At 42.1% G+C, this 570,291-nt stretch overlaps 51 protein-coding genes and 1 long non-coding RNA gene across 81 annotated transcripts; 26 read left to right on the top strand and 26 right to left on the bottom strand.

Annotated features, from left to right (window-relative positions):
* Positions 1-3,959: 3,959 nt before the first annotated feature.
* Positions 3,960-6,934, top strand: LOC135440852 (triple functional domain protein-like). 2 transcript variants are annotated; one of them, XM_064700229.1, is made up of 3 exons: positions 3,960-4,548; positions 6,020-6,262; positions 6,349-6,934. In XM_064700229.1, exons 1-3 carry the CDS (start codon positions 4,141-4,143, stop codon positions 6,790-6,792), a joined length of 1,095 nt encoding a protein of 364 aa, XP_064556299.1. In that variant the 5' UTR covers positions 3,960-4,140; the 3' UTR covers positions 6,793-6,934. The 2 variants fall into 2 exon arrangements, with proteins under 2 accessions (XP_064556299.1, XP_064556300.1); XM_064700230.1 differs by having other exon boundaries at positions 6,023-6,262; positions 6,349-6,931.
* Positions 6,935-31,024: 24,090 nt separating this feature from the next.
* On the bottom strand, positions 31,025-31,843 carry LOC135440814 (proteasome subunit beta type-1-like). Its single transcript, XM_064700177.1, has one exon. It carries the CDS (start codon positions 31,841-31,843, stop codon positions 31,025-31,027), a length of 819 nt encoding a protein of 272 aa, XP_064556247.1.
* Positions 31,844-41,696: 9,853 nt separating this feature from the next.
* On the top strand, positions 41,697-42,930 carry LOC135440828 (metaxin-2). Its single transcript, XM_064700193.1, has one exon. It carries the CDS (start codon positions 41,809-41,811, stop codon positions 42,691-42,693), a length of 885 nt encoding a protein of 294 aa, XP_064556263.1. The 5' UTR covers positions 41,697-41,808; the 3' UTR covers positions 42,694-42,930.
* Positions 42,931-57,785: 14,855 nt separating this feature from the next.
* On the bottom strand, positions 57,786-58,717 carry LOC135440841 (uncharacterized). Its single transcript, XM_064700214.1, has 3 exons — positions 58,413-58,717; positions 58,172-58,345; positions 57,786-58,071 (listed from the first exon to the last, which is right to left on the bottom strand). The coding sequence occupies exons 1-3, from the start codon at positions 58,599-58,601 to the stop codon at positions 57,859-57,861; spliced, it is 576 nt and encodes a 191-aa protein (XP_064556284.1). The 5' UTR covers positions 58,602-58,717; the 3' UTR covers positions 57,786-57,858.
* Positions 58,718-67,130: 8,413 nt separating this feature from the next.
* On the bottom strand, positions 67,131-67,997 carry LOC135440838 (uncharacterized). Its single transcript, XM_064700211.1, has 2 exons — positions 67,736-67,997; positions 67,131-67,674 (listed from the first exon to the last, which is right to left on the bottom strand). Exons 1-2 carry the CDS (start codon positions 67,879-67,881, stop codon positions 67,329-67,331), a joined length of 492 nt encoding a protein of 163 aa, XP_064556281.1. The 5' UTR covers positions 67,882-67,997; the 3' UTR covers positions 67,131-67,328.
* Positions 67,998-70,964: 2,967 nt separating this feature from the next.
* LOC135440834 (uncharacterized) lies at positions 70,965-72,816 on the bottom strand. The gene is made up of 2 exons (XM_064700206.1): positions 72,613-72,816; positions 70,965-72,556 (listed from the first exon to the last, which is right to left on the bottom strand). Exon 2 carries the CDS (start codon positions 72,550-72,552, stop codon positions 71,383-71,385), a length of 1,170 nt encoding a protein of 389 aa, XP_064556276.1. The 5' UTR covers positions 72,553-72,556; positions 72,613-72,816; the 3' UTR covers positions 70,965-71,382.
* An 11,223-nt stretch (positions 72,817-84,039) lies between these two features.
* On the bottom strand, positions 84,040-84,539 carry LOC135440871 (uncharacterized). The gene is made up of 2 exons (XM_064700250.1): positions 84,391-84,539; positions 84,040-84,333 (listed from the first exon to the last, which is right to left on the bottom strand). The coding sequence occupies exons 1-2, from the start codon at positions 84,514-84,516 to the stop codon at positions 84,040-84,042; spliced, it is 420 nt and encodes a 139-aa protein (XP_064556320.1). The 5' UTR covers positions 84,517-84,539.
* Positions 84,540-91,757: 7,218 nt separating this feature from the next.
* On the top strand, positions 91,758-93,597 carry LOC135440870 (putative uncharacterized protein DDB_G0271606). Its single transcript, XM_064700249.1, has one exon. It carries the CDS (start codon positions 91,868-91,870, stop codon positions 93,185-93,187), a length of 1,320 nt encoding a protein of 439 aa, XP_064556319.1. The 5' UTR covers positions 91,758-91,867; the 3' UTR covers positions 93,188-93,597.
* A 15,332-nt stretch (positions 93,598-108,929) lies between these two features.
* Positions 108,930-109,757, top strand: LOC135440813 (proteasome subunit beta type-1-like). The gene has a single exon (XM_064700176.1). The coding sequence runs from the start codon at positions 108,930-108,932 to the stop codon at positions 109,755-109,757; it is 828 nt and encodes a 275-aa protein (XP_064556246.1).
* Positions 109,758-130,265: 20,508 nt separating this feature from the next.
* Positions 130,266-144,527, bottom strand: LOC135440861 (uncharacterized). Its single transcript, XM_064700238.1, has 5 exons — positions 142,119-144,527; positions 141,952-142,039; positions 138,153-138,228; positions 137,307-137,636; positions 130,266-134,513 (listed from the first exon to the last, which is right to left on the bottom strand). The coding sequence occupies exons 1-5, from the start codon at positions 144,433-144,435 to the stop codon at positions 133,326-133,328; spliced, it is 3,999 nt and encodes a 1,332-aa protein (XP_064556308.1). The 5' UTR covers positions 144,436-144,527; the 3' UTR covers positions 130,266-133,325.
* Positions 144,528-144,964: 437 nt separating this feature from the next.
* On the bottom strand, positions 144,965-145,716 carry LOC135440811 (myb-like protein AA). Its single transcript, XM_064700175.1, has 2 exons — positions 145,050-145,716; positions 144,965-144,978 (listed from the first exon to the last, which is right to left on the bottom strand). Exons 1-2 carry the CDS (start codon positions 145,714-145,716, stop codon positions 144,965-144,967), a joined length of 681 nt encoding a protein of 226 aa, XP_064556245.1.
* A 29,107-nt stretch (positions 145,717-174,823) lies between these two features.
* On the top strand, positions 174,824-211,898 carry LOC135440866 (uncharacterized). The gene is made up of 10 exons (XM_064700246.1): positions 174,824-175,283; positions 194,608-194,784; positions 201,254-201,466; positions 202,931-203,749; positions 205,071-205,250; positions 205,327-205,758; positions 205,840-206,269; positions 210,045-210,146; positions 210,217-210,375; positions 211,291-211,898. The coding sequence occupies exons 1-10, from the start codon at positions 175,175-175,177 to the stop codon at positions 211,508-211,510; spliced, it is 2,841 nt and encodes a 946-aa protein (XP_064556316.1). The 5' UTR covers positions 174,824-175,174; the 3' UTR covers positions 211,511-211,898.
* Positions 211,899-212,822: 924 nt separating this feature from the next.
* RpL37a (ribosomal protein L37a) lies at positions 212,823-213,710 on the top strand. Its single transcript, XM_064700182.1, has 3 exons — positions 212,823-212,951; positions 213,199-213,334; positions 213,425-213,710. The coding sequence occupies exons 1-3, from the start codon at positions 212,949-212,951 to the stop codon at positions 213,565-213,567; spliced, it is 282 nt and encodes a 93-aa protein (XP_064556252.1). The 5' UTR covers positions 212,823-212,948; the 3' UTR covers positions 213,568-213,710.
* A 3,327-nt stretch (positions 213,711-217,037) lies between these two features.
* Positions 217,038-233,147, bottom strand: drd (drop dead). Of its 3 annotated transcripts, XM_064700242.1 has the most exons (9): positions 232,498-233,147; positions 223,926-224,072; positions 222,829-223,097; positions 221,647-221,935; positions 221,240-221,585; positions 220,220-220,582; positions 218,701-219,017; positions 218,479-218,627; positions 217,038-217,479 (listed from the first exon to the last, which is right to left on the bottom strand). In XM_064700242.1, the coding sequence occupies exons 1-9, from the start codon at positions 232,979-232,981 to the stop codon at positions 217,192-217,194; spliced, it is 2,652 nt and encodes an 883-aa protein (XP_064556312.1). In that variant the 5' UTR covers positions 232,982-233,147; the 3' UTR covers positions 217,038-217,191. The 3 variants fall into 3 exon arrangements, with proteins under 3 accessions (XP_064556312.1, XP_064556314.1, XP_064556313.1); XM_064700244.1 differs by lacking the exons at positions 223,926-224,072; positions 232,498-233,147 and adding an exon at positions 223,770-223,815 and having other exon boundaries at positions 217,039-217,479; XM_064700243.1 differs by lacking the exons at positions 223,926-224,072; positions 232,498-233,147 and adding an exon at positions 223,748-223,763 and having other exon boundaries at positions 217,039-217,479.
* A 24,142-nt stretch (positions 233,148-257,289) lies between these two features.
* On the top strand, positions 257,290-259,994 carry LOC135440859 (probable cytochrome P450 4s3). The gene is made up of 4 exons (XM_064700237.1): positions 257,290-257,468; positions 257,531-257,984; positions 258,930-259,648; positions 259,707-259,994. Exons 1-4 carry the CDS (start codon positions 257,318-257,320, stop codon positions 259,862-259,864), a joined length of 1,482 nt encoding a protein of 493 aa, XP_064556307.1. The 5' UTR covers positions 257,290-257,317; the 3' UTR covers positions 259,865-259,994.
* A 2,163-nt stretch (positions 259,995-262,157) lies between these two features.
* Rab3-GEF (Rab3 GDP-GTP exchange factor) lies at positions 262,158-298,559 on the bottom strand. 13 transcript variants are annotated; one of them, XM_064700144.1, is made up of 23 exons: positions 298,235-298,558; positions 289,233-289,397; positions 288,177-288,595; positions 287,505-288,036; positions 286,905-287,266; positions 286,412-286,538; positions 284,398-284,430; positions 283,199-283,293; positions 282,045-283,143; positions 281,786-281,989; positions 281,467-281,517; positions 279,775-280,144; positions 279,327-279,712; positions 278,747-279,232; positions 278,162-278,278; positions 277,608-277,865; positions 276,695-276,934; positions 275,913-276,185; positions 275,670-275,837; positions 272,012-272,020; positions 266,621-266,693; positions 266,481-266,527; positions 262,158-264,717 (listed from the first exon to the last, which is right to left on the bottom strand). In XM_064700144.1, the coding sequence occupies exons 2-23, from the start codon at positions 289,353-289,355 to the stop codon at positions 263,839-263,841; spliced, it is 6,351 nt and encodes a 2,116-aa protein (XP_064556214.1). In that variant the 5' UTR covers positions 289,356-289,397; positions 298,235-298,558; the 3' UTR covers positions 262,158-263,838. The 13 variants fall into 13 exon arrangements, with proteins under 13 accessions (XP_064556214.1, XP_064556211.1, XP_064556210.1 ...); XM_064700150.1 differs by lacking the exon at positions 262,158-264,717 and adding an exon at positions 264,726-265,841; XM_064700141.1 differs by lacking the exon at positions 272,012-272,020 and having other exon boundaries at positions 281,467-281,508; positions 287,505-288,060; positions 298,235-298,559.
* LOC135440795 (uncharacterized) lies at positions 285,647-287,381 on the top strand. Its single transcript, XM_064700153.1, has 2 exons — positions 285,647-286,661; positions 286,718-287,381. Exon 1 carries the CDS (start codon positions 285,788-285,790, stop codon positions 286,214-286,216), a length of 429 nt encoding a protein of 142 aa, XP_064556223.1. The 5' UTR covers positions 285,647-285,787; the 3' UTR covers positions 286,217-286,661; positions 286,718-287,381.
* A 4,438-nt stretch (positions 298,560-302,997) lies between the features above and the next one.
* Positions 302,998-307,346, bottom strand: Dbct (Dihydrolipoamide branched chain transacylase E2). Its single transcript, XM_064700221.1, has 5 exons — positions 307,108-307,346; positions 306,924-307,040; positions 305,603-306,271; positions 304,368-304,766; positions 302,998-303,261 (listed from the first exon to the last, which is right to left on the bottom strand). The coding sequence occupies exons 2-5, from the start codon at positions 307,002-307,004 to the stop codon at positions 303,028-303,030; spliced, it is 1,383 nt and encodes a 460-aa protein (XP_064556291.1). The 5' UTR covers positions 307,005-307,040; positions 307,108-307,346; the 3' UTR covers positions 302,998-303,027.
* Positions 307,347-307,517: 171 nt separating this feature from the next.
* LOC135440847 (translation machinery-associated protein 16 homolog) lies at positions 307,518-308,466 on the top strand. Its single transcript, XM_064700223.1, has 3 exons — positions 307,518-307,679; positions 307,743-308,115; positions 308,178-308,466. Exons 1-3 carry the CDS (start codon positions 307,677-307,679, stop codon positions 308,357-308,359), a joined length of 558 nt encoding a protein of 185 aa, XP_064556293.1. The 5' UTR covers positions 307,518-307,676; the 3' UTR covers positions 308,360-308,466.
* Positions 308,467-308,873: 407 nt separating this feature from the next.
* Positions 308,874-309,607, top strand: LOC135440792 (cytochrome c oxidase copper chaperone). Of its 2 annotated transcripts, none has more exons than XM_064700138.1 (3): positions 308,874-309,012; positions 309,091-309,278; positions 309,348-309,607. In XM_064700138.1, exons 2-3 carry the CDS (start codon positions 309,115-309,117, stop codon positions 309,430-309,432), a joined length of 249 nt encoding a protein of 82 aa, XP_064556208.1. In that variant the 5' UTR covers positions 308,874-309,012; positions 309,091-309,114; the 3' UTR covers positions 309,433-309,607. The 2 variants fall into 2 exon arrangements, with proteins under 2 accessions (XP_064556208.1, XP_064556209.1); XM_064700139.1 differs by having other exon boundaries at positions 308,893-309,012; positions 309,072-309,278.
* A 306-nt stretch (positions 309,608-309,913) lies between these two features.
* On the bottom strand, positions 309,914-311,478 carry LOC135440790 (microsomal glutathione S-transferase 1). Of its 2 annotated transcripts, XM_064700135.1 has the most exons (4): positions 311,169-311,478; positions 311,072-311,107; positions 310,356-310,435; positions 309,914-310,276 (listed from the first exon to the last, which is right to left on the bottom strand). In XM_064700135.1, the coding sequence occupies exons 1-4, from the start codon at positions 311,352-311,354 to the stop codon at positions 310,024-310,026; spliced, it is 555 nt and encodes a 184-aa protein (XP_064556205.1). In that variant the 5' UTR covers positions 311,355-311,478; the 3' UTR covers positions 309,914-310,023. The 2 variants fall into 2 exon arrangements, with proteins under 2 accessions (XP_064556205.1, XP_064556206.1); XM_064700136.1 differs by lacking the exon at positions 311,072-311,107 and having other exon boundaries at positions 311,169-311,473.
* A 99-nt stretch (positions 311,479-311,577) lies between these two features.
* LOC135440791 (microsomal glutathione S-transferase 1) lies at positions 311,578-313,126 on the bottom strand. Its single transcript, XM_064700137.1, has 2 exons — positions 312,758-313,126; positions 311,578-311,830 (listed from the first exon to the last, which is right to left on the bottom strand). Exons 1-2 carry the CDS (start codon positions 313,003-313,005, stop codon positions 311,578-311,580), a joined length of 501 nt encoding a protein of 166 aa, XP_064556207.1. The 5' UTR covers positions 313,006-313,126.
* An 8,904-nt stretch (positions 313,127-322,030) lies between these two features.
* Lsd-2 (Lipid storage droplet-2) lies at positions 322,031-326,883 on the top strand. 4 transcript variants are annotated; one of them, XM_064700133.1, is made up of 5 exons: positions 322,031-322,545; positions 323,832-324,269; positions 325,294-325,344; positions 325,703-325,875; positions 326,105-326,383. In XM_064700133.1, the coding sequence occupies exons 1-5, from the start codon at positions 322,341-322,343 to the stop codon at positions 326,246-326,248; spliced, it is 1,011 nt and encodes a 336-aa protein (XP_064556203.1). In that variant the 5' UTR covers positions 322,031-322,340; the 3' UTR covers positions 326,249-326,383. The 4 variants fall into 4 exon arrangements, with proteins under 4 accessions (XP_064556203.1, XP_064556204.1, XP_064556201.1 ...); XM_064700134.1 differs by lacking the exon at positions 325,294-325,344; XM_064700131.1 differs by lacking the exon at positions 325,703-325,875 and having other exon boundaries at positions 322,034-322,545; positions 326,105-326,883.
* Positions 326,884-334,177: 7,294 nt separating this feature from the next.
* Positions 334,178-338,980, bottom strand: LOC135440787 (T-complex protein 11-like protein 1). Of its 2 annotated transcripts, none has more exons than XM_064700130.1 (6): positions 338,752-338,980; positions 337,607-338,116; positions 337,065-337,549; positions 335,975-336,278; positions 335,730-335,896; positions 334,178-334,716 (listed from the first exon to the last, which is right to left on the bottom strand). In XM_064700130.1, exons 2-6 carry the CDS (start codon positions 337,855-337,857, stop codon positions 334,382-334,384), a joined length of 1,542 nt encoding a protein of 513 aa, XP_064556200.1. In that variant the 5' UTR covers positions 337,858-338,116; positions 338,752-338,980; the 3' UTR covers positions 334,178-334,381. The 2 variants fall into 2 exon arrangements, with proteins under 2 accessions (XP_064556200.1, XP_064556199.1); XM_064700129.1 differs by having other exon boundaries at positions 337,607-337,978.
* Positions 338,981-339,378: 398 nt separating this feature from the next.
* Usp30 (ubiquitin specific protease 30) lies at positions 339,379-342,891 on the top strand. The gene is made up of 4 exons (XM_064700128.1): positions 339,379-339,786; positions 339,842-341,169; positions 341,690-341,892; positions 341,957-342,891. Exons 1-4 carry the CDS (start codon positions 339,705-339,707, stop codon positions 342,072-342,074), a joined length of 1,731 nt encoding a protein of 576 aa, XP_064556198.1. The 5' UTR covers positions 339,379-339,704; the 3' UTR covers positions 342,075-342,891.
* Positions 342,892-343,564: 673 nt separating this feature from the next.
* LOC135440845 (centrosome-associated protein Alms1a-like) lies at positions 343,565-348,763 on the top strand. Of its 3 annotated transcripts, none has more exons than XM_064700220.1 (5): positions 343,565-344,973; positions 345,061-346,019; positions 347,141-347,939; positions 348,275-348,423; positions 348,493-348,763. In XM_064700220.1, the coding sequence occupies exons 1-5, from the start codon at positions 343,629-343,631 to the stop codon at positions 348,553-348,555; spliced, it is 3,315 nt and encodes a 1,104-aa protein (XP_064556290.1). In that variant the 5' UTR covers positions 343,565-343,628; the 3' UTR covers positions 348,556-348,763. The 3 variants fall into 3 exon arrangements, with proteins under 3 accessions (XP_064556290.1, XP_064556288.1, XP_064556289.1); XM_064700218.1 differs by having other exon boundaries at positions 343,565-344,982; XM_064700219.1 differs by having other exon boundaries at positions 343,566-344,982; positions 347,144-347,939; positions 348,493-348,761.
* Positions 348,764-350,685: 1,922 nt separating this feature from the next.
* comt (comatose) lies at positions 350,686-355,567 on the bottom strand. The gene is made up of 6 exons (XM_064700224.1): positions 355,229-355,567; positions 355,076-355,164; positions 354,766-354,984; positions 352,421-354,049; positions 352,203-352,361; positions 350,686-351,564 (listed from the first exon to the last, which is right to left on the bottom strand). The coding sequence occupies exons 1-6, from the start codon at positions 355,235-355,237 to the stop codon at positions 351,432-351,434; spliced, it is 2,238 nt and encodes a 745-aa protein (XP_064556294.1). The 5' UTR covers positions 355,238-355,567; the 3' UTR covers positions 350,686-351,431.
* A 203-nt stretch (positions 355,568-355,770) lies between these two features.
* On the top strand, positions 355,771-444,581 carry mew (multiple edematous wings). The gene is made up of 9 exons (XM_064700113.1): positions 355,771-356,538; positions 430,488-430,615; positions 431,503-431,526; positions 436,097-436,194; positions 436,300-436,433; positions 438,988-440,369; positions 441,533-441,675; positions 441,738-442,784; positions 443,697-444,581. The coding sequence occupies exons 1-9, from the start codon at positions 356,327-356,329 to the stop codon at positions 443,937-443,939; spliced, it is 3,411 nt and encodes a 1,136-aa protein (XP_064556183.1). The 5' UTR covers positions 355,771-356,326; the 3' UTR covers positions 443,940-444,581.
* On the top strand, positions 444,226-444,876 carry LOC135440810 (circumsporozoite protein-like). The gene has a single exon (XM_064700174.1). It carries the CDS (start codon positions 444,226-444,228, stop codon positions 444,874-444,876), a length of 651 nt encoding a protein of 216 aa, XP_064556244.1.
* Positions 444,877-449,907: 5,031 nt separating this feature from the next.
* On the bottom strand, positions 449,908-471,285 carry Tis11 (Tis11 zinc finger protein). 3 transcript variants are annotated; one of them, XM_064700117.1, is made up of 4 exons: positions 471,187-471,285; positions 469,301-469,833; positions 451,675-452,057; positions 449,908-450,880 (listed from the first exon to the last, which is right to left on the bottom strand). In XM_064700117.1, the coding sequence occupies exons 2-4, from the start codon at positions 469,388-469,390 to the stop codon at positions 450,010-450,012; spliced, it is 1,344 nt and encodes a 447-aa protein (XP_064556187.1). In that variant the 5' UTR covers positions 469,391-469,833; positions 471,187-471,285; the 3' UTR covers positions 449,908-450,009. The 3 variants fall into 3 exon arrangements, with proteins under 3 accessions (XP_064556187.1, XP_064556186.1, XP_064556185.1); XM_064700116.1 differs by having other exon boundaries at positions 471,108-471,249; XM_064700115.1 differs by lacking the exon at positions 471,187-471,285 and adding an exon at positions 470,660-470,923.
* Positions 471,286-471,656: 371 nt separating this feature from the next.
* On the bottom strand, positions 471,657-472,816 carry LOC135440816 (protein KTI12 homolog). Its single transcript, XM_064700180.1, has 3 exons — positions 472,481-472,816; positions 472,078-472,421; positions 471,657-472,013 (listed from the first exon to the last, which is right to left on the bottom strand). Exons 1-3 carry the CDS (start codon positions 472,743-472,745, stop codon positions 471,726-471,728), a joined length of 897 nt encoding a protein of 298 aa, XP_064556250.1. The 5' UTR covers positions 472,746-472,816; the 3' UTR covers positions 471,657-471,725.
* A 543-nt stretch (positions 472,817-473,359) lies between these two features.
* On the top strand, positions 473,360-475,133 carry LOC135440836 (protein SMG9). Its single transcript, XM_064700207.1, has 2 exons — positions 473,360-473,590; positions 473,652-475,133. Exons 1-2 carry the CDS (start codon positions 473,552-473,554, stop codon positions 475,017-475,019), a joined length of 1,407 nt encoding a protein of 468 aa, XP_064556277.1. The 5' UTR covers positions 473,360-473,551; the 3' UTR covers positions 475,020-475,133.
* Positions 475,083-479,686, bottom strand: LOC135440837 (carnosine N-methyltransferase). 2 transcript variants are annotated; one of them, XM_064700208.1, is made up of 5 exons: positions 479,465-479,686; positions 478,952-479,195; positions 477,068-477,264; positions 476,601-476,999; positions 475,083-476,537 (listed from the first exon to the last, which is right to left on the bottom strand). In XM_064700208.1, exons 1-5 carry the CDS (start codon positions 479,602-479,604, stop codon positions 476,156-476,158), a joined length of 1,362 nt encoding a protein of 453 aa, XP_064556278.1. In that variant the 5' UTR covers positions 479,605-479,686; the 3' UTR covers positions 475,083-476,155. The 2 variants fall into 2 exon arrangements, with proteins under 2 accessions (XP_064556278.1, XP_064556279.1); XM_064700209.1 differs by having other exon boundaries at positions 477,068-477,186.
* Positions 479,687-479,937: 251 nt separating this feature from the next.
* On the bottom strand, positions 479,938-482,915 carry BTBD9 (BTB (POZ) domain containing 9). Its single transcript, XM_064700125.1, has 4 exons — positions 482,256-482,915; positions 481,558-482,196; positions 481,043-481,489; positions 479,938-480,976 (listed from the first exon to the last, which is right to left on the bottom strand). Exons 1-4 carry the CDS (start codon positions 482,847-482,849, stop codon positions 480,485-480,487), a joined length of 2,172 nt encoding a protein of 723 aa, XP_064556195.1. The 5' UTR covers positions 482,850-482,915; the 3' UTR covers positions 479,938-480,484.
* A 685-nt stretch (positions 482,916-483,600) lies between these two features.
* eIF3g1 (eukaryotic translation initiation factor 3 subunit g1) lies at positions 483,601-484,883 on the top strand. Its single transcript, XM_064700127.1, has 2 exons — positions 483,601-483,760; positions 483,832-484,883. Exon 2 carries the CDS (start codon positions 483,832-483,834, stop codon positions 484,639-484,641), a length of 810 nt encoding a protein of 269 aa, XP_064556197.1. The 5' UTR covers positions 483,601-483,760; the 3' UTR covers positions 484,642-484,883.
* A 694-nt stretch (positions 484,884-485,577) lies between these two features.
* Positions 485,578-488,066, top strand: Smyd3 (SET and MYND domain containing, class 3). The gene is made up of 5 exons (XM_064700190.1): positions 485,578-485,863; positions 485,923-486,164; positions 486,227-486,384; positions 487,071-487,533; positions 487,601-488,066. Exons 1-5 carry the CDS (start codon positions 485,730-485,732, stop codon positions 487,969-487,971), a joined length of 1,368 nt encoding a protein of 455 aa, XP_064556260.1. The 5' UTR covers positions 485,578-485,729; the 3' UTR covers positions 487,972-488,066.
* Positions 487,994-490,443, bottom strand: Zw10 (Zeste-white 10). Its single transcript, XM_064700188.1, has 3 exons — positions 489,009-490,443; positions 488,601-488,940; positions 487,994-488,537 (listed from the first exon to the last, which is right to left on the bottom strand). The coding sequence occupies exons 1-3, from the start codon at positions 490,335-490,337 to the stop codon at positions 488,062-488,064; spliced, it is 2,145 nt and encodes a 714-aa protein (XP_064556258.1). The 5' UTR covers positions 490,338-490,443; the 3' UTR covers positions 487,994-488,061.
* A 517-nt stretch (positions 490,444-490,960) lies between these two features.
* Positions 490,961-492,223, top strand: Torsin (torsin). The gene is made up of 2 exons (XM_064700232.1): positions 490,961-491,216; positions 491,269-492,223. The coding sequence occupies exons 1-2, from the start codon at positions 491,003-491,005 to the stop codon at positions 492,099-492,101; spliced, it is 1,047 nt and encodes a 348-aa protein (XP_064556302.1). The 5' UTR covers positions 490,961-491,002; the 3' UTR covers positions 492,102-492,223.
* mRpL30 (mitochondrial ribosomal protein L30) lies at positions 492,132-492,905 on the bottom strand. The gene is made up of 2 exons (XM_064700233.1): positions 492,699-492,905; positions 492,132-492,642 (listed from the first exon to the last, which is right to left on the bottom strand). Exons 1-2 carry the CDS (start codon positions 492,824-492,826, stop codon positions 492,228-492,230), a joined length of 543 nt encoding a protein of 180 aa, XP_064556303.1. The 5' UTR covers positions 492,827-492,905; the 3' UTR covers positions 492,132-492,227.
* A 2,726-nt stretch (positions 492,906-495,631) lies between these two features.
* Positions 495,632-496,286, top strand: HLH4C (Helix loop helix protein 4C). Its single transcript, XM_064700231.1, has one exon. It carries the CDS (start codon positions 495,679-495,681, stop codon positions 496,219-496,221), a length of 543 nt encoding a protein of 180 aa, XP_064556301.1. The 5' UTR covers positions 495,632-495,678; the 3' UTR covers positions 496,222-496,286.
* A 1,385-nt stretch (positions 496,287-497,671) lies between these two features.
* Positions 497,672-503,762, top strand: LOC135440863 (protein Flattop homolog). 2 transcript variants are annotated; one of them, XM_064700241.1, is made up of 4 exons: positions 497,672-497,830; positions 501,670-501,806; positions 501,865-502,168; positions 503,709-503,762. In XM_064700241.1, exons 1-4 carry the CDS (start codon positions 497,804-497,806, stop codon positions 503,745-503,747), a joined length of 507 nt encoding a protein of 168 aa, XP_064556311.1. In that variant the 5' UTR covers positions 497,672-497,803; the 3' UTR covers positions 503,748-503,762. The 2 variants fall into 2 exon arrangements, with proteins under 2 accessions (XP_064556311.1, XP_064556310.1); XM_064700240.1 differs by lacking the exon at positions 503,709-503,762 and adding an exon at positions 502,270-502,615 and having other exon boundaries at positions 497,673-497,830.
* Positions 503,763-503,960: 198 nt separating this feature from the next.
* LOC135440862 (uncharacterized) lies at positions 503,961-505,516 on the top strand. Its single transcript, XM_064700239.1, has one exon. It carries the CDS (start codon positions 504,089-504,091, stop codon positions 505,433-505,435), a length of 1,347 nt encoding a protein of 448 aa, XP_064556309.1. The 5' UTR covers positions 503,961-504,088; the 3' UTR covers positions 505,436-505,516.
* A 1,975-nt stretch (positions 505,517-507,491) lies between these two features.
* On the bottom strand, positions 507,492-509,810 carry pon (partner of numb). 2 transcript variants are annotated; one of them, XM_064700112.1, is made up of 3 exons: positions 509,720-509,810; positions 509,175-509,658; positions 507,492-509,115 (listed from the first exon to the last, which is right to left on the bottom strand). In XM_064700112.1, the coding sequence occupies exons 2-3, from the start codon at positions 509,613-509,615 to the stop codon at positions 507,805-507,807; spliced, it is 1,752 nt and encodes a 583-aa protein (XP_064556182.1). In that variant the 5' UTR covers positions 509,616-509,658; positions 509,720-509,810; the 3' UTR covers positions 507,492-507,804. The 2 variants fall into 2 exon arrangements, with proteins under 2 accessions (XP_064556182.1, XP_064556181.1); XM_064700111.1 differs by having other exon boundaries at positions 509,175-509,776.
* A 423-nt stretch (positions 509,811-510,233) lies between these two features.
* Positions 510,234-514,246, top strand: LOC135440774 (ATP-binding cassette sub-family F member 2). Its single transcript, XM_064700110.1, has 5 exons — positions 510,234-510,468; positions 511,837-512,741; positions 512,803-513,308; positions 513,387-513,923; positions 514,095-514,246. The coding sequence occupies exons 2-5, from the start codon at positions 512,072-512,074 to the stop codon at positions 514,227-514,229; spliced, it is 1,848 nt and encodes a 615-aa protein (XP_064556180.1). The 5' UTR covers positions 510,234-510,468; positions 511,837-512,071; the 3' UTR covers positions 514,230-514,246.
* A 1,302-nt stretch (positions 514,247-515,548) lies between these two features.
* Positions 515,549-517,071, bottom strand: Hap40 (Huntingtin-associated protein 40 kDa). Its single transcript, XM_064700120.1, has 2 exons — positions 516,784-517,071; positions 515,549-516,711 (listed from the first exon to the last, which is right to left on the bottom strand). The coding sequence occupies exons 1-2, from the start codon at positions 516,960-516,962 to the stop codon at positions 515,841-515,843; spliced, it is 1,050 nt and encodes a 349-aa protein (XP_064556190.1). The 5' UTR covers positions 516,963-517,071; the 3' UTR covers positions 515,549-515,840.
* A 361-nt stretch (positions 517,072-517,432) lies between these two features.
* Positions 517,433-519,634, top strand: Pis (phosphatidylinositol synthase). The gene is made up of 5 exons (XM_064700123.1): positions 517,433-517,596; positions 518,117-518,251; positions 518,748-518,901; positions 518,970-519,121; positions 519,185-519,634. The coding sequence occupies exons 1-5, from the start codon at positions 517,545-517,547 to the stop codon at positions 519,367-519,369; spliced, it is 678 nt and encodes a 225-aa protein (XP_064556193.1). The 5' UTR covers positions 517,433-517,544; the 3' UTR covers positions 519,370-519,634.
* Positions 519,635-520,052: 418 nt separating this feature from the next.
* Positions 520,053-521,365, top strand: LOC135440783 (mitochondrial inner membrane protease subunit 1). The gene is made up of 3 exons (XM_064700124.1): positions 520,053-520,255; positions 520,357-520,522; positions 520,601-521,365. The coding sequence occupies exons 2-3, from the start codon at positions 520,406-520,408 to the stop codon at positions 520,994-520,996; spliced, it is 513 nt and encodes a 170-aa protein (XP_064556194.1). The 5' UTR covers positions 520,053-520,255; positions 520,357-520,405; the 3' UTR covers positions 520,997-521,365.
* On the bottom strand, positions 521,282-523,554 carry LOC135440780 (uncharacterized). Of its 2 annotated transcripts, none has more exons than XM_064700121.1 (4): positions 523,445-523,554; positions 522,422-522,739; positions 522,134-522,258; positions 521,282-522,059 (listed from the first exon to the last, which is right to left on the bottom strand). In XM_064700121.1, the coding sequence occupies exons 2-4, from the start codon at positions 522,640-522,642 to the stop codon at positions 521,362-521,364; spliced, it is 1,044 nt and encodes a 347-aa protein (XP_064556191.1). In that variant the 5' UTR covers positions 522,643-522,739; positions 523,445-523,554; the 3' UTR covers positions 521,282-521,361. The 2 variants fall into 2 exon arrangements, with proteins under 2 accessions (XP_064556191.1, XP_064556192.1); XM_064700122.1 differs by lacking the exon at positions 523,445-523,554 and adding an exon at positions 522,908-523,037.
* Positions 523,555-524,432: 878 nt separating this feature from the next.
* LOC135440867 (SRSF protein kinase 3-like) lies at positions 524,433-526,971 on the bottom strand. Its single transcript, XM_064700247.1, has 2 exons — positions 526,953-526,971; positions 524,433-526,818 (listed from the first exon to the last, which is right to left on the bottom strand). The coding sequence occupies exon 2, from the start codon at positions 526,778-526,780 to the stop codon at positions 524,444-524,446; it is 2,337 nt and encodes a 778-aa protein (XP_064556317.1). The 5' UTR covers positions 526,781-526,818; positions 526,953-526,971; the 3' UTR covers positions 524,433-524,443.
* A 4,455-nt stretch (positions 526,972-531,426) lies between these two features.
* LOC135440868 (uncharacterized) lies at positions 531,427-533,071 on the top strand. Its single transcript, XR_010438363.1, has 3 exons — positions 531,427-531,801; positions 532,543-532,892; positions 532,952-533,071. It is a non-coding gene; the product is annotated as an uncharacterized LOC135440868 (long non-coding RNA).
* A 26,867-nt stretch (positions 533,072-559,938) lies between these two features.
* Positions 559,939-561,348, bottom strand: LOC135440840 (uncharacterized). Its single transcript, XM_064700213.1, has one exon. The coding sequence runs from the start codon at positions 561,286-561,288 to the stop codon at positions 559,939-559,941; it is 1,350 nt and encodes a 449-aa protein (XP_064556283.1). The 5' UTR covers positions 561,289-561,348.
* A 7,239-nt stretch (positions 561,349-568,587) lies between these two features.
* LOC135440849 (uncharacterized) lies at positions 568,588-569,174 on the bottom strand. Its single transcript, XM_064700225.1, has 2 exons — positions 568,700-569,174; positions 568,588-568,608 (listed from the first exon to the last, which is right to left on the bottom strand). The coding sequence occupies exon 1, from the start codon at positions 569,087-569,089 to the stop codon at positions 568,700-568,702; it is 390 nt and encodes a 129-aa protein (XP_064556295.1). The 5' UTR covers positions 569,090-569,174; the 3' UTR covers positions 568,588-568,608.
* Positions 569,175-570,291: the final 1,117 nt, after the last annotated feature.

Below are 570,291 nucleotides of genomic sequence, written 5' to 3'. Positions count from 1 at the left end.
GCACAGCGCTTAAATCTATCTATCTATCTATCCAAAGAGTGAAATATTATTAATGTACATGCAAGAAGCCATGCAAGAATCTACATGCCAAAATTGGTGTACCTAGCTCTTAGAATCTTCGAGTTATGCTCAAAATCGATATTTATCGATAATGTGCCAAATGAAAGCAGTTATCGAAGATATGTAAAGACCACGCGCTACTTTTGGAATAGATGAACATATATGTATATCGATTTTCTTAACTCTAGCTTTTGTATTTATCGAGCTGTACATAAAGATCAACCTACCCTATTTACAGCGGGAGTGCGGGGTATATTTGGCAATGCGTCTTGGTAAAAATTGTAACTCTACAAAATGGTATATGTGGGCTTATATGATTCTGTTAAGAGGAGAAGACGAGCACCTAAAAAAAAGGCTAAATTATCAACTTTGACACGCCCACAGTTGCGCCCCGTTTTTGGTAGTGCTTTTGGGGCGGGAATGGAGTAGTCAGCGCCAGCATTGCTGCAGCTGCTGCATATTCATGTTGAGCAGGGCTTAACGTGGGACAACAGCGTGATTTGTCCGGCGGCTTATCGATCTGCGACTAGAGAGAGAGAGAGAGAGAGAGAGAGAGAGAGAGAGAGGGAGAAGAGGAAGCGGAAGTGGAAGTGGAAGAGGAGAAGCAGCATCATATGCCCTGTCAACGCGGCACGTCAATCACGAGCAGAGCGAAACACTTTAGCCGTAAGGAACGCCCCTCCGCCCCTCCGCCCCTTCCTCCATCAACGTCTTTCAACTTGGGCACATTAAACTAAGCTGGCAGCGAAATGGCGCACTAAGTGGCGGACCAGCCGCCCGTAGCCAGTGTTGCCATTTGTCGCTGCAGAAAAAGGCAAGAGAAAAAGACACAAAAGAAAGCTAAAAACAGCTCAATAAATAGCTAAATATAGTTAAACACAAATTGCCAGGGCTGCCAACTGTGCACAAAAAAGCCAAAGAGCTGCCACCTTTTGTACTTTGGCTGGGCTGGTCACACATTTTACCCAATATAAAGCTACAGATCTGGAATATCTATGGCCACTTTTTCACAGATGAATTCTAGCTAAATTTGTGTAAGTCAATAGATGACATAAGTGTAACATTATCGCTAGGCATAAACAGGGTTGCTTTTACTTTTTACAGAGTTGCCACATCATCAAAATAAATGAAACAAAAAGGAGACTTTATGGATTCGGAGTTCTCTTCTTCTATGTGTTAGAAAGATATTTATAACTTCCTCTGCAAGGGCATACAGGGAAGTACACGTGTTAACCTTTCGCTGAGTACCTCTAAAACTAGCCAAATTTAGCTAGAAAAAAGCTGAGCTGGCCGCACTGTTCGCCAACTTTGCCAGCATACAGCGTATCCGCTGATGGAAGCTTGAGCTGAGCTACGTGCTGTGGCCCATGCCCATGTGTGTGTGTGTGTGTGTTGGTGTGTGTGTGCTGGTGTGTGTGTGTGCGTGTGCCTGCTTAAGCGAGCGGGCCATAAGCACAGTACTTGGCTCACTTAACGCAGTGTCTGGCCAAAATGTGTTTACAATTTGCTGCATTTCGAGGGCTGCCGCAAAGTATGCAACACTTTTGCAACACTGGTTATCAGCCCCAAAGACGAGGCACACGCCGCCATTTCAAGTGGCGCACAATCCTCCTTAGAATTGTGGGCGTGGCAGAGGCAGACAAAGCCAAGCGAAGCCAGGAAAATCGCTTGGAAACTAAGAATTTCACTCATAAATAAATGTTGTTGCGATTCGCAGAAAAGCCCGAACATAATTTACCTGAGAACTTGAGAGCGCACAGGCAAACATCAAATACAAGTAAATAAACGTTGGGAAGAACACAATTTCAGGTTTTCAGCTTGAAGCCAGCTTCGACTACGCCAGCCAAGTACAATTAATCCGGATGAAAGCTTTCAAGTGCTGTCAGAGCTATTTCTGTGGCCGTGCGGAAAGAAGACAACTGACTGATTGACTGATTGACTGACTGACTGACTGACTGACTGACTGATTGACTGACTGACTGATCGACTGACTGACTGACTGATTGATTGACTGACTGATTTTTAACCTGCAGTTACTTTATGTTCTGGAGGCGCAGGCTAAGGCGGATTTTCGTTAAGTTCCACCCGCAAGTGTGGAATAAACGCGAAAAATGGTTGTCTTCAACTTAATTACTCACCATCTGATCGGCTTTAAACTCACTTTTTTTTTGTGAAAATTCATCTAATATGTGTTTCACACTTTTCGGAGAATCAATTCCTCCTTGGTGGAAATGGAGCTTACAAATTTCGTGGGTCAAGTTCTGGGTTCAAATTAATTTCGCAGCTTCCAAGCTTGCTCGGTGAAAAAAAGCACTTTAAAGATATCCTTGGCGTAGTTTTAAGTTTTGTTCGACCTGCTTCAAACTTATTTTTCAATTCAATTTTCAGTGCTGCATAAGAATTAAATGAATACGTGTTTCAGGTACATTTTAAATTCCACGCACAAATGTGGAAATTTAGCGGAAAACGTATGAAAGTTATTTAATTACCATTCGATCGGCTTCAAAATCATACTATAGCAATATCTGCTCTTTAAGCTTTTAGTGAGTCGCTTTAAATCTTTGATGAGCTTATCTTATGCATAAAGCTTAAGCAATAGCTGTTCAGATGGAAGCTTAAATTGTTATCAAAAGCTTCTTGATCAGTTTTTATTAAAAGCTCATTAATTTTGCTTAAAGCCCATTAATGCTTATCTCATGCTTAAAGCTTAAGAGAGCAACACATTTAAATCTAGGTACAAGTTTTTATTAAAAGCCTCCCTCGAAGCTTTAATGTGCTTTTATTAAAAGCTCATCAGTTCCGCGCATAGCTAATTAATGCTTACTTTTTGCTTAAGCTTGCATCGCGTATTTACTTTCCATTCCAACGTGCTGTCAAGGAAGCTTTAAGCAAGCTTTGGGCTTGTTTAGAAGCTTTGAAATAAAGCTACTAAAATCAGAATGCGATATTTATTCTTGACTATCTTTCAGTTAATGAGCTTTAAGCTAAGCATCATTTGGGGCCACACTCTAAAGCCAATTTAAGCTTCATTAAAGCTTAAGTGAGCTTTAATTAAAGGAAAATTAATTTATCAGTCAGACATCGAGCTGTGCAGGCATGTTTTTTTGGTTCTGACTCGCGGCCTTAACTTCTGCCTGCTTCTCGACGAGATTCTCTCTCATACTCTTTCAACACTCGGGTATCTGTTGGAACACAATCAGTTTGTCTTCCACTTGTCCCCTTCGGACCGATTTCATGGCGCAATTTATGGAACGCTTTTGGCCTTTTGGCGCTGTGCCGCAATTTCTTTTTTCCAGGTTTACATTTTTCATATATTTTTTCTATTATTTTTTCGTTTCCATTTTGTTGTTGTTTTCGTTTTCTTTTTCGTTTTGTTTCGGCTTTTGCCAGCGTTATCTTTTGCGTAGATTCGCTGGCAGGCCAAACAGAAATATGAATTTATACCATTTTTTAGTTGCTTTTAATGTTGTTGTTGCCGTTGTTTGCACTCGCAAATTCCTGGAATACAACGTAATTTATAGCTGCGAGTCCGGTGCCAAGGCTTCACGGGAGACGGGAGACGGTAGACCATGATAGAGAATGGAGGAGAAACGCAAATTCGGGATGACAGAGGGTTAGATGCCGGGCAACTTTAGTAGGACGCTTTTAATTACGGTTGATTTATTTATTGCGCATACGCTCCGTATGCAGGTGCAGCAGCTGCTGCTAAAGACAGTGGCTAATTTCTACAATGGACAAAGTCACGAGCAATTAATTGTCATTAAAATTGGAGGCACGATAAAGAAAGAATGCAATAAGCCGCCAGCTGGAGCTTGTTTAGCAAGTCGCCGCTCAAAGTGTAATTAAATTTAAATTGCCAGTCGCAGGGGCAGCAACCACAGGCGGCAGCGGCAGCGGCAGCAGCAGCGGCCGCAAAACAGTCAGCATTGGGCGCCTGACTAAGCGGCAGCGATGATGGGGCCGGCACCAAAATAAGAACAATTGAGAAGCCGAGAAACAGCTGCAGCTGAGTCAGCGAATTGGGTCTTGGCGCTGCACGAATCCAGCGGGTGCCAGTTCTGTGCCCAACATTGTCGCAGCATGAGCACCAGCGCCAGCGCCAGTGCCAGTGCGAGACCAACCAGCAGCGATGTAGCCGAGCAGTGTGCCCGCCATGTGCTGCACGAGCTGATCAGCACGGAGCAACAGTATGTTGAGGATCTGGTCAGTGGCATTGAGCGCTACAGCCACATATTCAGTCCGCTGCCGTCGCTGCCCGTCGGCCTGGCGGGTCAGCAGCATGTCCTGCTGCCGTATGTCACACAGATTGCCAAACTGCACAGATATAGACTGTTGCCGCTGATGCTGCAGCATCGCAATCAGCTGGAGCTGCTCTTTGAGCGTTGGTATGCGCTCATCGATCAAGATTTTTTCAATTGTTATGTGCTCTTTGCGGCCAGCCAGCGCACCAGTCTGCAGCTCTATCACAAGCATGAGCTCTATTTTAAGGTAAGCAAAAACTCGAAAAGAAACATGCGGGTCCTTTGGGTTCTATTTCTCAACTGCCCTATCAGCGAACTAAGCAAACAGCGAATCACAAGTGAGCTTGCAATCTATGGCTCACTCATGTGCCCTATGACACTTGGGCAGGAGCGAGACAGTAATACACTGATCGTTCAACTTTCGCTGCACTTGCACTTGCCTCGACCTAAAATGGCCGTCAAAAAGTATTTCTCACTCGCCTGCTCTCACTACGCTGCAAACGCACAAGCGAGAGAGCCATACAATGACAGCTGAGCTCTAGCAGAAGCATATTGAAGCGAATCTTTGATATATGGCGAATTGAAGCACGCAACCTACATGCTTTAGCAAAAGCGAGAGAGCGTATACACTTGTACTTGCAATATCATAAGAAAGCGCTTTGAGGCGAATCTTTGACACAAGGCGAATTGAAGCACGCAAGCTACTTGCGCTCGCAAGAAACCGAACACACTTGCAATATCATAACAATACGCTTTAGGGCGAATCTTTGACACAAGGCGAATTGAAGCCTTCAGCCTGCAGGCGTGAGAGAGCACATACTTGCGCTTGCAATATCATACGTACGCGAACTGAGGCGAATCTTCGACACATGGCGAATCGAAGCACGCAACCTTTTTGCGCTCGCGAGAGAGCGAACACACTTTCAATATCATAACAAAGCGTGTTAAGGCGAATCTTCGACACAAGGCGAATTGAAGCACGCAACCTTTCAGCGCTCGCGAGAGAGCGAACACACTTGTAATATCAAAACAAAAGCGCATTGAGGCGAATCTTTAATACATGGCGAATTTAAAGATGATATATGCTGCCTGCTTACTCACACCATGAGGCTAGGTCTCGAATAAGAGAACGAAAAATGGCCGGTCGTTAACATTATCACAGCCACATGCATTTTTCTCGCTCGCACTAATTTGATTGTTTGGGCACAATGGAATCCATAAAATCAAGCATGGGCGTTGGCAATGGCGTCGCTAACCTTTTGTAATGGCTGCCTGCTATTTTTAGCCCAAGAAGAAGAAGAAGAAGCAGCAGAAGAAGCTGACAAATGTGTGGGCAATTTACAGCAAAACAATTTGTTATGAGTAAATATTTGAGCAGGTTTAAAAATGTCTGCCTTGGCTTGCGACATATTGTTTTCCATTTGAAATGCATTTACAATTAAATTGCTTTATATTAATATTCAATTAGAGTTGAATTTGTTTTGCCTAACATTTATAACTGCATAACTGTGAATAACTATAAAATATTGCATATTCAATTAGAAATATGCCCGAAAATGCTTCTAAGCAAATTATGCTTTTGTTAAGCTTAATTTAGTTTGGTTTACGATTCGCTTAGCTATGATTCGGTTAAGGGTTCGATTTCTGCTAAAATCATACTTGAAATTCATGCATGCATCATATACAAATTTATATCGGTTTTATTTGCTTCTCATTAGCAGCGTCTGCAAATCACGCTGGGTGATCCGCTGGGCATACGCAGCTTCCTGCTGAAGCCCGTGCAGCGAGTGACCAAATATCCGCTGCTGCTGAGCAGATTCATCCAGGCATTCTACGAGCACCGCCAGCTGATCTCGAAGCGCGTCTTCGAGGTGGCCTGCCGCCTGGAGACGCGACTGCGCGAGCTCCTGGAGCGCGCCAATCAGTCGGACCAGCTGAACGATATCAAGCACTTCAATGCGGTACGCAATCTCCTGCCCCTGCCCACCCCCCCTCCTCAAAGCCGATGCTGACTCAGAACAGCTCTGCCATCTGTGCCCTCTTACAGTTCAGCATACTCAACGAGGCGAGCTTCATCACGGTGGGCGAGTTCCAGCTGAACGACGGTCGGCTGCGGCGCAGCTATAGCTGCAAATTGTTTGCATTCAACACCTGCCTCATCTACACGGAGTCGAAGGGACGCAAGCAGCTGCTGCGCGGCAATTTCCTGCTGCCCGACGTCTGCTTTGTGGCCCTGTCCAAGTCCTTTATATTGTGCAACAAGCAGCGCGAATGCGAGTTCCTTTGCCAGCCGGCCGTGCTCCAGAAATGGGAGACGATAGTCCGCCAGCTGCTCGACCAGCTGGCCGCCGCCGAGGAGGCGGAAGCGGAGGCGGAGGCGTGCCAAACCGACAGCGCCAGCGGACAGCAGCAGCAGCAGCAGCAGCAGCAGCAGCAGCTGGCGGCAGAGCGCGATGCCATCAGTCGCACCACCTGGTACGCCCTGCACTGACCAAGCCACAAGCTACGATTCTCTCTCTCTCTATCTCTCTCTCTCTCTCGAATTGTGATATGTGCTTTAGTTTGAGCTGCATCGAATCGGACAACAAAAGCGGACTTACAGGCGACAAAAAATAAAAGCGCTCAAGTAAAGTTTTAATAAAACGTTAAAAAAAAAATATATATATATATATTTGATTGCATAAATCAAAGGACTATGTAAATAACAGCTCGCTTCCCCGCGGCGCTCTGCACAAAAGGCTTTTAAAATATTTAAAATATTACCTAACGACAGCTACACGATGCAACAAAAATATAAAAAAAAAAAAGAGAGTGTTCTAGTCGGGCCAAGCCGCACTGGAAGATACACTAAAGCACGCGCCGAGCTGCAAGGCGAGGCTTTGCCCCAGACAATGTTTGGATAATATATTCTATAGTAACTCTGCCTTTTGTGGTCGAATCTTTGTGAAATTTTCAGGAAATAAATATGACAGCAGAAAATGCGTAAACAACGTAGCTCAGGACAATACCTCCTGTTTGCAATTATTTACGCAGCTATTCAAAAAATGATAAGAGCCGGAGTGAGGCACACTATACGAGAGCCAACATTTCAAATTTGGTGGCTCTAGCTCTTATAAGCTACGAGATATGCCCAAAAGACAGCACAGCGATAACGATAATTATCGATTTCACAGAAAAGCTTTGCAAGCTTTGAGCGATTCCTTGTCTTGGCAGCTTCTTCTTATACACACACACACACACACACACACACACACAGAACAGTAGTAGGGGAGTTCTGTAGTTCACAGGAATCGTTCAACGTTGGCTTGTAGTTAATAATATGCTGAGTCTTTGTAGAGTCATTTGTTGACCTGCAACCGCATATGGCAGCAACTTGTATTAAGTTCTCGCCGGCGATTGATGTTTGTGGCTCTTGTTGGTTATTGAACCCATCGAAACTGTGTGCGAGGGTCGTTTGGTTATGCGCCAACGTATTCAACAAAGGGCAGCAGGCGTCTGTCTGTCTCTCCGCCTGTCCGAGGGCGGGAAATGGGTAACAACCAAAGCTATAGACTTAAATTTGTATATATATACTTTTGTAGATCATATGCACAACGAGCTCAACACATATTTGCCATGTTTCCTTCTATTTTAATAGTATTGATAAATATCGATTTTGATATGGGAAGAAGGGAAGAGTAGAAGAAGCACAGCCGCTGCATAAAGTGCGCCTGATTTGCCTGTAGCTTGGCTTGGGTCTAGGGTATCTTCTAGTCGGGTACTTTCGACTCGAACAGCTTTACTTCTTGCTGTTGTGTTTGTGCTTGTTGTGCGCAAAATCCCAATAATTGCGCACACGCAGCCCGCTGCTAAATGGCTACACGTTTAACTACAAGCTGTGTTGTGCGTGTGTGCGTGCGTGTGTGTGTGCGTGTGTGTGTGTGTGCCGTGTTATTCGATGAATTGATTTATGTGCTTGTTTGTCAGTTGACCTGCAGCTTGTGCATAAATTTCGAATAGCTCATACGCAACGTTGTGCGGACCACTAATACACATGTCCAAAGTTTGCAGCCATGCTGTGGGCTATACATATGTAAAGGAGTCGGATAAGTTGGGCGGCAAGGGGGCGGCAAGGGGGCGGCAGCCAGGGTGGCGGAGGGGGGGGGGGGGGGCTGGGCAACAAGGTGCTGCCTGACACTGCCCTGCAGATTGTTTCGACAAGTTTTCATGTCGCCTGCCACCAAAAACTTTGCCCGGCATCTTCATAAATATTTTGAGTTGTTGTCTAACGATACGCAGCGAAGCGGCAACAACAACTAGCAAGAACAAGAAGAGTAGCCGAAGAGGAAGAAGAAGCGGCAGCACTGGCAGCAGCAGCAGCATCAGCAGAACAAGCTAAGAACAAACAACAAGTATGTTCAACTATTTTAAGCGCGCTTAAAAGCCTTGAAACAAAATATATTTCGCTTAGTATTTAGTTCCAGTCAAAAGTAAGCGGAACAAGTAATAGAAGACTACACGTAGCCGAACAGGCAGATACCCTCTAAAAACATTGTGCGCCTATCAGCATGTAAAAATTGAATTTTGATTAAGTTTTCATCTTCAAAAAGATGCACAAAAAATTCAATAACAAATAAGTTTTAACTAAATAAACAAATATATATAAATTGCAAATTACTGCTGGATTTGAACCGGCAACTTCACGCTTGCTGGTTCGACGCAAGCTCATTTTGATACCTTGATAAGCCACATTTATGCGATTGCGTTCTTTTTGATGATTTCCATTTTATATATATATTGCATAAGTTTTGACAACTTAATGTTAACAAAATATGATGAAGTCTTTCGATAAAGTAGCTTAAATTGCCGTTGATTATATACCCTACATAGTTAGACATTTAAAATGGTTGCAGGGTATCAAAATAACTTACAACTTGTGCCTTTTGGGGATTTCCTGTTTGAAAACAGTTTCTTTAACTTTGGCCTAAACCACTTCAGGCTGATCTTAGCTGGCAATTGGCTAATGAACTGTGCCAGCATATGTTAGAGATTTCCTATGAAGGAAACTGGGTAGATTAGTTGTCTGTAGTGACCTACTTATATAGGCAAGTCGGTAAGTCAATAAGTCGGTCAATCAGTCAGTCAATCAGTCTGCTAATCAGTCAGTCAGCTAGTGATTCAATCAATAAGTCAGGCAGTCACTCTATCAATCGATTTAGGTATATAAGTCGGTCAATCTGTCAGTCAGTCCGTCCATCAGTCAGTAAGTCAATCAGTCAGTCACTTCATCAATCGATTTAAGTCAATAAGTCAGTGAGTCAATCAGTCCGTCAATCAGTCATTTAATCAATCAGTCAGTCAGCTAGCGAGTCAATCAATAGCTCAGGCAGTCATTCTCGATTAATTGGTCAATTTGTCAATCAATCGATCAGTCAGTCAATCAAGCAATAACTCAGTTGTTCATTCGATCAGTTAGTCAATCAGTCACTCAATCAATCGATCAGCCAGTCAATTTGTCAATCAGTCAGTCCGTCAAGCAACCTATCAGTAGGTCGGTTAGTCAATTCGTCTATCAGAGAGTCAGTCAATCAATCAATCAAAATCTCAGTTAGTCAATCGATAAGTTGTCACTCACTTAATCAGCTTGTCACTTAGTCAGTCAAGCAGACAGTCGATCAATCAGTCAGTCATTCACTCAATCGATTAATCAGTCAGTTAGTTAGTCAATCAATATATCAATCAATCAGTCAATCCGTCAATCAATCGAGCAGACTCTCAGATAGTTAAGCGATGCGACATCCAGCCACTAGCGCAATCAGTCTGTCAGCCAGGCCGTCATGCAGACAATCAATCAATCAGTTAGTCACTGTGTCAACTGTCAGTCAATCAAGCAATCAATTCGTTAATCAATCGACTATTAGGGAGTCAAACGATGAGTCACCCCATCACTCACTCAATCAGTCAATCAATCAGCCACTCAGACTGCCATTCAATCAGTCAGCCAGTAAATCACGCAGTAAGTCAAACACTCAGACAGTCAATCAACCAGTCAGAAACTCATTCAATCAGTTAGTCAAACGATAAGTAAGTCTATCAGACAGTCAATCAGGACCAAATTTTATAGAGATAATAATACAAAATATCATAATCGAAAACGGCGCACTGCCATTTCACATGGATAAGAAACATCAATAAGAAAATATTAAAATTCGATGCAGGGACAAGAGAAGGGTTTTAAAATATTTACGTAATCGAAATGTAAGTGACCATGGAGGTGAAGTGTGCCTATCGATTAGTTGACTGTAGAAATCGAAGCTTCTGTAAATTGACAGACAGAAGGAGTCTAAGATTATAAATGGCCGATTTAAATGGAATTAAAGCGGACAAGATAGTCAACGGCAACCTTGGCAACGATTAAATTAACCAAAGCTTAAATGCAAGTGACCATGGAGGACTAGGCGAGCGTTGATTATCGCCCGAAATGATTAAATGATAGAGTGACTGGAGTAGTACAGGCTGTCCCGCTGTGCGAATCTGACGGCATGTCGTTTTAACAATAACAACAAAAGGGCTGCTGCTGCTGGCAAACAGAAACAAGCCGAAGCAGAGAACCAAATGAAAATCGCACAACAATTTTCCATTTCCATTTCCATTTTCATTTCGTTGCTATCCCGCTGGGAAAAGCGCTGTTCTTGTTCTTCTCGTTCCTGTCGTTGTTGTTGCTGCGACAAACAGCGAGCGGTCCAAGCACAAAGCTCGCCCCGCTCGCCCCGCTCCTCCCCCTGTCTCTACCTGTACTCGCCGTCTTGTTCAACAGCAAAACTTGGCGCTTCACTCAAAATAATGATGACTTCTTGCTGTTGGTCAATGAGTCCGTGTGTGTGTGTGTGTGTATTCACTTGAGTGTGTGCCAATATAGGATTCACTATGGCAACACAGGTTACAGAGAGAGAGAGAGAGAGAGAGCGAGGGAGAGCGCAACAGCAATGCGGTTTTTAGTGTTATCGATAAATTATCGATAAATCTGATAGCTTATAATGTGCAAATTTAATCAGTGATTGATTTTGTTAAGACTCTAAGTTGCATGTAAGCCCAATTCAAAAAGTCATACAGCCAGTTGCCATTGAAGCCCAATAGAGGGATTTATCGATAACTTTAAATTGATTTATCGATTAAAATGCTTAACATTATCGTTGCAACTGAATTGTTCACAATCATTTTGCGCAACAGCTGCAATATTTGGGAGCTATATAAGGGTGATATAATTATAATTAATTATCGATTAATTGATATCGATAAATTGTTATCGATAATTTATCGTTACAGTCAGCTTCGCCTAAGACTACAAACAAAATGCACGCCCAATTAAAGTTGATTTTCAAGTCGCCAGTTATTGATATGATATGATTGAGACAATCGATACATTATAATAATCGAAATGTGTCTGGAATCGATAAACATATCGTTACAGTTGTTAAGTGTTCGCTAATCTGTATATACTACTATTTATGCAGAGTTAACAATAGCATAAGCGTAACTTGTGCTGAGCTCTCGTTCGCTCAGTTATTTATCGCTGTAAATCGATAAATTTATCGTTGTAAGTGGCTCAGTTCATGCTCCACTTCAGAGCGATCTATTTAAGGCGCTGGCTTTTCCAGTTCGTTAATCAACCATAATAACACACAGCCCACCGAAAGGCTGCGCACTGTTACCCAATCTCCAAGACTCCGCTGTCAAGCGTCCCTCCGCCCTCCGCCCTCTGTCCACCTATTTTTTAGCCCGAGCAGCCCCCATCGCTCGTTGGCTAACCAAGTGTAATGCACAGTACACAACATGCAAAAAGTTACACGCAAGGCGCCAGCCAGCAAAAAAGTAACAATCAAGCAAGCACAAGTCCTGACTAGGAGATACCCTGTACACTCGAATTGACCATAGCATATATATGCACACACACAAACTCAAGCTTATGCTGCTTCTTTCCTTAGTCTCACACTATGTGAAATGGCTTTTTGAATAAATTCGGTGCTTGTGGTCCGATCTGTCGAGGCTCAAATGTGCCATATTTAGCAAGCCAGGCTCTAGGTTTGACATTTTTTCAATTAAGTACAGATCGGAAAAGAAGGGATATCTAAAGAGTGTAGCATTTGCAGCTGGTGAATGCTAAACGCGCATCTAAATAGAAACTTTGCCAGCTGTTAAAGTCTACAAGTTGCCTGACCTCAAATCGATATATATCGATACCAAAGAAAATCGAATAAGATTGAATGAGGACAGTTATAGTTAAGAATCGCTTAGTATCGTTGATCAAGAACAAATACGCTGCACGGCTTGTTACAAACGTGAGCTTCAAATTAGTATGCCCCATGTAACATGTGTATCGATATTTATCGACACGAAAGAGTATCAAATAAGCTCAAATGTTAGGGGTGGGATACGAGCTGCTTACTGAGCTTAAAACAACTACGCCTCATTGAAAATATTTATTGCTACAAACGGGGGCTATAAACCAATATGCCCCACTTGCAATGTATATCGATATCTATCGATACGAAAGAAAATTGCATCAACTGGAATATTGGGATTCGGTTTTAAGGATCAATGTTTATACCCCATTTGCAATGTGTACAGGGTATCAGGAGCTGCATACAGCATCAATGGCACAGATGCACGCACACACGCACACACAGACACACACACGCCAGGCTGATGTCTAAAAGCCAAGCCATGCCCCGTTACCGCCTACCCACCCTCCTCCCCGCCCCGCCCGCCCCGCCCCCTTGCCACGGCCCTTGCTGCAAGTTGTTGCAAGTGAACACGGTAGATTTGCCACTTTCAAAACCAGCAACAAAACGCATAAATGTGCCACACACAGGGCACGAGTGTGTGCGAGAGACTCTCTCGCTCTCTCTCGCTCTCTCCTTATCTATCTCGCTCTCTCTCGCTCTCTATCTGCGTCCGTCTCGCTCTGGCTGTGAGCACTTTTGGCCTTGTTTGCACCCGTGGGGCCAACTTCAATTCAAAGCGAACAAACTAATTTCCTATGCAAATTGAATGGCAGTCAAGTGTGCGAAGTTCGAGATACATTTGCAGACTGCAGCGCCAAATGCTTTTAAAAACAAACCCTATCCCCCCCTCACCCCCTCCCCCTCCTCATCATTGCCGCTGTCAATTCCCTCACGTGTGGCCCGAAAACTGTGTCAGTTTAAGTCGAAAGCTGGCAGCGCACCGCCCCGCACCTTCTCCAACAGCTTCAGCATCAGCTCCTCCCTTCCTCCCTTCCTCCCTACACCTCCACCTCCTCCCCTGCCTTCCTGCTGTGCCTCTGCGCTGTGCTGCTGCCTTGGCCATATAATTTACTTTTCATTTTAATTACTAAGTGGTTTGTGCAAATTAATTGCCACCCGCACTCGAATCCGTGTATTCACATGCACATCCGCATCCATATCCGCAGCCGCATCCGCATCCTCAGCCTGGCATAACAACAATGCAATTGCTATTGTCAGGGGCGTCACGCTCGACGAAGGGAAGGAGGGAGGTGGAGGGGAGGGGGGGGGGGGGGTTCTGCAGCAAATATTTGACTGCAAATTAGTGGAGCACGTGCGGAATTTTTCATTCTCCATTTTTCATTCTCAATTTTTCATTTTTCATTTTTCTTTTTTTTTGCTTTGTTCGATATTTGCATTTTGCCGAAAATCAAACAACGCAACTCGACAGCGATATCAATGCAGGTAAATGGAAAATTGCTAAAAAAAACGGTGACAAAGGAAGGGGCGTGGCAAATATGTAGGTATAGGGCGCAGGGTATGTATATGGAAAACGCATCCGGACAATTGATATGCATATGGAAATGCAACTGAAATCTGCATCTGCAAATACATAAACATCAGAAATAACTGATATCACACTTGATTGGACAGGTAAATCAGGTAACTCAGGTAACTGTGGGCAGGTGTTCAGCTTAAGAGCTTCATATTAAATTTAGCAGCATTAGCTCGAAAGGTTCTCGATTAAATGTTGCCTGCAAATTGGCCTGCAATTGGACAATTTTGTTGCTCAGTTTTTAAAAATGGGCTAAAGCTGCGAGAGCTAAGAGAGAAATATGCTGGCTGCAGCTGAACTGAAAGCAGAAGCAAATGAAAGTTGACAGCCTTTGTATATAAAGAGATTTGTATAAGACGCAGCCACATGCTTAATTAGCCAGCTGAAGTGCTCTGAAAGGGGCTTATACAAGTTAAAGGAGCTTATGCAATTTGTAAAGGTTTAAGACCGGTGCAAAGGCTGTGTAATCTTTTTTTCACAAAATGTGTGCAACAGCCAGCGGGCGGCTGCTGCGCGGTCTGCTTCAGTCGAAGCGTTGAACTAGCAAGCGTGAGGTCGCTGGTTCAAAGTCGACAAAAATTCGATAGCTGCTTATTTAATTTGTGACAGGGAAAGCAACAATTTAAGTAAAGTGCAAAAATAATCGGAAAATGATAATCAAAAGTTTTCCATACATTTTCTTTGCTTTGCTTGGGCAAGGTTTTTCTTAAGAGCGCAATTTCTTTCAGTGTACTATGTATAACGAATTTACTTTCTATATATGGCAAATCGATTTGATGCCATTCAAATTCAAAGCAGAAAGCAAAATATAATAAAAAAAATAGAAATTTAATGCATTTTATTGGCGAGAGAAGACATTAAAGCGCGCCGGGCAGAAGCATTTATCATGTAGGCTGTGGGCTGTTGGCTGCGGTCAGGAAAGGGGGGGGGGGGGAAGGGAGAGGATGGGTGGGCGTGGCAGCACTTAAAAATTCCCAACAGATAAGACCTGGCTGACAAGTAGCGTGATGCGTGGCCGGCGTAAAAATGAAACTCATTCGTCATACGAGAGCTGGCAGAGCGAAAGCCGAGACCGGACCCAAAAACCAAGCCCAGACCAGGAGAAGGACGAGGGACGCGGGGTAGACACGCACGTGCGTGGAGAGGCAGCTGCTGTTGTTGCAACTATGGCAGCATTTATGATGCTTTGATATATTGAAGTGGCTGACGGGCAGAAAGACTGAGCCTGGCAAATACCGAACGACAACTCGACTTGCACGATTTGCATACCCTGGAAGCACGCGTGCACCCGGGCAGGGTTAGAAGGCGACAGCAACAGCCGCGGCTCAGACAGAAGCTAACTTACTTTTGCCTAACTTTACAGAAGAAACCATCTCCGAGTCCATCACGACGAGCCAAGGCGATCTAACTGTCTGTCTGTCCATCTGTCTATCTATCCCATTTGTCTATCTGTCCATCTATTCCATCTGTCTATTTGTCCATTGGTTCATCTGTCCATCTGTCCATCTATTCCATCTGTCTATCTGTCCATATATTCATCTTACCATTCGTCCATCTATCCTATATGTCTGTAAGTCTCATCTGTCTATCTGTCCATCTGTCCATCTATCCATATATTCATCTATCCATTCGCCCATCTATCCCCTATCTGTCCCATCTATCCCATATGTCCGTCTGTCCATCTGTTCATATATTCATCTATCCATTCGTCCATCTATCTCATCTGTCCATCTATTCATCTATCCATCTATCAATTTCTTCATCTTTCCATTCGTCCATCTATCCATCTATCCGTATATCCGTCTATCCATCTGTACATCTGTTCATACTTATATTCATCTGTCCATCTGTCCATCTATCCGACTATGTGAACGCTTCCTTCTCGGCAACTACATAAGCTTGAGACTGTATATATATTCATCTACATATACCATTTGCAATAAGAGTTTATTATTTTTTTTCGATATCTCTCACTTTTTTCATATTCTCGATAAATATCGATTTTGAGAAATAGTTTTCTAAGCATAGCTCGACGTTTATGAGAGCTGGTTAATCCAAAATCTGCATCTAGGTATTCGTATTGTTTAGAATTTATTTATTTGTTTTTCGATATCTCTCACTTTTTTCGTTATATCGATAAATATCGATTTGTAAGCAAAGCTCGAAGTTAATGAGAGCTGAATGAACCAAAATAAGTATCTAGGTGTTCCTATGGTATAGACGTTTATTATTTTTGCGATATCTTCTACATTTTCCATAATATCGATAAATATCGATTTTGAGAATTAGTTTCGTAATCATAGCTCGTTACTTCTGAGAGCTGAATGAACAAAAATATGTGCTCATATGGTATAGACATTTATTCTTTTTTCGACATCTCCTCCTCTTTTTTTTATAATATCGATAAATATCGATTTTGAGCAAGAATGGAAATAATTCTGAGCATAAATCGAAGTTTATGAGAGCTGAATGAACCAAAATAGGTAACTAGCTACTCGCATGGTATTGACTTACAAAAAAACCTTTCACCATTTAGATAACTGGCTAAGAAGAAGCACAATATCTGCATAAAGTGCACAGTTTACGTGTGTGTGTGTGTATTTAAAGATGTTGAAATGCTTGCTAGGCGCTGGACTTAGGGTATATGCTTGAAGGGGCTGACAGCGAAAAGTATTTTTATGAAAGTGGCTTTTACAGGGCATCTGCTAGTCGAGCAGTCGTGAATGGAGTACACCCACTAGCCATTGTAGTCGCTGTTGGCATGACAAACAAGCGCCATCAGTTGACAGTCATGAAATCAAACAACACACACACACACACACACACACACACGCACACACACACACGAAGGAGACACACTCCGGAGCGTGGCCGGAGCAGGTTGTGTACCCAGCCTGGCGGCCTTCCGGCTGGTTTGTCGCCGCTTATGCAGCTCAAATATTTTAGCAACAATTTCGCTCGTTTTGCTGGGTAAATTTACTTTTAGTTATGCGGCCATTTGCAACTAGAAGAAGCAGGAGCAGAAAATTTCGGATTTGCCGGACAGCAGCCGGAATCGGAGCTAGAACTGAATCGGGGCTTGGCAAGCGCGTCTAATTGATTGACGGGACGAGGGTAGCTGCCACTCTGGGCATAATTAAAAGCGCATTTATTTCAATTTTCCACGCTAAAGTGGCCATCGACTCCAGATTCAGGACAGCGTGGCCAAGGCAACAAATGAAAAAAAATTTAGCAAAATAAATAAAAATAGAAATAAAACGCTTGACAATCTTCGGCTGCCCGGAACCTGAACAAAGGTCCGCTTGCAAAATGTTTGCCGTACTCCAAATACACTACACTCAAAAAAAGGCGCCATAAAATAAAAGAATGCAAAATGTTAAGTAGTTCGTTTCGTGGTTCAATGAAATTCGAGTCTCACGTTTCGATTTGCCAATTCGCAATTCAGAACTCTGAAAACATTTTCGTTCAAGGTTCGTTTCCTTTGAAATGAACAATTGGGATTTCGAATTCGAAACGATTCGAAGTTTAGGAAAATTCCAACCGCAACTGTCGAAAATTCGCAAGTAAGCGCAATGAAATATTTTTGTTTGCAACAAACTCATTTTTGAAGATTTTTGTAGAAATTAATTTGAGACCTATTTCACACTTTTCGCAAAATCCACGCCCACGGGTGGAAAATGGGTGGTCTTGGTTTTGTTTGTGGCTTCAACTGATTAACTTACAATTAATTTTAAGTGCAAGTAAATATAAAAACTTAACATATACGTGTTTTAGTTATTTAAGAAAATCCACCCTCAACTGCGGAAAATGCGTGGATAAGAATTTTGTTTGCCATTCGATCAGCTTCAGGCTCATTTTCAATTATCCATGCGATCCGGGAAATGCTTGCCAGTGTATATATACATATAGCTATTCCTGATTGGATGACTAGAATCGACAGTTCTTTATATAAACAAGTGAGATTCTAAATAGTTAAGCAGTAAAATTCGAACATTCCCCTCTGAATGTTGCCTTCATATAGTTAGATATGTTTGATAGATATAGCTAACCGATTCGTTCGAACTAATAAATATGCACTTAATTGTGCTCTGAGCAGCAACTGCGACCAGTTTCCTCAGCTCCCAGTTTCCATAGAGCAAGTGCAGCAATTGTGTCACGTAATGGACAAACCCATCGCAAGAGTATGTACGCCTGTACGAAACTCATTTAGAGCCTGTCTCTAATCATAGAGCCTCATTCCAGAAAGTGTTGCCTACATTCAATATGAAAATCAAAATTTGTGCGCACATTTTGATTTCAATTACATACAGTGAGAGGTCGCCCAAATCCGAAATTCACTTCATGCCGCCCCGCCAAATGTAATTGGAGAATGGACTCAAAGAGCCTGCAAACAATTGCACATTAATCACTTGGCTCAGCCCGAAAAGGAGCCTGCCAGAAGCAGCATTGAGAAGCACTCGATGTTGTCACGGACACTCGAATAACAGCCAGACAGAGGGCTGGGGGTTGCCCCAACGGGCCAGGGGTGTACTGAGGGGGGGAAAGCGGGCTGGCGGACCGCGTGTAGCTAATTAAATTATAAGGAAATCGAATGTCAAAAAATAACTTTGAATTTATCCAATTGACGGAAACTTTAGAGAGCGATTCCCACAAAGGGAAACATGTATTATTTAATCTTTCTATAGCTGATTGATTACGTTTTGATTAATTGATTGACTGATGACTGACTTATGTCTGATTGTCTGACTAATAGCTTGATTGTTTGATTCTCTTACTGACTGAATGACTGCGGACTAACCGACTGACTGATTGACCAACCGACTGACTGATTGACCAACCGACTGATTGACTGATAACCGATTGATTACTTATTTGGTTAACTGACGAACTGACTGACTGATAACTAGTGATCTGAATGAATGATAGACTGACTGGCTCATATCTGAATGTCTGACTGATTGATTGATCTACTGAGTAACCGACTGATTGACCAACTGACTGAGTGACACTGATTTTCTGATAGATTGACGGTTGACTATATGACTGACTGATTAACTACCCGACTGATTGACTGATTGACTAACTCACTGACTAATTGATTAACTGACTGATTGACTGACAAATGATTGACTAATTATTGACTATTTGGCTGACGAACACCTAATTATCTGGCCGAATGATTCACTGACTGCCTTAAAGCTGATGGTCTGACTGATTGATTGATTTACTGACAGATTGACTAAGTGACAGACAACTGACTGTCTGGATAACTGTTTGACTGACGGCTAACTGATTGACTAACTGACTGACTGACACTGATTTTCTGATAAATTGACGGATGACTAACTGATTGACTGACCAACTGATTGACTGATTGACCAACTCACTGACTAATTGACTAACTAACTGATTGACTGACAAATGATTGACACTGATTGTCTGTTAGATTGAATAATCGACTGAATGGCTGATTTACTGGCATACTGACTGATTGACAAACTGATTGACCGATTGATAAAGAGGCTGACTGACAACTGGTTATCTGCTTGATGGTTTGTTAGGCTGACCGATAATTGACTAACTGTCTGATTGATTGACTGCTTGATTACCTGAGTGATTGATTGATTGACAGATATTGCGTGACTGATCGCTGACTGACTTTCTGACTTTCTGACACGCTGATTGATTGACTGATTGAATTGAAAATTTAATTTCTGACAATAGTTACTTGTTGATTGGCTTGGCTTTAAAATATTATTTAAAAATTTGAATGTAATCATTAACTGGAGAGGTTTTTTAAATGATTTCTAAATGAATAACAACTGCTTAATTTGATAGACAAGCACTTGGGCCCGTCAGCGCCGTCTAATACCAGCTAATAGATGCCTGTTTAAGCATTTATCTAACGCACCAGTGTTTCGTATCTGGGTAGCCAGTGTTAAATCTATGCAGCAGCGAATGGAGCTAGGCAACGGCCAATATAAAGAGCAGAGCGCACAGTCACTAAGCTAGCATCCGTTCCCGTCTCCGTCCCCGTCCCCGCTCCCGACCACATGCAGGAGCCTCATTTGCTGCTTGCTATGCTTTAGAATTTGCTCATAAATAGGTTCAATTATGGCCGGCAAATTGTTAAACAACATTTTCATAATTATCAGCCAAGCAGCCAAGCTGCCGAGCAGCTATTCAGTGCAGGACGCAAGTCGCAAGGCTCAAACTCCATCCTTTTGCCAATTCTCTTTTTTCTGCTCTAACGCAACGTTGGCAACCCTAATTGAAAGATATAAAACGTTAGCTCGTTGTTTGGGTTTCAGCATAGGGGTAGGGGCATAGGGGTGGGGTCGGTACCGGGGAGAGCATGAAGGGGAGGGGAGGGGGGGGGGATTGTAGCCGAGGTCGGGCTGATAATGAGCACAAACTGTGGAACTGTCTTGGAAGTCATGTCCTGCGTGAAGTTGTTGTCGCTATATTTCATTAAAGCCAACAAAGCAGAAGAGATTCGAAGCCAGCACGACGGCCAGATACCCTGTAGCGTCAGGTAATGGCATAGCTGCAACTAGAGATGGCCGCATTCACTTGCGAAACTTAACTCTTAGTGCGAAACCCTAAAACGTATGCTACACTTTTTTTAAATCTCATTTTTCATTCGTTTCTTCTATGGAAATTTGGGCTTAAGAATTATTGTCTATCTTGTTGCTTGTTTTGATATTCTGGAATTTAGTTCTGGAGCTTGCTCGTGCTTTTGGCTCACGCACGAGGCACGCACGAAAAATGCATTTTGCGGCCTGAGCTCGTTTTCCGTTGCCTGAAAGAAAAGCTAGGCCCGCGCCCATTACTAATCGCTGAGTTGTCAACCCTGGAGTATTGTTTATCAAATAACTAAACTAATGAAGTTTTTGGTTTCGCAATTTATGGAAGCTTTGTCCGTTCAGGGTTTGGCTCGTGACATGGGAAGTCTTGCTAGCTTGAAAGTCTTGGTCGGTTTATCTTCGACATATTCGATTCTACTTTGTACATCAGCAAATTATTTGACTATATTTTTTTTATTATTATATTTTATTTAAAAAAAGGAAACTTTTTAATGGCAATTTTCAAAAATTAAGGAAATTATTTTATATATATCTTTTATATATATCTGTTATCTTCAACCAAAGCTCAGTACACAAATTTTAGACCTTTTTGAGGGCCGTTGAGTGGAGCTTGAAATAAATGTTGCCTTTTTTTTTTAAATTGGCTGAAATATGCGCAATTTATGGACACATAACTGAAGCCAACTTTAGAAATGGGTTGAATACGAATTGAAAAATATTAAAAAGGAATTGTAGAGAATAAATATGTTGGGCTTTTCCTTTTTGGGCTCTTCAATTAAAGTGTTCTTGAGATAAACATGTGAGCCTCTGCCCTTTGCCAGAGCTTGGCTCTCTTTGGGAAATGGGAACAGACTGGAACAGAATCTAGCTAAAGGGTTTACCTAAATTAAGATGCATATAAAACGCTTCGATATAATCAATATATATAGACAAACAATTGCGCGCACTTCACTTTGTGCGTTTCGCGTGAAACTGTTGTTAGATGCAAATGTGAATTGTTTTCTACTTGCTTTCCATGTTAGCCTAATTATGCTCTACATATATACGAGATACAACAAAAATAAATGAGTTTAAAGTAACAAAGCATGGCGCTAGCTGCTGAGCGCCGCTTTGGCCCGCGGCAGCAGGGTATTCAAATTGGCTTGCATAAACTGGCAGACGGGTCGGATCGGGTCTGGTCGGGATGGCTTTATGTGGCGAGCAGCACCACCAACAGCCATCACCAACAGTCAAGCAGCTTTCTTTTAGTTTAACTTTCTCTTTTAATATATATATATATGCATATATACATATATATATATTTTTATTATTATATTAGTTTGCAGTTGTTGTTGTTGCTGGTGCTGCACGCCAGTTAATAGAAAAATCTGCAGACAACAAAGTCTTTGAAAGTTTTTGCCAGCTGCTCGGCCCGCAACCCGCTTCAACTTTTTGCTCGGCTTGTTGTACAGTTGCTCATTTACGTTCCTGTATACCCTGCAAAAAAGTTATTTCAATTCGGTCACATCAAGTGCAACGCCTAGACGACGACATTTATGTCTTCAGATCAACTCAGAAAAAAAAGGCAGCCTGAAAACTCTCTGAACTTAAGGTACTCAAAGTCTTATTGGAACATAAGTTGTCAAAATCGAATTGGAATAGATTTACTCAAACTCATATTGGTATCGATCTCATTGGAATCGAGCCGTATAAGTATAATCGAAGTCTTATTTGAACATACTTACTCAAAATCTCTCTGAGATTGAGTTGCTCAAAATCCTATTGGAATCGAGTTTATTAAAATCTAATGCTCAGCATCTTATTGGAACAAGACTACTCAAAATCTCTTTGAGATCGATCTATTCAAAGTCTTATGGGAATGTAACAACTCAAAATCTAATTGGAATCAAACTACTCGATATCTTACTTGTATCAAACAGCTCAAAAATAGTATTTAAATCAAATGACTCAATCTCAATTGAGTCCAGACACACGAATTCTTATTGGAACAAACCTTATTAAAAGTTCATTGGAATCGAGCAACTTAACGTGTTATTGGAGCATATCAGCTCGCCATCTTATTGGAATCTAACTGCTATATATCTGTTTTGAGTTGTACTACATCTAATCCAATTGTAATCGAACGGGTAAAAATCTTATTGGAATCTCACTGCTCTCAATCTAATTGGTATTGAACTACTTTAACAAATAACTCTCCTTCTCGCAATCTTTCGGAATGTTGGATTTAATGCAAGACGACTTTTAAGCATGTAAATCTGTAACTGCTTTTAAGGTATTTTATTTAACAAATATATTTTATTATTATCTGATTAATTAAACATTAGTAAGGGTATTTAATTTTCGGCTTGCCGTGCCTGGCATTTTTTATTTAAGTTTCCTTTTTTTGGAATAGTTTTTTTTTTGTGCTTGTGCGCAGCGAGCGTATTTCATAATTTAGCTTGTCGCTGCGCAGTTTTGCTGCTGCCGGGCAGCAGCAGAGCTGTCACCAGCCACGCCTCCCGGCGCCGCCCGCTTCATATGCTCCGGCTCCGGCTGCAGTCGCGCTTCGAGCCGCCCTCCCTCCATCCCCCCTCCACCCCGCCCCCCCCCCCTGGAGGCGCCTAGCTTGGCACCCAATTTTGAGTTAAGTTGATTTTCTTCTTGTATTTTCTTTGCATTCTCATTTTCTTAGTTTCTTTGCTTTCAGTTTTTAGTTTCAGCTGTTTTCCTTTTTCCTTTTTTTTTCTTTTTTCTTTTCCTATTTTCTTATTTTGCTATTCATTTTTTTTTTTTGTGCTTTTCCACTTGCTGCGTTGTTTGTGTCTGGCGCAGCGTGAAATTGAATTAGGTCAATGCGTCAAGTAAAAGTGCCAAATATAAAATGACAGCGACAACAACAACAACAACAATAAACAAGAGACAAGAACTCGGCACAAAAGTGCAATAACAAAGTCTTCGTTCTTTCATTTCAGTTTGCCTTTGCTAAGCTCCGAGAACTAAATTATGTTCCAGGCCCTAGAAAACAACTCGACGGTGTCCGACTGGAACATTTGCAGGGCAACAATATGCCATACGAATCCCAAGGATCTTAAGGAACGGGCGAAGGCAACCTAAAAGTGAATTATTTCATATCCGTATATGGCATACGAGATTGCACATCCCAAGTTTGGTGTGTCTAGATCGTATAATTCCCGAGTTTGGCTAAAAAATGATATTGCATAAAGGATTTTTTTATCGATATTTTTCGAAATGGCAAAATATATATTTGGCGTGAGTGGGCGCGATCACCAGTTAACCTTCATTAGCTCTCAAATTGTGGCACATATAGAGAATTCAACATACGCCCGCCCCTTAATGGGCATGGCCGAACGCCTTTAACTCTTTGACTGGCGCGAATATATATGCAAAGTATCTATGAAAAGTTCAAAGACTCTTACAGCCTAAGATGATTTGCGTTCATACCAAGAGTCGAAAAAGCGCACAGCACCAATATACCCCACTTTACGTTGCGAACAGGGTATGAAGAGAAGCAGAAACTTTTTATGACTGGCATAAAATACTACAAATACAAAAAAGGGAAAAGAAAAGAAAATATATAGTGTAGATGTAAAAGCTGGAGACAATAATAAGTCATTAAAGTAACTGAACGAGAGGGTCGCTGGTTCAAATCCCCCCCTTTGTATGTTGGTGTAAATAAGGAAACTGTTTGCATAGGGCTGTGCATTGGTAATACAAAGTGTTATCGGGATATTTGCTTTGATTTATTTCGTTCTTGGACGTAGCCATATTTTTTTAAGGAGGAAAACGTTGTTTAAAGCCTGTGTGACAAACATCAACAACAGGAACATCAAGTGCCCAAGTCTTGCACTAACAAGTGAGAGGTCGCCGGTTCAAATTGAGCAGCATAATTTCTTGGTGGAGGAAAACGTTCTTCACAGTTTGTCTGACAACAATGCAGGCATATTGAGTGCGTGCAAGTGTGAATTCAAGTTCCTTAGGGTTCTAATCTTCGGACTAACAAACGAGAAGTTGCTGGCTCAAATTCGGTAGAAATTTGCTTGGCAGTGAGCACAAAATAACAGTAAGGACAAAATAGATTGTACCTTGTTATATGAATATAAAACTACACGAATTATTTTGCCAGATTAAGATGCCAAATTAATCTAGAGGCCAAACCATGAACAAAGAGCCAAACCTCGTGAAAATCGGATGAGATTTGACCGAGTTATGGGGGTGGGAAATTTTGACCTATGTCCATATAGGATAATAGAGGGTATAGCCCGGCCTTGCCCGTGGCATGTATAAAATTAATTCTCTCACAGTGAAAATTTCAGCTTCTTAGCTCTAACGGCTTGGGCTGTGCGTTGATCATCAGTCGGTCAGACAGGAAAAACAGTTTTATATAAAGAGATACATATTTTAACTCGTTTAAATTATAAGCTACAATATTCTATAATCAACCTTAATTTACGCGAGATATTTCAAAGAATCATTAAAAAATGTTGGTTTTAAAACTGATTCATTTCATTAACTTTTTCACCCATTTCCCGGTCGATTCCCCATTTCTCTAATCAGGACAAACAGTTTTATAAATAGATATGAATATATATTTGTAATTATGTACTCACCTTTAAGATCTCACGCACGATTATTTTATCGTCATCTATCGAAGGGCGGGAGACGAACTTTTATAAAAACACATTTACTGAAAACACTAAACTGAAAGAAAAGCAGAAAAATTGTTTATTAGTTTAAAATACGGCTAGTTTGCTGAACCTGACTTGAATTAGTGAGAATCGCGCAGAAGAGCAATATTCATAAATACATTTATTGTTCATTTACAGCACATATACGAGTATTTATTCAAATACATGCCAACCAATATGCACACTTACGATTGTAATAGTTGTTACTTTTGTTCATTACAATTGATTATGTTTATAATACGTACCAATTGCTTCAATGGCCCCCATCCAAAGCCATAGCCACTGTCCCTTGCAAGTTGATCCCGGCTCCTCATTTGCTCAAGCAGCCGTCTCCTCAATAGGAGCATATAGACATACTTACAAACATATATATCTACATCTATACATACATACATATGTACATACATACATACATTCATAGATACATACACACATATATACATACATGCATACATACATACATATATACATACCTACATACATGCATACATGCATAAATACATAAATACATATATAAATACATACATACATACATACATACATAATTAAATACATACATACATGCATACATGCATACATACATACATACATACATACATACATACATACATACATACATACATACATACATACATACATACATTCATACATACATAAATACATACATACATACATACATACATACATACATATATACATATAAAAATACATACATACATACATACATACATACATAGATACATACATACATACATAAATACATATATACATACATACATACATACATACATACATACATACATACAAACATATATACATACATGCATACATACATACATAATAACATACATACATACATACATACATACATACATACATACATACATACATACATACATACATACATAAATACATATGCATACATAAATACATCTGTATGTACATACATACATATGTACAAACATATAAATGTACATACATACACACACAAAAAACAACAAAAAAAAAACACTATACTACTAGCTAAGCATGGATAACTGCAGAGCCTACTTAAATTCTTGAGAATCGAGGAGAAGAGCACTTGGTAGAAATGCGTTTTATTTAAATTTGCAGCATAGCGACAAATAAGCGTGGGCTGCGTTTGGTCTTAGAAAACAAGCATGCATGCATACATATGTATATACATATGTGCATACATACATGCATGCATACACTAGCACACATAACACACACACACACACACTCACACATATAAATAATACATTAATCCCTTCGTACAAAATAATTGTATACTAACAGACAATGATACAAACATACATACATATATACATACATCATGTTATACAAACATACATACATACACACACACACACAAACACATTCACATACATGCATACATGCTTTTTATGCAATTGGGGCGTGGCGATATGTATTTAAATAAGGGCGGGCATTGCGAGTAGTGAATGCCATGAATAGTAATAGAGGTATTATTCAATAACAGGCCCCATTTAGTAACTCAATAAAGTGGTACGAAATCCCAGATTTTGAAATGAAATAATCAAATTGATGGCAAACAACATTTGCGTATTTGAATAGAGGAAGAAAAAAAAACCAAAAATTGTGATTATTTGCAATGGGAAACGTGGCTCAATGTGGGTCAAATGTGTGTATTGAAACTGTAAAGGGCCGACCTGTAATTACGCTAAGTAGTCCCAAAACAACTACAAAAAAAAAAAACGAACATTTAACAGGCAGCTGGCAGCAGCTGCAATTACATTTGCGCTATACGCACAAATGGCCAACTAAATCATAATTATGACAGCAACAGTTGCAGGCAAAGGCAGCGGCAGCGGCAGAGGCAGCGGCAGAGGCAGCGGCAGCGGCAGCGACCCATTAACAAACTGAATAATTTGCCATAATTTATTAGCTGTCGTTAAGCGAAAGCTCTCGAAAAGTTTGCCAACAACATAAAATAACAAAACAAATATTTTGCAAAAAGAAACAAAAAGGCGAAAAACAACACCAACAACAACAACAACAAATATAAAATAAATAAATCCCAATGCGGTAATTAATTGAATTTAACGCCCTAATAAGTCAGCCGCATTGGCGGCTCAAATGGCTGGGCGTGGCCAAACTGATTGCATACCTGCAAATACATATATTCAAGTGTCGCAGCAAATGCATTTCACAATTTGTTCAAACAAGTCGCACGCAAGGCCATGCTCGACTGGCAGCTACTGTGTAAACAGACTGGAAGTTGTGTTTATGCTGCATATGCAAAGGTCAACCCACGTTCCAAGTTTGATAGTTCCGGCATGAATAGTTCCCGAGTTCATATAGAACATTACCAAATCTCAATATGCTCAGAGAATAAGCTTTAATAGTTGTATATCAAATATCAAGATAGTGAAAACAAAACTCTTAAAAGAAAGACTCGGTCAAACCCGTTTAAACTTAAGTTGCATGTGCAAAGGTCAACCCAAGTGCCGGCATGAATAGTTCCCGAGCTCATATAGAACATTACCAAATCTTAAAAGAAAGACTCCGTGAAAACCTTTCGGATTTAAGTTGCATATGCAAAGGACAATCCACATACCAAGTTTGATAGTTTTGGCACAATTAGTTCCCGAGTTCACATAGAACATGGACATAAATATGCAACTAATTGATGAATAACTCTTGTGTTTATACTGCGATTGCTAGGAAAATATTAGTATAGTCAGAGCATATGCTTTTATGGTTCCATACCAAATATAAGCACAGTGGCTCTTAAACGGTTTCCCTGATTTTCAAATACTGAAACAAAACTCTTAAAAGAAAGACTCGATGAAAACCTTTCGGATTTAAGTTGCATATGCAAAGGACAATCCACATACCAAGTTTGATAGTTCTGGCACGATTAGTTCCCGAGTTCACATAGAACATGGAAATAAATATGCAATTGGTTTGCAGCTAAGCGCATGAATTTAAGCAAAAAAAGGATATACATATATACAGTGGACTGTCTATTATAGAGACTTTCCCATCCATTTAAACTGTCCAAATCCCTTTCAATTAATCGCATTTTCAATTTGGATAGTTGGGAAAATTTGCGGCTAGATTGAAGTGGACTGGAAATTCTCGGTGATTCGTTAGGCATATTAGGCATAAGAATTTTGTGCGAATGTCGTTGAAATAATTCACTCTGTTCAAACGATGATTAAATATTTAGTTAATTAACTATTTAATTAGTTTAATGAAAAAACTTTTAAAGCACATTTTGCGGTTGCAGCGCTTAAATCGATATCAGGGTCGGGTCGGGTCGGGCTTGGGCCTTGGGGCTGGAGGTGGAGGTGGAGCTGGGCGATGATCAGGTTACGGCCTGACTGACAGACTGTCAGCCACTTAATTAACATTAAGCCTGTTGTTGGTTAACTCAACCCACTCAACCCACTCCACCGCCCACCGCCCTTCCACCTGCATTCTGCAACGCCCCTCGCCCGTTCGTTTAGTCGAAAGCGGCAAATGGTTTTTATTACGTTGGCGGCGGGCAAAGGAAAGGAGCTGCTGCCAAAGTGGCTGATGCGACACTCGCTAGTGCCACGCCCAGTCAGCCAAGCGCCTAGCTCACACACAAACACACACACACACACAGCGCAGAGCTTGGCAAATTTGCATTACCCTGGCAAAGGAGCACAAAGCGAATGCTAAAGCGGATGCGGATGCGGCTGCGGATGCGGATGCAACTAGACAGCTGTGTGAATGTTGCTGGTGCATGATGGGCGTGGTCCGCCAGGTATTGCCGCGCGGCCATAAACAAAAACTCATTAACCCAATTTCAATATTAAACGCAATGAAAGTGCAGCCAAGCCAAAGGCAAACTCACAGATACAACTGGAGGGGGGGGGGAAGGGGTGGGGGGAAATGGAATGTTGGCCCGGCTGGGGAGTAGGCCGCTCGAGTATATAAAACGCTGGCAATAATCACTCAAAGTGCAAGTCATTAATTTTCATTTATTTTTCCGGCGAATTATTTGTCAAAGTTCTCATTTTTGTCCTTGCTCTCTCTCTCTCTCTCTCGCTCTCTCGCTCTCTCTCGTTCTTAGTCTGTCTGTGAGCTATTGGCAAACTGGCTCTGGGAAATTGAAAGGCAATAGAGTTTGCTCGACTAGCAGATATCCATTGTAATATGCAACGTATGTTAGCGAGCTGCTATTAAGATTAACGTCGGGTTCGATTGAAAGAATAACGAGAAAGAAGGCACGCCGAAGATTTAATACCCTTGCAGTATCTAAGAAGCACTGGGAAAAAAGTTAAATAGTTAATGCCGAGCATGATTTGGATATCGCGACTCGGCTGTTGCTACTGATCGAGAATATATGTATATACCTTATGGGGTCGGAGATGTTTCCTTCTATGCGTTACACATCTCACAACAAAATTACAATACCCTCTGCAAGGGTATAATAATGTCTTAATACTAAGAAAAGAAAACAATATAAGTAGTAGTATAAAAATAATAATATATACATATGTATACAGATATAGATAAAGAAATTTTAACTATTTGAGGTTCTATGGCAAAAAATGAAATTATTGAAAAAATAATAATATTGTTTCATCGACAGAAATTCATTTAATCCGTGTAAAAAACAAAAGCAAGAGCATTAATGCTTAATTGAGTTCGATTGGTCTCTTCAAAAATATGCCTCTTTAAAACTATTCGCTGTCTCTTTAACAGAACTTGCGGTTATTTATTTTGATTTGGCCATTCTCTTAAAATCATAGTTTAAGAGTCTTGCTTCACTCACGTGCATTCCACTCGATGCGATGCGCGGCGATCTGCTGCAACAAAAATTCACTACGAATTGCACAGTAAAAAAAAATTGGAAAAAAAATGTGAGCACTGGATAAAAACGGTTTTTTATTTCAACTTCATGTGACTTGCGTTCGCGCTCTTTCTATTCTTTCGTTGCGCTCTCTCTCTTTTGGCTCTCACCGGCAATATGGCGAGCATGGGAGGAGAGAAGGAGAAAAAAAACGGTGTTAAGGAAAAAACAAAATAAGGAATTAAAATTTGACCATGCGCTTGCATTCTTGTGCCGCGCATTAAAAAACTAGCACATAACTAACGGAATAGTTGAATTATGCGCTAACAAAAAAAAGAACTACACTTCGCTTCGCTTCGCTTTTGTTTTGGCGATTATTATGGCGCGATAAAGGCAGACGCGGCTGCTTTGTTGAGAGAACGACTTCCAACTGACTTTTTGAGTTGCGTCGACGGCGATCGTCTCTTTCGAACTCGCATTTTCGAGCAGGGCGAGAGCATGTGCGAAATGCGGCGAAATGCGATGAAACTGGACTCAGCTTGCGTCAAGGCGAATTGATAAGGGCAATCGCAGCTGTTTTGCATGCTTCTAAGTTTCATTTTATTTATTTACTTGTTGGTTTTCGTTTTTAGAATAGGATATATATATTACTCTGCGATTAATTTATTAATCAAACAAAATATATTTAAAAAACTTGCTAAATTTCAAAAGTCCAATCAGAAAAGGCAATAAACGTACCACGCCCCTTCATTTCGCCTGCCTGAGACTAAGATAAGACTTCGATTCGCCGTAATCGGAATGTAGGAAGGAAGTTGAGCCTCTGGCTTGTGGTCGGAGAGTGCGCTAATCCTTGCGCAAGGCTATCATTTCGGTCTCGATGCCGTCCTTGGTGATGACTTTGAGGACGCCCGTGTCGCCGGTGAAGAGATCCCGGTCGGAGGCCACGCGCAGACAGTTGCGAGCCAGTGCCAGGGCACGCTCTTTGTCGAGCGGGGGATACTGGTCCGGCGGCAGGAGGGTGTGGTGCTCCCAGCCGAGGCCGTGGTCCAAGGCGGGCAGCAGCATTTTGCCGGAGCTGCCGAGCACACGGTAGCGACAGCGCTCCATGTGGCCCACCGGATCGTAGTAGTAGACGGCGCCCTTGCCCGCCGAGTCAATGCCGGCCAGGATCGTGCAGGTGTGGTAGGGGAAGAAGCGCCGGTTGTACATCACACAGGAGATCATCTGGGCCAGGGCATCGGTCGAGATGGGCTTGTTGTGCTCCTGCTCGTACATCTGGATGCGTATCTGCAGCAGGCTGGTCAACGAGATGGTGTCGCACCACAGTCCCGTGGATGCCACCATCGCCAGCGGGGTCATCGGGAACACTTTGCACTGGTCGCGCGTCTCGATGCTCAGCCCACTGCAAATCCGTGTATCCGAGGCGACCACCACGAACTCCTCCCCTGCGATCGCCAGCACCGTTCCCCCGTTCGTATCGTATTCGCTCTCCGACGAGCAGCTCGAGCCCGAGCCCGAGCCCGAGCCCGATCCCGAACCCGAGCTGCTGCTGCCCCTCCTCTTCTTCTTCTGCCTTTTCTTCTTCCTCGCATTGCTCTTCCTTCGGCTCAGAACATTCTCATTATCATGCAAGAGAATATTATTTATGTTGTTCAGATCCATTTCTTTTCTTGACACTGAGTTAAAATGATTTGTAAGGAAAATTCCCAATTAGAGATCGCAACGCCTGCTAGCGTAGAACTAGCGTCCATACGGTTGACGGTTCAAACCAACTCCGTTTACGGTATTCTTGAACATGCCAACTCGATTTGGTTATGTCCGTCAGCTCAAAGGAGCTTCAATCTCAGAAAATTCCCAGTGCTAGGGACTTGAAATCTCTATAAAGCACGTCAAGACGGGGTTTCGGTCAATTCCACCCGCAAGTGTGGAAAATGCACGAGAAACGTTTGTCTGCAACTTTTTTGTTAACCATCCGATTGGCCTCAAACTCAAGATCTTTGACAGAATTTACATTAAACGTGCCACGAACAAGGCCGAAATATACCCTCTATTATCCTATATAGATATAGGTAAAAATTTCGGTCAAATCTCGTCAGATTTTCACGAGATTTGGCTCTTTGTTCATGGTTTGGCCTCTAGATCATCTAAATCAAAATCTATCTAAATGTGGCAACAATAATCTTGTCAGCATCAGGTTTATGATCTTTCTTCAATATCCATTCCCATTCCCATTCCCATACTCATTATAGAGACATATCGATATAACTCGAGGACTATAAAAGCTAGATGCACCAAATTCGGGATGCAAGTTCTTGTATAGACTAGATCGATAGGGAAAATTGCATTTCTTAAATTCCTGCCCCTATTCCCGAGTTATACTCTTAGGCTTTTGGTATTTACTTGCCATATTCCGGCCTGGAAAGTTTCACGAAGCTCTGACAACAAACATTCAAATCTTTGTACCTATACCTAACCATATCATAATATACATATGAAATTCAATATCTGTAGTGAAACTTTGAGCTCTGACTCTTTAATTGGGTCTTTGATTGAATTCGGATTTAAGTTGAATTGCTTTCATATTCATATACATACTTAAAGCGGATTTCTCATGTACTTATTGCGGCTCTCGCATATTTTCATTAAATTTTTAATTGCCTCGCGACGTTTGATTGTTTTCTTTTTATTGTTATTTATCATTTGGCTTGTTTTGCCAGCCAATATTTTACATGCTCATTTCCGCGCCGAGTTTTCGCTACGGTGGATATCTTTTATTCAGACATTTCACATTTCACATTTCGCATTTCGACTTTACTCTATTTTTTTCTTCTTCTCCTTGTCTCTCTCTCTCTCTCGTGTTTTTTTGCCTTCATCACTTTTTCATTCTTTAATTTCCTTTAATTTCCCTCGCCCCAACCTCAACCCCATTTAACCCCATTTTTTTTTTTCAGGGCCATATTTATTTTAATTTGCCCTCTGCGCCGGCCGGCCGCCCAACCGCCCCGGGGGGCGGCCCCAGTCGAAAGTATTAAACTTGTCGCCATTAACATAGCCGGGGCATCTGTTCCGGCCGCGAGCACGACCATGACCACGCCCACGTCACGCACCGCTCGGACGCTGTAATAAAGCCGAGCCAAAAGCTAAGGAGGAAAACCAAGAAGAAGCAGCCGGATGGAGCAAGGAACAAAAAGAAAACAAGTAAGAACATGGCGCAGTCGCAGTCGCAGGGTGTAAGCGACTGCGTAATACTCTGTAAATATCGATGATAAGAGTCGCAGAAGAAGAAGAAACTGCCCGAGAGTGTGATTATTTTCATTGCTGACTCCCAAACTGTCAGCATCAAGCCAACGTGACTCTCAAACTGTGCACTTTTGGGATATATGAAGCTTAACAAATTGTGCTCGCCTGGGTGGGCGTGGCAGGAATCTTAAGAGCAGCTGCCAAAACTGTAGACTCTCGCTGCCAAAACTGTAGACTCTAGCTGTCAAAACTGTAGACTCTAGCTGTTTAACTGTATGCGATCTATGTGGCTTTCAAACTGTAACGCAAATATATATGCCTGCTTTTCATAGTAGGCGTCAATATTGACTCTAAAACTATCAAACTGTAAAAAATGGTAACAGGAATCTCTACTTTCCTCTTAACTTACAAGGCCAGTGTTGGAAAACGCTATTTTGGTAGTTCTTAGTCAATTTCCTGCAATAAATACAAATACAACAAACTTTTTTTCTTTTCCGCAATTCACAAATGTTAATAAAACACAAAGAAGAAGAAGAAGAAGCAGCTACTCGATTTGTTTTGTTCGCACACAACCAACATGCCCCATACGATGCTTATTATACAGGGTATAAGAAAGCCAACTTTTGCCTGTTTTTTAATTGTGATTAATTGCACCATTTTCTGCGTATCGTCTCAGCTGACCCGCCCCAACTAACCCACACACACCTGCGGGCTGACCCTGGCCCAACATCTACCCCCCCGCCCCCTCCCCCTCCCCTTTTGTCTACGCCCCTGTTCGTCACCTTTTTATAGATTTAATTATGAAAATGTTAATTTGCTTAGCACTTCACGCGTTTTGTTCGGTCAACTTTGGGCCCCCCCCCCCCGCTTGTATCACCCTTTACTACGAGGAGGGGGGGGGGGGTGGGGTTAGGTGGGTTAAGCGCTCAGGCGCGCCACCTGGCGGCCATTTGCTTTCGCCAGCGTCAGCGAATTTTCATGTTTAGTTTTTGCCATCGCGCCATTAATTTTCAATTAACACAACGCCAGCTGCAGACATTGGCTGCGGCTTGAGGGGGTTGGGGGGAATGGATTTTAAAGGGGGGATTGTGTGACGTTGGGGGAAGGGGAAGGGGGGGGGGGGTGGCCACGCGTTAAACGCGACAGCCGCCTCATTAGCGTGTTAATGTAATGCATAAGCAAAAGGCGCACCATTATCCTAGCCCTTCCCCTTCCTTCCTTCACCTCCGCCCCTCCGTCTTCCCTGACATCCCCCCCCCCCCCTCCATCCGCTTCCTGCTGCGTCTGGCATTTTCCGATTATTCGCCCCAAACATTGCTTTGTTTATGCTACGCAAATGCTTTCGTTTGCAGCCAATTTTCCATGTTTTATGTCAGCTTCTCTTCCTCTGCCGCCTCTGCAGCAGCTTCCACTCCCCCCCCCACTCCCCCCTCCCTCCTTCTCATCTTCCTTCCACGCAAGGCCAGCTGCAGTTCATTTCGTTATTTGCCAGCGAGACTGCTGTGACGCACCTGCCTCAGCTTTAAGCCTTTTGCCAGGCTTTCACTTGCTTTTTTCCTCGCCCATTTTCAACAGTTTTTTATATACTCTGTTTGCAAAGTGCAAAGGCGAGCATATTCGTTGGTTCTTAAGTCTTTATCACTTACGGTTTAAGACTTGGGTTCCGTCAAATAGAATACTCAAAGTGCCCAGCCATGCCCACTCACGCCTACTATGAAAAGCAGGCATAATTATTTGCCATACAGTTTGAAAGTCACATAGATCACGTACAGTTTGACAGCTAGAATCCACAGTTTTGGCAGCGAGAGTCTACAGTTTTGGCAGCTGCTCTTAAGATCGCGCCATGCCCACCCAGGCGAGCACAATTTGTTAAGCTTCATATATCCCAAAAGTGCGCAGTTTGAGAGTCACGTTGGCTTGATGCTGACAGTTTGGGAGTCACCAATGAAAATAATCACACTCTCGGGCAGTTTTTGCCTTCTGCGGATCTTTAAAGAGCATTGCGTAGTCGCCTATGCCCGACCGCTGCATGCTTACTTTGGCTTTAAGTCGCCCCCAGCGCACACACACACGCACACACACACGCACACACACACGCACACACACACGCACACACACAGCCTCGAATTGAGGCTGTTTTTAACTGGAGGTCAGTCCGAGTTGAAGCTGCTTTGGCGACGTCTGCAGCACTTAACTTAAGCGCTTCTAATTGTGTTAGGAGCGTGTCCTGCGCCAACCCCCAACCCACTAATCCCCCCCCCCCGTTTCCCAATTCCCCCTTGTCGTCCCGTTTGGCCAAGTGATTTTCATTAGCTGTTATCTGCGCCGGCTGGCAGCGAATGCTTTTTGGCCAGCAGCAGCAGCTTGGCTTATGGCTTAATTAAGGGCCCAACAAAACAAAACGGCTTGAGCTGACCTTCTGAGCTCTTCCTCTCTTTTTGCCCTGATGGGCCATCTTACATATTTTTTGCGGCTGTCGCTTCCCTTTGCTCCTGCTGCCTTTATGTGCCCTGTGTGCGTCTGTGTCTGCCACGCCCCCGCGATGGTTTCCTGTAAGCGCACATCATTGGCAATTTCTGGCTGTGGCAGGTGGGCGCCGCCTCCCTCTAACCCGCCCACATTCCACCATCCACATTCCACCATCCACATTCCACATTGGCCCAGCCAAGTTCGTGAATGTTAATTAAGCATCATTTACGCATTGAGGCCGCCATAATTTGCAGCGACAACGACAACCTTTGACACAATGTCGCGACAAGTTTGACAAGACCCTTGACAACCTCTTAGCAGCTGCCTCCCCTCCCCTACCCTACCCTCCCCTCCCCTCGAAGAGTGCCAGCCCTGGCTTTTACCCTCCGGAAATATAGTCTTTGGAAATTTCTACCCGGAGTCGCTCCGCAAATTACCAATTTGCATGCCGCGCAACCAAAAAGATTTGCCCAGAGAATTTCTTGTTATGTTTATTCAAATATTTCGCTCGAATCTGTTTATCGTAGTCCATAAAAATTAAATCCTCTTGGCATTCAATTGTTTCTGCCTCCTTACTTTACAGCTTTTGAGTTTTGCGTCCTTCCTTGTCTGTCTGTCTCCCCATTTTTAACGTTTATCAACACTTATTCTTCTCTCTCTCTCTCTCTCTCTCTTTCTCTTTATCTCTTCTCAACACTTACCATCCATTCGTCTTTTTTCTTTTCATCTCTTTATTCTATCTTTCTTTATTTGCTTCCTTCCTCTTTTCTCTCTCTCTCTCTCTCTCTCTCTCTCTCTTCCTCTCTCTCTCTCTCTCTCTCTCTCTCTCGCTCTCTCTGCCTCCATCCATTCAGTTTCTCTGTTTCTTATCTTATCGTAACTCTCTTATTTTCCATCTCTTTTCCCTTCCTTCTCTCCTCATATTCTTTCTATATCTCCCAGTTGAACGTATTTGTTTTTTTAAATTCCTCTTTATGCGATATCCTTAATCGCGTAACTGGCAGCGTTTGCTTTGCTAAACCATTTTGCTGTCGAAACTAATCTCAAGCCGTTTTTGAGATTACAATCGTGAAGTCTTCAACTGTTTATTGAGTCCCTTTAATGCTGTGCCACATGTGAATCTGATTAGAGCTGTGTGCAGAGCAATCAGCCTGTGTCTGGGTGCCCATGCTGGATGCAACGCTGCAAGGGACTATTTAAAATTGGGTATTAGCTCTCAAACAGTTATTTAGGGGAATTTGGCCAGAGCCAGAGCCCGGCCAAAATGTGGCCGCAAGGCGGCCAACAAATCCAGAAACTGGCAACAAAAGCAACAAATCGCATGAACGGTAGAGACAACAAGTAGCCAAATGGCAAATACAATTGCAAAACAAAGACGAAAAGTCGACAAAGAAATAAAATCCAATGGACCGGGTCAAGGGAAATTGGGCAATAACAACTGGGCAAATACCCTATTCCCATCGAATTGAATTGATATAGCCGGCAGTCGGGCAAAAGCTGGCTGCTATCAGAGATCAAAATTCAATTTCAGGAAGCTAAATGCATGCAGGAAAGGAACTGATGAGCAAACGACAAAAGCTGCTTGCTATACGAAGCCAAAAACATCTTCGCAGAATTGCGAGCGAGAGTTAAAGAGAGTTTGATTTGAGACCTAAGCAATTGTGAGAGAACTCTAAAAGAATTAAAAATAGCTTGCTTTTAAACAGGCTGAGGAGGAGTTCTTTGGAGCTGATTGCTGTGAGATATGAGTCGACCAAAGAAAAGCTTACGGATATATTCAAATCTTTTTTATATCCCAGAGCAATCTGATGTGTTAACCTCAAACAGATGATAGCTCTGGAACGCAAAACTTAAGAGCTTAATATAAACAAGTAAGAGGTTCTGGTCGACACTGAACCCTCTTCTTCCGACAGGCGATAGGCATAAAATGAAAGATACTCGACATATATATACTATTCTAGAAGCTAAATGTCAAGTTTCGTGACTCTAGCTCATATTATTTGCCGAAATCGCTCAAAAAACTTGTTATCGATTACTTGGAAACGGAGCAAGTTATCGAATATCGGAAACAAACTCGATCTGCGCGAGCACTAGGAGAACCTACAGCTAAAATTTCAAGTCTCTAGCTCTTATAGGCTCTGAGATCCTTGCGTTCATACATACGGACGGACGGGCGGACGGTCAGAACTAAGCTCGAACATAGCTGCAGACAAAAGCTGATCGATATTTGCAACAGGAAGGGGGCCTCTGAGCCAAACAAAAGCTGAATGCCATGAAACAGCAAATTTAGCTGAGTTTGCCTTTTAAATGCTTGACAGACAAAAGCTAATGTGAATAAATAAAGTAAAAACATCAAGTAAATAAATGAAATAAATGAATAATATAGAAAGATCGTAAATATGAGAGCGAGAAAGGGAGAGCGAGCGAAAGATACAGAGAGAGAGAGAGAAGCAGAGAGAGAAAGAAGCAGAGAAGCTGTTCGCGGATGACAATAAAGAACTTTCGCGGACACAAGCTGCTTGCTTTGGACAGAGTTTGCAGCTTGCGGAAGCTGAAGTGCATGAAACTTAAGTGTAGGGTGCACAGGGAAAAGGTCGCCCGATGCGAACGGGATGCAAATAAAAAGAAAAGGGGACTTTGAGTTCAAATGGTAGCTAAAAGTTGAAATAGGAATTGGCCAAACGAAATGGCAGCATGAAATTCTGGTTATACATATTTGCCACCACGTGCCGCAGTCCCCGACAGCTTGCCCCGGTGCCCGACTGCCAGAGTCGTAATTCTTTAACACACACACACGCGCACACGCATTCCGACTGCGCTGCCTGTCGACATTTTGGTAATAAATTGAGTTTTATGGCACTCATATTATTCTTTATTAGTGGCTAAGAATTGTTGCCTTTTGTTGGCTTTGTGCAAACGACGTCTCAACCGGGGCACCCCGAAACAACCCGAAACAACCTCGGCCCACCCCGGACCACTCTGGGCTACCCTGGGCCACCCTAACCCGCCGTAGGAGCATCCTCCCGAGACGCCACCTGCTCAGCGAACGTTCGCATTGCCACGCACATTCGCATTCCCATTTCCATTTCCATTCCCATTCACAATTACATTCACATTCACATTCGCATTCTCCTTTCACACATGCCCGACTGTGTTGCAAGTGCTGCCAAGTGGCTCCAGCGGCTGCTTAATTAATCTGCCCCAACACAATGAACTTTGACAATGCTCAACAGCCCGACGAGAAGTCTATGCAAAGCTAAGACTGATATCAGCCTAGAAATTAGGCTCCCGTTCCACTCGCTCGGTCAACCCAGCGAATCAATCAAAGTGACACAGCGAGAGAAACAAGCGCTAAGACAAAGGGAGCCCGGGAGTCCGCCCCCCCCCAGACTTCATCAAAAAATGCGAATACACAAGTCCTAATTGAACATTAAATTAGCTACAAAGCGAAATAATAAGCCAACTGGAGATGATATATGGCCTGCCCTAAGCAGCTGTGATAAGTTCCCAGAAGCTGGCCCCGTAATAATGAAAAGTTGCCTTAAAAACCTCCCAACTGTAGAGGTTATGTGCTCAGCAGAGAAACAAGGCCATGGGCCGGGAGACGTAGCTATTGGAATGCTTTTATCCTGGAGCTCCCAACGGAAGACAAAACGTTCCCAAGGAATACTAACTAAAGAATATAGAATATAAAGGAGACTTTTGATTTCGGAAATGGAATCTTCAATCGTAACCTGAAAGCCTTTGCCCAATATCAATTGGAATCTTGAGAACCTTACCCAACATCAATTGGAATATTATGGAATCTCTTAAGCCTTACCCAACATCAATTGGAATAATATGGAATCTTTTTAGCCTTACCCAACATCAATTGGAATATTATGGAATCTCTTTAGCATTACCCAACATCAATTGGAATATTATGGAATCTTGAAAACCCTACCCAGCATCAATTGGAATATAATGAAACCTTTAAAACCTTACCCAACATCAATTGGAATATAATGGAATCTTGAAAACCTTACCCAACATCAATTGGAATATAATGGAATCTTGAAAACCCTACCCAGCATCAATTGGAATATAATGAAACCTTTAAAACCATACCCAACATCAATTGGAATATAATGGAATCTTGAAAACCTTACCCAGCATCAATTGGAATATAATGAAACCTTTAAAACCATACCCAACATCAATTGGAATATAATGGAATCTTGAAAACCTTACCCAACATCAATTGGAATATTATAGAATCTCTTAAGCTGAACCCAACATCAATTGGAATATTATGGAATCTCTTAAGCCTTACTTAACATCAATTGGATTATGGAATCTTGAAAACCTTACCCAACATCAATAGGAATATTATGGAATCTCTTTAGCCTTACCCAACATAAATTGGAATATTATGGAATCTCTTAAGCTGAACCCAACATCAATTGGAATGTTATGGAATCTTTGAAACCTAACTCAACATCAATTGGAATATTCTTGGCACAGTTTCCTGGTAGGAAGCAGGAGTTCTTCACAAGTTCGCATTGGGCGCTGGAAACAGTTCAAATATGTTTAAATACTTGAGCTTAAAGCTCACTTAAGGCAGTCTCCGTTGCTCCACTTGGCAAACAGATGATCCTTGAAAGCGTTTGCTGTCAGGACCGCCAAACAGTAAGTGGAAAACTTGCATTTCATACACACACGCGGGTTTTCGACAGCATTCTCTCTCTGTGGGCGGCTGCGGGGCTTCGTCTGACTGAAATTACATAATGTTCCGCTTGTGTAATTTATCATCTTCAAGTTCAGAGCACGAGTAGGTTGGTTCCTTTTTGCTCTCTCTCTTTTTGTGGGCATGCCAAGACGCCGAGGGCCAACAGCCAGAAGGGGACGCGTTTGGTAAACCTTTTAGGCAAAAGTTGCCCGCCAGCGCCGGCAGGTGGCGCGTTTAATGATTAATTGCCAAATTGGTGCAGGGCATATAGTTTGGGTAGCCCCTCTCAACATTTGCGTGGTGGCACCTCAAGAATCGCAACGCTCCGGCAAAGTGAATTTCGTTGGCACCTCTTGACTGAAAAGCGACGACAACCTAAGGCAACCCAACGCAAACCAAGGCAACCCACACGCGGGCGTTGACAGTCCGCGCCGGCAACGCCTCGGGCCTGCCAAAAAGTTGGCCTCTAATTGTCAGTCCCAGGTCCGACTAGGTGGCTAATTGAAGCCTAGCTAAAGGACAGCACTTGGAATATTTAATATTGGCCGTGCTGCACGCCGAGTCCCTTGAAAGGGTATAATAGTTCCAGGCAGAGGAATACCCTATAAAATGGAGACGGCACGACTTTGAACTACAAGAACTTGACACTTAAAATGTGGATTAAGTCTTCTCCTATCGATAAGCCGTTGGACTCTACAATATCGATAAATCTCGATTTTGAGACATGGATTTGTACGCATAAGTCGAAGACTACACAAGCTATATAACATTCCCCCTATTCAAGCTGGTTTCAGGGTATACTCTAGTCGTGCCGATTTCGTTGCCTGTCCATGTCTGTCAATCGACATCTTATCGATAATTTAAAACAAAGTTGGCAGCACTCAAAGCAAAGGAAATTCTTAATTGCAGCGTTGATAATGGCCCAAATGGAAACTGGCGTAGCTTAGATAGCTTAGATAGATAGAATAATAATGCCAACTCACCTCGTTGTCATTATCAGGCATATAAAATCAGGAATACAAAGCTTGCAGTAGGTTGCACACTTGATTGGAAGATTTTCTCGCTGGAAAATGTTATCGAAGTCGGCTGAGTAATCGAAATAGTTGACTTGACTTTTTGAAGAGGTCGACAGTTTTCTTATTGACATATATATATATTTTCTTTTTTGTAATACCAAATTTCGTGGATAATCAGAAGCCCGGGAAGCAGCATGGAAACGGTTATGGATGTGGCAAACGCGTTGGGCGAAACGGGCGACGAGATCAAGCCGGAGGATGCGCTGGGCGAGTGCCTGCCCTGGCCGCAGGATGTGCACCTGTATCAGCCGCCGGAGGAGACGCAGCTGCTGCTGCCGGAACGCGCCAGTTGCCTGGCCGTAAAGACATATCTGCGTATGTGCCGGCTGCCGTTTGGGGAGCGCCAGTGCGACAATGCGGAGTTCATGTCGCCGGGCGGACGGCTGACCAAGCTGCCGCTGCTGCGACTGGGACGGCATCTGTTCACCGAATTCGAGCCGATTGTCGGCCACGTGGAGGTCACCCAGCTGTCGCATGCGCTGAGCGCCTGGCTGCCGGCCGAGGAGCGCGAAGATATGCGCAGCATGGTCACACATGCGGAGAACACATTCACCCTGGCCGAGCTGCATCAGTGCTATCTGCAGCCAGAGATCTATGCCAGCCATACGCTGCCGCGCAACGGTGCGGCACATCCCTGGCCCCTGAGCAGCATGCGGCGGCACGAGAAGCGCGACGAGGCGCTCCGCCTGCTGCGCGTCTATCAGTGGCACCAGCTGGACGCTGCCGCTGTCCGGGCACAGCTGCAGCAGTGCTGCCAGCTGTTGAGCGACAAGCTGGAGCAGGCGGAGACGGAGACGGAGACGAAGATCGACTCCCAGCTAATTGCCAGCTATCTGTATGGGCCGCAGCTCTGCGAGCTGGATGCCCTCGTCTTTGGCCATGTGGCCGCCATTCTGGCCAGCCAGCTGGTCAGCTCTATGCTGGCGGAGACCGTGCGCAGCTATCCGCGCCTCATAGCCCACAGTCGCCGCATCGACGAGGCCTACTTCCAGGGCAAGCAGCTGGCTGGCGAGCCGTAGCAGGAGAAACGGAAAACGGGCAACGGGCAACGGGCAACGGGCTGCAAGGAGGAGGAGGAGCCGCCGCCGGGGAAGCATATTAAAGAGCCGACAACAACAAACAAAAAACGAAAAACAAATAAACTTTTATTTTTATTATTTAACTCTGTGGGCAGTGCACGACTAGCAGATACTCTCCTTTCAACATTTACAAATCCTATACTCCTTTCATAAATGCATACAGAAAAACTCAAACAATTGCCTTTTCCTTTAACTCTACCTTATCGAAAATGGAAAACAAAAAGTTTAGTCCGATCTTAATGGCATTTTCAGGTCTTCTACATGGCAAGGATCTAGCTTGGAGAATGATACTTTTTTCAGTTCAAGAGGTAAGTAAGAAAATTGCACGTAAAATTCAAATCGATATTTATCGATCTACGTTAAACTGAAATCGATATTTATCGTTTATATGTGGCGCTGTCTAAAAGAAATGCTAAGCTTGTTCTAATATCAAGTCTCCAGCTTTTGTAGTTTTTGATATTGACATAATATTTTGACAGTATTCAAAGGATTCATTCTGAAGTCATTTCTATGGCATACAAAAGGATCCAAGGATCTAGCTTGGAGAATGCGACTTTTTTCAGTTCAAGGAAAATTCAAAAGAAAACTCCACGTTAAATTGAATATTTGTGGTCTTTATATAAAACGAGAACCTACATATCAAATTTGCATATCTCGAGTAATATCGATAATCGATATTTATCGATATGAAATGCAAGGCTCGTTCTACGTAGTCTTATCGAAAACACATAATTCGAATATCGAGTTTTGTCTCCAGTTTTTGTAGTTTCCGATATTGACATAATATTTTGACAATATTCAAAGGATTCAGGGTTGACAAAATGTGTTCAAAAAAGATTCTGTTCAAAAGGTTTTTTTTACCAGCTTTAAGGTTTACGTTCCATTCGGCCCATGCTGAATGCTTGAGTGTAAACCTGGGGTAAGTCTGGGGTAAACCTAGGGTAAACCTAGGGTAAACCTAGGGTAAACATAGGGTATATCTGGGGTAAACCTAGGGTATATCTGGGGTAAACCTGGGGTAAACCTAGGGTAAACCTGGGGTAAACCTGGGGTAATCCTGGGGTAAACCTGGGGTAAACCTAGGGTAAGCCTGGGGTAAACCTAGGGTAAACCTGGGGTAAACCTTGGACAGTACTAATCTTCCAAGGCTTATCTTCCAGAGCTTTGAGGCTGTAGTCCGCAAATTGTGGCAGCTAAGACCACGCCCACTTTGAAAGTCACTGCGCTTTGGCGGCTACAGTTTTAGAGTTCACATTCAGGCGGCATAGAGTATTGAGCAGTTGGTCAAACTCGACTCGCTGCTCTGCTCTTTTTTCGGGCAATCAAAAATATGCAAAACATTTACAATAAAATACAGCGCTAGGTGAGCAGGGCGAAGTGGGGGAGGGGGATGTTTAGGAGGAGGGGGAGGGGGATGGGGTTTGTCTGGCTTTATGGGTAAGCAGTCAAAGAGATAAGAGAGAAAAGTACGCAAAGCGAGCCTGGCCAGGATTTGGGCTTTCAATTTAACTTTGCAGCCCCCCGAAACCGGCTCACATAAAATGTCTGTTCAATTTTATGACTTGCCCCAAAGGCAGCTCGAGCCAAGCCATGTGACACGACCGTCATCCTTCTCAGAGCGTGACCCCAGCAACCCCCTCCAACCCAACCCCTTCGTCCTAGGAACATCATCTACAGTCCGTTTGGAGGCGACCTTTGGGTTGGCCCTCCTGCGCTGCCTTTTGCTTTGGCAATCAGAAACTCATCATGGCCTATTGATGTTTGTCTTTTTTTATTTTTTTTTTTTTTTTTTTTACTTCTCCTCCCCAATTGCTGTTGTTTTAGCCCCGATCCGGCCAGCGCCTCTGGCCGTTTCTCTTGCCATTCGCCTTGGCCTGTCCTGTTCTGGTAATTTATTGGAATTTGCCAAAAGGATTAAGTACGCCAATAAGCGTTGCTCAACGTCAATAAGCGCGTCTCCTCCTACACCCGTTCCCGCACCCGTCTCCGCCCATTTTCCCGTATACGTGACTGTTTGCGTGCTGCTATCATCCGCATCATCGTCCCTGACGCAGCCCTTTGCTCTATTTCCGTTTCCGCCGATAAATGCTGCGCGTGTCGAATGATTTTCGCTGCTTCCTCATTTTGTTGCTGCTGTTGCTGCAAGTTGCCTGATTTGTATGGCTTAATATTTCAATTTTGGCTACGGCTATACAAACGCATTAGGGGTACTCGCTACTTGGCAGCGAAAAGCTCGCAAAGCGTGTCGATTGCCAAGGCGAGAGCTTCCTGTGGGTCGAGTGACATCTATTGCTCTTTTCATAGTTTCATAATTAGCCAGCAAAATTGTGAACTGCTTATAGCTATATATTAAATTAACTAATTTGAGCTTTAAGTGAGCTTTAAGTGAGCTTCAAAGGAGCTTTTAGTTAGTTATAAGTGTGCTTTCTTTGTTGGGGTTTTTAAGACAAGCCTTTTACTCGAGCTTAGGGAACGCCTTGAGTTAGCTAAAAGCAAGTTTTATGAAAGCTTCAATTTAGCTTTAAGTTAGCCGCAAGCGAGCTTTAAGTATGCTGAAAGCAGGCTTCCAACTGGAAACCAACTAGCTAAATGCGAGATTTAAGTATGCTGAAAACGGGCTTAGAAGTAGCTAAAATCGAGCTTAAGGTATGCTGAAAGCGGACTTTGAAGTAGCTAAAATCGAGCTTTAAGTTAAATTAAATCGAGCTTTGGGTAAGTTGAAAGCTAGCTGTAAGTTAACCGCAAGAAAGGTTTCAGTAAGCTGAAAGCGGCCTTCCAACTGGAAACTAACTAGCTAAAGGCGAGCTTTACGATAGCTAAAAGCGAGCTTTAAGTAAGCTGAAAGCAGGCTACGAGTGAACCAAAAGCGAGCCTTTAGTTAGAATTAAATGGAAATTTAAAAGCTAGCTGTAAGTTGGTGGCAGGGGAATTTGAGTAACCTATCCGCAAGCAGCTTAACGTTGGATAAAAGCGAGCTTTAAGTTAGCCAAAAGCAAGTTTGAAGTTAGTTAAAATCGAGCTTTGCGTTCGCTGCAAGAAAACTTTGAGATAGCCGAAAGCGCCTTTGAGCTTTCAGTTATCCGCAAGCGAGATTAACTATAGCTAAAAAAGAGCATTGAGTAAGCTGAAAGCGAGCTTTGAGTTAGCCGAAAGCAAGCTAAAAGTAAGCTGGGCAAGAGCTTTAGTTACTTGAAGCTCCAAATAGTATACTATATAAGAAGGCCTTTGCTCGAGCTTTATCCAGCTTTGTGTACGCTTTATCTAGCTTAATGTTGGCTGATAACGAGCCAAAATGCGCTTTTCGATTTGAGCTAAGCTTTTCAGATTTCAATGAGCTTTCAAAAGCACCTAAAAGAGCTTTTAAAATTACCTTAAGAGAATTTGCTGGCTTAATATCGAAAGGCGTGTATATCGATAAGAAACATTTGTAAATAGATTTTCTTGTTTGTTCATTTTTTTCTGCCGTTCTTCTGGCATACCCCTAATGTGTTAGGTGGGAGCGCTTCATAGTGCACAATTTGTTTTCATTTTGTGCTTTCGCAGTGTATTTTATTTGCTTCTTCTGTGCTTTCTTTTTTTTCTCTCTTGCCCAACAGCCGCTGGCTCGAAGTTTTCAACGCTTTATCTTGCCAGCTATATCGAGTTAGATGCCACGCCCCCCCCCCCCCTCCCACCGCCCCCATCCAACTGCTGCTGTTGTACCGTCAACTTAACCGCTGCCACTTGCCATTGTTGCTGTTTATTTGTTGTGGGCACACGGTAAAGCTTTGCCACATGCCACGCCCACCGCCGTGCAGCTAGCCGCTGGCAACTAAACAAGAGATAGACTAAAATCTCTCACAAGCTACCCCCCTCCCCCGCACACTCCGCCCGCACACCACAAATGTGAAAGTCCCTGCGTTGTACGTTGTGAAAAACTTTCTATAGCCTACAAATTTTCTTTTGGCCCAAATTGACCAAATGGACGGGGCCAAAAACTTTTGCCTTGCCTTGTGCCTTGTGCCTTGCGTCCTGATCCGGACACGTACATGTCCTTCGTGAAAATTCCCACGCCCGCTGCCGCAGCTCCAGCTCCAGCTCCAGCTGCAGCTTCTGCTCCCCGAGCAGTGATTAGGCAATATTCTGTTGGTGGAAGTCACGAGCACATGAATTTGGCGTGTCATTGAACAACTCAATTCCTTCGACCGGGCTTTACTAATATCCGAGCACACACACAAAATCCACTTCAACCCATCCCCCCCCCTTTTCCCCTTCCCCTTACCCTGTGCTCCCTCTGATCCTGCCACACAATGAAATACTTTTTGATTGTTAAGCAAATCATGTAAATTTCTCCAAGCGAATTACATTCAAATTAACGACAAAAGACCCAGCCACGCCCAGCCACCTTTATGTGTGCGTGTGTGTGTGTTTACGTGTGTGTGTGCGCGCTCTATTGTGCTCTTTGAGGTGGGCTTTAGGGTATGGGTGTGGCATTAGGGCTAGAGAGCTTTAAATAAATATTAACGCACGCTCGAATGGTATCTTAAGCTGCCTCTAAACCACATTCCCACCTTCCCCCCCCCTCCACCCTTCAGCCAACCTGCCACGCCCACCTGGCTGGCTTAAACCAAATTGCATTGTTGTAATTTATATGAAAAGTTTCACGACTTGTTCGAAGTGCTTAGTCTAAGATCTTGCCAGCCAACTTCTCCGCAAAGTATGTGAAATCTGTCAGCTGGCTGCGGAGCTTTGTGTGGCTTTAAGCCTATGCTTAAAGCTCTGCGATGAGTCATGGATTGTACGAGCTTTTGCTTGATTTAAATCGAAATTAAAGCTCAATCAAAGAGTTCATTAATCTTTGGCTTTAGTCAGCGAGAGCTGAAAGAAACTTTAAGCTTTCAGCTAGCTCAGTTAAGCTTTTAGTCTATATGGCAAAATTTGAAAGCTTTCAATTGTTAGGTTGTGTAGGATGCCATCTTAAGTATCCAAAAGCTTTCAAACGTACAAAGACTAGCACACAAAATATATAAGGAGCTTTAAGCTTGAAGCACACAAAAGACAAAAGCTTTAATGTGCTTCAGATTATATCAGAACTTAGAACTTGTTCATAAAACCTTTGAGCCGCAATTTGTCAATCAAGAGATTTCCTATTACTTGAAAATAAGTTATAGTTGGACTCGAATTTCAAATGCTTTGTTAGATTTGATGTTCGGATTCATCCGATTCGGAGTTAAGAGAAGCTTCTGCATTAAGTCGAATTCGTTGAGAAGACGCAAATGGTTGGGTAAGTTTTATATGTCTCAGCTCTTCGTTTAGCTTCGAATTGTGCGCATAAATCAGCGTATGGCATTGACGTTGTACCAAATGCATGACAAATTTAGAGGGCTACATAAAAAATGAGCTCAATTCCAATTTGAATGCAGCTGAAAGATGAAACTCATAAATTTCGTAACGAGCGGGGGCCTGCTCAGCTGGAGGGCCTGAGAGCTGGCTGTCATTGCAGTTAGCCTCTGCTGCTAGTTCCTCTTTTATTTAGTATACCCCGAAAGCAAAAAGGGTATAATGTTTTTGGGCAAATGTATGTAACAGGCAGAAGGAAGCATTTTATACCCCATTAGGTATATATATTCTTGATCAGCATCAACAGCCGAGTCGATCTAGCCTTGCCCGTCTGTCTGTTCGTCTGTCTGTCCGTCCGTCCGTCTATCCGTCCGTCCGTATGTATGAACGCAAGGATCTCAGAACCTATAAGAGCTAGAGACTTGAAATTTGAGCTGTAGGTCCTCCTAGTGCTCGCGCAGTTCGAGTTTGTTTCCGATATTCGATAACTTGCCCCGTTTCCAAGTAATCGATAAAAAGTTTTTTGAGCGATTTCGGCAAATAATATGAGCTAGAGTCACCAAACTTGACATGTTGCTTCTAGAATAGTATATACTTATATGTCAAGTATCTTTCTATTTATACCTAACGCCTGTTGGAGGAAGAGGGTGCAGAGTATCCCCTAGTCGGGAGCTCTTACTTGTTTTTTGTTTTGTGTTGAACAAAGTTCAATTTTCTTGTTTTGCTGTTTTGCTTTTTGCGCTACTAAATCAAAACAATGCAAGGCTCAAGCCGGGCGGCCGGACAGTCGGAGCTGTGGCCCGTGCCACATGCCACCTGGCTGAGTGGCAGCTGCAACCAGATCGCACTGACAGCATTCAACGTGGCCAAATCCAAGAGGGGGGGGGGGGGGGGCAGCTGGGTTGGCAGGCTGATGAGCCTGACAGCAGCGTTGACAATGCCGCTGCCTGACCCAGTTTATGGGCCGGCCCAGAGAGTTATGGCATTAGCCGCTGTCCAACGTTGAGCGGAAGTTGCAACACATTTCCCCTTTGCCCAGCAGCGAAGGGGTGGTGGGGGGGGGGGGGCATGCCACAAAGTTGTCCTGCCACAGCTAGTCGGAGCATAGTCATAGACTTGGCTTGCATAGGGGCATTCCCGCGCACGCTGATCGATCTTTATTTGCGGCTACTAAATTCCGATAACAATAAAATATGATTCTCTTTAGCTACGCTCGGAGCACGAAAGTACACAAAAAGAAATTAAGCAACCCCATTGCGAATCCAAACTCTCCTCCCCTCTCCCCCTCTCCCCCCGTCAGCTCGCTGGAAGCCAAACCCGAAACGGAACCTGAACCTGAACCTGAACCCCAAATGGCAAAAACAAACAACGGCGCAAAAATCCAACAAAGCGCTGAGTAAATATTACAAAAAATGTATTTTCTACACACACACACACACACAGTCCAAAAAAATGGCGTATTTTTATATATGTGTGTGTGTGTGTGTGTGTGTGTGTGTGTGTGTATATAAATAAATGGCAGACGTGACAAAAATGCTTAAGTGAAAAGTTACGAGCACATGAGAGAGGTGTAGCTGGGCACAAAAGAGAGAGAGAGAGAGCGAGTGAGAGAGAGAGAGAGAGAGAGCGAGTGAGAGAGAGCGAGAGTGAGAGCGAGAGAGAGAGGAAATCGCTTTCTCACCCACACAGAAAAGTTAAACAAAAACAAGCACAACAACAAGAAGTAAAAGCGTTCTGCTCAGGCATGCACGACTGCCAAATACCCTAACATTTCACACACACACACACACAGACAGCTGGGCTGCTTCTTCTTTTAGCCCAACATCATGTCTGGGATATATAGTCTAACTTAACTCGGCTGTTCATGGTCCGATCTTTATGAATTTTTCAGTGCTTAAATATGATAATCAACTATTCGGATATATTCAGAAGTGCAGAGCTCTATCTGATATTCGTGGCAATGGGCGGAGTTGACCTAGAAAGGGAAATTATTCTTAATTTCTGTCCAAATCGATATTTATCGATATTTTTGATATGAAAGGAACTATCAATGCACTTTAAAGTGCAAAAGCTAGAGTATTTTACACACATAATTATAGCCAAACAAATCTTTCAATTAAAATTGTATCAAAATTATATCAGATTGCCGAAGCCATGACCTGAACCTACCCTTACGCCTGCTGCCACGTTAAGCTTCAGCTCATCATGGCAAATTTATAAAGCAATTGTTTTTTTATAAAACTTCGATAACTGAAGCCAAATTATGCTTCGCTTAAGTTTCGGGTTCGACTGTAAGCCGAAACATAAACTTTAGCTTCGCATCAAAAACAAAAGAGTTTGTTTTATTGGATTTGAACCAGCTTGCAGATTGATTACCAGCTAACATGACTGCAAGGCGAAAACAAAAAAAGCAAATGCAAATTTCAAAGTGAAGCGGCAAAGCGAGCGACTAAGTTGGCATACCCGCCGCATCGTTTGTGCCTGGCAAACAGTGGGCGCAAAAAGTTTCGTTCGCGTGCCGCTTTTCTATTCCTTTGCTTTGCTTTCCTTTTCCTTCGGTTTGTTTTGTTCACTTGCAGCTCTGCTTAATATTTTCTTGTTTACGCTTTGTATGGCGCAGCCCTTGTTTATCATCCCCAGCCCCAGCCCCAGCCCCAGCCCCAGCCCCAGCCCCAGCCCCAGCCCCAGCCCCAGCCCCAATCCTGCGTCTGCTGCTTCAATTTTCCCTCTTCCTTTCCCTTTCCCTTTCGCATTGCTGTTTCTCCTGTGCTGCGGAAACTTTTCACGCACGCCCGCTGCCGGCAAGCGATTTCCCGGCACGGGTTGAGCCGCGCACCAAATCGATTTCCGCTTCATTACCTAACTCCCCCCCCCCAACCTCCCCCCACCCCTTCTGGCCAACCAGCCTTCGCACCTCCTTGCTTTGTCTGTCTGCCTTTTGTGGGACGCGAGCCGTATCAATCATCTTTCGGGCGGCACTTTACACGCTGTGCAGACCTAAAATAAGATGTTCCATCTTCCGTCTTCCCCCCCTCCCTACCCACCTCCCTTCGAACGCTGCACCACTTCAAACTCGACTCATATGTCTCGCACAGTGGGGCGCACTCTACGCAAATTGTTTATTTTTCGCTGTTTTGTTTTGTTTCGTTTCATTTTGTTTACTGCCCCCCCCCCCCCCTTTTCATGTCGTTTCTCAAGTTTGCAGAACATTTTTCAAGTGTTTGATGACTTTTTTCTTGAGTCTTAGACATTTTTTTTTTGTCACATTCGACAACTCAATTAAATTGGCAGGCAAACCGCGCCAAAGGGAAAGCGTTAAATATCTATAAATATTGCGCAAATCCATAATTGCATTTGTTTGACAACGCTCGAGGCCCAACATCAAAAACCGCACAGCTTAAAAAGAAAAAAAAACAACTGCTTTAGGCGGGTGTGCTCGCCCAGCAGATACCCTAAGTGCCATAGAAATATTCCAACTTGAACGAAAGCACACACAAAGAAAGATTAGGACGATCGATTGAAATAAAATGCTTGATGCTTTCAATAAGCGATCGATAATATATCGATTGATAAATAATTTTGTATGTATTAATAGTGCATATATCGATATACTAATCGATAATTTAAGCACAATATATAGATGTATTATTATAACGTTTCATCTTCTAACCTTTCTCTGCGATTCTCAAAACTGGAAAGCATTTGAATATATAAATTATGTAAACCAGCCTGTCTTTCTTTGGCCCCATTCCATGAGAAATGTTCTTGCTGAGCTTCGGTCTTCATAGTCCGATCTTATTCATATTTTCAGGTTATTTCTATTTATCTCTGAATAGTATTCGGAATCTATATACCAGGACTGAGGCTTAAAGCTTCATGCCGCAAAATCCGTATTTATCACATCTATGAAAAACGAAAGCGTTATCGAAAAGAAGGTCTTTATCTTACGGCGTACAGATAAATCGACCCTGTCGAGTTCAACTTAACTCTTCGTCCTGATCAGGAATATATATATTTTATGATCCGATTAGTTACCTACTGCCTGACACAACCATTATACCCCACTTAGCCGTTTCGAATGGGCTTATGATTAAATAATATTTATTTCTACATGTATTTCTTATGTTTGTCCAAATATGCAAATATGTTTCCCAAATCGCTTTCGCCGCAATTTCGCCAAATAACTGACTCCATTTAATTTCCATAGACCAACAGCAACAGGGGTACATTTTAAAATGTGGGTTGATGTGTTTTCTGAGCACTCACAAAGCTGAAATAAAAATCGTTTTCAAGAGCCGAAAAAAACATGTCTACAATTGCGGTTGTTCCATGTTGCGAAAACTCCCAATTGATTGCATACTTTTGCGCGTCAATTTGTAAAACTACAAAATGCATTCGCACGACATGCATGAGCAGAAGATTAATATGAAATTGATATGTTGTGCGGAGAAAACGTTTACTGGAATGCCCCAATATGTTGCTTGTTGCATGCACAAATATTCTTGGAACAACCCTATTTCAGTTACTCGAAGCATACGCGAAATAAATATTTATAGACTTATTTATTCTCGCCTTTTGACATTTGGCGAAATGCTGGCGAAAATGTTTTTGATGCCAAACACTTTTCGTTTTTTTTTTTTGTTGTTTTTCTTCTTCCTTTTCAAGAGATTTCATATGCACACGCGTCTTTTTTGCCCGTGGATTTCGTTGCATTTCCACTTCAATTTGAACGTGCAATGTATTTTTAAGCACTCGCCGTTAATGGGGGCGTTGCCAGAATGGGCGTGGCGCAATGCATGTTGCTGCCGGCAACAATTGCCAGTTGCAGCAGCAGCTGCAACAACGATGATCATGATGATTGCTACTTGTGTGTGCGTGCGTGTGTGTGTGTGTGTGTGTGTATTTTTTGTGGCACAGTTTTTGATGTGGTTTTTTGCCAGTGTGCGTGTGTGTGTGTGAGAGTGTGTGTGTGTGTGTGTGTGCGTGCGGTCAATTATTTGTTGCTACTTTATAAACTGCGGCCTCTTGTTGCCGTCGTTGCTGTTGGCCAGCGAAAGTTTCAACAGCAGCAGCTCATAAATTGACCAGAAAACTGAGTGGCTGCCAGCTTTACACAGTTGCCCACCTACATTGTGGGCGTGGCAGCTGGCAACTGGCAACTGGCAACTGGCAACTGGCAACTATTCAGCTGAATAACCGCTTGTGCAACAAGAACTTATCCCTCCGACCCGCCACAGACCCGTGTCCAGCCCCTTTGCCATTATACCCTGTAACCGCAAAGGAAAGCCTGCTCTCTGTTCTGCTCCAGTGCCACGCCTTAAGATCTAATTTTCCACATTTATGCGAGCTTGGTTGCTTGGTTCGAGTTACGTTTCATGCTTAAATCAAATTGTAAATCCTCGCTCGAACCGGTTCGGTTATATTTATTTAAGCTGATTCACAGCCTTGGCAGCTGCTAGTCGAGCACTTTCCGCTTTCCACTTTCCACTTTCCACTTGCACATTGCTATTTGTTATTTTAATTTTTATTATTGCTTTCTCTGCTCTACAGAAGTTTCTAAATCGCAACGCAAAGGGGCATTGCTTTTATCAACTACAAAGGGCTGCTTCCTTGTGTAGAAGAGGGTAGCATACAGTGAAGGGAGGTGGTGGGGGGGGAGGGGGACGGGGGGTGGTTGTTTAAAGTGTGTTAGCTAGTTAGATGGAAATGTAGTTGCTGTAGTTGGCCACATGGCAACAGCATCAAGTTACACGACGCTGTTGTCAAGCAACATGGAATGCGGTATGCGAAACAAATATTCGTACACATGTCCAGACTTTAATACATCTAAATATGTTATAAAGGGCAGAAAAGGGGGCGGGGGCGGGGGGCTGATCTAAAAGGTATTTGTTACATGCCATAGAGCTGAGGACTTGCTAGATATTAAAGGGCAGCAGTCAACGAAGAGCTTGTCAGTTTAATAATTAAGACAATTGCTAATATTCTCGACAAGTAAATAGACAGTTTTGGCGTGTCGCTTGCTCGAGGACTATCGATTACAAATAATAAAAAGAGCGCTTAAACTAACACAAGCTATCGATACATTTAGGAGCTAACAATAATCGACCGATTATAATAGCACAAACGATTTATCTGCGACTATTGATGTAGGAATATGCATCGATATATCTAGGATAGATCGATAAAATAGGCACAATCGATTGATCTATCATTTTTGATGTAGTTATAGTCAATATATCGATAAATTGAGGCACAATCGGAAATAAATTGCTTATATAAGCACAATCGAAAGATTGATGTAGCGATAGTCAATGGGTAAGAAGTTAATGTTAGCTGGGTCGATTTATATATAAATAATGAGCTATCAATAGTCAACACATCGATATATCGATATATCTGGGATCTTAAAACAGTAAATCGATAAGATTAGGACAATCGATTGAAATAAAATGCTTGATGCTTTTAATAAGCGATCGATAAATAATTTTGTATGTATTAATAGTGAATTGATCGATATACTAATCGATAATATAAGCACAACATATAGATCTATAATTGTATCGCCTTTCACCGTTCAGCCTTTCTCTGCGATTCTCAAAATTGGAAAGCATTTAAACACATAATGTATGTAAGCTTGGCCCACTCAACGCGAGAGCCAGCGCCTAACTGACAAAACGGCGCACAAATCATAGGACTTAAGAACTTGTCAGGGCCGAAGGCTCAAGTGGCAGGGCGCTGGTTCAAAGGTAGGCAACAAACACACAAGCATTAACACCTTTGGGTAGCATAAATCGTCGACATGGGCCATGGGCACACGCAGTTGGCAGTTAAGTGGCTAGAACTAAGCTGGCAATACGTCAAATCGCTGGAGTTTATTAAACCGAATGTGGCAAATGAGAGGCTTTTGGCCATTTTGCTATTAAGTGCCAACAGTTGAATTTACAGGCCCGATGCGAGGGGGCCGGCAGCAATAAATAACGCAGCAGACGAGGCCGGAAATGAGTCCCCCCCCCCCCCTCTATCAGTCTGCCTGGCTGGCATTTGGTATGTGGCAAGGCTGGCATTTGGTATGTGCAGCCTTTGCGAATTCTAATTAAAATTTAATTGTTTACACTTTGCGACAACAAACGGAAATGGCAAAAGGAAGTGCGCCTCGCGTTCAGGTTCCAGTTCGAGTTTCAGTTCCAATTCCAGTTCCAGTTCACAGCTTTCAGAGTTGCCCGTTGCCAGGTTCCATTAGCCTAAACATTGTTGTCGTGACCGGCGCGTTTAATTGTCTTTGTGCCTGATTTACATGGCCAACACCAAAGTTTACAACACAAACAACAGCTACCGAATGGGCGTTGAGTAGGGGGCGTGGCCTGGCCGCCTAGCTGGCTGCCGGGCTGCCTTTCTGCCCGTCTGCCTGGCTGGGTCGAACGTGACTCGCATGCCAATTGAATGCTTATCAAAGTGTATAAAATTCATAGAAATTATGACGCGCGGCCGCCAAAAAGTTGCCAGCGAAGATGTTCGACAGGCGACACACAAATTGTGGCAACATTGTGTGCTTAAGCATTTTATTGTCTTTAAGCTTCATTAAGTCAAATGGTGCAAACGTTTAAGTCGCATCACAAAAGCCAGTCACAACGCCGTCGCAACTCAATGACAACGCCGCGTATGAGCAACGCGACGCATTAAGTATACGCATTAAGTATACGCCACATTGTACATGCTGCGACAGCGGCCCACACAATAGCGAACGTGGGCCAGCTCAGCCGCCGCACAATGCAAATATATAGAAATCAACTTAAAGCGTAATTTTTAAAAAAGTTAAATTGTTCGATTTGTAAATGAAAATCACAAAAAATCGAAAGTCGGACCAGTATAAGTGAAATCGCTGGTTCAAACCCAGCTAAAATTGTATTATTTACAAAGAAAATATGCTAAAAATATTATATAGATATAAATAAAATAAATAAGAGATATATGTTGGGCAAGCTTAGGCACATTGAGCATAAAGTTAAGGGCTTCAGTCCTCTTTCAACCTTCGAGTATTTCGTCTAAAAGCTTATAAAAACGAATTATAATCATTAAGCGATTTTCATTTAAGCTTGCCCCAGCTCATCTAACAAGCTCTTTCTGTCACCCAATAGTCGAGCAGTCTCTGCTCATGATGATTATGTGTAGGCAACGGGTTTTCATTGGGTGCGTGTCTATTTTATGAACTCAATTTAAATACATTGTTTCAGAAGAGGCCATGTCATGTAAGTATCTAAGTGCCGGAGTGAACCACATCCGTTGTCATATGTGGGCCACCTGGTAATTAAAAAGTTGTCGCTTGCCGCTAAACGCGAATTCATGAGAACGAAATCGAGTTAAAGTAAATTAAATTAAACACAAAACTTTTCAAGGAGCCGCCAACGCAGCAAAGGGAGCAGCAGCAGCAGCAGCAGCAGCAGCAGCAGCAGCGGGAACGGAAGCAGGAGCTGAAGATAACGGATATGGTTTAGAGCAGGGACGGAAGTGTGGAGAGTGAAGACAATTCTGGGCGCTCATTTCGTTTATTAAGTTTTCGATGCCCGCCCAACGCTCCGGGACAAAAGTCAAACCACGCGCAATTTTAGTAAATTAGAAAAAGGGCAAGTGCTGCGCGTAGGGCTGGTTCGTTTGGCGGGGGGGGGGGGGGGGGTTGTCAAATTGTCGCGTAATTAAAATTGAATCAGTGTTGCCAGTGAAATTGGGTAAAAACAGGGCGATAAAGTTCGCGCGAACTGCAACGGGTGGGGGAATGGAACTAGTTTCGGAACTATGAAGGTGAACTAGTCAGGAAGTAGATAAAGGAACTAACGAAAGAACGAATTATGTTACTAGGAAAAAGAGCTAGTTCCGGAACTAGCTAGTTGAACTTGTTCCGGAACGAGAGATGGTATCCTGTTAGGGATAAAAACTAGCTGGAACTAGTTCCGCAACTAGAAGATAAAATACGCTACTAGTAACAGGAGCTAGTCCAGGAACTATAAAACGGAACTAGTTCCGAAACTATAAACGAACTAGTTAAGTGACTAGAGAGAATGAATTACGTTACTGGAAAAAAGAGCCAGTTCTGGAACTAGGTAGGTGAACTTGGTCCGGTACCCAAAATGGTTGCTTGTTCGGGATATAAAAATTGAAGCTAGTTCCGAAACTGGAGGACATTGTTACGTTTCTAGTCAAACAAGCTAGTCCAGGAACTAGAAACGGGAGCTAATTTCGGAACTATAACTGTGAACTAGTCCAGAAATAGATAAATGGATTCGGTGAGTGATAAGAAAGAACTAATTACGCTACTAGGAAAAGGAGCCAGTTCCGACACAAGGTGGGTGAACTTGTTCCGGAACTAGAGATGAGAAGAGAAGATACGCTATATAGTAACAGGAGCTAGTCCCGGAACTAGAAAAGGGAACTAGTTCCGAAACTATGAAGGGGAACTAGTCCGGATTTAGATAAAGGACCTAGTTGAGTGACTTGAAAGAACATTTACGTTGACTTCAACTAGCTCATCTCGAGCTGGAACTGGAACCGAACCAGACTAATAGTTACTGAAGCTCACCTTTCAATCAAAAACTACAGCTGAACTAGTTCCTATCAAGCTCAAACAGAACTGGAACTATAACTAAAACAACCTGAAACTCATTCATCAGTTCAGATGATTCGAGCTCACCAGCTGCTGATGCAAAATAATTAGCTTGAAGTGGAACTAAAACAATAACTTTATTAAAACGAATCAGCGGCAAATGCAATGAACCAGCTGTGAATGTAACTGGTTCATGTGTCGAACAGTTTGTGATTGGGATCCTCGAGGAGTTTGCCAATGTTCCCCACCAAGATTTGGCAAATGAAGGGCAGCACAAAACTCATCAAGCACTGCCAGTTGAACTGATCGTATCCAAACATAATCTCCAAGGTCCAGAGCACAAAGTCCAAGGCCAGCACGAGGCTGCTTGCGGAAACCCAGGGTCTCATGCACTTGGGCTTGTTCTGCATGGAGAGAGAGAGAGAGAGAGAGAGAGAGAGCGAGAGAGAGAGAGGATGTGGCCTGGTATTATATACTTATATAGAATATAGGGAGAGCACCCACCAGTAGTAGGCCAAGGAAGAGCAGGAACCAGCAGACGAGCATGAAAAAGCTGCCGCCGATGCGCATTTTGCGTATGACCGAGTCGCGTATTCCGCGAAAGACACGAGCACGCCACATGGTCAATGGACGGCTCTTGACCAGCTGGGCGCGCAGGAACTGCATGAGCTGGTGCATCTGCGGCGATGGGGGGAGCGATATTATATATGCAAGGCATGCCATATACATATATGCAAGGACTTACCAGGCCCAGAAAACTGTAGATGAGAAAGAACCAGTAGAACCAGGGGAACCAGTCCTTGATCAGACGCTGGACCACATACTCGCGACGTTGTTCCGCATTTCGCGTATGCCAAATGGAGAACACCTCCAGGCTCAGATAGCGCTGCAATATTTCATCCCAAGCCTCTCGCAACATCCGAAACTCATTCATATCGAGGGCTTAAATATATGTATATAGAAAATAATTCAGAGTTAAAAAGAATACATGAAATTCGAAAAACTCGAGAATTTCGGACAATTTTGTAAAGGCTTCTCGAAGAGGAAATCTGATTAAAATCTGTTAGAATACGCATGGAAAACAACGCCTACTGGCATTCGCATCGGTTAGGTGTAGGGCAACTTAATTATATATGTACATATATTCAATTATGGGAATTCCAAAAAAATACATCAAACAGCTGCACTAAAGCGCCACCTGTTGCTAAAATAATATGAAACGTTAAAGGAAGTTGAAAGCTTTTCCTACAGGCAACCAAAGTGGGGAAACGTTTGCATCACAAACGTCACCAGCAAAGCAACTATATATTTGAGCGTCGGTCTAACCAGCGAGAGGTTGCCGGTTCAAATCCAAAAATACTTTTCAATATTTACATTTGCTTACTTGATATGTTGTTTATTCACAAAGAAAAGGCAATGTTCATAAACTAAAAGATAAGAAAACAAGTGAAAAATGAATAGATGTGCAAATTGTTTTTCCTTCTCCAATAATGTCATATGTATTCATTGGCAGGCCCCACTTTACACGGGCGACGCCGGGTACTTTACACTGCCGACTACAATAAAACTAGTTCAAATTTTGAACTAACCTCCGAATGTGTGTTTAAAGCTAAAGCAAGCCATGTTGAGAACAGAACTCGGGCATAACTCGAATGCAATTGCGATTATAAATCCTTAAGCCGGCCTCTTGCGACTAGTTGAACCACATGAATTGAGTCCGGCAAATGGATTGAAGCTGAGAGCTGAGAGTCCTTTGATGGGTCGCTTCAGTTATTTGTTGCGATTGGGAGCCGGGCAGCAAAGTAAATAATGGCATGGCCGCAAAAATGTGCCCGCCGCTCGCTCTGTGCTTGGGCCAAGGATTACGTCCAGCCATGATGATGATGAGCACAATGATGGGCGAGATGGCCCGCCAACTGATAAGGTTGTGTGTCCTGCTCCCGCTCCCGCTCCCGCTCCTCCTGCTGTCATTTGCGGTTGCTGCTGCTGTTGCTGCTGTTGCTGCTGTTGCTGGTGTGGTTCATTGGTTTTTGATTGTGTGTTGGCTGCTTTATTTATTTATAGCTACGAAATCGGAGCTGGGACTAGACCCAGGCCCAGACCCGGACCCAGACCCAGACCCGGACTCAGACCAGAATGTAGCTTTCATAAAATATTATAACTTGTTTTACGCCCAAGCTGATCCTGGTCGGAGTCGAAAAGGGTGGGAAGGGGGGATGCAGCAACAAACCTCAACTGGAAGCCGGCGTGTAGAGCCTGCGCTCGGCGCAAAGTTAAATTGCAAACAAGAAGAAGAAGCAGCAGCAGCAGCAGAAAAAGAGGAGGGGAGAGGAGAGGAGAGGAGGGAAGAGCTGTAACAGGAGCAAGTCGGCGTTGGGATTCTTGTGGCGCAGTTTGCTGGCTTTTTGTATAACTTTTGATTAATAGAGCGAGCGAACTGGGAGAGGGGCAGCAGGGCAGCAGGACTCGGCTCCTGGCATAATTGCGCCACATGCCCAAAACAACGCAACAACAACAACAACAACAACAACAACAGCAAGAAGAAGAAGAAGAAGAAGAAGAACCACAAAGTCAGCCAGCAAACACACAAAACCTGAACAACCGCCAAGTCCAAGTCGAGCTGCTTGAGTCCTTCGGCTGCTGCACATGACAGGCAACTTGCGCCCTTGCAAACAAAAGAAAAAAACGAAAAATACCACGTTAATGTGCGCCAGCCGGGTGTGCCCGACTAACACATACCTGTGTGCATCCAAGCTGCCTTTACAAACATTCTTGCTTGTTCTTCATTGCGCTTCTGCTTCCCTCATACTCACAGCATCTATGTATGGTAAATGCATTCTTGAATAACTTCGGTGCTTATAGTCCGATCTGCCTTTAATAAGCCTGACAAAATTGTTGCAAGGCCTTACCTTTACAAATTCGTTAACATTATCCAAGAAGTGAAATATATTCTATTTATATATCTCACACGAGTATCGATATGTATCGATATTTATCGATATCGATATATTGAAAATGTAAGAAGATATCGTTAAGGAAAAAGTGATAAACTTGATCTGCATATCATATAGGAGTATCATACATACATATATAGTAAATGCCGAGATGGACTTAGCTCTACGTGCTGGGTAAAGAGAAGCTTCCTTCTGCCTGTTTCAACACAGCTGTTATACCCTTTTCAGCCCATTTTCAATGGGTATAAAACAACTTTACTTACGCTAAATTGATTCGCCTGAAAACTAGCGGAAAGCGGCAAGCAGGGCGCCGCACGGGCGGAGCGGGGCCGGCGCATAGGCGCCAGTATATGTATAACAGACAAATGCACTTATGCAACAGCTTTGCATTATTTCAATGCACTTGATCAAATATGCAAACCGAAATCGTGTTCGCTTTTATTTTTATTTTATACAATTTTCATTTTTTTTTTTTTTTCATACTTGACTCCTTGTTCTACATTGTGTGGCCATATGGCAACGCTGCGCCGCAACAATCGTATGAAATTTGAGCGAGTTTTTGCCGCTCTCCATCCGCGCGGAAAAAAGTAAATTGTGGACAAACTTGGGCTGTCTGCCAAGCTGTTTCAGCTTTTGGCAAGGAAATCATGTGCTTCTTGTAATCGAAACTGAAACTCATCACAAAAAAAAAAAGCATGTGTGCGGCTTCGTCACAAATTAGTTGCCTGATACTGATATTATTTTGTTGAGTTATTAATACAGTTTCCTTCTGTTAAATATTATTGCTGGGCAACAGCTGAATTTCGATAAATGTCTTTAAAATCGAGGTCAGTTACCTATCACACAATTTTCTAGCCATTTGTAGCTGCATATACCTTTCCCCAACCAACTTTCAACTTGCTTTGCAGAAGGCGATAAGTTATTATCGACAAGACATGTCTGTGTCTGAAACAAACTCGATTTCGCTTAGTTCGCAGTTGATTTGTTATCGATTAACAGTCAATATGTTATCGATAGGCAGCAGCTGCCTAACTGAAATTCTCCTCAATCTGCTTTGACTATCTGAACTTAGAAATTTAAAATCGATGGGCTTAAAAGAAGTCGCAGTGTCAGAGAAGTAAGCCGATATGTTATCGATAAACTGTAGTTGGCTTCCTTTTGATTTTTAATTAATTTTATTTCAATAATATTCATTCAAGTGGTTCGCGTTTTGATAATTTGACGCACACAATTTGTTGCAGTAAATCGATAAGTTATCGTTTGTTTTTGAGAGACTGTGTTCGATATCAAAACTCTTTCGATTGTTCTTGTATTAGCGTAAAAGTGCATGTTGAGTAATTGGCGAAATCGTGCGATAATCAAAACTGAGAACACGCCGCAGCTCCGACCGCCAGCTGAATGAAGGACAGACTGACTGACTGACTGACGGACGGACGGACGGACGGACGGACTCTTTGACTGAGCGACTGCAATTTGTTGCAAACGATACCATTGACAGCATCTGGCAATAGTAGTTGGTAGCTGTTTGAGGCAAACTGCCACTGAGAGATTTGACTTGGAGATTGGAGACGAGTTGATTTGCTTTCGTTTTGCCGTGTCGCAATTTAATTGCGTTCGGACTGTTGCCATGGCCACCTTGCAGCTGTGCAAACTGATTTAATGACTGCCTCCAGCTGAGATCAAGTTTTAAGCAGGTCGCTAATAAATTATACCCTAAATTGTAAGCCCGACCAGATGCCATCGGCCATGCACACACTCACAGCCTCCAGAGTGCCGGGCCAAATGCCAGCACAGAGATGGATCCAAGACCAACCAGATACTAACATATGCACATACGTATACGTATACGTATATCTATCCCAGCCAGCTGGCCACGCCCCCAGGTAGACGGCAAGTGCAGGGCACGAACGAGAGCTTAGCAAAAATACTTTTATAATAATCTTTATGCCACGATGCTTTTGAGGCGGCAACCGAAAAAGCACGTAAGCCGAATGTGACTGACTAGGAGATACCCTGAGCGGCTGTGCTGCTTCTTCTTACCTTTGCGCCATTCCATTAATGGATAATGGCATTCCCAATTAACTTCGCTGCTTATCGTTCGATTTTCATAAAAATTTCATAGATTCAATATGACATTTCAATAATTTTGCATACCAAATCTCAAAGCTCTAGCTTACAATATGAGTTCCTTCAGATTTCGGGAGATATTGCTAGGGCTATTAAAAGAAATGATTTATGTTTTTGCTGTATCTGGCACTCATAATTCTCGGGCTATGCTATGACAGATCCTGTCTTAAAATCGATATTTATCGATAATATGAATATGGGCAAAGATATTATCGAAAAAAAGAAACGATAAACTCGTGCGGTTTATCATGGAATATATATGTATATTACGAATTTCATTTATACAAATTTTGCATATTCCTGACAGACCAAGATTTATGCTCATATTTTCTTCTGGTTCGACGGGTCAGGGGGGGAAGGGGAGAGGGGGGGAGGGGGGTCGGGTATGCTGCCTTCTGCCTGTGACGTAAATGTGCACAAAAACATTATACCCTTTTTACACGTTCGCAATGGGCTGTGCGCATGAAAGCCCTCTTCAAAAAGGAAAACATCGAAAAACCAGCTAAACGAGCATAAACTCAAGGGTTCAAGCAGGGCAAGGTGACTAACGGGGGGCTGGGTTAGGTTGGGCTGGGTTTGGGGGCCGCAGGTTGTCGTAGTTGAGTACACTGTGATTTGTTCTTGTTTCTGCTGCTGTTACGATATTTTCCCTTTTTTGCCGTGCTGTGTTTATTTATATTTTTGCTTGCTTTTTTTCTTTTATTAAGTCACAGCTTGTGCTCTGCCTTCACTGCAAGAGAAGCCCCGAAAACGGATTTTCAGTGTCTTTGTTTGGCAGATTATAGATTAAAGATATTTGCAGTTGGAAACAAACTAAGGAAGCCCGATTTAATGCAGCCATCTTTTGTTCAAGACTTTGCCGCAGGTAATGCTTGCTACAAAAGTTTTAAATCGATAAGCCCGATAAAAATTCCAATTGAAGGTTGTGTAATGGCAAATCCGAATTCAACTGAAATTTGGGTTATTATTTTGACCGATACATATCGATACACTCAACTCTGTTTATCTACTGAAGAATCGCAAATCGAATCGATATAACCAAATAAGTATAATGCTAAATCCGAATTGACTTCAACTTTGGGTAATTATTTTAAAAATATTTCATTTTAACTAAATATCGATAAGTATCGATACTCTCAGCTCCATAATTCTCATTAAAAATTGGGCTTCTTGATATGATATTACCAAATCGAATCGATAATACCAAAAAAAATTTGAATTTCGGGTTACTATTTTACAAATATTTATTAATCGATAACTATCGGTATTCTCAACTATATATTTCTGCTTAAAGATGGGGCTTCTCGATATATTTAATAGCAAAATAAAGCATCTTACAGGTATTATAAAAAAGTTATCGATATATATCGATACGTGCACAAGTGTTCAGCTCGATAATAATCTCTAAAAATGTTACATTAGGGCTATTCCCGTTTGTTTAGAGATATCGTTGCTTAATATTCAAATACTTTCTCCTCTCCTCTTCAGAAATGTAACACAATTTACGAAATTAGCCTGTCAAAAATGATTTAAAAGTGTGCTATTCACAAAACACAAAAAACTGTATATATGTACATATCTTTGAAATGTTTTATAGACTTAAAAGGAACTGGAATTTACCATGCTTTCGGTTTAAAAATGTAAGAGCACGTTCTCCCTTCAATAGCCCCTATATCAATATCGTATCTTGAGATGCGTATACGCGATATGCCTGGGTCAATGTATGCGCTGCTTGTTATTTGTTGTTGGCACTGGTCAAAAACTCGTTTTTTTTGGCTATTTGAAGTCGGTTTTGTGTTTTGTTTTTTTTTTTGTACCCTGCGCCCATTGGAAGTGGATAAACAATGGGTATGTGGGCTTAGTGCAAGTACATGTATCAGGCTGAAGGTGTCCTCTACGAGCTCATACAGAAGAAAACATATGTCAATATATTATTTATATTTATATCAAGCTAATCGTGCTCTTCTGTCCATCTATTGGCGAAACTGCGCTGATGTCGAGAAAAAAGAGAGTTACGTCCTTGAACTTTGGTATACACGCACTTTTTTATGCCATATTTCAGCTGTGAAAATTTCATTAAGATCGGACTATGGGAAGCGAAGTTAAATAAGATTGCATTACCCCAAAATGAAGTGCTGTAGGGGAAAGAAAAAGCACAATCAATGTATAGAGTGTGTGCAGGGTATCTGCTAGTCGGGCAACTCGACTAAAGGCTGCTTACATGATTTTTTGTTATTCGTTTTTGTTATTTTTGGATGGAAAATGCTAAAAGCAAAGTTGGATTATTGGTACACGCTCCCCTGTGCTCCGTGTGTATTTAGGCGTGTGTGTGTGCAGGTCGTGTGTGTGCGAGTATGTGTGTGTGTGTGTGGGTGTGTGTGAAAAGATAATACAAATCTCTAGCTGGGCCTGAGTGCGTATATATGTGTGTGGGTGTGGGCGTGGCAACGGCGTCCAAAAGTTTATTGCCCCACTTCACGGCGAACATCTTCTCGGCCCCTCCGACCCTCCGCCCCGTGCCGCCCTCTGCCCTCTGCCCGCTCCTCACACTTACTAGCCAGGTGAGTTTTATATGCAATAATTTTTCCTTTTATACCCTGTACTCATGGACAGGCTAAGCAAGGGTTTAAGTTGCGCTTAAGTTTATGTAGATGGCGCCAGTGGGCAACTGCAGTGCCATAAAGTGCCCAGGCCGAAGACCCTTTTCACATACAGCTCTCAAAGTTGATGTGTGGCTGCCATTTTGCCCAAATCTCTGCTCAGTCCGAGCTAAGCTAACGGTTTTATAAGCTTAAGCTTGATAGATTTGCTGGTTATTGCAAATTCTAACGGATATCGATACAGAATGCGATATTTTGAGTAGTTATCGATATTTCGATAGGTTTTCTGTAGATAGTATTACCTGGGGCAGATATATTCATATATATGTATATATTTTAACGAATATCGATTAAGCATTCGATACTTTGAGTAGCTATCGATATTTCGATAGAGAATATTGCATGTGCGAGATATATTCATATATATACATCGCCAGGGGAGATATATTCATATATATATATATATTATCGATATTTCGATAGGTTCTCTGTAGGGAGTATTGCATGGAGGAGATATATTCATATATATATATATATTCTTAAGGGTTTCGATTAAGCATTCGATACTTTGAGTAGTTATCGAAATTTCGATAGGTTTTCTGTAGAGAGCATTGCCTGGGTGAGATACATGCATACATGTCGCCTGGCAGTTGAATATGCGATAGCACATTTTCCTGGTAGAGGGTATTATAATTTGAACGATCGGTCGAAAAGAAGATTCTTTTACGGAAAACGTTTTTACTTTTTGTTTACCCTTCGGCAGGTTCTGTTGAATGCCGTGCTATCGCCATACTAACGCTTGGCTGTTATGAATGCGATAACCACATACTTGATAATAACTTAACGCCTTTCAATTGGAAAATTCAACTCCAAGCTGAATGTTAATACTATTTTATGCATTTACAGGGTATCTTAAAGTTTGTCTCAATGTTGTCCTACTCATTTTGTTTGGGTTCGTGTGCGGCAGGCGACGCCGTGAGTTGGATTTAATAAATTCTAATGTTTGCTTACCGTGGCCGAAAGGCTTTCAACCCGTAACCGCACCCTGGCCTGGCCAGGCGTAGGCGGAGCCGTCCGTCGGAGCCGGGTGTGGGTGTGGGTGTGGGTGTGGGGTCAAGGGGTCAAGGGGTCTGAGGCTGCCGTGTGCCGTGTGACTAGCAGCTGCAGCAGATTTACTTTTATTGCAAATTGCAGCGCCGCAGGAAGGATGCGTCCTGCACTTACACACAGACAGAGACAGACACAGAGACACATGTGGACACATGCTGCTGGCAGCTGAGATGATGTAGACATTCAAATGAATGAGTGTTGCAGCAACTGGCAGCATTCCAGAGCCAGCAGGGCCAGGGCTAAGCAGCTCCGAGAGTGCTGCACAAATATTTTGCCTTGTTATACCCCAAACCCATTGAAAATGTATAAAAAAGGGGTATAATGGCCTTATGCAAATGAACGAGGCAGATATTCCCCACACGGAATCAAGTCCAACTAGCCAGCACGAAATGAAAAGTTGAAGCTTCCGTCAAATGATCGATAACTGACCGCGCTGCCAAAATATCGATAAGAATCGATAAGACGCTATTGTTCGAGAATTCTTGGAGCTCGAAACACGAAACTCGATATGTTTGGTATCGAAGACTATCGCAGCCAAGTTATTCCAGAGCACGTTTCCTAAGGAAAGCTGGACTATCTGCAAGGGCTAGGGCATCTGTAAGTCGGGCACTGCCGATCGATTTGTTAGTTGGCCAGACGGCAGGCAGGCAGGCTGGAAGTAAGAAGAAGCGATTGGAGCTGGTCAAGTCGTTGCGGCGGCTGCGAACGCCGCCATTTTAATTAGCAAAAAGGATTTATCCGAGGGCAGACGACGGCGAATGGGCAGCTGCATCCAAAGCTGAACGCAGCTGCCAGCAATTTTGGTAATATTTGTAAGGGCATGAGGATGGGGAGTTGGGGATGGGGAGTTGGGGAGTTGGCTTGACCTGGCTAGCGCAGCCAGGTCCAGGGCTTAAACCAGCTGCGACGGCGTCTCTCCTTGGAGTTGGCCTGAAAGGATGGCGCGGGCATCGGTTGGGGCGGCGCGACCGGCAGCTGTTGCCGCTGCAGCTCCTCCTCGGCCAGCTGATCAATATGGTCTTGGGTGGCCAAACCGATGCACTGCCTGTACTCGTCCATCGCATCGAAGCACTGGAACGACTGCTGTCGATGCTTCTTCAGGCAGCGCTGCAGCTGCGTCGCGACGCCCGTGCATGGCATTTGTGGCTCCTCCTTGAAATGGCGCTTCGTGTGCTCCACCAGACGATCGAACTCCAGACAAATCGCCTCCGGTGACCTAATGGATATACATACATAATAGGCAATCTCCTCTCCCACCCTCTCCCCGATCGACTCACATGCGCTGTATGTCCTCTATGGCGCTGAGTACACTGCCCTTTTTCGGCTTGGAGGGCATCGCGCTCTTCGGCTTCGCCTGGGCCTGGGCCTGGGCCTTGCTCGGCAGCTCCTTTGGTGGCGGCGCCGCGTCCAGCATGTCTCCCATCAATATTGTATGGTCGTTTTGGTTTTTTTTTTTTTGAAGTTCCCGCTTCCGCCAGAAAACTATTCCAAAAATGTTCTGTGTATTTTGATTTACAGTTCGTGTGTGTGTGTTTTGTTTTTTTCCTATAACTGTCGATCTGACATGACTAGCTGTCGCTGGTGCCACACGCCCACTTTTCCCATTTTCCCCATTTTTCCCATTGAGCTCGGCTCAGCACTCAGAAGTTCTCACAGTTAGTTCCGAGCAGAGCGAATGCCAGATGGAAAGAGATTTCTCTTCTCTTCGGCATGCTTTTAATCCAAGTTATTTACTGCACTCCACTGATGAGCATTACCCGGCTTTGCGCGGCTTAAGCTTGGCTCACAACTTTTCGACTCCCATCTTCCATTGTGGAGGGATGGATTTAGCGCAAGGTCAACATTCACAGAGTTCATTGAAATTAGTTTAAACTCAATCGAATTGTAAACAATATTGTTTCTTATACTCGATTTCCACCAATTTTCCACGGTTACAGGTGGAATTTTCCACCATTTTTACTTTTCTACTCTCTAGCTTTCCCAACTGGAACTACGCGGCTCTCAGCCAAGTACTTTCTTTGCCTTTCCATCTGACTTTCGCCTGTGAAATACTTAGTTAACATCTTTACGAACCTTCGACCCCCATTTCCAGCCAGTGAAGTGGATTGGATGAGTTTAAAAAACGAATCGCAACAAGTTTTTGCCTATTTTCCTACTTTAAAACAAGTCTGGAGCTTAGAAGAGAATGCAATACGTTTTCCAACTGGGGGGGGGGGGGGAAGACTCGTGTATTTTGTTTACAATCATTTTTCACCTATTTTCCACAAAAGCGAGTGGATTTGACAGGAAATGCAGCTTCCTGGCTTAAGGCGGGCAACTTTTTCACATTATTCTCTGAAGAGTTTGTCTTAACATAAGCGAGCTGTCGTTAAGTGTGAGATGAATGCGAGTTACAAAAAAAAACAAAAATTTGTTTACAAACATTTATCTCGAATACTCGTAATGCCATAATAAATTCCTTGAGGCAAAAACTTTATTCATTTCATCGAAACAATATAATATGCTCGAATGAGGAGCACTTTATCATTATTGTAGGCCAATTGATGAATTGGCCTTTCCTTTCCCCCCCCCCCCCCTCCAAGTCCCGCACACTCCAACAAGTTATGCAATATGCCAGTGTTGTAAAGTTGTGTATTTTGAATTTTGAATTTGGTTTAATTGCGCATTTAGGCGCAAAGTTTTCTGTTACCGCCACAAAAGTTGACGAGTCTCTCTTTCTCTTTCTCTTCCTCTCCTTCTGTTGCTGCTTCTGCTTGTGTTTTCTTCTTCTTGACACTGTCAATTGCAGGCTGCACTTCATCATTTCGAGCTGAGGGGGGGGGGGGGGGGCAGGGATAGGGCCCTGCGTACCTGGGCGGGGGGGGGTCAAAAACTTCCGACATAAACGAAACTCAAGAAGTTCATTTTGTTTGTTATTGGACTTTTCATTGGCCACAAAAATACTTTTTCGATTAAACTTTAACGGCGCGTGAAATGCGCCGCGCACGCCCCAAACAAAAGCCCAATGCCAAAATCGGAAAATGATTAATTCGACCATTTTGACCGACCCGCCGCCAAATGCCAAATGCCAAATGGCAATTAGTGCAAATATTTCACCTGACAGCTAATGGATATAAATTCGTAACGCTGTCGCTGCCATTGAAGCCACAGGCGAGGAATGCCAAATATCAAAGGCAATAAGGATTGACTAAATCGTCAACTGGGGGAAACTCGTTAACAAAACCCGATTCTCCTGCGTTAACCCCAAAGATTCAATGGATGTCAGATTCTGTGTGGAGCCAGCTAAACGGTTAACTGCAATTGGCAGCTGAACTTCTTGCCTAAAGCATTTCGTAAACCAACTGAAACAGAACTCGGCCCAAATGACCCCCCACCCCCCCTCAAATCTCCAGCAGCCCATCCCATCCCCATCTCCCTTACACAACACAACACATAACCCAAGCTGATACTGAGCTGACATTTGTATGCTTGTGTGTGTGTGTGTGAACAAAAAGATATCTTTCGGATAGAGTTTTGAGGTTATGTTGCTGTTGTTCTTAGCAAATGCTTAGTCAAAAGTTGGGTTAGCTAACTGAAGAAATATCAGAAATGACGGCAACAAATAATTTAAATAAAATCATTTTATGATATACATATATGAAAATGGGAAAGATGGAACGTTTGTAAGGTACATAAATAAATTTCAAAAATAATAAAAAAAAAAAACAAAAGGGAAAGTAACGAGATCCTCGGCATGCCAAAGATTTAATACACTTCCCAACATTTGCCAATTACAGAGTATCTTGCGAGGTATATATACCTTATGAAGTCGGATATGTCTTCTTATAAGCGTTTAGCACTTCCCAAGCTTTATTTCCATCCTTTTGTTCCTAGAAGATCCACATAATAAAGTAGTGCTAGAAATATGATTAAGCTGAAGTTACCTTCAAGTTACCTTGAAGAACAGAAAAGTTGTTCATATAGAAACTCATTTTTAACTAATACTTATATATATATATATATACTATATATTGGATGCATGATTGTGAATGATTGTGAAATTCGAAATGTTAAGTCTGGTCACGTTATTTTGAGAAAGAAAAAGGTTGTCGCTACAAGAAACTAAATTCTGAGTCTATCACTCGCCGTTTCCACCCGTAACAGTGGAAAATTAGTGGAATACGTTTGTATACAAGTTCTAAGTGTATCAGCCAATCGACTTAAGATTCATTTCAAAATAACGTAACACATATTTAAAGCATAATCTTAAACATAGAGCCTCCAAGTAGTAGCAAATATCTCACGGACGGGGATTGTGCGGAAAAGTATTATCTAAAATTTAAATAGATAGAAATTCTTAGATTATATATTCTTTTACAGTATACATAAATCAAATTTAAATAGATCAGCAAAGACTTTCTACAATAATAATCTGTACATAAATTAATAAAATTCGAATAAATCAGTTTCAATTCGATTCGAATAATCTTTTATTTAATTATATCTACTAAAGAAGCTTTAAGTTAGTTTTGGTTTCCGAGCTGTTCATATTGAACTATTTATTCGGGTTTTTAAGTACATTTCGATAGAAAATTGTGAGGCTAGTTAATCGAAAGACAAGTTTATCGAAAAGAGAAATTGGCGACTTGCGCTCACAATTGCCATGGAAGGCATTCGAGAGTTCGTTTTACAATTCAAGTTGAAAGCTTTTGTTTTTTTTTTTTTTTTTTTGTTGAAACAATTTAGTACAGTTGTGTCCAAAGTAAATATGTAAGAGTGAGGTTAGGTACTCGCCACAAACTCCAAATCCAAATCCGAATCCGAATCGAAATCGAAATTGAAATATGTGATGCTACGATATGATATCATGTTGGATGATCCATTCGATGGACGAGTCGTATATCTGTTGACAATTCCATTTTCAAGGCAGACCGTGTTTTTCCGCCTAGCGACGACCATGGGGTCCGGAGAGGCGGCGGCACTTCTCGTGGCGACAGTTGTGCACATAGGGATTCAGCTGATGGCGATGCCACCAGTGGAGATCGGGCGCGTTGCGCAGCGCCAGCTGAAACTCCTGGAACTGGCCGAGCGTAATGAAGTTGCGCTTCGGGCAATGCGCATCGTGATGATATTCGCAGAGCTGATCGTACACCCAGATGCGTCGATTGCAGTAGCGTATATTGTTGTTATGCGAGGGTGCGCGCTTCAGAAACATCTCGATCTCCGGCCGAAAGAGCAGCCGGCCCAGGCCATTGATGGAGTTGTGCTGTCGCAGCTGGAGCAGCGCCTCCAGGGGAATGCTATCGAAGCGCACGCAGCCGAGCAGCTGCTCGGTGTGGGAGCAGCGCGCCTGATAGTCATGATGTAGCCAGAGTATGACGGCAATGAGTACCTCCACCTCGGAGTTGACGCATATGTTGGGCGAGTCGAGCAGCGAGACGAGCGCATTGGGCCACAGATTTAGGAAGTCCTTGGTGCCGATCAGTGTTAGGAAATACTTGTGAACGCGCAACGTCTTCCGGAACGGCACATAGACGTTCAGCTTGTGCAGGCCGAAGAACATATGAAAGCCGATCTCCTCGCGCGCCGTATACGGATCACGAAACTCGACCATAAACTGATCGATCAGCACCTGAATCTTCAGATACATGGCCGCCTTGAAGACGCTCATCAGCATCGGCGGCAGCACGATCGCATTCGGTTTCGCCATCCACTTGTAGATGATCATGAATGCCTCGAGGCTGACATCGCAGGCGGGCAGGCCGTAGGCCATGCCGTGCTTGCCGCGCGCAAAGAAATCGCAATTGTGCTGCAACAGCTCCAGATCGCACGGCACCTCGGTGGGACCAATGATGACCGTCACCACATATTTGGGCTTCGGATTAACCTGGCGCACAATTGCCGCCGCCCGCTGCGCCTCCGCCAGCCGAGCGCGTCGCTCGGCCATCGTCGTGGGCTGTACGTCCAAATAGAGGCGACGATACTGTTTGCCCAGCTTCAGTATGATGATCCTGGAGCGCGGTATATGTATATAGATCGGCTGTTGGCTCACCCGTGGGGGGCACTGCTCCTGCTCCTGCTCCTGCTGCACATGCTCATTGCCACAAGACATCATCGACCTTAGATTCGGATATGTTCAAGAAATAACAATAAAATAAAATATTTCCTTACTTACGATTCGGAATGGAGGAAAATTGCTGGAAAATAAGTTTCGTCGGTCGGATTACGTCTGAATCGCACAATGACACAGCGTGAAAAAAAGGTTCCGGCCCGCTGCCAGGGCTGAAGTCAACTCTCTCGAACAGTGCTGCCCATTTGCTGCGAAACGTGCAGCCCATATCGATTAACGATTAGCTTTCAATTAACAACAGCAAGAACGCCGAAAAGAACTCAAATAGTTGGAAGACCTAAGCAAGACTTGGCACATCTGCTATCTAACTAGAGCTTGAGATACATTCTATCGTTATTTCAGTTGCTTTAACTAACTTAAAATTTTGTAATTAATTGAATTTATATTAAAAAACGAATTTGTGCAATAAATTCTTTCATTTATAACTTAATCAAAGCCTAGATATCATAATTTACTAAATTGCTTTAATTTAAACATAATTGCACTCGCAATCCACGTGCCGCGATCATGTTCGAAACTAAAGATTATAATCAACATGAAAATCAAGCGGCAAAACTTTTTTGCCCCCCCCCCCCCCCCCTATCCCTTAGCCAATGCTTCACGTAATCCCTGGCAGTTTTTCATCCACAGGCAACTGCTGCTGCTGCTGCTGCTGCCACGCCCACCCCGACAAGTGGCTGGGCTGCAGTCGCAGCAGGCGCCAGACACGTTCCATTATGCTTGTGGCACGCGAAACCGCACAAAATGTCGTAACTCCGACTCCGACTCCGACTCTAGTTCCAGTTCCAGCTCCGGCGCATTCATTTCTCCTTGCATTTTTTTTTTCATCCAGCTACATTTTTCAGCATATAAATTTTCGTTCAAGTTGAAAAGTTTCACATACTCCTGTCACGTAATGCATGTGTGTGTGTGTGCGTGTGTGGGTGTCGAGTTACGCAGTGTGTGGGCCCCGGCTGCATATGCATGGCGTGCGAGTCGCTAATTTATGTCTGACATTAGAATGCAATCATATTCACTTACAAAACAAAACAAAAAAAGTGAAAGAGAGGGGAAAAAGCGAGTCAAATGGAAGACAACATAACTTTTCGCTTTTGTAATAGTTTTGATATCGCTTTGACTTTTCATTCCCTTTAATTGCCGCACAATAGCCCGACCGCATGCGACGCTGCGTGCACGCGACGACCTGCAGCGTTGCCAGACTGCATGCGACCGACAGTGTGGCCGCTCGCAGCCAGTGTGGCCCATTCAGCTTGTTTTCTGGCCACAATCGGCTATTGTTGGAGGTTGAGTGTTGCGATTCTGGCTAGGTTTAAACATGTGCCAGGGCTGCGAAACAGTTCGCATCTAGATTTCTAAAATATTTAGAATAAAAGCACCGAAACTTAAACCAAGTTAATTGCAGTAAAAAACGTTCGAGCTAGGTTTCAGCTGCTAAGAAATATTAAATAAATAAATAATAAAAAAAATGCTTATAATAATAATATATGTAATTAAAATATATATATTAAGCCCAGCGCCAAAACAGAAAAATGTTGGGCTATGTAACCCTGGCAGCTTCTCGGGTCAACCGGAGCTCAAGCTTTGCGTTAGAGAAAAAAATTTGACTGACACTCACCGACTGCAAGTCAACTGGAAGGGCGAAAGTATTTGAACAAAACACAGTTCAAATTTTAGCTGCCCATTGCAGCCCAACCGCAGCTGCAAGGAGAGCAGCGCAAAAGGTGGCAGCTCTTTGCCTTGCCTCGAAATGCGGTGCACAACCTTGTCAATTTCATGTGCTTAAAAAGCTGATTCAGCTATTTGCTAGAATTCAACGACAGCTGGCAACGCTGCCGTAAAGGCGTTGCCATATGGCGCAGGCAACGGCGTCTCAAGATGGCGCTCAGCCTAAACAAATGTTTAGTATGATTATGTTATTTAGTGCTTATTATTATTATAAAATTATGTGTGTGCCTGTGTGTGTGTGTGTGTGTGTGTGTTGGTGTGTGTGTAGGAGGGGGAGGGGGAGATGGGCTCGTCTGCGTTCGGCTGACCCCCGACATGTGTCGTCCCGCATGAACATAAGCCGCAAAAGGATTTTCGACAGCGCCAGCAAAATGTGAAAACCAAAGAATTATTGCCCTGTCCCTGACCCGCATGGCCAACAGACTGTGCTCCGCTCGGCAGTCCCACACACATCCCACCCCCACCCGACCCCACCACTCCGCCCCGCTGCCCCTCGCCTGCCTCATTGTCGCATAATCCCAGGCAACGTGACCCAGCTGACAGTTTACAATTCGCACAGCAGCAGCAAATGTTACGTGCCGGCAATCCAAGCCGGATCCGCCCCCCCCCCCCTTGCTCCATCCGCCATCCCACATACAAGAGTACGCCCCTTTTTGCTGGGAGGTGTTTGGTTAAGCACATAATTAATACGAAATTTGATTGCCTTTGCCGCGATGGGGCAACACTGGCCGGGCCCAGAACATAACCTATAAACGAGACTGTGTGCGTGTGTGTGTGTGTTAAAGTGAAAGTCAAATTAAAGCAAACTCTGCTCGCTGCTGGCATTACCGCTGCTGCGGTTTGCCGCTTAAACGCTTGCGGTTTAATTAATCGTCTCATAGTCGATGTCGAGCCAGTTGCACCGCCTCCCCCCCCCCCCCCTCCACTCTCGCACTCTCTTTATACTCTGTTGACAAAGCGAAAAGGGCCATACGAGCTGTCAATTAAAAGCCAAGAACTCAAAACTAGGCATATGTGTGTGAATATAGCTGCGGCTTTGAAGGTGTTGCGGCTGGGCCACGCCCTCTATAGCTCTAACAAACTTTCGAGCTGATGTCGACACCACGATTTGCTCAGATAATCTACTGAAAAGCGCCTCCATGGTTCGCCTACTCACAAGTGGTTGAAATTGTTAGTCAATTTTAAGAGTTACAGTTTGAAAGTAACTGCACTTTATTTACTTACAGTCTTAGAGTCATTGGAGCAGTAAAATGAATGAGGGGCATGAGGGGTTGCAAGCCATGCATGTCTTGTTTTCCTTACAAATACAAACTGAATAATCGTGTATGCACACCACAGTGGCTTTCAAACCGCGAAAATCATTTTCGGCCACAGTTTTAGAGTCACACTATTATGGATTATTCTAGGCATCGAGCCGTTCCGCAAATTGCAAACATCAATATTAACCGGTCACAGTTTGACAGCAACTGCGCTTTTTATGGACAGTTTTGGAGTTATTCCAGCGCAAGTTCAGATTTCCTACAGTTTTAGAGCAGTTAAATTTTGAGCTGCGGACGGTTTACAATATGCAAAAGTCTTCATAATCTAGTTACAGTTTTAGCTCCACTGCGCCTTGTAATAAGTCTTAGAGTTATCCCTGCTGAACTCATCTAGACATCGAGCCACGCCCAGCCGTTGCGCAGATATTTATTACTCAGTAACAGTTTGAAAACCTTTGCGCTTTGTATTAACAGTTTTGAAGTTATCTCAACGATAACTTCCACATGCTCCACAGTTTTAGAGCTACTGCATTTTGGGTTACGCCAGCTGATGAATTGATCTAGGCTGCGAGTCACGCCCATCTATATACACATTAATTGCAAAGATGCCATTAACGCCTTCACAGTTTCAGAGCCACTGCGCTTTATAATAAATCTTTGATTCTGCCCAGCGAACATCCAAATCTTCCACAGCCAAAGTCATTCAAACATTGTGGAAAGCCACACCTTCAGCCGCAAAACCAGTCACAGTTTGACAGTCACTTCCGCTTGGGCTGACAGTCTGAGAGACATAGGGACGCTTTTTAAGCTGGAAACACAGCGTATTGCGCAGTCGATTAGACCCGACCGCGACGTGCTTAACTGCTTTGGCCTGACTTGCTGTCGGTCTGTGGTTTTTTTTTCCGGCCTGATGACTGGCTTCAAATGGTTGCCTTTTTAATATAATATATGTATGTATATGTATTTTCTCTTTGGCCCGGCAAAAGTTCGGCAAACGGCGCCAGACGCGAGCCGAGCCCGTGGCGCCGGCGCCAGCGCCAGCGGCTGTCTCCAGCTGCCTGCCAGCAAAAAAAAAAAATAAAGAAAAAATTTAAGTGAAAGAGAAAACTTTAACTTTTGTTGTGGTTGGCAGCCAGTTCTTATGGCCGAAAATAAATCAAGCGCCAAACTACTTTTGCCCGAAATGATTAATTAACTGCATTTGGTGCACGGCCACGTCCTGCACTGGAGGCGATCACAGAGCCCGGGCAGGGACACAGAGCTGGGCGCGGGCGCCACTTCAGCGTCTCCGTTAAGATATTATTAATGTGCTTGTTAGCCAGCACCGCCCCTGTCACTCCTGCCAGCTCCTTCATGTCCTGCGAAGGCAGAGAGAGACAGAGAGAGAGAGACAGAGAGAGGCATGAGTTATGTGCGCGTTGCCGCTGCTCCTCCTACTCCTACTCCTAGTACGACTCCTTCCTATGCTCATCATCCTTCTCATCCCCATCTCAATTAGCTCTAAGCGTCGAGGCGTTGCTTTACGAGGCAATTGAAATTGGATACAGTTCCATTTACCTGATGCTCCCCACTCTCTCTCTATTCCTTCACATATGTATATGGTCATACCTTTGCGCAATGCTGCCAGACTGTTCACTTTTATTTGCCATTCACACAGAATGAACGCGCCTTAACGATCATTTTTCTTTTATTATTAAGTTTATTTATTATTTTTATAGAAAACTAGCCACACATCTCTGCGGGCAGTTTTAAAGCGGGTTTTTTTTTTTTGCCTACATACATATATGCTGCGTCTCTGCTTGGACATTCGCCAGCCTCGCGTGGCCCAAAATTTGTTAAGCCTATCAAAATAGGGAATTCGCCCAGGGGCAATTGTTGGCAACGGCCTGAAAACATATTTTTATGGATCTCTGCCAACATTCATTTGAGATGCGTTTCACGCGTGAAAAATAGTGTGCGAAACTTTTGTGAGCAACATTTTAATGGACAGCGTCTACTTCATTAAAGATTTGGATTTTAAGAAAATTTAAATATTCAATCATTCCGTCGATTTCAGATCCACTTTAAGATGCCTGTGTAGAATTTGCTTTGTGAAGTGGAATTCAGTTTCACACGGAAAATGGGTGGAAAGGTGATGTCTGAAATTTAAAGCAATAAGCTTGACGCGTTTAAAGCCGGCTCAAAACAGCTAGTACATGCATAAAGGTACAGTAAAATCTCTATAAACGAACAGATGTTTCCACCAGATAGCAGCCTTATTGTAATACCAAACTTTCACCTTAGATTTTCAAGTGAAAACAACATTTTGCTTCAAATACATAAGGTAAGCTGGAAATCGTGATATATGTTTAAAGTAAAAGAGCTTTTACTGTTATGCAGATCTAATCGATAACCGATTAGAGTGCTGCCCATCTCTAGGCTATTAAATCGGGGCTGGGTGGCAACGCTGCGTTTCGTTAGCATTTGTTTTGATTGCGGAAATGCGTGGCTTAAGCAAACGCAAGTATGGTCCGAGGCAAGGCATTTGAAATTAAAGATGCTTTTATTTTGGCTTCCAATTTCATTTGCAGCTGAAAATCCAATTAACGCTGCCAAATGCGCTGCGAGCGTGCGTGCGTGTGTGTGTGTGTGTGTGTGTGTGTGTGTGTGTGGAGCTCCCAAAGGATAATAAGCAGCTTAGTCTCGAGCTGCCGGCGAACGCCTCAATGCGCAGCAACTATAAAGAAGTCGTAGAAAACTTGTTAGTGCCAAAATCGAAGATTGGCCTGGGTAGCAGAAGGAGGCGGTCAGATGGTCATGCGGCTGACAAGATTTCCCTCAGGTACGAGGAGATGAGCAGATGAGAGAGAGGCGAGAGAGAGAGAGAGAGCGAGAGCGAGAGAGACTCCGACTCGATATGATAATGATACAATTTCGATAAGGCTTAAAGAGGGATTAGGCAACGGCAGCCCGACAGACGCCAGGATGAACGATGATATCAGCTAATTGGCAATGTGCTACTCCTGCTACTCCTTCTCTTCCCACTGCTGCTGCTGCTGCTCCTACTTCTGTTCCCACTGCTGCTGCTGCGTCCGGCAAGAATAATGTCCAGCAAGCAGGCGCTGGCATTGCCATCAAAGTGCAGGACGCACTCGCCTCGGTCGCCAATGCTGCCCAGTTGCAAGTGACAATTTATTAATAAACAGCAGGAGCTGAAACTGAAGCTGGACCACGAGCAGGAGCACGAGCAGGAGCAGGAGCGGGAGTCGAGGCAGCACGCCCACGCCGGACTGCCAATTACCGCCCCAGCAATAAATTGCATGTCACTTGTCGGCGAGGGGCATCCTCCCCCCCCTCGGTTACCAATCAGAGCGAGCGACCAATGTGGCGTTTAATGGACTCCAATAAATTGTGAAGCCGAACGTTTATTAGCCAACCGAAGCGAGTGCATTGCCAAAGATGAATTACTTGCGAGCAGCTCGACCAGCTCGCTTTTAAGCCGAGGCTAAAAAGAGAAGCAGACGCATCTATACTCTAGATAAGCATAGCACAGACGGGTCGCTAAGGCCAGCCAGCTTCGCCTGTCTATTCACTTCGTTTGTGCCTTTACCTTGCATGGCTTCGATTATTTGCACCTAAGTTGGATTCAGCCAGATCGGACTACTATATCATACTAAAAGATATCAAGATATGTTATCTGTTTAGTTGGCTAGTTATTTAAGGATAACCTGAAAGCTACCAGCATTGGTTAATGAATAAATAAATAGATAACCTGATTTAGATAAAAACAAAAAGACCTACAATATCTTAAGATATTCTCTAGAAATAATTCTATTACTTAATTTGATTTTAAATAATTGTCGTATCCATATTGTTTGTGGAATCTTATTATTTTAATTTTTATAGGATTTTTTGAAGTTCTCTTTAGATTATTATGCAAAATTATTAAAGTTAATTTTTATTAAATTAAGTTATTGTTATTATGTTATTAATATAGGCAAAGAAAATACATAGGTGGAAAAAAACAATCGATCAATTTTTTCCATATCTATATATTGCCTGGTCTGCGGCTCGAATCCAAAACCTCCGATGTTCTACTGCGAAGACTGAATATCTATAAACATATACATAGTTATACCCTGTATATATATATATTCTTGATCAGCATGAAAAGCCGGATCTTAGAGCCTACCACGAGCAACAAACTTGAAATTATAGATTAAGGTAATCCCAGGGCCCGCGCGGGACGAACTTGTTTCCGATAATCGATAACTTGTCCCGCTTCCAATCAAGCGATAAAAATCGATATCGAAGTCTTGGTTTTTGAGAAAATCGCCCAATTTGACAAATTTAGTTTCTAGAGTAGTATATACATATCGAGTAACTAGTCGGGGACTCCCGAGGATTCGTATTTTCTTATATTTATAAATTGAGGATTATTCTACTAGAAAGAACTTAAGCTTAGTTGAAATAAATGAATGTATAATTATACAGAGAAAGCGCTCTTGATTAATCCAGTTATTTGGAAGACATTCGCTTGGAAGATTTTGGTACAGACTTCCCCTATATAAATAAATTGTTCTTCGGCGAGCTTTCACACTATTTCCACAATTTTCATTTGAAAAATTGTCATGAATTGTAAAACTAATTAGAAGGAAAGAAAAAAACTGTTGGGCAAGCATTAAATAGCAATTAAATATGATAAGTAGGTGGGAATTTCTTTGGCTAACTCAAGCGAAGACATCTCTCACATCTCTCAGTCTATATGGGGTCTAAAAGCGGGCGAAGAGGATCGAAGAGATCTGACTATTTAAAATGCTGCAAGTGCTTTCAATTGTCCACAACAACCTAAATTTACAAATTTTTGCACTTGTTTTGCAAGTTTTTGGGAATTTTTTTTAATTAAAAACGTCCACTGATTGGAAGCGCATTGCCATTCACAGCGAAACGCCGACACGCTGGGCGTGCAGACGCCAGGCTGATCGCGCTGTGACTGCCATGAAACACACACACACACACACACACACACACACACACACACACACACACACACACACACAATCAAAGCCTAGCTGTAACGAAATCAAATTAACCAAAGTGTGCAAAGGGGAATGCGAAATTGGACCAGGGGCATGTTGAAAAAGGAACGGAGTGGTGATGGCGTGTGGTCTGTGGGAGAGTGGGAGAAGGGAAAAGGGGGGGGGGGGGGCCTGCATTGAATGCAGCTGAGCAGAGGCCGCAACCGCAGCCGCCGGCAGCCGACAGATGGCGTGCCAGTGCTGTGTGGTACAAAGGTCTTTGCGTTCTCAACTGTAAAGCAGGGTAGATTACATAGCTTTGAACGATGCCACGGAAGATGCCAGCAGAAAGAAGAAATAAGATGTGTTGAGCGGGGTTGGTGAGGGGTTGGTGAGGGGGGGAAGCTAAAGTAGAGCTATGCTGCGGGCTGACAGCAGCGGCGGCGGCGATGCGTGAGTTTAAAGGGGGGCGGGGCTGGCTGGCTGGCGCCAGTGAACCCAAGGAAAAGTCAACAGAAAGGAAACAGTCGAATAGGAAGCCGCCGTCTCATAGACAAAACTAAAGAAAAAGGACAACGGGCGAGCTAAAGGAAAATACAAAAAAAGAAGATGAGAGAAGAGGAGAGGAGGGGAAAGGAGAGGAGAGGAGAGGAGAGGAGAGGAGAGGAGAGGAGAGGAGAGGAGAGGAGAGGAGAGGAGAGGAGAGGAGAGGAGAGGAGAGGAGAGGAGAGGAGAGGAGAGGAGAGGAGAGGAGAGGAGAGGAGAGGAAAGGCTAAAGGCCGGATACGTTTCAATGACAGACAGAGCGAACGACTGCCAACGAGCGACTGGGCCAGTAACTCGAGTAATTGGTAGATTCCACCCCCGCCCCCCTCCCTTTACGACCCCCTTTCACCCCTTTTGCAGCAAATGTGTCTTTGTCACTGCGCCACTGGAGCATGCCACGTTTGCAGAGCGGGAGCGGGCGCATCTGGAGCAGTATCCAGTGCGAAGATGATGTCAACGCCGGGCAGCCGGGCAAATGCCTCGGCATATCAAAAGTGAAACTTTGACATATAATTTTTCGCATGGATTTTCACTTTGACGGCATAAACGATGACAATGCCGCCTTCTGAGCTCTCGCCCGGCTGCCTGGTATTCAAATGAAAAAGGACATCCCACACATAGCCGGCACATGTGCTGATATCTTAGAAACGCGCGTGCATAGTAGAAAAAGGACCTGGCTGCCGTCTTTTATCAACTTGACAACATGCCCGCCCAATTGCCGGGACCAACTCCTTTGATATCGCTCGATTCGCAAGAAATCTGCACTACATAATTGGCCTAGCACTTTCCTCTCTAGACTCCAAAAGTCAGATAGAAATACAGTTATGCACATATAATTGTTGCCTTTGCAACACTGAGAGCCAGTTTCTTCAAGTGTTGCACAAGGCAAAAGTCTTCAGTTTACAAGAATTGTGAACAACAAAGGTAACTCTCTTCGATAGCTGCCCAATTGTTGGCCCCAATTCGATAACTATCGGCGTGCAGACCAGGTATATATGTTTTTTATAGTTCCCGTAGATTATCAGAAAAGCGAATGCCCATGTTTCGGCATGCAGTTCCTCGCGCAGCATCCACAAATCAAGTTGACCTTAAAAGTGCAGTGTATAAATATTTTACAACTATTAAAATTTCCTATTTTATTTGGCCCATGTCACATAAAATGTCTTCTTTATGCGCCAAATTGTTTAAGGATCAGGCAAAAATAAGTGAAAACGTCTTTTCCTTTGGAGAGTCGCTTTAAGGTTTTAGAGAATGAGGCTAGAAACGATTTTCTTTACGGTGCATTAGAATAATTAAATAAAAATAGGTTTTCTTGTCAATATTATGAGTTAGAATTCGATAAAAAGCGACATAAAATGGCTGTAGCTTAGTTTCTCTCAGATTATTTTAAGCTCTTAGCTGTATAAAAGATTGGGAATAGAAAAGGTTTTCATATGCGATGGCTTGCAATTAATCCAACGAATTTCTTCTTTTTTTCCAACCATAAAGGGTTTTAGCAAGCTTTTATTATTATTTTTTTCTGGCTCTTGGCTTTTGGGTCTATAAGAGAATGAGGTTAGGCAGGATTTTCATAAATATTCATGAAGAAAATATTTATTTGCTCATGCATATATATAATTTACTATTTGCCTTAAGAATGCATAAATAACGGGCCAACCAAAAATAATGCTGATATTAATTTGTTCTCATTAAGTTTTCTATCGCTTAGCTTTTGGGTCTCTAGGATGAGGTTAGAAACGATCTTGATATGCGTTGCTTTAAAATGAATATAAACTTTTGTTCTCTACATAATGTTCTCTATATAATGCAATTTCCCTATTGACCAGCAATAGTAATAAAATGGCTGATACCCTGCTTTTCTATCAATTTTTTCCTGCCTCTCAGCTTTTAGCTCTTTAAATGAATGAGGTTAGAAACGATTTGCAACGCATTGCAATAAAAAACAAGAAATATTTTATTTTTATACCCTGAACCCATTGAAAATGGGTAAAAAGGGTATAATGTATTTGTGCAAATGTATGTAACAGGCAGAAGGAAGCATCTCCGACCCCATCAAGTATATATATTCTTGATCAGCATCAACAGCCGAGTCGATCTAGCCTTGCCCGTCTGTCTGTCTGTCTGTCCGTATGTATGAACGCAAGGATCTCAGAACCTATAAGAGCTAGAGACATTGAAATTTTAGCTGTAGGTCCTTCTAGTGCCCGCGCAGATCGAGTTTGTTTCCGATATTCGATAACTTGTCCCGTTTTTAAGTAATCGATAAAATTCGATATCGAAATCCTGTTTTTTGAGCAATTTCGGCAAATAATATGAGCTAGAGTCACCAAACTTGACATGTAGCTTCTAGAATAGCATATATAAATGAAGTATTTTTCATTTTATACCTAACGCCTGTTGGAGGAAGAGGGTGCAGGGTATACCCTAGTCGGGAGCTCCCGACTAGAACCTCTAACTTGTTATGCATATCAAATGCCAATTTTCTAAGGAACGGCCCAAAAAAATGGCCGAAATCACGTTTGGTAGTTACAATTTTATTTGTAATCACACACACACACACACACACACACACAGATAGACAGTTATTGAGAAGCTGCTCTGATTGGTCGCGCGCCGCTTTGCCATTCACACAAAAGCGCGATCAGCTGATTGAAGGGCCCTGCAGGCTGCACTTGCCTGTGATTTTCTAAATAGAGAGAGAGAGAGAGAGGGGTCAAAAAGCAAGTGGCAAAGTCACAAGCAACATTTGCAACATGCCAACCACTTTTGGCTGTAATCTGTGCTTAAAAAAGTTCGCGCTGGCATGCTGCCAGCTTGGATATACATATATGTAGTTATATGGATAACTGAGAGCATTTAGGCAGCTCGATTTGCGTATCAATCGCAGACAAGTGCCAGCTGGGCGCAGTTTATTGTATATAGGGTATTTGGATGTCTGTGCGTGATTAATGTGAGTGCTCCGTCTCGGAGGAGGTGTCCGTTGTCGAGCCGCCCTCCAGCTCGAGCGAGGGTGTCACGCTGGTCTCCTTGTGCGCCATTTCAATCGGTCTGGCTGCCTTGGCTGCCTTGGCCTGCTCCTCGGCCTCGGCGCGCAGCACCTCCTGCAGGCCGCCATTCAGCTCGAGCATCAGCGAGCGAAAGTTGGCATCGGCGGCGCCATTGAACAGGGAGACGATCAGCAGGCGCTTGTCCAGCGGTTTCGGCACGTCCAGCACGAAACGCCGAAACGCGGCGCCGTTCTAATAGAATGCACATTTTGTGTATTACGGTTTGTTTTGAAAGGCTGCACTACTCACGTCCTCGGGCCGGGGGGAGATGTGCGGCTCCGGTGCGACCGCCAGCTCGAATATGACGCGGCGTCTGCGCGGCTCCCGGATTGGTTCGTAAACCGGATTTCTAGCCGTATTTGTTGAGCGATCCATTGTCAAAGAGTTATGTTGTATGGGGTGGGGTGGGGTGGTGGGGAAAGCATGTGAATGACAGACAGGCTGGCCAGTGTTGCACAACGTGTTTGCATAACTAACTGCATTTATAACACGATGCTGTGCAACACAGCTAGCCACGTGCTCTCACGCTTCCGTTTCTGCTGCTGTCGTCGAGTGTGCCACAATTTTAACAACACGAACAAAAGGCAAAGGTTTAAATTCTCGAACCGCTGTGTGCGTGTGTGTGTGTGTGTGAGTGTGTGCGTAAATTTAGAAATTATGTTTTCTTGTCTTTTAATTAATAATCTCAAGGGAGTTTGCGGTCTGCTCCGCACACAGTCGCTGGAGTTCCAGGCCGACAAGGCTCTCAAAGATGAGCACTCGCATCTGCGCGAGTGTGCGTGTGTGTGAGTGTGTGTGTGTGTGAGTTGGTGTGCACAATGTGAACTTGTGGTAAACAATAGTCGCATGTGCTTATATAAGAAGCAACTCATGAGAAACCAGATGCCAGCTGTTGGTAGGTGGGCAGGCGGGGTAGGGCGGGGTCTGCTCTTGTGTGAGTTGACAATGTGATTTACATTTAATTAAAATCGTATTTACTCGTTAGATAAACAAACAAAGAGAGCTGACACAGGCACGCCCCATTTGGCCGGGGCACCCTTCATTTCATTTCTTTAGCTTTTTTTCATTTTCGAGGAGCAGCTGCTGGCGGATTATGCTTTAAAATTTGTACATCCATCAGGTGAGGAGGCGGCGACGTTCGTCTTCGTCAGAGCTGCCTGTCACGTTGTCAGAAATGTGAAAATATATATTGTATGAAAAAGCCATCGATCGCAGGCGTCGTTGGCCGCAAATAATTAAGCACCAAAATGGCGTTTCGGCTCAAATAACGCAAATGTAATTCAATTGAAGAGGCCAAAATGCAATTTACACCCGGGCAACTTGTTGCACTCAATTCATGTATGTATGCGCGTCATGAATAATTAACTAGAGTATGCCAGGCGGCAGGGCCTGCCCGACTAGCAGCTGCCCTCTAAACAGCTGCCTGCTATTTTTTGACATATGCATTACTGTTTAACTCGGCTGTTCTAAGTGCGATGCATATGAAATTTTCAAAGAATTATCATGGCAACGGAATATTTGTGAATATCAAAGCCCAAGACTGTTGCTCTAACAATAGGTATTTTACATTATTCCTAGGAACGGAGCGAGGTATTCAAAAAGTGAAATATTCTCGATCAGTGTATTCTATACGGGCGTCTACGATATGCACATATCCGGTGGCTTCTTCCTTCGATATATGCACAAAACATCGCTTTTCGATAACGATTTTTATCGATTATCAAGAAAATATGTCGTTTGCATGCGATCTATATAGAAAGTGAAATATTCTCCACTTCTGTGTACTATACGAGCGTCTACATGCCAAATTTGTTTTTCCTAGCTCTTGTGAGCTTTGATATAAACACTAAAGATCTCATTTTGTTATCGATATTTATCGATTTTCAAGACAATATGCCCTTTGCATGCGAGGTATTTAAAAAGTGATCTTTTCTCGACGCTTGTTTACTATTTAAGCGCCTGTATACCAAATCAGGTGTGCCTAGCTCGAAAAAAATAAATTCGATAACGATATTTATCGATAATTGGGCAAATATTCCGTACACATGCGAGTTAGTAATTAGATATATTCTATTTGTATAATATGCAAACGTCCATTTGCCTAATTTTGTGTTCCTAGCTGTTGTAAGCTCCCAGATATACTCAAATGGGCGCATTTCGATAACGATATTTATCGATAATTTAGAAAATATTCCCTATACATGCGAGTTAATAAATAAATATACTATTTGTGTATTATACAAGCTTATATTTGCCTAATTTGGTGTTCCTAGCTGTTGTAAGCTCTCAGATATACTCAAGTGAGCGCATTTCGATAACGATATTTATCGATTTTCAAGAAAATATGCCCCCAGCAGCGTATATACCCTTTTTAACCATTTTAAAGGCGACCATCAATTTCATGCCTGGAAACTCCTGCTGCTCACTTCAGCTGGCTGTGGCTTGGGGCGGCTTTGAGCTGCTGCGCAGTTAAACTTTTGTTTATGCATGAGCATATCCCCAGAACAATAACAATCAAGTAAAAAGTTATTTAAATTTTAGATTTGCATATCACACACCTCCTTGTTCACTTTACAAGTTATTTCTTAAGCTCTTGATTTCTGTGTACTTACAGGCAGCAGCTGCAAATAAGTTTTCAATCGAATTGTGGCCCTCAAATTGCCAGGCTCGGCTTTAGTTAAATCCTTTATATTGGCCAACTATTGGCCTCTTTATCAGCATCAGATGAACTAGAAGTAATATTAATTGGGCATAACTCGCTTTCAATTCGATTCAAAGCTTCAACAACAACTAAACAACAGCGGCTCGCCTTCCTGTTCACCTTCTCATCTTGAGAGGGATTCATAATTTTGTCAGACGATGTGTAACGCATAGAAGCAGACATCTCCGAGCCCATCAAGTATATATGTTCTTGATCAGCATCAACAGCCGAGTCGATCTAGCCTTGCCCGTCTGTCTGTCTGTCTGTCTGTCCGTATGTATGAACGCAAGGATCTCAGAACCTATAAGAGCTAGAGACTTGAAATTTTCGCTCCGATATTCGATAACTTGCCCCGTTTCCAAGTAATCGATAAAAATCGATATCGAAATCCTGTTTTTTTCAGCAATTTCGGCAAATAATATGAGAGTCACCAAACTTGACATGTAGCTTCTAGAATAGCATATATATATGAAGTATTTTTCATTTTATACCTAACGCCTGTTGGAGGAAGAGGGTGCAGGGTATCCCCTAGCCGAAACCTCTTACTGGCTTCTTATGTTTCAGTTTTCGTGACGCAACTTGGGAAATTTGTTTAGTGTTCTAGCAGATGATTGACGAGCACATCCAAAACATATAATATGTATATATATGATTATATGTGTTGGCTGTGTTCCTCAGTCGTCTACTCAGCTCTCCTCAGCTCCGAGGCCAGCCGCAGCTCTCCGGTGGAAGCCTCATTGCTTTTTTCTATAAATCCAACAGATTGGCCGATGAATTGTGATCGCATCTATAATATATAATAATATATGCTTTATATGCAGTTGATGTAATCACAATCACAACTCAAGGCAGAAAGCGTAAGTGTTTTATGCAGAGGCGGCTGCCACAGCTGTTCACCTCCATGTTCACATTAATTTCTATCTTTCGCTTTGGGACATTGGCAGGCGAATTGCGACATCAAATTTATATTTGAACCTATATGTTTAAGACGTGTTCAGGATTAGTCTCTCATTGGTCCACCTCCATGTTCACTTTAATCAAAAAGCTCTTAACTGAAATAGGCGCAGATTAGTTGTGAGCACAGCTAAACATATACTTTGTATACAAGTTTTATTGTGTGTTAGCTGGGCTCATGATTCGTGCCGTCCTCCCATCGCAGCGCACCTCCATGTTCACTTTAATTGTGTTCCCTTTATACAATACCAATATATTGGCAGCCGAATTGTGATCGCGCCTAAGACATATAATTTATATTTGACTTATATGCAGTAGATGTGATCACATTTCGACCTGTTGTCGACGCGACGCACCTCCATGGTCAGATTGGGCTTCAGTTGAAGTACTTTTATGTACTCAATAGACCTTTGTTCAGTTGTGATCTGTGCGAAATACTGGCAGCTGCATTGTGGGCACTTCTAAAATATATATATGCTCTTATAATTGAACTTATATATTTTAGCCGTGTTCCATGATTCGGCTGCTGTGCTCCACCCGCCACCATGTTCAGTTTAATGTGCCTGCTTGCAGAGAGATGTAGCTGCTGCTGCTGCTGCTGTTCACCTCCATGTTCAGTTGGCCCTGTACATGGCAGCACATTTCCGGCGTTTCTCAATGCTAATTTGCGTTGGCAACTCGTGTGATTTTGTGCATTTCGTGTGCAGCTGCCGGAAACGGAAATGGAAATGGCAACATGCAATGCAACTCGGCGGCCAATAAAATTCTCCAAAATTTGCTGAGTAAGTTACAAAATGTTTTTTGCACATACATATTTCAAGTCTGTCTGTCGGCCTTTCCGTTTGCCCCCCTCCCTCCGTCCCTCCGTCCCACCGTGTCTGTCTCTCTGTCCCTCTGTCAGTCAGTCCGTTTGTTGTGCAAGTGTCACTTCACATTTGCTGCCTGCCACATTTAAAGGCAAATCTCGGGTTTCATCTCGTCCCAATACTCTTGCAGAGTGTACTTTGGCTTTCGCGAGAAATATGAGACCCCATAAAGCATATACATAACATATATATTATAGAGCTTAAGTCTTGGAAGATATAAAAGCCAAAAACCAAAGAATGTGTAATACATATTCCATTAATTTATCGATATATTCTAATTTTCTTTAAATTATCGATAAATATCGATTCTGAGTTATGGTTTAGAGAATTATAAGAGCTAGACACACCCAACTTGGTAGGTAGAGTTTCGAATCATATTCACAGATTAATAATATTTCATTTCCTGCCCCCATTTGGAATTGGAAAAAATCTAACTGTGTTGGGTTAGAGCTCTGCGCTTTGGTATGTGCCCCTATTTAAATGTCATATTTAAGTGCCACAAATTTCATAAATATCGGACTGTAATTCCCGACATGGTAAGGAGGCAAGGGAAGAGCAAAGCTGTTTGCAGGGTATCTTCTAGTCGGGCACTAGCGACACGCTCTTATTGTTTTAATCGATACACTTTGTGCTCTTAACTGGAAGAGTTTCTCGTCGTCGTCCCGTGTCTGCGCCTTGCTCCAGCTGCCGCCTCCCTTTTGGGCTTGTAAAACAATGACAAGGACAAATTCGTGCGCCTGGCAAACAGACAGAACGGACAGCCCAATCGGGACGGGACGGGTGGAGGGGGGGGGGGGGGGGGGGGAGGGTGTCTGTGCGTTTGGCTTAAGTGTCAATAGAAATATAAATCAATGCTGGCAGCCCCAAGGTAACCTAACCAAGTAGTTGGTGTAGGTAAGCTGCTCTGTGTTTGTGTGTGACCAGGTTTTTTTGTTCATTTCGTCCAGGCAATCAATTTTAACATGCGCCCACTTTAGCTGTCTGGCAACGCTGGCCGCGCCCCGCACATAAATTTAACAGCTAGTTTCTAATTTCTGCATGTCAAATGCTCACTAATTGCTGCTTTCAGGCGATTATTGATACCATATATGTAGAGAGTGGGAGAGAGAGAGAGGGAGAGGGAGAGTGAGAGGGAGGGGGAGAGATTGCAGAGATTTGTAAAGTTTTTGCAGCATTTTCGCATTTCATTTGCAATCCAGTCGACTAACACACAGAGTTTAATCTCTAACCCCGGACCACGCCCCCCACCCCACCGCCCCCCCCCTGCGCACCCACCGCCCCCCCCCCCCCCCCCTGCGCAGCCCACCGCCTGTTGCCCCTGACAGCCAACGTGTGTTCCGCGCTGTAATTACAGAGAAAATTGCGGGCCGCGTGCAAAAAGTTTACAGACATTTTTTTTAGTCCTCCTCCGAATATAGAAAAGTATTTACTGCAGTCGCCGCCTTTGTTTTTGCCCAGCAGCAGTTGTTCAATTTAATGTAACTAGGAAGAAACTTAAATAGAGAAATGAGAAAAAATAAAAAAAAAAAATATATATATGTATGTATAGTATATTTGAAGAGTTAGCTGGGGGAAAAACAAAAACTCAGGAAATGAACAGCCAGCCTTAAAGTTGCTTTGAAGTAGTCGGAAAAATGCAAAACAACATTGCATGGGTCGGCAGTGCCCGACTAGAAGATGCCCTGCAGCGACTGTGCTGCCTTCTTAAATTTGCCCCAACATCTTGATTAACTTCGTTCCATAGAGTCCGATCCTTATAAGATTTTCAGAGCATCAATATGACGTCTAAATGTGTGTACATACCAAAGCGCAAGACTCTAACTAATATAATAAATTCTTTTCGTTTTTTTTGTTGGATTGAGGTTAGGAATCTAGGGAAATGAAATATTTTTAATCTGTGCATCGTATTCAAGTATCTACGTACCAAATTTGATGTGTCCAGCTCTTATAATTCTCGAGCTATGCTTGAATAAACCAGTCTCAAGATCGATATTTATCGATATATATTATTTATCGAACAGCTAACAATATGATAAGTTCTTTTAGGACTGTGGCATGTGAGTATCTATAACTCAAATTTCGCGATCGATAGCTCTTGTAGTTTCCGAGGCACGGAACAGGCTAGAAAGACGAATCAAAGCACAAGAGCTTTAAGATCTTTTAAATATTTGTCAGGGGTACAGGGTATAAGAAGAAACATGGCTGTCGAAGAGTTTGAAGGATTAGCCAGGTAGACCTCTGTGCAGTCTAAAGGCCCGCTAAAAGCTGAAGTCCAGACTTGAAACTCTTTTTTTAAATATATTTCTTAACATCATCTTTAATTTTGGGGCTCTTCGGAAACGTTTCTTTTCATCTTTTGATCTATTTGGAATTCAGGCCGAGAAGTTGTGCTCCACATCTCCAGCAGAGCTCAGCTCAAGCGTCCTTTATGCACACCTCCATGGTCAGATTAACTTGCCAAGCTTGGATAGCGCTTGGCTAACTCATGTGTGGACACAACTTTCTTTAACGCTTCTCACCTCCATGTTCAGTTTTATTTTACTTCTTTTAGGCTGTAGTCACCTCCACGTTCAGTTTTATTTTATTTCTTTTAGGCTGTTATCACCTCCATGTTCAGTTTTACTTGATTTCTTTTAGGCTGTAGACACCTCCATGTTCACTTTAGCTTTCAAAAGTGCTAGAGTGAAGTGTGTTTAGGCATTGCAACTTGAATGATGAGGCAGCTTTCTCAGTCGCTGCGCACCTCCATGTTCACTTTTCTCTATATCTTGATATTTGAATTGTGATCGACCCTGAAACATATTTTTGTATGTCTTAGACGCGTTCGTTTGGTGCCCTCCATGGTCACTTTAAGCTCAAGGCCATTGTTTTGTTGAGGCGGGGCAACTGCTCAGCTCCATGCTCCGTTTTATACCCTGTAATTCTAGGCACATTCGTGCAGCTCTGCTCGCCAGAGCTGTCGCCATTACTTTTTGCTGCCTGGCTGGCAACCCTGGCCGATTTCCGATCCGTATTCTCGCAGCGAGCTAGTAGTCCTGGACAAGTTTGGATTTGATTTTGTGTCAGGTCGGCTGTAGTTGAGTTTATTTTGACACGATTGCGTGAGCTGGCGAGAGAGAAAGGGAAAATATTGTGAAAAAGCTCGCAAGTATTTTTGTCAAAAAAGAGAAGAGAAAAGAAAAGAAAAGAAAAGAATAGAAAAGAAATGGAATCGTTGGGCAACAATCGCTATCAGCTGCTCTTCATCGACGACGAGGCCAGCGATTTGTGCCTTGGCCAAAAGAAGCTGCAGGAGACAGGCGGACAGCCGAAGCACAGCAAGCGCAGCAAGCTACCAACCGGCGACAAGGCCAAGGCTCTCATATTCAACAAAAAGGCCGTCCAGCAGAAGCTGCTCCTCTCGAAGAGCAGCGGCAACGGCAACGGCAACGGCAAGGGCGACGGCCTCAAGTCCGATCGCATCAAGCTAGCCAATGCCACATTTATGGCCAACAATGGCGTCAACAAGACCGACCTGAAGAAGACCAACATGGACCAGCAGCTGCAGCAGCAGCAGCAACAGCAGCAGCAGCAGCAGCAACAACAGCAACAGCAGCAACAGCTGCAGCGACAGCAGCAGCAGTTGCAGCGCGAACAGCTGCAGTTGCAGCAGCAACAGTTGCAGTTCCAATTGCAGCAACAGCTGCAGCAGCAGCTGGAGCCGCCGCAGCCGCAGCAGCGCCATTATCGAGAACGCACCGTCTCCAGCCGCATCATCAGCAACAGCAACAAGGGCGGCAGCGTCGCTGCCGCCGGCGGCGGCGGGGGCGGGGGCAGCGGTGGCTATGGCTATGGCAGGCTATACAAAAGCAAATTCGATCGCCATTCGGGCTCGGATAAGACGGGCATCAAGGCGGTGGTCAAGCGGAATGGCGGTGGCGCCCACAATTGGGGCTCGGTGATCAAGGACATCGAGGAGCAGAGCATCGCCATGAAGAATCCCGTGCAGTCCGACAAGGACGATTCGTTCAACGAGCTGCAGCAGCTGCAGCAGCAACAGCGCCAACAGCAGCAGCAGCATCAGCAACAGCATCAGCAGCAACAGCAGCAACAGCAGCAGCAGCAACAGCTGCAGCTGCAGCAGGGCGACGGCCTGACAGCCGAGGAGGACGACACCAAGTATATAACCGTTGAGGAGTGGCGCGCTATGCGCGTGGAGCGGGCCAAGCCCATCTATAACATACGCAAGGCCGGCGAGGGGGAGGTGAATAAGCCGGACTGGAAGAAGATGATCGTGTTGCCCAAGAAGAAGCCATCGAAGACGGACAACGATCCGGGCCTGGAATACGATGCGTCCATGTATCCGCAGCGCGTCGGCCGGCTGCAGCGCATCATGGATATTGAGTTCAAGTTCAAGGACGATCGTCGCCGCAGCGGCTACCTCAGCGGCTGGGCGGGGGGACGTCCGCTGAACAAGTCCGAGGCGGAGAGCGTGTCCGATCCCATCAATATGAACGATGAAATTGAGTTTCCAACACTTGGCTAAGGCCCAGCCGAAGCCCAGTCGAAGCCCAGCAATTAATCAATCGATCACTTTATTAATTAATCAATCATTATCAAGCACTCGAATCAATCAAGCCATCAATCGATTAATCGAGTAAGCAATCATTTGATCAGGCATTCAAACAACTAGTCAATCAATTAGTCAATCAATCAATCAATCAATCAAGTAATCAAATCAATCAATCATCAAACAGACACACACACACACACACACACACCAAGCCACATCAATCATTTACTTACTAGTTCGCCAACAAGAAAGAAAAAAAACAAAAAACAAAAAAAATTGTTTAGAGTTGTAAAATTTTGATGGAATTATTATTTTTATGTATTTCGAATGCGATTTCAAGAATTATTAAATATATAAACACTTAACTGTGATCGCTTTTCAAAGGTTAGCAGCCACTTTGTCGGGTTTATTATGATAACTTAAAGATCTTTTATCTCTTACTCGATTTGGGATAATGGATGCTGATCCAAGGCAACTTTAACGGCAATATGCTATATATAATAGACCTCAATCCAAGAAGGGTTTTATGCGATTGTATATAAGGTAATAACAGAAGTAGGCAACTCTGGCCCCATAAGGTACATCTATTCTTGAGCCTCATATCAAGCTGAGTGAACCCTGGGTCCATCTCGGAAACAACTAAGGCTAGAGACTTGAAACCTTAAATAGATATACTCGTGCAGCATGTCGAAAATAAGTATGTACATTTTCTTTGATATCTCCTTTAAATTTGACAAAATCGATAAATATCGATTTTGAGACCTAGCTTTTTAAGCATAGCTCGAGAATTATAAAAGCTAGAGACTTTATTTGTAGGTACTCGAATGGCAAATAGAAAATATTTCAATTTTTTTCGACACCTCACCACGATGACCCTCAGAATAGAATCCCATTTGCGCTTTGGTATTTATACACTTTTGTCTGCCTACCTGTAAATCAAATAAAGATCGGACCATAGAGTCCGAAGTTCATTGGGAATACTTTTTGGGGCAGCTTGTTGCTGGGCTCAGACTATCTCCACCGCAGGCACTCCCGTCTAGAGCACACTTGTGCACAGCTACAGGGTATCTACCAATCAGATACTTCACAATCGACAAGTCTCGAATGGATTATCCAAGTTAGTCTGCTGTTTATTAATCCAGCTTGGACACGAGGCAAGGCACAGATCTCGCTCTGATATCATCAAATTGGACATCTTTTGAGCTGCGTTTTCATTAAAAGTCATCAAGCAGTTCCAGTTGTCCTTCAGGCCTTATTATTGTGTTTTTAAACTCCGAACCCATTAAAAATGGGCAAAAAGGGTATAATGTATTTGTGCAAATGTATGTAACAGGCAGAAGGGAGCATCTCCGACCCCATAAAGTATATATATATATAGCCTTGTCCGTCCGTCTGTCCGTCTGTCCGTATGTATGAACGCAAGGATCTCAGAACCTATAAGAGCTAGAGACTTGAAATTGTAGCTGTAGGTCCTCCTAATGCCCGCGCACATCAAGTTTATTTCCGATATTCGTTAACTTGCCCCGTTTCCAAGTAATCGATAAAAATCGATATCGAAATCCTGTTTTTTTCAACAATTTCGGCAAATAATATGAGCTAGAGTCACCAAACTTGACGCCTATTGGAGGAAGAGGGTGCAGGGTATCCCCTAGCCGGGAGCTCCCGACTAGAACCTCTGAATCGAACGCAATTCGATTAGCCGAGCTAATTTGCTTATGCAATTGGCTGGCCCTGGCCTGGGCGGGGCTGGGCTTCTGTTCCTGCCATAAATTGGCTTCTGATGCCATAATGGGTCTCCCCCTCCCTCCCTCTCCCTCTTCGTACCGACCCGCCATGCCCCGCCGGCTGTCAACTTTAACTGCAACTTGTAAAAATTAGTTGCTGCTGCAGTTGCTGCGTTCCATATTTTTCATAATTAAAGTGCAAATAAAAACTAGCAGGCAAACAAACATTTTGCAATTAAATATGTTCGTGAGTGTTTTTTTTTTTTTGTACTTCTCTGGCCTGTTGTTGTTTTTGTTGTAGTTGTTGACGTTAGAGCGTTTCTCTTGCGAATACCCTGTAGCTGTTTCAGCTGCAGCATATTAGCTGCGAATGTGCGTAGAGCAAGGCTCAATCGAATCAGAATCCTTGAACCTTAAAACGAGGCTCTTAGATTATGTATGCACATATATAATCAAATAAGACTTTAATAAATTCGACCCTAGATCCCGGAAAGGAATATGAAGCGAAACGATTGAACTCAGCTGTTTTTTTTTTTTTCGTGCATTGTCCGATCTTGACTGTGGATTCCAAAATCGCTGAAAGTCACTTTCATAGAGCTTCTAGGCTTTCAAAATGAGTTAGCAGCGTATCGAACTATACTTAAAACTCCGCCCAGGACAACCTGTTACCTCTATTTGGCACCCAAAGTGAGTTTGAGCCGGAATCCTCGCCCGAATAATCTCAGACTAATTCTCGCAGTGTGAAAAGTGTCCTTAATTCATTTTCACAAATTATTAATCTAAATGGTTTGAGCATGATCGAATGGTAGGCAATAAAGTTGTATAAAATCGCTTTCCACCAATTTTCCGCTGTTGCGGGTGGAAGCTGTCGAAAATTCCGTTTTGGAATGGGAGAGGGAGACTACAGCTGTTGTAGCTCTTGTTGTCAGTCTATCAGTCACTTAATCATTCATTCAATCAATCATTCAATCAATCAATCAGTCTAAGCAGTTATATAGAGGTTATCAACTGAATTGTTCTCCTTGGAGAAACGCATCACAAGCTGGTTACACGAACTCCTGGCTTGCAGCCCTGGCTACAGGGCATTGCCTAGTCGTGCATACCACATAGCCTGCATCGTTGCTGCTGTTTGCTTTGCTGGCATTTTTTTTTTTTTTTCTAGCCGTAGCTGCTCGCGGGCTCATAATTCACTTTTTATTATCTCATATTTTATGGCAGCGCATGAAGCGCACTAGAGTCGAAGGGGGTGGAGGGGGGGGGTGGTCGAGGGGTGTATATATAGCTGGCGGTTGGCTTGTAAGTGTTATGCACACACACACACACGCACATTCGCACACACACACACACACACTCGTTTGCATCGTTTAATTCATTTAGTTTTTGCTTTTCAGCGCTTTATTTGCTTAATCGCTGTGTTTACGCATGTCTGTGCCTGTGTGTGTGCGTGTGTGTGTGTATAAGTGTGTTTGTGTTTCTGTTTGTCGATTATGTACTTAAACACACACACACACAGGCACACACAGGCACACACGCACACGCATGACTGCATTTCGCAATTACTTCAACAGCCAAACAACAACAACAACAACAAGAAGAAGAGGAAGCAGCAGAAATTAATCAAAATATAAAACAATTCAAACAGCTGCAATATCAGCTACGGCCACGCCTCCCGCTGCCGCCCACTTAAGCTGTGTTTGACAGCATTTTGCATTTGCCAGCATATGCTTAACACACACACACACACACACACACACACACGCAGAGTTTGCGTTTAACTAAATGTAAATATTTTAGCGCAGCAGCAGCAGCTGCTGCCGCTGCCTCAGTCGCTGTTGCCGTCGCGGTCAGCGTCTCAGCTCTCGCTGCTGGCAACATGAATTCATTAGACGTTACACACACCCCAGCACACACACACACACACACACTTGAGCACAGCTTCATTTCAGCATTTATGTGAAATTATTTTCGATTATTCTGCGTTCTGGGTCTCCTTCGCCGCGCCCCGAAAAGTATGCTGTGATTTTTGGCACACACACACACACACACATGCATAAATCGATATATGTAACTTATGCGATCATAAAAATGTGCATAAAAAAAAAAGCAGCTCGTCGAGTGTAAGAGATTTATGGTATATGTTAATGCAAGACACACAAAGACGTACACGCCCCCTACACCCCACCTGACCCCTCTCCACCAGCAGGTTGCCCCTCCCTCCAACCCTGACGTCGAGCAGAGCTTTACAGAACTCGCTGTTCAACTCAATTTCACAAAAATGTTCAGAAAACTGTTCCAAAATACGATTTATGCCATCATCAAAATACATAAATGCCAAAATGAAATTTCCTCAAATTGATATCAGAGCAAAAGTAGCTCAAAAAAGTGAATAAACGAGTGGATTACCGGCTAAAGATGAAAGGTATATAGCATTATCTAAAGCAATCCGTATCATATATACCTGTCGTTTAATATGCTCTGGCATCTGTTCTGTGAGCGGGAGCATTTCTTGTCCTGCCTGAAAGTAATATCTATATCCTATATCCTATGGGCTATGGCCCATATCCCATATCCCATATCCCATATCTAATATATCCTATAGCTTATATCCTATTTTCCACATATCCCACAAAAACCACATATTCCACATATCTCCCATCTCCCACATATCCCATATGTCACACATATCCTATGTATCTCACATATCCCAAATATTAAACATTTTCCATATATAGGACTTATACCAAATATCCCACATATTCCACATATCTTACATATCCCATGTATCCCACATATCTCACATATCCCATGTATCCCACATATCTCACATATCCCATGTATCCCACATATCCCATGTATTCCACATATCTTACATATCCCATGTATCCCACATATCTCACATATCCTATGTATCCCACATATCTCACATATCCCATGTATCCCACATATCTCACATATTCCATGTATCCCACATATCTTACATATCCCACATATCTCACATATCCCATGTATCCCACATATCTCACATATCCCACATATCTCACATATCCCATGTATCCCACATATCTCACATATCCCATGTATCCCACATATCTTACATATCCCATGTATCCCACATATCTCACATATCCCATGTATCCCACATATCTCACATATCCCATGTATCCCACATATCTCACATGTTCCATGTATCCCACATATCTTACATATCCCACATATCCCATGTATCCCACATATCTCACATATTCCATGTATCCCACATATCTCACATATCCCATGTATCCCACATATCTCACATATCCCATGTATCCCACATATCTCACATATCCCATGTATCCCACATATCTTACATATCCCATGTATCCCACATATCTCACATATCCTATGTATCCCACATATCTCACATATCCCATGTATCCCACATATCTCACATATTCCATGTATCCCACATATCTCACATATCCCACATATCTCACATATCCCATGTATCCCACATATCTCACATATCCCACATATCTCACATATCTTACATATCTCACATATCTCACATATCCCATGTATCCCACATATCCCCCATATCCTATGTATCTCACATATCCCACATATCTCACATATCCCATGTATCCCACATATCTCACATATCTCACATATCCCATGTATCCCACATATCTCACATATCCTATGTATCCCACATATCTCACATATCCCATGTATCCCACATATCTCACATATTCCATGTATCCCACATATCTCACATATCCCACATATCTCACATATCCCATGTATCCCACATATCTCACATATCCCACATATCTCACATATCCCACATATCTCACATATCTCACATATCCCATGTATCCCACATATCCCCCATATCCTATGTATCTCACATATCCCACATATCTCACATATCCCATGTATCCCACATATCTCACATATTCCATGTATCCCACATATCTCACATATCCCATGTATCCCACATATCTCACATATCCCATGTATCCCACATATCTCACATATAACATGTATCCCACATATCTTACATATCCCACATCTATCACATATCCCACTTATCTCATGCCCCATATTCAATATATCCAATATCCTATTTTCCACACATTCCCCATATCCCACAAATCGCACGTATCCCACATATCTTACATATCTAACATTTGTCTTAAGTCCCACTTATCCCATTTCCCATACCGCATATTCCATATGTCCTATCTCTATCTGTATCTGTATTTGTATTTGTTCTCTATCTGTATCTGCATGCGTATCTGTGCCGATGTCTTTCGATAAAGATAGGGTATTTGGTAGTCGAGTGCGAGTGCATAACTTTCTTGCTGGCTGTGCTTATTGTTATTCGGATTCGTTTTTCTATGCGACTCACTCCTTAATCTGGTAATTGTTACAGTCTCGGCCATAAAAATAAAAACTTTTGCCTGCTGTTTCTTATTTTAATTTTTATTGACTTGTTGTTTTCTACACTTTTTTTCCTCATCCCATTTTGCTTATTCGCTGTGCCTTCTTCTACGGCTTTTTGTTATTTTCTTTTATTGCTAATGCGTATTCGATGTGCTTCTCTCTCTCTCTCTCTCTGTCCATGTGTGTGTGTGTGTGTGTGTCTGTGTGTGTCTGTGTGTGTGTGCTGCTTCTTGTTGTTTGCTAGCTGCCTCGTTATTTGATTTCGTTTCTCGATTTGCCATTTTGAATTCACTTCATTGAATTGTTAATTTTATGGCCACACACACACACACACACACACACACACACACACACGCTTGTTGTTGTTTCCTTTATTGTCATTGCAAGTCGTCTATGGCCTGCGTGTTATTTTAGGTTATTACAGGCCAAGCCTATTCCGCCCGCCCGCCTCCTGCCCTCACCTCATTTCGCCACACCACACCTCAGTCTCTTTACAGCCTCCTGCAGCAGTTCTCGCCCCTCGCTCGGTTGAAGCTTGTTTATCATTTGGGCATATTACATTTTATTGCCCACTGTATTACATGCGAGCCGAGCATCGGGCTGTGTTTGCGGCAATATGCGTCCAATATGTTTGATTACGTGGCACAAACACGTTCGCTGCGAGGGCTGCCCCAACAGTTGTTGGTTAGAGACCCAAGACACTTGCTGCAACTGCTGGCAAAGTCCAATAAAAACAACTTCATGAAGCGGTAAAAGATGGGAAATCAATCTGGAGAACTAAATATGAACTGAATGCTATTTTTGAGAGAGACCCAGCCCCAAGGTATAAATAAATTGGAGCCCAAGCATTCAATGTATTTGAACAAATATTGTAGATGTAGAGAGAGAGGAGAGAGAGAGAGAAATGCTTCGAGCTGCTCTCGCAAATTGCTGCATATAAATATGGGACAGGTCTAAGTTTAATATTTGATTACAAAATGTTGTTTATGCATTAATTTTGAATTTCTAATATATGTGAATATTAAACCTAAGTTGCACATCGGAATTATGTAAGCATGTGTGTGTGTGTGTGTGTGTGTGTGTGTGTGTGTGTGAGTCTTTCCTGGAGAGGCTGTTAGCATTCGGTTAAAGGATATTGCCAGCTGCTTGCTGAGCTCGCCTTACGCTCCTTTGGCTCCCTGTGCTGCTTGCTCCTGCTGTGTTTGCTTCTTTTTTTTCTTTCTTTGGTCCTTGTGCAGCGCAAAAAATTTGCATTTCATGCAGTAAATTCAATATTATCCTTTATGATTTCGCTGCTTGTGTGTGTGCGCGTGTGTGCGTCCCTTTTATGTGCTGCTCGAGCTACTGCGTGGCATATCATGTGCACATTTGTGCCTTGGCATATCGGGGCGAAGCCAAGCGACGCCGCCTTCTGAGAAACACACAGGACATGCAGCAGCTGACGGGCGAACGGGGAACGGGGGGGGGGGGGGGGGGACGTGGCGGCAGCAGCAGCAGCAGCCATCGCGACTGTCATTTGGCTGATAGACAAGGCTGACTTCCTGCTTTGCCTGCCTGCCAGACTGGCTGCCAGGCTGCTCTTCTGGCTGGCAAAAACATAAACGAAATATCCTTTAGCTGGTGCCGGAGACTCGTCCTGCTCGTGTTCCTGCTGCTGTTGCTGCTTGTGGCTCCAGTCGAAATGGCTTCAAGTGCTTTTGCTGATTTCGGAAATTGGTTTGCATTAGAAATCACTTAAGCGCATAAAGTGCTGTGAGTTATTGCCGCAGGATGTGACCAGGGCACTCGTCCTGCGCCCAAGCCAGGGCGAGCAACTCGTCAAGCGTCAAGCCCGCAAATTAATTAAAATCACATTTTTGCGCTCCTTCGACTGTCAGACTCGCCGTCTCGCCGTCTCACCCTCCCCTGCTTCTTGGACACCTGAACAACTGAACACCTGAAGTCGCCGGCCAGCTGTTTGCTCTGCGCCCATATTCTCAATGTGCCCCGTTCCCATTTTGGCAATTAAGACATCAAAGGAAACAAACGCTTCAGTCCAGCTGTGCTCGACTAGCAGATGCCCTACACCCCGTGTCCAAGTCCATCACATCATTTCCAATTTTCTATCGATCTATGCATTAAGTCTATACAGTCATCCCTTTGCTCCAACCTGAACTTCGGTGCTTAAAGTCCGATTGTAATTCAATTTCCAGCCAAGCCGCAAGGGTCTTGGGGTAGATATCCAAAAAGTGGCATATTCCAAAGCTGTTAATACTTTTCGGTAGCCTATTTATAGCCTATATATCATATATACCAATTGATCTTTATTGATATTATGTAAATGGAAGATATAGAAACTCGTTGTGCAACATTTGATTTTCATTCATGGAACTTTTCTAATTTCAAGCCTACAATCTTTGTGGCTTGTACGCTTTCAGATAGACGAACAGACATGGTTAAATCGCTTGGATTCATCAGGAATATATATTCCTTATGGGTTCGCCGATGCTGCCTTCTGCCTGTTACATACATTTGCACAGGGGGAGGGGGGAGGGGGCTCTTAGCTCTTAGCTACATTCTGCCCAGACAACCAGGCGACATTGTTGTCTCCCTTTTGGACTCGTTCCCATTAATCCCATTAATCTCCTTAGTGCTTCTTTAGAAGATCATTTACTCCGCAATAGTCTCGTTTTGAAAGCCTAGTATTGTCTCACGGTCTACGTCTAGCTCTTGTGTCTCATTTCTTCCTTCTACTTTCTCTCAAGCTCCTAGGCAAGAATTCCCTCTCTCCCTTTCTGATGCAGCCTGCTATTCATTTTCTTCTGCTCTGTCTTAACTCCTCTCAACGCTCTCCCTTTGTTCTCCTCTGTATCTCTAGTCTCGTTTCCACTCTCTCTCTCTCTCTCTCTCTCTCTCTCTCTCTTTGTCTAAGTTTCTGTGTCATCCGTTTGCTTCGTTTATCAGCCTTCTCTTTATTCCTTTCATCCGGATCTCTCTTGTTTGTTCTATTCGCTCTTCGTTCTTATTCGATTCTTTCCATTTCTGTCGCATTTTCCGAGGCAGTCTTCCTGCTAGTCGCTTTGTTTTCACTGTCTTCTACTTAGCCTTGGCTTTCTTCGGTCTTCTTTCTGTTCTTTTTTTCTGCTCTGTTTTCTTTGTGTCCGTCTTGCATCTCTTGTCTTGGTATCAGTACCTTATCAGTCTTCTTTTCTGCATCCCTTTATTCCTTTCTATCCTTTTCTTTCTGGCTTTCTTCCAGTACGTTTCATCGCCTCAGTCTCTTTCCAGTCTTCCTTTCGTATCTCTCTGCTGAGATCTGTTTCATCTTCAGTCTTATGCTTTTCAGTCTTAAATGACCTCTTCGTATCCTCCTCCACTTTTTTTTTTCTTATCTCTTACTCTGCTTCGATTGGACCCCCTCTCGGTATATCTTCCGGTCTATATTGCTTTATCCGCGTCGCGGCATCGATATCCTTTCTTCCCATCGCGCCTTTTCAGCCACCTTTCCGGTCCGGTTTTCAATTTTAAATTCTCATTTTGGTTCAGACATATTTTACACTGCCTCCTGCGGTGCTCTCCAACCTCCTGCCATGTTCTCGTTCTCGCTGCTTTCGCTGTGTGCTAATTTTCTTCATTAAACAGCTCGGCATTTAAGGACAACATAGCGCTAAATTGTTTCTCGGGGCAAACAACAACAACGGCAACAACAACAACAAATGCAGCTCACAACAATTATGTCAGGCATGCCGAAGTCTGGACCAGGCACGTGGATGACATTGTAAGCATCTAAAGCTTATTTTACCCAGCACGGAGTCTTAAAGCTCACATTGCAATTAATGCTGCTCCACGTGGAAATTGAGATTGCAACATGCAATTAATTATAGCGAGAGTCGAAAGAGAAATAAGGACAGTTTGGTTTTCATCATTAGAACGAAAAAGGCTGCAAATTAAGCTTGCAGCTTCGAATGATCTTTAAGATTTGTTAAAAAAAGAAAATCAAGCATCGAAACGTAGTTTAAATAAGGCTTTTAGCTTAGACAGGAAGAGGAAACTTAAAGTAAGCTTTTTTCTTAGAGTGAACATTCAGGTTAGAGCAAAGGAGAATAAAGGTGAAAAAGGAAGTTAACCTTTAGGCTTTAAGTGAGCTTTAAGATCTTAAAGTTCTTGTAAAGCTTTTAGCCTGAAATTAGCTTCAAGTCTTGTAAACAAAGAGAATGAGTTAGTAAACGAAAGTTCAAGTTAAGCTTTTAGTTTTGAGTAAGCTTTAATTTTTAATTAGCAAGCAAAGTAAAGTCTGTGTTAAGCTTTCAGATTTAAGTGAGCTTTAAGTCTTGTAAAAAAAGAGAATGAGAAAGCAGCGGAAAGTTAAGTTTGATGTAAAGGGAATAGGAAAACAAAAGGAAGTGCAGGTAAAGCTTTTAGGCTTTAAGTGAGCTTTAATTTTTGTTTAAAAAGAAAATTAGGAAGCAACGTGAAGTTATGATATGTAAAATGGGGAATAGGAAAGCAAAAGAAAGTTCAAGTAAAGCTTTAGGTGAGCTTTAAGTCTTAAGAGAAGAGAGAGTTAGGCGTATCAGAACGTAATTCAAGCCAAACTCCTAGCTTTAGAAAATAGTGCATGTTAAGCCTAACGGGAGCTGCGAGGTAAATGAGAGTTTTGATGAAGAAGAAGAAAGTTCTGACTTTACAAAGCTTTAAGTTTTATGTTGAAAAATAACGAGAAATATCAATCAAAAGTATAAGTTATTCTTCATGTGAGCTTTAAGTGCTATGAAGAAATAAAAGCAACTTTAAGTAAGGTTCGATTGATCAAGAATTTAGACCTCACCACAATATACCCTATGCATATACATATGTGACATACATATATATTCGTATTACTATAAATATATATTTGCAATAACATACTCACCTGAAAATTGCCACGCACGATTATTTGATCGTCATCTATCAGCAGGCAGGAGAGGAGTTTTTATAGTAACACATCACTGAAAGAACTGAAAAGAAGAGATAATGTTTATTAGCTTAAAGACGCAGCTTGCTTGCTAAACCTTACTTAAACAAGTGAGAATCGCATAGAAGAGCAATATTTGTGAGTACGTTTTTTGTTCAGCTCAGCACAACATAAACATATGTGCACATGTATGCATTCAAATACAAATACAATTATACAAAACATGCTTTCAAGCGATTGTAATAATTGTTACATATAATAAGACAAAGTTATATTTATAATACGAACCTTTTTTTTCAATTGCCAAATTAAAATTGATGTCGCCTCCTCCGCCAAAGGCATAGCCAACATCGCTCCCTCAATTGCTAAAGTTGCCGTCTCCTCAATAGTTGAAGCCACCTTCCTCTCCATTGTTCAAGCCGCCGTCTTCTCTTATGTTTAAACTGCCGCCTCCTCCTTTGCTAGTTGAAGCCGCCTCCTCCAATAATAAGGCCGCAGTTTCCTCTTTAGCTGAAGCCGACGCGTCTTACTTGAATTCCTGAGAATCGCGTAGTAGGGCATTAGTTAAGAAATCGTTATTTTTTTGAATATGCAGCTAGCATATAAACATAATAAATATATGTATACATTTATTTACATATATAAATGCATACATAATATATACATATATAAATACACACACATACTTGCATTTATACATTCATACAAAGATACACGCTTATGTACATAATACATAATGACAAATATACTTCGATATACCCGCATGTACACACATACATATTTGCATACAAGTATGTGTAACATAATAACATACATACATATGTACACACATCAATACATAAACACATGCTTGCGAATATTCAGACACACATATACACACACGCATGCATGCATACATACATTCATGCATACATACATACATACATACATACATACATACATACATACATAAATACATACATTCTTAGAGACATACATATATAGATACATACACACATACATACATACATACATACATACATACATACATACAAACATACATTCATACATACAAACACACATGCATACATGCAGACATGCATACATACATACATACATGCATACATGCATACATACATAAATACATACATGCATACATGCATACATACATACATGCATTCTTAAAGACATAGATACATACATTCATAGACACATACACACATACATACATACATACATACAAACATACATTCATACATACATACATACACATCTACATACATAATTACATACATGCATACATGCATACATACATATATGCATACATACATACATACATGCAAACATACTTATATACATATGGCGGATACTTGGCCTTGGCCGTGGCAAGTTTTATGCTTGAACTAACCTTTTCATCCAGTTTCCGCCAGTGGAAACCTGTACTATTTTGAACTATACTTCTAAAATGAAATATTACAGAAATATTTGAATATTTGATGTATATGTTACTTTTGTTGTGAGAAGCTTGAAGCCGCAAGGTAAACTTCCGTTCATTAAACATTTCACCCGCATTTTCCATCCAAGTGCAGTAGATTTTGTGTATCACATCCATTCTCACAAACATGAGATTGAAGCCAAACGCATGGTAAACAAAAAAGTTGAACATGCACTTTTCGCCCAATTTCCATTTTGTGTTCATTAAGTTTTTATGTTGTGTTTTGAAAATAAGTTTGAGTCTGAGCGGACGAAACTCAGAACTTCACCCAATCAACTTTTGACCCACATTGAGTATCCAAGAGGTGCGAATTTCGGGAAAAGTATGAAGGACGGCTCAAATGAATTGTCATAAAGATTCTTAGAAATGAATACCAAATCTTTGACCCCTATTTAAAGCGAGGTGGAACTCATTTTCTAAAAAGTGTGAAACATACCTCAAATTAACTTGAACAAAGAACTTTCAAAATGAGTTCGAAGCCAATCGTATAAACAATAAAGTTATATGCAAACGTTTTTCGCGATTTTTCCACAGATTCCGGTGGAATTCCCAAAATCCCGACTGTGAAAATTTGAACTTCTCAGCGCTTATGGTCTGGGCTGTGCGTTGATCATCAATCAGTCAGTCAGTCAATCAATCAGTCAGTCAGTCAGTCAGTCAGTCAATCAATTAGAACAAACATTCTTATGTATAGAGATATCGTTCTTCTTATGTGTTTAGAGCTGTCCATGTGCCCCTCTTTCAAAGGTGTAGGGTATTCAAATAAGAGCACGAAAACTGATATTTTAATGATGTTTTTTAAGGACGCAACCGACTAAAAATAGGACCACAAAAATCGTTCAGCTTCAGCTGGCAGCTGGCAGCTGTACGTAAGCAGATCTTTTACTCCTCCAGAGCGTGTGTGTGTGTGTGTGTGTGTGTGCGTGTGCGGGTGTGTGTGTGGCTTTTGAAGGCTGGCAAAAGTTTTGCGAAGTTGTCGATATCAGATTACGCATACGCCACGTTGTCGCTCGTCAGAGCAGCAAAATTTAACGAGCAAGAAAATCACTCGCACGTGTGCGAGCGAGACAGCGAAAGAGAGCGAGACAGCGAGCGAGAGAGTGGAAGAGTAAAATGCAACCGTGCAACAAGATGCTGAATGCCAAATTCGAGGACGAGGCTGGCATCGACGGATCCGAACAGACCCTCGACTTATAATTTAATTTGTGTTGACTGCAAGTTTAAAGTCGGCGGCTGCTTTGCGGCTCTTCTGGCGACTGCCTCTGGCGACTGCCTCTCACAGCTTAAAAGTTGCCCTTGCAACACACACACTGCCCCCACCCCCGCCCCTTCCCCTTCCCCCAACCCCTCGCTTAGCCCTTGCTCGTAGCAAAGATTGCAACATGGCAGCGCTTGCCGCAAATCCCGTCGAGCGTTGTCGGCAACTTTGTCCATTAAAACAAAGTTTTCGGCAGGTGAGCGCATCGATGGCTTTTGGCTGTTGCCACGCCCCGCACCCTAACCCGCCTCCGCCACCGCACACACACACACACACAGCCAGCTCCTCTGGGCGCAGTTGGGGCATTATTTAGCTCAAAAACTGATACGCCGAATGCAGCCAACCAATTTTGTAATGTGAATTTAATGTCAGTTTTGCGACAGGTGCGTTACCAGGTCACGCCCTAAGGGGGCGTAAGTGGTGTGTGTGTGTGTGCGTGTGTGTGTTTGTTTGTTGTGCCGTTGGCCAAGTGGATATTCGCTTGCCAACCAAAAGCTTTCAGCATATCCGTGTGCATGTGTGTGCATGTGTGTGTGTGTGTTTGGCTTAATGCATTGCATTTGCAGTTATTGGCAAAGTTTTGCTGCGGCTTTTGGGCAGCGCGAAAATGGCAGGCAGGCGGCTAGAAGTTAGGGGTTAGAGGCTAAGGGCTGCAGGTAAGTAAAATTGGTTGCCCACAACAGGCCCGACAACAGCATTAAACAAATTGCAGCCCAAAAAGAAGGGTGCACCTGCAGGCGACCAGCTCCAATTGCCATCTCCAAAACTCAGCTTTGGGGTGCGCAGTGATGCGCGTAAGGGCTCATTCAATTAATAAGCCCCATCGAAGAGTACTTCTCGGTCTGCACTTAAATACACCCCTCCTGCAGACAGATGCCCATTGCAGGGATACGCATAAATGTTCGCAACGAGAGCCGGCTAAGTACAGCAGATCAGAGGAAACAAATAACAAATGATACCCTGTAACTATTAGCCGAATAGGGTAATATGTTTCTGGGCATACACTTGTATGCTGCCGGCACAAGGAACCAACTCCAACTTCTTACAGCTATGACAAAATTTATCAAAGAAAGTTTGAGCAGATGTAACGGCAGTTACAGGGTATTTACTAGTCGGTTCGATACTAGTCCCTACTAAAAACCTGTTACTTGATGGTACAATATTAAAAATTTAATGCATGTTTTACCTTTTGCATAAGTCCAAGTCACAGGCGAGAGAAACCTGTTATTAATATCGCCCTACTATGTGATTCTCATGAATTTAGGTACCGCTTGCTAAGAATCTGCTTCGATTATGAGTTATGTTGATAAACTTTATCTATTCCCCCCTTTTGTCTGTCTATCTCTCCTTTTCCGACTCTTTCTCACCTCCTCGCTCTCCCCCTCCCACTTTCCCTTTTGCTCTCTCTCTCTCTCTCTTCCACTCTCGTTATTCCATATTCCTCCTACAGCTCTTGCAACATTTTTGGCTAGGTAAATTTTCATTTCTGCGTATTAAGGCTTCAGACCTGTGCACGGGTTATTCTAAAGTTTTGAATAAATGAATTAAATTTCTAATTTAGCAGAAAGCAACTTTTGTTTTCGGCGAAATGTGGAATTAAATATCTTTACCGCATTTTTGCTCTGCTAAAAATATTATATTTTCGGTAAATTTAATCAAAACTAGCAAAAACCTGTGGCTGCAGGTGAATACTGCTTTCGGACTGAGGGCTTTCCTTGAATTAAAACTAATTCAAATAACATATGCACAAAGTATTGCTTGTTGCTTTCAGGTTTGAGCCGGCTTCTCTCTTATGCGCCAGCTCAATCTAGTGGGCGTTGCGATGTCTTCTCCTGGAAATTCATTTCAGTTCGGAGTTAACAAAAGGGCAGCACATTTTTATAAAATTAGTAAATCATCGAATGGATCTGAACAACATAAATAATATTCTCTTGCATAATAATGAGAATGTTCTGAGCCGAAGGAAGAGCACTGGGAAGAAGAAGCGCCAGAAGAAGAGGAACAAAAAGAAGAGGAAAAGGAGCAGCAGCAGCAGCTCGGGCTCGGGATCGGGCTCGGGCTCGGGCTCGAGCTGCTCGTCGGAGAGCGAATACGATACGAACGGGGGAACGGTGCTGGCGATCGCAGGGGAGGAGTTCGTGGTGGTCGCCTCGGATACACGGATTTGCAGTGGGCTGAGCATCGAGACGCGCGACCAGTGCAAAGTGTTCCCGATGACCCCGCTGGCGATGGTGGCATCCACGGGACTGTGGTGCGACACCATCTCGTTGACCAGCCTGCTGCAGATACGCATCCAGATGTACGAGCAGGAGCACAACAAGCCCATCTCGACCGATGCCCTGGCCCAGATGATCTCCTGTGTGATGTACAACCGGCGCTTCTTCCCCTACCACACCTGCACGATCCTGGCCGGCATTGACTCGGCGGGCAAGGGCGCCGTCTACTACTACGATCCGGTGGGCCACATGGAGCGCTGTCGCTACCGTGTGCTCGGCAGCTCCGGCAAAATGCTGCTGCCCGCCTTGGACCACGGCCTCGGCTGGGAGCACCACACCCTCCTGCCGCCCGACCAGTATCCCCCTCTCGACAAAGAGCGTGCCCTGGCGCTGGCTCGCAACTGTCTGCGCGTGGCCTCCGACCGGGATCTCTTCACCGGCGACACGGGCGTCCTCAAGGTCATCACCAAGGACAGCATCGAGACCGAAATGATAACCTTGCGCAAGGATTAGCGCACTCTCCAACCACAAGCCAGAGGCTCAACTTCCTTCCTACCTTCCAATTTGGGCGAATCTCAGTCTTATTTTCTGATACTAAACAAAGTATCAACGGATTAGGCAGGCGAAATGAGTCCAAGGCTGGAATTTGGCATCAAGTTGTGCGCGTGGGAGGATTATTGCCTTTTCTGATTGGACTTTGAAAATTTCGCAAGTTAATGTTTTACACTTTGGACATTTGAAACGCAATTTCTCAAAATTATATATATTCAAGGATTATTTATTTATTTTTTTTTAGGATTTCAAGATTTTGAAAAACATTTGGATGTTTTCGGATTTAAATAAAAGTTCAAAAGCTCGCATTAATTAAAAAGCAGCAGGGATTTAAATAAATCTAGAGTTAAAGTCGATGCCGGAATGGTATTCCGCTTGAAAATGGCTCAGATCTGATGGTGTGTGATGCGTCTTGGAGTGGGCACTAATTTGGATAAAAATGAGGACTGTTGTGAGTGGAAGGGAGGGAGGGGGAGGGGGGATGGGTGGGTGCGAGGTAGATGGGTGGCAAATACAGTCGAAAAACAGCCCAAGCTCAATGTGTGTGGGCTCAAGTCGGAAAGCTAAAAGTCAAATAGAGCGCAAAATGTGCGTGTGTGTGTGTGTGTGTGTGTGTGTGTGTGTGTGTGTGTGTGTGTGTGTGTGTGTGTGTGTGTGTGTGTGTGTGTGTACAGACTATACTTAACACGCTGTTGGCTGTGGATAACGAGGGGCGTGTCCGGCGCCAAGCAAATTGTAGCCAAACCAAATTTGATTGTCAAATGAGGAGGGCGGTGGATCAAAGAGTCTGGGGAGGGGAGGGAGGGGAGTGGAGGGGGGTTAGATGATGGAGGATGGGGAGGGGAGATGGTGGGTGCTGGCAGATAGCTACGCACTTGAGCTCACAAATAATACCGTTACTTAACATTTGAGTTGCAAACAAAACACACAGATCAACGCACATGTGCGTGTGTGTTTGTGTGTGTGTGTGTGTGTGTGTTAGTGTGTGTGTGTGTGTGTGTGTCAATAAATGTCTCCGGCGGCCAGTGGCAGCTACAAAAACTGAGGACAATTGCAATTGCAGTTGGCTGCAACCGACTGTGCAATACGCTGTTCCCGCTCCTGACTCTAAAACTGTATTGACAAGGGCAACTGACTGTCAAACTGTGATTTAGTGACACATCCATTTTCAGACGCTTTTTCACTTTTCACGCCCTTCATTTGCTCCGAGCTTCTGCCTCTAAAAAACTGTTATTACACCGCAAAGTGGCTTTCAAACTGTGACTTAGGCAAAAATGAAATTCAACCATTTGTAGGGGGAAGAGTGTGCGGCTTAAATGGCCGTGCCGCTATCCGTAGAGTAGCTCCAGTTGTAGTGGCTCTACAACTGTATTTCCAAAACGCAATGACTTTCAAACGGTGACTGTGAATTTTAGAAAATATGGATTCTTTAGACCTAATAAAGTTCATTAGATCTCGATCTGCCAAAACGCAGTGACTTTCAAACTGTAACCAACTGACACAATTACAGTTTCCGTTTCCAGCAGACATCGAATTAGTTTACCGCTTTTCACTTTATTCGATTGCGGCCTCTAAAACTGTAAGGCTTAATTGCAGTGACTTTCAAACTGATTGATTTTTGCAAATGTTCATCAATTGCCTTTAATCTTTATAAGTCGGTAGACAATAGTAGCCAACAAGACTGCAACTAGCTCTCAAACTGTAGAAGATGGACGTTATCATAAAAGGGGCGTGGCTGCATATGTTCAACACATTGAAGCGAATAGACAAATTTCTTAATCGATGCACAGACAGCCACACACAAAACTAATATGCCCGTTTTGCTGGCGGCGTGTAGGGTATAAGAAGTTGCTGCTTAAGTGATACAAAATGCAAATACGCCAGCGACAAAGTCACAGATGGAGGCGAGCTGACAGCAGGCTGAGGCAACAGCCTAAGCTTCTGTGCGAGTGAGTGTGTGTGCGTGTGTGTGCGTGTGTGTGTGTGTGTGTGTGTGCTGTGGGGCCAAAGAAATGCGTAGACATTGCCAGCCAAAGTCACTTGACGAGCTTCACGGCTTAAGCTTATTTGCACGACGACAACTCCAGCCTGCCCACACTCACACACACACACACTCTCACACACACACACACACACACACATATGTGATATCCACTCGACAATTGTTGTTGTTGCCCCCCTTGTGCCACTTGTGGCGGCTGTAAAAGTGGCATCCATGTGACTGATATGCGGCATTGGCAGCCAGCTTAAGATGAAATGTAAACACAAACAGAAGCGGGCGGCCCAGTCTTGACAGATGCCACGCCTACGCGCCGAAATGCCTAGTGGCAACCGCCTCCCCCCTCCCACGCCCCACCCTTCGGTCATGTCTACACCAACTATCTGCAGCTTTTCCTGTATCATATTGTTAAATTATGCGTGGCCAAATTTTTGGCTCTATGCCGTCTGCCTTTGTTGTTGCTGTTGTTGCTGTTGTTGTTGCTGTTGTCGCCAGTTTGTCAGCTCGTAAAACGCAGCGCTGAAAGGCATCAAAAACTCATCTGCCTGCTGCCGCTGCTGCATCATCTAAATCAACATCATCCCATCGCTGAAGTAGTCAAAGTTGCCGCACCCGCAGTCAAATCCATATCCGTTTCCGGTTCCAGTTCCGCTTTTCCTGTTTTCTTTTTTTCCTGTTTTATGCCCTTGTGCAGGGTATTTTAATATCATCATGAAATGTATGACGCATAGCAGGCGACATCTCCAAGCCCATTAAGCATATACATATTCCAGATCAGCCGAGTCGTTATAGCCAGGTCCGACGGTCGTCCGTCTGTCTCTTTCTATGCGAACCAGTCTCTCACTTTCGCATAGATTCGTCTTTCTCTGTGTGTGCCTAAGGAGGAGGTGGGCTGATCCGTAGAGTAAATTCAGTTGTACTGGCTCTACAACTGTATTTCCGAAACGCAATGACTTTCAAACTGTGTCTGTGAATTTCAGAAAATATGGATTCTGCGCGTGCGACCCCTAAAAAAGTTTCTCAGAAATCGAGCTGCTCAATATGTGGGCTCTAAAACTGTAATTCCAAAACGCAGCTACTTTCAAACTGTGACCATACATTTTTTAAACATTTACTTGACTCAAAGCTCTTTGGATACTTTACTCAGACTCAGCATTTGCGAGCTTCACTATTCACTCACAGGCGAATCTCTAGCAGGGTATTAAGTATTCGGCGTGCCGCAGATCTTTTCACTAGCTCGTTTTTTCATGTTTTCCTTATATTTTGGGTCACGTCACAAAGCCAGCTCACATTTGGCATTGCCACGTGCTGTATATGGCTGTACTCTGCCCCGCACCCCTTGCACCCCTTGCACCCGCCCCCCGCCTGTTAGCCAACCACCCCTCCCTGCTGCCCCAAACGGGCACATTTTGAGGATGTGCCTGCGGTTCGTGACCAGTTGACAATTTGATGCGGCGCGCCTCTCACATGACTCTAAATTTGGATTTAGATTTTGTGCTCGTCCAGCAACAGATGTTCAAATCATTTTCAAATACATATACATATATACGGATATATATCCAGAGAATGTCACGTATGTTATTAACACACAGTATCCCTGCTGTCATGGATTTTTGATTATTTCTGCTTTAAACATAACCAGAACAATTTGTGCGGTTTATTTCGATGCCATTTTCGTTCGATTGAAACAATCGCAGCTGCTTTAAGGCCTAATGCGCAGCTTGACGGTTCGAATCCACTCTCCGACCGGCCGAAATTTTGTTTTTTCAATATTAAAAACAAGTCAAGTTTCTATCTACTGAGCTCCTAGACTGAGCTCTACCCAAAATTGGCATCCACCAAGCATGTTTAGATAGTTACGAAGGTCGGGACACAAGATTTATAATTCTTTACGAATTTCTTAAGGCTTAAGATTTGTTGAATCGATTAAAACTATTTATTATTTCAGGCAAAAGTCGATTGGAAGACTTGATTATAACAGTTTTGCAGTTCTGTAAATCTTAACAAACACTATTCTTGCGGCCTTGCCAACACTTTGAACTGCCTCTTAGTCGTTTTACAACACTAGTCAAAGCATCAATGCGTATTTTACGTGGCATTTAGGCAATATGCCTACAGATATAAGTATATATATTATTGAGCATATATATTAGTCAAAGCAATAGCAAAATAACAAAATATTTTTTCTTTAATTTTCAGGAAGAGTTCGATTTTTTCGTGCCCATCCAACTACTCATACATAAATATACATAGTACATACATATGAATTCAATATAATAAAGAAAGCATACAAAACCAGAGACCTTTCCATACGAGCAGACTGTCCAAATCTCTCTCTCTCTCTCTCTCTCTCTCTCTCTCTCTCTCTCTCTCTCTCTCTCTCTCACCCGACTGAAGAGACGTCGACACCTTACCCTGCTGCAGACAAAGCGTCGCCTCGTTATACGTAACATACCTGTCGAATATATCAAAATTATTCCTTTCTCCTCCGGTATATAAAAATTAAGAATTGCTGCTTGATTTGAGCCAGCTACTTCACGTTTGTTAGTTCAACGCGTAACATACCAGTCAAGTATATCAAAATTATTCATGTTGTTGCCAGCGACTTCACGTTTGTTAGTTCAACGCGCAGGCAGCTGAGCCACGCAGGCAGCCCAATTATATGCCTGCATTGTTTTAGTTGATATATAGTTGTTTTTGACCAGCATTTTCTCCACTTGCGGTTCGAATTGTCAAAAACTCCATCTTAGATCTCATACCCGAGCCAAAAGGCGGGTGCAGCTTGCTAGCTCTTGCGGTCGGTCAGTCGGTTAGTCGAACAAGTGTTGATATATAAACTTGGATAAATATTTGGTTGACAATTTGCGCACACTCACTGTGATTGGGTCTGGGTCTTGCGTTTTTAGTTTGCATAGGGCTTTCAACTTTGGTTTACTTGGGTATTTAACATTTAGTATTCTTCTGCTGATACCCATTCTGCTGCTGGCTGTTCTTGTTGTTCCGGTCGCCCGGGCAACCCATTAAAAGGTATTGGCCCCAAGAAATTGCTGTGTCCATTCACTCGTTTCCATAGAAGGCCCCCCCCCCTTTGCCCCTTTTGCTAGCGCCTCTGCCTGCGCCTCCGGCACGTCAATTCAATACGTTTAAAAGTTCATTTGCTGTTTAGCTTGGTCATTATGTGCCCGCCCAACAGCCTGACGGACTGACTGACGGACTGGCTGACTGACTGGCTGGCTGACTCCGCCCCTCTGGCTGGGGCCATTAAATGGGCACTCAATGTGTTTGTCTAACTTGCCATTTGCGATGATAATAATGTCGTATGGCCGTAACATTGCTGTTGCTTGGCTGCCCCCGCGTCACGGGCGAGCACGCGAACAACGAAACAGCCGGACAGCCCGTCGAATCGGGCAACCGGACAACGCCTCGTTTTGGCTACAGCTACTCGTTCTTGTTATGCTCTAACAGGGGGCATATGCATTGCCTCGAACAGAGCGGAAGTCGTTTGAAGCTAGATTTGTGCCTTAGACTCGCATGCCTGACCCGTCGATTGTCCCAATGAAAACTTGGTACAGTTGCGTCTGGCTGAGCTAAAATCCTATGGATCGATTCAGCTGATCAGCTATATAGATTGTTGTCAGGGGAATCAATTGAAAAAGCGGCAGTCAACTGTATGTTTAGATATATATTCTTGATCAGTCGAGTCGATCAAGCTAGTCTGTCTATGAAAAGGCGTCCATTTGGCAAGCAGCAAAGAGACTTTAAATTCTGGTCTACCAAACGCAGAATGAGTCTGTCATTGTTTTTTCCTTTATATCGATAAAAATCGATAAATATCGATTTTAGGAAATAGTTATTCAAGCACAGCTCGGGAACTTTAAAAGCTAGATGCACAAAACTTGGCATGTAGGTACTCGAATAGCTTACAGAGATTTCGATTATTTCACTTTTTGCGAAAATTGCATTCAAATCGGACAATAAGCACCGAAGTTCATCAGCAAGGCATATGCGAAACATTAGGTTGGGCCTCAAGTGAAGAAGAAGCAAGGCAGCGACAGCTTGGCGCTGGGTGCAGGGTATCGCCTAGTTGGCTACTCCCGACTCACAGTGAATATGTGAGTTTCGCAGATTGCAAAAAGCTGCGCAAACAAAATGTGACGAATCGAAGCATACAGACCTGGCAGCAGCAGGTGCGCCCAATGCGAACTTGGCTGCTTTTTGGTTTTGTAGGGTATTCAAGCTGCGGCGTAGCCGGGCCACGCGCTGCCCCACACTCAGCGGGCTCTATTTGCTGTTGTTGTTGTTGTCGTGTTGTTGGCTATCGATATATATTTCCGAATCGTTTGGCTTGGCGTTTTGATTTCGTTATCAGTTTTTATGTTTATAAGTGCGACACACACACACACACATACGTGCCTGTTGTGCAAGTGTGTGTGTGTGTGTGTGTGTGTGTGTGTCGTCTGGGCTTTATTTGTGCGCTGTTTGGTCAATTGGAAAACATTTCGCAGCAGACTTTTTGGCGCCCGCCTCGAAAAACGTTGCTCGACGGGCGGTCGCCAAAGTGACGACGTTCCCTGAAAATCAGCCTCGATGTTGTTGTTGTTGTCAGTTGCTGTTGTTGTTGCTGTTGTTGTTGTCAGTTGCTGCTGCTGCTGCTGCTGTTGCTGTCGGCATAATGGCGTCGTTATTATTTTGGCATTAAAAAGAATTAATACGCTTCAATGGACACTCTCAACGTAAATAGATCGTTAGGCAGAGTGCCAGGAGCAGAAGTTTCTTTCCCCCCTCCCCCCTCCCCCCTCCATCTAGTAATACCTACACACTCATTCTCTCCTTTGCACTTTTCGAGCCTTTTCTGTGTGTGTGTGTGTTTTCGCAGCTCTTTATCAATGCACGCTTTGCTAGTTTTGCTGGCTTTTCACTTTGCTTTGTCACGCAATCGAGCACAATTTTTGGCACTTCACATGCAAAAAAGCTATACACACACACTCGCACACACTCGCACACACACTTTGGTATGCTGAAGTGACTCTTTCGCTTGAAATGGGCCACCAACCACTTGACCAGGCTTCAACTGCGCCCATGCCTCGCCTCACTTTCAATAAACTTACATTGTGTGCCAGTCTCCCCTCTCTCTCTCTCTCTCGCTCTCTCTCTCTCTCTCGCATTTTCTCTCTCCCACTCACACTCTGCTTTAGATATTTCATGTTTTGTATGTGAATTGCATAAACGTTAGTTTTTCTAAAATGCTGATGCTGTTGATGCATCTTCTATTCATTCCCTCCGCAGACGGGGCACTATCATTTTCATACGAAATGTGTAACGCACAGTATCGATAAATATCGATTTTCCGTTGGGCTTATGTAAGCATAACTGGATGGTCATAAAAGCTACATGCCCTCAAAAATACCCTATATAGACATAGGTCAAAATTTCCCTCTCCCATAACTGGTCAAATCTCATCCCATTTATACGAGGTTTGGCTCTCTGCTCATGGCTTTTCCTTTAAATTATATTAATAACTAGGGGGTATAGCCCGGCCTTGCCCGTGGAACGTATGTTAAAAATCAACGTTCTCAAAAAGCTTTGAAAATGATTTTGAAACAAATCAGACACAACTTAAAACTTCGCCCAAAAAATCTTTAAATCGCATTCCCACACGAAGAAGTTTGAATTCTGCGAAAAATGTGAAACACGTCTCTAATGATTTTTCTTATAGATTTCTGAAAATGAATTTGAGCGCGAAACGTCACCCACCAAATCTTTGACCTCCATTTCCACCAAGGAGGAACGGATTTTTCGAAAAGTGTGAAACACCCCTCAAATGAATTTGAACAAAGATCTTTGAAAATAAGTTTGAGGTCGATCGGATGGTAAACAAAAAAGTTACATACAAACGTTTTTCGCGATTTTTCCACACCTGCGGGTGGAATTTCTGGAAACCCCGTCTTAACGTGCACCTACATCACATAAGGTAACTACAGTTCCTAGCTCTTACGGTTTGGGCTGTGCGTTGATCACCAATCAGTCAGTCAGTCAGGACAAACAGTTTTATATGTAGAGATAATAATAATAACAATGACAATAATGAAAATAAAAATATAATGACTATAATAATAATACTTAAAATAATAATAATAATACTATAATAATAATAATAATAATAATAATAATAATAATAATAATAATAATAATAATAAAAATTATAATAATAATAATAATAATAATATTAATAATAATAATAATATAATAATAATAATAATAATAATAAAAATAATAATAATAATAATAATAATAATAATAATAATAATAATAATAATAATAATAATGATAATAATAATAATAATAATAATAATAATAATAATAATAATAATAATAATAATAATAATAATAATAATAATAATAATAATAATAGTTATAATAATATTAATAATAATAATAATAATAATAATAATAATAATAATAATAATAATAATAATAATAATAATAGTAATAATAATAATAATAATAATAAAAATAATAATATAATAATAATAATAATAATAATAATAATAATAATAATAATAATAATAATAATAATAATAATGATTTACGAAAATTAATGAAAATTATAATTATAATTAAAATAATAAAAATTAATACTAATATTATTTATAATAATATATTTTCTATTTAAACTAATAATTATAAATTAAGGAAAACTTCAATAAATTGTATTATTATAATAACAATAAGAAAAAATTTATAATATGAATACGACAATACGACGATTGCATTTATAATGATAACAAAAAGTATTATATGCAAGCACATAATGATTTAATGCATGAGCGAGCCCATTTCTCGATTTATGAATAAGCCACGAAGATATTTTGATTAGCGAGCTCTCGCGTGCTGAATTTCGAGCATCTAAATTCAATGCATTCGCATTTGTTAATATAAATTAATGCAAATTTTGTGTGAATCCAATTTTAGTAATGTGATATGTTGATATGATGATATGTGAACTCGATTATACTGTATCATTTCAAGTTTCGCAACACATTTAATTGTTATGGAAATTTTTCGATTATCCATATAATGATATTGATAATCATAATGTCCAACGGAGAGGGTGGACGGGGGGACGGGGGGACGGGGGTCAATGAAAGCAAAGTTCTTTCAACTTTTTGCGACATCAGCAATATTTGAATTGCAATCGGAATCTGTCGATGTGGCTGGTTCCCAGCCCCAAAAGCATTTTCAATTTAGTTGCACGCAAATATTTAGATTATTTCCAATGCTACAATTCAAACACAAACACACACAGGCACACACACACACAGACACACACACACACAGACAGTGGGCGTTACTGATGAAGCGATACATAAATCCAGATACATGCTATACGTACTCAATTGCTGTCACTGCATATCGCACGGATATAAAACAGCCTGTCACAGATACATACATATTTGGAATTGAACATTGCATGCGGCCTGACATCAATAAATACCCTACAAAAGCTCGGCTGCTCAGTGTTTATTGGACTTGTGCAGCACGTTGACTTTGAGAGTAAATGAGTGAAAAAAGTGATTCGCAAATTTTGCAATATCTAATAAAAGTCGTCATTCAAAAGCAAACGTCTTGATCTTTGGTATATATACATTTTGGCATGTCTGTGGAATATATCCCAAATTTAAGCTAAATCGATTGATAGACTCCCGAGTTAAGTGCGAATATGCGTGACAATCCATTCGAATTGTCGACAGGGATTCATCCAGACAATATATATATTATCTCCTTTGCCCAAACATTGAAGCTACTCTGCGAGGGTATCTTGCCGTCGAGCAGTCTGGCTGCGATTTGTGCATATTATGTGGCTCTGCCCTTTGACAAAATATTCCCATATTTGCATTAATTTACCTAATTGATGCGGCAATAAACCAAAACTATTTTTGCTCAAACCGAATGCCTCTCTCACAGTTTCCACTCAAAATAATGCCTGAGACATAACACAAATACTTGACACGCACATCAGGCAGCCCGGCATAGCTGAACTTTAACCAAAGTCAATCTGTAAATTCCATTATGCAAGAGACTGAGGAATTTTAAATGCATCGCTTGTCTTATAAATATATTGTCATTTGTTATTTGCATTGGCAACTTGCATTATTTGTGTTTGAAAAGCGACGCAAAACCGACGCGAATTCCAATTGAAATTGGCTCAAGTGGGGTAGATTAGTTTTGTGCAAGCCTATGTAACAGGCAGAGCGAGAGAGAGCTAGGGAGAGGGGGTGTGAGAGGGAGAGAGAGGGAGATTGCTCAGCATCCACAGTTGAGACAATGTCCGTCTGCCTGAGCTGATTGTTGAACAAGCGATTGGAACTGGAGCAAAGAATAACTGGTTCGTACTGTGAACCGAACCACGGATACTGTGCAATCGAGCCAGGCTTCAAGAGTCGTTCTTAAACGTACAAATAGGTGGAACCAATTGCTGAACGAGGGATCGGAACTGGAACAAAGAGAGCTGTTTACATATGCATCACAACAACTGGTTCGAACCGTGAACTGAACCACCAAAGGATTCTGTTCAGTCGAACTAGGTTGGGAGAACTATTGTAAAAATAAACAAACAATCAATCCGATTGCTGATTGAGTGATCGGAACTGTAACGAAAAAGCATCAAAATGTGATTCGAGACATGAACTGAACCAGCAAAGGATACTATGCAATCGAGAATTATTGTAAAAAGAGCGAACCAGAGGAACCAAGTGCTGATCGGAACTGGAACAAAGAACAACTGGTTTAAACCGTTGACTGAACTACAAAAGGATTCTATGCCATCAAACTAGGTTAAACGAATTATTGCAAAAAGAACAGAAGAGTGGAACCAATTGAGAGCGGAACTGGAACGGAACTGGAACAAAGCAGCTTTTTGTATACCGTGAACTAAACCAACAGAGGATTTTGTTAGGATTTATTGCTGAGATCATGTTTCATCCAAAGCAAAGCAAAAATCCAGCTTCTCACTGACATCCATGGCCACGCCCCATGGGCGCTCACCTCGGGTACTAAACTTATCTAAATTCGCCGAAAAAAAGTAAATAAACTTGTATTTAATATTTAACAGTATTTCACAGTTATTTCTCAACTCAAAAGCCAGCCATTAACAAAGCAGCAACAGCGACAGCAACTCGGCAGCAACGCGGCAGCAACATTCTTGCGCTTGTCAACATTTTGAGTAGCAATTTTGTAGCACGCCCACGTTGCCAACAACTGCCACGCCCATTGCCAGAAATGCCCGCATATATAGATAGATGCCTGCATGTGGCACACTTTGAGTAATGCGCTGCCTGCCAACTGATTGCCACTCCAGTTGCAATAGTTGCTGCTGCTGCTGCTGTTGCTGCTGCTTGGTATTTTGCGTGAAATGCGTTTGATGCAATGCCCCTAGCCCCCAGCCCTAAACAAAATGATGAATTGAAACAACAACTGCAGCAGCTACTGGCCGCATGATGCGGGCTACATTGCTGCTGCTGCCAGTGATTACCATTACCAACAGTTGTCGTCGTCGTCGTCGTTGTTGTTGCTGCTTCTGCTGCTGCTGCTGCTGCAATTGCCAATGTCGGCAGCAATTCTGGCTTCAGCTGCGGCTTCGGCTACGGTTACAGTTCCGTGCTTGGGTTTGGCCTTCAGTTGTTGCCAGTTTCCTTTTTTGAAATCATAAATTTTACTGCAGCAGCAACAACAACTAACAGCAACAACAACCAACAGCAACAGCAGCAACACAAGCGCTTTGCATTTTGTTGCGGCTGCTGAAAAATGTTCAAAGGAGCCAAGCAGAATCCCAGGCTAATGAACACGATATACACACACCCTCACACACACACACACCCTCACACACACACAAATGGAGCGTGGGGAGGCGCGGGCTGTGCGGAAGTTTATGGCCCGTGCAGCACTCAGTGCATTTGGCAATTATGAAATGCGCTCACAAATGTGTGTGTGCGTGTGCGTGTGTGTGTGTTCAAATATGTGTGTCTGTGTGCGTATTTATGTGTGTGTGTCCCCTTGCTGTGGTGTGCGTGTGTGTGTGTGTGTGTAAAGCAAATTTAGAGCAAGCGTAAAATTTGCAATTAAATGGCAAAGTAGCATAAAGAGCCACGCCCACTCAGACCAGGCAGCAGCACGAAATGCATCAAGAAAAGAAAGAGAGGGAGAGAGGGAGAGTGAAAGAGGGAGAGAGGGAGAGATGGGTGTAGGACGACACAGAGAGATAGGACTTCACAAATGAGGTCAGTTGCGCTTCAACGTTTTGTGCGTTGACATTTTTTGTTGCAACAACAGCAACAACAGCAACAGCAGCAACAGCAGCAACAACAGCAACAGCAGCAACAACAACAGCAGCAACAACAGCAACAGCAGCAGCAACAACAAGAGCAGCAACAACAGCAACAACAGCAACAGCAGCAACAGCAGCAACAACAACAGCAACAACAGTAGCAACAGCAACAACAGCAACAACAAGAGCAGCAACAACAGCAGCCACAGCAAGTATAACAAGCGCAGCAACAACAACAAATGTGAAGTTGACTGCAGCAAAAGAAATGAAATGAAAATTGCTGTACACATTGCGTATACGCGACGTTGGACAGAGCGGCAATAATGCCACGAAATGCATTAAAATCAACAGCAACAACACACAACAAAAAAGAATAGCAGCAACAACAGCAACAATAGCAACAACAACGACAAGAAAATGACAGAAGGTTTCGATTATATAAAGCCAGCGAATGGGCGGATATGGGAATCAGTTTGCTTTGGCTGCAACTATGCTGTGGGGGCGTGGGGGGCGTGGCACTGACACTGTCGAGCGTTACGTTGACCCCCGCCAAAACGACAACAACGAGAACTTAATGAACGGCCAGCAGGGGTGGGTTGGGCAAGGGGGTGTTCGGCTTTTGCCTGTTTGTTGGTTAAAGATTCACAAAAACATGACAAATGATAAATGGGGTAAAAGATACGCAATGCGCCATGTGCTGGACACAAATATACAGCCATACACTGTGACACAGACACAAGCATCGCAGCCAGATCCAGATTTCACATATCAAATGCTGACAGCCCGACACAGAGTGTGTGGCTCAGCCAAAGAACGGGTAGCATTAATTGTGCAGCCAGCTTGTCTCTAGCCGGGCGAGCACGAAGAAGTGCCATCGAATCGCAGCAATTATCCGGCGTCGCACGGACTGATTTAATAACATGCAGGCAAATAAAGCGCAAAATCTAAAAAAAAAATTTGAACCGGCGACTTCACCTTTGCTGGTTCGAGGCACAGTCAGCTCCAGGCCCTGCAGGCACTTTGTAAATGTTTTTCATACAAACTTTGTGTAGCGTTTCTTTCCACTTGCAGGTCGAAATTGTCTCCCTGCTAACACTCGCTCCAAAAAGTAGAATATTTCAGCTGTTATCCTGCGTCGCAATACCTGAGTTAATAACATGCAGCCAAATCAAGCGCAACATCTGCAGGCGGATACAATTTAGAAACAATTATAAAAATTTGAACCGGCGACTTCACTTTTGCTGGTACGACGCTCAGTCATCTACGCCCTATCTCATACAAACTTTGAGATGCATTTTTATCCATTTGCAGGTCGAAATTGTCTCCCAGCCCAAGCTCGCTTCAAAAGGCAGAACATTTCTGTTCAGTCCGTCAATCAGTCAATCAAGTCAATCAAGTCAATTAAGCGAATAGTGCTATTTAAAAAGAGAACTAAAAGTTGATATGGCCCATTTTAAAGCCACATCCTTTGTCATTAACGTGTGTCAATATTCTGTTGGCATGGTATGGAAGAGTTTTTGATATAAGTATCATGGAATTGTTCTTCTTGGATATATGTATATATTTCTTGGAGGCATATATATTTTATATGTGATATATATGTTTCTTGTGCTGCTCTGTTGGCTTTTAATTAACGTATTCTGCTCTCTGAACCCACGACTTGCTAGCTTTTCATTGGCTGCGATTCGACAGTTTTCAGCTGAATTGCTTGGCCCTGTTAATGCCGGCGACCCACTTGAAGCGAAATGAGGGCCACACAGCATTTAAGAGGGCTGACACGGCCACGCCCACAATTCAGATGCATGGTCGCAAAAATTAATTGATTCAAACAATTCGAAACGATTTGCGCATTAAAACTCGAATGGCCAGCAAATCAAATTGAAATGCCAATGGAGGTTCCGTTCGCTTTAGTGTCCGCATCCACATCCACATCCGCATCCACATCCGCATCCGCCTGCGCATCTGCATCTGTGTGTCGTTCACAGTATCCGTGACTGCGACTGCGACTGCGACTGTGACTGTGCCCATTTGGATGAAACTCTCGGCATGAATTTAATTTTGATTTTTATTTGGCTTTTTATTCGGTTTTTAAACGTCGAACGATTTAATTGAATTGCACGCGACCCAGTTACCCACACACCCCCCCCCCCCCCCCAGTTGAACGAACCCCCCTTGTCGCACCCCTGTGGCATGGGATGTGATTATGCAAATTGGCGCCCAACGTGGGGCGTGGCTTGGGTTGGCTCGCTGGTCAATAAGGAGAACAACAGAAGGGGGGCAGCTAGTGGACCAAGTGGAGGCAGAGATACGCTTGGACTTGCCTTTTTCATGTAGCTGCAAATTGAACAAGCGCATGTCTATATATGCATGTATGTGGAAGCATGCATCCAATATTGGTTGCAGCTTGACTTTGACTTGACTTGAAGGACTCGCACACACACACGCACACACAGCCAGAGTGTGGACTGTTCTGTTTGTAGCATTGCATCTTTAAGTCATTGGGCCACTCGACAGATCCGACAAGTGGACAGTGCTGGGTGCCTCTTCAGGCGCCGCTCAATTTCAGGCTCAATTTCCTCGACTTGTACTTCAAGTTTTCACTTATGTTGATTTGCCCAATTAAAATCCATACACTCAAGTGGCTCGAGGTTTCCATTCAATTATGCCAAAAACAACGTTAAATGGACTTTAATAGTGTTCCGTTCAAAATGTACTACAAGCTGCAGATGCGTAAGCTGTACCAGGCCAATCTTAAGTTCATATGTACATATATATTCCCCCCACAATTAGAAGCTTAATGCTGAGAGTCCGCATAAATCCGAGGCACTTAATGTGAGTCGCAACTTTTGGTTACCTTCGACTTACTCGTACATATATGCGAAGGATAATGCTCGACTAGGAAATACCCTGAACCCAGAGACGAGCTTCCCTTAGCCTCACACTGTGAGAAATGTGCTCTTGAGTAACTTCGGTGCATATAGTCCGATCTTTCTGTTATTTTCAGGGCTTACATATGGCATACTAAAGTGTGTGAATACCAAGGCGCAAGGCTCTAGCTTTAAATATAAATTCTTTTACCATTTCGAAAGAAATCAGGGAAAGGTTTCCAAAAAGTAAATGATGTTTCAGCTGCTTATACGATACATTATATTCAACAAGTTATCGATATATATCGATAAATATAAAAATATAAAATTTCACACAGATAGACCGTCGGACATGGCCTAGTCGATCCAGCTGCTCGTCCTTATGCGAATATATGCATATGCCTAATCGGACGGTAGAATCTGTCTTGTGCACGAAACCCCATCTCAGTGGATTCTGGGTATGCAAATCAAATTGAATATTGCTTTTCGAATGGCATCATCTTGAGTTGAGGTAAATGCAGCTTAAATCTTGCTCTTAGCCGAGTTAATTGGAGCATTTGACCCCAATTTGCGGGTCCGCATTGTTGACAGATTTGCATTGGCATCGCACGGGCACTCGGACGTGCAGTTAAATATTGAACGGGGCAGGTCAAATTTGTATTTCATAATGGAATTCAATTATGCGCCATGCTGCACAATAAATTGCACAAATGTGACCAAGCGCTGACTCAATCAATCAAACAATCAATCAATCAATCACAATCAAAAAAAAAAAAAAAATAATGAATAAATAACACAAATAATCAATTTTAAATTTCATTCAACATTGTACTTTTTCTTCTTTTGTTTTTTCTTTTTTGGCATTTTATTTTCGCTAAGTCAGGCTGAAATTCAACTGCGAAATACACTGGCTTCCATTAGTAAGTGACTGTAAAACTGTGCCGCTTAAACTGTAACACTACAACTGTGGCCTTAAGCTGAGTCTTTCAGAATGTGATTTTAAACCAAGACTCAAAAACTGTAACTCAACATCCTTCACTTTAAGGCGCCGGCGACTCAACAACTGTGGCCTTACAGTCTAAGCTATGACTTCTAAACTGTGACTCTCTAGCATTGCGTTTCAGGCTCCGACTGTAACTCTGCAACTGTAGCCTTAAGCTGGGTCACTTAAAGCGTAACGGAAAATGTAACTCTCTAATCTTGGTCAAATGGTGCCTCTAACATTGTGACTTTCAAACTTTAACACTACAACTGTATCAGAGTAAGCAGAGTCTTTCAGAATGTGATTTTAAACTAAGACTCAAAAACTGTAACACAACAACTTTCGCTTTAAGGCTCCGGCCAAAATGGTGTTTTTAAAACTGCGACTCTAAAACTGTGGCTCTTAAGCGGTGACTCAACTCAACTGGGGCCCTAAGGTGTGAGTCTAAGCTATTACTCCAAAACTGTGACTATCTAACCTGCCCAATTTGGTGACTGCAAAACTGTGATTCTACACAAGTCAATTTAAAACTGTTGGCGGCATATGATTTTTTTGTAGATGATCAATTCGCTAAATGTATATTGAAAAATCAGAAAATTTCTTAACGTCTTAACACTGACTCTCCAACTGTGAGCATCAAACTGTAAGAAATTTAACATATTTGGAATGTGACAAAACTATGTTGGTTCTGATCTATTTAAGATATTATCAATAGTTTAACAAGCTACACTTCGCTGTGACTCTCAAACGGTAAATGTAAAACTGTAATATTTTAGATGTAAACGGGCCAAGCATAATGTTTTACATTAAGCAAGCAAAATCGATTTTCAGTGACTTGCAAACTGTGACAATGCCCTTAAAACTGTGCAGTATGTGAATAAAGACATTCAGCTCAGGGCATGGCTTTAAGATGCTATGTTTGGCCTGATGATAGCGAGAAATTATATTAACGGTCCAGCAAACTAAGAGATTTGCAAGGCTGCAAAACTGTAAAACTGTCAAACTGTGACTAGAGCAAAAGATAGACCTTTGGCAATTTGCTTGCTTGCATGAGAAAAATATAGAGTATATCGAAAACCAAAATGCGAGCTAGAATCATTCGATTATATTTGTGTGTGTTTTTCTTCCAGCTCTAGCTGCGACAGGCGACTGCAGCTTGAAATTAAGTGGTAGTGCGGAAAGGAGTGGGAGGGGGAGGGGGAGTGGGAGGGGGTAGGTGGGGGGTTGGAGCTGGCGATTTGTTCGCAATTGAATGCACTCTCTGAGTGAGCTTCTGATGTCGCTGGCCAAATGTCAAATGTTAATTTCGCGGCCTCCGCAAATTGTGCACCAAAAATGTCAGCGCAGTGGACGAGTGTGTGAGTGTGTGAGTTAATTTGATTTTAATTATGTAACACTGGTTGAGGATGTGCTGCCGCTGCTGCTGCTGCTTTGGTTTGTTTCATTTGCGGTTAATCAACTGGCCGTGGCATTAATATTTTGATTGCCACACGCCGCGGCTGGCGCCCGAATGTTGCAGGCAGCCGCAAAAATTGACAATTAAAAATAATTTGAAATGCAGACGCCAAAACGTGCACTGACAATAAAACGAGCGCATTTCATTAAAATTTCAAGTCAACTCAACTGTGCCACACACACACACACACACACACACACGCACACACTTGACAGCAGCCACGCCCAGGCATCCACACACACACACACACACGCACACACCATTCAACGCTTCGCAGCGACAGCAATTTAAAATTAGTAAAAGTTAAAGCACACAACAACAACAACAAAAGCATGGACAAGGGGTTGGCCGGGCTAGGGCCCCAGGGGCTGACAGGGGGGGCAGGGGGGCAGGGAGGTTGGGCTGGCAGCTGAGGTTTGGCTAAATGGGAGCAACACGAACTGGTCTGCAATTAAAAACAAGCGAAAATGTGCCAAAGCAGCGGCCACGACCAGCAAATACCCTGTAAAAGCAAGCTCCTTGCCTTGTTGCCTTGCAGAGGGTATTCTAATTTTGTCATAGTATAGAAGAAAGCATCCCCGAATCCATAAAGTATATATATATATATTCCAGATCAGCCGAGTCGTTATGGCCAGATTCGACTGTCCGTCTGTCCGTCTGTCTGTTTCGATGCGAACTAGTCTCTCAGTCTTGCATAGGTCCGTCTTTCTGTTCTCAGCTGGGACCTGATCGCAGCACTATATCATATAGGAACGATCGGTCGCAAGGTAGGAAATATTTGCTTGTTTCTCAAGATATATTAGCCAACTCCTATCAATATTCCTCTACTAAGGAGAATCTGAGTCTGACAAATAAAAAGAACGTCAGCATACACGAAATATGAAATCTTCGGCGTGCCGCAGCTTTGCTCACTTGCTCGTGCTATTTACAGGGCATCAGAAGATTGAAAGCGGCGCATTGCTGCGGGGCGGACTGTGGGCTTGAGGGCATGGTCGGATGTCAGTGAAACTGAAAACATGCAACTAAACTGCCGCATTTTGCAGACAACTTGCCACACTGGCCGCACGGCCAAGCCAAGCCACCGCCCCGCCCCGCCCCGCCCCTTTTTGGCGACACTTTCAACTGCCAGGCGCTGTGCTTGTTCCTGTGGCAGCTCCATGACTATGCTGCCTCTTGTCACTTGCTATTGCAGCCAGACCCCCCGCCCGTCCGCCCGCCCGACCTCCTCGCGCATGCTGGGGCCAGCTTTATGGGCCTTAAAGCGTGCGGGCCAAGCCGCTTAAGTGGGCTGTTAAGGGCCTGTTAATTTTATTGATACCAGCTCCGATCGAATGTTGTTGCCTTAGCACAGCCTCTGCCCCCGAGAGACAAAGGCGTGGGCGTGGGCGTGGGCGTGCCAGTCCAGGGAGGGGGGGGGGGGGGGTTAGCTAACAATTGGAGCAAGTGGTGCATGGGCGCTCGACGTTGACATGCCCGACACATGTTGCGGTCCCCCCAAAGGATGTGTTCCTATTTGTGTCAATGTGTGTGTGTGTGTGTGTGTGTGTGTGTGTGTGTGTGTCCGTGCGTGTGTGTGTGACACCAGGCAATGCCGCGCAACCACGAGGCTGATCCAATCAAGTCTAAGCTGAAGCAAACACATTCCAAAAGTCAAAGGCAAAGAAAGTTGACCAATAACAAAATCGGGCTTAAAATGCATCAAATTGGAGGGGGAGGGGGGAAAACTTATAGTAAGAAATGGATCGAAGAATTATGTTTTACGTATTATTATTATAAGACAAACTTATAAAAAAATTTAGAAGAGCAACTGTTTTGGTACAGACAGTACAGCTGTCGGAGCCGGGCGATTGACTAACTGATTGATTAGCTGATTGACTGACTGACTTACAAGCTGATTGACTAATACATTGGCCGACTGACTGGCAGACTTAATAACTAATTGACTGATAGACTAGCTGACTGATGGACTAATTGACTGACTAGTTATTGACAGACTGATTGATTGAATGATGGACTATATAATCTACCAATTGATTGACTGATACACAGGCTGATTGAATGATTGATTAACTCACTAATTGACTAGCTGATTGACTGAATTACTAACTGATTCGCTGACCGACTAATTAGCTGATTGACTGACTGACTGATTGCTTCAGTGACTGATTTACTAATAGAGTGGCTGACTGATTGCCTGAGTGATTGACCGACCAATTGACTAGCTGATTGACTTACTAACTGTTTGACTGTCTGATTGACCGGCTCAGTTACTAAGTGATGGACTGACTGATTGACTGGCTGATTGACTGTCTGATAGAATGACTGACTGACTGATAAGGCTGATTGACAAATTGACTGGATGATTGAATGAATAATTCACTGACTGGTTGAACGAAGGTTTAGTTAAATGATTGAATGGCTGATTGACTGGCTGATTGACTGGCTGATTGACTGACTTATGGATTAGCTGATTGACTGTCTGATTGTCTGACTGACTGATAGATTGACTGACTGACAGATAGAATATCTAATTGTTTGGCTGATTGAATGAAGGTTTGACTAAATTACTGACTGATTGTCTGATTGTCTGATTGCTTAACTTACTGACTGATGGCCCAAACCATACCAACCAAAAGGCAGACAGTTTTGACTGCAGTTACTAGAACTACCAAATTTTCAAAGTGTACTCCGGTCTTCCAAATATTCGATCTAACTTCTATGATATTTTGAAAGCTGCTAGCTTATAATACTAATAATATCTACAAATATTGAAAACTCTCCAACTTACCACAGTGTGCAGTGTCCATATGTGTGCAGTAACCGCCAAGGAAAAAGATCATGTTGCTTTCTTAATATCTTGAATTTCATTTTATTCATTTTATTCCAATCGCTGGCTGACCCTAGTATATAGTGGGTCAAATGCTCGCTTAGTAGCCTTCACATAGTAGTTACCATTTATCTTTTCATTTTAAATCAGTTTTTCAGCTTTTACTGTACCATGCTCTGCGCTCGATCTCAATCGAATCAATCATCGCTTTGGCTAACTGGGCTGTATATATATACTATATGTTTTTGGCATACCTTACATACAAATACACACACATATCAATTATCAATTTAATGCATAACTTAAGTTAAATAACAATCACATTTACTTATTATGTTTTTTGTTTTTTTTTTTTTGTTTTTTTACTTTTTTCTCTTTATGTTTTTCATTTCCATTTACTTTTCTTTTCTGTGTTCGTTTGGCTTTATTATTCTTATTAAAAAAAAAAAAAACTGGCACATGCCTAGATTTATGTTTCTATATAGGATTATATAAGTATATCATATATCAATCATTATCATATATATATTTTCTTGTTTTGTGCCTGCTTCGTACAAACAAATTGTCAATAAAACAATTGGAAACAATCGAATTAACAAAAAACTTAAAAATCTGTCGTTCGTTCGTTTTTGAACCGATCGGAACCGATCTATATAACTTGCTATATCCTTTGGGTATTGCATATATAATTCTCTACTTGTAAAAAAAAAAACAAAAAAAAACGAGTGCCACTTGCAGTGCACGCATTTTTCTTAATTTTCTTTGAATTAATTATCATTTATCTTTAATTGCTATAATATTTTTTTTATTTTATTTTAATATTTTTCTGGAAATCTCGAGTTTTATTTAATAAATGTTTTACGTCTATTTATTTAGAGAATTCTTTTCTTTTCATTTCTGTTCTTTTCTTTTTATTTTCTTGTGTTGTATGACTTTGCTTTTTTCTCTTTTTTACCATTTACCATTTTACCATTTATTGAATATTTAATTGTTTATCTTAGTTACACTTAGCACATCAATATTTAGTTTATGTTATGTTCTGAATTTGAAGTCCTGTGTTTTTTTTTGTTTTTGTTTGTTTATAGTTTACGTATTGTTTACCAAAAGAAAACTATTTGCTAGTCGCTAGTTGTTCAAGGATTACACGAGATGCTCACGTATCGTATTTGTATAAGTAAAGTTCTTATAGATTGTATAAATTGTTATTGTAAATTGTGTGTTTGTCTTCTTCTATATAAATTTCGGCACATTTGATTACTCTTCACAAAATGAAATGAAATATAGTAAATGTCAAAGAATATCGGAGTACGACTTGTAAACACGCTGTGCACGCAAAATGTGCCAAATGTGTGTAGATTCCCCTAATTCTTCAGATGCGAACAGTTGACACATTCAAAAAGTCAACATATCAAATTTGACAGCTCTAGCTCTGGTGAAAGCTGAGTTCACTGGGTTAGTTGCTCTGCTATAATGTTGGTATATTTTGCTGAACTCTTGGATAAGCACAACTGAGATCCTCAATAATCGGCATATCAAATTTGACAGCTCTAGCTCTGGTAAAAGCTGAGTTCACTGGGTTAGTTGCTCTGCTATAATGTTGGTATATTTTGCTGAACTCTTGGATAAGCACAACTGAGATCCTCAATAATCGGCATATCAAATTTGACAGCTCTAGCTCTGGTGAAAGCTGAGTTCACTGGGTTAGTTGCTCTGCTATAATGTTGGTATATTTTGCTGAACTCTTGGATAAGCACAACTGAGATCCTCAATAATCGGCATATCAAATTTGACAGCTCTAGCTCTGGTGAAGGCTGAGTTCACTGGGTTAGTTGCTCAAATGATGGGCGCTCTTTGCAGGGCTTTCGTTTGCAAAGAGTTGGGTGCGAAATTAGTCAGCATACCAAAAATCAAAGCTCTAGCGCGCTTAGTTGCCGAGTTCAATGGGTTGGTTGCCCTCCGAAAGGTTGGTATATTTTGCTGAACTCTTGGATAAGCACAACTGAGATCCTCAATAATCGGCATATCAAATTTGACAGCTCTAGCTCTGGTGAAAGCTGAGTTCACTGGGTTAGTTGCTCAATTAAAGGGCGCTCTTTGCAAGGCTTTCGTTTGCAGAGAGCTGGGTGCGAAATTAGTCAGCATACCAAAACTCAAAGCTTTAGCGCATTCACTGAGTTGGTTCCTGCCATAAAATGTTGTTATATTTGTTTAAGCTCTTCGATATGCACAACTAAGACCCTAAAAAGATAGCATAACGTAATTTGACAGCGCTGGAGCTCCAAAAAAAAATAGTCGATTACAATGGGTTAGTTGCTTTGATTAAGAATGCGCAATCGAAATGTATGTGCAAACAATTAAAATGTATTATTTATGCATTTTATGGCATTGTTTTCGGGGGGACATTATTATACTTGTTGTCAAGGGATTCGTTTCGGCTGTGGCTTATTTGTAGTTATTTTGTAGTTAGACATTGAAATATCATTGACAATTATCAAATAGACAAACAATTAATTATGTTTTATTTTTTCAATATCAATCGCATTTGAATATATATATTTTTTTTTTGTGTTTTTTTTCTTTTCTTTTTGTTTCTATCAATATTTGAAAAATCAACAAACAGTTAATTGGAAAAATTGAAAATTCTTTTGCTACGCTCACGCATTCATATTCATATTCATATTTATATTTAGTTTTTGTTTTTGGATTATTTTATGCTGCCTAACGCTTAGCCTAGCCTAAACATCTGTCTATGTGTATGTGTGTGTGTGTGTGTGTGTGTGTGTGTGTGTGTGTGTGTGTGTGTGGGCGCATGCTTCGACTTTTGTTTTTGGACACAAAAAAAAAATACCTCTTCGATCGATCTCTAAATAGCTTAGATATTAGATATTATATTGAGTACTCGCGAATATCGTAACTGCAACGCGTGTTGCTCTTCTTCTTCTTGCCAGTTGCTGCTGCTTCTTCTTCTTCTACTATTTTCTTCTTCTTCTTCTACTTCTGCTTACCTTCAATGCGCGTTGCCAGCTGTTGCTCTTCAGCCTCTTGCTCTAGACTTTTGCTGCTGCTTCTTCTTCTTAACTGCCATTCACATCGACTGCCATGGGCTGTGCAACCGGATGGAGGCCATTGCTGAGACTGCCGGCGCACAGCGTGGAGCCGCCGCTGGCCACCGGCGAGCCGCTGGGCGTGGCAGGCGGCGAGGCGGGCGGCGTCAATGTGGATGGCTCCTGGCCCCCAGTTTCAGTTATTGGTGGTGCATTGCTGGCGATGATTTTGCCATTGGCTAGCTTCATTATTGGCTTCTGCTCCGGTTGCTCCTCCTTCTCTGGCTCCTGCTCCTGCTGCTTCTCCTGCTCCTCCTCCTCCTCCTCCTCCTCGTTGTGTACGCTGACATTTGGTGCCTCATTCAGCGGCGGCGGCGGTGGCGGCGGTAATGAATCCAATTGGTTCGATTCGTTTAGCGTAAAATCGTTGAGCTCCTTAATCTCCTCGGTGGAGGGCGGCGCCGGCAGGCTCATCAAGCTGTCATAGCCATTTTCCGGCTCCTCCCTGGGCTGCTCCTGAGCTGTCGACTCCTGCCCAGCCGCAGCTCCCTCTTCTAGTGCCACCGGCTGCTCTGGGGCATTGCCGAAGGCGGCGGGTGCCGGCACCGGTGGCTCCTCCAGCTGTGACTGCGGCTCCTGGTCATTATCGGTGGTTTCCTGGCCGGCGATTAGCTGAGCGCTGAGCAAGAGTGGCGAGCCCTGGGCATAGCCGGGCTGCTCGATGACATAGAGCTCCTGGTTGCCATAGGAGTAGCGTTTGTTTGAGTCACTCGAGGAGCTGGAGCTGAGATCCGACTGGGACAGTCCGGTTAGCGATGGCATCGGCTGCGGCTCCTCGTCGTCGGCCGGTTCCTCCTCGGGCAGCAGCTGCTCCTCCTCAATGAGCTGCAGGCCAACAGCACCGACTCCAATTCCGACTCCGGCTCCGGCTCCAACTCCGACTGGCAACGAGGGATTGGCAAAATCGCTGGGTGGCGCATGGATCTGCACCTGCTCATGACTGGGCGGCAAGCTCCGCTCGACCAGCGCCGCCGCCTGCTTGGTGTTCGTATCGAAGGGCAGCTCGGTAATGTCTATGCCGGCGGCGGCGGCGGCGTTGGCGGTGGCGGCGGGGCTATCCGGCGGCTGCTTGGAATCGATGCCGCGCGCCACCTCAACCACGAAGACGCCGTCCTTGTCCGTGTGCATCTTGGTCTCGCGTGCGTTGCGTGAAATGTCCTGCATTTCGGGGCGAGAAGAGGAAAGGAGACCGGCATATGAGGTACTGGCGGTGGCGGGAACGGGGCGAACGTAGCAGGCAACAACAATGACAGGAACAACAACAGCAACGATTTGTGGGCAGGGGGGAGGGAAGGGGGGTGGGGTAGGCCACAAGCGGCGGCAGCAGGCGGACAAATCGTGCAGCTGCCATGCGGAAAGTGCCGAAAATTGCATTTGCATATGCTTTGGCTTGTGGCACATTTACACCTCATACACAGTTAGACAGAGAGAGTGTGTGTGAGAGAGAGAGAGAGAGAGGGGGAGAGAGGGGGAGAGTGGGAGTAAGACAGAGAGCAGGTGTGTGGGGAACAGGGGTGTGACTGTGGCTTGCAGCGGATATCCTGGGCTGGGCTGCTTGACAAATAGCTGAGACTCGAAGCCCAAAGGATGACAGGAAGACAAACGGCCAACAACAAGTGCTCCAATCGCGGCTGCTCGAACAGCAAATACCCTGCACCCAATAGACAAACTAAGAAGAAACATCGGATAACTCGATGGATATAATTGAAAACCGAGAGACTCGAGCTTTCGAGTGTCGACAAAACTAATTTCGAACTGCTCGAGTCAGCAACATGTTCGAGTTCGAACTGCTCGAGTCAGCAACATGTTCGAGCTCGAACTGCTCGAACAGCAACATGTTCGAGCTCGAACTGCTTAATGCTGTATAAACATATTCTAACGTTCTTCCACCGGATACACATATCTCTTCTAATCTTTCCATTGGGTACAGGGTATAGAAACAAACGTTGGGAGTGGGAGAGAGGGCAATAAACGTGCGGATGCCAGCAAGTGGATGCCCAAAGGATGCACCAGCTGCAGTTGAAGGACACAAATTGCAAACAAGAGTTTCAAGAGGAAACGAGACAGCAAGCGCACTCTATTTACAGCTGTCGCTTTGGTGCTCAATCAGCTATTGATTGATGCTCGTTACTCTGGCGTAACATCAAGAGTTGATTGATTAGAAAAGGAACAGGTTGTTGCGCTGTCTCTTTCGCTCTCAAGTTACTTTAGTCTTGAAGAGATAGGGGGAAGAGAGAGAGAGAGAGAGTAAGAGACAAGAAGCGAAATATATACAGGTATGTGAACAATAGAGCTTTCTCTATCTCTGTCCCTCTCCAACTCGTTTAGGGAGACAACTATTTACACATTTCAGAGTCAAAAGAGCGAAAGAGACGGTTACCATCAAAATTACAACAATGGGAGTCGTTCGGGCTGAAAGAGCAGGCAGACAACAACACAACAACACAACAACAACGGCAATCAATCAGTCAATCAATCAGTGCTACGACAACAACATCAACAACAGATACAAAGACGGAGATAATAACTACATGAGAGTGCGACAAAGTATTGTATGAGTTAGACAGAGAGCGAGAGACAAACAGTTAGAGATGCGAGCAAAAGACGATAAGAAGCGAGCAAAAAGAGAGACAAATATTTGACAAAATACAGTTATTAAGATGCACAAAAATCCGCGGAGAGAGCGCTTATAAGTGTTCCGGAACTAGCCAGACAACTGTGAGCTTGTGCAAGTGAGCTAGTTCACAAAGAATGAGTAAAGTAATGTAAAAAAAAAATTAAATCTTCCATTAACTAGTTCAGTTGACTTGGATAGCCATTGGAAATTTGTAACATGAGCTTATTTGGTACTCAGTAGTTAAACAAACCACAACTTTGATTTTAAGCTGGTTCCATGAACTAGTTTATGGACTCTAGACCACTGTTTCTGGCAGCTAATTGAGGAAATTTTAAACAAAGGCTGATTTTGAACAACTTTAAATAGTACCTATCCTATCTAAAGAATCTGAGGAACTAGTTCCCATAGAAACTAGCTCGCATTGTAAGCGCGAACTAGTTCAGCGCTCCGGCATTAGCAAAGCTAAGTGATATTCTCGCTAAAACTTTCATATTGGCATAACTTAAATGTCTAGCTGGTTCCATGAACAAGTTCCATTGCTGGCTCACATAGTTTAAAGAGCAACATTCAAACAAAGACTGACTTTGTGAAGATATTAATAATTTCGAACTTAATCTTTATCTAAACTCAAGTGTTGGTCTAGAGATTCTAAGGAACTAGTTCTCATTAAGACGTTCCCATTGTAAACGCGAACTAGTTCAGCGCTCCGGCATTAGAAAAGCTCAATAAATGATATATTTCCGCAAAGAACTTCTCGATAAAACTTTCGTATTGGCATAAATTAAATGTCTAGCTGGTTCCATGAACAAGTTCCATTGCTGGTTCACATAGTTTAAAGAGTAACATTCAAACAAAGACTGACTTTGTGAAGATATTAATAATTTCGAACTTAATCTTTATCTAAACTCAAGTGTTGGTCTAAAGATTCTAAGGAACTAGTAAACGCGAACTAGTTCAGCGCTCCGGCATTAGAAAAGCTCATTTACTTTCCGCAAAGAACTTCACGATAAAATTTTCGTATTGGCATAACTTAAATGTCTAGCTGGTTCCATGAACAGGATCCATTGCTGGTTCACTTAGTAAAGTAACATAAAGGCTGAATTTAAGAAGAGATTAATAATTTCTAACTTAATCTTTATCTAAACTCAAGTGTTAAGAACTAATTCACAGAGAAATGAACCACTCTCCTTATGATGTAATTGTGCATCTATAACTATATAAGGTAATTGCAGTGCGAGTAAAAGAGACGACAACGACAAAAGACATGACAAACAGTAGAGCAGCTTAACAGCTGTTAGCTAACAGCTGTTAACGCTGTTCACAGTTGAACTTACATGGCGCTCTTCGGTGACAACAATCAGATGATTATCTTTGAGCGTCATCTTTGTGACGGAACCACTGAACGCGAACGCAGCGCTCGCCAATGTGGGCGTGGCAGCGCCCGTCGATGTGGGCGTCTGTATATCTGGGCGCGCATCAAATTGAAACTCGATGCGCTGCACGCCGCTGGCCAGGGCCAAGGACATGGACCGAATCATATCTGCATTTCGATTCGAGTCCGGATTCAGTTCCGGACTCGAAAACGGATTCGGATTCAGATTCACGTGTTGAATGCTCAGCTGCGATATTGGCGACGAGAAGGATGCGACCGAGCAGGACGACGACTGTAAAGTAACAGAGTGAACACAGGCTTTTAGTGAACTCACACACACACACACACACACACACACACATAGACACGTGCACACACACACACACACACACACACACAGCAGCTGAGCGACGCAGAGCTCGAGTCAAAGTTGAACTAGTTTTAAGCCGCGCAACTATTTGAATGCAATTAAGTTACGCGGAGGCAAATTCGCGATTTGACGCAACATTTTTGGCATTGTTTGCAGTTTGGGAAAAAGGCGGCGGCGAGATGGGCGTGGCCGAAGCGTGGCGCCGTGAGAAAATTGTCCCCACACTTGACGGCATTTGCCTTCGCATTTCAATTGAAGTTTTGTTTGTTGCGTTTCTTCTTTCATCTACAACTTCAACGCCTGCTGCTGTTGCTTTCTCATCATCATCTTCAACAACTTGATCATCATCATCATCATCATCATCATCATCATCATCATCATCATCATCGTCGTCGTTAGCTTCCACAGCCGCTTTATCATCTAGTTGGGCGCACTTACCTCATTCTTGGAATCCTGGCCCTGTTCGCTGTCATCGCCAGCGGCACTCGAAGCCGCATTCTTGTTCATCAAATAACTACAAAGAGAAATAGAGAGAGAGAGAGAGAGAGAGGGAGAGTGAGAGTGAGAGAGTTAGAGACGGAGAGACAGTGAATAGTAAGTGAGTTGGCATCATTATAATATCCCATGCATATTAAATGTGCGCGAAATGCAAGTGGAATGCACCAAATTTGTTGCCTACTTTCTGCTGCAAACATGAATGTTTGCCCCAGTGCTGCCCATCTGTTCGAAAATAACGAGTAACAACAGAGTGCTACCCATCTGTTTAAAGAAGAGATGGAGATACATAGAAACTAGGGAAACATTGAGTGGACCTTGCATGTCTTTAATGACAGAAATGTTTGAGCTCTTGTGTTATAGTGCTGCCCATCTGTTCGAAAATAACGAGTAGAGCAGCCCATCTGTTTAAAGAAGAGATGGAGATATATAGAAACTAGGGAAACATTGAGTGGACCTTGCATGTCTTTAATGACAGAAATGTTTGAGCTCTTGTGTTGAAGTGCTGCCCATCTGTTCGAAAATAATGAGTAGCTCCCATCTGTTTAAAGAAGAGATGGAGATACATAGAAACTAGGGAAACATTGAGTGGACTTTGCATGTCTTTAATGACAGAAATGTTTGAGCTCTTGTGTTGAAGTGCTGCCTATCTACTCAAACATAGTGAGTAGCAACAGAGTGCTGCCCATCTGCTTCTGGAAGAACTAGGGACACATATAAACTAAGGATCAAATGACTGTCTATGTGACTTTGTGGTTGTCTGTGTTCATTTGTTCAGTGCTGCCCATTAAGAAAGCAGCTTTCTCAAAAGCATCAGCCGCGAGAGAAGCACAAACAAGTCAACAACATGAATGCAACTTATCTACTTTTGCAGCGTGCTGACTATTGGCATATGTTTAGAACCCGAACAGCTGTCGATCTACTTAAAAAAGCTAAACAGGCTTACAGGAGGTTAAAGATGTAGACGTTAAAGTTACAAAGCACTTGACATGTTGCCGAAGTGCTGCCCAGCTGGCTAAAAAGAGTTTCAAAAGGAGCTAGCGAGAGTAGCGGGAGAAACTTGAATGCTTGGATAAATGAAGAACAGGTCGAGTGCTGCCCAGCTGCTAGAAAGAGCTGCCAAGCTAAGTTTCACAGCACGCTCAAGTGCTGCCCATCTGCAAGAAAAAAACAGATGGCGCAAAGTCAGCGCCATGATACTTTGGCAAATACTAAGCAGCACATGTCACCAGCTGTGCGTGTGTGTGTGTGTGTTTCACATGAGTAATAGAAAAGTTCTTTACACCTACCCCCCCCCAGTTCGTCAAGCAGACTTAAGAGACCTTCGCATTTAACTCTCGTTTTTAATGCGTTTCTCAGTGCAAATTGTCGCACACACACACACGCACACACACACGCACAACTAATTTCTCGTCTCGACAGTTTATTGTGCAATTTCCTTTTCAGCCTACACACACACGCACCTACCCGACGCCCCCTTCCTATCACTTGCTTGTGTGACCGCAAGCAACAACAACAACAATAAAAATTAAGAAGGAGAAGAAGAGGAAAAAAAACACTGGGAAAATTGATTTCCGCTGCCGCCGTCGTGTGGCACCTTTCTGTGGCACCTTTCTGTGGCAACTGGCAACTGGCAACTGGTTTGCGGTTGCCATTTTGACGTTTTATGCGTTTCCTTTGCGCTTCGGTTCGGTTCGGTTCCTTGTTAGCTTCAATGCCACTTGCCATCTTCATCATCTTCACTTGTCTCCCCCCCCCCCCCCATCCTCCTCCTCACCCTCTCTCTCTCTCTCTCTCTCTGTCTCTGTCTCTGTCTCTGTTGCTCTGGCGACTTCCGCTTCCGGCGCCTTGTGTCGACGCGCTCGTCTTTGATTTGTGGCGCCTTTAGGTTTTCGGGCCAGCTTTTATTCCGCCCGCCGGCCTCTCAGCCACTACCTGCCCCCTCCCCCGCCCGCCCGCCCGCACGCATGGCGTTCATTTTGTTTGGCATTTAGTGCCCGCATATAAAAAGGCAATGGCAACAAATTCCCATTTACGTGGCATGCTCGAGATTTATGTGTATCGCAGCAGCCTGTTCGTGGGGCGTGCCGTGTGAAGGGGGGGCGTGGCAGTTTAGAGCTGCCTGCCTGAAAGGATGTTGCGTGCTGACATTGCGTCACACCCCGTCGCCTCGTCCTGGCCCGAGTCACAGATTTGCTAGAAATAAAATGCCAGCATGAAGCTGATAAATGCGATTTGCCACGCCTCCCATCTACCAATAACTCCCATGTGTATGTGTGTGTGTGTGTGTGTGTGTGTGTGTGTGTGTGTGTGTGTTTGTCAGGTAACCCTTCGAGCACTTGGCAACTGACTGCAGCAGCTGCTGCTGCTGCTTCATCCTGCCTCAATTTGTCATTTGCTGCTGCGTGGCAAAGTCGCTTCTCGTTGCGCCTCGCTGCTTATTGCAGCAATTGCCACCATTTTGGCTTTCAAACAGACAGCCGCCCCCCTCCCCTGCCCCCCTACCACTCCGTTCCCCTTCCGGCAACTGCTTTGTGATCATTTTCAACTTCATTGAGCACACGCAATTATTTTTAAGTTCAAGGACAGCGCGTGATGAACTCTAGACACGGCCCTGCTGAAGCTCTAGGGGATTGTTGTCTGTTGTTTATTTAAATATTTATTGCACTCAGCTCAAGAGCTGCAGATGGAAGCCCGAATAAAGCAGCGATTTATTGCATCGCATGAGATAATCGTCTAGACTGGAAATCAATCTTTCGATATATCCAATCATTTGATATCGATCAACGATTTTTCCTACAGTTTCGAATATAATTTATAAAATGCAGAACAAAGCTTAGCCTATCTATTTGTCCCAACAATCCAATTGACAGATTGACTGACTGATTGACTGACTGATTGACTAACTAACTGATTCATTGACTGACTGACGGACTGTCTGACTGACTAACTGATTGATTGACTGACTCATTGACTGATTGACAGACTGACTGATCACTGATTAACTTCCTGACTGATTGACTGATGACTAAGTGTCTGACTTAATGACAAACTGATTGACTGATGACTGATTAGCTTCCTGACTGATTGACTGACTGGCTAACTAACTGACTGATTGACAGAGTGACTGACATACTGTTGGATTAAGTGACTGTCCGACTGATTCCCTTACTGACTCATGACTGATTGACATTGTCTGATTGATTGATGAATGACCAATTGATTGATGATTGACTATATAACTGACTGACTTTGTGACTGACCAGCTGCCTGATGACTGACTGATTAACCCACTGAGTGATTGACTGACTGACCGACTGATTGAAATATTGTCTGACTGATTGTCTGACTAGCTGACTGATGAACCACTGACTGATTGACACTGATTGATAGACTGAATGACTGACTGATTGACCAACTGAATGACTGATTGACATACTGTCTGATAGATGTACCAACAACCTGATAGATAGACTGATGACTGACTGATTGACATACTTTCTGACGGATTGACTGACAGACTATCTGATTGGTGTGCAAAATTGCTAGAAAGCAGTTGATTTAAAGCTTTGTTGTTTTAAACTTTCCACAGGCAAAAAATGTGTGGAGAAGAATTATTAAAAATGTTAAGCAAGGAAGTTGACCTGGTCATAGTCCGGAAATTGCCGGCTAGTGGCTTATATAGTATCAAATCCACTTAATGCAAGAATAAAATGTTTCTTCCTGAAACGAATTTACTTACCGTACGGCGCAGTACATGGACGTCAGGAGCGCAGCGGGCAGAATGACAATGATGAGGCCCATGGAAACGGCGAAGAGATTGAGAAAACCTGCAAAAGAAAAGGAAGACGGGAAAAGCAAGAAGCAGGGTCAGTCAATAGCCGAACAATGTCTGCACTCTAAACTCACCATCATAGTCGGCGAGCGGATCCTCCGAAAGGGCCGTGGCATTGCCCATGCGCTCCCCGTGCTGCAGGGGCGCCATGGCGGATGCACCACTCGAATCGGCATAGCCCCTGAGGCTCTCGTTGTGCTGCTGGAGCGTGGCGTTCAGTAGCTCCGCGACGGGCAGCTGCTCGCGATGCAGGTGACTGAAGCCGTGGCCAAATGTCTGGTGTCGGGCGACCTGTGCATCCTGCTGCTGCAGCCGATGGGCCGGACTCTCGAACGGATAGGAGCCCTCGACGCCATCAAAGCCGCCGCCGGCGCCATCGTCAATCAGATCGCCGCCATACTGAATGGAGCTCTCGATGACATCCGGATCGTTGCCCAGGCCCAAACCGTTGTTGCTCTCAATATCGTTCTCATAGATGCTGCGCCCCGCTCCAACCAGCTCGCCGGGCATATAGTCGATCTCCTTGAGCTCTATCTGCGGCGGCAGCTCCCCAATGACGGGCACTCCAATCGCCAAATCGGGCAGCACCGCCGGCTGTATGACAATGTCCGACTGCTGCGAGCTGGCGTGGCTCGGTGCTGACATCGTGGACGCCAGCGACTGCTGCTCCACCTCAATAACCGACTCACCCACATAGGTCACATCCAGCGGAGGAGCGCCATCTCCACCCCCGCCACTGCTGGGACTGCGCAGGATCTTTAGGGCGTCGGCGGTATGCTGCTGCGGCGAGAGTAGAATGTCCTCCTCATAGCGGGGCGTGGCAGCCGAACTGCGCTGCAGCTGCTGCTGCTGCTGGTCCAGGATGTAGCTGGCGGGAAAGAATTGATTCTCGAACTGGAGCTTGCGCTGCTGCTGCTCGTTGACAACGCTGCTGCCGCTGCTGGCGGTGGGCAGGGATTCGCCGACCTTGACCTCCGTGTTGGATATATAGAATATGGTGTCCGAGTCGCGATCGATGCTCGGCTTGCGCGGCGGCGGCGGCGGCGGTGGCAGCGGCGGCGGCGGCGGGCGTGGCAAGCCCTCAACGCTCTTCGTATCCGCCATAAAGAGCTCGTCGGCAGAATCGTGGGGCGGACGCACAGCCGGCGCCGGCGGCGCATCCGAGCGATACGGATAGCTGAACATGGGATTCAGATTCATGTGGTCGACGGCATCGCTGAACGTGTTCTCGGTGCTGTTGTCGCCGGCGCTGTTGTCGATGATCTCCACGACAAGTATCTCGTCGTTGGGCTTGCTGGCCTTTGTCTCGCTGGCCGCCGGCTGGCGGTAGGAGAACTCCAGATCTTCGCTCTCATTGCCAAAGGCTTCCGACACATTGATGTGTATCTCGATGGCCGCCGGCTCCGGTTTGTCCACCCCAACGCCCATAACAGCGCCCGCTGCGGCCTGTGTGGAGACATCGGCCCGATCGATTACGTATTGGGTGAAGCGCTCCTGGGCCACCGGTGAGCTGGGCGGCCTGGCGGTGCCCAGCGTCGGTTCCAGTGGCAGCGGATAGTAGCCACGGTTGTCCCGAAAATTGGTGGACGCCACAATCGAGTCGACCGTCGAGTCGTATACCTCGATTTGTATATCGGATATCTTGGATTCGGTGCGCGGCGGTGCTGGCAGCACCGCGTACCCCGCCACACTGATCTCGGCCGCCGCCATGGGCAGGCGTGTGGTGCTGCTCTGCTGCGGCTCCGGCACCTGGAAAACAGTTGTCGACAGCACCGATTGTGTGTGTGCGGCAGCTGCTGGCAGCGTGGTTGTAATTGTGGTTGTGCTGGAGCTGCTCTCCACATTCGATTCGAGCAAAGCTGTTGGCGCCAATATCTCCACGATGCGTCCCTGGCGCAGCTGCAGCTCAATGGAGTCCTCGTGCTCCTGCTGCTGCTGTTGGTGGTGGTTGGGTGTGGGTGCCAGTGGTTTCTTGAGCGGATGCACCACACTAAACGTTTTCTCGCCCATAAAAATGGGTCCCAAATAGCCATTGGGCACGGGCAACAGCGCGGCCGATTGGCTGCTTTCCAAGCTGCTGCCACTGCTGGTGCTGGTGGTGCTAGAGGTGCTGGTGGTGCTGCTGGTGGTGGTGGCTTCCGCAAAGTGTTGCTGCTGTAGCTGCTTCTTTTTGGTCAGCTTGCGTCCGTCGTGTCCATTGCCAGTTGGTGGTGCGGCTGTCATTTCCAGGTCCAGCAGCTGCACCACCGACTCCACTGGCTGTTGCAGTTGGCTTACATTCAAAGTGTTGCCGCCAGCAGCTGTGGTTGCTGCTGCTACTGCAGTTGTCGATGTTGCTGCTGTTGTTGTTGTTGTTGTTGCGGGCACTTGAAATACATTGGTGCTTGGCATGCTGCTTTCATTGACAGCAGCAACTGTTGCTGCTGTGCCTGCTGCTGCTGTTGTGATGACTGTATGCTGCTGCTGTTGCTGCAGCTCGTGTTGTTGCTGTTGCTCATGTTGCTGCTGCTGCAGCTCGTGTTGCTGCTGCTGCTGCTCATGTTGCTGTTGCGGCTGCTGCTCGAGCTGTTGCTCATGTTGCTGCTGCAGCTGTTGCTCATGTTGCTGCTGCTCATTTTGCTGCTCATGTTGCTGCTGCTGCTGCTCATGTTGCTCATGTTGCTCCTGCAGTTCATGTTGTTGCTGCTGCTCATGTTGCTGCTGCTGCTGCTCATGTTGCTGCTGCTGCTGCTCATGTTGCTGCTGCTGCTGCTGCTGCTCGAGTTGTTGCTCATGTTGCTGCTGCTGCTGTTGCTCATGTTGTTGCTCATATTGCTGCTGCAGCTGTTGCTCATGTTGTTGCTGCTCATTTTGCTGCTCATGTTGCTGCTGCTGCTGCTTATGTTGCTGCTGCTGCTGCTCATGTTGCTGCTGCTGCTGCTCATGTTGCTGCTGCTGCTCGAGTTGTTGCTCATGTTGCTCATGTTGCTGCTGTTGCTGCTGCTGCTGCTCGAGCTGTTGCTCACGTTGTTGCTCATGTTGCTGCAGTTCATGTTGTTGCTGCTGCTCATGTTGTTTCTGCTGCTGCTGCTCATGTTGCTGCTGCTTGGCAGCGACAATCAGTGTGGGCGTGTCGCCCTCAACGCCAAACTGTAGCTGCTGTGCGGCAGCTGCAACAGTTGCTGGCTTGGCTGGTGCTGCTTGCGCCTGGCCATTGCTGTTGGCCACCAGCAGCAACAGCAGCCATATTAACCGCAAGGCGGCAACACGTTGGCCACGCCCACAGCTGCTACATGCAGCAGCTGCCATGTTGCGGTTGCTGTTCTTGCTGTTGTTGTTACTGCTGTTGTTGCTGTTGCTGTTTCGTTTATTTTGATTATGCCTTTTGAGCTGCTCGTTTGCTCTGTGTTCTCTTGTTTTCTTATGTAAATTTAGTTTTGATTTTGCTTCGCTGACGCTGCGAAAGTTGCTGTTGCTGTTGCGGCTGCAACTGTTGTTGCCTTTGGCACTTAATTTCCCCTTTTGCACTGTTTGTTGTTGCTGCTGTTGTTGTTGTTGTTGTTGTTCATGTTGTCGTTGCTGTTGGCACTTGGCATTGTCGTGTAGCACTTCTGGCTGCTCGGCATCTTCGTCTTCGTCTTCATCAACATCTTCAGCAATCCGCGCAGCCGTCGCAGCTGTCGCCGCTTTCATTCATTCACTCAGTTGCCCAATATGCTGTACGTTGCTGTTGTTGCTGCTGCTGCTGTTGTTGTTGTTGTTGCTGTTACTGTTGCTGCTGCTGCGGCCATTTTCTGCGGCTGCAATGCCGCGGCTCTGCTTTGGACTGTGTTGCAACTGCTGCGGTCGCTGCGGTTGTTGCTGCTGTTGCTGCTGTTGCTGCTGTTGCCGGCGGGCGTCTTTCTCTTTGTTGGCACACAAATTTCAAGATACAAATAAAAATATATGTTAAGAAATAAAGGCATAAAATAAAAATGGCAGAGAAACGCTGCTGCTTTTAGCACTTAACGCGTCGCGTTGCGTCCTCCTTCGTCGTACTTTGCCCTCCCTTCGTTGTTCTTCTTATTTTTCTGTTCTCGCCTTTGCCTTGCTCTTCCAATGAGTTCTGCTTGAGTGGAAATAAAATTTAAAATAACGAAATGTGCTGCAACAACACAGTTGCTGCTGCTGCTGCTGCTGCTGCTGCTGCAATTGCTGCTGCTGTTGTGCTGGCAATGCAATAAAAAGTAATGCAGCGACGCGCCAAAGTGTGCAATGAAAAGAGGAGACGAGGAAAGCACAAAGCGAATGAAGCACCAAGTTAAAATAACGACCATAAATAATGCCAGCGAAACCAACTCCATGTTCCACAAATCGTTTTCGCCTCAATTTCGCCAATTACTTTAAATAGGCGCTTGAATAAGTGCTAAACAGTTTATTAAGATTGTTGTCACAGAACCAGTTCTTTTTCGAGTCGTGAACTTGGCTCAATTTACTTAAACAGCTATTGAATAGACGCTAATCAGTTAATTAGTGAACCCTACTAGTTCGATTCGGTGAACCAGTTCTTTTTCGAGTCGTGAACTTGACTCAATTTATTTTAACAGCTGTTGAATAAGTGCTTAACGATTTATTAAAATTTGTTGTCGCAAAATACCCCTCTCTATGTTCTTTGGAGTAAACCTTACTGGTTCAATTTTGGTGAACCAGTTCTTTTTCGAGTCGTAAACTTGGCTCAATTTATTTTAACAGCTATTGAATAAGAACTAAACAGTTTATTTATATTGTTGTCACAGACAACCCTGCTCTATATTCCTAGGAGTGAACCCTACAAGTTCACTTTGGTGAACCAGTTCAGTGGATCATCTTCGAGTCGCGCTCTTGGCTGAGTTCATGCACATCTATTCAATCGCTTACGAACAATGCAAACACTTTATTTTCAAGCTTTTATTTAACGAAAGAGTGAATCAAATGAGCGAACTAGTTCGCCAACAATTGCATAGACTTAGTAGTTCATTTGAATAACACATTCAATTGAACTTTGAGAGTATAAATCTTGATGAATATCAACGAATGATTCGACTAAACCATATGCCCATTTATCTACCTCTCATCATTTCGTTCTAGCTAGTCTCCAGCACTTTCTAGTTTATTTCACACACACACACACAAGCACGCACATACACACACACACACACACACACACACACACAAGCAGCCTCACTGCTTGCTGCGCAGTTCGCTTCTTCTTTCCTGTGCCTTATCTGCGCCAGACCCCGCACTATAAACAGTTCATGCTTGATTAACTCCGGCTTTAATAATCGCATCTTAATCAAACTTTCAGGGCTTACAAATGGCATTCAAATATGAGAAATTACCAAAGCCCAAGACTGTGCCGCCAAAAGTGCGTTATTAGTAGAGTTTTGGGTTGAACGAGGAAGATGACCAAAAAGTGAAATACTTTAGATCTGTGCATGCTAAAGGAGTATCTAGTTACCAACTTTGGTATATTAAGCTTTTATAATCATCGAGATTTTAGCAAAAACGTAATTTCAATAATGATTCTTATCGATTTTCTGGACTCTAGCTCTTGTATTTTACTAATATCTCATGGATGAATTTTAGATATTCATACGAAAAGTGAGACATAGAATTAAGATTGTAAGTGAAGTGGGAATTGAAATGCAGAAGAGTTCATCAAGCACTGTGACGGAAAAAGAATATTAAATAAAAGAAAACCTAAAATTAAATGAATATGAATTCAAATGTGATATCTTTTGGATGGGAAGAAGGGCAAGCAATAAGACGGGGAAGCGGGGAGAAGAAACTTCAACAATAACAATAACAATATTATAATTGCGCTTAACATACATGATGCCAAAAGTCTGCCAGAGCGTCGAACCAGCAAGCGAGAAGTTGCCGGTTCAAATTCAGCAAAAATGTTCAGTGTTTTTCTATATTTTTTTGGCCGTCAAATTTGGATTTGTTTGGGAAGCGGGGAGAAGAAACTTCAGCAAGAATATTATAATTGAGCTTAACATAGACGATGCCAAAAGTCTGCCAGAGCGTCGAACCAGCAAGCGAGAAGTTGCCGGTTCAAATTCAGCAAAAATGTTCAGTTTTTTTCTACATTTTTTTGGCCGTCAAATTTGGATTTTCCTTTTAGGAAAATCAAGACAAATTATGACAAGGAAAATGTGAAATTGTGCTAACGACAAAAGCGATGCGACGCCGGGTAATTTCCTTGTGCATTCAATGAACATATTTGGATTTTACATTTTGTCAAACACCTCAACAGAACAACAGCCGACAATAATTGGAAGTTCGTCAACAATGCAAACACAAATTGTGAAGCATGTAAAATGTCGTTTTGTTGCCAAAGCGAAAGAAATGAAACGAGTGGAAAATTTGATATTTTTTTTTTGTGGCTATGCGACAAGCATGAAGCATGAAACGATAATATGCTCTGAATGTGAATGTGAATGTGAATGTGAATGTGTGAAGGCATTTGATAGCAGCAAAATGTTCTGAAATTGAAAATGAAAACAAAATATGCCATCGAAATGCCAATTTCAAATGCTCCGCTCAGCTCCGGGCAACTTGTTCAAATTGTGAAAATTGCTCGTTTCGTTGCGCACGGCGAGGGGAGAGGGGGGGGGGAGGGGGGAGGGGGGATTCTTATTGCTTTTGTGTCGGCCGTTGTAAACCCGAAAATGCCATGCAAATTAAATATAAAGCCCGCAAAATGATTCGATTTCAACTCGAGCCAAAATCCAGCCGGCGGTTCAAAAAGGTTGCTTCAGCCCAATCGCTGTGCGGAACCCTTTCGGTTCGTCTCTAACCTCTCAAGCAAAAGGTTGCGGTTTCCTGTTTACGTTAACCAGCACCCATTTAATGGGCGCGGGGAGGGGGGGATGAGGGGCCATATCAGTGGCCATCCGCAGGCCACAAATAGCAGCTGCATTTGGCCATTGCCAGCACCGCAAAATCAACTACAAAGCAACAAGCACAGCAAATGATCATCATGATTATGGGGAGGGGAGTGAGGTTGAATGTGTGGGGAAGGGGAAGGTTGGGTGTGTGTGTGGGAGGGGTGTGGGAATAACTTACCTTAGGTGAGCACAGCGGCAGCTGTTGCTTTGCTGTGGATGGCTTCCGTTGGGCCCGCAAGGTAATCCAAGGGTCCTTGCGCAGCCTTTCAAGCTGACGCGCTTGCCAGTCACAATCACAATCAGTTCACAATAGTCTTAGCTTAGCACTGGAACAAAAAAAAGAAAAGCAAAATAGCCTCAGACTTGGCTTTTGGCCAGTTGCAACGCGCGGCACACGCCCGGACAACACCAACAACAACAACAACAAAAAATATTGCTCGGGCAGCAGCAACAGTCACAACAACAACAACAACAACAACAACAACAACAGCAGCAACAAGACGCGCGCCCAAAACTGTCAAGTTCAGATTCAGAAAATGTGCAAAATTTGTTTTTTTTTGTTTTTTTTTTCAATTTTTCCTCTTATCAAAATATTATTTTAATATTTAAAAAAAAAGAAAATTTTTAAATTTCTAAACTCTCAAAACTGAATTCAATATCTTTTTAGGGCATGAAAATGTTTTTTTCAAAATATTTAGCTAAGCTTCAACTTATTCCGATTTTTTTTATGCTGCTAACATATTAATTTAAAGTTTTTTACAGCTGACACATATTTTTTAAAATGTTTTTGTAACTCATAAAATTGTCAAACTAATTCACACTATTTGTTCCATTTTCTTTTTTAATTGTTTTTTTTTTTCTTAAATTAACTTGGAAAACTAGTTCAAGTTTTTTTTTAATTAAATTTTTTGTAACTCATAAACTTGTTCAAATATATTTAACATTTCTTTTTTTTTTATAAGCTTGCAAAATTTGATAAGTTAATTTGTTTTTAATATTTTTTGAAATTTGTAAATTTTTTGTTAAAATTCTTAAACTTTTAAAACTAATTCAAATATTTTTGTAAGTATTTTATTTGAAATTCGTAAGCTTGTCCAACTTGCACTTCATAATTTTTGAAATTCATAAACCTATCGATGCATAAACTTCTAAAACTTTTATTTCATAATGTTTTTATGTTTTCTTCACAATAAATTTTTCCAAGTTCTGTTCAACTGTCAATTCAATTTTTTTTTTATATATTTCATTTCCGTTGTGCAAATATTAATTTAATACATTTTTTTAGAACTTCTGCATATTAAATATTTTTTATTTATTTTAAAATATTTTCAATTTTTATACGTTACTTTTCAAATGTTCTAAACTTGATGTTGCTTTTTGCGGCGGCGTTTGTAAGCTTGTTATTTAGAAAAAAAAATAAAATAAAGAACTGTCCGAGGGTGGAGAGCGGGCCGAGGTGGGTTAGGTAAGTGCGGGTTGGTAGGTGGAGTGGGGGGGAAGGAGGGGGAGGGGGGGGCTTGGGATGGTTTGGCTGTGGTTTAGGAATTTTATCTCACGGCTGTTGTGTTGATTTATCCGTTGGCGTTGCCGCTGCTGCGTCCTTTAGCTCCGAATACCGTACGCAAACTGCGCAAATCGCATCGCATCCTTTGCTCTAAAAGGACGACTGGCGATTCGCCGATTGTGCCGAATTCGCCGATACACAGCTGTTGGCGGCGACGCTGCGTCGGCAGCGAAGCATCGTTCGGCAGCTGCGCACGTGCCTTCCGGTTGGTGTCTGCGCTAAGCGCAGTGTGACCAGACAGCACACATCCGTCTAAAACTATTCAATTGCCAGCTTGAGCCTGGCCAATTTCAATCAAAAAGCCCTTTTTTCAACTTCCCAACATTTTATTTTGCAACATTTTTAGTTCAAATTTCTTATATTTCCTGTTATTTTGTTTATTTCAAATTCTCGACAGTCTGGCAACGCTTTGCGCCATCATTTGTAGACTTTTTCGGCGGGTTCCAGTCTACACGCTCTACACGGCAGTAGAGTTTGCAAAGCTGCTTGCGTGGTGAAAAGCGTTCGACGAAGGTTCGTGTCTTGGCTAACAAGCAGCTATAATCAGTGAGGCTAGCTGTAGTTAATCTGCGCACCAAAACGGCGCTCAAATTAAATGCTCGCATCAGGTCACACTCGACGTGAGCGAGCAAAGTTTCAAACCATTCTTCAGACAGCTTTTATTTTATTCTTGCATTTGGTTCGAGCCTTGACTCGCAACATTTGTCTCAATCTTAAATTGAAGACAGTTGATAATCTAAGAGGAAGAGCGAGGGAAGATGGGAAACCAATGAAGAAGACTTTCTTTGATCTCTTATAATATCTCGCTCTCCCTCTCTTCCTCTCTCCCTCTCTCTCTCTCTCTCTCATTCGGTGTCGTTATGTGTCATTCATGTCATTCAACATCATTCGTTTTAAGTACAAATATCATTAGATTCCCATTGTCGGCGTCGCCTTTTACCTGCCATAACTTTCGCCTTCCTCTTGCTTTTTTTCTCAGTCGCTATCTCTCTCTCCACTCTCTCTCCCTCTTAAAATTCCTTTGCCATCAGAGATTTCTGTCACTCAATATCACATTCAGCAGGCAGTGGAATCTATTTATATTGGCAAAAAAAAACAAAAAAATCCACATTGATTCCCGTTGCTCGTTCACTGACTTAGCCACCTCTCGTTCCCGCTCTTCTTCTCTCTCCTGCTCCCACTCACTCTCTCTCTCTCTCTCCCTCTCCCTCTCGCTCTTGCTCTTTCTATATGTCATTTATTCTGGCTGATCCGCTTGATCCATTTGATAATGCAGCGCGCACGATATTTCCCATAAATAATTCGCATTTGATTATGTAAACCTCTTTCGGGCCGCTTCTCTTCTGCCTCCCCTCTGGCCACACTGAATGTGGTTGTTGTTGTTGTTGCTGTTGTTGTTGTTGTCTACGCTGTGGAATTCGAGGCAGCCGCCAGAGGCGACACTCCCAACACGAGCAACATCAACATCAACTGTCTGCCGCCGGTGGCAACGTCTCCATCTGCGGCTCCTCAAGACCTGCCACGCCCCGCTCTCTGTCTGCCTCTGTCTGCCTCTTCTTCTTCCATGTCTGTCAACTGCTGTGCGTGTGTATGTGTGTGTGTGTGTGTGTGTGTTGGACTCGTGTACTGTGGGTGACAGCCACTGCGCCAGCAATTTGGCAACTTCGGCTTGGCAACGCTTTGCACCACCTTCGCACCACCTCGGCGCATGCATAAGGTTGCCAGCTTAATTGAGTTTTTGGCTTGCCACATTATGAAGAAAACAAAAAGAAGAAGGAAAATCAAAAAGTATATAACACAAATGCCGAACGACCTCAAAGCGATTCCATCTGATTTATTTCATATCATTTGATATTTTTTGTATTATTTGAATGTTTTTGTTGTCGGTTTCTGTTTCTTTTTTTTTTCTCATTTTTTGCACAACGCTTTCTTCTGCAGCTGCCGCAAGACTTGGTCGAGGCCGATCGCATTTATGGAGCGTAATGAGCAATACTCGGGAATGCCGTTAAAATACTTGGTACAGCTACAGATACAAATTCAGAAATAGATATAGATATAGGTACATTAGAGAAAACAGTTACAGTTACAGTTACAGTTACAGTTACAGTACATTAGAGAAAACAGTTACAGTTACAGTTACAGTTACAGTTACAGTTACAGTTACAGTTACAGTTACAGTTACAGTTACATTACAGTTACAGTTACAGTTACAGTTACAGTTACAGTTACAGTTACAGTTACAGTTACAGTTACAGTTACAGTTACAGTTACAGTTACAGTTACAGTTACAGTTACAGTTACAGTTACAGTTACAGTTACAGTTACAGTTACAGTTACAGTTACAGTTACAGTTACAGTTACAGTTACAGTTACAGTTACAGTTACAGTTTAGGTTACAGTTACAGTTACAGTTACAGTTACAGTTACAGTTACAGTTACAGTTACAGTTACAGTTACAGTTACAGTTACAGTTACAGTTACAGTTACAGTTACAGTTACAGTTACAGTTACAGTTACAGTTACAGTTACAGTTACAGTTACAGTTACAGTTACAGTTACAGTTACAGTTACAGTTACAGTTACAGTTACAGTTACAGTTACAGTTACAGTTACAGTTACAGTTACAGTTACAGTTACAGTTACAGTTACAGTTACAGTTACAGTTACAATTACAGTTACAGTTACAGTTACAGTTACAGTTACAGTTACAGTTACAGTTACAGTTACAGTTACAGTTACAGTTACAGTTACATATACAGTTACAGTTACAGTTACAGTTACAGTTACAGTTACAGTTACAGTTACAGTTACAGTTACAGTTACAGTTACAGTTACAGTTACAGTTACAGTAACAGATAGAAGCTGCTATCAATGGCTTCTGCTTGACTGGAGGCACTGTCAATCGGACTCCATTGACTCCACTGAGCATTTATTTGCAGGCACTGTACCGCTGAGCGACCAGCATTTGCCGTTGTCAGCGGCTGCGTAACGGCTCGTTTTAATTTTTGGCCAAACTGCAACTGTGAATAGGCGATGCGTTCCCCTGCCGCAGCGCCTGCTCGATCAGCCAGGCATGCGCGGCGCTTGGCATGCAAAGCCCAGAGCCAGAGCCAGAGCCAGTTCGATGGGGCGACACGTTGACAACTGGCGTCGATTTATGCGCCAGCTTTTCCATCAGTTTTCCCGCTGCGCGTGCCTGCCATGCCAAATGCCAGAAACCGAATCCGTTTTGGCTAAATTCTCTCTCCATTTGCCAGTCGCCGATCGACGATCGCACATCGCAAGCTGCCAATCGCTGGCGATTGCCAATTGAAACCGAAACGGTAAACATGGCCCGCAGTCGCTGTCCAGCGATAAGCCACAGTCAAAGTCGAATTCGAAGTCCAAGTAGATGCCGCTGCCGCAGCCGTTGTCAAGGCTCATCCATCAGCATTTGCTTGGGCCATGACATAAAGCCGAGACTCCACAGCTCCTAACTCTCTGTGCTCAGCCACTGGCAATTGGCCAAGCGAAGCGTCGCCTCATGACTTGCCAGCTCTTTGGCCAAGTTGACCAATTATCCACTTCATTCGATTAGGTCAAACAACTGGAGCTCGCACTGCAGATGCAACAGTATCTTCCATGCTCGACTGGAATGTTCTTTTAGTTGCTGAAAAAGGCTTTGGCCAAACCTTTAAGGATATGGCTCAAAGAATGCAAAAATGTGTTCACATGCTGAAATGCTCAGATCAACAATTTCCGAAATGGGCTTCGATTGACTTTGGTATGGCGCAACCTTTAAGGATATAGCACAAAGAGGAATTGAAAATAGACGAAAGCAAGTGCAGCTTACATGTTCTGGTACATAAGAGAGTTGCCCGTGAAACGTTTGAGAAAGTCACACAAAAAGAATTTGAAAATTGTTAAGCTCAAAGTTAGTCTTTTCAGATGAAGCTGTCTTCTTTTAAGACTTTCCTGCTTGACATACGACTTTATTTAATGCGACTTTTCATCTCATCAGCTTCCTCTTTCTCTAACTAATTAGATAATGAAAAGCATAATTTCCATAAAGAATGCCATCAGATCTTCTTCTTGCGTCCTATCACTCTCTTTCTATTTCCTGTCTTTGTTAATCACACTTTCTGTCTCTCACTCGCTTCTTAAAGTAAATAAACTTGACGTGACAACTTGAAGAGACTTAATTTAAGCTATATGAAATGAAAATGATTATACTCCCTTTTTCCCCCTCTCTCTCTCTCTCTCTCTCTCTCTCTCTCTCTCTCTCTCTTACGTCATTTATCTATTACTCCCGTTCTCTCTACCTATCTCTGTCTCTGCTTTCATTTCTCTGTCTTTCATTCTTTCTATCTTTCTCTCTCTTTCGCTCTCCCTGTCTCTCTCTTTCAGTTTGAATCTCTTTTACAAATTATCTTTTTCTCTCTCTAAATTACTCCCACCTCTCTCTTTCTTCCCTTCTGTTTCTTCCTCTTCCTTTCTCTCTTGCTCTCTATCCCTCTCCTCCAATTATCTCTCTCTCTCTCTTTCTCTCTCTCTCTGTCATTCTCTTTTACTCTGTCTCTTTTACTTTTTCTCTTTCTCTCTCTTTCTCTCTCTCCATATCCCCTCTCTCTTTCTTTCTCTCACACTTTCATTATCTCTTTCTCTCTCTCTCTCTCTCTCTCTCTCTCTCTCTCTTTAAAACTTTCTATGTATATCTGTCTCACACTTTCTCTCTTATCTCTCTCTCTCTCTCTTCTCTGTTTCAGTTTCTTTCCTGCGTTGACTTCACATTTCTTCATGTTTCATATTTCACTTTCCTTTTTCTATTACTCTCTTCATCCTGTTTTCTTTCTCACGCTCTCTCCGCTTGCCCTTGCTCTCTCGCACTTATATGATTATTTATTATTCTCGCCTGCCTTATCGTCCAATTTCGCACTCTCCGCCAAAGATATTTCGATTTCGGTTAATAAAATGGATTATTTCCATAGATTTTCGATTTCGACCCCCCCCCCCCCCCCCTCCGCGCTTAAGAAACGTGTGAAAAATGCGACGCGGAATCGTTAGCGTTTAGTTTTATGGCACATTTATGTATGAGACGAGATGCGTTGGGTTCGGCTTTTGGGTCTGGGTTGGGGCGGTGAGGGGGAAGCCAAAATTATGGCATATGCGATAAGAAACTTTCGCATTTTTGGGATTTTTTGAGATGCAACAACCGAATTGGTTGTTTGTCGTTGTCGTTGATGTTGTTTGTTGTTGTTGTTTTTGGCTTAACTCAATAAAGTTTATGACTAAGCCTTACCCTAACTCGATGTCAGGGGCGGACAAGGGGAGGGGGCGTGGCATGTGAGCTGTTTAGCTGCTTGGATTGAATCATCGTTTAGCAAGCGGCGTCCACTCTTTCACTTTCATTTCTGCTGCTGCTGCTGCTGCTGCTTCTTCTTCTTCGCTGTTCAATTTTGTTTTCATGGGCAGCCGCGCTGGGCAAGCGCCACGCCCATCGTTTCACTTTCTTTTGACTCATCCTCCTCTTCGTCGAGATCTGTTTAACGTGGGTGACGATTGCAGCATCGCGAAGTTGTCGCTGGAGAGAGAGAGAGGAGGGGGGGGAGGGGTAGGGTAGAGGCGAGAGAGATGCGGGCGAGTTGAAGACAATGCCAAAGCTCTGTGCAAGTTTTTTTTATTTTTTTTTATACCCATTGCACCCATTGAAAGCGGGTAAGCTGGTTTCGGGCAAATGCATGCAACAAGAGCTAGAGACATGAAAATTTGAGGCTTAGCAGCAAAGGGAACGCATTTCTCTTAGCTATAGCCTTGGGCTTTGGTATATACACGCACTTCAGGTGTCATCTTCAAGCTCTGAACTGAAATTCAAAAAGATCGGACTTCAAGCACCGAAGTTATTCAAGAACTCAATTGCTCGTCGTATGGGGCCGAGGGAAGAAGCAGCACAAAATCTTTTTGCAGAAAGTTCGGGGTATCTTCCAGTTGGGCATGCCCGACTCGCGCACTCTGGCTTCTTGCTTCTTCGATTTCATCATCTGCCAGCTGTTGCAACACCCTCCTCCCCCGCCTCACCCTCCTCTTCCTACTCCGCAAACACACAATTAATGTGCATTATTGTCGCGTTGCCCCCAAAAAATTATGAAAAAAAAGGTTTTAAATAAATAAGACGAAGAAGAAGCATAAGAAATATATACAACTTTGTTGTGTATGTCTCTTTTTCAGTTGTTACAGTAGAAATTGTTAAGCAAATATTTTGCCTGGCCGCCGCGCAAAAGAAATGAAAGGAAAAATACAACAACAACAACGACAAAGAAGAAACCTGTCGTGAAATTGAGAAAATTGTTTTTTTTTTGTTTTTTTCTTTCGGGCTGTGTGTATTTGCACAGTTGTTGTTGTTGTTGTTGTTGTCGCCGGGTAATGTTTTCGTTTTCATTTTGGTTCGAGCTGGCATTGCCAGCGCATGACTCAAAGGCCAAGCCAAAAAAGCCAAAAGCCCAACCAAATGTTATTTGGGCCCGACAACATGACCAGCAAATACCCTGTAAACAGTGAGCAAAATAATTTCTGTTGTAAATAATAAGTAAATAGAGCTTTGTTCCGAAAGAGATTAAATACGGGAATTACCCATTGAAAATGGGCAAAAAGGGGTATAATGTTCTTGTGCAAAGGTATGTAACAGGCAAAAGGAAGCATCTACGAGCCCATTAACTATATTTATTCTTTATCAGCATCAATAGTCGATCTAGCCATATCCGCCTGTCTGTCCGTCTGTCTGTCCGTCTGTCTGTCCGTCCGTCTGTCCGCATGAACGCAAGGATCTCGGTACCTATAATAGCCAGACTTGTAGAATTTTAAACGTAGTCTCTTTTAGTGCCCGCGCAGTACGAGCTTGTTTCCGATAGTCGATAACTTGGCCTGTTTCCAAGTAATCAATAAAAATTGATATCAAAAGCTTGTTTCTTGAGCAAATCTCGTGGGCTCTAAGAGCTGGAGTCACAAATTTCTGGAATAGTATATAGACATATATCGAAGGTCTTTCATTTTATAGCTAAGAATTGCCCACTGCGTCTTGGTGTATACCCCTTTCGAGCGCTCGCTCTGTACAGGGTATGATAAACAAAGTTTTGGCTGCAGCGAAATGAAAAAGAAGCGAACAAAAAAAAAACAACTTTCTTTCATCCGTGGGCTCAATTCTGGCGACAGTCACGTTCCTGGGCTGCCCTGAATTGTTGTTCCCTCGAGTTCATTCGCCGTTCAATTGTTGCTGTTGTTGTTGTTGTTGTTGTTGTTGTTGTTGCTGGTCAAGTGGTCAAGTGGTCAGCTGCCCGCCTGCCTTGGCCACAGAAATCATAATTTGCTAATAAATTTTCATTTCCATGTCGCGTCGTCGTCGTCGTCGTCGTCATCGTTGTTCACATTTTTGTAAAGTGAAAGTTCGCCCCCTTCCCCGCCCTTGTTCCACAATACCCGGCCCTCTGGCAATGGTGCCAAACGTTGTGAATAAGGCGCCGAAAGCTTCTACGCAGGCACCTTTCCCAGTTCCCTTGACCATCAGTTGGTTTTTTTGCTGAGCCAAACGGGAGGGGGGGGGGAAAAAAAACAAATGACTTAGAACACAAACTTGCTGTTGATATTGGCATTTCCGCTCGTTGATTTGTTTTATGTGAGCTGGGCTAGGGCCATAAAGTGCCCGCAAAAGTGCGGCATATTTCAGCCTAAAAAGCACGCTAACGCATTTGTCATGAGCCCAAACAATCGCATCTATATATAGTACCTGCTCTTCCGTTCGCATGTGCCCATTGGAGCCCGGGATCTATTAAAGTTCGTTTGAAAAAACGACGCTCAAATTAGTTTAACTAGTTGTTTGTACTCCGGCGGCTAACTCGAGAAATGCTAGAAATCAATTTTATACGGTATATTTATAAAAAGCTGAAATGTAACTAACTAAGCGGATATGGGCTTTAGGGAACTTGGAGAACAAGGTTTTTAATCAAAGTCAACAAGAGAGTTTTAGCTGTCAATTTCATGCTGGGGTATATATTTTCTTAATATATCAATAATAATAGGTTCTTGCTATTATTGACACACTGTATTCCAGTTTAGTACAGTGTCCAATTTACTCAGTAATATTTCAGTATAGGGTATGTCCTAGTCGGTCATTATATTTCACCCTTCTATTACTTTCGCACCGTCTATCATGCTTATCTTAATATATGAGCTTTGATTAAACATCAATATGTTTGAGCTGGATTCGAATTCGTTTACAGGGTATACCCTAGTCGAGTGCACTTGATTTACTGTCTAAATCATATGTTTTCCTATAGTATTGCTAATATTACCAGATAGTTTTTGCCCAACATTAATATGCACACGATAGTTTGACGTCATTAATTGCCTACAGGGTATACGCTGGTCGATTATGTTTACTTGCCTGAGGCACTGCCTATTTACACTGCAACTTTTATTTAATGACAAATGCCTTTTAAGCCTATGACAGGCATACAAGTTGCTTTACTATGCAGCGATAATACAGGGTATCCGCCAGTCGTGTATGCTCACATACCATGACCGGATCTTGGTATCTTTTCATGGCAAATTTAATTTAAATTTAATTTTTATTTAAATATAAAAGGCTCGTGATAAATCCACCTGACCATGCCAAATACAGGGTATGCGCAAGTGCATCATGTGTGCGCATCTTTCGGCAATTGAAGCCTGTACAGGGCAAAGGTTGGTTCAGTTGTTCTTGCTTTCTGGCCACAAGCTGCAGCACTTGACTTGGAGGAGAAGATTTCACTCTCGTTTTCAGTTTAGAAAACTTTTGTTGCAAGACTCGAATCGAATCGACTGGAAACTAGTTTTGGCTTGCTTCTTCTACTTCTTCTCTTTTTTGTTTTTGTATGATTGTGGTCTCTGACAGTTAGTTTCACTTTTATTAAGTAATTTCAACGAACGGCAACCGCAACTGTGGCACTTGTCAATTGCCCAGATACTCAGATACTCAGCTGCTGAGATACTCGGATACTCGGATGGAATGAGGAAAGCACGCGGCAAATGGCAAATGAAACAATTAAACAGCGGCCACATTCAAACAAAGACAGACTCTTCAAAGGGGGGGAGCTGTAATGTGTGTGCGTGTGTGTGTGTGCGAGATGCATGTGTGTTGATAGTCATAAGAACGTAAATTTCATGAGTGCACATTTGGCACACTAAAAATGCCGCACAGCCATTCAATCAGGGCAGCAAAGCACGGTTTCACAGGCGCCGACGGGCGGGGGGTTGAAAGAGCAAAGGGGGGGGGGGGGGGAGTTAGCGGGGGGGGGGGGGTGGTTGGTAGGTTACTTGCAGCCATTAAACGTACAGACATTATGGCTGATAAAAATCAAAGCACACAGATTGAACCAATTCCAGACTAAGTTTCTATGGCCCCTCTCTCTCTCTCTCTCTCTCTCTCACTCTCTCACCCTCTCCCTCTCGCTTTCTTCTTTTGTCAAGCTGCGCCGCGAACCACATCAAAGTATTTTTTCCGGTACCGACTCTCGTTTTCCAGCACTTTCTTCCAGCGCTGCACCGCATCTTCATCAAGAGCCCAATCTTAGCTCTTCGATCTGCACATTTTTTTTTGGAATTCTAAGCGAAAGTTTTTTTTTGTTATATTTTTTAATTTGATAATTTATAGAGCAGACAGATTTGGAGTTCTACACGATAAACGATGAGCAGCTAAACTTTTGTTTTTCTCTTTTCGTCAAATATTAAACACAATTAGATTGCGTTTTCTCGACTCAACTTGATGCAACTAAGCATTAGCTTATCGGACTGCGATATCTTATTATTTTATAAAAATGAAAGCGAAATCGGAAGAAATGGAACAAATCGACCCATTCGAATAACACTAAATGCAGCTGGATCAAGATTTTAAGCTATGCGGAATAAGCGCGGTTTCAGAATCGATTTAACAATATAATTTCGGATTCCCCAAACTTCGTCGTCTGGAAGTTTTAAGAAAGTTGTAACAGCTACCAAGTATAAAGCAATAAATCTGAATATTTAGAGAATCTTGTCATGAAATAGAAGAAGACATATATATATATATATATATTCTTGATCAGTCCGTCTCTCTGTTTCCATGCGAACTAATCTCTCAGTTTTGCATAGTTTCGCTCTCTTTCTGTTGCAGGCAGTTCATAGATCGGACCTGATCAGACCTCTATATCATATATAAGTTGGTTCTAATATGAAATCCTTTTTCTTATATTGAGATAACTTGACCAAACTCGGGACTTATTAGTTTCATTATGATGCTCTTATATATGCAGAATCTTATCAGCATCGGACCATTATATAATTATATCATATCTATAGAAAAGATCGTTGGAATTATAGGATCTTATAAGGCAACATATTCTGTTTCCAAAATGAACGGAATGTAACAATATATATATATATATATATATATATATAAATATATGCCTTCTCCCTTGCCCATCCCTTGCCCATTGTTAGATCTCAACTTTTTGATTGATCTTCAGCCGAATTCCAATTCATTCTCTGGCTCTGTCTCTTTCACAGAAGAAAACATAAGTTTAACGAACATCCGAAAATATATTTATTGACATCTCTACATCCTGCTCGACATAGAGACACAAAAGGTATTCCCGACATTTCTTTTATCGTATGTTATTTATATTCCTCAATTTATTATTTACAGCCAGAGTTCGACACTTCATCACATTTTTGATACCCGAAGATCTCAAAGTCTCATCTCAAAGATCGTTTCCTTTCTCTAGACTCTTCTCTCTTCTCTTCCCACCTCCCTCCTTCCTCTTCTCACATTGTTAACCTCTTATCGCTTCTCTAGAATCTTCTTTCTGCCTTGCCCACCTCCCTCCTTCCTCTTCTCACATTGTTAACCGCTTATCCTTTCTCTAGACTCTTCTCTCTGCTCTTCCACCTCCCTCCTTCCTCTTCTCACATTGTTAACCTCTTATCGCTTCTCTAGACTCTTCTCTCTGCTCTTCCCACCTCCCTTCTTCCTCTTCTCACATTGTTAACCTCTTATCCTTTCTCTAGACTCTTCTCTCTGCTCTTCCCACCCTACCTCCTTCGTCTTCTCACATTATTAACCTCTTATCCTTTCTCTAGACTCTTCTCTCTTCTCTTCCCACCTCCGTCTTTCCTCTTCTCACATTGTTAACCGCTAATCCTTTCTCTAGACTCTTCTTTCTGCTCTTCCCACCTCCCTCCTTCCTCTTCTCACATTGTTAACCTCTTATCGCTTCTCTAGACTCTTCTCTCTTCTCTTCCCACCTCCCTCCTTCCTCTTCTCACATTGTTAAGCTCTTATCCTTTCTCTAGACTCTTCTCTCTGCTCTTCCCACCTGCCTCCTTCCATTTCTCACATTGTTAACCGCTTATCCTTTCTCTAGACTCTTCTCTGTCCACCTTCCTCCTTCGTCTTCTCACATTGTTAACCTCTTATCCTTTCTCTAGACTCTTCTCTCTGCTCTTCCCACCTGCCTTCTTCCTCTTCTCACATTGTTAACCGCTTATCCTTTCTCTAGACTCTTCTCTCTGCTCTTTCCACCTCCCTCCTTCCTCTTCTCACATTGTTAACCTCTTATCGCTTCTCTAGAATCTTCTTTCTGCTCTTCCCACCTGCCTTCTTCCTCTTCTCACATTGTTAACCGCTTATCCTTTCTCTAGACTCTTCTCTCTGCTCTTCCCACCTCCCTCCTTCCTCTTCTCATATGGTTAACCTCTTATCCTTTCTCTAGACTCTTCTCTCTGCGCTTGCCACCTGCCTCCTTCGTCTTCTCACATTGTTAACCGCTTATCCTTTCTCTAGACTCTTCTCTCTGCTCTTCCCACCTCCCTCCTTCCTCTTCTTACATTGTTAACCGCTTATCCTGTCTCTAGACTCTTCTCTCTGCTCTTCCCACCTGCCTCCTTCGCCTTCTCACATTGTTAATCTTTTTTCCCTTCTCTAGACTCTTCTCTCTGCCTTTCCCACTTGCCTCCTTCCTCTTCTCACATTGTTAACCTCTTATCCTTTCTATAGACTCTTCTCTCTGCTCTTGCCACCTGCCTCCTTCCTCTTCTCACTTTGAGTCCACAATATTTGAAGTCTAAGTCTGAATCTTTCAGTGCGACAATTCTTCGCTCTTCATTAATGGAAGACACAGTCTTTGCTCTGATTGTCGGGGAATCGTATTCAGCTCTTTGATCTACAATTTCGGGCCTCTGTGGCAAAACATTTCTTTTAGCTATTTGTAGATTTACCTTTTCTCCATTCCCTCATAATTTATAGAGCATATTGCGTTGAGTTCCACACAAATAAAAAAAAGTTGTTTTTCTCACGCATTTGTCATGGCGACGATGATGATGATGATCATTTTTTCTACCCAACCACCCCCCCCCCCCTCCTCCCCCCTCACAAAGTCTTTCGCTTTTCCAGTTTCCAGTGTTGTTTCCACTTGTTTGTTCGCTCGTTTTTTTTTTCTGTCTCACTTTTAATGAGCGGGTCATCAAGGCGACATTTGGCCATGTCGTAAATTATATTTACTGCATTTCGCACACGCACACACACACACACAGTTATACACTTGGCAATTGTCACTTGCACAATTTTTTTCAGTTTTCGTTTTCATTTTCGCGTTCATTTTCATTTTCATTTTTCACATGTGTAATTTGTGGCATTTGCAGCATTTGTTTATTGCCCCTCAGCTCCAACAAGCCCTTCAAATCGGGTTAGTTCACTTCTGCCTGCAGTTCGTAACGTCCCAGAGCACAAATATCGTAAGGCTAAAGATTCCCAATCGAAAGTCTGTAGATTTTGTTGTATGGGAGATCGACGCGCAGAGTTAATCGTCTCAGCTCGTTCTCATCAAGAAAGGCGCCGGAGATGCCTCCCTTTGTCTCGTTTACAAATTTATACTTTTCGATGGGTTCAGGATTCAAAAGATAAAATAAATGGAGTTAGTCCATGCGTTAACTCTTTTGGTAGGGTATACACTATACGTTGTACCGCGAAGGAAGTTTTTTAATTTTCATATCCATTTCGGTTTTTACTGATATTGCAATGATAAGCTGCTACTTAGTGCAATTGTTGCTGCTGCTGCAGCCATTGTTGCTGCACATGTTGCGTTGCAGTTGTTGCTGTTGCTGCTGCTGTTGTTGCTGTTGTTGTTACTGTTGCAGTTGTTGCTGTTTTGACTGTTCTTGCTGCTGCTGTTGATGTTGTTAATGAAACTGTTATTGCTGCTGTTGCTGCTGCTTTTGTGGTTGATGTTGATGCTGTTGACGTTGCAGTTGTTGCTGTTGCTGCTGCTGTTGTTGCTGTTGTTGTTACTGTTGCAGTTGTTGCTGTTTTGACTGTTCTTGCTGCTGCTGTTGTTGTTGCTGTTGTTGCTGTTGATGTTGCTGCAGGTGTTGCTGTTGTTGCAGGTGTTGCTGCTGCTGTTGATGCTGCTGTAGTTGTTGCTGTTTTGACTGTTCTTGCTGTTGCTGCTGTTGCTGCTGATGTTGCTGCTGCTGTTGTTGATGTTGATGTTGCTGCAGGTGTTGCTGTTGTTGCTGTTGATGTTGCTGCAGGTGTTGCTGATGTTGTTGTTGCTGTTGCTGCTGCTGTTGTTGATGTTGATGTTGCTGCAGGTGTTGCTGTTGTTGCTGTTGATGTTGCTGCAGGTGTTGCTGATGTTGTTGTTGCTGTTGCTGCTGCTGTTGTTGATGTTGATGTTGCTGCACGTGTTGCTGTTGTTTTTGCTGCTGTTGCTGCTGTTGCTGCTGCTGCTGTTGCAGTTGTTGCTGTTTTAAATGTTCTTGCTAATGCTGCTGCTGTTGCTGTTGATGTTGCTGCAGGTGCTGCTGTTGTTGCTATTGTTGCTGTTGTTGTTGCTACTTTTGCTGCCCTTTTTGTTGCTGCTGTTGTTGCTGCTGCTGATACATTGTTATCGCTGTCGTCTGTTTGTGTTTCCCACCATTTGGAGACCCGAAACGGGGTGTATGCGCAATTGTTGAACTGCCATTGCAGATGGCAATGGACTGTCTGTTTGCTGCTGGGTTGAGAGGAGGGTTGAGCTGGGGCGGGAGGACTAGTTAACATTTTGGCAGCGGGATTTTGTGTGGTTGACCTTGGGCCCCATCTTCAGGTGCAGCTTTCACGGCTGGCGATGCGATGCGGAAATGTAGCAATTGTTGCTGCTGCTGCTGCTGCTGCTGCTGCAGTTGCTGCAGTTGGCGCTGTGCTCCTCCTGCTGGCTGCATTGGCTGCACTTCCAGGCCATTCGTCACACGTCTCGATTCGCTGACAACTTGCAATCCTCGCCGCCGCAGCAACAGCAGCAACAACTAATCATAATTTCAGCCAATTTAGCAACAAGCGACAAGTGTTTGATGTAGTTGTTGTTGTTGCCGCTGTGCAGTGACTTTCTCCCGACCTCGTTTAGTTCGAAGCGATTCCGATTCCGATTCCTAAAATAAATTATTGACACACAAATTGTTGTCGCTGTCGCTTGACGTGCGTCTATTGACCCGCAGCAACAACAGCAACAGCAACAGCCCCGAAAAAGCAGCTTTTAGAAACTCTTTCGCGTCTGTTGTTGTTGCTTTTGTTGCCGTTGTTGCTGTTGTTGTTTTGGTTTTTGGCCGGGCCATAATCATAAGTTTCAAGTAGGCAGCAGGCAGCTAAGCAGCTTGAAGACTCGCCACACACACAACAATTTATTTGCATATTTTCTTGCATACCCTGTAAGCGTACAGCTGCTTACAATGGGGTATATTGATGGGGTGACAGGTTGTATCCTGTAATTTGTATAGACACTAGTCGGGCAAACAGATCACACTTAGCCTGCGACACTGAGCCCAGCTACAGGGTATTTGGTAGTCGAGCAGCTTAACGAGTCTAAGCCTGCTTAAAGAGTATCTTCTGGTCAGGCACATTGAACTAATCACAGATAGGTCTCTGGTAAACCATGTTTCGCATATTATAGGGTATCACTTAGTCGTGCACACTCTAGCACCGAGCTTGATCTCAACCAAGCATATGCCAAATCTAGTTGCAGCTTGCTTCCCAGTCAGTACAGCTACAGGGTATATTCCGTTCGATGATTACAGGGTATTGCGTAGTCGTGCACGTGCACATCCCTTGTTTTGATTTCTTATACTTTCAAGCAACGCTGAGCGCGCTTTTAAAATAGCAGCGCGCAGAGCGGGGAGCTGGTAGAGGAGAGCGAGGGCGAGGGGGAGAGGGGGGGGGGGGGCACGGGTCACTGGGCAATGCGTGGAATGCGTTAATTGCCCGGCCAGTTGGCCAGACAACAACAACAACAACAACAACAACAAACAAAAGCAAAAACATGAAAATAAAGTAAGTAAAGAAAAACAAACAGTTAGGCTTTGAAGCTCACAGCGCAGCCAGATCGCATCAGGTGTTGGCAGCCCAATAACTCAGCTGGGCCAAGCACTTAGGAGCCTAACGAACCATAAATTCTGGCTAGGCCCAACCACAACAACAACAACAACAACAACAACAGCAACAGCAGCAGCAACAATTCGGCATCGAAAGTGCTGAAATTGAGCGAAAAATTTCTAAATGGAAAAACTTTTCATTCCACCAAAATTGAATTAACAAAATGAAAGTTGGCATCAAGCGGTCAATAAGCACGTAGACAACATCAATAAAAATGTCAAATTGGCAAAAAAAAGCGCGGCACATAAGGGTTAAGCGGGGCGTGGCACACGTGTCCGGCATGCCCAAATAGCTGGGCGCGTCAGCCAGGCAAAAAACAAAAGACTGAGGCAACGAACTTGCGCAGAACTTTTGCCCAGTTGACGCCAACTTCCTTCTGCGTTGATTAGGGCCAAAGCCAAAGCCAAATGAAGCGAGCTCTTGCCACAAATTGTGGCAAGCATCGCATTAGCTGAGTCCAGCAGAGTCCAAGCGCTATGACAAGCGAGTTGCCAGAAAAGAGTTGAGCACAGCACAATCGATAACAATTTCGATAACAGCAATTAATTGATATCGATCAACGACTTGAATCAATTGAATTCGTATGTAAAGCACAATCGATAACTCTTTCGATAACACTAACAAATATCGATCAATTACTTAAATCAATCAAATGCACAATTACTTGAATCGGAATAATATATATTAAGTGTGAAACAAGTCTTAAGTGTTTTTTCATAAAGAAATTTGGAAATAAATTCAAACGTAAAACTTCACCCAAGAAATCCTTTAACCCCATTTATACCAAGGGTGAATGGATTTTCCAAAATGTGTCAAACACTTCTCAAACGAATTTGAACAGAGATCTTTCAAATGCGCTTAAGGCCGATCGGATGGTAAATAAAAAAGTTGCATACAAACAGCTTTCGCGATTTTTCCGCACTTGCGGGTGGAATTTACCAAAGCCAACATTTAAATATAAAAAAAGTGCAATTACGTACTCACCTGTAAGTCCCACGCACGATTATTTGAACGTCATCTATCAGTAGGTGGAAGTAGAACTTTTACTGAACTGAAAGAACAGAAAAGTAGAGTAAATGTTTATTAGTTTAAAAACGCAGCTTGCTAGCTTCAAGCTTACTCAAATTAGTGAGAATCGCGTAGAAGAGCAGTATTTAAAAATATGTGCTTTCATAATTTTCAGCTCAGCTCAACATACACACATATTTAGATGCATGCATCAATGTATAAGAATATACGTACATCCATGCATACATACATTTTTAATAGTTGTTACATAAACCGAAAATAGTTTTATTTAAAGAAAGAAAAGAAAAGAAAAAAAAGAAGCCTATGAGACTTACTTAAATTCATGAGAATCGCGTAGTAGGGCGTTAGTTAAGAATAGATGTTTTTTTAATTTGTTTAATAATATACAAAATATATGCATACATTGATTTACATATATAAGTTCATACATGATATTTACATACAAACACACAGACACACATGCATATTTATTTATGCCAATATACATAAATACTAATATAAATACAAACATTCTTGAAAACATAAACACATACATTGTACATACATACAAACATATTTGCATGCATACACATTTACTCACAAATATACGTATACATGTATATGCATACGCACACCAATACATACACACACGCATAGATGCATACACTCATGCATACAGACAAACAGATATATACACATACATACAAATGTACATACATACACGCATACATAGAAGCACATAAAAACATACATGCATACATGCATACAAGCATACATATACATATACATATACATATACATATACATATACATATACATATACATATACATATACATAGACATATACATATACATATATATATACATATACATATACATATACATATACATATACATATACATATACATATACATATACATATACATATACATATACATATACATATACATATACATATACATATACATATACATATACATACACACATACATACACACATACATACATACATACACATACATACACACATACATACATACATACATACATACATACATACAAATATCTAGACATACAGACAAGCATGCGCACATAACATAAGCTCTAACGGTTTGAGATGTGTGTTGATCACCAATCAGTCAGTCAGTCAGTCAGTCAATCACTCAGTCAGTCAATCACTCAGCCAGTCAGTCAGTCAGTCTCTCAGTCAGTCAGTCAGTCAATCAATCTGTCAGTCAGGACAAACTCTTTTATATATAGAGATATTTATATATACATATATATAAATGTACTTGTAAGGGCATTCACAATGCGTTGACTTTAATTCTAAGATGTGATTTATTTTATTGTGAATTGTTGTTGTTGTTGTAATCATTATTATTATTTGGTTAGTGGCTCAATGCGTTGGGGGAAAAAACAAAGGAAAACAAAACTGAAAGAAAAGCAAGAGAAAAATGTCATCTTTTTATTTGAAATGAAATGAGTTGCTGTTACAGTTGCTTGCCCCATTATTAAGTGTGACACAACCATCAACAGCAGCAACAGCAGCAACAAGAAGAAGAAGAAGAAGAGCAACAGCAACAACTGCCCGACCAAGTCAATCTGTTGGACTCCAACGCAACTTGAAGATTTGTCCAGCCGGCCGATGGCCCGACTCGGCTCTCACTCCACTTTGGCTGTTCCAACTTCCCCCCCCCCCCCCCCTTCCCCTCCACTCCCCTCCCTGACTCAATGGGTTTTTTGTGTATTTTATGATATTTTTGCAATGTTTTGTTATACCCTAAACAAATAGGCGTAAGGGTATGAAGATTGATATATGTAACAGGCAGAAGTTAACAGCTCGGACTGAGTTAAGATCCGAGTCGACTTGGCTCTACTCCGCTTGTGCGTCGATAACTATCGATAATTATCGATTTGGGGTCATGTTTTTTAAAGCTTAACTCGAGAAATATAATGGAGCCAGATACACCAAACTTGGTATATAGATAATCATATGCTATACACAGATTAGAAATATTTCTTTTCTTCTTAGCCTGCCTCGATTCAACCCTTAATTCGTATATGCACATTTTGGGAAGCAAAGTCTTGGGCTTTGGTATGCATATAGATATATATATATATAGATATATTGAATAGAAGATATAGGTATAGATATAGATATGTTACAGGGTCTGGGTGTTAAGGGTATCTGGCGGTCGGGCACACCCGACTAGAGCAGCTCTTGTTTATTGTTGTCGCTGTCACACGCAATGCTGCTGCGCTTGTTGTTGTTGTTTCCGCGGTTGTTGTTGTTGTTGTTGTTGTTGTTTATGTAACATTTGTTGAATTCTGCGCTGGGCAGGCATTTCACCTAGCTGGGCGGATTGCTTGCAGTCGTCCATTACGAGCGTTCGTCCACAGCTGAAATGTTTGCAAATACTTGACTGTAACAAGGGAGCCAGCTCCAACTCCAGCTCGAGCTCGAGTGGTTGCTCTTGTTGTTTAGGGCCTTAACAGCAGCTAACAATAACAAATTTTTACTTTCGTTTCATTTCACTTTAATTTTTGCAACAATTTTCTGCCTCTCTGTGTGTGGGGGGGCTGTTTTCCCGCATAGCTGTCCAAGTGGACTCAAAAGTGCAGTCACTTTTTGTCTTAGCCCCACTTTGCGCGGCTATTCACGGTGTTTAAGTAATAACCACATTGACTTTAGCCACACTTACGAACGCCCAGCAACGGGGAAGCTGTGGCTGGCTTCCACTTTGAATTTGGCAACTTAGCCACAGTTGGGCTAACGCTTGCCACACACACACACAATGTGGGCGCACAGTGGTGCGAAAGGCGTCCAAAAGCCACACACAACACACTTGAGTCCGCAGCAGCTTATTGAATTGCGAAACTAGAGCAGCTCCTTTCCAACACTCTTTAAGTTTATACTTACAAGTTAACTAACACTACAATTTCCGTAACTTGTTTATGTGAGCTTTTATTTGAATATAAAAGGATTTTTTAATATATTGTTTACAAGTTGCCGTTTTTCAACACTGTCAAAGCTTATATTTAGAAGTTAGCCAACACGACAACATGACAAGTTTCTGTATGTGACATTAAATTGCATTGATAATGTGTTTTTAGTTTTTTAATTAACTTCACTTTTCAACACTATTTGAGGCTTGTTTGTCACTTGCTTTTTGTGGCTTTAAAACACTAGAAATCAAGCTAGCCTGTGGCTCTACTCAACACTGTTCCAGCTTGTTATAGTTCACGTCTCAGGCTTACGTGACAAATAGTCAACCACACTAAATGCTGCTTAAGACACACTACTTGGCTCTTTCGAGCCTTTCATTGTTGGTCTTTAACCATTTTGCAACACTAAAATGCGCTGTTTGCAACAGATAAACACGTGACAAGTGTCGTTAAGCTTGAGTCTTCATTGGAAATTATAAGAAATTTATAGAAATAAGCAAATCCAAAGCCTGATCGAACTAAGAATATGTTATTGTAAAGATTTATGGAGAAGAGCTTTACTTACTTTAATTATGATGCAACTATAAATTGAATTTAATCATCAAATTTAATTTTAATCTGAAGTTATCTCTTGAAAATGGAAAATGGAGCAGACATTGCAAACCCATTTTCCAAGCGTTTGGCTCGTGGCAATGAAGCATGCGCTGTGTCTGGGGAGCTGCTGCAGGGCAACTGCTGCCGCATGCGCCACATGCAGCAGCTACCAGTTCAAGAAGAAGAACAAGAACATGAAGAAGAAGCAGAAGAATAAGAAGCAGCAGCAGAACTGCAACTGAGAGTTGGCAGCGACTCAGAACATTAATCTTGAGACTTTGCTGGAAATTAAAAATAATAAAGCACTAAATAGAAAATGAAGCGGCGCAAGCGGCAACAGGTTACACCAGAGGGAAGGTAGAGGGGGGGGGGGGGTAGGAGGAGGGGGGCTTTAGAACTGGAACTGGCGGGAGACACAGAGCAGGAGGAGAAGCGAGGCTCACTCTTAATTGAGCATCGCAGCAATTCGTCGTGCTTGGCCGGCTGCGGCACGTTTGCCAGGGCGGATGGGGGGGATGGGGTGGAAAGGGGAGGGGGGGGAGGGTGGTAGTGCCACAAGGAGAGCGGGCTAAGATAGGTTTCGGTTTGGGCCAAAACACTCTTGTGCTGTAGCTGTTGCGTGCGCTTCAGTTGATTTCCTGGCCTGGCCCACGTGCCGCTGAGCCGCTGAGCCGCTGCATCCAGCCACATTGACCACATTGACCACAGCCAAGCGTAACAATTGGGCGGCGGCAACAGCGGCTACCAGGTAGATGCCCCATTAACAGCCGGAGGTGGCTGGTGGCTGGCCGGTTCAGGCCGTGCCAAAAGCCGTTTGCTCATTGTCTAATTAAATGTTTCTGCAGTCATAGGCACAATTTTGATTAGTTTAACTGTTAACTGGGCATTCCGAGTGCTTAGCCTAACCTCAACGAGTTGAGCGGCGCGTACAACAGGTGGCGCCACGCGCACACGAATGAAATCTCATTCTTTTGTCTAAAGCAATGTGCATAATAAAAGGGGAACACTAAAAACGGTTAACTGCAAGCAACAAAGCGTCTTTTGTTGTGTAGAACATAACCTCAAAGCGTGAGCGTTAGAGATGTCGAACGTCATGTAAGTGTGGTTAGGAATGACTGGAAATGAAACATTGGCCACAAACACATGTTGCCTGTGTAAGAGTACACTTACGATGTGGAAACTAGTTGCAAGGCATTCAAAGAGCTTAACATAAGCTTAAATAGAGCAGACGGCAGGTGGCGCCACACTGAAGTTGAGGTTAGGAATGATTGGAATTGCAATCAATATGAATACTTTACTGCGAGTTGAATTAGCGCCTTTTGTAGTGAAGAACATAACCTCAAAGAGTGAGCGTTAGAAGTGTCTAGCGTTAATTGTGACGCGTCATGAAAGTGAGGTTAGGAATGACTGGAAATGAAACATTAGCCACAAACATATGTTGCTTGTGTAAGAGTACACTTATGATTTGGCAACTAGTTGCAAGGCATTCAAAAAGCTTAACATAAGCTTAAATAGAGCAGACGGCAGGTGGCGCCACGCATAAGTTGAGGTTAGGAATGAATGGAATCGCAATTTGACTGCCTTGTTAAATTTATATACCTACAGTATGATTAGATAAATGCCTGACAGGCAGCTTAGCCTTTCTTTGATGATTCAGGCATTATGTGCGACAGATGGCGCCACACAGAAATCTGAGGTTAGGAACGAATGGAATCGAAATTTGACTCCCTTGTTAACTTTATTGACCTACAACATGATAAGATAACTGTCTGACAGCGCACTCAGGCTGCTAAGCCTTATTTTGATGATTCAGGCATTATGTGCGACAGGTGGCGCCACGCAAAGAATAAGGTTAAAAACGAACCAAGTCATAGTTTTTTTTTGTTTTTGTCAAACTTGAACACCGAAATGGAGCAGCTGCTGCGCCCAGTTCTATTGGCAGTTGACAGCTTGATGAGTAGCTGCTGGCTAAACAAAATGTTGCAATCAGCGTGCTTGTTGCTGCCGCTGTCATCACTTGCGGCAACGTTGTCATTGTTTTTGCCGCTGCAGCAGCAGCATTTAAAACTGGGTTAAAAGCACAAACAGCACGCAAAAATGTGATGACAATTCGCCAAGCCAATGCTCCAAAAGCGAACCGAGTAAAGCACATCCAAGCACAGCACAGCAACAACAAACTCATTTACCTGACGCAAATGTCTGTAACCAAATGATCATTCGCCTGGCCAATTATGATGTTCATTCCTCTCGCTAGAACAGATCCAGTACAGAACCAACGCTCAGCCCACAAACCAAACTACCTTGCACAATGGCTCAATCACATGACAGCTGATCTTCAGGTGGAACGACTCAGAGCTTGGCTAAGGAAGTGCCAGTCAATTTCGGAATTAGGTACAGTATTATAAGCTACATTGGGACCTGAATTTCATTAATAAATACATAAGAGAGAAACGAATTCAATATTCTAACTTGTAAACTGACTTGCAAAATTAAATATAGTAGCTGCAGCACCATATGCTATATTGAGGCCTGCATTTCATTAATACACAGGAGAACAAACTATTAGAAGCTCTGGCTTGTAAACTGACTTGTAAACTGACTTGTAAAGTTCATTGCAAATGCTCCCAGCGCTTGGCTGTAAATTTCGGTATTAAATATAGTAGCTGCAGTACAACGTGCTCTTTTGAGGCCTTATTAAATACATAAGAGAAAACCAATTAAATATTCTAACTTGTAAACTGACTTGTAAAGTTCATTACAAATGCTTTTAGAGCTTGGCAATGGATGTAAATTTTGGAATCAATGCAAATATGCACTATAAACCTGTAAAATTCATTGTAAATATTTTCAAGTCCTAGACTTCCAACTTACAAACTTATACAGTAAAGGTAGCGCTTGGTTTATCCTCAAGATAGTTTCAACATAAAATTTTTGGAAATTGTTTTCTCTGCTCTCATCTGAACATTGGAACTTGTTATCAATTTGAATTTCGATTCTCTATAATTATATCACGTTCTATTAAATGGGTGTACAAAAAGTGGCTAACCAAGTTTTTGACTAGTTTTTTGGTATCATAATCAGCCTGTTTAAAGTTCTAAGCGGCTCGCATTGCCGCATTTTAGCCTTAAAAGGCAACAAGAACAGCCAAATTCCGGGCCTGGCTGGCAACATTTGGCGGCCTCTCCGCGGGCAGCCGCGGCATACCCGATATGGGGCATGCGAATCGCAGATGTCACCGCCGGCTTGTTAGCATATTCTTTTGGAGGGAGGGGAGCCTTTTCGGGTCTTGCATTTTGGCCCAAATGTGCCACACACACAAATTGTGCGTTGGCCGGTTTTTTTTTTTTATTTTGTGGTGGCAGCAACTGCTCCAAATGCTGGCATCGATGGCTTTGCTCCAATTTGCTGACCATTTGGCATACTTAAAGCTGTTGCTGTTGTTGCTGTGGCATGCAAATGCTTGTGCAACGGCATCGTCCACAACTTGCCACAAAGAATTATTTGTGCTGCGGCTGCAATTTGGTGCAGTGGCCAGCGCACTTGGCCAGCAGTTGCATAACCTGTATTAGTTGTTATTACCGTTTTGTGGCATCCACAGCGCGACGGCGAGTGGCAACTTTCTTGGGCAGCGCAAAGCGGCCAACAATTTGCCATTGATCGATAGACCAAACGCATCGAAAGCCCTAAGCTTCAGCTGCTTCAAGCTTTGCCCACTTGCCAAAAGCGCAGCAAGTGACTGCGCAGCAGGCAGCGCAGCAAGCAGCGCTGCGACGCTGACAGCTTACAAGACGCACAACGCGTCGACACGAACTTTCAGTTGCTTTCGAGCTGCACGAGACGACGGTTGGTTTTTGACCACAGCTGCAAAAGCAAGAACAACATTAAACAGAGAGAAAGAGCGAGAGCGAGAGCGAGAGCGAGAGAGCGCCTGTGCGCATGCCAAACGTGAAAAGTGAAAGAAAACGTCTTCGTATTGCTTCGGCTGCGCGTGCGTCTTCGTGTCATTGAGAGTGTGTGAGAGAAAGAGAGAGAGAGAGAGCGTCGAGGCGAGGCGAGGCGACGTCGCTTTAAGCTCGACTTGGCGAACGGCCACGAATTCAGTTGCCGTGCTGAACGCCAAGCGAACGGAACTGTGCGCAGCGCGACGCGTCTTACAATTTATTTTTTTGCCCAACCATTTCGAACGCGACTTTTCACGTCTAACGGTCTGACGCGACCTAACGGTACGCGCCTGGTGCTCGAGAAATTGTGCGCATTTATTTTTTTGCTTGTTTGTTTGTTTTTTTTTTTTTTTTGTCAAATATTTTTTTGTTGTGTGCAAAGGATAAACAAGTTCGGCTCGGCTGACACACTTTCCAGGCGCACCTGTTGCCCAGCTGGCCGCAGCGTAAATCGCAAACGATTTCTGCACAATATTTTGCCTAATTTGTTGTCTTTTCTTATAATTCTGCTGTCGAGAAACATTCATAACTTTTGCTCATTAAAAGAAAACAAGAAACGTGTAAACAAAGGCAAAGAGCAAAGCAAAAATAGTGTGAAAACAAATTGCAAATTCTAAGAAAAAACCAAAACCCAAAAAAAACAACAACCTAGAGGAGAAAAGTTTCCAAAAAGTAAAACAAACAAAAAAAGAGGAAGAACAAGAAACAGCAGCAGAAGATCAACAAGTGAGCGACAAAATGCAACGCACGCAGTCGCTGCTGCTGCCGCTGCCGCTGCTGCTGCCGCTGCTGCTGCTGCTGGTGCTGCTGGCGTCAGCGCAGACACAGACGCAGGCGCAGAATATAGGTGAGTGTGTCAAGCGAAAGACGAAATGCTGCGAAGCAGAAGGCAAACAAATTTTCTCTCGCTGCCTGCGAGCTTGTGGCTTGTTATTTATAATTCATTTTTGTTTTTGGTCTTTTTTTTTTCGGGGCGCATTTTTTGCATACACTTTTGTCGCTGGCTTTTGATTTCCGGTTCTCTTTGAAACAAAAGCGACGCGCGGCCTGTGCACTTTTTTTCCCACGTTCATAAAGCGACAACAACAACAGCCACGGCAGGGTCCAGCTTCTAGTCAAGTGCCGGCAACTGGTCAGCTTGTTGTTGTTGTTGTTGTTGCTGTTGTTGTTCGCTTTATATATCGGTCAGCTTTTGTGCTCGTTAATTGTTTCGTGGGATACGCGCGACAAATGAAACGAAGCCGTGCTCATATGCATATTGCAGGTACAGTGAGCACACGCTAGCGTCAACTGGCAGCAATTGCAAATATCTTGACAAACTCGATATGGTTATATGAATGTCCAATATCCATTCATAATCAGTTAGAATAAACAGGCGAGTATAATGTTGGCATCATACTCTACACTCATTTGGTAATATTGTAATGACTCATCACATGCAACCCTGCTATGGAGAATTAATCGTCGAATTGAGTTTGAGCCTGAGAGTCAATGAGAAATACATATGTATCAATTCGCTGTTGCTCGTTGTTTTTCGAATATTGGAAAATGTGAAACTATTAAAAGTTCACTTTCATTCACTAATTTCCTTAAAAAGTATATATTAAGAATTAAATTAAACTTGCTTATGAAATCTATCGAATGGTCATTCCTTCATATAGTAAACGGTTTGTCCTGACTGACTGCCTAATTGATTGACTGATTGATTGACTGACTGAATGATTAAAGTTCAAGGCACAGCCCAGGCCAAAGCAGTCTGCATCTTTGTTTTTCAATCTTATTTATTACATAAAGATATCATTGCTATTAAAGGGATTACGCAATTCTGGCGACTTAATCGAGCGAGTCGCTAAGGAACCGTCTTATGATCTAGTTCCGAACCTGTTCACGACTTAGCTCTAATTTATCGATTTTAGATGGTATATCAATTCGATAAGACTAACATTGGTGCATCAATTTTTACTGTACTTACCTCAAGTCACGTTATTAATGCACGCTTAGACGAGGTTTCTGGAGAATTCCAACCACAAGGAAAAGGAAAAACAAACTCTTTTTTTTAAGGGTATTTGTAAACGTGTTTCCCACTTTCCGCCAAACTCACCTATTCTAAGGTGGAACCACCCACAAGGAATGAAACTTATTATTTTATAGAAATTTGCGAAAATGTGTTTCATACTTTTCGCCAAATCCGCCTCACCTCAGTGGAAAATCAAAGTCAAATATTACATGTGTAAAGTTTATAATAATTATACGTAATATCATTGTGTTTTCTATACAGTCTAAACAGTACAGTGCGCGCTTATTATAGTGAACTGGCTAAGGACAAAAAACAACAAATATTATATAAAAACTTTCTAGAAATAAAACCCATTTATATAAGACAAGACAAATCAGTTAAGTCGCAAATTTAAGTCATTTTCATAGCTTGCATAGCTTGTACGCCTTAGCGAGCGTGCACTGTGCACACTTTGATATGGGCTTGTTCAGCCAGTGGGCGTGTCCGTCCGTGTTGACCGCAGGAAACGGATGTTTGTTTGGGTCAGCAGGCAGCAAAAGCAACAAGAGGAACAGCAGCTCGAGTAAGCGCCAAATGTGTCACAAAAAAAAAAAAAAAAGAAAACAAATGACTTAAGCAACAAACTTGCTAGCTGCACGTGGCAGCGACCAGGCGCAACCTGTTGTGCCGTTCTTGTCTCCGATTACCAAACCGAGCTGCTGCACGTGGCAACAGATTGGTTTACAGCTACGACAGGTGCATGGGGAAGGGGGCTGGGGGAAGGGGCAGAACAACAACAACAACAGCAACAACGCCTTGAACTTGAGAACAAAGACAACCTTTAAGTGGGGGCCATAGGCTCGACTTTTTACTGTTAACAAACTGTTTTGTTTCGTTGTTTGTGAGTTGCAGCCATGAATAAAGCTCAATTCGTGTCGCGCCTAATTTAGGAAAATGTACGCAGCTTGCCAAGGAATCAAACGCATCAATCTTGGAAAAGTAGGAAAAGTGTCCACAAAGCCAAGTCCAAGAAAAAAAAGGGCCGTTAGAGTCCGAGCAGCAATAAATTAAAGCTGTGAGAATTGCTTTGTAGGAAATTAATTTAAGTAACAAATCATCAAAACGATAAACCGAAAAACCGAAAAACCGGGTTGGAAAAATGTGCTCAAGAGCGACAGATAAGAGCGTTAATCATAATAATAGCAACAAGAAATTGTACAAGAAATACAAACAAAAATTTACGAGCAGCTGGAAAAAAATTTCACAGCAATAACAACAACAGAAAGCGTTGCCAGCTTGTTTTTATTTCAAAGCTCTTCTCTTCGTTTGGGAAAGTTTTTAATATATATCTGTTTTTTTCGGTCTACACAATTGTATTTCATATCTGTTGACAATAAGAAAAGTAAAAGTGCAAACACAAGCGACGCGACAAGAAATGCAAACAGGCTGGCAACGCCAGCAGCAGCTTGAGTTGCCACAGTTGAGGCACCAAAAGGTGGCCGGGAGGACATTACGTCCCAGCTTAGACGACGATGACTCGCACATATATTATATATATATATCGACGATATATACGATAATGACCGGGGCTGCGGCATGATCTTTGCCATAGCGCAAACATCATTATCGTCGCGTTGATGATCATCAAATGGCTCATTGCACTGCGGAAGCTGCGCGATTTTAATTGCAATGCGAAGCGCATCCAACAGATACAAAGATACATACATAACTCACGGCTGCTACGGCTGCTGCTGCTGCTGCTGCTGTTATTATGATGCCCATGTCGATGCCACGGCTCATTTGTGCAACCACACAAAATGTTGCGAGGCATGCGGCATTTGTTTAAGGCGTGGCACACTGTGCGCGCATGCGTGCAAACATCAGTTGTTTCTTTATTTTTTTTTTTCTCTCTCTATTTTCTTCGCTTTTCGAGGCGGTGGCTGCCCGCCCGCCCTTACATAATCGCCGATAAACAAAACTGGCTAAAACAAGGAAGTCCACAGTTGAGGAAGCCAAAAAGGCGGCTGCCGTAGGCGTGTATCACGCACTTCACAGCCACTTCACAGCCACGTCAGACAACCGCACTCGAGCCTCTCGTTTGTGACAACCGCAACCGAGCCGCGAGTGGGCTTAGCCCCGCCAAGTGTTTAAGTATCCTTTTACCCCCAACATCCATTACGAACTAGTTGCTTGCATAACTCAAGCGTTAGGCAATGTTCAAATATGCAGTATAGTGTCAAATTGTTGAAAAATATATTTTAATTCACTTTGCAATTGTTCGAATTTTGACAACATTTCAATATATCCTATCAAAGGGATATGCACATACAAAATTCCATAACTGTAACTTTCATAGAGCCCGTGTTCAATGGGCACAAACATTTCTTTTTATCGAAGTATGCCCCTAATTCAAGCTCAATTTCAAAGCATCAAGCATAGAGTACGCATGAGTCAAGAATTGTTTATATTTAATCTCGGGTATGACTTAAATTTTAACCATATATTTCACATAAGCTTTCACATACCAAATTTCATAGCTGTAGCGCCAACAGATCCTGAGTTCCATTAGAACCTAAAGGTGTACAAAAAAACTTGATTGAACTTTTAAACATGTCTCTTAATAGAGTATTTACATACCAAATTTCACAGCTTCAGCTCTTACAGGTCCCGAGTTACATGGGAACATTTGGTATTCTTATTGAAAAGTGGTCGTATAATGAAAAATACTAATTAAGTGATGACAATTTTAACTTAATCACTTAACAGAGCTTTTACATACCAAATTTCAGAGTTCTGTCTTTGACAGATCCTGAGTTCCATTAGAACGTTTAGGATATTTCTTGAGAAACTCGCGTTTAGTAAAAGGCACTATTCAAGTGATGAAAATTGTAACTATGCCTATTAATAGAGACATTACATACCAAATTTTAGAGCCTTAGCTCTTACAGGTCCCGAGTTACATGGGAACATTTTGTATTCTTATTGAAAAGCGGGCGTATAATCAGGTGTACAAATATACTGATTGAAATATTAACTATATCTCTTAAAGAAGTCAGCACATACCAAATTTCAAAGCTCTAACCTTTATAGATCCTGAGTTCCATGAGAACATTAAGTATTTTTACTGACAAGTCAAGGAATATCATGTGTATTTATTAGGTGATTGTAATTTCAGCTATTAATCATAATAGTGTATTCACATACCAAATTTGAGAGCTCTAACCTTAACAGATCCCGAGTTCCATGGGAACGTTTATCACATTTATGGACAAGTGGAAGTATAATCAGATATACAATTTGATGATGGCAATTTTAACTATATCTCTTAACAGACCTTTTACACACCAATTTTCATATCTCTAACTCGACGAGTTCCCGAGTTACATGAGTAAAAAAAAATTACCTTCAGCTGTGTCTTTGCACAACATTTTAATGGTCTGCTCTGGCAGTTGCGATAATCGCAGCGATAAGCAGCGTTTAATGAATTTGATTTGTCTCTTCATTGATAATGAGCCCATTTTGGGGGGAGGGGGTGTGACAATTGTCGAGGGCAAATGTCACAAAACTTTTGCGCAATTGTCGCGCACTTGGACGGAATGGAATGCGCACTCAACACTCTCGTATGTTTGGCCTCACAACTTTACGCAATTCGAGCTAAAGTTGTTGTCGCTCTTCGAATAAATTTAAGGTGCAATCTTCATCAAGTGGATGCCGCCTTGGCACGTATCGAGGGAGTGGAGTGGGCCAGTCTCTGTGTGCGGAATGGATATGGAAATGGAAATGAGCCACTGAGCCGCTTGCGCAAACTGCAAAATGGCCTTGCCAGATAGTTCACAAAAAAGTCACTTATTTGGCTGACAGTTTGCGTTGGCGTCCGAGTTAGTTGATAGAAATTATAGGAGAGAGCAAGAGCCAGAGACGGGGAGACGAAGTGAGTGGCTCAGAGATTAAGACAAGAGATGGCAGCAGGTTTGGCTGGTGGATTAGAGAAACAAGTTCGCAGCACATAACCCAAATAAAAAATGCTCCAAAACTGCACATTTTCACAAAAAAAAGTTAACAAGAATAAGGAAAGAAAAGTCGACTTGTTGTAAGAGAAATTGTTGTGTTTATTAAAAGAAATCAAAGATCAATAGCTCGCATTTGCCTTATGCATTAATTACGCCCAAGCTCAGCACAGAGATCAATGTTCAGATCATATCAGAATAAGCATTTCTCATAAGTCGGGCCTCGTCAATTAAGGATCAATTAAGCCCATGAAACGCAAAGCTCAAAATAATGAAAATTGTGGCACTTGTGGAAAAACCTCCATTGATCGCAATAGCTGAAAGATCAGAAGACTCACGATCAGTCTGTAATGTTCGGGGAAAAACATGCGCTTTAAACAAAAGACGTGCAGAGAAATGCGATAGCAAATGAAAACTCGACCACTTACACAAAAGGTGTCATTGTTTATGTGGTTCAAAGATCAGCTACGATCAATCTTATGGAGTAATGTTTTATTGGGCAAGCAAAAGAGTGAGGCAAGCGCTTTGTGTGAAGGCATTACAGATATATTAATATAGTCTTGATGCCAAACTCAGTGAAGATTTCAAAAAGGAAACATTTTACTCATGAAGATCGGATATTGCTAGATTATGACGAAGATCGATAGATCAGATATATAAGCTAATCAAGTAGATCGACAAATAATATATTAATAATATATAAAAAGATCGGAAATATCAGATTTTCTTACTAATTCGATTTTATTATCAGAAAAAGTCTATGAAGCAGATCTCATGATCAGATATTTATTAGATATGAAGAAGATCGAGAGATCAGATATTATTATACTTTAAAGTAGATCAGAAGATGGGATCATTCGATTTTATTTTCATATGAAGTGTTAATCGGAACATCAGATATTATAAGAATATGAAGAAGATCAGGAATAGATAATAGATTGTTATAAAGAAGATCGTGTATAAGATTACAATGAGAATCGGAAGATCAGATATTAGACTTTTCATTATTTTTATTATTATTTGAAGTTCATGAGGAAAAAGATCAGGGGATCAGTTATTGTTGCAAATATGAAGAAGATCGAAAGATTAATATTATTAGATTGTGCAGAAGAACAGATATTATTCGATCTCATTATCATAAGATCTCACATTAATCTCAAATGATCGAAAGATCAGATATTATGAAATTGTAGAGCAGATCGGAGGATTAAATATTATTCAATCTTATTATCGCCAAATGTGTTCATAATGAAAGAGATCGGAAGATCAGATACTATTCGATCGTGGAGCAGTTCAGATATTATTTGATTTTATTATGTTACAAAGTTTTCATCAAAATGGAAAGAGCAGCTATTATTTGAATTATAACGAAGATTCGTTTATGGAATATGATCAGAATTAAGTCTTACAGATAGAGTTTTTGATGCAGCTTGACGAAGGCAACTATGTAAGATGAATAAAATGCCTTGTATAATATAGATGTCTGAATACACTTACGTCAACTAACAATAAAAGATGATCCAATGCACAGACTTTGGCTGCCATAAAGCTACCTATACACACATATATATGCATATAAATGTATGTATGTGTATACATATGCATATATATATATATATATATATATGCATTTCTGATGACAGTATTCGGAGTCTTGAGTTTCATTTTTCTGGGTGCAGCTCATTTGTATGGAATGCTCATTATATATTAAATATCAGCCTGCAGTTGAATAATTATTTTACACACACGCACACGCACACGCACATGGAAATTTCTTATAACTTTCGCGTTCGTTGCCTAAGTCATTCGTTTGGCGTCGCAAAGAAATTGTAATGTGTGTCGCAGTGAAATGCGCGGAAAGTGAAACTAAGCGTCTAATAAATAAATGAAAATGTTTGCTATTAGTGGCGCATTTAAATGACAACAACAGCAACAACAACAACAACAACAACAACAACAACCAGTGCTGACAGCATGAAAGCTGAAAGGCAAAAAGGTGTAGCTAATGTCTGGACGACAGAATTTATGCGCTTTTTAATTTAATTAATTGTAATGAATGTGCGACGCGTTGCTGCTGCCTCTGCCTCTGCCTCTGCCCCCTGCTGCTGCTGCTGCTGCTGCTGCTGCTTGCCACTTGTTGTTGCCATTTTGAAACGAGCTGGCAACAATCGGCTGACTGACTGACTGAGTAGTGGCACCTGATTCATGACTCGTTTTGCGGCTATCAATGCCACAAGGCGAACGCCAACGAAAATTGTTATAAATAATTGCCTTTTGTTAATAACTTTAAACGCTTCGTGTGTGCGTTTCGTCACTGGCCCACAAAGCAAAGCAAAACAAAAAAGCTGTTGCAATGAATGCCTTTAAATCGACTGCCAAACGCGCTCTTGGCGCTGGCCAAACATCTATATATATCGATTTTGGCAAAATTTGCACAAACGGACTGATGGAATAAAAACTTAATAATAATAATAATACCAATTGTAGTTATAATGATAAAGATATTGATATTGATATGGGTTATGATAAAGATAGTAAAAATAATAAAAACTTAATAATAATAATAATACTAATTATAGTAATAATGATAATGAAATTGATATTGATTTGGGTAATGGCTATGATAGAGATAGAAAAATAATAAAACTTAATAATAATAATAATACTAATTATAGTAATAATGATAATGATATTGATATTGATATGGGTAATGATAAAGATAGTAAAAATAATAAAAACGTAATAATAATAATAATACTAATTATAGTAATAATGATAATGATATTGATATTGATTTGGGTAATGGCTATGATAGAGATAGAAAAATAATAAAAACTTGATAATAATAATAATACTAATTATAGTAATAATGATAATGATATTGATATTGATATGGGTAATGATAAAGATAGTAAAAATAATAAAAACGTAATAATAATAATAATACTAATTGTAGTAATAATGAAAATGAAATTGATATGGGTAATGATAAAGATAGTAAAAATATTAAAAACGTAATAATAATAATAATACTAATTATAGTAATAATGATAATCATATTGATATTGATAATGTTTATGATAGAGATAGTAAAAATAATAATGAAAACAATGATTTCATGTTTTAATGAGAAAATTTTATCATTGATTTTATATATGTTTTTATTTTTATTATAATTATTATTATCATAATCATTAGTTGCATTATTTTTGTACTATTTTATTTTATTATTATTTTAAGTGCTTTCATTATCAATATTTTCATTATTATTAGACTTAATCAAAGCAAATTTAGAATTAAAAACTTAATTAAAGATTGAGCGTAAGGTTTGGGAACAGAAAAAGCGGCAGGTAGACAGACATGGCTCATGAAGAATATATATCGAATGCGATTGAAGATGTCTTCATTTTGGGCCTCGAACATTTCATAATAAAATCGAATTTCTTGATGAAAATTATGAAATAATGAATAAACAACTCGCATTGCTAAATATTCAAATTTGCAAGCCTAGCAACTTTTTGCTGTCTAGAGTTTAGCTGCGCATAGCTTAGATCTTTGGGTAACGCAACTTTCACGGCAGCAGGTAGCAAAAAAAGAAGAAGAAAATGGCAACACAATGCGCTGGCAAGCGCCCACACACACACACACACACACAGACGCACACACACTCGAGGCAGAAGAATGTTGGGCCGCACTTGATGTGGGTGAAAGCCAAGCCCATGCTTACCAGACACACACACACACACGCACACATGTTGCTCATATTGCCATGGCCATAACTTGATCGAGCCTAAGCCAACTGACTTTGAACCACGGTGCAGCAGTTGCTGCTGCTGCTGCTGCTGCATTGCGAGCATTTGCAATAACAATAGCAATTGCCATAGATTAGCGCCTGAATGCCTGGAACTTTGCCTTATGCCAGCAAGAAATATGTATATATGCATGTATATATATATACATACATAGATATATGCATGCATATATGTCCAAGATCTGTGGGCATCAGCTAATTGCTAGCATGTACTTGCACTTGGACTCTGGACATTGCTGATGCATGGCTAATGCATGGCAAGTGCTGAGCAATTGCTTTTGTGCCGCAACCAAGCTGGCGCCGTCATCATCATCAGCAACAACAACATCATCATTATCATCATCATCATCGTCATCATCATTATCATCAGACTGGGAGAAGTTCAATGGCCGTTTGGCTAGCTTATCCGCAGCAATCGGAAGTATGGATGATGCTGCGCTTAAAATGCGCCGCAATGGCCAATCAATAAACGCCGCAACAACAGCAACAGCAACAACAACAGCAACACTTGCCACACAAGAGCAATTGTTGCTGCCGTTGTTATAAGGCGTTTGTGTTGCACGTTGCTGCTCGCTAGTTTGTTGTCTGTCCAGCTGCAGCGTCTGATTTCATAATGTTGCTGTTGCTGCTGCTGCCGCTGGCAACTGTCTAGCGGTAAAAAGCGAGCAATTGGAATGCCAGCAACAACAACAACAGCAGCAGAGCCACAAAACTGAGCCACCAGCAACAACAACAGCTACAGCAACAGCTTGAGCAGCAGCCACATTTATTTTATAATCAAGGCACGCCAGCAACAACAACAGCAGCAACAACAACAGCAGCAGCAACAGTGACTAAAGTGAAATTTTCATAATAATAAAAGACGCTGCCCAACGACAGCTAAACTGCTTCTAATTTTCACTCCAAGTTGTTGTTGCTGCTGTTGTTGCTGTCGCTATTCATTTGCATAGCACGCGATGACGCGTTGACAAAAGTTGTATATTTCTGAACTTTGTTCAGCAGAAAGGCCAAAAGCAGCAGCAGCAGCAGCTGCAACAACAACAACAGCAACTACATTCGTCTTATTTATGTTTCTTACATGTTGCTGTTGTTGATGTCATTTTTAATGCCTGTTGCTTGGGCTTTTATGCAAATTATTATCATAAGCTTCTAGCCCAAAAGAGTCGTTATTTATTGCTGCTGCTGCTGCTGTTGTTGTTGTTGTTGTTCTCGTGCTGCTACAGCAACAAAAATGTGACCACAATTTGTAGTTGTGTGGCGGCTGCCAAACAAAGTATTCAGCTAATCGCCGCAAAGCCACAAAAATGCCATCAAAATAAAATGTGTAAAAAAAAAAATAACAAGAGTTAACCAAAAAAAAAAGATGCCAAGCAGCGACAACAACAACAACAACGACAACAATAAAAATATCTTTTGAGCGTGTGCAACAAATTAGGCACAAACCAAAAATAAATGCAAAAATAGCAGCAACAACAGCAACACGTAATGGAAAATTGCTAGCGAGCAGCAGCAGCAACAACAAGACACACACACACACACACACACTAACAATTGCAACGAGAACGCTTCTCAACACACAGACACACACACACACACACACATATGCAGCGCACGACCCGTGAAGCGAGCTGCGCATGCGCAGCGCTTAGCTATTGCTGCCGTGCCGCCGCGCATGTTGCTGTCGTGCGCTGCACTTGCAGGTGTTTTCGCAGCTGCTGCTATCACAGCACACACACATGCACACACACACACGCACACACTCACATTTGGGCTCGTCTTGACCCAGTTTGTTCTCCACACACAGGCAGAGAAGGACGACGACAACAGCAACAGTTGCTGCTGCTGCCGTTGCTGCTGCTGCTGCTGCCAACACCTTTCTTTCTACGCTTGCACATTGATTTGTTGGCTTGACTTGGAATGCGGTCAACTGGCAAACGGCTGCAGGCAGAACCACAGCAGCAGCAGCAGCAGCAGCAGCATCGCTTTGGTCAATGTCTCTGCTGTCGATTGCTGTTGCTGTTGCTGTTGCCGTTGCCGTTGCTTGGCCTTGCTTTGCTTTAGCGGCAATCAAGCGTTTCCTTTGGCGGCAAAAGTGCCGCAAAATCGTATCGAACCTGTTATAAGCTAGCTCTGCTCTCCCTCTCCCTCTCTCCCTCTCTCCCTCTCTCTCTCTCTTTTAGTGGCTCCACTTTCGAGCGAGACCTTGTCAACAGTTGGCGCAGGTGAAAGATGTTGCTGCTGTGCCTCCGATGCTGTCATTGTCTATTGCTAGCTGTTCTTAGCTAGTTCTTAGTCCATCTCTCTCTCTCTCTCTCTGTGTGTTTTATATAACTGTTTAAGCTTGAAATATTTATTGTTGTTAACTTCGTCTGGCCGCCTATGTTGCTGCTGTGCGTACCGTTACATAAATGCCAGCGAGTAGACAACAGACAACTAACAAGAGAAGAGACAAGTCAGCGCATGTTTATTTAATGCGCTTAACAGCTTTTAGCCGGACAACGACTCGCAGACATGCTATAAACAGACCCAACTTCCCCCACCTCCCACGAACGTCTCCCTCTCCCCCACAATGGATGTCTCAATTCAGAACTTGAGCGGAAGCACAAATCAAAAGACTTGGGCAACGAACTTGCAACTGCTGCTGCATTGCACACACAAAACCAAAAAAGCCGCTTGCGAAATGCCTTTTAACAAGCTGCCGCTAATTTTTCGCCCGCCAGGCCAAATGCAGCAGCAGCAACATGAGCAGCAGCAGCAACTTCTAACTGGGTCAGGCAGCGTCTGCTTCAAGAGGCGGCTTAAATGAAATTCTCAAAAACCGGCCAAGTGAAGCAACGCGCCAATTTATGTAAATCCAAAACCAATCAGCCTCAAACGGCAACAACAGCAACAACAACGGCTGCCTCATCATTATGATCATTATGAGCGCTGATAGGCTAACGGTTTAAACCGTTTCTGATTTGACAAACAACAGCAGCAGGGGCATGAGTAGGGGCAGGGGCAGCAGGGGAGACGCAGTGTGTAGCTTAGAGTTAGCTATACAAAATTGTTTTTGATATATATGTACATACCCTGTATTGAGAAAGCCTCTAAAACAAAGGGTATGCAAAACAGCAGCCATTCCAAAAGGGAATTCCCAAATAATTCGAACTTTGCACAATGAATCTTTTCCATAAATAAAACCTTAGAAAAACTAAGCTTTGTTATACAAGCGGCTTATCCTTCAACTTTACTAAATCATTTTCATTAGCTTTTTATGAGAATGAAAGAAAACGGAAATGAAATCAAGAGGTATCTGGTCGGGAATGCCCGACCATGAGATGAGTCGAAGCTGACGTTAGAACTTTTTTGGCTTGCTTGCATATTTGCTTAGCTTCGGTATTTATAGTCCGATCTGTTTTTTATTTTCATAATTTATTTTAATGCATTTTACTTTTAGTTAACTTTTATATTTTTTTCGATTTTGACCGAAATTTACTTTAAAGTAAAATAGCTAAAGTCAATGCAACACAAATATGCTAGCTTTCTTCTTTTTAGCTTCGGTACTTATAGTCCGATCTTTATTTAATTTTCATTTTTTTTTTTAATGTATTTTAAACTTCATTGGGGAAGTTTACTTAAAAGTAAAATAATTTCAATAAATACGAGAATACAATACAAATAGACCAGCTTCCTTTTTGGTTAAATTCGGTACTTATAGTCCGATCTTTATTTTATTTTATAATTCTTTTAATTTTTATATATTTTGTTCTTCTTTCTTTCTTCTATTCTTTACTTCACTCTTGAATATTATTTTCAATTATGCGGGAAATTTATTTAAAACTATTTTGGGGTAAAAATAACCGAAAGTAAAATAGTTTAAATAATTACGAGAACCTTAAACCCAAGCTTGGTGCTTCGAGCAGTTTTAAATTGTAGGCTACGCCTTGCAAGCTTGGGTCTATTATCTATTATTGGGTCTTATCTATTTTATATATTTTATATAAACAGTTAGATTGAGACTTGACTTGATAGTCGACTCAGCTCGTCATGTTTATATAGAATATATGTATATAGCTAATGGACTTGCAGCTGCTATCTTCAGCCCGTTGGTCACACATTGGCACAAAACAAATATGCCCCGCTTTCCACGGCTTAAGCTGAATTTGTGTAGAATATCTGTGTTGACATCCGTCTGCAGGGTATCTACTAGTCGGGCTTGCTTCGATTTTGTGTGGCGGCAATGCGCCCGCTCAGCACGATATCTCAAAAATAAGCTGGCCCATGAATCATTGCGGCGAACTAGTAAAGACCTGTTGCCCCCGCCCCTGCCCCCCGCCCCTCGTTTGCTGCCCCCCCTGCCCCCTGTTGCTGCCCCCTGTTGCTGCTGGCAAGACGCAGACTTTGGGAAGCCAGAAAAAAAAACAAAAGGGAAAACCTTTGTAATGGGCGCATCTTTTGGACACGCTGCGCTTTTCACTCGCTGCTGCTGCTGCTTGTTGTTGTTGCTGCTGCTGTTGTTGTTGTTGTTGTTGTTGTTGTTGTTGCTGCTGAACTATCTCAATTGGGTCATCAGCCAAGGCAAATGTTTGCTTTCCTTCTTGCCGCACTTGCACTTTTCAATTTCGTAATTGAGCCAGCAGCCAAAGCAGAAGAAGAAGCGGAACTTCGTCTTCTTCTTCTTCTTCTGCTTCTTCTTCGGCTGCTTCTGCTTCTTCTTGTTGTGCAGCAGCAACCGAAGCGTGGGCGTTGAGCAATCAGCGCATGACGCGACCTACTGCAACTCGCACAGCTGCTGCCCAGCCCGATCCGACCCGCCCCGCCCCCCGCCCCCCCTTCCTCACCCAACCCAACTCCTCCCCCGGGCTACCCTGCCAAGGGGCATATCTAATTAGACGTAGAGTTGAGTGAAGTTGGGCGGGGTCAAATGCTGCGCCCAAAACGAGCTGACAAATTCTCACGCAAACTGAAGACCAGAGAGCAACAAAAAAAAGAAGCTAATTGCGGGGCAGCTGGCAACAAGAGACCCTTCCACAGCCCCCCCCCCCCCTCCTTTGCCCCCTCCTCCTCTAGAGGCAATTAGGCTGCATTTCTCTTATTGTTGTTGTTGCACTTGTTGTGCATTTAAAATGATATTAAGCGGCATACGCAAATTGTTGTCGCCGTGGAATGCGAATTGTTTTCCGACTCTAGCCTCAAGTTGCGTCTCACAATTTTGATTGCAAGTAGAAAGCGACGTGCAACCGGCAATTAGCGTGTCAGGTGAGGGGCACCACGGACAGGGGGGGGGGGGGGAAGCTTGGGCTCAAGCCAAGCAGCTGCTTATTAGAGTCTAGTCCATTCACAAATAATGCTGCATGGGCAGCATTGGCTCCTCCGACCAGTTCGTCGGCTCATTCGGTTCATTTCTGTGCATACAAAGCACGTCAACTTTTCCAGCATTGTTTGCCATTTTGCAACTAGTTCTTTAGCTGAACTTTGTATTTCGGAACTAGTCCTTTTCTTGCATAAATGATTAGTTTAAAGATCCGAGGTAGTTCCTCAGTTAATTTCGCTTCCGGCTTCATTAACTAGCTCGGAACTAGTTCATTAGCTTAGGAACTAGTTAGCTTGGAGCTAATTATTGCTTGTTTTACTGTCAATTGCGCATTTATATATAATTCTTCAGTTTTGTAGCTACCCTTAGTGCTGCTGAACTAGTTCATTTGAACAATTCGTGTTGCTCTTTATCATTTGTCCGTTTTTTCTTAGCCCTTTTTAACTACATTTGCTGCTTGGCTAGCGCAAGACTTTGCCTGAACTTAGTGCCAGTGAACTAGTTCCTCTTAACCGAACTAGTTCTTCTGAATCGAACTAGTTCATCATGCTGCAGTTCACTTGGCGCCTAATGACGTTTAAGTCATTGAACCAGTTTTGGCTGCTCGCACAGTTCATTGAACTAGTTCCACACTAATTGACTGATCAGCGCCCATTCAATTCACATGCAATTAACATTTCACCTGCGCTCGCGAAAAGAGCACAACACAGCAACAACAATACAAGCTGCCTGCCGGCACACCCTTGCCCTCGCTTCACCCTCATATCTCCCTCCCCCCCCTCTCCCCCGCCCCTCTGCTGCACGTGCCCCCGCACCGCACAGCAGCTCGGCGCATTGTTGGTGGCCTTGCTGACCCGGCTGGACGGCTGTGCGGCTGTGCGAAGCTTTCGCTTTTTTGTGTGTGTGTATTTTCTTAGCTCGATGAATGCTTTTTATCTGTAAGTTGTTTACCTAACCCCCTTCCCCCTCCCCTCCCCGCACCTCTTTAACCCCTCCCGCCCCTGCTGCTGTGGCATGCTCTTTGCCCAGTCTTTGTGTAAACAATTCGATTTCTGAACAACAGGCAACAGGCGTTGATGGGCAATTTGTAGCAGCAACAACAAAAGCAACAGCTGACTGCAAATTATTACTGTTATTTTATGGCTCATTACAATTATGAACATTATTATGTTTATTATAAATTATATTCGATGATTTTTAATGCCGTGCACACAATGAATATGCCAAGCTACAAAAATGTTGCTGCGTCTTTTCAACAAATTGCTCTGCTTGTCACTGGCAGCAAGTGTGTCTGTCTGTGTGTGTCTGTGTGTGTGTGTGTGTGTGTGTATACATATAGTTATTGCTTTATATGCGGGGTATCACTTTCACTAGGTTGGCGCACGTAGAAAGCCAAATGAAAGCAAAGCAAAGGCAAAAAACAAAAAAACGAAAAGCAAACAACAACAGCAACAAAAAGCTGACAAACAAAACGTTGCACGTTGCGGCAGGTAACAACAACAACAACAACAACAACATATGCTTATACCCTATATAGCTTAGATATATATAGATATATATGCATATATATAGTCAGCTAGGCGACCCGCACACAACTTCCATGCTTGGCTGACGCCTTGGCTCAACCTTTTCCTTGGCTCTCTTCGGGCAGCAGAGCTCGCCAGTTCCAGTTCCAGTTCCAGTTCCAGTTCCAATTTCTTTTTCGGCTCGTCTCAGCGCACAGCGTGGGAGTTACACCAGAGTACACCTCACCTCACCTCACCGCACCGCACCCCTTTCTCCTCCTACTCCACTCTCTGTTTCGCCCCGCACTGAAACTGAAATTGAAAATTTTCATGAACTTGATTTCGGAATTTCTGGCTCCGTCAATTGCAATTGTCTCCGTTTTATATATGTATACATATATATTTTCTTTCTTTCCTGCTTGATTTGCTGCTTTATTTATTTTCATTTTGTGTGATGAATTTAAATTTGGCTGCACTAATTTGATTAGTGCCGCAGCCGCAGCAATTTGTAGCCAAGAGCAGAGGCAGCAACAGCAACAGGCAGCAACAGCAGCAACAGGCAGCAGCAACATGGGGCAGGCAACGGGTAACCGTTATGATGAAATTGCTCGACATTGATTGTATAAGCAGCGGCTGTCTGCCACTTGCAACTGGCCATAACACGCCAGCAATTGTTGCTGTTGTTGCTGCTGTTGCCGTTGTTGCAGCTGCAGGCTCTGCTTGGAGTTGCTTGGAAAGTTGCATTGGTCAAATGATGCTGCAGTTATTCGAGCATTTATGGCATGACTGAATGCCCAAGACTGTGCACAGTCTATAAAGCAAGCGCTGCCTAATGATCTGCCAGCTGTGTGTGCAGCATGAAATGACATACATAACAACAACAGCAGCAACAACAGCAACAACAGCAGCAGCAGCAGCAACAGCTCAGAACTCAAGCTCAGAGTCTGTGTCTGGGGAATGATAATGTTTAGCTTGGAATTTGATGCCGACACGACAGCAACAGGCGGCAGCAACATCCAACTGACTCACATATGGAGCAGCAGCAGCAGCTACGGCTACAGCAGCAACATCATGATCTATGGCCAGCGGTCAGCAGCAATTCACATCCGAATGATGAACAGACGCCGCAGTCGCCGTCGCCGTCGCCGTCGCATGACATGCAAATGCGCCTGGGAACTAGCTAAATTGAAAATATAATCACTGAAAGGCAGCAACAGCAACAATTGCCAGACATTTGATTTTGCATACGATACGTAGTTTGCAAATCTCACAGATTTAAAGATATTCAGTCACCTTAAGGTTACAGCGAGGTGCTAGCAACAATCGTTGCCATGAATTTTAGCCAGAGTTACCCTCTATATATGTATATAGAAAACTGTTTGTGATAATTGCTTGATTTAGCACTTAACAGAAAGCAACAGCAACGGATTAATTTTACAAAAAAAGTTTCACTTCTTGCAAGTAAAACAAAGACAAAGTGTGGAATTTGGGTGGAAAACTATTTCATGCGTAATTCACAGCTTCGATATTTGCCGCCATATACCTTAAATCGATATATATCGATTTTACATTCAGGTTTTTTTAGGCATGGCATATGCTTATGAAATTATTTATATGAACGAGGAACTAAAATTTAATGTACTTATTCGATATTTGCCAAAATGTTGCTTGATATCGATAAATACCGGTTTATAAGCAAGTTTTCTTAAGCATGTTTTGTAAATACTTAGGGAATGTGGCTGGTAGAAACTATCTATATGAGCTCTTGACTTAATTAATTAATTACTTAATCGATATTTGCCACTATATACATATTTATCGATAAATATCGATGTAATTGGGCATATCTTGTAAATATTTATGGAATGTGGCTAGTAGAAACTATTTATGTGAACTAGAGACTACAATTTTAAAATATTTTTTTCGATAATTGCCGATATGTTGCCTTATTTCGATAAATATCGATTTTACTAAAAGATTTCTTAAGCAAATCAGGTAAATATTAAAAGAATATGGCGAATGGAAATTACTTATATGGACTAGAGACTTCGAGTTTGAAGTATTTATTTATTTGATAGTTGCCGATTTGTACATTTATATCGATAAGTATCGATTACACAAAAAATGTATTTGGCATATATAGGAAATATTTATGTAATACAGATAGTGAAAACTATTGCATAGACTTCAAATTTGAAGTATATTTTCGATATTTGCCATTGTGATGCGTAAAATCGATAAATATCGATTTATCAAGCAGGTTTTTTGGGCATATCTCGCATAATCTAAGAACTGGATGCACAAAATTTGTTATGTACGCTCTCTCTTATAGGTCCTGATGCCATCTCTCCTTCTTCCCTTGGTCCGACCTTCTCACACACTCCCTCAAATATGTGGCTCAAGGCAGAGTGTTGTATTAAAGGAAGTGCCACGCCACGCCTTCTTAAAGCTTTTGTCCCAGCCAGAGCAGAGTATCGCACAATTGGTCCCATGCTCGACAGCAATAGTTGTCGCTGCTGTTGTTGTTGTTGTTGTTGTGGACTTTTTCTCACGCTTTGCATTGACTGCAAATTGCAGGCAGGCAGGCAGGCAACAACAACAACAACAACAGAGACTGAGAACATTTTGCAATGCCGAATGCTTGGCATTTTTGAGGCGTTTTGCCAAAGCCAACACAACCGAGCCAACAACAGCTTGGTGTCCAGCGTGCAAATGCAAACTGGAACGGAACTTGCTTAATTGCCCAGTTGGCCAGCTAGTTGGCCAGTTGACTTGGGAATTTGACAGGTTGTTGGCCGACAAATGTCGACATTGCCGCATATTATGAGTTGTCCGCCAGAGAGTTGCCCGTAGGATTCGAATTGAATTGCGCGTTTTTCTTTTGAGCAACTGCAATCATAATTTCCGCCTCGAAAGGTGCTCCAATGTATTTCTTAATCTCCATCGAAATGTTACTTCATTGGGAATTTTGAAAATGTCGCATGAGCATGAGTCTGATTTTTATAAAAAGTTGAAATATATTTCTTGAATTTAATCAACAATCAATTCACCCATTTTCCACTCTGGGAATTTATCAAAAAACTGCCGAAACTCGCATTTTTATAAATTGTCTACAAATTGTACTTCCGCCCATGCATGGAAAACCATTTCCGCTCAAAGAGGTGGATTTACACTACTCGTGAAATAAACTGTGTTATAAAAGTCTGTTCTCGATTGTCGTGAAAATCTCTGGAAATAAGATTAAGTTCTATATCTGAAGTATTTCAGTACAGCCTGGCCTGGAATTGGAGACTGGAAATCGGGGACTCGAACCTCGTTATTGAGCTGAATACTTGGGGCAACTCTTCCAGCTCAAATTGATCCAAATTAAGAACTCACTCAGTTGTTGGATATAAATTTAACTGCCTGGCCAGAGGCCAATTCGCAGCGCTGATTATTGATGAATTTTTAATAGGCGGCTAGTTAGCTAAGTTCCCATGCATAAATGCATATTAATTTATACAAAAATTTCACCCGAAATATTTACAAAATTAACTAAACTCGCTCTCTCTTTCAGATGGGGACTGCAGTTTTCCGGGCTCGCCGGCGCACAGCAGCGTCGTCTTCTCCAGCGCGAACCTGACGCAGGGCACCGTCGCCTCCTACAGCTGCGAGCGCGGCTTTGAGCTGCTGGGACCCGCGCGACGTGTCTGCGACAAGGGCCAGTGGGTGCCAGAGGGCATACCCTTCTGTGGTAAGTAATCCCAGGCAGAGACTGCTCGACTGGCAGTTACCCTGTAAGGAAATTTCGAAATGCCTAAATCACATTTTGGTCAATTATTTCTTAAGCATATTCCATTTTTATTGCTGACCCGGGCTTGCTAGTAAAAAGGGTACGACTAGCAGATACCCTATTTGAAAATTTCAAGATGTTTTCAGAATACAAAACATACGTTCTGCCGGCTGTTCTATGCAGCACATCCAACGCAACAAAATATATAAGTGCGCACGACTAGCAAATACCCTGTAGTCGCAACTAATATACCGCCAAAAGAAGTACTAGCACATACATTTTACCTTATGCATAGTGCACATTCCACATTTACTCACAAGCTATTGCAAGTGCATGTGAACGACTAGCAGATACCCTGTCTTGAATGCTGTACAAAAGAAACTGTTTGTTTTACCCTCAGCATAAAGTACATTCGTTCTGGACCAATGACAAAATTTAACAATTAGTTAAGCACGACTAGCAAATACCCTATAAGTGCCATATGCTCGAGCATTGAAACATTATAGCGAATTTATATAGGGTATTCGACCGTCTTCCACTACTTATTCCATCATTTCCTTAACCACACCAAATGGACACAGGGTATTGAAAAGTGGCTGTCGTAAACAAAAGACTTAGGCCACAAACTTGCCACATTTAGTGCTCAACCATATAATCATTGTAGGATATTTAGAAGTCTTCTACTACCTGTTACGCGCATTAGCGCTACCTTTTCCATCATTTCCTTAACCACACCACATAGAGGGTATTAAGAAGTGGCTGTCGTAAACAAAAGACTTAAGCCACAAACTTGCCACATTTAGTGCTCAACCATATAATCATTGTAGGGTATTTAGAAGTCTTCTACTACCTGTTACGCGCATTTGCGCTACCTTTTCCATCATTTCCTTAACCACACCAAATGGAGGGTATTGAGAAGTGGCTGTCGTAAACAAAAGACTTAGGCCACAAACTTGCCACATCCAATTGGCCAGTTGAGCATTTTGTAGAGTCAATTAGCACCTTCAACTAGGTAGCTGCTGAAAACGAAGGCATGTGCTCTCCATATGTACGCGCACAACTTTCACCGCGAACAACAACGACAACAACACGACGAATCGAACGTTCTCAATGATACACGCGCCATCGGAATTCCAATTTCAAACCCGAATCCCAGATCCGAAAACCAATTCCAAATGCAAAGTTGTCGTGTGTGGAGAGCTGCCAACTGAAACATGATTAACACGACGCACAATTTGGCGTGCGAGTGTGTGTGTGTGTCTTCGCGATGAAAGGCGGAACATACACACACAACGAATTGACCCACATTTTTGGTGGTTCGTTTCGTGTTCGTGTTCGTGTTCTCGTCTCAAACAACAACACGAACAACATTTAAGATCTATAAAAAAAATAATGTTCTAAGTGATTTACCAAGTGAACCAAGTTGACTTGACAACAACTTCCGCCCGTTGAGCAAACAACGTGAAAATTGATTGACAGAAACGGTTCACGCAAATCGCATTGAAATTGAAGCTAAATAGAAAACATGTCAAAATTTAAATAAAAAGTGGTTTTTTTATGCAGCCAAGAGAAACCAAGTTTTAGTTTGGTTCAAATGAAAACTAAGACAAAACAAAGTTGAATTGGAAATTGATTTGGAATTGCATTGAAATTGAAATTGATTTGAAAGTGTGCTCAGATTGAATTGAAACTGAGTTGTAGTTAAAATTGAATTGAATTTAAATAAATTGAGTCTAAATTAAAATTGAAATAAAAGAATGATTTAATAATTTAATTTATATGAAATTGATCAAATATTAAATTGAAATTGAATCGAGTCAATGATTGAATTGAAAAAATTGAATAAACTTTGAGCTGAATTGAACTGAAATTAAACTGAATTAATACTAAACAAAATATAATTATTGAAAGGAATTTTAAAAGCCATTTTTTTTTATAAATGGAAACAAGACCTAAATGGAATTAAATTGAAATTGTAAAGAAAATGTATTTGTTTTTAAAATTAAATTGACATTAAATTGAAATAGACAGAATAACTTTCTTTTCAGTTGAAATGAAGCTGAAATTGAAATGGAATTAAATTGTCTTAGGATCGAACTTTATGGAAATAAAACAAGAGTTCAATTGAAATTACATTTCATTGAAATTAACTCTTCACATTTGAAATGACATTGACTTCAACTTTGATTGAAATTGATTCACATTTGAAATGAAATTGTCTTCAACTTTCATTGAAACTGATTCACATTTAGAAATGCAGTTGACAACAAATGGAATTAGAACTCAAACTTTACCACAGCCTTGACCCTTTTCAAATAGCACTTCGGTCTTGAGTGTGTCTCTGTGTGGAATCAGCTCTGAGAAATAGTTCTTTCCTAGCCATCGTTTAGCTACGCCCACGCGGCTGGAAACTAGTTTTATTCTCTTTTCTTTTCACGGATTAGCTTGCATAACTGTTTCGGGGCACTTTTTGGTCATTAGTCAAACCAGTTTCGAATCGAGCTACAACTGTTTTGTAATAGATACCATTCAACCTGCCTGCCTGCCTGCATGCCAAATTCGAATGCCTCCTCAGTTGCTGTTTCTGTTAAACTGGGAAGAACAATTAATATCTTACCAGTTAATACATCTGAGAAGAGCTATCAAGGCTGCCAGTCCAAGAAAATGTCGCCGGCTCGACTTTTTTTATATAGTCTTCCGGTTTTTCACATCTATGTATCGATATCTGCTTATCTACTTCCATTTTTGTCTTGGCTTTCATCGGTTTATAATGAAGACTGGACTTTCCAGGCATAGTAAAGAGTTTGTGTCGATATAATTTATCGATAACTAAGGGAACTAAGGGAACTACTGATGATGTTCGTAAATATGATGCAAAGCTAGTGTATACACTTGATAAATATATATGCATGGATCTCTATCTGTCGCTATCACTGAAGAATAATTAATCGATAGTCAACAACATTTATCGATAACTAAGGGAACTACTGATACAAAACAATCTGATTGAATTCAAAGCTGGCATGCAACCTTGACAACTACCTCTGTAGCTATAACTATATTGAAATTCATATATCGATCGTCAATATAACTTATCGATAACAAAAGGAGCTACTAATGCATGTTCCGGCTCGTAAATCCGATCAGATTGAGCTCAAGACTGGTGTGCACACTTGATAACTATCTCAATATGAAGCTATAACTTTATCGAGCTTCAGTATTCAATCAGTAAGATAATTTATCGATAACTAAGGGAGTCACTGATGCGATAACTAGGAGAGCTATTGATGAGAATTATGGCTCGCAAATACGATCCTGTTGACTTGAGAGCTGGTATTCACACTTGATAACCCATCTTAATCTGTGGCTATAATTATATCGAGATTCATTAATCGATCTTCAACACAATTTATCGATAACTGATTCAATGATGCATGCTTTATGCTAGGAGAGAATTGGATTTGATTGCCTGAGTTGGACTAGGATCAGAGCTGGTTAGGATCAGGTTGAGGGTCAGCTAAATAAGACTTTGTGTGCGTGTCAATTTTGTCGCTAGGCTCTCAGGTGAGGGAATAGTTCGAAAAGGGGTTAACGGTTTTTGTGTGTTTTTTTGGTTTACGATTTGCGGCTGTCACTGATTTTCGAGTGGCAAATTGCGCCCTGCAGACAAATTGCCCGAACTGAATGATGATGGCAACGAACAGCCGGCGGTACGAATCGTCAGTTTCATTGATTAATTGAACAATGGAGACTTGAAAGAGCGTAGCGCAAAATTGAATGTGCCGATGATTGGGACACGATGACGCAGCAGGCGGTGAGCGCGCTCAGCTGAAGAGTTGAGAGCTCAAATCAAATGAAAATTGAAGATTGAAGTTCGAAAATTGAAACAGAAACAGAAACAAATGTGGGCCAGTTCAAAGGCATTTGTCACAGAGCGAAAGCATTTAAAAGTGAGGCTAAAGTTGAAACTGAAACTGGGAAATTGAAAGGCTGAAATCGAATCGCAGCCAGAAATTGGGGAATTAGAACCAAAAGTCAGTGAAGTTAAAGCAAATGGAAAGCTGTGAAAATTAAAGATGGATAATTAAAACTGAATCAATTGAAAAGCGATTTGGATGATGCACATTGAAATTGAATATAAATCAAATTGAAATCGATTAATAATTCAATTGATGCTAAAATTATATTAAAATCGAAATATAATTGAGTTTACGTTGAAGCAGAATCCAGCTTAATTGAAGTCAGAAAAACATCGAACAAATAAGTCAATTAAAATATTAGTTAAAATTGAAATTGAATTTAACAAATTTTAATTGAAATTGAATAGAAACTTAGTTTAAGACAAATTGAAATTGAATTGAAATTTCATTTAAATCAAATTGAAATTGAATAGAAACCTAATTAAAATTGACTTAATACTAAATTGAAATTGAACTAAAATGAAATTAAAATGAATTGAAATTAAATAAATATTGAATTGAAATTGAATTAATAATGAATTGAAATTAAATTTTATTTAATTTAAATCAATATTGAATTTAATAATATTTCAATTGAAATCAAATTAAATTCAATTTAATAGATAAGGATTTTAAACAAAATTGAAGTTGAATTGAAATTAAATAGAAATTTAATTGAAGTCCGATTGAAATTGAATTTAAATAAAATCAAATTGAATTTGAATTGAAATAAAACTAAAATTAAATTGCGTAAAATTGAAATTGAAATGAAATTGTTTTTAGTCTTAAAGTAATGGAAATTAAACAAAACTGCAAACTGTAATTAAATTGAAATTAAATTGAAATTGAATTGAAATTAAATCGCCAATTCAAATGCATTTGTCAAAGTCGAGTATCCAATTAAACTTGAAACCTGCAACTTGAACTTGAAGCCGAAGCCGAAATGGAGCTGGAAGTGGGGCCAAGTGGGGCCAAGTGGCGGCACCTGCCAGCCAGATAAGCATGGATCAGTGGAGGCAGTTGCTCTGCTCCGTAGAAAGTCAGTTGAAGCCAAAAGAAAAGAAGAAGAGGAAGATTTTTACGAGATCTGCGATCTGCGATCTGCGATCTGAGAGCGCGTCATGAGCCGCTGCCTGCCTAGCTTTAAAGCTGAGTGAGCCCGAGTGCCTTTTATCCGACAGATGCATCTGATTAATGAATCTCTATGCTGCCACACACACACACACACACACACACACACACACACACACACACACACAAGTGCGTAGCAATGTAATTAAGCCCAAACAACAACAAAATAGTTGAAAGAAAAAGTTGAAAGAAGAAAAAAAAATATACCAAAATTTCACTTTTGCTTTAATATATATATATATATATATATATATATGTTACGCCCTATACCCATTCGAAATGGGCAAAAATAAAAAAATAAAAAATGTTGAAAGCAAAGTATGCAACACACAGAAAAGTAGCCCGAAATGACACCAAAAAGTAGACATATTTGAGAAGAGGATCACGATCAAAGTCGATCTGGTTAAGTTCGTCGATCTGTTCCTGAATTTGAATCGAAGAGACTTGTCATTTTAAGTATATATTCTTCCATAATCTACACAGCATGAGCTTAGAATGTTTCTTCGATATCTGCTAAAATTGTGTGATAACAATAAATATTCATTTGTAGACTAGACTGTTAAAGCATAAGTGGAAAGATATTAGAGCTAGTTGCATCAAACTTTGTCTCTAGCTTCTCGTGTTGCACATTTTGGATACCTCGCAGCATTGCCTTAAAAAAAGAAATTCTTAAAGGTAGATAGATAGGCACACATTTTGGCATGTCCAATTGAATCGCTGAAAATATCATGAAGATCGGACTGTAAGCACCGAAGTTATACAAAACTGTATATCTCAAGCATAATCTGTGACTAAGGGTAGACGAAGCGAGCTGCTTGTACAGGGTATCTGCAGGGCATCTACAGCATCTACATCTGCAGAGTATCTACAGGGTATCTGCAGTTCAGACACTACCCAGTTGTGCACTCTGCTCACAATTTGTTTGGGCCTTGTAACACTCGCTGGATTCTAGCTACCCCGCCTCCCTCCAGCCGCCCCCCCCCCCCCCTCCTCCAACCCGGCTCAACTAATTGGCCCGCGGAGGTCAGACGAGTTGGCGACTTTGACTTGACAAATTTGCAGGCAGAGAGAACTTTTTTTGTGTTTCAGTTAGATTTGTTGTTTTTAAATTTGTTCATTTTGTAGCCCAGAAAGCGTGTCAGGGCCAGGCACAGACTTATGCGGCGCACTGTGCTAGCCCTGGCCAGTTGGGCAGACCTTGTCTTGGCGCTGGGAAATTCGCCAAACACAATAAGACAAAAGCCTGCAGACAAACACACTTTTCGATCTACTTGAAAATCTGTATGCGAATCTCTCTTCCGAATCTTAATAATTTGGCAATATTTTTCTCATCGTTGCAGTGCTAAATGTGGCCGCTGGCAAGGCGCCAATGCAAATATCAACGGATGGAGCCGGCGCACCGCAGAAGGCCATCGATGGCTCCACATCGGCCTTCTTTACGCCGGAGACGTGCTCCCTAACGAAGCCCGAACGCTCGCCCTGGTGGTACGTCAATCTGCTGGAGCCCTACATGGTGCAGCTGGTGCGTCTGGACTTTGGTAAATCCTGTTGCGGTAAGTTCCACAATCAAAATTACATTTCCCTGCAATGTGTGCAGCTTTGAGCTTTAAGCGAGCTTTAAGTTTCAGGCATTTTACTATTAGAACTAAGTATTTTAAGAAAATAACTGACTAATTTGATTTAATAAACAAAAACCAATTTGTAGAGCTTTAAGCTATAGGTAAGCTTTACGAAAAGCTTTCAGCTGCTGAGAAATTCATAAAGTTTAATCAATTTTGAGCTGTAAGTTGCTTTTCATATTAATACGATATAGGTTAAAAAGCTTTCAGTTGCTTACAAAGCAAAAGCTCACTACATAACTTGAGCTTTAATCTCTTAGCTGAAAGCTTTCAGCTGCTTTTAAAGCTCTTTTATTTATTGAAAGCCCATTAAGCAGCAATTAGCTGGCAGAGCTTTTAGATTAAAGGTTTAAATATAAATATTAAAAGCTTTTAGACAATTGCCTTCAGCTTTTACAGATACGTGAGAGAAGTGAAGCTCGTAAATGTTGAGTTTGATGAAAATATCTTTGGAAAAGAGATTAATTTGCCTTACAATTATTAATTTTGCGAACGATTCTTCCTATAGAGCTATATAATAAAGTCGGGAGATCTTGACTCATGTGTAAGCAGCTTAGTAGAACTTATAAGCGAGGGGTTTGTTCAAGATGTCTTGGATAGAAATTCGATTTCCATACAGGAAACTACTTTTCGATCGATTGCTCCAATGGCAGCTATATGATATAGTGCTACGATCGGGTCCGATCTAAGTACTGCCTGCAACAGGCAGATGAACCTATGCAGAACTGAGAGACACACAAGCCTACAGTCGTGCCTGGCTATAACGACTCGCCTGCTGATGCTGATCGAGAATATATGTATATTGCTTGCCTCTATCTCCACACATTTCTAGCTATAAAAAGCAGGTTTTAGCCCATTTCGATGCCAGATTGCAGTTAGATGCGAAAATTGTTTTGCAGCGGCTCAGTTTTGGCGAATGTTGCACGAACTCGCCGGACGGGTTCGCAGGTTGGCAAAAAGGGTGGCAGCTAATCCAAACAACTGTCAGCGGGCAGACGGGCAGCGAGAGGGACGAGGGGGGGGGCTTGTGTGTGTGTGTGTGTGTTTTTTTCTCCCAAATGCTTTCACTTGGCTGCAACAAGTTGTGGCAGAAAATGAAATAAATATGTTATGTGATTTTCAAGCGGCGGCTCAGTCGCAGGGCCAGGCACAGACAGGGGCAGAGACGACGGCGGAGGCAGAGGCAGAGACGGAGGCAGAGGCAGAGGCAGAGACGAAGGCAGAGGCAGGTGCTGGGGCACGAATGGCAGCCGAATATTTATGATTACTTTCACTGCGCACTGAACTACGCTGACCCGCTGCACATGCCGCATTTGCCACATTTGCCACATTTGCCACATTTGCTGCATTTGCCACATTTGCCGCAACTCATTGTTTCTTCTTCTGATTGATTTGCAGGCAACAAACCGGCGACGATTGTGGTGCGCGTTGGCAACAATCGTCCGGATTTGGGCACAAATCCGATATGCAATCGATTTACGGGCCTGCTGGAGGCCGGACAGCCGCTATTTTTGCCGTGCAATCCACCGATGCCGGGCGCCTTTGTTAGCGTACATCTGGAGAATAATACACCGAATCCGTTGTCCATATGCGAGGCATTCGTCTATACGGATCAGGCGCTGCCCATCGAACGCTGTCCCACATTCCGGGATCAGCCGCCGGGCGCCTTGGCCTCCTACAATGGCAAATGTTACATATTCTACAATCGACAGCCGTTAAATTTTCTGGACGCATTATCGTTCTGTCGTTCACGAGGCGGCACTTTGATCAGCGAGAGCAATCCGGCGCTGCAGGGCTTCATCAGCTGGGAGCTGTGGCGTCGCCATCGCAGCGATGTCAGCTCCCAGTATTGGATGGGCGCTGTGCGCGACGGCAGCGATCGCAGCAGCTGGAAGTGGGTCAATGGCGATGAGCTGACGGTCTCGTTCTGGAATCATCCCGGCGGCGATGAGGATTGCGCCCGCTTTGACGGCTCCAAGGGCTGGCTCTGGAGCGACACCAATTGCAATACACTGCTCAATTTCATTTGCCAACATCAGCCAAAGACATGCGGACGTCCCGAACAGCCGCCGAATTCTACAATGATTGCGCTCAATGGCTACGAGGTTGGCGCCCAGATTAAATACAGCTGCGATTCGAATCATTTGCTTGTCGGACCGGCAACACGCACCTGCCTCGAGACCGGCTTCTACAATGAGTTTCCACCCGTCTGCAAATGTAAGTAACAAACTCAGACTACCCTACTCAGATTAGCCGGGCAGGATGTACGAGTAGTATATCATGTGGAGCATGAGAATGATAAGAATGAGTACTTATATGAATAAGTATGAATTAAGTATGTTGAACCGACGCCGAGCTTGGTAGATCGGCATCTAATCGTTCTGGATAAGTTCGATTGAACCAAGTTCCAGATTAACATTTCAATCGTTCGATTGATCAATCATTCCCGTCAATTGTCTGATTCAATTATGGCCGTTTTTCATTCGATTGAGTTGTGCTAGTTCATTTCAGTCATTCATTTCAATCTATGTGTGACTGCAACTATTTGCTTCAATCATTCGCTTCAATCATTTATTTGAATCGTTCAATTCAATCGTGCTAGCTTATCATTAATTTTACTCATTCAATCATGTCCAATTCAATCATTTCCTTTAATCATTCGACTTAATCGTGCTAGTGCATTTTAATCATTCGTTTCAATCATTCACTTCAACCAGTCACTTTAATCGTTCGCTTCAATCAATCTTTTAATCGTTCGATTAAATCGTTCAATCCAATCATTCGTATCAATAATTCGTGTCAATCATTCGTTTTAATAGTTCGATTCAATCATTTACTTGAACCATTCGCTTTAATCATTAGCTTCAATCATTCATTTTAATCATTTGATTCAATCGTTGAATTCAATTATTCGTTTCAATTGTTCGTTTTTAATCGCTCAATTCAATCATTCCTTTCAATCATTCCTTTCAATCGTTCGTTACGAGCGTACATTTCAATAGTTAGATTCCATCGCGCTTGTCAATCGTTCGCGTCAATCATTCCCTTTCGTTCTTTATAATATTTCGTTTCAATCACTCTTATCAATTATGCATTTCAATCATTCGTATCAATCGTTCGCTACATTCGATCGTTTCAATCGTTCAATTCAAACGTAAGACTCAATCAAGCCTTGCAATCATTTCTTGTAATCGTTCGTTTCGATCGTTTCATTCAATCGCGCTTGTCAATCGTGTGATTCAACAGTCTGATCTCATGTCAGTTCGTATTAATCAATCGCTCGCGTCAATCATTCCCTTTCGTCCTTTACAATCGTTAGTCTCAATCATTTGCTTCAATCGTTTGATTCATCTACTCGTTTTTGACATCCGTTCCAAATATTCATTTCAATCGTTCACTGCAATCAATTCTTTCTTAAACGAACGATTGATTCAATCTCAGACAGAGTTAAGTCCCGTTTAGCACAGCATACAAATTGTGAGGTTAGCGTTCAATTTTCCGAGAGAGAGTTTGAATGTCTTTTGCCTCCCTTTTGCAGACATTGAATGCGGCCTGCCCGCCAGCATAGCGCACGGCTCCTACGGGCTGCTCAATGGCACCGTCGGCTACCTCAGCCTGGTGAAGTACGCCTGCGACGAGGGCTACGAGATGATCGGACGCGCGCTGCTCACCTGCGACTTTGACGAGCGCTGGAACGGACCGCCGCCGCGCTGCGAGAGTAAGTCCCAATCGAATCCTTGTCTCTGTAATCCTTGCATCAAACTCTAATCCTTGCATTTGAAACAATAAAACAGTTGTCGAGTGCGATACGCTGCCGGGCAACTATTACAATACGATAATCAGTGCGCCGAATGGCACCTACTACGGCTCGAAGGCGGAGATCAGCTGCCCGCCCGGCTACCGCATGGAGGGGCCGCGTGTGCTCAGCTGCCTGGCAACCGGACAGTGGAGCAGCGCCTTGCCGCGCTGCATCAAGCTGGAGCCCTCGACGCTGGCCACGCCCGCCGCACCACCGTTGCCGCCCTCGACGGCGGCGACGCCCGTGCCGCGGCCCAAGATCACGGCCAGCACGAGCCGCACGCCCGCCTATCACCCATCCTCCTCATCCTCATCGTCCACCTCATCCAGCAGCAGTAGCAGCAGCAGCAGCAGTGCCACGCCCAGCACCGCAGCCAGCTATCCGCATCCCAGTCACAGCACGCCGCACGTGGAGATCAACGGCGAGGGTGAGTACACAGGGAGCAGAGCAGAGCAGAGCAGAGCAGAGAGAGAGAGAGAGAGATCTTTAACCGCAATCCAATCCGTAGCCGACTCCGAGGAGGACAACATCAATGTGCCCGTGCCGGGCACTGTGCGCGAGGAGTTCCCGCCCCGTCGCACCGTCCGGCCCGTGCTCATACCCAAGAAGCCGAGCAGCACGCCGGCGACCAGCACCACGCCTGTGTCCACGTATGCGCCGACTTCGGCGCGCACGCGTCCCACGCTGGAGACGAGCACGCGGAACACACAGCAGATCATACTCAATTCGCATCCGCAGGACAATGAGATTGCGGACAGCGTCAACATACGCCAGAATCAATCGCCCAATGTCAACGTGCCGTTCGCCGTCGACAATCCCGACCGCAAGGAGACCAAGGAGGCCAAACTCAATCTGGGCGCCATTGTGGCTCTTGGTGCTTTTGGTGGCTTCGTCTTCCTGGCCGCTGTCATCACCACGATCGTCATCCTCGTCAGAAGGTGAGTGCCTCATGCAAATGATAGATCAAATACAAACTGATTGAACAGTCTGTACAATTGAAAATTTAAATTGAACATCGAAATTGAACATCGAAATTGAAAGTCGAAGTTGCAAGCTCAGATTGCAACTAATATACAAATTTTATAAATTGAAATCGATAGAAATTTCCATTGAAAGGTGAACAGAAAAATTGAAGTTGAAAGTTGAAATTGAAAGCAGAAATTGAACGTCGAATTTACAAGCTCTGATTGAAACTAAAATGCAATAAGAAGCTCAACTTTTTATAAGAAGTTCAGATTGATATTGAAATTGAATGCAACAGTTGAAAGCAGAAATTGAAAGCTGGAATTTAAGTTTAAGCTCAATTTAGATCAAGTTTCATCAAATGTTGAAATTAGTTTTAAAATTGAAAGCTGAAATCGTATGTAAAAATAACAAACTCTGATTGAAACTTAAATACAATTTGTACAAGAAGTTGAAATCAATATAGAAACCTACAGTTGAAAGGTGAAAAAACAAGCAGAAGTTGAATGCAAAATTGAAAGCAAGCTTGAAAGCAGCAATTGAAAGTCAAATTGACAAGCTCAGATTGAAATTAAAATGCAAATCGAAGCGTAAGAAGTTGAGCTTAATATTGAAAGCAAAACTTTAAACTAAAACGGAAAGCCGAAATGTAAGTTGAAACTCAATTTCAAGCTTAGATTGTATTTAAAGTTTCCGAGTCAAGTAGACAGCTGAATTTGAAAGTCGAAAGCCGATTGAAACTGAAATCCATTGGGCGCCGTTTTCATAGGAAGTTGAAATTGATCAATTTAAAATTTTATTTCAATTCACTCTTTATATTGAAAGCTACAGCTAAAAGCGAAAATTGAAAAAACAAAAGTTAAAGTTGGAATTCTTATTCAAATTGAAAGCCGAAATTGGAAGCTCCGATTGAAACTGAAATCAATATTGAAGGTTGCCACTGATATTGGAATTGAACTTGTAAGCTACAGTTGACAGCAGAAATTGAAAGCAGAAATTTAAAGCTAAAATTGATAATTGATTGAAATTTAAAGTTAATATTCCCATTGAAAATTAATTGTAAGCTCATATATTATAATTCTTAATGAAATTGAAAGCTGAAATTTGAATTGAAGCTTCTTTTTTTTTGGTCGATTTTCATTATAAGTTGAATTTGATATTGAAATTGAAAAAGATATTGAAAGCTGAAATTAAAATTCTTATTGCAATTGAAAGCTGAAATTTGATTTGAAGTAAGTTGAAATTTATATTGAAATTGAAAGGTAATGTTGAAAGATTAATTTAAGAGTTGAAGCTGAAATAAAAATTTAATTGAAATTCATTGAAGATAAAATTGAAATTGAAAGCTAACATTTGAATTTAAATTTCTAAGCTAAAATTGAACGCAGAAATAATGTGCAAAAATGTATGCATAAATTCAATTGAAATTGAAGGCTCAAATTGAATACCCAAAATTGAAATTGAAGTCGAAAGTTGAAACCAAAACCGGAAAGCTGATATCTGAGGCACAAATTGAAAGCTGCAATTGAAAAACAATTTCAAATAGTTAAAATAAAATCTAAGGCTTAGGATCAACTAAAAGTTGAAGATCAGGGTAAAAATTGAAAGTTGAAACAAAATACGATTTCAATAAGATTAATTTTGTAGATTGAATCTGAGTAAAAACTGAAAAGTAATACGATGGCTTTATATTTTACATAGGTGCTTAACATAGTTTTACGTATTTAATGGCCGCAATTACACCAAAATTTTGACACATACTATATGCTATATACCCTTTCCATGCTGTATACCCTGTAATTGTTGATCGCTTCCTCTCTCCCAAGTTGTTCCCCACATGATAATGCCATTTGTTTTGTTGTTGTCGTTGTTGTTTGTTGTTGCTCTCTCTCGCTCTCTTTGTCTCTTTCTTTCTCTCTCTCTCTCTCTCTCACCCAGCTGCTCAGCTCGCTCTCATTTGTATATTCGCCCATAATTGTACATACTCAACAGCAGAGCAGAGTCTCTCACTCTCTCTCGCTCTCGCTCTCGCTCTCTCTCTCTCTGCCTTGCACACACACTCGCACACACAGACACACTCACACGCGCACGCACACGCACACACATACATCGTTACATCGAAACGCTTTCTCTTTCTTGTTGTACAACTCTCTTTTTTCGTTTTCGTTTTCGTTCTCTTCTCACACCTCGGCAAATCATTCGTCAGCACCCCGAACAGCAAACGGCGGCACCTTGCTAAACATTTTACCAATTACAATCATCACAACCATCACCAGCATCAGCAACCGCGGCCGCACCACCAACACCACCACCACCAGCAGCAGCACCTCCAGTGGAAGCGACGCCAGCAGCAGCAGCAGCAGCAGCAGGAACAGAGGCCGCAGCAGGAGGCACGCATCGGGGCGCCGCCAAACCGACTGCCCAGCTATGCAACGGCAACGGCCACAAGCGCCACCAGCTACGCCTCGACCGCGCAGCTGACGCGCTGCAGCGGCAAGGCTGGGCGTGGCAGCTCCTCCAACGGAGGCGGGGGAGGCGGTGGAGGTGGTGGGGGCCTGCTCGGTGGCTACCATATGCGGCTCTTTGGCGATGGATACGGCAGCATCATCAGCTCGAGCACGCGCTGCGAGCGGGCGCCCTCGCTCTGGTACAGCGTCCTGGCGCTGCCCTTCGACGATCAGAAGCTGGCGCGGCGCGAGCTGAGCACCTATGGGCGTGGCTATCGAGCGAGGGCGGGCCTCTTTAGCAGCAGTCACATGTAAACAGAAAAAAAATCGAGCGAGAACGAGAGAGAGAACAAGCCAAAGAGTGACCAAAACGGAGACGGAACGAAATGGAATGAAACGAAACGAAGCGAATCGAAACGAATTTGAAATATTTAACCAAATACCGAAGACTACCTGCGAACGTAATGTGAACGTGTGCCAAAGATGAGCTACAATCAAACAACTCGAGCATCAAACAATTTAAGCAAACCAAACAAATCAATCAGATCAATCAAAACGAAACTGTGTGCCTTCAATCAAACCGCACAACGGCCATACACACAAATGTAAGCAGCCAAAACAACAACAACAACAACAACAACACATATACCTCATATAACAACAACAACAACAACAATATACAACACAATACAACACACGCTCAATCAACAAGCCAAAATCATATAATCAATCAGACAATCAAACAAAATAAATGCAATTTCAATTCAGGAACTTGGAAATGACTTTTCGGTCGAATGCTGTGGGGGCTGCCTGTTTTTGCTGTTACATTCCATCAATCAATCAATCAATCAGTCAGTCAATCAATCAATCAAACGCTGTTGTCGGGCCACACAAACACAAAAACACACACAGACACACATACGTACACACACACACATGATCTTTGCATACATTTTCTCTCTCTCTCTCTCTCTCTCTCTCTCTCTCTCTTTCACACACTTCACGTTTCGCTCTTGTGTCGCTCTTTTGTGTTGCATCTCTTAATTCATTTGCATGTTATGTGTATCTAATCTCCCGCACTCTCTATTACCCTCTGCTCTCTCTCTCTCTCTCTCTTTCTCTTACTCTCCCTTCCTCTCTCTTTGTGTTCTCTCTTTCTCTTGTAACTAACACCGACCAGTTGTGGACCTTGTAGCGCACGCCCTTTCTCTCTCACTCGCTCTTGAACACAGAAAGTTTTGCTAATCAAAAAATGATCTCTTCTCTCTTTCTCTCCCTCTCTCTTTCTCTTTCTCTCTGTTAGAAACCGCACCACGCAGCATTATCGGCATCGCGCCTCGCCCGACTGCAACACGGTCGCCAGCTTTGACAGCTCCACCTCCGGCTCTCGCAATGGCCTCAACAGGTTCGTCTCTGTGCCAAGCATTTCTGGCAGTTCACAGCTAAAGCTCTCTCTCTTTCTCTCTCTCTTACAGATATTATCGCCAGGCGTGGGAGAACCTGCACGAATCCGCCTCCAAGAACAGCTCGCACAATGCACTGCGCCGCAAGGAGACGCTCGATCCGCCCAGCATGACGCGCTCTCGCGACAATTTGCGCGACAATATGCAACGCTCCCGCGAGAATCTGGACAGGTAAGTTGACAACAGTTTAAAGTTGTCAAGAGGTTAAAGTTAACAAGCGGATAAATGGCTTGGCGTGTTCGAATGTTCATGGCAAACAAAATAACAGCTGCTTGTTGAATATATTTGACAAGCAGCTGTTAAACACGACCAGGTGTTGCCACTTAATTTATTCACAAGGTGGCAACACTGTTGTTTATATTTGCCAAGTGGACCAAATGGCTGACAAACTTCAACAGACAGCGTCTGCTTATTAAACTGAGAAATATAATTCAAGTTGAACCAGGTGCTGCCACTTAATTTAATCGCTAGGTGGCAACATTTTAGCTTAGATTTGCCAAGCAGTTAAATTGGCTGATAAACTTTAACAACCAGTTTCAGCTAGAATATGAGCATGAGAAAATGAATTCGAATTCAACTGCATGTTGCCACCCAATTTTGCAAAGTGGCGACACTGCTGTTAACATTTAACATGCGGATAAAGTAGCTGACAAACTCTGCTTACATATTTAAGCGGATAAAGTGGCTGGCAATTTTAAACAGGCAGTTTTGGCTCGAGCATTGAACACAACAAAGTTAATTCGAGCTAAAAGTCCATATTGAAGTGCATGTTAAGGTGCATGTTAAAGTGCATGATTTAATGCATTTAAAAAAACATGTTAAAGTGTATGTTAAAGTGCATGTTAATGTATATGTTTAACTGCATGTTTAAGCACATGTTAAAGTACGTTTAAAACAAATGTTTTATAACTGCATGTTAAATTACATGTTTAACTACATGTTAATTATTTATGTTAAAGTTCATGTTAAAGTACATGTTAACCAAATCCATGATAACTGCATATCAAAGTGCATGTTAAAGTGCATGTTAAAGTGCCTGTTAAATGCTCAATCTAATGCTAGCTTTACATTCACCTCCATTCACAGATGCGGCCGGGATAATTATGGCATGCGCGACAACTCAGAGATGGTCGTGTCGGACGTGTGCCTCAAGGGCGAGAAGAAGCGGCATCATCATCATCATCACAAGAGCAGCTCCCGCAACGGCGATTATCGCGATCGGGACCAGTCCGCTGGCCGGCGCGAACATCACAGGCACAGCGGCGGCGGCGGCGGCGGAGGCGTCGGCCCCGGCGGACACTATTGACCAACCATGATAATCACCATCAGCGTGGAGGAGCAATATGGACGCGAACAAAGCAACAAATAACAAACAAAAAAACACACAAAATTCATTTTAATTTTAATGTTTAAATTTACTTTATTTTTTTGTTTTTCAACTTGAGCTTCATTTTTGTTGTGTTGAATTTCTGCGAGCTGCGAAACTTTCTGTTTATAGCAAAAAAGCAAAAAAAATTAAGACGATGCAGACGGAAAAATTATGAAAAAGAAGAAGCAGAAAGCAGACAGCTGAAGAAGAAGAAGAAGAAGAAGAGCAGGCATATTATAGCTTAAGAAATTCTTGGAACTTTTGCAAAAGTCAATAGCTACAAAAGCATATATACATATATATACATAAAGATATATATATACATATATATATATATATATATATAATCGTGACTAGTTTTCAATTGACTTACCCCCCCCCCCCCCTCCCCTCGTATAAGCTTGCTGCAAAGTTTTTAGTTGAATTTTTTTTATGAATTAGTTAATAAAAGCGACATATGTGTGAGGCGCGAGGCGAGGCGAGGCGAGGCGTGGCGCGGTTTATATAACTTAGAATTTAGTTGATGAAAAGCAAAAAAAAAAAAGAAAAAGAAATAGAAGAAGAAAAAGAGCACCGTAAATAATACCGATATGAACCGATCAGCCTTAACCCACAGCAGGAATTATGTGCAACTTGGTTTAGCCTGAGGCGAGGCCTCAGGCCAAATCGACTTGCGCATAGTCGCAATTTTACTTAGTTAGTACATACACACACACACACACACACACACACATATATATATGTGCCCCATATAGCCCATGATCACAAAATCGAATCAAGTTAATAACATTGTGTAGTACGCGTGCCATTGACGGCAACAAAAGAAGTACTCGAAAAAGTCTTTAGAACATTATCTCTGCACGTAGTTCCATTTCTCGCTGCACACCACACACACACCACAATTTTCTCTATTCATATACATATATATAGTTAACTTTTTGCATATATTTCGCGCGTTTGCTTTGAGTGTGTACAATTTTGTTGGATAAGGCGAACGATTCTTAAAAAAATTTTTTTTTTTTTTTGTATGCAATATTATTTGTATTTCGTGCATTATTTCCAATGTAAATAATAATAATTTATTTCATAAATAAAACAATGAATATTTTAACTAAAATGCAAAACAAGTTGTTTTAAATTCAAATTTGAACTGCGCGCCTTACTGCTAGCGCCATCTATGGCTTGTAATCGGCTGCACACACGTGAACTTGGCTGCGCGCTCACTATCGATAGTCACCGCTTGTTGGCCGGCAGAGGGCGCTGTTGCGCTTGCAACCCTGCCAGCACGCCATATTTGTGACAGCTGCTGTCAAACTGACATTTGTGCGCTGGGCCTCTCTTTCGCTCTTTCTTCTACGAGTGTTCGCCATACAAGATGGTGCGTTAACGAAATTTATCCACGTTCAAGCCAAAATAAAATCGCCAATTTCTTTAAACATCCGCGCATATTTTTTAATGAAAATATATTGTAATTTTGGCGTGTGTGCGGCCAAGTGTGAATATGTTAAAATTTTCCATGGCCCTTTGCAGAATATGCACTGCGGCCGCAGCAGAAATAACATAAACAAATTGGCGAATTTATGATGGCTTATTGTGTACAATACTAATACGGTTTTCGATTACAGACGAAGGGTACCTCGAGCTTTGGTAAACGCCACAATAAGACGCACACTCTGTGCCGTCGCTGTGGACGCTCCTCCTACCACATCCAGAAGTCCACTTGCGCCCAGTGCGGCTATCCCGCTGCCAAGTTGCGTTCATGTAAGTAGATCCCCCTACCCTACCCTACCCTGCCCTTCCCTGTCCCTCGTCACATATAAGCTTTAATAATTTTGCCTGCTCTTCGAATAGACAACTGGTCCGTCAAGGCCAAGAGGAGGAAGACCACTGGCACCGGCCGCATGAGCCACCTGAAGGTGGTGCGTCGCCGTTTCCGCAACGGCTTCCGTGAGGGCACCCAGGCTAAGCCCAAGAAGGCTCAGTCCGGCAAATAGACTCCCGGCGTGTAGCAGCAGTTACCACAAATTAAACATCCAGCAGCAGCAGCAGCAACAACAACAACAAAAAATGAACGCTTCAACATTCAAAATTTGGTTGGAGCTAATAAATTAACATGTTTTTTTTCATTAAGTGAAAATTGTGCTTATATTTTTTTTTTACCGGTGGTTCTGTGAAAAATGTGGCAAGGCAAGCGTCGCAACAACAACAAGTGCAGTTAGGAAGAACTGAAATGTGTGCTATTTTATTTTATAATTTTTTTGTTATTTTTTTTTTTATTGTGAATCGCAATTGCACATGGCTGGCGTTCCAGGCGAAAGTCAATTGAACAATTTTGTTGTGGTTGTGACGTAGAGTAGCTGCAGCGCAAGGCCAACATTGGAGCAACCTTTTTTTTTTTATGTACCACTGCACTGGAATAGCAGCAGGTCCAAGCAGAAGCATGTTGCGCTACCTTCCTCGCTTTGATGCTTGAAGTGGCAGGGGCACGTTCACAATGAATTTAACTGTAAACGTGAGCGGACACAGCAGCAAAAGCCTCCCTTTAGCTTTAAACTACAAGGATAAGGAAAATAATTGAATTAGCAGTGCGTATCGAGCTAAGGCAGTCTTCGCTAGGATAACAGTTAATGGAGTTTTGGCAGTCTTCACTAGGATAACAGTAAATCAGTTTATTGGCAGTCTTAAAAAGCAGGATAACTGTATTTGCGTGCTAATTGAGTTTTTGCGTGAGGAGCAAACTCATGACCCAGCAGGAAATTTTGTACTGATTTAGGCATTCTCTGATACTCGCCTGGTAAGTGGTTGCCTCTAAATAGATAAATATTGTTTACCAAATGGAAAGATTTTAGATGCATTCATATATATATTAATAATATCTCTGTAACTAAACATTTGGAAACGATCTTAATAGCCTGTAATGGCTAAAATAGGTTTATCTATATGTAATATGCAGAAGGAGGCATCTGCGACCCCATGAAGTATATACTTTCATGATCAGCAGCAACAATCGAGTTGATCTACCCATTTCTTAATGTATGAAAGCGTCTATTTCGGAGATTTTAAAAGGTAGAGACTTGAAATTTGAACCTAGGCACGCGCTCTGCCTTCGTAGATGATTATAGCCTTGTATAGAGTATTTTAATTTTGTCATAAAATATGTAACGCATAGAAGGAGACATCTCCGACCCCGTCAAGTATATATGTTCTAGATCAGCATCAACAGCCGAGTCGTTATAGCCAGGTCCGACTGTCCCGTCCGTCTGCTTTCATGTGAACTAGTCTCTCAGTTTTAAAGCTATCATCTTGAAACTTTGCATAGGTCCCTCTTTCTATCGCAGGCAGTACATATGTCGAAACCGGCCGGATCGAACCACTATATCATATAGCTGCCATAGGAAAGATCGGTCGAAAAGTGGGTTCTTGTATGGAAACTTTTTTGTTTATGAAGATATCTTGACCAAACTCGGCAGATATAAGCTTGACTATGAACCCTACATAAATGCAACATCTCATCAACATCGGACCACCATATCATATCGCTGCCATAGGAAAGATCGTTGGAAAAGTGGGTTCTTGTATGGAAACTTTTTTGTTTATGAAGATATCTTGACCAAATTCGGCATTTATAAGTTTAACTATGAACCCTACATAAATGCAACATCTCATCAATATCGGACCACCATATCATATAGCTGCCATAGGAAAGATCGTTCGAAAAGTGGGTTCATGTATGGAAACTTTTTTGTTTATGAAGATATCTTGACCAAACTCGGCATTTATAAGATTCACTATGAATCCTTCATAAATGCAACATCTCATCAACATCGGGCCACTATATCTTATAGCTGCCATAGGAACGATCGGTCGTAAAGTTGGTTTCTATATGGAAAAATATTCGGTTTTCCAACATTTAACATTTACGAGCTGCAATATTCTCACATATCTGCAAAAGGGAAATGTCTACAAGGGTATTGGATATTCGCCGTGCCGGAGATTAAAAACTTACCCCGTACCCACAAAATTGATCGTCAGATATGGTCTTTTGACAAGCTCACAATGACTACGAACTTCAGTTGGAGGATATAGGTTACTCGACAAGAACATATAGCCTATATTTTATTTTACTCGACAAGAACCTATTTGCTTTATTTTATGCCCTAGACATTGTTAGCTCTACTTAATATGACACATATTCAGAATATTTATATTCTCTTTTTGAATTGTTCGCCGTATTCTACCGAAGAACAAGTAAGAGGTTCTAGTCGGGAGCTTCCGACTAGGGGATACCCTGAATCCTCTTCTTCCGACTGGCGATAGATATATAAATCGACTCGGCTATTGATGCTGATCAAGAATATGTATACTTTATGGGGTCGGAGATGCTTCCTTCTGACTGTAACATACATTTGCACAAATACATTATACCCTGTTTAATGGGTTCAGGGTATACAAATCAAATTTTTTGATAGTCTTGGGCTTTGGGTACATATAGACTTTGTGCTCGTGCTAGGGTATACGTTGAACCCAGCGCCCAGACATGCTACCTTCTTTACACATGCACATATACACACGCAATCACACACACGCACACTCGCTTTACTTTATGGCAAATGTATTGTTCGGTGCTTGAAGTCCGATCTTGTTGAAATTTTGAGGGCATAAAAGTGTCAAATGACCTAAATATCGTCAAAATGGACGGAGTAATCGCTTTTAAGTTCTTTTTATGTTTTGTCTGGGGCTTTTACCAGGTTTTGTGCACAAAATTTTTCGCATTTCATATCAGAATGTTGAAGATTCTGCGAAACTTCTTTAAGAAAGCGGTTTCTTAATACATTGTAAGACCAAAACTGAATCAGAAGTACAATTTCCAGATTCTTAGAACAGAAAATAGTTGTTTTTCCAAAAAGAGTATAATATTGCAAAAATAGTAGGGGAATAAGAAATTGTGCAGAAAACAATCTAGAGGTAAAACCATTAACAAAAATTCCCCTTAAATTCTGGCAGTTATTTAGGTTTAATGCACTCGAGCCGGGCAAGGCCGGTTAATGCGCAACACGCCAACAAAATGATATCTCTCTCGCCCAAAAGTCGACTATAGTAAAGAGAAGAGGTACAAGTTATAGAATTACAGCATATTTACGTGCTCCACGCGTTTATTAAATTACGACAAACAAAAAAAGTAATAATACAAATAAAATAAAATAAAGCGCAATCGACCTGGCTTAAGATTAGATATCGTATATATATATAGTATGACGATAAAGATAATGCCGTATATAATAACAACAATAAGCAGTAATTGGTTAATTAATGACTATCAAAAAAAAAAAGAAAAGATAGAAGGAAGATTATCAAATAAAATAAAACGTATTTTTCTCAACTCGAAATCTGACTAAAAGTACAATTTACAATATATAAAGCGTTTCTCTAAGACTAGGATTGGAGGGGACGGGGTGGTGGGACGGGGGGACGGGGGGTTTAGGCAGTGGAAATGAGAGCGAGAGGCAGACGGCCAGGGTAGGGTAGGGTAGGGTATCCGGGCGTCGGCGAACTAAATACATTGCCACTAAATGCTAAGACAAATTTACAAAATACAAATACAATATGAACGCTTCAGGCTAATCGGCGTGCGGATGCGGCTGCGGATGCGCCTGAAGGTGAACCAGTTCCGGTTCCGATTCCAATTTTCGTTCCCGTTCCGGTTCCCGCTCCCGTAAGGCAGCGCCAGTTGGCATTGTGCTGGGCGTCGTCGTCGTCGTCGTCGTCGTCGTCGCTGGCGCCTTCGGCTGGATGGCGGCGGCGGGCCGCTTGATCAGCAGCTTCTTGAGGTTCTGGAAGGGCGCATCGAAGAGCACCGTCAGCGCGACGGAGGCCAAAAAGATCGAGATAAATTCGTTGGTATCGAGCTGCACAAATAAGAAGCAGAGAAATTGCACGATTAATAGAGACAGCAATAATAATTCGATCGATTGTGCCCATGGCAACTATATTTGTATAGTTCCGATTAGAATTCGATTTAACTTAACTTCCAATAGGAACTATATATATATATATATGGTTCCGATTAGCATAAGATTTTACTTGTATATGGAATCGTTATTGCTGCGTTTCCTCCAGAAAACTTGAATAAGTTTCTAATAATGGAACTTAATATTGGACTAATTGAGCCTATAATAGATATATGATATAGTATTTCGATATGGTAAACATATCTGAAAACAAAAATGATTGCATTCAAATCGATGCTTCCTGTTGGGGACTATATTATATGGTTGGCCGATTCGGGAAAGATATAAAAAGTATATTTGTTCAAGATATCTTAAACAAAAAAATTGCGTTTCCTAAAATAGACCTATTCTTCTTTAGATTCTATATTATATAGAATTTCGATTTGTTCTATAATTTTCAATTAATTTGAATATTAATAAGTTTGTCAAAGATCTATTGAATAACAAAAAAGTGACCGATTCTTCCTATAGAGTCTATATGATATATTTTAGTTATTTTATGATTTATAGTGATAAAATGCCAAAAAATGATATATCTGAATGTGACTAAGATTGCCAAGATATTTTGAATAACATAAAAGTTGCCATAATCATAATAATTTTAGACCGATTCTATAGATTCTATATTATATAGTAGAGTGATCCGGGCAAGGTCTCTCCTATATATAGAAAGCGAAGTAAAGCTGAATAACAAAACAGTTTTTTATAAAAGCAGCCAATTTCCGACCGCTAACTCCCATATGATATAGTGCCCCGATCTGGCAGACTGATATATATATAAAAAAAACTAAACTATGGCAATTTTAAGAAGCCGAAGGACTTGTTGTTTATATCAACCGGACTGATCAGGAATATACAGATATATATTTAAATAAAGATATATATATATGTACTCACAATAACCGAGATAAAGTTGTAATAGTGGTGTATGTGACGCCTTCGTCCGACATTGTAGAAGAAGACGGGGAACTGCGTGAGGTAAATGGCATACGAGAGCTTCGTGGAGACCTGGAAGCCGCGCCAGCTGAACAGCCTGGTCAGTTTGTCTGAAAGAAAGGCAGCAGCAGCAGCGATTAGTGGGATTGATGCAAAGGGAGCAGCTGCATCGAATTAACGCACTCTTGTAGCCATTGTGGGAGACAAAGACAATCCAGGAGAAGAACAGGCACCAGGCGATCGGCGCAAAGGCGGCATAGATCGCCGCATGTGTCGAATTGTAGACATAGTTGATGTCCCCCATCGGCGCCGGGCCCAGCAGCGAGGCCAGCACACAGACCGTCGCCGCCAGCCAGCCGAGCCGCAGCTGCACCGGACTCAGCTGGGCGCCCTGATACTTGCGCAGCGCATAGCCCAGCAGGATGCCCATGATGTACACCGTGGAGCGGTGCGGCGGGAACGAGTACATGTAGTCCGCGGTGCGAAACAGGCGCTGTATGCTGATAAGAGAGACAGAGAGAGAGAGAGAGAGAGAGAAGTTGATTAAAGAGAAAGTAAAAGTGATCTATGATGTGTAACCCCGCCCGTTCTTGACTAACTTCGGTGTTTGTTGTCCGATCTTTAAGAACATTTTCAGAGCCTAAATATCCAAAGCCTCTGAATGTACCTTCTCTTATTTCTGGTTGGGAACAGTTCAAATATTTCCAAAAATAAAACACACCTGAACCTGTCTATACTAGACGAGAGGCTACATACAAAATTAATTGTCTCTAGCTCCTATAGGCGCGCCGAGTTATGTTCGAAAAACAGAATTTGAAGATCGATTTTAAGCGAAACGCAGCAACTTATCGATTATTTGCTGCAAACTCAGACTGTGCTCAAAACTCTGAGTCTCTGGCTCATATAGTCTCCGAAATATGTTCAGAACACTTTGTTCAAAAATCGATACTTATCGATATTAGGTAATTGGGGGGAGATGTCGAAACAGTTTATCGATGCTTTGAAACAAAGTTAATCTGTGCGAGCACTAGATGATATGCTCGTATAATTTTCTCAGATATGTTTAAAAGAATCCCTGTTTAAAAATCGATACTTATCGATATTAGATAAATGGAGGAAAATATCGGAACAAGTTATCGATGATTTTTTAAGCAAACTTAAATCCGCTTGGATAATTGGAGAAGCTGTGCTCATGTAGAGTTGATCAACATTTCAACTCTCTAGCCCATAAAGATTCTGAGATATGTTTAAAAAAAAGTGCTTAAAAATCGATACTTATCGCTATTAGTTAAATGGTGGTAGATATCGAAGCAACTTATCGATGCACTGAAACAAACTTAATTCGTGGGAGCACTAGGAAAATATATATTATATATCTGAGATATGTGAAAAAATCGATACTTATCGATATTAGGTAAACGGAATGAGATATTGAAGCAACTCATCGATGCTCTGAAACAAACTGAAACCGAGCGGGCAATATGACAAGAAATGCTCACAAAATCGATGAGATATTTTTAAAAATCGATACTTATCGATATCGAAGAAATAGAGTGATATCGAAAAAAAGGATAATATCACAACTCTAGCTCAAAAAGACAGTCATGCTAAAATCAACTGAGCTTGTCGGACCGATCGATAGATAGACTCTATGCACTTTCAATTTGTACAGGGTATGAGAGAAGAGTGTGCATCTACTCACTTGGTGCCAAAGTATATATAGTTGGAGAGCTGGTTCACAATAGTCGTGTAGTAGCGCGCCGCAGTGCCGACCGTGCAGAGCAGCAGCAGGGCGAGGAGGCCGCGACGAGGCCAACGCCAGAGGATCAGAATGAAGAGGGGCGCCACAGCGAACAGTTCCGTATCGATGCCCAGATGATGGGTGTGCGTCAGGCACATCTCGCTGAATCCAAAATAGTTGTGTATGAACAACAGGTTGCGCCACCAATGCTGCTTGCAGATGTCCGCATGGTGGCCCACGACCAGGTTCCACTGCGGACCGGAGCCCCAGAGGGGCAGCACGTACGTGCAGAAGAGTATCAGAGCGGCCAGGGGCGGAACAATGCTACGAAATGGGGGAGAGGGGGAGGAGAAACAATTAGGTAGATATTTAAAAAATGTACATATATACATATGTGTAGTCGCCTTGCAGATACCCTGTTATTTTCAAAGACAAGAGAAGTTTAAGTGAAAAGTTAAAGATTTCAGTTCGTAAGCTTGTGAAAGTAGTCGACTAGTAAATACTCTGTTAAAGTAAGCTCTTGAAGTAAGCTAATGGGAGTAATCGGCTAGTAAGTACCCTGTAACTTTATTTTTGGCTAATAGTAATGCCTATATCAAATCTTCATAGAATTAAAAAAGATGAAAACCAAGCAAGTTAGTTGTATCAAGCTGTTTGAGCAGTCGACTAGCAGATACCCCGTTATTTTCAGTTGGTTCTCAAAAATACTTCTGACAAATTTCTAGAAAAAGTAAAGCAATTTACTTCGTAAGCTTGTGAGAGTAGTCGGCTAGCAAATACCCTGGAAGTTTGTTTTAGTAGTTGTAGTAAATACCCTGGAAAATATAGTTTTATTTCAAATAGCTACTTTGTCAAATATTTACTAAAAATTGATAATTAGCTAGCTAAAAGGAAACTAGTAAAAGTAGATGACTTTTGGATACCCTGTAACTGTCTCAAACAGGTATATACGTTATTTAATTGAGAGTCTGCCCGACTTACCGCATCAGACGACTGATGTACTCATTCTTGAGCCTTATGGGCTGCTGCTTCATGAGGCGCCCGAACAGCGAATAGGAGGTCAACATGCCGCTGAATAGGAGAAACGGATCCGTGTAGAGGGAGGCGGCGCGTCCGATGACCGTCCACGGCTGACCGAGACTCTCCGACATGGCCGTTCGATTGTTGTACGGATTGAAGAACATGGCCATCGACTTGTGGGAGAAGATGAGCATCATCGCATTCAGGAATCGGATGCCATGCACGGCCTCGATGTCGCCCGGCGAGCTGCGCGTGCTGAACAGCCAGCGCAGATTCTTGTCCAGCGAGAAGGCGGTGCACCAGTCATCTGTAGCGAATGGATTAGGATGGATATCGCTCCTAAGGATTGACAGCTGGGCTGCACTTACTCTGCTTCGGCTGCGTCTTGGTGCTGCGATCGTAGACCGTGGAGAGCACCGCCAGGCAGACGACCAGCACAAAGAAACGCACCGCCCAGGTGGTGTTCCGATCCCAGGGCTGTGCATCCCGCACCTGACACATCTGCGGCTCGACGCGCACATTGAAGCTGATCCCCGTCGCGGCCGTCTGATTCCGCAGATACTCTGCCACGCTGTATTCGACGTCGCGGTGCGTGCAGCCCGATGGGACGCAGATGCCCCAATTGATCAGAGAGTAGCGCGGCACACGGTGACCCGGCTGAAAGAGAGAAGGGTAGGACGGAAGGGGATGGAGATACATATGTCAAATGCGCAAGTTTGTTGTTTAAGTCTCTTGCGTGCAAACAGAAAACATGGCAAATTCTTAAATTCTGCTCAAACAAATTCCATCGATTTGTTGTGATCGTAAAAATAGAAAAAGAAGAATTAAATTAAAAAAGAAACCGCTTGATTGGGTTCAGTGAACCTCAAGCGTTTGGCTAGCCCAATGATTAGCATATTATGTCAAACAGTTTTTATTTTTTATGCCACTTTGTTTTTTGCTGCTCTTCTTTTTTCTTGTGGCGAAATCAATTCGAATGCTTCGCCTTGCTCGCATTTCTCGTCAAGTTCAATGTCGAACTCGCCGCAAAAGCTAAAACTGAAGCTTTGTTTGCTCGCTCTCTCTCTCTCTCTCTCTCTAACGCTGGCCAGCAACGCGGCGAATTGCGCGAGCGAAAGCTGATCTAACTTTCGTGAGGCATTTTCTATAAATGTCGCCGCGCCTAAGCAAATGCACACATGCACACACACACACACATACACGGACGCCTTTTATGGCTTTTAATCCATTTGCAATCGCAGTCACGTGCAAAGCGCGCCATTTCGAGTGCATTAAGTGCGAGCACTTGGCCAACGAACTTGAGAACTTGAGCGCTGCACATAAAAGGCATAAAATATAAATTGATATATAAAAACCTTAAAGTCTAGGCTGTCAACTGCGCTTAGACGAACTAGTTTAGGCACATAATTCCAAGAGTTTTGATAGTGAATCGAACAAGCCAAAATAAAGGAGCCGGAATAAGGTTGTACTCTTTTTTGTGCAAATGGCTGCGCGCGTCACTCCTCTCTCCAACTCACGCTCTCTCGCACTCTCACGCTCGCTCTACTTACGTCATTGAATTCGCTCTTGAAGGGCCCGTGCGATTGCAGCAGCTTGAAGAAGGTCTGCAAACGTTTCGATTTATGTGGGAGCACTGGCTGTGCATAGGCCAGACAGTATTGGCCGCGCAGCGGTGAATTCGCCTGCTTGTCATCGTTATTATTGCCGCCTGTGACGTCATCGTGCGCCTGCTGTATGCCCATGCATTGATCAAAGTCGCCCGGCTGGTTGATGTTGCCATTGAGAATGCCCGAGTTCAGTTTGCCGCTGGCATCGTGCACTGCAAGAAATGGCGTATTAGTTAGTTATCAGGCGTTGCATGCTGCACCAAAATAAAAACAAAAACAAAAAACACAAGTGCATAGACGACAAGCGCCGCGACCTTGACTGTGATTTCATCGCACAACTCGTTCTGATTAGAGATGGGCGCGTGTCGCAATTCGATGACACGCACGTTTAAACATGACACCAACACGACTTTTGATTAATATATTTATATTTTGATTAAGTAACAGATGCGTTAACCCATATATATCCAGTATTAATTATTGATTGAGTTAAAGTATAGGTTATCTAGGCTTAAGTGATCACAGCTGGCTGCAGTTCTTCGAAAAGTTCTTAGTGAGTCGTGCTTGTTTCGTGTCACGCGCCCAACTCTAGTTCTGATGCTGAGCTCGCAGCCAGCTGGCCGCAGTTTGGTGCCAAGTTCGCATAGTTTTTGTTGCTGTTGTTGCTTCTGTTGCTGCTGCTGCGGCTGCTGCAATTTGCTGCAGTTGGCTTAAATTCAGTTGTTGCGTTTGGCATTGGGGCGGCTGTCGCTGCTTGAGTCGCGCAAAATGTGGGTAAAGTTCGACGCTTGACCTTCACTTTAGCCGCACGACACATGTGTGTGTGTTCGTGTGTGTGTGTGTGTGTTTGCAATTTCAGAACTTGATTATTTAATTCATTTGACTTTGCACTCTTTCAATTCATGTCGTCGCGTCTGCGGTTCTCGCCTGCCTCTTGCCCGGTTGGCAATGACTCGAATTCTGATTCTGATTCGAGCTTTGGCAGCACTGCCACACACTCACACACACACACACACACACGCACACACTCGGATACTCACTTTTCAAGGCCCACAAATCGAAATTGTTCAACGCCTTCAAATAGCGTCGCATCTGCGCGCGGCACAGCGGCGAGGCATCCGGATTGCGTGCCGCATCGAAAGGCTGCGAGATGGCCAGAAACCGTTTGCCAATGTTGTACAAATAAACTGCAAAACAAACAAATTTCGCACAAATTACAAATTTACATCAAATTAAGCGCAAGCCGAATTTAAGCTGGCGCCCACTGGCGGCCAAAACTGCAAGTGACATTGGCGTTGCCAACTCGCTTTGGTCGCCAAGGGACTGCGCTGCTAGAGATGGCAAAATAACGATGGCGAACTATCGATAGCATTGATTAATGATAGTTTTTCAATTGATAATTAAAAATAATTATAAATAATTATAACTATTGACTATTAATGCTTATAGAACATATATGTTCGGAGGATCTTAGTTGCCTCCTCTGACTCTTTGTCTAGTTCATCTGCATTGAATATCGGTACATATATTAAGCTTTAAATAAAGGTAATAGCTATAAAGTGTGCTGAGTCCGTGCTGAGTCTTTTACCTATTTTTCGATATCTTTACAATCCATTTGCTCGGTATGTTGGGTATCTCGTAAACTCGTAGCATCAATGTTTTGTTTTTAATTCCAAACATTGATACAACTCGCTTCTGATAACATAAATTTATGTACAAATGTTTAACAAGCGAATTTGATGTACCGCAACCCGAAGACAAGTGTTGTTTTTTATACCCTGAACCCATTGAAAGTGATTTGAAAGGGTATAATGTTTTTGTGCAATAGCATGTAACAGGCAGAAGGAAGCATCTCTTTGTCTGTCTGTCCGTCCGTCCGTCCGTCCGTCCGTCCGTCCGTCCGTCTCCTCGTCTGTCTGTCCGTCCGTTCGTCGCTATGTATGAATGCGAAGGATATCAGAACCTATAAAGAGCTAGAGACTTGAAATTTTGAACGAAGGTCCTTCTGGTGCTCGCGTGTAATAATCGATAACTTGCCTTGATAAAGCAACACAAGCAATCGATAAGAATCGATAACGAAATCCTTTAGTTTTTAAGAGCTTGTTCTACCATGTTTAAATGGGGACATAGCTATAATAGAATGCATATTTACACCCAAAAGCAAACCCATATAGAACGATCTTAAGAAAAAGATTCTATTTTAAATATTTGCTTATTCTTTTCTCTTTTTTTATCTGAAAATAGTTTGTTGTTTTAGAGCATAGAAATTATGTAAATACAATAGACCGAAATATTTGGTTTAAAGTTGAGAGAAAGAAAACCAATTAGGTCAAATATTAGATATGTATTCTGTTTTAGTTTATATTATTTGCCGTTTGTTATGCTCAATATAGAAACTATTTGAAAGTCCAATAGGGAAAAGTTGCTTTGCAGCAAACTGAGCCGCATTCATAATATTTATTTGCTGATTTTGAATAACTGCTCTGGCTCAGACAACCCTACTAGAGTCCTATGGCACAGGGTGTCGCAGCTTTCGGGGCTAGGCAATTAATCGCATAACGAGCACTTATCGAAATTAATGTTGCCACCTTTTCCGAAATGGGCGCGTGCCCGCAAACAGGAAGTGGAACTGTGAACCGCAATTGGCAACGCGGCCAAAAACCAAAAAAAAAAACAGAAAAACCGCTGCAAGCCAAACAGAAGCTGAGTGCATAGAAATGGCTGCTAATGCGGCGCCACAAACAAACTGTGTTGCTGCCCAATTTCATTTATTTATATTATTTATTTATTTATTTATATTATTTATTAATATTATTTATTTATTGTATTTTGTATGGCATGGCGTGCGTGCCAAGCCCAAACCTAGACCCGAGCCCAATTCTAATTCGAATTCTCAAGTCCGATTCCAATTCCAATTCCAATTCCAGTTCAGCTCGGCTTGGCTTGGCTTGGCTTGGATTTGTGCTCGTGCCACAATCAGCATGCAGCACGCAATTTGCGAGTTGTTGTTGCTTCATTCTTATTAACATTATCATTATCATTGTTGGGCTGTCGCCTGCTGTCTTCTGTCTTCTGCTTCTTCTTCTTCTGGGGGTTTTTTTTTTTTTTTTTATGCTCAAGCTGAACAAATCTTCAATTTGTCAAGCTCTCATTTGGCATTCCGCGTGCGTTGCGTCTGTCGCTTTGACATATCTGTCAGCTAGTTACGCTTCATTGCCTGCATCCGTCTTGGGGCGCATCGATGCCGCCGCGGGGCGTGGCAAGCGCGAGCGCGATTGGAACAGTACAGGGACGGTGTGGTGAGGGGGGGGGGGGCGGCGGGGGTAGTTCTGGGCAGTCCCCAAACTGACAAAATGCGTCAGACAAGCGCGGCGACAAGCGACGACTGCGTAATGCGTGCGTGCGTGTGTGTGTGTGTGTGTGTGTGTGTGTGTGTGTGTGTGTGTGTGTGTGTGTGTGCGTCTGCCCTGTCGTCATATTCTATATACGTCTAAAGATGCGATAATCCACATTAGAATCTTAAATTGCCGCAGCCATATGGAAAGCCAGCTGAAGGCTTTCGGTCGAGTGCAAACGACCGCGCAATACCCTGTTCGCAGCGTCAGAGCTCGTACAAGCGGGCTGTGACCGACTATGAAATACCCTAGATACATTGTAGCACACGCGAACTTAGGCATCTTCCCACTGAGAGAAATGCCTTGCTGTTTAACTTCGGACTTCGTAGTCCGATCTGAATGCAATTCTCAGAAGTTGATTTCGTTCTAATCTGAGTAAGCTGTTCAAGTATCTACATGCAACATTAAAATGTTCGAGCTATGTCTAAAAAGAAAACTTGTCAAAATATCGATATTTATCGATAATACATAAATAAAATTGAAAGAGGTATCGGAAAAAATGTAAAAAGAAATCGTTCTAGCTTAAAGTCTGTGTGATCTGTAGATTTTCACGACGTGGCCCAAAAAAAAATATGAACTGTTTCTCCAACGCGAATATATTTATATAAAGTTTCAATTCTGCTCGGACGGATATAATACACAAAACCAATATACCCTTTTATTATTTTGCGAACAGTGTATGAAAAAAAAATGCAAATACTCGCATTCCCTATCATACATATGTTAATGCTCACACTCATCCCCAAAGCCCGTAGACAAGGAAGAATATTGGAAATTCCATGGGCTGGCGGTACTCGTAAATCTTCAGTTAGGGCAAACGATGTGATGTGCCCGGCATGGTAAATGCGATTGAAACGTTCGCGAAACATAAAAAGCAGCTATAGACAATTAAAAGAGCCAAGAGACAAAGAACTTGAAGACCGATAACGTGCAGGAAGTAAAAAGCTGCCACTAAAAGCTTACCAGAGCTATTCAAAATTAAGAAAAACGTTGATCGATTAATAATCGATTGAAAACAATTGGCGGGCAGAGTGAAGGTATCAGAGTTTGCTGCCTAATCTGCAAACTTTAATCGATAAATAATCGATTCAAGCCCAAAAAAAACATGAGTAAAGGACGCGATAACCCTTGCATCGATTAACAATCGATTTTCTCTTGAATCGATAGACAGCAGCAGCTTTACAGGAAAGCAACTCCTTAGTCCATTTGAGATGAGAAGCACACAAAAACTACCTCCGATAAGATCGAGTGATCGATTTTAAAGTGAAAGCTAATCGATATTGATAAATCAACTAATCTTGAGCTCCACTTAAATAGTAAAACCGATATAGCCAGGAGTCAAAGTCGAATTGAGATTATTTTGTAGATGAAATGCAAATTTCAGAATTATCCTAAGAAAAATAATCCTTTTAAAGCAATAACTTCAAGGAAAGGAAGAAATCGAATATCCACAATCGATAAATTCACAACAAAAAATAAAAAATAAATAAATTAATGTATTAAGCATATATATTCCTGATCAGCATCAACAGCCAAGTGGAAAGATTCACATATAAATATAGTTATTCTCAGACAAATGTTTACACATATTTAATCTTCGTAATGCTCTTTCTTGCTTAACTCTAATGTCGCCTTTTCTTTCCCTCTCCTTCTCTCTCTCTCTCTCTTTCGAGCTCTTTCTTTCTTTCTGGGGGATACAAGAATTGAAAGTTCTTTTTTTGTGTGTGTTCTTCATTCTTGCTTGGATTATCTTGTTCTTTTTTTGTTGTCATTTAAGCAAACTGATCGTGACTTTGCAGTTTTAATCGATCTTCAATTTATCGATTGTGTGTGTTTTTTTTAGCGCTCTTTCTTTTTTCTCTTCTTGTTTTGTCATTGTTATTCTTGCTGCCAATTAGCGTGGCATCATCTGAAATATCTTGTACTCTCAAGCATGTATCTTTAACATGTTTGCTAATCAAATTTGCAGTTAGCTGAAGCTTTTGTAATACCCTGTAGTGATTGAAACGAGGTGTAATAGGTCCAGGTAATATGTAATATGATTAGATCATGGAAGGAGAACTACAAAAAGCAAGTTTGAATATAACTCTATATAATCTTCCATCTATAAACACACTCTTCGAACTGGGAGAATATAAGTGCTGGCGAACCAAAATTTGGTATAAACATAATACTCATCTAACAAGCACAAAGAAGAAAGATATTATAGCTTGCTTTTAATTTTGGATTCTACACGATTTTCCAGAAGATCAAAAGAGTTATTCAAATATAATATAATGCTTAGCACTTGTTTACAGGGTATTCACTAGTTGAGCGCCTTCAGCTAAAACTTATCCATTTATAGCTGCAACTGTTATTGCAAAAGATTCGCTACCGTTTTGCTATTCTCAATTTGATAATCGGAATTCTCTATTTGGTCTATCTAAATGCTGATTGATTCAGTTAATAAACGCTTCACTTGACAAGCTCCTATCGTTGAGTAACCTTTTTAGTGCCAAATCATCATTGCCATCATCATCATCATCATCATCATCAATGATGATCGTCATCGTCATAATCATAAACAACAATCAAAGTCGGAGCCAGAGTACTCTTAACTTTATGAGCTGCTTGGTCTATTGGCCAGCAACGAGTTTTTGGTCAAAAGCCCAAAGTCACGTTGCGTTTGTGCGAGGCTGCACGAGTGCTGTACAGCGTACGCTTGAATCTAAAGTCTAGTGTTGATAAATGCTAAACTGGCCAAAAGTGTTTAACAATGAGTTTTGTCTCTAAGAGAAGGATACGCAGTTAGATCATCTGTCAACAGATGCGAGACGAAATTCGCGCATGTACGTCTTAATATCTAGTGTTGATTAACGCTAAACTGGCAAACAGTGTTCAACAATAAGTAATGTCGTTTCGAGAAGCCCCTTTGGAGCAGGCCCTTTGGAGCAGGCCACGGACTAAGTGGGATAAGATTAACTTAAAGTCTAGTGTTGGTTAACGCTAAATTGATCAACATTGTCCAACAACTAGTTGCCTTTCTGGGCAGGACGCATTTCAACGGTCATTATCAGTGGTCTACACAAATTTGCACTCTAGGTGTGTCAAATCCTAATATCTAGTGTTGATTAACGCTTAAAAGATCAACTTTGTCTAACAATTAGTTGTCTCTCAGAGCAGGACAGGTGCTTAGGGGTGCTTAGATTGTCTGTCAACACTTACTCGAACATTTTAACCTAAGGTCTAGTGTTGATTAACGCTAAGCAGATCAAAATTGTTTTGCAACTAGCTGTCTTTGAGGGAAGCACACGCATTTATCGGACTTAGGCACATTGCAACGGCCTCTGGGCTTGGGCTTGGGCTTGGGTTCGGGTTCGGAAGTGCGGCTTATTGTTTAGCCCTATAACAAATATATATATTAATATATATGACTCTATATGTACAGAGTCTGTTCTAGCCGAGTGCGCGGGGCTTTTTTCGACTGCGCTTGGCCCGCCCGCAATCACAGCGCAAATATTTGATCAAAACTTAACAACAAGGCCGAACCTTTTAGCAAGAATAAGTGGACAACAATTTAAATTGGGTAGAGCACAGAGAGTCTGCAGCTGTGAGGAGGGGCGAGGCGGAACGGGGCGGGGCGTGGCGGGGCGAGGGCTTGGAATGTGTAGACAGACACTTGGACATGTTAATGAGACGCGCGGCGTGACGCATCGAGCCGGAAGTGTCCGCTGACAATTGCCTCAGCCTACGTACAAGTAGTTAACATTTAAATCTCTTCACATGCCCTTTATCATACAAAATACAAAATAATATATATACATATATCTTGAATGGAACTGAACTGAAAGATGTGTGTAAAAGCAATATCTTTACGAGACTACAAAAGCTGCAGCTATACAAAAATATATATAGATATATTAGATATATGTAAGTCAGAGAATGGAAGATATAGAGCCATAATATTTGAATGATAGGAATCTAATATATATAGATATATGGATATAAAGAAGAAACAAATATCGGAATAAAAGCTTTGCTCAAGATTTGCGTGTCTTCTATGCATTCGGCTAATTGAAAGAATCAACTAACAAATTATTTAATAAGTGAATGAATTATTATAATATACATTTGCCCAACTATCTGTAACTGAGAGACTCCAAAAGCTGCAGCTATACAAATTGGGTATGCAGACTCTTATGTACATTATAGATATGTAAGTCAGAGATGATAGACTTTCTGTAACTCAGAGACTACAAAATCTAGAGGCAAGAAATTTGTTTGACAGACTCTTAAATACATTATATATATGCATAAGTCAGAGACTTTAAGATCTCGAGCTAAATTCTTTATGTGAGAGAGGCGGAATGATTGAAATATCGAAAAGAAAAGAATATTATATATTATTATAATATACATTTGCCCAACTATCTGAAACTGAGAGACTCCAAAGCCAAGAATTCGCTCACATATCAGAAGAGCTGCATGAAAATGAAAAAGCTCGCAGTCAGACTTGAAATTGGATTACAGAATTCTCGAGAAATAACCTTGACCATGTTGGTGAATTTGCAGAAATGCATTTAGCTTGTGCTTTGGTTTTTTTTTTTTTTAGAGGGTAACTGCAAGTCGTATACACTGGCTTTGACAGGTCTGTAACTGGGCTGTGGGCGGTTCTTGTTCAAGGGTTTCGATTTGATCACGTAGAGCTCTGCCCATGGAGGTCTTTGTCAGCATTAAGGTTTTGATGCCGTGCTACGTGGTACGTATCACAACAGACAAGTGTAGAGGGGGGGGGGGGGAGGGGGGGAGGGGGCAATTGATTTTATTTAACGCACGCGCAACTTTTATGCAACATTTCGCGTTGTGCAAAAGTACGCAAAGGGACAGCTCCAAGCTCGAAGCTTGAAGCTTGAAGTGTTGCGGAGTGGGCGGGGACGGGGGCGCGGCGGAGGCGGGGGGGCGGAATATTGTCCACTCGAAGAGTGTGTAATAACATTAACAGCTATAAATGACAATAACAATTGAAATCGCATAAAAGGGGGGACAGCAAAAGAAATAACAAAAACAAAAACAAAACAGAAATAAACAACAAAAAAACGTGTGTGGAGCGCGCGGGTGGCGTGAGAAAGTCCCAATTGGAATTATTTGTAACTATGCCGAATATAGTTTTGGGAATTATAAAATCAAAAAATAACAAGCACAAAGTGTGAAACGAAGATACCCTGTAACTAGATGAGCTCTCTGTTTATACAAATTGGAATTGAAGTCATTTGATCGTTAAAATCAAAATCAAATCAAATCAAATACAATAAACTAAAATACTTCTGTGTAGGGTATTAAAGAGACCACATACCAAATCTGCTACGACTAACTCGGATAGTTCCCGAGTTCCCTCAGACTGGCAGCTTTCAATATGATTGGATCGGATCGACCGAATGTATTTAGAGTCGTAATTGAATTTCTTCGCTTATTGCTCAGCTTAGGGTATCTGCGTAGCCGTATACCAAGTTTACCAACTGCAGCTTGTATAGTTCCTTTAGTTCCCTTAGTCTTAGTTTGATTGTACAAAAAATACACTGGAGTTATCAATTTAGCCAAGTCTAGCTGGCTTATGCTATTTGAACAGATTTGCGTTACAGATTAGTCAAAGTAAAACATAATATTTAACCTCGTATGGCTCGATTAGAAGCGCATACCAAATTTGCCAAGACTAGCTCGTAAGGTTCCCGAGTTCCATTAGACAAATACAATATAACGAAATATGGTTAGGCGAATTGCATAATGTTATTCTACACATTTGCGAAGCGGAATATTCAAACTAAATAACGATATTTATCATCTTTTGGTTTAATTAAGCTCGCATACCAAATTTGCCAAGTCTGGCTCTTATAGATCCTGAATTCGATCCAATTAGCTTGCTGGAAATCTTAACTTTTACTGCCTGATTATATTTTCCAACTAAATAACAATATTTATCATCTTTTGGTTTAATTAAGCTCGCATACCAACTTTGCCAAGTCTAGCTCCAAAAGTTCCCGAGTTCCAACAGGCAAATATGAATGCAAATATGTTTAGAGATATTCTCAATATTTTTGCCTACTTCCAATTAACAGTATCAAAGTATTTAACAGCGTATAGTTAAATCAAATCTTTAATTTGCCAAGTCTAGCTCGCATAGTTGCCGAGCTACCCTAGTCTGCTCTGCCTTGGTACAGGGCATATCGAATGGGAGACTCACCGCGCTCGTCATCCTCGATCTGGTCGTCATCCTCGCGCTTGTCGCTCAATTGGCGCAGCGTGTAGTTGGCGGTGCTGCGGCTCGTTGTTGTGGTTGTGGTGGTTGCGTGGTGGTGCAGTTCGCTGAGATTGGCGGCAGCGAGTGCATCGTGGAGCACATCCAGCACTGTGGTGGTCGAGCTGCTGCTGCTGCCTGTTGTTGTCGTTGTTGTTGTTGTTGTTGTTGCTGCTGCTATTGCCGCATTGGCATCATCCGCGAACAGCTTTAAGCTATAGTTGACCTTATCCTCGAATATGGAGGCGATATGCGACTCGACCGGATCGCTGTCGGCACTCACCGACAGCAGATTGTCGCCCAGATTGCAATTGTCCTTCAGGCTGCATGTGGGATTTGTTACAGCGGCCGCAGCGCCATCTAGCGCCCAGCAGCGGCCGCACAGGCCGCCGCAGCACAGCAGCGCCAGCAACGGCAGCGGACACAACATGACACAGACACAGACACAGCAGGAAGCGAGGCACTGAGAAACGCGCTTCAAATGGAGTTCCTTTCGGTTGCAACTAGCTGCAGGCCGACAATGGGCACATACCACAACACCAGAAACTCAACACACGCGGCGTATGCGCAATTTGCCAGCACACGAGACAAAAAAAACCAAAAAAAAATAAAATTAAACGACAAAAAAATGTTGAGAAGATTCTCGCCAATTCGTTAAGAATTTCTGTGTAGAATTCTTGTGATTATTTAGTTTCTTTTTATTGGCAGAGCAACGCGCGGGCGCAGCTTGTGTGTGCGTGTGTGTGCGAGTGTGTGCGAGTGTGTATTGGCAGAGCCCAGCGACTAATTTAGCGACCGTCAAGACGTAACATTCAACGTCAACTGATTGTCCAAGTGCCGCGAAGCGTACGAAGACCGTTCAGACGGCAATTTCGACGGTTTCGACGGTTTCGGCGGCGGCTCGGCCGCAGTCGCAGCCACAGTCAGGTGTGTGTCTGTGTGTGTGAGTGTGTCTCTCGCACACATATGTATGTATGTGCTATATTCGTGTTGGTCTGCTTTAGCCGCAGACCGAAAAACATTTCAAAACCAAATGCAAACCGAATTTTTAGCGGCTGCCTGCTGCACATCTTGTCAAGAATTGTCGATTGCATTGTGTTTCGTGACGTGCATGCGAATCGTTTGCGCTGCGAAATCTATTTGTTTTTAGCTAAAGTTGTTGCAGCTAGTTGTTGCCTCCACCCCCCACCCCCCCGTTTTCACACCACTCCCCACCTCCCCCTTGATTGGTCATTTAAGTGGGCTTCGATCTCGTCTCGGTTCCCACAGATCTAGCGAAGATTATGCGCCCCAAAGCAATAGAACTATCAATTTAGCATATTTATATGGCACAATCATGGGAGTTTTTCTAGCCTCAGCCAAATTGTTGCGACCGATCGAGGCATCTTTCGCATATTCATATTCCATATAGTATGGATGGCTGGGAATTTGTACTCGCTTTGGAGTCAATGCAAATCCGCAGCCAACATATAGTTCGATTTGTCCGCATTGAGCATCTGAGAAAATCTGATTTGGACTATAAACCGGTTTTCGACTGAACCGTTTCGAGCATTATTTCTTGCCTTAAATCGAAACTGAGACCAAACAAGTTCACGCTAACCGTGATGTGTTTTCAGCAAGGCTGCGAACCGGTTTTCAGCTGAACCGGTTCGAATCCGTACTTCCAGATTATTCATTTGCCACGAATCGAAGCTTGAACCAAACAAGCTTTCCAAAAACCGAGCCGTGATGTGTTTTTATCAAGACTTCGAACCGGTTTTGAACTGAACCGGTTCGTGGCCGTGCTTCCAGTTTATTTAATTGCCATGAATCGAAGCTTGAACATATTGAGAAATGTCTTTATCAAAGCTTTGAACCGTTTTTCAAGTGAACCGGTTCGAATGCGTGATTCCAGATTATTTATTTTATATGGATCTTAGCTTGAAATATACAAGCTGACCAAAAACTAAGCGAAAAAAGATTTTTTTATCAAGGCTGTCAACCGGTTTAGAATCGAACCGGTTCACACTCTTAACTCCAATTAATTTTTTTTTGCCATAAATTGAAACTGAAACCAAACAAGTTGCTTACGAACCAATCGTAATAACTGCGAACCGGTTCGAATGCGTGGTTCAAATCAGCTGCGAACCGGCTTAGAAACGAACCGGTTCACAGCCCCAACCACACTTTGTGTTTTGCCATGAATTGAAACCTAAACCAAACCAGTTGCCCAAAAACTAATTGAGAAGTTTACTCTTTATTCCGGCTGGATATCAAGTTTCCACCGAACCGGTTCACAGTCGCAACTCGAGTTAATTATTTATTTGAATGAAAACTCAACCCAGGCTTATATTATATTATATTAATTTGAATATATAATAATATAATACAAAGTATATTGAATAATATATATATTGAAAATATTTGAAAAAAAAGCGGGATTTGAACCTTTAGCGAGGTATGAAACCAGCTGCGAAGCGAAAGGCAGAAATATTGCTTGAACCGTGATCCAAACCATCAAAGATTCTATTTTGGCTTAGTTATTGTCAACTGTTCCTATAGGAAATACATATGTGTTTTAATATTTATTTATATATATATTGATCGAGGATATATATATTCTCTAAGAAGCTGGAAAGGTCTTTAAGGCGGCTGCAATTCGATTCAGTTTCGGTTGCGCTGTGGAAATATTAAGATTAGAAAAAAAAGTAGAAATCATTTCTATGTAATTTCAGACAAATGATTATTCTTTATTGAGGCAGCTCAATTTGTATGATTAAAGCATAATATCTGGTTGCCTGAAAGCGAAAATTTATACTAGCCCCATTTAAGCCAAATAAAAGTAGGCAGCGACCGGCGACCAGTGATTGCCGAATTAGTTCACTTGAGTTCGAAGACTTGAGTTGAGCCGAGCCGCCAGTTGACCAAGTTGTCAGTTATCGGGCCTCTATGCGATGATAAGCGATTTTGCAACTGGCCGAACGACTGGCAAAAAGTCTACAAATAATTATAGCCAAGCTATTGGCCAACAGCAACTTGTTTTTGTTTTTGACTGGACGCAGCGCCTACATAGGAAAAAAAAAGAAACAAACCAAAGTTCCAAGCGCAGCTAGAAGGAACTGTTAGCCGCAATGTGGCCGAAGATCAAATACCCTAACAAGCTGTGTGCATTGGCTGGCTCATCTGGTTATCTGTTGCTGGTTTGAACAGTCTGGCGAGAGGTCGCCGGTTCAAATATAGCAAGTCATCTGCTCTTCGTATCGAGCGAGCACTGTACCATTTAGATTCAAGCAATTTGTGGCTCCGAATTGTGGCCAGCATAACGCATATGGACTGCCAAAAGCGATATACCCATTGTTAGGGTATTAATGGCAACTAAGCGATCTCAGAGAATCGTTCAATGTGCTTTTTTTTTTTTGCGGAATCTCGTCGCAAATGATGTTGCCGCTAAGCGGCTTAATTAGGCTTGGGCAACGGGCAAAGGTTTTCAGCCGAAGAGCGACCAACTGCAATGAAGAAGAAGAAGAAGAAGACGAAGAAGAAGAAGAAGAAGAAGAAGAAGCAGAAGTGGCAGGTGGCAGGTGGCAAGTGACTCGTCACTTGTGCAAAGCATACTTCAAGCGCACAACTGATTAAAATACAACAAGTCGAGAGTTGAGCGTAGCGTGCTCGACTAGCAGATACCCTGTAATCAGCGCAATAACAAATGTTTGACAAGCATAGTCCAACTTCTTGCGATGCAAGGCAACCTTCCAGCTTAACATGATCGAAAATACATTACGAATTATGTTGGTTGTTCTTAGCCCCATCTTAATGAAACCAAGGAGCATGATTAAATTTATTGTGTTGGAGTGAAGGATATTGTGGCTGAATAGATAAACTAGATAAAAAGAGTAATAACTATAAATAAAATATATATTCTATAGCCTGTGAAATACCCTAGAAAGAATCTTGTTTTCTAAACGATATTTATCGATATAAAGCAAAGCGACTTTACGAACGAACTTATGCTGCTTACGATATAACATTATATAGGGTATATATAAGTATATATATTTGTTTTGTCGCTTAGTGCATAACTTTGTGCTGCTTAATATCGATATATATCGATATATGTCGATATATACAAATATATGTCTATAGCGAATCTTGAAGTCTATTGAGACATAGGTTAAAAAATAAGTAAATGTATATAATATATTCTATAATCTATGAAATAAGCTAACAGTAAGTTGTTTCAAGATCGATATTTTATCGTTATTGGACAAGGGATATTTATCGACCAAGCGATTAAAGGAATGAACTGAATATAAGTACATCCAATCTTAAAGGAGCTTCAAGTTAGAAAATTTAAAAGAAAAAAAAAAGGTGCAAAATAAACTGACGCAAATGCATCGAAAGTGAGTGAAACTGGTTGCCAATATCAAATTGCCCAAGCGCCGGGCAGCAGCAACAACAATTTGCAGCTCGGTTGGCCATAAAATCAAATAACAACAATACCAAAGCCGGCTCTTGTTGTTGCTCTTCTGTCGTTGTTGTTGCTTCTTGCGACAAACCAAATTGCAAACGGAACCAGCAAACGCCAAGTCAAGCCAAGTCTAGCCAAGCCAAGCCAAGCCAGGCCAGGCCAAGACAAACATTCTCTTTCTGGCAGCGAATTGGGCCGCACGCTGGCCAAGAAAGAATGTGTGGCAACTGGCGGCGCTGCGGCTCGGAGCTGAACGAGTTTTTCGGTTCCGCGGAACCAGCGACTGATTAGGCGCTGACTAAAGGATGAGGGGTAGGGGTAGGGGTAGGGGTAGGGGTAGGGGCTAGTTGCATGTTGCACACACACACACACACACACACACTTTTCAAGTGGCAAGCAGCAAGCGGCAACAGCCAACAGCCAACAGTGAATGCAACAGCAAGCGGCAACTGCAGCGACTTGATTTAGTTGCGGCCACTTGTTGCCCCAGCGCCAGCAGTCCCCCCACCCCCCCTCTCAGTTTACTTCCCCAGCTGCCCCTGGCTGCACTTGCGGCGAGGGTCTTGTGATTTTCTCACTCAATTTGTAACGCAAAACAGTTTTTGTTAGACTCAAACTGTCGCGATTTGTGGCCAGAGTCTATATGAAATGATGTTACATTTAAGCAAGATTATATTTCATTTGATTGAATGTGATTGATTGAATGTAAGAATACAATAAGCTTCTGAGAGATATTGGAATATTTGACCAAAAAATTCTGGCATAAAAGCGTGCTCTGCGACTCTGCGTAGCTTACTTGCTGTAGCGTCGAACCAGCAAAAGAGAGAAGTTGCTGGTTCAAACGCCATGTTTAATTAGGTATTCGAAGGCAAACAGCAATAAAAAGCAATTGAAAACAGAAAATAGTGGAAAATGTAGGGAAGTTAACAATACTTATCGACCTGACAATTGAACTGGAGCCGAGATCCAAGCTCAAGTAATCCCAGTTAACCTCAACCGACTCCCGAATGTCGGCAAGTGTATTTGCTCTTCGGCGTGCCGATTATGCTTGTTCATTCTTGTTGTTTATGTTTTTGGTTATTGGGCAACCTGGCGTTGCCAATTGAAATGTTGTTGTTGTTGTTATTGTTGCTCTTGCTGCTGGCTGGCTTATTGGCATTTCGTGCGAATTTGCAGTTTTCAGGACTGATTTTGTTGTGCTTGTGCAATTGGCCAAACCAAAGAAAAGAGCGCCGCCAAAACCTTTAGCTGAAGACGCACTTAAATTACGCGCTAAAGATGATGAATTCTTATTTGCACAACAAGCAGCCAGCAAGCTCGACAGCAGCTGCCCTGTAATTCGCTTTAAAGCTCTTTAAATGCACAATAATTGTTTGTTTAAATATGAAACAGGGCCAGAATTTGCTTTAAGAATGTAATCGTCTGGCAAATTGTAATATTAATAAGAAGCAAATCTGCAGCAAATTCGGAAATTGTACTCGATAAACTCAGGAGTGAGACGGCTTATTTAAAATGTGCCATATAATTTATCAGACTAAGGCACACGAGAATACGCATCCGAAATTTTTCAGCTCCAATCCTAACAGTTCTCGAGATTCGACTGACATACTAGCTGCCTATGCTCAGCAGGGACAGAGATGTCTGGCGTGGCATTATGATGCTCACATTTAGAAAGATTACAGGGTATACAAACAGCAAACAAAGAAACTTAACACACGCAGCGTATGGCAAAGCGAAACCAATTTTGAGGCAGGTCACGGCGCGGCTTTTGGTCAAAAGATTTTCGGGCCCAGTTAACTGGAAATGCAAATGCTGAGCCCTTTTTAACGGCCACAAACAGTCACAACAACAACAAAAGCGAATGCAAATCCAAATGCATTCAATGCGGGGGGTGGGGGGGGTGGGGTTAGAGGGGATCGAGGGGGGGGGGGGCGATTGTGGCTTGAAGACCAAACAGTTTAACGCAAATTTGTTTTGGTCTATTTGGGCCTACATTGTACGAAAACGAGCCATAAAATGTATTTCTATGAAGCACATTCAAAACCAAACAACGCGGCTTGACAAAATCTCGAATCTCGAATCTCGAATCTGAAAACGAAAACGAAAACAAAACGTGATCTACCACATACATATATCTGATCTATTGAACTGTTGGGCAATAAATATCAAAATGTCAGCGCAATGCGAAATCGTTTGCGTTTGCTTTTGCAATTGAATCTGAAGCTGTAATAAATAGTAGATAAAGGTATCTGCTTTATTAGCTCGTCTCAAAGTTAAGACAATTAATATTTGCGCTTTTAATCTGATTCACGAGAGCCGTGAAACCTAGCTTCAATTAACCACATTCCACGCACTCCAACTTTATTTACCCTACTCTAAGTTTACTTATTATAGCCCTACCTTATCAAACCCAAATGAACTAACAGCTAAATCATATCTTGACTAATCCCATCTAACTTAAGCCGTTCTTGCCCCAATTCAGCATAAATCAATCTAATGTGACCGGACTTAACCTAACTTAACTCAACCTAACCTAACTTAACCTACCCGAACCTAAGCTAGCCGAATTCCAGCTAACCCAGTCGCAGCCTAAGCAACCCTACTTAATCCATTATTGTTTAATTTATCATAACCTAGGCGACCTGACTTAACAAACCCTAGGCTAATACGGGTTGACTTAACCTACCTAAGCTCAACCTAACCTAACTTAACTTAGTTGTAAGGCTTTCAACAATAATATAGCCGTATCTTTTCAAACCAATCGAACCTAACTTACCTACTCAACCTAAGCTAATCCAATCCAATTTAAATTAATCGGAATCAATTTGACCTAAGCCACAATCCCACAAGCTGACTTAACCTAACTTAACTCAACCTAACCTAACTTTCTGTCTGTCTGTCTGTCTGACTAAGTTACTCCAATCTACTGTAAACCAATCTTGCCCAATTTTACTTCAACCAGTCTAACACAAGCTGATTTAACCCGACTAAGCTCAATCTAACCTATCTTAATTCAACCTAACCTTACTTGGCATACAAAAACCCAACCTAACTAACCACAATCTTTCTGAAACCTTAAAATATTTAAGAATATATGAAAATAGTTATCGAAGTGAAAGGGTATCTTAACTGATTTGTAAGTCTAAAACTCGAATAAAAATGGAAAAATTGCGTAAAATATCAACGATATGCAGAAAGAATTTGCGTAGCTTACGCAGTTGAATTTTAGGTGCGTTATAATGCCAGAGATTAGCTCAAATGCAAATGAATAGCTACAAACTGTGAACGAACGAAAAATTCAGTTTTTACAGTGTCTGAGTGTCTGGTAAAAAAATAAACACGACTTGTTGGCGGCCTTTCGACATCGCATTGCAAAACCAATAAAACGTCTGAAATGCATTCGAACTGCTCGCCGAGAGCTGAACAGAACTTTCGAAACTCGTCTTTGTCCGAATGTGGACACGAGCTGCAAGTCGCGACACGAGCCTAAAGACTTGACGCCGTGGGAAACCACACGCTGCCCAACACTGGCCAGGGGGGCCAGGGGGGGTAGCTGTGTTGTGGGGTGTAGCACACAGATGGGGCTTGCCCACCCATGTGCCCAATAATGATGGGCCAGTCCGGCCGCCCAACTCAGCCAAGTTGCTCGCTTAAGTCTTTTGTTTTGCTATACGTCTTTTTTTTTTTGTATACCCATTGAAAATACCTACAAAAGGGCATGTTGTTTTTGAGCACATGTTTGTGACGGACAGCAGCAAGCAGCTACAGAAGCTAGAGACTTGAAATTTTCCGATTCCGAGCAATCGATAAATTATAATTGACATATGGTTTTTCTTTTCACATAGCTCGAGGATTATGAGAGCTAGATGCAGCAACCTTTTGGTGAGTTTTTTATTTTGGGCATGTACACGTGTTTGCTTTAGTTGTTTAAGAGCAGAAAGTTTCAGATCGATCGGACTCCAGGCACCGAAGTTAAGCTAGTGTGGTTAGCGTAGAGTGTATTGTTCCTTCGTGTATTGATTTGGTCATGTTTGTATTGAAGGAGGGTATCTTTGAGTCGATCACTTTCCTCTAGGGCACTCTTACTTGGCTTTTGCAACGAAAGTTGCGCCTGGCAATTTATGCATTGATATATTTGATACGTACATTTTATATTATACGATATGTCTTCGATATGTCTTGCAGCGACCTTGGCAATTGTTAACCCATTTTTAACAGTCGCAGTGGCAGCTGCGACTGCAACGATTCGTAGCTGGAATTTTAAGCAGTGCCTCAATTGTTGTTGTTGTTGTCCCATCGATTGACCATGTCTCGCATTTGGCTTTGTTCAAAAGGGGGCAGCCAGGCGGTGGGGGATGGGGATGGGGTTTGCCTTTTTGGCTATTGGCCCAAGTCGCAGTTGCTCTTCGAAGGTCTGCTCCAAGCCAAGTTTGATCGCCAGCCGCAAGCTGAGCCAAGTGACGTCATGTTTGGGCATTGTCTTAATTTGGGCTCTTTTTGTCCAATTAACAAGTCGCAGCGATAATACGTTAATAAGCTAGTTCGCACTTCAAATTCAAAATTGCGCTGCGCAATTAACTAAAAAGCAAATAAAAATACAGATTAAAAATGAAAAACGCAAGCCGAAACGCACACACAAAAATTATTCAGAATTTGGATTTTCTTATTGTCTCAAGCTTCCGCGACTAAGTTATCTCGTTTTATATGCTGTCTTTGGACAAGTTCGAAGGGTATTTTGAGTCAAGTCCACAAACATGTAACGCCAGCCGAACGTGTTCGAGTCCGGAAAACTAAACTGTAAAACAAATGTCGACCAGAATATATATATATATTTTTTTTAATTTCGATTTAAGAACTAATATTTTTTGGATTTTCATAATTGTTTTGCAAAATATTATGTATAACCATGAACAAAGAGCCAAACCTCGTGAAAATCGGATGAGATTTGACCAAGTTATGGGCGTGGGAAATTTTGACCTATGTATGGCTATATAGGAGACTAGCGGGTATAACCCGGCCTTGCCCGTGGCACGTATGTTATAAAATCAATGTTCTCAAACAAATTTGAAATGATTTTGAAACTGTTCGGACGGTAAAAAAAATAACTTTCATACAAACGTTTTCCGCCAATTTACCACTGTTGCGAGTGGAATTTCCCAAATCGCTGAAACACGTATTCATTACATTCTTATGTAGAGCTTTGAAAATAAGTTTGAAGCAAATCGGACACAATTTAAAACTTCGCACAAAAAATCTTTAAATCGCAGTTCCCCCGAAGAAGTTTGAATTCTGCGAAAAGTGTGAAACACGTCTCAAATGATTTTTCTTATAGATCACCCACCAAATCTTTGACCTCCATTTCCACCAAGGAGGAATGGATTTTCCTAAAAGTGTGAAACACCCCTCAAATGAATTTGAAAATTGGTTTGAGGCCGATCGGATGGTAAACAAAAAAGTTACATACACACGTTTTTCGCGTTTTTTCCACACTTGCGGGTGGAATTTCCCGAAAGCCCGTCTTAACGTGCACCTACATCACATAAGGTAGCTACAGTGAAAATTTCAGCTGCCTAGCTCTTACGGCTGTGCGTTGATCACCAATCAGTCAGTCAGTCAGTCAGTCAGTCAGTCAGGACAAACAGTTTTATATATAGAGATTTGAGGGTGCCAATTTCACATGAATTTAAAGCCAGAATAAGGTTGCCAGATTTAGATGCCAAATTGATCTAGAGGTCAAACAATGAAGCACGCGAAAATTATCTTGGTGCGAGCTACATTTGGTGTCAGTAGAAGAGGTTAGAGGGTATCCCCTAGTCGGGAACTCCCGACTAAGCCTCTTACTTATTATCATTTTTAGCTGTGCACTTTGAAAGTCTAAGTTACGCGCTTAAGTTCTCGATCAAATAAAGTCAGAATAAGGTTTAGGCTAGTTCTTGCATAAATCGAACATTAATTTATTATAAATCGTCTTATTTAAGGGTATTTAATTTCATTTAATTACGCATTTTTCATTGCCTCCACTTGAATTTAACGAGCAATTAAGTCCAACAGCGCGCTCAGCATTTCTGTTAGCCAAAAGTCCATAAAAGCTGGCACAGCATTTGGGTACATTGATCTAAAGCCGAGTGAGGATCGGGGGATGGAGGAGCAGGGATTGTCAGGTGAATGCTTCGAGAGATAAACAAACTTTGGGCCAAGAGCTGAACAGTTGTGGCCCACGCCCCACCACTTCTCTCTCTCTCTCTCTCTCTCTCTCTCTCCCTCTCTCCCTTTCTCTCTATCTCTCCCTTTCTCTCACTCTCTGTATCTCGCTCTCCCTTTCTCTCCCTCTCACTCTCTCTCTCTCTCTGATGAGCTCAACTTTTATAACTGTATAAATCCAAAACATCATCAATATTCTGTACTTAACGCAGCAAACGCTCGACTAACAGATACCCATTGAATTGTTTCAAACCCCAATTACTCGAGTACTTGCATTGTTTATGCTATTTTTACCTTGATTATAGCTTTATAAGCCATTTGAGTGCTATCATACCAATTTTTTATACCCTGAACCCATTGAAAATGGGTAAACAGGGTATATTGTATTTGTGCAAATGTATGTAACAGGCAGAAGGAAGCATCTCCGACCCCATAAAGTATATATATTCTTAATCAGCATCAACAGCCAAGTCGATCTAGCCATGTCTGTCTGTCTGTCCGTCTGTCTGTCTATCCGTCTGTCCGTATGTATGAACGCAAGGATCTCAGAACCTAAAAGAGCTAGAGACTTGAAATTTTAGCTGTAGGTCCTCCTAGTGCTCGCGCAGATCGAGTTTGTTTCCGATATTCGATAACTTGTCCCGTTTCCAAGTAATCGATAAAAATCGAGAATTCTGCTTTTTGAGCAATTTCGGCAAATAGTATGAGCTAGAGTCACCAAATTTGACATGTAGCTTCTAGAATATATATCAAGTATTATTCATTTAAAACCTATTCTGTTCGCCTGTTGGAAGAAGAGGGTTCAGGGTATCCCCTAGTCGGCAGCTCCCGACTAGAGCCTCTTACTTTAGGGTAACTCACAGTCGAGCAGACCTTATGAACAGCGTTTCTTACATGACTGAAGATTGGCCTACGCTGACTTTGGAAGTGGTTCCAGAACCTGTTCAATTAACACCAACTTTGTCGCCTTTTTCTTAATGTGAGGGGTATTCCTGTTGTTGTTCCGCTTGTTCTTGCTGTTGTTGTTGTTGTTGTTGCTGTGCTTGGCCGTAATTGAAGACACTCGCAGAACAAGGAAACAAGTGCTACAGCGAAAAAGCAGTTAGCGCAGATCTTATAATTCAACTGGAAACAAATGTGGAATCTTTACAACAACAACAACAATCAACAAGTGCTGACAACTGAAAATTTGAATGCCATAAAAGCGATTTAAGTGCGCATATTTAATGTCCCTTGCAGACATGAACATACGCTCGTTTAAGCGCTATACTAGCCATAACTAAATCTACCCCCCCTCCCCCCTGCCCCCCTGCCCCCCTCCCCCGCAAATAGCTTTTAAACGTGCTCAAGTTCAAGGCAGCTCTCCTCATAAAACAATACAAAGATTTATGTTTACAATTCGCAAAGCGCAAAAACTAAAAAAACAACAAGGAAAAAGAAGAAATAACTAAAAAAATTTATGTTTATATTAAAATACCAAAAATATTATGTAGTTGCTGGCATACCCTGTAGCTAGAGAGCTGTTGCAGTGGGGCATATTCGACTCTGTGCCATGTGGAAGCAAGCTATTCGCGCTCGAGAACTATACGAGCTGGGCTCGGCAACTTTGGAACATAAATATGTTTCTATATTTGGCACAAATACAGAAAATTTGAAAGGAAACACATGAGCAACAACAGAGTTAGCCAAGAAAGTTTTGCTAAGAAGGAAAACTTTTATAGAATATGGGTTTTTTTCTTAATTGTAGAGGATATGTAAAATTTGACACGAAACTTACTCCGAGCCCTTTAGGTATATCTATATTTATATGGTATGTATATATATATATATATATTTATTATATATATTCGATCAGTAACAAAATCAAAGTGGGTATAACTAAGTCTGTTTATTTCTGGGTAGTTTTAAAGCCAAGTTTCGTGCCTTTGTTCCACTCAGTACATATATTAAAGTTGACCAGATCGGAACACTATATCATATAGCGGCCATAGGATTGATCGGTTGTTATTCAAAATGTCTCAACTAAACCTGGTAAGTAATTTCGAATTGAGTTCAAGTCATGTTCGCATATATAGACAAGATCCTATCAGCATGGGACTACTATCAAATGTAGCTTTAGTTGAGGAATAAGGAGAAAGAGAATAAGAGGAAAGAGAATAAGAAAAAGAAGAAACAAGAAAGAGGTTCTACTCGGGAGCTTTCGACTAGGGGATACCCTGAACCCTCTTCTTCCGACTGGCGATAGATATATAAAGATACTTGATATATATATACTATTCTAGAAGCTACATGTCAAGTTTGGCGACTCTAGCTCTTATTATTTACCAAAATTGACAAAAAAACAGAATTTCAATATCGATTTTTATCGATTACTTGGAAACGGGACAAGTTATCGAATATCGGAAACAAACTCGATCTGCGCGAGCACTAGTAGGACCTACAGCTAAAATTTCAAGTCTGTTCTGAGATCCTTGCTTTCATACATACAGACGGACGGACAGACAGACGGACATGGCTAGATCGACTCGGCTATTGATGCTGATCAAGAATATATATAATTTATGGGATCGGAGATGCTTTCTTCTGCCTGTTACATACATTTGCCCAAATACAATATACCCTCTTTACCCATTTTCAATGGGTTCAGGGTATAAAAACATGGCATACTCAACAATTACGAACTTTATCATATTTCCCTCATATCTGCAAATATCTACAGGGTATTCGATTGTCGGCTAAGCATAGCTATCTATTTGGCTTGTTTTCTTTTGCTTACATCAGAGTTTCTGGTTTTTGGCCATTCGCCTGCTGGAGTCTGTCCGGAATGTCTGCGTCTGGCGACTTGGTAAGTGACCTTTGGGCCCGTTCGTTGAGTTCGTTTTTAAGGCTCGTCTATTGCCAAAAAAAAAAAAACTGCCTGAAATTGTCAGCAACTTCTGCCGGCTGCTTAATTAATCATAATCTGCGCGCCAAAATGATAATCATTGGCTAAAGAATGCTTGCGTCTGGTTTTTTATGTCTTTGAAAGTTGTTCCAGCGCTTTTTATTAGTCGCCAAATTAATTAAAGTCCGCAACAATTTGCCAATTTGCATGACTTTTATGAATAAGTTGCTTTAATACCAAGCGAGTTGCGGCCAGAAATTGCAATCGCATTCCCAGCAATAATTATAATTATCTAGAAGACAGAAGTCTGCGACAAGGTTTTGAAACGAATCAGTTCCAAGCCGGAACTCAAATTGATGTCTCCAAAATTAAGGCGTAGTCCGATTCGTACCCAACATTACCTATAAATGGTTCGGCCACAAAATAGTTAAAGAACACAAAGTGAGAGTGCTCTAGTCGGGAGTGCCCGGCTAAGGGATACCCTACCAATGCCAAATGCTAGAGGAAGAATTCGGCGGTAGCTATAAAACGACAGATACTCGATCTGTATTTACTATTCTAGCAGCCAAATGTCAAATTTGGCGACTAGAGAGACAGATTTGTTCAAAAAACAGGATTTCGATATCGGTTTTCATCGATTGCTTGAAAACGGGGCAAGCTATCGATTATCGATTATCGATTATCGATTAGCAGTTTCGAGTCGCAAGTCTCTGATTTGTTTCATCAAAATAGTGAAAATAGTGATATGACAAGCGGCAGTAAATCGAACTAGCGACGATTTTTTTTTTTTGGTTCGGAACGAAAAATGTGCCAATGAAAGCTTTTCTTTTTATACCCAGAACCCATTAAAAATGGGTAAAGAGGGTATAATGTATTTGTGCAAATGTATGTAACAGGCAGAAGAAAGCATCTCCGACCCCATCAAGTATATATGTTCTTGATCAGCATCAACAGCCGAGTCGATCTAGCCATGTCCGTCTGTCTGTCCGTCTGTCTATCCGTCTGTCCGTATGTATGAACGCAAGGATCTCAGAACCTATAAGAGCTAGAGACTTGAAATTTTAGCTGTAGGTCCTCCTAGTGCTCGCGCAGATCGAGTTTGTTTCCGATATTCGATAACTTGCCCCGTTTCCAAGTAATCGATAAAAATCGATATCGAAATCCCTCACCAAACTTGACATGTAGCTTCTAGAATAGTATATATATATCAAGTATTTTTCATATTATAGCTATCGCCTATCGGAAGAAGAGGGTTCAGGGTATCCCCTGGTCGGGAGCGCCCGGCTAGAACCTCTTACTTGTTTATACTTCTGTAGAGTATATTATAATTTTGTTATGGTATGTGCAACGCATTGCAAAAGACATCTCCGAGCCTATTAAGTATACATATTCTTGATCAGCATGCACGGCAAAGTCGTTATAGCCAGGTCCGCCTGTCCATCTGTCTGTTTCTATGTGAGCATGTTAGCATTTTGTCGGCTGCCTGGCTTAATCCATCTTTTAATACCAATAATACCAAAAATTCCAAGCGATAACTGAAAGCTGCGTCCTTCATTTTACAAATATTTGCGATAATCAAAGTTTTGGCGACCAACTCTTTGCCCGGAACTAAACCAGCTCCGGTGAGGCGCGTCTTTTGTGAATAGATCACAGCGAATTCCAAAGTTAACGGTGGGGAGTTTTCGAACTTTGGACACGAATGTGATTCAGACTAAGTGCCGGCAGTTAATAATAATAATTCCACTGTTGCAGATAAAAGTAGCCGCAATGGAGCTTGACCTATCTGGTAACGCCTATTCCATCGAATCTGCCAACTCATCCACACTCGTGGATCTATTGATCCAACTAAACTGATATTTGCCCAAGTCTCAACGGAAGTCCATCGTCTCGTTCATGTACTTACTTGTGTCTCTGTACTTGTCCGACAAGCTTGAGTCTCCAAATATTTACCCCACCTATTTGGCGAGCGATGAGTCGTCAATTGGATTGTCGCACTGACCAAATATTACAGTCCCTTCCCTCTCTCGCTCTCTCTTTCTCTCTCTCTCTCTACCAGAAATACTATTTCAAAAGTGAATGAAACTAATATGCCGAGTTCAACTAGAGGAAATAAACATGACAATGCTTGAAAATAATAGAAAAAAGGGTGTGTAGAGCAAATTATTTTCGAGAAGTCGAAGGTTCGAATTCTTAATGAATGACCTCGAGGTACAAATCAAGGCAAGGAATTAGATAGTTTGAGCAATTGGTTACTTTCAGCTATAAGATTTTTTTAACCAGACAATCAATCAGTCAGTCAAAATATAAATATATTTACATATAATATTTTAGTTTATTATCTATATTTATCAATCAATCAGTCAGTCAGTCAGTTAGTTAATCAATCAATCAGTCAGCTAATCAGTCAGTTAGTTATTCAGTCATTCACTCAATCAATCAGTCAATCGATCAATCAGTCAACCAATCAATCAGTCAACCAGTCAGTCAATACATATATTTAAATATTATATTTAAATGTATTATCTTTATATATCAGTTAATCAGTTAGTCAATCAGTCGCTCAGTCATGTATAGATTGACTGACTGATTGATTGACCGTTTTTTAACCATAATACAATTATATATTATATTTAAAATATATAAATAAGCTGATTGAGTGACTGATTGTATAACTGATTGATTGACTGATATATAAGTAAAATACTATATATATTATAGTTAAATATATGATTTATTTACTAACATATAATCATAATAAATTACATATTTAAAATATTTATAAAATGATTGACAGAATGAATAACTGACTGACTGATTGATTTACTGACTGATTGATTGATTGACTGAGATAATTTCGGTCAAACGGCCCGAGTTTTTATTCTCCTTTTGTTGTTTACATAGAAGTTCTACTGTACTCATATGTGCATTGAAGACAACAACAAAATGAAGCTTTAAAACAAATTGTAATTTGTTTTGTTGATTAAAATATTTCGATAATATTCTTCCCTTCACGTAATTTATTCGCATTTCAATTTATAATTATTTTAATTGAAATGATAATTTTAGGCATATCCATTACCCAGCTTTCCCAGAGTCAAATTAATCATAACAAAGGGGAGAAGTCGAATCTTTTTGGGCGGAATTTCAATCAACTTAAAATACAGGCATATAAGTTCCCATAATATTGCCAAGTCTTAAGACCTTATCTATATGTTCAGGTAGCCAGTGCAACTCGATGTTTATGGCAGGTACTCTAAAATCTTGAAGAGTCGCCGTTTAAAGAAGCCAAAGTGGATAAGGAAACAGGTTTCTCTGCTGCAGAGCTAAGCAAGAGTGCTGCAGAGGAGACTGCGCGACTAGAAGATACCCTGTTTACCTAAATCAGACCATGACAAACCTGAATAACTTCGGTGTTTATTAACCGAAGCTCTGATGAAATTTTCAGAATTTGAATATAACATGTTAATATGTGTGTATATTAAAGCGCAAGGCTTTACCTATGAAGTACTTATCTTCTTTATTTCTTAAGGTGTTGGGAAGTGTATTCAGAAAGTGAAACATTTGGAAGCTTTATATGATATACGAGATACATACTTAGTTTGGTGTGGATAATAGCTTTTATAATCTTCGAGTTATGCTTAGAAATTCGTGAATAAGATCGATATTTATCGATAGCCTGAGATGGAACGAGATATGGAAACAACAATTTTAAACTTGTTCTGCATGTGGTATATGAAAATGTAATTATGTACCAATTCAAATTTCTAGCTTTTGTAGTGGCCGAGATCAAAGGGCTTACATAGATAGATAGACTGATAAATATATAGATAGATAGATGGATAGATAGATAGACGGATAGGTAGATAGATAGAAAGACTAATATATAGATAGATGGATAGATATATAGACTGATAGATAGATGGATAGATAGACAGATACATGGATTTGTAAGTAAATAGGTAGATATATAGATAGATAGATAGAAAGATATATAGATGGATAAATAGATAGATAGAAATATATATAGATGGATAGATATATAGATAGATATTTATATAGATTGATGGGTAGATAGATAGATAGATAGATGGACTCAGCTCTAAGTCTCTTAGATCTTCTGCCTGTTACATACATTTGCACAAAGCTGATATGCCCTTTCCCTTAATCGTCTTCAGCGGTTACAGGGTATACGTGCGACTCTCGTGTAGGTGTTGAGCAGTGCATTCGTTGGTTGGGTCAATCAATCGTGCGCTCATCTCGATGGGACAATTGCCCATTGTCAGCGCCCGAATGCAAATTGTCAGCATATTGATAGATCCAATTCCAGCCCCCCTCCCTGTCATAGCCCCCCCGCCCCCCCTCCCCTTTCACTGGACAGCAGCAGCTGCATTTGTGAAGCGTGTTCAGCGTTTTTTGTATGCCAAGGTCAAGATCAGATGCGAACCAATGCAATGCGTTGTTTTTGATGCATTCACATTGAAATTATTTCAATTTCTTTAATTTTTGTGCCGTGCAGCGAGGAGGGAGGGGGGAGGGGGGTTTGGGTCAGTGCTGCCTCAGCGCTTGCTGTGACATTTCTCGGAGCTAAACAGGCCAAAGCAAGCGCTAAAAAGTGAATTATAATTTAAATACAAATAATAACTTAATGGCAAACTACTTAAAAGCTGCACTCAGCGAATTCATGCATCGGGTCGACAGGGGGGGTCGGGTTCATAGGTCAGAGGTCGTTGGGTCTGCGGCGGATACGTTGGGCATTGAACTGCGACCAATTTGCATACCCTGTTAATAAATAAAACACATTACCTTAAACGTCTAACCCAAGCGGTCACAATCAGAAAGAGGTATTTTCTAGCGGAAATTACCCGGCGTCGCTCGCAGGGCAACTTAATATCGATCTTCGATTGCACAAAGGAAAAAACTTATGTTTTATTTAAAACAAGAGCGTAGGAATATCTTAGGTAATACCCTTAAATATAATTGTCTCAGGCTTTTGCAGATAAGATAAGATATCTTCGGAAAATAGAATATTTTTCCATATAAAAACTCATTTTGCGAGCGATTCTACCTATAGAGCCATATAATATAGTCGTAAAATCTTGATAAGACTTGGTTTATATGCAAGCAGCATAGTTTGAATAGTAAATGTCAAGTTTGGTCAAGATATCTTGGTACGAAAGAAGTCAGTCTATACAAGAACATACTTTTCAATCGATTGTTCCTATCGCAGCTTTATGATATAGTGCTCCGATCAAGCCCGTCATATGTACTGCCTGCAACCGAAAGATGAATCTATGCGAAACTGAGAGACTCGTTCGGATAGAAAGAGAGAGAGACGGACAGTCGGATCTGGCTATAACGAATCGGCTGTTGACGCTGATCAAGAATATATATACTTTATGGAGTCGGGGATGTCTTCTTCTATGCGTTAAACATTTCATTGCAAAATTAGAATACCCTCCACAAGGGTATCAAAATGTATGTAACTAAATAACATATATATATATATATATACATACCTTTGTGCTCGGCATTACATAAAGTGTGACAGAATATGAATACCCTCTAAATGGGTTAACCCAGAAGTGAGGCCCCAGGCAGCTTACTCAGCATGAGGACATTTAGGCCCTGCTTACAGAGTATCTTTTAGTCGCTTTCCAACTGGTTTTATTACTTAATTTATTGTCAATCTAAGCTGACTAAACACGTTTAATAGGCGCATGTCAAGTGCACAGCGCGCTGCCATTCCATATTCCAATTACTGGCGACTCTGGACCGCACCTCGAAGAGGCGAGACACGTTCGAGCCGACACGTTGAAGTGCGTAACCCACGCTCGGGCCTTTTAGTCCGTGTTGCTGTCAGTCGTCCAATTCGTCATTGGACGGGGATGGGGCAATCCAAGAAATCCACCAGCACAGCTGGGCATATCGCCTTTGGCCGGACAGCGCACGTGTTGTCCATCGTGGAACAGCGCCAAATCAGGCGCCGGCCTTGACCCAACAATGGCAACGCTTTCGAACGAACTCTGCCACTCTCCGCTGGCCTTCAGCAATCCACAATTAATACAATTATTACCATACAAAGCAACTAGTGCCGAGCACATTTTATGCCTGTCAAAGACAGATTCTTTTTAAGAGAGCTTGTCCATTGACCTAATTTTTTTTTGGCGCTAAACCAGTCTAAGGCCAGTTTTGAACTAGCTTACACAAGATTTGAGCCAGTTTTTAACCACTTCCAGCCCAATTTGGAACCAGTGTAAACTTTGTTTTGAACTAGTTTAAATCAATTTGTAACCAGCTCAAAAGCTGTTTGAAACCAATTTTGAAACAGTTCAATCCAAATTGTGAACCAGCTAAAACTAATTTAACCAGTTTAACTCAGTTTTGAACTAGTTAAAATCCATTTTGAACCACTATACACCCAATTTTGAACCAGATTTTAAGCAGATGAAATTCAGTCTGGAACCAGTTGACGCCCAGTTTTCAACACTTTTTAATCAACACTAAAGCATTATAGAACCAGCTTGAACTAGCTTCAACTAATTTGAACTAGTTTCAACAAATTTCAACTGGTTTGATACAATACAATTAAACTAATTTAACTTTCGCCTGAAGAACTTGTATTCCATTTGAAAACTTTTAAAAACAATACCCTGAACCCTTCTTCTTCCAACAGGCGATAGGTATAAAATGAAAGATACTTGATATATATGTAGAAGCTAAATGTCAAATTTTGTGACTCTAGCTCATACTATTTGCCGAAATTGCTCAAAAAGCAGAATTCTCGATTTTTATCGATTACTTGGAAACGGGACAAGTTAAGGAATATCGGAAACAAACTCGATCTGCGCGAGCACTAGGAGGACCTACAGCTAAAATTTCAAGTCTCTAGCTCTTATAGGTTCTGAGATCCTTGCGTTCATACATACGGACAGACGGACGGACAGACAGACGGACATGGCTAGATCGACTCGGCTATTGATGCTGATCAAGAATATATATACTTGATGGGGTCGGAGATGATTCCTTCTGCCTGTTACATACATTTGCCCAAATACAATATACCCTGCTTACCCATTTTCAATGGGTTCAGGGTATAACAATACAAAATACTATCAATAGACATATAAGAAAACGGCCTAAAAGTATGCCAGGCTTTACATGCATGTGAATTACTCTAGCTTTACCTATCTGGCTCTGAGTATAGCTGTAAGCGTAAGCATGGCTGATGGTGGGTGGAGAATGGAGAATGGAGGGTGTTGGCAAACTTAAGTCTATAAATATATTAGTCGTTATCGATGAGCTCTTGTTCAACTATTTGAACTTGACTGATTGCGTGCCCCAATTTTAGCTGTGCTCAATATTTAGTTTTCTTAATGATTTCCATTATCTTTTGCTTATTGTTAAGCGTAATAGAGGGTTTATATAGAGGGTATAAAACATGGCCTACCCCATTAAGAATATATATATATAGTCATGATCAGAACGGCAAGCTGCGTCTGTGTGGAGGCGTCCTTATAGGAAACTATACCATTTCTTATCATTTTATCAATTCTTATTTCGATTAATCGATATTATATCGATTTTGAAACATATTCTTCAGGATAAGCTGATTCAACTTGGTATGTAGGCTCATGTATATATAATATACAGAGAATAAAAAAATATTTATATTTTGCTTTCACAATTTCAAAGACAAACTCATTTTAAAAGCTAGAACCTCAGGTAGAATTTCACAGAGATCGGACTATAAGCACCGAAGATAATCTATGATTTCCCACAGTGTGGGCTAACGGGAAGAATTACAGCGGATACAAAAAGTGGGTTGTGTGTGTGTGTGTTTTTTTTTTGTCTGTTTGCTCATAAGAAATCAACAATCTTTACAACGGCCGATGCTGGGGTCTACAGGGTATCAGCTAGTCGCACACTGCCGCTTACATTTTTGTTTCATCACAAATTCCCTTTATTGAGTATTTTTATAGGCACTTTTTAACAATCGGACTGATTTGTGTAAGTCTTATCACTGTTAAATAAAAGTAAGCCGCACGAAAATGCTGAACAACACACAAGATACCCTGTAAAACAATGCGAATGTTTAAAAGTAGAGCTGTACTTACTTCCAACTGGTAGAAATTACAATAATCATGTAAGAGCTATAGAGAACTGTTCGCAATGTTAAAGTTATTGGTCCAAATTCACCTTCAGTTTCGGAAAATGCGCGTAAAACTGTTGCGTGAAACTATTTTGTTTTTATCATTCGATTGACTTGAAGTTGTCGAGGCGTGTCGCTTAAGTTAGACGTTTATAGTTGATCTCTGAGTATATAGTACATATAGTTTTTCTCTGTTGAAATTGGGGGGGGGGGGGTAAGGAATTTTCTAGGCCGCGCAACGCCGGACTACACACTAGTATTCCATATAGGAATTTATGTTGAAGCGCAAAACAAACTGAACTTTGGAATGTGCATTGTACAATAGGAAAGCAAATTGTCGATTGCATAATAAGTCTCAGGCACTTTTAGGGTGGCCCCAAATGCCAGATAAATGATGAAAAAATCATTCGGTTCTGCATAGAACTTTATAATATAATATATATTAAAAATAATTTTAATTCATATAATATTACAAGCTTAATAATTAATATATTTTATTAATAATAAGAAATACCTGAAGTTCTATCTTCTAATTGAACCGGAAAACTTTTTAAAAAGCGAACAGAACCAATTTCGTTTTTTCATTTCATTAATAGTTAAAATATATTTTATTCCTAGGGATAATTAAATCATATTAAAATTAAATTAAAAGTTAATAAATAAACTTAAACAGAATAGTTTGTATCTTTGCACGATTCGCGCATTTTTTTGGCTCTGTTTTTGTGACTATCATCTATATTTTTGGATTCTCAATAATTTACATAACATATTTATAGTCTCTCGTTTCTCGAGCGCCCAAGTATATAGAACCAGCTTAAAGCCGACCCGAGCCGAGCCGAGCCGAGCAGAGCCGAGCCGAGCAGATCTTCGCATTGGCCTCCAGCGCAGACGTACGCAGTTTTCATGTAGGTCAGGCGCGACGCTTTTATGGAACTTGTTTTGATACGATTTTTCACCGACGGTCATAATGCGATTAACAATAGGTTACAATCATTTTACGGTTGGGCATATGCGATCGATCGATCGATCAGTCAGAAGGCGACCATCATGAGTTGAGATCTGAAGATCTACCTCTACCTAAATATGAACAGCAAAAAGTAGCTACAATCCATTGGGAATATGCGAATATTGGATATACGATCAGTTAAAGCAGTTAGATCTTTCGAGGTCGAGCAATTCGAACGAAGAATTCCTCTGGTTCGAAGAGGCAAGTCAAAGTAGTCAAATTTTATCGATAATTTCTCGATAAATATCGATGTGCTACAATCCATTGGGAATATGCGAATATTGGATATACGATCAGTTAAAGCAGTTAGATCTTTCGAGGTCGAGCAATTCGAACGAAGAATTCCTCTGGTTCGAAGAGGCAAGTCAAAGTAGTCCAATTTTATCGATAATTTCTCGATAAATATCGATATGCAGCCTAGGCTTTATATAATTCTCGACTCGATTCTCGACTAGCATACACAGATCAACTTTCTTTTTTTTTTATTTTATTATTTCCCCACACATATCTTTAATCTTGAGTTTTGTTTCTTGTATCCGGCCTCATTTGTTTTCTATGTTCTTTCGTTTATCTTTTACTTTGCATATTCGTTCTGATTTTGGTTCTTACTCTTATTGAAGTATTTGCTGGAATATCTTTTGTCTTCTGTATATAATAAAAGATAGATATATATATATATATGTATCTATCATATATCATATCAAATCATCCATCTATTGTACATCTTATATGCCAAATAAAAACAAAAATTTATCTTGTAACTGTAACTTTTTTTTTATCTGTATAGATAAAATCTCTTATCTTGTATCTTATTTAAAATCATCCTTTTAAATATATATATATCTATATCTTATATCGCAGATTTCATCTTTTAACTGAATCTAGCATCATATTCTAAGTAGAAACATTTTGTATCTGGCAAATTGTTTCTTTCATCTAATACAGCTTATATCTTTACTTGCAATATCTTTCATCCTCTTTTCTAGAAGATATGCTTTTTCTTCTATCTGTATATTGCATTTTATATATTTTATAGAATACGATGTCCTAGACCTGACCTCTGGTCCATCACTTGTATCTATCTATCTATCTATCTATCTATCTATCTATCTATCTATCTATCTATCTATCTATCTATCTATCTATATGTATTCTGGAAAATATGTTTTATACCGTATCTTTATCTTTGCTTGTATCTTATGCTTGTATCTGCCTCGTTCATTTTATATCTTCGAAAATGTGTCTTATTCTTTTTATCTTATCTTTTATCTGTATCTTCTATGCTAAGAAACATTTAATATTCCATATCTGTATCCGTGTCTGGCATTTTATATATATTAAAAATTTAAAAATATCTGAAAGCTTGTATCTTGTATCTGCGTATCTTATTGTTATTGTCTTATATCTTTTATCCTAAAACTCATCTCATATCCGAATCTTGTATCTTATATGCATCTAATATGTATCTTATATGTCTGTATCTTGTATCTGAAGTCTTTTATGCTTGAAAATATCTTATATCTTGTATCTGGTATCTGTATCTTGCATTTTAAATCTTTGAATCTTTGTTGCCCGACCTCATCTTTTATCCGAATCTTATATCTTATTTGCTAAAAAAGATGTTCGACTCTGTAGATGTATCTGTATCTTGTATCTGAAGTCGTTTATTTTATCCTTGAAAATTGTTCTTTTTTCTCTTACCTTACATCTCTTATCCCAGCCCTTCGCTCATTCTGTACAGCTTGTATCTTAGAAGCTAGAAAAGATGTTCTACCCTGTGAATGTATCTGTATCTTTTATCTACAATCTTTTATGCTGCAACATGCATAACTATAGTGCTATGCCATATATATTTTTTGATTGCTGCTCGATTGTTGTGTTAGTTAGGGTATGCAATCTTCTGTAGTTGGCTCGCAGCTGGCGATTGTTTCGTGTTGTCGTTGATTTCTAAAATGAGTTTAGTCGAGTTAGCTGCCGAGAAGCGAACGGTTGTTTGCGCTACGCATTGTTTAAAAACTAGAAAAATAAATACCTGCATACGTCGTGTAGTTGTTATAGTTATTTGTTGTTTTTCTTAAAATGAATACCTTGGCATTGTTCGCATTTGCTTTGTGGGCGCTTTTCTTGCGCTACTTGCCGAACATACTCAGGTTCGTGCAGCTGCAGCGCTTTTCCAGAACTCTGCCCGGGCCCAGCGTGCGCGAGCTGATCGCCAATGTGAAGAAGGGCCGTAAGTTAAAGATGCAGATGCTAGCGAAATAAACCAAAATATAATTCCAAGCGTAAATGCAGAGATACTCGACTGGCTGAAGGAGCTGCGCGCACGGCACGGGCCAGTTTTTCGCATTTGGTTTGGCAAGGATCTGATGGTGTTCTTTACGGCGCCGGAGGACATCAAACAGCTGCTCGGCAACAATACGCTGCTGAGCAAGTCGCGCAACTATCAGCTGCTGGAGCCCTGGCTGGGCCGGGGCCTGCTAACGAACAGCGGCGAGTCGTGGCATCGCCGGCGCAAGCTACTCACGCCGGGCTTCCATTTTCGCATACTCAGCGAGTTCAAGGAGCCGATGGAGGAGAATTGCCGCATCCTGGTCAGTCGGCTGCGCGAGCATGCCAATGGCGAGCCCTTCGATATCTATCCGTACATCACGCTCTTCGCCCTCGATGCCATCTGCGAGACGGCGATGGGCATCAAGAAGCACGCCCAGATGCAGAGCGATTCGGAGTATGTGCGCGCCGTCCAGACGTAAGTCAAAACAACTCACATGCAGCTCAATTACGATTACGAGTGCTCGACTGGGAGATACCCTGACTATGCAAAGTCCATTACTCTCATTAACTTCAGATATCAAAGTCCGATCTTTATGATATTCTCTGGGCTTATTATATATGGCATAAAATAGTGTGTACATACCAAGGCGCGAGGCTCGAGCTGTCTAGTTGACTTTTTTCCGAATTCTACGGAAAATAGGGCGTGGCATCCAAAATGTGAAATACTTGCAAGCTGTTTGTTCGATTTTAAAACCCGCATACCAAATTTGGCCTTTCTAGCTCTCAAAATTCTCGAGTTATGCCTAAAAAATCATGTCGCAAAATCGATATTTATCGGTATTCCTGAAAATGGTGTGAGTTATTGGATGAATTAGGTGTGTTATTTAAAATGTGAAGTATTCGTAAGCCGTGTACACAATATGAGAACTTACATACCAAGTTTGGCTTTTCCAGCTCTCATAATTCTCGAGTTATGCCTAAAAAATCATCGATATTTATCGATATTCCTGTAAATTGTATAAAATATTGGATATATTCGTAATGTTTGTAATCTGCGTAGACAATATAAGAACCTTTTCTAGATCTTATAATTTTCTAGTTGGGCCATGTGCTACAATCGATATTTATCGATATTCTGCAAATGGATAAAGCTATCGATTAACAGAGTTATGCTCGCTTCGCGCTAGGCTTAGAAGAATGTGTATTTAAAATTTCAAGTGCCCAGCTCTTGTAGTTTTCGAGATCGGGCCTTCGACTCGGCATAAGAGAGAAACTTGAAAGAAAACTGTGCCAGCTTAAAATAAGTGAAGCTTAAAGAAATATGTGCTAAAGAAAAAGAACTTTGTTGCTTAAAGCGATATTCTGTTGCAAATACTCTTGTTGGTTTTCGCTGAGCTAATCCGTTTGGGCCCTTCTATAGTATTTGCCGCATACTGCACCGTCAGAGCTTCTCCTTCTGGCAGAGATTCAATTTGCTGTTCAATCTGTCCGCGGCGGGTCGCCAGCGAGATGCGGCGTTGCGCGTCCTGCACGAGGAGACGTATCGCGTGATCAACATGCGCCGCAAGCTGCTGCAGCAGCAGCAGAACGGCAAGGAGAAGCCGGATGAGGAGGAGGAGCAAAACTATATTGGGGGCAAGCGGCGTCTGGCATTTCTGGACATGCTGCTGATCTCACAAATGGAGGGCGGCGGCGGGGATCTGAGCGACGTGGACATACGCGAGGAGGTGGACACGTTCATGTTTGAGGGCCACGACACGACCAGCTCGGCAATTGCGTTCGCCATCAGCCTGCTGTCCAAGCACGCGGATGTGCAGCAGCGCGTCTACGAGGAGGCGCTCGAGCTGGAGGGCAGAGAGAAGGAGTCGATGCCCTATCTGGAGGCGGTCATCAAGGAGACGCTGCGTCTGTATCCGTCGGTGCCGTTCTTTTCCCGCAACGTGCACGAGGATCTACAGGTGGGCCAGGTGACGGTGCCCAAGGGCGCCTCGATTAGCTGCCTGGTCTATATGCTGCATCGCGATCCGGACAGCTTTCCCCAGCCGGAACGCTTCGATCCGGATCGCTTTTATCTAAACGAACAACAGCTGCATCCATTTGCCTTTGCCGCCTTCAGCGCCGGACCGCGCAATTGCATAGGTAAGTCGCCCCCCGTTAAGGCCCGATTCCGAAAATAATGTAACAATCTTAACTGCAGGTCAAAAGTTCGCCATGCTCGAGCTCAAGTGCTCGCTGGCCATGCTGTTGCGGCATTATCAGTTCCTGCCCGTCGCCGAGCATCAGCCGCAGCCGCTCGCCGAGCTGGTGATGAAGAGCGGCAACGGGATTCGAGTCCGCATACGGCCACGCCCCTAATCCCATTTAAACACCCTCTAATCTAGCTAATAGCCAAGTATCGTTTATACACATATATAGCTCTATATGTATTTCTATCTTAATCTATCTGCATGTCCTAAAAAGCAAATCAAATAAAACTTAATCTCAATTCAGCGCGTGAATACCCCGCATGCAGGCACTAAAATATTATATGATCTACATTCAGACTTCCTCGATAAGTTTAAAAGATGTTCAACACTTAAATCGGACATAAAAAAGTGTGTACATATCAAAGAACGTTGCTCCAACTCTCATATTAAGGTTATTTATCCAATTCTAGGGAATTTGTGGCGTGATATCCAAAATATCAAATATTCGTGCTACTTGAAAGTCCACATACCAAATTTGGCTCAAGTCTCAAAATCGATAATTATCGGTATTCCGAAAATGGTAGAAAATTATTGAAAAAATCGACTGGTATCCAATATATGTGAAATATTCGTTATCGGGTTATACAATATGAGAACGTATATACCTAGTTTTGCTTATCTAACTCTCATAATTCTCGAGTTAGGCCGTAGAAACCATGTGCTACAATCGATATTTATCGATATTCTGAAAATGTTAGGAGTTATTGGAAAAATGGAGCGGGGTTTCTTAAAAGTGAAATATTTGTTATCTGTGTATATTATGTGAGAACCTATTTATCTAAATTTGCTTCTTCTAACTCTTAAAATCGATATTTACCCTTAAAGAAGGAGAAATATTCTGAAACTGTGTATGCCGTATATCAAGTTCTTAGTATATAGCTCTCATAATTCTCGCGTTATGCTTAAGAAATCCAATTCTCAAAATCTTTATTTATCATGGACTAGAAAGAGATACCTCTATATAGCTGTAGCTCTTCTAGCATCAGAGATCTGTGGTTTCTGTTGATAAGCACGGCATAGGCCCCTCTTCCTCCCTCTCATTCTCTCTCTTACACTCTCTCCCTCTCTCTCTCTCTCTCTCTCTTTTGTATAGAGATACCTCTTGTAACACCACAGATCTTTGAGTTTTATTGATAAGTACTCCATATACCCCTCCCTCTCTCTCTTTCACTCTCTCTCTCTCTCTCTCTCTCTCTCTCTCTCTCTCTCTCTCTCTCTCTCTCTCTCTCTCTTTCTCTCTTTCACTCTCTCTCTCTCTCTCTCTCTCTCTCTCTCTTTTGTATAGAGATACCTCTTATAACACCACAGATCTTTGAGTTATATTGATAAGCACTCCATATACCCCTCCCTCTCTCTCTCGCTCTCTCGCACTCTCGCTCTTTCCCTCTCTTACCAAAACGCCCAGCATTGCTTCTAATATCAAAGTTCAGATAGTTCAATCAATTGCCAGATAGCCCATTTATTAGCCAGAGTCCACATGCGCCACATGCGCCAATTCGCAGCCGCATAAGCAATATCAAATAAAGTATCTTGAGATTTCTGGCTAAAGAGTCCAAAATTAAGGCACATTTAGCTTGTAAATTAGTGGAGATAAGTTGTTATGGTTTGTTTCTTGCTGGGGGTAAAGCTCAGCCACAAATCGAGCCTATTAAATAATAATTTTTAATTTGGCAAACTCATCGTGACGCACTTGGACGTGGGCGCGATCAGGCGAGACTTTGAAACTGGAACAAAACAAAAATGCTGCTGCCTTATCTGGCATTTATATAGTATATATAGTATATATAGTATATATAGTAAAATCCCGGACCCCTAGCAAAGATAATGATATGAATCTAAACCCAAAATAAGAATACGACCGAAATAAATCAACATCAAAGTTTGTCGAATTGTTTATTTGCACACGTTTTTGATCTTTGGAAAATACAATTTTATATATGTATATATATATATATATATGCATTATTATTTGTAGGATAAGACGACATATGTATATATGTATAAATATTCTTGTATATACATATACTTATGTACGTTTGGTTAGCATTATATTGTGCTCTTGTTAACATCCAAAGCCAACAACAAAAAAATATATTATATATATGTATGTATATAGACAGTAAGTCGTAGGTATGGTTAAGTTATCGATATATATATATGTATATATATATATATATATATGTATATATGTATATAGATATACCTAAGCCGAGCTCTGTTAAATCTCTGTTACGCGCACACCCACATATTGCTGCTCAACTCTGTTAAAGCTCTGTTAACTCTGCTGGCTGTTATGTTATGTTCCCTGACAATTCCTTAATCTATAAACCTATATATATATATATATATCTATATATATATATATATATATATATATTTTATTCCGCGCGAGTCGCATCTGGTTCTTTTCTTTTTAAATATATTTTTTAGGTAATTTTTGAAATTTTTTTAGTTTAACAACTAGTTAAATTCCTTGACATTAGCCTGGGAATAAATTGGTTTCTTTTAGGTATATGGTATTCTATGGTATATGTTATCTAACATTTTTGGTATGTTACATTTCCCTATCTAGATTGCCTTCAATTACCATTTTGTGTGGTTTCCTTTTTTTGTTCTTCTTGTTTAGTTTTGTGCCCATATTCGATATATAATCCATCTATATACATCGCCTGTTACTCTCCTATATATCGTAATCCTCTAGTCATATGTGTGTGTGTGTGTGTGTGTGTGTGTGTGTGTGTGTGTGTGAACTAATGATATGATGCGTCTAGGCTAGCATTGGGTAACATAAAATATATATATACATATATATATATATGTATGCTGTATATATATCGTATCGTATATAGCATGTGTTATGTGAACAATTTCTTTTTTTTTTCCATACAGAGAACAATACTTTTTAGACTAGACTAGTAAATACCCTTGCAGTAGCTAAGTAGGTGTAACAAGTATTTATATATAGATAACAATTGTATGCTCGAGTAATCGTACATATATATAGTATATAGTATATAGTATATAGTATATTATATAACTCGTGTCTAGCGAACCGACAGACCTAATCCTAAACAGATGTCATAGGAACAAGCGAGGGTTGCGATCGAATCGAATCGAATCGGATCGGATCGTTCTTCTTATAAAGCATTAGGAATTTATCTTTGGGAAATGGGAAACGCGTAACCAAAGTAATCTCTATTTCTTAAGAGAAACTTTACCAGATAATTGCAACTAGCAAGCAACCAGAAGGTTCGCAAAGAAATGCATAAGCTCAGAGTTTGGAAGAGCAGAGGAAACCATCTGGGAATGTACCTTAAAAAAGAGATTGGGTGCGAGGTTTATCGAGAACCTGGCAGCATATCTGAAAGAACTGTAAGAGTTATCGGTTCATGGAACTGATAGTTAGTAGAAGAATTATCGAATATATCTAGAATATTCAATAGGTATTTTTCGAGCGTGATTGTAACGTAACGTTAGCTTAAAGCAGTCTCTATGAAAATTGAGTGCCATAATATTGGAAGCGTAAAGAACCCGAATTCTAGATAGATAACTATCTAATAGAGCAGTGATAGTTTCAGTATTGTAAATCTGGGAAAATGCCAAAGGGGAAAACTGAAAACTGTTGGAAGAACATTTAATAGCAATATCTAGTATCCCTAAGAAGGGAACGGATCGCAAGTATCGTAAGAGCTAAGGTCGCGACTAGGAAGCTTCCTTAAGTTGTAAATCATTCGGAATATCTAGTATATCCAGAGAATATATATGCTATGGGAATCGGAATTATAAAGCTAGAAGCCAATAGATGAGGGCCTTACCAAAATGCCGGACGATTGTTAGACTTATAGGAACATGAAATTAGTCTAGAGACTAAAAAGGGGAATCTAATTTGAAGCTGCAAGAATATAATCGGAGCTTCGCTTAAAGCCAGGGTATGCAAATGGTGCGACAGACGTCGCGTCTGTGCGGCTGCGGATGCGGCTCCTCGCCTTTGGGGCCGCCGCCGCCACCGCCGCCGCCGCCGCCGCCTCCGGCCACGCCCCCGCCAGCAGTAGCTGAACTAAAGTTGAAGAAGGAGCTCCTTCGTCAGTGCTTGCGATGTGCCTGAGGCGATGCGCCCGCTACGTGGCCAGTGCCGGAAATGGGGCTGATGCTGGAGTTGGAATTGGAATTGGAATTGGATGTGGAATTGGAATTGGAATTGGAAGTGGAATTGGAGCCAGCGCTGGCTACGTGCCCGACGCTGCCCTCAGGCAATGACTGCAGCGCAGCGGCGACGCTGCCGTAGCTGGCGCGCTGCTGCTGCTGCTGGGATTGAGATTGAGATTGAGATTGGGCTTGAGTTTGGGACTGCTGCATGTGATGTGGGGCCGCTGTCAGCGTGGAGGCGCGCGCCAGACGCTTGGGTATGACAAATGGCGGCGGCGGCTGTGGCGTATATTGGGGCGGCGTTGAGTTCGCCGATGCCTGGCGCACAAAATGTCGACTCGGCGGCGATTGCATCGAACCGGCGCGCGCAATGGCGCCGGTTCGCGGCGGTATCGCCGGCGGCGGCCCGGGCGGTTGTTGTCCGTGCCGCAGCTTCGCCGTTGGCGATGAGCTGCAGCTGCTGCTCTCCTGCGATGTCTGCGATTGGATGCGCGGCGGCAGCTGTGGCAGCTGTGGCAGCTTCGCATTCGGCTGCACCGTCGACATGGTTATCGTGGGCTTCTGGATGGGCACCGTGTGCCTTATGGTTATATTGCCGGGCTTGTTGCCGACGCTTTGCCTTGCTGGCGCAGCTGCAGCTGTTGCTGCTGTTGCTGTTGGCGCGTTGTTAACACTGGTTTTCTGTTGACTCTTCTGCTTCTGCTGCGCATGAATGTCCTGTATTTGGGGCGTTATCACCACCGGATTCTTCTTCTGATCCTGTCCGGCGGCCACATAGCTGAAGACGCACAGCACCGAGTAGCATATCTGATCCGACTGCATGACGGCATGACACCAAGGCAATTACACGTACGTTAGTGTTGGGCAATAGCTGAATAACTGTGTGACTGTGTGGCTGTGTGGCTGTGTGGCTGTGTGTGTTGGGTTAGCTGTTGGTGGTGTGGTGTGGTGGAGGTGGAGGTGGAGGTGGTTGTGATCGTGTATGGTGGATTATTTGGTGGTGAATTCACATCAAATCGAGCAACGAACCAACGAACGCACAAAACTAACCAAAATCATAAATAGCATGCAACTGGAACAATGGAATGGAACAAACACAAAAACAATACAATTTCAAACTAACTGAAAAATCACATTTGTACAAATTGCGCTTATGAAGTGAACGATTATTTCTTTCTTACATGTTGTTGTAGCTTTTGTGAGTATTGTTGTTCTTGTTGTTGTTGTTGGAAGCACAAACACACTCACGCACACACATACATTACAGGAACATTGCAATCGGATGCAACCGACTGCGCAATACTCTGTTCACAGTTGAAAAGATGCTTCTTGAAGCTTTCAACTGGTTTCCATAAGAAACACTTTCTGACATTAAACAGACAGATCATCAGAATATGAAGTATCTCAGGAATATCTAGACTATTTGGATGTGGGATAATGATAGGCAAGGATCGTGGGCATTATATAGCTGCTTAGCGCTCAGAACTTAGTTCGTAATCGTAATTGAAAATCATCCAGAAACCTTCTTAAAACCCAACTTCAGCTCAATCTGTAAAGGAGATCTTGTAGCATTGAAAGAATATAGCTTCCAAGTTGAATGTCTCTTTTCGGACGAACAGTGCACGCAACCCATATGCTCTTCTGTGCTTTGTGAACAGGGTATAAACAAAACAGAAATGAAAATAAAACAATTTGTGTGAAAACTTTATTTACAAAAAAAGAAGTTGTTACTCTTTCTATTTTCTTGTTACTATTTCCATTTTGTTCTAAAGCACATTTTCAGTGGGAACATTGGTAATTGTTGGCGCGTGTTCCAATGCCAACGTTTCAGTGCCGGTGCTCTCCGGTAATGCTGACGCCTGCTCCTTGCCGTTCAGATGACATACGTAGGCGAAACGCACGGACGTCACACGATGAAAGCTGAGCACAATTTCCGAGGCCTTTTTGGGTCACATATTCATTTTATTTATATTTTTGTTTCAGTTTCACGTTTCATTCACGGGTTTTTTCAGCGTGTTTTTTTTTGTATTGATGTTGAATGCAATGATTGATTGATTGATTGATGTGTGATGTGAAGTGATCGTGTTAGTTGGTGGAGGTGGTTGCAGGCATGTTGTTGTTGTTAATTTGTTGTTGTTGTTGTTGTTGTTGTTGTTGATGTTGTTGTTGTTGTTGTTGGTCGTATACATAGAAATGTTGACAAGGTAACGAAACGAAAGTGGCAGCAAAGAACGAAACGAAACGAATAGAAAAAGGTAAGGCAAATCAAACATAGTTATATATATATGTATATATTTATTTTTATATTATATTATTGTGTTAATAAGTATATACAAAAAATAAAATAAAAAAGAAAAACCGAAAGAAAAAAAAGGGAAAGTATATATTTATATATGTATATAATTATATACAAACATATGCAAGTGCCAAAAAAGGTGCTGTTTCAATTCCATTTTGTACACAACAACAAATTTGCAAAGTTATCGAAAAGAAAAGAAAAACCAAAATAATTGTGATGCAGATTTGAATGCATGTGGTGCAGTGCGAGGCTTTTGGGGCTATACGCATAGAGCACTTACCATGCTAGACTGATATTTTCGCTGGATGAGATTGCGCGTCTTCGGATCTGCAGAAGAGAAGTGGGGAACAAGTGGTAATTGGAACATTGGAGCATTGAATGAACGTAAACGATTATGGAACACTGTTATCGGGCACTTACTGTACTCCTCCAATACGAAAATGCCGCCCTTCTGTGTAAAGCATTTGCGTATGTGATCCAAACGCACAAAGAACTGAAATTATTTGTGTACAAGAATATGATAAGTTTAGCTTGACTCGAACCGAACAATTGCATCGGATTTCTTCTCTTCTTTCATTTTTTTTTTTTTGTTATATATACTTTTACTTTCGGTTTGAACCGTCACAAAAGAGTGCGGCATGAAACGCAAAAGTGGAACGAAACGAAACGAAACGAAACGAAACGAAATGCAAATGAAAAGGGAACAAAAATTGGTAGAGAAACAAAGAGTTGTATTTATTTGATTCTCTTGTCACACAGTTAGATTTGTGGATAGTACGTAATAATCATGTATCGGATAATATGCATATATGAAATAAAAGAAAATTAACAAATATTGTTCAAAGTTTCCTGTTCTCTTTGTTTTTTTTTTTCAGTTTCTCAGTTTCATTTCATTTATTGTTTTGTGTACGTGTGTTTTTGTGTGTGTGTGTGTGTGGGTAAACACGTGTGTGGGTGGAACTAACATTCAACGCAACGCAACGAAACGGAAACGAAACGGAAACAGAAACAGTAACAGAAACAGTAACAGTAACTCAAACAAAAGCTAAATGCTACGCAAGCGCATGAACAGGCAGAAGCAGAAGCAGAAGCAGAACCAGCGGCAGCAGAGGCAGGCGACATGCACAAGCAAAGCAAAAGCAAAGCAAAACCAAAAGCAAAGCAAAAGCAAAGCAAAAATCAGCTGCGAGTGCCGTAGCAACCAGTTAGCAGCAGGCAACAGCAGGTTAACGGTTAGTTTCGATCATCGATTATCGATTGCATCCAAAAGGTCAAGAAGTTGTTTTGGTTTTTTTGTCATTCTTCATAAGGGGAAACGATTGGAAGGCAAATGAAACAGCAAAACGTAAAAAAGGAACGCAATTGGTTGGCTTGCACCGGAACAAAATGGAACTCAATGAAAACGAAACGATTGGAATTGAATTTGAAATGAGTATGCAGCTAACTCAGGTAAAACAATTGTATTTTTTTTTTTTATTCTTTTAATTGATAATAATTCATTATATATATATATATGAAAAAAAAAATCGTATTTGCTTTTATTATAATATTATTTTAATTTGTGATTTTCTTTTTCGGTTTCGAGTTTGTTGTTCTAATTACATAGCACTTGTGAGATGGTCGTTCATAAATTGGCTGGGAATCGGCTATATATATGTTGGTATATACATATATAGATTCTAGCGAGTGGTGGGACGGGGTTGAGTAGAAGAACTATTCAATTGGAATACATTTTCAAAAACAACACTATGCATTTAACTCAAAGGCTGTGTGTGTCGAGTGCGTGCGTGTGTGTGTGTGTGTGTGTGTGTGTGTGTGTGTGTGTTGAGGTCCAGAAAATATCATGGATATAAGTTTAGAACCAAAATCAAATGAAGACGAAAGATTTTTATGTGGGTTAGCTGAGAGGTTTCGAGTCTCAGCGGGAACGGGTGGATCGATCGGCGATGGGGTGGAAATAAATACGCCCAGCCCAGATAATAAAAGAAAACATTTCGGTTTCTTTTCGACTGGTCTTAAATTGTTTTTAAATGGTACGATGTGTGTGTAGGCTGCTTGAGCTTTTATTTATATTTTTTGGTTTAGGCATGGGGTTAGAGTAAGAGCATGCTTATGCTAATTTCGAACGGAACGGGCGGTTCCAAATGGGCGGTTCTTTTGATTTTATTTGAATATTTGTAGTCTACGTTTATAGGAGTAGAACATAATTGGAAAAGTTGAGGTTAGGAACGCAGGAATGGAGCATAATAGAAAGAAAGAGACAGTTATAGAGATAGAGCAAGAGAACTAGTTGGAGTAAATGTAGGACAGATAGAGAGAGACAGAGGGAGACAGATAGATCGTAACTTTAAGATGGAAGTAGGAAGAAAAAGGAAAACAGCATGAGCTAGAATAAGACAGAGAGAGTACAACTTAAAGATAAAAGTAAAACCAAAAAGGAATACAACAGGAGTTAGTATAAGACAGAGAGAATGAGAGAGAGAAAGAGACAGATAGATCGTAACTTTAAGCTAGAGAGAAAGAAACATATCAGGAGTAAGCATGAGACACATGGAGAAAGAAAGAGACAGGGAATGAGATGGAGACAGTTAGAGTGCAACTTAAGGATAGATGTACAAAGTGAAAGGCACACAGAAGGAGTAAGAGAGGGAGAGAGAACGAAATAGAGATAGAGAGACAGATAGATCGTAACTTTAAGATAGATGTTGAAAGAGAAAGGAACATCGCAGGAGTATGCATAAGAGATATAGATAGAGTAAAACTTAATGATATAAGAAGAAAGATAAAGTATGCATAAGACAGAGAGTGAGAGAGAGAAAGAGAGAGAGAGAGGGGAACAGACAGATAGAGCGAAAGCTTAAGATAAATGTTGACAGAGAAAATAACACAGTAAGAGAAAATGTAAGACAGAGAAAGGAACACAGTAAGAGTAAGTGTAAGACAGAGACAGATAGAGCGAAACTTTAACAATCAGAGATAGGCAAAGAGTAAGAGTAAGAGTAAGAGAATGAGTAAGAGTAAGAGTAAGAGCACGAGTAAGAGGGCGAGTGCTCGCACTAGCAAGAGCTTAAAATAAATATTAAATTAAGTGCAAACGAGTGTAATTTCAAGTCGTTGAAAACAATTTTTTGCTTTCTTCAATATGCGAATTTTAAAGTTTGACAGTTTTCAGAATTTCGTATTAACTTTAACTACATTTTGCTTTTTAAACCAAAACTACACAAGCAAAATTATAAAATTTAAAACAATTCGATTGAAGTAACTGTTTTTTTTCTTCTAGTATTTAACTATATTTATTTAAAATTTGGTTTAAGTTGTTTTTTTTTGGGGGGGGGGGGGAGTTTCTCTTAAATTGTTTACAGAGCAAGCGAGAGATAAAAATAACCAAAGTCGAGTGTCTGGAGATTTACTGGCGGTTTACCGAGTTTAACCAAACACGAACTAACTAATGAAAGATGCTAGCAGAACGTGAAGCTACATGCCGTCTAATTAGTATCGAAGTGCTTCAAATAACATTTTGCTAGCTCAGCTTTTCAAATGGAAGCGGGTCCAAACCCGGTTTCGGTTTCGGTTTCCAAGCGATACCTACTTAATGCGAGGCCCAACTAATTTGGGCATTCGTATAGCTACGGCTACGGCTACGGCTACAAACTATAGATGTTATATATATATATAGGAAATCGTGAACAAAATCAGTTGAGTAGGACAGATAGAACTCTGTGTGTGTAGGTGTGTAGGTGTGTAGGTGTGTGTGTTGTGATTGTGTTCATTGAAATATTCAAAGAGCAAGTGCTCGTTAAACAGTGCCAAATCAAAAGCAAAACGAAGTCAGAAGTAAGAACAGCTAAACATCGGCATGCCGAAGTTTTAATACCCTTGCAGGCATTTGGATACATTTGAATCGATTCATTTTCATCGTATTTCGTTTTGTTGCACACTTTTGTGTAGCTTCAAATTCAGAGTTTTCCAATTCTTCCGATTCGACCAATATGATATAGTAAACCGATATTGATCGGATATGGATCATAAGTATAGAGCTTGGTAAGGCTCTTAAGTGCAGACTTTGGTCGAGATAATATGAAAGGTAAATTAGTTTCTCGAACAAGAATATAATGTTCCGATTCCGCATGGACCGCGACATATGTATGTATCGCCCGCTACAGAAAGAGGAAGCTATGCAAAATTTAACCTCGATAGCTTTGAGAACTAACTGATAAGTTCGCGTAGGCAGCCAGAGATGCCTACAAAGACTCGACAGATCGAGAATAGCATAATATAATGTTCCGATTCCGCGCGGACCGCGACATATGTACTGCCCGCTACGGATAGAGTTAGCTATGCGAAATTTTTATCTAGATCGATTTTGAGGACTAAACGATTAGTTTGCATAGAACTAGACTGAGAGATATGCCCACATAGACGCGATTGATCGAGAATATGTTGATATAATGTTCCAATTCCGCTTGGACCTCGAAATATGTACTTTCTCTGGATAGCTTTGAGAACTAAGCGATTTGTTCGCTTAGAACTGATGAGACATACATGCCAACAAAGACTCGACTGTTCGAGATATGTATATCCTAGGATAAATATATAATTTCTGAAATCGGAGACGTCTTTTTCTATTGCTGCACACAAAAAAAAACCTATATGCACTTGATTGTGTGTGTGTCTGTGTGTGTGTGTGTGAGGGGCTTAGCAACCAGATTGGAACATGCGCAGGCTTGCGTGTCCTGTATGAAACAGACTGACTGGGAAACATAAAAAAGAAAATGGAAATATGCGCCAGGCGCTTGTGGACTTAAAAGACCAGCGTAAGTATGGTTATCGTTATCGATATCGATAGGAATTTATCGAGCAGTTATTGAAACTGAAAACTGGTTGAGTGAACCCCCAAAAGTGTAGCCTGCATCGAGTATGTGTGCGTGTGCGTGTGCGTGTGTATCGAGAGAGAGAGAGAGAGATAGACAGACAGAGAGAGAGAGAGAGAGAGAGAGAGATAGAGAGAGAGAGAGAGTAGAACTGAAAAACTGTAGAACAACACACACAATAAAATATATAAATATATATATATATATATCTAGTTGATGTATTAGTTCCAAAACGTTCCAAACGCCCGCTATGTATATGCAGTATTCGTATTTGGAATTGAAACGCAAACGAAATGAAAATGAAACGGAATCGGAAACGCAAACGCAAACGCAAACGGAAACGGAATATGAAAAAACTGTGAGAAATCAAAACGAATGGAAATGATAACGATATTTATCGTTGAATTCGATCAGAAAGTAACAAAAAAAAAAAAAAGAGTGTGGGGAAACGTCAACAAGTAGTTTACGGCTCTGTTTCAAACGTAACAAACAAACCAACCATCCAGCCAACAATTTCGATTATAAATTAATTTCGTAAAAAACGTAAAAGCTAACAAATAATATACATAATTTTATATATATATATTATTTCGAATCAAATCAAATCAACTACTAGTTGTAATTTTTTTTTTTTTTTTTTTTGTATAGGGTTCTTTAACTGTTGTATGCCATTTGTTGTTGTTGTTTTTTGTTTCTTAAGGGTTTTTTTTTTTTTTTTTGCATGGGTGAAAAAGAAAATCAAGTGTTTGCTAACGAAAATAGTGAGAAGTAGGTGTTGGAAAACACAAAACGAAAAGAACAGAAATGAAATTGTTATTGGAATTGAAAGAAACGCAAATGTTGGTGGGGAAAGTAAATTAGGGAGCAGGGCTTAAAGAACAATAGTTGCTTATATAAAATTTAAGTTCAAATATAACAAGAAATTTGTTCATTGCAATACCTCGAAATCCTTTATCGTAAACGACATATTCAGTTCGTATATGTTTTTAGTATTATTTTCATATATTTTTTTGTATTTTTTTGTTGGTATTTTTTTTATAGATTTTTGTTCATTTTTGGCATGTAAGAGAGGCAGACCAATCATTGGAATTATTCGTAACGTTTCGATTCGATTCGTAGGGAACGTGTGTGTTTGAATCAAAGTCCACAAAATGGGAGAGCAACGGAGCAGCGTTCCACGTACGACAAAAAACATTAAACAAACAACAAAGAAAATAATAAAAAGAATGTTGACAGAAACGCATTTTAATTTAATTTTAGATGATTTTCATATATATTTATATTTTTTGGTATTTTTTTTGAGGGGGGTTTTTTTTTTTTTTGGTTTTTTTTTTTTTTGTTGGTAACTGTTTGCAAAATTTTGGAAATAGCATATCTAGCGAATTTTGGTATTTATTTTGTTTTTGTAGCACCAAGGAGAAACGATATGAAATGTGGTTGTTGTTGTTGTTGTTGTTGTTGTTGTTGTGTAGAGTTTCTTTTTATTTTATTAATAATTTATTTTGGAAATTGGGACATTTGGTAGGACAGCTAAATCTTAGTTATATTGTTGTTGTTGCTGTTGTTGTTGTTGTGGTTTATTACTCGTACATAAGAAATATAATCAAATTGAGTAGAAGAAAAACGCACAGAAAATACCAGAATAAGATAGGCAAACGAAATTAAGTTAACAAATTGAAGCTGTAAAAAAGCTAACAAACAATAGAGATAAGGAAGAGAGAGACAGAGAGAGAGAGAGACAAGTGAAAGAAGAGAGCGAGAGAGCGAGAGAGCGAGAGAGAGAGAGAGAGAGAAAGAGAGGCAGAGGTAGTTATGAAAATACCAAACATACCAAATAATATACCAAAAATTAAGGAGCAAAGTAAAAGAGAATTGAAAACAAAGAAGCTCTAGAGACAAACGATAAGCTGCAAATATACACAAGGACCATCTCAAAAGCGACCAGTTTTCGGTATATGCACAACAAAAAACTGGTATTTTTTTTTTAATATTCTTTTTTATATATATATATATATATATATAAACGTTTCTTTGCTTTAGATACTTTTTTTGAGGGGTGGGGGGGGGGATGGATAATATACGCCTAGTTCAAAATGTGGTCATATTCCAGGAGGATACAACAAATAAACAATTTAAAAATTAAATTGGGCTAACACTGACAAAAGAGATTTAAGAAAAGAACGCACTTAACGGTAAACGGCTTGCCGACACACTCGCACACACACACACACACACACACACACGCACGCACGCAGACATGCTCTCTCGCTCTCTTCGGCAACGGCATACGAAAGAGCGCAGCGCGTTAATAACGGCAATTAGTTACTGTTAGTTTTCACACAACGCAATATGAAAGAACAGTTTTAAAATAACGGCAATTAGTTACCGTTAGTTTTCATACAGCGTAGAAACGGAAAAGCGATAACCAAAAATAATCGAACTAACATCTCGTAACCTCATTCATACAGCGAGTTCTCACTTTTTGGGCCTGAGCGTATCTTAACTTTAAATATATATGTATATATAGCCCTATCAATATATATATATATACATATATATATTTTAGGTTATTGTTTTGTAGTAGTTGTTGTGTTTTTTTAAATTTTACTTTTCATAATCAAAAAATTGTACACATTACAAAAAAGTAGCGAAAAGAATTTGCAGAAATATTTGATGGCAATGATGAAGAATTATCGGAATTATCGCTCGAGAGCAGCTCAAATGCGATATAATATCAAGAAAAATTTGCAAAAATCAATAGAAAAAGAAAACAAAGTAAAAGAAGAAGAAGAAGAAGTTGAGACCAAAAGAGAAGTAAAAACCAAATGGCGCAGCTCAATGATATGAAAATCGTAAGCGTAATCATAAATTGACGTAAGAAATTGTGTTCAATTGGTTAGGATTATAAAAATAAAGTAGAGAGTATAATGAATATAGCATTCAGTACATTCACTAGCACAATATATGGATTATATGGTATTATGGATTTCTTTTATTTTTTTCATATAATTTTTATTTCGTTTTCTTATTATTGGATTAAAGATTCGGTACCGCTCGTTTTCTCACATTATATAGGTAAATAAGTATATAAAAGAGGGCGAGACAAATAAAATGACAAATGAAATGAAAGCAAAGTAAACCGAAACGAGCGAAAGTTTCGAAATGTAAAAGTTAGGTTAGGTGGAATATGTCGGTCATTTTCTATATATATATATATATTATGATTATTGTTTGGGGTTATGGCTAGGGGTAAGGGGAGTACGTGAATGAACGCAAATAAAACACGAAACAAGAAGATAAACAATCAAAAGAAAAACAAAATTTGCTTAAAACAATATCGAAATATATATGTATATATCAAATGTGAAACGGGAAAGTGGGGCGGGTAAGTTAAGATTTTCAGAGATTTATGCAAAGCTACTTGATACTTGATTCATTTTCTTGAATGGCGTTCGCCTTGGGGCTCTGTTGGGGCGCTACGAAACAGTTGACTGACCCAGCAGAACGTCCAGTTATAATGCCCAAGACTGTACTTCATAATGTTCCGGAAACAAGCAACTGCGTGAAGCTAATATATATGTTGTGAAGTTCTTTGAAAGGGCAGCCTAATTTATGCTTAGGAACTAACCTATTTGTGATAGTTTAAAAATCATAATGCAAAATATTGAGAAGGTCCTTGCATAGAACAAATATTAAGTAAAAAGTTTTTTTCTAAAATGAAATTTTGAATGAACCAAGAGACGAAAGCAAACCAAGGCAAATCGAAAGCAAATATATAAAAGAGATAAACCAAAAGGAAAACGAAAACACAAACAAATTGGCCCAAAATTTGAGTACAAGTATTTTAGTATGTATATCCTTGATTTCGAATTTGTACTGTACTTATTTGTCGTATGTATATATATATATATATCTGATATATAGAAGCTATAGACGCGCATGGGAATCGCTTTTGGGGAAGGGGCAGGCCTGCGGCAAATGGTGGACGCTGCGGCTGTGACACGCCCACAAAAAAAACAAAAAAAAAAAAAACAGAAAAAAAAAAGAAAACATAAAAAAAAACAAAACCAACACCAAATGCCCGGGCATATCGAACTTGTAGATAGATTTCGGATATACATAAGTGATTAAAACATATATGTATGTAAATGTCTGTAGTTATGTGAACAGCTGGGAACTTTCTGGCTCCATAAGGAGGGGGAGAGAGACAGAGAGAGAGAGAGAGTGGAAGATTTTGAAATGAATTTGGATAGTTCTTGTCTGGGCTTTTCATTAGATGTTAATATGTGTCCCTTTTTTTTGATTTTTGTTGATTTTTTAGGGTTCGGCTTGGGAATTGTGGATTGGGTGGATTGGGTGGTCGGGAGATTTAGTGGGCCGGCGGGTGGACGACTTGATGCTTATATGTTTATGGCTTTTTATATATGTATGTAGATGCAGAGAGTTGTACACAAAACGAGTATTTTTTAGAGAGCGGCGAGGTATATGTATATGTATATGTATGTGTGTGTGTGTGTGCGTGTGTGTGCGTGTGTCAATGAGTGTGCATGTGTGTGTGCGCTATCAAGAGAGCAAGACAAGACAACAAGACAACTTACCTTGCTGTTGGAGAACAACAAACCGACACCCTCGAGACAGACCTGCAGCAGTCCGCCCTCGCCCGTGTTCATGTCCTGCACCGGAAACTCACCGCCCAATTCGGGTACATTTGTGGGCGTGCCGCCTCGCTCCATGGCCTCCTTAATGCAATTATACAGCTCCTTGCACTGCCAAAGAGCACACACATAACCCAAATATAATGCGATACATGTATATATATATTGATGACGACCGATTCTCACCTTGCGCGTGTAGTATTTATGCAGCTGGGTTTGGCCGCCATTGCGACGCCAGAGACAGAGAAGCTTGGTCTTTGGCGAATAGGTCATGTTGACCAGACGCTCGTACCACCAGCGCTCCACAATGGTCCCGTCCACGGAGCGCAGCACGAGCCCATCGTCGCGCACCTCCATAAAACGCAACGGTCCATTCACATCGACGCCCTGGTGTACGGTAAAACTTTGGCGATGCAGCAGCCGGGAGCCCAGGGGCTTCAGATCTATGTCATTGCCATTCTAAGTATAAAGCAAATAAATAGTTGATCGTATGCAGTCAATATCTTTAGTGAGATAGCCTGAACCCAATGTTCTCTAGCGTCTTTCAGGTGCCTACGCATAACTCCGTTGTTAATCGTCCGATCTTTATGAAATTTTCAGGGCTTTAGCAGGGCTTACTCAAGTGTGTGCATACCGAAGCTCAAGCATCAGGCTTTAAAAATTTTAGTTTTTCGAGGTAGGTTTCAAAAAAGTGAAATATTTCCAACCTGTCTTTACTATTCAAGAGCCTAAATACCAAGTTTGGCCTACTTATCTCCCAAAATTCTCGATAAATGGACTACGTCTCAAAATCGATATTTATCGGTATTTCGGAAATAAAAGGAGATATCGGCTGAATATGAAATGATATGATGCAAACCTGATCAAGCCGGAGATGCTGCCTACCGCCTCTTACATACATTTGTGCAAAACTACTTTATTTCATATTCAATAGGTTTGGGGTATATAAAAGTGAAAGACCAACTCACCAGATTGTTAATCTGATCGACCACATTGTGCACCTCCTGCGAGTAGACAAGCCCAATATGGCTCTTGCCCAGCAGGCGACGTATTTTGCGTCGAATCTCATCCTTGTTCACATTCAGCATCACCAATATTGCCGTCAGATTGTAGAGCATGGTGCTCAGCAGGCGATCTTCATCGTGCTCCAAGCGCTTACGCTCCGATTCGCTCAGCGACTTGTAGCGCTCCATCATCTCAATGGGACCCTGAATAAATAAATAAAAAGAATGCATATTCAAATTAAATTGTGTTTAAAGTTTTCCACCCATTTTCCGACTGTTTGGTCTAATGTACCAAAATCGAAAGATCTGTAAAAATGAGTTTCATTTTCCACCTTGGGGATGAATTACATTCGGTTTTGTTTCATAAAAAGTCTCCATAATTTATTTTCTCTGAAACTTTTAAAATAAGAAAATACAACTTTCATTCACACAACTCTGAAATCCTCTTTTCCACCTTGAGAGGTGGAATTCGACACAATCGATGAAACACATTTAAGTTCCATCGAGCATATATGTTTCTCTCTTAGTCTTTAAAAATCACTTTAATCGAATAAAATAATAACTTCCATTCATACAACCTTGAAATCCCATTTCCACCTTCCGAGGTGAATTTGATCAAATTCGACCAAAAACGGCTGAAATACATTTTAACAATGAATTTCAAATATTTTGTTGGGTCGAATCGAAAAAGAAAAACCAAAAGAAATTTCTTATCTATCTGGGATAAAAATTGTACGCAATGGTTTCCCCCTTTTTTTTCACTTAAATGGGTGGAAATGTTAATGAAAATACACCACCAACTATAACTAAGATTTCTAGTTGCGACGATCTGGTAATCAAAGGAAACCTAAAAACATTAAGATAAAGCTCGGCTCACCTGATCCATGCCGATCATATCACGCTCTTGACTGACGGCATCCAAGAAGGCGTCCTCCCAGAATTGCATTTGATTCCACAGATTAAGGCGATCCTTGCCCAAAAGGCCCTCAAATAGATAGACACGCGGACTGTCCGGCGATGGCGAGGATGAGGTGTTAATCAAATGCCCGCCCGTATAGCGGAAACCGGCGCTGAGCGTCGATTTGCCGGACCACAAATTTCCGGTGCTCTTTTTCGAATCCTTCGATGTGGTGGTCTGTGAAAGAACAGCGACAATGCGCGCATATTAAAATCGCAGCTTAAGTCAAGGCAGATAAATCATTTATATATATATATGTATATATATATTGGTGATCGGTGCAGATCTCGAGCCAAAAGAAAAACAACCAACTACAAGTTGACAAGCTGATAATGGGCCTCCTTGTGGGTTTTTTTTGGGCGGGGCCTGAGACAAGTTGAACGTATCGATTTATTGGTGGATTAATATTGATCGATAAATCGATTAATCGAACGATCGATCGATCGATCGCGGTCATCGAGCTGTGTACTTACATTTTCGTATTCGGTGTCTGAGACTGTGGAACGGCAGCTGGATGGCATGCGGACGCTCAGACTGCCAGCTGGCAGCAGATCACTGACCACGGATAGCGCGCCCGTGGAGCCAGCAGCCTACGAATTACAATACGATACGATATGTATTGATGCGATAGACGATAGACGATATACGATATACGATATTCGATTATTCTTAGCAGGCCGACATTGATTGACGTTTGAGGCGTGGCCCGATTATGCGACTAGATATATATTGATATGCTGATAAGCGCTTGCTACATAATCATATATATATAATTATATATATATATAGATATATACGGTATATAGACAACGATTACGATTACGATTACGATTACGATAGCGATAGCGATGCACGATATTGGCATACGATGGTTTACGGCATTGATACACTAATTACGGCATAAATGGACATGGACATGGACATGGGCGTGGACATGGACGTGGACATGGGCGTGGGCATGGGCATGGGCGTGGCAGCTATGTTGGAATGATTGAGCTAACAAGCATTTAATGCTGTGAATTGTGAAAGCTAAAAGCTCCAACAATTACCGCACTCACATCTGAATCGAACGAGGTGAGCATATTCTTCAAGGCACTTCTCTTCTGCGACAACATATCCTTGAACATCTCGGTGGTCGACTGTCCATCCTGGCTGTCCGCCGAGGACAGACGACGGGCGGCGGCCGATGTTGTTGCTGCCGCTGCCGTTGTGACCGACAGGGCCGTATGGGTTGAGCTCTTGCGCGACTCCTGCGGCGAGGCCCACTCACTGCCCAGACCCGAATGCGAGCCATTCGGACTGCTCGGTGAGCGCAGATTCTCGCGACTGCCCATGGGACTAGCCGCATGACTCGACAACAAGCTGGATGACATGTCGCTGCCCTCGTTGATCTCCTTGCTCCAGAAGTGCGTGTGCGCGACCTCCATTAGCTGGAACACGGAGGCCATGCCGCCGAGACCAAAATTGCTAAAGGTCGCGTCCAGGCCGCCGGCAATCGCTTGCACACACTTGAGCATGCCCTTCCACACGGGCTTGGTCACACACTATTTTTGAGATAAACGGAAAAAGCAATAAATATTAAGGTTGTCAATAATGTGCGAATTTTCGACTTGGACTCGGGGGAATTTTCTTACGTACCACATCGTCAATATGATCATCGGGCGCTATCTTCTTGTCCAGCGTCTTGTTCAGCTTGCTCAGCACGAGTGTGCGATAGGATTCATCTTCCATTAGCTTCTTGAAGCGATTGAGCTTGAGCCAACCGACACCCTCGCCGGCCAACACCTGATTGGTGACATCCTTGAGGAATGTCTGATTCTCGGCATTGCTGTGCGATCGCTCCTGATTCTGTTGGCGCGTCAAATCCTCCTGGGTTTGCCGCGGTCCCGAATGCTTTATCAGCGGCGTACGCTCCACCAGACCCTTGCGACTGGGAAACGAATCATAATTGCTGGCCGACTTATTTTTACCGCCGCCCATATTGGCCGGCTTGTGCTGCACAGCCGACTGCTTCTGTTGATTCTCTGTGCGTGGGGAGGGGAGCATGAGCATGGGAATTGAAACTGGGACTCAGCGCCGGACTTACTCTTGCCAAACATGCCCGAGAACATGGTTGTTGTGGTGGAGGCCAGCCCATTGAAGTCGGTGCCAATTGAGGAAAAGAAATTGTTGCCCGGTCCGCCGCAGCCGCTTTGCTGCACCTGCTTCTGTGTGGCCAGCTGCGAGCTGGGCATGGCTGGTGCATGGCTGGACGCCGCTGAACCATGCTCTTCAATCTTGATGATGCCCTTCTTGGTGGCGGCCTCCTTGGCCGTCTTCGTCAGATCGCCCAGCGTTGATTTGCCCACATAGGTGAGATCCTCCAATGTGTTCTTGCTAACGCCAGCCGCCTGCTTGGACACCACCATTGCCTGCTTGGAAGCCTCTCCAGCCGCCTTCTTGGCGTGCAGCGTAAACTGTGAGGATCAGAGCATAAAATCCAATTAGTCCAATATATGGAATATATGTATATACCAATGCGGGCACTATGCAGGGTATAACTTGAGAGTTACTACAGAACAACAGCGCAGAGTGCAGGATAATGACAGCCAGGACAACTAACTACAGCGAGATTATGCAATCAATAAGCTACAATGGTTCTAGGGTTGACAGCTGCCTCGAAAAGTGTTTGTTGGTTGTGGTGTGGTGACATAAGATATCTATTTCCTTTAGTCCTTTACAGTTCACAGTTCACTTTTGTGGCTCTTTTCCAAATAGGGTTGTCACCCTATGGTGCAGTTCTCTCCCATTGAATAATTCATTATGGAGTCTCTCCACACTTTACTTTTTTCTTGTCTTATGTATGTCTATTAAGGTTGTTCCCACAGATTTGCAGTGCATATTAAAACAGGGTTGTCACCATTCTTACACAGTTTCCATTCAATTCAGTAATTTATAATATTCACTTCCTATCCTTTTTTATTTGACCTTTTGACTTTCTGTCTAGAGTTCTCCTTAAGCTTTACAGATTCAGTTCAAAACGTGGAGTTCCTCCTCTTGATTTGCAACTTAAATTAAAACAGGGTTGCCACCACTCTTTAAAAGTTTCCATTTCATACTCATCTCTAGAATATCCCTTAAGTCTCTGGGTATTCTAATTTTTTAACCTGCTGTACAGTCAACTCTTCCCGCATTGCAGCTCAAACTCAAAACAGGGTTGTCACCATATATCAACAGTTTTTATTCAGTTTGTTAATAAATTGTATTTATTTCTAGTGTGTCCATGAAGTCCCTGCTTACTTTGGTCTTATAAGTTGCACATACTTCAGCTTTAAGCTCATATCCAAAACAGAGTTGTCACCCTACGTAACAGTTTCCATTCCATGCGATAGTTTATTATATTCATTTCTACTATATCATGAAGTTCTTGTTTACTTAAATCTCATTTTATGTATTTCTATAGGGTTGTGCAGGCCAAACATAAAGCAGGGTTGACACCATGCTTTAACACTTGATTCTCTTTAATTGAATGCATATTTGAAAGTAATTTCTTTGGTATTACTTTATGACTCATTTTGAACTTGGAACTCCAACAGATTTACCATTTATAGGGCTGCCACCACACCAGAGCTATCCGAAAACCGAACTCTAAATTCTTTAAGTATGGGCCTGGGCATGGGCGTAGGTATTATCAATGCTCGTGCGTGCATGAGCGTGGTTGTGTGTGTGTGTGTTTTGATGTCAAATGTGTTTAGAGGTTAGGGCGAGTGTGCGAGTGTGCGAGTGGCTGAGTACCAACCTTTTCGAAAGTGTGACGCATTTTATCATCTAGATCTTCGTCCTGGGCATGCTATACTTAGTTATACATTGGTTTACATTGAAGTAGACACATAGAACGTGCGATTACATAGTAGTAACATTACGATTATCGATTTGGTTGATCGATATCGATGAGAAACGTTTCGATAAATCGAATTTCGAATTACGTTTGTCACAGTATCAAAGTAGATGGACAACAGAGAGCACAACAACACATTGAGTCCGACAATGGATGCACATTCAATTCTATATATATGTATATATATACATATATCAATTTGCTTTCGGACACAACTCACCTTATCCACATGGGCCAACAGACCCTCCTGGCTGCTCTGGCGCGTCGTCTCGCGCACCAGCTCCTTGGCGTGCGAGGCAAAGTTTTCGAATAGGGAACTCTGCGAGCTCTGGCGACCCGGACTGCTCGAACTGGAGCCGGAGCTGCCGGTGCGAGCCAATATATTGGTGACACTCGGTTGCTTAACGGGCGGCGTTAGCGGTGGCTAAGCGAACAGGAACTTGATTAGGTTGATCGACAATGGAAGATCTTTCGCTTACCGGTATCTTCTTTTCGGTACGCTCCACATCGCTGGTATTGCGCTGCAATTTGCTGCTGGCTATTGTCTTGCCTGTGACTGTGGAGGTCGTATCCGATTCGGCCTCCAGACTGGCCATCTTAATTGTCGCCTCGAGTCGCATGGCCAGCGGTGTGGCCAGCTCAAAGGCACCCGACGCCGCCGGCTGAACGGGCTTGGGCTGAAAATCAAACTCCGAGTCACGATTGAAGCTGGGCGAGCTCAGGTCCGAGCGGCTGGATGAGGAAGATACCGGTGAATCGGCACGCTCCTCATCCCCCTTGATGGTGGCTGGTCCGGCCAAGCCCTCCGGATACTGCAGCTTGCTGGGCGGATGATAGACCAGAGCCGGATCCAGATTGGAGGACAATGTCTGCGGCACGACATGCGGTCGATTGTAGGAGCCAAAAACATCGTGCAGACTGGGCGATAAATCCGATGAGGCCATCTCCGAAACAAAATCGCTCAGCGAGCTATACGAGGAGCTGCTGCTGTCGGCACCCTCCGAGTCCGAGCCACTCTCATCCGTTGGCTGGCACTCGAGCTGCTTCAAAGAGCGCAACGCACCGTTTAGCGAGCTGCCGTCATCCCACACCGAGAAGCGTATGGGCGTCAGGGAGTGGGCAAACCATTTGGGCTTATCGCCCACCTGCATGGGATCCATGACGCCCGTCTGTACGCGCAGAAAGGCGACATTTGTCGGCGTTAGGGACCATTCCGCCAGGAACTCCACCGCCTGCGTGCGCGAAAACTGATTGAGGAACGAGGAGGCACGCGGTCGCGAACGCAGAAAACTATTGATTTGGAAGGCGACAACGGGTCGCGGATATAAACGCAATGTGCGCGTATGTTCCGCAAAATTGGCCAAAGTATTTTGGGCATTGAAGAAGCGCACCATGGCCACACGCGTGGCCACATCCACCGAATCGACGTCGGTGCCGTAGACAAATGGATTCAATGCCGGCGAATTCATCGGACTGGGCTGACGGGACAACATTCCGCCCTGCGCTGACATCGAGTTCCTCTGGCTGGCCTGTGCCGAGTGTGGAGGCGTTTGCAGGGGCAAACGTACTTGCGAGACCCTACACAGATCTCGATTAGAGCCGGTGACCCACCGTACATGCTAATGGCACTCACCCCAAAAGCGGCGGCTCCTGGAGACAATCACGCACCGAGGGCAACAGCTGCTGCGAGGATACAGCCTGATTGGAGGCCGTCATCGAGGTTAAAGCCTGTTGCAACGAATCGAAAGAAAAAACGTCGCTTTAGTAAACTCAGCTCAGTTAAAATTGACTTGGCTGGAACTTCAACAGGGTTAGCTATCAGGAGGGATAGACCAAAAGAGCGGGCTTAGGGGTTACGGTTAAGGATAACAAGTTGCAAGGAAGAGTTTTTACATATACAGCATGCACACAGAAGAACACGAAGACGAACGAGAAATTCGCTAGAGAAAGCTAATAACTGGGCTAAGCCCCAGTTAGAGCTCAGCAATGTAGAGAGATTTATTGGCAGAGGGCTAGCCTAAGCAGATATGGGCATTCCCAGCGCCTCAAAATGTTTAAATGATGAAATGCCAGGGAAAGTTTATGGTTAGTCGAATGCTGGCACTTCTCTAACGCTTCTCAAAGTATTTATGTGAAAATATGTGAATTACATTTAAGCATCATCTATTTGAAAAGACTACGTGTATAACACTTTAGGTACCATCGATGGATGCTACGAGAATAACTTTATTAAGGCCAACTAAGGCTTGAACCGAAAGATGTGTAAGAGCTGGTTCTAAATATAAAACTTTAGGCTATATGTAGAGAAGTACCATAAAGAAAACTACAAAAGCTGTTTTATGGGTTGTTAAACATGTTTAACATGAAATAACTAAATAGATCGCTTAACATTTTTCATATATGTTAAATGACATCGGTTTCGATAACTGTTAACTATAGATTTGTTTCACGTTACATTCTGATAATACATTCTCAGATAATAAGAGAAAAGCACGTTTTCTTAATAAATCTTAATTTTGATTATGCTGGAACCCTCTCTGGAAATGCCCATACGCATGAGTTATATTAGTTAAAGTTAAATGTCATGTTCTATGCATAATGTGACTGACTGTCTGCATGCGTTAAAATGTATGTATTTAGATTTGGTTAATACTAGATAATATGTTAATATGTTATGTTTAGTATACAACAATTCATAGTATTAGTAGTATTTTTAGTAGTAGTTATGTACAAAACGCTTTCAACTCAAAACCAAATAATAATCATAAGAAAATGTTATAAGAACGAAAAAGAAATGTTATTTAACATATGTTAAATGTGAACGATATTTACACCAAGTCCAGCTTCATCCATAAGTAGCATAGCCTGCATTTGTTGTGGTTGTTGTTGTTGTTGTTATTGTTGTTGTTGTTATTGTTGTTGTTGTTGTTGTTTTTATTGTTGTAGTTGTGAACAAGTTTAAGAAATTCGTATAACAGATAATGCATGATTGTTAGAAGTAGAGTAGTACAGTATTAGCGAAGTAAAAGCCACAAAAAGATAGACACAAATATAGGGTGGGCGAGAGAGAGAGAGAGAGAGAGAAAGAGAGAGAGTAAGAGAGAGAGAGAGAGAGAGACAGATAGAGCAATGAACGTATGAAAAAAGTGTTGAAAATAATACAAAAGTATACAAACAAATATGTATATATATATAAGAAGAGCTATGTTTAAATCATATATATATATATTTATGGACGGCTCTGTGAGTGTAACTCCGAGGCGATATAGACATTTCTTAATGCGGTATTAAATATTTATGTATATAAAGAGGACAATCATACAAAAATTTGGGAAAGAGGCGATCAATTAAATAGTACACTTATTAACGGTTAACCGCTGAGCTATCGATATGCGCGCTTCGAATAATATATGTATATCGATAACTTTTTTACACATTCAGATAGCAGAGCTGAGCTCCATTTTGCATAGACAATCAAAGCCTGTCGCACATATCAAGATATACAATTATATGAGATGATAAATCAGTAAATGCGTGTATCGAGCAACGGGAAGTGTTTTAACAATTACACAAGTTACAAGTTAACATTTAAGTATTATCTAGTCGCAAGATCCTGTACCCAAATACATCAACATATGTTAATATGTACAGGAAAGATATACACATTAAAAGAAATTACCCGGCGTCGCCTTAATTTTATGATTTAAATGATTTAGGTGAAAATTAAAACGTGAAAGATAAGATATCTTCGGCACGCCGAAAATTTAATACCCTTGCCTTTTACAGATATGTGAGAATCGGGGAACAGAATATTTTGCCAACTATTTGTCTTTCAGTTTTTGGGCTGAAATAAAACTGAATAACCCTCGAACTGGCTTAGCTAACATATTCCATAACTTGAAACCTATTCAATAATCTTTATTTACACAGGATATAAATATAAATATAAACAAATCATAAATAATTGCTGCATAAATTAACATTAGACAAAGTTTTGGGCCTGGAAAATGGATTTGCTAAGTTGATGTTTTGGGTCTGTGTTTGAAAGTTGTTACGACTCAGCTGTCAGTTTGCTAGTTTTTATTTGCTTCCTCGTTACAGTTCTGCTGCATAGTTTTATTAGGAAATTTAGTTTGTGGTTCGATTTCTTACTATCGGAAAATTCGTTTCCCGATTTTAAAACCAATAAATCAATAAAACAACAGAAAATAGCCAATTAAAAATGTCGAGACAAAAAATTGCGACCATGTCTACAGAAGTGACGCAATCTCTCCGGAATGCAGAAAGCATGCGAAAAGTGCCATACTCCATGGATCCACGTTTGGATCAGCTGGTGGTGTATAGCTCCGTGCTGGAGCATCTGCTGCAACAGAAGCTCCACTATGAGCACGAGCGAGACATGGAGCAGCTACGCCTCGAGAGATTCAAGTGCGAGGGTGCCATAGATAATCGCATACACGTGCAAATGCAGGTTGTGAAGAAGGTGCAGGGCATGCTACCAGATATTGTCTTTAAGATGCGCAACGAGTACGACAAATTCGAGCGTTTTCTGCATAGGGAGAAGGCCCTCAAGAGCATTAATCTATCCCTATACGATAAGGGTATGCAGTTACTTAAGGCCTGCAAGAAAAATCTCGAGCAGACCCTATAGACATGGTCGCACCCGCCTACACACACACACACACACACACACACACACACACACACATCAATCACATCAATCAAACACGATTAAGTAGTTGTCGCAACAAAATTAAATGGTACCCCAGTCAACTATATGGATGCACAGAAATCTTAATGCTTGTCCATGTATTTTTAATTACAGTCATCCTAACAAGGGGCTTACCTGTTTCAGATGATTCTTCAGTATGGTACCCTCGGGCTCCGGCAATGGAGGTATCTCATCGTATCCACCTGTTGGTGGCGTCAGCTTGGTAGAATCCAAATCCACAACCCAAATATCATCGGGCAGCCTGCAAGTTTTTGATTTACATAAGTTTTCGTAAGGAACTACTGGGCTATACCGGGCACTAGCAGCAACCATCCGGTAGTACCAGGCAAACCAAGTACTACAAGGCACTACCCGGTACTTCAAGGTACCACCAAGTACTATCAGGCATTACCAGATACTACAAGGCACTACCACCACCAGGCACTTCCAGTACTAGAAACTACCAGGCACTACCGAACGCTTCCGGTACTACCCGGAACTACCGATACTGCAAATTATACCAGGCATTACTGGGCTGTACCGGAAACTACCAGGCATTGGGTAGCCCTACGAAGCATTAAACGGCACTACCGGGCGCTATGAGGCACCACCAGGACACTAGCCGTACCTAAAGTTCTTTTTATAGATGAGAAAAGAGGCTGGCACACCGATGACAAAGGGCGTGGGCGCGAGCAGCAACTGCTCGGCGCAGCTGAGGCATGTGGGCAACAACGGTATCACTGGAAACATGTACTCCAATGGATAGAGCATGGTCACGAATGCCATTACCGACATGGAGAGAGCATTATAATCGCGCGATTGGATGAGCACCTTGTTCTCCAATATGATCAGTGTCCACACCTTCAGGCATGTCTCCACGCCGAGCAGCTCGAGTGGCAAATGCAAGGGAAAGTCAACCAGCGAAAAGCGTGTGTGATCCGGTAGTGCAAACAGCAATGGTTCGTGCACAGTTGGCGACAGCACCTCTACCTGCGAAATGATGAAAAGAATTCAATAAATGGCAAATTAATAGGATAAATAATAATTGAAAATGTTTGAAAAACTCGTTAGTCTTAAAACCTATATTAAAATGGGAACAACCACATATCGAAGGATTTCATTTTAGATTTAGTGGATCTGGTATTCCGATAGACTGAAGGACCTTGGTAGAACTAAGGCTCACTGGAGATATAGTTGCAACATGTATAGACCGAATCGTGGGACGTACCTCGACACGCGTAGAGCCCGGCACCGGCACTGGCGTGGAGAGCAGACGCAATATCCATGTCTCGATCTCGCGCACATCGTGCAGCACAATGGAGGGTGTCGCCTCGCTGGCATGACCCGTCAGCACCGTCCACACATTGTCCCGATTGAGTTTCTGCGAGGCGCCGACACGCTTCGGCGACGACGACTCGTTGCAGGCATCGATCAGCTTCTTCAGTATGAAGAGACACTCGCGGAAGGTTGTAAAGAACGGATGATGCGATATGATGCAGAGCGAGGTGAGCGACTGATTGCGCAGCTTGGTGCGCTTGCGTGAGGCCCGTGGCGATGGCGAATGACTGCCGCCGGATTCAGAATCCGCTGAGGGTGCCATAAGACCCAATTTGGGCACCGAGGCGCTGCCGCCGCCGCCGCCACCGCTGCCGGTCTGTGTTGGGGGATAATGATGCGAATGGAGACGCTGCTGGTCGGAGTCGCGACGCGAGGTCAGTTCACGATCCGAATCGCTGGGCGCTACGTTACTTCTGTAGTCGCTAGAAGTAGTTAAGAGGCCGTAACTATTATGGAAATGGTTTGGAAATCGGTTAGATCAATAAAGCCAAAAGCGTAAATAGCCAACTGCGCGGCACACCACCCAGCACCAACAGCAAGCTGCCTGCACAAATACACTTGCCTGCTGAACGCCGAGTCCGAGCTGCGCTCCATGCTCTTGCGCCACGACTCCCGTCGAAATGCCGATGAGCGACGACCGCGCACACCTCCACCCCCGCCGCCGCCGACACCGATGCCGCCCGGACCGTGTCCGCCCGGCGCACCATTGCCAGGCGGACCGCCACGTTCGGCGACTGCGGCCGTTGCGGAGCTGGGCCGCTCGATGGGCCGATAGAAATTAACACAGATGCCGTAGCGCGTCTTGCCCGAATCCTTGTCCGTTAGCGCAAACACAAACGAGGTCATGTCCCGTATGGCGGAGCCGGTGCGTCGCGGTCCCACGCTGGTGCAGCCCTCCGGCTGGCAAAAGTACACCATGTCCAGCGGCAGCGGAAAGTCCGCATGGTCTGATGGTGGATAGCGTCGCAGCAAGTCGGGCACCTGGAATGCGGCCAATGAAATAACTGTTAAGAATGTTCTCGTCGAGCTTCAACGACTAGTAGATGCCCTGTAAACGGAATTGACATATGTACATATGTGCTTCTGTTTGCCCTTACACATTTGAATGACTTCGATGCCTAAAGTCCGATCTTTATGAAATTTGCAGAGCTTGGAAATGCTTTCTTCAGCCTGTTAAGCTCCTTATTGGAGAACTTCGTTAATTTTCCCTTAAATTAAAAAAGTGCTGCGTTTTCAAGGGGTTTATCCTACTTCATTTTGAATTTTAGGGAAAATAGACGAAATTCTCCAAAAAGTATAAATTTCTGACTCTGCATTCTACAAGATTCTAGTATTCGATTGTGGTATCCATTTCTCTAACAATCTCCGAGATACACCCAACAAGAGCCAAGACTTCAAAGCGATATTTATCGATTTTTAGTTAAATAAACAGACTATCTAGAAGATCCCACATCTAAACTTGACTCTTGATTCGCTCGCCCAAAAATATTTATTCATGTATCCCAAAGGACTCTAATGTACAATGGGATGCCTTCGTCCCGTTTGTTAAGTACTGGGCGCAGGGCATAAAAGCTGAACATTTCTACATTGTGGCACATTCAGTAGTAGCAAGACTCACCTGAACGGGCGGCGCTTTGCTGCCCTGCATGCCCTTGGGCATTGGCGGCGTCGTGTGCGCACCCACAATGGCCATGTAGTCGACGAGTCGCGGGCATAACGAGGCGCGTTGCTGATCCGACATTCTGTGCGATGCTCTACTCACTACCCTTGGGCGGGGACCTTGCTGTAAGTACACAGAGAGAGAGAATTAGAGAGAGAGGGAGTAGGTGAAAGATGAAATCAAAGATAAACACCATTAGTTAACATAGGGGAACAGAGGGCTGCTGGCTGCCGTTCACAAGGCCATTTGGGCAGGAGCTTCTATCCATTAGCCATGTCTGCTAATCGAGTTAAGCTCCACACGAGGCAGCCTTTCAGTAAGCCGTAAATTGAATTTGAGCCCTGTAAACAAGCGCATGCCAACAATTACCACTAAAAGGATGAATATTCTTCAGGTCCTTGACTGTGCAGAATAAAATCAAATTCAAACTCAAAATAGAACTAATTTAATTTCTGAAAGTTCTGCATTCATTCAGCTGCATTTCTAAAGCTGGATTTCTCAGTTATTTAAGCTTTTCATAATTAAAGCTGGGCATTTTTTGAAGGCATCTTCTGCTTTTAGAACATAAAGTCATAAGTATCGTAGAACTAACAAGCGTGCGGTCGCTGGTTCAAATCTGCGTCAAGCCAACAAGCGTAAAGTTGTTTAAATCTGCGACGAACTAACAAATGCAAAGTTGCTGGTTCAAAACTGCGTCGAACTAACAAGCGTGCAGTCGCTGGTTCAAAACTGCGTCGAACTAACAAGCGTGCAGTCGCTGGTTCAAATTGAGCAGCAAGTTTAAATTATTCTATTTGTTCAAATCTTGTTCAAATCTGCATCGAACTATCATGCACAAAGCTAATAGTTAAAATCTGCATCGAACTAGCAAGCCTCAAGTCGCTGGCTCAAATCTGTTCGAACTAACAAGCGTGAAGTTGCTGATTTCAATCCAGTAGAAATTTGCAATTAGTCTGTCTATTCGTTCAAATCTGCGTCGAACTAACAAGCGTGCAGTTGCTGGCTCGAAATCGGCATCGAACTAGCAAGAATAAAGTTGCTGGTTCAAATCTACGTTGAACTAAGAAGCGCTCAGTCTTTGATACAATGCAGCCGCAATTTTCAATAATTCTATTTGCTTATTTGCATTTCTAATGCACAAAGAAAAACGCAAAACAAACGGAAACTGAATGGGATTTAAAAATAATAAATAAAAAGCTTATTTTCTTTTATTTGTTCCATTATTCAGCAATGCTGAATGCGAAATAGCTGGAATTAACCACGGACATTGACGGACGATCCTTTTTTTTTTATGAAACTATAAATAAACGCTTAGTTCGCAAAGTGGGGCTTACTCCTCACGGACACGGTCCGTATTTATTAATTCACTTTGGCGCTTTTTAATTTTTAAAGATTTCTCGGAAGTTGTCCGAGCAGACCCTCAATTAAATATCCCATAATTGCTAAGCTGTCAAACAGAAATGGGGGGCGAACGCATGAAGTCCTGTGAGTGCACAATTTCATCCAATTAGCGCGTTAGAGAAGTTCTTCTCAAAATAAACGCACATCGCAGTTCTGGCCAGAGCGTTTTTATGTTTTAATTAAAGTGAAAGCGGATAGCGAAAGTGAAAAGACGTCAATTGGCTTTAAGCTGTATACAAATTGATGAAAGGCGGCGTTTTCAAGCGCGTTGCTTGCACGGCTTTAGTTTGACCTATTATATCTGAGAGACCTTTAAGCAGACATCAGCTTAAGTTCAGCCCCGTCCAGCTGCTGTTTGTGCAAAAGGTCAAAAAGTCTACGATTGCGTTTATTCCAATTGCAATTTATTTGTATTTTGTATTTTAAAGCTCTATAAATCAATCGACCTGCAGACAGGTCGAGCCAATCAGTCTCTAAGGACCCTCAGACCCATCAAGTCGGTGGCCTGCTAATGACCTTGCCACAAGAGAGACGGGCCAGGGGCAGGGCCAGGGGCAGGAGCTTGGAGATGGAATTGGACAGGCTGTCAGCAGCAGCAGGAGCCGAGCAAATGTCGCTGGCAGCAAAGCGAAATTCTTAAGAAAATAACGCAAATTGCAAATTGCCAATCGCATTGACGTCAGCCGCGAACGGATGATGGTAAACAGATTGGGTATTGGACTAGGGAAATGAGAAAAAAGTGAAATGGAAAAAAAAAAAGCGGGAAATGGAAAAAATTGTATAGGAAAAGGCGAGTGCGGCATGCAAATGCCCGCGGCTGAGCTTAGAGTTCGCTGTGGCTGGCTCTGGCTTTGATGATTGGCATGACAGAAAGTTCATTTGGCATGATTGACATGCGGCTGAGAGAGGCGGAAGAGAAATACAGAGTGGGAGAGGGAGAGGGAGAACGAGGGAACGGGGGAACGGGAGGAGGAATGAGACCTTGATGGCACTCGACAAGCTCGGGACTGTCTCAAGGACAACTACTGTGGGATTTGCAACGCGCAACACATAATTCCAAAGCACAAAGCAATTTAAAGTAAACTAGTCGGCAATAAACGACTAGAAGATACCCTACCCACACTTTATACGGGAAATGCATCCTTGATTAACTCCTGAGTTTACAGTTCGTTCTTTATGAGACTTTCAAAACTTGAATATGGCATACAAAAGTGTTTACACACCAAACCGCAAAGCTCTATCTTTAGGAAAACTGAACTTATCTAAAAAGTTACATATTTCTCAATTGTATTTAACATACAAAATCGATATTAATCGATATACGATAGATACGAACTTCGCATAGAAACCAACTTCTACCATGTGCTGGAACTAGCACAACTTCATCATTTCCTTAAAACGATAATTATCGATAGACTTAACGTCGTCGCATAGATTTGATCATATCTGAACATCGATATTTGTCGATATGCTAAGAAACGTCGCATAGATAGCACAACTTCAGCATTTCCTTAAATCGATATTTATCGATAGACTAAAAGTCGTCGCAAAGCTGCCAACTTCTAGCTTTATCATATCTAAAAATCGATATTTATCGATTTGCTAAAAGTCGTCGCGAAGCTGCCAACTTCTACCTTTATCATTTCTGAAAGTCGATATTTATCGATTTGCTAAGAGTCGTCTTAAACCTACCAACTTCTACCTTTATCATTTCTGAAAGTCGATATTTATCGATTTGCTAAGAGTCGTCTTAAAGCTACCAACTTCTACCCCTTACATAAACGGGCACAACTTTGTAATACCCTTTGAGGCATGTTGTATGTGCTTCTGGGCGGGGTTTGGGGGCGGCATCGAGTTGAAGGATGACTGCGCTTCGGCCTTGCATCTGACAATTTTCATTAGTGCGCAAAGTTTTTATGCTGCAGCCACAAGGCCAAGCAAGGAATGCGACTCTTGTGTGCGTGTGTGTGTGCGGGGGCGGGGGTGGGGGTTGGGGGGGGGGGTTGTGTCATTTGAGTGGCATTTGGCCGGTTGCACATTTCCAGCTAAAAGCCACACAAACATCGGTGCCACATGTCATGGCTAATCATGTCAAGGCTGCGGTTTTCTATATTCTATTCCCTCAACTGGCACAGACGTACGCAGCGTCGCTCAGTAAACGTTTGCTGAGCAATTGCAGTTGCAACATATATATCTGTATGCATATATATATATATATATATATATATATGTGTGTGTGTGTGTGTGTGTATTTACTGTGGCACTTGCCACATGCCACTCGCCAGTTGGTCGTCAATTTCGTTTAATGGACACAGGCAGGACGCCAACGCGTTTCAAGAGCTGGCGTCATCAGAGGCTGTAGCCGAGGTTGCGACGCATTTCAATTGTTTCCGCCCCCCTCCAACTCATGGAACGTTAAAAATAGCCAAAGGCAAAACTGTCATTCACAAAAATGAGAATAAAATAAAAGGAAAATGAAAATGGAAAACACTGTCAACGACGTTATTATGAAATGCTGCCATAAAAGAGAAAACTCTCAATAAAGCCCACGCAGTTGAAGCCTGTTTGCAAAAGGGTTTCTCGCCTACAATCCTACAATCAGCCAGTGTTGGTTAAGCCACATTAAACAAGCTTCACAAACTCACAGCAAGTTGCAATTAATCAACCAGTGTTGGTTAAGCCACATTAAACAAGCTTCACAAACTCACAGCAAGTTGCAATTAATCAACCAGTGTTGGTAAAGCCACATTAAACAAGCTTCACAAACTCACAGCAAGTTGCAATTAATCAACCAATGTTGGTTAAGCCACATTAAACAAGCTTCAAAAACTCACAGCAAGTTGCAATTAATTAACCAGTGTTGGTTAAGCCACATTAAACAAGCTTCACAAACTCACAGCAAGTTGCAATTTATCAACCAATGTTGGTTAAGCCACATTAAACAAGCTTCAAAAACTCACAGCAAGTTGCAATTAATTAACTAGTGTTGGTTAAGCCACATTAAACAAGCTTCACAAACTCACAGCAAGTTGCAATTAATCAACCAATGTTGGTTAAGCCACATTAAACAAGCTTCAAAAACTCACAGCAAGTTGCAATTAATTAACCAGTGTTGGTTAAGCCACATTAAACAAGCTTCACAAACTCACAGCAAGTTGCAATTTATCAACCAATGTTGGTTAAGCCACATTAAACAAGCTTCACAAACTCACAGCAAGTTGCAATTAATCAGCCAGTGTTGGTTAAGCCACATTAAACAAGCTTCACAAACTCACAGCAAGTTGCAATTAATCAGCCAGTGTTGGTTAAGCCACATTAAACAAGCTTCACAAACTCACAGCAAGTTGCAATTAATCAGCCAGTGTTGGTTAAGCCACATTAAACAAGCTTCACAAACTCACAGCAAGTTGCAATTAATCAACCAGTGTTGGTTAAGCCACATTAAACAAGCTTCACAAACTCACAGCAAGTTGCAATTAATCAACCAGTGTTAGTTAAGCCACATTAAACAAGCTTCACAAACTCACAGCAAGTTGCAATTAATCAACCAGTGTTGGTTAAGCCACGTTAAACAAGCTTCAGAAACTCACAGAAAGTTGTCATTAAAAATCAAATATTTATGCTCTAATCTAAGCTATCATTTCTGGTCGCATCATGAATATTTAACTAGCCCCTGTCAAATGGCACGAATATAATTGTTTCCCAGAATAGCCGTCATTATTGGCCGACAAGAGTTGGGCAAAATGTTGGACAAACTATTAAAAATTAATCACGCCCCAATCAATGCCAAATTGGCTCCGCCCTAAAACCAATCAAAATGTATTACAAAAAAAAGGCGAGCGCTGAAGCAAGCAGCTGCGAGCTCATCAAATATGCATAAAGTATATATATTCAGCACGAACTGATACGATCTAACCATGTTCAACTCGTCGTCTGTGCGAGCGCAATTATAAAGCAAGCTAAAGGAGCTAGAGTCTTGAATATATCCTTGGGAAGGGATTCTCGTGTATCATAAGCATAAGAACTTGTTTTTCTTTTCGAAATCTTTTCCCATTTACAGAACATCGATAAATATCGATGTTAACACAACATTTGCCAAGCAAAACTCTTACTTAGCCTCTCGTCTGGCATATACATCCATTATATTCCCCACTTCCCTAAGCTTCACAGAAATACATACTCATTTGTCACAGCTAAAGCCCTGTACTTAGATATTTACATACATTTAAGATCTTTAACTAGGCTCTGAAAAGTGCATAAAGATCGGACAATAAGCACCGAACTATAGTGTGTGGCTCTCTTGTAAGTAGAAGCAGCAGAGGATAGCTTGTTGCAGCTAGCTGCAGGGTATCTGCTAGTCGTGTTAAGCAACTTAAATAGGTTGAGCGCATTTCTCTTTGGTCTATTAACGATTTGGACAAGCTGTCAATATGCTAAAAGCATTTGCTGTCTTTCCCAAATCAAGTGAAATTACCTGCTCAACGTTGACAATAGATCCATCAATATTGAAACTTCTGAACTGTATTTAAAGGAAAGAGTCTCGCCTTTGTATTCAATAGAAACTGAACACCGTCAAGGATATTTTTGTCTCTTCATAAGCTCTAGGAACTTGTAAGCTTCTCGGAAAGTCTCTCGTTGCAAGCGTTGCAAGCGCCTTAAAATTGTTGACTCACTTTGTTTCATTTTGCGCGTTGCATAAGCCAGCAAAAATAAGGAAGAGAAGAGGTACAAAAAGAACAAGAAAGATTGCAACAATAACGACAATCTGTCAAAAGTTATTTTGCCTGTCAGCGAGGCGGAAATGACGAGTAGGAAATGTAGGAAAATACGGGAAAATACTGTGTCACAATAAGCTTAACAATAAAACTCAAAGCAACTCAAGCAACTGCGCATAAAGAAGGCCCTTAAAGAACGCAATAGACACCGACCCAAGAAGTACCCTTAGAAAGTATAAATAGAATTTCCTGAAATAAAGCCAAGAATTTATTCGACTTAAAGAAAGAAGTTAATTGAATCGATTGCCCTTTGGGCTGGTTTTCATTCTAAAAATTTGCTGCGTCCTTGACTTAGGAACTTTTCATATATAAAATTCCTCTTTTATTTGAAATATTTCTAGGAAATTGGGTAACAAGTTTTTGCCGATATTGTGCCCAATTATGCAACAAGCAAAAGGCAGCATCAACAGCACAAAGCAGGAAAAGTGTGTAAAGCAAAAGTTCCCTTGAACATCTATTACTTTTTCCATTGAAAATGCATTCTTAGAAGCGGACAAAGGAAAACCTTATATGACTTCTTACTGTAAATTCGTCCTTAGTCTGTTCGTCCTTCTGCCTGTGCGATGTCAGAGCTAGAGACTTTAAGATTTCGAAGTCATGGCCCGAGTATATCAAATCAATGCCCGGTTAACATAAGATCGATAAATATCGTTATCGATATACAACTCTTGCAGCTTATAGGAGCCAGAGTCACCAAATTGGCTAAATATATATACCTATTTATATATACTATCGGGTATTGTCCGACCTTGTCCGTGGAACGTTTCGTGCGCCAATAAATAAATTCTCACAAAGATCTTTGAAAAAGATTTCCAGGCCGATCGGATGGTAAGCTAAAAGCTTTCATGCAAACGTTTTTCGCGATTTTTCCACACATGCGGGTGGAATTTCCCGAAAGCCCGTCTTAACGTGCACCTACATCACGTAAGGTAACTACAGTGAAAATTTAAGTTTCTCAGGTCTTACGGTTTGGGCTGTGCGTTCATTACCAATCAGTCAGTCAAAAAGTCAGTCAGTCAGTCGATTATTCAGTCAGTCAATAAGTCATTCGATGAGTCAGTCAGTCAAAAAGTCAGTAAGTCAATCAATCAGTCAGTAAGTCAGTAAGTCAATCAGTCAGTCAGTAAGTCAATTAGTCAGTCAGTCAGTCAGTCCGTCAGTCAGTCAGTCAGGACAAACAGTCTTATATATTGAGATTTATCACTTTTTACCTTGCCCTGCGCCTCGTAGAATATTTGTAACGCTTGGTCTAGGGTATCTCCCAGTCGCTAACACCCCACTGTGGCACTTCTTCTTGTACGTTGTTTCTACAGCTCTATAAATTGTGCCAACTGTAAGACCAACATGGAAGGATTCGTTCAAATATGCTGCACATTTAGTAGATATCTACTCTAACTTTTCATTCTCGCTTTGAGTGCAAGCGTTATGCCTTAGCTGGACTCACTTGTGTTGCAGAGTATATGCAGTCTGTGCTGCTTTTGCTCTGTTTCTTTGTTGCTTTGCCCGTCTGTCCGTCTGTCGAGCCGTCCGTGATATAGCCTTAGTGCAGCACAAAAGTATGCTACGTCAAATCAGCTGCACGTCAACTGCTTTAAGAACTGGACGAAGGGTAGCTGCCGTCGCTGTCAACGTCGCTGTCGCTGTCGACGTCGCCGTCTGCGGCTCGCTGGGCCACTTACTTATGAACTCGAGTGTTGAGGCGACGTCTCTCGGGCGTTGCTTTTTCAATTAATTTGACGCTATGCGACTCGTTTTACATGTGTAAGCATGCATGTGGGTATGCGTGTGGGTGTGCGTGTGTGTGTGCACGCCTGGGGCCTGTCGAGTGGTGTGAATGACTTGTTGTTGTTGTTGGCTCGCACGTGCCCAGTTGTTAGCTGTTGGGCCAGAAAATCGATAAAAGGCTCGGCAATTGCATTGCGTTCTGCCAGGCTGATGGTCAAAGCCAAGCAGAGCGACAGAGACAGCAACAGCGAGTGAATGGCGAATGGGGAATGGGGAATGGGGAGTGGGAAAGAGGAAGCAGCAGAGCTGAAGCTGAAGCTGAAGCAAAGCCAACGGAGCAGCCAGCCACATCATCAAGGCCACAAAATGTGACAGCCAAGCTGTGAAAGCTTATCGTACACACACACGCACACACAAAACAAGTAACAAGCGCGAAATGTGATGAGCAAATTCAATTAATGCAAAGTGGGCAACAAAACATAAAAATGATGCATAAAAAATTCATTGGAAAATAAGTAAAGCCAAAGGCCAAAGCAAATACAAACACACACACACGCACACAGACAAATGCCCGCATTTAATGCGAAATGCGCTCGAAAGTGTGCTATAAACGTAAAGCAAAAAAAAAAAGTAAGGCAAAAGCAAAAGCAAACGCAAAATGAACGCCGCTGCGCCGACAGCTGGGACTTCCAAGCCAGCCAAAAATACGCGACGCTAGTGAGGTGGGTTGACAAGGCTAAGCAGCAGAGCGGGAGTAACAATGACACACACATACACAGCATGCGTACTCACTCGCACACACACACGCACACGCAGCGGGCGTTCGCGTACGCAACAAGGTCACTGGAAAAATCGTTAAGCAGCAGCAGCAGTAACAAAAGCAATGACAACAACAGTAGCAGCAGCAGAAATGAATGTGTCGATACCTAAGCTATTGTTGTTGTAGTAGTATACACACACACACACACACACACACACACACATGCAGAGCTGCGTGTAATTTTATGGGAACACAGTTTTAAGAAAAACATAGCACAGTTTTGGCAATAATTTACTTACCAGTTCGTCAGGCAATTATTGTTGTCAATCAGCTCAATGCGTCAACATTTTCTATGCAATACAATTGTTGCGCTGGGGAGAGTGCAGTATAACAGCAAAGCACGCGCCACACAAAAGTACGCAAACAGCAGCAACAACAATAACAACAACAAGAACAAGAACAAGAAAAAAATAAATGAAACACGCGCTCAAAAGCAATAGGCACACGGTTAACTGTTATTTATTTGCTCTCCACAAGCAGCGTTTTGCTCAAATGCAGCTACTGTGCTCCAACTGGCAACTGTGCTATTTGTCAACTGCCGTTAAAGCGTCTGTGCAGCGCGCTGTTCGTCGTATAACTGATTACTGTGACTAATAAGCATCCAGGACGCGGGCCCGTTGTGTGTGTTTTGTGTGGTGTGGTGGATTGTGGTGAATTGTGGTGGCTATTGTGTGGCCGCATGTTGAAATTCCTATACGCGTGCATTTGGCCGTTGCCAGACTGGAAATGCCGTGCGCGCCAGTCGGCCATTTGGCGCTTAGCCACTTTTTTATTTCTCTACTCATTTCTATGCCGCACTTGTTGGATTCCGCTTCCAGTCACTGCGCATGCCTCCTGCCAGCCACGTGCGTTCCAATGCACAAACAACGACAACTGAGCTGTGTATGTGTGTGTGTGTGTGTGTGTGTGCGTGCGTGTAAAAACCCAAAAACGCCGCCCCGCTTTGCTCTTGGAATTGAGCTAAAATAGACGCGAGTCAAGCGAAAATAAAACCAAAGCCAAAGTAAATGTGTATAAGTGTGTACAAGTGTGTACAAGTGTGTATAAGTGTGTATACGTGCGCGTGTTGGAGCACACTCTGTAGTATTATTTCGTATTGTGGTATGTGTACAAAAAAAATCTGCCTTGCGGCAGTCATTAGGCATTTTCTCTTATACTACTTTAGGGCTTCAATTTAAGCTTAACTATTTAACTGCAATGAAAGCTCGAACTCTGAACGAGGAAGTTAGCCATACACAAAATTTAGCTGTAAAATGGCTAAGAAGGCAGCTGCTTGGCTTGGCAACAGTTGGACAATTAGCCAAACCTAGTCACAAAATAGCTATGAATTGCGAAAAAAATCTAGCAGTTAAATGGCTACGTTAGCTGTACCAGCTTTTAAGATAAAAACAATTTGCGTGCTAGATAAATTTAGCCGTAAAACGGCTAAACGGATAAAATGGCTACAAATGGTAGCGACAACTCTATAATTGAAAAAACAAGAACACAAATCTTAGCTGCAAAGAAAATGTAGCCTTAAAATGCTATAAATAACTCTTAAATTGGAATTTGTTGGACAAGAAAAATCCTTTAAATTGCTTCTCACATAAAAACAGCTAGCCAACAAACAATATATAGCTATAAAACAGCTAAATAGGCAACCAACTAGAAGTGTTTATAAATTTGGCATCTAAATCTGGCAACAATTTTATTGGTAAAAATTCAGGTAAAAATGGGACCCTCAAATAGGTCGAAATGTATGTATGTATGTACCTATGTATGTATGTATTTACGTGTGCATGTATGTGTATATGTATTATGTCGTGTATGACAATATGAATTTATGAATGTATGTAAATGTGTTTTTGTGTGTATGTATGTATAACATGAATGTGTATAAACATGTATATAAGTATATACATATGTATGTATGTTTGTATTATTGTCTGTAATTATAATAGTATTTTGTACGAAGGATATAAGTATTATATATATTTACATGTGTGTGTGTGTGCGTGGGCGTATGTGTGTTAGTATATGCATGCATGTATGTATGCTCACATGTATATATGTATGCAAACATATTTGCTTTCTAATATTAAACGCAGACAAAGCTTATTTGTCGCTGTGCTGCAAATTTAAATAAAACGAATTTCTGTCAAGTGCTCTCCTCCTCGATTCTCAAGAATTCAAGTAGGCTCTGCAGTTTTCATGCTTAGCTAGCAGTGTAGTGTTATTTTTTTTTTTTTTGTCTGGTTTTTTTTTATGTGGACTTTTATATGTATGTATGTATGTAGATATGTATGTATGTATCTATGTATGTATGTATGTATGTATGTAAGTATGTATGTGTGTATGTATGTATGTATGTAAGTATGTATGTATGTATGTATGTACGTATGTATGTATGTATGTAAGTATGTATGTATGTATGTATGTATGTGTGTGTGTATGTATGTATGTATGTATCTATGTATGTATGTATGTATGTATGTATGTATGTAAGTATGTATGTATGTAAGTATGTATGTATGTATGTATGTATATGTGTATATATTTATATATGCATGTGTGTATGTATGTATGTATGTATGTGTGTGTGTATGTATGTATGTATGTATGTATCTATGTATCTATGTATGTATGTATGTATGTAGGTATGTATGTAGGTATGTATGTATGTATGTATGTATGTATGTATGTATGTATGTATGTATGTATGTATGTATGTAGGTATGTATGTATGTATGTATGTATATGTGTATATATTTATATAAGCATGTATGTATGTATGTAAGTATGTATGTATGTATGTGTGTATGTATGTAAGTGTGTGTGTATGTATGTATGTATCTATGTATCTATGTATGCATGTATGTATGTATGTATGTATGTATGTATGTATGTATGTATGTAAGTATGTATGTATGTAGGTATGTATGTATGTATGTACGTATGTATGTATGTATGTATGTATGTATGTAAATATTTATGTATGTATGTATGTATGTAGGTATGTATGTATGTATGTATGTATGTATGTATGTATGTATATATGTATGTATGCATGCATGTATGTATCTATGTATGTATGTATGTATGTATGTATGTATGTATGTATGTATGTATGTATGTATGTAAGTATGTATGTATGTATGTATGTGTGTATGTATATATGTATGTATGTATGTATGTATAAATATATGAGTGTATTTATATGCATGTGTGAATATGTGTGTATGTATGTGTATTAAAAAAAAACGTAATCTTAACTAATGCCCTACTACGCGATTCTCATGAATTCAAGTAGGTCGTATGAAAAGTCTACGGGCTTCACTTTATGTGGTAGAGGCAGCGGCTTGAATATTGGAGGAGGCGGCAACTTAAGCATAAGAGGAGGCGGCTTCAACTATAGAGGAGACGGCAGCTTGAGCAAAGGAGGAGGCGGCTCGAACGATGAAGTAGACGGTGGCCTTAACTATGGAGGAGACGGCAGCTTTAGCGAATGAGGAGTCGGTATCAACTTGCTGGAGGCAGTGTCTGTGGCTTTGGCGGAGGCCATTGAATCAACTGGTACGTATTACAAATATAATCAATTATTATTAACAAAAGTAATAACTATTACAATCATATGAATGCATATTGGTTTGCATGCATTTGAATACTGAGCTGAGCTCAGCTGAGCTGAAAAGTAAACGTATTTATAAATATTGCTCTTCTACGCGATTCTCACAAATTCAAATCAGGTTCAACAAACAAGCCGTATTTGCACTAATAAACCATTTTTCTGCTTTTCTTTCAGTTTAGTGTTTTCAGTGCATTTATTTATAAAAGTTTGTCGCCCGCCTTCCGATGACAATAAAATAATCCTGCGAGAGAGTTTACAGGTGAGTATACAATTACAAATATATATTTATCTCTATATATAAAACTTTTTGTCCCAACTGGACAATTGGGTAAATGAGCGGGAAATGGGTGAAAAAGTTAATGATAGAAATCCATTTTAAAACCGACATTTTTATTCTTAGTCGAAAATCATCTGAAAATTGCACCCTCATATATCCTATATAAACAAACATAGTTCAAAATTTCCCATCCCCATAACTTTGTCAAATCTCATCCGATTTTCACGAGGTTTGGCTCTTTGTTCTTGGTTTGAGATCTAGATAAATTTGGCATTTAAATCTAGAAACATTATTCTTGGTCGAAATTCATGTAAAAATTGTAACCTTAAATCTCCTATATAGACATACATAGCTCGAAATTTCCCACCCCCATAACTCAATGAAATCTCATCCGATTTTCACGAGGTTTGGCTCTTTGTTCATGGCTTGACCTCTAGATCAATTGTTCACCTAAATCTAGAAACATTATTCTTGGTCGAAATTCATGTGAAAATGAGACCCTCAAATATGTCAAAATTTCCCATCCCCAAACTCAGGCATAGCTCAAAATTTCCCACGCCCATAACTCGATGAAATCTCGTCCGATTTTCACAAGCTTTGGCTCTTTGTTCATGGTTTCGTCTCTTGATCAATTAAGCAACTACTAAATCAGGCTAAATTCAGCCATAAAAAAAGCTAGATTAGCAGCAGCAGCTGACGAATCGCTTTGCTTAAATCCTTGGATGTTTATTGGACAAACATTTACAACGTTAGAACATAAAAAATAGATATATATATATAAATTTAAAATATACACAAAATTGCAGTTGGACTGCATTAGAAACTACAACAATTGAATTAAGAAATGTTTTTTGTTTTTGAATTGTTTTCCTTTTTGTTATTTGTTTTTTTTTTTAATGGGGGCCATGTGCGCGACGAGCTTAAAGCTAGAGGGGAGACCGCATGGGCGGCGTCTCCCGCTATAAATGCACATTCTGAGGGGGAGTTGGTTAGGAAAAGTGCGTCACATGGCGGCCAAACTGAGTTGCTGTTGTTGTTGTAGAGGTTTTTCCTATGTTTTTTGTAAATAAATGCAAGAGAACAGCCTTAACGGTTGATCAGTGGAGCTGGCCCTGGCCCTGGCCCTGGAGCTGGCCCTGGTCGCGGGCTTAGCGCAGCAAAAAGAGCGCCGGCTGCTCGAGATGCTGTTTCCAGACATTGGAAAAGCTGGCCATGGTGACGCCGTCGATGACCCGATGATCCGCCGACCAGCTGACGCTCATGATGTGCGCCTTGATCACCTCGTCCTTATCATTGAAACGCGGCACAGCCTTGGTCCTTCCCATGGCCCCGATGGCCACCTGGGGCGCCATGATGCACGGATGCGTATAGGTGCCGCCCACCTGTGAGATGAGATAGAACCAGGTAAAAACATTTAAGGCCAGTTTGACAACAATTGTATAGCCTGACAGACAGCTACAGATTTAGTAGCCCTAAACTTTTAAAACTCGAATTAAAGATTTGTCTATGTTCTGTTCCCCAATGACTCAACGACTCTGTCAATCAGTTAGTACGCCGAACAGTCACTCAGTCAGTTAATCAATCAGTCATTCTGTTAGTGATTTAATCGGTCCTTCAATCAGTAAGTCAATCAACCAGGTAATCAGTAAATGAATCAGTGAATTAGTCAGTTAATCAGTTGATCAGTCAATCAATCGGTAAAACAGTCAAACATTTAGCCAAGCCATCAATCAGGCTGATTAGTAAGTCAAATTGTCAGTCTGTCAAACAACCAGGCAATTTATCATTCAGTAAGTCAGTCAATCAGTTAGTTAGTCAATCAGTCAGCCAGACAATCAATCAATCATTCAGCTAGTTGGCCAGCAAGTAAACCAATCACAATCAATCGTACATTCAGTCAATCAGTCACTCAGTCAATTAGATAGTCAATCGGTTATTAAGCCAGACTGTCAATCAAAGTGTCAGTAAATCAAACATTAAGTCAGTTAGTCAGCCAGTCAAACAATCACAATCAATCATAGCCACTCAGTCAATCAATCAATAAATCAGTTAGTCAGTTAATTAGTTAGAAAATCAGCCAGTCAATCATTCGTTCAGTTGGTCACTCAGTCAGTTAAGGTAATGAATCAATCAGTCATTCAGTATGTCAATCAGACTGTCAATCAAAGAGTCAGTAAATCAATCATTAAGTCAGTTAGTCAATTAGTCAGTCAGTCAGTCAAACAATCACAATCAATCATAGCCACACAGTCAATCAATCAATAAATCAGTTAGTCAATCAATTAGTTCGAAAATCAGTTAGTCAAACAGCCAGTCAATCATTCGTTCAGTTGGTCACTCAGTCAGTTAAGGTAATGAATCAATCAGTCAGTCAGTCAGTATGTCAATCAAGAATACATGTACTTCCGGTTCAGATTTACTGACAATACTAGAATACTAGATAATCCCGTCGGCAAGGGTATCATGAGTTCAGTGTGCAGCCACTTACAACGCCAATGTTGGACAAGGAGAAGGTGCCATCGGCAAAGTCCGCTGGGGTCAGGGAGCCAGTGCGTCCGCGCTCGACAAGAGCATTCAGGTCCTTGGCTATCTGAATGATGCCCTTCGCCTGACAGTTCTTAATGTTGGGCACGACCAGGCCCTGCGGCGTGTCAATGGCCACGCTTATGTTGTGTACACCCTTGTAGATAATCGACTCGCTGACCAGATCCAGGGAGCTGTTCACAATCGGATACTTGGCCAGGCCAATGCTGGCCGCCTTAATGCAGAACGGCATAAAGGTTAGCTTGGGCACGCCCTGCTCCTGGGCAGCCGACTGCAGCTGGGCGCGAAACTTAACCAGATTCGACATGTCGATCTCATCGCTGTACGCAAAATGTGGAATTTTCTGTGAAAACAAGAAAATGCTTTAAATGCCTCGCACTATGGAACATCTATTCCTCCAAATATTTCTGTTTTTGGGTGAAGAAATGTATTGCGAATCTATATACCAAGTTTCATATATTTAGCTCTTAAGATCACAGAGTTATGCTCAAAGAGACAAGGCTTAAGAACGATATTTATCGATTTGGAGATATCGATGTTTATCGATTTGTAGGAAACCACGATTAATTTCTAGTAACTTGCTTTGCGCGGGCTACACAAAAACATACTTAACGAATTGCATGCAACTAGTGTTATAGCCACAGCGAAAACTTCACTTTTAAAATCGATATTTATCGATTTTTATAAAAATATCGCTTAAAAATGAGATAAACGTGGCCTGGGTTTGATATATAAGCCAAATTTGGTGCCGTCAGCTCTTTAAATTTCCTAGATATGCTTAAGAGCTCGAAACCGAAAATCGATATATATCGATATATATCGATTTGTGCAGAATGGAAGAGTTATCGGGGGAAAAGTAGCTAACTGTGGTCTGCGTATGACATATATATAACGAGCATACCAAATTTTGTGTAACTCTCAGAGATGTGCTAAAAGTATCGATACTGAAAATCGATATTTATCGTTGCTTAGCGCTATCTCTATAAAACTTGCATGGAATCGGCGGAGCGTAAGCAAACAGTTAATTAATCTCTGCAAAGCGTGAGCTAAAAAAAATAAATTTCAATTATGCACAAAGCAGCTCATCTGCCAATCGATAATTATCGATTTTGTGAAAATGTTGAGCTAACACTGATAGCTAAGAAGGAAAACAAAAGCAGGGTATAACGTTTAACGTACCAGCGATTCCGTCATGGACTTGAGCATGGCCTTGCGAACGCCTTTGAGCGGCTCGACGCGATCCGCAGGCGCCGCCACGTCCGGAGCAGCTGCAGCTGGAGGAGCCGCCGCTGCCGCCTGCCTGATCAAATTGCTGGGATGGGGCACATTTGTGCCCGGCGGCACTTGACCCAAATACTCGAGCACATCGCCCTTGAGGACGCGTCCATTCTTGCCCGTTGGCGGCACCTCAAACAGATTCACCTTGTGCTCCTTGGCCAGGCGGCGAACGGCGGGCGTGGCCGGGGTTATGTGACGCCCAGCGCCAGCCTGGACACCAGCGTTAGGTTGAGCGGGCTCCATGTCGCTGCTGTCGCTGCTGCTGCTGCTGCTGCCGTCCTCATCATCGTCCGCATCCTCCACCTCGAACTCGAGCAGCGGCTTGCCGACCAGCGCCAGCTCATCGATGCTGTGATAGATTTTCGTGATTTTGCCATCGTAGCGGCTGGTTATCGTCACCGATGCCTTGTCCGACTGCACCTCGCACAGGTTGTCGAACTGCTCGACGGTGTCGCCCACCTTCACGTACCACTCCTTGACGGTCACCTCCCTGATGCCCTCCCCGATGTCGCTCAGGTTGAAGGCCACCTTCTTCTCCAGGCAGGGCGTCAAGTGCAGGCAACGCGCCAGCTTAAAACAAACAACATACAAATTCCAAATGTTCAATTCGAATTTCAATACAAAGTGCAAATTCTACAAAAAACAGGAGTCGCGGCTGACCGACTGGCAGTTACCCTGTAGACAGCTAAAAATATATATTACTCAAAATATATTCTCTTTAAATCGATATTTATCGATATTTTGACAGTTAATCTCATTCTTCTAACAAACAGACAGACACTGATCGAGCATACATGTATATATATGTCCATGGCGTGTCTTCCTCCACATGTTACATGCACACTCTCAAAACCCAATATACCCTCTCTTGAACATATATTAAATAGGGTGCAGCGCATAGAATTGTAAAGTCAAGTAAACATGCGCCCCCTTTCGGAATTCATGCTACAACAGCAACACAACTGGCCCTCTCTATCTCGCCCTCTCTCTCGCTCTCTCTCTCTCTCTCTTTCGCGTAGAGGCATGCTATTGCGCTCGCACGCATGCAGGCCATTGGCTGCTCGAATTGACACTTGTTGTGCGCGAATTCGATTACATAACAGAACATTGCAGAACTTCGCGAACTTGCCGTTTGTCGTCGCTTTAGCAGCTCTTCAAGAGCCATCAGAAAGGTGTATAGAAAACGTATTTAATTGAAATCATTATAAATGCATGTACTCACAGTGAGTGGCCTCGAGCGACGACAGTTTCTGAGCAGCCAATATGTGCTGGCATTGCGGAGCAGGTGTGTTGCCATTGCCATAATGTGTGCCGCGTTGGTTAAAGCGTTTTGACTGGCCTGTAAGTGTTAGATGAAGCACATTTGTGTTATGCCTGCGCTGGCTGTTTAACTGGACATCAAATACCTTTAAATGCTGCGAAATGTGTGCGTCGACGCGTTACAACCACTCAACTGCCCCCTAATGATCGCCCTTATAAAGCGAACTTGCGGCTCTGAGTTTGTTTTGCATTTGCCAGCTGTTTGCCAGGTGGAGCTGATCATCGCGCTGGCGCCAGCTACCGGTTTAACGACACAATATCGATAGGCTGCGGCGAAAGTATCGATTGCCGTGCACGGTGATGCACGAATTGGTAGGCTGATCGTTGCCATGGCTCCACCTAGCGACCGTATTGTTAGGTACGCCAAAAAAAATGCTAACACATGCTCGTTAGATTCATTTTTCTAAATTTATTAAAACAGTTATGTCATGTTACTTAGGCTGAAATAAAAAAAATGTACACCTGCAGCTTATATATTAATTTATAGCTGCGGCCGTTGAGCTGCGAGCTGACGTGAAAATGGCTAGATTGCCAACACTGCAACTGTGCAAATCAAAATGGTTATCGTTGCGCTTGCGCCCTCTAGCGCCAACGGCAGCCGTACTATCGATAGCTGCCAACAGCTGAACCAAACAAAAACAACGTGCTCACCACAATGGCAAGTCGTGGAAATCTTATTTATTTTTAACAAATATAATAAATGTAGTTATAATAATTGCAGACGAACTTGCGCAAGGAGCTGGAGAAATGCAAACACCCGAACAGCCGTAAGACCAAGGCGCTCGGCAAGAAGGCGCGCCGGCAGAACAACAAGCACAAAGTGCGGCTCGGCCATGCCATTAAAAGCAATCTGATGGGCGAGAAGCTGAGCTGGTTTCTGGGCCACATCGACGAGGGCCGAACAACGCCGCTTAATCCGCAGGAATTCGAGAATCTAATTGCGCTCTATCTGCAACGTTTCGACGAGGAACTGGCGCAAATCGCGCTAAAGCAATCAATTGGCAAACATCGCGCCAATCAGCACGCGGCGCGTCGTGATGTTATTAACATAACGCTGGAAAAGGAGCGCAACGAGTACCAAAGCGGCGGCATGGGTGAGCGACAGCCAAACCCAGGTTTATTAGACAAACCAAATTGCATTTTTTCCATTCCACAGAAATGCTGAACCTGTGCGATGCGGCCAAATTCAAGGCGCTGCTCGACTGGGATGGCAGCGCCTTGAGCGTGCAGCATTTAAAGCTAGATTTGGTCTCGCACAACATGCTGCAGCGGCTAAAGCAGCCGCCGGCAGCCGCAAGCGGAAGCGGCGCCAAAACGCAGCAAATGGAGACGGTATAAAAAACAGTTGTTATAATTCTCTCTTTTATTTCAATAAATAATATCTAGCTAACTGTAGTCACGAATAAAAAAAAACAAACCATTGCATTGTTTGCATATCGATAACAGTTGCGATAGTTGACCTGCATTGCGCGCGATAATCGCCAGTGCTGTCGGCCTTTGAGCAGAAAAAAAGCTAGCTGCGGGTTGAAAATTGAAAATAAAGTCTGTACATATATATATGTATGTGCAGCAGATTTGTTTGTTAATATGCGCAAATGTAATCTACTTCACTATTACCCGTAAATATTTTGTTTGCAACATTTAATTATATATATATTTATGCCCCGTACTATCATGATCTTAATAAGCGTGACAAGTTCCCTTTAATACAATTTAGTATCAAATTAACTAAAAAAAAAAGGGAAAAAACAAAATCGGAATTCCCGCTGAAATGTTCTTAAATTGCACTCGAAAAAAAAAAGCCAAAATTTAACTGTAAAAAAGCCGGATGGACAACACTGCCAAGCACGTGCGCTGCAGCGCTGCCTATCGATAGGCAAAGGCACAGCTGTTTGACGTATGTTCGTGTGTGTGTGAACTTGAATTGTTATTTGTGTGCGCCGATAAATAGAATTGTGGTGAAATAAAGTGCACATATATTTTGATTTTTGGTAAGTTTTATTACATAAACAAAGGCAAGCAAAAGTGCAACGTATTAAACTAATAGCAGCGCATTTTTTTGTCTCAAGTCACGCGTAAATAACACAAACACAATGGGCAGCAATTCATCCAAGGGAGTCGGAGTCGTGGAGACCGCTGCAGCGCCCGCGCTCAAGGCCACAGACACAGCGTCCGCCGCCGGCGGTGTCAGCGGTGACAAACCCAAATGCAAAGCCTGCTGTGCCTGTCCCGAAACGAAGCGTGCACGTGATCAATGGTAAGTAAATGCAGATGACGCAACATATTCTGGTTTTTTCATAATGAATTGACCATTTCTGCTGTGCAGCATTGTGGAAAACGGCGAGGAGAACTGCACAAAGCTCATTGAGGCGCACAAGCAGTGCATGCGCGATGCTGGCTTCAATATCTAAAGCTGGAGCTGGGCGGTGTGGTCGGAGTACTTAGAATAAGGCGGCAGACCCTCACTTCGTAGTCGCTGCGCCGAGCTCCTTAACTAAAATTACTCTCTCTTTTTTTGTTTCGTTGAGATATAAGCTAATTATAGTTAATTTAATGGAAAACATAAACCAAAATTGTTGATACCAATTGCATGTTTCGATCCACTGTTTACCCGCTCACGGGAAGGCTGCAGCTGTGACGTCACAAAGTCCCGCGCTGTTGCAGCTAGTTATTTATGTATTGAGTTAACATACAATTACAAAGAAAAAACCTTAAAGCTCTGCAGCCCTAGACCAGTTTGTGCTGCCCTGGCAACGTGCGCCAGTGACGTCAGCGTGCCACTGTTTGCCTGCAAGTATCACGCTGCAGCTGTGACGTCACAAAACGCGCGCTGGTGCAGCTACTAAGTTATTTATTGAGTTTGCGTACAATTACAAAAAAAAAAAACCTTAAAGCTCAGCAACCCTAGACCAGTTTGTGCTACCCTGGCAATATGAGCCAGTGACGTCAGCGCGCGCGCTAAGTTGGCGCTATTTCTTAAATCTAACAATTGTTGAATTCACTTAAATAAAACGCAGGGTACGCAAGGCAACTACGGCGGCCATGTAGAAGGTAATCAGCATCATGGTGGCAAAGGCGAGAATACGCGATGGCTGTGGCACTGGATAGACGGCATAGACGAGCGTGTGGACAATGCGTGCAATGGCAGCCACGCGGAACAGATTGCAGGCCACCAGGGGATTGGGGTTGGTGCACACATAGATCAAGGCCATGATAAAGTAGGGCAAAATATTCTCCATGTCATTGCGATGCGCTCTACAGAGAGAGAAAGAGAGAGAGAGAGGGCGCGTGAGCTGTCTGCCTATTCCAGGTCCTGTTTCTGGACGCAACCCACCTGCGCACGCGTTCCACGTGCGGATCATCGAACTGCACTTCAATGTTCTTGAAGAACAGATCCTCCTCGTTGGGAAATACCTGAAAAGTGGTAGCAGGCAATTTTTAACTGGAATACGCCGATTGGAAGGTAAGCAGAAACCATTTCCACTTAAGATTTTGCTTAAGTGCAAGCGAGAGGGAAAGTCAAGAACAAGGGTGATTGGGTGGGGGGATTGCCGAGCGCGCACACGTCACATTTGTGTGTGGCAAAATAGCTCACTCGTTTGCGCGTTGAGTGTAATTGCGATGTTGAGTGTATGGGCGAAAGGGAAAGTAATTAACAGTAATGTTAAAGAAAACAAAAATTGTAAATTGAATAATGTTAACATGAGCCACACGCAATGCTGGCTTGCATTAACAGAGAGCGTTCAGTGTGCATTTTAAAGAGAGAGAGAGAAAGACACTCAAACTTGCGTGTAATTGCGATCGACAGTGTATGGGACGCTTCAGCGTGCAAATGAGAGCGAGAGTAAAACAGATGCCAAAGAGAGCAGGATTATGAATGGAAGTATGTATGTTAAGGAGCTTGGTGAGCAGCTCGTTTACTCAATGTTTGAGTGCAGTTCCCGTGCTTGAGTGCAGTTCTGATCGACAGCTTGAGTGAATGAGAGTGAGAGTAAAAAGTGGGCTTTTGGGTGCCACACTGTACACTGTACATATGCATGAGGGATTTACCTTGCGCCGCACAGCCAGTGGGACCAGACCCAGCAGCTGTGAAAATGTTAAATGCGACATGAGCAAGTGCAGCTGGCTGCGTTTGGCCAGGACTCACCTTGTAGCGGAAACGCTGCAGCGCCGTCAGCAGGGACATGAGCAGCATCTTGGCCACCAGCACCGTGGCCCAAAAGAGATAGCAACAGAAGACAGGATTGTCCAGTGTCAGCAGCTCCATGTTGGCCAGTTGGCTGCCATTATTATTATTATTATTAATATTAATATTATGCATCGGGTTGGACATGGCGAGCGCGTGTTTTGTCTGTGCGGCTGAAGCGAGCTTTGGCAAGTGATCCAATGTGGAGCCAGTTCCAAGCTAGCAGACCAGCAGCAACTGGCCAAACTGGTTCCAAATTTCGCGCGTGTGTGCATATGTGTGTGTGTGCGTGTAAGGCAGAACATAAAATGTTAAACGGCTCATTAAACCGACGCCCCCCCTGCTGCTGCTCCGCCGCCCCTTTTAGATTTTAGATGTATTTAACGGCAGCGATGAGCACATAGATCGCCTCGAAACACACAATGCCAAAAGTTACGAAAAAGCTGAACGCTCGCGTCGGCTGCGGCAGCGGCAGCACCGCGTAGACAATTGTGTGCAGCAGCCGTGCGCTGGCGCCAATGCGTATCAGCAGCTTGGCGGTCAGGGGGTGGGGGCCGCAGGCCACGTAGGCCAGGGACATCAGCAAAAATGGCAGCACATTCTCCAAATCGTTGCGATGGGCCCTGCAAATATGTAGATGAACAGAGTGTGTCAGAGAGAATGAAAGAGAGAGAGAGAGAGTGTGAGTGATGGAGTGAGGGGGGGGGGGGGGTAATGTTAATTTTGCAATGTAAACAAAGAATTGGGTGCCCACACACGACACATTTGCGAAAGAAAGAACCAGTGAAAGTATTTAATTGTACGGGAGCTCAGTGGCTTTCAAACTGTGACAAGGAAATTGCAATTTGCGGATGCATGAGTGTCGCATTAGATATGGATCGATTTTTAGAGCTCTACAATTAGACAGAGAGAGAGAGAGAGAGGGGGGGGTGTCAATTTGGCAATGTAAACAAATAATTGGGTGCCCACACACGACACATTTGCCAAAAAAAGGAACCAGTGAAAGTATTTAATTGTGCTGGAGCTCAGTGGCTTTCAAACTGTGACAAAGGAATAGCATTAAATATGGATCGATTAAAAGGGCTGTAAAATTAAAATTAAGGAATATCGATTTACCCTTTTACCACCAACTATAAATAGACACACACACTTTCTACTCTAGTAAATGTAGCACAGTGTGTGCGACTCATGGAACAGTGTGCGCGAGCGAGAGCGAAAGTCATGCAACACGTCAGTGTTGCCAACTTCCACTTGAAACAAGAATACGAATCAATTATTTAACAGCTAAAGGTGGATACAGCGAATAACTAAACATGGAGAGGCCTATAAATAGCGGCTAAACATTTGTTTCAATTGTGAAAATAGCCAAGTTTAGCTAGAAAAGCTTAAATTGCCGACATGCATAAGAATCAAATGGAACACGCATGATGCATCGTGTGTGGGACCCTTTAATCAGCGTGACGTCACAAATGGGCTTGCGATGGAAAATGTGTTTTGTAATTTGAAGAGATAATTTGGAAGAGATTTTCGATTTTCGATTTTCGACTCACCGACGCACTCGCTCCACATTGGGATCATTGAAACGGACATCGCTGGTCTTGCCCACCCTCAAATCCTCCGGATTGGCAAAGGTTTTGGTCTTGATGCGCTGACGTGCCGTCAACAAGGCCATTAACATCATCTTGAGAATCAGCAGGCTGCTCCAGAATAGATAACAGCAGAAAACCGGATTCGATTTGCTCAGCAATGCCGGACCGACAACCGGACTTATGGACATGTTAATCGTCTCGTTGTTCATATTTAACTGTAGCCGTTAACCGTTTGGCGGTTAACTGTTATTTGTTGTTTGGGCCACCATAACGGCATTACAGCTGGCACGCTTCCCAGCGCCAATATCCTGCATAAATCGCAGCCCCGAACTGACCCCGAACCATGCGACCCGCCCCACCTGCACACAATCGGCAGTTTTACCTGCTCGCAAGTCAATTATTTACCGTCTTTTACCTAATGTTTCCTTGACTTTTCGAATATATATATATATATATGTGTATATATATCTATGGGAATTTAATAATAGCCATAACTGGCGATTGGTAAACTGATACGTGGTATTGCATTTCGAACACAATTGGCAAATATGTGCACACTGGCAAATACTAGGAAAGCATATCTAATATTTATACACATATAAACATATATATACATCACCTGATATCATAGGCCTAGCCCTGGCCAAGAGTGCGTTAGAAAGGAGACATCTCCGATCCCGTAAAGTATATAATATGTATATATACTACATTATATATTCCAGATCAACATCAAAAGTCTCTCTGTTTCTATTCTAGTCTCCCAGTTTTGCATAGATCCCGTCTTTTGGTTGCAGACAGTACATTTGATCGGACCTGATCGGAGCACTATATCATATAGCTGGCAAGTTCCTCTATGGAAAGCTATATTCAGATATTCAGTTATCTATCATATTTAAGTTTCACTGTGCTCCTTTATATATATATACAAATTCGTAACAACATCGGAGCACAATATCATATAGCTTTAATAGAAAGGATCTGTCGAAAATTCTGTTTTCTAGGATATTTTCATCAAGATCAGCATTTACGAACTTCACTATTCTCACATATGTATCTGCCAAGGAGAAATGTCTTACTCATTCTCGTTTTTCTTTTCGCTCAGTTTTCACCGAATTTCCACCCAGGTTCGTGTATTCCAATATCCAAAGTTTTCATCATTAGGATCATATGTTCCTACACTTTACACATTTTGGTTTTTTTTACATTCAACTTTGAAAATGTGTTTAACGCAAATCGCTTGATGAACAAAGAAGTTTTATAGCAGCGCTTAACATCAATTTTCCTTACTACTCACATAGGCAGATTATTGTAAAAAAGGGTACTTGATAGAGTTTTTACGGTGTGGTGACCATCAATCAATCAATCAGTACGTCAGACGAGGAGTCAAGCAGTCAGTTCGTCAGACAATTGGTCTGTGAGTCGGTCAATCAGTCAGTTCGTCCGACTATTGGTCAGTGAGTCAATCAATTAGTCAGTCCGTCCGACTTTTGGTCTGTGAGTCAATCAATCAGTCAGTCCGTCCGACTATTGGTCTGTGAGTCAGTCAATCAAGCAGTCAGTTCGTCAGACAATTGGTCTGTGAGTCAGTCAATCAGTCAGTACGTTAAACAATTGGTTAGTCAGTCAGTCAGTCCGTCCGACTATTGGTCAGCTAGTCAGTCAATCAGTCAGTCCGTCAGACAATTGGTCAGTCAATCAGTCAGTTCGTCCGACTATTGGTCAGTGAGTCAATCAGTCAGTCAGTCCGTTAAACACTGAGTCAGTCAATCAGTCAGTCCGACAGACAATTAGTGAGTCAATCAATCAGTCAGTCTATCCGACTATTTGTCAGTGAGTCAATCAATGTCAGTCCGTTAAACACTGTGTCAGTCAATCAGTCAGTCCGTCAGTCAATTGGTCACTGAGTCAGTCAATCATTCAGTCAATCACTAAGTGAGTCAGTCAGTCGTTCAATCAGTCAGTCAGCTAATTGTTCAAACAATCGCTCATTGAGTCAGTCAATCAGTTCATCATACATGTACGTATGTATATATAACACTGCATGTCATACATATGTACATACGTACATCAACAATTTAAGATAAGATAGTATTGTCTGTCTGTTCTATTTTATAATATGAAGTTTTTCAGTTCTTGAGCTACTTTCCCAATGCGTGCCAAAGATTTGAAATGTAGGAACTACACGAATCTTATCACATATTGTTTATTGGTGCAGTTCAAGAGCAACATCTATAGCACACACACACACACACACACACACACACACACACAGACACACACAAACACGCACAGCTCTAGAATTCGCACATCCAAAAATAAAAGATCAAGGTTGCGTTTAGCAAACAACAAAATACACAAGAGAAGCAAAAACAAAAAAAACAAAAACACAATCAAAAACAAAATATGAAAAAAGCTTGCGCACATACATGCACACATGCATACATACATATGTATGTACATGTGTGCGCATACATACAAACAAATAGATTATTATAATAGACAACATGAAGAACTCAAACGGCAACGGAAGCGGGCCGAGAAGAAGCAGCAGAGAACCGCTACAAAAAAAACAGCAATAAGCGCAGAAATTAGCATTGCTTAAACTCAAAGTTCATCACAGCCGGCGAATTAACAATATAATTGTATAAGTGTGTGCGTGTGTGTGTGTGTGTGTGTGTGTGTGTGTGTGTGTGTGTGTGTATAACTATCAGTGCATGCTTTCATGCAAAGCTTAGTTAACCGTTTGTCATTGAGGCAAACTAAAAAGCAGGCCCAGCCAGCAATAAAATGCAAAAACAAATTCGCTGCCGTTCTCTATGTGTGTGTGTGTGTGTGTGCATGCAGCGACATCTGTTGTGTGTAGTTTGCAAGTACATGTGCACTCGTGTTGATCGGCTGCCTAAACTATAGACGCGTGTGGCATGTCAAACTGTACCCCCAAGATGGCAGCATGTGTGCGTATGCACTATGCATGTACACACATACATACATACATACATACGTATATGCTTGCATATGTATGTATGAAATGACGTATGCCAAGAGTTGGTCTTTGCTCGCGGCCGCAACTTGTCTAAATTTAGTCAAAGAGCAAAGAGTTCTTCTTGCTGCTGCTGCCGCTGCTGCTGCTGCTGCTGTCCAACAAATGAAACTTGGCGCTCGCTCATCGAATTTTCTCAATGCTTCGCAACGGAGGCGGCGGCGGCAGCGCTGCTGCTGCTGCGTCGTCGTCGTCATTAGCCACGCAGACGGCGACGCCGGCGGCGACACGTAGAGCGTTCAAAGTCCAATTGTCTGGCTGTTTTTTTTTTCTTCTTTTTCTTTCGATGTTGTTGTTTCTTGTTGCTTGTTTCTCTTGCGGTCGGTCTGCTTCATGACGAATTCCGTTTAACATTTAAACGGGGCACGCACACACACACCCTAGACAAGGGGCGAGAGAGAGAGAGAGAGGGAGAGCGAGCGCGAGCGAGCGAGCCAGTCAGACTGTGACTGCATTAAGGATCATCAAGTGGTTAACGCTAACCGTTATCCGAGCTTAACAGGTGCCTTGCCCTCCCTAGTTAAATTGGGAATGAATTGACCCAAGTAACTCGAGTTCTGGGCAACATATTGACTGGAAATTGATACTCAAGGAGTTCCATTAGTTCATATGTTCGAATAATAATATGCACTACATATTTATTCAATTCGAAAAGCTGAAATAGACCCAAGTAACTCGGGTTCTGGACATCTTTCATTTGCTTGGCAAGTAATATCTATAAAAAGATGCTCAATAGACTTAAAGTAACGCCGGTTTATACCTGACTTCATAATGTATGTCTATAAAACCCATTTACTAGGCACTTTCCATGGAGATCTCAAAGCTAACGTGTTTTATAGCATATGTTAGACATAATAACCATCAAAAGACTCAGATAACTCGAGTTCTAGCCAATATCTGACATAGCATTCGCTTCCAGGCATATCTTATGTACTTGCCTAGCAATTTCTATAGGGTTTTTATAAGCTTCCACGTTTCCAGTTATTCAAATAAAGTTGTATGGCAAAAAAAAAAACCACCAACAGACCCAACGAACTCAGTTGCTAGATAATGAATGCCTTGGGAATCGATATATTCACGTACTCCCAACTACATAATGTACATACATATATCTATAAAGATGCCTATGCATGAAGCATCAATAGACTTGGTCAACCTCAAGAACCCTATATCTCCATCCGTGTGATAAGAGTTTTTATTTGACAGACGGCTTAAATGTTCGTTCAGCGCCTCTAGAAAACTTTTACCATACGATTATTTGGCTTGCTTATCTGGACAACAACAATCAGAAATCTACAGAAATGCGCATTGAGTACATTCTTCTTCTTCTTTTTTTTTTTTGTCGAAAGAGCGATAACGTCTGGAATGAAAACATGAAAAGCGTACGAACAGCGACTCATCCAAATTACGCATGATTAACGTAATGAATGCCGTATTTTCCGCTGTACAAAGTCCACATACATACATACAAATATCATCTGTTCTCTCTTCTTCTCTTCTTCCTTTTTGTTTCGGATACACACGAATTGCTTGAAATGAAGCCAGATGGAACTTAACTCTGGACTTTACATGCACACACTATGGACCCAATATGGTGCATAAGTGTGTACATATATGCACATTAATCCGAGGCCCGATAAGAACGATGAGTGTCAATAACCGACAACGCAACGGTTATTTGGAGCGAGTGACTTCATTAGGAGGTATTGGGAGGGAGTCTTACGAAACGGCGCAATCCACAGATAATATAGCTCTATTGCCGTCTAGCTAAACAGACATTATCTCTGATAAAAGAGTATAAAAAAATAAATAAACAAAACTAAATGTTATTATCGGGCTGTCAAAGTTGAAATACCCTTGCAGACATTTAGTTAAGGTTCTAGACAGATTTTTGATTTGATATAAAAAGATTATAAAGCTGTCCGATCTTGTTGAGATTTTGTCGTTATGTTCATAAGTCAACAAAGTATGTTAAGATACTTTTTTTTCCAAACAGGAAACTAATTTTCGACTAATATTTTCCATACATATATATATATATGATATAGTCGCCCGACTTGTGCCTAGCTCCAAAATTGATTGTTTTGACTCAATCTGACATCAGTTCTGAAGGCGAAACGCGACTCGAACTCAGTTTTTTGTTTGTCGAAACGAACCTTGAATCGAATCAGTAGCCCAAAAAGGAGTCTAAACTAGTTCCGAATTGGTTCAATTGGTTCGTAGTTACATATTATTGAAGCGTTTAGAGATATTTAAGATATAAATCTTTAAAAGATCCCTAAGCTGAATGATATATCATTAAAAATTAAAAGAAATGAAATTAGCCAAGGTTTGAACCAGAATTCTGGCACGCGTTGGTTTGAACTTTTTGTTGCTCTTGTTGTTAACAAAGAAAGGAAACACGGACACGACCATAAAAATGGGCCTACTCAAGATATACATATGTATATATACCTAATGGGATGAGACCCATTTGTTGGTACAAAAAGAAATACCCTCTCGGAAAGGGTATACAAAATTCTGCACAACTATTGAGTAAAGCTCAAGATGCGTTTGCGATATTTAAGATATGTACTTACTTGCAATATCCCTAATCTTCAGAAATGAGATCGAGCAAAGTTTGAACCAGAATCTGGTACGCATTGGTTCAAACTTTGTTTGATAATTCACAATGCTAAATATGTATATATCTAATGGGATCTGATCGAGGGGCAAATTGGATAACTCAATGGAAATACCCTCTCGGAAAGGGTATACAAAATTCTGCACAACTATTGCATAAAACGCAAATATTTACCTTTAATATTTGAGCATGTTTAGATTTACAATTTGTTGATGTTATTGTATGTGTTATTAGAGCGCCTAATAAACAGTTACGACGAACCCTTATTGCCTGTTACAGCCCGACTCTGAATTGATTTACAATGTTGTAAATATACATTTTTAGAGGGTACCCCAATACAAATTGGTGCGCAGCTCGTAAATGCGATTACGACGGGCCCAAAGTCGACAAATATGTACTTTGGGTGCTATAGCTCATTATAGCTACATATATAGCGATTTAGATACCGATATCGGCGATAAGCTCGCCAATTGGCGCCCAAAACTGGATTACAGCGCGTTACCAGATATGACGACAACGTTAATTAGTTGAACTTTGGAATAATCTGAGATACCCCGAGTGTCTCTGTGTGTGTGTGTGTGTGTGTGTGTGTGTGTGTGTGTGTGTGTGTGTGTGTGTGTGTGTGTTTGGCTTGTGGTTAGCGGTTGAGAAGTCACCGAACGGAACTGGGCCACGTACCAGACGGCTGATTGGGTACATACCACTTATGGCCAGCGTCTGGAATGGCTTATCAACCGGACCCGGACCCAGACGGCTTTTCGTTGGACCTCGTATACCCCATTGAAGGGTCAGCGAGTGCCCCGAAATATAAGTTTCTTTCTCTTCCCCCTTTGCTTTCGATATTCAACCAAATTCGATAAATATCGATTTTTAGCCCTGATTTTCGCTGAATATAGATCAGTTTCTCTCTCTCTCTCTCTCTCTCTCTCTCTGTCTCTTCGTCTCCCCGCATTTCTGTCTCTGTTTTCGATAACTCTTCAATCGAACCAAATTCGATAAATATCGATTTTCAGCCCTGATTTTCATGACCATATCTCGCTGAATATATATCAGTTTCTCTCGCTCTCTCTTTCTGTCTCTCTCTCTCTCTGTCTATCTCTCTCTCTCTCTGTCTCTTCGTCTCCCCGCATTTCTGTCTATGTTTTCGATAACTCTTCAATCGAACCAAATTCGATAAATATCGATTTTCAGCCCTGATTTTCATGACCATATCTCGCTGAATATATATCAGTTTCTCTCGCTCTCTCTTTCTGTCTCTCTCTCTCTCTCTCTGCCTCTTCCTCTCCCTTTTTTTTGGCTCTATTTTCGATAACTCTTCAATCGAACCAAATTCGATAAATATCGATTTTCAGCCCTGATTTTCATGACCATATCTCGCTGAATATAGATCAGTTTCTCTCGCTCTCCCTCTCTCTCTGACTCTTTCTTTTTTTTCTCCCTTTTTTTTCGTCTTTGGTTTCGATAAGTCTATACAATCGCTCTCTCCATCTTCAACCAGATTCGATAATTATCGATATTCATCCTGACTTTAATGACCATATCTCGCGGAATGTAGACAAATATCTCTCTCTTTATCTCCCCCTATTTTCTTTTTCTTTGCGATAGCTCTACTGAATACAACCAAAATCGATAAATATCGATTTTCAGCACTGATATTTTAAGACCATATCTGGCTTGATTTAAAAGCTAGTTACAGCAAATTTGTTTGCAAAGTTCTCTTATACTGTGCGTTCATCAAGCTGTTAACTTTTCTCATTCTCTACATTGATCGATAAATATCGATTTTCAATTGTAGTCTTGCTAGCAGAGCATGCAGAATTTGACACCAAGAGTTAAGTACTTTAAATTAACGATAACTTTACTAATTTACCCAAAAAATCGATAAATATCGATTGTCAACATTGGCTTTAATGATCATATTTTGCCAGAATTTCAATGCTAGATACCAAATTTGTCATATATCTAGTGTCATATATATTCTATAGTCGCCATAGATCAAGAATATTTACCAGTTCGAAGAATATTTACCTACCTTAGTTGGGGGCATAATCTAATATATATAATATAATAATGAACACAGAAGTTGAGGTTAAGAGTACATTTTCCACTCTGTGAGTGGAAGAAGCACAGCTGCTTTATAAGTACAGGGTATCTGGGCGGGCGTGCAGCCTCATCTGAAGCACATTTACTTTGTTGCTGTTGTTTTACCCACAAGTCATTTAGTCAGAAGCCGTTGCTTGAACTTTGGAACCGCGCTGGCATTACATAGAGCTGAGCAAATATTACGTATGCGCGTTCTACGTGTAATGCCCGTCCATGGCGCCATACCCATCCAATAGCCAGCGCCGATGACATGATCCTACAAGCGCTTGGTCAAGCGAATGCACTGCGTCTTATCGCCCTATCGGTGGCAAAGTGTACGTATTCTGGGCGGGGTCAAAGGTTTCGCACGCACACAAACACAATGCGATTGATAAGAAATGCCGTTTGAACAATTTCTATGGAACTGCGGCTAAGGACGGGGGGACGGGGGCGGCGCGCATTGGACTGCGTATTAATCTAGTTGTCAAGCATGGCGCGTCTTTTACTCTCTCTCGCTCTCTCGCTCTCTTTCGCTCTCTCACACACACACACACATGCATGCTCCCTGAGAACGCCTGCGTCTGGTTGGAGTTCGAATGTTCCCGTTCCGCATCTTGGTGTGATTTCAATTATGCAAATGCCAATGGGAATTGCATGTTGGCCCACCTGCCGCCCAGCCCTCAAACACGCCCCTCCCCCCCCCCCGTCGTCCCTTCCCCTTCCCCTGCCCCCACCCGAGCCAACCAAGGCAGCAGCCATTGAAAATGCAAATAAAAACACTTAATTTGATTAAACCAATTTCGAAACGTCATTTTCACATGTTGAAATTCAATTCAAGTCCAAAGTAACAATGCGACACTTACCAACACCGGTTGCGTGAGATGTTCGCCAACACAGTGCATGCAAGCAGTAAGCGGCCCACATTCAACGATATTTATATATGTATATATACATTATTTTTGTTTTATCTACTTATTTTTATTTATTTATATTAATTTATTTAATAAACAGCATTTATACTTGGTAAGCTACTTTTTCAATATTGTTTACTTTAATTTACACAGTGCCTAAAAATAATAGTTAAGCTTGCAATCGTATTTGCTCAGCTTTTAAATTCTTTGCAAATTAATTAAGCTGGCAAAAAGCAGTTTTCCAACAAATTTATAGGCGCATACTTTTGCCACACACTGTCGCTCAAGTGCAGCACTGCAGCGGCAGAGTCAGCGGCGTCGGTGCGCCCGCAAGTCCAAAACTCAAAAGGCAGCGCGGAGAGCGCGTAGAGAGGAAGAGTGCGATTGGCGTACTCTCCAATCTGTGTTTCGCCATCTCTGTCAGCCGCACGCTCACACTCGCTTTGGCGCTCGCTCGCCTCGTGCACGTCGCCGCCGCCGTTGTCGTCGGCGTCGCCGTCGTCGTCGTCGTCGTCGTCGTCGTCGTCTTCTGGAGGAGAGGCCCTCATAATAAACCAGCCGCGCAGCTTGCAAGTCAGTCAGAAACGCGTTGAGTGCGACAGCGAACAGACGTGCCCAGTGTCCAAGAGATCGTATACATACATATACACAATTCTACAGGCCCCCCCACACACACACACAGACACGCACACACACAGCCACATTTAAGTTCTTTAGCCCGTGGAACTGACACGCACACACATATATACATATAGAATTGTGTGCCTTTTTTTCTTTGGTGCCACAAAAGTCGAATAAAAAGTGCCGTGCAAAGCAAAAGCATAAAACAAGAAAAGTGAAAACCAATCAAGAAGCAAAAGAAAGAGAAATAGCAACATTCAAAGAAACATGGCAAGTGCTGAGCAAAAAAACGCAACTGGCAACGGCAACGGCATCGCCAAGCACAACAACAGCGTGTTAACAGAGCCAACCGAGCCGCCCAAGGATGCCAAGGATCTGCTGCCGCATCTAGAGTCGCTGGAGCGCATCATAAAGCTGCCCGTGGTGAATGCCGCCTGGGATAAGTCACAAGATGTCTATGGAAAAGTGAAGGGTAAGTGCAATTCAAACCCTCTCTCTCTCTCTCTCTCTCTCTCCCCGCCTCTCGCTCTCTCTGCCTTTAGTCAAGCTAGTTAAGATTAGTTCGTGTTGGCGGGCGCCATGTGTTGGGAAGGGCATTGAACTCGGGCTTTGCTGCCGGTTAACTAACGGCAAATCAATTGCAGCTCGAAATCGTAGCCGACTTCGAAAGAAAAAAAGGCGAAAAAAAAAAAAAGAAACGAAAGAGCAACGAAAAGCAAATATCAAAACCGTTGCTTAGCGCAGCCAAAGCGCAACTGCGACGGTGAGTGCAAAGTTCGCCATTTTGAGTGTGAATTGCTTGACGCGAATTCGCCGCAAAACTCGAACTCGAAAACTTTAATTGAGCCGGCAAATTGCAATTGGCCATTGCCAAATTGAATCCAATTAAGCTCAATTGACGCAACACTCAATAAAACGCAACGGCAAATAACAACAACAACAACAACAACCATGACCTGCCGTCGTTAAACTGGCGAAATTCTTTCACCAAGCTCATGACGCGCCCGGCGGTGCGTGCAAAGTGCAAAAACAACAAATTTACATAACTTAATTTGTTGCCAGCCCAACAACACGTAGACGCAAGTTTTTAATTTTTCAAAATATTCGTGTGTACACACTAATGAGTGAGTGTGAATGTGTGCTGGTGTGTGTGTGTGTGTGTGTGAGCTATGAATAGCTTAGAAAACTGCAGTCAGTGGCGTGACCAACAGGGGGCGCTAGCATACAAAAATATTTGCTCAAATTGTCACCGCCCTCTGCTGTGAATCAATGCTTAAATGTTGCTGCTTGTATGTATGTGTGCGTGTGTGTATGTGTGTCTAGTTGGACTTTCGACTTGTTTGTGTTTTATTTAGTTTTATTGTTTTTTATACCATTTTGCGCTACCTCAGAGATGAAATTGCTGTTGATGACTAAATGGGCAGCAACTGTCAAAGTCTAACTCAGAATATAGCTAATAGCCTAACGGCAATACACACAGCCAAGTCTTGGGTCTGGCAACTGCGCAGTTGCTTATCAATCAGGCAACGCCAAGTGCCGATAAGGCAGCCTGTGACTGTGGCATGCGAAGCGTGGAGGGGAAGGAGGGGGGCAGCTTATCACAGGGCACAGAGCTCAATTGTGAATAATCACGCACACGTCCATACATTCTTCTAGAAAGTCTATATTCATTTTCTCTCTCTCTCTCTCTCTCTCTCTCTCTCTCTCTCTCTCTCTCTCTCTCTCTCCCTCTCTTCCGCTCTCTCGTCTCTTTTGCAGGCAAAAACCGCGTCTTCAATTGGGCCCTAAATGCCGCCGAGGATTGCGTTGCCCGCGCCGTGACGACCGCGGCGCCCATTGTGAATCGGTTGGATCGTCCCATTGCGTATGTGGATCAGACTTTGGTCAAGGGCATTGAAACGCTGGAGGTGAAGGCGCCCATCATTAAGGACACACCCCAGGAGATCTATGCCCAGGCCAAGAACAGGGTGATCGATGTGGTCCAGCCGCATCTGGAGCGTGTCGTCAAATTCAAGGCAGCTGGCCAGCAGAAGGCCGCCTCCCTCAAGGATCTCGCCTGGCAGAAGGCCAACGAGGTCCTCGCCACCCAATACGGCAGCCTCGCCGTCAACGGTGTGGACACGACCACAGCCCTGGCCGAGCGTCTCCTGGAATACTATTTCCCCAAATGCGAGTCGGATGTCGAGGAGGATAATGGTGAGTAACGCCTCTTAATCCAATTGTGGGCGTGGCATTCCAGGGTATATCACATTGAGTCCAATATCTAATATTGATACAAAAAACAAAAAAAAAAAAACCCCCCCTTCTATCCTATCCTATCAAATGGAATTCATTATGTTTGCATTAGTTTTAAACAGTTTCCGGGCATAGTTCATGGTTAACAGACATATCTCTTCATAAACCCAAAACTAAAGTTCCATTTGAGCTTTGATGAACCAAAGCTCGATTGATTTAATACAGAAAATATGTGTCACGTGGAGAATTGCATCGAAAAGGTCAAAGAGCAAGTTATTTAACAGCGACAGTGACTTTTAATTAAGAGGAATATTCCAGAAATGCGGAGGTTTTCAATAACTGGCAGTAGGAGGGATTTCCGAAGAGAAGAGACTCCCAAAGGGAAGAGACTCCCAAATGGAAGAGACTTCCGAAGGGAAGAGACTTCCGAAGGGAGAGACTTCCGAAGGAAAGGAACTTTCGAAGGGAAGAGACTTTCGAAGGGAAGAGACTTTCAAAGGGAAGAGACTTTCAAAGGGAACAGACTTTTGAAGGGAACGGACTTCCGAATGAAAGGAACTTTCGAAGGAAAGGAAATTTCGAAGGGAAGGGACTTGCGAAACCAATAAAGATCAGCCCAACTCGCGGTGTTTTTATTCGTTTACTGAAGATGTGCGCTACGAGAGCTTTCATCATATATATATATATGTATTCCTGGTTAGTCCAGTCGATCTGGGAATGCCGATCTGTCCGAATCTCGAGAACTATGCGGATTAGAGTCTTAAAATTTGAAATGTAGCTCCTCCTAAATGCCGCACAACGATAATTCATTTTAAACATATCTCTCAGCTAACGTGAGCTAGAGTCTTCCGTCGAGAACTTCCTTGGGAAAACCGGCCCTGGAATTGCACCCATATAAGTCTTTAGGTTAACTTTTCTCCGTCTCTGTTGTTCGGGTTGGTCTCGATTGCGTTATGAATAAATCGTAAATATTTCTAATTCTCAGATAATAAACAAAATGCTGTCGTGCGAAATGGCAAAAATGCTGAGAATGACAGTAAGTGTGCCCCAAAAACACAGCCCCAAATAAAACTAACCCCCCCCAAACACAAAGCTAACAAAACCCAACTAAAAGAAAATAATCAAAAGCATGTTTATTTTATTCACTAATCAACTAAAATCCAAGATCAAATAGAAATTTAAAAGATCTCAGGCTAGAAATCCAAGTCGCATCACATTCCCAGGGCAAATATTTTTTTTAAACCCGACCCGCCCGTCTTTTTAAAATTTGTCCAAACTATGCATGCAGTGTTGACTAATTTGCTAAAAACTATGTTTTCTCTCTCTCTCTCTTTTTCGTCTGTTCTCTCTCCTCCTCTCTCTCTCTCTCTCTCTCTCTCTCTGCTCTCTTGTAGTTATTGTTATTGGGGAGCCTGACTATGATCAAGAGATTGACACTAGATTCTTAGTAGCCGCCTCCACGGTATTTTTGTCCATGTCGTTGAAAATCATAACCGAAATTGTTGAATACATTAGAAGAAATCCAGAGATCGTAGGCATTATCGATAGGGAAATCAACAAGCTAATGGTAAGCGATGCACATTCAAAAATCATCCCTAATCTCTAATATATGTAATTGTCATAATTGTGTACTAATTAACGGTGTCTTGCATGCCGCTTATAATTCGCAACTAGTTCAAGCTTAAGCTAATAGCGTTGCCAGATCGAACGCAAAACTAGATGTCATTAACTGTAAATCGTAGACATTTTGAATATATTTATTAATGGTTTATTATCGTTATGCTTTGCCCTTGCAGTGCCAGTTCCCGCCAGCGAGGACCCAGTACTACACACAGTCCAGACCGTGGGCCGCTTATCCAATAAGATCTCGCGTCGCGTCTATAGAAATGTCTCCAGACAGATCAAGCAGGTCCAACAGGGCAACATCAACGACTATCTGAGCTCATTGATAGCCGCCCTCAAGCTGCATCAGTACATCAACTTTATCAACTCATCGATGGGCACAAATGTCGAGCAGTCCACGTTAGCCAGCGACAACTGTACACCCTACGGGCCCACCAACAGCAACAGCAGCAGCAGCAGCAACAACATCATCATCAGCAGCAGCAGCAGCAGCAGCGCCAACACCAAAGCAGCGGCCAGCAGCGGCAACAGCAATGCCAAGAGCAAAGTGAGCACAGTGAGCACAGTTGCGCCATCTACCGGACAATAAATGTGCAGCTGCACGCGTTGGGTTGGTTGGGTGGGGCGCCCCTTTTAGATCAGGGTCAGAAGTTTTCCAATTGGAAAAACACCTCTCACTCTCCCGAAAAAAACCCCAACCTGTTTGCCTCTCAAGCGCTGCTCAGTTTCTTATGTAGTTTTATTTTTATGCCCATTATTTTTTTTGCAATTCTTTTTTTTTTTTTTTCGTTTTTAAGAAAGTGGCCTCAGCAGCCCGCCGCCCTGCCCCCTACCCCCACACACCAACACACCAACAAACACACACTCGCAACACACCCAAGCGTTTGCTTTGTAAATATTTATTTGAAGTAACACACACACACACACACACACTTGCATACACACACATATATACACATATTGATATAAGTTGTAGTTGTTAAAGATTTTAAACATTTTTTTTTAGCTGTGCTAAATCTAAAAACGCCACCTGGCGGCCATGTGCCACACATGCATTGAATGGAGAATATAACAAAACAAAACAAAACAAAATTCTGATCAGAAACCATGCTAAAGGCATACACATGTATACCCCAAACACATACACCCCCACCTCTCCCCCCCCCACACGCAAGCCCAACACCGTAAACGTTATACTAATTAATGATATCGTATATCGTAAAAAGAAACACTGAATTATAGTTATGTAGCTAGAGCGAGATAGAAAGAGTTAAAGAGAGAGAGAGACAGATCGCCGTTTATGTTGTATGCTTAATGAAACATATATTTATATATATACATATATACAAATATATATACACATATGTAATACTGATGTTTTAACTATGCTTAAAATATGTAACATTATCTTAGCTGATGAATTATGCTTTAAATATATGAAAAACTTATACACACACACACACACATATATATATATAACAAATACTTTTGCTCTAACAAAAACCAACACACACACACACACAACTAAATGGAAAAGTAATCATAATAAAAATGAGAAATGAACAAAAAAAAAAAAGGCAATAAATAAATATAATTGTGAATTATGAACGTTGCGCGCAGATAAGTTCATGACGGGCGACTTAAAAAAACATCAGACAAATGGCATTAAATTTGATTTCAGATCGAAAGCCCACTCGACAGATAAACAAGTACATATACATATATATATATATACATATATGTATGTGTATGTGTATATATATATGTGGCCCAATTTCACTGTTCCATTTCCTATGCCAAAGTTGCCGCCGACATTTTCACAGCGATAAGAACGGCTCGGCCGGCAAGAAATACCCGTTAAAATGCCCACATACATACACACGTACACCTACATATATATATACATACATATATACCTATATATATATCGTATATCGTATATCGTATATATCGTGTGCACTCGTCGTGGCTTGGCCTGCTTATAAGAACTTATCTTATCCTTGGTTTTGGTTCATGGCTGGTTCCGTGGTTCCTTGGTTCGGTTCACGTTTCGAACCAGTTCCATGCCTTAAAGGTTTCAATTGAGTTATATAGTTTCTAATATTAGTTAGTTATAAAAAGAAATAAGAGTGTAATATATATATATATATATGTATATATATATATTTGATAGCCTTGTAGACATTTCCCTCTTGCAGATTGCACATTATTTTGCCATATCCAAATCCAACTATGAGCAATACTTTCCCAATTAACTCGGCTGTTTGGAGTGATATCTTTGTAAAATTCTTAAGGCTTAATTGGGGCACAGTAAAGTTTGTACATCCGAAAGCCCAAGGCGCTAGCTCGCATAGTTCTCGAGTTATGCCCAAAAGAGCAACGCGCCAAATCGATAGTTATCGATTTTGAGAAACTATTCAAAGTTATCGAAAGCAAATATTAATAAATCGTTGCATGCTCAGCTGCTTTTATGAGCGCACTCGAGTATATATTCAAGTAAATGCAATTTGATTAGAAATCAAGAAATATGACATCCTTTATCAGGCTTATCAGGCAACCGAGGTTCTTCGATAGGGAGGGGGGCTTTACTTTCGTAATTAGCGTGTGCCCTAAATCACAGAGATAACATATTGCCGAGCTTTATATTTATATAGAGGATCGCAAAATTGGAGGAAATTCCAGACGGAGCATGCCAGAGATTTATTATTCCGTTTCGGTTTAGGGTATTCTTTAAGCTTTACCTCCACAGAGATACCATAGCATATATATATATATTTACTTAAATAGATATCTGTTAGTTTTGATTGACTGATTGACTAGTTGATTGATGGAAAGAGTTTTGTATGTCCTGACTGTCTGGCTGATTGAATGAGTGACTGAGTGACTGACCTGGGCTGACTGATTGATCACTGAATAGCCTACTGAGTGATTGACTGATTGATTGGCTGGCTAACTGATCGACTAGCTGATTGACGGCCTGTTTGTCCCGACTAACTTGTGACTAAATAATCGCTTGTCTGTCTGATTGGCTGATTGACCAATTGCTTTTCCCAATTGCTTGACTGACTAGTTGATTGACTAACTAACTGATCGACTGATCGACTAGCTGACTGACGGACTCCCTGTCCCCACTAACTTGTGTGTATTCCGACTAATTGACTGCTTGACTGGCTGACTGAATGACTTAGTAATTACTTGATTAATTGATTGACTGACTGACTGATTTATTTTCCTGATTGATTGACTTCTGACCAGCTGACTGTGGTACTATTTTGCCAAACTATTTGATTAAATGACTTGCTGGTGAACTTAATGATTGACTGACTAATTGTCTCAATGATTGGCTGAGTGATTGATTGACTGACTGACTGAGTATTGGATTGTTCTGACAAAGCAATTGACTGACTGACTGACTGCTTAGCTGATTGACAGACTGATTGATTAAATTATTGACCGGCTGAGTAATTGTTTGGCTGCTCAATTAACTGATTGACTGACAGATTAAGTGACTGATAATTCACTGTTTGTCGGGATCAATTCATTGACTGATTAAGTTCCTGATTGATATTTTGAGTGGCTGAGTTATTGATTGACTGACCAATTGACAGACTGACTGATTGATTGGCTGACTAGCTAAGTAATTGATTGACTGCAGGATTAACTGATTGACAGCTTAGCTGACTGCCTAACTGACTAATTCACTAATTGATCAAATATTTGTCCCGACCAATTGGCATACTGATTTACAGACTGACTGATTGACTACTTGATTGACTAACTTATTGACAAAATGATTGATTAAGTGACTAATTTACTTTTAGCTAGACGCAAAGTAATTGATTTACATACTGATTGACTAACTAACTGAATGACTGATTAAGTAACTAATTGATGATTGACTGTTTATCCTAGGTAATCGATTGACTGACTGATTAACTGACCAACCGGCTAAGTGATTGATTGACTGCCTAGTTGACTGATTGACTACTTAACTGACTGGTTAACTCGCTGATTGACGAACTGTTTGTGCTGACTAAGTGATTGCCCGACTGACCGACTGATTGACTGATCCACAAAGTGATTGATTGACTGCCTATTTGACTGATTGACTACTTAACTGACTGGTTAACTCGCTGATTGACGAACTGTTTGTGCTGACTAAGTGATTGACCGACTGACTGACTAAGTGATTGACCGACTGATTGACAAAGTGATTTATTGACTCACTGAGCTAAGAAGCTGACAGAAACTTTATCTTTTGGAAAATGCACACACACGCACACACACACAGACATGGAGACACACACAAGTACATCTAGATGTAGAGCTGTCAGCCGCATGACGCGCAAAATGTGTTCAATTTGTTGTGTTCCGTTGTTTTGCTCGTGATTAAATTGGACGGCTGCGAATCGGTTTCTTATCAGGAACTCACCTGGTGCCGGCTGCCGGAGTGCCAATTGAATATGAAGTTCAACAATTGTGTTTCGTCGCGTAGGGCCCTATTTATAGAGCGGGGCCTTAGATAGCGCCGAATGGGCCCAATATTCGACCGCTGGCTGACTCCTTAAATGCCAAAGAATTTCGAATATGTCGATAATGAGCCTGAGCGAAGTTTCCATTTGCCAGTTGCCAGTTGCCAGTTTCGCTTTCGCTCATTTATATGCCCGACAGCATTTTGGGATGCCTTTCGGGCTCCAGACTCGGCTGTTCAATAATTATGGCGAGGTACGTAACAACTGACCAAAAGCGGACGATCGGGCCAGACTGATCAGATTCTTAAATGTGGCATACCGCATACCCTGTACATTCTGTGCACCTCAACGTTGGGTATGCACACTTTTCGGGCTCTCGCATGTAACACATTGGGAAAAAAAAAACAAAACAATTATTTTCGTTCTTTTTCCTTTTTTTTGCCGTGCCGTATTTAAAAAAAGATCGGACTTCAAGCTCCGAAGCTAATCAAAATTGCCTTAACATCGATACATAAACATTATATTAAACTAAAATTTCTGATATCTTATTATATTTGAAGGACTAGCTGATAAGGAGGCCATATTTCAAACAGATCGGACTTCAAGCTCCGAAGTTCAACCAAGATAACGTAAGATGAGGTGGATATTTAAAATCGGATTATGTTTTAAAGCTTTCAAACAGATTTGACTCTATTTAATTACTTTTTAATTATATTTTTAAAAAGAAATCGGACTCTAAGATCCGAAGTTTATCAAGCTAAGCCGAAAAGAAATAGATATCTCCCTATAATTTAAAGGCCAGCTCATACAGAGTTGTCTTTTTTTTTTGTCCTGAGTTAATATTTAAAAGAAAAATTATATTTCAAGACTTACCTCCTTTTCTTTTGCCCTGAGCCCATATACAAAAAAGATCGGACTCTAAGCACCGAAATTGATCAAGTTTGCATTTCGCAACGTGGCCAGGGCATCTTCTAGTCGTGCACACCCGCCCGGAGCACTCTTGCTTTTTTTTGCATATTTTTTTTTTTTTTGCCTCGCAATGCTTGACTGGGAAGTTCTGGCAGAGCGGGTTTCCGACCCGCAGTTGGACTTTAATTTCGTTTTAGGATCATGATGAGCTTGATTACGATGATGATGAGGAGGAGGAGGAGGAGGAGGAAGAGGTGGATGATAAGGGGGCTGAGCGTATTTCCATATCTCAAGTATAACAGGGAGCTGCTTTGAAGTGGACTTTGCGCCCTATACAAGCCCCACCCCCCTCTGCGGCACGCCGCTGCTTTTGACGACGTCAGCGTCTGAAGTCTTTCAAGCTGCCTGCTGGCAGGCGGAAATGGGCAAGGGGGGGGGGGGGGGGGAGGGCGACTCAGTTGGCAACGCAGACGACGCAGATTTCTTATCGGCGCCTCATAAAATACAAAAAAGAAACATGCTCAAACCTCGAAGCGTGGAATCTAATACGCACACACACACACACGCATTCGTATAAAGACAAAGAGAGAGAGAGAGAGAGAGAGAGAGAGAGAGCGCAGAGCAAGTGCAGCCGCGATAAGGCATCAGGATGAGGCTGAACCAGTGCGATGGGCGTTAAGCGCAACGGAAGAGGGCGTGGCCCGCCGCAACGCAATCAACTGTCGACTGCGACGCGTCGTCTCAAGTGCCAAAGTACAGCAAGTGGCGTGATTATTATTATTCTCTTTATTATTATTATGCCCACACAAACGCACACATGCGCCGCTATGTGTGCGTGTGCGTGTGTGTGTGCATGTGATCTGGTTTTTTGGTGTTGTAATTGGCTGCAGTCTGCGATAAGTGAGTGGCACCGCGGGATGCGCACAATCTGATTTAGCGCAGGCAACAACCCAGCGCGACTCACAACGAAGCACATCGCTCTCAAACCTTTCACAAGTGTTTTCCCATGTAGCCGTTGCAGCAACCTCGATCGCTGCGGTTGGCGTCCAAGCTGCCCTTACCGCCCTCTATTGGACTTCAGTTTTTCAAGTCCCTAGCAAAAGGTTAATTGCTGTCAAACGGACAAATAGGCATTGCACAAAACAAATCGACTCTGTTCGCCATAGGAACAGGGTATAGTATCATGTGCTGTAACTATCTCGGCGCATCCAATCGGGTAGCTAAGCGGATTGTCGCAACATTTCATCAATATGGTTGGCCACATTGGCCAATTGGCAATTGTTGCCAATCAATTTGTTTAAATACCGTTTTGAGCGCTCGGACGGTTTGCCGCTGGGCGGCGTTATGCTTAAACCAACTGCCTGCCGAACAAAGCAGTGCGAGTTCAAATCCAGCGCAAGATTTTTTTTTTTGTTTTTTTTTTTTTTTTTAATATTAAAAGTAGTTTAAGATATACTTTTTCCTATATCATAGGTAAAACGAGTTTTTATTTTATTTTTCGATACCTACTCACGTTTCTAATATATCGATAAAAATCGATCTGTGCCTGTGCATTACGTGTGTATCGATAACTTGCTCCGTTTCTAAGTAATCGATAAGAATCGATATAAAATTTCGATTATTTGAGCATATCCGAATCAAGTATATATCTTTGCTAAAGCTGAAAGCTGGTCTGAAAAAGATGCAGAGTACTTTTATATATTTAAATAATATGCTTTTGCTTTTGTTGTCGTTTATTTTAATCAACGATATTTTCTTTTATTTTTGATTAAAATTACACTTATATTGCAGCTGTTCCTTCCACACAGAATCACTCACATCTTTCGTATAACACAATAGAATTAAGAAACCAGGTTCTTTTTTTCAATAACATTTCATTTAAAACTTATATTTATATAAATTAGCTGCACCTTGCAGTGTTTGCGGTTAAATTAAATTAAATTAATCAAAAAAAAAGAGAAAACAAACATTTTCATTGGACAAAACTTTGCTTAAGCCCGCAAATTGTTTGTTTTTTGCACATTCTTTAATAAATTAATTTTGTAATTTACATTTGTCAGAAACCAAAAAAAAAAATGTTTCATTATTTTCACAAAAATTGCCTTACAAGTTTCAGTTTATCGTAAAATTGGCAGCCGAAACTCGAACTTGGGTTGCCTCTCTATTCGATTCTCAAAGTTGACACGTTTCTGTTTCGCCTTATCTCTTTCGTGTTGCTCAAATTATTTCGATTTGAGATTTATTGAAAAGCGTTTTTTAGACTGCGTGTAAATATATATATATATGTAGATTATTTAACTATGTTAAGAATTTGCTTTAAGAACTTAGCACATTTTCGCAGGTGGATCAATATGTAGAACCAACAACTAAATACAGTCGAGTTACGGATAGTACAGGTATGTATATATATATATATATGTATATATGTATGTATGTAGTTTAAGTTAAATATGGTGGACTTTATGTTAATACAGTTGTTAATTGTTTCTTACTTAATTTATTAAGGTTATGTTTCATAGAAATAATTATATATTTGATGTTTAATATTGCTTATCGAATAGCAGCTGTCAGTTGTTGTTGTTATCAGTTGTTGTTGTTGTTGTTGTTGTTCTTCTTGTTGCTGTTGTTGTTGTTAAGGGTGCGTGGGCGTGGTTATATTGGCCCGATATAGCTAGCTATTAGTTCGTTCGTTTTTCCTTTAACGTTGGCTTTTCTTTGCTTTCTCTTTTATCACAGACGCCCCTCCTCCTCTTCGCACGCAGCCCACAAACGTATGTGTGTGTGTGGTGTGTGTGGTGTGTGTGTGTGTGTGTGTGTGTGTTGGGGGCTTTATTTTAGGCTTAGTTTAGCACTTGACACTAGTTAAGGACTTGCGCAGGATTTGTGCCAGAGTTTAGCGAGTCATAACAAATGTTGTTCTCGTTGTTGTTGTTTTCTGCTGCTGTTGTTGTTGTTGTTGTGGCTCGTTTTCGCGAGTGGATTTTGGGCTTTAGCTAGTTAATGCATCAACATTTGCGCTTCCAACGCACTCTCTCTCGCTCTCGCTCGCTCTTCTATTGCTGGCTCGCTCTAAGGCTTGGCCGTTTGGGCCAGGCCAGCAGAAGTCGCTGCCAGGCTATTGTTGTTGCTGCTGCTGCTGCTGTTGCTGCTGCTGTTGCTGCTGCTGCTGTTGCTGCTGCTGCTGCTGGCGGCGGCGGCATTGTTGGCATCGAGCGCGGGCTGCTTGCCATTGAGCAGCTGCGTAAAGTATTCGCCAAAGACGGCGTGATTGTAGCCGACCAGACGTCGAAACGAGGCTATAAAGGCGACCAGCTCCTCCTCAAAGTCAGCAAAGCCGGCGGGCGGCGGCGGTATGTTGCCGTTCGAGCGCAGCGCGACGCGCACAAAGCCATCCAGGCGGTTGGCTAAAAGTTGGAGGCCAATTGAGTTAATAAGCATACAAATGTCTATCTTCGACTAGGCCGAAAATTGTTTAAACTCGCAGAAGCAACAACCCTACAAAGCCGATAAGAAAGGTCGCTGGTTCGAATCAGCTCCGTGCCTTGAAGTTCGATTCGTTTACACATTCTTAAACTCAGCTTTTGGTTTTGACTTTCGATTTCTGCTATATGTTCAACATTTTTATGCAACTACCTTTCAGTTCGCTTTGGTTCACGGTTCGAACCAGCGCCCCGCCTAGAACTTTCAGTTCGTGTTCTACACACTCTTAAGCTCAGCTTTTGGGTTTTTTCTATAGATCGTACGAAATTGAAATGAAACGTTTTACTAAAAATAATATTTGAAGACCGTAAATACTTATTCACGGTTCGAACCAGCGCCCTGCCTTGCATTTTTTTTTTTCGTGAACCCAGTTTTACACATTCTTAAACTTCGGTTTTTGGTTATTCCTACAATATGTTTATGGAACGTAATGAAACGTTCTACTGAAAAGCCGTAAATACATTCATTCGGTTCGGTTTATGGTTTGAACCAGCACCCTCCCTGTCGTGGAGCTTTAGTTCGTTAACCCGATTTTGCACATACTTCAAGTCAGGTTTTTGCTTTTTCCTACAGTATGCTTAAAATTTAAATGAAACGTTCTACTGAAAGCCCGTAAATACATTCATTTGTTTCGGTTCACGGTTTGAACCAGCACCCTCCCCGCCTAGAACTTTAGTGCGTTAATCCTTTTTTTAACATACTTAAAATCAGGTTTTGGGCATTTCCTACAATATGATCCAAATTGTAATGAAAAGTTCGACCAAAAATAGTATTGGAGGAAAGAGAGAGTAGCTCCCATGGAAACAGACAGACAGATGGACGTGGCTATATCGACTCCGCATCTATATAGTTTATGGATCTACGGCTAAGCGTTGCTTATTGCGCGACATAGGCGAAGCAATCCCCGGCCAGGGCACAATGGGAATTTCTTGTTTACCCATGAGAGTGCGCACGGGCGACGTCTTGTTGACCAGTTGCTGGACTTGGCTCTGGATCTGCGCCTGCTGCGGCTCGCTGAGCGGAGGCAGCTGCTCGATTTCCAGCGCTTTGTTAATGAAGGCGCGTATCTGCTCGTAGCAGCCGTCGAGGGCGGCGCTCAGTTGGCTAGAAAAGGGCGAGACAAGGGCAAGAGGCCTGCGTGAAGGAGACAGCAACTGGGCCAATATCGGGCGTAGTACTCACTCCTGCTGCTTGACGTCCTGGACCAGTATGTCCAGCTGCTGGGCCAGCTTGATCCGATTTTCGCGTCGCTGCGATATGACCGGCACGCCCTGTGCTATCGAGATGAGCGAGGCGCATAGAATGAGCCGCTGGCCACGCCAGCTGAGTCCGCCGAAGCGTTCCTTATCGATGCTCAACAGCTCCGGAAACTCCTTGTCCGCCGGATAGTTGAGCAGCTGCCTGAACGCACTGAAGATGATGTCATCATTGCTGCTGCAGCCGGCGCGATGTCGCTGCAGCCAATCCTCAGTGGCCGGAAAGCCAACTGCAAACAAGAAATACATTATTTTTCTATGGAATTGTTTGAGTGATTGACTCATTTCTGAGTGTCCTGACTCTTTGACTAACTGATTGATTGACTGATTGACTCATTTCTGTTTGACTAACTGATTGACGGACTAATTGATTGACTGATTGACTCATTTTAGTGGATCCGGACTGTTTTGAGTAGTAACTGATTGACTGGCGAATTAACTCATTTTTGTTTGACTAAATGATTGACTAGTTAATTGAGTGATTGACTCATTGTCGGTCCTGACTGCATGAAAGAATAACTGATTGAAAAATTGACTGTCTAACTGATTGATCGAGTGATTGACTTATTTCTGTTTGACTATCAGGTTGACTGACTCATTGATTGACTGATTGACTCATTTTTATGGGTCCTGACTGCTTGACCTTGACTGATTTACTTGTTTTTGTAGGCCCTGACTGCATGAAAGACCAACTGATTGAATAACTGACTGTCTTAACTGATTGAGCGAGTGATTGACTCATTTTTGCGTGACTTGACTGTTTGGACTAGTGATTGATTGATCGATTGACTAATTTTTATGTGTCTTGACTAAGGGATTGACTTATTTTTGTAGGTCCTGACTGCTTGACAGACTGATTGACAGAGTGATTGATTCATTTGAGTTTGTCTCGACTGCTTGACAGACTAACTGATTGACTCATTTTTGTGAATCTTGACTTCTTACTGTCTTTCTCTCTCCCTCTATCTCTTTCCCTCTCTCTCTATCTTTTACTCCCTTTCACATGGTATACGCACCACTTCCGTGAAATTCGCGCAAATATGTGCTAAACTTTCGCTTCTCATATTCGACAGAGTTGGCCGCAATATCGTTGCGTGCCGCGGACACCATAAAGTTGGCCATGTCCAGCTTCATCAGGGACATGGTCTCCAGGATGCCCCGGAATGTATCGATAACATCGTCGATTTCGCGCAGCTTGGCCACCGTCTCGTCGCGTGCCGGCGCGCACATGCTCGCCAGCAGCTGGATGACAAAATTGGCGTATGATCGAAAGTCGAGGGTGCCTTGCTCCGCCTGCTGCCGGATTAGAGCCTCGTCCAGGGTTGCATTGATGCGGCTCAGGGCATTCGCATTGTTCGGCGAGAGCAGCTGCGGAAAATCCTCCTTGATCTCGCCCAGCAGCCGTATGGCCTGATCATAGGAGGGCGGATCACGTTCCAGTTGCTCGCGCAGCAAATTCCAAAAGGCCTTGTGCACCATGGCCTTGATGCGACCCTCTAGGCTGTCAGGTTTGAGAAGCATGAGTGTGAGAGAGAGAGAGAGAGAGAGTATGACTCACCTGTCTAGAGGCGGCTCGTATGGCTGCAGCTTGAACTCCGGATTAAGTGCTATCTCATGCGCCAGCTCCATGTTCTTGAGATCCTTCAGCATGCCGGCCACCTCGTCCATGGTGACCACCTTCGGCGGACTGCCATCGAGGCTGGGCAGCACAAAGCGCATCGTGCTGTCCGTGGAGCTCTCGCTGTCCGTGCGCATTGGCACATCCGTGTTCCGAGCTTCCTGCTGTTTGTTGTCCTCCTTGGCGTCCATTTTTGTGTTTGTTTGATTGGAAATTTTGCGGTTTTCCAATTGGAATTGTGCTGATTGGCTTTTCGTTTGCAGCACTTTGATGTTGCTGCTCTTAAGTTGTTTCTTTCGTGCAACTGGTTTTCTGCAAATATGGAAATGCAAGCGTGTTTTTCCTTATTCGTTGCAATTGCGTATTTGCTTCCGCGAGCAAAAGGAAGAACAAAGAGCTTTCCAAAGCGGGCTGAGCTCAACTTTGTTTCAGGGTCAGCTGCGGCGAAGGCTGACGAAATGCGACGTTCAAAATGAATGCAAGCCAATAACCGTTAAATGTGCGAGTGCGAGTGTGTGTGCGTGCGAGTGAGAGACAACAAAGAAGCAACAAAAACAGTTACAAAGCAAGCAACCACCTTACACACACGCACACACACACACACACATATAGCAAAGGGGAGAAAAGCTGCTAAAAAAAACTCTAGCCTAGATAAAACGAGATAAATGTACAGAAATATGTACAAGTAAATACATACATACATATATATATAAATTTCTTGCAATTTAAATTTGTGGCGGCTGACACAGTTTCCAAAATTAACGCGGAAAAGCGTAGAGCATTGCACAACGGCTAACGCGCAGCGAAGTGGCGACATAAACAAAGAGGCGCTAATAAAGCAGCCTATGAAAACAGAAACGCAGAGAATTCGTTTATTGCGCAGCAGCTGTGTGTGCGTGTGCATGTGTGTACGTATATATGTTTATACATGTGTATACATATATGCAGAGAATATTGTGAAATGGACACAAGGACGTAGCGATTGGGTGGCTGGGCATAGGGGGATGGGTCACTAATTGTAACACTTAGAAAATGCACACAGAATGCGAACAATAAAAATACTGAACAGACCAATTAGGACTTACCACCGTTAGGAATGGAATTCTTCAAAAATTATATTGCTTGAATAGAACTTGCACGTTTAATTTAATATTGTTATTTGAAATTTTTTTTTTTAAACACGTTTTTCACAATTTTAAAGCATTTTATTTTGCCCGTACGCTGGTCGCGCTTACGACGTCCAAATTGTAATGTGAGTAATAATGTTATGAATGTACAAATTTCAAATTGAACTAACGCAGGCCACCTTTGTTTGTTGTGCTTGCTCTGTTGTGTTGTTATTGTTGTTGTTGTTGCTTGCAGATGTTCCACAATATTCGAGAATAAAGCGCATATGCAGCTCACTGCATGAAATGGGCAAGCAAAATTGATCAGCTTCAGGCTTAAAAGTTGTTGCTATGTGCAATTTAATTATTAATTATTAATTATTTAACTCTTTAAACAGCTGTTCGTTAACTGACTGCGACGCACACACAATTGTTATGGCTTTTTCGAATAAATGCTGTAACGCTTAAGTTTTGTATGTTGGCTTGCTTTGTTCGCTGTCTCTGGTTAGCAGTATACCAGGCTGACATACGCGGCGTTGCCATATCGCCAAAACAAGACATAAACAGTCTGGCAGAAGCAAAGCGCATTGTTCGACAGTGTGGCAGCACCATTAACTAAACATCAGACACCAGACAGACACAATAGTATAGAAGAATTTTAGGTTTTTTTTTCAGGCTAATGTTAATTTTATTATAGATAAAGAACAGCTGCGGTAACAAAGAGACACACACAGACATCACACACTAACACACACACACACACACACCCACACTGACACAAAACACGAAAAAGAAGTCGAACAAGAACTATAATTCGCCAAGTGTTGTGTGTTTGTTGTTAATGCCAATCGATGTTGTAGTACCAGCACCAGTGTGTGTGTGCAACGCCCGCCCCCCTCCCCATAGCCCAGAACACAGACCTCCCGCACAACATGGAAAGTGAGAAGATTTTGATGGCCGCCGGTGTTACGGTCGCCGCCGTTGTCGGTGCATTTGTCTTCTGGGGACCATCGGGTAAGTGCATCCAAAACACACTGTTGTGCAACACTGGCCACTCACACGCACGCAGGTTCCCGCTTGCGTCAGCGTCGCGGCCAAATCGCCGGACTTCACAATTTTGGACGCACCTGTTTCCTAAATACGCTGCTTCAGGCGCTGGCTGCCTGTCCGCAGTTTATTGCCTGGCTGCAGCTATACAATGGCGCCACGCCGGATCGCAAGAGCCTGATTAGCTCAATGCTGAGCACCTTGGAGGTGGTTAATGGCACGCATGCGACGCTGCGCGGTGATCCACATTCGCCGGGCGCTGTGCTGCGCGCCTTGAACACATTGGGCTGGGTCATACCGCAGGAGGAGCATGATGCACATGAGCTGTTCCATGTGCTGCTCTCATCGCTGGAGGAGGAGGCAACACGGCCGCAACAAGTGGGCTGCCTGTCGGACGCACTGCTGCCCGTTGCCGCTGGCATCAATCCGAGCAACGGCAATGGCAATGACACCGGAGATGGTTTTGGTGCTGCGACAGCGGCAGCTGCTGCTTACCGCACATGCAACATGGCCGGTGTCCAGCAGCGCATTGGTGATCAGCCGAATCGGCCATCGAGTGCCATGCTCTCGGATTTTCTGAATATGGAATACGATGAGTCGACCAGCCTGCAGCGTCTGGTGCGCTCCGAGGCGCACACGCCCGACTCGCCGGCCTCGGTTTGCGAACGCGAAACGGCCGAGATAATGACGCCATCTGGTGGTGCCTCGTATCTGGCCCATTCGCCGTTTAGCTATCAATCGGCCATGGAGTTTATGGAGCCGCAAACGCAGCCGCTGCCCGCTTCACCCGTACTGGGCGGCGAGCGCTTGTCGCGTCCGCGCCAGACTCAGCCCCAGGAGCTGCTGCAGGAAAACCACAGCGAACGGCTCAGTCGACGCGCTTCCAGCTCGTGCCGCTCGCTGGAGCGTCTCAATCGCGGACCCGGACGCGTCTCCATCTGGTCCAGCATGATGCCCAGCCAGGTGGCGCATCCGTTTCAAGGCGCCATGGGCGCCCAAATTGTCTGCAATGGCTGCGGCTCCAAATCGGCCGTGCGCTACGACAAATTCGACAGCGTCACCTTAAATTTGCCGGCACAGCGACGCACCGGCCTGAGCCTGGGCCATTTGCTGAGCGAATATATCACCTCCGAGGATCTGAGCGATGTCAAGTGCGATTCGTGCAATGAGACGACCATGCACACCAAATCCGTGACATTCGCCAAGCTGCCGGCCTGCCTCTGCATACACATCGCACGCACCGTTTGGCTGCCCACCGGACAGGTGTGCAAGCGCCAGGACTATGTCCACTTCCCGGAGAGCCTCTCCATGGCGCCCTACAGCTTTGTCCAGCCCCATCTCAACAGTCAGGTGAGTGTGAGCGAACATTTAGAAAGATTTAAAGATTGGTCAGAATCAATAGTCAATCCGTCCATATGCATTAAGGCATCGATCCTTATAGATTCCTTTCCATATTATAGATAGATCCCTTTCAATAATATCGTTCAAAAAAACTATTTCACATTTGGATATCTACCTATTCCTATACTCCTTAAATTGGAAACAATTCAAAACCTAAACATATTCCTTATTTAAGCTACGAAAATTGCAAAAAGATCGGACTATAAGTGCCGAAGTTATTCAAGATTGCATTTCGCAAAAGGGAAAGGGAATAGTTTGTACTTTAACTTGTCGCTGGGTTCATCCTGTTACATCCCAGCCGAGCAGTATCCAAATATTTTGGTATTCCACATTATAAACTCCGATCATTTTTCAAAAGATCGGACTATAAGAGCCGAAGTTATTGAAGATTGTTGGCTGGGTTCATTTTGTTACATCCCAGCTGAGCACTTGCGACAAATGTTAAGAAATGTTTGTGATTTCTCCGCAGGCGGGCACTCCTTGGGGCTCGACCATGTCGTTGTACTCGACCAGCCTGCCGATGAACAATGGCGGCGGCGCCGGCGGCGAGGGCTTCGGCGCGATGTTTCCCAAAAATCTATACCGCCTGCTGGCGGTTGTGGTGCACTCGGGTGAGGCAAACAGCGGACATTTTGTTACCTATCGACGTGGTTCGCTGCGCAATGCGCATCGGTGAGTGTCACGCTGGCGTTGATTCAATCATTTTCTAATCCAAATCCAAATCCCCATTTTACAGATGGTTTTACACGTCGGACACGATTGTGCGCGAGGTATCCATTGATGAGGTGCTCAGCGTGCCCGCCTATTTGCTCTTCTATGATCGCGGCCAGCAGCGACAGCTCCAAATGCGCTGACTTTCCTCATCGGACACCAATCCTCCAACCCCGCTCACCCCGCTCACCCCATCCCCCTCTAGTCGGCCTAGTCATTATTTGTTTTCTCTCTCTCTCTCTCAACGTTGTGTTGGAAACTCAGATTATTATATGATATAATAATTAAAACGGTGGCCATAGAATCCTATTCCAACAAAAAAAAAAAAAGAACAAAAAACAAAAACAAAAAGAAAAGCCTTTTAAGGAACTGCAAAGAAAACGGTCTCAGCAAGCACCAAAAAACACACACACACACACACACACTCACACACACACCTGCGTTAATTTAAGGGCAGGCCTTATATGCATACAATAGCTGCAACTTATCATACATATATATATATATATATAGAATTTTGTTACATCAATGCATTTAAAAATTTTTAAATTGAATTTGAATTGAAAATTCACGTCATGTGCTTTTTAGATGTCTGTATTTAGCGATATAGATTCAAAAACCAAAAACCAAAAATAATTGTGCTAGGGGTATTACCGAAAGCATGAATCGATAATAAGTGTACTGTTCTTTTCTTTTTTTTTTTTAACATCTGTTCCAATCTGTTATATAGATGTACTTCCCGCTCCTAATTTGTTTGGGGGTCAGAATTCGTGGATCGATCGTTACGTTATAATCGATCGCTATTTGCATTTATCGCTTATCGTGTTGCAAACAGAATACCCTTGCTCCCCCCAATGACAACTATGTACATGATATATCATTAACTAACAATCGCCCAAAACAATAATTCTCTACGTTAAACGCTATATTAATAAAGTTCGGATAGATGTTTAAATACAATCTAATTTTGTTTAATTATTTACTTAAAAAAAAAAAAACAACAAATTTTTGTAAGCTTTTTATAAACAATTACATTAAGTTTACGTATTTAAAAGAATTTTCAAAAATGTAGTCCGTTTTTTTTAAGTGCTTGCTGCTTTACACGGTTGCACGGAAAGTTTCATAGCAAACAGCAATTTAGGGCGATCAGGCGAAGAAATACTAAAATATGTACAAAGGCACGCCCAAAAAAAAAACTGTTAGAAAGCCGATCGGGTAATGGCATTTTTGCATGTCTACTTACTAAGGGTAATTTCTTCAGATTTAGCGATTGCAAAGGGCTTTTTAATTCTCTTTTTTGAGTATATCTAACCATTTCCTTCATGGAAAATTTTACAAAACACAATTTAAGCGCCCCTTCCATACAATTAACTGTGAATACAATTTAAATTGTACAGTGCCCTTTTGAGTTTAACATAATGTTAGTGGGCTGCAACTAAGTCAACCTGAGCGTATTTGCCAGTGGCCACTAAACTGGTAGATCAACGCATATTATTTGTGCTGTATTTTGAGAATTTTATATTATAACTGAACTCCGATTAGGTTTTACAACAGTTTTACATTTATATCGCCTATCGATATATATTTCACACTAGTGTGTACACACTGGCGCTCGCCATATGCCTGCTCGCACTTGTGTGTGTGAGATTCGAAATTCAAAAAGCAAGCATCGGCACAAGCAATGCGTGTGCAGAACTATGTCAAGCAATAACAGTACAAATAGAAAGCAATATAATGATAGAAAAATACAGCACACATCGCGCATTACGCCCAAAATAAGAGAATATCTGGCTGAGATGGCCAACGAGCGCGAACTGGAGCTGCAACGCTTCATGGCATTATCATCGACATCACCCGCCAGCAGCAGCATCAGCGTCGGCGCGCACAGCAGCAGCGGCGGTGGCGGCGTCGGCGCCTGCGCCGGCAGCGGCAGCGGCAGCATGGGGGTTGCAACAGCTGCCTGCGCAGCTGCCATGGCCTGCATTAGAAAGCAAAAGAAACGCGCGTTGCCGGCCGCTGAGCACGTTAAGCAGATACCGATTGTGATGGAGACGGGACGCACTGCGTCCGCGTCTGTTGAGGATCTGCGCACACCCACCAAAGGCACCCAAACGCAGACGCCGCAGATGCAGACGCGCAAAACCCAAACACCAGAATCGGCGCTCAAATCGCACAAACGCCTCGAATGGGATCCCGCCGCCGATGTCGGCTATCGCTGTCAGCGCGCCGCCTCCGCGAGCAACATTAGCACACTGGAACGCTCCGTGCTGGAGGCGGCCATGCAGCCGGCAGGGCAACGGGCGGCGGCGGTCCAGCGCTCCAATCACTCCGAATCCGATTTGAATCGTTTGCAGGCGGCGGAGCAGCTGCCTCAGCCGGCGCCGGCGCCGCCGCTGGCCTCCAGCACATTTGTCAATTCCAGCCGCAGGTCCAGCCAGCCAACGCCCACGCCGACGCCGGTGCCCAGCCAGAGTTCACGTCGCGAATCCTGCGCCACCTCCGCGGTGAGCAGCTTCGATTATCATCACAATTCGCGGCCATCCACCGGGCAGAGCAACAGCAATAGCCAGAGCAGCAGCAGCGGCAGCTGCAATCGGCAGGCGCTCAGCGCCGAGGAGCTGCTGCGTCATGTGGAGCAGCAGCGTCAGGAGCGCGCATATACCGCACAGCTGGAGCAGGTGCTCTGCAATCGTCGCCACATGACGCGCGCCCAGAACAAGGAGAATCAACAGCCGCAGCCACATCCGCAGCCACAGCCCAGCCCTGTCGTCTCCTCCTCGAGCGTCACCTCCAGCCCGCCTGTGAAATGCGATCTGGATCTGGGCATCGATTTGCTCTGCTCGCTGGTCAGCAAGCGCAGCCTCAGCCATGTGCAGAAAAAGCAGCTCATACGCGACATTGCCAAGCGACTCGCCTGCCTCGATCTGGCCGCCAGCAGCAGCAGCTGCAACAGTCGCGCCGACTCCAGCCGCAGCTCCAGGCGCCAGCACAAGGAGCACAAGGAGCAGCCGCTGCCCGCTGCAAATGACAACCAGCCGAAGGGTAAGCGCGGTCTGTAGCTGTAGGAGGCATCTCCTAGCCGTAGTCCATCCAGCACAGGACATTAATATACAAACTTTCTCCTTGCAGAGCCGCTGCGCAAGGACACGGCGACCAACACGAGCAAAAGATGCCTCATACTCTCGCCGGAGCTGCTGACTCCGGCTGCTGCACCGGCTGCTGCTCCTGCTGCTGCTCCGGCTGCTGTGGCCGTGCCCGTGCCCGCACCTCGAACGCGCGTGGGCACGCCCACGCAATCGCCGCTGCCCTGCAGCTATGCATCCAGCAGCAGCGGCGCCTCCAACGAGCTGGTGACACAGAAAACCAATCTACAGACTAAGCAGCCGGCCACAACGGACGAGCTGGCCGCCATGCAGGAGTGGCTGAATCCGATGACACAGAGCGAGATTGAGTACGAGGAGAAGCGACAGCAGCAGCGAAGCGGCCAGCTGGATGAGGAGCGGCGCACACAGCTGGACTGGATCGAGACGGAGATAAGCCGCCTGCGCACGCTGCAGAATCTACTGAGCAGCGCCGCCAAGGGCGTCATGCTGGCCGCGCCACCGGACAAGGGTGTCCGCATACCCATCCAGCTGATGGATGCCATTGCGGATGCAGTGCCGCCGCCAGCGGAGGGCAGCGCACTGTCGCCGGCTGCAGTTGTGCGGCGACCGGCGCCGCCAGCGCCAGCGGCTCCGCCTGCAGCACCGCCTGCAGCATCCCCGCCGCCACCACCTCCTCCTCCACCTGCACCTGCACGTGCACCTGCATGTGCTCCGCCTGCCAGCAGGCAGCTGCCGCGCAGCAAAATGGCAACGCCCGCGCCGAGCCAATCGGGCAGCAGCGAGAGCGTCTGCTCCTTTGTCCAGCAGCGACAGCGCCAGTTCATGGCCCACTATCAGAACCAGCAGCAGCAGCGTCTGGAGCAGCAGCAGCAGCTTCTCCTGCTGCAGCAGCATCAACAGCAGCAGCAACAGCAGCTCATCCATCGCCAGCAGCATCAGCAGCAGCAGCAGCTGCAGCATCCGTTGCATGCCACATGCCACATGGTAAGCTCTTGAGTCATGATGAACTCAACAATTCTATTCAATTGGAAGCAGGTAACCTTTCCAAACCATATCAGGGGGAAGGCCTGCTCTTAACCTATGATGCATCCAACAAATCTATTTAACTGGCAGCTGGAAGCCTCTCCGATCCGTAACAGGAGGAATAACTGCCTTGTCCGTCTGTCCGTCTGGGAAGAGAGCGATTTTTATAGTATCGATAAATATCGAATAGGAATACTATCCGATCGATAACAAAAGGAATACCCGAGTCGATCTAGCCTTGTCCGTCTGTCTGGAAATATGTAAAATATATATTCTTGTATATCCTATGCACAACGAGCTTAAAATTGCCTTTCGTTCTCTCGCCCGATTTCCATAGTATCGATAAATATCGAATAGGAATACTCTCCGATCGATAACAAAAGGAATACCCGAGTCGAGCTAGCCTTGTCCGTCTGTCTTGAAATATATAATCTATATACTGGGATATCCTATGAACAACGAGCTTAAAATTGCCTTTCGTTCTCTCGCCCGATTTTCATAGTATCGATAAATATCGAATAGGAATACTCTCCGATCGATAACAAAAGGAATACCCGAGTCGATCTAGCCTTGTCCGTCTGTCTTGAAATATATAATCTATATACTGGGATATCCTATGCACAACGAGCTTAAAATTGCCTTTCGTTCTCTCGCCCGATGTTCATAGTATCGATAAATATCGATTTTCAGGCATGGTCTTTTAAGCATAACTCGCGAACATCCCAAATTTGGGATGTAGGTTCTTGCATAATAAATACAGCCTTAAAATATTTCACTTGTTGGTTTAGTTTTAAGGAAAGAATTATTTAAGCTTATGCTTAATCAAAGGAGGAAGCTTTAGGAAGTACGACAGAGTTCTCTTACGAAGAACCTTTTTCTCTTTGTTTTTTTTTTTACCATATTCTGATGAAATTCCCGACATATATGAGAATAATCGTATGCTCATGGGATCACACTTAAAGACATATTCTATATTCTATATTCATATTGCACAAATATCGCAGCCTTTACTTAAACTCTCTCTCTCTCTCTCCCTCTCTCGCTCTCTCTTTCTCCCTCACGCTCGCTCCATCTCGCTCTAGCAGCGCCCATGTCAGCAGCATCAGGAACAGCAACCCGAGCAATATATGCAAATGCAGTACGCCCAGACGACGGGCAATGTTTATGGCTGCGTGGATGAAGGCGCCGTCTACTACCAGGTCGTAAATTCGCACGGCGCGCCCTGCTACGTGCAACATGCCCTAAAGGCGGCAACAGTTGCAACAAATACAACAATGACAACAGCAGCAGGAGGAGGAGGAGACGGAGGAGAAGCAGCGGCAACTGGCTCACAAAATAGCTGCAGGGCGACGAGCTCCTCGACGTCGTCCATGTTGTGCATCAGCTCGGAGATGTCCATACCGATGAGCATGGTGAATGCCTGCGAGGGGACGACAACGACAACAACAACAACAACAACGCATCAATATGACGATGTGGCATGCCACCAGCAGTTGCAGCTGTGCCAGCGTCGACGTCACACGCAGCGCAGCACCAGCTCCGGCACAGCACATCGGGAGCGGGAGCGGGAGCGGGAGCGGGTGCAGGAGCAAAAGCAGCGCCAGCAAATGCTGCAAGTGCGACCGCGCGGCATTGCGTATGTCATTCAGTTTAGCGCCAATGGCGACACTAGCGAAATATTGGCGGAGTCGCTCTCGCTGCAGGATCATCTGCAGCGCGCCCGTCCCCTGTTCTGTGCCCAGTCCAAGCAGCGCAAGGCGATACTCAATCAAATGCAGCTGCTGCGCAATGCGCGACGCCGCGAACTCGATCAGCTTATCGAGAACAGCAGCCTGGAGACGCTGGACAGGCGACTGGAACAGCTGCCGCCACCGGTTACCTGTAAGTCCTTGAGCAGGGGATGCACTGCGTTCAGTTTATATACCCCGATTCTATCGAGCATCTACGAATCAAGACTTGCCGATGCAACTTTCCTTTTTGCACATTATATCCTTAGTCACAAACTGCTTCGCTTGGCTGTAGACATTCCTGATCAGCATCAATCAATCAATCAGAGTCAGATGTAGCCCGGCATATGTCCGTCTTGCTGTTGCAGGCAGAGCATATGTCCAATAGGCCGGACTAGACCTTTACATACCCCTATCCAAATCCCATATATCCATATATATATTTATATTCAATTAAAGATCTCATATGTATCCCATTTATTGACACAGCACGCGTCCGCATCTTCTCTACGCGGGAGATGAAGGCCCTGACCAGCAAACGCTGCGAGTTTCTGCCCGAGGTGCTGGCCGCACAGAGTCGGGAGCGCGAGGAGCGTCGTCGTCGCAGCAATCGCATCATGCGCGACGTTTTCAATCGCGTAAGTCCAACCGATATCATCTCTATATAGATAAATCTCTCTTAACTAATCGGTTGCTCACTCTTCTAGCGTCTGCAGCGTCGCGTGCGCCGTGGCAAGCTCTCCCTCAATCACAGTCGCACCGTCATCTAGCGGAGCGAGGCGTCGCGGAAGCTCAACAAGTGCCAGTTCAACATGTCCTATACATATATATATATATAAATATATATGTATCCAATCATGGATCGAATATTTCGACAGTTAATAACTGGTTTTATGCATGCTATTGTAGGCTCCAACGAATATCTATTTTCTAGCTAGATTTATCTCTATACATCTAATTTTTTTTTTGGTGTCTTGTCAACTTATCTATTTATTAGCATTTTACACTGTTTGACCAATAAATGATTGCATTTGCCATATTAGAGATCGTTTAAAAGTTAATATGCTTTCTCTATAAAAATCATGTATGAAGTATATTCGAATATGTTACCTTGAATGCAGCTGTAAAAGCTTTAAGATCTTAAGATACACATATATATATATATATATGGATATATATGGATATATTATATTATTTACCTCAGGCAGTATTTAAAGTTCTTAACCAAGCTAAAATAAGTAATTTTAATAGCTGCCTATAACTTTTTAAGCGGCCCATTGTTTTAGTTTTAAATCGTTTGGTTTATATTTAAGACATATTTCTCTTCAGATCATACTTTTATAAGATCCCAACTCGATGTTTCAGTCCAAGTCAAAAGCACAAACGTCTATTCAAACATTTTTCAAAACATATTCTGCCCACATATAATAGAAATCTGTACTTCACTTTGCAAAAGTATCTAAATAGCCGAAATAGCTTGTTTATTTTTATATATTTTGTTCATATTTTAGACATATTCCTCTTCAGATAATACTTTTATAAAAGCCAAACTCAATGTTTGAGTCCAAGTTGAATGCATTCAAACATTTTTCAAACGAAATTCCTTTCGCATGTCTGGAAAAATGTTATTCTCAAATATCCCTTATAGGTCGAAATTTCCCACTCTCATAACTCGGTCAAAACTTAACCGATTTTCATAAGGTTTCGCTTTTTGTTCATGGTTTGATCTCTAGATTAATCTAAATGTGGCAGCATTATTCTTGGTCGAAATTCATGTAAAAATTTGACCCTCAAATATCCTTTATAGACATAGGTCGAAATGTATGTTGTATGTACGTATGTATGTACGTATGTATGTACGTGTGTATTTATGTACGTATGTAGGTACTTATGTATGTATGTATGTATGTATGTATGTATGTATGTATGTAGGTACTTATGTATGTATGTACTTATGTATGTATGTATGTATGTATGTATGTATGTATGTACGTATGTATGTATCTATGTGTGTATGTGTGTATGTATGTATGTATGTATGTATGTATGTATGCATGTGTGTATGTATGTATGTATGTATGTATGTATGTAAGTATGTATGTATGTATGTATGTATGTGTGTATGTACGTATGTATGTACGTATGTATGTACGTATGTATGTACGTATGTATGTACGTATGTATGTACGTATGTATGCATGTATGTATGTATGTGCGTATGTATGTATGTATGTATGCATGTGTTTCTGTATGTACGCTTGTGAGAATGTATGTGTTTGAGTATGTTTGTTTAGATGTAGGTTTATATGTTTGTGGGTTTATATGCAAGACCAAGTTTACTTATAGCTTTGCTGCAGATTAAGAAAAACGTATTCTTAACTATTGGCTTACTACGCGATTCTCATGAATTCAAGTAAGTCGTATGAAAATCGTACGGGCTTCACTTTAAGTGGCGGAAGCGGCGGCTTCAATATTGGAGAAGGCGGCTTCAACTATGGATTAGACGGTGGCTTCAATATTGGAGGAGACGACAGCTTGAGCAAATGAGGAGCCGGCATCAACATGCACGAGGCAGTGGCTGTGGCTTTGGCGGAGGCCATTGAACCAACTGGTACGTATTATAAAAATAAGCAATTATCATTAACAAAAATAAAACCATCTGAATCTGACAGTATTATTTTTGTCAAAATTCACGTAAAACAGGTAACTTGGTCAAAACTCAACCGACTTTCACGAGGTTTGGCTCTTTGTTCATTTTTTGATCTCTCTAGATCAATTTGGCATTTAAATCTGGCAACATAATTCTGAGTGAAAATGGTTCCCTTAAATATCCTATATAGGTCGAAATTTCCCTTGTTCAAAACTTACCTGCTCAGATCAGACCAAAAACAAAGTCATCATTTTGATGGAATTTCTTTATTAGGATTCATAACATCGGTGATTAACAATATATATATTTTGAGTATTAGTTTTTATGTAATTATGTTAAACTCTTTTTGCAAGCTAAACAACGTTTCTTCCGATTGAATTCTCCTTAACATTTTGGTGTTCGATTCCGCGACAAATTCTTAAGACTAACAAGACAAAAGTTTTCTTCCTGTTGATAAAAATATGACGAAAAAAAAAATTATACTAACAAATATAATGAATAATATTAATACGCGTATATCGTAATCGTTTATCGTTGAGATTAGTATCGATTTTAATAATATATATATATATATGTATTTATCTATTTATAGGAATATGTTATCTTTCGTAATACCAGCCGCAATGCCAAATCAGGTCACAGGTCTCACATTTCTGTTTGTTACAGATCGAGCGTGCTTTTAGGTATAGCACAGGAAATACCATATCGGGGATAGTTTGCACTTGGTTTTGGGTAAGGTTTCTAGGTTAGGAACGTTTTTGGAATTTGAAACGTGGGAATATTGGGATCTAGACTGGACCAACACACAATGCAAAGCAGTTAACGCGTTTTCAATGTCGGTTAATGGGGGGATTATTTTCGAATATATGTATATAACCATAGAATATATATATGTATATATGTTAACAACGCGCTCGTATATCGGAAATACTCTTTACTTAAACGCTAATAATTGAGATTGCATACTCTCTCTCTCTCTATCTCCTTTTTAACATCTTATTTGCGCGCCACCATATCCAAGCCGCCCTCCTCCTCCATTTTGGACAGAAACTTGATGGTGCGCTGCGAGGGATCCGTCTGTCTGACCATATCGATCAGGCCCAACAGTTTCTTGATGCCAATGAAGACGCTGTGGATAATTACAAAAACAAAGTTAAAATTTCACATCTGGCTGGGGTTAACTTTTAATTCGAGCTCGATTTCCACTTATTTTTCGGTGAAACACGTGAAAATGCAATTTTAATGTCGAGTGCTTACAAATTGCGTTGGAATATAATTGGACTCAAATTTCGTTACTTAGATCCTTCATTTTCCACTCGTGTGCTTACAAAGTGAGTTGGAATATAATTGGACTCAAATTTCATTATTAAGATCTTTCATTTTCCACCCGGAATAGTGGATTTATCGTAACACGCTTTGCTTTTGATTCAATTTGGAAAATCTTTGTGCTTAAAGTAGCTCGCCTGAGAAAACGAAAAACCCTTTTCGAAACTCAAAGTTCAATCGATTCTCAGCAGATAAATTGAATGGGAAACCAAAAAGACTTTCATTCAAACGACTTTCACCTATTTCTCACGCTTGGAGCTTAAAGTAGCTCGGCTGAGAAAACGAAAAACCCTTTTCCAAACTTAAAGTTCAATTGATTTTTAGCTGAATGGGAAACCAAAAAACGACTTTCACCTATTTCTCACGCTTGTCGGTGGATTTGCCAAAAGCACTTTGCATGCACATACTATTTAGCTAGGGAAATGGGTTTTTTTGGCTTACCGCTTGCCGGCCATCTTCTTGGCGACGGCCTGAAGTTCGCTCTTGGTAAAGATATCCGTGTCCTCGAGCACGGCGATAACATGCTCCGGACTGGACAGATTGGGCACATGCAGCACGGATGTGAAGGCCGACAGCATTTCCATTTCCTCGAGCACTTCCCTGAAAGAGTTCAAAAACGGTTTAGCTGGCCGAGCATAGAATGAAGACCGTCTGCTTACCGTCGGCTCGAGGTGCAAAGGATCAGGAGCTTGCGTCCCTTGGGCGGCTGCTTCTTGAGCAGCACCAGCAATGCCTGAAGCGTTAGATTCGAGTATCTGGGCCCGATGGGTCCATAGTCGAGCAGACGCTCCACATTGTCCACAACAATGCAGCTAAGGGTCGAGCGATAGGCATCGTCGAAGATCTTGCGTATGTGCAGACACTTGGCGTTCTCGGTATAGCCGACCATGTCCTCCGGCGAGCAGACCTTGACGAACGGAAAGTCCGACATCTTGGCCAGCTTGGCGGCCAGCGCGGTCTTGCCCGAATTGGGGGCACCGGCAATTAGGACAGAGACCAAACCGCTCGATTCGGTGGCCTTCGCCTGCTGCACATAGAGCATCCCGTCCTCGAGCAGATGGGCCACCGGCTGGCCCCAGTTAACGATGCCGCGTGCCAGCATTGTATCGAGTATCTCCTGGGCTGTGCCGAACGCTGGCTTAATATCGTTCTCCAGCGAATGTAGAAAATCGGCGCGATTCACCTTCAATTTCTCCATGGCCTCCGGATCGACGGTGACCTTGGCATCGGCCTTGATCAAACGATTCATGGCGCTCGATTGGGCGGCACGCACCAGACCCTCCAGCTCGGCGCCGCTAAAGTTCTTGGTTATCGATGCCAGCTCCATGCAGTCGACATCGTCGCTAATCTTCTTAAAGTCCCGCATACGTTTCGTATGTATATTCAATATCTGGACGCGTCCCTGCTCGTTGGGCAAACTGATCTCCATTTGGACCTCGAGACGGCCGGGACGCAGCAGCGCCTCATCGATCATATCCCGGCGATTGGTCATCCCAATTACCAGTATATTGTTCAGCTGATCGACGCCGTCGATTTTGGTCAGCAGCTGATTGACGACGGTGTCGTGAACACCGCTGTTGCCGGCCACGGAGCCGCGCTGCTTGCATATGGCATCGATCTCATCGAAGATGATGATATGCAGCCCGCTGTTCGGGCCCAGACGCTTCTCCTCCTCCTCGGCCTCGGCGAACAGCCGTCGCACATTTGCCTCCGATTCGCCGACATATTTGTCCAAGATCTGCGGCCCGTTGACGATCTTCGGTTCGCGTGCATTCAGCATGGTGCCAATCTGGCGGGCCATCAAAGTTTTGCCCGTTCCGGGCGGTCCGTAGAGCAGGATGCCCTTGACATGCTTGCAGCCGAGCTGTTCGACCAGCTCGGGCGGAAAGACGCGCGAGGCGAACGCACGGCGAAAGATCGCATTGAACTCATTGTCCAGGCCGCCGATGCCCATTTTGCCAAAGTCCCAATCCGGATTGATGATCGACTGACGCACCACCTTGCCCTTGGACTTGCCCTGCAGATTCAGCGAGCTATTCTCGGCCTTCTCGAACTGCACGGTCGTGTTGCCCAGAATGCGGCCGAAGCGCACATTGCGCGTGGTCGGCTCCTTGCCCTCGGCGAGGGTCTTCGGATCGATCGCCTCCAGCACTTTGACCGCCAGGCCGAGCAGTTTCTTCTCCTTGAAATTGAAGACCAGCGACTGGCCCACAGTTAAGGCCATGCCAGCGAATTGCATGATGAACTCCTTGGCCATCTCATCCGAGTCATACGGCTCCTGCGACACGCTACAGAAGGGGATGAGCGGGGTTTATTGCCTATCTTTAAAGTTCCCTCACAGCTCACATCTTTTGCAAGAAAGATCAACGGGTCTGCTCTACAAAACATTCTCCCCAAGCCCTGTTCAAGAAATCTTGGAAAACTGCCTTTGTTTAATGTCTCACGAGAATTCGACAAAACGTGTTTGTCTCTAGCTGGAAATAGAACACAACTTGATCCAACCTAACCTAACATAACCTACCCTAACCTAACCTAACCCAACATAACCTAACTTAACCTAACCTAACATAGAATAATATAACCTAACCCAACATAACCTAACCTAATCTAACCTAACATAACCTAATCTAACCTAATCTAACCTAACCCAACATAACCTAACCTAACCCAACATAACCTAACCTAACCTTACAGCTCTACGTTTTTAAATATCCAAATTGATATTACCTAACCTTACTTTATCTAACCTAACCCCACTTTTACAGTCCAAACTACACACACACACACACAAAGCGCAGTTATGTGCTCCTTCAGGAAAAATCAGTTTTGAGGTTAGGGTTCATTTACTGCGATCTAAGCTAAACCCACTTTATCTATTGGAACCAAACGCAATGCCAAAGCTTTAATAACCAAGACGACTTTCAGGTCGGAATCCCGCAGCCTAACCAGATTGTGGGTAAACTAACCTCACTTTTTTATATATTTTTCACACGCACACACTTACGTTTTCTTTTGCAGAAAATCGGTTTCGAAGGAGACATTTGTTATGACATCGGAGCTGGCATCGAAACGATAGGGTCGCACCTCCAGGTCCTGGTTAATGGAGAGCATCGCCCATTTGCGCTGCACCAGAGAGAAGCCCACATAGCCTCGGGGCACCTCCATGGTCTTCTCCAGAGCGAAGATGAAATGTTGTCCCGCTGCGGGCGAAATGTCCGCATACCTGAAAGGGATCAAAAAAAAAACAAAATATAAGAATAATATTCGATGATGAGGAGCTGAAGAAGCTGCTGCAGTTGGTCCAATTGGCATACTTGACATCGTCGGGAAAATCGCCGACATTCACAATGGCGCGATTCGTCAAGGACAGCTCGTCCGTGGGACATTTGGTGGCCTTCAAGCGCTGCAATTACCGTTAAACTTGAGTATTTATTTATTTTGCTTTATTAATATGCAGAGGAGCTCACATAAGACATGGCTGCTGCTGCTGCTGCTGCTGCTGCTTCTTCTTCTTGCTGCTGGGGATTGCCTGTCTGTGTGTGTGTGAGTTTGTGGTGTGGGGGGTTGTTTCTATTTACAGCTTCAGCCTCAGCCTCAAGCTCAGCTATTATCGATTCGCGGCGATACGCAATTTCTGTTTTTGCGGCGTTTTTATTTTAGCTTTGGCTCTGCTGCGCCTATTTGACACATACGGCAATTTCTCAAATTTTTATAATTATTAACACTTAACACTTTACGAATTTGGATTATGTTGCATTTCTTTTGCAGCTGTCGCACCACAATTCACAGCTTGACTTTCATTGATTTCTACAGGACGTCGAAATTTTTTGCTGCGCAGCTTAAAAAAATGCGCGCGCGCACAGCGCTGCCAGCACTGTAAGCGAGCTGCAGCAAGTTGGCAGCCCGGCGACGCACATTTGAGCAGCAGCTGTTAAGCTCTGTTAGCGTTAACAGCTGTTATTAGTCGCTTAGCAGCGCGAGCAGTCGACGTTATTCTCAGCAGAGACGTCATACGTTGCGGTTGATTTGCGGGCAAGCGCGCGTGCATTCGTTTCGATTCTTTTATCGAGAAGCGGTTTCTTTTTGGTTTGCAAAAATCGTGTTTATTTTTTTGTTGTTTGTCCAGTGATTTGATAAGCATTATCAGTGCCATGTGTTATGAAACAACAACAAAATGAGTTAAATCTTCTTTTTTTTTTCTACTATAACATATTTTGCCATTTACACTTCAACGTTTTGCGCGGCGACCGGCAAAAAGGTCAAGCGAAGCAGCTGAACAAAACAAAACAAAAAATATAAACAACAACAACAAGTGCAGCATCATAGAAGCAGCAGCAACAACAACGACTTTTGGAAAGCAGTCCAAGCAACAACAACAACAACTGTAGGCTACCTGTTGAGCGTAGCGCCGCAGTCGCAGCCAACGTCGCTGCCGCTAATAGACTGGCTTAAGCTGGAAGGTTAAGAGCGATTTGCAAGTGTCCGTTGCATGTCGTTAACAGTTGTGTTGTTGTTGTTGTTGTAACTGTTGTTGTAGCAGCGCATCTAGAATAACAGCAACAAAAATGACAAAGCCTCAATCTTCGCCGCGTTCGAACTTCTTCGAGAGTCGAATTCATTTGGCGCTCTTCGCCCTTTTCGCCGCGAACGTAGTCTCGTGCTTCAATCTGGAGCAGAGGCAGCCGCTGATCAAGTACGGGCATCCCAACTCGAATTTCGGCTACTCGCTGGCCACGCACACCATCGGCGAATATAATTGGCCCAATAACACAAAATGGTAAGCGTCAAAGACAAACTAAACAACTTGATTTCAACCGGTTTTCTTTTGTTTTCGTATTGTTTTTACTAATTATTCGCTCAAGCACACGGTTAAGCACAGATCCAGAATGTTTCACTTTTTAGATAACAACAATAAAATTCCTTCCCCTGGAGGAGTCTTCCGCTTTTCGTATAAACATGCTTTTTGTCTGCCGCATTCAAGCTCTGAATATTTCAGACAGATCCTATGTCGTAGCCGTTCCAGATCGGACCAATATATCATATACATAGCTCCCATAGGAAAGATAGGTCAAAAATTGGGTTCTCTGAGAAAAACTTGTGTTTTTTAATATATCTCCACCAAACTCGGCATACTTCTACAAATACTACATATATGTGAAATCTTATCAACGTCGGAGCCCCTATATCATCTAGCTGCCAAAAAACTAGGCACTTGTATGGAATAGTTTTTTGTTTTTCAGGATATTTGAACCAAACTCGGCATTTTTAGGTTTCACCTTGCTCCTTGCATTTATGCAAATTCTTATCAACATCGGACTATAATATTATATAGCTGCCATAGGAAAGATCGTTCGGAAACTAGGTTCTTGTATGGAATAGTTTTTTGTTTATCAAGATATTTGAACCAAACTCGGCATTTTTAGGTTTCACCTTGCTCCTTGCATTTATGCAAATTCTTATCAACATCGGACTATAATATTATATAGTTGCCATAGGAAAGATCGTTCCGAAACTAGGTTCTTGTATGGAATAGTTTTTTGTTTATCAAGATATTTGAACCAAACTAGGCATTTTTAGGTTTCACCTTGCTCCTTGCATTTATGCAAATTCTTATCAACATCGGACTATAATATTATATAGCTGCCATAGGAACGATCGTTCCGAAACTAGGTTCTTGTATGGAATAGTTTTTTGTTTTTTAAGATATTTGAACCAAACTAGGCATTTTTAGGTTTCACCTTGCTCCTTGCATTTATGCAAATTCTTATCAACATCGGACTATAATATTATATAGCTGCCATAGGAACGATCGTTCCGAAACTAGGTTCTTGTATGGAATAGTTTTTTGTTTATCAAGATATTTGAACCAAACTAGGCATTTTTAGGTTTCACCTTGCTCCTTGCATTTATGCAAATTCTTATCAACATCGGACTATAATATTATATAGCTGCCATAGGAACGATCGTTCCGAAACTAGGTTCTTGTATGGAATAGTTTTTTGTTTTTCAGGATATTTGAACCAAACTCGGCATTTTTAGGTTTCACCTTGCTCCTTGCATTTATGCAAATTCTTATCAACATCGGACTATAATATTATACAGTTTTTAAGATATTTCGACAAAACTCGGAATTTTTCTTTCGCCCTTCTCCCTCACTCGATTTTTAACCTTAATTGATTGACATTGATTATTATTAATACAGCACTTTGCAAAATACAACAAATTCCTTTTGATGCCAATAACAACAACAACAAAAAGTAGAAAGAAAATATATAAAAATAAATAAAAAACGTGTTTGCCTTTTGTGCAATGCAATTGTTGTTATTTTTGTTGTTAATGTGCGAAACTTGTTTGAGATTTAGTTGATAGTTGTTGTTGTTGTTGTCGTCGTTAGACACTTCGATTACCATATAATATAATAAAAATGATTATTGATTATTTATAAAGATGATGCTACACACACACACACACACACACACACACACAGAGAGAGATCTTTCGATCTGGCATGTGGTTTCCATTAACAAACGAACGAGAAACGAGAAACGAGAAAGAAAAGGAGAACTTTTCGATGGCCATTTAGTTAAGATCGTATAACTAATTGAATACATCTGCAAAAAAGAACGAAACAGCAAAAACAAATTTAGAGAAAGCTATGAAAAATGATCGAATGATCTATCTATCTATCTTTTGTTTCTCAAGTGTTGCCCAGATCTTAACTAATTTCATGCAAATTGTATTTAAATCCATCTGCAGATTCAAAGATTCTCAAGATCGAGTGCTTAATTGAATATTTGCTTAGATCTAGTTTCTTTTTCTGATACGATATTAATTGAAATATTTGCGAATCTGACGAAATATAAGATATATTTATTTATGCTAAAAGAGCTCAACTATTTTTCAAAGAAAAGTCGCTCAAATAAATCTTGATATTCATTTTACAGGCTCTGAACCACTTCTCAACGATCGTCGAATAATCTTTAGCAGAAAGCTCCACAACATAAATATTCTTGGGAAATATGAATAATTGAAAGCAAGGCATAAAGAACATGAATTAATCGAGCCTTTTTTCTATTCGTATCTAGTGAGATTTCTCCTCTCTGTAAATGTTCTGCATGGAACTGAATGAATTCCGGAAATCGGAAAGGTTTCTCAATGCAAGAGTTCTGCACAGAATTCAAGCGTTATCTATGAATCACGAGTTCCGGGAAAAGGGAAAAGGTGACTTATTCACAGCAATTCCATCTGTCACATTACGTAAACAAAAAAGGGTTTATTTGTCGACGTTTCGCGAAATCTAACATTTATTGGTATTATCTTTTACGGAGAAACCCTTTGGCTGCAGCTCCCACATTTGTCCGTAATAACATTTGGCTATATCTCTTGTGTATTTAGGCAACAGCTGGGATCAGACCCCGACCCAGTCACCGTCCCCTTCCCCGTCCCCTTCCCCGTCCCCGACTCAGTCGCAGTCGCAGTCGCAGTTCCCAGATAGGACATTGTGTGTTTTCATAATATTTGCATTTGCCAGATATTTCAACAATATATTTCATTGTTTATCGCTGTTACTCATTTGATTTCCTTGTTTTTGTTTTTCAAAATACCCTGTACGCATCGCAAATGGGTTGACGACGGAGCAGCATGCTTTGTGCTTCGCAGATAGAGAGAGAGATGAAAACCTCTTCGATCCCATAAACTCGATAAATCTGAAGAGCCTACAGTTTATAAATCTGAAATATATGTATTTCTCTACATCGTAGAACAATATCTGTTTTCTTTCGTTATCTTCCGCTCATTTCTAGAATATATCGATTGAATAATCGATAACTATCGATAGAACAATCGATAGCTATCGATATATTCTAGAAAAGAGCGGAAGATAACAGAATGAAAATCGTTTCAGACAAGGTTATTTACACATAACTCGGGGATTAAGAGCTTTAGGCACAACAAATTCCGTTTTTGGGCTCGCATATAGTATACACAGATCCGGAATAGTTCACTTTTTGGATAACTCCAACTTCCCCCCCCTCCCCCCTCCACCCTCCACCCTGCCTGCTGACCGAAATGAAGTCTTCTTCGAGATATTAATTCCCTTTTTTTTCTGGGTTTTCAATCAAGAAGAAGAAACACACCAACTGTAACTAGCAGAAGGGTGCAGGGTATCTGCAAGTCGAGCACTCTCAACTATATTTCTGTTGTTTTTTTTTCCGCATGCATTTTACAGCGAACGTTTTTTTTTTTGCAATTTCATTTACAAACTTATCTCCGCGCTGTGTGTGTGTATTTATTTTTGTTGCCAGTTGATAAGGAAATATGTGTCGAGGGTCACAGGAAGACTCCGATGTCCCATGCGACTGCAGTCGTAGATATACTTTTTTTTATATTTATATTCTTTCTATATATATTAGATACAAATTTGCATAGTTAGCCAATGTGCAATGATCTGCATGTGCGTCGCTAGCCAACCGACTAGTTAAATCATCATGTTAAAGCTGATGTTAATCGTGCTGCTAATTTGGCCTGAAGCTAGCCCGTCTGTGCGCTTCAAATGGCAACAACAACCGCAACAACAACAACAACAACAACAACAATGCGAATAACTGTGACCGTGTTCGTATCCGCAGCAATTGTCTGTCTGGCGTACGCCCAGTTCGCATTGCCCATGCCATAGTTGGCAGACAAATCGGAGCCAACCGCAATGCCAATAAAATGACAAACATCAAAAAACATGTATCCATCAAATGCAATATAACGAAGCTGGGATACGCTCACCAAGCACAACTTTCCCTTCAAAGTCCCTTTCAATTCCTCTTTACGTCTCCTTCGTAAACGTTACACTGACCGCGCTGTGTTCTCTCTAACTCTCAGGATTATATTGAAAGTGTAAAATATAATCGTTAAGTAGATTCAAATGGAAAATAGATAAAGAGTTTGTGACTTTCTGCAATTCCCCTTTCATGCTATATTCGTAAACGTTTCATGGACAACGCTTTGCTAAAACCTATTCATGCAAAACTCTAACATAACATTATTTTTCTTTCATCTCTAAAAAATTTTGTTTGTTTTTTTTTTTGTTAATTTTGTATTCGTAAACGTTTTACTGAATATAAATTTAAATCGATTTTTATGGAATTCCACAAGTTTTCTTTTTCCAAAGTCGGTCAGGCTTAACAGCAAGCCAATATGCTCCTGAAAGTTAGGGCATACAAATAGAAAATCAATGCAAAAGTATTGCAGGGGCTTGGCAGAAGGCAATCCAAGACGTCTTATGGCTTATGGTGCCATAAAAATATGTATTACAAGAGCAATGTATCCACGTATTTCTGTTGTTGTTGTCATTTCTGTTGTTGTCGTCGCCAGTCAGTCTGAGGAAGTTCGTTTCGTGGAAGTCACTTGTCCACTTTTGGGTGGCAGTGGGTCAAAGCAATTAGGTTGCTTCTGCACAGTGTCCCGCACAGACTACTTGGGCTAAGAGCTAGCTAAAGCCGGCCAGACTTGATTCCATTTCCAGAGCCTCCGAAATACTTAATAAGTGTTTTTAATTCGAGTTTTTATGCTTAGATTAGAAATATGTGGGCGAAGCTTTGACTTTGAAGCGCTCGTTGGCGAAATGGCTTTATGTAGAGGAGCTTCAAAGCGCAGCTAGCCTTTGAAAGCTTTTAATCATGCATTTTAGGGAAAAGCAAGAGCTTTAAAGCTGCTTGAGCGCCTTAAACCAAAGCACATGCACGAAGACAAAAGCTATTAAGCGCATCTAGCATATTAAAGCTTTTAATCATTCACTTTAAGCTAAAACAAGAGCTTTAAAGCTGCGTGAGCGCCTTAAACCAAAGCACATGCACAAATATAGAAGCTTTAAAGCTACATCTAATATTTTAAAGCCTTTAATCCCTAAATTCGAAGGGGAAACAGGAGCTTTAAAGCTGCTTGAGCGCCTTAAACCAAAGCTCATGCACGAAGACAAAAGCTTTTAAGCGCATCTAGCATATTAAAGCTTTTAATCATTCACTTTAAGCTAAAACAAGAGCTTTAAAGCTGCGTGAGCGCCTTAAACCAAAGCACATGCACAAATATAGAAGCTTTAAAGCTGCATCTAATATTTTAAAGCCTTTAATCCCTAAATTCGAAGGGGATACAGGAGCTTTAAAGCTGCTTGAGCGCCTTATACCAAACCACATGCACAAATATAGAAGCTTTAAAGCTACATCTAATATTTTAAAGCCTTTAATCCCTAAATTCGAAGGGGAAACAGGAGCTTTAAAGCTGCTTAATCTCATTATACTAAAGCACATGCACGAAGACAAAAGCTTTTAAGCGCATCTAGCATTTTAAAGCATATTATATTACGCTGAAACGAGAGCTTTAAAGCTTTACGAAGGAATTTAGGCATGGGCATTATTGAGCATCGGCAATCAAGTTTTAAATACTCAATAAGTTGCGGCAAAGGCGAAATTATTCAGAAGCTTCAAAGCTGCGCTGAAAGCTCTTTAAAGTGTTAACTGATTTCAGAAAACTCTTTAATTAAAGCTAAAACCCAATCGAATGCATTCTGAATCAAAACAAAAAAAACTTCGAAATTTACATACAATACGATTGGAAAGCATTTAAGATCATTTAAGCTCAAAAGCTTGCCAACTGCAGCAAAAGCTCTTCGCAGTGTTGCCAGACTTTGCCAAATACCTTTCACATGACACACTTTTCGATTTGGCCAGCGGTTAGTTGGGATTGTTGAGAGTCTGTCTATAGGCAAATATGTGAGCAATTTATTGGTCCTTCTTTAACACGAACTCGACATGTGTTTCAACTGGCTGCTGGTCGTGCATTTCTGATTAGGCTCCGGTTCCACTCGACTCTGATTGCATTTGTCATGCAGCTCACACAACAACAACAACAACAACAATAATAATAATGTTAACTGCCATAAAGCCGCGATGTGACGGCTTTTGGCCATGATCAAGGCTAAGCTCATAAAAAACGAAAAAAAACACAAGCAAGAACAGCTAACTACGGAAATACCCGACGATGAAATACCCTTGCATGTACCCTGTAAAAACAAGCCCTTATCTTAGATCAAATTGTTGCTTTGGCTGATATATGATATAATGGGTGAGCTTGGAAAAGTTGGCTCTAGATATCTGGGGAAAATCAAAAAAAAAGTTCTCCATTCTCCCATAGACTTAGATGTTATTGTAGTTCAATAAGATAAGTTTTGGCTTACATGTCAGGAGCTTGGTAAAAAGCCAAAGTTTGATCAGAGTCCAGCTGGAAAAACAAAAAGAATTTTTAGACAATATCCTATATAGTGATCCGATTCGACAAATTCTTTACTTAACTTTACTTACGCTGCAACGAAAAGAGGAAAACTAAGCTGCCGCAGCCTAAAAACCGCGCTATATATATATATATATAGGAGAATATATATTAGCTATTAGTTATATATATTAGCCTATTATTCTCTTCCTAAGCGTTCACACATTTCATTCCACAATTTGAATACCCTCTGCATCTCGAGAGCAGAGTAATAAAGAAGGGGAAAAACCACCCAAAAAACGAAACCTCACAAATTGGCTGGCGGCTTTTTAAAGCGACTGCCGGCAATCAAAAAGCCATTCACACGTTCTCTAAAAAGTCGAATTTCCGACGAACCTCAGTGCTTCTAACCGACCCCCCGACCCCGTCTCCGTCTCCGTCCCAGTTCCAATTACGATTCCAGTTCCAGTTCCAGTGCCAGTTCCTTAGTTCGCAGCGCTGGCTCCTTGAATTGCTGACAAACGGATGTCATGTACGTCATGTTTACCCCGTCCGTCCGTCCGACTGTCCGTCTCGACTGTCCGTCCGTCTCCGCTGTCCACTTGAACGTGCGCTTCACGCGCTCTGTGCGGTCGTCCAAAGAACAAGCCCAGCCGTCATTTCATTCTTCCACTTGCGATAGTCACGCGTGCGAAACGTGTGAAAGGCTTTTGAGCTTTCGTGATTCGATGCGGAGAGCTTTTGAGTGTAAAGAAAAGTATGCTTAGTTGTGTACATGAATGCATTTCTGGCATTGTGAAAGCAGCTTTTGACTGTGTTAAGAATTTCGAGAAAGCTTTTGTAGGATCGCAATTGTAGTGAGCTTTCAGTTAAAAACATGTAAATGTGTTAATCTCAGCTTCAGTTTTTAACTGTAAGCCTGCATCGAGCTTCTGTACAAAGCTTTCGTTAATTAAATGTGTAAGCAATGAAAGCTTTATTTCACTTTTAAGTGTCCTTGCTAGGTCAAAGTCCTGAAGCGATCGACTGTCATGATCCAGCATGTGCTTTGATTAAGTTCTGAGTACGCTGAGCTTTTCGGGGCATGTGTACAAAAAGCTTTCAATTGTTTTGTCAGTCACGCGAGCCTGTACTAAGCAAAGCGTGCTTTATACGTGAGCAAGGCTTGAGCTTTCTCTCACGCGTGAATCACTCGTGGAAAAACCGTGAATCGGGACGTGTGCATTAAGTGAATTTGCGCTTAGTATTGATATTTACTATTTTGTAGTTGTGGAAACTTCTACTTGACACATATTTTGTAATTTTCTAGAGTGTTAACTACAGAAACCTTTGAAGTTTTCCTCATTGTTCTTGTTGCTTTCGATTGCTTTCGTCAATTTGCTTTGTAAATGACCTGTGTTGCTCGCAATGCAAATAAACAAATGCAAATCACGTTCAGGTGCTCCGGACATTCTTTTTTTGTTGCACCTATTAAACACCCTGTAGTAGCTTGTGGCTGGCAAAGTCGATGCTAGGCTATCGATATCGATAAATATCGATTTTGAGAAATTCTTTTTTAAGCCCAACTCGAAGATTATGAGAGCTAGATGCATGAAACTCGACATCTAGGTTCTCGTATAGTATAAACAGATGAGGAATCTTTGACTTTTTGAATATCTTACCCCATGCCACATAGAATCAAACAAAATAGAGACTGCCCTGAAAATTGAATGTCGATCGAAGTACATTAAGAGTTCATTTGTTATCACATCAACCAAAACTTCTAGGGTATCAGCTGGCCAGCATGTTTGCTCTTGGTGTTGTATTCGATATTCCAATTGTTCAATATTATTGAATAACACACACGCGATTCCACGTGCAGCTCTCGACGCTCCATATGGAATCCGTATGGGCCGAGTCAGCTTTAATTATTATTTTACACGCCTTAAACGAAGGCAAATATTTGTAAGCAAATCAACGTGAATATGTTAAAAATGTGATTCACATAACGTACTATAAAACTTTGTACAACTTCCCCTCTGGCAGGCAGGCAGGCAGGCAGGTAGGTTTTCTTATCTGGGCCGTAGTTCCTCTAGTTCCCCACAATAAGCATGATAGGGGGATAGTTTTAAGAGACTCGTTAAGGCTTATCTACGTGTGCGTATGTTGTGCGTGCGGCGCGCTTTTAATACCCTGTCTCCATCAAATGTGTGATCTGGCAGAAGGTACACTTATGTTGTAGAAATGTGTAGAAGTCTTGGAAGAATTTGCGATCGATGGACTCGCTTTAGACATTTTCGAGTGTTTAAACTTTTCGATAAGTGCATCAATTTGAATTATATCGATAAATATCGATTATTAAACAGTCATTTGGCGTGTTTTTACAGCTAGATACAGTAAATGAAGGCTTTTGCTCAAAATCGATAAATATCGATTATCAGTGCGCATTCTTTGTTTGACTGCGAGAACTGTAGACAATAAATAAAGCGCTTCCTTTGTATATTTTCATTTTTCGATAACTAATGCTCGCTTGATTCAAATCGATAAGTATCGATTTTATGAGAGTTTTCAGTCTTCATTTCATATTTGACTGCGAGATATTCGCACTTTATAAGAACGGACCCGAGTGAAGGGTTTTGTATATTTTTATTTTTCGATAACTAATGCTCGCTTGATTCAAATCGATAAAAATCGATTAGCAACACAGTCTCTTTGAGCTTACATTATAAATACAGAAATTTAAGTTAATTATATATTAAAATTTAATGTTTATCAAACTAGAATTAATTACAATTTTTTGACATACTTAAATATCATCGCAATATCAATTGACAGCTGCTAACAGGGTATCACTTAGTCGGGCTAGTGCGTTCTTTCTTTCTGCCTCTCCTGGCTTTTAGCTAAATGTATGCTATGTCGGACACATGTTAAATTTATTTCATATACTTATTTGTATACATATACATATACATAGATACTTGTGTATATATATGTATATATACATAGATACTTGTGTATACTTTTTGTTTTGTTTTTTTTTGGCTGAATATGATAGTTCTTATGGGTTCTTTGCTCTGAAAGTGCGCCAAAATGTTTCGCCGAAAATGAGGTCAACAGACGCCAAACAGTCGCAGCCAGGGCAATAGTTGGAACCTGGGGCTGGGGCTGGGGCCGGGGCTGGGGCGGGGTTCCAAGAGTGGGGCGCCTAAAGGTTATTGTTGTTGTTGTTCCCAACTGGGGCGAGCAGTCGTACATGATAGAATACTAGGCCTCTATTCGCATTTGATTGGATATTCGTCTGTATTTCACATGCAAAATAGTTGTTTTTTTTTTTGCGTGCCCAGCTCCACCGCGAAAAAAAAAAAAAGAGACGCCGAGAGACATAAACAAATGAGATATACGACACGCACGCATTACAGCGGCAAAGCAAAGACCAGGAAATGCCCAGACAAACACTTGGCAGATATCTATTATACGCAATGCTACAGTGAGACTAGCCTAAAATGTACACAAGGTCGTCTTTCGTTTGCACAAAACCTAAACTACATTTGCATCATTTCTTGTGTTAACATGATCTTTAATATTGGAATATATGATACAAAATTTAACTGAGGGTTCAGTAAAGCTTAGCAATAGATTTGAATATTATGGAAAACGGGTTGGGGACTTAAAATTCAACAATATTTATTTATAAGGGATAAAGCTGTTGCCTTTCTTAGGGTATGTCCACTTCTATCATATCTTCAGCATATCTGTTAAACAACAGCACTGCAAAGCTAACAGTGCTCTCTAAAATTCCCAACTAGTTCAAGCGCAGAGTTTATTATGCTCCACGAGCGAATAATAATTTCTAGTCGCTTGATCTGATGCTGGCATTTTAGGCAAGCTTTATTGTAGCACATGCCGCCTCATAAACATGCGTGAAAATTCAATTGATTTTTTTGTTGCGTGTGGTAGGGGGGCGTGGGGGTGGAGGGGGGGGGGTTGACTTGTACCGAGGGCGTGCAGCTGGAAAGAAGAAGAAGAAGAAGAAAAAAAAAGAAGGAGGCGTGCGTATTTATAGCGCTAGGAAAATTGCCCATCTTTTCTTCTTCTTTTTTTTGTTTTCCTAGACTCGAGTTGCTCTGCGCTGTGAACTGTACTAGGCGTGTGTGTGTGTGTGTGTGAGTGTGGGAAAACGTTTTGTGAAGTCAGCCAAAACAGCAAACGGAGTGTTGCAAAGCGTTTACAAACTTGCCCAGCAGCTGTCGTGTGTTGAATGTATCTGAAAGATACAAAACAAGAAAGAAAAAGATCGCAACAGAAAATTTTGTAAAACGTTTCATGGCTAAGCGAGTCGCTGTTAAGTGCCACGGGGGCAGCCCGCAGGGGGGGGGGGGGGGGGGTACACTTGTGTGCACTAATGAGACTTCGGTCCAAGTGCCGCAGTCAAATGCAATCATCGCCGAAGCCTCAACCCACAGAGAGAGAGAGAGAGAGCGAGAGAGAGAGGCAGATCCACTCAGGCGAAGCGTGAAGAGTGAAGTCGTTGGCTTCAGAGGTGAGGGCGGGGGGGGGGGGGTGAAGCGGCAACGTGTGGGTGTTATGATTTATTGCCAATTGCGATGCGGCAGCGGCAGCGGCAGCGGCAGCGGCAGCTAAGGTTGAAGTTTGTGGCATCAGAGATGCAACAGCAACAACAGCAACAACAGCAACAACAACAACGCGTGGCTCATTCATCAGCGTTTTGTTGAACGCGTGTGGGCATTGCGCCGCTCAATCTGCCACCCTGCCTCTGCCTTCCCCTCCCCCTCCCCCTCCCCCTCCCCCTCCACCACCACCAAACCGCCCTGTTGCCCCTTGCCAAATCAAAGCTCTGTCACGTTGCTGCCCACGCAATCAATTCGCTGCGATTGTCGCGTCGCTGCGACGCGACTTTTAACTGCTGCCGCTGCTTCTTCAAACCACAAAGTACAAAAAAAATTATATATCGATAAATCAATAAGCGAAAATGCAACCGTGGCTGCCTTTACGGCTAATCTCAGTGCCTGACAAATTGTCCGCAGGCTAAGCAAAATAAAACAAGTCGGCGAGCTCTTGTCTCGAGTGCGCGACTGGCAGATGCCCTGTGCCCAGACCCAATTATATCAATCAGCATAGCTCTTAAGAATTGGGCTATCAGTTGATCCGTTCGTCAGTCAATCAGTTATTAAGTCAAGACAAACAGTCGGTCAGTCAATCAATCAATCAAACGTCTAACCCGTCAGTAAGTGGCTCAGTCAATCATTCAGGAGAGACTGTCAATCAATCAGTCAGTCAGTCAGTCACACAGTAAATTAGTCACTAAGTCAAGTCCAGCAGTCAGTCAATCAATCAAACCATCAATCAGGACAGACATTCAATCAATCAGTAAGTTAGTCAATCAGTTAATTAGTCAGTCAGTCAAGCGATCAATCAGTCTATTTATCAAACAATCAATTAGGCAGTTAGTCGCGACCGACAGTCAATCAATTAATTAGTAAGTCAATCAATCAATTTAGCCAGTCAGTGAGTCAATCTCTCAGTCATCACATTTTCAGTCAGTCAGAGAGTCAGTCAGTCAGCTTATCAATCAGTTAGTCAGGACAAAGAGTTAATCATTCAATTTCCAGCTAGTTAGTAAACCAATCAATCAACCAATCAGTCAGTAAGTCATAGCTAGAGTTCGCTTTTTAAATGGGTTATAGCCTATTTAGGTTATGCGAACATCCTACAGGGTATTAAAGGTAGTCTGTGCCTCTGAGACACACCCAAAAGCCAAGTTGCATGCGAGAAAACGTTGGCAGGAGGCAACCAGTTGGGCAGCAGCAGCAGCTCATCTCACGCTGCATACAACATGTTGCGCCCATGGGCATTAACCCTCGCATTGTTCAGATTTATGGAGCAAATCGCTCAGATTACCCCCCTTCTCCCAGACCCCCCTTCATGTGCGCCTCGGGGCGTTCGAATTTGTGCGAATGAAACTCGTTACCAAAACCAAAATCCACGACAGTCAACAGTTGTTGCTGTCTGTGTGTCAGTGTGTGTGTGTGTGTGTGTGTGTGTGTAGATCGAAGCTATTGCCAATATGAAAGCCAGGCCAGTTGCCAGTTGTGTTCTCTATAGCCTATACAGTATATACCCCATGCCCATTGCGTGCCCCTAGCCCTAACTTATCGGCTTCTTCCTGGCCTTCAGCTTGTCGTAAGCTGAAACTTTGGATTTGTTGCTGTGGTTGTCTCCAGCTTCTATCTCTCAACTCGGCGCACAGTCATGGCCAAAGCCTCTTGTATTAGCTGTTGTTGCTGTTGTTGTTGCTGTTGTCTGCCTGAATCCGGATCGTGTCGAGCTGGCCCGGCCCGGCCCGTTGCCCGTTGCCCGTGCTGCCTGCCTCTTTTCTAATGAAAATTGACGCCGTGCTGGTAATTTAAGTTGTTTTCGGTTTTTTCGGTTTGGTCTTTCTGTTATTCTACCTCTTTTTCTCTCTCTGCTCCACTTCTCCCCCCTGCCGCAATCGAACTATTTTTCTTGTACACATTGCGTGAGATCTCTGGGAATCCGCTGGCATCTATTCCAATTCCAATTGCGGTCGCTAGCAGGCATTTCTGCACTTCCTATAGCACACAGCGAGATAGATGGAGAGAGAGAGGGAGAGAGAGGGGGAGGGATTGAAAAAAGACACTGTGGTTTATTTTCTAAATGTATCTCTAAGATACTCATATTATTAGGGGTTAGCTACCAGAGCTAATGCTGCTTTAAAACACTTTTTTTCTCGCTGGAAAAACCAGGAAACTCCGATTGGCATGCACTTATGTCGCATAAAGTGTCTAGTGTGAACTATTTAGCTCTGTTCGTTGATGCTCAATCAGTCAGTCAATCAATCAGTCAGTGAGTCACTTAGTTCCTCAGTCAATCAATCAATTAGCTTGTTAGTCAGGACGTAACGCAATCAAATCAGTTTCTTATCAATGAGACTTTCAATTTGGCTGTCAGTCAACCAATCAGTCGCTCAGTCCACTAGTGACAGTCTGACAATCAATCAGTAGGTCAGTCAACTAGTCAGTTAGTCGAGACAAATTCAGTCAGTTAATCAATTATGAAGCCAGTCCGTCAATCAATCAGTCTGTCAATCGATCAGTCAGTCAATCAATCAGTCGCTCAATCAACTAGTCTGAAAATCAATCAGTTGGTCATTCAGCGAGACGGTTAGCTAAGATCAACTCAGTCAATCAATTAGTCAGCCTGTCAGTCAATCAATCAGTCACGCAGTCAACTACTCAGCTAGTTAACACAACTTCAATCAGTCAATCAATCATTCAGTCATTCAACTAGTCAGTTACAATTTCAGTCAATCAATCATACTGTCAATCCGTCAATCAAGTGGTCAGTCAGCACAAAGTACTTTCTATATCAGCTAGATACTAAACGAGCCAAGTTTTTGCAGTTTTGGCATTGAAATTCTCGCAGTAGGGTGTCTGAAGGCCGGCTTGACCATGCCGAATGATTCTTTCTGGTTTCTGGTCAACTTATTTTCTAAGTTTTGAAGTTCAAACCAATTGATGTTGATGTACGTGGCGCAGGCCAATTGCTTGCTGGCTTTTCACTGATTGACGGCTCTTTCACATCAAGCTCTGAACTTTTCTCTTTTGCTGCACGCCCAGCTGCCCCCTCCCCTCCCCCCCCCCCCCTTTCCGTTGCCACCTTTGTTTGGGCCATAAATTTGCCACATTTTGAAAGCCTCACAAGATTTGTGTGTGTGTGTGTGTTTGGCGCTTCTACAAAAAATTGCTGGGTAATTTTCTCTGCTGGGTTTTACTGTTGCGTTTTTTCTTGTTTTTCATTCGTTTTTCACGAGCTGAAAATAATCTTTACACCCAGAAGTGAAAAGCGACAACAACAACAACAATTTCACATGCAACTGTGAGATTTTTCGTGGCTCGTTTATTTATTATGATTATTTATTTTGTTTTACTTGAGTTGCATGCCGCTTATGTTGCTGCCACAGATGTTGGCAATTGGGCCTTAGTTTCAGTCGTTGCAACATCTGTGTACGTGTCTCTCTCTCTCTCTCTCTCTCTCTGTGTGTGTGTGTGTGTGTGTGTGTCCACATGGCTTTGCTTCTCTCTCTCTCTCTCTCTGCAGATTGATTAGTTGCGTTCAAGCTACTCGATGCTCATTTGGCTGCTGCTTCTTCTCCCTGCTGCTTCTCCCTGCTGCTTCTTCTTCTTGTTTTGTTGTTGTTGTATTTGCCACAAAAGTTCAACAAACGCGGGCTGCAGCCACGCGCCACGCCCACTTTTCATATGCCGCATTTTTGGTTTGCTTTTGCGCCTGGGCAAAGAGAGAGAAACTAAAGAAACATAGCTGCCCACCCTCCCCCGCCGTCCCTGCCACAGCCACGCATCATGCAACACACGTGTGGCACCATTTTTTGGCCGTTTGGCAATGCAAGAAATCCTGTCGAAAAGCTGCCACACCTAGCACGCCCAAAACGCCCATGCCCAGCCAGTTGCAAGTGGGTGTTGCATGTGCCACAACCCAAACCCAAACCCAAACCCAACTCCAACTCGCAATCGCATTCGTTTGCCCCATGTGCTGCACTTATGACGAATTTTGAGCTGTGCAACGGGCCGTGGCAAGCGTGGCTGCGTGTGGGCGCCACAAATCGAAAAAAGTACAAAAACCAAAAAAAACCAAAAAAAAGAGGCAAACGCGGCTTGCTGCAACACGGCCAAAGGTGCTGGCGATGTCGACACAACTCATGATAAGAATTGAGTTCCACACACACACACACACACACACACACGCACACACACATGTGCGGCGGGGCAGGCGACATTGATGTTGACAAACTTGCGGCGCGACGCGGCAAGCGGCAACAACAACAACAACAACTCGTTTCGCTTTAGCTCCAGTTTATGAGCTGTATTAGTCGCAGACCTGCAGCACTCTCTCTATACAATATCATTTTTAGTTGTGATACCCTTACATTGGGCATGCTGCCTATGCCACGAGCCGTGCTCCATTAATTATATCTATATACATATATCTGATCGATTAAAAGTCGCAAGAAGAAGCTTATCATTTCTTAGCTCTCTTGTTATTTGTTATATCGATAAATATCGATTCGCGAGAACAGGTTTCTAAGGCCAAACTCGAGAACTATAAAAGCTATATACAACAAGGCCAGGCTGTATATACATATGTCGAAAGCGGCCGGATCGGACCGGTATATCATATAGTTCATATAGTACGAATTGGTCGGGAACTAGGCCAATCTTTGTTGTCTATCGAGATATGCTAACCAAACTTGGCATTAAAAATCGTATCAATATCGGATCACTATATCATATAGCTGTCATAGGAACGATCGGTCGACAAGTAGGATCACTTTTTGGCTTATCAAGCTGATTCTTTATGATATATATATTATATGGCTGCATAGGAAAAATCGCACGCAAAATAAGTTTTTTCTATTGCAAATTCTCTCTCTCTCTCACATATCTGGAACAGCCGCAAGGCAAATGTCTGCAAGGGTATTAAATCTTCGGCTTGCCGAAGATAAACTTACATTATCGTTTTTTTTTTCGGTTCATTTTCCAGGTAGGCCACTGCAACAACTTGGGCAAATAATTGATGGCGATGGAGTTTATCTGGCAACAACCCAATGTTTGTCATTGTTGTTGTTGTCATTGTTGTTGTTGTTGTTGTTGTTGTTGTTGTTGTTGTAGCTGTTGCTATTGTTTGCCCAGCGAAGCGGCGGCCGCTTGGCACCGGAAAAAAACCAACAACAACAACAATATCTCCCCCGTGGGCTCAGTTGATAAGTTCTTTTTTTATTTTGTCGGGCGTTGCGAGCCTTTAATTTGGGGGCGTTGCGATTTGGGGGCGTTCGCTAGCGTTATGTTTTAAGCACAAATGGGTGTGAACTGGTTCACCAATATTTTTCTTTTATCGCAACCCCTTTTTTTTTTTTGCGAATTTGGCTGAACTCTGTGAACTGTTTGAAGCTGTTCTTGGATTTTGTTAAAGTATTACTCACTATGTCTGCCTGCTTAAAGGTGAACTAGCTCATGTGACAAAACGAACTAGTTAAGTTGTCAGTTTGTCTAATGCTTGTTTTATGCTAGTTCATAAGTGAAGCAAGTTGCTTTTAGTTCGCCTTAAGCCAGTTTATGGAGTTAGGAGTGTGTTATTCGTTTACGAACTAGTTCATATGTGGAAAAAGTTGCTTTAAGTTCGTTTCATGTCCGTTTTGTTCTGTTTGGAGTGTTTTATTCTTTTACGAACTAGTTCATATGTGGAAAAAGTTGCTTTTAGTTCGTTTCATGTCCGTTTTATTCTGTTTGGAGTGTTTTATTCTTTTACGAACTAGTTCATAAGTGAAACAAGTTGCTTTTAGTTCGCCTTAAGCCAGTTTATGGAGTTAGGAGTGTGTTATTCGTTTACGAACTAGTTCATATGTGGAAAAAGTTGCTTTTAGTTCGTTTCATGTCCGTTTTGTTCTGTTTGGAGTGTTTTATTCTTTAACGAACTAGTTCATAAGTGAAACAAGTTGCTTTTAGTTCGCCTTAAGCCAGTTTATGGAGTTAGGAGTGTGTTATTCGTTTACGAACTAGTTCATATGTAGAACAAGTTGCTTTAAGTTCGTTTCATGTCCGTTTTATTCTGTTTGGAGTGTTTTATTCTTTTACGAACTAGTTCATAGGTGAAACAAGTCGAGTGAACAAGTTCAGTTTTTAGATAACTTATCATTTTGCTTGCTATTTACATTGCGAACTAGTTTATTTGACAAGCTAACTAGCTTATCTTTCAAGTGAACTAGTTCTCCTTAAACCTTTTTGTAAATTTGTTAATTGTTACTTTTGTCAAGCGAATTAGCTCTTTAGCTGCGACGTGAACTAGTTGCAAGTGCTTAAAATGAACGATCTACCACTTGACTCCACTCAATATTCCTCTTTGTGTCGCCTTCTTAAACGTTTTACTGGCTAACGAATGCCAAACTCTTTCAAATGAACCATAATGAACCAGTAGGTTGAGGAGCCAAGAGCCAAAATTAATAACGGTTATTAAATTTCGGCTCGCTCTTTAATCGTATATCTAGGCAGAGACCCGAGACCAGAGACCAGAGACCATTCAATTAGCATAATTGCGACGTGGAGCTGGAGGGGCTACTGTGCGGCGGCTCGTCATTGTTTGAGTGGGTGTCAGTTGGAGTCGTGGTCGTGGGGCTGCGTGTGTGTTTGCTTCGTGTTTGACTGACGCCAAGTCTTCAAATTTATGAGCCAGCGAGAATGTTGACAACAAAGTCGTTGACTTTTTTTTCTGTTGTTGTCATTTCCATGCCTCGAACACCCATTGGAAATGGCCAAAAACAGAGTATACTGGTTATGGGTATGGGCAAAAGAAGGTTTTTTTCGAATCGAAATCCTGATCGAGCGGACAAACCTCAGTTCGATCTCTGTCTGTAACTATAGAGGCAACATGATTGATGATTGAAATATACTTCTATAGTATTTGCAGAAGAAGCTTATCAGTTTCTTTGCGATATCTTCTCTTATTTTGTATAATATCGATAAATATCGATAAATATCGATTATAATATAACTTTTTTTTTTGGTATTACTCGAAGACTATGAGAGCCAGATACAACAAACTTGGTATAGTTTATACAGATGAAAAATATTCCATTTTATGGATAACTTAACTTTTCACTAAGCTCCGACTTTGGGCAGCGAAGTTATCAAAGGCTGGCTTTGGGGTATTTCTAAGTCGTTTTGTTAGTCATTCAGCTGGAAAAGCTAGCTTTAAGTATTTCGTCGGCTTTTCTCTCTCGCTTTCGCTCTCTCTCTCTCGCTCCTTCACTATATTTGTATTATTTGGGTGTAATTAAAAAGCAAATCACGTTTTCATTTTATGATATTTGTTCTTCTTCTTTACTATGGATTTTTCTTGTGCGTAGGCATTGCTGCTTTCGTTTCGTTTCGCTTCGCTTCGCTTCGGTTCGTTTTGGATTTCGATTGGCAGTGAAAGTGAGGCTTACCCGGATGGGTACCGTGGGTTATCCGTGGGGTATCCGAGCGGTTCTCATTTCTTTTTTTCATTCCACAAAAACTGTTCACACATTTTTCATTTCTATTTCCGCCCTGCGGCTTAATTAATTCTCCTACTGGTCGATTCGGGGTCGATTTGCATGCGAACGCATCGAATCGCAACGAATTGTCGAGAATTATGTCACATAGTTGTTGATGCCACGCCCCGTTGTCTCACTTAGTTCAGCTCTTTTGGCAGTTTCGCTGTGAGTCTGTGCCCAATTAATTGGCAACGCTTCGTTGGGCGACGATTTTTTTTTTTTGGGCTTTTCTCAAAATAATTGTTTTGTCATCGAAATGGTAAAAAGCCATCAAAAATTAAATGCGTCTCCAATTTGCTAGCCTTGTTTTCATTTTTTCCCATTTTTTTTTGGTTTTTTGAAAATTGCGAACCGCTTTTAACGACTTCCTGAGGGCGTTCCAATTAAGATGCTTTGACGATTACCAAAACGAAACTGGTTCAGCATGGAAAAAGCTGAGTGTGAAAGAGTTTTCTTTCAGTTCACAGAGAAAACTTGAACAAATGCTGCTGCCAGCTCGTGTCGAAGTGTGGCAAAGCAAATTGGCCATAAAAGTATTTGAAAATGTCGAATTTGTAGCTAACCAGTTAGCGTATATTGAGTAAAGCAGCTGGAAGTTTCATGAGGGTGAAAATGAACTAGTTCCTAACATGAATGTGCTTTGATTCAGTTCAAAGTGCGCGGCCAGGCGCTAGTCTGTATTCTACAACTATAAGCCCAGCTTTTATTATACTTAATCAATCCAGGTTCATGTTCGGTTTAGGTTTAAAACAAATTTCGAACTGGTTCCGCTCAAAACTGGTTCGCAGTCTCGTAGTCTATAGCTAGTCTAGCTTTTTTTAATAAGAATTCAAAGACATTAGATATAAATTAGACCTAATTGTGCGCTAAATAGCTGAATATCTAAAGTGGCGCTCAACGTGGAACATGCTCCAATTATAAAATGCCTTCGCATAGCTGCCAATTTGGCGTCCATTTCAATGCAAATCTCGTATTAAGATTTTTAATAAACTAGCTTAATATTTCACATGAAATTGCCCACTAGATAGCTAAATATTTAATGTGGCGCCAAACGTGGGCTCATGCTAAAGTTAAAGCACGACATTTGAAATAGATCTGGCTCTTAATAATTTGGAAATGGGCAAGCTACAGAAAAGAGATGATGCTTAAATAGCTTTTCGATATATCCTTGACGCATTCAAGCAATCGCATTGCTGATTCGCTCGGTCGTGTCGGTTCCATTGATTGCCAACAATAATTAGAGCAATTGGCAAAGTACCAGCAGGAGGCGTTAACCATAGACCATATATACCATATGCCATTTACATGGCAACCCGCCCACAGCCCTCTCCCAGCACGACCCAATTACTGGCGCTGGCTGCACCCACATGTCCGCCAGGCAGTCGGTAGCTCACCCGCTGGCTGGCAATTAATAAGCCGCCAGTTCAAATGCAATTTGAAATCGAAATAAAAAAAAAAGATACGCATACGCGTTGCTGCTGTTTGTTTTTCTTTTCGTGGCAGGCGCTATTAAAATTTGTTTTTACACCAAATATTGTAATTTGGCCAAAATGTTGTAATGGCAAATGGTCTGGCGCGCATTCTTTAGAACTTGTTTTTGGCTTTTCAGCTATTGGAACCAAAAGCGGTTCCGAGCACAACTGAACGCCGCGAACCTGCCAGCCAGCCGGACAGTCGAGTTTGCTGCCCACGCGCTTCGCTCAAGCCTGCTTTTTTAATACCCTGTACCCATTTCGGAAATGCAAATGAATGCGATAAATACCGGAGACAGCTCCGAGTCCATGAAGTTTAAGTTGTCAATATATGGGCTTTTTCAAAATAATTCTATTTCATTTATCTCCTGAACGATAAATATCGATTTACTGCTCGAGTGTTGGGACCATACTTTATAGACTACATACAAAAACTGGAGGCTTAGATTAAGGAAGGTAGATTAATAAAGGTAACTTGGTGAAGTACGCAGGGCAAGTTACTTTCATTCTTAACAGCAATCGATAATTATCGATATCTAGTTAGTATTCTTTAAACATTTCTCTAAGCTTGTAACAGCCGGAGTTGTCAAATAGACTGAGAAGATTTAGATTTGCTGATGAAACTAATTAGGTGAAATTCGCAGGATAAGTTAATATTTGTCCTTTTGGTAATCGATAACTATCGATATCCAGTCAGTATTCTTTAAACATTTCTCTAAGCTTGCAACAGCCGGAGTCTTCGATTGGACTACTAGAACTGGAGACTACGATTTGCTTAGGATTCTTCTTAATAATCGATCATTATCGATTTCCAGTCATGATTCTTTGACAGCCGTGGACTTCGAATTGATAATCAAGGACAGGTTTATTAATTTTTATAAAAATCGATAATTATCGATATGCAGACCTGACACTTACAGCACGTATCGAAGTTAAGAAGACTCTGCAGGAATGCGTCGCAGACTGAAGTTATCGATAATTGAATCGATAAGTATCGAGTTTTGGGAGTGTGCTTAAAAAGTTTGCCCAACAAGAAGAACTCAGGGCTGCAGCAATGCGATGTTTGCAGCTGCTGCTGCAGCCTTCGCTCGACTTTGCTCTAATTGCACAAAGATTGCCACAATTTGCATTGTGCTTCCGTTTCATTGGCATTTTCAACGCTTCGTTCGTAAATGACGTTGATTGCCGCACGCCGCAAGCAACAACAAAAAATACAGAATCCTTGCCCTTGTTGCACGTTGCACTCCTTGCCACATGCAACATCATTTGCATGCACCGCTCATTGAATGTCGGCAATTTGTTGTTGTCGCTCCGAATTGCCTCAAATTGCTGCGGCTCATTCTTTTGTTGCCGCTGCACACACAATAAATTCCAATCAAATTGTTGCCGAGCTCTGCCCGTGGACTCTGGCCAATGCCACACACTCGTTGCACGTTGCACCTGTTGCTGCTGTTGCTGTTTGTTGCTGTTTGTTGCTGTTGCTGCCACCGCGAGAGCGACTGGCTGCCGCGCCCCATCAGCTGTCAGCAATTTGTTGTGATCAATTTATTAAAAGAACGCCAAGACCCGAACCCGAATGCCTCCTTCTGGCCTCCTTCTGGCCTCCGTCTGGCCTCCTTCTGGCCTCCTTCTGGCCTCCTTCTGGCCTCCTCCAGCAGAGTTGAAGGACGCACTGCCCCTCGGGGGTCATAGTCGGGACGGAGGCCGTCCAAGCGCAGCACGATAATCACAGTCATCACAGACTTTGGGCCCAGCCTCATCTGCATAAATGCAAACGGCAACTGTTGCTGCCGTTCTTAATGTTGTTGCTGTTGCTGCTGTTGCTGCCTGACTGCTCTGCCCCCTCTCTGTAAGGGGGGGGGGGGGGGGGGTGGGGGGATGGGGGTCTTAGCCACCCAGCAAGTTCATGGAATTCGCAGCTATTGCAGCACCTTGACCAGGAATTTGTCATTGTTGTTGCTGTTGCTGCTGCTGTTGTTGCTGTTGTTGTTGCTGCTGCAGTGCAAGTTTTCGCAGTTGCTGCCTAATGATTTGGCCAAGTGATTCAGCGCTTTTATACCCTTGCCTTTTGCACTATCATTAGAAGTTGTCTTAACACTCAGAAAAAGAAAAAAACAGCATTAAATCATCCCAAAACATTCAAATTCGCCCTACAAAAGGCGCCTTCTGTTTATTTTGTTAGAATAGAAAACGATTCGAAATATTTGGAAAATATAGAAAGTTATTCTCAAAGTTATTTATATATTAAATAAATTAATATTAATAAATATTTAGCGAAAATATAATATAATATTTTTTGTGAAGCAGAAAAAAAGTGTGCGAAACAATGAAAATATTTTCTAACAAAATAATAAAATATTGCTAAAAACTTGAATATATATAATTATTTGGTAAAAAATTGTTTGTGAAGCAGAAAAAAAGTGTGTGTGAAACGAAGAAAATATTTTCAAATAAGATAATAAAATATTATAAAAAACTTGAATGTTGGCCAAGATATGGGAACACTTCAAGAAATCAATTAAATAATTGTATTGTAAATAATTGTAGTAATTTAATTTATAATTTATTACTATATATTATTATATATAATATATAGTATTTCTTTGCATAAAACAGAGCTGAACTTTATGTGAAATCGTATTTAAAGTTTTTAGAGCTGATCATACGAAAGAAATTAAAAACTTAACTTCGAATCTGAAATAGTCGAGTGTTTGATAAATAATGCTAAACTTAGCTATATTTAACTTTTTTGAATGTTTAACAAACTGTTGCAAAGTGAATTTCTGGAGTTCAAAAAAATATAAGAATGCCTGTCAAGCTCGTCAATAATAAAGTTTTTAATAAGAATAAGATTGGCTTAATTAAATTGCCGCACATCAAATATCTGAAGTCAGCTTGGGTTGAGCTCCAGTCTGGCAGATATGTGATAAGGGCTCAGATCCGAGAGAAGCAGCTGCTTATCTGTGATCTTCAAATATATATATATATATGATATTCATACTATATACTACAGGGCATAAAGAGATTCGAGAAATTGCCTTTCGCCTGTCTGGAAAGAGCTAAGGATCAGACACAGACTGTCAAACTGTCTTTCTTTTGCCATAGCTCCATAATATCGATAAATATCGATAAATATCGATTTTGATTAGAGCTAATTAAACGAAACTTGGGCTGTAGACTTTTGCACAACTAAGATATATATCTCTTGAAAAAGAAACTAGCTTTTTTTTTGGACCGAGAGCGATTCTCTTGTTGTTGTACAGGGTATCTGCTAGTCAAGCCAGCTACTGACTGGTCTTCATTTGTTTTTTTTTTTTTTTGCAACGTTGTCATAATTGAGACTGGAAATTAGCGTAGCGATAGCTTGGCCGAGGGGGAATTTGGTGACCCGCGACGTTCAGCTGGAGCTGGAGATGGAGCTGGAGTTGGAGAGGAAAAGGCGTCATAGTGGACAGTGCAATGCGGATGCTGGTGCTGCTGCTGCTTCGGCTGCGAGTCATGAATAGATGCATTCATGAGCATATTGCTGCAACTGCAACTGCAACAAAGGGCGGCAGCAACAGCGGCAATTGATGCCACAGCTGGCGATCTGCCGCAGCAGTTCTCGAAGATCTCGCAGATCTTGTGGACGAGCACAGATCACACAGATCACACAGATCGCACAGATCACGATGTGGTTCGCTCACGCTAATGAACGCTGATGATGATGCAGCATGCAGCATGCTGCATGATCAGTCGATTTAACTGGACTCTGTGGCGATCACGTGACACGAGCACGCACGAGCAACACGAACAAATATATATACGAGAATAAAATAAAATTATTCTTAAGCCCGAACACACAACTTATCAGGCTCTTGGTTTTAAATAATGCAGCTAAATGGATTCCACGGCAGATTAGCTTTCTAAATGACTGAACTGAATGGTGAAGTTGCTGGTTCGAATCCGAAATCGAGTGTGTGCGAATGCAATGCTTGAGCTTTAGTCGAAGACCTTAGCTAAGGAAATAAAGTTAGATGAAATAAAATTAAATATTAATATTAAGGGAAAAGTGTTAGGTGTCGTTTTTTTTTTGGGTCGGGCTAAATTACTTGACTCCGCATTTTTGTTTAGCTCGTGTTTTTGTGTGGCAGCCATCTCTAGGCAAAGTGGACGACGGTACGCTGGCCCTGTGCTGGGCTACATGGTGGACTGAAGTGGACAGCTTTCGGTTGATGTTTTTGCGTGCCGCAATTTCAATTTGTTTGGCACTTGACTTGACTTGGCAGCCGCAGCCGCAGCCGCAGCCGCAGCCGCAACTCATGTGTTGTCTTTCACTTTGTTTTGCGGCGATTGTGGAGCGAGTTGCGCAAACATTTTACTTATGGCAGATGAAGAGATGGTTGAGCTGAAGATGAAGCTGAAAATGGAGCTGGAGCTGGAGATGGAGATGGAGACGGAGACGGGGAAGGGGAACGGAGCTGAAGATGGATGATGCTGACCAGACTGCCACTTGATTGTCGTCTTTGGCCTCGCGCGAATCTGCAGCTGCACTTGAACTGAAATGCGTCAGTTGTTGTTGACAACAACGACAACGACAACAACAACAACAACAGTAATAAATAGCGCCCGACTAGCAGATACCCAGTAGCCCAGACGCAGCAGTCAGTGCACTCCAGTGTATACTCCATGCTGATAATTTGATCTATTTCTCTGCCTAGTTTTGAGGGGAATGTGATTAGGTATTCAAAATGTGAAATATGTTGCGTATGTATATGCCATACGAGAGCTCACATACCAAATTTGATGACTCTACCTTCTTAAGTTCTCGAGATATGCCTAAAGAACGCTTGTTGCCCAATCGATACTTATCGATTTAAGTTTAGGGGGAATGGGATTAGGTATCTAAAATGTGAAATATGTTGTATATGTGTATGCCATAAGAGAGCTGACATCTCAAATTTGATGACTCTACCTTCTATAGTTCTAGAGATATGCCTAAAAAACGCTTGTTCGATACTTATCGATTTCATTGGGGGGAATGGGAATAGCTATCTCAAATGTGAAATATGTTGTATATGTGTGTGCCATACGAGAGCTCACATCCCAAATTTGATGACTCTACCTTCTAAAGTTCTCGAGATATGCCTAAAGAACGCTTGTTGCCCAATCGATATTTATCGATTTAAGTTTAGGGGGAAATGGGACTAGGTATCTAAAATGTGAAATATGTTGTATATGTGTATGCCATAAGAGAGCTGACATCTCAAATTTGATGACTCTACCTTGCTACCCTGCTTGTTGCCCAATCGATATTTATCGATTTCAAGTAAAAGGCAGGAAATATCGATAAAAGCGAGATACGTTAATGTCTCTAGCTTGCTGGCTGCGCATATAGCCCACTCTTAGACGTACAGGGTATATCGGGCACAGCGTCTAAATGTGAAAGTACAAATAGAAACTGAGCTGCGGCCAGTTGTTTGGTGCTAACGGTTTTTGCGCTTTTAGCCGTTTTGCCGTGCTTCGATGCGCCTTTTAGCCTTGAGCCAGCCGCGAAAATGCAGTCGTAGGGGGGGGGGGGGGGGGGAAACTCCGAAACACACACTGTTCCGGTTGCAGCTGCCACGCCCAGCTGCCTGCCGACAACTTTAATTTCTCACCTCGTTAACATTTTGGTGTCGTGTCGTATCGTGCGGCCTTTTATCTTGGCCATGTTTATGTACGCGCTTTTATGTGCGTTTGCTCTGTCAACTCATAACCGATATCTGACGCGGCATATATACCCTGCTTTTAGATTCCCCCCCCCTTGCCACGCCTTCCTTTGTCACTGCTGTCACGCCCTTTTCCGTTTTGTCTCTTCCTTTATGGCATTTGCCTTCGCGCTTCTCTCTTGAGCTCTTGAGCTCCTTGTTTGTTTCCCACCTTTTGCTTATCGCACGCACACTCGCATACTCGCACACTCGCACACACGCACAGCTAGCGATCTAGAGATACAGATACATTCCGCCAACTTCATAAATTCAAACACTTCGCTCTCTACCTCCCGTCACCATGATACTCTAGTCTCGCCTATCCTACACAATCATTGTCCTAATCCCAATGCCCACTCCACATTCTCATGTCCCATGTCCCATGTCCCATTCCCGGTCTTTCTTTCCTATTGTATAGGCCCGCGTGTAGGTTATTCAAATTTAGTCACATCATTGCCCGACTCATCTTATACACTCTCTCACAAGGTTTCATTTTCAATATCAATATTTATCGATTTACAGATATCGGGAAGAGGAAGAATTATATATGAGAATATGTTTGTGTAGATTTAAACGAACCGGGTTCAGTGCACTTTATCAATTTGTTTGTCACCAACAAGATAAATATCTTTAACATACTTTAACTTTAGTCTGCTTTTCGACTTTGCTTTAGATTGTGGATAATACAGGTCTTCACTTTTTACCTGTGCTCGTTGATTCGCGTCAAATCGGGTTAACTCGTAGAATAAATATTGCAATATTCTTATTATAAATAACTTAAAATCGTTTCCGTATTTGACAAGAACTGAAAAGCCGCCGGAATTGCCAGCATTTTGTGCATTCGCACATATCTATTGGAATCTGCCTAAAACTGAACATTCTACATTTTACATTCCTTTTTTTTCGTTCTTATAACTTATTGTTGCTGCTTTTTTGTTCGCCAATAATCACTGAAGTGAACATATACAAAAATTGACAATTGAACCGCTGACCTCTCCTTTGTGGGTTCGACGTTTGGAGAGATAAGTCTTATAGGCTTATATATCTGCGTTGTTTTCAATGTTTTTGATAGGAACTTTGATCACCTTCTGTGAGGAAAGCTTCTATAAGAATGTTTGCTGGGGCTTCGACTGTATCAGTCAGTCAATCAGTCAGTCAATCAATCTGTCTTATCTATATCTATACAGACTCTTATATCCATATATAACCCTGAAATTATTCCGCTTAGCACTTGGCATTATTTACAATTAAAAAGTAATATCATTTTTTCTATCATCATATCATGTTTCTTATGCTTGTGATATATAATTAAATTATAATTTAAAAAAATAACTTTCTGAAAACTTTATTTTATAAGTTGAAATAAAGATAAGTTAAGTTTTATTTAGATAAAGTTTTCTCAGTTTAAATTGAGATAAGTATAATAAAGATAAAGTTTTTTTTAGAGTATTTCAACTTCGTCATGTCCAAAATAGTTTCTTGTTTTTTTTCTTTCCAGTTTTCGAGCTGTTGCCTGGCATCATTCGGGGCGTTGTTGTTGTTGTTTTTGTTGTTGTTGTTGTTGTTGTGTGCGACAACTATTTGGGCGTTGCACCTTCGTCTGTTCGCTTCTCTCTTTTGCTTGTGCTCGTTCTCAGCATCAGCTCATTGCTTATTCTTCTTTATTTTTTTTTGGTTTTTTCATTTCCATATCAATATTTATTCAAAAACAACAACAAGAAGAAGCACTCGTTGTCGGGTGCAGGATCGCATTCTTTTTCATAATTTGCGGCTTAGCCCGAGGAGAAGCGAGAAGCGAACAAATTGATGAGTTATGCGCGCATATTTCATGCCCCAAGGCGCGTCCAAGGTCGCGCCGAGTGTTGCCAGATGGCCTGCAGATGCCTCAGTGCTGCCGCAATGCAGAGCTTATATTCTCGAATTTCAATTTACAGTTTACCCTCTTCAGTTATTAGAATTCCAATTGCAAGCCCCTAAAGCATATATACTCTTGATCTTTTTAAGCAGCAAAGTGCAAAAGGTTTCTGACTCATTTGATGAGGCAAAGCTTTGCACTTCAATATTTACACACTTTTGCAGGTCATATTTAAGCCCTGAAAATATCATTAAGATCGGACTATAATTATCGAAGCTATTCAAGCACAGCTAGAACCTTTGCAAAGGCAGCTTGGCACTGGGCACTAGTAGAGCATCTACCAGTCGGTGCCTCTCACATAGACGACTCTTTTGTAAGCTTTTAGAGTATATTATAATATTGTCATGATATGTATATATATATATGCCAGGTCATCATCAACAGTCGAGTCGATATAGCCATGTCTCTCAGTTTTGCCTAATTCAATCTTTCTTCTGCCTGGCAGTAAATATGTCGGAGCTAGGCGGATCGGAACACTATATCATATAGTTCATAAAGGAGAGATTGGACGAAAACTAGGTACTTTTTTGTATATCGAGAGATCGTAAACAAACTTGGCATCTATAGATATCACAATGCTCTTTTCATATAGGAAAAATCGTATCAATGTCGGACAACTATATAATATAGGTCACATACGAACGATTGGTCGAAAAGAAGGTTTTTGAATGGATAACTTTTCAGTTTATCAAGATATCTTGACCAACCCTGTCATATACTATTCAAACGAAGCTGATCGCATTTGAGACTTATCTAGATCGCACTACAATACATTTTTTAGCTCCATAGAAAGAATCGGTCGCAAAATGGCAAAATATTCGGTTTTCCGATCATTTTCCTGTTACGAGCTTCGCAATGTCTCACATGTCTGCAAAGTCGCAAGGCAAATGTCTGCTAGGGTATTAAATCTTCGGTGTGCCAAATGAACCCTTACTCTCTCGTCTTTTTTTTTTTTGTCACCAGCGAGTAGACGCCCCCGCCCGGAACTGTTCCTAATCCACGCCAGCTGCTCGGCCAGCTGTGCACAAATCGATCAACTGACCAAAATCAGTTTCGGGTTAACCTACCCCCTCCCCCCCGGTCTCCTCCCTCCTCCCCCGGGTATTCGGGCGCACATTGTTCGGGCTTAATCGCTGGGAAAATGCCTGACGGCTTGCCGGAAGCAGACGCTGGACGGCGTCAAAATCCATTAAGCATAGCCCAATTGCCAATTAGCTAGCCAAAGTATTGAGTTACACAAGCTGTCCCCCCCCCCCCCTTGCTCCCCCCTCCCCTTTACCATTCCCCTGCTTAGCTTCCACATGCGACAGCATCTTGGCTGTCGTCACTTTCGCTACTGTGCAAAAATCTGTCCAATTATTGTGCAGTCACTCGGGCGAGTTGGAGAGGAGTGGGAGTGGGAGGGGGGAGGGGGGGTGGGGGAGGGGTACCGCACTCACCATAGATGGTCAGTTTTAATTAGCAGCTAGTACGGCGACGGGCGGGCGATCAGCCGAACGCGCAGTTATTTCATCAATGACATTTAAAGCTTCATTAAAAGTCCTGCCAAACGGGGCATGGCCATATTTGGGCGTAGGGCCGCGGCCGCGGCCGCTGCCAGAGTTGTCACTCTCCCTCCGTCGGCGGCGGCGGCGTGCGGCGGCGGGCAACTCTAAGGCAGCGACGCATAAATTTTATTTGATTGGGCGCGCTCGTTAACGAGCTTAGCGATGGACGCAGGCATGAGCTGTGACATTTTCAACTAATCGATAACTATCGATTACTTGGACTCGCAGCGCAAGTTTCGATATTGCATATTGTACTCGCGCTGTGATGGTGTGCCACGTGTACAGCTGCTTTCACAGTTGATCGATAACGATAACGATAACGATAACTGAATGTATGTCATTTGATATTCTATTAGCTGAACATGTTTTGCTTTGCGATAAACAAGCTAGCTTATTTCATATGTACGAAATATCGTTATCGATAACAATGATCGATAGCACAAATTTTATGCATCTGCAGCCAAAGCTTAGATATTGCATATTGTACTATCGGGTATTTCTGCGTCTTTTCTTGAATCTCGGCCACAGTTGAATTCACTTCCCAGTTGATCGATAACGATAACGATACCGATAACTGGATTTAGGCTAGTTTGTAATTAATTGGCTGCTCTTTTTTATATGCAATAATCAAGCTAGCCAATCCAAAATATCGCTATCGATCATAATATAGTCGAAGCTTAGATATTGCATGTATAAAATCCTCATGAGTGTATTTCTGGGCTGTAATTGAATCTTAGCCACACGTAGATTTGCTTTCACAGTTGATCGATAACGATAACGATAACGATAACTGAATTTAAGTCAATTCAAATTTAATTTGCTACTCATTTTGTATAGCCAATATTCAAGCTAGATAATTTTGTATTACATTTAAAAAAAATACAAAATATCGTTATCGATCACCAAGATCAAGGAGTCATTTGGCTATTTGTTTGCTGAACGCGTGAACAGCATACCAGGCATGAATCGTGGCCACTTCTATGGAAAATTCCGTACTCAAAAATTGTTTATTGAAATGAAATATAAGAAAGAAAATGAATGTGCATATATTCTCATAATAATTTAGTTGGTAAGAAACTTGATTCATGGTGTAATTCACCTCTGGCTACGTAAAAGTCACCAGCTCAGTTTAGATAAGAACAAAATTTTGATTCAACCACAAGATGAATGCAATTTCTTTCATAAATATTTGCACTGTGTGTGACTAGCTGTCGCGTCATTGTTGTCACACTCGAGTAGTTCATATTTTCTTACTGCAAATAACAAAGATAACAATGTTGAACCGGTTATTTTGAGAAATTGAATATAATCGGAGGGCATTGTTCACACGAACCGGTTCGAGAACGGAATTCCTTTCATCTTATGTTTGACAAGCCGCACGACCTTAGACTTTATTTTGGGATATAAGTAAGATTGAATTATAGCCGTTTTTTAACCGAGCTGGTTCGAGTCCGGCAGCCAAACCGATGCGTGAACCGAACCAAATTACAATTTTGGAAAAAGCCAAGAATGTTGTAAATGTAATTAAAACTCTTCCGATTGGCAAATAAAAAGAGTCCAAGCGTCCAATTCCAAGCAAAGGCTAGGTTCGAGATTCGCGCATCGAACCAGCGACTTTTCGCGGGCTATGCGGCAAGCATTGTCGTGTCACGCGCTCATCTCTAGCAGCGCAAGCTGCTGTCTGCCCACAATTTGTTGGCCACTCTGACAAATTCAACTAAGCATCATCGACAGAGTCTCGCCTTTGGGCCCGTTCCAGGTACACCATTCCTGGTGCCATTAAAAATGCAAGTTGCTTGGCCAGTTCCAATTCCAGTTTGTTTGTCTGTCTGTCTGTCTGTCTGTCGACTGTCCCTGTTGTTGTTGTTGGGCTTTGTTTTCGTTTGGTTGGGCCTGCTCCTTCGTTACGTTTTGCCCGCCTCTTTCGCTTTTACTTAACATTTTTAGCCTTTGCGCCGCTAATTGGCAGAAAATACCAAAAATGGCAATGCATGACGACGACGGCGAGTTCGCACTCTAATGAGCGGCAAGCCGTTTGTCTAGCGGTGGGGCAGCGCCCATAAGGTTTATCGATATCGCGCGCACGATTAACGATTAACGTTTAACGATTAACGATAAGCGATTACCCGAACGCCGCCTCAGCTCTCACCACTAATTGACAGCCTCTCGCTGTGCGTGGGCGTCGCCCAATCTGCCGCAAAGCAATTAACTCAAATATACATAAATATTATTTATTTACAATATATTCATTTTGGTTGTTGTTGGTTTTTGTTTTTATTGCTATCGACGCGTGGGCAGCGGCTGCTGCGTGGGAGTCGCCCCATCCAGAGGAAGCGTGAGCTTCGTTTGGGTTGGCCTTTTCCCAAGCCGCAGTACCCATTGAAAATGCTTTAAGAAGTGTATGCCGATTTTGTGCATTTGTATGTTACAACGATCTGATCGATCACATAAAGTACATATCAAATATATATATATATATATATATTTAGTCGAGTCAATGTGTCTAGAGAAAACGATAGATTTGCAAATTGCAATATTTTCGCATATCCATAACAATATATTACTCATTTCCGTAATATCTATAAATGTCGATTTAAGAAAAAAAGGCATATATCGGAATTTACGATTATTAATAATATGATAAATATCGATATATATCGAGAAGTAGAAGTTAAGCCTATCTCTATCTCTATCAAATTTGAATACTTTTGCATATCCATAAAAATAGATTGCACATTTCCGTAATATCGATACATATCGATCTAAAAAAAAGGATTAGGCATATCTCCAAGAATATACGATATATTGTAACATGATAAATGTCGATCTATTTCGATTTTAAGCATATCTTTTAAATATAAACGAAATCGAAAGACTTGTATTATGGAATACTTTTGCACATCGATACATATCGATTTTTAAAGAAAGTGTTAAGCATATCTCTTTAAAATGTACGATATATAACATAAATATCGATTTTAGAAAAGGACTGAAGCATATCTCTAAGAATATACGATACGAATAAGATAAATATCGATAAATATTGATTTAAAACGAAAAGGACTGAAGCATATCTCTAAGAATATACGATACGAGTAAGATAAATATCGATAAATATTGAATTAAAAAAAAGGCTTAAGCATATCTCTTAAATCATAAGCTGCAAGCCTTATATTATATGATAACTATCGATACAAATTGAATAAATAAAACAAGGTTTAAGCATATCTTGCAGATTATCCGAGTTCCCTTAATCACAGATCCAGAATATATATATATATATATTTACTTTGTACTCTTCTCGCATCCACCCCAAAATTGATCAAGTAATGTCACAGATAAGACATATTAACAAACAAAATAAACACAGCCGCGAATTGTCGGAGATCGGACACAAAGCGCCGAATTTATTATTCACATCCCGCACAAGTCAGGCCGAGTGCAGAGTAGCTGCTAGTCGGACACTCCCGACTGGAGCAGGGTAACTTGCTGGGACTGCCGCCTGCCGCCTGCTGCCTGCCGCTTGATGCGCGGGCAATCGCGGGGCGTGCATCTGAGCATTGAGAGCCAGACGTGTTGCCATAATGCGCCAGCAACATGCAACCGTCAACATGCAACATTGGCAACGTTGGCAACATTTGCCAGTGTTGCCAACTGGCCTGCGCCTCGCCCCATTCGGCGCGCACACGTTACAAGCCATTTTATCTTATCGCGAACTTGAACTAACTTTTAGCTAACTAAAATAAACTAAATAGCTCCACACATTCCAACAAAACTATGATACGCTTATCGAAATAGATTTCGAAAGGGGAAATTAATTAGTATTTTTTGTGCCTATGCCCTTTAGTCATAGTAGTAGGTGGGCATGCTATAAAAGTGGACCAACCGAATCAAGTAGATCCGAGCATAATACTATGAAAGAGCTCAAACCGAATGAAATATGGTAGAGATCCGAGCGTGACTTGGCTAGTCTAGTCAAAGTTCTGAGGCTAGTTCACAGCTAGTCAGCAGAAAGCTATCGATAAGATTATAACAGCGTTGTGTATCGATAAAACTATCGGAACAAATCATTCGTTTTGTTGAAGGACTTGCAGCCAAGGGCATTAATCTAGAATATAAAATATTTAAAAATGCATTTTCAATACAATTTTTTTCATTTTTATTTAAAACGTGTTTCTTTTTAAGCAATTTCTCGAGATTTTAATTTCTGTGTATTATATTGTCGAATTAGGGGTATTCCCTAGAGCCATCCATTTCGGTTATCAATATTTATAAATGTAAGACATATTCCCAAATCTAATTACAGACTTCTAGATAAATGTTGTATGTATATAGATTCAGTTCAAACATTGTGTAGCTTTTTTTTTTCGGCTGCTTTATTTAGCCACAAAAAGGCTATCAAAACGCCAGCCAACTGCGCAGCGCTGCAAAGGTTGCTGCCAAAAAAAAAAAACACCGAGCGCCAAACAATTTAAATTTGAATTTAAATTAGCTGCATCTGCAATATGCCAGCCTCCCCTCCCCTCCACGCCCCCCTGCACTCCCCCCAACCTACTTGCAATCAGCCTGAACTTTCCCCTCCCCCGCCGCCAATAGCCATTGTTGATGCCCTCAAACGATATCGAAGGTCCAATCACGAGATGCTGCTGCGGCTTTTCATTTCCTTCGCCCCGAGAGCTGAGCGCAGCTGAAAGGCTGCCAACTGTTTCTGATACCCTACAAGAGGGTATTATTAATTTGTCACGATATCTGAGACAACGCCGAACCCATGGAGAATATATGCTCTTGATCTGCCGGCGCTGTTCGCTTCTCTCTCTCTCTCTCTCTCTCTCTCTGTCTGCTTATGTTAGCTAAACTTTTATGATTTCACTGCAGATAGTATATATATCTGAATCGGCAGGATCGGAGCACTATATCGTATATATAGCTGCCAGATGGTCAAAGTTTGCCTGAGAAACAAAAAAGGCTTCGTTGTCTGAGCGTTGAACCAGCAAGCGAGAGGTTGCTGGTTCAAATGCAGCAGTAATTGTCTCTTTAAATATTTGTATTTCGGTTTTTTGAATATTATTCATGCCAGAGTAAGCAATAATGAGCAAAAATCATCAAAAGTAGAGCTCTATATTGAAAAAGTGTTTGTTATTATTGTTAAAATGAATATACCACACATGTGATCGCAGACATCTGCAAGGGTATTTAGTAGTTTGGCCTGCCAATATTTGATTTTATTTTTTGGTATATGTATTTCTTTTTACATTTTTTGATTATTTTGAATGAAGCTTCTTTGTTTGCTTCTCACTGCGGGCTTGAACTTTTGCGCCAATTTTCCTCTCATATTAATTATATTTATTTTCCTTCTCAGTCTAACACACACACTCTCTCTCTCGCTCTCTCTCTTTCTCTTTGCAGGTATGTTAGCTGTGGAGCTGCATTTGGTCAGTTTCTCGCTGCTGCAGCTGCTCGATGTGATTCCATTTCACAGATTTGTGATTAATTAACAGATGCTGCGGCAACAACAACAACAACGACAACAACAACAACATAATTTGATATGCATATGCACAAAAAGCATTGTTGTTGCCGCTGCTAACAATGGGCACAACAACACGATCACGGGGCCAACAAGAACAACTGAAGCTACAACAGCACTGACAGTTCCATTTAAATGTCAATCAGCGACACTTTGACATGCGGACAGACATTTTGATGTGTGTGTGCGTGTGTGTGCGTGTGTGTGTGTGTGTGTGAGGGGTGTGCGTGGCGTGGGCGAACACGGGGTTGTTCACAGCCAAGCAAATTACTTAGCACACATATAAAATATACCTAGCCCTTGTTTCGCAATAGGTCTATCGAATTTGAATTGAGCCATTTATCGATGAGTCGATAAAGCGATATCAGCAACTATTCAAACAAACAGCCCCAAGATGAGCCCTAATTATAATGTAAAAAGCAGCGATATGTTATGTCGATCAACTCAGGCCAAATATCATACAATATCGATACTAAGCTAGCTAAAGCTGGTTCATAATAAACTGTAAAATTAATCGATAACATAAATAAATTTAACAACATATCGATATGTATCGATCTAATGAGGCTGACTGAAAAAATAGATAAATATTTAGGTAGACAAAATATGTAAAATTGTAGTTCGATTATCCGGTTAGTAGACTGCACATAAAGTTATCGATAACAGAGTCCTGGAGTTTAATCGAATTTAGATTTAAATTTGTAAAATCGAAAGAAAACTGTATATATATGTACATATATAAAAATGCGCTGTCTCAGTACTAAAAGAAATATATATGTTAATTACCGCATCGATAGATTGTTATCGTTAATCGATAGCCGGCAAGACTGTCAAATGGTTTCTTGTTGCAATGAAGTCAACTTCATAAAACGACTTTGACAAATGAATTCATCAACACATCCGCTGACAAGACAAAGCAGGGGCTAGGACTGCAGCGGGGCAAGTTTTCGCTGCGTGGCATGTTGCACGGCTGCAAATGTCAACACAAAAGTTGTACAACAGCAACAGCGACAACAACAACTGCGACTGCAACTGCGACTGGCTAACGCAATTTGAATTTCAAATTTATTTAGTTTTTCTTCTTTTTACACAAACATTTAACGAGGTTTTTGGCAGAACAGGACTCGACAGCGACTGACCACTGGGCATTGTCTCGCCGCGACAATGGACCTGCAATCGCAATTGCTGTAGGTGCCGCAGACTGCGGCCAGGCCAGGCCAGACTTGTTCGACTGCCATGTAGACGCACATCAGCCTGACAGCTCCAGCCAGGCGCAACATGCCCAATGCATCCACTGCATCCACTGCAACCACAATCAAGAGCCAGCTAACAGCCAAACGGTTGCAGTTTGTTGTTTATACCCTTGCAGAGGCTATTGTAATTCTGTTATGAAATGTGACGCAAACACATCCGACCCCATAAAGTATATACATATATACATATTCAACAGTCGAGTTGGTATAGCCATGTCTCTCAGTTTTGCCTAATTCAATCTTTCTTCTGCCAGGCAGTAAATATGTCGGAGCTAGGCGGATCGGACCACTATATCATATAGTTCATAAAGGAGAGATTGGGCGAAAACTAGGTACTTTTTTGTCTATCGAGAGATCGTTAACAAACTTGGCATTTATAGATTTCAGTAACATACATACTACTTTTCTATATGAACAATTTCATCAATATCGTACAACTATATTATAAATCTTATTAAGATCGCATCTATATATTATGTAGCTCCATAGGAAGAGTCGGTCGCAAAATGACTTTTTGTTTGGCAAAATATTCTGTTTTCCAAAAGATATTTTTTTAACAAGCTCAGCATTTACGAGCTTCACAATTCTCACATATCTGCAAAGTCGCTAGGGCATTAAATCTTCGGTGTGTCTAAAGTTCCTTAGCTACTCGTTTTTTTTTTTTGCATGAATTTTGTGTTCGACGTCGCAGTTTGTGCGAATGAATTTCCAAAAGTTAATTGACCATGCAAAAATATCAGATTCCAGTTGCCGGTTAATGTTGCTGCTGCAGCAGCAACTGTTGCTGCTGTTGTTGTTGCTGCTGTTGTTGTTGTTGTTGTTGCTGCAACGCCTGCGCTCCCTTTCCGTTTGAGCGTCGTCGCCGGCAGCGAGCAGTCAGCTTCCAAAAGTGCAAAGTCAACAGAAATAAGTGAGAGTTAAGCAGAGTAGAGTAGCACGACTAGCGGATACCCTGCAACATTGAGTCTTTAAAAAACTTATTATATGCATATTTCATTTACATGTTACTCTTTTAAAATCGATACATATCAATATAAAGCCGTATATCGATATCTATCGATTATCGATAGTTAGCAAATATAGCCGCATATCGATATTTATCGATTTTGAAAAAGTAACCTGCTATTGGAATATGGATACGATAGTCCACATTGAACTCTTCAGCTCTTAAGGTCTTTGAATTGGAGGAATAGAGCTTGATCGACTCAGCTGACTCGGCCTGATCGCGAAAACATAAGCTGTATGGTTCCTTCTTGAAACCTGTTACATACACTTGCAGTAAGCCAACATACCCATACTCTTAGCCATGTCAAATGGTATAGAGTATTTGAAAAGCAAATTAAGCGTAGCTGGCAACACGTGACAGCTAACTGCAAATGAAGCAGTGTCTAAAGGGAAAAGGAAGAAGAGAACAGAGGCGGGTATTTGAAGCGAAAAAAGAAAATTAGGATGAGAGAGAGCACAGAAGATGGAGAAAAAAATATGAAGAGAGGCAAAGGGAACAGAAATTGTATTCTCAAAATTCAAATATTAGTTTAAGCTTGCAAATTCCTAAATCTAACAAACATTTCCCAATTCCTCTAAAAATGTAGTACCCAATTCCCAATGTACAAGAAAAGCGCCTAATACAAAATCGTGAATAGATATAAATATATTTCAGTGGAGAAAATTATCAAAAGACTAAATTCGGTCTTCTTTTTCTCGGTGTAAAGAAAAGAAATTAATTGTAATTATTATAATATATATATACACATATAACATTCACATACAAGCTGCACTGTCTTTTCGCTCAGTGTACAATAACTTGTTGTGAGTTCTGAGAAAGCTGTAAGAATTTGAACTATATCGGATTGCCGAAACACAATTTGACGACAATTCCAATCATTAATTTGCTTTTTATTAATGCGACATATGAAATCAACCGAGGTTTTTCAATGTAATTTCTTGTTCTTGTCAAATTGGGCACCAACTATCATCTAAGTGCTTGAAGATAATGTTACGAACGGGCTCTGAAGAGGGCACAAATAATTATAATAATAAAAAAATAAGAGGGCCAGCCAGTGCATCGTATCATATCAAGTGGGAAATCGGAATCTGAAGCTATAATCTCAGCGCTTGCAACACAAAACCAAACAATTTCCCATGCAACAACAAATAAATAAGCCAACAGCAAACAATGTGCCTGACTGCGAGATACCCTGTAGTAAGACAAACTCAAGGATATTACTTAGAAATAGAAATACTCCATATCTACTATTTGACGAAATAATACTATTTCTTACAAATAATACTTTATATATTATATTTTATTAGTTTTTGCTTTTCTCTCTCTTTTGAATTCAAAAAGGAATAACTTTTCAAAATCTGACAGTATTTACCCGAGATATTCAATAAAAATCATCAAAAAAGTTTTGATTTTCGAACCGACCCCGAATTTGAGAAAAAACGTGATGTAACCCCTTGCCATTTTGTTGATTTTGGTCAAAATTTTGATTTTTATTTTTTTGATTCTAATCGATAGTACTGATCCTTACGAGTCCAAAATGGTATAATATTCCCAAATCGGACAGTATTTGGCCGAGATATTACACAAAATCTTCGTTAAGGGTTGACTTTACAATCGAATCGGTTATTGGTCAACCACTTTTTTTAACCCATCGATTTTTGAATGCAGATTGATAGTAGGGATCCCTACGAATTCAAAAAGGTATAACTTTTCAAAATCAGACAGTATTTACCCGAGATATTCAATAAAAATCATCAAAAAAGTTTTGATTTTCGAACCGACCCCGAATTTGAGAAAAAACGTGATGTAACCCCTTGCCATTTTGTTGATTTTGGTCAAAATTTTGATTTTTATTTTTTTGATGCCAATCGATAGTACTGATCCTTACGAGTCCAAAATGGTATAATATTCCCAAATCGGACAGTATTTGGCCGAGATATTACACAAAATCATCGTTAAGGGTTGACTTTACAATCGAATCGGTTATTGGTCAACCACTTTTTTTAACCCATCGATTTTTGAATGCAGATTGATAGTAGGGATCCCTACGAATTCAAAAAGGTATAACTTTTCAAAATCAGACAGTATTTACCCGAGATATTCAATAAAAATCATCAAAAAAGTTTTGATTTTCGAACCGACCCCGAATTTGAGAAAAAACGTGATGTAACCCCTTGCCATTTTGTTGATTTTGGTCAAAATTTTGATTTTTATTTTTTTGATGCCAATCGATAGTACTGATCCTTACGAGTCCAAAATGGTATAATATTCCCAAATCGGACAGTATTTGGCCGAGATATTACACAAAATCATCGTTAAGGGTTGACTTTACAATCGAATCGGTTATTGGTCAACCACTTTTTTTAACCCATCGATTTTTAAAATGTTTGAATGCAGATTGATAGTAGGGATCCCTACGAATTCAAAAAGATATAACTTTTCAAAATCAGACAGTATTTACCCGAGATATTCAATAAAAATCGTCGAAAAAGTTTTGATTTTCGAACCGACCCCGAATTTAAGAAAAAACGTGATGTAACCCCTTGCCATTTTGTTGATTTTGGTCAAAATTTTGATTTTTATTTTTTTGATGCCAATCGATAGTACTGATCCTTACGAGTCCAAAATGGTATAATATTCCCAAATCGGACAGTATTTGGCCGAGATATTACACAAAATCATCGTTAAGGGTTGACTTTACAATCGAATCGGTTATTGGTCAACCACTTTTTTTAACCCATCGATTTTTAAATTGTTTGAATGCAGATTGATAGTAGGGATCCCTACGAATTCAAAAAGGTATAACTTTTCAAAATCAGACAGTATTTACCCGAGATATTCAATAAAAATCGTGGAAAAAGTTTTGATTTTCGAACCGACCCCGAATTTGAGAAAAAACGTGATGTAACCCCTTGCCATTTTGTTGATTTTGGTCAAAATTTTGATTTTTATTTTTTTGATGCCAATCGATAGTACTGATCCTTACGAGTCCAAAATGGTATAATATTCCCTAATCGGACAGTATTTGGCCGAGATATTACACAAAATCATCGTTAAGGGTTGACTTTACAATCGAATCGGTTATTGGTCAACCACTTTTTTTAACCCATCGATTTTTAAAATGTTTGAATGCAGATTGATAGTAGGGATCCCTACGAATTCAAAAAGGTATAACTTTTCAAAATCAGACAGTATTTACCCGAGATATTCAATAAAAATCGTCGAAAAAGTTTTGATTTTCGAACCGACCCCGAATTTAAGAAAAAACGTGATGTAACCCCTTGCCATTTTGTTGATTTTGGTCAAAATTTTGATTTTTATTTTTTTGATGCCAATCGATAGTACTGATCGTTACGAATTCAAAAAGGTATAACTTTTCAAAATCAGACAGTATCCAAAATGGTATAATATTCCCAAATCGGACAGTATTTGGCCGAGATATTACACAAAATCATCGTTAAGGGTTGACTTTACAATCGAATCGGTTATTGGTCAACCACTTTTTTTAACCCATCGATTTTTAAAATGTTTGAATGCAGATTGATAGTAGGGATCCCTACGAATTCAAAAAGGTATAACTTTTCAAAATCAGACAGTATTTACCCGAGATATTCAATAAAAATCGTCGAAAAAGTTTTGATTTTCGAACCGACCCCGAATTTAAGAAAAAACGTGATGTAACCCCTTGCCATTTTGTTGATTTTGGTCAAAATTTTGATTTTTATTTTTTTGATGCCAATCGATAGTACTGATCCTTACGAGTCCAAAATGGTATAATATTCCCAAATCGGACAGTATTTGGCCGAGATATTACACAAAATCATCGTTAAGGGTTGACTTTACAATCGAATCGGTTATTGGTCAACCACTTTTTTTAACCCATCGATTTTTAAAATGTTTGAATGCAGATTGATAGTAGGGATCCCTACGAATTCAAAAAGGTATAACTTTTCAAAATCAGACAGTATTTACCCGAGATATTCAATAAAAATCATCAAAAAAGTTTTGATTTTCGAACCGACCCCGAATTTGAGAAAAAACGTGATGTAACCCCTTGCCATTTTGTTGATTTTGGTCAAAATTTTGATTTTTATTTTTTTGATGCCAATCGATAGTACTGATCCTTACGAGTCCAAAATGGTATAATATTCCCAAATCGGACAGTATTTGGCCGAGATATTACACAAAGTCATCGTTAAGGGTTGACTTTACAATCGAATCGGTTATTGGTCAACCACTTTTTTTAACCCATCGATTTTTAAATTGTTTGAATGCAGATTGATAGTAGGGATCCCTACGAATTCAAAAAGGTATAACTTTTCAAAATCAGACAGTATTTACCCGAGATATTCAATAAAAATCGTCGAAAAAGTTTTGATTTTCGAACCGACCCCGAATTTAAGAAAAAACGTGATGTAACCCCTTGCCATTTTGTTGATTTTGGTCAAAATTTTGATTTTTATTTTTTTGATGCCAATCGATAGTACTGATCCTTACGAGTCCAAAATGGTATAATATTCCCAAATCGGACAGTATTTGGCCGAGATATTACACAAAATCATCGTTAAGGGTTGACTTTACAATCGAATCGGTTATTGGTCAACCACTTTTTTTAACCCATCGATTTTTAAATTGTTTGAATGCAGATTGATAGTAGGGATCCCTACGAATTCAAAAAGGTATAACTTTTCAAAATCAGACAGTATTTACCCGAGATATTCAATAAAAATCGTCGAAAAAGTTTTGATTTTCGAACCGACCCCGAATTTAAGAAAAAACGTGATGTAACCCCTTGCCATTTTGTTGATTTTGGTCAAAATTTTGATTTTTATTTTTTTGATGCCAATCGATAGTACTGATCGTTACGAATTCAAAAAGGTATAACTTTTCAAAATCAGACAGTATCCAAAATGGTATAATATTCCCAAATCGGACAGTATTTGGCCGAGATATTACACAAAATCATCGTTAAGGGATGACTTTACAATCGAATCGGTTATTGGTCAACCACTTTTTTTAACCCATCGATTTTTAAAATGTTTGAATGCAGATTGATAGTAGGGATCCCTACGAATTCAAAAAGGTATAACTTTTCAAAATTAGACAGTATTTACCCGAGATATTCAATAAAAATCATCAACAAAGTTTTAATTTTCGAACCGACCCCGAATTTAAGAAAAAACGTGATGTAACCCCTTCCCATTTTGTTGATTTTGGTCAAAATTTTGATTTTTATTTTTTTGATGCCAATCGATAGTACTTATCCTTACGGGTCCAAAATGGTATCAAATTCCCAAATCGGACAGTATTTGGCCGAGATATTACACAAAATCATCGTTAAGGGTTGACTTTACAATCGAATCGGTTATTGGTCAACCACTTTTTTTAACCCATCGATTTTTAAAATGTTTGAATGCAGATTGATAGTAGGGATCCCTACGAGTTCAAAAAGGTATAACTTTTCAAAATCAGACAGTATTTACCCGAGATATTCAATAAAAATCGTGGAAAAAGTTTTGATTTTCGAACCGACCCCGAATTTAAGAAAAAACGTGATGTAACCCCTTGCCATTTTGTTGATTTTGGTCAAAATTTTGATTTTTATTTTTTTGATGCCAATCGATAGTACTGATCGTTACGAGTCCAAAATGGTATAAAATTCCCAAATCGGGCAGTATTTGGCCGAGATATTACACAAAATCATCGTTAAGGGTTGACTTTACAATCGAATCGGTTATTGGTCAACCACTTTTTTTAACCCATCGATTTTTAAAATGTTTGAATGCAGATTGATAGTAGGGATCCCTACGAATTCAAAAAGGTATAACTTTTCAAAATCAGACAGTATTTACCCGAGATATTCAATAAAAATCATCAACAAAGTTTAAATTTTCGAACCGACCCCGAATTTAAGAAAAAACGTGATGTAACCCCTTGCCATTTTGTTGATTTTGGTCAAAATTTTGATTTTTATTTTTTTGATGCCAATCGATAGTACTGATCGTTACGAGTCCAAAATGGTATAAAATTCCCAAATCGGGCAGTATTTGGCCGAGATATTACACAAAATCATCGTTAAGGGTTGACTTTACAATCGAATCGGTTATTGGTCAACCACTTTTTTTAACCCATCGATTTTTAAAATGTTTGAATGCAGATTGATAGTAGGGATCCCTACGAATTCAAAAAGGTATAACTTTTCAAAATCAGACAGTATTTACCCGAGATATTCAATAAAAATCGTCAAAAAAGTTTTGATTTTCAAACCGACCCCGAATTTAAGAAAAAACGTGATGTAACCCCTTGCCATTTTGTTGATTTTGGTCAAAATTTTGATTTTTATTTTTTTGATGCCAATCGATAGTACTGATCGTTACGAGTCCAAAATGGTATAAAATTCCCAAATCGGGCAGTATTTGGCCGAGATATTACACAAAATCATCGTTAAGGGTTGACTTTACAATCGAATCGGTTATTGGTCAACCACTTTTTTTAACCCATCGATTTTTAAAATGTTTGAATGCAGATTGATAGTAGGGATCCCTACGAATTCAAAAAGGTATAACTTTTCAAAATCAGACAGTATTTACCCGAGATATTCAATAAAAATCGTCAAAAAAGTTTTGATTTTCAAACCGACCCCGAATTTAAGTAAAAACGTGATGTAACCCCTTGCCATTTTGTTGATTTTGGTCAAAATTTTGATTTTTATTTTTTTGATGCCAATCGATAGTACTGATCCTTACGAGTCCAAAATGGTATAATATTCCCAAATCGGACAGTATTTGGCCGAGATATTACACAAAATCATCGTTAAGGGTTGACTTTACAATCGAATCGGTTATTGGTCAACCACTTTTTTTAACCCATCGATTTTTAAAATGTTTGAATGCAGATTGATAGTAGGGATCCCTACGAATTCAAAAAGGTATAACTTTTCAAAATCAGACAGTATTTACCCGAGATATTCAATAAAAATCATCAACAAAGTTTAAATTTTCGAACCGACCCCGAATTTAAGAAAAAACGTGATGTAACCCCTTGCCATTTTGTTGATTTTGGTCAACATTTTGATTTTTATTTTTTTGATGCCAATCGATAGTACTGATCCTTACGAGTCCAAAATGGTATAAAATTCCCAAATCGGGCAGTATTCGGCCGAGATATTACACAAAATCATCGTTAAGGGTTGACTTTACAATCGAATCGGTTATTGGTCAACCACTTTTTTTAACCCATCGATTTTTAAAATGTTTGAATGCAGATTGATAGTAGGGATCCCTACGAATTCAAAAAGGTATAACTTTTCAAAATCAGACAGTATTTACCCGAGATATTCAATAAAAATCGTCAAAAAAGTTTTGATTTTCAAACCGACCCCGAATTTAAGTAAAAACGTGATGTAACCCCTTGCCATTTTGTTGATTTTGGTCAAAATTTTGATTTTTATTTTTTTGATGCCAATCGATAGTACTGATCCTTACGAGTCCAAAATGGTATAATATTCCCAAATCGGACAGTATTTGGCCGAGATATTACACAAAATCATCGTTAAGGGTTGACTTTACAATCGAATCGGTTATTGGTCAACCACTTTTTTTAACCCATCGATTTTTAAAATGTTTGAATGCAGATTGATAGTAGGGATCCCTACGAATTCAAAAAGGTATAACTTTTCAAAATCAGACAGTATTTACCCGAGATATTCAATAAAAATCGTCAAAAAAGTTTTGATTTTCAAACCTCCCCGAATTTAAGTAAAAACGTGATGTAACCCCTTGCCATTTTGTTGATTTTGGTCAAAATTTTGATTTTTATTTTTTTGATGCCAATCGATAGTACTGATCCTTACGAGTCCAAAATGGTATAATATTCCCAAATCGGACAGTATTTGGCCGAGATATTACACAAAATCATCGTTAAGGGTTGACTTTACAATCGAATCGGTTATTGGTCAACCACTTTTTTTAACCCATCGATTTTTAAAATGTTTGAATGCAGATTGATAGTAGGGATCCCTACGAATTCAAAAAGGTATAACTTTTCAAAATCAGACAGTATTTACCCGAGATATTCAATAAAAATCATCAACAAAGTTTAAATTTTCGAACCGACCCCGAATTTAAGAAAAAACGTGATGTAACCCCTTGCCATTTTGTTGATTTTGGTCAAAATTTTGATTTTTATTTTTTTGATGCCAATCGATAGTACTGATCCTTACGAGTCCAAAATGGTATAATATTCCCAAATCGGACAGTATTTGGCCGAGATATTACACAAAATCATCGTTAAGGGTTGACTTTACAATCGAATCGGTTATTGGTCAACCACTTTTTTTAACCCATCGATTTTTAAAATGTTTGAATGCAGATTGATAGTAGGGATCCCTACGAATTCAAAAAGGTATAACTTTTCAAAATCAGACAGTATTTACCCGAGATATTCAATAAAAATCGTCAAAAAAGTTTTGATTTTCAAACCGACCCCGAATTTAAGTAAAAACGTGATGTAACCCCTTGCCATTTTGTTGATTTTGGTCAAAATTTTGATTTTTATTTTTTTGATGCCAATCGATAGTACTGATCCTTACGAGTCCAAAATGGTATAATATTCCCAAATCGGACAGTATTTGGCCGAGATATTACACAAAATCATCGTTAAGGGTTGACTTTACAATCGAATCGGTTATTGGTCAACCACTTTTTTTAACCCATCGATTTTTAAAATGTTTGAATGCAGATTGATAGTAGGGATCCCTACGAATTCAAAAAGGTATAACTTTTCAAAATCAGACAGTATTTACCCGAGATATTCAATAAAAATCGTGGAAAAAGTTTTGATTTTCGAACCGACCCCGAATTTAAGAAAAAACGTGATGTAACCCCTTGCCATTTTGTTGATTTTGGTCAAAATTTTGATTTTTATTTTTTTGATGCCAATCGATAGTACTGATCGTTACGAGTCCAAAATGGTATAAAATTCCCAAATCGGGCAGTATTTGGCCGAGATATTACACAAAATCATCGTTAAGGGTTGACTTTACAATCGAATCGGTTATTGGTCAACCACTTTTTTTAACCCATCGATTTTTAAAATGTTTGAATGCAGATTGATAGTAGGGATCCCTACGAATTCAAAAAGGTATAACTTTTCAAAATCAGACAGTATTTACCCGAGATATTCAATAAAAATCATCAACAAAGTTTTAATTTTCGAACCGACCCCGAATTTAAGAAAAAACGTGATGTAACCCCTTGCCATTTTGTTGATTTTGGTCAAAATTTTGATTTTTATTTTTTTGATGCCAATCGATAGTACTTATCCTTACGGGTCCAAAATGGTATCAAATTCCCAAATCGGACAGTATTTGGCCGAGATATTCAAAAAAATACCCAAAAAAGGTTGGCTTTACAATCGAATCGGTTATTGGTCAACCACTTTTTTTAACCCATCGATTTTTAAAATGTTTGAATGCAGATTGATAGTAGGGATCCCTACGAATTCAAAAAGGTATAACTTTTCAAAATCAGACAGTATTTACCCGAGATATTCAATAAAAATCATCAACAAAGTTTTAATTTTCCGAACCGACCCCGAATTTAAGAAAAAACGTGATGTAACCCCTTGCCATTTTGTTGATTTTGGTCAACATTTTGATTTTTATTTTTTTGATGCCAATCGATAGTACTGATCCTTACGAGTCCAAAATGGTATAAAATTCCCAAATCGGGCAGTATTCGGCCGAGATATTACACAAAATCATCGTTAAGGGTTGACTTTACAATCGAATCGGTTATTGGTCAACCACTTTTTTTAACCCATCGATTTTTAAAATGTTTGAATGCAGATTGATAGTAGGGATCCCTACGAATTCAAAAAGGTATAACTTTTCAAAATCAGACAGTATTTACCCGAGATATTCAATAAAAATCGTCAAAAAAGTTTTGATTTTCAAACCGACCCCGAATTTAAGTAAAAACGTGATGTAACCCCTTGCCATTTTGTTGATTTTGGTCAAAATTTTGATTTTTATTTTTTTGATGCCAATCGATAGTACTGATCCTTACGAGTCCAAAATGGTATAATATTCCCAAATCGGACAGTATTTGGCCGAGATATTACACAAAATCATCGTTAAGGGTTGACTTTACAATCGAATCGGTTATTGGTCAACCACTTTTTTTAACCCATCGATTTTTAAAATGTTTGAATGCAGATTGATAGTAGGGATCCCTACGAATTCAAAAAGGTATAACTTTTCAAAATCAGACAGTATTTACCCGAGATATTCAATAAAAATCGTGGAAAAAGTTTTGATTTTCGAACCGACCCCGAATTTAAGAAAAAACGTGATGTAACCCCTTGCCATTTTGTTGATTTTGGTCAAAATTTTGATTTTTATTTTTTTGATGCCAATCGATAGTACTGATCGTTACGAGTCCAAAATGGTATAAAATTCCCAAATCGGGCAGTATTTGGCCGAGATATTACACAAAATCATCGTTAAGGGTTGACTTTACAATCGAATCGGTTATTGGTCAACCACTTTTTTTAACCCATCGATTTTTAAAATGTTTGAATGCAGATTGATAGTAGGGATCCCTACGAATTCAAAAAGGTATAACTTTTCAAAATCAGACAGTATTTACCCGAGATATTCAATAAAAATCATCAACAAAGTTTTAATTTTCGAACCGACCCCGAATTTAAGAAAAAACGTGATGTAACCCCTTGCCATTTTGTTGATTTTGGTCAAAATTTTGATTTTTATTTTTTTGATGCCAATCGATAGTACTTATCCTTACGGGTCCAAAATGGTATCAAATTCCCAAATCGGACAGTATTTGGCCGAGATATTCAAAAAAATACCCAAAAAAGGTTGGCTTTACAATCGAATCGGTTATTGGTCAACCACTTTTTTTAACCCATCGATTTTTAAAATGTTTGAATGCAGATTGATAGTAGGGATCCCTACGAATTCAAAAAGGTATAACTTTTCAAAATCAGACAGTATTTACCCGAGATATTCAATAAAAATCGTGGAAAAAGTTTTGATTTTCGAACCGACCCCGAATTTAAGAAAAAACGTGATGTAACCCCTTGCCATTTTGTTGATTTTGGTCAAAATTTTGATTTTTATTTTTTTGATGCCAATCGATAGTACTGATCGTTACGAGTCCAAAATGGTATAAAATTCCCAAATCGGGCAGTATTTGGCCGAGATATTACACAAAATCATCGTTAAGGGTTGACTTTACAATCGAATCGGTTATTGGTCAACCACTTTTTTTAACCCATCGATTTTTAAAATGTTTGAATGCAGATTGATAGTAGGGATCCCTACGAATTCAAAAAGGTATAACTTTTCAAAATCAGACAGTATTTACCCGAGATATTCAATAAAAATCATCAACAAAGTTTTAATTTTCCGAACCGACCCCGAATTTAAGAAAAAACGTGATGTAACCCCTTGCCATTTTGTTGATTTTGGTCAACATTTTGATTTTTATTTTTTTGATGCCAATCGATAGTACTGATCCTTACGAGTCCAAAATGGTATAAAATTCCCAAATCGGGCAGTATTCGGCCGAGATATTACACAAAATCATCGTTAAGGGTTGACTTTACAATCGAATCGGTTATTGGTCAACCACTTTTTTTAACCCATCGATTTTTAAAATGTTTGAATGCAGATTGATAGTAGGGATCCCTACGAATTCAAAAAGGTATAACTTTTCAAAATCAGACAGTATTTACCCGAGATATTCAATAAAAATCGTCAAAAAAGTTTTGATTTTCAAACCGACCCCGAATTTAAGTAAAAACGTGATGTAACCCCTTGCCATTTTGTTGATTTTGGTCAAAATTTTGATTTTTATTTTTTTGATGCCAATCGATAGTACTGATCCTTACGAGTCCAAAATGGTATAATATTCCCAAATCGGACAGTATTTGGCCGAGATATTACACAAAATCATCGTTAAGGGTTGACTTTACAATCGAATCGGTTATTGGTCAACCACTTTTTTTAACCCATCGATTTTTAAAATGTTTGAATGCAGATTGATAGTAGGGATCCCTACGAATTCAAAAAGGTATAACTTTTCAAAATCAGACAGTATTTACCCGAGATATTCAATAAAAATCGTCAAAAAAGTTTTGATTTTCAAACCGACCCCGAATTTAAGTAAAAACGTGATGTAACCCCTTGCCATTTTGTTGATTTTGGTCAAAATTTTGAATTTTATTTTTTTGATGCCAATCGATAGTACTGATCCTTACGAGTCCAAAATGGTATAATATTCCCAAATCGGACAGTATTTGGCCGAGATATTACACAAAATCATCGTTAAGGGTTGACTTTACAATCGAATCGGTTATTGGTCAACCACTTTTTTTAACCCATCGATTTTTAAAATGTTTGAATGCAGATTGATAGTAGGGATCCCTACGAATTCAAAAAGGTATAACTTTTCAAAATCAGACAGTATTTACCCGAGATATTCAATAAAAATCATCAACAAAGTTTTAATTTTCGAACCGACCCCGAATTTAAGAAAAAACGTGATGTAACCCCTTGCCATTTTGTTGATTTTGGTCAAAATTTTGATTTTTATTTTTTTGATGCCAATCGATAGTACTTATCCTTACGGGTCCAAAATGGTATCAAATTCCCAAATCGGACAGTATTTGGCCGAGATATTCAAAAAAATACCCAAAAAAGGTTGGCTTTACAATCGAATCGGTTATTGGTCAACCACTTTTTTTAACCCATCGATTTTTAAAATGTTTGAATGCAGATTGATAGTAGGGATCCCTACGAATTCAAAAAGGTATAACTTTTCAAAATCAGACAGTATTTACCCGAGATATTCAATAAAAATCAACAACAAAGTTTTAATTTTCCGAACCGACCCCGAATTTAAGAAAAAACGTGATGTAACCCCTTGCCATTTTGTTGATTTTGGTCAAAATTTTGAATTTTATTTTTTTGATGCCAATCGATAGTACTGATCCTTACGAGTCCAAAATGGTATAATATTCCCAAATCGGACAGTATTTGGCCGAGATATTACACAAAATCATCGTTAAGGGTTGACTTTACAATCGAATCGGTTATTGGTCAACCACTTTTTTTAACCCATCGATTTTTAAAATGTTTGAATGCAGATTGATAGTAGGGATCCCTACGAATTCAAAAAGGTATAACTTTTCAAAATCAGACAGTATTTACCCGAGATATTCAATAAAAATCATCAACAAAGTTTTAATTTTCGAACCGACCCCGAATTTAAGAAAAAACGTGATGTAACCCCTTGCCATTTTGTTGATTTTGGTCAAAATTTTGATTTTTATTTTTTTGATGCCAATCGATAGTACTTATCCTTACGGGTCCAAAATGGTATCAAATTCCCAAATCGGACAGTATTTGGCCGAGATATTCAAAAAAATACCCAAAAAAGGTTGGCTTTACAATCGAATCGGTTATTGGTCAACCACTTTTTTTAACCCATCGATTTTTAAAATGTTTGAATGCAGATTGATAGTAGGGATCCCTACGAATTCAAAAAGGTATAACTTTTCAAAATCAGACAGTATTTACCCGAGATATTCAATAAAAATCAACAACAAAGTTTTAATTTTCCGAACCGACCCCGAATTTAAGAAAAAACGTGATGTAACCCCTTGCCATTTTGTTGATTTTGGTCAACATTTTGATTTTTATTTTTTTGATGCCAATCGATAGTACTGATCCTTACGAGTCCAAAATGGTATAATATTCCCAAATCGGACAGTATTTGGCCGAGATATTACACAAAATCATCGTTAAGGGTTGACTTTACAATCGAATCGGTTATTGGTCAACCACTTTTTTTAACCCATCGATTTTTAAAATGTTTGAATGCAGATTGATAGTAGGGATCCCTACGAATTCAAAAAGGTATAACTTTTCAAAATCAGACAGTATTTACCCGAGATATTCAATAAAAATCGTCAAAAAAGTTTTGATTTTCAAACCGACCCCGAATTTAAGTAAAAACGTGATGTAACCCCTTGCCATTTTGTTGATTTTGGTCAAAATTTTGATTTTTATTTTTTTGATGCCAATCGATAGTACTGATCCTTACGAGTCCAAAATGGTATAATATTCCCAAATCGGACAGTATTTGGCCGAGATATTACACAAAATCATCGTTAAGGGTTGACTTTACAATCGAATCGGTTATTGGTCAACCACTTTTTTTAACCCATCGATTTTTAAAATGTTTGAATGCAGATTGATAGTAGGGATCCCTACGAATTCAAAAAGGTATAACTTTTCAAAATCAGACAGTATTTACCCGAGATATTCAATAAAAATCATCAACAAAGTTTTAATTTTCGAACCGACCCCGAATTTAAGAAAAAACGTGATGTAACCCCTTGCCATTTTGTTGATTTTGGTCAAAATTTTGATTTTTATTTTTTTGATGCCAATCGATAGTACTTATCCTTACGGGTCCAAAATGGTATCAAATTCCCAAATCGGACAGTATTTGGCCGAGATATTCAAAAAAATACCCAAAAAAGGTTGGCTTTACAATCGAATCGGTTATTGGTCAACCACTTTTTTTAACCCATCGATTTTTAAAATGTTTGAATGCAGATTGATAGTAGGGATCCCTACGAATTCAAAAAGGTATAACTTTTCAAAATCAGACAGTATTTACCCGAGATATTCAATAAAAATCAACAACAAAGTTTTAATTTTCCGAACCGACCCCGAATTTAAGAAAAAACGTGATGTAACCCCTTGCCATTTTGTTGATTTTGGTCAACATTTTGATTTTTATTTTTTTGATGCCAATCGATAGTACTGATCCTTACGAGTCCAAAATGGTATAATATTCCCAAATCGGACAGTATTTGGCCGAGATATTACACAAAATCATCGTTAAGGGTTGACTTTACAATCGAATCGGTTATTGGTCAACCACTTTTTTTAACCCATCGATTTTTAAAATGTTTGAATGCAGATTGATAGTAGGGATCCCTACGAATTCAAAAAGGTATAACTTTTCAAAATCAGACAGTATTTACCCGAGATATTCAATAAAAATCGTCAAAAAAGTTTTGATTTTCAAACCGACCCCGAATTTAAGTAAAAACGTGATGTAACCCCTTGCCATTTTGTTGATTTTGGTCAAAATTTTGATTTTTATTTTTTTGATGCCAATCGATAGTACTGATCCTTACGAGTCCAAAATGGTATAATATTCCCAAATCGGACAGTATTTGGCCGAGATATTACACAAAATCATCGTTAAGGGTTGACTTTACAATCGAATCGGTTATTGGTCAACCACTTTTTTTAACCCATCGATTTTTAAAATGTTTGAATGCAGATTGATAGTAGGGATCCCTACGAATTCAAAAAGGTATAACTTTTCAAAATCAGACAGTATTTACCCGAGATATTCAATAAAAATCATCAACAAAGTTTTAATTTTCGAACCGACCCCGAATTTAAGAAAAAACGTGATGTAACCCCTTGCCATTTTGTTGATTTTGGTCAAAATTTTGATTTTTATTTTTTTGATGCCAATCGATAGTACTTATCCTTACGGGTCCAAAATGGTATCAAATTCCCAAATCGGACAGTATTTGGCCGAGATATTCAAAAAAATACCCAAAAAAGGTTGGCTTTACAATCGAATCGGTTATTGGTCAACCACTTTTTTTAACCCATCGATTTTTAAAATGTTTGAATGCAGATTGATAGTAGGGATCCCTACGAATTCAAAAAGGTATAACTTTTCAAAATCAGACAGTATTTACCCGAGATATTCAATAAAAATCAACAACAAAGTTTTAATTTTCCGAACCGACCCCGAATTTAAGAAAAAACGTGATGTAACCCCTTGCCATTTTGTTGATTTTGGTCAACATTTTGATTTTTATTTTTTTGATGCCAATCGATAGTACTGATCCTTACGAGTCCAAAATGGTATAATATTCCCAAATCGGACAGTATTTGGCCGAGATATTACACAAAATCATCGTTAAGGGTTGACTTTACAATCGAATCGGTTATTGGTCAACCACTTTTTTTAACCCATCGATTTTTAAAATGTTTGAATGCAGATTGATAGTAGGGATCCCTACGAATTCAAAAAGGTATAACTTTTCAAAATCAGACAGTATTTACCCGAGATATTCAATAAAAATCGTCAAAAAAGTTTTGATTTTCAAACCGACCCCGAATTTAAGAAAAAACGTGATGTAACCCCTTGCCATTTTGTTGATTTTGGTCAAAATTTTGATTTTTATTTTTTTGATGCCAATCGATAGTACTGATCCTTACGAGTCCAAAATGGTATAATATTCCCAAATCGGACAGTATTTGGCCGAGATATTACACAAAATCATCGTTAAGGGTTGACTTTACAATCGAATCGGTTATTGGTCAACCACTTTTTTTAACCCATCGATTTTTAAAATGTTTGAATGCAGATTGATAGTAGGGATCCCTACGAATTCAAAAAGGTATAACTTTTCAAAATCAGACAGTATTTACCCGAGATATTCAATAAAAATCATCAACAAAGTTTTAATTTTCGAACCGACCCCGAATTTAAGAAAAAACGTGATGTAACCCCTTGCCATTTTGTTGATTTTGGTCAAAATTTTGATTTTTATTTTTTTGATGCCAATCGATAGTACTGATCGTTACGAGTCCAAAATGGTATAAAATTCCCAAATCGGGCAGTATTTGGCCGAGATATTACACAAAATCATCGTTAAGGGTTGACTTTACAATCGAATCGGTTATTGGTCAACCACTTTTTTTAACCCATCGATTTTTAAAATGTTTGAATGCAGATTGATAGTAGGGATCCCTACGAATTCAAAAAGGTATAACTTTTCAAAATCAGACAGTATTTACCCGAGATATTCAATAAAAATCGTCAAAAAAGTTTTGATTTTCAAACCGACCCCGAATTTAAGAAAAAACGTGATGTAACCCCTTGCCATTTTGTTGATTTTGGTCAAAATTTTGATTTTTATTTTTTTGATGCCAATCGATAGTACTGATCCTTACGAGTCCAAAATGGTATAATATTCCCAAATCGGACAGTATTTGGCCGAGATATTACACAAAATCATCGTTAAGGGTTGACTTTACAATCGAATCGGTTATTGGTCAACCACTTTTTTTAACCCATCGATTTTTAAAATGTTTGAATGCAGATTGATAGTAGGGATCCCTACGAATTCAAAAAGGTATAACTTTTCAAAATCAGACAGTATTTACCCGAGATATTCAATAAAAATCATCAACAAAGTTTTAATTTTCGAACCGACCCCGAATTTAAGAAAAAACGTGATGTAACCCCTTGCCATTTTGTTGATTTTGGTCAAAATTTTGATTTTTATTTTTTTGATGCCAATCGATAGTACTTATCCTTACGGGTCCAAAATGGTATCAAATTCCCAAATCGGACAGTATTTGGCCGAGATATTACACAAAATCATCGTTAAGGGTTGACTTTACAATCGAATCGGTTATTGGTCAACCACTTTTTTTAACCCATCGATTTTTAAAATGTTTGAATGCAGATTGATAGTAGGGATCCCTACGAATTCAAAAAGGTATAACTTTTCAAAATCAGACAGTATTTACCCGAGATATTCAATAAAAATCGTGGAAAAAGTTTTGATTTTCGAACCGACCCCGAATTTAAGAAAAAACGTGATGTAACCCCTTGCCATTTTGTTGATTTTGGTCAAAATTTTGATTTTTATTTTTTTGATGCCAATCGATAGTACTGATCGTTACGAGTCCAAAATGGTATAAAATTCCCAAATCGGGCAGTATTTGGCCGAGATATTACACAAAATCATCGTTAAGGGATGACTTTACAATCGAATCGGTTATTGGTCAACCACTTTTTTTAACCCATCGATTTTTAAAATGTTTGAATGCAGATTGATAGTAGGGATCCCTACGAATTCAAAAAGGTATAACTTTTCAAAATCAGACAGTATTTACCCAAGATATTCAATAAAAATCATCAACAAAGTTTTAATTTTCGAACCGACCCCGAATTTAAGAAAAAACGTGATGTAACCCCTTGCCATTTTGTTGATTTTGGTCAAAATTTTGATTTTTATTTTTTTGATGCCAATCGATAGTACTGATCGTTACGAGTCCAAAATGGTATAAAATTCCCAAATCGGGCAGTATTTGGCCGAGATATTACACAAAATCATCGTTAAGGGTTGACTTTACAATCGAATCGGTTATTGGTCAACCACTTTTTTTAACCCATCGATTTTTGAATGCAGATTGATAGTAGGGATCCCTACGAATTCAAAAAGGTATAACTTTTCAAAATCAGACAGTATTTACCCGAGATATTCAATAAAAATCGTCAAAAAAGTTTTGATTTTCGAACCGACCCCGAATTTAAGAAAAAACGTGATGTATAAAATTACCAAATCGGACAGTATTTGGCCGAGATATTACACAAAATCATCGTTAAGGGTTGACTTTACAATCGAATCGGTTATTGGTCAACCACTTTTTTTCATAATTTCAATTTTCTCTCATGCAATGTTTCTCTGTAAGAAATTCAACTATCAAATTAAAAACAAACCTTGGAAATGTGTTAAATTTTACAGGGTAAACGATCTGCTACCTATATACTTCAATATAAATGTTATCTGATGTGGCCAGAAATTGTTGCTGCTCAATAGGTATCTGTCTGTGGTGATACCCCCAATTGGCATGCTCAACAAGTACAGGGTATTCGTATCAAAATGAGCCGCCGGTCAAAAGGCCAAACAAAATGCTGGGAGTATGGGTAAATGTATGTGCCCATAAAAAGTGCCCCTCTCTACCCTTTACCGATCTTTCTCTATCTGCACGCCACTGTATTGCTAGAGAGGGGTAGGGAGAGGGGGTGGAGGGGGGGGTCAATATCAATATGTATGTATAGTGCGCGCCATGAAAAAGAGTTCAATAACAATAATCAATAGCAATAATAATAAATCGACTAAATTTGGAGCAGAGCAACAAATGTGCTGCGCTCTGCTGATAGCCAACGCTATCTCCCTCCCTCCCTCCCTCCCTCTCTCTCTCTCTCTCTCTCTCTCTCCCTCCCTCTCTCTCTCTCTCTTTCTGTATCTCACTCTCCCTCTCTCTTGTCTCGGTCGTTGGCAGCGACCCAAATAAATGCCCCAATTCTTAATAGTTAATGCAGCTGACAACTTCCGGGTTGTATTTAAAAGCAGGGTTGCCACATCGAAACAAAGAGTCGCCGGTTCGGTTCACGGTTCACGGCTCACGCAGGAATAAACCTTGCTTTTAGATGTTCTCAATTAACATTTTTATCATTTAAGCTCCAGCAAATTCTGTTAATCCATCTGTGTTTGTTTATGTTTTAATTGGAAATTATTTCTGTTGCTTTTGGCAAGGCTTTAGATGTATGAAGGCAAGCCCAAATGGTTCCAGTTCCGGTTCCGGACTCGGTTCAGTTAGTAGCATCATAACTGCTTTGAACCCAGCTCGAACAAAGTGGGCCTTGGGCTAGTTGAGATCAAGTTACGATAACACAACATAAAACCTCCTCGAGCGGCATGGACGGAGCTGCTCAAGCTGCTCCGCCGGCAGAGCCGATGCACTGCGACTTGGAGGCGAATCAAGATGCCGCTGCCGCTGCTGCTGCCGGCGCCAACAGCAGCAAAAAGAAGAAGAGCGGCAACAATTGCTACTGCAGCTACTGTTGCTGCCTGAGCTGCTTTGGCTACCAGCTGGAGGACGAGCTGCGCCTCGTCAGCCTATTCAAGCATTTCGTAGCCAACGCCGAGATGCTGCCCGTGTCGGGCGGCATGGAGCTGCAGTTCGCCAACAAGCAGCAGCTGGAGCGGGCCCAGCTGCTGGCCAAGCTGCTGGTGGCCAGCAATGTGCCCTTCAAGTGGCAGCTGGGTCGACTCCACGACAGCAGCGGCAGCAGCAGCCTGCTGCAGTGGACGTGCCTCGCCCCGAAGCCGGAGCAGCCGCCCAAGTTGTGGCACAAGCTGCTAAAAGCCTTTTACAACTACTTCATCAGACATTAAGGCGGCTTGCCCTTGTACTCGACTGAGAGAGATGAACTCTTGCTTTATTTTTTTTGTTTTGTTTGTCACAACAGCAACATCAACATTTTGTTCGACCAAGTGCTGCGCCTGCTTTTATTTTTAATCATTTTTTGTATGCAACAATATAATATTGCACTGTATGTTCAATTAAAGCTCATTAACATAATGTTTTAAAGGCCTTCAAAGCTGGCTTGGCTTGGTAATTTATGCAAATTTAATGTGCGCACACAACAGAAAAATAACGCGACGGGTAACCGGAGAAGACAGCGACAGAAAACGCAAAGGCTGGCAAAATAATACATAATACATACAATATATTGCCTAGAACCACATTTTCAGCACAAATGGGCTCAAGAGGGCGTGTATATAGGGGAGAGACACACCCCCCCCCCCCCTCTCACTCTCTCTCAGCATTTGGCAACGGCTTCATTTAGTTTATGGTGACATAATTAAAATTTATTCGACAATGCCCGATCGCTTACAACAATAACAATATGGCAATGTGGCAATTATTGAAACCAAATGGCAACGCCCGCATCCGCAACACAGAGTCGCATTCTCGCCCGGGAAAGAGTTTGCACTCACGCGGGTCGCCTATCCAAAGGGAAGGCAACAGGGAAAAACGAATGCCCTTTCATCAGATCGAAACCATCTGATAGGGCATCTATTTGTCTACCCTTGTAATCGAACCATCGCGTCGATCGATTGGGTCTGGTAACGCCTCTTTTTACCGTTTACTTAACGTAATCGCACCTATTAACAGTTTATATAGGTTTCTCGGCATTCTTATGCTTAACTAATCTTAAATAGATACGGTCTCTCTCTCTCTCGCTCGCTCGCTCTCTCTTAACCCACTTTCCTGTAATCGTGCGTATTGTGCTCTCCATCTCCCTCGCTCTCACTTTTACATGCAATCATAGGCCTAATTACAATTATAACGCCTGAAATCGGATCGTATCAATCATGCTTATAAGCATTTTTTCATCGTCCAGCCACAGTCCAATGCTCCACGCCCCACGCCCCCGCCCCATGCTCCGCCCTATCAATAACATTTGAAATCGATCAAAAAAATAAGAAGGGTATCATGTTTTTGGGCAAAAGTATGTAACGGGCAGAGAGAAGAGTCTGTCTGCATAAATGAGTCGAGGTCGCACTGTAAAAGACTTGTATATATCGATTTGCATGATATCGATAGATATCGATAAATAACGATTTAGTGAAATGGGCTTTTTAAGCATTACTTTAAGAGCTAGATGCACCAAACTTTGCAAAGGAAAGTTATCGCATTCAAGTATGTATAGAAGGAAGCTGGAATGTTTGGTATTCCATAGTCTATCACTCCCGAATGGAGTACGCTTATTTGTTAACTGTGAGCGAACCGGCCAGCACATTGAGGGAACTCTATGTCGCAAACATATCTTATCGATAATGTGATTTATAGACAGGCCTTTTTCATGCCTTACACACAAACCTTATTTGGCACACGTTAGTTGTATTAGGCGCAAGGGTTGCCAGTTGCCAGTTAGCTTTGATAGTTGGTGACAGTAGATGGCAACCCTGGTAGATAAGCTTAAGGAGTTATCTACCGTTGAGAACTGCTGACAAAGCCAGTGTTGCCACATGGTTTTAGGAGCTTTAAATTTCAATTTTCAGTCGCTTGACCATTAACTCAAATCTATATGTTTGTATTGGATATGAAATGTGCCGAGATTTCGCATGAATCTTTCCCTTCCTGGCGCACACGCTTTTTCAGCACATGCTGCCCGATCACTGGAAACGGGTTCTCAACTTTTAACACCCAGGCTACAGCTCTGCATGTGTGTGCGTGTGTGTGTGTGGATCTTCCCCAAAACCATAATATAGCGGACGGCCAGTGACGCCTATCAATTTCTATGTGGCACGCCCCCGCTTTAAGTCTCCCCCCCCCCCCCCTTCCTCCACGAGCTGCTCCATGTTGTGCTGGGCAGATCTCGGCATGCGGCATTACCTGAGCTGAGCGTTCCGACTTGTGTGGCATGGTCATGTCAGCCCGCGGCGTTTGCTGCGGCCCAATGCCAATTCCTTTCAAATTCAAATTCAAGAACCGAAGCCGAAACCGAAACCGAGACCCAAAAACAACACAAAGGTTGTCCGCTTCTTCCAGTTTATTTCTTTGCCATTGAGTTCTCTACAGCTCTGTTTATTTATGCGCACGTTTCGTATCCTTTTGTAGTTTACCTGTACCGTGTTTTTGTTTACCTACACGCACACACACACACACACGCAGTCCCTGCTCGGGCGATTTGCGGCAGTCCCTGCTCGGGCGCCCACTTAGCGCTCGGGCTGGCTATTAACTGTCATTGTCTCCAAGCGGCATAGGAGTGTAATAAAAATACCAAATTATGTTTAAATATGCCAATGACTCGCCCAGCCAAACAACTATCTCACCTGTCCCCTCTCCTCTCCTCCAGCGCGCAACATCTTCCAAGAGGCAATAAAGCAAATAGTGAGTTTAGACCGAGGCGTCTTTTACGATCTTTATTGTCATTCCCTCATTGTCGTACATGTGCTATACAACAACAACAACAACAACAATGACAACAGACGGTTTTATGCCATCATTAAAGTCAAAGTCCCAACTAACATTTCGACACACACTTCATCCACTTCATCAACCTAGCCTGACCTAGCCCACCTTGCCCTCAGTGTAATCAATAGCTGCGCAAAGGTATTTCGTAATTCGAGGGAAAAAACAAAACCAACCCTAAGCCGCTGCAAGTTTGACCTTGCCCTGGCGAACTGGTAATTCCCCTACCTTGCCCAGCAACAGGTAACTAAATGTTCCCAAAGGGTTCCAAGGTTGAAGTTCCGCAATATGCGCCGACCTTTTTCGTAGTCCCTTCCAAGTAAGGCCACATTTGATATCTATGGATCTACGGACTTACAGCATGTAATTCACGAAATTGGGGTCTTAAAAAATGTGACCATGGAGGTTGAATGAGGATTCAAGCACACTGACATGGACTCTATAACTATAACTGTTAAAGTGAGAGCGAGAAGAGAGGGAAGAAGGGAAGAGAAGTGAAAATAAGTATAGCAATATGGAACAACAATCAGATCAAAATCGTTCAAAAGAGTTCGCAACTATGTGACCATGGAGGTTAGCCGAGAATATTATGGCTGTAGTATTTTAGTGATATGGTAGCTAAAGGATTTATATCGGAAACAAGGCAAATCTGTCAGATTTGTTAAGAAAAGAAACCAGATGTAATTCATAAATGTAGCTGAAATAAAGTTCTGGCGTGAAATACATTAACTAATTTCTAAACTTCAGTGCTGTACAACGCTTAAATGGATTTGCTTTTGCCACAATTCATCTTGCCCTGAAGCAGCCCGCTTTAAACTAACCTAACTTAATCGAATGCCCAATCTTCAGTGTTGTACGCGTTCAGTGTTGTACAGATGTAATTAAAAAATGTAGCTGAAATAAAGTTTAAGCGCGGAATTAAGAAAAGAAAACAGATGTAATTCATAAATGAAGCTGAAATAAAGTTTAAGCGTGGAATACATTAACTAATTTCTAAACTTCAGTGCTGTACAACGCTGCACAGTTCGTCTTGCTCTGAAGTAGCCCGCTTCAAACTAACCTAACTTAATCTTCAGTGTTTTACAATATTTAACAAATATTTCGATATTTAATTTATTGCCTTTTGACATAATTTGTATTCGCTTCGGACAACAAGCCGAAGCTGCCCACACTCTCACTTTATTGACGCAGCACACAAGTGTATGTATGTGCTACCCCCCCCCTCCCCCCCTCCTTCCCCATTCCCCCTCTCCAGCCAGCTAGTCGTGAGCCCCATACACTTGCAATGCGAGCGACCGCAAGGGTTCAAACGTGGATGATGCTCCATGTCATCGATCTTTCAAACGTCGCGACGTTGGCGGCAAACAACAAAAAACTGAAGAAGAAGAAGGGGAAGAAGAAGAAGAAGAAGAAGAAGAAGGGAGCAAGAGCGCAGTAGGTGAAGCAAAAAAAAAGCAACAAAGCAGGTCGAAAATCGAATACACTTTCTAGCATATAATAGCTATGGGGTATATGCATATTGAAAATAAAAATGGGTTTTTTATAAAATCTTTTAACTTATAGATTTTTTTTTATTTATGAAGAGCATAGTAAAGTTCGTATATCTTAGAATACTTAAGATAGCTTTAAAAACTATCAAGTTTTTCTTAGCATAACTCTTCTTGCGATCGATTGTTTCAGAAAGCAGCTTGAGTATAGAGAAAGATATGAAAATATATATCAATAGATTATTATTTATATGATATACCTCCCCGATCCAACAGATTCCGACCTATTCACACAGATCGAGCGCATTCTGAACAAGAAAAATTTCGAGAACATTCGGATCAAATAAATATATGAATATATATGATATGAATATAGGAAAACTTTCGGTTCTTTCTAAGCGTAACATATTTAATGACAAAATTCGAAGATCCCTTGTAAGAGTATAAACTAAATAAATGAAAAAAAAAACACAGAAAGAGACACAAAAATTTAGTTGGTTGTATAATTTATGAGCGGGAGGCAGAGCGAGTGAGAGAGAGAGGGAGAGAGGGAGAGGGGAATACAAAGAGCAGCGGGGCGAAGTTGGCTGCGCCTGCGCTGAACTTAGGCGCTTGACCTTGCCATCAATTTTCGTAATGGAAATGGAAATGGGAATGGAAAACGATGAAATTTGTTGCAAGCCAAAACAATTTGTTGTTGCTGTTGTGTTGACGATAAGCTGAAAGCCCGCAATTTGTGCTACTTTATTACGTTGCGGCTGACAGGGCCGCGGGGGGGGGTTGGGACGAAGTCGAGAGGGGGGCTTAGGGCATAAGCCGATGATGCCTCAACAGCTGGCAACAATTTGACGCTCGAATGCTTCGAGCTGGCAGTTGATAAATGGGAAATAGTACCATGGGTTAGTTAGTTGAGCGAATGAAGATGAGCGCGTGCCGTGTCACGAGTTGAAGCGAGTGGCACGAGCTGTGCCAAGAATATACAAAGAACAGAATTGCAATACATACACATATATTGATATTGCGCCATAAATATAAATAAGTATATCTTGTCTTTTTCACAATATACGGCATCTTGAAGTTCATTAAGATCGGACTCCATATAAATGTCAATCTAGTCTTTCTCCCGATGTAGGTTATCTTGAAGTTCATTAAGATCGGAATCCATATAAATGTATATCTAGTCTTTTTTCACGATGTAGGGTATCTTGAAGATCGGACTCCATATAAATGTAAATCTAGTCTTTTACACGATGTATGATATCTTAAAGTTCATTAAGATCGGACTCCATATAAATGTATATATCTAGTCTTTTTCGCGATGTAGGGTATCTTAAAGTTCATTAAGATCGGACTCCATATAAATGTAAATCTAGTCTTTCTCCCGATGTAGGTTATCTTGAAGTTCATTAAGATCGGACTCCATATAAATGTATATATCTAGTCTTTTTCGCGATGTAGGGCATCTTGAAGTTCATTAAGATCGGACTCCATATAAATATATACATATATCTAGTCTTTTCACGATGTAGGGCATCTTGAAGTTCATTTAGATCGGACTCCAAGCACCGAAGTAACTCAAGAATGCATTTCCCATACAAAGTCTGAGGCAAGGAATTGGAATGGAGAACGTTCCTCAAAGGAAGTTAGGATACGACGCTGTCTCCTACGCTGTGTGCCAGGGCATCTGCTAGTCGTGCACTCCCGACTCTCGCCGACTCTCGCCGACTCTTACGTATTCATTTTAATCTTATCAGCTGCAATTGGGAGCGAGGCCACAGCCACGTGGGCTGCAGCCGGCTTTCGGCGAGCGGCTTTCAAATTTCTTGTTGTTGGTTAAGCTGACATTAAACAATTGTCCCACTGTGCGGCCGTCCGTTTGTCTATCTGTCCCACTGTGCAGTGCCTGCATTTCCTGTGCAGCGCATCAATTTCCCATTTGGTTGACCACATTAATGAGCCGTAAGTTATGACCCCAAACTTGGCTAACTGGAGCGAGGCCAACTCTGCGGCAATCGAGGGCTGTTCTCTCGCATTGAACCCTCCATTTTAGTAGCCAGCTTTGCTTTTATGTCAATATCCACACTTCATCCATGCAGGCCATATAACTGGAGTTTGTATGCCCTAACCGAGGGTATGCTCAGCTGGCAAACAACTCTTGCAAATAAGATTCAAGAATTATTAGCTGAGCTCTATTTCCGTTATGTTCTGTTCTATGTGAACTCAGCTCACAGTGAAGCTATATCTATAAATTTTGGTACAGTAGCTTATTATGGCTACAGCTAGAGCATAAATCGGTAGCAGACTTATAGCTATACTATATCATATAGTTGTCGAACAAATAAATAAAAATCTATTCCTTATATGAATATCTTGAATATCTTGTTTAGATTAGGAGAACTCGAAGTCAAGTCTTTAATAATAAGTTCAACTGCATCAAATGCAATGTCTAGAAATTCTTAAATGTAGCTCTCTTTTTTTTTTATCTTACTATCTGTTCTATGTGAACTCAGCTCGCAGTGAAGCTATATCTATAAATTTTGGTACAGAAGCTTATTATGGCTACAGCTAGAGCATAAATCGGTAGCAGACTTATAGCTATACTATATCATATAGTTGTCAAACAAATAAATAATGCATTATATGAATATCTTGTTTATATCGGGAAACCTTTAAGTCAAGTCTTTAATTGCTACTCCTTCACTTTGTCAAATGCAATCTCCACAAATTCCTAATTCCAGCTCTACTTATTTATCTTTCCATTTGTTCTCTGTGAACTCAGCTTACAGTGAAGCTATGCCTATGCAACTTGAAGCCTGACCTGCTTTTAGCTAAAGAAAGCACCTGAAACATGTTCAGCCTGATCGGCTGACTATAGCATAAAGCTGCCATAGCCAAACTGATAAATCCAATTAGTTTGCCCGCGAAGCGTATTCAAAGTTTCGGCTATTCCCAGCTGGTTTCGATTTTCATTTTGGCCAACTTAATGGACACATTATTCAATTTTCTTCTAGCCAAAAATGTGTCCGGAAGCGCGTGCTGGCGGCGCATTTGGCCAGCTCAAATGAAAACATAGAAAAGAAGCAAAACTGTTGTGAAAAATGCGACGAATGCATGAAAAAAAAAAAAACAGATAAAAACAGCTAAAAACGAATGAAATGAGAAGTAAATGAGCTGACGAAGGGCCTTGGCCTACGCAGAATGACTATGACTTCATAATTTGGGTGTGGGCCAAATTTCTTTTTATAGCCATGATGCGTTGACACCTTGACAACCCCCAACCAACCAACCAACCAACCAACCAAGCTGCGTCGGCGACGGCGACAACCCTGTCACACTGTCACACTGTCACACACTCTCACACATGACTTAACCGAAATCCCATCAAATTATGCGCATACGCTTGCTGCCTGTCTTGAATTTTAAGTTGAGCCCGAAATATTTATTGAATTATTGTAGGAGACAAATTTTTGGACAAATCTCATTGGATTAAATGCCAAAGATTGCACAAGCCTCGGCCAGTTCGACCAACAATTGCGCTGCACGGCTGGGAATTTTAAATTCCTCGAATTGGGTTTCAAAATTCAGACGATATTTATATTTGATATCAAAAATATTTGAATCATATTCAATGAATTGTCATCAATTAAAGCAGAAGCGGAAATTGACCCAAGAAATCGTCGCGTAAAGCTTCAAAATTTTGCATGAATTCTCTTCGAAGATTTGAAGCTTTGGGAACTCTGCCAAAACCAAGCCAAATTTTTCATATTGACTAAATTTCTCTCATGTTTTATGCTCCAGATTTGATCGGTTTCGAAATTGAATTACAATTTAATTTGATTTTTTCATATTATATTTTTTCATTTTCATACAAAACTCTTATAAAATCTCATTCCTAAATACTCTTCCTTCAGATCTCAATTTGCAAAACTCTCTGAACAAACTCTCCATAGAAAATAATCTTCCTAGAGTTCCCAATGTGCACAAATTTCTGTCTATTCAAATTTAACTAGTTCTTCTTAACTTTTCCTATTCAATAATATTCGTAAGAATATTTCGCTGAACCCTTCGATCAAGTTGCCTATGCCCGACTTTGTAGCGCACAGCTCGGAGCGCGCCTTTGACATTGGGCACATTCGGGTGTCAATCATTGTCCACATTCACATTCACATTCGAATACTCATTCCAATTCGTCGTGTTTTTCATTGGCGTCATCTTAAGGCGCAAATTGAATTAGCCGCTTGGACAATTGCCTAGCTGTTGCTATACCCTGTACTAATTGACAAATGTGTGTCAGAATGCGGGCATATAGAAGCTGTGCAAATGTGTCTAACAGACAGCTGCGACCTTGTAAAGTATATAATGATCTGGAGTCGATCTGGCTATATTCTTCTGTTCGGAGACTGAATCTGAACACTTGAGTGCAAAATGTAGGCTCTATATTACACAGGCAGCATAAAGTTCTTCATTATCGATACCCTTTTCCATTTGTCTAACATCGATAAATATCGATTGGTCGCAAATAGAATAAAAGAGCTAGAGTAATCAAAAATGGGCTACATAGACATATGAACCTATACGATCCACGATAACTTCTCACATCTATCTAAAATCGATAAATATCGATAGACAGCTTAGCTCGCAGCTTATAAGGGATAGAACCATCAGAAGTTGGACTGCGATAAGTTCTCGATAACTTCTCACTGCTAAAATCGATAAATATCGCTGGACAGCTTAGCTCGCAACTTATAAGGGATAGAACCATCAAAGTTGCTCTGCGATAAGTTCTCGATAACTTCTCACTGCTAAAATCGATAAATATCGCTGGACAGCTTAGCTCGCAACTTATAAGGGATAGAACCATCAAAGCTGCTCTGCGATTAGTACTCGATAACTTCTCACATCTATATAAAATCGATAAATATCGCTGGGCAGCTTAGCTCGCAGGATTTAAGAGCTAGAACCATCAAAGTTGCTCTGCGATAAGTTCTCGATAACTTCTCACTGCTAAAATCGATAAATATCGCTGGGCAGCTTAACTCGCAGATTCGCAGAGCTAGCAAAGCAGACATTTATTGAGTATATTCCGCTTTTGGAATATCTTTCCCAAACGTAAAAAATTTACCATCTCTGCATAGGGTATCTGTCCGGTCGATCAGCCGCGCCCATCACTGCTCGCGCTCGTTTTCAGTTCCTTGTTTTCTGGTTATCGATATTCGTAATTCGATTTTGGTTCAGCCAAATGCCAGAATTGTTTTCCAATTTGCCTACTGCTGCACCTCCTGCTGCACCTCCTGCTGCTGCTGAGGCAGGGAGATGGAGAGGCAGCTGCAGGTAAACGACACCGCACATGGCCTATCGCCGCGTTCGATCTGACAGGTAACAAGCAGTTGTGCCAGGTAGGCAACCAGACAACTTCATCAGCCGGCTGCAAGACGAATCCTGCCAGCAGGAAGTGCCCGCAGGCGGCTGCGGCTGCTGCTGCTGCTGCTGCCTTGTTTGCTCAGAAATCTCTCTGAAGTTACGTGTGTTCCGTAAGTTCAATGGAATCGCCATGAAATTTGCCTGCTGTTTGATCCATTGTCAGAGAATACTCGACTCCTCTCTGCAAATCAGTCAATGCGCGCACTCCGAACGTGACCAAGTCCTATTGGCCCGTGGCCATAATTACCTACAGCATTTCAAATTCTGACTAACTACTCGCATTGCCTCTTCAAATATCGTGTGTGCGTGTGTGTGTTTGAGTGTGTGTGTGTGTGTGTGTCGAGGTGTGCCGCGTTGAACTCTTCGAATCCTATCTATTTTATAGACGTGACGATAATTGAAATATATTCATGTACGTTTCAATATCTTGGAGTTGATAATTGGAATATACATATATTCATTTAATACACAGCGAATATTTTTTTCTCGAACATAATCGCATCAACATCTCGAAAACTCTAAAATCTAGAGACCCGAAATAAATAATATATATTTTTATTATCTCCTCTCTATATCTCCTGCCATTTGCAGCATATCGATAATAATCGAAACGTATAATATACATATTATATAATTTAAAGTTTATATTAGGAATTTACTCATATTCTGAACGTTTTGGCTGGTTTTAAAATAAATTCTCAACACAATAAAAATTATTCTCCCATAACATATATATTTTTTTTTGCACAACTCCTGCCATATAGGAAATATCGATAAATATCGAAACAAATATTATATATTTTGAAGTTTATAATTGAAATAAATGCATATTCTTTTAATATTCTGAACGTTTTTGGCTGGTTTTGAAATGATTTTTAAATAAGATACGGAAAATATTCTCCTAAAATATACGCAAAAGCAGCTTAACTTTCATTTTCGGCATATCGATAACAATCGATACATAATATTGAATTGGAATTCCTTTAGTATTTTGAATTCCTTTGCTTGCCAATTTCAAAGTATTATATTTTAACAAGAAAAAGAAGATGTTCTCCAGAACTTGCTCAACTTTTTTATCGATAACTCCTGCCATTTGCAAAATATCGATATAAATCGATTTTCAGATATGAAACTTACTTAACTTACACAGTTCTAAATTATTTCACTTTTTGAATAGGAAAGGAAACAACTCATATTTAAGAGCTTAAGATTTCTGAATAGATCGGACTATGAATATTTCGTAGTTTCAGAATGTGTTTTAAATACAAAGGCAGACTATATATACATCTTTATAGGCCGCTTGAACTGAGGAACTATAAGAACTATAGATTGCATATTCGACATTCGGGAATGCCCAAGAATATATTTGATATATGCGCTTGATCCCTTTGACGGACTATTAACATCTTTATAGGTCGACTGAACTGAGGGATTATAATTTGGAATATTTGATATATGCGCTTGATCCCTCTGCCAACAGGCAAGGCTATAAAAGCAAATTGGAATTATAATAAAGACACGATATGTTTATTTAGATTAAATACGAAATAATTTTATATGCAGCCATGTCTACGCGTCCGAGCTGAGTCACGATGATAGCTGGGCACCTGACTCTATGACCTGATAAAAAAAAGCAAATATAATAATAATAACAATAATATATAAACTACGTCATTCGCTTCTATTTTATCAATGAATCATTTGTTGTTGTTGTTGTTGTTGTTGTTGTCGCGGCTTATTTCGCCAGTTTCATTTCCATTTCATAAACCACACGATGAAACGATGGACCAAATGGCCAGAAGAGCAGAAGCACCAACTGAATCCGAACCAACCCCAAACAAGAAGAAGAAGTAGAGGAGGAGGAAGCAGAGGCAGGGCCAGGGCCAGGGACAGGGGCAGAGTTAGTGGCAGGCAGCCTGTGGCAGTGGGGGCAATGTCAGCATTCTTGTTGTCTCCAATTCAAGCATAAATATTTATATAAACCCGAGCAGGGCCACCAAGGGATTATCGGGGAGAGGGGGAGGGGGGGTGGCGAAACTGTCGCAACAATAAGCAAACAAAGGAACCCAAAGACTCGAAAATTAAATGAAATTCTTGTTGTGGCAAGTTGCGGGAGGCAGCTGCAACAGAGCGGCCAAAGGGGCAATGGTGAAAGGGGGGGGGGGGGGGCAGGGTGCAGCAGACAAATGATAACAAATAATATAAAGAGCATTCGGAATTCGACCGACTCTGTGTGTGTGTGTGTGTGTGTGTGTGTGTGAGATGCTGCAACACTTAGCTCGACTCACACTCGTGGCAGGAACAGACGGCGGCAGAGAGGTGGAGAGGGGGAAGCGGGGAAGGCAGCTGGCTGCAAGCACTTGAAAACACTTGTGATAATGATTACTAATAAGCCGCACAAACAAACCAGCCAAAGACTCCCAAAACAAAGCACAACAAGAAAATAATTAAAGACTCAAATAAAAGCGAGAGAAGACGCTGTTGAAACCAGTGGGGAGAGGGGGGAGGGGGGGGGGGAGAGGGGAGAGGGGTAGGGCGCTTGAAATAAAACAAACTTCTTTAGCTGGCATTAAAGTTGAAAGACAGAATAAATCGAGAGAGAGGAGAGTACCCAGAACGTATTTAATAAATAATAATAATAATTAATAATTTAATTAATTTAAAAAAAAAAAAGAGTTACAAAACAAACAACTTAGTTCCCTCGGCCGGTGTCGAACTCGCAACCCACCGAACTAACTAACTAGTTTGCCATCGCCGCAAACCTCGCAGCCATCGCAAGAATTGAAACTGAAATAAGTTAGATAAGTTGCACAAACAATGCAAACGTAATTGCAATTCTTTTTATGGAATTCATGTATGTGTGCACATGTATACAGATAACTTCTTTTGATAACTTCTGTGTTTCTTAACCGATCTTAATGCAATTTTCAGCAACAGCAACAGAAAGACAACAGCAAAGATACTCGAAAGAAAGTTAATAAACGACCAAGTAAATCTTCCAAGCAGAATCACTTTGAGGAGTCGATAAGTGTGAACTTAGCAAATTGAAAATTTCTAGCTAGAATTAAACTTTCGCAGCTGTGATCTAGTTCACAGTTCGCTTAAATTTGAACTAGTTACAAGCGACTTTAAGGAAAACGACTGAGATTCGAACACCTTGGAACTAGTTCCGTTGACTTCAAGGCTGTGCTCCTGCCTGTTTTGTGAGGCTTCACCCCCCCCCCTCCCCTCACCCCTTCTGAGTTTGACTCTAATGAGCATTAAATGCTGTCAACTATGAAGTAGTTCCGGTTCCACATCTTTAAATCGTCCCCTTTTTGCATTGCATTCAATTGAATATTGAATTTGAAATATAATTCATAATTGAAGCAATCAAATTTCCATGAACTCTTCAGCTGCGGGCAACCCTGCCGAGAACTAAGACTTGCGAGGAGAGAGAGAGAGAGAGGGGGGGGGGGGGGGGGGGGTTTTCTTGATTGCCCTGACCGAAAGCCACTTGAAAGGGTTTCGAATGCGACGGCGGGCACCGACTTTGGCACTGGTTCTGGAACTGGTTCTGTTTTTCGTTTTTTGTTTTTTGTTTTTTTTTTTTGTGGCAATTGAAATGACACGCGCGCCGCGTTTATGCGGCAATTAATGCTTAAATTTAATTAAATGCATTCTACGAGTGTTTCGAGTGCGTGAGTGAGTGTGAGTGTGAGTGTGTGAGTGTGTGAGTGAGTGTGTGAGTGTGAGTGAGTGCATTCATTCACTTGCCAGGCGACTCAGGCGAGTTTCAATTGCAACTGGAGCAAAGTGCAGCCTACGATAATTGATTTGGCTGGGGAGATCCAATATCCAATCCCCCAATTCATCCCCCCTAATTGATAAGCTAAGTGGCAAGTGGCATTAAATCAGCCCAGCGTCTGCCATTTGCCAGATCAAACACAATTTTCAAACTTGGCAGAATCCCGAATTTCAAAATTCCAAGCGGCTCGCAGAGATCATTAAATACGGTTTTATGGACTGCACCGATGCAGACGAGGGGGAGGCGGAGGCGGGGGCGGAGGAGGAGGCCAAGATTTATGGGCTTGCCATGCCCAGATTTATGTTCTACCAACAGAACAGAACAGAACAGAAGACGCAGATTTGTTGTCGTCATCGTCGTGCTTCTTCTTCTGTCTGTCTGTCTGTCTGTCTGTTTGCTTCCCCTCTGTTTGTCAAAGCAAGTTTTCTTTTCGGTATACCCTAGAGACGGTGTCCATTAGAAATAAATTTAGTTGTATGTAAATGATGTCTATAACAAATAAAAGCAGGCATGCTTTAACCGTAACCTATTCAAGTCTGCTGCTCTACAAGTTCATCTGCTAAATGAACCGGTTCATATCAGTTCCACCACATGAACCTGAAGGCGAGACATCGTTAAGTCGATTAGGAGGACTAGAATTTAATCTGCCCAGCCATGAACTAGTTCAATGCATACAATTGTGAACTAGTTCCGGGTGACTTGGGGTGAATTAAATAAAAAATAAAACAGTTTAAGCCTATTTTGCAAAAGAACCAGGTTCGAACCGAGAAATTAACAATTGACAATCGAGCTGGAGCCTATATGAAGCCATCTTTATCCAAATTTCTTTAGATGTGATCTAATTCGTCTTTATCCAAATTCCTTCAGATATGCTCTATGTTGCCTCTGCTCGATCTATGCCTTAGTTTGTTTGAAAATTACAATTTCTACACATAAGAATAGAGAAAATACAGTTCTTTTTTTATAGAGCTGTCTTTGTTTTACCTTTTCAATCAATCCTTCGCATTGTGGCATCAGCTCTGGAACCAAAAGAACTTTCGATTAATATATTTAGCCATATCATAAATGTGAACTACTTAGTTGCCATCTCTCAAAGCATAGAGTAGTAGCACTTGAATGCATTCAGCATATTCTATATACACATATTTAGTCTAAAGTCAAGCTAGATCAATCCGCTTTTCGCTCTACCTCATAGAACTCAGAGACTATTCGAGCTAGATCCGACAAATTTGGTATGTGATATGCATAGGTTAAGAATATTTGAAAAATATTTTATTTTCTGCTTAAAGACTGCACACAGAATGGGCACAGGGCATATGACAGTCGAGCACTGTCCACCAGAGCAGAGATATGTTTTTTTTTATTAACTTTAAAATTTAACTTTTTCTTTAACATTTCATTACCAAATCTCGCCAGTTGACATGAAGCTAAACATGCTAAATGAGCAGCCAACTGGCCGCGACCTCAAAAGACCCAACGAAATGGCCCAATAACAAGGCCTAAAGAGGGGGGGGGGGGGGGGAGGGGGGAAAGAGAGAGCGGAAGGGGAGGCGATTAACACAAACGTGACACGAGTAGGCTATATAAAATGTAGAATGCGACCTGCTGCAGTGTTGCACAGTGTTGCACGACAACATCAAGTTTTAGTGTTGAACAGCGGGCGCCGGGCACGCGGGGCAGCTCGAGTCCAGTCGGAATCAGGTCTAGCTTGTTGCTGGCGACCAGTTCTTGGCTTGCTTTGATGGTTCAGTGGGTGTGCATTAAGATATTCAAAAGCCATTAACATCGCATTGATGGCTCCGACGGGTAGTTCATAAACTTGCCGCTCACAGAACTAGTTCTGAACTTTTATGTGCCATTTCCTACCCAGCTAATGTTTCAATCAAAAAAAAGACAACTCATTTTCAATATGATTTTTAAATTCGTCAAAAAAACTGCAAAAGATTTGATGAGTTTTTGTTGCTGCATTGTGCGAAAGTTCAAATGAGTGCGTTGCGCTTTAGTACCAAGAAACTGAATTGCAATTTATTTTTAAGGCTTTTTCAACACTTCATTAAGCAAAGAACTAGTTCGCAAAACACATGCGAATCCGCAAGCAACTAAAATAAATAGAAAAAAATAAAAAAATAACACTTTAAGACGCATCGTAAAAACGGGAGAGACGGCGAGAGAGAGCGCGGCCAGTGTTGGTTAATGTGCGGGGCAAGTGTCAATTGGTTGGCGACAAAACAGCAAATGACTTGGACCTGCCCTCAACTTTGGCTTGGCTCCAGCTGTTGTTGTTGTTGTTGGGGGCTTGGGGCACTTAAAGACGCAACATGGCCATGTGGCAACGTGTAGGTGCTGCACTTAATGGCGTCCATAAAGCCGCAATTGCCGCCGCTGCTGCCGCTCGACGATAATGAAGTTGCATGTTTACACTGTGCTACGTGGGTGAAGCGGCGATTTGATGCACATGTACATGTACCTGTCGAATGGGGTATATTGATTCTGTGAGCGTCTTTGCGACCGAATCTTTTTGAAAGAAACAAGACAACAAGAAGTTAAGACGACCTAGGATTTCGGAAATTATGATATAAAATATTGTATATTTTCTTATTTCAGACGCAAAACAAATTTACTTAGTTTTTCGATAGTTTATCTCATTTCTTAACTATCGATAACTATCGACTGGGAGAAAAGATAAGCACATCTCGAATAATATATTAGCTACAGTCAATCAATTTAATTGCGATAGTTTTCCTCATTTCTAAACTATCGATAACTATCGAAAAGACAAGCATAGCTCGATGATGACATTTTTTGGAAATGTAAAACTTCTTTTCAAATGTTCAGCATTGAGTTTTCGGGTTATCTACTCACTTGATCGCCTAAAAATATCGAAAATTCTCGCCAATAAGCACTGAAGTTCTGCAGGAAAACAGAATGCGGCCGAGGCCCTTTACAGGGTATCCTCCGAGGCGAGAACTCGCGTTTAGATCATGCTTCGTTTGGGTTTTAAAGCCAGTTTACCTGGCTTCACCTGCCTCATTAGCAACAACTTTTCGTGTTGACGCGCCCAACAGCCCCTCCACAACGCCACGCCCCCGCCCAGCCCCTATCCCCTATCCCCGCCCCCGCTCCGCCGCCTCTGCTCAGCTGTGGAGAGTGCGCTTTAAGTGTTCCTAAGTAATTACATTTTGTGCAAGCCCCTGCGTGCTATAATCAAAGTAAAGGTGCATTGAACTGGTTCCACCCACAAAATCGATTTCATTGGTAGCCCCTCTCCCAGGCCCCCCCCCCCTTCCCTTGACGGTCCCGACGGTTCGAGGCACCGCAAAACATCGCCTAGCAACGAGACCGCAAAACATCGGATGCACCGTTACTTGATCGATATCGATGAATATCGATTAATATCGATTGTCTGATCTGTTGATCGTGCACTCGTGCGACTTTGCCAGCCTCGCAGTTTTAATGCCCATCGATATGAGTTGTTGGGAAAAAATAATCGATAATTTATTGTTCTCTTCCTCTTCCTCTTACATTTACAGCCTTCTGGTGGGCGCGCCCTTGGACCGGAATCGACAGCCGAACACGAATGAATCGGGCGCCCTGTACAGGTGCCCCATCTCGACGGACTACAACGATTGCGAGCAGGTCATCACCGATGGACGAAGATGTAAGTGGAGAAAAATACGTATAACTAGATGAAGAAGAAGAAATACTAGTATTTTTTTAAATAATAAGCACTACGTATATAATTTAAGCCTAATTTAATTGAGTTTATCGAAAAAAGTAGTCGCGAATGCTGTCAAGATTTTAGTTGAAAATCTGTATTTAATCGAAAACAAATAATGTTAGTTCATAATATGCGAGGTGAAGGTTATTTCAAAAAGAAAGAATTCGAAAATGGAAGCGAAACTAACCAAAGCAAACGATTCTCACATTAGACTTATGTCAAGCTTTTGATAACCTTTAAACGCAGTGACTAACACATTTGCCGCGATCTGTGCGAGATCAGGTTGAGGTTGAGTCTTCGATTCTCTATTTGAACATAAGTATTATCTAGTAACTTGTATAGCTATTATTATTATTTTCCTAGGTTAGTTTCTGTCTGTACATAAAATCGCGTGCAGCTGTATAAAGAACTGTGACTAAAACGTTTCTAACTGTTAGTTAATTACTATAGTTAATCTATATAGTATATAGCTATGGCAACATCTGGCTATATCCATAGTAACATTAATTCTATTTATTGTATAGAACTAGTTTCTTAATCAATATTTATTCCAACACAAACATATATATATTTATTATAATTTCCTTTGTTTTAATTTTCTTTTCTCTTTATTTTTGTTTTCGTTCTCTTCTTTACGTAAATTCCCCATCCAAAAAAAAAACCAAAACAAAACAAATCAAATATATTTATATATATATTTAAAATATTCGGTGCGCATATGGAAAACTCATTTAACTCTCCCAAAAATTATTGACCAACTATTTTCGACATTTACAAAAAACAAAAACCAAACGATATCGAAAATAAAAAACGAATTTATCATTTAGCATCTGGCGGAGCTTATGAACCTAGTAAGTGGTATGGGTGCTTTATTTGTTGTAACACACACAATTTGATCAATTCATTTGTTTGTTAACAAACTTACTTTATGATTTGCATTTGCGCTTTGATTTCTCTCTCACATTATTTTAACCCAACGAAATGCGACGAACGATTAACGCATTCGCGATAAATATTGCGCTATCGATAAACGCATTGAGATTTGCCTAATTAACGCACACTCACAATTTGTATATAATCGAACAATAACAAATCTATCGATAAACGGCTATCACTTCATGTACAGTCACGCACGCATGCCGTAGCTAAAGTTAACGGCACTTGGGGGGGGCCGCCATTTTGTATTTGTTGCATGCGCCGCTAAATGCAGCTGAATCCGCCGAATCAAGCACATGGCACACACACTAACACACACTTAAGCTTGTCTATAAACATACATTTATTCGATTTCTGGCAACAATTTACATGCCAATCATAATATCTTTATCTTTATCTTTATCTTCATCTCTATATATTTATAATATTGTATCGATAATTAGCTACTTATTTATTAGTCTGCTGCCAATTAGCAGCAATCTAGTTGACGCATTTTGACCGAACAATCATTGTAATTAACTAGTTCGTCATATCAAATCATCGCTTAGCGCTGTGAGAACTCGTCGAGCACGATCGCTTCGGAGTTCCTATTTGGCTTTGGGGCTAGTTTTGCATTCGCGTCAGGCTAACAATTTGTTACTTGCCATAAACTATAACTGAATGGCAATTGGCCGCAGCCAACTTAACGATGCTCTAGCGCAGCCAACTTAATGGCATTCGCTGCGAATGCAACCCAGTATTGGGCATGCCGTTGCTTAGCCCAAAAATCATCAACGTCGTACTTTTCGCATTTCCAATGCCGCGACTTGCCTTTCTTCTTATCGCCGTTCCCTGGGGTAATATTAATTTGAACGTTTTTAGGAACGGGCTTTTTTGATTCATTTGGCAAAGCAAATTTATATTTATCTTAAAGCTGAAATTCGAAATACGAAATTCGACCTTTGATTTAGCAAAACTAAAATATATATATGGAAAAGAGAACGAACATTCTATGCTAAAATGTATTTAAATGTGTTTGAACATTTAAGAAAACATAAATAGACTGTGAATTTTTAAATATTTTTAAAGTATTTAATGCCGCTGGTGACAGGTATTAATAGTGTATATAGGGACGGAAACATTATTTTTTCTTCGAATTTAGCTAGAATTTTGTTTTATAATATGGAATTAAGATTTAGAGAAAACTGCATCATATAACAGACAAAAACTATAGTAATCTATACGATCTCAGAGATTATAGGAGGCAACTTTCGTTTGTGTGTGGAAAATATTGTTCCAGCTACAGGGTATTTGTTAGTCGCGCACACTCGACTAGAGCGATTTAACATTGCTTTTGCATGAGACTTTTGTACATTGAAAACAGTTATAGACGATTTGGGAAAGATTTGTATGCCTTACTGCAATGTTTTTGGGCAGTCTCCCTTCCCCCCTCCCCCTCCTCTCTCTCTCTCTCTCGTTAATTTACTGCACAGCTTCTCATTATTGCTATTTTGCGGTTATTTGTTGTCATCACTTGTTGGGCATTTCCCCTGTTTCATTACCAAATTGTTTCGCAGAATTTACAGCTGCGTCAACGTCTGCGACTGCGCTCCATAATTCTTTTTTGATACCCTTACGAAGAGTATTATTCGTTTCTTCACAAAGTATGTCATTAGGGAAACTTGCTATGCAATTTTTTATACTTGCATCTATCTATATCGAAGTCGAACGGATCGGACCACTTTGCTATATAGCTTCGATGTGAATAATTGATCAAAAGTGGACTTCTAATAAAAAATTGTTTTTTTTTTTATACTCAAGCATTTTGTATTCCAATTAAGAATAAATTATCCCAAAATCCTATTCCATTTGAAATTTAACTTTTTTTAGAGAGCTTTGTGGGATATGTTTTATGTAGTATTACATTTAGAAAGAAGTAAAATTGATTTAAGTATGAATAGTGCTTATATCAAGAACCTAAAATACTTAAAACAATCCCAATTTATTCTAAAACCAATTCTGTTCTTAGATATCTTAAGCTCAAGCTTAACTTCCATATGATAAATCAGTCGGAAAGGGTATTCAAATTTCGCCGTGCCGTTCATTTAGTTTTGTTTTCTCTTTTGAAGGGGGACAATTTACTGCCAATTGGCGTCTCATTTAGCTTTAATTATATTTACCCGGCTTCAAATTATTTAAATATTGAGCTGTAAAGTCATTTGCAGCAACAGCTGTGCATATGCCCCTCCCCCTCCCTCCCCTCTCCCTCCGCCGCCGCCGACAATGTTAATGTGCCGTTCGCATTCCAAATATTTGCAAAGCAGCGACGGCGGCGTCGACGTCGACGTCGGCTGTGGCTGTGCCCGTTTTGCAGTTGTTCTTCTTGTTGTTGTTGTTGTTGCTGTTGTTATTTCTGGCCTTTGCTATTGGTAACGCGCGACAATCAGAGCGTGCTGCTGACTGTGGCAGTCGGCCTGCCACTGCCACGGCGCCCGAGAACGTGACAAATTTTACAAAATGCAAAAACCGAAGAAGAAGAAGAAGAAGCAGAAGAAAAAGCAGCAGCAGCAGCAGCAGCAGAACGGGAACAACAACAATTGCAGCGGCATAAAAATAAACTGCGGCAAAACGCAAATTTGTGTGGCATAAAGAAATTCTTGTGCAACATGCGTCTCGACATTTTTGAGCCAAATACCGCACATAGCGATAGACGCGACACGCACCACGCCCCCAACCCCTCCAATGCAGGCCAGCTGGCAACCCAATAGCCCACTGCCAATGCCAAAAACGCGCCGCGCAGTGCAAAGTTCACTGGGCCTGGGCCTGGGCCTGGGCCTATGCCAATAAGAAGACAAAGAAACACACACTCACACACACACACGCACGCACGCACGCAACTGCAGCTGCGCCTAAATCGCGTGGGCCGCAGGTGTGTTTAATTTGTAATGCGACTTTCACTCGGCGCGTTTTAAAACGCGTCAAACCCGTCAAAGCTGCTGCCGCCAGAACAGCCCACGCCCGAAATAAAAAAATAAAAAAACAGGCAGTAAAAGGCGCAGCAGCAATTCAAAAATCATAAATGATAAACTCACCTCTCCATCCAAAACTGCAATCAGCTCTCTTTGCCCCTCTCTCTCTCTCTCACTCTGTACCTCTCTCTTTGCGCTGCGGGCACACTGTTATAGTCATTTATCATATTTCAACACTTTAATGCTTTAAAATGCATTTTAAATCAATTTCGTTACGTTTCACACAAACTTATTAACGCTCGCCCACTCTCTCCATCTCCCTCTCGCTCTCGCTCTCGCTCTTCCTCTCAGCACATCTTTCTATTGCGCATGTGTGTCTGTATTGGTGCAGAGCCGCCTAAGCAGGCGCAAGCAGCAACATTCCAGTCACACTGAGGTCTTGCATCCCGTAAACTTTACAAGGCAATGTTTGGCTGGGATATGTTCATATACTGATTATGGCAGGGACGAGTTCATGACCTACTTTTAATATGGCGAATTAAGAACGTTTAATGAAGGACATGTCTGTGCTTAAAATAAGTTTTTATACAGAGCTACAAAGGGTTGTCAAAAGGTTACAAATCACACTTGCTGGGTAGGGCTGCCATCCTATTTAGAAATACTAAATTTATGTTAAAATTATTTTGTTGCATGTTTAAATTTTTAGTTGAAAAATAATATGCGCTAATCTTTTACTCTTTTACTCGCTCGCTCTCTCTCTCTCTCTCTCCCGCTCTCACTCTCATATGCATTTGCTTAGTCTAAATTGTGCTGCAATCGCATGTCACTTTTGCTTCATGCTTCGTTTAGTCGTATATTTTGTTTACACTTGTTGCTGTTGATATCATTGTTTTTGTTGTTGTTGTTGTTGTTGTTCTTGCTGTTTCTCTTCTGTTGCACATGTGCTGAACAGCGCGACTCGTTTCTGCAGACATCTATAAGTAGAGCAAGCCCCGTTTCCCCCCACACTTGACTGAATACGTCGGACCCCACTGCACATGTGCGCAAGGTCTGCCTGCATTTGTTTTTCCCCTGCTGCGTGCTTTCTCGCTTTCTCTCTCCCTCTCTCTCTCTCTCGACCGATCAGCGTTTTTGCTCATGTTATTTAACAGCTGTAAATAACAGCTTAACAGCATCAATAGATGTTACCGTTGCTCGCTCGCTGTAAATACTGTAAATTTGAGTTTAGACTAGCATTTATTTTTTCGAATATCTTGTAAAATTAAAAATTAAAAAACCAACTGTACATATGAATACATAATTACATATTGTTTTTAATGCATACTCTATCACTTATGTTGTTATTGATGTTGTTGTTATTGTTGTTGTAACTGATGCGACACATACACACAGACACAGACACACACACACCCGCACATACACACACACATATTTACACATACACACACACACTTATACAAATTCGTCACACACTTTGCTAACAAGAACAAAAAAACTACTTTGCACTTTTCTATCTGCTTACTGGCGCCACCTACAGCCTACGATGTCGACGAACTGATACCGCCATCTAGCGACGAAATCAAGGAGGGACAATGGATGGGCGTTACTGTACGCTCCCAAGGCCTAGGCGGCAAGGTAAGCACCAGCCCTGCGATTTAATCCCACTCTATGATACGATATTATCTAACTGATTCTGGATTTTATCTCAACCCCCCACCCCCACCCCCACCCCCTCGTCAGGTGCTGGTCTGTGCGCATCGCTACGTGACGATTGTGCGCGAGAATCGCTATGGACAAGGTCTGTGCTATGTCCTGACCAACGATCTACAGTTCGACGAGGTCTACGAGCCATGCAAAGGACGCTCCGTGCAGAGGTAGGTGAAGAAAGCCCAGAAAATTCAACGGAATGAGAAAGGATTAAGGGCCTAAAACTATCAAGATATTGTATATTCTATATTCCGCATCCTTGGGGATCTGAACCCTAAACTAAAAAACATAGTCGAAGCTGTAAACCGATGACATTTGGAGCTGGTAGATCTGACTTCCATTAGGATTAGGTTAAATTCAGCTTACTTCATTCCCTAAGGATCTTAGGGAATACCAAAAAAATATATATATTACAACTTTAAAGATAGTATCTTTAACCCAAAGTGGAAAACTAGCGAACCATGTAGGTGATAGAACTCTATAAACCAAAATTGGGACTTTTGTTGGGAGTTATGTATAAAGCATAAAAATCAAAAGAAATTGATAAGTTAAATACTTCTTCAATCCATGGGAAACTTGAAATCCTTAGTTTAAAGTTGGAATCCTTGAGACGCGATCGAGTTGCCAGAAGTCCTTCCAAAAAATATAGAAAATCCACAGAAAATTGGGAAAAACGAGAAAAGCTTTGCTTCCGCAAGGAAGAAACTTGGGGACCCGAGTTTTGGCGTACAAACAAATATAAAATATTGTGTCGAGCATATTAAAAGCAGAAACATAAATTTCTCGAATGAATCAATTCGAAATGGCAAATTTGTCATGGTCAGGTTTGATTCATTCCCATTCAAAAAAGAGAAAAAAAAAAGTGTCAAGGTGAAGTTTCAAAAACGAAACTCTCCCACAAAAAAAAGGGCGGGGGGTGGGGGGAACTCAGCGCGTGTCTAGCTTCAGTTTAAGCCAATTAGCATGCAGCGTGTGTGTGTGAGGTTAGGGCGAAGCAGGAAAGCAGGGACAGAAGGGACAGGAAGAGGCGAGGGACGTGCTGGTCAGGTGTGACAGCGATGACGTCGTCGTCGTCGTCGTCGTCGTCGTCGTTGCAGGAACTCATGTCATCAGGGCGAAATTTCAATTTATTTAAATGTCAGCACAAGCGGTGGAAGGGGGCGGAGGCAGGGGCAGGGGCAGGGGGCAGGGGGCAGCTGGGTAAACAGGGTGTGCCCAAAAAAAAAAACATAGAATAGATTGCTTTATGATGTGATATGGCATAATGTGTGAGGCATGCTAGATGACGTGCACCCGGACTTGGACATGCAATTTTTCATTGCGCTGGCATCGCGTGCCTGACCCTGGACTCATTATACCCTTCATACCAAATGCAAGAGAGAGTAGTTTAGTTGTTGGGCAAGGTTCGTCTGGCCTCAGAAATCTTAGAGCTAGAGTTAGGACTCCTCATGAGCCTTCTTCAAAGATCTCGCCATCGCTAAAATTTCCAAACGTCACAGTTTGAAAGTCACTACCTTCGGGGTTACAGTTTTACATTCAGCTACCGAATCAGGAATCAGACGGAATTCATCTACGTTCACAGTTTGTCAATCACTGTTTACAGTCTTAAAGTCACCAGTCCAATTAGCATATAGTTACAGCTTTAATTAGTAAGTTATTCCCTTAAGTCACAGTTTGAAAGGCACTGTGTTGGTGTAGGTCAGTGCTAAAGTCAATAATAGCCAGATAATGCGGAGAGTAGTTTTTGCTTACAATTTAAAAGTCACCAGTTATAGTTTCTATTCAAGTTACCGTTTGACAGCCACTGCCTTCGAGGGCTTACAGTCTTGGATTCACCAGCTAAATAATGATGAAGTAACATTCCAAAGTCAGAGTTTGTGAGCCACATATTACAGTCTTAAACTTTCCAAATTAAGAATCGGGAAGTAATTACCTAAAGTCAAAGTTTGAAAGTCATTGGTTACAGTTTAAGAATTGTCATCATAAGCATGATAATTCCTTGAGTCCCCGTTTGAAAGTCACTGCGCTCGTAGGTTACACGGTCTTACAGTCACTAGCCACATAATCAGCAAGATTTTCCTAAAGTCACAGTGTTAAGCTGCTTGGTAACAGTTTTAGAGCCACCAGCCTAATAAACAACAGTTAATTTTGTCAAGCAGTAAGTATTTTTACAGTTGGTAAGTCATTGGCTATTGTTTTAGAGTCAGCATCTTAAGGTGGATAATACCTTAAGTCACAGTTTGTTATTGATTATAGTTTGAGAGTCAGCGTGTTCGGGTTGAGAGCTCCAAGAGTTACAGTTTGAAAGTTGCTTGCTTCGGGCGGGCTACAGTCTGAGATTCGCCAGCTAAACAAACTGAAAAGTAATTCCCAAAGTTACAGTTAGAAAGCCACCGCCTTCAAAGGCGTTACAGTTTGAGAGTCAGCGTGTTCGAGTAGAGAGCTCCAAGAGTTACAGTTTGAAAGTTACTAGCTTTGGTTCTGAGAATCGGCAGCTAAACAAACTGCAAAGTAATTCCCATAGTCACAGTTAGAAAGTCACTGACCTGACAGGGGTGACAGTTTGAGAGTCACGCAAACTCTTTTCGACTTAATCTCGTTTAAACATAATGAACACACGGTATTTAGCAGTCGGTCACCGTCCGACTGCCATATTCTTGGCCATTTATTAATGTCGTGCAATCCACACACACACACACACACACACACACACACATGCAGGCAACACGAGGACTACGGCTTCTGTCAGGTGGGCACCTCGGGCGCCCTGCTGGATGACAATACAATGGTGCTGGGCACACCGGGCCCGTTCACGTGGCGCGGCGCCATTTTCGTGACCGAGATTGGGGGCGAGTATCTGGAGCGTGACAAGAATATGTACTATAGCGATCACTCCGACGCCAGCTCCCCGGTGGATAAGTACAGTTATCTGGGCATGGCCGTAACGGGCGGCCGTTACTTTGGGGAGCGGATGTCGTATGCGGCAGGTGCGCCCCGGTCGAACGGCCACGGCCAGGTGGTAATCTTCGACAAGGCGAACACAAGTCCGATACCCGTGCGGCTGATCATCGACGGGGAGCAGTTCGCCTCGAGCTTCGGCTATGAGCTGACCACGGCGGACATCAATGGGGATAAGAAACCGGATCTGATTGTCGCCGCGCCCTTCTACTTCTCGAAGAGCGACGGCGGCGCCGTCTATGTGTATCAGAACGCCAAGGATATGCTGCCCAGGCAGGCGACGCTGCGTCTGACCGGCGCCCTGGAGAGTCGCTTCGGTCTGGCGCTGGCCAACATTGGGGATCTGAACAAGGACAGATGCGAGGATCTGGCCGTGGGCGCGCCCTACGAGGGCGACGGCGTCGTCTACGTGTATCTCGGCTCGCGTCAGGGCCTCAGCGAGAAGCCCTCGCAGCGGATTCAGGCCTCCGAGCTGGGCCGCAATCTGCCCCAGCCGATACGCACCTTTGGCATCTCGCTGGCGGGCAACACGGATCTCGATGGCAACTCGTATGTGGATATGGTTGTGGGCGCCTTGCCCGCCGCCGTCGTCCTGCTGGCCCGGCCCATCATCAACATCCAGACGACCTATCGCAGCAACGAGACGCGCAATATCGATCCGAATCGTGCCGGCTGCCGCATGGATGTGTCCACGAATCTAACGTGCTTCACGTTCGAGGCGTGCAGCAGCATCGATCCGCACGAGCAGCTGACCAAGGAGCTCAATCTGATGCTCAGCGTCGAGGCGGAGACCTTCGAGCATCACAAGAAATTCTCGCGCGTCTTCTTCGATCGGGATAACAAGCGCAGCAACATAATCAGTCGACCGGTTCGCGTCCGCACCGATGGCCGGATCGAGTGCCAAATGGTCACCGGTTACATCAAGGCCAACACTCGCGACATCCAGACGCCCATTCGCTTCCGGCTCGACTACAAGCTGGAGGAGCAGCCGCTGGCCGATTCGCCGCTCGACCGGCTCAATCCCATCCTTGACCAGACGCAGGCCTATATCGAGTTCGAGGGCACCTTCCAGAAGGATTGCGGCGATGATGATCTCTGCGAGAGCGATCTGCGACTCCAGGCGGAGCCCAATCTGACGCCAGAGGGTAAGTTCCTCACTTCTAACTAGTTCCCGGAACCAGTCGCAGTTCCAGTTCCAGTTCCAGTTCCAAACGAATCACAGCATTAAGCTTATCTGCGCTTTAAATTAGAAAAAAATGTATTAATTTGTTCATAATGTGAGTCACTTTTGGTTCCTGGAACTGATTAGTTCCTTGAACTAATTCCATTACAATCGAATTAGACTTGCAGTAGCTCACAGAGCACAAATGAGTCACTTTAGTTCATGGAATTAACCAGAACTAACCAGTTCCTTGAACTAGTTCCATTACAAAAGAATCCGAGTTGCAGTAGCTCGTTGGGTACAACTAATATTTAAAAATAAAAGCAATACCTTAAATTCTTTCCAAAATGAGTCACTTTTGGTTCCTGGAACTGATTAGTTCCAGTGAACCAGTTCCATTACAAAAGAATCCCAGTTGCATTAGCTGATATAGCACAACTGCTTGTTACATATGAAAACAATTAATCAAATTGTTTCCGAAATGAGTCACTTTAGTTCTTTGAACTAGTTCCATAACAAACGATTCACAGTTGCAGTAACTCACAGAGTACAACTGCTATTTAAATATAAAAAAAAAAAAAACAATTCATCGAGGGCTTCCCCTAAGTTAGGTCATTTAGTTCGCGGAACTGGTTCCGAGCAGCTATGCACCAGTTCCTTGCTGAAGAACCACTTAATGAACTTATTTTTGTTGCTGGTTTAACATTTAAATAGTTTATCTCAATTAAAATAGGCTCAGTTCATTGAACTGGCTCACTAAAGAACGCGTATAAGCTTTGAGGCGCTGGAACCATTTCCGAGTTCCAGTAAACCAGTTCAAATTCCGTTTACATAATTCATCACTCTGAGAATCTGATTAGAAATTTAAACTGTTTGACTTTACTTAATCAGCTTAGTTATTGAACTACTTTCAACTAGTGTGAACTAGTTCGCAAATCGTTTTTGTAACTAGTTCACCGTTTGTTTGCTTTAATGTGTAACTAGAGCTTGATGATTAAATGGTATTAAAATAGTTCCTTTATGGAACTAGTTCAGATCCGTGAACTAGTTCAGTTCCGTGAACTAGTTCATTTCCGTGAACTAGTTCACAATGAAAAAAAAAATATTTCTAATTGAATTTTGTCTGTAACATTTGTTCTTTTTCAGACGGTCAATACTCACTGATCCAGGGCAACAAAACGGAACTTGAGGTTATGGTGAACGTGAGCAATCTGGCGGACTCGGCGTACGAGGCGCAGCTCTTTATCGTGCATCAGAAGAGCGTCTCCTACATAGCGACCAAGAAGCCGGTAAGTGAACAGCTGAAGGCTCGTCTTCTACTTCTCCAATAAATTCCCATCTCATTCGCCAGACGAACGCGACGTGCAACAGCTTCAACACGACGCTGGTGGCCTGCAGCCTGGGCAATCCGATGCTGCGGGGTACCACGACGCACGTAACGATACGGTTCGATCCGAACAGTTTGGAGCTGGAGGAGTCACAAATGGTGTTCCACATCTTTGCGAATAGCACGTCGAAGCTGGTCGGTGAGCAGAAGCCGGAGCGACGGCTGACCGTGCTGATGGTGCGCCGGGCGGAGCTGACGGTGCGCGGCTGGGTGAATCCGGAGCAGAGCTTCTATAGCGGCGCGGCCAAGCTGCAGGACTCGCCCATGGAGCTGGACGATGTCGGCTCGCCGCTGGTGCACACCTATTCGATCTTCAACGAGGGTCCCTCGGCGGCGCCCAAGGTCCAGCTGGTGATCTCCTTGCCGCTGATGCTGGAGAGCGGCCAGGGCCAGGGCCGGGAGCTGGAGCAGGGCGCCAAGGATCAGTATCTGCAATATTTGGAGGACAAGCCGAGCATCGAGACCGGCCAGGGCGAGTGCACGGTGGCGCCCGAGTACATCAATCCGCTCAAGCTCGCCTCCAAGGTGCCAGCCAGCCTGCGCAGCGCCTCCTACCTGAACGCGCCCGCCTCCATGACCAAGTGGCCGCTCCACCGACAGCTCTCGGCGACGCCAGCCAAATCTCTCAATCTCAGCCAGAGCCAGAGCCAGCACAAGTCTGGGCAGGATTACGGCCGGGCGAATCGCTTGCCGCGCAACACGCTGGAGCGCATTGTCCGGCCGGAGCGCTTCATGGACGGACGGATGGAGGCCGGCGTCAAGGGCAAGAAGCAGCAAATTGTCGAGCTCAACTGTGACAAGCTGACGGCGCACTGCATCAAGATCCATTGCGAATTTTTCGCGATGCCGGCCAAGACGGAGGCGCAGGTCACCATCAAGGCGCGACTCTGGAACTCGACGCTGGTCGCCCAATATCCTCGGGTCGATCTTGTCCGCATCATATCCACCGCCCATGTCAAAATACCCCAAAACTTTGGTGTCGAGCAGCTCGAGAACAATGACAATGTCTTGGTACGTACGAATTTCGAATTCTTGCATTATTATTTAGACAAAAAAGGGCAAATTAACTTGTTTTTGAGCCATCGTGCTGGTTCGAACTCGGCACAAACTACAAATAATGAATAAGTTTACGAGTAGCCAAGGTTTGAACTAAGACTAGGCTACAAGCGTGTGTAAGAGTTGAGCTTACCAACTGAATCTTAAGGTTGGTTTGAGCCAGCGACTTTTTTTCTTGGGCTTGCAGCCCTGTTAAAAATAACTATTGAACATTTATTCTTAAACAACTTTCAAACGAACTGAGAGCCAAAATCTTAAAGCCTGCAATTGAAATTTTGATTGAAATCCACGCTTAAGTCTGTTTTATGGCGAATTCCACTCGCAAGTGTGGAATATGGGTGTAAAAAACGATTGTTTTTGCTTCAATAATGTCTGACCTAAAAATGAATGAATTTAATGACTTTCGAAAGTCATCTTCAAAAATCTATGCAAATTGACATTTAAAAACGGTTTCACAGCTTTCGACAAATTCACTTCGCTGGGTGAAAATCGTCGTCGTGTAAATTGAAAGCTTGAAAAAGTGAAAAGAGAGAGAAACAAGCGAAATCTAGCCGAATATAGGTTAGTACATATACATAGCATAAATATGTGTACTATGAGAAATTAACCGGCGTTGCTCGACCAAAGCAAATGAATAATATTGAAAATGTGGCACGGACAGCCTTTTGCCTTGCATTAAATGGGGGAATATAAAGTTAAACAAGCAACTTATAGAATTTTGAAGCATTTCGGGTAAATTAGAACCGGCGACTTCTCGCCTGTTAGTTCAAACCCAAAGCCTGTCGGTCAGAATCGACATAGATATTGATATACATATATATAAATTAGACAAAGCGAGTCAGTTATAGTTACATTTCCCTTCGACAGGTGGAGACACGCGCCTATCCGGAACTGTTGGACCAGCAGCGGGAGACGCATACGCCGCTGTGGATCTACATATTGGCCGTGCTGGGCGGTTTGCTGCTGCTCGGCGCGTTCACGTATGCGATGTGGAAGTGCGGATTCTTTAAGCGAAAGCGGCCAACGGATCCAACGCTGAGCGGCAATCTGGAGAAGAATAACGAGGAGAAGCCCTTCCTAGGCGCCAAGAGTAGCCATAATGTTTTCTAACAAGAGGGCACCGTCGGCTGGGATCTGGTGCGACGCATTGCACCCGCCAGGAAGCGCACAAGGCTCCGGCTCCGGCTCAGGCTCAGGCTACGGCAGCTGCTGCTGCTGCACACCACGCCACACTACAAGCAACAACAACAACAACAACAGCAACAACAACAACCATGTGGCTGCAGCTGGCGCAACAACAACAACAACAACAACAACAATGGGCCTGAGGATGAGTTCGATGTGTTATCCCTGACGCCGCCGCCGCCGCCGCTGAGCGTCTTGAGTTGGGGCAGCGATGGCTACTACCAGGCCAGCGCCGCCTGGTGGGGCCACATGTGAGGAGGCGGAGGCGCAGGCTGAGGCGAAGGCGGAGGCGGGGCAGCAGCAGGGCGCGGAGCACCTCACGCACTTAACAGATTCTGGTTGTGGGACTTTCAATGTGCCATTTTGTTTACTTAAGTCGCGTCGCCAGCTGGCAAATCCGAATACAAATCCGAATACAAATCCGAATACAAATCCGAGTACAAATCCGAATACAAATCCGAATACAAATCCGAATACAAAGCCGAGTACAAATCCGAATACAAATCCGAATACAAATCCGAATACAAATCCGAATACAAATCCGAGTACAAATCCGAATTCAAATCCGATTACAAATCCGAATACAAATCCGAATACAAATTCGAATACAAATCCGAATACAAATCCGAATACAAATCCGAGTACAAATCCGAATTCAAATCCGAATACAAATCCGAATACAAATCCGAATACAAATTCGAATACAAATCCGAATACAAATCCGAATCGGAATCCAATTCCGAAACCGAATGCAAGTCCAAACCGAAGTCCAAATCGGAATCCAAATCCAAATCGGAATCCAAATCCGAATCGGAATCCAAATCCGAATGGGAATCCAATTCCGAATGCTAATTCAAACTGAGTCCAAATCGGAATCCAAATCCGAATCGGAATTTAATTCCGAAACCGAATGCAAATCCAAACCGAAGTCCAAATCCGAATCGAAATCCGGATCGGAATCCGAATTCAAATCCGAATCGGAATCCAAATCTAAATCCTAATCGGAATACAAATCGGAATACAAATCGCAATCCGAATCCAAATCGTAATCGCACTCCGAATCGGATTTGGGATTCGGATTGTCTGACGCTTTTGCCAGCGGGTCGATTGCATTGTCCGTTTAGTCTTAAGACTCGTTATATGCATCCATTTGCCTAGGTTATAGAAAGGGCTTTTGACCAAAACACACACACACGCGTACATCATTCAATCAATCATTCGCCAGATCATGGAGTTCTATCGAAATTGTGCACACATAACCTCACTTTCTCAGCTTTTCACACAACAACAACAAACTAAAACAATGTGACCATATTTGTTGCTCGTTCCGATTTCCGAGGCACTTGAAAGTTTGTCTTCTTCTGCCTGTGTGTTGCCCTCTCGCTCGCACTGGGGCAGTGCCATCGAGCTGGCAACGCATTTCGCCGTCGATTCGATTCGGTTAGATTTCTTTTGCCGCCGCCTGGTCACACTTGTGCACATTTTAGTGGGCCCAGCTTTGTATCATATTTGTTATTTATATAATGCTTAAGATTGGCTTTTAAGTACAGTTCAAAATAATTCCGAATCCCTATTTTAAATATATCAACGACAAAAGCTCGAAGCCCAGCCCCCCCCCCCCCCCCTCCCACCTTCATCTCCCCTGACGACACACACACACACACACACGCATGCAAACGAATAATTATTACACTGCCAGAAATGACGTAATACGAAGTTCCAAAATTCTCGAAATGTTATTGTGTGAAAAGTATTAAGTCTCTATCTAACTATTTCTTAGCCAACCCACAACAGATGCAATTCAACTCAACCATTTTTTTTTTTATCCTAATCTTAAGCTTAATTTAATCCAGCAAAAAGAGAAGTTAAAAAAATCGAAGAAAATCGAAAAAAAAAAAATGCATTAATGTGTCTTTTAAGTTCCAAGCTGTTGCATATACAATACATTAGAGCATTATTTTAATCTGTGTCGCATAAATAAATATAATTTAAATATAAATCTAAATATATATATTTATATATATATCTATATTATGTAGCTGTATATAAGTATTAGTTTTTGGCATTTAAGTTTTAGCAAGGTTCAAAGCGAGTTCCGTGCACTTCTCGCTAGTTGTACATAGCTTTCTTAATTTTAATAATTTTTTTGTCCATTTCCACTTTAAATTAAATTAAACACTTTTTTTAAATACACTTTTAGTTTGGCATTTAATTGGGAGGCTTGAGATCTTGCCTGACTGGCGCCAGCTTTTGGCAGCTGTTTGAACTGTGCTTCAAGCGCCGCCTCAAACTATGTTACGAAAATGTCCAATAGATGGCCAAGTTGCATCCAAGTTGTCGTACACATAGTTTGCCTGACTGGCGCCAGCTTTGGGCAGCTATTGAAACTGCTTAACGCGTCGCCTGCAAGCATGTTACAAAAATTACCAATAGATGGCTAACTTGCCTAACCGTCAGGACTAACGCGTTTTATGACTATTTAAGTGAATGCTTTCAATTGGCGCGCCAGTGGCGAGTGGCGCCATCTATGCAACGACGAGCGAAGCGTTATTTAAATTTCACATTAACGGCGCGCGCACAAAAGTAGGCAATGGAGAAAAACACAGCACATATGACCGACTAGTCAAATGCCCTGCGATTATAACTTTCAAGTGATTCTTCTTTATTTTTTTTTTTAACGTTTTTATTTGAATTGCTTATCAACTTAGAATTCGGCATAAACTAAAATGGTTTTTCTTCACATTTTTGTAGTTTTTGTATATGAAATTACACTAAATAAGAATACGCACACAAAAATTAGTAAGTGTATTAATGGAAGCATAACTGTTTGCAGCATTAACAAAATTCATAGATTACAGTTAAATGTAATGCTTTTTTTTTTGTTTTGTTTTTGTTTTTTTTTTTTTATTTTTGATACAAATTTTTTGTTACATTTTTGTCTTTTTCGTTGTTGTTGTTTTTTGTACAAAGTAAATGTATTTAAATATATGTAGGTGTGTGTGTGTGTGTGTGTGTGTGTGTGTGTGTGTATAAAAATTAATGATAAATCAATAAAAACGAGAAATTATATGTATATATGTATATAGGAAAATGTGTAACTGGAAGAGAAAAACTTGGTTTTTTTTGTTGTTTTGCTAAACAAATCGATATCGTTATCGATATTGTTATCGATAACCAATTGTTAGGTTAGGTTGAGGGAAGACAACGTTTCATCGTTTTTTTTTTTCTTGAATTTCGTAACGAAAAGAGGAAGAGCTGATGCGCGTGTGTGTGTGTGTGTGTGTGTGTGTGTGTGTGTGTGTGTGTGTGTGCGTGTGCGTGTGTGTGTGTGTGTGTGTTTCTCAAGAACCAAAACTTGTGCTTAAATTAAATATAGAAATAATTTTGTTTACATATATATATATGTGTGTGTGTGTGTGTGTGTGTGTGTGTGTGTGTGTGTGTGTGTGTGTGTGTGTGTGTGTGTGTGTGTGTGCGTGTGTGTGTAAGTATATATGGACTATAGTTTTAATGTATGCGTAAAGCAGTTGATATAAGAGATAGAATGTAAACGTAACCTTTTTCATAATTAAATACATACCAAAATAAAAAAAAAAGAATAATAATATAATAATTATAATAATCATATTTAATAAAATAAAATATATTTATATAAAAATAATAATAATAATGCAAATAATATAATAATAAATAATAAATATGCTGCTTGCACGTTGCTTTCCGCTTTCTGCTTCTTCTTCGTTTTTTTCTTTAACTTTTTTTTTTTTTTATTTATTTTTTTTTGTATAAAATTATTGTTTAAGGCACTTTGAGAATTTGATTTACACCCATTTTCAAGTTGTATTTAGCATTTCGTTTTGTTTCGTCTAACTTGTTAATGCTTCTTCTTGCAAATTGACATAAATAGTTAAAAAAAAAAAAAAAATAAGAACAATAATAAATTAATTGGGGAAAAGAATTAAATATGTGAATTAGTTGTGCGTTGCGTTGTTTATAAATTAATTGAACAGTTTTTTTTCAGCTCATGTTATTCATATATCTATATATATATATATATATCTATATATATATGTATTTGTATAGCTAGGTTTTGGAGGCAACTCGTGTAGAAAATGTTTACAAAACTTTAATAATAATTTAATTAATTAATTGCCTTAAGTTAGGACTTCTTTTTGTCTCATGCAAAAACAAAAAAAAAAACTCTTAATTACATTTTAATTATTAATTAACACTGTGCTCAGTTTTTAATTATTTGCATTTTTTTTTTTTTGTAGTTTTTTTTTTCGCTTGATTCGTTTTTACAGCAAAGGTTGAAGAACAAGCGGCGTAAAGGGGGAAAAACGCTTACTTTGCAACACTTGAACGCAGCTAACAACACTGGTTTTCGCTAGCTATCGATTGTTGTGCGCGTGTGCGCGTGTGTTGGTTAACGTTTATCGCTTCACTTTGCCATACACATAAATAGCTTAAATAGTATGTATACATACATACATACATATACATATATGTATGTATTTGTATTTGTATATGTATTTGTTTGTGCATAAATATAGTTCGTCTTAGTCTAGATATTATTATTAATTAACTGCACCCAGAAGAAAAGATTGTGTGTCTAATAAATTAAAAAAATTATATAGTTGTATATACAAACAAACATACATGCATATATATGCGTGTATGTATGTGTGTGCGTGTGCGTGTGCGTGTGCGTGTGTGTGTGTATAGTTGTAAGCAAAGTTAACATAATGTATTCGTTCCATCCGATTATATATATATATGTATATATATATATATTCAATAAAATTATCAATGGTCAAATAATGTCTGTGTGTGTGTGTGTCTATGTGTGTGTGTGTGTGTGTGTGTGTGTGTGTTCGTTTCATAAATTATTAACAGTAATTGTTTTTATGCATATGTGACAAAATAAATTATGTTTTTTCTCTCTTTCTTTCTTTCTTAATAAACAACAAATTTGCAGCAGAAATTCAAATTAATAAAAAAACAAACTATTACAAAAAATTTTACGGCAAAAATTAAGAAAAAAATAAAAAAAAAAAAAGTTTTGGAGGTATTATTCATATTCAACTCGTTTCACACATAGTTTCAATTTTTTTATCGTTTATCGCTAGCGCAAAAAAAAATATATATATATATAGATAATTCAACTCTCAATATATATATATATATATACATATACATATACATATACATATACATATACATATATATATATATATACATATATATATGCATATATATGCAGACAACATTTGTTTTATTACATAAAATTTAGCAATAAATTAAAAATTTCGATTGTTCTTTTTTTGTTGTTGTTGTTTCTTTTTTTTTCTTTTTTGCAGTGTTGGAAGACGCGCGCCTTGTGTCTATCGATAGGCGCTGACTTTTGTTTGTAAGTGTTACTAAACAAAGAATTTTTTCCGTATATAAATATTAAACAAAAGCGACAAGTGCAGTTTTGTGGGACGGGGGGCGGGGGGGGGAGAAGGGGCGGGGGGACGGGGTAGTCGTGTGCTGTGGCATCGATATGCGTGTTATCGATAAATGCAGCGCGTTTGTGTGTGTGTATGTGTGTGTATTGCGACCGGGCGGGGGGCGGGGAAAAGGAGGGAGGGAGGGGGGGGGGGGGGGGGGTGTCTATATCTATCGATTGTACAGTCCGTAGTTTTGTTGATTTGTTTTTGTTTCTTCCTTCTTATTTGTCCAGTATTTAAATTAAAGACTAAATATATAGTCGATATATAAATATATATATATACATATATACACACATATATACACACATATATACATATATATATATATATAAGATCTTGTTTGAGTCAGTGAGTAAATGAGAGATAGACAGATAGATAGATAGATAGAGAGAGAGAGAGTGTGTGTGTGTGTGTGTGTTTGTGGATATTGGGGGAGGGGGAAAAACGGCATATGGTGAATTTCCTTTTGTCTGTATTCACCACAAAGGTGGCGCCGCCGATTACAAGAAACTCTCCTGCGGAATGATCGGATATCGATTAATTGTCTGAGATTTTTGCAATAAAATTGTGGCGGCTGTCGATGAGCTCAAACGATTAAAAACGGGCAGCCGTGGCGCCTCCTCGTGCTGTTGCAACGGCGAGCTGATGCTCTTCTGCAGCAGCTGCTTGTTGTTGTTGTTGTCGCTGTTGTCGCTGTTGTTGCTGTTGTTGTTGTTGTTCTCGTACTGCGCTGACGACGACGACGACGACGGCGGCGGCGGCGTATGCACCGGCGATATGGGCGCATTTGGGCTATCCGGAGGCGTGGCCGGCGCCAAGCCGCACGCCGAGGACGTCGACGAAGCCGAGGAGGCGTGCCCATTGCCCGTAGTACCGTTACAATTGTTGGGCATACTCAAGTAGGCGGCCGCCTCATGGAATGGGAAATTTGTCAGCGAATTTGTGGGCGACAGCGAGAGCGAGCCGGTCGGCGATTCGCGGTCCGAACCGGTGCTCATGCTCAGCGGCGGGCTCAGCGGCAAAAAGTATTGGCTGCTGCTGCTGTTGTTGTTGTTGCTGGTCAGCTGCGCAGGCTTCTGGAACGTTTTGGCCGCCTGTTGTTGTTGTTGTTGCTGCTGTTGCTGTTGCTGCTGTTGTTGCTGCTGCTGCTGCTGCTGCTGCGCACGCGCCTCGTCCGCATTGTGTACGAAGTGGCAGCGCGGTCCGTAGGGACAGAAGCCGACGCTGTGAAAGGTGCGACAATATTCGGTCTTGTACTTGGGATGACGCTGCAAGTTGCGCAACTCGTGATAGCCGTGGGCGAATTGACACTTTTCGCCGTATTTGCATTCGCCGGCCTCCTCATACGGACGACACAATTCCGTCTTGTAGCTGCAGGGTTAACGGGATAGTGGGAGAGAGAGAGAGAGAGAGAGAGAAAAAACATAAGTACATTTGCACTCGACGAAAGCTTTGCATTTTGTAGGCGTGCACTTGACGAAAGCTGGGCAGCTGGAAGTCTACAAAATTGCATGCGCTCGACTGCGGCCCCGCTGCAATTGCCTATCGGGAGTTCCAAGTTTCGAGTTTGCTCTAAACTTGTTGCACAAACATGTTGCGTTTGGCTGCCTGCTGCAGTCGCTTGAAATTAGCTTGCCTATGGCTGAAGCTAGCTTTTTACTAGCTGAAACACTATTTAGCTTTTTTTTTGACTTTGAAACTCGAACAACTCAGCAGTCCAATCGAACCTTATTTCGCTTAGAGCCTGTTGCACAGGCATGTTGCGTTCGGCTGTGTGCAAACAGGATCTCGCCGCAAACCTGTCTCACGCTCAACTGTTGCGCAGGCGTATTGCGACAAGCGAATTCCACACAGAGTTGCCACCAGTTACTAAAACTGGCAGCTTAATTATTTTGAAATTTTTTATATTTAAATTATTTGCATGTGAAATAAAAGTAAAGCATTGAACTGCTGCTAAAACTGTCTAGCTTATTATAGAAATTATAATTAAATACAAAAATATACCCGTTTAATATAAATGCACATTTTTGTTTAGGTGGCAACCCTGATTCTATAGTCCTTTATACTCAGGCTCGCAGCAAGCGCGAACTTCGCCGTACGCCACGCACTCCCACACACGCAACATGTTCAATTGGAACTTAAGAAGAAGAAGAAGCTCTACTTACCGCGATGTGTTCATTGGCTGCTGCGGCGGCAGCGGCTCCGACTGCGTGCGCTCCAACTTGCGGTGCAGCGTTATGTTGCTCAGATTCTCAATGATGGTCACCAGCGAAGCAACTTGCGGCTGCTGCTGCTGTTGCTGCTGTTGTTGCTGTTGTTGTTGTTGTGTCAATTGGCTCAGCCGCTGAGCCGGCTGTGAGATGGTTCGCGTTAACGGTCCATGCAAGCGATGATGCTGCTGATGCAGCAGTTGCTGCTGCTGCTGCTGCTGCTGAAGATGATCCTTATCGGTTAGGTGCTGTTCCATGCTGGCGTCCAGGATGTGATCCAGTTGCTGCTGCTGCTGTTGCTGCTGCTGTTGCTGCTGCTGCTGCATATCACTGACAACCTGTAACAAGACGCAGCAAAAAAAAGCAAACAATTAATATCAGCCGAGCTTTCGCGCTGCGCGCCTTTTGCACTGATTGCCTGCCTCTCGCTCTCTCCCTCTCTTTCTGTGCAGCTCATTTCGCAAACAAAAGCAACAAAAAAGCGCGACAAAATGTAGCGAATGTGCAAAGGAGACAGAGGAGCAGAGCAGCGGCAGCGACACACACACACACACACAGAGAGACGCGCTTAAATGGGCGACACACACACATACATAATACTTTTACTTTTAACTTGACCTATAAGTAAAGAGTAAAGAGCAAAAGCAAAAGCAAAAGGCGCTAGCTCAATTGCTGCTTGTCTAGCTAGCGACGTCGACGGCGACGTCGGCAGCGCAGTTAGCTAAAATTAATTTTGGGCCGCCGCAGCAGTTACTTGTAATGGTAATGATATTGCAAAAATAAAAATAAAAATAGCAGCCAAATGTTATATGTATGCATATATGTAATTTTCCAGCCATTAACCAATATAACAACAACAGCAATAACAGCTACAACAATGGCAACATTAACAACACGCACACGCACACGGACATGGCGACGGCGACGGCGCCGCAAGCTCTCCACACACAGCTGCTCAATACGGCAATGCCCGTTCGCTCTCCACTCTACTTCACTTCGCTCCAACCCGCTCCAACCCGCTCCAACCCGCTCCAACCCGCACCAACCCGCTCCCATCTACTCCCTCTTCCCACTCGCAGCAGACTTGGCGTGTGTCGTCATCAGTTTCGGTTTTTTTTTTTTCTTCTTTCTGTCTTTCTTTGTGTATAGTTGTTGGTATTGTTGTTGTTCATTTTCGTGCGATGCTGTAACATGTTATGCAACCAGCGAACCACACACACAACCACACACACACACACACACACATATGCATATACACACAGGCACGCAAGCTACCAGAGCGAAAGAGAGAGGCACAGCCAACTAACAGCAACAACAAACAACAGCGCCAATTACATATGTATAGAGCTCAAGTTCAAGCCAACAAACACACACACACACACGCGCGCACACACATAACACAAACTCGAACACGAACACGAACACCAAACAACGCGCAGCAGCAAACGGACCAAAAGCAAGCAAAGCAAACGAAGACGCCGTCGCGGCCAAAAAAAAAAAAAAACAAAGAGAAAAAAACAACAACACAAGAAAACTTAATTTTTGGGGCCCAGCAGCCGTCGTTAAGGTAAAAATAAAAATAAAATACGAAAAACAACAACGAGCCAAACTGGTTGCCACTTAACACGCACTTACACACACACACACACAAACACACACACAGACACCGTGGTCGACAGACGCGTGCGCGGCCGGCGGGCCTGCGCCAAGCGTTGCCAGACAGTTGCCGTGCACTTTCGCATTGACGCTCATTCGTAATTGAATCTAAAGTTCTTGAGTGATTCATTTGACTATCTTTCGAGTGATTTCGTTGATTGCTTATCGACTACACTGATTCATTGAGTTTATTAATATTTTTCATTATCGTTTTTTTTAATGGATCCTAAGTGAATTTATCAATATGCTTTACAGCACAACACACTTGCCATTTATCGCACTCAGACACAATGTGACATTCATTCAGCATTGAGCGCTCATTCATTTTAGTTTTCGCTCGGCTTTACAGTTAAATTGCAGTTGGTTGCTCCGTTGCATGACAGCAGCGGCTCAGCTGATGCTGGCGACAATCTGGCAACGCTGCAACAACAGCAACAAGTCTGCGCAACAAGTTAGCAAACTTTTACGACTGTTATGACCAACTTCGCGCTTACGGCATCATTTGCGGCCGCTTAAGCTTTGCTTGCATAAAGTACCACACACACACACACACACACGCACACAAACATATGGAAACAGGCAATCGCTGGTGAGTGGGAGCGGGGTAGTGCGACGCCGCCGTCGCAACGCTAAAACGTGTTCAAAAACAACTTCAAGTTGGCCGCGCATTCATCTCTGCATGTGTGCGCGTGTGTGTGTGTGTGTGTGTGTGTTGGTGTGTGAGTGTGTACAAAAGACAAGATAAACAGGAGTACAGAGTGCAGCCCGCGATACCCGTATACCCTGTGCCCAATTCGGCAATCAGCGAACGCTTCGGCTCTGTGGGGCTTTATGCACGGGGAGAGGGGAAAGGAGAAAGGGGGAAGGGGGTGACTGTGTGGCCGGCGGCCATACAATGAAAAGCAGACAAATAGATCAGAGCGCCGCTGTCGCAGCGACGCCGACTGAGGCCGCAACTCTTGTTTTGTTGCTGTGGTTTTTGCTTTTGCCTTTGCTTTTGCTTTTTGCGCTATATACGCATGTGCTTGTGTGCGTGTTGTTATGTATTTATGGATAGGCAACTCTACAAGTTTTCTGTCTGTGTGTGTGCGTGTGTGTGTGTGTGTGTGTCTGTGTGTGCGGTTTGCTGCTCGCCACATCTTTCATCTAGGTGAGAATTTCCCTTTCATTTGAAAATGAAAATAAGTTTACTTTTCTTTGCAGTCTGCGGGCTTCTAACTTGTATGTGTGTCTGCATGTGTGTGTGTGTGAGTGTTGCTGCTGTTGGCAACATTTGCTTTGTACACATGTTGCGCTTTTTATGTTGCTGTTGCAGTTGCTGCTTTCGAGCTTTTATTGCCGCTTAGACCTTGCCTTGATTCTTGATGGGTTTTTTTTTTGCCTCGGTCGCTGCGCTGCATGCAGCGAGAGCTTGGCTTGGCAAAGTTCCGGTTCAATTTGGCACATCAACTCTCAATTTGACATTTTATGATTGTTTTTTTTTTTTAGCATAACAAATGATTACAATGTATAAGTGTGCGTATGTGTGTGCGTGTGTGTGTTTGTATGTTTGTATTTATGTAAATATGTATGAGCTGCTGTTAGGTAAGATTTTTTGTTGCTTGGCTTGGCTTTGGCTTGGCTGTTGCTGCCTTTGCTGTTGTTGTATCGTAAACACGTTCGCACACACACACACACACACACACAAGCGTGCCTACCTACCTAGCTATGTGTGTGTGTGTGTGTGTGATGCTGAAGACTGCCTGGCTGACTAACTGGTTTATAAAGCCAACAACAACAACAACAACAACAACAACAACGACAACGACGTCGACAACAACAACGACGTCGACGACGACGACGCAATATCCATAACCTCGATGAGCTAACACCAATACAGACGCAGCAGCGCGCGCGCGCGGAGAGTAAATGTTAGAGCGAGAGAGCAACAGAGACGCGCTTTATTCTGCGCACACACAGATCAAAGCTTTGGAACAGGTAGAAGGCGGCCCGACGCAGAGGGCGCGGCGCGGTGCGGGGCGTCGCGGGGCGTCGCGGGTGTCTACATATGTATGTACAAATATGCGAATTGAAAATGAATACATAGTTATTATAGGTGTTATTTATAATGCTAGCTTTAAATCAAAAACAACAACAATAACCTGCACGAACAGGTAACAAAGCTGAAAGGGAATGGGACTGCCAGAGAGGGGGGGGGGGGGCACAGGCGAGGGGTATTGGCGCGGCGCTTATACATTTGTATGTAAGCTTAAATCTTAACTCACGCAAATACATACTACATACACATACATACGCACACATATGCATATGGCATATAGTTTGACTGGAAGGGGGAATGGGAATAACATTAGCAATTAGTTACGAGCAGCTATCAAAACTGGAAGTTTAACTGGAAAGCAGCAGCAGCAGCGACAAAATTAACGGCAAAAGATCGAAAAAAAATAATCGTATGAGAATATATATTTATGTATATATTCATTAAATTGTGGTTGCGCATCGATAAATGCAAAGCTGCAGGCAAAAAATAATCGATATAATTCACCAACTGCAAACTTAACATTTTTTAATAACTTTCAATTCAACTTATCGAATGAAAGTCGATTCACGATTGTGAGTGAAGAGTAATCGATAATCGAAATGCAGGCTCAACGATACAAACTTAACTGAAAACATTCGATAATCGATACCAAAACAGCCCGAGTCAAACGATAACCATCGGATACAGATCGATCAACAACTGTAAAGACAAACAATGATACGATATCCAATAATATCCAATCAAATATAATAACGATAATCAATTGATTCCAATTGATGACAATTACGCCAAGCAATCGATAAGCAATAAGCGTCGGGCAATAATGTAAACAATCGATAGGCAATGTTAAGGCAGTCGACAAACAATCGATAAACCAATCGACGCACATTGCCACAAAGCTAAACCTATACAAAGTTTCCAATCAGACCCTTTCGCTGCACCCCGCCGCCTCCTTCCTCCTCACACTCACACACTCACATACGCACCTACATGCTTACTCCTTGAGTGCCAGCCCCTCCCCCTTCCCCACGACATCTAAACGTCGATCGTTTTAATTGTCGCAAGGCAAATTTGACTTGGTAATTAACACATGGAGCGCCCAGTCAGACTGAGACTCAGACTCAGACGACGACGTCGACAGCGACGCAGGCAGCAACAGCTCTACCAACCCCCCCCCCCACTTCGTTCTAGCTCTCAACCTACCCCTTCCATGAATGCAGCAAGCTTTACCCCTAAACAGAACAACAAGAAAAGCAGCTGGTCCACAATTGGTGGGGGTTGGAAATGAGGAATGGCATGGAATGGAACTGAGCTGGCGCTGGCGTATTAAAGGGGGATTGGGGGGGGGGGGGGGTGAGGTATGGGCACGTTGCTCAATCAATCGACAGTCGGTCGCTAGGTCCAATCACAAACGCTGCCAGCCACTTGTTGTTGTTGTTGTTGTTGTTGTTGGTTACTGTTTCTAAGTCGTCTCCGGCTGCTGTCATCCAGTTGGCGAGTAATCAATGCACTCACACACACACACACAGACAGAAACTCGCAAGTCAAATAAAACTCAACTCAGTGATAAAGCACATAATGCGACGTGATATTTACAAATGTACGTGTGCATGCATTTGTGCATGTGTGTGTGTGTGTGTGTGTGCGCGGGTGCAGCACAACAGGATCGGCAAAGTGTAGAGAATGAAGCACTGCATATGCATATGCACATACATATATATGTATGTGCATATATGCATGCACACAAATCGCAGCAGGCGTGCGAGAGAGAGCGCGCTAGCTTTTTGGCTAACTGTAAGTATGGCAAGTATTTATTTCGCAATATACATATGTTCGTAGATGTCTGCTATCTCAATGACGTCTCCAAACTTTGTCGTTAAGTTTCGTCAAACGAAAAACCCAAGCAAAAAACCAGCCAAGCAACAACAACAACAACAACAACAGCAACAGCAGCAGCAATTGCCAAGTTATTATTTACATAATGTTGCCAAAGGCTGCGACGCAACACAACACAACGTAACAAGTAACAATCGCAGCAAGGGCTAGGTACGGCAGTGGGGGAAGGGGGGTATAGGTAGGGCGACCAACTTGGCCCATCCATCGATTGAGGTCTAGGTCGATTTGAGCATTTCACATTTTCGTGTCGTTTTCATTGTGCGTCCGTTGTTAATATTTGGTAAGCGCTCACATACACACACACAGTCAGACACATGAGCAAAAGCAAAAGCAAAAGCGCTTGGGGCGCATGCGTGCAAGCGAGAGGCAAATGTTAAGCAATGACGCGAAGACGCGTCGACGCATGCGCCGCTGCTGGCGTCGCGTCGTGCCAGTTTCGTTTCATTGCCAATCGTTGACGTCGACGTCGACGCAGACGTTGACTTGGCTTCCTCTTTCCAAGTCGTTGGTCGAACCGGCTTCAACACACAAAACATATACATACATGATACACACGAAATACACAATACATAACAACAACACAACACATAATAAAATACAATAAAAGAAAACTTCACAAACATTAAGCAGCAGCAGCAGCAGCAGCAACAACAACTTGGCCTTGCTAAATTCGGAGCACAACAACCATTAAAAAAAAGCCAACAACAGCAACAGAAAACAACAAAAAAAAAAAAAAAAAATTAAAAGAGAAACAAAAACAAAAAGCAAATCCGCCACAAAGTCGTAGTCGAAGGGTTTTCAAATACAAAATAAATTAAGAAAAAATATATACGTTTCGTTAATGCTATTGTTTTTGTTGCTTTTGTTGTTGCCAGTCAAGCTCATGCTGCTTCTTTTTCTTCCTCTCATGCTGCTGCTGCTGCGCTGCTTGCAGCGCTGTCGCAATGCATGGCGCTGCGTTTGCGCAGTTTTCGCATTCTGCCAATTGGGTTTGCCCTCCACACACACACACACACACAATGACAACAAAAAATGTTGTAATTGTCAAAACCGAAAAACCAAAGACAATTAAAAACTGGAGGCTAACCAAGCATGGATACGTGAAAAAAAAAAAAACTCTCCCGCTCCCTCTGTGGGGCTCTACACACAAACAGTTACATAGAAATGTTATGCAATCGCGATTGCAGTTTCCGAGTTGAAGTTACAACTTATAATCGAAATTGCAAATTGCGTGAGCGAGTGGGAGGGGAGGGGAGGGGAGGGGAGTGGAGGGGAGTGGAGTGGAACTGAAACTGGAAAGCAAGGAAGCAAATAAAAAGGGCACGCAAAACGAGGCCAGATTAAAAATGGAAGTCTGTGTATGGATGTATGTGCTTGTGTGTGAGTGCGACTGCATGGCAAAGTTATGGAGAAATGTCAATTACATTTGCACATTAATAGCTGTGTGCGTGTGTGTGCGTGCGTGCGCATTTGCATGTATGTATTTATGTATGTGGGTTAGTTGCATTCCAAATGGGATGCAAATTTTAAAACTGTATCGATCACATCTCATATGGAAAAACATTTTGATATGCGTAACTACAGTGCATATTCAATACGATGGACATTCATTTAGATAAATCATTTCAGGGCCACGCACGTGACAAATTTAGATTAATTGTTAGAAATGTTGTCTACACTGGAAATATGAAGTGTAAATTTAAGCTATTTTTAATGTTCGTGTGCAATTGTTTCCGTTCTAAATAAGTGCTTTATCTTTATTTATAAATATGTACATATGTATATGTAAGATCATAAGTACGCTGAGCTACTTAAGACATAAAACATCTTCTCCCAGACAATCTCTTTAATCGCATGTTCTACTAAATGCGACCCCCCTCTCTCAGAAAAGTGAAGATGATAAAGTGACATATCGTGTCTCTGCTTTCGGTAATGTGAACATTCACACATACGCACATACATACATTTATTGCCAAACTGATAAGATAAATAAACATACATACATGTGTGTTGTGTATTCTACAAGTGATCTACATATCTTTATGGCACACACACACACAAACATACTTTCTTAAATGCATAAGGTACAGTGAATGCTCTACTAACGGACAGCTACCTCGAGCGGAGAAATGGAATAATAGATCGGTAAAAATAAATAACAAATAATATCAAAGCAATATCTTTTAAAATGTATAGAATATAATCAATTGTCAATTAATATTTGTCTTCATGTGTTTTTTGGCACTGTAAGTCCGCTCAAGGGAGTAACCACTGCACGTGGTTTTTTTTTTTAACTGTCATCTGTGACAGATTCTTTGTATGTATCGATACAGCAACTATCGATAAGCATAATTTATGCTTCATCAAAGAAACGAATTATTTCCCTTGCCTTTTGCCTAGTTGTCCTCAGCTGACAACCCTTCACCCTCTCTCCTTCACCTATCACTTTCGAACGTTGTTCGAAGCTGTTGCCCGTTGGCTATCAGCCTCAAGCCTTATCTGCGTGGAAGGGAGGGAGCTAGAGAGGGGGCGGGGCGGGGGGCTTGTGCTTCACTCTGTGCGTGCTTACATATTTTGTTTGTGTTTTCAGCGTGTGTTGTGTATGTACACATATACATCACTTGCTACTTACATATGTATGTGTGTGTGTGTGTGTGTGTGTGTGTTTCAGAACAACAAATTTACGACATCAGCATTATCGACGCGACATCGAATTTCGAATTCGACTTCGAAAATCATCAAGTTTTACTCTCCTTGCAGAAGGTCTTTTAAATGTGTTCCGAAAACTTTGCTTGCTTTGGAGATATGGAAAATAAGCTTACAAATATATTAAAGACGCGTTCAATAGCTTGCATACTTTTTCTTGTGTGCCTGCAAGGGTATTCAATATTCGTCAGCCCTTCACATAACTGTTCTTGTTGTAGTTCTGCTGCCGCTCGATTTCCTGATGCAGCCAAGCTTCAAGCGCCTTCCCCTACTTATGCTCATTCTGTTACTCTTTCCTTCAATTCGTTTGCCTGTTGCCTCTTGATGCTATTTTTGCGTGCTCTCTTCATACTTATTGCAAGCTGCTCTTAAGCCTAATTGAAGAGCTAAGCTTATTGCACACGTGCTCTTGCTGTTTATGCTCCCACTCCACTCCTCCCTCCCTCGATCCCTCTCTCTGTCTCTCTCTGCCTGCTGTAGCAACCTTTTTTTTTACTCCTGTCATGTGTGCGCCAGACGAAACCACTTGTTATTGTTATTGTTGTTGTTTTCTGTTGCTCTATATCAAAGTTCTTAGCGCTTATCAGCAAACGGCAACAACAACAACAAGCAGTAACACTTTTGACTTGCTGCGTGTCTGTGTGTGTGTATGTGTGAGTGTGTGTGTGCCGCACATGGCAGCTCAGGGCACACTCACACACACATGCAGCACTGAATGCACTCAAACTCATTTCGGCTGTCTCGTCGTTGGCTACTTTTGCTTCATGTGAAGAACATAAATATCCATAAAATAAAAAACAACAACAACGAAATATGCATTACAAGAAAACAATAAAGAAGCACAACAACAAAACATGTGCACATGTTGCTGTTGCTGTTGTTGTTGTTGTTGTTGTCGTTGTCACAGCTCTAACAATGCCCTGCCGCTCTTGCTGCCTCCCTCACTCCATATCTCCACACTTCGCTCACTCTCCCTCTCCCTCTCTCTGCCGCTAGGCCGCACTATCTCTCTCTTTATCTGCCTATCTGCCAACGCCGAGACCCCTTGCTGACACTTTTTTGTTTGACACACGCACGCACGCACACACACACACACACACTCAGTCGCATATGGACAAAAACAAACACACATAAGTGTGTACATATACGTTTGTGTGTGTGTGTGATTTAATTCGATAAGAATACTTATTATTGGGTTAGTTAGTTCATATAATAATAATCTTTTTTTTTTCTATACTTTTTTTTTCGCTTGCGATAAGCAAAACTGAAAACTGAACAGTGAGTGAACAGAAGAAGAAGAAGCAGCAGCAACAGCAACAGCAGCAGCAGCAGAACGAAAAGGGCAGGCAAAGAAGCAACGAGATCAACACATACACATATGTATATGTATGTATGTATGGGCATTAAGTGTATAAATACATAAAGAGAAGTAAACGAAACTTAATCAGCAGCAGCAAAAGGACGATAAAGCTTGGAAGATAGAGAAAACAAATTACATTCAAATAAATATCAAAATGGTTCAAACAGTGAAGCAGGAGGAGAGACAGAGAGAGAGTGTGGGGGGTGGAGATTTATTTCAATCGTTCGATATCGAACTCATTTGTCGTCTTCAAATTGGAACTCTCCAGAAACTGGAATGTTGCCAATTATAAAGGAATTTTCTTATTATTGATTTTAAATATGGTAAATATGATAATAATGTTTCCAGTAATTGGAATTAAGCAGTTTCGAATTACCTATGGCACGAAGCCCCATTGAAAATAATTCCAATATTTTAGAAAAGCCAATAATTTGTTTAGCCAAATAATATTCTTACGGCTTTCATCAAACGCTCCATGCCACCAAATCTTACTTTGCTATAGTTGAGCGACTGATATATACCCTGTGATTATTATTTCTTTAAGCCTGACTTTGGGTTACACGTTTCAGCTCATTTCAATGGGTACAAGAAAACATAACAAGAAATTTTAAGGATCAGTAAAAGTTATCAATATGTACATATATTAGTTTCAAAAAATTGAGCGGATTTAACTGGTTCTTTCTAAAACTCACTCGAGCTTTACAGTTTTTTTTTCTTCTGTCATTTAGTACGGTAAAAAAAGTTTCGGTTTCCGTTTCAAATGAAAGTCTTTAAAGCAGAACTCATTCGATTGCAATAAATACATACAGTAATATATACACACACACACACACGCACACGTACATAAATATACAGTATGCATACACATATGCACGTGCGTACATACATACGTACATGCAGGAATCATTGGATTGCATTCAATTGAACACTTGACAATATGCGTTAGGGGGCTGCTGCCGTGGGGGGTTGGGGTACGGGTAGGCGGGGTAATAGCAGCGTCATTAATGCACTATCAGCAGCTGCCTGCACACACACACACACACACACACATAGGCGAGTGGCCGTTTTTCAGTTGTTTGTATTTTTCGTGTACACTTTGAGCGTTGCTTCTGATCCAACCCCTCACCCCACTATACACAGCAGAGCTCCTGTGCCTGTTGCCTGCACCAATACATATGTACATACACACACATACATATATATATATATATATGTTCACATTCATCTATATATCGGCAATTTGATAACCCGCAACCAAAATCAACAAAAAAAAAACCTCAAAGGCAAACAACAAGAACTAAGCAAAAGGCAACATAATAAAATTAACAACAACAACAAAAGTGCTAAACAGGCTATGCAGGCAAAACATGAAAAATAAGGGAAGGGTAGGGCAGAGCAGAGCAGAGCAGGGCAGGGCAGCGGTCGAAGCAAACACAGGCAAGTTTGAAGTCGGGGCCAACATGTTGAGAATATGTTGAACACGTGGTCGATCGTAGAGCGAACGCGGTTTGCGGGGGGGAAACAACAGCAGCAACAGCAACAACAACAAAAAAAAACGGCTACGGCTGCGGGTCTTGAGTTCGAATCGTTCGTGAGCGGCAAACAAAATCAACGGCGAAATGTCTGGAGCCCGGTTACAATAGGAGCATGCGATGGGTAGATAGAGAGAGAGAGAGAGGGGGGGGGGGGGGGGGCACACACACACGGGGGTTGCTTGTTTAGAACGCAACAATAGCCAGCAATACACGCACTCTCCCAAATTGATCTTTGCGCTCCGGCTCTACACAGCGCGCGCTCTCTCTCTCTCTCTCTCTCTCTCTCTCTCTCTCTTGCTCTCCCTCTCACACATTTTGCTGCTATTCGTCCTGTAAAACCAGTTGAAAGAGCAGACGACGATGGCGACGGCTGCCCGCACAAAAGCAACAGTCGACAACAACTACAACTACAACTACAACAGCAACAACAGCAGGCAGCAAGTAATCAAAAAGCGACAGTGAATGTGAATGGAAATCTACTAAACAAACGGCGACCGCAGAGACGATGTCGCTGTCGCCGTCAACGTCGACGTCGCTGCGCAAGAAGACGGCAACTTCATTATATAATAGATTCGATTCGAATTCGATTGCGATTGGATTTTTTCGTTGTTGTTGTTGTTGTTTTCTTCTTCTTCATTTTGTTGTTTTTTTTTTTTATATGTACATATATTTTTTGGATTGGCAAGCGAATCGAATGACGAGCAAAAGAAAAAGGAAAATAAAAAAAAAAGTGATGTTGCAAGCAAAATAAAATAATAAATAATACAAATTTGTTGCCTGCGTTTTGGGTTTTTTTTTATTTTATCCCCCCTCCCCCCCCCCCCTTTCCGACATTACGCGATGTCTGTGGCCCGCATCAAAAACGAAATAAACGCAAACATTTGTTCAACAGAAACAACCACCAAAAAATAATAATAATAATCATAATAAATACTCGCATTTTGTAATAATAATCATAATAATTGCAGCGGAAAAACCCTCAAAAACGATATAAAAAAATACAAAAATAATAATAATAACAATAAAGTAAAACAGAAAATTGGGGTTACGAATCAGGTCACATTTTAAAACACGGGACAACCTCATGTATGTACATACATATATGTATGTGTATACTCACATACATATGCATACACATACATACATACTCGCCCAGCGGACACTCCTATTGGGCGGACATTTTCTCTCAAATCACATTTTAATGCACGCGACAACCCTATAAATATGTAGATAGTGCACTCTCCAGCGGACACAACCATTTCCCCTCTATCAGGCGGACTGATTGATTGACAGACTGACTGATTGATTGACTCACTGATTGATTGGCCGACTGGCTGACTGATCGATTGACTGATTGACTGACTGACTGATTGACTGACCAACTGTTTGATTGACGGATTGATTTACTGACTCATTGATTGATTGATTGATTGAAAGCAAGGCCTTAGTTTGTGATTTCACCGGCAAGTGGCGAAAATTGGAGAAAAACAGGTCGGAAAATGCGTGAAAAATGTCGGACCAAATTGTTCGATCAGCTTCAAACAGACTTTCAAATATCTATAATATTCAAGTTAAATATCTTTATGAAAAGTGATTCACAGATTGGTAAAATCCAATCGGGCTGAAAGCGGGCTTCAAAATTATGAGAAAATACGGAAATACGATCGGGAAATTGCGTTTTACACGTAACTATTGACAGATGCAAAATATCGTCTATATATTTTATATTTATACGTTTGGGATTTATTTTTTATGAATTTTTACAATCATGTTAGGCACATTTGGTCGACATTTAGGTATTTACTAAAAAGATCATTTCTGAATCACCCAGAATAACGGTTTAAATAAACAAACTCAAATCCAACTGAATCAATATTTGTTCAAAAATTGTTTAAAGCTCTGTTTTGGGTTTGAAAAACGATTTGATCAATGACATATTTGAGCAACATTTATATATATGTAGACGCATTTCTCTGCGCAGTTGAGATAAGGTTGAGGTTAGGAGGTTAGGTTTGAAGATTTCTTCAAGTACGTTAAGTTTTCTTTGAGGTTAAGTCAGTTTAACATAATTGAATTAGTTACCATTATGTTTTTAGTTTAGTTTCTTAAAGGTTAGGTTGAACGTAAGACTAGATTAATGAGAAAAAATTGTATTTTATATATAGAAAACGAAAGATTCCAGTTTCATTCAAATAAGAGCTAAGGAGAACCAGTTGAGGTTAGGTTAGGTTAGTTTGAGGTTAGGTTGAATGTAAAACCAACTTAAGCAAGGCTTCAACAGCGCTTTTTACATATGTATGTATGTATTTGATTTGATTTACATATTCATTTATTTTTCAATGCAATTGCGTTCAGCAGTAGATTAATTTAAATGTGCTGCCAAAGTAATCAATCTGTAGTTAACCTCTAGCTCTCCATTTCAACTGGGCGATAACGGTGTCTGACACACATATGTACATGTGTACATCAGTACACACACACACACACATGCATACATATGCGTGAATGATACAGTAAACAGTTGTTTATGCGAAATAGCCGTACTTAAGCGCCTGACCCCCACAAAGTATTTGCAAGCTAATGACATTTAAGCTAAAGATTCGATCAATTTTCATAGTTGTTCTTTGCGTCTCTCACTCGCTCTTTCCCTCTCTCTTTCTCTCTCTCTCGTAGTCATCTCTGTCAGTGCCTGTCCCTGAAGGCGCCCAACGAGCCGCGGCGACCCCACCGCAAGAAATAACAGACAAACGCACACATACGCATGCGTGCATACATGCAAACCTAGACATTCTTATATACATACATATACATTTATGTATGTACTTTGGCACTCAATTGAGCGGCCATTAGCAAGGCAACAACAACAACAGCAACAAATATGATCATGAAGCGCATATGAAGACAATTTTTAAGATTACAACAACAGCGCCAGGCAATGACAATAGAATATGAAGTGGATGGCAGGCAGGAGAGCAGCAGAGCAGAAGAGCAGGAGAGCAGGCCAGCTCCTCGCTCAATAAGCGCGGCATGAGTGCGGCCGCGTGTGTCCGAGCGAGAGGGCAGCTGGAGCTCATACATATCTGTTGTTGTTGTTGTTGTTGTTTTTGTTGCTGCTGCTGGTGTGGGAGATAGCGAACGATGAGCGACGACATCGCACGAGTGCACACACTCGACGACTGACAGACAGACGCAGAGACGTTCACAGTATTGATACACACACACACACACACACACGCACGCACACAACAGCAGTAGCTCATACATATGTATTTATTTATTTCGCTCAGCTCGTTTGCCTGTTCGTTTATTATTATTATTTTTTTTTTTTACAACTCGAACAACGATAATAATAATAATAATAAGCAACAGCAGCAAACGTCAGTAGCTGGCACGCAAATAATTTATTTATAATTTGTATATCTGTTAACTTGCATTCAAACACAAACACACAACACCAAGCACACACACACACAAACACGTATATGTGTGAGCAGACACAAAGCTTGCACATTCGGCAGCTTGCATATGGCGGCAACTTTGGCAACATGTTGCTGTGCATGGAATCTGTTGTGTGTGTGGGTGAGACCAACTCCAGCACACACACACACACACACACACACACACAGATGTTGGACTGAGGCCTGGACCTGCATATTAATCGAACTGTTTTCAATCGCAGCGCATAAAATAAATTGACGTTCCAGGCTGAAGTTGCCCTTCTCTTCCTCTTATTCCCTTGCGCTGCTGTTGTTGCTTCTTCTGCTTAGGTAGGTAGTCGCCACACTACAGCAATGGCGACGATGTCGGGACATGCACACACGCACACAGCCACACACATAAATACATATTTAGTTTTATTCACGTTTGTATGTTTGTGTAAACATGCATGCATATGTATGTATGTATGTATATGTGCATGCATGCCTACAATGCAGCGGCCGCGACGGCGTTTGTTATCGCCTTGGCAGGAAATGGAATTATATTCGTAAAAAGTGGTCGCTGCCTGGACGGACGGACGGACGGACGGACGGACGGACGGACGGACGGACGGACTGACTGACTAACTGACTGTCCCGTTCCATTTCATTTCGTTCCGTCCCTGCTTGCCCCTTGGCCTTGCCGTCAACGTACATATATGTATGTGTCTAAATATGTGTGGGTCTCTGTGAAGCTGAAACGTAATATGATTACGAAGCGCTGAGGATTTGATATAACAAACTAAGCATTTTGCTTTTGGGCGCAAGCCGCAGCAGCAGCAGCAACAAATTAACCAGCCAAGCAGGCAAGCAACAACAACCATAAAGAGAGCTGTGCATATAAATTTCATAATAAAAGTAACGAAACAACAACAACAACAACAGTAACAACAACAGTAACAGCTACTACGAGACAACGACGACGAAATCAAAAGTTATGCGAAAAAGTGAATTTCAGTTGAACAGCAGCTTCATCCACCTGACAACAACAACAAAAAGTGAACGCATTTTGCCCGCACACACACACAAACACACTCACTCAAAAAGACACACAACATGCAAAGCAGTAGAAGCAGCTGAGCAGTAAAAATGCTGGCAAGAGTCGAGTATGCCCAACTTATAGATGCCCTGTAGCCGGCGAGAAGCGACATAGAAATTTTGTACTTCAGTTCTTGTAAACTTCGATATAAAGAAAAAATAAACAAAGCGCAAATCTATATTGATTTGGCCAATCAAGACTTTATATACATTTGTTAATCCATTCCCCATTAATAATTCAATATACCCTTTAACACATTTTAGCTGCATAAAAACTTGATAAAACGTGTTTGCTGCCGCTCAAGTGCATATCTTAACGGACAAACTTGTCGCCTGGGCCACAGAAGCAGCGACCGCAAGAAAAATAAAAGCACAACAAGCGCTAGCAGCAGCGACGGCGGCAGCGACGGCGGCAGCGCTGATCGCTTGTTGCAGCAGTTTCAGTTTCAGTTAGGTATGCATTCATCTACATGTATATGTGTGTGTGCCTCTGTGTTGTGTTGTGTTGTGTGAGAGTGTATGTGTGCGCTGCGCCCTTTCGCTTTCGGCAGCAATTTGTTGCTATTGCCTTTGCCTACTGCTGGCTGCTGCCGTTGCAGTTGTCGAAAAACAAAAACAAAACAAAAAAAACTGCTGCGTAATGCCAGGCGATTGCGATTATGAAAAACCAAATAAATTTCCACTGGAATTGCAATAATAATCGCTGGCAATCGCCGCGAATAGCGCTCAATAATCGATAACACAACAAATACAAATACTTTTGCGTGCCGAGGCAAAGTTCAGGCAATCAAAAAGAAAACATACGAAAAAACAGAAAACAAAAAAAGAAGAAAAAAATAAAACAAAAGCTTTGCAACTTTTATCGGACATCAACCTGTGACAAATGTCTGTACGCCTCTGTACGTGTGTGTGTGTGTGTGTGTGTGTGTTGGTGAGTTGTTTATTGTTGCTGCTCGTTGTATATAGTTGGGTTCTACTTGACCCGTCCGGCATTGCACTCGGGTTTTTATTTGATTTTTTTTCCTCTTTTCATTTCTGTACGCAACAAAACAAAAGCTACTTTGGCGCAGCGCCCCCCCCCCCTCCACCCCCTTCCAGTTCACCGTGTTAATGGCATCAACTTTGCACGTAACCGCAATCGAGAGTCGCGGCAAATAACTTTAAACTTGAAGCTCTTGTTGGCGTTTGTTTTTTTTGTTTTGTTTTTTTTTTGTTTTGTTTTCAGCTCAGCCTCTCCGCATTGAAAGCAAAAGGCAAAAATCACTAAACGAAAATCCAAACCCGGAACTTACGGACCTAATCGAATTTGTTGTCGATCAGCGGCCCGCAGCAACAATAATAACAACAGCTGCGGCGGGCCGCTGCTGGCGTTGGCGTTGGCGTTGACGTCGACGTCGCAGCAGAAACTTAAATACATATGATCATGAGCTTTTGTTAACGATGCTGCCTGGTGACGACAATACGAACTGTTTTACAGTTACAGGACTGGAAGACTGGAAGGCTGCCACCTGCTAACGTATCACGACGTAGGTGGCTGCTGCTGCTGCTGCGCTGCCGCCTTATCGGGTAGTTTTTTTTTTCTTTTTGTTTTTCATATTTATTTGATGTGGCCTGTAAAATTTCTGAGTGTTTACCAGCCAAAATAATTATGAATCAACGTTTAATAAAAATATTTAAAAAGACAAATAAAAGTGTAAAAAAAAAAAGTGTAACCAAACGGAAATGAAATACAAATACATATACGCATATATGTATGTGTATGCATGCACATGCAAAAACTAAAAAAAAAAAAAAAAAAACTCCAATTGAGCAAAATTGAGTTTTGCTTCATTTAGTTGTTTTGAGTGTAGATCCTGAGCACATTGTGGAGACTTACCGATTGGAATATGTCATCGCATTCGAAATAGTGTGTATTGCCAACGATATTTGCAGTTCCAGTTGATTTTTGTACAATTGTCGCCGACATTTTTGTTGCCGTTGTTTACTGTTGTTCTGCTCCGTACTGCACTCTCTTTCCCGCTCTACACTTCTCTGCTTCTTCTCAGCGCGGGCTCTCGTATTTCACTGGACAGTGCAAAAACAAATTCTTTATCTTTGCTTCTATTTCGTCGACTTCTTCTTCTTCTTCTTCTTGCTGTTGTTGTTATTATTATTTGCTGGACGTTTTGGTGTTGTTTTTAATTTTTAATTCTTATTTTTTGCTGACTGTTGGTTGAAAATTTAATTGCGTTGAATTTTGATGTATTGTTAAAAATTTTGTTTGGATTTATATTTGCACTAGTTGAACGATTGTTGTTGCTGTTGTTATGACTTCTTGACAATTTCGATATTTGCTAGTTAAATTGTAGTTCGTTTTTGTTGTTGTTGGTATTGTTATTGCGTTGCGCGTGTTGCATTTCAATCAACAGGCTGGAAGGAGAGACGAAACAAAGATAACAAGAACGATAGCGTTAGAAAAAATTCTACACTCCGAATTGTGTGTGTGCGACTCGCGGGCCAGGCAGAGGCAACAGGCAGGCAGCAGGCAGAATCACACAGCTACACGTGCGCTGCGTGAATGTGTGTGATCGTGCGTGTGTATGTGCATGTGCATGTGCATGTGTGTGTGTGTGTGTATGTTTTTACAAACGTACTCGAATTTGAGCCGCGGCTCTCAAAAAAAAAAAAAAAAAAAAAAAGGATTTTCACGCACATGTGTTAAGCATTAAACAAGAGCAAAAGCGACCAAGAGAGACTTGAATATTCGACGCATTTACTTTGTCCCTTCTTATATATATATACATGTTGTTTTTTTTTTTTTAGTTCCAAAACAGCCGATTGCTGTTGTTGTTTGCTTTGCTTTTATCGTCTTCGTTTTCGTTCTCGCAGCAGCAGCAAGAGATAAGCTTGTCGTCGTCGTCGTCGTTGCCCGATCGTGTTCTTTACACACACACACACACACACACACGCGACGCAAGTGTGTTTGCGGGTGTATGTGTGCTAGTGGTGGTCGTATTTCAGCTCAAATCACATGCTGTTGCTGTTGGTGCATGTGTGTGTGTGTGTACGTGTTTGTGTAATTTTGTAGCTGCGCAAGCAGAACAAGCGCAGGCAGACTTTGTTATTGCCGTCGATTTTATTTCAATTTTTATGCATGTCCTCTTCGGCTTGTTTTTTTACACACACACACACACACACACACACAGATGCATACACACTTAGGATGGAGAGCTGCGGGATTTCAGTTAAGCCTTACCGATTCGAATCGTTCCTCGTGTACTTGTATTTGTGCGCGCTTATTTGAAAAAAGTTGCGTTTGGCGAGGTTTCACAAACATTTAACGCTTCAAAATTCCCGCGCTTGTGCCAAGTAAAAAACACGCGCACTCTTCACACATGCACACACACACATACATCAATTCAATGTTCGATTGCAGGGGCAAGACCAACAAAAACAAAAACAAAACGGAAAAAAAAATATTATAAAAATTATAAGGCAATTTGCAACCGAAATTGCATAGCTATATGTATGCTGTGTGTTAACTGTTTTTTTTATATTTTTTTTATTTTCAAAAATTAAAAAAAATTTCAATAACAAACTCGTTGCCGCCTACTTTGATCGAGCAAAATTTTAAAATTATCAAAAAAATACGTATATATATATATGATTGATGATCACAACACAATCGCACACTTGTGGCTTACTTTGCTGCTGATCCCGTTGCCGAGTGCACACAAATTAACTTAAATACGAGTGTTGCAAATATCCTGGCACGTTTCGCACCTTTTGTTTTTATGCAGCAAACAAAAAACACGTCCGCTCTCAATAATGAATGTTACAAATATGAACTGTTATCCCACTGTAGTGGTGATAGACCATCGATGGCAGCATCAACAATATCGATAATAACAGCGATCCTATGCGGTTCTATCGAATCGCTCGCTGTTATGCTCGATGTACACTGTTATGACTGCTGTTAAACTCAAATTGGACATGTTACTACATCTGCAAGGCTTCAATTGATCAGCATTTTTAATTTATAAATATGGTTCTGTTGATCTGATTTTTAAATACGTGTTACAATTGAATAAATTTAAGTGCCATGGAGTTTGTTTATTTAGCTTTTATAAATTGGAAAACTCGTATGCCCAAGAGGTGCAGTGTCCGTTAACTGCTTAGTAATTTAAGCTAACATTATATTACTCAAAATGGCTCTGTTAAGCCACCAAATAAAATAAAATAACAGCGCGCGATTTGAAAACATATTTTTATTCTTTTACTAACCTTGCTGTTTGTTTTTTTTTTTAGGAGCGTCAATTGCACTAACAACCTGTTGTGTTGGCATTGATGAACTGAACAAATAATTGCGGCACCTGCTCCAGCGGCGCCGGCGTCGTCTGGCTGGCCCGGCAGGTGCTCGTGATAAACTTTTGCCTCAAGCGATTCAGCTGCATGGGATTCATAGATGTGGCTACTTTGACCTTCGTCGTGCTGCCCTTGATGCGCAGCTGTCCGAAGGCGCCAATTTTGGCAGCGCCCAGTATCTCCTTAATGATATCCTGCATGATAACGTCCAGCTCGAAGAGGTAATTCGTAGCACCCAAAGGCGGCTGCAAGAGAACAGAAATGTGAGCCAAATCGAAAAAATGACTTTTTTGGGGTACATGTGCTCACGTTCTGTGTGCTCTGGTTGGGCGGCAAGGGTTGCGTCTCAAATAGCGACTTATAGATGCCCTCCAAATCGATGTTGTCCTCGGGCAGTGCCACAAACAAGGGGCTGTCCCAGCGGCTATTACTGTGCGGCTCCTCATAGCGCATGCACAGCGCATCGAAAATCTCGCGGGTGTAGGGCACATTTGAGTTGTTCAGCGGCTGTTCACTTGATGCCGGATCCAATCTATCCGGCTCGCTGCGCTGCGTATTGAATGCCCAGGCCTGCTCCTGCGGTATGCATGTGAACACCGTGCATTGTGTGGTCCGCGCCGCCTTGGTCATGCAGAAGAGCTCGTAGCGAAAGCCTGCAGTGCTTGAGATCAATGAATGACTAGTTTTAAGTGATATTAATGCTTGGACCTACCTTTGATATAGTTGCCCGCATCGAGTATGATCACATCCTGCTTGTTTAGTTGCCGGGATGCCTCCGACTTGAGATCGCTGCGCACAACCTTCTCCTTTTGCGAGTCGCCAAAGAAGGCGTTCTTCTCGAACAGCGCCTTGGGCACGGCGACATTTTCGCTGATTAGATGCACCTTTTTGCCCCTGCCCGCAAAGTATTCCTGCAGCTGATGGGCTCGTGTTGACTTGCCGCTCGCCGGCAGGCCAGAAATAACAATAATTGGCATTGTAGACGGATTATTTGTATTGCATTTTTTTTTTTTACACAAGTGCTCGAGCGTGTTATGGCCAGTGTTGTGTAATGCTTGCACGATGAGTACTCAGTTAACATCGATAGAGCGCATTTATTATTTGATTTATATCGATATTTTTGTTTGTTTTGCATATAACGTGTTTTTGTTCTGAACAGAAACTAATTTTTCCCTATTAATTGGATATTATATTATGTCACGGTATGTTTTTAGGAATATAAGAAGTCGAGTCGCTTTTATTCAAACTATTTCGTTCAGTTTAAAAGCTAAATTAATAAAATTTCGCAAAGATGGGATTTTCACTGCAGAAAGAGAATGTGTAGGATTACATCATAGAAGTGAATGTTCCATAGGAACAATGAGTCAAAAATTGAGTGTTAGTATGAAAAAATATGTTTTGAAATTCAAGATATCTTAACTAAATTTGGCATTTGACTGCGAAACAAAGTCTAATCAACATCAGACCACTATTAAATATAACTGAAAATGTTTTATCTTCATTAACCCGAAGGTCCTTTTTTTTCAATTTTTCATGGCAACACTTTATAAATCGATTTTTTTTTTAAATTATTCCAAGCGACGATTAACAATCGATTATTCTTATCGTTCGTCAAATAGATTTTCAGTGTTGCTAAATTCTGGGCAAAAGTAGACTTAAAACAATTGCCGCCATCTGGCAACACGCACAATTCACAACCAGCTTCAGCTGGTGCCCAAAATTCCATTGCTGCACTGCATCCATCACCTGCTCCACTGTTCGCTGCACTGTGTCTGGCCTGGCCATGGCAGAGAACCGCCGACGTTTTCGCAATAAAAAGCGGGTGAGTGAACAATCGGATTTATAAGCTGTTGACGGTAAATGCTTGACCAGCTATTGTTTAGGATGATGGACGTCCGGGTCCATCGCCGACAACGCCCGTGACGATTGCGAGGCGCGAAGAGTCACGCACGCCCGTCGTCCAGCCAAAGATATTGCTGAAAAAGGAGGCCGAATCGAATGCCGGCAGCGGCAGCAGCGGTAGCAACAATGAGCTTCCCACATCCATTAAAACCATCATCATCAATCGCAGCGATGCGCGGCACAGCAGCGACCGTACCGCCTTCCCGGCCGCCAGCACCATGACCACATCCAGCGTATGCGCGGCGCTGGCCAGCTCAACTTGTGCCGCCGCCGCCGCCGTCGCCGGCAAGGAGAAGACAAATGGCACTGGCGCCACCAGCAGCAGCAGCAGCAGCATCATCACGCTGACGGGCCAGCCAGAGTCGCTGGCGCCGCCGCGCATGACACGGCCGACGCCGCTGCTGGTGGCCAACGGCGTATTCAATGCGAATGCACGCAAACTCTTCCACAAGAGCAACACGGACTTTGCGGTAATCGGCGTGTTGGGCGCCCAGAGTGTCGGCAAATCCACGCTGCTCAATCTGCTGGCGGCGGAGCGCTCCAGCGACTATGACTACTATCAGCATCTGTTTGCGCCGGAGGCGGACGAGTGCACGTTTGCGACCAGGCATCGCGCCAAGCCGCAGCAGGCGCTGCAGGTGCTCCGTCCGCGCACCGAAACGTTGCAGTTCTTTATTACCCGTGAGCGTTATGTGCTGCTGGACACGGCGCCCATGCTGAGCGGCAGCACGGCCAAGGAGGCGGACTATTTGGATCTGCAAACGTTGTCCACCATGATGCAGCTGCTCAGCGTTTGTCATGTACTGCTGCTGGCACTGGATGAGTCAGTCGGTCTGGAGCAGCTGCGTCTGCTGCATGCCGCACTGCGTCTGCGTCCGCGCGCACCCTGCAAGGGCTATGTGCGCGACTATCTGCCGCAGCTGTTGTTTGTGCGCACGCGCGCCCAGCGTCCGGATTACGAGCCCGCCAGCCGTGAGCGTCTGGACAGGCAGCTGGAGCTGCTGTTCGAGGGCACCGGCCTGCCCATCTATCGGGGACGCGGCGAGTCGCGCATTCTCAACAGCATCCAGCTGCCGGAGCTGTATAGCAATGCGGCTGTCGCACATCATGCCAGTGCCGCGGAGCTGGTGCGTCAGTTTCGGGAGCGTGTCTTCGGCATGGTGCGCATCTCCATGTGCCAGAGCAACGACTTCAGCGAGACGCTCTGGTTCGAGCTGCTCGCGGAGACGACACGCAAATGCGCCGCAAGCAGCCAGAACTTTGAGCAGATCTATGCGGAGATCAAGCTGCGGCATCTCGAGCTGCGCCCCAAATGGCGACCCGACTCCAACTGGCGCAACGAGTCGTGAGACGAGTCGCCCCCCCAACATGCATTCGAGCAGGACAGCTGTATAGACTTATAGACATAGACATAGATATTATATCGTGTGTATATATATTATACTATACTTTTTATATATGTATATGTTAAGGCCTTAACACTATTATTGGATGATGGGTGTACGGACAAGGGGGACTCTATTGTGCGGCCTTTATGGGGTATAACGACGAAGAAGACATTTTCCAATATATATTCTCTGGACACGAGTATTTATGGAACCTTGCATAGATCCTTTCCAGATCGGTTCAATAAATATATATATAATATATTGTAGGAAAAACGTTTATCTATATATCTTGACCAAAATTTGTGGGGTTTACGAACCAACTTTTAGCTACCAACTTCTCCATAACAAGCTCAACTAGAAATCTTTCTAATAACTTAATGTGAGGATCTTAGTTCAGAGAATCTTACAGATCGGCGGGGTTTTATATAGCTTCTAGTTTTATTTGCCAGATCGGTTTTTGAAAGTACGCAATCCGTTGCGAATCGATATTTATCGTTAAGTGTATATCAAATCGAAGGATATATAGTTATCGATTTGATGATGTTCCTGGATCTCAAAATGTCGATAAATATCGACAATTCGATATGTCGCTGGCTCGTTTAAACTGAGGCATAAGTTGAAAAACAAATCCGATATTTATCGAGCGTATAAAGTTTGGAATTTGGTAACGATAATTATCGAAGTGCAAAAAGCCGAATGAATCAATTTAGACTGCATTTTTTAGAGTTGGGCTGTTTTACTTTTCTAGCTCGAGACTTTATGGAGACGAATGCAGCAGGGAAACAGCTTGTCGTTCTTTTCGAGAATCTATATATACATATATATATACTATAAATGTGCACTATATTTACTGTATCTATTATATATAGAAGCAAGCTTTTGGTTGTGGGAAGGGTGGACAGTTTAAGGTCTACATTTTGGTCCTGCATTTGAAATTCGTTTGGTTTATTTAACTACTTTGTGTCGTCGTGTATATCTAGATATATATGTATGTATATATATTTGTGCTAGCAGGAGCGGTGGGTGGGGCTGGTGTTGTTGTTGTTGTTGTTGTTGTTTTATGGTCAAGATGTGTGTGTGGTTTTGTGTGTGCGATATCACGTTTGATTTGCCTCAGTCTCAAAATCGAGATCATTATCGTCGTTGCTTTGGTTCACAATTAAGTCTGGCGGCTCGTTATTTGGACGCTGATCCTCCTGCTGCTGCTGCTGCTGCCTCTGGTTCTGCTGGTCGTAGTTGTTGGGCGGCTTGCGGCATATCCAGAAGAGGCTCTGATATTCGCTTTGCTTCATCGATAGCGGATTCTGTGCATATTTGGTGCGTATGCCGCTCCTCGAGCTCAATATATCGAAGCCGACGCTCTCCATTATGATAATCAGATCCTCGTACGTTGGCTCAATGCTGTTCTGGCCATTGATGTCGCTATAGTGATACAGCAGCGGTCCGAGATTCACCCAAATGCCGCCGGGCACTAGAATTCTGCAAAGCAAAAAAAGGCACAAGTTAATACCAAGCTCGAGCAACTGCATCCGCCTGACTCACTTGTAAATGGTGCGTATAAAATCAATCACATTGTTGGCACAATCGATAAAGAAACATGTGGCGACACAGTTGTAGGCGTCCGGCGTTTTGTAGACCTCCAGAAAATCACCAGCGGCCATCTCAATGTTGCCCTTGGGCGGATTCCTAACCGGACAGACATCGGGAAAATGGACAGAGGCGACCTGATCGGCACGTCGCATATTATTGACATACTGATGCACCCAGGGATAGAGAACATGCTTGTTCTCATAGTCGCACAGATTGAGCACGAAATTCGAGGCGATTAGCATAAAGTAGGAGAACTCGTTGCCCTCGCAGGCATAACCGCGACAGGCCAGCTCGTAGGTGAGCCTGCCCAGGCCAGCGCCAGGCACCAGTATCTTAATCTCGTTCAGTGCGCTGCAATCAATCAATTGTTAGTTCAGTTTAACATATAAGTATATATGTATGTATCGATTGATACTCACTAGTCGCTCGGCTTGTAATACTCCTCGATGCTGTCGATAATGGGCTTGTAGGACTGTTCGCGTTCCATGGCGCATTCGGCGCTCCAGTCCCGTGCGATCAGTTTCAGTGTGGACTGAGCCTTTAAAATTTTTAGAGGTTCAACATCATCAGCAATTACATCACCATCATCATCATGTGCATCAACAAGAAAATTAGTCTAAGATAGAGATTTGTTGTTTACCATTTTACCACCAAAAGAAACCAATGAATGAATTCGCAACATGAAAGCTACAGTGGACAAAAAAGAACGAACTATCCAGCTAACATACATATATGTCCATATATATGTATATACAACTATCAGATATTTCTTTCTATCACTCTTGCTGATATTTCTATATACAAAACTTTTTGTCCTAACTCATTGTATGAGCTAAAGAGCTGAAATTTTCACTGTAGTTACCTTTTGTGTTGAAGGTGCACGTGAAGACGCGGCTGCGGGAAATTCCACTCGCATGTGTGGAAAAATCGCGAAAAACTTTTGTATGCAACTTTTTTATTTAGCATCCGATCGGCCTAAAACTCATTTGTTTTGTATATATGCAAACATTAATGCATGCGTACACGTATGAATACATACATACACACATATGCACATACATACATACACACATATGCACATACATACATACACACATATCTACATACATACATACATACATACATGCATACACACATATCTACATACATACATACATACATACGCACATACATACATACATACTAATGTAAATACATACTTATGTACATACATACATACACACATATGTACATACATACATACATATGCACATACATACATACACACATATGTACATACATGCATACATACGCACATACATACTAATTTACATACATATACTAATGTACATACATACTTATGTACATACATACATACACACATATGTACATACATACATACATACATACATACTTATGTATGCACATACATACTTATGTACATACTTATGCACATACATTCATACACACATACATTCATACATACTTTGTACACAAAAAAAACAACAAAAACAAAGCACTACACTACCGGCCAAGCATGAAAAACTGCAGAGCCTACTTGAATTCTTGAGAATCGAGGAGGAGAGCACTTGATAGAAAATCGTTTTATTTAAATTTACAGCATAGCGACAAATAAGCTTGGTCTGCGTTTGGTCTTAGAAAACAAAGACGCATGCATACATATATACATAAATACATAGATACATGCATGCATACACTAACACACACACGCACACACACACATACATACATACAATAGGTAATTGGCAGACTTGGTGAGATGAATCGAACGGGAATTTCCTTGCATTATATATGACTATATTATTGTTATCTAGATACGATTATCTAGCTTTAATTTCTATAGCTACATAATTCAGGATTGACATGGACATCAGTTATCTTAGATGATCAAATATCTATATAATAGCTATGATATACCCTACATACCCTGTACAAAGAGAAAGTTATGCTATACCAATTTGAATGTCCGTAGCTAAGGTTGGCTCAAAAAAGTGAGGTTAAAAAACGATATTTAGCAATTACTCTTGAGAGCAACAATATAATCTGCTTAATGATAAAATAAAAGAAATGTGAATAGATAGATGGGTTGGATCGGCTAAGATCGTCGTCCTATTCAAGAGTATGTATACGAATATGGGAATTTATATTCCCTTAGAGGAAAAGTTAGGTTAGGTATGCCTTGGCTAACGGTATCTAAACCCAACGACAGCTTTCACGTTTGTTTTTTTGTCCACTGAGCGCAGTAAAATGGAAAAGGGAATATACATGTATGAGAAATGGCTGCAGTGGCTGTTCCCACTCACTTGATCCATGTCGCCGTGTCGCACATGGTCGGGCGCCTCCTCCAGCTCGATGTCGGTGTCGCCATCGCCAGTGGGATAGAGGACACGATCGCGCAAAATCTCTCGGATCACAGACTGATTGCCGTCAATGCAGTTGCGCACGTTATCCAAATGCTTGCGATATTTGGAGAGCAGACGCTGATCTTCAGCGGACAAACTGTTAAGGTAACCCTCCGTTTTGTTAACCCTTACGTAGGCATACCGTCTGTTTTGGGGCAGAATTAACGATTAGAGCAAGTGTCCTACATATACATGCATAGAAACACGCATACACGCACACAGGCGCACAGGCGCACAGGCACACATGTGCACATGTTAAGCCGCTTAAATTGATTTTCGTTATCAGCTGTTGAACATGCACATGCATACACATACGTACACATGTGTGCATATGTGTTTGTGTGTGCAGTGGGGGGTAATTTGCATCAGCGCGTTTGGCTTAAATACCGTTTGTTTACAATTCCATGCACCCACCTGTAGTACTGAAAGGCATTCTGAACTTTCTGTATATGCCGGCGCTCCTCTTCATCCTCTTTGGCCGTAAATGCTGGCGCCTGATCCCCATGCATTTTGGGATGCATGGGAAATGGCAACGATGACACCATGTCACTCATGTCCACAAAAATGTTAAATGTACTACCTAATAGACGACTAAAAACCTAATAACTTTTTAACTCAATTAATCGATACTGCTCGGTCAAGTATCGGCAGCCAGTGTTACTTACGCGATTTGCGAAAAAATATCGTTTCGTTACATCGCAATAAAGTTATCGATACTGCTCATCGAACAATCGGCAGCTTCTTTAAATCGTTGAGGTTGAGGTAAAATTGATTACAATTAAATAAACACTTATACATGTCTTTAGATTAAAGAAAAACTGCCACATTTGGAAGCCATGTAACCGAATCAGCAAAAGCTGACCAGCTTTAATTTAATAGAGTGGTCGTTAGTCATGCATATTATATATTTATTAAGTGCATTACACGTACGTAACAAAATGTTTTGCAATTAACTCTTAAAGCTTACACAGAATAAACAATTTTCAACCTTTTTGGATTAAACGCAACGCTCAGGCGTGTCAACACAATAGCATCAACGAAGGAGTTTCGTATAATTATAAAATATGTATATATATGTATATATAAGCATTTGTACAAGCATTTGTCAAGTGTCATTGGGTTCAGATGATGCCATTTGTTGAGACGCATTGGCTGGGCTAAGTATATATATGTGTGTGTTTGTGTGTGTGTGTGTATGTACATACTTGTAGTATAATATAGTGTAATTATAGTTAGTGCTTAGAATTAAATTTTATCGCTGCTGGGCATATGTGTGTAAAACAATTGTACAGTGTTCGCTTGTACAAATTTAAGTAAATAACAGCGCATTTGACCACAGGAGTATTTCGAGTTGCGACATATAAAAAAAATAGACCGCGTCCAAAATGTCTAAATTGAGGGGGGAAGGAGGGAGGGAGGGAATCTCACGCACATTCAGCCTTCAGCCGGTGGCGGCTGCTCAGCCTCAACGGCCAGCTCTACGAGCGGCCTTTCAGCCTCGCGTTCCTCGCGTTGCACCTCCGGCGGAGACTGCGGCCTTGGGGACAGTTGCTGCTGCTGCTGCTGCTGCTGCTGCTGGTCTGGCAACGGCACAGGGGAACGGTTGGGCGTCGGTGGCGTCGATGATTGTGTTGACGAGGCTGAGCCAGCTGCCGATGTAGACCGATTCTCGAGCGGCTCACGAGGCAAATCCGCATCATTGGAGACGTTCGCTGCGGCTACTGTTGAGTTGCGTGACCAGCGCAAGCCTGCGGCGGGGAATACGACCTGCGACAAGGAAAGTGCAGCAGCGGCGCGCGAAGTAGAAGCAATCTCATCCGCCAGCTCCAATGATTGTTCGCGCTCTCGCTCCTTTTTTTGCTCGGCGATCTTCTTGAGATAGTTCTCGTCCTGTGTGGGGCATTCTAGATGAACGCAGTGGAATATCTGTGGAATAGGCCGTAGAGCTAATGAGTATTGGCTGCAAGCTTTTGGAAACTATTTTGAACCCACCTCATTTGCGGTATTGCGTGTGCCCACAATGCGTATAAAGACAATGGGACGTGGTGTAAAATGAAAATTTTGCCAGGAGCGCGCCTTTTCGTTGCGCTTATCGACAACCATTTGCCAATTCTTGCGATTTGTCGAGGTCTCTATATAGAAGCTATAAGTGCGATCATCGCAGTCCCACAGCAGCAGACGCATTGAGCCCACATAATAGGGCTGACCCAGACGGACAACGATCTCGCCGCTGCCTAGCTGATGGCACGTATAGCCCGAATCCCAGTCGTAGCGCGAAAAATCGCCATTGATAAGAGCATTACGTGTCCGACTGACGCCATCGGTGACAATGGCGCTCATCTCAATGGTGGCCACGTTCGCAACGGGCGCAACAAATCCATCTATGATTTTAGGTGAATTCGATGTGTGCATGGCCTCCAGGCCAACCACATGGAAAACCTAAAGGCAGAGATTCAAATTAAACAAAATCTTTTCAAGAGCTAAACACCAACGGCAACTACTCTCACCCGATTGACCGTATTCTGTGTGCCCACGAGCCGTATATAGCGCACGGGACGCGCCTCAAAGTACAAAAACTGCCAGGAACGGCAGTGGTATTCACTGTAATCAATAACACGCTCCCAATGCTGCTGATTGCCGGAGACCTCAACGAAATATGAGTAGGCCCGACTGTCGCGATCCCAGAGCAGCATACGTATATGATTGACCATGCACATGGTGCCCAATTCAACAACAATGCCGGCATCATTGCTATCTGTGATGCAGTGACGCGTGTAGCCATGCTCCATATCGTAGGAGGTAACATCTCCGTCCAGCAAAGCCGAACGACATTCACCCTGAATACAACGCGATAAATATTTGGCTGTGGCCACATTCTCCTCCGGCCAGAGTGCGGCACGATAGGGCAGAGTCTTCGATGTGCTCCGCTCATCGATGGCGTCCAGAATTTTATCCGGCTCCAATATGCCAGATGGGCGGACCACTTGCAGCAAATGCTCGAGATTCATGAGCGGCAGACGTACAAAGGAGACAACGGTTTTGATATCAATATCGGGATTATAACGGCTCCATTTCCAGACTGCCAGGAAGATTTGCACCTCCGGCGCAAAGAAGCAGTCGCGGCGCAGCACCTCCTCCAGCGACTCCTAAAATGCAAATACCAGTTACTAAATTCTGTTACTCCCACGACTCACGACAGACTCACCTTTGAAAGCATTTTGAAGGAATCATGCTGCAGCAAGTCGGCGGCATTGCGATCCATAAACATGTGACAGACCTGGGTCAGCTCCTCGAGATTGTAGAGCCGTGCAGCATCCAGTATCATGCAGACATTGTTCAATGCCAGATATTGACGCAAATATTTGGATATGGCCATTTCCAGATCCCCGAAGCCATACTGATTGGCCATGCCCAGCACACCGATGACAGCGTCCTCATCCAGCGAAGCCAACGACAGGGTGCCCGAGTATATGTAGCGTAGCAGCACCTTGAACGAATCTAGCGGTACTTCCAGTGAGATTTCACGTTGTGTTGCCTCCGACATGCCGCCATAGAGCAGGGCACGAAAATATTCGCTGCGTGCGGCCAAAATGGCGCGATGTGCCGGCAGCCGTTGCTCCTCGACAATAAATTCGACATCCGCATAGCGTTCGTTCATGCAGAGACGTGCAATGTCCGCGGAGAAGCGATCGCCCAGATCAATCTCGTCCGTGGCATCCGTGTTATTTTTGCCATTGGCCAGTGTTGCCAGACCGCCGCCACGTCCGCCTTGCATCTTGTGGTGTCCCTGACTGCTCATTGTTGTATAACTTAATCAATTTTGCGTGTCTGCATAAATATTTGTTGAAGCTTCTTATTTTTTTTTTAAAAATTTTTTTTTTTTTAGATTTTTTTGTTTTTTTCTTCTTTTTTTTTTGGTTTTTTTTTTTTTTAACAAATAGAACAGAAAAACAACTAACAAACACGAAGAATTTATAGAAACTGAATTAATACGTTCAAGCGAAATGGCAACTGTGCGCCGGTTATACCTACTTTGTTTTTTGTTTACGCAAAGGCTTGCTATGTCCGCCTTAAACTTTATTCCTTTTTTTTTGTGTGTGTATTTGTTTAATTTTTGTGTTTTTGTGTGTGTACCCGTTGGGCACAGTGAATTATTTGGCCATCCGCGTAGTTTTTGGCGCTGGAATTTATTCGAGGTAGTCGTTCAGCTGGTAATTAAGTAAGTACGTATATGTATTGTATATTGGCTGTCTTTTTTTTTTTGTTATTGTTGTGTTAATGTACTAATGTTTTCTACTCGCAAGAATTAATAAGATAGAGATGGGTGTAGGCATTTTGATAACGTATCGATGTAAAACTATCGCAATGTTCGGAATCAAATTGCACGATATATAGTCCGAATCTACCGGCAATATCGATATCATGCGTACACACAATTAATTGCCATTTTACACTAAAAATTATAATGATTTACAGATATTATGGATGAAGTTGACTATTCAATTCCATATCAATATGCAGCTATGGTTTTCAATTTTTTTTTTTGGTACCTCGTAAGGCCGCTTGTCGATATTGATGCAGTGCGATAAGTGCTTATCGACAATCATCTCGCATCCCTAACTGACTCTTTTCGTGGTGCGGACGCAATCTGCAAACTCGTGGCGAATTTTTGTATTAAATTTTCGTTGTCCATTTGCATAGCAAAACAAGGTAAATTAACGCAAACGGTGCACCGTGACAGCAACAAATAGATATTCTCATTTTTCGTGTGTGAATTACAGATGCCGGGCGTTGAAACAATCAAATCAAGTTGGGCCGATGAGGTGGAGCTGGACTACGGCGGCCTGCCACCAACAACGGAGACCATTGAGAATGGCCACAAATATGTGACCGAGTACAAATACAACAAGGATGATAAGAAAACAAAAGTGGTGCGCACTTACAAAATATCCAAGCAAGTGGTGCCAAAAACTGTTGCCAAGCGCCGCACCTGGACCAAATTTGGTGATTCGAAGAACGATAAGCCCGGCCCCAATTCGCAGACCACAATGGTGTCCGAAGAGATCATAATGCAGTTCCTCAACTCTAAGGAGGATGAGAAGGCAAACGATCCGTTGCTGGATCCATCCAAGAACATCGCCAAATGCCGAATTTGCAACGGTGAACATTGGTCGGTCAATTGTCCCTACAAAGGTACCGCCATGGATACGAATCTTATGGAGAAGAAGGCCGCTGCTGCTGCCTCTGCGGCCGTCGATGCACCCAAATCCGGCAAATATGTACCGCCATTCCTCAAGGACAGCCAAAAGGGCGGCATGGGTATGCGTGGACGGGACGATACGGCCGCCATACGTATCTCCAACTTGTCGGAATCGATGACCGAAGCCGATCTGGAAGAGCTGGTGAAGAAGATTGGCCCACAGAGCAAGATGTACCTGGCCCGCGACAAGAACACCGGCCTCTGCAAGGGTTTCGCCTACGTACACTTCAAGCAGCGCAAGGATGCGGCAGCGGCCATCGAAATACTGAACGGTCATGGTTACGATCACTTGATCCTCAGTGTTGAATGGTCCAAGCCTCAGAACAATTAGGAAACGACTATGTGTGTGGGATCCTGTGGGTGTGTATGCAGTGTGTGGCATGGCGTCGATGCCTAGACGGGGATATTGAAGTTGATGTTGAAGAATATGATGTAAAATCCTTTTATTTTTTTTTTAATGCCCGAAGCATACCGCATGTGTTACAAATAAACAGTACACTGTGTCTAAGCTATAAGTTTGCTAAAACACAAAAACGAAATAAAAAAACAATACGCTCTGACGGCGCCCAATGATTGCTTGTGTGCAGGTCGTTTATTTACGCGCTTAAATCATCAATAGCAATGACATGTGACGTCACGAATGTGCTGACGAAAATAAGCAAGAATCGCGCTCTCACAGCGTTGCCAGCATGGGCCGCAGAAGCTGTGCAACACTAGCGACACTCCAGCACTTGCTCTCTCCCACAAGCAATGTTCCCAAGATTTAATTAACTGTGTCAATATCTGTTGACTTTGTAAACAGGGTATAATTATTTGATTGCATTTTCATTAATAAGAAAAAATAAACTATTGCTGAAAATGAACATATCGCACTTGAGTATGCTTGTTTGAGGAGGTGTAGCTTTACTTAAAACCACCTGCTGCAGGAAAGCCACTAATGTTCTTGTCATAAATATGCATATGTATGGATGTCAAATACCCTATAACCCTATACATAAGCGGGTATATTCGTTACTGTGCGGCTGTGCTGCACTTAATTTTTATCAACAGTGTTGCCGTAGCTAAATCTAATGCTAAAATCTGGCCAAATAGTAGTTGTCTTGGATATGCCAGAATATAACCAGACTTCGCTAGAAATGAGCAAACCTGGCAGCCAGTGTTGCCAATCAAGTTTCCACGATATATACATATGAAAAATACTGTTTAGTATTTTGCAGGGTAGCTGCGCGTGCGGCCAAAGCGGGCTGTTGTTTTGCTTTTGCTTGCGTAAATTGTGTTTTGTTTGTGCCGCCCGTGCGCTAAATATAGAAATAGGTGCCGCAAAAGAAATCGAAATTTGAATATAGGAAAATGCAATATTAATTTAAGCTGCTGGCAGGTGTGCGTTGTCTATTCATTATGCTCTAAACAGTGGCCGCAATGGAATTGCCCGCAACGTCCTCAACCACAAGGCTGGAAATCAAGCGTGGTACGCGCATTTTAACCGAAAAACCCTTTGCCTATGTGCTCAAGTCCAAATATCGGCTGGAACGCTGCGACAATTGCCTGGAGGCGTAAGTTAACAAACCGAATACTCTAGTATACACTATAAAATTGCCTGAATCGATTGCAGGGTGAAGGTGCTCAAGTGCTCCAATTGCCGATATGTGTCATATTGCAATCGCGCCTGCCAGCAGCAGGCGTGGCCGCTGCACAAGCACGAATGCCCCTTCCTCAAGCGCGCTCTGCCCCGCATTGTGCCCGACGCGGCCCGCATGCTGTGCCGTCTCATATTGCGCCTGGAGCACGGCGGCGATCTGGAGCGTGGCTATTACACGGCGCATGGCTCGCGCAAATTTCGCGATCTGATGTCGCGTGAGTCGTCAAACATAAACCAAAATGTTGCATCAGTTAAGCTTAACTTAGCTCTTTTACAGATTATGCGGAGATCAAAAACGATCCGAAGCGTCGGGAGCATCTGGAATCGCTGCACGCCGTGCTCACGGACATGATGACCGACAGCAGCAGCGGGAGCAGCAGCAGCAGCGGCAGCACAGTACCCAATCCCACCGAACTGATGAGCATTTATGGCCGTGTAAGTGCTGGCTGAGCGTGACATGCATGACACGGTTGTGCTGCTCTAAACCACGTTCAGCCATGCTCGTACGAAGCAGCTGCCGGCCCACGGCTGTGGCACATTTAACTTTCCTTTCGTTGGCCCGCTGCCAGCTGTCAATTAGCTGCTGCAATTTGCCGGCATATGTTGGGCAGCTGGCTGGGGTCAGGTTAACAACTGGCAACAAGCCTAGACTTAGCGCAATATCTGATCTATCTCTATGTATAAAACAGTTTGTTCTGTCTTTCCGTTGGAGCTAGGAAGCCGATATATATATTTTTATGTTATCTTATGCGGTTCGAAGATAATATGGACGAAAGATTTTGTTTTTCGGCTTCCCAGCACGAGACTAAAATGGATGCAAAACGGGATGTGCTTAGAAAAGTGGTATCAATGTCTGTTTGTTGCCATATATCCCAACTTACGAGTGTCCCTTGCGCCAAAGGCTTCATTGAGATCGATCAGTAGAGCTATATTGAAGATTATTTAAAGAGTAACAGTTTCTCCGTCAAGCTGTCCAGCTTAGCCACGAGCTGATCACAGGCTAAATCCCTGCTCCAGCTCAAAGTCTGGTCGAGATTCGGCGAATTTCCGACCTTGCTCTTCTTAGAAAAGTCTACATATTTATAATGATAATGATCTTTGTTTATTTACCGTGCTTGCAGCTCATAACGAACGGCTTCAATATACTGGATGCGGAAATGAACTCGATAGCGACTGCCATTTATTTGGGCGTATCCATTACGGATCACAGCTGCCAGCCGAATGCTGTGGCCACATTTGAGGGCAACGAGCTGCATGTGCACGCCATTGAGGATTTGCCGTGCTTGGACTGGTCCAAGATCTATATAAGCTACATCGATCTGCTCAATACGCCCGAGCAGCGACGCGCCGATCTCAAGGAGCATTATTATTTTCTGTGCGTCTGCAGCAAGTGCATTGATCCCCAGGAGATGCACGAAATGACCGCCGCCGTCTGTCCCAATGCCAGCTGCGATGCCAGCGTCAACATTGAGCTGGCCAAGTGCCAAAGCTGCGATGCCAGCGTCACGCCGGAACTGCGTAGCGCCTACAGCGAGATCATGTCGCTGACGCAGAGCAGCCTCGACTCCATGAAGGAGGTGGCGTGTAAGTAGTTTCATATACCCTCTACAATCAATACAATACAATCAAAACCCTCCCTTGCCCCTTGCAGATCTGGACGTGTGCAAGGTCTGCCTGGCGAAGCAGCGTGGCGTACTGCATCCGCTGAACGTTTGGCATGTGAAGACGCTGGACGCGGCCTTCGAGGCTGCCATCAATGTGGGCAAGTGGACAGACGCGCTGGAGTATGGGCAGCAGCTGTTGCCCGGCTTTGCCAAGTACCATGGCGCCTGGAATCCGCTGTTGGGTCTGCTGCACATGAAGCTGGGCAAGATACAGCTGTATGAGCGCAACTACAAGCAGGCTGTACATAATTTGCAGGAGGCGCAGCGCATATTGAACGTGACACATGGACGGGATCATCGGCTGCTGTTGGAGCAGCTGCGTCCGCTCATGCTGCAGGCCAGGCACGAGATGAGCTGAGCAGAACAAGATTTAATGTTAGTTTGTTGATTTTGTACGCTTGATTCAAATTTATTTGCATTAAAATTATATTGATATTGATTGCGGCTGTTAAACGATCTGCGTGATGGCCTTGGCACGTCGATCCGTGTCCTGGAAGAGCGCACGTATCAGATGCTTTATTTCGCTGGCCTGATAGTTAGCGGTTAGCGGGCCGGCGCCATCGCACCACAGCTCGGTAAACTCCTTGAGCGAGGCATTCATCATGATCTTGAGCTGTTGCAGTTTGAGCCAGGAGCGCACATGCACCACCTCATGTTTGTCCTGGAAGAGGAGCGGCGCCTTCTCCAGCACCACATCGATGAGGTCGCTCAGCTCGCTGGCCATGGTGGCCGAAATGTCGCGCAGCTTAAAAACGCGCCGCACCAGCTCATTGGTAAAGGCATGCAACAGCTCACAGAAGCTGCTATTGTAGACATTCTCCGGCAGCACCTGCTGCCACACATTCTTCAGCAGCTCCAGCTGGCGCAGGCACTGGCGCACCAGCCGCAGCGGCGCCGTGCCCAGCGTATGCGGACTTTCGAACTCTGGAAAAAAAGGCGCGACTTTAGGGTCATTTGAATTGATATACTTTTAAGACAAATAGCTACCAAAACCGCTCATTATGTCCATCAGTATGGACTCCTGATAGTTGACCTGAACGCGCAAATGTTTGGTGCCCGTCGCCTGCAGCATTTTGACCAGCGATGGGAAGCTATCGATGCCCTTGTTAGCATGCTGTGCCACCCAATGGGTCAGGTACATGCAATTGTTGTGGAACAGCGCCGATTGCTGTGGTATGCTTTGCAGCAGCTTCTTGTGCACCTTGGGCACCTCATCGATGTATGTCTCTAGCAGCAGGCCGACGACGCCGCTCAATGGATCGGGCGCATCCTCGGCAACCTTATCTGTCGGCTGGCGCAGCACACGATCCATAAGCTTGACAAACTCCTGCAAACAAAAAACAACAAATTAGATATTGAAATAGGGATTTCAGATTGAGATTTGATGGCTTTTACCTGTGCGCTCTTGGAGATCATGCAGCGTGGGAATAGGAATGGATCACTGGCCACATTGGAGGACAGATTGTTTGGGGCCACCAGCGTCATGTCCTGCAGATCACGCTGTATTATCTCGCGTGCTGTGGCTAGGACACGGGCGGACAGCCTATTGCGATAATATGTGTCAAACTGTTTGGTGAACTCGCTGAGGGCGGTATCTTGTTCAGGATTGATGATGTACGTATCGGCCAATTGCTGTTCGAATTGGACGACATCCACGCACAGCGTTGAGCTATTATACTCGTCCATGGTCTCGGGCACAGCTGGTATAAGGCACTCATCGACAAGCAGCTGAAGCATGCGATCCTTGACATGATCTCCAATAATGCTGAACACATGCTGGGTGCCATTGAGGCTGCTATTGATGCTGCCCAGGGTCTGCAGCAGCAGGCGGAAATGTTCAAAGACATCCTTATAGTTGGGACGCAGCAATGGAGATGTCTCCTGCTCCTTGATCGAATAGGAAAGCGTTAGCTGGATGTGGGTGCCATCCTTGGCCATATCGTTGTACTCAACGGACACCGGCTTTTGAATGAGTGGCTCGATACAGTGTTCCAGCAGAAAGGTGCATAGCTTGGACGGATTGTAGCGCTCCTGGAACAATGCCATCACAATATCCTGCAGCTGTGCCTCATCCTTGCTCAGCAGCAGCGTTACGCACTTTGATGTGGGAAACGATTTGCAGTTCAATTGTACCAGACGATCGAAACGCTCCTGCAGATTCTGTTGCAACAGATGGGCCTGCACGTGATATTTCACCTTGATGGATTCGTAGCATTCCAGGGAGTGAAAGATGCGCTCCACATCGGGCGGTATGACGTCAGTCGAGCCCTCGCCATAGATCAGGCTGCGCAGCTTGCCCATCAAATCGAGCACCACCAGGCAATCCTTGTTGCCCTTGGCGTCCTCCACGCACTGAAACAAATCGTCTAGCTTGAGTATATGCTCGCTGACGCGCAGTCCCAGCATTATTTCACGCAAATCCCGACTGCTGTTGGCCAGCTCAGCGCTCGCGTCGTTCAAGGCGGCCAGACCCTCTTCGCCAACGGAGGCAAGCAGTTCGCCAATTTCTTCGCCCAGCGTGCTTGACTTCTCCAGAAAGATGTCCGGCGATGTGTGATTGGGCATAAATTCGGTATAGTTCTCGTCGATGTGCTTCCGTACGCGCGTCTGGAATCTTTCGGTGCGTACCAGCATTTTAGTAATTGCCGATTTGGTTGCTTCAATGTTGTTGGCATTATTGCCCTGGCCTGGAAAGGTCTCCAGTAGCACCTGGTTTTGAGCCATGGTCGTTGCAAGCGTATTCTCCACGGCAAATTGCTTTAAAATGTCAACCAACAATTTGGTGCGAATACAAACTGCAACGACGACGCTTGTTTATTTTTTTTGTATTTATCGATTAATCGAATCACGACAAAAAAAAGCGATAGTTCGACAATACCGTGCTCGATACTTGAGAATCTGAGTACTTTGGCGCTATATTAAAATTATAATCTGAAATAACGAATAAACACTTTTCCGCGCTGTCAAAATAGTCAGTTTTCAATTGTTCTGATTATTGCAAATTTAAATCGATTGAACAGCATGCCGGTTGAGTCGGCTTTGAAGCCACAAACTATTATCGAATTTTAAAAAGCTTGCGCTCGGTGTTACCAACTGTCGCTTTAAAAAAGTAACTGAATCCAGTCTTAAAAATAGCTAAATTGGTTTCTTAAGCACAAACTGGAAATAAACTAGTTTGCTAGTGCTAGTAATTGAGATGCCATCGGATGTTACCAGCTGACGACCTATAAAAATAGCCAAATGTAGCTTAAAAATAGTGCATTTGTAACAATAGTTGCGCAGCGAAAGCTTCGAGTATCGATAATTTTTAGTAAATTGCACTAGTCGAAATATCGATACTTTTAGCAATGCTCCGACTGGCGGATTGAGACAATAGGACAAAGTGTAAAATGCCGTTTATAAATGCATTTAAAATTATTAAGTTACGATGTTTATTGCTTATTTTTGTGATAAATAGCATTAGTATAGTCAACTGCATAGAGCCTATATCGATCGGCATTGCTGCCGGCGTGGGCGCCATAGGTTTTGGCTATTTCAAAAGTCAAACCTATTGTCGGCTCTATGAGTGTTGCGACGACCGTAGCATTCCGGGTAACATGACAAGTAAGTTAGCTTATCACCTGTGTTGAACACCTGTAAACCATTCACGTTACAGAGCTATACGAGTCACTGTCCCAAACACTCTTTGGGCAGCATATGGTGCAGCAACACGTTATGCCCGCGCTTGTTGCGCATCTCAAATCGGATAGTCCATCCCGCAAGCCGCTCGTCATGAGCTTTCACGGAACGCCGGGCACCGGCAAGAGCTTTGTTGCTGATCAAATAGCGCAAGCGCTTTACGTGGAAGGGGCCAAAAGTAAATTTGTGCACAAGTATTTGGGTCGCGCCGATTTTGCGCATCCCGGCCGTATCAATGAGTATAAGGAGCGCATTAATCGCGAGGTGCGTGAATTTATACAGGATTGTCCACGCTCCCTGTTCATATTCGATGAGGTGGACAAGATGCCAATTGGTGTCTTTGATACGCTCACCTCGCTGGTGGACTATGCGGCCAATGTGAAGGGCACCGACTATACCAAAGCCATATTTATATTTCTATCCAATACGGCAGGTGTGCGCATCTCGGATCATTTGGCCGAGCTTATGAAAAAGGGTACACAGCGTGAAGATACACGACTCTCAGACTTTGAGGAGATGTTGAAAATGTCTGCCTACAATATGGAGGGCGGTCTTAAAAAGACCAACATGATTGAGGCACACGTCATCGATCATTATATACCATTTTTGGCGCTTGAAAAGGCACATATTGTCCAGTGTGTGGAGGCCGAGTTCCAGCGCTGGCACATGCGTCCAAAACAACAAGATATCAATACTGTTGTTAATAGTGCTGTTAACTATGATCCCAAGTATAGCATGTTTGCCACATCTGGTTGCAAGACGATCGAGAAAAAAGTCGCAATGGTCGTCAATGAGCTGAGAGTACCTTAATCTGCCGCAGTCATCAGTGATAAGCTGTAATTTGGCCTTATATACTTTTAATTTGTTTAATTGTGTATATATATATATATAGATGAACATTTCTATTTTACATTAAAACTGAATGAATCTTAGTTTTTACCAGGGATTCAGCCATTTGAGTCGTGAATCTTTTCGCAGCAGTTCCGTATCCAGGCGCTTAGGCAGCTGGTCAAAGGCATCCCGTGCAGCATCGCGCACCTCTACAGGTCCAATGTCCTTGGTCACCAGGCACTCGCCATTCTCCTTGAGTATCGTGTGCTTAATATCCTGTGCCGTTGGCTCGCCATATGGAAATGTTATTGGTGTCACTTTAATCAGATGCTTTATTTTCCATAGGCGGGCATTGTTTTCGGGTATGTTCTTCACCACGGTAAAATCGCTTTGCTTGCCATCCAGGCCCAGATCTTTGAGTATGCGCTTCTCCCAGAACGGATTACCTTTAACGGGCTTTATGCGCTGCACGCGAAACAGCTTGGCCGGCTCCACTGGCGGATCCTGATGGTCGGGCGTTCTGCAAGCTTTGTCTTTTACTTTTGGAAAATCGTAATATGCCGGGCTTGCACTCACCTGGGATAGTAAATAATACTCTCATATTTCTTGCCATCTTTGTACAGGAACTTCTTATTGTGTTTGCCATAGCTGCGCACCAGTGTCAGGTTTAGCTGCAGCGGCGTCAATAGCCTAAGGGAGTTCATTTTATTTCACAAATATTAACAATAAAATAAATGAGACAACGAAATTAGCAGCTGGGTTGGTTATGAAAGCCTTCCAGGGCTGCAACATCGTTTTGCCATTCACACAAATGCAATCGATTATGCGCTCTATCGATAGTCAAATTACTGGTAAAGGTATTGTACAAGACACAACATCAACGGTTATTACAACTTTAAACTTTGAACAAAATCGTTCCATGAGCAAGACTCTTTAGTTAAATTGAAATTGATTCTACGCACGACTTTGGTATTTCTTTGCAACACGTCCACTTCTAGAAAGCTGTTCTGTTTCTTCATTCACGCAACTGCAGTCGATAGTGCAGACTATCGATAATAAAATTACTTATTATTGTAGTATTGTAAAAGGCGCAAACTGGATTCGTTGCCACAACCAACAGTTATTTAAAAAGTTCAACTACTATCAAAATTGTTCCATAAGCTTGAGCCTCTAATTGAATAGAAATTATTACTTTATATGAAATTAATCCTTTCGTTTGGTATTTTTTTTTATTCGTAGTTGCGTTTCGTTATGACTCACTTGTAGATGCATTAATAGAATTTTCGTTGATGCTAAAAATGTACACATACTCATATGTAGATTGTTTGGCATCCTTCTCTTAGGGGCGGTAGCTACCTATACTATTAGCATAATCGACGCCATTTTGTTATCCTGATTGGCCCTTGGCTCTGTCGGCATGCTGTGCTGCCATTGGCTGCTCTCGTGCACACGGCTCGGGGGTTGCTAAAATCTTTGAATCGCCGCGCTATAAATGATGCTGCAACATCCTTGCATTAACTCAGTTCGGCGGCAAAGCTTTCTGCGTGCAGGACTTCATAATTCGAAATCTCAAGTAAATCGTGTGATTGCGATTCTTGTAAGTAAACTAACCCAAATAAGGAATTTGTGATACATTTGTTTTTTGTTTTTTTTCTATTTTTTTTCAAAATGTGCGTGTATATTATCTCTGGAGAATTGCAATAATTATGTCAAAATTTCCAACCCACTTTTATAACGCACAGCCCTTTGATTTTGTGCAATTTGTGCGAGTTTTGAGTGAAGCAAAGCCCATTAAACCGCAAAATCAGATAAGGGTTCGAATTTGTCAACTCCCGCGGGCCAAAATAAATACCAAACGTGACGATTGTTCAGCTATTTGTGTAGGTGTGAAAATATGTTGCGAATAAAACCCAAACAAGAACAATAGCAACAAATGCGTTAAGCACAATAAAAACTAAATGAAAATCCAAACGGGACACGTGACCCTCGGGCGGAAGGGAGGGAGGGTGAGGGGGGGAGGGGGGTTTAGGCAAACAAAAAGGGTTCGCAAGGGGTGCTCACCCCTTTTGTGGACAACCATAAATACATAATTTACTAGATTTGCGTTGCCTTGTGGGCGTGGCAGGTGCACAACTTCGGACTTGAGACTTAGCACTAGACTGTCAGGATAAATAGGATAAATAAAAGAATATATAGATATATATAATAATTCATAATTTTGTCACAAAGATATATAACTAATGGTTCAGTATAAACAGCCCACGTTATGCCCAGCAGTGGAAACTAGGCTCGTCCTAATCCTAAAGCTACCTTGATGAAACGTAGAAACAGGATATAGTTAGATCCGTATTTCTGGGTAAATCGGAGCACTATATCTGTGCAAACCTGGCTCTTACGAATCTTGAAGATATCTTGACAAGGTAAAGAAACCTGAAAACCGGGCGGATCGGCGCACTATATCTGTTCCAACTAGTCTCTTCCTAATCTTAAAGCTATGTTGATGAAACGTAGCAACAGGATATCGCATTGGTCTATTTTTCTGGCTGAATCGGAGCAGTATATCTCTGCCAACTTTGTTTCTTACAAATCTTAAAGCTATCTTGACGAGGCAAAGAACCCAATATCATCTTAAGGCTATCTTGAAGCATTTTTCGAAGCTTTCTATACCCTGAACCCATTAGAAATGGGTATATATTCTTGATCAACATCAACAGCCGAGTCGATCTAGCCATGTCCTTTTGTCCGTCCGTCCGTCTGTCCGTATGTATGAACGCCGAGATCTCAGAATCTATAAGAGCTAGAGACTTGAAGTTTTAGCTATAGGTCCTCCTAGTGCCCACACAGATGGAGGTTGTTTCCGATATTCGATAATTTGCTATAAAATAATGTAATTTTCCAGCTATTTGATTTAGTCCTCCCATCCAGCCATATTAAAACAAGTAACCTGAGCCCTCTTATTCCGACAGGCGATAGGTATAAAATCAAAGATACTTGATATATATATACTATTCTAGAAGCTACGTGTCAAGTTTGGTAACTCTAGCTCATATTATTTACCAAAATTACTCAAAAAAGAGGATTTCGATATCGATTTTTATCGATTACTTGGAAACGGGGCAACTTATCGAATATCGGAAACAAACTCGAGCTGCGCGGGGACTAGGAGAACCTACAGCTAAAATTTCAAGTCTCTAGCTCTTATAGGCTCTGAGATCCTTGAGTTAATACAGACGGACGGACGGACATAACTAGATCGAGTCGGCTGTTGATGCTGATCAAGAATATATATACATACTTTATGGGGTCGGTACATTAAGAAAAGATTGAGAATACGTAAATTTTTGGATATCTTTCCCGAAATTGAAAAAATATAAAGGATGGATGGATGGAAAGGGGAAAAGAATGATAGAAAGAAAGATAATCCAGAAACAAAACCTTTTGGGATGAACTTTTGTGGAAGCGAACCACTTGAAACTGCTTGAGACTTGCTAACCAGAGTGAATCTTTGTCTAATCCTGAACAGTGGCCAGCTTAGGCGGAGCAGGAGCAGCTCAATATGGTCTACGACATGACACATCTGGCACCGGGGCCGCCGCAAAGCATCTCACTGAGCCGCTACTATATGGATCAGGATGACGAACTGGCGGCGGCGGCGGCCGCCAACAATGCGCTATCGAACGGACATGGACACGGGCATGGCCATGCCGCTGGCGAGGATTATGCGGCGAGCACCACGCTGGACATGGATCAGCGGTATCAGGCGCGTATCGCCTGCGAGACGGCCGCACAGCCGGCGCCGCCGCCGCCGCCGACGCCGGCGCCACGTCGTCGCACCACGCCCATCGCCCACCTGGATCCCTCCGAGCTGGTCGGGCTGTCGCGCGAGGAGCGCCGCCGTCGGCGACGCGCCACGCTCAAATATCGTACGGCGCACGCGACACGTGAGAGGATCCGGGTCGAGGCGTTCAATGTGTCCTTTGCGGAGCTGCGCAAGCTGCTGCCCACGCTGCCGCCGGACAAGAAGCTGTCGAAGATCGAGATCCTCAAGCTGGCCATCTGCTATATAGCGTATCTGAATCATGTCCTGGAGACACCCTGAGACGCCGCCAACGCCTCCAGCTGCAGCCAGTTGCCAGGCGCCATGTTTCTCAACACTTCCTAAACGAAAACAAAAATAACTCTCAACTATATATATATATATATATATATATGTATATTCTAGTCTGTCGCAAAGTCTTTTAGATCTTAGGTAATATGTACATTATTTTTTTTTGAATAGCATCTAATTCGTGATATTTGTTTATATCCAAGTCCAAGAATAAATCGATTATTTATATAAATATTAATGCATATTTATATAATTATGTATATATTGTACAGCATATCTCTGAGTTATTTCTGTATACGAAGCAGCTGAATACCCTGTAATCAAAATGTCCTCAGTTGAAAAAAGCCTCAATCTGCCAGATTATTCGATCTATAGCTAGAATATTTGGTATATATAGATTTATCGAAAATTTTCAATATTCCCATCGAAGTCATACCCTGTAATCAAATTGTGTTTGTGAGCAAAAGTGTTTCCCTCTGTTAGAATAGACTAAATCTCCCAGATTATTCGATCTATAGCTAGAAAACCTGGTATAAAGTGTCTCACTTATCTTCTATAAATATATATTTATATAATTATATATATATCTAAACTTTCCAATATGACTATCTATGTTAGCTGAAAATCTCTATAATTTGGAATAAATTACGGCATGGAGCCAAATAAAGAAGAAGACACATATTCAGCGCTATATAAGAGAAAAAACAAAGAAATATTTAAATAAAAAAACTAAAAGCATATCTAATTGTTATATATAATGGCTTTCATATATGATTTACAGCCTTAGCTCTTGCTACAGGGTATCCCCAGTTCGGCCATTCACAATTTTCTCCAATTTCTCGTGATTTATAATTTCTAGAATCAAATTTGGCCGGTTTCACTTTTGAATTGACGTCTAATGCTTACTTTTTATTACTTGTGTTGCTTTTACAGGGTATTTTCTAGTCAATCATCTTGGCACATTTGGCAGTTTTATTTGTTATTTTGCGGCCTGAATGTCTCAGCTGGCGTTGCCAAGTTTTTCATTTGCTTTGCTGTCTGCAAACAAGCAGCCAGCTGCGGCTCAAAGCCGTGCCCCATCCGCCCCTAAACGCCCCCAATTCCCCCCCGCATCCCGCCACTCACACTCTCCCTGCGTAAGCTTATTGTGTGTGTCTCTCTCTCTCTCTCTCTCTCTCTCTCTCTCGCTCTCTCTCCTTTGGCTGCTGTGCGCACTGCAAGCCACGCCCCCAAGTAACGCCAAAATTATTTTGAATCAATGTGGGTGTTGCCCGTGACGTGTGTCTATGTGTGTGTGTGTGTGTGCGCTTGCTGTCTGCCTGTGTATGTGTGTGCTTGTCTGTCTGCCTGTCTGTGTGTGTGTGTGCGTGTCTGCCTGCCTGTGTCTGTGTATGCGTGTCTGTGCCTGTCTGTCCGTGTCTCTGTGTGTGTGCGTGTGTGTGTGTGTGTGAGGTGCTTCGAAATAGTTCTCAATACACATGAATTTTATTTTCCGTTGAAATAGTTTTAAATCGATCCATTGAAGAATTTATTTTTTGTTATCCATTGTCAAAATTCGAAATTCTTAGTAAAAATGTCGTTCAATTTCAGCGCCATGCAGGTGAGCCTTCCACAAATTGCAATTGCAATCAAAACGGATGCTGCGTCGTGTGCAACGCTCCGCCCTGTGCGTTGCCACCTGTGCACTTTTGCTGCTGTCTGGCAGCGCTGCGGCGACCCAATTGAAGGCGCCATCGCGCCTGTTGTCCGCGCCTCCGCCCCCGCCCCCGCGTCCGTGTTGGCTGTTGTTTGAGCGGGCGGTAACAGAAAATCGCTTGGTACGATTCAAAAGTATTCCAAGTTGTTGTCAAATAGCTAAGCCATCTAAGTGCACGCCTAGTCAATACCCTGTAAAGCAGCTGTCACTTGTCAAAGATGCCTTTTTGTCGTAGAAATTCCTTAGAATCGAACGGGCATTAGCAGCAAATCGCTTCGTAAGAGCCAAATGTATCCCAAGTAGAGCTATCTATGTGAACGACTAGTCAATACCCTGTAAAACAGCTGTCACTTGTCAAAGATGCCATTATATATATATAATATATAGTTATTTGTGTGCACAACTGGTATATACCCTGTAACGCAGTTGTCACATGTTGCTGGAGCTTACTGCTTATACAAAGGGATTGATCGAAAACTTACTTAGTATAGTTAAAACATATCAAAATGAAGCTAAAAAGGTAGAATAGCTTATCTGCACGACTAGTCTATACCCTGTACTAGTTTGCACACTTGTTTTAGAGGGCTATTTAACTAATCAGTAATGAAATGTTTTGCTTAATGTTTGTTAATAGTTGAAACTTTTGGATATACAACAGATACAAAATTATAAACCAATATAGCCCACTTTTTGGGAGTTTGGTAAACGTTCACAAGGCCAACAATTGTAATATAAACATGGCAACCGGCCTAGCGTGGCCCCAATCTGGGCTATGTTTAGACCGAAGAACCGTTAAAATACCAATAGGGCCCCAACTTGTCTCTTGTCTGAGTACCAGGCTCTACAAATAAAGGGCACTGCAAGACAGGCGACAAAAATAACCGCATACCGCATCAAATAAAGGTCAACAATTGAAAGAGGCCCATTGATAACTGGCCCGATTAAGGTATTATATAACCTAAGAGTAAATAAGGAAGCCAAAAATGTAATACCCTTGCAGTTATGCAGGAGATTTCAATATTTGGCAACCTTGGGAAAAACTTTGTAATAGAAGAACTTATTTAACTGCAATAGCAAAGATAATTTAATTAACTTCAATTTTAGTTATATATCTTCTATGAGACTTTTAAAATACCTTTAGTTAAATGCGTTCAATTGGCATTTAACAAATTTCCAATTGCATTAGTTAACAGCTTTCAGTTTTCGACGCCTTCGTCGCCTGTCAACTGCGCTGTGCCTGTGCTCGTGTGCGTGTGTGTGTGTGTGTGTGTGTGTGTGTGTGTTAGACATACGCAGCTTTTGCATATTCTCCCATTTCCCCCATTTGCCGTTCTTGTCACCTATGCTTCCGTTACAAATTCAATTCCCCCGCCCACTTGCGCGCGCTCACCAAACAGCTCAAGTTTGCCAAATAGCGACAGTCGAGTTTTATTTACTTGGTAACGGTAGGTAACGAATACCGTTATTACGGCCCAACCGATTGCCATGCAACAACATTTGCATAAAGTTATTTTGCGATTACATATCCTTAGCGCTTACCAATAAACAAGACGCGAAACTTGTCCAACGGAATTTCACGTTTCGCGCACAGTCCAAGCGGGCACTGCAAGCGGTCAAGCCAGTGTTGTGCATGTATATTTTTTTTTTGTGTGGTTGAGGAACACTGCCCTTTGCCCTGGTTGCATTTAATGGCATTTCAATTGCAATTACATGTGGACAGCTGTTTTCGACCGAGAGAGCTGTTCTCTTGGCAAAATTGATTGGAAAAACGGAAAAGTGGAAATGGCAAAGTGAAAACTCGGTTGAGCAGTGCGTGAAATTAGCTTAAGTGTGTTGCCCATCTCTCAACTACAACAGCCACGCCTCGTAAGTGCTTTGGGGCAGGGGCACGGACAGGGGCAGTGTGAAGGGGGAAGGGGGGGTAGCTGGTGCACCAGTCGCTGCACGTGCAGCTCAGTAGCTTTTTGACTGTCTAATCCTGGCATGTGATAAATTGCACCCCAGAGGGTTGACATAAAAATCATCGCCAGTTCTAAGGGTTTGTCGGGCTTAACGGGGAGGGGGGTGGCTGGTTCGGAAATTGTCCTGTTATCTGTCTGGGCAGCCCTTTTGTCGTGCCAAACAGTTGGACGCCTCTGCGGCCTTTTGTTGCTAATTGAGTTTAAAATCAATTTGTATTTTACGCTTGGTCAAGTAGCCCCCGGAATCGATGAGCCGCAACGCATTTCCAACGCAGCCCACCCTTCCTGTTGTGTAATTGCCGTGCAAATTTAATTACAATAGCAACGCCTCACAACAACAGCCCACTCCCTGGTTCCTCCCCCTCCGTTTCCCCTGGTCCGGCATCTGCATAGAGCAGCGAAACAGTTTCCAAGTCGATTGCGACGTGCTGCGCCCGGTTCGCACGCACTCAATCAAGCCCGAGCACTGGTATTCCTCCCAGTCTCTCTCTCTCTCTCTCCATCAAGTGTTGACAACTCTGCCACGTGCTGTGGCCTGGTCTAAGGGGCGTTTTGGGCGTGGCACGCCCGTATTATATTACCAGCCGCAATTTGCATTCGTTCTCTCGCCTTAATTTGAAATGACGTGGCGCGTGGGAAACTCTTGAGAGGCAACTTTCTTTGGCATCCGGACCGGACCGGACCGGACCGGACCGGCTGCTGCACTTGCTCGCTGCCGGACGGCGTCTGCAGCAACAGCTGTTCACCAAAAGCTGCACTGATAAATGATTCCACATGACTTTGATCCATTGGCTTGAAGGCGAGCCAAGGACTTAACGTCTGCCAGCAATTGCCAGTTCCAGTTCCGGTTTTTTTTCTTCCAGATACCCTAGGGCCTGGCTTAAATGGGGTGGATCGACAGGCGAGTGTAGCATACGTTCTGCAGATATAAAGAAATCAATTTGTGCAAGTATATAACATACTTGGCCAAGCACTTCTTATTCTTATTGCATCAATAATAATACTCTTCATAAAATATGATTCTTCCAGTTTCAGTATATTCCAGCGAGTAAAATACACAACTGTACCAAGTTTTCTTAGATCCGAAATAGGCAATCGTAGTGTTGTGTAGCGCCCAAACGGAGACCAATCCAATTTTCTCAATAGACTATGATTCCCTCATGTTTCTACTTTACTTGGTTTATGAAAAGTTAATAATAATTGAGTACACCAAAAACCAAAATTATGTTTGGCGCCCGAGCAGGGACATAAGATCAATATTTTTCTTTTGGCGCCCGAGCAGGGACAATTTTTAAAAATATGCTAAAAATCAAAGTGAAATCAGTTTTTACTTAACTTTCAACTCTTTTGACAATAGTGTGCTTTAATTAATATACCATAAGAGTAAAATATATATCTAAGGTATATTGCAGTCGTGTATTTCTCGCATATCAACTGTGATTATATTTGTTGTTTCTGTTTGGCGTCTGTTTAAAAAGGCAAACACAAACAAGGCATTAAGTGGCATTAGGCAAAATGCCTTTTTTACACATGTTGCAACACGGAGATTACGATTACGCCGTGTAATCGTCGCATTGGGGGTTGGCTCGCGGGGTTGGTTCGTTCTCCTGCGTTTTTTGAATGGGCTTGGCTTTTTATCAATTGGTTTGCTTAGCGCCCATAAATAACAGCTTTAGTTGGGCAATTGAAACAGGTGGCTGACTGGCCCACCTACAGCTCTCTCTCCCTCTCCCTCTCCCTCTCTCCCTCACTATATATCTGTCTCTGTCTCCGACTCTGCAGTACGAGCGCGGCTTTCGGGCGAAGAGCGTCAGCAATTGGGAATATCCACGCTTCTTTGCGCCACGTCCGCGCAGCCTGAAGGGCAACTCGAAGCCCGTTGCCGAGAAGAACGGACATCTGCTGCCCACAGCAGTCCGGTAAGTCTAAGCCCAGCTGTGGAGCAGCTGCAATTGAATAATAATAATCTTGTCGCAGTGAGGGCAACTTTTTGGGCCAATATCGGGGCACATATCACCTGCCGTTGCGCATCACGCGCAGCTTTGCCAGCTTGTACAATCGCTGCCTGAGCGGCAGGCACAAGTATTGGCAATATCCGCGCGATCTGTGCTGCTGCCAGCGCGAGCGACCGCATCCGTGTGACTTACGGGAGACTTTGGGCACCAAGGACGATCCAGTCTGGCAGCGTCCCAACTGCCAGACCAAGTGTGACGGCCTCAAGCAGATGCTGGCCATCAACGAGCTGCATCTTAAGTGCAAGCGTATCAGGTGCCAGCCGCTGGTGAGTAATTCCAATCAATCAATCAATCACCAACAATCGTTTAGCACCTGCACCTGCACCTGCATCACTTAACCCAATCACCTGCATCCATCCACCCGCAGCCGAAAGAGAAGCTGATACCACGCGTCGGTGACGCCTCGTCGCGGTATCGAAAGAAGCTGCGCAAGCGTCCGGTCACCGCCTTCGAGTACAATCGTCGGGGCACTGTCACACAGGAGGAGCCGACCTCCGATAAAACGAAAGCGAAGCAGATCGCAAAGGATGCGGCCAAGGCCCCGACCGTTACTTCAAGCCAAACCAAGTCGACGGCCAAGTCAACCACCAAAGCGCCAACCAAATCAAAGCCAAAATCCAAGTAATCCCCTTTAATTGATTGATTTACGGTTTCGGACAAAAGACCTTTCAATAAATCCATTACACCCAAAACCTGGCTGTATAGTTATGTTATTCCCATCGTCTATCAATTCTTAAACGGATCTTCCATTGTATATTGCCCAGTTTTCTGCTTCCCAACACTGTCTGTTAGTCAATCAAGCACTTGGGAAGTCATTCAGTCAGCTAGTCAGTCAATCAGCCAGCCAACTAACCCCACAGCCAACCACCTTGTAAGTCAGTCAGTCAACCAATCAGCCTGCAAGCCAGCCAGATAGACAGTCAATCGTTCAACCCGTTAGCCAATCAGTCGTTCAGTCGACCAATCAGTCAATCAGTCAGACAGACAGTAAGTCAATCGCTCAGTCAAACAATAAGTCAGCCTACAAGTCGTTCAGTCAGTCAATCAATCTACCTCCCATTCAGCCAATCAATCAGGCTGCAAACCAATCAGACGGACAGTCAATCAGCTAATTAATCAGTCAATAAGTCAGGCAGACTGTAAGTCGACAGCTCAGCCAAACAATAAGTCAATCACTCAGACCAACTCATTCAGTTAGTCAGTCAGTCAGTCAGCCTGCAAACCAGTCAGACGGACAGTCAATCAGCCTGCAAACCAATCAGACGGACAGTCAATCATTCAGCTAATTAATCGGTCAATCAGCCAGACAGACAGTAAGTCAATCACTCAGCCTCAGTCATTCAGTTAGTCAATAGTTCATTCAGGCTGTCAATCAATCAATCAATTCGTTTTATTAGCCAACCAATCAATCTATCAGTCGATTAGTCAGATAACGTGTCAGTCTGTCAATCAGCCGGTCAGTCGATCAATCAAATAAGTGAATCAGTCAATCAATCAGACCGTCAATCAGTTTTATATATATTATCAGTCGATTAGTCAGATAACGTGTCAGTCTGTCAATCAGCCGGTCAGTCGATCAATCAAATAAGTGAATCAGTCAATCAATCAGACCGTCAATCAGTTCTATATATATATTCAAGCACTGCACAGAGCACTTAGCACACTAAATGCCAACTATATTTCCACATGCATACCCAATCACCATCATCAATCATCAATCATCGATCATACAGCATCTTCAATCACAACAAAGAAAACCACAGTTGCTTGAGCCCTAATCTGGATCTCGCACCATGTCGCAAACAGCGATCGCCCGTAGCGGGAATTACAAGCTGCCGGATCTGAGCTATACGCCGGGCGATTTCACGGAGCCGGAATATCGATTGCCAACGCACCAGCAGCTGCTGGACGAGAAGAAGCGAACGCCGCAGCATGAACTGCAACGGCAGCTGCCACTGAGCCGGCTGTATTTGGCGGATCCGGAGGAGACGCAGCCGCTGGACAAATATCGGGCGACGCCGGCGGGTCGACAATTTCCGGCGCTGGCCGCCGCACAGGCCAAGTACACGGGCCAGCTGAACAGCAGCAATAGCCACAGCGCATCCGAGTTTGATTTTGTGCCCGGCAAGGATCTGATCTCGCTGCCGATTGTCCGGGCGCCGGTGGAAGCGGAGACAGCCGGAAAAATGCCGCTGCACTCGATCACAGCGAAGCCAAACGAGCGCTGCCCCTCGCCGGTGGTGCCGGCCTATGCCAATTTCGAGCTGGCCAAGCGCATGCACCAGGACAATCTGGATCACCAGCCGCTGCCCGATTGCGTTGCGGATCTGGCGTATCGCCGGGCACAGATTGGCGGCGCCCATGGCGGACTCGCTCTGGACATTGATCCGATTGCGACGGGCGTGGGCGTTAAGACGCACAATGCCGGGCCGACGCACTGCACCAAGATGAAGGTGTTCCGGCCGAAGACGGGCGGCGTCCTGCCCAAGGCATTGGCCGGTGACAATTATCGGGGGATTGGCTCGGCGCCCGCCAAAAAGATGGGCGCCATGGATCTGGCCATTGGCTGGGACTTTAAGCCCATCGATCCGGCGGATGAGCCGCGTCTGGCCAGGCACATAGACGGCACCAATGACTCGGCCGGCCCGGCTGTGTTCACGTGCGTGAAAACGCCGCGCGACAATGCGCCCGGCGGCAACGGCGCGGAGCTGGGCCGCTCGGCGGGCGTCTTTACCAGCACCTTGGGTGAGCCGGATTTCTTCGACAAGGATCTGCTGCGCCGCAAATCCGACTTTGCGGGACGCGCCATCGAGCGCGAGGACAACTGCGCCTGCGACTATTCGCCGCCAGCCCGAGCGCGCAGCGTTTCGCGCGATTCCAGCGCCTCGCATTGCCGGCGTGGAGGAGGAGAAGGAGGAGGATGTGGAGGAGGAGGAGGAGGAGGATGCCTGCCCGCCAATCGGCTGGCCAAGCAGTATCAGTCGACGCCCCTGCTGGGCGACAAGGCGTATCAGGCGCTGCGCGACAAGTATCTCGGCCCGGACACCGACGAATCGCCGTCCGGCTGTCATCCGGGCCCGTCTACCGGCTGCAAGCGGGATCAGCTGCTGCGCCGGCCGGCGCGACGCCTCTGCCACAAGGTGGCGCCGGCGCCCAACTGCTGCCCCTCCTCCGATCACGGTCACGGTCACGGTCATGGTCATGGTCATGGTCACGGTCATTGTCTGACCAGCAAGGCGGCCTTTCGTGCCGGCATGCCCCGGCTGAATGCCAGCGGCGATTTTGTGGGCATCTCAACTGGTTGCGGCGGCGGCGGCGTCGCTGGTCGCGTTCTGGTCGTGCCACGCCCCCGCCAGCCATATGCTAAGAAGAACTATGATATCGATACGCTGGTGCCGCCATTTCGCAGCCAAGGCGGCGGCGCCGGCCAGGGCGGCTATCCGGAGCACTGGCGCCTGGCCAGCGTCTATCAGCACGCCTACAAGCCGATCGAACAGCGCCGGCGTCCGCTCCTGCAGACCGTCTACAAGTAGAGCTCAGGGCTTCCCATCACACGAATTCCCATCCGGCTCCTCTTCAGGAGCTTGGGGATTTCTCTTTAAGCGTCTCCCAGTTTGTCACTCCTTTTTTTTTTTTGCGGGAATCTTCAAATTCCATTTACCAAAGCCTTAAAGTAGAAATTAACAATAAAAAATGGCGTCCATTAGTTAGGTTATGTTGAGATATCTCATCAGAAAGACTTCAATTCTCAAGCCCTTTGTATATTAGACTTACAATTTGAGCTTTTCCAGAAAGATTTAAGAATCTTAGGGCCTAGTTATAAAGAGGTAAAGAGTCTATTATATTCTAATACCATATACCAAGGCCCAATTGTAGAAAGAAACAGCAGCAAAATGGCGTCCATTAGTTAGGTTATGTTGAGGTATCTTGACTTGACTTACAATTTGAGCTTTTCTAGAAAGACTTAAGAATCTTAGGGCCTACCTAGGTATAATAAGGCTCTTAGGACTCTTCTTGATTATATTCTAATACCAAGGCCCAATTGTAGATAGAAACAGCAGCAAAATGGCGTCCATTAGTTAGGTTATGTTGAGGTATCTTGACTTGACTTACAATTTGAGCTTTTCTAGAAAGACTTAAGAATCTTAGGGCCTAGGTATAATAAGGCTCTTAGGACTCTTCTTGATTATATTCTAATACCAAGGCCCAATTGTAGAAAGAAACGAAAAGAAACAAAAACAAAATGGCTTGCTTAAGTTAGGTTATGTTGAGCTATCTTGTTATAAGGACTTTGATTCATAAAATAATCTTCTAAACTCGCAGACAAGGACCAAGACCTTAAGCTAAAAAGAAACCTATTTGTAGCCTTGCAGAGGATACTAGATTTTATAAGAAAAATATGTAAAGCATAGAAGACTTCTACGACTTTTTAGAGTAATTATATAGACCTGAACAACACCTGAGTCGATAAAGTCCGTCCGTCCGTTTCATAGTCCCTCAGCTTTGAAGGAATCTTAATGGAAGCTTTCGTTGGTTCCCAAACGAACCAGTATATAATTGAAACTAAAGTTAAATGCTTGTATCAGAAAGTTGTATGTTTTTCGAGATATCTTAACCAAAGCTCCATAGGCAGAATAAGTTTTTTTAGAACTAAAGCTTTTCTGTTTTCTCAGATATATTGATCAAAGTTTCACTATAGTTCTTAAATATGTTCTCAATCTTGCCGATGGGAACGATCAATAAATGACTTCTATATCACATGGAACTATAGGAAAGATCTATCAAAAAGTTTAAGATATCTTGACCAAATCCAGAAATAACAAGTTTTACTATACTCATAACAAACCCATATCAGATCGGACTAATATATATATATAAAAGTACTTCTATGCCGCATATTTACAAGAATATTTTCGGTGTGCCGAATAGAGCCGTCTTTTGCAGTACATAACCTCACTTTAAATATAGAAATACATTAAAATTACAATTTTTTTTTTTAACCAAAAACTATCAGAACGATTTATGTTAAGCATATGGAAAATAATTAGCCCGCATTTAAGTAAAAAATCGTTTTAAATTGTGCATATATAACATTATTGTAAAAAAAAAAACAAATGTATAAAAGTGCAATATACATAAAAAACTTACATAAATAAATGTGCAAAACGAAACTAAAATTTCGATTTTTATAAAAGTTGCGTTAACTGACAAAAACAAACGAGTATCAACATTGGTGAGAGCTCATAAACAAGAATCAAGTCAGATAACTGGCAAAATAATTGTTTGCCTTACAGAAGATCTTTTCGAAAACTTTTCCGAATTGAATTTTGGTTAAATTAACATATACAAAAAATGAATGTTGAGCAAATGTAAATGCCGGATAATAAATAAAATCTATTTCTAAGCCGGGCTCACACTTTTCCAAACAAATATCTGTTACATTTCAAATCTTACATAAGTCAAATAAACAGATTTGATATTTGATCAAAATGTGTTTAAATAGTGCTTAATATATATAAAGTATATAGTCATTCTGCTTTTAAATCAAGAATATGTAATGTTATTCACAATTCCAACAAAAAAAAAATGTGCACATTTGAAAAAATTTGGTTTGTATCTCTAGATAATATCTGCCAACATGTGGAAAGTTTTTTGTATAAATATTTCTTTCATAGGGGTATTCAAAAAGCAGCTAAATTCAATGCTGAAAACAGCCAAAAACCGCTACAGAACTATCAGCTGTAGCTGCCAGCTAAAGCTAAATGTTTAAAAAAAAAATCCTCAAGCTTAAAATAGATCAAAAAATAGAAGAAAAGGAAAAAAAATAAGCAGCCAAACTTCGGTTCGGTTGCATTGTAGACAATCTTTGGGTGCTAAAGAACTTGTTGGGTTTTGTTGCCTCTCACTTGGCCGTCGCATAGGCATCGTGGCTCTTGTGGAACACATGACGCAGCACGTCGCGCGTGGATCGGCGAATGCTGTTGCGCAGCGTGTGCTTCTTCTCGTTGGTCAGCTGCTCGATGCGCATATATTCGGTTTGCGGTATGCTGGAGCGCAGCTTCATTGTCCGCTCGCTGCTATCGACAATTGAGATGTCCGCTTGGTTGTACTCCTCGACGGGCTGCGGCTTGTGCGGCCGTCGGCGCAGGCTGTGCCGTATGCTGCTCATGATATTGTTGTGCGGCTGCGTTGCTGGCTTCTCCGCTGAGATGGCGGACTCGATCGGCTGGTCCTGCTGCTGCTGATGCTGCATGGGATGCATTAGCTTGCGTATGGATTTGCGTATCATGTTTCTGACGCCATGGCCCGCGCTGCTGGCTCGCAGCTCCGCCGATTTGGCGGATTTGCTGGATGCTATCGAATGCAGCGACTCCTTGCTGCCGGCAACTGTTGCAGCCGGGCGATAGGCGCGCACGAAACGTGCGGGCGCTTTGAAGTCCAGCTCAACATCATTCTCCTCCTCCGGTTCGGATTCGGAAGCATATGCCACATCGCCGCTGTCAAGCTCCTGCTCGACAGTTGCGTAATTGGGCTCCTGCTCGAAAATTGCCGGCTGAGATGGCAGCTCCTGCTCGACAGCTGCCGGCTGGCATGGCAGCTCCTGCTCGACAATTGTTAGCTGAGGCGGCAGCTCCAGCTGCACTGACTCCGCTGGCGCCTCCATGATCTCCGTCAGCGTGTGTCTGCGCGTGCACACAACGCGTTGTTCCAGCTCAAGCGACTGTTTCTGCTCCAGCACCACCTCCAACTCCGTCTGCGTTGTCTCCAGCACAACGCCATTTTTGCGCAGCTTGGCCTCGTTAATGCTGTTCTCCAGCTCCAGCTGATAACGATCCAGTTCCTTGCCAATATCCATGCTGCTGCTCTCCTCGCTGATGGCGCCCAGCGACTGTTTAGCCGGCGGTTGCACGGGCGAGAAGACCAGCTTTTCGGCCAGCAGCTTGCTGGGCGTCAGCTGCGACAGCGACATGCCATGGAAGTCAATGCGGCAGCCCAGCGTGGGCGTAAATGGTAGCCCGATTTTCAGGCTGGTCGGCAGCGGCTCATCGGCCAGAGCGGGATTGGCAACGCCCGTCGGATTGCTAGCTGCAGTCGAGATATCGCTGCGACGATGTATCTCGAAGGGATTCAGCGAGGCGGGTGCATCGCTGCCGCGCAAATTGAGCGCCTCGTTGACAAAGCATTTGGTGGGCGTGGCAACGCTACGTACCACCTGCAACAGGAAGTTGACAGTTATGTGGCATATATAGACAGGAATTGAATCAATCTTACCTCGTAGGGATTGAACTGCCGCTCGGGTAGTTCGAGATTGAGACCCGGATTCTCAAAGCAGGCGTGCTCGCGCTTCTTTTTCTTGGATGGCTGACGCACAACCTCAAAGGGATTGACTGGTAGCTGCTGCTGCTGCTGTCGTTGTTGTTCCTTCTGCTGCTGAACGACCGATAAATCCGCAATAGATTTGATTTCCAGTCCAGGCTGACTAATAAACGGATTTAGGTTCTCATTCTCTTTGAGCAGACGACGACGCCCGACAAGTTTCTTTGGCGTCGAGCTAAATGCAGCATTAGTGAAGCATGACGACGCACTAGCTGCAACAGCAGCTGCCACTTCGCTCTTTAAGGGTGGCGGCAACGGGGCGCAGCCAGTTTCTCGTTTGCGTTTGCGCGGCGTCTCGTTGAATGCCAAAGCAGAGATGCTCTTGGTTTCCAGCATTTTTTGCAGCTTCAAATGCAATTCAATTAACTTATAAGCACACCTTAAAGTACGTTAATATAATCAAACTTTTTTTTCCCACTTGCGTAAAAGAAATAGCTCACAAACAATAAATGTATACAAAAGCCAATTGTACGTCTTAAGCGATGCGCACCATTTTGAACTCATAAATTGAGTGTTGCAAAATGCTAGAAACTAACCGATAGCCCCTGCGATAGCTAAATGCGCAATTTCATTGTGAATATCAAGTGATAAGGAAGCAGAACACTCTTCTTTGCTACATTTTTAAATTTTTCTAAAAACGAACAATAATAAAATTACTTCTTCGATAACCATAACATTTAGGGTTTTTATAACTTAAACACTCATTTGGTTATTAATAAATGTTTATATATGTAAGCAAATGAGCATGAAGATATCGATTTGTTAACTATCGTTATTTTTTGGTGCTAAAAACATGTGTATAACGTTTCCTACAATTGTTTCTAACTGATCAAACGGTTTTTTCTATTTGTATTCAATTAAATTTAGTTAAGATTTCTATTAAAAACATTCATGAAAATATACATCGATATAAAGCAAGACATATCGATAGACGGCTGGCGATTATTTCAACGTAACACGTGTGCGGCGACCAAAACGGTAAAAGGCGAAAAGTAGCAGCAATTTTTGCAGCTGCTGTTGGTGTGTGTGTGTTCGGTGTGTTCCTGTTCCGTTGTAAAGCAGCAGCCCGTCGTCTAGCAGCAGCCCCCGAGAAGCCCGGACCAGCGTTAAAACAGCTCAACAAATGCAAATTGGTTTCGATTCTTGTGCGTGACACGTTTAGTTTTTTTATATCATCCAAAATTTAAAGGTGAGATGTTGTGCTATATTAAACAGCCGTGGAAAATTCAATAATGCGCACACACATTCATATATATATATATATATATATATATATATGCACATAAATGTCTATGAGCATGTGTGAGTGCGCGTGTGTGTTGTAACAGTCGGGCAAGTGTGTTGTCTAACGCGTTTATGTGTTGCAATTTCACCCCTTTCCCCGTATCGAACTGCACTCCTGCTCCCACCTACTGCAGTCTATCAGCTGCAGCGGAATTCCTTTGTGCGATTTGTATAGAGCGGACGCGCGGCGTCTCCCATCAACCAAGAGTGATTCATAAAAAAATGCGCTAATGTAGGTGAAAAGTAGCTCAGCAACAAGAGAAAAAGGCATCAGTCGGCGACGCGGCGCAAATTGTTAAAACGTATTCAAAAAAAAAAAGAGGCGAAAAGTAACGCGTTGCTCACCGATTTGGCGTTTTATTGAAACAGTTGCTTCTAACACGCATGTGGCGCCATCTGCTGCCGAGACAGTGTCTGCTTTCGCAGTAAATTTCCGCTGCCCGCTTCACATGTTCTTTTCAATATTATTGAAACTGGATATAGAACACAGTGTTGCACATGCGAATATTTGCGCTTGTATAGGTGATCACTGATCAGCAGTGTCGGCGGCAGTTTTAATACTGCTTCCTCTTCTCAATGCGGCTTTCGCTGCAACTCGTGTTTCCCCGTGAAGAGCCGAAGTGTGCTTTCTAAAAGCACGAAGTTATCAAGCGTGTCGAAATTCCAATTTCGTAAAGATCTTTCTAATCAACAAATAGTTTATCTTGTCTATATGTATTTAAAAACTATGCTAACTTACTGACTGATTGCTTATTAAGGGGGGGAGGGGTTTTTCAAAAACGACCGAAAAGCACGGAATTTGGGTGAAAAGCTGCAGTTTGTAACGTATTTATTTTTCTTCCGATTGTGTCGAGAATTAATTAATGCTCTCATCAGCTTTAAACTGTTTTTTTTTTTTTTTTTCTATCAAATACCTGTATTTGAATATAATGAGATTGAAATCTCAATTGTCGTCGGATTAGCATGAAACCAAATTTAAAGCTCTACATAGAAAATGTACTTCAGTGGATGTTTCAGTCCCATGTCAAAAAATGGATAAGTTTTGATGCCTGCTCAGCTTCAAACTTATTTGAAAAGCGCCCCAATCCACTCTTACGTGCGAAAAATGGGTGAAAGCGAAAATTAGTGTTAACTAAATTGGGCGCAGGCAAAGCTCCCGTATATTGACTCAGAGTCTCAAGTTTTAATGTTAATTTTACGTATATTATCTAGTATTTTCTGCTAAAAATGTTATTTTAACTGTTTTTTTTCTTTCATTTCTTGTCATTTACAGCACTCACACACACACACACACACTCACATATATATATATATATATATATACAGGCGCTGGCGTGCACATACAGGAACTATATAGATATCATATTTACATTTTAGGCAAAAACAAAAAGCATACATATTTCGATTTGGATACCCAAAAGTATTGTTGTATAACATAACCAACAGAGAATAGAAGCAAGAGGAAGAGAAGAGTAGAAGAAAAAGAAAAAAGGAAAAGGGGAGCAAAAATGCCATCGGACGCTAAGAAACGGGATGCGCAACGCAAAAAGGATGCGCGAAACAAGAAGATCCAACAGATACCATCCACAAAGAAATCAAACGGCACAGCCAACGGACTCGACCGTGAAATGACCGAGGAGGAGAAACTGTGCGCCAAACTGGAGGAGGAGGCGCGCATCAGTGCGGAGGCACGCTCCTGCACCGGTTCGCTGGCGGTGCATCCGCGATCGCGTGATGTAAAAATTGCCAACTTTTCGATAACGTTCTTTGGCTCCGAGCTGCTGCAGGACACAATGCTTGAGCTGAATTGCGGTCGGCGTTATGGTTTGATCGGTCTGAACGGCTGCGGTAAATCATCGCTGCTGGCGGTGCTCGGCGGCCGGGAGGTGCCCATACCGCCGCACATTGATATATTCCATTTGACGCGCGAGATACCGGCGAGCACGAAGAGTGCGCTGCAGTGCGTCATGGAGGTGGATGAGGAGCGCATCAAGCTGGAGAAACTTGCCGAGGAGCTGGCCATGAGCGATGAGGATGACGCCCAGGAGCAGCTCATTGATATCTATGAGCGACTCGATGACATGTCCGCCGATCAGGCCGAGGCCAAAGCGGCGCGAATTCTTCACGGTCTCGGCTTCGACAAGGCCATGCAACAGAAGCAGGCCAAGGACTTTTCAGGTGCAGATTACCTCATTCGCTCGTTTCCGTTTGCTAATTCGTGTTGCTTCTCTTTTGTTAGGTGGTTGGCGCATGCGAATCGCTTTGGCGCGCGCTCTGTTTGTGAAGCCGCATCTGCTGCTGTTGGACGAGCCGACCAACCATTTGGATCTGGATGCCTGCGTGTGGCTGGAGGAGGAGCTGAAGACATATAAGCGCATTCTGGTGCTCATCTCGCACTCGCAGGACTTCCTCAATGGCGTCTGCACAAACATCATCCATTTGACGGGCAAGCGACTAAAGTACTATACGGGCAACTATGAGGCTTTTGTGCGCACACGCATGGAGCTGCTGGAGAATCAAATGAAACAATACAATTGGGAGCAGGATCAGATAGCCCATATGAAGAACTATATTGCACGCTTTGGCCACGGCTCCGCCAAGCTGGCCAGGCAGGCGCAGTCCAAGGAGAAGACTCTCGCCAAAATGGTCGCCCAAGGTCTTACCGAGAAGGTAACCGATGACAAGATCCTCAATTTCTATTTCCCCTCGTGCGGCAAGGTGCCACCGCCCGTGATTATGGTGCAGGTGAGTTGTTGCAACCTCAAATGCTCCGAAGGCACATCGAAATAATGCTTGAACTCTCCTCCTTTGCCTGATATATAGAACGTCAACTTCCGATATAACGACGAGACGCCTTGGATCTACAAGAACCTAGAGTTTGGCATTGATCTGGATACACGTCTGGCTCTGGTCGGGCCGAACGGAGCTGGCAAATCGACCTTATTGAAGTTGCTCTATGGCGATCTGGTGCCCACCTCGGGCATGATACGCAAAAATTCGCATTTGCGTATTGCACGCTACCATCAGCATCTGCACGAGCTGCTCGATCTGGATGCCAGTCCGCTTGAGTATATGATGCGCGCCTTTCCCGATGTCAAGGAGAAGGAGGAGATGCGTAAGATAATTGGACGTTATGGTTTAACTGGACGACAGCAGGTTTGCCCCATACGTCAGCTATCGGATGGTCAACGTTGTCGCGTTGTATTCGCCTGGCTGGCCTGGCAGGTGCCGCATCTTCTCTTGCTCGACGAGCCGACCAATCACTTGGACATGGAGACCATTGACGCACTGGCGGATGCCATTAACGATTTTGATGGTGGCATGGTGTTAGTTAGTCACGATTTCCGTCTAATCAATCAGGTTAGTTAAACAGCGCTCAATCAAAGACTCGACTCTTTTTTTCGGCTCGAGCTACAGTTACAGCTCGAACATGATCGAACTTCGTTTGAATGAATGCCCTCGAGTTTCGCCCACACTGTTCGAACTCGAGTCATAGATCAAATTTTAAACTGTTGATTCCTTCTTCTGCAGGTGGCCGAGGAAATTTGGGTGTGCGAAAAGGAGACGGTGACCAAATGGAAGGGCGGCATTTTGGACTACAAGGATCACTTGAAGAATAAAATTACCTCCGAGAATGAGAAGAAGGCCAAGGCGGCGAATAAGTAGATTGCACACAAACACACTCGCACACACACACACACACACACACACTCACACACTCACACACACACACACACACTCAATACAGGCATAGGTTGATCCTCTTTCTAACTCTTTCGCTCGCTCGTTCTGCGCCTCGCTCTTTCTTCCATACGCACGCGTGTGTGCGATGTGCGAAATTAGTTTTGAGTTTACACTACGCTATAGTCAAGTCATGTAAACTGTTCAACACCAATAAACTACACACACACACACACACAGATAAACACAAACACACAACAAAAACAACACACAAATTTATAGGTGAATTTTTTTCCGTTTTCTGTGTCGATTTAAATTAAATAAAATGTGAGTCAAAAAACAACCAACAAAACAACAACAACAACAACAACTACAAAACTGCTTGTGATCTTGAGCTAAAGCCACGCTTTCAATATATTGTTCACAAATACACACACACACACACAGACAGTAAGACAACCTTGTTGTGCACAACAAGCTGTGCAAAATGTTGCAAACGTGGCTTTGGCTATATAATTTTTTTTTTTTTTAATATATTTTATTATTATTTTTAAAATAAATAATATAATTTTTATTTTCAAAATAAAACTCTTTGCTAGGTTTCAAATTGTTTTACGCTCGATAACTATACAAAAATACAAGAAACATCTAGTAAATATATATATATATATATATATATAAAATAACAAATTGCAAGACCAGTAAATGTTACTGCTACTGCCCGGCCACGCCCCCGCCCCCCGCCTTCCCGTACCCGCTGAGAGCCGCAGCCGCTTAGAAATTCTAAATATTTAAATACAATATACATGTAATACAAAACTGATGAAATAACAGATTTTATAGGCTATAAACAATTGGAACATATTTGTTGTGCTAGAATTAAAATGCAGCAAGTTTTTTGTTTTTTTTATATACAAAACAAACGATACGTTTTTTTAGGCTCAAGCGAATAATATAATAAAATATTAACAAGGAACCATATACCGAAAAAACAAAAAACAAAAACAAAAAAAGAAACGGAACATTTTAGGGTTTATATGTATCGTAAAAATTGTTTGAATAAAAAATATACATATATACATATACAATACATGCGAAATATTAAATAAAAAATCAATTAAATAAACAATTGGAACTAATAAAAAAAAAAAAAATAAAAGACCACGCAATGGGAATGTGTTTATTTTTTATAGAAATCTAACTATTGAAGATCGAAGCTCACAATTAAAACAAAAAGAAATTTGCTTTACAATTATTTAGCTGATTAAATGAAAATAATCGGAAGGTAAATTTATGAAAGGAAGTTTTATTGTGTCCAGTTTTTCGTTTTTATTGTACTTGAGAGCTTCATACATACGTTATAATTAATAATTATAATTCTATAGTTATACATATGCTTAAATGCGTATGCGTCTGCGTATATTTCGCTTGTGAGTTGCATCGTGTAGGCACGTTGAAAGGTTAGTTGGTAGACTTGTTTACACTTAAGCGATATTCCGTATGCTAAAAATATGCTACAATTGTACAGAGTTTTTTGTTTTGTTTTGTTTTTTATTTTGATTTGTTTGTTAATAGAGAGCTCCGGATCGAGCTGCTCTAGTAGATCTTTGATAATTCGGAATATATGGTTTTGAGCAGCTGGCGCTCCTGTTGGCTAATCGAGATATTCTCGGCACCAAAATCACGTAGCAAATGCTTCAGATCGCACATGTTGCGCTCGACCCAGGCGCAAATGATTTCGGCTAGGCCATATTGTTGCTGGATTGGCACAGAAGCGCCGGGCCTCTCGACCGGCTCATTAGTATGGCTTAGGCAAGCTGATCCCAATTGCGGCGGCTCGTACTGGGCCAGTGTATAATAGTATTCAATTAATTTAATGTGTGCAGGCGATTGGCGTGAAGGCGGCAAATTTAGATGCACCAGCAACAGCAGGCGTAGCACCTCCACGCGACGCAACAGTTCGCCGTACATTAGTGGCTTGCGGCGCTCATAAATATTGTCGACAATATCATCTAATTGGAGTAGGGCGCCGCGATAATCCTCGCGCTGCATGCTCATCTCGGCGCTTATTTCTAGATCGTTGATTTGATGTGTGGGCGAGGCAAAGCTGCTGGTGCGCTCCAGCTTACGCTTCAGATGCTTCAGTTCACGCAGCACGGCTGCCTTGAAGACGCCGCTATCGGCGACACGTTCAGCGGCCTTGTTGTAGCAATGCAGGGCGCCCTCACGGAAGCCGTTGTGGCCGCTGCGCAAGTGCAGCTGGCGAAATTCGTTGTGTGCTAGAAGAAAGGCGCGTGCACCCCGCACATAAGCCTCGGCCTCACGTTGCGCTGTTCCGCCGTATGACTCGCATTTGGCGAAACCAATGTGACACATTGCCGCATATTGCATGATGCCCGATTCCTCAAAACTGTAGGCCAGACGCTGGAAATCGGCCTGCACATCCGCCACATTGGGCGCAAAGCGTCTGTCAAATATGAATTATGCATTTGGCCTCATCAAAATGTATAAACAATAAATGCCGCATTTAAATACTTACTTGAAGAAAACAACACGTTCGATTTTTTTAATTTTTGTTGAGGCGCGAAGATATTGTTCAATGGGATTCTTCGGGTATTGCTCGAGTTGATGATGGTGTTGATGGTGATGGTGATGATGATGATGATGATGCTCCGCCGGCTGCCCGCTGGCAGTGCTGTTGTTACGTAGTTTTTCCATGATTTTTATTTTATTTTTTTCAAGTGCTATACATTATATTCTGCTCTTATTATAAATGAATTTGTCAAAAAACAAAAAATAGTAACAGCTTTTCAAGTGTTGTACAGTGCTTGCCCAAAAATGTTGACAAGTAATGCAAAGGTAACGTTCAGCACAGGTAAATTTCTAGACACGTGTGACGTCAGAATGTTTTGACATTTAGTTCAATGAGTTTGAAATTCTTTTTAGGAAAAATGCCCATTATTTTACAAGCCTACTTTCTCATATCATTCGCTTGTGCAGCCAATGGCAAATATGCGTAAGTGATGTTAAAGCGCTCAGTGAACATAAAATGGTAATTTCTATGGCGTTACCTGATCATATTGCTACGCCATGGTTGTTGGACGTTAGCCAGCACTATGCCGCACAGCTGTTTAAGCCCATGCATACAGCGCCATATTTTTGCAAAATCGTAGAACAGAACGTAGAAAAATATTGCAGCGCACGCCACGCTCACGCGCCGCAACGCATTTAATTAAAACATACTTAAATATATCTATATCAAAGTGTTTTATCAATATAATTGATTAGGCGGTATCTAAAATGGCCATTGCCGAGCACGATAACGTTTTCATTTTTGTGCCAAATCTGATTGGTAAGTTGTCGTTTAGTAAACAAATGTGACGTCAAGTATAGTGGTCAATAATCGTGTGAGAGCCAGCAAAATATGAATGTGAATACGAATTGCGTACGTTTGGTTAAATGACAAGCTGGAAAATGTCTAATGTATAAATGATGAATGTGTTTTGTTTAACTAAAATTAATAAGACAAAAAACTGTATTTTTGTGTAACTTTTGCATTGTGTTTTTTCACCAATCAATTCGCTTGCGCGTCCACGGTGCAATGTGTGTATGGCAGCCAACAACAAATGTGTATACATATTAATGTTGTTGTTGTTATGCTAGTTCCCTAATTCAATTAGCTGTCGCTGGAGGCGCTGGCGTTGCAACCTGTCAAATGCAAAACATACTGCCGCTAACACCTCTGCAACCCCTCATCATACATCCACTAAGCATAGTCACCCACAGCGCCATCTATGTACACACACACATTATCGATTGGAATTACATTTGTTAATTTATTTGCGTGTATTTTATTGTTTGACTAATTGCAGGTTATGCACGCATCGTTTTGGCCATTATTGCGTTTTGGTTTATGTCCACGAACTATGTGATCGCCGGTTGGTGTTATATAATCAGTGCACTACTGGATGCCGTCGATGGACATGCCGCCAGGGCCTTCAATCAGAGTGAGTCTGCAAATTCCGCACATTTTCACATTTTCACATTTCACATATTCATCATCGGCGTTTGCCAAGCGCAAATCATCGACCAGCAGCCGGCCATGACTCACGATGCCGGCAGCAAATGGGCAGGCGAAAAGTACCGCTAATGCTGGCCATCTATGAAAACGTACTTATTTATGTGTTTGTGTACACTGTGTGCACACGATGGCCACATATACGTACGTGTCCAAAATTTATAACGTATGTTACCATATTGTCTCGCTAAACACTGGCAGCTATTAAGCGGCTTTGCACGGTCCAATTGATTATATTTAAATTTGCAATTAGTTTCACAACAATTTGCCGTCATAGACCATTTAACATATGGTGTGAAAGTCAGCGCGAGTTAATGTGTTGTATGGTATTAAACGCTTCTGGCCTCATGTTGACTCGATTGAACATTTGCCAACTTTTAATTTAATATTTCACTATCACTTCAATTGCTTTCGCCTGTTTTCAGGCACACGCTTCGGCGCAATGCTGGACCAGCTGACAGATCGGTGCGGAACCACGGGATTGCTGGTTACCCTGGCCTATTTCTATCCCAGCTACATGTTCTGGTTTCAGCTGTCGATCGCCATTGATGTCGCCTGCCATTGGCTCTACATGCAAACGTGAGTAGTTAGTGTTTTCCAGTTAATTTGAATCAATTTCTCAACCGAATACTTAACCCAATTTTCAGGAGCGTTGTGGTGGGACGAGTCTCGCACAAGGTGAATGATAACTTTGTGATGCGCATCTATTACCAGAAGGACGTGCTGACCTTTATGTGCTGCGTGAATGAGCTCTTCTATATTTGCCTGTATCTCTTGCATTTCACCTATGGACCTTTGAGTATGCAGTGCCTAGATTATTTCCAAAAAATTGTCTTCATTTAATCTTTGATTTTGTTTGCAGTAATCGGCGTTTCGCTATTCAAAATACTTGCCTTCCTTAGCGGGCCCTTTGCGGTGCTAAAGGCCCTGATCTCTGTTATGCATGCCTATGTCGCTGGCGCTGATTTGGCTGCGGTGGATGTGCGCGAGCGCCAGGAGAAGCGCCAAAAGGCCGAGCCCGTTGTTGCCGGCAAAAAGTTGGAGTAATCGAAAAAACACAAAACATAAATGCAGGAGAAACAGAAGAAAAAAAATGAAACAACTAAAGTACGAAGCAAAACAATTGATTCCAAATAACTAAAACAAAAACAACTAATTATATTATAGTTAAATTTTAGTTATTAGTTCGCTCTATAGCTATTTGTTGACTTTATTTTGTATTTTTTATTTAATATATATTTAATTTGGATTCGGGCGGGCGACACTTGTGTCAACAGGTGATTTAAGCATTAAAATTATATTTATGTATATATTTATTTGCCTAAGTTAATGTTAATTGAATTAATTTGAATTTTGTCACGCTTATACACATACGTGTAACATATATATACATATATATATGTATATGTATATAAGCAATTTGCATGCTGCAAAAGTTGTTAATGGTTTAATTAGAATTGATGTCATCCATTTTATGTGAATTTTCATAATCTAACCAACTAACTCTGTATGTATTTAACGTTATAATTAAGTCGTAGCAAACAATTGGTACCTTCCAAGAATAATACAAGGCGTGACCTGGAAATGGAGCAAACTATGGTATATGTATGACTGCCGCAGCATTTTCGTATTAGTCGAATCGCGTGGCGATATTAGTCAAAAAGTTTACAAACGAATATGAAAAATAGATACAAAAAAATTATAAATTCAAGATTTAATAGATTGTCAGTGGTGAACATGAGAAATAAATAGTTTTTGTGTGCAAAATTTCGAGTTCAGTTAATTGATCCATTTGTATCGAATTGCAAGTAATTATTTTTGAATTTGGCGCCACATCAATGCAAAGCAGCCACAATAAAACAAGCGGTATTGCAGCCCTAATTGAAAAGCCGCTAAGCAACGCACAGCTGACGCACAGTGCTGTGTAGCCCTGGTAAAGCGAGCACCACTCACGCTGATTTGTTATTGTTATTAATTGCGAATTACATATATTCATATATATATATTTTTAACATGTCTACAACGGCGGCACAGCAATCACCTATCTATTGACTAAGCCTGACCCAAGTGCAGCTCAGCCATCATGAAGATGGGAATGGGCTACACAGTACTCTCGCGATTGCGAACCCTAGCACGCTACACAATCGCCTACGCTTGTATAACCCATTGCACCTTTGAGTATGTGGGGGACTTTGTTTTGGTAAGTGGCCGGTTTTCGTTGATTTTATGTATTAAATGTATATGTATGTACATTGTTATCGACAATCGATGCTTTCAGTGCAAAGGACCCTCCATGGAGCCAACGCTCTTCTCAGATAATGTGCTGCTGACGGAACGCCTATCCAAATATTGGCGTAAATATCAATCCGGTGATATTATTATTGCCGTTTCGCCGGTTAATGCCAGCCAGTATATATGCAAACGCATTGTGGCCGTGTCTGGTGAGAAGATAACGACACTTAAGCCACACCCACTTGAGGCGGAATCAGCGTCAAAGCAGCCGAGTGAAATATCTATGGTTACGGATTATGTGCCGCATGGCTGTGTTTGGATCGAGGGCGATAATAAGGGCAATAGCTCTGATTCACGTTACTATGGGCCCATACCGCTTGGACTGATACGTAGTCGAGTCGTCTGTCGCATTTGGCCACTCTCGGAGCTAACGGGCCTGTAGTGCCAACACAAGGCCATAAATTTATAGTTGTTAACTTCTTTTTAAATATAAATTAACGACCTGTACAAATAAGATGAAAAGCATTCATTGCCCTTTGCCCGTTTGGCAATTTGACTGGCCCGTCCAGTGTTAGCTAATGGAAAAGCCCAAGAAAAAATTTTAAATTGCATATTAACGACAACGCGCAACACTGTTATCGATAAATGAAATAACAATTTATCGATATTTAATTTGTCCTTGGGACGTTAATCTTAAAGCAGCAAGCAAATTAAAATTCAAAATGCATACATTTGACTAAAATTTAGCTACAGATTTATGTAGAGGGTATGTACAAAATTAAAACTAGACACAGTTACACAATTGCACTAATTTTTTGGCACTTCCTTGTCTTCCTTGGCCTGGTCAACGTAATACAACTGATACTCCTTCTTAAGCACCTGATGCGTCATGTTGGCGCACGTAAAGTCCAGTCCGCGTTTCTGATTGTCCAGATAGGTGCGCACAAACAGGCGACTCGCCTCGAGCACCTGCGGATTACGCATATACTCCTCCATTGGCATCCAGGAAACGCGCGCGATTTCACGTTCGCAACGCTTCAGGTCCAGGTTGAGCGGTTTAAGGCCAATCACAACATAAATATCGGAACAGTCGAAATTGCCACCATGCGAGTGTCGCAGGCACACCATTGAACGGAATGTTGTCCGTATGCCCGTCTCCTCGACCACCTCACGTACCGCCGAATCGACGAGATTCTCACGCGGCTCCACATAGCCGCCGGGCAACTTCCACATGTTCTTCGCTATCGCATGTTTATCGGAAACAACCAGCACCTCATTTTGATCGTTGATCACCAGACCGCCGACGCCGAGCAACGTGTGCGCATAGCTGGGCAAATTGCTCGGCTCGTGCGTGGGCAGCCAACGGTACATGGTGACCACACCTGTGCGCGCATGATGAAAATCGAAGCCAGCCTCAGCCAAGATGGGCACCCATTCGGCTTGATCCTTGTAGACGCGGAACCAAATCGTACGATTCTTGTTTGCACGCCAAAAGTCCAAAGATTCTAAAAAAACAAAAACCAATAATTATAAAAATATAAGGCAATTGATTAAATATGTATGTTTCTGTATCATTTACTGTTTAGCTTTTCGCAGAATTGCGATTTGTTAGCAATTTTCTGATCCTTGCAGTCGACCGTAACGCCCAGAAAACGATCCGTCACGCCACAAAAGACATCCGGCGGTGAGTCCATGTTCTTTGAACTGCAAATTAAGTAATTGCAAATTAATTCGTTTTACAAACTGTAAGCGGGTATATTGGAAAGCAAGTGCAAGTCAAAAGACTATACAACTGTTGCTACAATGTAAACAGAGTATTGCGTAGTCGGTGCTTACTGGTTGATTTGAATGCAGGGCAAACACTTACGTCTGATAAGCGCGCGCAATATTGTTGTCGCAAAAGAGTTGTCGCTGTGGCCAGGCGGAAGATCTGCTCCTGATGCTCCTGATGCTGCAGACGCTGCTGCTGTAGTGTTTGTGCGTTATTGCTCCTGCTGCTGCTGTTGCTGCAATCGTAACTTTGCGCCATGTATTTAGTGCGCTTAATAAACAACAATTACTTTGGCACAGCAATGCGACAGACGACATTAAATATGCAATTGAGCGGTGTGACCAGGTGGCAAGAATGCGTGGAGCTGTCAACGATGACGTTTGTGTTGCCTATGCAACCAATTGTAGCTGCAGCCTACAAATACAATTTTGTGAGAAAGAAAAAACAAACAAACAAACAAACAAAGAAACAAACAACAAAAGCAAATCGAAATTTAGTAGCTTATAATACCGAAGTACAAATATCTGAATATTTTTCAAATATCTATCAACTATGCGAATTATTTATTAACAGCATACTTGCCTCTAAACTCAGCTCAGTCTTTGCAGAGAGACCATATCATATTAATTGTCAAAAGTCGACTTTTAGGTGCGAGATCTCAAACAAACTAACACATATGCAATATTCTATACATAATGTTCGTAATTCACAAAGCTACTGGCACAAAACTATCTGTCTGGAATTGATAAGCGCAACAGCTTAACGATCCGCCGCACGTCTGTCTACCCCTTCGAATTTGGCGCATAGGCGTTTATACTCTGTTAAATGTCAAATATAGCGGCAACCTTGAATGACAATGACTGTGTGTGTATGTGTGCGTGTGTGTGTGTATGTCGGCGATTGTTTCCGTATTTGCTTTATGTTTTGTTGTTGTTTATCAGGCGTTATCAAAATATGCGAGTTTTATGTAACGCAAACACATACACACACACACACACACACACACAGAAGCAAACTCACGCGTGCACACACATCACATTAATTGGGATAGTTCACGTATAAAGTTGCTTTCACTGACCCCACATTTTGTACTCTGAACGTATATTTATTTACACTTACAATTTCGCGCCAGTTTCTTTTAGCGATACAAAGTTCACAGCTTTACACACAATGTGACCGTTCATTTCATACGTAAAAATATTTATGAAATCTTGCAGCAATACTGCCAATTTTTCAAATGGCCAATATCAATGCCGCTTTCACTAATTATTATTTAAAAGTGGACAAAAGGTAAATTTTCTAACGTGTTACTAGCACACGTTATGATAATGACGATCGGTATACATAATTAGCCCTATACTGGCAATTTCATCTGCAATTTACAACTGCCGCGATCAATGCATAACGTATTAATTTTGTTTGCTCACTTGAATAACATTCACAATAGGAACGGATAGCGAGGACAACAAAATGCAAGGAGGTCACACTGATCTATAGTGCTGTCCAACACAGCAGTCACTATTTTCCTATAAACAAAATCATATTTGATAAACAATTAGATAAGAATTTGAACTGTAATCATATTAATGCATTCTTGCAGCTAGTTTCTGCGCATTTGGTATTTAAAGTACGCGATATGGTCACACTGATCTGCAGTGCGGCCCATCGCAGGCTATAACGATAGACGCATCCATGCACCTTGAAATATATCGATAGTTATAGATCGTTACATTTGTAAAGCGGGCTTTTATTTTGAATTTGAACTAAACGAATAATGATTTGTACATGTTGCAAGTTGTATATTTGACTTGTTTACGTATACGACATAAATATGCAAATAGATACAAATGTATATGGTTTGCATAGGCATATTAAAGCATTACGTGCTGCACGTGTCCACATTCACTTCATTGCGTTACGCTATATACAAATATATATAAATATATATATACATATATATATATATGTATCTATATATAAGCCTTACCCAGTATATATGTTAATAATATGTTTTGTTAGCACCCAAATCCGATCGGTCCGCCTCGATTTATGTATGTAATGCAAGAATATGCCCCCCCCGACCCCCGACCCCCTCCCTCCCCCCCATTCCCCGCGCATCTATTTGGAATTGTGGCTATCCCGTGGCTCCTCATCCAGCAATAGCCACGGATGATTGATGGCCGCATAGGCGGAGACGCGACGCAACGGATCCGTGCATAACATTGGCATTAGAAATTCAGCGAATTCCTTGGCATCGTTTGGCGACCAATTATAGCGCTCCATTAGCACCTGGTTCAATGGATGTATATCGAGATTTTTGATATTCAATAGCTGGCCATCGGCATCAAAGATTTCCGCCGAATATTCGCCACGTTCGATTAGGTGCTTGGGTATGGGACCGCATGTCTCGATAATGTGCGCCACATGGACCTCATCCTGCGTGGCATCGCCGCGCCATTTATTTGGCTCGAACAGATATTCACCGGTGGCCAGCTCCCAGAATAGGCAGGCGGCGCTCCACAGATCCGCTGACGTATCATAGCCGGCGCCCAATATAACCTCAATGGCGCGATATTCGCGCGTCTGTATATCCTCGGTGACATGATGATCGATAAAACAGGCATTGCCCACATCGGCAATGGCCACCTTCAGTTTGCACGGCTCCAAGGCGGGATCCGTCCTTTTGATTAGATTTAGATTCGGTTGCGCTGTCATCGATTGTTGTTGCGATTGCTCCACTTGGAGCAGCTTGCTCGGTTTTTTGGCTGGCTTTTTGATTTTGATACGTTTGCTGCTGGAATGAAAGGGTTCGTTATCCTCCTTTTCGTCCCGCTCGATGCACTTCTGGACAAAGCGCATAAACTTCTCCGGGCTGCTGTTGAGCAGCTTCATCGCCTTCGAGCCCGTCTCCGGGCGACGTTCCCGTCCGCGCTTCTTACCCGCCAGGGGTTGGGATTCCGGTTGGGGTTGGGATTGGGGCTGGGGCTGGGGCTGGGATTGGGGCTGGGGTTGGGGCTGCTGCGCCGTATCGCCGACCTGTTCCGTGAATTGTTCGGACTGCAGCTGCTGGAGCTCGGCGTCGTTCAGTATGGTCGGTCCGTCGTAGGCGAGGAAGGGCAGCTGATTGGTAACCGCATCGATGGCCATTTTGGACGTCAGCAGACCGTGCCGGGCCAGCTGCAGTAGATCCGCAATGCCGCGCTCCCTTAGCCACTTGCGATGCGTCCGAAAGAAGCTGACGCTCTGCTTGGTCTTGGTGCGCAGCCGTCGCTTGGCCGTCTTGCTCAGCTTCGTCTCCTCTCCCTCCGCCTCGCCCTCCTCGTTATTGCGGATTAGGAGCAGCTGCTGCTGGGCATGCTCCAGCAGATACTTGCCGGACGCCTCAACCGCCTGGCTGCGCAGCGCCACATCGTCCGCCACGAGCAGCACATTCTCCGGCTTCAGATCCGTGTGTATCAGATTGCCCTGATCGTGCAGCAAATACAGACCCTGGAGCACCTGATAGGCGATCTGTTTGACATTGTAGAGCGGCAGGCCCTGATAGCCGCTGCGCTGGATCAGCATCAGCATATTGTCGCCGAGCACGTCGAAGACGAGGCATTGATGGGTGCCATTGATGCCGCTGGTGCTGAAATTGTCCGTCAGATTGACGAGACGCTCCCGCAACGGATGCCAGCCCAGCTGGGCGATGTGCCGCAACAGCCGGATCTCGTGCCGCGCCGATTCCGCATACAGGAGCGCCGACTTGACCAGCTTGACGGCGCAATAGCGATTCCTTTGCGTATCGTAGCACAGCCACACGGTCGAATAATGGCCCCAGCCCAGTTTGCTGATCGCAAAATAACGCTGATGGAACGCGTCGCCCACATTTACGGGATGATAGCCGCCGGGTCGATAATCGCTCGGGCTTTCGTTCGCGTACGTATAGGGCGTGGTGGGCGTGGTATCGTCATCATCATCATCATCATCCGCATCCGGATCCGCATCCGCATCCTCCTCGTCGTCGTCGTCGTCGTCATCGTCCACATCCTCCTCGTCGTCGTCATCCGCCTCATTGGCCTCGCCCTCAACCACCTGATCCTGCCGCTGCGTTAGCTGATTCGCCGATCTGCTGCGATAGGCGCCATATTTATAGCTCGGCTCCGGCAGCTGCTGCTGCTGCTGCTGCTCCACCAAGACTCCGGCAACGGCAACGGCAACATTCGGCTCGTAGTCAACCTTGTTGCCATTCTGTGCCAGCTGCAGCATGACCACATCCTCCGCAACATCCAGCAGGGGCAACTTCTTCAGGCAGACGCAGCTGGACGTCGACGTGCAGCAGATGAAGTTGGGCAAGAATCCTCCTCCCGCTCCCGCTCCCGCTGCTCCTCCTCCTGCTTCTACGTCGTCTTCGTCGTCGTCGTCGTCGTCGTTGTCGTCTTCTTCTTCTTCGTTGGAGCTGAACTTGTGCGACATCGTTTTAGCACTCCGTGTTGTTGTTGTTGTTGTTGTTACTATTTCACATGTGGAATAAAAATGGGAATTTTGATTAGTTCTCTCTCGTCTAGTTTTGCATGATTTCTATATATATCTATATATATACATATATATATATGTTGTGTATGTATTTGTGGTTCAGTCAACGTACGGTACAATTTTTTTTTTTTGTTTTTTTTTTGTTTTTATTACTATTTTGTTCAAAAAAATATATATATATCTGGTTTGGAAATTTGATGTGCGTGTTTGTATCTATATATACATGCTAGAATTTAAACGGAGTACTTAACCAATTTCAACATTTTATCGTTGACATTAAATCAAACGAATTGCTTGCTGGGATCCCACAAAAGTTATTCCAATTCAAAAAGGTTTCACCACAGCTGAACCAGTTCCAGCTCGGAACTTGGCTCTATTTCAAGCCAAATCGAATTGCTTTTATTGCTCCATTTGATTTGCTTAATAATATTTATTTCAATATCGTTTTTAAAAGTCGAACATCGATTTGAACCAGAAACTCGTATTTTCACCAAAGCCGAACCAGTTCCACCTCGGAACTTGGCCTTATTTCAAGCCAAATCGAATCACTTTTATTGCTCGATTTAATTTGAATAATAGTATTTATTTAAATATCGTTTTCAAAAGTCGAACATCGATTTGAACCAGAAACTCGTATTTTCACCAAAGCCGAACCAGTTCCAGCTCGGAACTTGGCTCTATTTCAAGCCAAATCGAATTGCTTTTATTGCTCGATTTGATTTGCTTAATAATATTTATTTCAATATCGTTTTCAAAAGTCGAACATCGATTTGAACCAGAAACTCGTATTTTCACCAAAGCCGAACCAGTTCCAGCTCGGAACTTGGCTCTATTTCAAGCCAAATCGAATTGCTTTTATTGCTCGATTTGATTTGCTTAATAACATTTATTTCAATATCGTTTTCAAAAGTCGAACCGTTTTGAACCAGAAACTCGTATTTTCACCACAGCCGAACCAGTTCCAGCTCGGAACTTGGCTTTAATTCAAGCCAAATCGAATCGCTTTTATTGCTCGATTTGATTTGAATAATAGTATTTATTTAAATATCGTTTTTAAAAGTCGAACATCGATTTGAACCAGAAACTCGTATTTTCACCAAAGCCGAACCAGTTCCACCTCGGAACTTGGCCTTATTTCAAGCCAAATCGAATCACTTTTATTGCTCGATTTAATTTGAATAATAGTATTTATTTAAATATCGTTCTCAAAAGTCGAACATCGATTTGAACCAGAAACTCGTATTTTCACCAAAGCCGAACCAGTTCCAGCTCGGAACTTGGCTCTATTTCAAGCCAAATCGAATTGCTTTTATTGCTCGATTTGATTTGCTTAATAATATTTATTTCAATATCGTTTTCAAAAGTCGAACATCGATTTGAACCAGAAACTCGTATTTTCACCAAAGCCGAACCAGTTCCAGCTCGGAACTTGGCTCTATTTCAAGCCAAATCGAATTGCTTTTATTGCTCGATTTGATTTGCTTAATAACATTTATTTCAATATCGTTTTCAAAAGTCGAACATCGATTTGAACCAGAAACTCGTATTTTCACCACAGCCGAACCAGTTCCAGCTCGGAACTTGGCTTTATTTCAAGCCAAATCGAATCGCTTTTATTGCTCCATTTGATTTGAATAATAATATTTATTTAATTATAATTTTCAAGTGCAATTTGGGGACTTGCTAGAAGATATCGAGTCGAACATTGATTTGAACCAGAATCTCGTATTTTGTACTGAACATGAACCGAATCGTGAACCGGCTAAAGAGCTGGAATCGAATGAATTTGGTTCACAAACTGATTTGGCTCAAACAAAAACTTTAAATTTACAATTACTTTTTGTTCTTGAGAATTTGAAGATATGCGACAGCTTAACTGAAAACTAGATGTCAAATCGGCTTGGAACTGAACCGGTTCGATGCATGAACTGAATCCAATAGAAAAATCTTCAGCCGGAACCAAAAAACTTTTACACTTTTGCTTACATATGTTTTAGATAAGAAAGAAGTTCTTAATTTGCAAATAAGAATATGCGAATATATACGACAACTTGGTAAAAGTCGAGCCGGAGCTGAACCAGTTCGAACCGGGAATTGAAAAGGTTTATAAATATGTTCTTTTCTTGGGCAAAAGTCATGGCGTGAAACTTTGATGATGATTTTTTGGAATATCTGGGCCAAATAATGTCAGATTTTGGTATTTTATACCAATTTGGACTCGTAAGGATCAAAACTATTAAATTATTAAATCACATTTTTTGACGTAATTTGATGAAGATGCAAAGTGAAATAGTTTTAATCTGTATCTACACATTATTCTATTATTTGATATATATTTAGGTTGTGTTCTTTTAGGGAACAGCATGTCCATTCGTTTCCAGTGCTGTGCAATTGCGCGGCCCAACCGGAAAGTTTTCAATGTTGTGCAACGATTCGGAAAATGCAATTTGGAGCAACAAAGCGCGAAATACCAAATACCGGTTACGGTTAATCGGACCTACAACAAAAATAAAGGAGAAAAGAGAATGAAGAAAAAAAATGAAGGGGGATTAAAACTGTGTTGCAAAATGCACAATTTAACAAAGTCAGCTTGTTGCCAAGCGGGGGGTGGTGTACCCATTCAGGTGCCTCAATTGGGCACAACAACAAAAGCCGAACCCATTGAGTTTTTCCCCGCACAAATTACAGTTTCCCACTTTTTATACCCTGAACCCATTCAAAATGGGTAAACAGGGTATATTGTATTCGTGCAAATGTATGTGACAGGCAGAAGGAAGCCATAAAGTATATACATTCTTGATCAGCATCAATAGCCGAGTCGATCTAGCCATGTCCGTCCGTATGTATGAACGCAAGGATCTCGGAACCAATAAGAGCTAGAGACTTGCAATTTTAGCTGTAGGTCCTCGTAGTTCCCGCGCAGATCGAGTTTGTTTCCGATAATCGATAACTTGCCCCGTTTCCAAGTAATCGACAAAAATCGATATGAGCTAGAGTCGCCAAACTCGACATGTAGCTTCTAGAATAGTATATATACATATATCAAGTACTTATCATTTTATAGCTATCGCCTGTTGGAAGAAGAGGGTTCAGGGTATCCCCTAGTCGGGAGCTCCCGACTAGAACCTCTTACTTGTTTTTTTTTTGTTTCTATTTCATTCCGTTCGCTGTTTGTATTTTGATTGCCGGCTTAGCGTCAATTTTTTGGGCGAAAAAGTTACAAAAAGAAAAAAAATAAATTTGAAAAAAATGAAAAAAAAAAACTATAAATGATTACCGCTGCGCCCCCTTACGACAAGGGGCTATTTGCACAGTTGTTTAAACAAATTTTCCGCTAAGGGTTGCGCAGCATTTTTGGATTTTCATTGAATGGGCGCTGTTGCTGCTGCTGTTGGGCTTAAGTGAAAATTCTAGCTCAAATATTTATTGACAATGCGCTGGCGTTATTACAAGGGGTGAACGGGGGAGGGGGGGGGAAGGGGGGGGGGGGATTTGCCCCGGCATTTCCCAGGCCGCGGCCCGAAATCGAAACCAAAAACTAGAAACCCTTTTTTCCCTAACAAGCTTCTTGTTTGTAATTAGGGAGTTTTTCTTACAGAAAATGAAAACAAATAATTGAATATAAGAAAATACTGTGTGTGTGTTTGTGTGTGTGTGTGTGTGTGTGTGTGTGTGTGTGGTCCCTTCACTTGATTTACCCAATTAAGCGCTATTTTGGGTGTCCCGTTATGCATTGTTTAATCAAAAATATTTACATGCATTGCCTAAAAGCTGCAGCGCATCCGTATACCCTGTACCCATGGACACCTGGGGGTATATTGATGTTGTTAATCGCGTTTCCAATTGGGATACTTAAGCACATTACACCAAATTTGGTATGCAGACTCTCGAAAGACTATACACAGTTCGAGAATATTTCGCTTATTGAGACACAGTCCTAGTTATAGGGTATACGGGCGTATGCTCCAAATTTAATAGGAGTTAAGCTAGCAAACGTTTCCCATAGCATGGGACTGAGGATAGGAGAGACGTGCGTGCTTATCTGTGTGTTTGTGTTTGATTTTTGTGTATATACATACAGCTACAGGGTATCTGCCGAACGTCCACGTTTTTATTTGTATAATATAAGAATAAAGCGTTTTTAATTGCTTTCACAGCGCGAAGAAATTGCATTTTTAAGAAAAATGGCAGCCAGCGTCAATTCTGTCAATTGCAAACTTTTTTGCAAGCTGGCAACGCTGCGCTTGCGCGTCATTCACACGCTCTCGCTCTCCCTCACTCTCTCTCTCTTTAGCACACACGCACGCGCCCACTGTATATGTGTGTGTGTGGGCGAGACGCTGCACAGCTGTAATTGATTTTAGTTTCTCTGCTGCTTTTCTTATCGCTCGTTTGTTTTCGATTTCTAACGGTAATAGGCAGCATAATTGGCACATTTTACACAAACTGACGTGAATGCGCAACAATGCGCAAGGGCAGCAGCGACAGCGGCAGCGACAGCAGCTGCAGAGCGCGACAAAAGACGGCAAACGGCACATGCCAAAAATGCTGCTGCTGCTGCAAAAAAAAACAAGGAATTTAAAGATGCAATTGGAAGAAGCAGACAGCGCAGACAGGCGGCCGGGCGAGACAATGGGAGAAGTGAAAAAATCTCGGCAACAAACAACACCCAAAGGACAGCTGTCGACTGCAGCGTCTCAGCCAGCGACGTCATCATCAACAGCAGCAGCAGCAGCAGCAGCGCTGGCAGCGGCATTTTTGGCAGGCGTGTCCTCTGCAGGCAGCGAAAACAACGCGCGGTCAATCGGTAATTGGATTAGATCAGACGCAACCCCATTTGGGCTGGCAGCTACTTACGTCTACGTTGACCCGCGGCAGCGCGCAGGCTAATCAAGGCGCCGCTAGATCCCGTTTGATGCCCTAACAAATGGGCATTTCAACTTTTTCACCAAATGTGTAACGTAAGTTATATTTGCATATATATTCCTGATTATTATCGGCCGAGTCGCTATATGCATATGCATTTCGAAGTCGGACAGATCGAACAACTATATCATCTAGATGAAAGAGAAAATAGGTGAAATATTTAGTCTGTTTTTCCAAGATATCTAGAGCTAAGTTAACATTTTAAAGGTTTTTTGTAGGAACCCGAAATGTGAGCAGAATCTTAACAACTTGGGAATACTTTCATCATATATAGTAGTCTATAGAAAGAGCAATAGAGTTTATATATAAAAAACTTGTTTGCTTACCCAGATATCTTGTTCGAACTCAGCTTGGAATAACTCAAAATTGGAATAAGATGTCGCATGGATCCCATTCGGAAAAATCGGCTTCTGTACAGTATATTTGTTTGATCTTGAGTTATTGTGAGCAAAAGCCCAGATTACTTAACGGAGTTCAGCAATTACTAGCAACAAGCTTTAAGCAACGTTTTTTTTTATCAATATCGGACTGCTATATCATATAGCTGCCTGTGTGAACTCAGCTCTCAGTGAAGGCATCTTGCTGAAATTTGGTACAGATGCTTCTTTTAGCTCAAAATAGTATATATGTCGAGCTCGGCTGGATTGGAGCAATATATCAAATAGCTCTCATAGAAACAATCGATGAGAAATTGGTCTTTTTATTACAAAAACTTTGTTACTTTCGATATCTTAGCGAAAGTCAGCAATAATATGATTTACCTTTCTCTTTTACAGTTCTTCAAAATCTTTGGAACAGCAGTCCGTAATATTATATAGCAACCTATGTGAACTGAGCTCTCAGTGAAGGCATCTTGATGAAATTTGGTACAGCTCAACGAATGACCATATCAATTGGGAACTACTTAGTTCCGAAAAGGGTATTTAAAGTTCGGGCAGGCCGGTGAAAGGTCTTCTTGCAGCTTCCTGATGCTGTTTTGCCAAAGAAAACAGCGGAAATTAATTAAGAAAACGCATTGAGGTTGTCCGTCAAACCGAAGGAAGCCGCTGCCCGCGGGCTGCGTTGCCCTTTGCCCCGCTCGAATGTCCCGTCCCCGTCCCGTAACGAAGCTTGATTTTTATTGCATGTAAGTTATTTACATGCACATGAATGCACATCCACATTAAAAGGTTACCCATTTTTTAGGAATAGCCCCTGTGACCCTTTACAATTGGGTTTAATTGTGTTTGACTGACTGGACCCCGTTTCGAAGCGGGCACTCAAAAGGGCAGTTGCCAAACCTTGAACAGAATCTTTTCACCAATGGCTCTTTAAACCCTGAACCTATTGAAAATGGTTAAAAAGGGTATAATGTATTTGTGCAAATGTATGTAACAGGCAGAAGGAAGCATCTCCGACCCATAAAGCATATATATTCTCGATCAGCCGAGTCGATCTAGCCATGTCCGTCCGTCTGTCCGTCCGTCTATCCGTCCGTATGTACGAAAGCAGAGATCTCAGAACCTATAAGAGCTAGAGACTTGAAATTTTAGCTGTAGGTCCTCCTAGTCCATGCGCAGATCGAGTTTGTTTCCGATAATCGATAACTTGCCCCGTTTCCAAGTAATCGATAAAAATATCGGCCGGACGGCTGCGACAAATCTACAGATCAAGAATATATGGAGGCGCATTAGGTAATGCGGATATTTCTATGCAGGGAACTTGGCCCTGGAAATAAAGGTGAATATGATTGAATGAAATGTGACAAAACTAGATTACAAAAGACTTTTAACTGAGATCCTTCGAAATTAAATGTGTTCATGTGCTGAGGGGAAGGTAATTATAAAATGAAATATATTTAATCTATAATAAATGTTACTCTTCTATATATCTATATATAATCTCCTTGTCGCCGCCTTTGACGTTTGTCCACGATAAAGCCTGAGGGCAATAAACATTTATAAAAAAAAAAAAGGAAAAGAAATAAAGGTAAATATGATTGAATAAGCTTTTAACTGAGATCCTTTAAAATTTAATGCCTGCGGTTGATAAGATTATTCAAAAATGATATATTTTCTGGTCTGTGATATATTATACTCTATATACATACCGATTTCTGGTGTATCTAGCTCGTTTGATCTTCGAGAAGTGCTCAAAAAATCAAATCTCAGAATCGTTTTGGGTGTACAAATATGCCAAGTTCCTTTGTGTTAGAGGGGAATAAATATTAAATATTTAATTTTATGCTTCTAGACGAGCCCAGCTCTAGATCCTGATCCTGAATATTAAATAATGGTTTAATCGTAATAATAATATTTAACATTCGACTAACTTTGGGGAAATTTGTTTTTTGTACTCACTGTGGCTCTCATTCCAGGCAGAGGTCCTTTTGGTTGGTTAATAGAAAGTACGGTGAGATCGTTTTTGGCAATTTTCCATGCTTGACATTTGACGTGTTGCTCCCGTTTTTTTTTTTTGTTGAGCAGCCTGGGAATGTTGTGGGCTGAATGGAAAATCAGTTCATTTATCATGCAGGATGCGGATGGAGGATGACAGGATGTGACTGGGCACAAATGATTGTTGTGGCCAGCCTGGCCCAATGAAGGGCACAGGACAATGGATCAAAACAGAAAAAAAAATGATGATGATGAAGCGTAACAAACGCGAGAAGGATCGCGGCAGGATCGCGGCAGCAGCTGGCGGGGAATGACCGCAAGTTCGCGCCCATGTTGCGGGCTCTGTTAATCCTTTAGCTGCAACAGGAATAAACAACAGTATATAAACAAAAACAAACAGGCTAAATAGCGGCGTGCGAAACTGACCTCTTCATTATGTTGGATGTCAACGTCGCGGGGAATCTCTTGTCGTGGGTCAGGATCAGAGCGCGCAGCAGTACCCGGCGACAGTTCACTGAACCGGAAAATTATGCAATGCGCACAGGATGTCAAGGAAAGAGCAAGACTGAAAAGGTAAAGCAGCGGGAGGAGGAGGAGGAGGAGGAGCAGCAGCAGAAGATTCGCTGCCTGCGATTGTCCCGCCGCTGATTCCAGCAAGGAACGAAGAAAGGAAGGGAGAGAGGGAAGGGAGGGTAGGGAGGTCAGCTGACCCTTTCGGGCTGTGAAGAAAATAGGGCGGTTCTTGCCCTTGTTTTTATTGCCCCTCCCCACCCCTCCGTCCGTGTCGTGGACAATTGATTCTGTGACACAAATTCGATGTAAACAGCTTTGGTCAGCTTTGCCCCGGAATTGAGTTGTCGCACATAAATCACGGTCCATTCCAGGACCTAGGGCAATCCACAATAGATTTATCTATTGTGTATTTAACGTCATTACAAGCTCTGCCAAAATGCATCTCAATTCCATTTTCAACAACTGACAAGATTCCATTCAAAAACGGTTGCAAATGTGTGTGTAAGGAGGCAGCAGGAAGCGCCTCCCGGGCTCGCAGGAGCAGTCGATCTGGTCTTGTGAGAATGCCTCAAGCTCAAGCATAACAAAAGCTGGGGACTTCGAATATAAAATATATATTCTCGCAAAAGGAGTCTATTCATTTGTTTAAGTTTCTCCTCAAATTCCCATGAGAACAATCAATATCTTTTTTGAGACTTGGTTTTTTTATGGAATATCTGGAGGAAAGTACTACAGAGTACATAGTATAAATAGATTGAGAACATTTTATTTTATGTATTGATATTCACATTTCTCTCATTTCCCCCCAAAACTAAAGGTACAGCCTTGGGCCTTGGTCTACACGCACATTTGCAAGCCACAAGCAAGCCCTGAAAATTGCATAAAGATCGGACTACAAGTACCGAAGTTAAGCAAGGTCTCCCATTACATATATACACTTAGTATAGTATGTGGCAAGGAAAATTTAGCAGGCAGCTGGAATTTTAGCTCAGGCATCTAGTTGGGCAAAATGCTTTAACTGATTTTATAGCCCAGCTATTAAAAACTGTTGTCTGATTAAGGGGAAAGCTGAAATTGAGGCAAGTGTTCGACTTCCGGGCTGCAAGAGAAAATGGCTTGCCGCATGCCACAAATGCATTAGGAAATGGGAAATGGGAAAACCTAATTGAAAACTGTCAACGTCAAATGGAATTTCGGCTACATAATATAAAACAAGTAAGAGGTTCTCGTCGGGAGCTCCCGACTAGGAGATACCCTGAACCCTCTTCTTCCAACAGGCGATGGGTATCAAAATTATAGATATTTGATATATATACTATTCTAGAAGCTACGTGTCAAGTTTGAAGAATCTCAGTTAAAAGTCTTTTGTAATCTATTTTTGTCACTTTTCATTCAATCATATTCACCTTTATTTCTAGAGGCAAGTTCCCGGCATAGAAATATCCGCATTACCTAATGCGCCTCCATATATTCTTGATCTGTAGATTTGTCGCAGCCGTCCGGCCGATATTTTTATCGATTACTTGGAAACGGGGCAAGTTATCGATTATCGGAAACAAACTCGATCTGCGCATGGACTAGGAGGACCTACAGCTAAAATTTCAAGTCTCTAGCTCTTATAGATTCTGAGATCTCTGCGTTCATACATACGGACGGATAGACGGACGGACGGACAGACAGACGGACATGGCTAGATCGACTTGGCTGTTGATGCAGATCGAGAATATATATGCTTTATGGATCGGAGATGCTTCCTTCTGCCTGTTACATACATTTGCACAAATACGTTATACCCGCTTTATCCATTTTCAATGGGTTCAGGGTATTAAAAAGTAGACAACTGGAAATGAACCCAACATATGGAAACGGTTAACAAATTTTCATATGTCATAAAGTTAAGATCGACATGAAAACAGCAGCAACGCCTATACACCCCCCCCCCTCCCCCTCCACCTACTCCACCTCTAGGTACCCCTCCATCCCGGTCTGTGTGTGCTAATGTGTTAGACGCGTGGGTCGGTGGTTGTTGCTGGTAGCTGGTGGTGCGATATGCATCTCGCTCGGCTCCTGACTTTGACAGTTGACCATTATGCGAGCGACCTATACTTGAGCCGGGGCTGAGGGGTTGCGCCGTCTCGCGGGTGTTCGGGTCCTTCGGTGGTCGGCGGCTTTATTATAACATGTAAACATTTTAGGGTTTTCGGATATTTAATTGATTTTCTGCACTAGCGCAACTCGCTAGTCGTCATTAGCAGATCAGTTGCCGGCGATAAACCAGGCAAAACTTACCCACTAACTGCTCCCGGTTTTTTTTTTATGATTAATGTCTGCCACACACAAATATATATACATATATATATAAGACTGACCGACGGACTGACTGACGGACGGACTGTTTGATGATCAACGCTCAAAGCGTAAGAGCCAGCCGGAAGAATTTGTCACAGTAGTTACCTTCTCTGCTGTGAGAGACCAATAAGATGGGTTTTTCGGTTAACCCAATCGCTTGGAACAAAATTCTAGGAGACTTTTTCCCCAACTTTTTATCCAGTAGGCTTTAAAGTTGCTTTTAAACGCAAATCCACCACGCTCTTGGGTGGAAAAAGGGGGGGGAAATTGACAAAAGCTAACTTAAAAAATTGAAAACATTTATTGTAGACGTATTTCATACCTTTAGGCGAATTCACTCCTTCATTGGGTGGAAAATGAGGGGAACAAAGGTTGAAATTTGTTCGGCTGTAATCTCATTTTCACAGATCCTTGCATCAATTCATTCAAGACGATTTTTACGCTTTTTCACGCAAAACCACGAAAATCGATTCCTCCTTGGGCGGAAAATGCGGGGAACGGACAAAGGTTTAATTCGTTGTAAAAATGTTTCACACAGTTCGGTGGAAAATTAAGGGAAAGGCAAAAAGTCTAAATCTTGAACGAAAATCGAATTGTTATTGGGTGGAAAATGGGTTGGAATGGACCAAGGTTCAAATTACGTTCACTTAAGTATATTCATTGTGGAAATGTTTCACATATTTCGGTGGAAAATGAGGGGAATGGCAAAAGGAGTCGTAATCTTGAACGAAAATCGAATACTCCTTGAGTGGAAAATGGGGGGAATGGCCGTCCGCTTGGTGGATCCTTTGAGTATATTCATTGTTGAAATGTTTCGAGTCGTGTTCGGCTATAGTCATGCTAAGTATGTAAGTCTGACCCTTGACTGATTGCAGTTCCTCTGTTCTCACACGTCTCTCGTCTGCTTTGTTCCCGCTGTTTTTTTTTTGCGTTGTGTAATGTTTTTGTTTTCCTGCTCGGTGCACAGCGCGCCAAAAGTTTCGCACACTCTCAAAAGATTTATTGGCAAACACACATAAATCTCAATCTGTCTGAGAAATGCGAAATGCGAAAACGAAATCATATTGTGGCGATATCAAAATTGAACCGCAAATTAGGCAATAAACAATGGCCAAAGCGGTCATGGGTTAATACGTTTAAAATCGCGTCTGCAACGAGAGCAAAGGTCGCCTGCCTGCCTGCCTACCTACAAATCGACCATATGCCATCATATAAAAAGGGTTGCCCTCCAACCGTGCTCAGCAAATAAATGCACACACACACTTTTGGCTAGGGTTATGTGCAAATACTTGCACCGAGATTGGGCTCAGAAGTTGAACATAATCGAGCTCTAGCTAAAATGGAATATATCAAAATATTATAATCGAATCTCTATGACATTTGCAGAGCTTTAATATGGCTCTACCTTTAGGAATGAGGTTTTTTTTTCCATTTCTAGGGAAAGTTAAGAAAAATTCTTTAAAAACGAAGGAAACAGGAATATTCCATATGCTAAAGATGGAATATTATTACATAGAAATAAGCTGTTGTGGAATATATTTCAATAATTCCAAATTTATATTCTTATATTGTGGCTATATTATAATGGGATTTTCGGGGTAATAAGATAGAAAAAGAGAGCTTTTCTATATGTGATGCGATTCGACGGAAAATAGGGGAAATGAGCGAATGTTGAAATTTTGTACGAAAATAGAATCCGCCTGGGTGGAAAATGCGGGGAATGGACGAAGGCTCAATTCGTTGCAGGAATGTTTCAGACAGCGACGGATACTACCTTTAACCAAGATAGCTTTACGACTCGAGTCTCATTCAGATGGAAAGAGAGAGGGACAAACGAACCACCTGATCAGGAATATATATATATGTATATGCATAAACTAAATTAGGTGTTGGTAAGGCAGAGCAACTGTTGACAGTGTTAGCAGGAAACTTACTTATTATGATCATATTCCAGTCGACAATGCGTAGCATATTGCGAATTATCATTGAAATCATTCTCTTCGTTCGGCGGCACACGTGAATGTGATTTAAACTAACAAAAAATTGACAACTCTGGCAGCGCGACGGCTATTCCAAGGCAATCGCTGTTATCTGGCAACGCCGCAAGCGATGAGGAAGAGGAGCGCGCACATAGTGCAATAATAAGAAAGGCCAGCGAAATGCCAAAGAGTGTTGGGCAGCGTTCAGTGTTGGGCAACGCCGTTGCGGCCGCCATGTGAGAAAACTGGCTGCGCCGCCGCAGGCTAATCAATTACACGATGTTGAGCGGGAAAAAGTGAGAAAGTGGGAAAGGGGTAAGCGATTCAATAAACTTAACATTTTATTCAAATTTAATTGCAGCCATGCATTAATTTGATTTCTCCTATTTTCCCTTATTTTGTTTTTTTTTTTTTGATGAAGGGGGAACCTGATCGGGCGCCTGTCAAACGGTTTGACAAACTTGCCGCGTCTGCGTCTGAGACACATTCACGTCCCGTTTTCGGATATTTTGCTGTTGTTGTTGTTGTTTTGGGAATTTGCATTTCTAACCCTCGATTCGCCTGGCCAATGGCCTTTGCGGTTGGGCTGCAGGACAGCCAGCCCGTGCGAAGGTCGCCCTTCAGTTTTGCGTTCACATTTTCACATCTCCAAATTTTGGTCTTTTCTTTTCTTTTGGCTATTATCTCTCGCTTTTCTCATGTTTTTCTTTTATTTAGCTTTTTGCCAGGTAATTTTCTTGACAATTAAATATGCAAATGCCGCTAAATGTTTCTGTGTCTGTGTGTGTTTGGCATTTAGCCTGGCCCCTGGCCCCTGGCACAGTATTTATCCAACTCGTGTCTCTGACCCGGGACCAACAAATACAAAACAACAGTTCAGCGGAAATCTATAAACAATCCAATCCGTAAAGTCCAGCAGGCAGCTGACATTTTGACCTGCACGCTGAGATGTGATTTTCGTAAATTCAACGCGCAAGTGTGAAAAAAGCGTGGAACAACTTTTTGAAGCTAGTTTTCGTTGACAATTTATTTGCGACTGGTTCGCTAAATCTAGCTGAATCTGGAAAATGGCACTGTAAAAACTGGCTTGGCTTTTCATAATTGGTTTTGCAACACTTTTCAAATTCACCCAACAGTTTCACACTTTCCGCAGCATCCACCTTTTTGCAGCCTTAAACTTATCCGAGCGTCTTTCAAACTGTAAATAAATTGTATTGAAATTCGTTGAAGTAATGTCTAAATAATATGTGCCGGGCAAAGCCGGGCAATATCCGCTGGTAAAGTGTATATTTATATATTTTTTTTCTAACAGCATAAGCTTCATTCATGGCTGTCCTGCACTCGATTTTCTTTCATAGAGCAGCTGGAGCTTTGTTCGGGCGTGCCAAATGCAAACAGTGTTGGTAAACACCGAAGCTAGCCAAGAAGCCAGCTGTACATCCAACTGCCAGTTGGCAGGTCCAACAAAATGGCGTAATTGAATTTTGGAAATCGTGCTTATTTTATTGTTATTTTCTTTTTGTGGCTGTTGACAGATCAATTTTCCAGTGTTAGTTAACAACACGTGCCGTTGACAGTTGGCAAGCTGAAAAAATTGAAGGTACCTTAATTGAAATTTTTGCTTTAGGATTGAATTTTAGCTTTTCTAGTGCCACAGTGAATACCATGAGAAGTTTCTCAATACCGCAACAGCAACAAAACCAGCAGACATACGAGAGGTCCATCTATCGCCAGCAGCAGCAGCAGCAGCAGCAGTCGCAGGAGAATGCAACGATTTCGTACGGCGAGCCGTTGTCCGTGAATGGCGTGCCGGCGTCGGGTATTTATCACAACGGCACCTGGTACAATGCGGTGCCCCAATATGGCCAATATCAGTCCGGGGATGGCCAAGCGCCGCTGCAGCTGGTGCTGCAGCAAGCCGCCAGCCAGAATGGGCCGCCGCAATTCGAGCCGCCAACCTACTGCTATTCGACGCTGCAAATGCAGGAGGGTCAGCCGTTCAGCATGCCACAGAGCTATGCAACCGCCTATCGGCCGGTGGAGCCGCAGTCGTCGGCAAATACACAGGCCTACGCCTATCAGCCGTATCCCGTCCAACAGTCCCCCCAGCAGTCGCAGCAACAGCCGGTGGTGCAGCTGTCGCCCACCTATTATTATCAGCCCGTGCAAATGGTCGCGGGGCCAGCAACTGGGCAGCAATATGTGGCAGGATCATCAGCCGGTGTGCAGCAACTGATCGCAGCTACAGCACCGAATGCACAGCAGGGCCAGCAATATGTGACAGCAGGGTCAAATGTACAGCAATTGATCGCAGCTGCACCGCCAACAGCTCCACCAGCAGCCACAGCTCCACCAGCAGCACCACCAACCCAGCAGCAGCAGCAGCAGCAGCAGCTGATGGAGCAGCCCCAGTCGTACAGCTATCAGGTGTATAACTATCAGGATGTACAGCATGCACCTGCACCTGCACCACCTGCACCACCTGTACCGCCGCCAGTTGGGCTGCTGCCCACGCCCGATATGGTGCCACATACGGCCGAGGCATATGGCTATCAATGCTATAATTATCCACTGCCAACCGATCAGTCGCCACGAAGTTCACCAGCCATGCCATCATACGATGCACCACCCATGCCGCTGGGCCCATCAACGGATTACATTGATCCTGAAACTGTTGAGGTGGACATATCGATGGCCAACGATGTGTTTATAGCCAGGACACCCGACAAGCTGGTGGTCAACCTATATAAGCTGCGCGGCCGACGTAAGCCAGTCCCAGGCATGCAGAATGTATACATAAATGGCCGAGTACCTGACTGTACCATGTCGCTGTCCAAGTCGGATGTCTGTCCAGATCAGGTCACATATCAGAATGGCTGTCAAGAGCAGAAATTGGCTGTTGCAGCGCAATTGGAGGTGAGTGAGAAGATCTTAACCCTGGCCGTACCCTGGCCGTACCCTGGCCGTACCCTAGCCGTACCCTCTTAATGCGTGCCTTTGATATTCCATAGGATGCTCCACCAGCCATGGAAGCTGCTCAGTGCTATATGGAACCAACAGAGCCTGTGCTATACGCCCAGGAGCTGGTAATTATATAAACAGTTTGTGTATACCCTGTACCCATTGAGTGTGGGTAAATGTCAAGGGTTGTTTTTACTTGCTAATCGATACTTAATCAAATTTCTCTTAAATCGATAAATATCGATTTGCCTTTGAGTACAAACCTGAAGCAATAATGTGGCTAATATATCTCGAAGATTATAAGGGGCAAAGAGAGAGAGAGAGAGAGAGAGGTGAGTGGTAATAGGGGGGGGGGGGGGGGGTGAGAGAGAGAATGAGAATTATTTGGAATGAATATTTCGGAGCTAAGGGAAAGCAGAAGCACACCGCCATTATTGAGAGTTGGGTACAGGGTATCTATTGGTCGGGCATTAGGACGACTAGAGCAAGCTAACCATGATTTCCACAATTATGTGCCCCACAGCCCGAACGCATAGATAGCCCATTGAATGCAGCGGATCAATTGGCGCCCGGCTTTCAGGCTTTCAATGTGATTGATCCATCAAATCTGATTGAATGTTCGTTGGTCGCTGCGTCCAAGCCCATGATGGAGCAAAATCCGCTGATTTTGTGCAATGCCGAAATTGAAAAAAACTTCAACCAGAGTCCCAATAAGGAGGCGACACCCAAGCCAAAGGATGTGGATAAAAAACTGGATGTCGTTGAGCAGTTTCGTGCTCCGCGTCGCATCATACAGCCCGTCAATCTAATCAGCACACAGCAGCTGAGTCTGGTCAGGTCCGGCAAATCGGAGCTGGTAAGAACCGAAAGTAAATATCTGAAAAACAATCCCAACAAGCCGCTGCGTCAGCTGGCACAGCAGAAGCCCGAAATGATTGTCAGGGAAATCCTGAAGCCGCCGCCCAAGCTGAGTACACAGGAGAAAAACGAGAAGCTTCTGCCGGAACTACTAAATATCAGTTCAAGCAAATCGTTTCAAGCGAATGCCGAGAGAGATGCTGTAAATGTCACATTCAAGCCTTCGCTCCAGGCAAAAGCTGAGTCAACGGCTGAGAGCCTTGCGGTAGAGCCTGGCCGAATGGCTGACAAGTTAATATCTCAGGTATTTGCTGGACATATTGTGGCGCAGCTTTGCCAAACGGCAAGCAAATTCCCAGCACCACAATCAACTGGCAAACCAACAGCCCGGGCAATGTCAATTTTCAAGCTGCCAGCTCAAGTTAGCCCAAACACAAACCAATCAGACTTCCAATCAAACTCGAACCCCACACAATCCATTTTCAAGCTGCCAGCTCAAGTTACACAATCAATCAACTTAAACTGTACAGAAATACCAGAGGCTTGCCAATTGGCAAGCACAACACCAGCTGCCGAATCCCCAAAGGTAAGCCCAAGGGACTCGCAACATTTTCTAAAGCTATCATCTCAGGAAACGCCCAAGGCAACCCAAGCAACTGCCAAGCAGGCAGCTCAAGAGATCCCAAAGGTAATGCCGGCAGTCTTAAAAATATCACATGAAAGCTCCAAAACGTTCTCAAAAGCCGCCCACAAAGAAAACGCCAAGGCAATTCCGCAGATATCCAAGAAGAAAGCCAAGCTCTTAGCTCGGAAAAATCAAAAGCCATTTCAGCCTCAGTCCCAACAAGTTGGACCCAAGCCAACTCCAAAGCTATCGCAGACAAATTATAAAACAACATCTGAAGTTAACCCAAAAGACAATCAAAAAACAGCCTTGACAAATTCCAAAATCTCAGCTGATGTGGCTCCAAAGTCTACTCAAGTACCTACAAAAATATCAGCTCAAGGAAGTCAAAAGACATCCCAACCAAGCCCTAAGGTATTAGCTGAAGTGACCTCCAAGGTAGCTCCAGTAGCTCAAGAAGGTTCCAAGCTGTCAACTCAAGAATATCAAAAAACAACAGAGACAAGCTCTAAATCCTCAGCTGAAGAAGCTTTAAAGGCTCAAGGAACTCAAAGGACATTCCAGGTAAACTCTAAATTAACGGCTGAAGTGAGCCCCAAGTCAACTCAGGAAGCTGCCAGGCAACCAACTCAAGAGGGTTTCAGGCTACCAGCCCAAGTGGCTTCCAAGCTTCCAACTAAAGAAAATCAAAAGACAGCCCAGACAAACTCCAAACTAACAGCTGAAGAAATAGCTAAGGTTTCCGAAGTACCTACTCAACAACCGACTCAAGACAACCCGAAGACGACAGCCCAGCAAAACTCAAAATTATCACCTGAAGCAACCTCAACTCAGGCAGTTGCCAAGCTTCAAAGTCTACAAACTCTACAGACATCTCTGCCAAATTCCAAATTATCACCTGAGCTGATCTCAAAGGCAACTGAAGTAGCTTTCAACCTTCCAACTCTGGTTTCCAGGCTGCCAGCGCAGGAAAATCAAAAGACATTCAAGCCTGGTTCTAAATTGTCACCTGAAGTAATTGTAAGCGCTACACAAATACCGACTCAAGATAACCAGACGATATTCCAGCCAAGTTCTAAATTAATAGCTGAGGTAATCTTAAAGCCCACTCAAGTAGCTTCTAAGCTATTTACTTCAGAGAATCAGAAGCAATCGCAAACAATTTCTATGGTCTCCCCTGAAATAAGTCCAAGGACTTCTCAAGTAGTTTATCAGTTAACGACTGAAGAATGTTACGAAGAGTCCCAGGTAAATACAAAATTATCACTGGAAGTAAGCCCAAAGGCATCGGAAGTGGCCTTTAAGGTACCAGCACAAGTCAAATCGAAACTTTTGTCTCAAGGAAACCCCAAACTATTCCAACAAACTATTTCACAGCTACCATCCCAGAATAATGCCAAAGCTCCTGTACCGTCAACTCTGTCAGCTCTTTCATTGATCAATTCAACTTCTAAGGAAAGATCTGAAATAGTTGCTCCAGAGATAACACGCGCAACAACCCAGATCAACAACCCGAACAAATCCCAACTTGGCGTTGCGACACTAAAGTGCATTCCCCTAAGGGGAGCTAATAGTATTATACTGGCGCCATCTAAAACAATCAAATCATTAGCTGCCAAGTTGACCATGCCAGAAAAAGCTTTCGGTGCCGAGTTCAAGCCAACCGAAGTAGCTGCCAAGCCAAGTCCTGAGTTTAAAATCGTATCGGAGGTAGCTCAATCCAAGCTTAAACTATCTCCTGTGGAAAAATCGGAAGCTTACACAATTAAGGCCATGCAGAAGCCTACTCCTGAGAATAACTCCGAGGCAGAGATTAATCACGCCAAGCATTTAATTGCTCCGGCAAATGCTGGAGTTGATGCACCTTCTAAGACTGTTCCTACAGAGCAAGCTAGGCCGAAGAAATTCCAATGTGGGTTAGCTGTAGGTGGTGAGAAATCGGTAGAGCTTAAAGCAAACCAATTTAAGACGGCTTCAGAAGGTGCGAAGCTGGCAGAGCCCATGGTAAATCAATTAAAAATAGCTTCAGAAGGTGCTCAGACGGCAGAGCTGAAGAGAAACAAGATAAAATGGGCTTCAGAAGGTCCTGTGGCGGTAGAGCTCATAGCAAACCAGATAGAGTCAGCTTCAGTAGTTTCTGAATCGGTAGAGCCCAAGGCAAATAATTTAGAGTTAGTTCCAGAGAGTGCTGAGTTAGTAGTACCCAAGACGAACCAGGTAAAGTTTGTTTCAGAAGGTGCGAAAACGGTAAAGTTTGAAGAAAATCAAATAAAGGAAGCTTCAGAGGGTGCAGTACCGATAGAGCCTCAGGAGCACCAAATAAAGGATGATACAAAAACTGCTGAGCTTGTTGAGCCCGAGGAAAACCAATTAAAGTTAACTGCAGAAGATTCGTGCCCGGTAGAGCCCGAGGAAACTCAAATAGAGATAGCTTCAGAAGGGGCGAACCTGGTAGAGCCCGAGGAAAACCAATATGCTGAAAAAGTAGAGATGGATGCCCATCAGTTTAATCTGGGTACTCCAGAGCATTCTAATTTAAATACTTCAGAAGGTGCAAGGCAGGCTGAACTTACAGCAAACCCAACAAAGTTGGTAATACCAGAGGGTGCTGAGCCGGTAGAGCTTCAGGCTGACCAATCAAAATCAAGCATAGCTGCGCTGACAAGTTGTGAACAGGCCGCCAAAGGCACGGACAAGCCAGCATATCAGGAAAAATCAAAAAGCGACTTCAAAAAACAATATATGGCACCCTCTTCACCATCTGATAAGTCTGCCGTTCTGGAGACGCCCAGCTTGGAGCACGCTGCTAAGCCATCGACAAAACCAAAACCACGCAAGATAGATGATCTGATGCTAAACGTAATCAGCGAGGAGGAGCCGATCCAGCCTTTTGGTGTGCAGCAGCAGAGTATTTCAAAGAAAAAGCCTGCCAAATTGAGCAAACTGGAGCGTAAGGCCCTGCGCCGAGAGGCAAATAAGGCGCAGAATGAGCTGCAGGCTGCTCAAAAGGCCGAAGAGAAGGCCAGGGCAAGCGCCGAGCGAATTGCGAACGATGAAACCGTTAGAGAGCCCAAGAGAAAGAAGACGAAGAAAAATACAAATTCAGATACTGAAGAAGTTCAGGAGGATGATAGAAACGAAGACTCCGGTTCCGAACCGGAAATCGAGTGCCCAGCGCTGAAGGAGGTTTGTGATCCGATCTTGCGTCGTAAACTCATGACAATTATTCATAAAATCGTTAATCTGTGAATTAGAACAAGATTTTGCAATAAAAAACCATTTTTATTATATACTTGCTTATATTTTTTTTACCTTAAAGCTGGTTCACAACTGGTTCCCGCACAGGGAACCGGAAATCTGTAGCGCCCATCTCAATGCGTTTTTGGGTTAACGATTCTGAACTTTAGAAAGTGCGAATTGTAAAACTAGTTCATAATGGTTCCAGTTCTGTAGAGGTTCAAAATCAATACCCTAGAAGCGAGCGTTGGTTCATAACTGGTTCCAAATGGGGATAAAAGAATTTTATTATTTAATTGTGATACTTGGTATGAAAAACATTTACTGTTTCGCAACTGGTTCCAAAGGTGAAAAAATGAACTAGTTCATATATTCATCCATTAGCTCAGGCAGATTTTTCCTTATGTTTAATTGTAATACCTGGTATGAAAAATATTCAAAAGGCTGATTCACAACTGGTTCAAAAGGTGAACAAAGAAACTAGTTCATATCGGTTCCAGTTGGTTCTGTAGAGGTTCAAAATCATAGCTGGTTCCAAATGAGAATAAAAGTATCTAGTGCTATAGCTCAGGCAAATTTTACCTTATGTGCAATTGTGATCCTTGGTATGGAAAAATATTCAAATACCGACTGGTTCACAGCTGGTTCCAAATGTGAACAAAGGAACTGCTGAGGCATATTTGCATAAACAATACTCCAGAAAGGAAGGGTTCGGAGCCCAAAGACAAATGCAGCCCGATTTGCAGCCGAAATACTTGTCCATAGTTCCAGGTGTGGCTAGCACTAATTAAGTGTCGAAAGGATTAGCTACGCCCACAGTTTGAGCTGCTCCCAATTGATTTATGAGCGGAACTACCTGCTCATTAGCATGAGCCAGCGGCACCTGAGCCTGCCCGTCCGTCCGTCCGCCCGCCTGCCTGCCAGCCTGTGCGTGTGGCATATTCATTGAGAACAAAAGCGAGGATCACTTTGAATACATTCGTTCGAACATTCATTTACCCATTCATTCATCCATTCATTCGTATCTCTGTGCTGATCTGTGCGTATTCTAATTCTAATCCCTTGAGAAACTCATTTGGCTTAGTTATCGTTCGCTTTCGTATTGCCGCAGCTTGCGACAATCTTGCGACAATCTTGAATCGGAGCCGCAAAAGGTGTCGGAAATCCTTTTCATGCTTCCCTTTCCTTTCCTTTCGTTTCCTTTCCTTTCCCGGCGGCAGCTGTGCGGGTGTAGATACCTTATACGATCCCATTGTGCCCAGCTATGCGATCCATGTTGATTTGTTACATTTTCTAATGCAACCTTTTCCTAATCCCGGCCCAAAGCTGTCAAAAGCAACTAAACGAAACTCGAATCTAATGAACTAACTCTAATTCTAACTATTGATCTCTATTTTTTGTTCGTGCACAATTCGTTTACTTTATTTATTTATTTATTTTATTCAAGGCTCTGAAAGCTCGAGGCTTCAAGCACAAACTATATAAAGTTTCCCTTAGTTGGGCTTACAGTTTTGGAGTCACAAAGCTAATTACACTATGCTACAAATCTAGCCTTTTTTTGCTGCGATAGGGCCCAGACAACAGAAGCTTCTGCCTCGCCCCGCCGATAAGGCTGCAATCCTAACTCTTTGGCAGATCGGAAGCCACTGAGAAGATCGTTTTTTTCTAATGAAAACTTTTTTATCCTAATTTTTAAAGATTCGCTTTTTTCAGCCGCTTTTTGGCTAGATAAGTGACTACAACTTTTGGCAAAGCTTAACCGTATTTAATGAATCTAATGTCTATAAAAGCCCAATTCAACTACAAATATATATCTATATATATATATATATATATATACTAGCTAGTATTTCCCGAGTTTTAACGGTGCAAATTCTTTGTTCAAAATATCTACATCAGTTTTTCAATCATTTTCCACGTCCAAAATTATATATCAAAATATATAAATACAGAACCAATATTAAAAATCTTTCATCCGCATTTTTCATCCCAAAACGGCGGATTTCGCGAAAAGTGTGAAAACACGTCTTGAATGCATTTTCACAAAGATCCTTGCTCGTAAAAAAAAAAACAACTTTTATGCAACCGTTTTTCCGCCAATTTTTCACAGTTGCGGGTGGAATTTCCAGAATCGCGCTGTAACACGTTTTCTTTAAGTTCTCATGTAGGGACATGAAAATAAGTTCGAAGTCAATCAAAAAAAAAAAAACTTAAAACTTTTCCGACAAAATCCACGGCGGAAGCTTGGATTGTGCGAAAGGTGTGAAACTTCACTAAAATGAATTTGAGACCGATTGGTTGGTAAACAAAAAAGTACTACGATCATAAAATTCCGAACTAATTCTTTAAGATATATTAAATACGTGTCGGATAAAGTTTTGCTTGTTAAAATGAATATATAGAAGAGAAAGTTATAGATAAAAATCAAGTTTTCCGATTTCCCATGTCAAAAAATGAGTTCAAGTAAAAAAACGTGATTGCGCTTCAAGACAACGCAACCAAAATTTGGCCTAAAGAAGTCCAATCATGCTCTTCACTTATGGGGCAAAAATCTACTTAAGATCGGACGACTATATCATATACGCCCTATAGGTAGAATCGGAATTGAAAAAGGAAATATGTTGTGTTCCTCAAGATATCTTGAGAAAACTCAGCGGAATCGGGTGAGCTCCCTTTGTAGACTCAAGCCAAGCCTCAGAGGAACCCCATTGAGTAACAAAAATATATATCTGTATATATCGTATATATCTTATCTTTGGTCTCTTATCTTTGGTCTAACTAAATTTAGTAGCTTTTTTTTGTTTTCTTGCTGTAAATTGTTGGCAAATTGTTTTTGTGCCTCGGCCGTGTCAGCTGGCACGTGGCCGCGTTTACCGAGCTGTTGCACCTCAATTTGGGCCCATCAAACGGCCGACTAACTCGTCTAATTGGCCCACTCGCTGCCCCTGCCCCTGGCCCTGACTCCTTCCCTGCCCCTGCCCCTGGCCATGGCTTGACCATAGCGCTACTTTCTGGGCCTTATCGGGCTTATCGTAATTGCATCTGGAGTGCCCACAATTTCGACTGTGTCATCTCACATGGCACAAGGAAACAACAACAACAACAACAACAGCAACAACAACAAAAAACGAGTCTTGAAGAAAAACCTCACGCGTATCGATGACGTAGGAAAAAAGGGGGCGCGGCTGGCGCTGATTGCGAACGCGAAGCCCGTTGGAAAAACGAAACGAAAATAATTGATTGCTCAATTTATGTTTGCTTAGACTGCCAATAGTTCAATAATTCATAAGGCAAATGGAAAACACACACACACACAAAAAGAAAAAGAAAACAACCCGATCCTTGGGAAATTTGCATAAAGGACATTTGCATTTGCGTCTTGAGGGGATGCTGTCCGGAGTCGAAGTCGAAGTCGGTATCCGAGTCGGAGTCGGAGTCTGGGTCGGAGTCTGGGTCGGGATCTGGTCTCGTCTGGAGCTAGACAGCTGTCGGCTCCGCTCTCCGCCCCGCTCCGCCCCTGGCTGACTTTGTAGCCGGTCCAACGAAAGGTGTGAGCCCATGTAATAGACGAGACGAGAGCAAGATGCAAATGAAAATGTTTGTTCGAGGCGAAACTGGGAAAAATGGGTGAAAGCCTGGCTGGGCCGTTGTTTTTGTTTTTGCCATCGTGTTTTGATATGTAAGTTGATATATGATATTTGATTTTTGGGTACCTTTACATTACCTCTCTCCCTCTCCCTCTTCCTCTCTCTCTGCGTGCTCTTTTGCCCTTTGCAATTAACTGGCGTCTAGGCGCACACCCTCTCCAGACGAGGTTTTCTTTTTATACCCTATACCCATTGAAAATGGCTAAAAAAGGGTATTATGTATTTGTGCATATGTATGTAACAGGCAGAAGGAAGCATCTCCGATCCCATATAGTATGTATATATATTCTTGATCAGCATCAACAGCCGAGTCGATCTAGCCAAGGATCTCAGAGCCTATAAGAGCTAGAGACTTGAAATTCTAGCTGTAGGTCCTCCTAGTCCCCGCGCAGATCGAGTTTGTTTCCGATATTCGATAACTTGCCCCGTTTCCAAGTTATCGATAAAAATCGATATCGAAATCCTGTTTTTGTAGCTTCTAGAATAGTATATGTATATCAAGTATCTTTGATTTTAAACCTATCGCCTGTTGGAAGAAGAGGGTTCAGGGTATCGCCTAGTCGGGAGCTCCCGACTAGAACCTCTTACTTTTTTTTTTGGCATAGCTTTTGGGCCAACAGCTGCCGCTCTGACTCAGGCTCTATGCAAAATAGTTCAAGTCCCGCTTAGCCGGGCCCTGTCCGCTTTTTGGCATCTCGCATATGGCGAGGCGGCGGCGCGTAACGCACGCTACCTGTGCGCCCGGTTCCAACCCCGACTGACAGTCACAGTCCAAATGGTCGCTGCTCCAGACCGAAACACTCCAAGCCAATTCACAGTCAGTCAGTCAGACAGACAGACAGACAGACAGACGGACAGACGGACGGACGGACGGTGCATTGTAAATTTGTTTGCCAAATCAATTCACAAAAAAAAAACGAAACAAAAAAAATTGTCACCCTTAACTTTTTATGCTCTTGCAAATGTCATTATCAGGGGGAAGGGGCGGTAGTTATAAGATGTAAAAACCTTGATATATATATATATATACTATTATACTTAGAAGCTAAATGTCAAATTTGCTGACTTTACCCATTAAAATCCAAGAGATATACTCAAAAAAAAAAACAGGTTATCGATAACGATTTTTATCGATTGCTTGGAAACGGGGCAATTTATCGATTATCGGTAACAAACTGCACTAGGAAGACAGACCTCCGTTCAAGTCTCTAGCTCCTTTAGGTTCTGAGATCGACACGTTCAAACAGACGGACGGATGGACGGACGGATGGACAGACGGACGGACGGACGGACAGACAGACGGACATGGCTAGATCGACTCGGGTATTGATGCTGATCAAGAATATATATATACTTTATGGCTTCGAAAAACCTTGATACCCTTTACAGGGTATAGCAAGAACGAAGATGAAATACCCTTGCAGTTATATGTCTAATACAGCCCTAAAGCAGCTTTATTTGCGACCGATTGTTCATATAGAAACCGTATCATATAATAGGACTTTACGGATATGTGAGTGGAGCAGGGAATATTTTAGAAAACAACTTCTTATCCAACCTAGTCTTACTAGAGAGAGCTATATGATATAGTTGTCACACTCTGATAACATTTGTAAAGCTGCTCGAAACTGGAGTAAACTTGAAAAACAATTGAATTTGTCATGCAAGTATATAATCTACGACCGATCATTCCAATGGCATTATTGGTATTATTGGTCTGATTCTGGGGATTTCGACATCTATGTAAATAGTTGACCTATGCCAAGTTACTCTTCTCGGACTAGTCCCAGGGTGTCTCGACATATATAAAGTTAGAGCTGGCATAGAAATAGATGGACTTGGCTAAAATTTGTATTAAATTGCGTAAAATAATCGCATAATTAACTATTGATTAATTCCCATAGTTAACCCCCCTCCCCCCAGGCTGAAAGCAGGGCCCTGAGCCATCTGAGAATTAATTGAATTGTTGCCATTTCTCATGGGATCAACGATGAGTCGAACTAACCAAATTTATGCGCCGATCCGCAGCACAGATCTACGCAGGACACATGCACCAAGGATGGGATACCATATATCATCATCATCATCATCATCATCATCATCATCGTATGCATCATCGGGCCGAAAGATGAAAGACGCGCTATCGGTAGGGGGGAACAATTCGGTTGAGGAAATGATCTAACAAATGTGCATATCATTAATGCAAATCTCTGGGCAATGGAAAAACCTGACCCAAGGTGTTCTTTTTTTACCTTCTGCTCTGCTTCGTTTTTTTTTTTTTGCACTACCCTTAACTGTCATGTCAGTGAAAATATTATTATAACAATTGCAAAACTGACGGCGTTGCGATCAAAGCAATAACTCAGACAGAGAGAGAGAGAGGGGGAGAGGGGGAGAGGGAGAGAGGGAGAGAGAGAGATGTATTGTGTAGTTCATTAAGTGCGGCTCACTTGACAGCGGAAACGACGACGATTGTCGCGCTGCTGAGGAAAATGCAAGGAAAACCCTTTCGATGGGATTTGCGGCCGAGCCGTGAGAGAAAAGAAAACAGCTTAACCCCCCCCCCCCCCCCCCTCCCCAACCCTTGCCCACCTTCCCCTCTGCCCTCTCTGGCATTTCGCTTGAAGTGCGCAAAAAAGAAAAATTTAAATGATCTCGAGATGGGTTCGGATTAGATTTGAATCATTTGCAATTTTCCGCATTTCCGCGCTAATCAACAAAATGCACGCAGCCAACGCCTCGCAAGAAAGGGTCCCAACACCCCATTCAGAGACCGAGCAGAAAATAAAAGAAAGTGAACCAAATATGTTTGTTCCCATCGGCCTGAAACAGTTTGGCACGGAGCTATAATACCCTAGAAAATGGCAAAAATGCCATATGGTAAATATTCGGATTAATACTTTTCCTACAACTAGATGATATATCATATTATATTATTGGGATTAAAGACATTTGAGAAAGCAAACTAGTTGCTTAAACAAGAACTCCTTTTAGAGGGTATTTTAAATGTTCTATGCAATATGTAGCACAGAGAGGAAACCCATAAGCATATAGTACATATATATATTCCCGATCAGCATCAATAGACGAGTTGTACATAAATAATTATTATCACAATCGGAAGTGCCCGACTACGGTATACCCTATACTTACTTCTCCCAAAGGTATCAAATAGCATTAATGAAAATAAATTTAAGATAGCTTCTAAGGACTTTTCATAATGCTCATAGTGCTTTGCCCGTATCTAAGAAGCACAGGGAAAATAGTTAATGCAGAGTATGGTTAGGATATCTTGAGAAACAAAACAGGTTTCCATACAACAACTTAGTTTTCGACCGATCGTTCCTATGGCAGCTATATGATATAGTGGTCCGATGTTGATAGGATTTTGCATATATATGACGAGTACAGTAAAACTCATTAATGCAGAGTATGGTTAGGATATCTTGAGAAACAAAAAAGTTTTCCATACAACAACTAAATTTCGAACGATCGTTCCTATGGCAGCTATATGCTATGGTGGTCCGATGTTGATAGGATTTTGCATGTTAATGAGGAGTATAGTAAAACTCATTAATGCCGAGTATGGTTAAGATATCTTAAGAAACAAAAAAGTTTTCCATACAATAACTAATTTTTCGAACGATCGTTCCTATGGCAGCTATACGATATAGTGGTCCGATGTTGATAGGATTTTGCATATATATGAGGAGTACAGTAAAACTCATTAATGCCGAGTATGGTTAAGATATCTTGAGAAACAAAAAAGTTTTCCATACAACAACTAATTTTCGACCGATCGTTCCTATGGCAGCTATATGATATGGTGGTCCGATCCATCTGGTTTCGACGTATGTACTGCGTGCAACAGAAAGAGGGACTTCTGCAAAGTTTCATAAAGAAAGCTTTCACTAACTGAGAGACTAGTTCGCATAGAAACAGACAGACGGACAGCCGGACAGCCGGACAGACGGACATGGCTATATCGACTCGGCTGTTGATACTGATCATGAATATATATATTCTTTATGGGGTCGGAGATGTCTCCTTCTATGCGTTACACATTTCACGACCCTTTATAATACCCTCTGCAGGTATCTAGATCTTGTTTGGAGCTGTGCTTGCCTTTGGGCTGGATCTTTCAGCTGTGATCGTGCTCAAATTTCAGCTTGAGTTCAAATTGAGTTCAATTTTTTGTGGCATGGTCAATCGGTCGACAGGTCGTTGGGCCAGTTGACGTGACCTTAACACCTGCTGTCAAGAGCTGGCAATTGGAAATTGGGTCTGATGAATGGCTTGGACAGCAAATAACATGCCGCCCTCTCCCTCTCTCTCTCTCTCTCTCTCTCTCTCTCTCTCACATAATTGGGCGAGGAAAAAATGTAGCAGCAGACAGAAAACTGTTAGCAGGAGCCCAAACAGGAGGCCAACAGGTGAGTTTTTGTGTCTTGAAGGATACGGCTAGTTAGAGCCTTCGCCTTGACCCTGGCCAAAGTCCCGAAAGCCAGCGAGAGGGAGAGAGAGGGAGAGAGAGGGAGAGGGAGAGTGGGACATGCATATTTAGCGCCTGCGTCTAATGGGCCCACGTTATGCAGCAGAAAGGAGCGCCAGCGACCCGCAGGACATGCCAATCGAAGGCGACGTGTAACTGTTCAAACTGTCTGTCCCAGTGTGGCAGGGCGCGAGTTCTTGTTTGTTCAAATACCCTGTACGCATTGGACATGACAGGCAAGGGTATATTGTCGGCTGGCAAATTTGAGGATATCAAAGATATCAAGGATATATTCTTTAACAGGAGACAATTAAAACTAGACTTCAAACTGAAAAGGAACTTTCAATTATAGTCTGATATAGAATGCAGAAAAAGTGTATTTCCTTTTCTTGATAACAATGCCACGTGTACCCAAAATCGATATCAAACAATATATATATTTATCGATTTGATGTTTATGCTTTTTTTTGCCCCAAATCGATAAAGTTTTCCATGTTTCCCAAAAGCCGATAAACAAATATATACATATTGCTTACATATATATACATTTGCATTTAATATATCTTGATCTATCCCAAAATCGATATATATCGATTCGCTCTCTGTTCCTTGCTTTCTATTGATCATTTTTCCTTGCCCCAAAGTCGTTTTATTCTCCGATTCGATCTCTTCTCTAAATGCTTTATCCTCAATAATTTCCCATATTTCCCCAAAATCGATATTAACTTTTTATCTCCTGTCTTGATCTCCCTACTTCTTAAATTTTCTTAAAATCGATATCAATAAATATCGATTAGATCCCAATTTTTTTTAATATATATTCTCTCTAGCCCCAAATCCTTATCTAACGGTTATCGACAGCTTTCCACGTTTCCCAACAATCGAAATACCACAAATATCGATTTGATCTGTGTTCTTTCCCATAATCAATATAAACTGTTATAATCGCATGTCTTGATCTTTTGTTCTTTTAGGTTCAACCAAAATCGATATATATCGGTTTGATCTCTTTTCATTTGATTGCTAGTCCTGACTGCATTTTCTTATAACTTCCCAAGATTCCCCAAAATCGATAACTATCGATATTCAGACTATTATTTTTTGTTGGTATATATACTTGTGTAGGGTAACTGCTAGTCGACTATGTTTTTTTTTGCACATTCGCACATGCTTGCACATTTGCACGGCCTGACATTCGACTTCCTGACAGGACATGCAGGACTCTGACGCGTCCATTGTTGTTGTTGTTGCATTTGGCAACTGTTTCTCCTCCTCTGGTCCAAAGGGACGACCTGACCGGGGTAAAAGTGGCAAAAACTGAGTGAAATGTGCGGGTCGAAAGGTGCGTCGACTTTTCTCACTTCCATCGAAAATCAAGCGGGTGCACTGTGCGTGTGTGCGAGTGTGTGTGTGCGAGTGTGTGTGTGTGGCTCTGTGTGTGCTCGAGTTGTTTCAATTGACAATTTTTGGCACACTCGACACGAGCGTTTAAATCGCAATTAGAGCCGAGAAGTGTGCCCGCTTTTAATGGCCATTTTCCACTTTGCCCACTTTTCCAGATTTCCATCGTTCGCTTTTCACAACAAACAAAAGTGTGCCACCAAATCGGTTTCCAATGAAGCGATCATCATCATTTTCCATTGTTAAACCAAAAATTTAATAAACGCAGACACTCTATTAACGCCTGGGCCCGATTTGTAGGGGCGTTGCCAACCGAATTGAGTTGCAAATATTTCATTGAATTGCCCTCCGATAAAATATTGTCTGTAGTGCGATATGATATGATTATATGATATACATAGCTGGAGAATTCTTAGCGCCAGATATACCCAACTTGGTTTAGCTTCCTTTTTGCTGTATGCACTTGAATGATATTTCACTTTTTGGCTACCTTAATCCAATCCATTTATTTGCCCAGATAGAGGCTTGTGTGTCATATTGAAGGCATGCAAATTTCATAAAGATCGGACCTTATAGTCCGAACTTAAACGAGAACGCATTTGCCATGCAAGGTGTGGGACGAGGGAAAGAACTTTCATGGTATCTCCTAGTCGGACACTCCGAGTCCAGACTCTTACTTACAATAACCCTGTATCAACAGTCGAGTCCGTCCGTCTGTCTCTTTCTCTTAGTTGGAAGGCTTCCCTTTCGAAACTTTCGGACGGATGGGAACCACCCAGATCGGACCACAATCTCAATATAGCTGGCAAGGGAACAATCGGTCGAAAGGTAGGCTAAGCTCTTCGTTTTTTGAGATATCTTGAGCCAACTCGGCATTTATTACATTCACTGCGACCTCTATATCAGATGAGAAAGATATATCGAAAAGTAGGTCTATATTCACATATCTGGTAAAGTTGAATGCCAAATATATTTCAACTTAAACAAGACAAAATTTCTATTTATAAAAATTCGCATAAATGTTCCGGTTAAATATATTGAAATATTTATGAGATATTTTTCTATACATTTGTTTATTTGTTTTCATTTCATAGATATCTTTTCAGATTCCCATCGAGCGGTCACTTTCAATCAAAATAAAATTAAAGAGCTGCTTGTTAAGTGAGACGGCGAGTCGGAAAGTCGCCCCGGGGAAATGGAAAATGGGAATGGAAATTGTAATGGAAACGGGGAATCAGGGACGGGCAGCAGACAATGACAGGAACAAAGGCGCATCATTAGAGAACCTGATAACAATGTGCAACTGCCCAAGACAAGTAGAAAACAAAATAAGAAAAACATGAAAGGAAAAGGTGAAAAACGCCCGATGGACGCAACGCAACGGGGTAACCTTTTGTCAAGTCTGTCAGGGATTTGGCTCGCGAGCGAGCCGGAAGAAAAAAATAGAGTTGTACGCTGGTCAGCCCCGGCGCTGTCCCGGAAAAGGGTGTGACAGGCCGGAACATGATCATAGGGAAATCGTGTCGGAAAATACCTGCTCTAGATATTTGTATCTGGCTGAAAGTTGAAGTCCGGCTGACTAGACCTCGGCTTGGGTTTCGTGACCCCGCGAGCCAATGATACAATATGATGTCCAGACATATTACATCATGTGAGCAATATGTTGTCTGTTGTCTGTCACGTCGCACAAAGGCCCAGCACATATCGAAGCAGCTCTCTCCCTCCCTCGTCGGCGGTCGACCTAGCCGGGCTGGGCTGTGCACTTCCTTGGTAGAACTTTCACGCTCCGTTGCTCACTCGCCTGGGAAGTCCATCAAGTTCAATGAACATCACAAATGGGGCAATGCGAAAAGTGTTAACGTCTTTGGCTAAGTCCGTGCTGGCATTAGGCCAGCCAAAGGGATGGCACTGACCGCCTCGGAAGGAAGGAAGGAAGGAAGGAGGGAAGGAATTTGCATAACCCTCGGCCTAATAGAGTAGCCCAATGTTATGACAGCTCATTTAACGCCCTTTGCCCAATGGGCACCGACTATCTGCTCCATATGCGTACATATGCCATATATATATGCCCAATTGAGCAGAGATATTTTGGGAATGTTGAGCACTTCACAACTTGACCAGCTAATGAGCCATGGCCACAACTGCTCCTAACGAAAAGGGTTTTCCATTTGTTGCGCTCTGTGGGAAACTTTCGAGTATTCACTCATTCCATTTGACTAGACAGCTCGACTGTAAGCTCAGCGGGTGCTCGGTAGGGCACAACATCTTAAGGACCTTGTTGTTGTTTTTCGCCTCTTGAGGCACCCAATGATGCTCTATGGTAACAGTAATAGATTGTGTTCCATGTAAAACATGTAAAAATCAAAAAAAAAGATATATTATTATTTAACTGCATATATTAAACGAGAAGCTACATACCAAGTTTGGTGTGTCTAGCTATTATAATCCTCGAGCTATGCTTGAATAACCATCTCCCAAAATCGAGGTTCGAGTTCTTGGCTAGCAATTGAAAAATGCGCTTCAAATCTCTAGCTAACAGATCAACAAGATGGTTCGTATGCCTGAACCAACGCAACTGAAAAAAATGGTTCAAATCTCTGGCAAGCAAATCCAAAAAGGGGTTCAAATCCCCAGCTGACAACCGAAAAACGTGGTTCGAATCCTTCTAGCTAGCAACTGAAAAAAGGGGTTCACATTCCTGACTAGCAAACGGAAAAAGTGGTTCGAATCCCTGGCTAGCAAATGGAAAAAGTTGTTCGATTCCTCCTGGCTAGCAACTAAAAAAAGTGGTTCGAATCCCAAGCTAGCTGCGAGAAGTTTGTTTCCCTGGTCAGCAGGTGAAAAAAGTGGTTCGAATCCTTGGCTAGCGAACTGAAGATATGGGTTCGAATATCTGGTTAGCAAACTAACAAAATAGTTCAAATCCCTGGCTAGTAGATTAACAAAAAAGTGGTTCAAACTCTTGCTAGGCAACTGAAAAAAGTGGTTCGAACTTCTGACGAGCAACTGCAAAAAGTGGTTCGAATCCTTAGCTAGCAGCTACAAAAGTAAGTTCGAATCTTCGACTTTTAATTCCTCGCTAAAGATCATAGTAGCTGGGGCAATTCTAAAGTAAGATTTACCGAATATTAAAACAATATTAATTCGACTTCAATTGAGATAAAGTCTACAACTTACCCGAACTGTTTAGTTCAAGAAGTCTCCCTCTAGCCTGGCTTTTCCCTGGCTTTTCCCTGGCTTCACACTCTCACCTCTCTCTCTCTCGCTCGCTCGCTCTCTCTCTCTCTCTCATTCTCATTCTTGGTAGCTATCAGGGCATAAAAACGCCCATTAACCTCCGGCGCTGCTGTGGGAAACACTTGCGATCGGCAGCGGGAGTCGTCGCCCAAGTCGTGGTTGGGCCCGTTTCTTCCCTTCGAGCAGGGGCCACGCTTCGCTGGATCTCAAGAGGTTGGTTTTGCATTTAATGCTGGCTTTCTCGGTTCTCTCGGTACACTCTTGTGGTTTTTCTTCTTCGGTTTTTTTTTTTCCCGTTTAAAAATCCACCTCTATAAAAATTCTGATGGGAATGGCCGCAGCCGGAGCCGGAGCAGCCGCCAATTAAGAAACGCAGCGAAACACAATTTCCATAATTTTCATAATTCAATTATTTACTCGTTTAACAGGAAAAAAAAACTCTTAAATTAATCAAAAAAAAAAAAAAATGATTTAAACTATTTTTAAATATTTATGTGATCAGCTTTGCTCGTTCAGCGAGAAGCTGAGACGCCGCTTGGTCGCGTCCCGCGCCTCCGACTGCAGCCAAATGCCGTCCAGCTGGCAGCAGGCCTCCAGCTGTGGCCCGCCCAGCGCCCGCTCCTCCTCCAGCTCACAGTCGCTGGTGGAGTTGTGTCCGCTGTCGGGGCTGATGTGCCGCTGCTTGGCGCGGGATTGGGAGGGGGCGCGGGAGTGTGGCAGCTTGTGGGCGGAGCGCGAGGCGGCCGCCAGGAGCTTCTGCGCCGATTGGCGCACGCTCGACGAGATCTTCGTCGCGATCTGGCGCTTGCGCCGCACCACGCGCTGCCTGCGCAGCTGCAGCGAACGCCGCTTGCCCTGCCCCAGGTCCAGGTCCAGGTCCAGGTCCGCTCCAGATCCGGACTGGAAGAGCGGCTGTGGGGAGCAGACCTCGCGCTCCTCGTAGGCATCCGGATGCACAGGTGGCTGCCAGTACTCGCACAGATCGCTGGCCGGATCGAAGGCGGGTCGATAGGTGGGCGAGTGGCTCGCCTCGGCTGTCCCAGCTGTCGAGATGAGACGCTGCTGAGGCTGCGGCCTCTGACGTGGACGTTGGCGCAGACGGGAATGGGAATGGGAACGGGCACGGACACGAGCTGGCGGCTTGCGCGTGCTTTCGAGTATGGCATCGATCATGCGCTCCAAGGTGACATCGCCCATTTGGCTCGAGCTGAGCGTCGTCTGCTCCCCATTGGGAATAGCAGGAGCAGGAGGAGCAGGAGCAGGAGCAGGAAGTGGCTTCTGTTCCAGGTAGCGCGGCTTCTCGAAGTAGCTGTCCGGGATGCCCATGCCGCGCAGTGCCAGCAGCGCTCCTGGAATGATGACGTTGTTGTTGTTGTTGTTGTTGTTCTCCCCACTCTGGTCGACCCTGTAGCTGGGCGAGTACTCCGCCTCGAAGGTGGGCAGCGTGGAGGCATACACAGCGGCCTTCGCCTTGGCCGTGGTCATGGTCATGGTCATGGTCATGGGCATTGTCATGGTTGAGGGCGTGTGGAGAGGTGACATCATGTTGCTCAGATCCCGCAGCAGAGGAGTACGTGCAGCGACTGCGGCGGGCAGCGGCGTCGAAGTCAATTGATTCTCCTTGCCCAGGTGGAGGCCCGGCAGCAGCAGCGATTGCCGCTTCAGTTTGAGCCGCTGCATCGGGGGGGCGGCTGTGCGCATGGGCGTGGCCAATGCCATTGGAGCTGCCGCCTGGAAGTCGCTGTAGCTGCTGTTGACCTGATAGCCTGGGTCTGGGTCTGGCCCAGACTCGCCAGGCTGCTCGGCCAGGTAGGAGGGGCGCGGCTGGTTCACAGCCCACTTGAGCATCTTCTGCTGCTTCCTCTTCCTTTCGATGATGTTGTTGTTGTTGTTGTTGTTGTGGGTGTCTGCAAGTGCAAAGTTGTTGGTTTAGTATTCAGCTGTGTGTGTGTGTGTGTGTGTGTGTGTGTGCGTGGCCCTGGCTGCGTTCTTATACCCTGTTCACACTGGACAATGGGGTATATTGGCTTGTACGTCAGCTTAGCTGCATTAAACAAGTTGCTAATATTTCATTTGCCACGCCCACTAGTGGGCTAGCCTCTTTTTATATTTCTAGCTATTTATTGGCTAAATAAAAAGTTGAAAATTCACAACGAAAAAGATGTTGTTCGATTTGTTGTTAGCTTGTCTTGCACTTCGAACAGGGTATGTTGCAGTCGCCTATACCCGTTTGTTTTTTGTTTTTTTTAAATGTATTTTTAGCTTTTTGGCTTTTTGTTTGGGCCTCCGGCGCAGCGCGAAGTTGCCGGGCGAGTTTTTGGCGCGCTTTTCGGCGGCCAATTCCGCGACGTCGAACATATATATATGTCGATCAATACATATACATACATATATGTACATATATATATGCCCTTATAGGGCCGGGCTATGTGTGTGTTTTTTGGCTGGCCAAAAAATCAGTGAAGCAGCAAAAATGAAATCAAGAACAACAAAATAAATGCCGCAGCGGGCATTTGGCAAAAATCCCCCTTTAGTTTTCACATGCAATTAAATAGGCCATGGGTGTGCGTAAAAGGGCCTACGGCTAAATACCCCTCTCCCCCCCCTCCCCCTCGCCCCTCTCTCGTCACTTTCGCAAACCCCTTTACCGGGGCTTTGACAAGTCTTGAACTTGGACATGAAATGCATCGGGAAATATTCATTAAATGCCCAATTAAAAGTTTGAATATGCATATGAATATGCATGTGAATATGCGTATGAATAGTTGTGAATATGAGTGTTATTCATAAAACTGTTTTGTACTTTGCTTTTGGTTATCCCATTTAAGTCACTTGCATTTACCTTTTAACAAGAGTTTTTCACAAGTAAAAAAATATGTAAATAAATATGTTTCAATTTTTGCACTTTTGTTTCGATGTATTTTATTCAACTCGATTTCGTATTTGAATTCGTTTGCGCAGCGGAGCGTCGACGTGTGCTCTGCCCGACTCGTGTTTGGGTACTAACCGACTGAGCTCTGGCAGTGAGCGCTGCAAAGCACAAAAACGTGTTGCGTCGACGCAGCGCCAGAGAGAGCGAGAGCGAGACCAAGAGCGAGCGTATGTGAGTTAGCGCGCGCGCACACGCTCGCACACGCACAGTCAGAGCCAGAGGCAGGCGCGCATAGTCAGAGAGCGCGTGCGTGTGCAGCTAAGAGAGCGGCAGTTGCAACAGTGTTTCAATCAACGGCAGCGCTACTCATAGGCATTCATTGAACATGAGAGCAGAGCAGAGCAGAGCGTCGACTGAACTGAAATATGCAGCTGGTGGGTGGGCTTAAAAAACGGAGCAGAATTGAAGGGCAAATATTGAAGTAAAGGAATAGGTCACATCGATTAAATAGTTTTTTGATTGTCTAGATAAAGATTTACCTCAAATATGAAATGCCGTTTTTTATAAAAATAAATAAACACATTATCAAAATATTATTTAATACAGTAAACTTTATTTGAAATTCCATGATTTATGCAAGATAAAGTAGAGTTTATTTCGGCACGCCGAAGACTAAATACCCTGTGTATATCTTTAAAGTATACATCTTTTAATATATAGCTTTGGATACTTTGGTTGATTTTTTTCAAAATTAAAAATCATTTTCATTCAACTAAATTTTGAATATTCATTTAATTTTCTGGACTAATAGTAAAACTAATAAGAAAATAAATAAAATTTGATCAATTTAGACGGATAGACAGATATACATATATATATATATGTATATATATACATTTTTTTTATTTTGCAAGATATCAACCAAATTATATGCAATTCCTAAAGGAAAAATGGGAGTATATTATACAAATATATACTTTGTATATTATATATAACTTTAATGCATATTTTTGCTATTACTTAGGAACGATCGGATATATATCGACTATATAGACTCGACTATTGATTCGATATATAGATATATATGCATATATATATATATATATCAATATATATTTTACATATGACATTAATTCATAATCTTGGTAGTAGGAACGATCGGATATATATCGACTCGACTCTTGTTGCTGATGGGAATATATCTCTCTGGCAGGGAAAAAAGAGAGCTGACTCTGTTTATATGTGTTAAGATATCACTCTGATCGTACAACTCTGAGCAACTGAACGAGTCTCGAATCCCAACTAAAACTTAGACCTAGAACTAATCAAAAACAACTAAGAGGTTCTAGTCGGGAGCTCCCGACTAGGGGATACCCTGAACCCTCTTCTTCCAACAGGCGATAGGTATAAAATGAAAGACACCTGATACATATGTACTATTCTAGAAGCTACATGTCAAGTTTGGCGACTCTAGCTCATATCGATTTTTATCGATTACTTGGAAACGGGACAAGTTATCGAATATCGGAAACAAACTTGATCTGCGCGGGGACTAGGAGAACCTACAGCCAAAATTTCAAGTCTCTAGCTCTTATAGGTTCTGAGATCCTTGGCTAGATCGACTCGGCTGTTGATGCTGATCAAGAATATATATACTTAATGGGATCGGAGATGCTTCCTTCTGCCTGTTACATACATTTGCACAAATACATAATACCCTTTTTTAGCCATTTTTAATGGGTTCAGGGTATAACAATGGTGCCCAACATTTGTTCCAGCTGGCCCCAACTATACATACATATGTATGTCGATATAACTATGCTAAATCACAACAGAAACTCCCGATGTGCCATATATGTATGTACTTATATTGCTTGTGGAAATGTTCTAGATAGCTCTAAAGAAAAAAAATTCCCATTTGAGGCTGGTCAAAACAGTTGGTCGAAAAACCACAGTTGGCCAAAACATGCAATACGTGTGAAAATAGGAGCTGTATTCGTGTGTGTGTGTGTGTGAGTGTGAGTGTGTATTGCTGCCAGCTGCTGCTGCTGCTCCTTTGCCCGCTGCCCGCCCGCTGCCCGCTCGCTGCTTACGCCACAAAACATAATTTTCAATTACCTTTCTCGCAGCGTGTGGCTCCTTTCACCTTGAGTTTTCGCCAAGAAAAGGACAACACACACACACACACGCACACGCACACGCACAGCGAATACCTTTGTACAATTTAGCTTATTGTTTATGGGACAAGCGCCGCTGCCGCTGCCGCTGCTCGCATCGCTGCTGGCGTCGCTGCGGCTGCGGCGGCTGCTGCTGCTGTGTGGCAAAAGAAAATGTTGTGGAAAATTGTGCAATTGTTTTGCAATTTATTGGTTAAAGGGCTCGGCGGGCAGCATTTACCATTCCCATTCCGGATGCTCAGCTCGGCTTCCTGCGTCGCTGCCAACGCCGACGGCGACGTCGACGTCGACGCCAACTTTTGTTTAAAGCGCAAATTTATGAGATTTTTGCGGAACTTGAGATTGAAGCAAAGCGACAGCTGTGCAGCAGCTCGAAAGAAAGTGACCGAGCGGGAGAGAGACAGACAGAGAGAGAGAGAGAGAGAGGGAGAAAGGTGAGAGTATAATAAGAGCCTTTTTTGTTACTTTGAGCCAAATAAAAAGCAAAGGATTTCACTTCCAAACAGGAAGTCAGCATGAAGACCACCAAGCGAAGCACTTGTCCAATTGCATTGGACATTTGGCAACAATCGTATATATATATTAATATATGTATATACTCTATTGTATTATTGTGCTGAGATTGTCTTCCAAATAATTTGGTATGAAGTGGTCTCTCTTGCGGACTCAAAAGATTAAGTAATACTTGGAATTGATCTGCTTGACTTTGTTTAATTTCAATTGCAGCGTGAGAAAATTACTGACTAATTTTTACAATTTTTCTTTGCCTGTCGCTTGCAATTCGCAACGAGTTCAAACTTTGTCGATGGCTGAATAAGCTTATTTATGTAAATGCAAGAGGGCTCTAGTCGGGGCTGCTAGACTAGGGAATACCCTGAACATCAAATGCAGCTCTCTCTAGGGGGAGCGAGAAAGATACTCGATCTATAATTAATCTATTCTTAGAGCTTAATGTCAACTTTGGTGAGTCTAGCTCCTAAAAGCTAATTTAGACGGATGGGCGGTCGGATAGACGGACGGATAGATGGACGGATAGATGGACGGATAGATGGACGGATAGACGGACGAATAAACGGACAGACAAACGGACGGACGGATAGACGAACGAACGGAAGAATAGCCAGATGGACGGATAGACGGACGAACATAGCAAAGATAGACGGACGGACGGACGGACGGATAGACGGACGGATAGATGGACGGACAAACGGACGGACGGATGAACGGAAGGATAGCCAGATGGACGGATAGACGGACGAACATAGCAAAGATAGACGGACGGACGGATAGATGGACGGATAAACGGACAGACAAACGGACGGACGGATAGACGAACGAACGGAAGGATAGCCAAATGGACGGATATACGGACGAACATAGCAAAGATAGACGGACGGACGGACGGACGGATAGACGGACGGATAGATGGACGGACAAACGGACGGACGGATGAACGGAAGGATAGCCAGATGGACGGATAGACGGACGAACATAGCAAAGATAGACGGACGGACGGATAGATGGACGGATAAACGGACAGACAAACGGACGGACGGATAGACGAACGAACGGAAGGATAGCCAAATGGACGGATATACGGACGAACATAGCAAAGATAGACGGACGGACGGCTAGACGGACGGATAGAAGGACGAATAGAAGGACGGATAGACGGATAGAAGGACGGATAGATGGGCATGGCTAGATTGACTTGCCTATTGAGGCTGATAAATAGTAAATATACTTTATGGGGTCCTTCTGCCTGTAACATAGATTCGCACAAGCCAATTATATTATACCCTTTCCTCTCCATTCATAATGCGTTCAGGGCATAAAAAAGAACCCAACTTGAGCTCCAGCTGTACAGCTGAATATTACAATTAAAGTCTCAGATGCGATTTGAGCTGACATTGTTTTCTGGTGACATATTATTTAAATGTCCAGCTGCTGCGCTCCAGTTTTCGGCAACAAAAAAATGCAAGGACGACGCAAGGCGACAGGACTTGAAATAAATCAATAAGCTGTCTCTCGATTGGGCTCAAGGAGCAGCTGCTGCTGCCACAGAAGCGAAAGGATCTTAACAATCATCTGTCCTCTCTCTCTGCCATTGAATCAAAGCCAATTTAACGCATTGGTCACTACAACGCCCCTGCCCGACAGACAGACAGACCGACAGAGGGAGAGGGGGAGAGCGGGAGAGGGGGGGGGGGAGATGCGCGCTGGGAAGATAAATTAGGGCAGGATCAGGATCGGGATCGGGCTGGGCCCGGCCCGGCCCAGCTTTGCCACTAATAAATTGCCCAACAATTGCGCAATTTCTCATAGCTGAAAATTGCGAAAAATGGTGAAAAATCGTTTGAAGGTAAAAACGCTTCACGCTCAGATTTTCTTTTCTTCACTTTTTCTACTTCTTTTTGTTGCTGTTGTTGCTGTGCGCCTTCTTTCCAATTCCTTTCTTCATTTATATGTGCGCTGTTGTTGTTTTTTTTCTTCCCGAACGGGCGTTATCCCTCACACACACACACACGCACACACACACATATAGAACCGGCAAGGACATCAAGATAAAGTACGTTGGGCAAGGGACGGAGCGGGGCAGCTAATCTTATATCATATGTTAGCGCCAGGAACGGCTACCCGGCTGCCCCGGCTACCCCGCCACCCCGAACAGCTGTGTGGGATTAGGCCCATCGCCCCTCGCCCCTCGCCCCTCTCCCATCAGCTGGAAACCCTCAGACTACACTCAATTCATATATTCGAGTACCTCATATCATATGATATAAGTATACATATCATATATATATATAAGATAGTCGGGCTATCTTGTCCATTTAAATAAGCTCCAGCTAGGGCTAGTTAGCAGATCTAACTAATCTAATTAACTGGATTATTAACTAGATATCTAGTGTTGGACTGATTCTAGATATCTACATCTTACAGACAGAGAGATATGTTAAGAAGTATATGTCGATAAGAAGTATATATCTAGAGCTGAAATTTACCAGATATATTATGCCAAAATTTTAAATGATTGTTATATTATCCTAGTTCCTACTCGGAATATAGATCGATTTGACTATAGTATGCAAACCCCAACCCCTTTGATAAGAAACTAGAAACTAAATGTTCAATTTATAATCTCATACTAAATAATCTTCCCTATATCGCCAGGATGAGATACTAATCTAATTATATACATATATTTGCCGATTGTTCTATTAAGAATTCCGAATGAAGAATTCCTGTTGATAATCCTTTCATTAGCAGAGAATTCCATCAAATATATAAGTCATTCGAGAAGACATTATTCTGGAGCTACCCGCAAGCTACCTTCTCATATAGTTCTCGGAAGTACTTAAAAGCGAATTTATATGGAAATCGCATTTTTTTTTCGCTAAATTTCAACGTTTAAAGTTTAAAGTATTGGAGTCCTAGGAATGATATAATTGTATTTTATAATTATGAGAAACTTTTTGATTAAAGAAGTAGATAAGTCTGGAGATATCCAGAAAGCAGAAGAGACGACATGCCCAGAAGATACCCTGGAATCATAATAGCATCAAAATGTTTTCTTCAATAACTTCGATGCTTAAAAACCCATTTTTAAAAAATTGTCAATTGACAAAGATGACATATAAAGGTGTATGTATCCACAAGGTGCAAGGCTCAGGCCTAAGAAAGGAGTTGTTTTTTTTCTTCTCAAATTTTATAAAGTTTTATGGGCTTATCCAAAAAGTGAACCATTTCGTATATACAAGAACACCCAAAATTAGCAAATAATTTTCGAGTTAAGCCCAAAAAAAGGATATCTCAAAATCGATATTTATCGATATAAAAAAATCGATCTATAGGAACCATTGAAGGCAATTTGAAAAAGGAAATCTTATCGAATGTAAATTATAAATTTTATTAAAATATATATATGTATATGCATTTATTTGAAATGTTGGCTCTGCAATTCTGTAATGTTTCAATTGAATGTCGTGTGGATGAGGCATAGTCACAATGTAAATAAACTTCTTGAAATGCGAACGAAACTCAAATTTGTTTGCTTCAATCACTCCAAATACGAAATTCAGTTGAAAGCACATGAAAAACACTTGATGATTTAATTGATTCCTGCAACGATGATTGCAATTGAAATTGAATGCGAAATTGAATGCGAAATTGAATGCGAAATTGTGTGCGTTGTTCAATGCGATGGACTCACTCAGTTTTCAATGGCGCATCGGTCGACAGCCTGCTGCAATCGTTGCTCCAAATTGACGAGCCGGGAGCCCATGTTCGCCAGGACGTGTATCTGCATGCTGAGCATATCCTCGGCCTCGCGCTGCTGCAGTATCAAGCCATTGAAGTCGATGGTCAGCTGCTCCCGCATCAGCCAGAAGGTGCCCACGCATACGGTGCACATGATTAGCCACAAGTTCAACAGCTTCTCGCCATCGCTGAGCACCTGGCTGGCCGGATTCTTTTGTAGCTGATACGCTGCGTCCAGGATCAGGTAACTTATCTTATCCTCCATCACGTTGAACATGACAAAGGTTAACGCAATTACGAACAGATTTGTCGTGGCAAGAAGATTTTTTCGAAAATCGATCATTTCTTATTATATATTTATCAAAAATTTACTGCTACACGAGACTAGATAAATAGAACGTGTACGGGCGACTGAGCTTAAAATCCATATGTGCCTACTCCCTACTTTGACAGCATTGCCATGGATTGCTATTAGTTAGTTTCTCTATGTATCGAATGTACAAACAATTTTGAAATAGTTGTCCAAAGCTCTTGATATCCTTCTCTTATGTTAGGCGCAAAGTGCGGGCAAGTTTGGCTAGGATTTCTGGGCATTCAGTGGCTCGATCTGCTCGAACTCCATATATATACTGCTTCGAGCTTTGAGTAATATCTGTACCAAGTTTCAGCAAGATACCTTCACTGGGAGCCGAGTTCACATAGGCAGCTATATGATCTAGCACTCGGATGCTCAAAAGATTTCGCAGACATGTTGCGAGAATAGTTATGCTCGCAATTGTTAAATTTGGTAAAGATATCTGAGAAAACAAAAAAGTTATTCACATAAAACTAATTTATCGAGCGATCTTATCTGGTTTGAAAACGGAACTGGAACTGAACCGAAATTTGACATATAAACATGTTAATTGTATTTAATTAATTTTACTTTTAATTTTTAATGGAACTTTCTTAGATTTCTTATTTATAGTATTTATGCTGGGCTTATTTCAATTTTAATCGCAAGCCAAATCAATTAGTCTTTGCTGCCATTTCAATCGAATTGAATTGATTTCAATTTCAATCTGCTGCGCCGGCAGCGCTCTCTGCTGCGCGCGCTCATTTGTTGTTCTTCCTTTTCATTCATTTTGGCGCGCTCTCCCACAAAATTCCAGCAGCCTAAATACCCATACAAGCAAGGCAATTGAATGTGAATGGGGAGAGAGAGCGAGCGCGCGAGAGAGAGCGTAAGCTGTTGGTGGTTGATTGGCTGGCTGGCTGGCTGGCTGGCTGGCTGCAAGCAGAGCTGAGCACGCAACATGACGTGCCTGGCGAGAATCAGTCACGTTGCGTCTGCGCCTCTGACAGGACGTTCCGTTTCGTTCGTGCGAGAATATTTTCATTTCATTTTTCGTTTCCTTTTGCACTTCACGGATTTTTTGGATTATATATACGCTGTTTTCGTTTTTTTTTGTTTGTTGGTTTTCTGTTTTTTTTTTTTTGTCGTGTGAAAATTTAGTTTTTTGGGCTAAAAACGTAAAAAGGTAAAGATAAGAAGACAAGTGCATT

Source organism: Drosophila montana, unplaced genomic scaffold (assembly GCF_035044405.1).
Source record: "Drosophila montana isolate Dmon_TW-CO22-7 unplaced genomic scaffold, ASM3504440v1 contig_1687_1, whole genome shotgun sequence".
In the NCBI taxonomy this organism is placed as follows: Eukaryota; Metazoa; Arthropoda; class Insecta; order Diptera; family Drosophilidae; genus Drosophila; species Drosophila montana.
The sequence above is the reverse complement of the archived record's forward strand: the minus strand, read 5'-3'. Positions and strand labels throughout refer to the sequence as shown.

Bases quoted from the DNA above. Each gene is read 5' to 3' on its own strand.
- LOC135440852 (XM_064700229.1), top strand. From the start codon at position 4,141: ATGAGCACCAGCGCCAGCGCCAGTGCCAGTGCGAGACCAACCAGCAGC. The intron at 4,549-6,019 runs GTAAGCAAAAAC...GCTTCTCATTAG, and splicing joins AGCATGAGCTCTATTTTAAG to CAGCGTCTGCAAATCACGCT. The intron at 6,263-6,348 runs GTACGCAATCTC...GCCCTCTTACAG, and splicing joins ATATCAAGCACTTCAATGCG to TTCAGCATACTCAACGAGGC.
- LOC135440814 (XM_064700177.1), bottom strand. From the start codon at position 31,843: ATGGATCTGAACAACATAAATAATATTCTCTTGCATGATAATGAGAAT.
- LOC135440828 (XM_064700193.1), top strand. From the start codon at position 41,809: ATGGAAACGGTTATGGATGTGGCAAACGCGTTGGGCGAAACGGGCGAC.
- LOC135440841 (XM_064700214.1), bottom strand. From the start codon at position 58,601: ATGAATGAGTTTCGGATGTTGCGAGAGGCTTGGGATGAAATATTGCAG. The intron at 58,346-58,412 runs GTAAGTCCTTGC...CCATCGCCGCAG, and splicing joins TCTACAGTTTTCTGGGCCTG to ATGCACCAGCTCATGCAGTT. The intron at 58,072-58,171 runs GTGGGTGCTCTC...CTCTCCATGCAG, and splicing joins TCTTCCTTGGCCTACTACTG to AACAAGCCCAAGTGCATGAG.
- LOC135440838 (XM_064700211.1), bottom strand. From the start codon at position 67,881: ATGGGAGACATGCTGGACGCGGCGCCGCCACCAAAGGAGCTGCCGAGC. The intron at 67,675-67,735 runs GTGAGTCGATCG...TATATCCATTAG, and splicing joins ATAGAGGACATACAGCGCAT to GTCACCGGAGGCGATTTGTC.
- LOC135440834 (XM_064700206.1), bottom strand. From the start codon at position 72,552: ATGATGTCTTGTGGCAATGAGCATGTGCAGCAGGAGCAGGAGCAGGAG.
- LOC135440871 (XM_064700250.1), bottom strand. From the start codon at position 84,516: ATGGATCGCTCAACAAATACGGCTAGAAATCCGGTTTACGAACCAATC. The intron at 84,334-84,390 runs GTGAGTAGTGCA...GCATTCTATTAG, and splicing joins TCTCCCCCCGGCCCGAGGAC to AACGGCGCCGCGTTTCGGCG.
- LOC135440870 (XM_064700249.1), top strand. From the start codon at position 91,868: ATGGAATCGTTGGGCAACAATCGCTATCAGCTGCTCTTCATCGACGAC.
- LOC135440813 (XM_064700176.1), top strand. From the start codon at position 108,930: ATGGATCTGAACAACATAAATAATATTCTCTTGCATAATAATGAGAAT.
- LOC135440861 (XM_064700238.1), bottom strand. From the start codon at position 144,435: ATGCCAAGCACCAATGTATTTCAAGTGCCCGCAACAACAACAACAACA. The intron at 137,637-138,152 runs GTAAGTGCGCCC...GTTACTTTACAG, and splicing joins GCCAGGATTCCAAGAATGAG to TCGTCGTCCTGCTCGGTCGC. The intron at 134,514-137,306 runs GTAAGTTCAACT...CCCGAAATGCAG, and splicing joins TTGTCACCGAAGAGCGCCAT to GACATTTCACGCAACGCACG.
- LOC135440811 (XM_064700175.1), bottom strand. From the start codon at position 145,716: ATGAAAGCGGCGACAGCTGCGACGGCTGCGCGGATTGCTGAAGATGTT.
- LOC135440866 (XM_064700246.1), top strand. From the start codon at position 175,175: ATGCAACGCACGCAGTCGCTGCTGCTGCCGCTGCCGCTGCTGCTGCCG. The intron at 205,759-205,839 runs GTGAGTACACAG...TCCAATCCGTAG, and splicing joins CGTGGAGATCAACGGCGAGG to CCGACTCCGAGGAGGACAAC. The intron at 210,376-211,290 runs GTAAGTTGACAA...CTCCATTCACAG, and splicing joins TCCCGCGAGAATCTGGACAG to ATGCGGCCGGGATAATTATG.
- RpL37a (XM_064700182.1), top strand. The intron at 213,335-213,424 runs GTAAGTAGATCC...CTCTTCGAATAG, and splicing joins CGCTGCCAAGTTGCGTTCAT to ACAACTGGTCCGTCAAGGCC.
- drd (XM_064700242.1), bottom strand. From the start codon at position 232,981: ATGTTGTGTCCGCTGCCGTTGCTGGCGCTGCTGTGCTGCGGCGGCCTG. The intron at 223,098-223,925 runs GTGAGTATCCGA...CATTTCTTGCAG, and splicing joins CGATTTGTGGGCCTTGAAAA to TGCACGATGCCAGCGGCAAA. The intron at 221,936-222,828 runs GTAAGTAGAGCG...TCTCTCTTTCAG, and splicing joins TCAAGAGCGAATTCAATGAC to CCGGGTCACCGTGTGCCGCG.
- LOC135440859 (XM_064700237.1), top strand. From the start codon at position 257,318: ATGAATACCTTGGCATTGTTCGCATTTGCTTTGTGGGCGCTTTTCTTG. The intron at 257,469-257,530 runs GTAAGTTAAAGA...GCGTAAATGCAG, and splicing joins CGCCAATGTGAAGAAGGGCC to AGATACTCGACTGGCTGAAG. The intron at 257,985-258,929 runs GTAAGTCAAAAC...GCCCTTCTATAG, and splicing joins TATGTGCGCGCCGTCCAGAC to TATTTGCCGCATACTGCACC.
- LOC135440795 (XM_064700153.1), top strand. From the start codon at position 285,788: ATGTCGAGACAAAAAATTGCGACCATGTCTACAGAAGTGACGCAATCT.
- Rab3-GEF (XM_064700140.1), bottom strand. From the start codon at position 289,355: ATGTCGGATCAGCAACGCGCCTCGTTATGCCCGCGACTCGTCGACTAC. The intron at 284,431-286,411 runs GTAAGCCCCTTG...CAACAAATGCAG, and splicing joins TGAAGAATCATCTGAAACAG to GCTATGCTACTTATGGATGA. The intron at 278,279-278,746 runs GTGAGTGCGGTA...TGTAATTCGTAG, and splicing joins TCACCTCGTTCGATTCAGAT to GCTGCTGGCTCCACGGGCGC.
- Dbct (XM_064700221.1), bottom strand. From the start codon at position 307,004: ATGGCAATGGCAACACACCTGCTCCGCAATGCCAGCACATATTGGCTG. The intron at 306,272-306,923 runs GTGAGTACATGC...GTTTGTTTTAAG, and splicing joins GTCGCTCGAGGCCACTCACT to CTGGCGCGTTGCCTGCACTT. The intron at 304,767-305,602 runs GTACGTTAAACG...TTGTTTTCACAG, and splicing joins AGTCCATGACGGAATCGCTG to AAAATTCCACATTTTGCGTA.
- LOC135440847 (XM_064700223.1), top strand. The intron at 308,116-308,177 runs GTGAGCGACAGC...TCCATTCCACAG, and splicing joins GTACCAAAGCGGCGGCATGG to AAATGCTGAACCTGTGCGAT.
- LOC135440792 (XM_064700138.1), top strand. From the start codon at position 309,115: ATGGGCAGCAATTCATCCAAGGGAGTCGGAGTCGTGGAGACCGCTGCA. The intron at 309,279-309,347 runs GTAAGTAAATGC...TCTGCTGTGCAG, and splicing joins AAGCGTGCACGTGATCAATG to CATTGTGGAAAACGGCGAGG.
- LOC135440790 (XM_064700135.1), bottom strand. From the start codon at position 311,354: ATGTCCAACCCGATGCATAATATTAATATTAATAATAATAATAATAAT. The intron at 311,108-311,168 runs GTGAGTCCTGGC...ACATTTTCACAG, and splicing joins TGCAGCGTTTCCGCTACAAG to CTGCTGGGTCTGGTCCCACT. The intron at 310,277-310,355 runs GTGGGTTGCGTC...CTCTCTCTGTAG, and splicing joins CACGTGGAACGCGTGCGCAG to AGCGCATCGCAATGACATGG.
- LOC135440791 (XM_064700137.1), bottom strand. From the start codon at position 313,005: ATGAACAACGAGACGATTAACATGTCCATAAGTCCGGTTGTCGGTCCG. The intron at 311,831-312,757 runs GTGAGTCGAAAA...ACATATTTGCAG, and splicing joins AATGTGGAGCGAGTGCGTCG to GGCCCATCGCAACGATTTGG.
- Lsd-2 (XM_064700131.1), top strand. From the start codon at position 322,341: ATGGCAAGTGCTGAGCAAAAAAACGCAACTGGCAACGGCAACGGCATC. The intron at 324,270-325,293 runs GTGAGTAACGCC...TCTAATTCTCAG, and splicing joins GGATGTCGAGGAGGATAATG to ATAATAAACAAAATGCTGTC. The intron at 325,345-326,104 runs GTAAGTGTGCCC...TTGCCCTTGCAG, and splicing joins CAAAAATGCTGAGAATGACA to TGCCAGTTCCCGCCAGCGAG.
- LOC135440787 (XM_064700130.1), bottom strand. From the start codon at position 337,857: ATGGACGCCAAGGAGGACAACAAACAGCAGGAAGCTCGGAACACGGAT. The intron at 335,897-335,974 runs GTGAGTACTACG...GCCCTTTTCTAG, and splicing joins CAGGACGTCAAGCAGCAGGA to CCAACTGAGCGCCGCCCTCG. The intron at 334,717-335,729 runs GTAAACAAGAAA...TCCAACTTTTAG, and splicing joins GCCCGTGCGCACTCTCATGG to CCAACCGCCTGGATGGCTTT.
- Usp30 (XM_064700128.1), top strand. From the start codon at position 339,705: ATGGAAAGTGAGAAGATTTTGATGGCCGCCGGTGTTACGGTCGCCGCC. The intron at 341,170-341,689 runs GTGAGTGTGAGC...ATTTCTCCGCAG, and splicing joins AGCCCCATCTCAACAGTCAG to GCGGGCACTCCTTGGGGCTC. The intron at 341,893-341,956 runs GTGAGTGTCACG...CCCATTTTACAG, and splicing joins TCGCTGCGCAATGCGCATCG to ATGGTTTTACACGTCGGACA.
- LOC135440845 (XM_064700218.1), top strand. From the start codon at position 343,629: ATGTCAAGCAATAACAGTACAAATAGAAAGCAATATAATGATAGAAAA. The intron at 344,983-345,060 runs GTCTGTAGCTGT...TTCTCCTTGCAG, and splicing joins CCAGCCGAAGGGTAAGCGCG to AGCCGCTGCGCAAGGACACG. The intron at 347,940-348,274 runs GTAAGTCCTTGA...TTATTGACACAG, and splicing joins GCTGCCGCCACCGGTTACCT to CACGCGTCCGCATCTTCTCT.
- comt (XM_064700224.1), bottom strand. The intron at 354,050-354,765 runs GTAAGTGTGTGC...CCCCTTCTGTAG, and splicing joins GATTTTCTGCAAAAGAAAAC to CGTGTCGCAGGAGCCGTATG. The intron at 351,565-352,202 runs GTAAGCCAAAAA...AATTATCCACAG, and splicing joins AAGAAGATGGCCGGCAAGCG to CGTCTTCATTGGCATCAAGA.
- mew (XM_064700113.1), top strand. From the start codon at position 356,327: ATGACAAAGCCTCAATCTTCGCCGCGTTCGAACTTCTTCGAGAGTCGA. The intron at 436,195-436,299 runs GTAAGCACCAGC...CCCCCTCGTCAG, and splicing joins CCCAAGGCCTAGGCGGCAAG to GTGCTGGTCTGTGCGCATCG. The intron at 442,785-443,696 runs GTACGTACGAAT...TCCCTTCGACAG, and splicing joins AGAACAATGACAATGTCTTG to GTGGAGACACGCGCCTATCC.
- LOC135440810 (XM_064700174.1), top strand. From the start codon at position 444,226: ATGGCTACTACCAGGCCAGCGCCGCCTGGTGGGGCCACATGTGAGGAG.
- Tis11 (XM_064700117.1), bottom strand. From the start codon at position 469,390: ATGTCGGCGACAATTGTACAAAAATCAACTGGAACTGCAAATATCGTT. The intron at 452,058-469,300 runs GTAAGTCTCCAC...GTCTTGTTACAG, and splicing joins GCGATGACATATTCCAATCG to GTTGTCAGTGATATGCAGCA. The intron at 450,881-451,674 runs GTAAGTAGAGCT...TTAACCCTGCAG, and splicing joins CAGCCAATGAACACATCGCG to CTACAAGACGGAATTGTGTC.
- LOC135440816 (XM_064700180.1), bottom strand. From the start codon at position 472,745: ATGCCAATTATTGTTATTTCTGGCCTGCCGGCGAGCGGCAAGTCAACA. The intron at 472,422-472,480 runs GTAGGTCCAAGC...CAAGCACTGCAG, and splicing joins TGCGGGCAACTATATCAAAG to GCTTTCGCTACGAGCTCTTC. The intron at 472,014-472,077 runs GTGAGCACATGT...GTTCTCTTGCAG, and splicing joins CCAACCAGAGCACACAGAAC to CCGCCTTTGGGTGCTACGAA.
- LOC135440836 (XM_064700207.1), top strand. From the start codon at position 473,552: ATGGCAGAGAACCGCCGACGTTTTCGCAATAAAAAGCGG. The intron at 473,591-473,651 runs GTGAGTGAACAA...GCTATTGTTTAG, and splicing joins GTTTTCGCAATAAAAAGCGG to GATGATGGACGTCCGGGTCC.
- LOC135440837 (XM_064700208.1), bottom strand. From the start codon at position 479,604: ATGAGTGACATGGTGTCATCGTTGCCATTTCCCATGCATCCCAAAATG. The intron at 477,265-478,951 runs GTGAGTGGGAAC...TCTCTATCTTAG, and splicing joins GACACGGCGACATGGATCAA to ACTAATTTTCTTGTTGATGC. The intron at 476,538-476,600 runs GTGAGTCAGGCG...TTTGCTTTGCAG, and splicing joins TTTATACGCACCATTTACAA to AATTCTAGTGCCCGGCGGCA.
- BTBD9 (XM_064700125.1), bottom strand. From the start codon at position 482,849: ATGAGCAGTCAGGGACACCACAAGATGCAAGGCGGACGTGGCGGCGGT. The intron at 482,197-482,255 runs GTGAGTCTGTCG...TTTGCATTTTAG, and splicing joins CCTTCAAAATGCTTTCAAAG to GAGTCGCTGGAGGAGGTGCT. The intron at 480,977-481,042 runs GTGGGTTCAAAA...CCTATTCCACAG, and splicing joins CACGCAATACCGCAAATGAG to ATATTCCACTGCGTTCATCT.
- eIF3g1 (XM_064700127.1), top strand. From the start codon at position 483,832: ATGCCGGGCGTTGAAACAATCAAATCAAGTTGGGCCGATGAGGTGGAG.
- Smyd3 (XM_064700190.1), top strand. From the start codon at position 485,730: ATGGAATTGCCCGCAACGTCCTCAACCACAAGGCTGGAAATCAAGCGT. The intron at 486,165-486,226 runs GTGAGTCGTCAA...GCTCTTTTACAG, and splicing joins ATTTCGCGATCTGATGTCGC to ATTATGCGGAGATCAAAAAC. The intron at 487,534-487,600 runs GTAAGTAGTTTC...TGCCCCTTGCAG, and splicing joins CTCCATGAAGGAGGTGGCGT to ATCTGGACGTGTGCAAGGTC.
- Zw10 (XM_064700188.1), bottom strand. From the start codon at position 490,337: ATGGCTCAAAACCAGGTGCTACTGGAGACCTTTCCAGGCCAGGGCAAT. The intron at 488,941-489,008 runs GTAAAAGCCATC...TTTTGTTTGCAG, and splicing joins TGATCTCCAAGAGCGCACAG to GAGTTTGTCAAGCTTATGGA. The intron at 488,538-488,600 runs GTAGCTATTTGT...CTTTTTTTCCAG, and splicing joins GGACATAATGAGCGGTTTTG to AGTTCGAAAGTCCGCATACG.
- Torsin (XM_064700232.1), top strand. From the start codon at position 491,003: ATGCCGTTTATAAATGCATTTAAAATTATTAAGTTACGATGTTTATTG. The intron at 491,217-491,268 runs GTAAGTTAGCTT...TTCACGTTACAG, and splicing joins CATTCCGGGTAACATGACAA to AGCTATACGAGTCACTGTCC.
- mRpL30 (XM_064700233.1), bottom strand. From the start codon at position 492,826: ATGAACTCCCTTAGGCTATTGACGCCGCTGCAGCTAAACCTGACACTG. The intron at 492,643-492,698 runs GTGAGTGCAAGC...CAAAGCTTGCAG, and splicing joins AGTATTATTTACTATCCCAG to AACGCCCGACCATCAGGATC.
- HLH4C (XM_064700231.1), top strand. From the start codon at position 495,679: ATGGTCTACGACATGACACATCTGGCACCGGGGCCGCCGCAAAGCATC.
- LOC135440863 (XM_064700240.1), top strand. From the start codon at position 497,804: ATGTCGTTCAATTTCAGCGCCATGCAG. The intron at 497,831-501,669 runs GTGAGCCTTCCA...CCGACTCTGCAG, and splicing joins TCAATTTCAGCGCCATGCAG to TACGAGCGCGGCTTTCGGGC. The intron at 502,169-502,269 runs GTGAGTAATTCC...ATCCACCCGCAG, and splicing joins GTATCAGGTGCCAGCCGCTG to CCGAAAGAGAAGCTGATACC.
- LOC135440862 (XM_064700239.1), top strand. From the start codon at position 504,089: ATGCCGCTGCACTCGATCACAGCGAAGCCAAACGAGCGCTGCCCCTCG.
- pon (XM_064700112.1), bottom strand. From the start codon at position 509,615: ATGCTGGAAACCAAGAGCATCTCTGCTTTGGCATTCAACGAGACGCCG. The intron at 509,116-509,174 runs GTAAGATTGATT...TTCCTGTTGCAG, and splicing joins GGCAGTTCAATCCCTACGAG to GTGGTACGTAGCGTTGCCAC.
- LOC135440774 (XM_064700110.1), top strand. From the start codon at position 512,072: ATGCCATCGGACGCTAAGAAACGGGATGCGCAACGCAAAAAGGATGCG. The intron at 513,309-513,386 runs GTGAGTTGTTGC...CCTGATATATAG, and splicing joins CGCCCGTGATTATGGTGCAG to AACGTCAACTTCCGATATAA. The intron at 513,924-514,094 runs GTTAGTTAAACA...CTTCTTCTGCAG, and splicing joins ATTTCCGTCTAATCAATCAG to GTGGCCGAGGAAATTTGGGT.
- Hap40 (XM_064700120.1), bottom strand. From the start codon at position 516,962: ATGGAAAAACTACGTAACAACAGCACTGCCAGCGGGCAGCCGGCGGAG. The intron at 516,712-516,783 runs GTAAGTATTTAA...CATATTTGACAG, and splicing joins GAACGTGTTGTTTTCTTCAA to ACGCTTTGCGCCCAATGTGG.
- Pis (XM_064700123.1), top strand. From the start codon at position 517,545: ATGGCCATTGCCGAGCACGATAACGTTTTCATTTTTGTGCCAAATCTG. The intron at 518,902-518,969 runs GTGAGTAGTTAG...CCCAATTTTCAG, and splicing joins CATTGGCTCTACATGCAAAC to GAGCGTTGTGGTGGGACGAG. The intron at 519,122-519,184 runs GTATGCAGTGCC...TTTTGTTTGCAG, and splicing joins TTTCACCTATGGACCTTTGA to TAATCGGCGTTTCGCTATTC.
- LOC135440783 (XM_064700124.1), top strand. From the start codon at position 520,406: ATGAAGATGGGAATGGGCTACACAGTACTCTCGCGATTGCGAACCCTA. The intron at 520,523-520,600 runs GTAAGTGGCCGG...CGATGCTTTCAG, and splicing joins ATGTGGGGGACTTTGTTTTG to TGCAAAGGACCCTCCATGGA.
- LOC135440780 (XM_064700121.1), bottom strand. From the start codon at position 522,642: ATGTCGTCTGTCGCATTGCTGTGCCAAAGTAATTGTTGTTTATTAAGC. The intron at 522,259-522,421 runs GTAAGTGTTTGC...CTTAATTTGCAG, and splicing joins ATTGCGCGCGCTTATCAGAC to TTCAAAGAACATGGACTCAC. The intron at 522,060-522,133 runs GTAAATGATACA...TTGTTTTTTTAG, and splicing joins ATTCTGCGAAAAGCTAAACA to AATCTTTGGACTTTTGGCGT.
- LOC135440867 (XM_064700247.1), bottom strand. From the start codon at position 526,780: ATGTCGCACAAGTTCAGCTCCAACGAAGAAGAAGAAGACGACAACGAC.
- LOC135440840 (XM_064700213.1), bottom strand. From the start codon at position 561,288: ATGCTCAAGTGGGCTGTGAACCAGCCGCGCCCCTCCTACCTGGCCGAG.
- LOC135440849 (XM_064700225.1), bottom strand. From the start codon at position 569,089: ATGATCGATTTTCGAAAAAATCTTCTTGCCACGACAAATCTGTTCGTA.